We start from the raw sequence: 538,299 nt of genomic DNA on the forward strand, positions 1-538,299 counted from the left end.
CGTATCAAATCTTTTTCTATCAATCTCTCTTTCTCTCTCTCTCTCTCTCTCTCTTTCTCTCGATTTGATTTTTTATTTAAAATATTATGCACATTGATATTGTAAAAGTTCGATAAGCAACTGACACAATCTTTTACACAAATCAGTTACAGAAGATGCGTGCATTCTCTCGCAATAGTGTTTTTGTTTCTCATTCTAATTAATTTAATCATACACACATCATATTACTCTCAGTTCTTTATATATATATTTATATATAAAGTATCTATATATCTATATATATATATATATCTCACAGATATAAATGCACAATAATTCTTAAATTCAGATCGTACTAAATTTATTATGTATAATTAATATCTTTCGTCATTCTTTGAAAATATTAAAACAAAAACGTTATAGAGAATACGGTATAAACACTATAATTACCACCGCATAAATGTCTATAAATATACGGTATTTAGATGAAAGCATTATAATAGGAACATTCGTTTTGCTGCTGCCCTTATGTTAAATTACCGTTACACTTAAGGTGGGAGGGAGTGGCGATTACCGTAATGAATCGATCGATATCTCCTTGTTTACAAAAACTCTCGTGTCACGTACAAAAGCTAACGTACGATATATCTGCGTGTGAGTCTTACCGATCTAAAATGTTGGCAAAGTGTTTGAAAAATAATTCGTCTTCGAGAAGAACTTTGGCATAAGTATACGATAGGACCTGTTAATTATTCAATACGTCCTTCGCAAAAATAGGCATGCAATGATGATGTCGATATTATTAAGCGACTGCCACAACCGAAATAACTATTTCCCTGATTTTTTTGTGCCACAAAGTTGCTATTAAGAGATGAGTGTTTTAAAAGAATGTGTGAAAATACATCCTAATCGCTATGAGAAAATATACTATGACGTCTGTTCTATTTTGATTATGTTTGTCGCGCGTTTACACAGTTGCGTATTAAGCGTTTATCTTCAATGCTTTCTGATAATTGCCGAGAAAAAGTGCTCTGCAATCAAAAGATAAGATGCAAAATTATAAATTCCATAGTTCTGTAGTGCGATTGCAGTCTTTTGATTTTATACTTTTTGACAACTCCATATTTGGTAGTCGCCCGTGTTACACTGTGTACATCTCGCAACAGTCGTCTCTGTAAAATATACAAAATTACTGTGACTTTTTTCCGATCGTTTATATTATATACACATCCTAATGCACACTTTGGTAAATATACATTTAATAATTCGTCATATCAACCTGATGTCCTCACACTTGTACTTTTTTGTTTACCCAGATAGATAAGTTTAATTATGCTATTCCCGTTTTTTTTTTTTTTTTTCTGTCGAGGAAAGAAGTAACTACGGGACCCTGAATATTCGTGGTGCTTACCGATCGTATTAATTATAATACATCTATCGTCCTGATCGACTAGATTTCTTCTTGCGGAATCGCCCTTTCGATTTAACCACTAATTTTGATTATCTTTGTAACTTACACATTATACATGTACATGCGTTACGTATTACGTATCTTAATTCTATCGTTATTCTCTTAAAGTAACACTTAATTTTACAACATCGCACATGTTGCACACGGACGATTACGTTTCTGTAATCGAATCGGTAAGTAGAACGGAAGGCCCATATACTATTTTTAAATTTGTCAAAAGATTAGAAACGCAATGTACACACAGTTGCCACTTCTTTTGAATAAAAGATTTTAATTAATTAATTAATTTAAATAAAATTAACAATGGATTGACATTACAATTGAAATTAGAGGCACACTAAAAAATTGCTCTTATACGAGACAGTGTATGTTTTCGTTCAAAATTATTATGTAAAACAAAGATATTATTCAGGCTCTTCGCTTATCGATTAAATTACATATATCGATGTACGCACGCGAGTAGAATACGGTTGGTCCAGTTTCGTCGGGGTCATCTTTGTTCGACGTAATGTGTCTACTCCGACCGGACTAACCTGGTGTGTCGCTTAGTAAAGCTCAATTTAGGAACCTAGACGTTTATAATGTAATAGGAACTGAATTTCTTACGCGCGACGTGGACCTTCGTCGTCGCCGTCGCTGCGCAAGGTCATCTTTGATTAATGCCGCGATAATCACGACACTTTTCCACGCGAGCGCTCCGACGTCTTTGCAGGTGTCTAGATAAAGATGTATTGTATAATTTTGTAAAAATTTATTGCTGAGGTAGCCACGCGATTCTGTAGAATCGGTATTCCGCTTGCGTCACTTGAACGTTATTACAATATCAACGTCCACTACGGGATGTCAGAGAATTTGGTTCTGAAATTTAAAAACACTTACATAACGCTCGCCAAAATAAAGAGACTTTCTGAAGACGATTTTTATCAACAAATTGTTTCTTTGTGTTTTGATTTATAAGTATTTTATCTTGTGAAAAATAAATTACTGATAAATAATAATGTTTTGCAAAATTATTATTCTTTTATGTAATTTCTTATGTAAATAAAAATCGATATATGTAAAAGTAGATTGAGAAATGTATCATAGTTTTTATCTAATACAAAATAAAAGCGTTATATTGTTTCAAAATAGTGAACCATTTTCTTCTTAACACCTTATACATTTTCCTCTGTGCATACGGAATATAAATAGCGCTTGTATAACGTTTCCAGGACCATTATTGTCAGTTGTTAAAGTTCGACGTAAATGCAAGCAGGAATTCTCTAAGCTATTAATAGGAATAGCAGATTGCCATTGTCTAATTAAGACATTAATAAATAAATAGTTTAAATTCCCTTATATTTCTTGTCGCTATTTAAATAAAATATAATGAAGCAGATAATTGAAAAATATTAAGTTAAATGATTTTGCAGTGGGTGCCGCTCCGTGGTAATTACTGATATTAAAATGCTAATTAATTTTAATTTTATATTATTTCTTTGTTTATATGTTTTTATTATATTTTTTGATTTCTTAGATAAAATTGATATGAAATAAATATACATCGCGTTTTACTCACATTTGTACGCAGATAAAACAATTGTCTCTGCTTTTGCATATAAATTACATTAATGTTAATTGGCATTGAGGTGAAGCAAATGTAATAAATTGTAATCTGCATTGCAAATAAATTGATACTAATCTGTTCTTAATAAACTATTACTAAATCACATTTTTTAAATAATTAATTTATTTCTTATGATGATTATATTAAAATTCCATTAAGATGAAGATTCAACTATCAGAAATTAATTAAAGATTATCTTTCACACATATTTTATTTATAAAAAAATCTACATAAGATATTTAAAATTATTTGTGCAATAAAATGTCAAACAAACTATATTTTTTATAAATCTATCAAAGCATATCTTGCTACTGTCTTTTTCTCTCTTCACAGCCCAATCTACAATGCGCTTTTGATTTTTGTTTTCTGCTTTTTTGTTTTTATATTAATATAAAGGCATATTTTTCTTCGGAAATTCAGAAAGGAGAAACAGTAAATCACGGTGTTTCTTAACTCATGCGACAAACACATGAAAAGCAAAAATACGAATGGCAGAGAGCAGAAAACACATTGTATTAGGCCTAAAAAGAAGAGTGGAAAACGCGACGCGTGTTGCCGACAAAGGTTCGTTCACCTTTCTTGTTTCTAAGTTTCTTTCACGTGATGTCAACCCTAATTTTACGATTTTTGGTGGCGTTTTACAAACTATTTTTTGCCGGTTCTTCACGATCGACACGCGCTTACCCATCTGGCGCAGTCGGTTATTGCGAAAGGGGCCGCTGAGGTCCAACAATAGCGAGTCCACGAGTTAAGCCGACGGCTTGATGAGGGAGAGAAGCAAAATCTTATAAAGGCTTTCCAAAATATTGTGTAAATCGACTAGAGAGGGGAGAGACGCGCCAGCTGAAAATTTGGGGTGAAATCCGTCGAAACGGGGAAAGCGCGTGTACACCCGGCGCGTGGACGCGGCGCTAAATAAATAAAGGGTTGTGTGCTTTAACCACCCTATCTCGACGGACGCATATGAACAGAGCCGGCACAATGCTCTTGTTTTCAACCCTTCGCCGTTTTTCGATTCCCGTTTCGCGGATTCTCCGCTTTCACCCTTTTCGTGGAATCGCTCAACTGGAAAGGCTCCTATATAATTCGCGACGCGAGCCGAAAAGCCGTAAAAGGCTTTCTATATAACAGGATAAATTTTTTCTCGTTTTTTTCCGATTTTTTTGCATAATATCAAAAGATTTGTTTAATGGATCGCGTAACAGCGCTTTGCGAAATATTGCATGCTTGCTCATATTTCATTGTCCAGAATTCACGACGTATCGCGTCAAACTCGTTTCACAATAAATTCAGAATTGAGTCAGATAAAATTGGAAGAATAGCGCAAATTTGGCGCATTTTTATATATATAAATTATTTTTAGTTATAATTATTTTGTTAAATTGTGAGAATATTATTAAAAAATCTAAAAATACTTCTTCTCAATTATTAACTATTTTGACCTTATTCGGGTTGTAAGATTTAATCAGATAACAATTTTTGATATCAAATTGATCACTGTACTGCAATTGATAATTGCACAATGTTATTTACTCACGAGAACTGCGATACTATTTGTGTCGTCGCTTGTTTGTGACGCTTCTTTCGTCGATCGCTCTCGCGATTAAGATTTTATAGTTTATCGAATTTAACGACACAGTTTCAATATTTATGATTTGATTAAATGTAAACGCTCACTTGCAAAAATGTCAATGGATTGCGAATTCATTGCAAAAAATAATTGAATTAATAATTGGAATAAATTCTACGTTGATATAATAAAATAATTAAACAAAGTAATTGTTTTCTCTGTGATCTTTTAATAAAATTATGAAATTTTTCTATCTTTACTTTTAAATGTCGTACTAAATATTGCAAAATTATTGTAAAGTATTGAAGTTACACAACTTTAAAGTAAACGCTAGTTTTATATTTTCGGAAATTCTTAAGTGCAGCGCTATCGTAAGTCCTTTTTCTGAAATCGGATGTTTATTTTATCAACCACGACGTCATCGCATTTTTACAAATTTTCACGCGCAGAGAAATATTTCGTCAACCATCGTCCTAGCATGTGAATTTTTTTGATCATCCAAGACGTCGATTATGGCCGCGATAAAGTTTCAGACCAGAGAGAAGGATGCGGATATGATGGCAGGAGTGGCGATTGCCGCGATAGTAGTTGTGAGGGTCGCGACAGTAGTGGTGAAATTATTACGGGAGGATAAAATTTCTACAAGTTAGTAGAAGACTACAAGGGGAAGAAAGTGAACGAAAGAAACAAGGTCGAGGGGCGACTACTCCAAGGAGGAGTGAAGAAAGAAGGGGGAATTGAGAGGGGAAGGCTTTGATAATTGCAATCCACTTCCTTGTCGGGATATAAGCAGGCTGTGGTTGATGAGTAGGGGCAGGAGAGTGGACCGAACTGTGAGAAAGAAAGAACGAACGGTTCAATACCTTTTTCTGAAATTCACTGTGGATCTTAGCCTAACAGCCCTTTTGTAAATAAATGACTGAGAAACAAAATGATCACGGTTATTGTATCCAGTAAGGGTAGAATACAGAAAACAGAAACGGTGACCATCTTTAAGTAGATCAGAAAGCGACTTACAAGTATAAGTCTTGAAAAAATAGATTTTTCGTATGTTGTAAAAATTTGTCTGTGTTCTTCGAGTATAATTAATGTGCGCTGATATTTTTAATGTTACAGACACTGGTCAATATTTAATTTTAATATCAAAATACTAAACTTTTCAGTTAAAAATAGTTTTTTTTTTTAATTTTTTTAAGATCTTTATATAATTATAATTTAGTAACTAAAGATACTGAAAACATTTGAAACAATATTTTTAATCAAGCTTTGGTATTATTTATATTTAGACGTCAATAACAATTCAAATTTACAATATATTTTTCAAATTTAATTTATATTCTTTTTCAATTATCTATTGAAATTTGTTAGATCCAGGTCAACATCCTCATGTCCTTTTTCACGCGATAACGATGACGAAATATTCTCCACTTTTTGTCTACGCGGCAAAATACTGCCACCCTTGCGCCACATTCTTCTTCGTTTTCGAAGCTTTCGGAGAGAGAAAAAACCGCAAGATATTATTGATTTTCATACATATCCCCGCGCACCCGGAATGTATGTGTGGGTGCGGGTGGACGTCCGTTTTTCGAGCGTGTGCACGTGCACACGCCTGTGCGTTTACGCAGAGAGTAGAGGGGTGAGCTGTGTCATTTACTCATCGGTCGTCGCTCGGTGCGAGAAGGACGACGAATCCTTCCGCCTTCCTTTTTCAAACCGACTCGACTCCACCGGCCATCAAGCGAAAGGAAAACTTTTATATGGCGCAAGCGCCCCGCGTCCCATCGACTTGTACGCGTCCCTTCTGATTGAAAACCATCGTACTCGCTTTTCCTTTCGTTCGATAGTGCCTATCGCTCTCCTGTCGGAAAATAATGCCCAGAATCATTTGCCGTTGGTTACAAATAACAAAATGTCTTGAGAAGTATTGTCAAAATCTCTCATTACACATTTTCTCTTTACTCGGAGAAAATGACCCATAATGATGCGCTATTCAGATTCTAAAAAATTAGATATTTTTATTTATTGTAAAATGCGTGTGCATTTTTCATCAGAATTTATTTTTTAATACTCTTAAAGTAAAAATAACTGTGTTAGTCAATAAATGTTAAAATACTATTATTTTATTCTGCGCACCTTTTTTATGTAAAATAATTTAGAAGCATTATATTTAATGAATTTAATTTTTCTTATTCTTTAGGGAAACCCCCGTTTTTAAAATACCAAAAACCGCGAGGGGTGCACGTGTGCAATTTGTCAAATTTAATTTGTTTGAGATATTATTTGTCATCAATGGTAAAAAACACCCTAAGAGCGACACCCTTAAAAAACAAAATCGACGAGCTGGCGGCTAGTCTAACGGGCGCCCATCAAACTCTATCGGGTAACTCGATATCTTAAAACCAGTATTTGAAATGGTGTAATTTCGGTGAGTTCGAATTTCGATGCTTCGATAGACACACGAAATTGATCTGTACATTTATCAATAAAATAGATTTTCCTCCACCTATATAAAAAAATAAAACTCACTGAAATTATAAACATAAGATGTGTAAATTTGTTAAAGATATAAATCAATTGCAATGCAAAATGGGTAACAAAAAATAGACAATAAATAAATGAAAGAAAAAAATAAATTTTATTCATGCTTTTGATCATACGTATAAATAATTAAATATAAAAGTAATTTCAAAAGATAAGTACATGTATAAAAGAATATAAAGTAACAAAAATAATGTTTTTTGCATCGTTTTGTATAAAAATATGCGATTACGAATAACGATAAGTTCATTGCGCTTGTAATTGAAACATTCGCCATGCAAAATTTCGCCTTGACTATATCGTGTGACTAGTTCAGATATAGGAATTGTAAATCGCTTCCAAAATGACTAGACGTGCTAATTAATTCCTCTAATTTCACGAAATATACATTCTATATACCATATAGTTGTTGAATCCGTACGTCCTCAATGTTATTCGAATTACATTGCTGCACGCAAGTACATACTCGTAATCTTTGTATTGTTTACATATGTACTTAGTCTAGGATGCTCTTATATAATATAATCAATAATATATATATATATATATATATATTTATATATATATTAATAAACAATATATATACTTTGTGTCTTTTTGTTTGGTTTACGGGTAAAATTTTGATTTTGCGCTCAATTATGTTACAAAGGCAATGCTGATTTCGGGCATGCAAGCCGTCAAGATTTCTCTCGGAACTTTGTTATAATTTCTTTACATTTTTCAATTTCGATTGCGTTGACATATTAAATTGTTAATCGAATATAATTAGTGTGTGTCGAACTTTTAACAAAATTATGGATTATTATAAATATAATACAGATAATAAAGAGAATTTAATTAAATCACACAATGTCGATGCAATCAAAATTAAAATTTACTTTTACATAAAAAAAAAATAAATAATCATTTTGCATAAATCTTCGATGCTCGATAAAACAGGCAAAAGTTATATCTTGATTTGAGATAATTTAATATGAAAGCACATGAAAACAGTTGAAATTAAAATTTTCAATAGTCTTATCATGGAGATAATAGAAGTAGACGATATTTTTTTCTTGATAATTGTTACGTGCCAGGTTTGTTAGCGTTCGATAACTCGATCTGCAGTAGATATCTGGATTTGATATTTTGTGCATTTGAAGACTTAAGCCTCTTTTATATCAAATCATCAAAGGAAATATCTTGTATCCGTCGTGATCGCTCGCATTGCCGTTATCCGTAAATGGATGCATGTCACACGCGCGAAGGACCACGGCTTTCCAGGCGTCACCCGAATTTATTACCCACCCAGCGTGGATAAAGAATCTATACCGTGTGTGCACGTGTGTGCCTTTTTTTCCTCGCGATAATAATTAAAATCTGCATCCCCCCGTGCGTAACGCGTTGCGCACGGACCATTAAATGCACAATACGCATATCTGCATGGGACGCAATTAAGAGCGGGGTGGAAGTGGTCGTTTTGCATGAACGCGTGCGTTTTGCATGTCACTGTGTCGCACACATGGAGGCAAGAAAAATAGGCGAGCCGGGGTGAAATGGGAGCGAGAAAGAGAGGGGGAAGGTTGGCCCTTTTCCATCCATTCCGGATCGTTTCGGACTTTTTCGGAAAATCCCTGTCAAGGTCACGACCTTTTTCTTCCTCTCTGACCTTTTCGCCAGAGTGGGGGACCAGATGCGGGGGGCCTATCGTTTGTCCGGGCCCATTTCGCCAGCTTGACAATGCCGTCTAAAAATTCGTTTTTCCCCAACCGAAATCGCTCCTTCTCCCTCTAGCAATGTTTCCGCACCTTCCTTTTTCTCTATCCTACTCCCTCAATGGATTCGTGTAATGGTCACTTCTCTTCTCCCCTAAGGTATGTTAATGCACGCGTGCGCGCATACTAATTCAGATGAATTTTCGGCAACGGCCGGCCTGGGGTGTACGCTCCCGTTAAATGACGCGGTTCTCGAATTTCAGCTGCGCACGCGGGGAAAACTTTTATGGCCCTGAGACAAAAACTGACTCGTGCCATGGAGATCGCTTGGAATAAATTATTGCCATCACAACGCCAAATTCGTATTATTGGAAACGAGAGACGAGTTGTGTTGTATTTCAATAGGAATTGATGCGTCTATCCGATCGTGTTATTTATCATTTTACACGTCATTTTTTCCGGTAGTTTTACAGTGCATAATTTATTTCTCGAACGTTACTCTTTGTTCAACTAATTTTTAAGAATTAATTTTTGAAGCGCAATATATAATTATTTCTATAATTATTGATCTTTAAATGCACAGCGCAGCATATACATATGCTATTTTTTAAATTATAGCATACATATAATTATTTATATTTTTTTAAATACATAAAAATAATATAACGTTTAATAGTAAAACATTTCTTGTTTCTTTTTATTATTTTTCATTATAGAACTTAGTTTTATTTTGAAAACATTAAAATTATAATGAATAAAATCAGATATTCTTTTATAATAATTACTCTGATATTTTGGAAAAACATATTTGTATTGAAAATGTCGCAGGATAAATAAAGAGATAGTGATTGCGCTGAGTAAGCAATGTTGTTATTTCACGATGGAGAGTAAGAGTGACGTCGCATAGGCGGAAATACATCGTGCATGTTTGTTCATCGCGAAGGGATGGGAAGCTAAGCGAGCTGCACACTCTGCTATCGAGAGTGTGGTCATTGCGGCGACAGCTGTCTTTGCGAGAATTTCGATCGAATTCAGGCCTTGACCGTTGCCGAAAGGTAGTCAATATTTTGTGATTAAAATAACGTAACGAGATTTTTTTTCATTTACTGACTTTCAGACAATTTACATTTTTAATTTTTTTAGTCGTATATGTGCTTTGATATTTTTTTTATATGTTTATCGAATTTTATTTTTTATTATGATATATTTATGTTTAATTTACTATTAATTTCTGTTTAATTTATACATAATTAAATAAATCTGAAGTTAAAGGTCGATATTTTCTGCATGCAAAATTAATTGTAATAAATAACAATTCGTTTACGTATCAAATTGCAGTATGGCCCATATTACTCTTTTCTTCTTTGAATTAATCTTTATCTTTGATTTGTATAATTTTTAAATTTTTAAAACACAATACTCTATTATTTGAATAATTTAATTGTTTTCCTCAAGTTTTTAGAAACACAATAATTTAATATTTTCTTGTCATAAGAACGATCAAAATAGATATCGTGCGTCACAAAATGACCACACCTCTAATTGATTCCGAGTTGAATATTTACAAGACGTTTCTGAGAAACAATACTTCAGTCATTTTTCAATTATCTTTATGAAAGGTTTCATAATTGTATCATTATAAAGAAAGAGGTTGACCATTATACGACGCGATCGAGAGAGCAGATCTGACAAAAATCACATTTATCATAATCGTAACACATGAGTTCGTTATATCGGATATTTTATCGAGGTTTAGATGATAACGAGGAAGTTTAGGGATTATGCGTTTTTTCAAGCTGCAAAGGCACGAGGTTTGAAACAGTTTTCAGGGAGGAACTTTTAGCTCAGACTTCACATCCGCGATTTTTTTTTTTTATATATACCGACTAAACTATGCAATTCTTAGTTAAATAATCCGAGTGTGCTATATAGTTTTTTAATATGTAGATCATATATATGTATATAAATCGGGGGCCGTTTCGTCAAATATTCGAGTAGATCGAGCTTGGTCGTTTTACGATTCCCACCTAAGACGGAGAGGATTCGATTATATTGATATCCGCGAAACATTTACGAGACGCGCTATATCGTAATTATATTTAAAAATTATTTAAAGTCTATGTAATGCGTTGGCTGTGTATACGATTGTACTTTTTGTTGCGGGTTATACTGTGTCCACCCCTGAGTTAGTTGGCGATTTTTTTTCTGCGCGTTGATATCCAATGCTCCGTAACCATAGTAGCAGATCGTGCTCTCGCCCTCTCGGCCGTCGCGACGATCATTAGCGACCGCGCTTAATTCCTCCGTCAATTTCTCGGAATCTAGCGTATTCTATGTGTGTATATGATAAATACCTCTCTAAATCTTTCCTATCTTTGAAAACTCTGCTTACTTACGTAAATATATATATTTATATATAAAATATTGACTAGAACAGTCGCAAAAAAAATTCAATAAAAGACAATATGTTGATTAGCGTTTATCGAACGATTATGCTCGATTTTATGCGCAATTTTTTGGTTGACTTGAGCAAAGCAACTCAGACTAAAACAAGAGAGAGAGAGAGAGAGAGAGAGAGAGAGAGAGAGAGAGAGAGAGAGAAGAGAGAGAAGACAAAGAGAAAGAAAAACAAAATAAATTATGGAGCAAAAAGAATTAAAGTAAAAACACTCCGATATAAGGAGGCCTATTATATTTAAAATAGGAACTTTTTGTCGATCACCCGTTTATGTTAGTTATAATTAAGTATGTACAAGAGTATATAACGAGTATGTTCCTTATTAGAACAATAATAACAATCTCGTCTCGTTATTCTTCTGAGAGATCTTTTCTTTTCAAACCCTTGCTAAATTTATCGCTCTTGAGAATCATTGAGAAGTAAAATTGCGAGGAAGGGAATTCTACTCGTCGTTGCTTGTGGACGATCTTCCCGTATTTCGAGTTTACAAGTTGATCATGTTACGAAACGACGATCAATCTTGCGTTGCGGCGACGAACTTTTTGAAACGAAATATCGTCGGATGAAATTATTATTTTCTTACAATCATTGCACAGCAAAAAAGAAAAGCTTTAGAGCTGATCAATGTCTGAGAAAATAATTCAAAATACTTCGGAATTTTTACGTTAATATTCGTTGCTTAGTGAATATTTTCTCAAACATTGAATAATTCTAAAGTTCTTTTCGCGATGCAAAACTCTCCAAAGAAGCAGAGCAATCTTGTTTGACGATGTTATTTGACTATTTTTTTTTTTTTTTTCAACATCGAACTAGGGAGCTCACTTAATCGATAATAGGAAAGCAAAAACTGTAGAATTCGCCAAAAATACGCAAAAATTGCCGGCTAGTCATCTTACATGATAAATAGGAACCGATACCACGTGCTTGGATCGCAGATGCAGACGCTGCCGTTCGCATTCTTTCAACATACAGATTGAAATGTCAACTAAGCTCAGGCAGGAGTGAGAGTGAAGGAAGCGGTCAGGGTGTTGTTGATTCTGGAATTGACCGGCAGATAGACTAAAGCCGGCGCAAATCTTTTCGTCGAGCTGGATTCGGCGCCGGCCTGCATTAAGTCCTGCTCCTCAATCAGGAAAGGCTGCATGATGGTTTTATCCGGATTCGAATTCATGTCCTGCGGCATCGCGTAGCAAGCCGGGACCTTCTGCTTATTCGCCACGTCTTTCAAGGTCCTGCTTAGCTCGGTGATGACGCTCTCCGCGGGATCGCCGATCGCCTTGTGATCTTTCCGCATGTGTTTCTTAATTCGATTCAAGTTCGTGGTCGCGTAGCCGCACTGAGCGCACTTGTACGCGCCCTGAGAAGTCACCTGCACCGCGGTTTCGTCCTGACGTTGATTTTTCGCGGCCTCGGTGACGCTCCGATCGGCTTGCGGACTACAGCCTACTCGGTCCTCCTTCGCATTCTGATCGGCCCTATCCTTGATATCGCTTACTTTGACCTCAATATCTGATCGGAAATTGTTTAGAAGAGGATGTTGGAACTGCGATAATAAAGTAGGAAATTGATGTTTGGCCACCAGATGCTGATGCAGCAGCTCCGGCTGATGGAAGTCCTGCGAGCAGATCGGGCATTGCAACGTCCGGTCGTATTCGAGATTCTCTTGAGGGGTCATATGGGATCGCTCGTGAAGAAAGAGAAGCGGTAGCGCGGGAGTCACAAAGTTGCAATAAGCGCAGCGATAATTCTTCACTTGATGCTCCTCGGTCGAGGTGCCGAGAAGATTCGACAGCACCTGGTTGCCCAAGTTCACGTAATCGGTGGATTTTACCTGCTGAGCAACCTCGAAACCATTGGGAATTTTCAGATTCGACGCTTGCTGAATGTTTTTGGCCGAGGTGACGCTTCTACCGCCGGTTTTCGAGGTCGTTTGACATTGCTGCTCCAATTCACGACATTTGTCGACTCCCACTTTGTCGTGGTCGCTCATTAAATGCATCTTCAGCGACTTGGTGCTGCGGAATCTACGGCTGCAAATCGGACACACCTCGGTGAAATATCTGTGATTGAGATCGGCAAGTTCTGGTTTCAGCGTTGCGTCCTCCGCGCCGGAGGCGTCGTAAGTTTCCTGCTTGCTCGACGTCGCCGATCCCGATGTGTTCTCGTCGATGATCCCGTGGGTGTTGTGCTTGTGAACACGCAGGAAGTACTTGCTGCACAGCTCCTTGTTGCAGATGTTGCAAATGACGCCTCCGATCTGCGCGCCGTTCTCGATCTCGATACCGTGCATGCGCTGCATGTGCGTCTTCATGAAATACTTGTTGCACAGCTCCTTGTTGCAAATCTCGCAGTAGCTCGACGTGGGTGTCAGTGACGTCACCTTTCTTTCCGTCGTGGGCGTTGTCTGACTGCTTGAAGTCTGACTTGATGTCGGCGTCGAATTAGCGGAAGAAGCGATCACCGTCGGCGGAAGTGCCGGTAAAGTGATGGTGCTGGTAGACACAACCGGTTGATGTTCCTCGCTAATGTGTTTCCTTAGAGCCTCCTGGTTAGGATAATCTTTTTCACACAGAGTACAGAAAATAGTTGTAATGGCCGTGGGTGATTTCTCCTGCGGCGATGATGAAGTTTCGTCGCTGGCAACGCCATGTTCGGTCGCCATGTGAACGCGCAGAGCCAACCGTGAGTCATTCTCTTTACCGCAGACGGCGCAGATTAGTCCTTTATTCGAATCCAAGCCGTTCAATTGCATGATCATCGTTTGCAATTTTTGAAGGTCCTCGGAGATCGAGTCGGTGCGCTCGTTGCGATCAGAATTATCCAAATCGTATTCCTGCTTCGGTGAGGTTTGCTCTTCGGCCTCGTGCATCCTCTTGCAATGCGCCTGATGCAAACCGATTGTTTGAAAGCGGATGCCGCAGGGCTTGCACTCGTGATCCTCGCCGGTGCGATCATTGGATTCGGAACCCGCGGTGCTGGTCTCCGTCACGATTAGATTTAACGGACTAGTCTGCACCTGGTGCCAAATGGCGACGGTGGCCGCGCCGGGATTGCCGGGCGGCGATCTTGCCGGGCTGTCCTGCACGACAACACCGTGCCGCTTGATTTTGTGCGTGCGCAAGAAATATTTATTGCAATATTCTTTGCAGCAGATCTCGCAAAACGCATCGGGATTTATGACACCCAGGCGGCGCAGGAGATCGGCGCTAAAACCGGAATCGCGTGCTTGCTGGATGGATTGCGGCGAGAGGTGTCTAGGCGCCGGCATGAAAGTCGCGTCCTCTTGCTCGACGCCGTATTCCTGCTTCATAAGCGCCTCCATGCCGCCGGGACTGTCACGTGGCGTTGCTCGGTCCTCCTCGTTTTGCGATAGAGAGATCTGCTGGCTGTCCGACGGCTGATCCATCGACGATTCGTTGTGTATCTTCTGCTTCTGCTTCTTAATTACTACAGACTCGTCGCTGCGGAAACGCTTCTGTGGCGGCGTCGCCGACGGCTCCAGTTTCACACTTGTGTTGCTCGTGTGAAAATTTGCGGCAAACATGTTGGCGCCAGACACATTGGCGACGTCTGTGGCTGCGTTCGGCGCCGGCGAGTCCACATAGATCCCATGCTTGTTGGCTTTGTGCGTCTTCAAAAAATACTTGTTGCAGAACTCCTTGTTGCACATGTCGCAATACGCGTCCGGATTGAAAATTTTGATCGGCACTGGGCCGAGGGGGGATCTGGAAACGTGCTGGGGGTCTGCTAGAGGAAAACTCGGTAAGGGTAAGTATTGCGCGAGGGTGCCCGAAAAGCCCGACAGCGTTTGCAAGTGATTGGTCATCGTGACGATCTGATTGACCGGCCCGCCCGACCACGATTCCTTGCTCTGCGACTGCATCTGCGTCTGCGATTGCACGTGCTGCTGGCTGCCGGACGCCAGCCACGTAGTCGCGAAATCTTTTACGCTGAGAAGGCTAACGGGACCATCGTTAATTCGGTCCAGCTGCTGCTCCGGCTCTATCTTGACAGCGACGCTCGATGTCGCTTGACTCGCGCCACCGTGCTCGTCGTCTACGTGCACGCTGAGCGTCTCGCTGCTGTCGAAGAGCCGGCCGCAGTGCTGGCAACGAAACTCGTTGTTCAGATTCTCGTCTTTCGACGACGGCGGATGATGGTAGTGGTGTTGGTGGTGATGGTGGTCGTTGCTCGGCAACGGTGATCGCGACAACGGCTTACCTTCGCTATCCTCATCCTCGCGCTCGTTCTCGTGCGCGTCTTCTTGCATACCCGTCGTCAGGCTGGACGAGAATCTTACCGGTGTGGTCTGCTTCCGACGTTTTTTCGGCCCGACGCCTCCATCGACGGAGTCGCCCCGAACGCGTTTCCAGACGTCGCGCTCGCCGCAGCTCGAACCGTCGCTGTCCAGCTCCGCCGGCTCCATCGTCGTCGTCGTCGTCGGCTCGTGTGACGATGTCACACTTGACGACATCTCAATGGATCTCACACGACCAATTCGCTCTTTTTCAGATGTTGTCCGTCTGACAAGAAACAAATTTCTCGCGTTTAAAATGCTGAAAGCAGTATTATTGAAATTTTTGTAAAAAGAAAATCCGGATAGCAGTTTTCTTTGTGAAATTTAATTTTACTTTTTTCGAAACGCTATAGATAATTGATGAAATTCGCGCAACTGATTACATTTACACATTCAATCATATTCAATTCAATTTAATTTATATTTAATGTGAAATTTAATCAAGAAAGTAAATTTAATATAAATACAAGTTTCGAATATGGCAATCACACTAGCTCGCGAGACATGAAAGCTCGCGAATATTCATGGAAGGCGACATTAATTCGGCAGGGAGATCATAATGATTTTGACGGAGCTGAGGGATTGGAGGGTTGGGGTCGGCTAACGAGCACTTCGTGCTGTAGGAAGACGCACGCGAAACTTGACGAACGAGACATAGCGAACGAGACACCCTCTCTCGCGCGCGATGGACATGCGGTCTCGAAAAAGGGAAATGCGGGATATCGAGGGAGGAGAGAGTGGGCAATCCCCCCATGACTCATATTATACGTCCACCCCACGTATTCGGGGAATTCGGAGGAATTGTACGAATATGCATTTCAGAAGCGCGGTGTAATTACTAATTCAGAATGACAGCCTCGTATCGCGAATGTAAGTGGACGGTGCCCAGTCAACGAACTCTTCGACGATTTCTACTGATGCGTCCAGCTGTGCGTGATGCACGCGTGAGAAAGATCGCGTGAGCCGTGCGTGCACAAGTTCAAAAACATTTCAGTACAATGATTCTTATAGTTATTCTCTTTTATCTCAATTATTAATGTTGCAAAAAAGAAACATTATCGACGCAGAAGTTCATCGATTTTCTCTTATAATGAAAGACTTCGCTAAATAATTGATTATAAAAGTTTATTAATTATTTATATAAATATAATAGAGTTTAATAATTAAAAAAATTTAATTATTAAACTCTATTATATTTATATTGATATAGTATTTATTTATATTTTATATATTAATTTTAATATAATTGTATTAATTCTATTAAGTTATATTAATTATGTCTTTGAGATAAATATTCTTTTTATTTTTAGGTACTTATGATGCACGTGTATTTATTTACGAAATCATTTAAACATGATTCTGTCACACACATAAAGTGTCAAAATTATATATATTTTATAAAGTTCTCACCCGCGAGAAATACAGTTCCTTGATCTTTCAAACGTCTTCGTTTCATGACCGATGTATTGTGTAGATTCTCATGTCGTACTCATATTAAAACAAGATATCTCGAAAATTGCGCTGCCACGAGTCACAAGTAGTCTTGTCACGCATCTTGATTGTAAACCTTTGCGACACTCTGCAAATTTAAAACAGCGCGCAATCTGCGACAGAACAATCGTTTCATCTTCTAGCCGAAGACGCGGTTACTGGCACATCGTGTCGTCGAAGATAAATGAACTGCATGAACTTTAAATGTCACTGGTCCAGCGCACTCTCATCGTTGAGATTATTTCCATTTTCGCATTGTTCATGAGCTTTCCTTTTTGCAAAAAGATTGACATCTCAACAGCTTGAGAATTCTTTATTTAATATCATTGGATCGATAAGATTCATAAAAATGTAATATTTGTGGAAATGGAATAAATAGTAAAATAAAATGTGAATAAAATAAATTAAGAAATAGGCTAGCGAGCAAACTGTCAGAAATCGGAAAAAATAAAGATAAAAGCGTGTTAAACGCGTGAGCGTTAAAAGTGTAAATTAACCGAGTGATTTAATATTCGCGTGCTCCCGGCAGTATACGTCTCTCCGAATTCTGCCAGGTTACTGTTAGGTATAAACACGGTGCCCTATGAAAGGCCTGTTATGCTGTTTTCGCGTCCCTACCACCTTCGGAGACCGATACAAATCTCCCCACCTCCCGGCGTTGGGTTCTGCTTGCATTTTGTGGATAGATGATTTCTGAATTTATCTAAGCGCGATACGCTGCTATCAAGAAGCTTCATATAAAAATAACGCTTTTGCGAGCGTCCAAGAATGTCAAGTGATAAATATTATTCAATCTTGTATAGTTTTCATTTTGCAATAATGTAACGAGATAAAACATTGTATAATGCAATGTTCAACAATATATATATTTATTACATTTAAATCTAGATTCAAAGATATTTTTCATATCTCTTAAATTTTTTACAAAATTTACAAGATTTTGTGTTATGTGTATCTATGTATATACATTAATTAAATTTACATTTATAAAAAGATATGAATCAAAGAAAAAGATATTGTATACATTGAAGATAATTTAACATTAAGATAAAATTCTTCTAGCAATAGACGTCATAACACTTCTCGATATATGTAAGATAAAATACACATTTTTATATTATGGCAATCATTTGTACTAATCATAATATATAACTATGTTATAGTACGTTCTACGTATCATTTATCGCTATAAGATATTTATAAAAAAGTTTTTTATCTTGATCCGCTAGTGACAATGAGATAAAGTCATCAATGATCGCATTCTTTCGGCTCTTAGTCAAAGTCTATTGAAACCGAGATGTTTTTTCGATGACGCAGAGATACGTGAGTAGAAGTGTGTTCCTTCCGTTTCCGTTCTTATCAGCTGTATCGTATTACAAACCTGCACGCTAGAAAAATTGTTTATTGATGCCAAGTGATACATGCGTTGTTAATAAACCGTTGATACATTCTTTGTTGTTTTGATTGGTGATTTGAGCACGTGATTTTTTGGCAGCTGGGACAATTATTAAAGTAGAATAATGCGGAATTTTTATAAAACTTTAAATTGTATATACTTTTTTAAATATTTTTTATTGTTAAGTACATTTTTATATATTATCTATTTTAGTTATAAAATAATTGTAAATTTGGCAATAAAATTAATTGCTGCCTAGATTTTTTTAGATACGATTAGAATTCGTTTCTAATCTCATTTTAAATTTATATAAATTATATTTATAAACAAATTTTTTAATTTATTACATTCAGAAAAATTATATTTTGTCGTATTTTATTTTAAAATTTTATTATAATTGAATTTTAATTATACATAAATGTATGTCCTACATATTAATATGTCAAGCTAGATGTTTTTCAGTTTTACTAACAATAAATTTAAAACGGAGTGCATTTTTTATAAAAAAAAATAACTTAACTATTTAAAATAGAACAATATCTTGAATCTACGTAACAATCGTTCCGCAAATTGTTTTTTGCTAAATTTAGTTTTTATCTAAAATCTAAAAAGAACAGCGGTTATTATTTGCAGTTGGTGTATATGCGTGTGTCGACAGAATAAAGATTGGATTACGGGGAAGGTAGAAGAGAGGGAGGGTTGTACAGCAATCATATTGACGCATGGAAAGAGATAGAGACGGTGGACGGTGGAGATCGGGAATACGCGAAATCCATATATTTCTGCGCAACGTTTGGCAGATTTTCCAAAAATACGCGTAAATACGCCCGTATGTTGGCGCGGGGAGGGTTCTGACATTGTGGAAATTCACTGCCGAAATTTGATGAATTGATAGGGAGGGGTAGTGATCCGACCCGACGGAGTAGTTTGCCGTTCGCGAAAGGGTGTCGGGAAAAACATGTCGTTAGAGAAGCAAAGAGCACTGGGGTAAAACGAGAAAGATGTCTATCTAGAAAATTCTAATATTATTATGCGCACTGCAGTCGTCAGATTTCTCTCAATTTGTGCGGGTGATGTGGAGATGTGTGAGACGTCGCCTTCCTACAAAATAATGCACGAATACATATAGACAGTATTTTCGCAGCTGCTCTTGCTGTCATACAATTTGATGCAATAAAAATCAAATCGTAATGCAATTTGATAATTTTAGTAAACACAAAATGTGAAGTCATTCGTAGTCAGTAGTAACTTAATAGAGTTTGGGCGAGCGTTGCATTAGAATAAAAATGTTACGCGATTAAAAATGTCTGACAGAAGCTGTTAAAATGTCAACCATACTTTATGATGTCAAACAGTTTACGCTTGAATGTAACTGAGAATATCATATATTTGCACAAAATATAAAATTGCCACTGTATATTACAAATTAGCATTAATTGCTCTACTTTCAAACTGCAAAATTTAATAACTGTAAACACAAACATTATGTTAATAGTTAAAAACCATTTATATTATTGTAAAAAGTTGATTAAAACAAGTATAAAAAAGAAAGCAAGTTGATGAAAGTAATATGAGAGATGGCAAATCAATCGATTGATAAAGGAGCAAGAAAAATCTAATCAAACAGGCCCAAACACATCAAACAGGCCCAGAGAGGGGGGGGAGAAAAAGAGAGAGAGAGAGAGAAAAAGAGAGGGAGAACGAGGGGGAGGAAAGACAGAGGGAGAGAAAGAAGAGGGGTGGAGGGGACAGAATCAATAGCGGATACGGAAAGTGAAATATGAAAGTCTCGTAGCTTTTTTTCGCAAAAAGTCGAAAGAAAAGCTCGCGTGAACTTTTCGCGTGGATTGGTCCGGTGTTTCAGCGCGCGTGCTGAAGCAGGCATGTGCGTATGCGAATACGTGTACGCGTGTATGCGCGTGCCGCGTGGGCGTGTGCGGATACATGCGGGTCCCGTTTACGTGTGATTTCAGTAGAGGCCTATTGATCGAGCAGCGAACTTCGGCAGTCCGCACACGCGCATAAGTCTTCCCGTAAACAAGACAAACATTGCGCCAGTCCTGAAAATCTACCCGCCTATCCTCCCGCGCTCCCTTCTTTCGCCCTGAAACATTCGTCCGTCCGCCGGTTTCTCGAACCTCAAACGGATCGACTTTGTCTCCTAACTTTCACTGAAATGTCGTTTGTTAGCGATTACAGCGACATAAAAGATTTTATGTCACTAAATATAATGTTTGCGGAAAACTATTCTTTGTAATTTTTTAAACAAGTAAAAAATACTTTTTTTACGGAAAAAAAATAGATATACATATACAAATAAAATAGATATACATATATTTTATTCTAGGGTCAAAAATTAATTAATTAAATCTAACAGTTTTAATTGAATTATGGTGACTTTTTTGAAGAAAATTAAATGCAACATTTTACATTGTTGCTGAAAGTTGCTTAAAATACTGTTTAAAATATTGCTTTCTTATTTTGTTACTGAGAAAATATGCAGGAATGTAATGTAGGAACAGAAAAGACAACATTGCTGAAAAATAAATGTGTTATTAAAATTTATCAATTTTATATTACAACTGTTATATCTAAAATATAAATCTGAGAAATGTAGACGAGAACATACAGTTTTTTGAAAGGTATTTTTCATAAATCAAAGTATTTAAAAGAAAATTATATCAAATTATATCAAATTGTTTTAAACCACTTAGTGTATCGAAGCATTAAACGTAGCAGACAATTAAATCAGCGGCAGTTCGCGCATGAATCTGTAATAGTATGGTAAAAGGTGTGATTCGCATAAAGGTGGGGAAGGTTGGATCTGCGCAATGCGTGTCGCCGGATGAACCACGTGGAGTATTCGCATGCAAAAGACGTCGCGGCAAGAGAGTACCCGGCCGGTACTCTTAGTCCACCTCGAAAGGGGAGCGGTGTAGTATCGTTTCGTGTATTTGGTGGATCGTATTTGTTGCAACCAAAGAATACGGCGGTTTGGGACATCGAGTTTCGTAATCTATCAATAACACATACTTATTAATCGGGTCAATAAAAAAAATTGTTTCGACAGTTCGTGTAAAGAGAAATTTTATCGTATCAACTTGTGTTTATCGTGTCACCTTGGTTTATCGTGTCGTTTTCCTTGTAATAATTCTAGATGATTAATATTTAATATAAAAATTTTTTATTTGTGAAGAGATTATCATGTGATAGAGAAGTCTATCATTTGATTGTTAAATATTTCTAGGAGAAATTTACAGATAAAATTATTAATCCACATTTTCTTCTTGTATCAATATCAATAAGATTTAGATCTTATATTGATAAACATTTTATTTTCAAATCTATCCATTTAAACTATATAGTTGTCAATATATAAAAAAAATTAAAATTGATATAATTTGATTTAAACGTTTTGATATTACAAAGAAAGTTATTTTAATATTTCTTTTGTTAATTATCTTAACAATAATGGTTATTTTACCATATATATGCGTTTAATTTATTGAAATTATACCGGCTTTAATCTTTAGCAGAAGTTATAGACGTGGCACCGCGACACAGCTAATTATAGATGGTTTTGATTGGCAGGACATGCCTAATCGTCGATAGTTTTTGACCGTGACAAAAAATTACACTCACCGTAATCAGTAGTCTGACTTGTGGACGCAAAACCACCCCAGAGAATCGCGATTTGTCGATCATCCCTCGATATTATCCATTTGTTAAGCATCGACGAGGAGGCTGGACGTGCGTGCCGGCGATAACGCGACGATAACACCACTTTGTTCACTGCGCACTGGAAAGCCGAGAGGAGAAGGGTTGGAATAATGGCAGATCGCGCGCTATCGATGGCGAGGCGATAATTAAGGAGCGAAATAGAAAAAAGAAAAAGAAAAATATATCATGGCGGCGCGCGACGATACGGGGTGGAAGAAGGATCGCCCGCGGCCTCGGCTACTTACTATTGTTTTGACCATCGTGCCACGATGGCGGCCATACTTGATATGAGAAAGTATCCCCCACATTGTCCGCGACCATCCACTAATTCCCCCATACACCCCCGCGCTGATTCAACCCTCCAGTCCGCCACGGCCGCCGCACTCCCGTCTCCGCGTTCCACGATTCGATGTCCCTCCCTCACAGAGTTACCCCCCTGCCTGCCTGCTAGCCTGCCACCCCCACGTCCTTTCAAAGTCAGGACCGACGCCTTTCTACAAAGCAAAGGGGATCACTCTTTTTCCGCTTTTTGGTTTCTCAAGTTTTTTTTTTCATTTAGGATTTATATTTGCTGTTAAATAATATGAGTGTTTTCCATTGCAAAAAGCCACGTAAAATAATTTTAATAAGAAATTTTAAGAAGAATGATAAAAGGTAGAATTGAAAATTTGAAAACAATATTTATTTAACAAGTAAAGAAAGTTTCAAGTAAGTTCTAAGCAGTTTGAAATAAAGAAACGTTATTTTTTAAAATTATTTTTGCTAAAAATTTTAAACTTTAAAAATAGTCGCAATAAAATTATATCAAAATTAATGAAAAGTTAGCTGTGTAACGCATAGAATACTTTATACTTGAAGAAGAAGATAAAAATGTGCACTCTGGTTTTGTGCTCTATTCTTATTTATGTAATGCATTTCCTGAAATGGCAAACATCGTTATATAAGAAATCTCTTCTTTAAAAGCTTCGGGGCTAGAATGAAGACCTAGCCATCACTGTCGCAAAGCTCCTTCGTCAAGGCACTTCCTCCTGTTCCGAAGTTACGCACCTGCACACACGTGCGCTGGAAAAAAAACACACACACGCTCACATATACACGAATACGCTCGTAAAATACGAACGTCCTCTTCGCGACCCAGCACGAGCAAGTCTTTTACCCCAGTTCACAGTTCCCCTCGGGTAGCACTAAGGTCTTTTGAGGGGTCGGAAGGGCGGGGGTGTCAAAGCGAAAGGGAAAGGGGATCTGTGGGGTAGAGGGGCAGTGAGGAAGAGAAGAGAAAGGCAGAGAAATGAGATGAAAGAGAAGAGAGAAGTGAGATCCGCGTGGGGTGGCACTTTTACTGGTCACTTGGAATTTGGTGCCCCACTACCGTGGTATTAGAACCCCCTTTCTACCCTGCTCCCCTTTCCCCGTTCCTCGCTGGATCATGGTTCTGATCCTGTGTCACCCCACCTAGAAGCCTCAATCGTCCACCCTCGCGCGGCAAATTAGTTTAGCCTCACGGACAAGTTTGAGCTAGCTCGAGCTTCTTCTCCAGACCTTCTTCGGTTATTTCACAAACGATACGCAGACTTTTTCTTAAAACGCCCAAGTTTATAAGAAAAAGCTACTCTTTGTCTGTAACGAGCCACTTCGCATCGATTATTAAGGACTTTAAATTCTCTCAAGTTTGTTCATTAATTATATTATAACTGATATATAATTGCATTTTTATCAAATATAATTACAAACATGAAAATAATAAAACATAATAATAAACATGTTAAAGTATTGAAATTATAGGAAAAAATAAATTTTAAAATTAAATTTTTTTATTTGAACAATATTGTACTTGTAAAGTGTAGCAAGCATCTAATAATTGTAAAAAAAAAATGAATAAAAGTAGCGACATAATTATAAAGAATAAAAAAATAAGGCTGATACTTTTATTTGATGCGGATCAAAAACCGCTATGCTCAGGGAGATTATGCATAATTTAAAAGACAAATTGAGGCGGTTGGGTAAAAACGTTCATGCGTACCGAGGGCGTTCCGCATCTGCGGTCAGGCACTTGTCACGCGATTCTATACAGTATTGATAACGATAATGAAGCCGGTGGTCTGCATCGGTTCCTGCAAATTAATGGCATTACATGACGACCGCTACCGGACCCTAGCCCGATAATTTTCATGAGATATTCGAATTGATAATCCGCCGCAACCTATACCGGTGTATGAATTCCCATCAAGCATCGTTGCTCCTTTAAGCACAATAGAACTAATCATTGAAAATTATTGCACGACCTTTCTAAAAACACACGATAAAATTTTATTTATGTCGATATTTATAATTAAATTTATTTATTAAAAATATTATCTTTTTAATTTTAATTAAAATATTTGAATTTGGAAATTAAATAATGTAAAGTATTCACTACGGTCTTTATATATATATATATATATATATATAATGTTTAATTAATTTTGGATAAATTTTATTATGATTGTGCTTTAATAAATAATTAATTTTGTTCTAAGATAGATTGTATGTACTATTAGTAACAAGCTAAGAATTCCCTTTTATGAAGATTGGTAGGAATACATGAGCAAGAATACTTTCCTTTCCATACGTGCGAGCTAAACTTCCCTTTCACAGTTTTTGCTTTCTGCCCCTTTGGATGAACGAATCGTGCGGTAAAAAAGTAGACGAGTAACCATGTCGCATGACCATGCGTCACACAGATGATTGCGGAATAAGCGGTTGTTCAGACAATAAGGGCTCTTTTGCTTCTTGAAATGTAATACGACAAGAATGCAAATACTAGCAAGCTTTATATCTGATAATTTTAGAACTTTACATCTAAAAAAAATTATAAAATTAAATTATTAAATTAATAATTTATATATTAATATTTAAATTTTAATAAATTAAAAATTTTTAGATGTAATAACTTCAATTTTTCCATATTTTTCAATATTTGATATATTTTAAAATTTATATAGTTCGTAATTTATATTTATTATCAATACAATATTCAATTATGTGATTCTATCGGTGCTTTAAATTTTTCTAATCCTATATATAATTTTTATTTTTCTTATCTAAAGAAAATTTCTATTAATTCTATTCTAGATAATCTACACATATGACATTACATACCACTTACAATGGCTCCGAAAAAATCATAGTACTGATAAGTGAAAAACTTTCCAAACATGACGCGCAAGTGTTGCAGACCATGTTAACATTTATTTATTTAAAATCTAGATCTTATTTTTATTTATATATATATATATATATATATATTTATTTTCTTTGGTTTTTCGAAGTTATATAATTCACTTTGATGTCAAATTCGATTTTATACTTTGTTGTCATCACAATCTGATAATGCTTTGGGGCTATTTTGCATTTTATCGGACGATCGCCACGTGCTCGATAACCGATGCACCTCGACGGGCAGATGTCAGTCGCGAGCAGCCGGTCGCAAAAAAAATTTGGTAAAAAGTTGAGTTTTTCGACTGTTCGTAATATAAAAGGCAAGCGCGCGTGGAAAGTATCGCCGTGAAACATAATCGCCAAAACTCCCTGTCAATTCAGTATTATTAGCTCGAGCCAAAAGAGGGTCTTCTATTACTGGACAGCTGGACAATGGTCGCTTCGCCGCCGATTTTTATCCTTCGCCTCTGAACTATCGTTTTTACTCAGAAAGCGCGCTTGCTGCAATATTCATTCGATACGATAGTACTTCAATTTTTTTCTCTTGGGTAGAAGTTGCGGCTCTTTTCTTATTTATCGCTGCCCTTCGAGGCAAAGTTATAAGCTCGGCGGAAATAACAATTCACTGGAAAATTCTATTCTAAATATAAACGGAATGTGATATACTATTTCATTATGTATAAATTATTGCAATGAATTGCAGAAGTATTGTCACACATATTTCCAAAGCAAATGTAAGTAAATGTAGTTACGAGAATTTATGAGCTGTAAGCGATAAATAATATTAAATTTAAGTTTTAAATAAATAAATAATTTCTAGTATACGTTTTTAGTAAAATTGTTATTTATTGTGTAATGCAAATGCATACATTGTATGCTTAATTATAATTAATTTTAGATTTATAATAGATTATTTATATAAAAAAAATGTCACAATATAAAAAATTTTTTAAACGTAATTAAATAAAATTGATACGACTAAACAACTTTTATTAACCAATTATAAAAAAATACTTTAGAATAATATTCAACTTATCTACAAAAGATAAATAAGAATTTTGTGACCTGATTAAATCGACGAGATAATTAATTAACAAATTAAATATTATAATAAGTAGTTTAATTAATATGAGATAGTTTAATATAAGATTTGACAATATTGCATTGTATAAAATGTTTGTAATTTTTATTTATTTTGAACATCTACCATACTCTGATAATGCAGACTCACAGTGAAATACTAATTTTATTTAAACCATTTGTTGATAAAAATGTAGAATTTATTAGTACCGCTATCTGTATTATCAATTTTATGATATTGATTGATATCATTTACGTTACAAAAAATTTGTTATTAATTCAATAATTTTAATCTTTATGTTTTCTGTTTCTAAATATCAAAACTGTTCCGATTTTTAAACAATTACAAATAACTTATTATTATTAATATAAAGAAAAATTCTTTTAAGTCATCTTGACATAGGGGTTTTTCTTCCCCTTCGTCCAAAAAAAATTGTAAGTCTATGACGTTGCAAGGGTAGTGTGAACCCCTTTAATAAGAAAGACAAAGGACATTCTGGTGCGTGTGGAGAATAGCGTTACTTGATCTAGTTACGACGGTATTCCTTGAATGGTCAAGGAGCATCAGAGTGCATATATACACATATACACATACAGGCATGCAAGGCGCGACGATGACGCCCTTTGTGCCGAGAGCAGCCGAGCACAAAAAAAACGGGCTTGAGCGGGCTTTCATGGATGCACTAAAATATTCATTGTCTGAAAATGGGCGTTTGTTAGGAAGGTAGGTGTACGTGTGTATATAGCCTTCGTCACTGCGTCTCTTTCTCTCTTTTGAGCGTTCTAGAACAGCGTTCAGAAGCGTTAAGACACTCCATTATATCTCAAGGCATTGGATCCAGTTTTGAAAAAAGAAAGGGAGAGAGAGAAAAAGGAAGGAAGAAAGAGAGAAAGAGGAAAGAGGGAAGAGAGAGAAGGAGATAATGGAGAAAAGGGATCATCAGTTGGTTCCCGCAACCGCGCCGGAAATTCAATATCTTATTACTCGGATGGCGTAATGGACAGAGCGAGTTCCATCTTCGATCACCTCAAAGTCGCGAAGTCGATAATCGTGATAATCCGCGCGGCTCAAGCCGGATATCGTTCGATTTTCCCTCGTTCGTGAACTTTTCTAATAATAAAGTCGTCGGGAATCTCATATTGGACGATTAGGCGAATTATATAAAGTTGCGAAGTTTCTTTGATGTGCTTCGATATCGTTTCTACTTTAGCGTATTTGTATTCTTTTTCGTTAGTTCTCAGCACGTTACTTTGAAGTTTGTAATATCTCTTTCATATTATATCAGTTCCCTCTGTTTCTTTTGCTTCTGGGTTCTTTGACAGATTTGGAATTAATACGAGAACTATTAATGTGTATCAATTCTTGCTTCAAATGACGTAAAATTCTCTTTATTACGGAAACTGAAAAGCTATAAATCTCTTTCAACAAACTGTAAATAGAATAGAGAGATACGGGTAGTTTAGCACATTTTTTATATAGTAATTAAATTTTCGTCTATTAAATGTTTTTCAGAAATCTTTGTGTTAAAAGTTTTTACTTTATCTTTTTATTGAGATATTAACAAACAGACTTACGAAAAGGTTCATTCGATACTAACGTCACGTATATTGATCTAAACAAATCAAAGACAGAGAAAACATATCCATTCAGCATTAACATATTTTGCTCATTTGCATGGATGTGCGAACCGTTATGAATTCTACTCTATATACAGCGTTTTGTATATTTTATTAACAAATGCTTGCTAATTATATTAATTATTAGCGATATCACAACAGAGTGAAATGTGTATAACTGGTCCTTTGCCAGTGCTGCGAGAAATCGTGGCAGGGTAACGTTTGCTCGGTTCATTAATGTAATCGAGAGAATATCGCGGAATAATTGTATGCGATTAGTTTTCGCAAAATTAAATATATATCATGTCGCATGTGCTCCGATTAATCAGTGAAGTTGAAATGTTTCGGACCGCCGGCGGACATTGTTCGCGAGTCACGGTTTGCGGATAGCTATTAAAGCGTACAATAAAATTGAATAGCCATACTGATCAAGAGTACAGACCATTGATCCAATTATAAAGTAATCGCTGTTACGAGTGCGCGCTCGCGATCTAAGCTGAAATAAAACAGAGCATCTCGTAAAGTAGAATTGCGTCCCAGAAGCAATGCAGTTTTAATCATACGCCGCTAAAACAAAACCACATGGAAAATAACTTGCCAACTTTTGCGTCATCAGCAAAAAAATTGCACTGTTTTTAATATTTTTTTAGAAAAAAAGCATTGTCCATTATTTTTTTCTCTCCCAAAGTCAAGCGATCAATTTTATGCACCTACGTCGGTATATAAAAATTTGTAATTTTAACATGAACAGAATAAAATTATTATATTTTTTCTAACAAAATGCAAATACATCTCAGTATTTGAAATTGTTATTCTCCCTCCAATTTTTTCTTTATAATATATTTTTAATTTTTAGTATATTAATTTTTTTTGACTGTATTAGGATCGGGAAAGTTTTTTTTTCCGATCGTGCAAGCGCCCGAAGATGTTACGAAGAAATCGGGAGAGGTTGCCTCGGTTGGATCGCGATGCTCCACAACGTCGTCGCTTCCTCGCGATGCGGCACGTTGTCTTCTTCAAGGAATATGGATTTTATGCATGAATAAGGACAGAAGCACTCTTCGCGTTCCCCCTATCGTCTAGTCCTCTCAGTCGACTAATTCAGATATACGCGCTGTGCGCTCTTTCCGCGCAGCTGGCTCGTTGCACCTGAAAATCTGCATGCGCAAGCACGGCGCGATCTACGTGTTTGCGGACGTGCGGAGTGTTCGATAGCGGCGGAATGCTACTCGCGCAAAAATTTTTTATTCCGCCCGCCATGTATACATGCTCCTAAAAGAGCGGGGAGATGCCTGGTGGAGTTTCCAAAGCGGACGACTTGCTTGCTTGCTTGATCTCGCATCTCTATGTAATGTTTGTCGGGATACGTATCTAAAGCTTAACTGTGGCCAAAGTTGGTTAACGCTAACCAGTAGAATCTTCCCTTCCTGTCGCTGTCGGTTGGACCGTGATTCAGGTAGCAATAGGTATAATGTAACTGAATCTGTTTGATGAAGACTGCAATGTTATCGCAACATGATACAAATAGCGTTGCGGGATTTAATATTGTGCCTGGATTTTGATACGCAAATCGAATATTTATGTTCGAGTGAGTCGCAAAAGTACAGCAAAATAGCAATTCGTAAAAAATCGTAAGGTACGCGAATAGTAACGTGAATTGCAAAATAGCATAGTTTCACTTTTCGATACACCTCTCCTCGTTGCTTAAGAAACAATCGCAGATTTTTATTGCGTTCTAGCAGTATTTTGATTAAAGTTTATCGGGATCAAATTCTCGTCGGGAGATATCTTTTTGTTCGCGACTGGAAATTTGTTTGGCGCGCTTACATCACGTAAACATTCCGCTTCGACGGTGACGGTCGTACTAAACGCCGATATGGTGCGAGAACGCGTTTCTGCAGAGCGATGCAGTGTGCTGCACTACGGGAATGCATCGCTCTGCGTGCAACGGCCGGCTATTTTTCGGGAATATCGTTCGCGCTCGCGAATCAAAACCGCCGCCCGACACGGCTCGCGCAGATTGAATCGATTTCCGATTTTGGACGGGAATTCTTTTCTCTGTGATGAATCACAGACGACCGTAGGGCTGGAAGGGTAAAGAGGGCGAGGAGGGTGAGAGGGAAAGGGCGAGGGCAGAGTGTATGATGACAACGTACAACAGTTGAGGGCGAGGAACTGGGACGCGGAGGGTGAATTCAGCGGCGGGTTTGCGCTCAATGTGTGTACCGCTATTCAGAATCATGCGGCATGGCTCGTAAATGGAATAATCAGTGACACGAAGGAACACGGAATTCTCCGTTGTCCTGGTTTGCTCGGCCCTCTCGCGCTCCGATTTCCCGCCTTTCGTCCTTCCTCTTCCGTTTTCACCCTTCGCTGTCTCTTTTCACTTCGTCACGAAACAGCGTCGTGTCCTTGCTCTCTCGGGAAATCGTTTTCTCACTCTTCTCTCTGCCTTCGTCTCAGTCCACGAAGACTGCAGTGATGAATAATTAGGAACTCGACGTGTCTTGAAGTCGTGTAGTTAACAACTGAAAACGACCAACCGCGACGATAGTCGAAATTGCCATTTTGTTGGCACACGACGAGAGGAAGCGTCGAAATTTTAAAGTGCGATTCACTTTCTCTTTTTTCTTATCTTATTTTTTATTTATGTTATATTATTACAAGAAAATTTTTGGACTTTTTAATTTTCTTATAAGATTTTTTATTAAATTTACTTTTTCACGTGCATTTCATTATCGGGAAAGAGCTACGGTTTGATTTCTTTATTTTATCACTCTATTTTAAGAGATTTCTTTTAATCTTTGAAATTGGTAATCCCGGATTACCTTTTCCGATGTTCTTCGATTTTTCTTTCTACGGAAAATCACGCATCGCAGCTTTTCTTTAAATTTTAATATTTTCTATTATTTACGAATTTTTTTGAAAGAAATTTTTTGCTTAATTAAAGTCTAAATCTTGACGACTTAGATGGTCTTCGACACGTGTATTAACACTTTAATCTTCTGTTGTTCAATCGTTTTTAAAAATATCTTAAGTAGTGAAAAAGGAAAAAAATATGTGGGGTTTTACAGGACGTAAAATTATCTTTATTATGTTTTTAACGCTTAAGTATATCAGTTGTTTTAATTCCAAGATATTATGTCTCATCCATTTTTAAATCCATCTTTGCATGTTTTACAGCCGTAAATGTTCCCGGAAAATTATTGTATTAAGTATAAGTGTAAGCGCATAAGAGATTACATATACTTAATTTTTTGTGTAAAAATTAATTTCAAAAAGGTATGAATAAATAAAAAAAGCGAATACATGTTAAAAGCTTTAATGCAATACTTTTCTCCTTTTTATTTATCAATTTGCGATAAATAACAATATTCTATCAAATAGCATTAAATAGCATTTTATCAAATTTCATTAATTTATTAAAACAAAATACTTTAAAAAAGTGTACAAAAAATTTTTGATTAAAAAAATTTAATTAATTTAGTGAAATCTTTCGTAATATTTTAAATTCAAGTAAAGTATGTATGATTTATCGATCAGCAAGAAGCCATTAAAGCCCGAATAAGCTCATATGCTCTACATTCGAAAGATTTTAATGGAAAATGTCGCGTTCGAAAGGATTAACTGTCAAATCCCTCTGGGATATCCTTTCAAAGAAGACGCGACACATTGGGCGTAAGCGATTCTTAATTAGGTCGTCTCTATTATGTTAATAGGATTTGCGCTTGCAGTCGGGAACGCTGAGAGTCTCCGGCCGAGAATTAATCTCCCAGCTCGCGTAGGTCAACTATGGCATCGTGATCCATGAGGACTCTCGATCAAGGATCCGCGCGACAGGAAGGCATGCTCGCGCGAACAACTTCTGCAAGATGGAAACGAAAATTCCTACGATCCGTCGATACGAGAACGAGGAAAGGACGAAAGAAGAAGGGGCAACTTGCCGAGAGTAGGATGGGACTTCGAGACGTAAATTGCAAATGTTCCGGAAAACCGGATAATCGGATAATCAACCAGACTGTTCCGTCTCCGCTCCTCGCTGCCGCCACCATTTCCAATATTCCGCTTTTCTCGAGACATCGGCCAATTGATTTGGGATGAGTTACTGGCGGAAGAAGAGTCGACGTCGTTTCTTACGGTAAGTAGCTTGTTGCTGTTCCCATAATGTGTTATAACGATTTCTTCTTCTTCGAAATAATCATTAAGCACACAAATTTTTATCTTTTAATTTTTAATAAATTTCTGCAATTAATATACGTAATTAACAAATTAATTTAATATTAAAAAAAATATTTTCTGATATTAAAATATTTAAATTTTTAAGACATTACATAGCTTACATGCTGTAGATAAATTTTGTAAAATAATAGTCTATGTTTTGCAGTGCAATATAATGTACGTAAAATATACAATAGCTTGTTAAAATACACGCGCATTTTATACGTACAATAAAAAGTAAATACGCAACCAACAATTATTACGTTTTATAAAAAAATCGATATAAAGTCTCTCTTCTCTCTCCCTCTTTGTTTTTTTTTGTATTGATCAATAAGAGATATATATTACTCGAAGCGCATTCGAGTAGTTTCGTATTTTATTTTGCGAATATTTATTTTACAAAGTTACCAGGTAAATGTAAAATCCACAATCTCTTCTCGCAACAATAAACGTTGGAGACAGATCGTGAGAATAGAACGTGACCTTTTTCTAGAATAACCGACTGTCCATCCCGTGAGGCCAGTAAGAAAGTTATAAGCCGTTCGATTGCATAGATCGCGACCTAGCTTTTTCTTACGCAGATATCGTTTTATTATCGAATCGGTATGTCTCAGAGTTCACAATGATCGATATCGCGAGCCATAGACCGCAGGCCGCAAACCGAGAACCCAGGGGGAATCTGTGCAATGGGTGCACTTGCAGTGGGACGGATGATTGGTCCGGGCCAGATCGCGCACTTAAATTTAGTCGAAAGCGCTTCATTTACATCCTATAGGAACGTGGAAGGACAGACCAATTGAGTATCTTTCCGAGATGCTTATCTTGCCCCATTTCCATGCCGCTGATAATGTTTGACTTTGATTTCATTCGGAATTACTTCGCAACTTTGCCGCTAAATATTGATCTGTGCTGGCTCTTTAACTTGCGGCGCGCAAACTCTCGCACTCTCGCTGCTCATTATTAACACGTTGAGTGTTGTTTTAAGATTGTATTTTAGTATTAATAAGAAATAACGGTGGAGTAGTTAATAATTAGAACAATTTTTATGACGGAAATATCTAGAGAAAGGAAATAAAGAAAATTTAAAAGAACAAATTACAATTAAAATTCTACAATTTTATATCAATTTAAAATTTATCTAAAATTATTTATTTAAAGTAGATTTTTAAATTTAAACGTCATTTATTATTTTTACTTATCTTTTTCGTGAACATATTGGACTGCATAGACCGCGAGTGCACAGTGAACGGCAAGAAGAGGTCAAATCGAACTGCATTGATAACTCGTAGCTATTAGTGATAACAACTTCGGGCCCGACGAATCGCTTTGCATCGCGAAACTGTCTGCAACTGCCAACTGCACTGTTCGAGATAAACTTCAGCTCGTTTACCTTCGGCCAACGAACTTCTCGCGCGTTTTCTCTTCACACGTCGCGACGCGCTTCTTTGTCGACTTTCTCATCAAAGCTTTACTGAAAAACTGTCACTGCAATTTCGAAGCGTGCAACGCTTTATCATATTCGTATACGTATCAACTGAAAAAAGCGTTATTGCACAGACGGCGTTTGCGCGCTTTACTTAAGAAAATTACAAAATCGACTCAGTCAACATAAAATGTGTTGCTTCATTTTTATTTAAATTAAAAAAAACTTTATTAATAAATAAATTCTCAAGTATTATCTATTAAGAAAATTTAAATAAGTTTTAAGATTATTTTTCTTCTAGCATAATTTTCTTTTACATTGAATACTATGATCACGTCATATTACAAATTAGTCGCTTATTATATCGTACAGGTATATTTCAGTTTTAATTTTCTTCCCATGCAATACATTTTTTTTGTGTAAATGTAATTTTTAATGTATTAATATTACTAAAAGTTTAATTATTTCCAATAAGTTTCTATCTCTTCTATTTAAAAAAAAATATAGATAATTTTTTTGTAGCTAAATCTACAATCAAATTTATGAGATGCAAATTCACACTTCTATGTCATTAAGGAGTGAAAAAAGATTATAATAAATAAACAGGTTAATAGATTATTACCATGAATTGTGTTTATCCCGCGTTGCCGAGATTATCGCCGCGAAAAAGTGTGTCGGAAAATGCGTCCGAAATTCGCACGACTCTGCAGGAGTTGATGCGCTACTATACAAAACATTTTCCTTCTCCGTTGCACAACACAAGCGCATGTACGCGGATGCGTGAGCTGATGCAGCCGGAGGTAGTCGCACGGAAGTCTTTTGTTCACCGAGATATCTCACCGACTCTCGTCTTTTCGCCATCCGATGCATTCGCCAGAGCGTGGTCATAGTATGCAAATGATTACGGCTGCCGCGTTTATTAGAACCGCCATAAATCCTGGAAGGGGTAGGGGGATTCGGGGTGGTTGCCGCCGTCGTCTTCCTGCTATGGGGAGGGATTTGACTGCGGCAGTCCCTCTCAAAGGACGAGCGCTAACGCCGTACAAACGGAAGAGTTCTAAAGGTACGACGACGTAAAATGTCTGCGTCAAGATGATGCAATGTTGTCGGCGTGCGCGGATATTAATAAACAAAACTTTGGATAATTAGTCTGCCGCGCATAAACTTGTGATGATGTTTTGTCTTGCGAAACGTTTCGTTAAGATCTTAAAAAGGACGCAGGGCGGAAAAAGAAAGGATTACTGAAAAGAAAAAAGGTAACGGAACGGATGAGTATAAGGAATGCTTGAGATCGTCTCATGAATATTCTGTCGATTTGTTTCATTTCGCGCGTTTTATATGCAAAATAGTTAGAGCATTGCAAGAGATATTTATTACCTGCCGCTTGAAAATGATAGCGTTCTGTAAATATAGAATGTAATACAAGAAGAACAATTTTAAATTCCACGAGAGAAATCAATGTAGGAGAATATTTTTTAGTGAAAATTTAATCGGCGATATTTGTTGTTATGTTTCTTTGTTATTAAATTTCGTTATTAAATGTCAAATTAAAATTTGAAGTAAATTAATCTAGTTATGCTTTAACTGTTTACATTTTAAAAAATTCTAAAGTGTAATATTCAAATTTTAATCAGTTAAAAATGTTAGTATTTTGTCGAATAAATAACAAAACTAAATGTACACATATCCGTATAATGTAAAATTATTATTCTATTGCGTGCCGCATGTGTGCATAAAGATATGTTAAATGAGACTGTCGAAATTATTTGGCACGTCCGTTCGTTCAATCTTGATAAAGAAAGAGGAGAGATACGATCTTCACAATTACGGGCGGAAGTGCTACAAAGGAAGCGCGCCGCTCGTAGCTTCCGCGAGTAAACTGCATGAACTATGTAACTATGTACGCGGAAACAACGCTGCTGCGATCGCCTCCGGTCAAGCCTCCAATTACATCGTGTAATTGGATAGTAAGGGAATGGCTACATCGAGCAACTGCGACTACCGCTTCGAATGATCACGTCGCACTTTGTACGATTAATTGTTATCGGAACGCCTGAAAATAATTAATCGTACAAACACAATCTAGTAACGCTTATCTATCTCTCTGATGCTTGAATGGGGAAAATTTCAGCCATCTTTTGTCCAATTAGCCTGAAAACAATTCTGCTTTTTGGTGCACATATCATTTTATGCGAGAAAAAAGAAATTTTGACAGATGTTTTTTAAAGTTAGATATAAAAGATGATTGTTTATATATTAATTGCAACATTTTCGTTATCACTGTTTAAACTTGTAAAATTTTATGGAATAAGAGATGTCACGACTCGCGTGGAAAATGTCGCGTATGGCGATCTTATGCTCTAAAGACACCAGCCTTTTTATCTGCGTTGCGTCCTCGCTTTTCTCTTATTCCCTTTATATTATTTTCTATCTCGCACTTCCCTACCACTCTGCCGTCGACGGTTTCTAGGTGTCTCCGTTGCGGGTAACCGTCGGAATCGTTTTTTTTGCTCTTCTTCCCGTCGCGCGACATTGCCCTCTCCGTCTATCTCTCTTTCCATTTCTCTTTTTTTTTCTCCCGCCCTCGGTTTGTCTTCTTCTTTCCGCATTTGGACCGTTTCAGACAATCGGACTCGGTCCTCGGAGGGAAACGAGTAACGATCGGCTGAATTCCGCGATAATTGCTAGAGACTTCGCCTCCATTTCGCGGACACAGACAGACACGATTCCGCGGTAGAGTGGATGCATTTTAATCTCGTGGCCCTCGAAGACCCACCCGTCTGCTGATTCGATCCGCGGATTTTCTCCGTGTTTATTGTTTTCGCACCGATATACCCTCTGCCGACCGCATGGGTTTCCACTTCGTTCGAGAACATCTTATTTCTCTCGGCAATTTCCGATCGTGAAAATATTCGAAGCGTACAATCCTCAAATAATTATCTTGATAATTATCCTGAGATCGTTATCAGGATTTGCGAAATGTAATTACAGGAAAGTTTTATTCGATAAATAATATAATCTAGATAATATTGCTATACTTTATCTATACCTTAATTCTTATTCTACATTTTACAATTATGTTTTACGGTTTTATAAATGATGCAATAATATAATCTAGATAATATTGCTATACTTTATCTATACCTTAATTCTTATTCTACATTTTACAATTATGTTTTACGGTTTTATAAATGATGCAAAGTTTAACGGAAGGAAATCTACAAAGATTTGCTGACTTTAACATACCAAAATTATACAATTTTATTTATTACTCACAGAGGCAACACAATGCCAAAATTGCTTGTGCTCGGACAGACTAATGACGCGTTGCGAATGCGTCATTTCGGTTCCAATCAACATCAATCCTACAGGGTTTTGCATCAGCCGCATTTTAGTTTTACACTGTCCACAGTTGGCACACCCTCGTGCTCTGTGCAAAATGCAAGCTATTAACAGAAGCCACGAGGTCGACACTTTTGGGATCGATATATCGTTCTCCTGTTCGCACTATCCAGCGAAAGAGAGGGAAAGACAGAAAGAAAGAGAGAGAGAGAGAGAGAGAGAGAGAGAGAGAAAGAGAGAGAGAAAGCTCGAATTAATCATTTAACAAATCTATTTGTGTCGTACAAATGATTAAAACTGTATAAATAGATGCTAAAAAATAGTGGATCTATTACAATGCTTTTTCAAAGATAAAACAAGTGCGACAGTGTTTATTCTATGTAATTACACACAACGTTTTCAATATTTTTGTCTGTGTTAATTAGTACTATTTCGCGATGACGCGATGAGCGCGGTGACTTTTCTGTCGTTTGAAAAGAATTGTCTCGAAATTGTGCGTGTCGCTGCCGGAATCTCGTGGTAAATCAAAGTAACCGTTTCGAATACGGAATTTACTGCTCTTTATACGGCGAAAGTTTAGTGTGGAAACATGTCTCGTGGACTTTAAAGGATTATTATGACTGTTTACAGTCCTTCGGGCTATGACATGCCGGATCGTTCACGTGCATTTTATCGTCGGTAATATCAAAATTTTCTACAATCACATAAAACGCGAATACGACAACGAAGATGGATAGCAAAGTGTTTTGTCAGCCTGTTAAAATGCGATTGAAATAATGTGCAATAGACTTTATTTATCGCTTTGTATTGCCGAAACGTAAGCAAAATTGACACACTTGCAATTGCGCGTTTAAATAATCTCGGGACCGGGATTATTGGTCGCAACGCAATGCGCATTCGATCCTCCATCCCCGCGTCGGCGGCGTTACCAGGTAATTATTGTAGGTCGGCAGTGCCCGGTTAATTACAGAGCGACACACTTACGTTCGTGCGCATGCGACCGGGCCATCTGATACATATGAAATCACACGGCCTGATTTCCCAACCGCGTTGAGGATATTCCGATTCCACCAGCGGGCTCTTTAATCCTGATATAGTTGTAGGAGAATCCAATAGTTCGAAACAGTTGCTCTTAGAAATAATTGAAATCGTCCGAAACTAAAAGTGTAATGTTTCTCAAAAGTAAAGTTTCGAAATAATTTTGAATAAGAAAGATTTTCCCTGAAAAACACAAGAAATCGCTGTGTAAAGGAAGCTAACATATTTAAGAGTGCGCGCGCTTCTTTCGTAAGTCTATATTAAAAATTTTATATTCCCCAGTTTTATGTTTTATAGCGGCACTAACGCTATGTCTTTCTTGCTGCATATTTTAATTAGGTTTTGAGGTGGTCTGGCTTACGCGCGCCGGAGTCGCTTGAATATTCTATACCTCTGGGTCATCGGCTCGCGCAATATGGCCTCCATTGCCTGATAATTATTAGGGAGGGTTTCAGCCCTCGACGCCCCTTTGTAGGTGCGAGGCGCTCGCTTGGACGAAATAGGGCCGTAAAGGGGCTACTCTTGCTGAGACGGGGGTGTGCAGGAGTGAAATTTCGCGCGTGTTCGACCCTATACAGCCACCTTGGCACGACCGCCAGATGTTTAAGGTCGCTGAATATAAACTTTTGGGACTAGCTCAGTGAATTGTATTCCTTATAGCAGAAATAATACATTATGTATCATAAGCACGTTATTAATTTATAACATAACGAGCGACTGTGTTGCCTAAAAGGATGAAATTATACATACAACACTTTGAACGAGATAGAATTTTGAAGGGTGCATTTTAATATCATAATTGCATAGTTAGAGTATGCAGAAAAGTTTTGTCATCCTCAATTTCGCAGTTAGAAACCGGTAAGACATGCGCGTCAATGTCGTTGCGGAAATTAAATTTTTAATTTAACTTGCGAAAAGTTAAGCACAATTTTTTTTCTACTAAAGTGCAATATTCGTGCAATTGTGCGGTATAATTGCTTGGCGTAGAATTTGCTTGGGCAGTTCGCGTATTCGCTTTGGACAATTACAGAGAGGACGTAATAAATGTCGAGTATTCTAACGAGTAATAGCAGGCAATGTAGGAAAGAATTTATAAAATAATTTTAATTCATTTTATAGTACAATATTCAAAAAAATGTATCAAAAATTCTCGTTATAATACACGAGACCGAGTTGTTAATAATTATTAATAATTGGATTCAGTTTGTACGGAATTTAACGCAAATATTTCATATTGAAAATATTTTCTGTGATAGCTATATAATATTGCACCAGCAATCTGCGATAAGAAGTCATTGAGTTCTGCAAACGTGGCAAGAAAAAATATAGTAAATGTAGGGGTCTTCTCTCTAATTTCACTTTTTCACTCTTTCTAGGTTTACAGTAAGCTTGCTAATTAAGACGAAATAAGATCGTCGTAAAGCAAACTAAATGTAGTAGATATGTATGGAAAAAGCTTAGAACTTTAGAAATGCGCAAAAGAATTATGTGATGCTCGGAGACACAACTCTGCTGTTAAAGGCATTTGCTTATCGATTTTTCTAATTATAATTGCTTTAAATAATTAAGAAAATTATTAAATTGCATATTAAAAAAATATATATAGCTGGTATTTATGAAAAGCTTGAATATAATTTTTATATATTACAAATATTCAAACTATGAATAAAGAGAAAAAGCACGATTATTATATAGATTAACTTCACTTTTTCCACAAAAGTTGATCCTTATTTAATAAGCTTAGTTAATTTAAAATTATACGTTTATGTTTTGTAAATAAAGGAAACTTATTTCTATGGCCAGAGTTTCACTTTCCAAACAAAAGACGCAATATAGACATAAGCAAGCAAGTAGGGTTAAGTCGAATTCTCTGGAGAATTGCGCGATTTCGGCACAAAACAGGGAGCATAGAGTGCTAGCGGCAGAGGTTGACCGAGGAGAGGAGAACCGCGTTGGACGCGAGGATGACGAGGAGGAGAGGAAGTGGATGGGCGGCCGGGCGGCTGCAACCCGCCGAGGGGCGCGCAGAGGGACGGAATTTCGCGCGTGCTCGGCTTTATCCCCCTCGGCCGCCACCGCCGCTGCCGCCGCCACCGCTGGATGCTGAGGGTAGCTGGACCGCGCGCATGAGGTGTCAGTTCTACGCGCGATCTCCTCCTTGAAGGTATCCAACCTGCTCGCGATCCGCCTCAACGTGGTTCTCCAAGTGATAACGCACACGATTAAACGCACGCATTCTCCGTCTCCCTCGGTTCTTCCTGTACTTGCGATTGCTTTTTCGTCGGTCCCTTCTCTCCTGGTTCCCCCGCGATTCGACGACAATCTTGTGAAACGGACGTCTCAGTGAAAAGTTTGGGTAGCTCTTCTCCCGGAAAAGTCGTCTTCTTCGAGTCTGGCACGTGACACGCTTCAGCTGGTGACGACTATCATGCTGGTCTTCGAGGGTAACAATGTACGTGAAAAGGTCGCTCGCGGTAGGAAACTCGGTCGCGTGCGTATTGTGCTTTCTTTCGCCAATGTGCACGCGGCTTGAGAATATGAGAAAGAACACGATGTTAATGATGTTGCCTGCAGAAAAGAGGAAAATAAGATTGGCGTACGATATCATTATTAAAATATATGAAATCGTTATTTTCGTCGTATAGCGTTTTTCAATCAGCTGTAAAGTAATTTTTTATATAATTGTAAGCGATCCATTAGACTCTTAAGAGACATATTTTTATTATTTATTGTTTGAAAATTAATTCTTTCCTCTTTGCATAAGTTGATAATACTAGATGTATTAAGACTGGATGTATAATTACTAGATGTATTGTTATGCTAAATGTTTAAGATTAATCAGAGATTGTTAATTTGATTACATTACTAGAGAGAACAGTAAACTCATTATACGTTTGAGAATATGTAAATTTTTATAAACAAAGCGGCCGGTTACGTTTCGATTATCTTGATACGTAATATTGGAACAAGTATCTACGAGAGCTCGTTGTGCAATAACATCTTTCGTTTCGTATTTCACATTTCGTTCGGATATTACTCGGGTTTTACTCCTTCGACGTTTTATAAAGCGCAATATGAGGGAATTGTATTCGTACTGTCGATAATTGCACGTTGTAGTAGCAGGTGTTATGACATATCGATATGTCTATACGCTTTATTCTGCAGTTTGGATCTTGCACCGTGATTATTATAAGCATTATCCATTTTATCTTTCTATCGTGTTTAATAACGCAAATGAAAGCATGACATTTTTTCATGCACTCGCTATCTTCCTCGAATATTTTGAAGATTAAATTTTTCATTAGCTTGATATTTATATACATCATGCGTTTCAAAAATCTTGTCTTTTAACATTGCCTGTTTACATTATTATTAAAAAAACTAAAAGTGATATATATATCTCAATCTCTTTTCAATTATTTAAATTGAGAATAAAATTCTAATTTAAATCACATTTTTATTACGTTTTAATTACACTTAAGTTAAAATTAGGAATAAAATTAATTTATTTCTTAATTAGTGTTTCATTATGCAATGTTTACATTATGAAAATGAGGGTCAGAATTAAACTACTAGGAAGAATAAAAAAATAAAGAGACTTTTTTTATTTCCTAATTAATTGAAAATGTCATTTTGACCTCCCCTCGTATGTACATTGTGCGAGACATGTAAAACGTGAATACGGTTCTAACGAGTCCGAGTCTCTTAATGATACCCGCATATCAAACATCGTACTCTGCGAGCGTTTTGTGTACACAACTCCGAGGACGCCCCTTTCTCGTTATCACGCTAACTAATCAAGCATATCTCACTGGCAAAGAAATGCGGCGCGTAACGTCACGCTTTTAAAAAGCCGGCGGAAGATCCCGTTTCACTGTCATATGAATTAAACGTTTACACTTCGCATGCCATGGTATTCCGTATTAATAACGCCACGCGAACGAATATCGTTAGCGAATTGCCGCTCCCTGCGGCATATTCGAATAAAGAGAATTATCGTAGGCAGATATGGCGGGTCGTATATCGCTGAGGCCAGCTCCTCAGGTGGCGATAATTCATCAGACTCGAGTAACTCGACCGCTTCCCTCTCGCGAATGATTAATTAATGTCAGAGGCAGCGTTCGCTTCCGCTCCCAATTTTCTCTCCTCTCTATCAACCATCGCGATGGCCGTTCGATAATTTTTATTATTCCGACCGGCTCTGTTCGCGATTTACGCCACGTCGATCTTACAGCGAAAACTATCAAAAGTTTGGAGGGAAGCTTAATAAATTACCCTTGAAATTCTTATTATGTTGTCGTATGTTAAAAAAGATTTTAATAAATTATATAAGCCGAGAACAAATTAGCATTTGCAAATTTGGAGACATTTTATTTAGATTGATCAGAAAGTTTTTTCGGATTTTTCGGTAAAAACAAAAAACAAAAATTCATAGGAATTTTCTGATCAACTCAGTTTGAATTATAATATTGAGATATGATTACTCGTATATTTTAGAAATAATCGTGTTCTTTAATTTATGAGCAGCGGTTTTAGTGACTACTGGAATTTATGTTTGCTTTTTTTTCTGGAGGGAGATGGAAGAAAGGAGCTAATAAATAAATTTAAAATAATATCAGTAATAGCCATAGAGTTACATAAATTTATTACACTATTTATTAAAGGTAGTTGTCGGTTAGACATTATCTTATTAATATTTATTTTTTATTATTATATTTATGTTATATACTTTTTATATAAAATTTACAGCGCTGCAGGCCTTATAATTAAGTTATCTATAAATTTAATAGCTAACAGTTGCGTCATCCATCAATAGTGTTCAATTTGGTGCATCTATCTTTCGACTTGGTGCAGTTTATTAAAGATATTGTATGTACACTTTGCGCCTGGTGCTGTATTTACGGCCGCATGCTCATACTTTCGCACGCTTTTATGATCGCCGTCAATACCTTCGGCGTCTTGCCGGTTACTTACTTTCAAAAGAGCGTATCTCGCAGAATCACTCTCCGCTTTACGCCTAAATTTCCTCCCTTCTCAATCCGAACTTTTGAATAAAATAGATACACGCATGAAAATACGCTTGTCCAAAACCACAGTTTGTTTCATGCGTCAAAAACTGGAGCAAACTCAATAAACCAGTTTAAGCATTCCGTTAAGCGTGAGCATATAACTACTCGGGTGACTGTTTGCTGGGAGACAGAGATGCGTTTTAACGTATGTTTGATGTTACCGTCAAGAGAAATGTAGTTAATTTAAATAATTCAAAGAAGAGTTGCCAGTTGCGTGAATCACATTGTTCGTGGGAACAAACGCCACTAACACAGTTTGTCGTTGAATTCTTACCTATTTTATTTGTTGCTCTGTGTTGTAAAGATAAATTTATTTTCTCTTTTCATGTAAATGTAGTTTTATCAAGAATGCAGTTATTAATTGAATTGGTAGGAACATTTTTGTAATATTTCAGTAATAAAAACTTTACTCGAGCAATTATATTAGCGTCCTTGAAATTTAATTCGCTTAAACTTTGCAACTTTTCATGTTAAACAATCTCGTCATCTTCTATAAGATATGAGACTTATCATTGCGTGATGAGCGTCTCAAAACTTTCTTCAAATTATTGACTCAACTCGCTGACTCGCTTTGACGGTGATCACAGAGTTAGAAATATTTCTCGAAATACTCACATGTCGACAAATCGACGAAAATATCATATGTCAGTTGCGTATTTCTCGCGTCGCTGAAATTTCGCGTAATTCACCGAATTTTTCGCGGGACGTTTGACAGCTTCGCTGTAGCGTTTTCCTGTAACGACACACGTCAATGCCGTTGTAACGATGCCGTCGCTCCAGCTCGTAAACCTGTAAAGTATTCTTTGTTTATCGTTGTTATCGGGAATATATAGCTTCGCGCAGGCGTCCGAGGTATTTTTTCATTAAACGCAAATACGACTCAAACAGAAACGCATGAATGGCTCACGCAAACGCGGAAATAACATTTTGTAGCCCATACGATGCGGTTTCGCGCAAGAAAATCGAATTTCGAGAGCTCGAAAGGTATTCCGTTGACTATTTTTAACGACAAAAAAAAATTAGTTACCACAGTGGCAACTGCGTTAATTGCTTTAACTACTCCGCATTTTCTGCGATTGACGTTCTCATGCACTTATTATACTCGTAACTTTACGCTTCTGCGATAGCAAAAATGTGAATATTGATTTTTTATTTCTTTTTTTTGTCTTAATTGTTTTCAATGATATTGATTAATTTGAATAAATTAAAATAAAATATTTTGTTATACTTGCGTGATTTCACATATTAAACAAAAATATTTAACTTAGAGAAATAAACATAAAATGTTATTTGTAACAATATCAAGAAAGATATTATTTGTTCATAAAGATAAAAAATGATAGACTGTGAGTTTTGCTTTATACACTTTATATGAATCTTGTTCGAACAAATCCTTTTAAAACTGATCGACAAAGCTATGTTGCATCAAAACTTTGCGATCTTGTCTTATTTTTAGAGTAGAAATCAGTTTCATTTAACGCAGCAAACGTCAGAGAGTCTCGCAGCACGTTTTATTCAAGAACTTTATCGACGGATTGACCGAATTTTCCGTTTGCTGCGACAAGAGGCAATTTCTTAGGTGGCTTTTCCGGGCAAAGATTTGAAACGATTCCTATGTATCGATTCTAGTTTCAAATGCGTAAACTTGTCTTTTACTAGCTACTTGCACTCAGTATAATAAAACTGCTTCCGTTTACGAGAAAAGGAAATATCCGTTCAATGCAGAAAAGACCTCAATCAAAGATACATAAACACGCATACGTAGCATGACAAAGCAACACTTTTTTCTCGGCTTGTTTTAATAGCTACGGCTATCAATTACTTGCGAATCCAATATGAGTGACAAGCGCGTCACGAGAGACGTAGAAAGACCGCGTAAAATTGAATGACCTTTCAGCATTCCGCGGATTCTGGCAACTCATAAAACTTCCTAACCAGCCACTCAAAGAAAGAATTTCCTCGTCGCTCCTTTTTACTGTCCGCCCTATAAGAAGTAGTGAAATTTGCTTTCTTTCTCTCCCTGTGCGTTTCCGTTTTCTCTTGTTTCACCAGTCCCACCCGTCGCCCGGCTGAATCCACTTCCGTTGAATTTTACTACGGAAAGTTTGTATGGATCTCACAAAGTAGAGTATGAATAATCCCAGGAATTATCCTGAGATTTAACTGCACGAACTCATCGAACGTTATTTCGTAAAGACGCTTTAAGTTTAACGATCCCCATGCTTAATAAATGAGAATTAACGTCTAAGTGTAGTTGCGCTTATTTACACGTAATTATATTTCAAAGTATATATCTAAGATAAGAATATATCTATTCCGTTTTAATTTTCTTTTCTTGTAAACTTTAATTTAAATGCAGAAAGATTTGGGTCATATAGATTTTTACGGGGTTAAGCCATTTAAGAACACGACACATAAGAGTTGAACCACGTCGTGGGAAGTTCCAGCTTTTCTTCTAGACGACACCCTAAAATTTAAGCCGCGCCGAAGTGATAGCATCCCTTTGACAGCGAGTATTAAGAGTGCCTAACTATGTCACTAAATTCTATCACGAAGGCGCATTAATAGCATAATGGAACATCCCGGTGGCGCGTATTTCGCGCGCTGACTAAATATCCGGATAATTATTCTTTGTCAATATGTAAGGCCGTGCCGTGCAACTCTTTCTTCGTCGTGCACATTCAAAATTCTGCGCGCGTGCAATTACCGTTGGATTATTTAATGCACAAATCAAGCAGTTCTGTGAAAAAATATTCGCGATAAAATATCCATTAGATCCGGCGAAAGATCTGTCGTACGGATTAAAAGAGAGTCGTACGCGCAAATGGATACGAGCGAGAGATTCACCGAGAGCAGGCTAGACAGTGCGGATCGATGTTACATGCTCGGGGCAAGATAGAGAGAGACAGACAGGCAAAGAGAGAGAGAGAGAGAGGGGGGAGGGGAGAAAAAAAAGAGAAAATTTTTTAAAAAGGGAATGAATGCGTCAAACGAATAGTTTATTAGAATATAAGTCGCGCAAAATTACGCGACAAGCGTTTTGTTGCTCTTGTCGATCGAGCCCGAGGCAAATTCCATACATGCGTTTGCATGGTGCATAACTAACGTGTTTCAATTGGGGCTGTGCAAAAAGATAGACACGTGCGCGCTTCGCGTTTCATCTTTCATACATCACGTGTTACATTGCTACTCAATCCCGGCGTGAAAGCATTTTAATGCCATCTCACAACGCATCGCTACCTAATTTAAAAGACATAGAAGATGGCTTCTTTTATAAATGAGAATCACTTTATCAATTTCAGGATTAATATTTGTTTAACAAAAATGTTTTAGCATTAGTTTCGAAGTTATAAGTAATTGATAACAAAGGAGCTTTAACAAGCAAAGCTTCAACGTTAATGTATGCTGATATGCGCATATAAATTCAAAATTCAAATATTTTTGCTTTAAATTATTTTGAATAATACTAAACTTATATATTCAAATTTTTTATCTCCGAGCTTTAGTTTGGATATAATTTTAAAAACTATATATTTTTAAGGCTTAATTATTCACATATTTAAATGTAAAATATTGTAAAAGGATTAACGTTTAATCAAAACTTTGTTAATGGAAAATTAATGCCAAATGCATCAAAAAATCAGATAAAAGGAATGGCAATACATTGAAACGTATCAAAACGTATTTAATCAATCGATTGATTATTATCGACTATATAGATTGAAAATTAAGAGAAACGTAATTTCGGTGCATTTTTGTGAAATTTGTCACTGTCGATCGCAATAACGACCGTTTCCGCGGGATTTTATGTTTATACAACTCCGGATTACGGATTCGTTTTACATTAATTACACACAGACGCGACTCAATCCCGGGGATTTAATTTGTTTTCAATTTATGCCTGCTGAGGGAGGTCAAAGCTCTCTCTCTCTCTCTCTCGATGGAGAAAGCTCGTTCTACGTTTAAGCCTCTCTCTTTTAATCCATCATCCATCTTGAACATGATACCTTTCTATCTTTTAATAAATCTTTAATTTTGCCTTTTAATGCTATTATAGTTCGTGAAATCGCTCCATAAAATAGTGTCTTCAAACAGGCGCTAATTTGAAATTAGCAGCTATTTTAAATCTACAAGTTTGCCAGATTTATATGTGTATTTTCGAATTATTAGCTACCTACATTTGATACGGTAAAAATTAAAAGATATGTAATATCAGGAAAATTTGAATCATATCAATTTAACTTATAGTGTTTTCGATTGAACGATCTATCCGAATTTTTATTTATATTTATATTTTTATTATTATATCTATCCGAAAGCGATTAATGACGTTATTGAATCAGATTTTATTAGCATTTCCGTTAATAAAAGACTTGAATTGATATTAAAATAGCGATTAATCACGCTTGGATCGATTCAAATCGTTCAATCGAAAACACTTAACAATTTAAAACTATAAATATTGAAAATGTGTTTAAAATAGGTGTTTCAAATAAGAATTTTTTCCATAAATTACGATCTTTAATTCATTTTACGCTATGAAAAAAGTTTTAAAAATTTCTGAAGTAGATATCTACATAATCATGTAGAAACAAATCACGAAAACATTTAAAACATCCTTTCTGCTATGTATAATAAGTAAAAACTTATTATACATACATATTCCGATATAAGCGAAGAGCTCCATAGAAGTGCATGATTAGAGTGTTCAACGCAAATGTTCGTGCAATCGGTTCATACTCCGCCAGCGGCTGCGACCGGATCGATATATCGAAATGGTCATATCCGACTCCATAATTCAGCGCGTTTATTAAGTAATCCTTTAATTCGCACCGATATAAATTAGAATAAGCCCCGGCGGCTGTCCGAGTGGATCTTCATGCCTCGGAAATATCCATCGTATGTGCGATAGAGCGATGCGCGCGAGCGATAACGCGCTATCGGAGTGTGATTTATCGTTCAGGAAAGGAGACGGCGATAATTCTTTAGCAGCATGTGACGCGCGCGATCCGTGCATACGAATTCGACATGCGCTCGTCACGTTTGATAAGCTCTCCGAGATAATTTATTCGCTTGTCGCGAACGTGCGTTTGCATCTAAAATCTGTTAAAGCGAACGCTTCCGTCTCTTTTACTTCGTTACGTAAGCTGTTGAGGCTTAAGACTAAATTGCGTCAGTGTGGGTTATTTAATAGTGAATTAATGAGATTTATGATTATTCATGTTACTAATTGTTATTGCAATTAAAAAGTGAATTTAAATTCAGTCAGCGTTAATTTATATTTACACGATTTCTTTGTGCGTTTTATCATCTTACTTAGATAAAGCAGCATAAATTATTGAAGAAAACATTTGTACACGATCTAAAGATTAAAATAATGGCAGGGTGTGTACGGAATACATCTTTGTAACAATATATTAAAAATAGATTGGGAAAAAAACGTTTCTTCTACTTAAACTTCTCCTTTGAGATCACATACCAACAAAGTTCCCTTACTTTTGAGAAACTCTAGGAACGTAATTACGTCCTAAATACTTTCTACATAAATCATACACGAATATTCTTACTGTTTTTGTGTATTAATTATTTCGAATTTTAGCCCTAAAAATGACGATTTTTTTATAACTTTAAAAAAAACTTATAATAAATTATCTAATAATAATAAATTTATCTAATAATTTTAATATTATTTTTAATTTAACATTAATGTCTTAAAAATAATTTTTAATGCTTTCCATACGAAATTTATGGATAATTTTTTTTGTCGTACAGAAAAATTAACTTATAATTGCAATGGCTTTGAAAGCCATCCTGTACCTTGGCGTGTGTCTAACTTGGTTATTGATTTAAACGCATTTTACTACCTTTATTATCCGTCGCGGTTGCGCGGGCAGGAACGGTGCGGCGGCGAAGGCGGCTCGCGAAAGTGGATGCTTCTCTCGCTTCGCGTGCATAAACCGCCTTAATGCACCTACCGTGAGAGTGCATCATCGCTCTCTGCAAATGACATCTCCGCCATTCATCGTCCCTTATCCGCATTTTGTCCATTGTACCGTCGCTCGCAACAAAAGCGCTTTAACGATTTAATAGAAAGACTCCTTTCGCTCCGCTCGCGGTTCTCCCTGAATATTATCGTCGTCGGACCTTAGAATTATTGAAATGTGAATTTCACGATTTACTCGCGAAATCTTACCTCACCGTTCTTATATCGTGCACGAAACACACGACAAAAGCAAGTCGCAGCGCGTGGATTGCAATTACCATACGTTAATTACAATTTTAATGGCGACGAAGCGAATATGTTTCCATCTATCTTTCTCGCACACTTCCGGCTCTTCCTTTATCGAGTAGCACGGCTTCCATTAATTAACGCGCTATCGTTTGTTGTAATATCTATATACTGCATAGAGCAACGGCATCACTTTGAAACACAATATCTATCTTTGAAATTGCATATTGTGCTCACTTGTAATTGTATCGGCAATGAGCGCGCATTCTGAAACCTAGTAATCGATTGGCGTAAACGCATTTCTGTACTTTACGCGTGTACATACATATGTCTGCTTGCGCAGATTTGTACGTCTGATTGGAAATACAAACAAATTAATCGTAGATGATGGATTTTTACGGCAAATGACTGTTTTTGCTACGTTGATCTTATACCTTAATCTCACACAGTGGAAAAGTCAATAACCATTTAGCGATGACGACTAATATCCAGTGTCATGTAATAATTATGCAAGAGACGAAGATAGGGATTATAAATGGGGAAACAAATACAATTTTGATGAGCGCAGATTTCAATGATAATACATCTTTTATGTACCCAAAGTATTGAAAAATTGAATTTTTGACAATAGCTCGGACGACAATTTATTGACTTAATCACGAAGGTGATTGCAAATATTTTCCATGAAGCTGTACAGAGAGCTGACTTGAAAAACAGACGAGGAATCTCATGAATACAGAACGGGGGTAATTCGAGAGTACAATGGCGTCGTGAGATGGCTATGTAAACGTGATAATTGCGTTCTTATAGATATATTGCTTGACAGAATTATTCTTATGAATTATTCGTGTAACTATAACGAAGAATCGATCGGATAAATGATATTGTATTGTTGTAGAATTGGGTTCTCTTGGAAATTAAAATTTAAAAAAACTCAACATAAATTTTTTCTCAAAATTACGAGTTAACTTGATAAAAAATTAAAAAATTGGCACATATATTCTTTGATTCTAATGTTTCAAATTAGGAATGTGATTTGCATCTTTTATCATTATCGGGTCTCATCGCGAGATGAAAGCTTTGCAATTTTTTATCGCTTTATTTCAACGCTGAAATTCCTTAATTTCGTAATTAATCTCGTGCTGACGCGAGACTCACACGAATCCTCTCAACTTTCAACCCCGCGTCGATTATCGAACTTTTCTACCGGGACATTTTGCTACGTATTCAATGAGAGCAGCATTCGAGGCGGGTTAAAAGTAACCCCGCATCCGCCTCGCACACATAAACCGCTTTAATGCACCCTCGCTAGCAGGCCATTACACCACGCACCCCTGCGCCTCCTCTCCTTCCCCGCTCTAGTTGCATAGTATTCGCGCATGCACACGGCCACACGCACATTCAGGCACATATATATATATATATACATATATATACACACACGCGCGCGCACACATGTCACTCTTTACACACGTATATTCGAGCCCCTACTCTTCACGCATATTTACGCTGTATCGACCAGGTAGTAGGTGAAATTTACACTACCACGGCCGATACATTATTTCCACGAGCATTAACGCGCCGACGTTATTGCACTCTCCTCTTGCCGCCATCCCTCCGCAGTTCTTCCACTCGGCGAACTGTCCGTCGGGGATTGCGCGACTTCCCCCAACAATGGATCATCACGTTTTCGTACACGTTGGTGCAAAAGAAAAATTCGTCCGCCTGCGAGGCTGCGTCTGAATCGCTTCGAGGATGTCTGCTGCTGGTTGTCCTTTGTCGCCGGGAATCGCGCTTCAGAATAGCTCGTTTTCACCGTACAATCGTCGCCCGTGACGAACAGGCAACGATATTGCTCGCGGCTAACATGTCGCTGTGAAATGCGAGAAGAGTGATTTTCTTTTCCTTTTCGTGTAATCAGTCGCGAGCATCATGATAAATGTAATCTTGAACTCGGAAGAGGACTGGGGAAGCAAATTCACGATTGTATTGCGATAAAAAATATTTTAAAAAAACATGATTAAAAGAGAAAGAAGAGATTTCTACTTTTTTACTGTTTTATTGTTGAGGGAAAATGCATCTTTGTGTTATATTTTTGCTACCGCGTATAATCATTTTTGTTTGGATCTTCCGTTTTTAATTTCCGATTTATATTCTTTATTTATTGCTCTTATATTGCAGAAACGAGTTATTAAAAGTGTGGAGTTTTTTTAAATTTATTAATTCTTGAAAAGTGAAATTATAACAAGTTGTAATCTCAGGATTGCATATTTGCGTTTATTAATTATTTACTCGCCTTTCCTATTCGACGATATTTGTTTGACAGATAAATTCCGATACCGGATCTTTCCTCTTCGGTGTGAGAGATGGCGGAATGAATTTTCACTCTGCGATGTTGATGTCCGTGGAACATACGTCGATACCTTTTATTGCCGCCTGCTTTCCGTGTCGCCATCCACTCATATTTTTGTCGAGAGATGTGTGTTCTCTTTTGCTCTTGTCTTCTCCTTCTTTTTCGAAAAATTTCACATCGGATTTCGATGTAACCAGGATATTTTAATTGCGGATAGCGACTACAGAAATATTGTCATCTGAGATAATATTTACTAGTCAAAAATATAAATAAATATGTTATAAAATTTAAATTAATAGAAATTTAATTAAATATAACAGTATGATAAATTTAAAAATCAATTCTCAAAGTTTTATCTAGTTATATAACTTGTTGAATATATTAATCTTAATTTAAATATGATAAATTTTTTTTAAGATCTAATAAGTTTTAATTTTTATTAATGCAGAAGAAAAGATCGTTTTTTTTTTCGAGACAAAGTCGATTTTCTCTGTAATTTTTAGTTTTGGAAAATATTTTCTTTTTTCAAAAAATAAGATAAATAAAAAAGATTAATTTACAAAAAGTTCTCGCTGTTATTTTTTATATTTATGTCATAATATTTAATGCCAAAATATCTTGGGAACTTGTAAGGATTTTTTGAAATGACCTTGGACGTAAGCAGCGTCTTCAAATAGACTGGTCTATTCTCATGCATATATTCCGATATTCATGCATGTTCTGTATTGCGATTACTTATAGATATCGAACAGTCGCAAGAAATTTCGAAACTTTACTTCTATATCTCGAGAGAGATATCAGAATCTATAAATTATTTCGAAAGCTATGATCGTCCAAGTTTTTTTTGACGCTAATGTGACATACAAAAGGAAAAAATGTTCTCGCAATTTTGTCATGTAATACAAAAGAAAGAAAAATTCGGGATTACTACTATATGTATAGACACCAATTATTTATTTTAAATTGTTTATTTTTATTCTCTATATTTTTTAAGAATTATCTATATAATTCTTCCTCCAATTTTTCTCCTTAGAGACATAACCATTTGCTGCTAATTACTTTTGTCTGGAACTCTTGAGAGCTTGATGTTACAGCTAGCTTTGTAGATTCGATAAAGTAAGAAAAATTCATTCTAAGGAGTTTAGAGTAGGAACGTTTGTATGAGCGTAGATACTTCGATGCCGCACGTGCAACTCTAAACGTTTGCAAGCACGACTCGCCTAACTAGCTTTGCGCAGTTAACTGCCGGTGTGTTAACTTCATTGCTATTGCTTTTAAAATTTTATTTCCAAGTTTCACGGTTCGACAAATGAAGCTTACGGTAATCGCAATAATTGTGCACGCCTTACTCGAAGAAGAGTGTTTGAAATACTCTTGGGATAATTGGTATTACTTCCGTTTGCTCGCGAAAAATCATTCCAAATATGATGACGATATAACACTAAAAATAAGGATTTTTTGTCTGACTACAAATTTACAAAATTATATAATAATGTTAAAACTTTTGTTCTAAGAAATCGGAAATTCCAAATTGCGCGATAAAGATGAATACGTCGCTGTCTTCTTGTTATTTTTTTATAGCGGAATTTTTCTTATGGATAATAACTGTTATTATTAATAAATTTTTACTTTGTTTGTTGGAATGCCTGAGAATCTTTGGAAATATATTAAATAAGGTGAAACTTTAGCAATGTATTTAATAAACTGATGCTTATAATCATAGGTTGCTTTTTTAATAGATTACAAATTTTTCAACGCAAAGTTTGTGCGAGAATATATTTTATATTTGCATTCTTAGTTTTAAACTTTGCACTAAAATATCTGACAAGTCTGGGAGAAAAGTTTTTTTTTTTTATTTTTATCTTCTATATGGTTACATCGAAAATATCAGCATTGTATGTGTCGTATGCATTTTGTAAGTTTCCGCAAGTTTTGCAATTTTCGTGCGATTTTATCTTTTTCTCGGATATTACCAAAAAAAAAAAGAAAAAAAAAATTTAGCAAAGCCGGAAAGCAATTTACGAGTACAACGCGATTTTCTCTTTTTTTCTTTTTTTTTTACTTTCTTAAGTGAAGTCGATAAAAGCGAGAACTCCCAACGGAGTGGCCAAAACGCAATTTTTGCAGAACTTCAGTCTTTTCCGTGCAAACTTTTAACCGATACTTTTTCAAATCGATTGAATTACAGAGGAGTATGTTCCGTCGAACTATTTCAATGCGCTCTTTAAAAAGCGCATTAAGGAATCACGAAGTTCGGCACTTGATCGCTTAACCCGTAAGACTCGATAAGAATCACAAACTCTTGTCGAAATGGAATGTTGGATAGTTATAAATACACGGAGATGTTTAATTATTATTGAATATTATTTAAATTATAAAAGTAATTATAATATAATAAATAAAGGAAAAATATAAAAAGTAATAATTTATATTTATAAAACAATTGCTCTCTCTCTCTATATATGTATATTACTATTATTATTTTTATAATAATTGACGCTTATTATTTAAAATATCGCGTTTGATAAATTTCGTGTTATATTTTTTGTACTTTTCTCGTTGTTTGAAAATTTAGCTGTTTGAAAGATTGTTGTTTGTGTCAACCTTTGTTGTGTCAAGACGGTACCAGTCTTCAAATTCGAACTCTGCAAGACATTTTCATGTCTAATCAATCTGAGAATATCTACTGAGCGTCTCTGCTTTGTACAAGTAATTTCAAGGCGAAACGCTTAAAACGCGATTCGTGGTGAATTTTCCCGGGTACAATGGCGGTGTGCCCTTTTCTCGATCAACTGCGAAACTGACTGCGAGACTGCGATTCCTCCGGGACACATGGTGACGTTTCCGTATTTTTAGAACGGTCGGTCTAACGATGAGAACGATAAAGTGAAACGGCGTGGATTCTTGCGAATGGCCGCGGGGGCCTCATCGCTTTTACCATCGCCAGTAATCTTGCTGTCTTTTTTCTCTCTCTCTCTCTCTCTCTCTCTCTCTCTCCTGCAAAAATATTTTCCTCCGCCATAAAGACGTAAGCAGGACTTTTTTCGTTCTTTAGCGCAAGCACGTATACAGACTGATCCACTTAGGGCGTGAAACACGATTATAGCGGAAATTAGGGAAGAAGTCCGAGCTCGTAGGAAAACCTACCTTAAAATAAATCGAACTTGCAAAGATATAGAATTCCTGTAATTCTGTTTTTCTTCTTAATAGTGAAGTTTATCTATCTCTGTCTTTTAGCCATTTATTTGTATCTTTGTTTATTTGTTAAGTACAAGCAAATTACATAATTTAATTTATATCATGTGTTAAATTAAAGATAGAGCAATAATTTTTGTTAAAACTCTTATAGCAAGATTAGCAAGATCTCTCTTAACATGAAACACGAATATTTTAATAAATTTACACAAAGTTAATTATAAAGTAATTAAATAAATTGTACTATTATATTGCTTTATGTTATATAAAAAGAATATGTCTTTTTAATATTGTTAAATAAAATATTTTATTTAATATTGTAAATTAATTTACGCATGGAAAATATAATGTTTACTAATTTAATTAAAACGCGCGCTTGAAAATTCTATTAACAAAATAATTGAATTACGTTAACTTCTCAAAAATTTACAAGCATTATCATTTTATAACAAAATTTCTCATTTGTCATTTGCAATATTAAGTCAAAATTGAAGATACACTTGGAAGTGTACTCGATCAAAGCGACATATAATGTGTTGCTAAGTTTCTCCTCGCATTTTAAATTTGCGTGTTGTCGCTCTATCGCTTGGACGATCCATCATCTTCTTGTCAGCGAAAACTCGAGCTCCGCGACTAATACGAAGCAACCATCGTCCTTGTTTCGTATCCTAGTTCGTACGAAGAGTAATGCGCATATGCGATGAAACTAACAGTAACCATAACTTCGTTGCCGCGAAACTGACTGAGAGCCAAATAAATGACTAAATATTCCGCATAACTGGAAAAGCATACTCGTCGGTCAAAATCAGACAGTTTTACAGATACAAATATGGTATAAATCATAATACGAACGTAATGTGATATGTAGAGTGTAAATGTAATATTAATCTCACTGTTACACCTGTAAATTTGATATAAAAGATTGAAAAGTTTTTTTAGAGATTGGAACGAATTTTTCTTAATTTTTTGCATCCGTGGAAGTCAAGATATTCAAGTTATTTCACTATACTTGATTCATAATTGCAAAGCGTTATTTATAATTTTTATCGTTACTTTATTATTTTTATTTTAATTGTATTATATTTAAATGTCACATTTTTAAATTTAAAAAAAATATTTTATATTATCATAAGAGGTATGTGCATCGCAAAGCAGTCGATTCACGTTCTCCAAACAATCCTTCACGCGCGGGTGCTGTCGACTCGCCTTCCAATATCTAAGCCATAATTTTAATGAAATTCCTGGGAGCGTCGCGGTCTCCGAATTTCAATTCTCGATAAATAACGGGTCAGCTTTCAGCGTGGGTGGCTGCGGGGAATGCATGCGCCGCCGCCAATATTTTATTTTTTCTCGGTCTAGGAACGCGGTCAAAGCGGCATTTGCTGGAAAAAAAGAAATATTCCGAAACAGAAAATAGCGCGCGCGGAGAAGAGTACGGCTGCAGATGGAAATTCCCGGAAGATAATAGGAATTTCTCACTGAGGATAGCGCGTGTCGTGTGCACGCGTGTCGCGCGTGCCGACGTGTGAGAAAATTCGAAATTTATTCGTCAATATTTATATAGAAAATACAAGCAAAACAAAATCAAAATTGAGAACCGTAATCCGTTTGATATCAAAACTTTGGTATTGTATAATTCTACTGTTTTTTACAAAAAATTTGTAATATAATAAATTGGAATAAATTTTTGGATGTTCGAAATATTTAAAAATTTTAATTGAATTATAAAATAATGTTACTAAGTTAAAATATAACTTAAAACTTATATAAATATTAATTTTGAGAATCAGAATTTGAACAATTCTAATAAAAGTGGAATTGATTAGAACCCATCGATCAATTGTAAATCCCGCGACGATGCGCTAATTGCGAAAATTCGCGTTGGCTAATTTGCGTCGGCCATCATTGGCACATATCGGCTCGCTACATTCAAAATTGGTGGAATTATGCATTAATAATTTATTGTTACGTAGATTACAACAACAACAAATAACGGCATCCTCCCAGTTGTTCATTGTGTTACATGCGCGGTCATTTAATAGCAATTTCATAGCGGGTGCTCGTTTAATTCGCGCATTTACGATTAATGCTGTCAGTATAGCAGTTCTCTTTCTCTTGTTTTCTCACCCTTCCTCTCTCTAACTACGTAATTACTTTAGTGTATTTGCCGTATCCCAGTGTATGAAAATATTTTACTGTGTTCTCGCGCGTATATGATTCGCGCGTTAATTAATATCCCTTCGTGGACCGCGAGCGTTGCAAGATTTATGGCTCGCGAGGTGTAGCAGAAATTTTCCTGACACGCGGAATGAAATGTGGAATTACTATGCCGTGGGTCTTAGCACGGCGGGTTATGCCGTTTACGTTACGTACAGCGAGAATATGAGAGAGGCAGGACAGAATTCTCGCGGCGGCAGCTGGTGCCCTGCGAAAGTTCCATACGTTTTGGCGGCATCATGGGATTTTTGCTTGTTCATGCTCCGCTGATGAATTAAGATCCTGTCAGCAATAATTTCTCAAAGCGTTCTTTCCGCCTCTGCAATATAGTGCTGCCGCTAAATTAATATGGTCGGAAAGTTCGCGTAATTGCTTAAATATTCATGTCTGATGCTGAGTATTGTGGGTTCCATGAGCATTAAACTATTTTCTAAAAGCATGAATTATAAAAGCGATGTTATTCGAGCCAAAGCTAATATATGAGCCAAACTAACTCCATCAAATAAAACTCCAACAATTAATTTCATTTATGAAAACTTAAGCACCAAAATCACGTGCTTTGATGCTAAAACTGAAAAAAATTACAAAAAGTACTAAAGTTGAAAAAATTGCAAAAAGCGAAGTTAATCAGTTTGACTTCTCTCTCTCTCTCTGAGAGGCTTATATATATATCAAATCTTTTTTTACAACAAAAGTCTAAAATACATATTGTGTTCGGATAATTATCCGTGATGTCTCCTGGAAAGTTGCGATTCATTATTATTAATTTAATTAACTAGTCCGCTTAATCATTCAAATGTTGTAGACAATGCGACAAAATTCCTTTTTATTTTTTCTCTCGCAATTTGTCTGTTCTCTAAAATATGAATGGTCTAGCAATTATAATTTCCGTAATTTCTTACGATGCAAAAATCCACTATTGTGGATGATGGTAGGACGCGCAACGGAAAAAGAATCGTTGGTGCGAAGCAAGAACGTGGATAGATGAATGAATGCGATGACGAATAAGTCAGGATGAGAAAATCGCGAGAAAAGAATCGGAAATAAGAACTTGCAAGGGTGGTGCGAGTCGCCAAGTAGAAGAATATACTCTTGATGCCGGCGACGGTGGCGATGGCGTCGGGATGAAACCATCGCTATGGTTGCCGTCACCGTCGTCTTTTTTCGTTGTCGTCGCAGCGTTCCGTTGTTTCCACCCTTCCATTAAGCCGGTCGGTATTAATTCCGTAGCGCACACACACACACACACACACACACACACACACACACAGAGCGGCGAATGAATATACTTGGGTAAGACATCAAGACCTTTGAATTCAGCTTAATGCGACCGGTCTTGTAAAAAATATGCGTTATAATAATGTGTGCTAACAATCCGCATCGCAAATTGTTTTGTTGCGTAACAGACGGATACGAAAATGATTAGATTAAAACTGAAAATTCTGGAAAAATTAATTCGTCTGTATTTAATTACAGTATACTTGGTTTAATTATAAACTCATTTTATCACTTTTATTTTTAATAATTGAGATATCAAGAAGTTTGATATTAGCCTTGCAATTTTCGTTTTTTATTCTATTACTTGTATATTACATTATCATAATTTCTCATTTCGAAAATCGTCGAATACTTATTTTCAGCAATTAAAATGTTTTCATACGGCGGCGAGATACCATCATTTGTAACAGGTCGTATTTTATTTCGTTCATTCATCATGTTATAATTCATTCCGTAGTTTTCAGGAACACATTAACGCCGCAAATCGCGAGCTGCCGTGTAGATATAATCTCGCAACAATTCCAACGGCCAAAAGTTATAAAACAAGTCGTAAATTCGCGAATCTGGCGCGGCTTATGAGGACGGAATCTGCATCTGGCTCGTGGCACGGAAATATTGTATTATTCATGCGAATAATCCCGCAAAGGAGATACGTGAGGGCGGCCGGCGAACGCAAGAATCGGAACACACTAAGCAGTCGATATTTTCGCGATTATTCGTTCGACGTGCCCGCCGCCGCAATTTGATTCATCGCGTCTAAGGCCAATCCTTATGGAATATTCTCCGGATTCTCGGGCGCGAACAAGTGATTTAGGTAGGTGAGTTTACAGTGCCGTTTTGTTCCCGCCGCTGCATGAATTATAGACGAGTTGGACTTCTCTCGTATTCAGGCACGTGCATCTAATTCCCTATCCACGGCGCCGTGCCTTTAAACATGAACACCACTACGATGTTACATTTAATATCGTATTACGCGCTATGTAAACCGTAACGCGCTAATTAGTTTCGTAGCTTGCGCGTAGAACGCTACAGAGTCATAGCTGGGTACTTGGGATTCTGGAATTTTCAAAGACAGCTTAGAGTCTTGAGAAGATTACGTCTTTGATTTGGTGTTTCAACCATGGTCGCTGGCCATTTTCAGAAAGGATATCTTTGTTACATAATATACGCGCCATTAGGAATTGTAGAATAGATCTGCTAAAAGGTCTGCTAAATGAATGAGGTGTTTTGCCATCATTTAACCGCATACTACAGTAGAAATTATAATATATGTGTAGAAGAATAAGATAAGATAATGGCAAACAATCTAATGGTGGACATTTTTTATAAAAAAATGCACTGGCGTCTTCTCTTATTTTTTCGAGCGTTATAAAACATCTGTCTCTTACTGGTCTAGTTTACCAGTCTATATTATTGTTCTCTATATTATTATATTGTTTTTAAGACGCTTTTAAGACGTCTTTAAAATTGGGATTTTTGTATTTTTTATAAACATTATTTTGTATTCCTCTATACAAGTAATATAAATAATGATTCTTAAAAGCAAATTTTCAAAAATGAGCAATGACTGAACACTTAGCGTAAAAGTTGAAGTAAATATGAAATCAATCATTTAAATAGAGTTAAACACTCAGTGAGGTGCTGCACGATTAATATTTCTGAAAATAAAATATAATACTTCATTAAATTAGATTGCACGATAAATTATGTGCTTAGAGCTGTCAGCTATAATCGAACTACCGTACCGTACCTTTTTATTTTTGTAAAAAAAAGATAGAAATAAATAGTACCAAGAAAAGATTTTTTCTGAAAGACTGCAAATTTAGAATTAAAAAATGTTTTAGATTGTTCCTTTTTATTTTTTAACTTGCAGTCCAATTGTAGTCAATAGTTATAACCATATTAATTTATCGCACAATCTCTCGGCGTTTGTATACTGACGTATTCCATTTAAGGATATCCCAGTTGGACTATCTTCGACAGCTTCGACATTTTGCTTGGAAATAACCGGGTCATAGCCGCTGTGTATTATTAAGTCCAATTCGGCCGATCGATTTTCTCTCGTCTGTTTTTTTGCTCATCGCTTCTGCCCGGCTCGCGCGTCTCGCCGTGAGGAAATGGTACGTCGGACACCCGATCTCGTCTGTAAACTTAATTGTGAGCGCGGTGGAATTGCTTTCTCGTGGTTTCGTTTCATAGGTGATTCTTGTAAAGGCAGTTTTGCGCAACAGGAGACGTACAAGTGTCTCGCCTTTTTCAGAACACGTATATAAATTCTATGAACTTTTTTTCTTCCGTTCAACATTTTAAAAAATTGCAGATTGCTCCTTTACTATGGTAATCTGGAATATTTAAATTTTTTTGGAAAATATATTCTGATTCACGACTACAAAGAATTGAAAAAAAAACTCCTATTTTTGTATATTTGAATATTAAAAGTGTAGTTAAAAGTTATTCCTTTTAATTTTTATGTACATAAAAATAAATATTTCTATTCTACTCTTTTTACAGTGTGATTACTCTTATGTCACGTCGTTATTAATATATCATTAACTTTTATAAAATAGTTTTAATGCAGTAATTATTTCTGAAGAAATGTAAAAATATATTCTAGTTTTGGTATAATTGTTTGAACCTATAAATAATAATATAAAATAGAAATATAATATAAAAATAATGTGGCATTAGATATCATACCACTTTGAACATATCTAGTTCTTGTTTTTCGCATGTTCGCTACATAAAATGGATTTAATTAAATGATAAAAATTTTTTTTTTTTAATTTTATCTATTTATGATATAAAATTAGTCTAATAAAATAAATTTTTGAAACGCATCTGTATCTGTAAATAAACTAAATTAAAATATAAAGTAATAGAATGTGATAACAATTATAATAATATAAAAAATTTAAGAAGAAAGCAATTTTGAACTATATTTCTTGTATATCATAATAAGTGGATAACGTTTCATTTCGGATTTAATAAGCTATAAAATAAAATTTTTTAATTTTATTAAAACTTATAAAATTTTATTTATAGTTTAATATGTACGTAAGAAACGTGTACATTATACACATACATGCATACATGTATATAGAGAAATGCGTGTATGTGTGTGTATGAGAAAGACGGAGAGAGTTTATCTAATATAAATTTTAATCTAAAACTTAATGCAATAAATGTTAACTTTTAATTAAGTAGCAATTATTTAATATAGTTTACTAAAGAATACAGTTTACTAAAAAACAATATAAAAAATTAATATTTCACAAAGATAAACATTAAATTAGTTCAGAAAATATGGTATTGATGAAATATTAAGTTATAATTAAAATTTTTTATCCAGATGCAAGTGTTTTCCTTGCAGTTCTTTATACCAGCTTCGCGGCATGCACGAGTAGATGCTCAAAAAATATTCAACGAAAACGTGGTGGAAGATAAGTACGGATAAAAGAAGCATACTCTCAGATTACTCGTGCATGCACGCGAACGAAGAGTATAACGGTTGTGTGGGTCATCCTTTGGCTTTACTGCGATGCAACTGTGGTGCCGTGAAGCGAATCGAATGCTCTAGATTCGGCCTTTTTGAATAAAATTCGTAAAGGACGAGATGAAAAACGCGGACATTTTATCTTTACAGAAAAGATATTACTGCGTACGCAAAGACAAACACTTTGGCATTGAATAACTTGAGTTTCTCCGACCGCAGATAAACATTTCCGCTTAATCATGGAATCAATATGTCGTATATGGTCATTTATCCTCCTCAAGTTGTTTACACTACGTTCAGAATCTCTTACTTTCTCACAAAGTGATCAAAATCATTTGCTTAATTGGCATATGATTTTATCGTACGTAAGATAAAGTACGTAAGATAAAGTACGTAAGATATTTGCTATTTAACTGGTTGCGAAAACTTTCATTAAGACAAAATCTGAAATTTTTATTAATTGTTTTTTTCTTTGATTGTGTCGTTGAATATTTGCTGACATTGTAAACATCTCAGAAATATTTAAGAAATTTTTTGATGGGGCAAGTTTGATAAACTTATCTCATTTTAACAAAGAAAATTTAACCAACAATACATATATAAATACTAACACAGTCTGTAATTAGGCTATAATTAATTTGTTTTTAATCACAGTATTTGGTATTATTTTCTACTGCCACAAATATATAAATACCGCGTTTAAATTATAAAAAGTAAATTACAATTTGTTTATCTGCTTACTACAAGTAAAGAAAAATCATGATTATAGAAAAATTTGGTGTAGAATTATTTTGTTGTTGTAAAAATACTTGAAATATTTTTTTTTATTCAAGCGTAGAATTATTTTGTTGTTATAAAAATACTTGAAATACTTTTTTATTTGATGCTAAAATTAGGCGTTTAATTTTTATCGAGTATGAATGTATCAAATGGAGCTCTTTATAATAAAGAAACCACCGTTAATACGCTGAATCTCTAGAGCCATCCAGCAGAGCTGTTGAAGGACCTGTACGAGGTCGAGGACCTCCGCGGCTCGCGTCGAACGGCAAAAAACGCGCGCGCAAACGCAAGAGAGGGCATTTCCGATAGCCGAGCCCGAAGCCGGTGGCACGCATCGCATGTTTCACGATTATGTACGTCGCTCGACGCGTACCGTCTGGGAGGACTTTCATTGAGCGGACAGGCCCCTAGGCACGGATTCGAGAGGGAGAAAAAAATTGTCGATACGGGGCGTGGAGGATTGGCGTGTAAGCGGGATGGGGTTGAATGGTTGCGGGGAAATAGGACTGGTGTACGATGAGGAACGGGCAGTTTGCCAGTAAAGGACGGGAGTGGGAGAGAAATCGAAAGGTGGGACGGAGCCCGAACGATGAGGACTAGGGACAGGTAGCGTTTGAGAAATGAAGGGCTGTAGAGATAGAGAGAGAGAGAGAGAGAGAGAGAGAGAGAGAGGGGAGAAAGAGAGAGTGAGTGGGGGAGGGGCGGGAGAGAATGGGAAGGACAGAGATCGGAGTCGGTTCTGGAATAGCGGATGGGTTGATTGATTGGGCACGCTTGTATTGTTTCAGGAGGAAGCTGAATCGACGTAACGCTCCACGCCAGGATGGCCAGTTGGCCGTTCAGCACCGCGCTGCTGTTCAGCATCCTCATCCTTGTTCGCGGTAAGTAAGAACACGAGAGGGTTGGCGCTCCGATGCGGGACGAACCTCGTCGGGCTGTGCCTATGCAAATGATCCCGGGGCCCGTCTCGCGCGCGCTCGTTACGATGGTAATTCCGCCGCGCTCTTTAAAAATCAATTCCTTCGGCTTTAAATCGCTCGGGTTCACGGGCTCGACTTCGATGGCTGAATTTAATGAATCTTTCGATCGCGAAATGAGAGTCTGCGGTGAAACGTCATAACGTTTTTCAAGATTATTATATATGTGGAATAAATCGCGTCACATTGATGTTACGTATGAAACAGGAGACGATGTTGCATCGTAATTTGTGATAATCTGCATTATTGATTGATGGAAATAGAGTAAAACTGCTGCTATCTGTAGCATGCGTAATTTCGTAAAATGCAAAATATTCGACGGTAGAATCGTAATGATAAATTATGGCATCAAGAATTACGCGGCTACGGTAGACATGCTTATTTCAGATCATACGCGGAATTTAACAATGTCACGTAACGGCGCGCGCATGACATAAGTTGTAATATGCGTTATAACTACGGCTGCTTTCGCATGGAAATAAATATATCGACCTATTGCGAACAAGCTTGTTCTACAATTCAAATGTGTGCACTCACAATGTGCATTTTAAATTTTGCAATGAGATTCGACTAATTTGCCGTTACATTCGCGAGAGCTCTTTTCTCGCTAAAGGTAAACGCGAAACGCATTATGCAAAATTTTGAACAAGTAATGCAAATTTAGAAATGCATTTATTTGTTAAATATTATTATTACATTCTGAATGCTTTGATCGTTAAGTAAAATTGTGAATTATATGGATCAGAGCATTAGAGATTAAAGAAAGTTTGCGACGGGTTAAAAATTCGCGACACTTTTTTCAGAAAACATTTAATGATCCATGCATTTTATATCAATAAAATGTGCTCAAAATTAAAAACATTTTATAAAAATAAAATAACTTTTATATTACATCTCTAAACTTCGCAAAATATCCTGTCGTAACTGTTTTTAATACGATTTACTTTTTGATACTCTTTGCATTCGAATAGTCTTTAATATCATGCTGTAAGCGCGATGCATGCGATAGTGTCACGATATGAATCGCCGCAGTTTCACGCAAACGATTCATAGACTGATTGTACTTTTATTCGATTTTTTGTGGCCATCCGCAACTCGTTTTACAGGCGCTACAGACGTATTTGTTACTTTTCGAATACGCGATACCACCTGCTCTTTCGATGCGAGCGTGGTAACCGAATTCGGCCGCGAATTTTCTCGTTTTGTTGTAGAGGTTCCAAAGCATTCGAAGTGTCCCGGAATGTCCAATTGATTTCCTGCCACTTCGCAGTCCTAGCAGCTCAGCTCGACGTCGAGCTCGGCTTGAAAGCGAGTGACGAAAGTGGAGTCGCCGTGTGGCGTGGCATCCGCTTAAATTATAGTCCCGGCGGCAGTTTCGTTTATTTCGGAATCCATTATCCCGCTAGAGCAGCGGTGCAACTTTCGGGCGCAATTTGTAACCTTACCCCCCTCGCTATATAGTTACATCTCGCTCGCGCGCGCTTTGTAATTGAGAGGGCATCGCCCCGCGCACCGCTTCCGACGTCGTCCAACTTTAGCCATTAATAACTTTCCTTTTCGTCGAATTTCCTGATCGTTAAACTGGCACATTCGCTCGAGCGCTTCGTCGATCATCGTGACGGCGCGCCGGGCTGTTCTCGAGAAGTTACGCGTCTTACGTGGGATCAAAGACGACAACGTCAATACGTTTTTTTCAGTTGCCTTTAACTCGCAATATAGTTAAGCATACTTGACGGAGTTTTTTATCATCCTGCTAAGATAAGTTAACTGTTAAACGAATAAATGATTACTCGGTAACTTTTTTACCAATTTGATAGCGATCGCTCATTTAATTTTTCAAGATAATATTTAGTTGTATACAGATATCAAAGTTGTTAAGAATTATAATAAAGGCACTTGTTAGATTAATTTGAATTGAATAGGGCTATAAGTAGAACTATAAGAAAGTACATTTTTTACAAGATGTACGCTGTGGTCTTTTTATATTAATTGCGATGTGTTAAAGAAAAATGTCAGTCGACTGTATTGGACTGCCGTTTTTGCGCCGAACTGTGCAATACAATGTTGCTGTGCGCAACACTTTGGCCTTCGGTAACGTTGCTGTCACTCGTAATAGCGCGCTCGAGTTTATTTATTGCGCTCCTATAAACGTCCCGAGTGGCATTAAACCGCCAATAAATTCAACGTGTTTCATCGAATGACGATCCAACGTCGCGTTCGACAGGGCCACAGATGTCCGTGTAGTTTTGGTATCCCGTAACGCACCGATATTCATTAAATTTTGCACCTATCGGCAGCTTCCAAATCCTACGTTTTATTCCGCAGTTTTAAATCAGGATTTAAGTTTTGCGACCTAGTTTTGAAATAATAATTCAAAGAACATTATTATAAAGAAATTTGTATCATCAAAGAAAACAATTTCCATAGTTTTAAAATATTTATATAAAATTTATAATTTATAATTAACTATTAAAAAAAAAAGTTCTCTCTTTTTTCTGTTTGCACATATAGAATTCTTCTCATTTATTCTAAAGCTAAATCTTGTAGATATATTGAATCCAGTTATAAAAGTGATACTATTTTTCCTATTTATTCTCCTTTTTTTGCTCATATTTCTTTCAACTTTTCATAGAATTTATGATTCTTTTTAAATTTTATAATTTATTTCATTTATTGAGATTGTTCTGTCTGGGCTGCGTTATAAATCCTTTCTGCACAGTGTAATTTTTGATAAGTAATAATATCTCTTTTAAAAGTGGCAGAGTTGTGTTAACTCATGCGAGCGCCAGTCATAAAGCTCGCTTTTTAACGATTTCATAATAGATAGTCATTTCATTTCTTAGGGCTAGCGACATTGTGTCGATTCGTAACCATGAAGTGTCCGCAAAAGTTTTCGAATCAGCACCTCGGATCCGTGTTAATCGAGCCGCGAAGTCTGTCTTTCAGTATCGTCTTCGCCATTCTCGCTCGCCGAGTCCAGTCGCCACACTTTCATCCCCAGCACGTATACATGAAACATACCGTCGGGCGAGAAATACGACATTGTCAGCGGGGAAAGGACAGGAGGAAGAGAACGCATCAAGCTTCGAAAAGAATGGTTGGCAGCCGTTTGGAGCCGTAAGCTATCTCTGAGAGAAGAATAGTAAAAAAAAAAAAAAAAAAAAAAAAAACAGAAGTAAAGGGAGAAAGAAAAAAGAGACAGGGAGAGCGCGGAGTGATTTGGGAGATAGTTGCGGAGCGACCGGGGGATGAGGAATACCTGGGAAAAAAGAGAGCGAGCGGTGCTGGAGAAGATGCGGAGAGGAAAGACGAGGAAAACGTTCGACTGTGTCGCGGAACGGTGGTGTTAGGTGGCGGCGCAGTAGATTGAACCAGGGGTGGAAGCGAGTAGGCGGGGGTGGCAAAGACGGGAAAGTCGGGGGGTACGACCGCTTTCTTAAAGATTCGAGCCGAGGCGCACTTGTTGCGCTGCGAGACGAAGGCCGGAGAGAAGGTCGACTACGAGGGCTGGAAAGAAACGACCACCGCGGGGTGGCGTGAGACTTGCCGGGGGTGTGAGACGAGGTGAGGAAAAGATACCAAGGTGGTGAGAGGAAAGACTGCGAATCGAATTGATACTCTTTCACGGACCAGCGTTACTTTCCTTTATCGCCGTCCTCTGAGTAGCTTACACTCATTCTCTTCGCTTTTTTTACCCCCCCGCATTATTTATTTATTAACCTCTGGTTATATAACCGGTTACGTCCTCACGACCAAAGGCCATTACGTTATACATTCGACGGTCACTCACATCGATTCGCTTCCGTCTCTTCCTTTTCTTATTCCGACCGTTTTGAAATACCGAAAGCACTTCCGATACGAGGGAGAGTGCCAGTGCCGGCACCTCCAATACCACAGGGATGAACGGAGAGAAGACTTATTGGGATTCCTCGCGAGCGGTCCCGTAAGGAGCGCCCGATCGATGCTCAAACGAGTAATAACGATTCGCTCCGGCATCGTCGATGTGGAATATTGTTTGAGATAATGGACGGCGATGCTAAGATTCCTCTGGCAGCGACGTTCGACCGTTTATCATGAAAAGCATTTTGTCAATTTTAGTTAATACTGTGTTATATAAGTACCGTTAGATAAATCACTTTTTCTGTTCCTGTTAAAATTAATGTGCTACGAACAAATTGTGTAAATATTGTACCGTACATGTCTATTATATAATATAATTTAAAATATTAATCTTTATAATAATTGGTAATGTTGAAAAAGTAATCTCAAATGATAGCTAAAGAGCCTCCCATACAATTTTTGCTTCTTTTTTCTTTATTTAATTTATAAATATTGATAGTGTATAATCTAAATAAATTTTTAAAAAATAGACAAAAGAAAAGGGAAGAAACGTGATTTAAATATAATAAAATGTTTAAATATATTATAGTGAAGTGAATATTATAGGTCAAGGAAATGTAATTATTGAAATATGAAAATGACTGACCCAGTTCTCTAGCATTGATATCTAATTTGCTGCGGTGTAAAATGTTTAAACGCGATATGTGCAAATATCGTTAGCGGATAACGGTTAATGTTTAATAATTATTGGAGTTCAATTCCTGCTGATTTCAATGTGGTCTGGCTGATTAGCTAACATAACAGATTAAAATTTCTATTTGCGCGATGCAATTATTTTTCTTTTTAGTTCTGCAATTAATAATCAAGATAATAATAGACTTTTATACTTTTTCGTTATCCTCTTTTTACATTTTTATAAAGTGAAAACAAGGTATCCGAGATTTTCATACAAAATCACAAATATGACGTGAAATTCTGTGAGTAATTGGAGAAAATAATGTTATAAAAGATTTATCAATACATTAAATGTTTTTGACGGTTTATCAAGCATTTGTGTTAATATCAATTTTACTTACTCTTGATGTAAATATATTTCAAAAATATGCGGGTTGTCTGGTCGATTTACACCACATCTAGATGGATTGAATAATTGTTCTTTATAATCAAAATTTGATAAAAAATCATTAATTATCAATTATCGCAATATTTTGTGAATATCAATATTAAATTCATAATTCATATTAGATTTATAATTAAATGTTAATATTAATAAGTAAATTTATAATTTATATTAGATTTATAATTAAGAGTTAATATTAATAAGTAAATATTTTATGCAAATTATATTTTTGTACAAAATAGTTAAAATTAAATAACGAAATAATTCCAATAAAATTATTTTGATTGAAAATATTCCAAATTTATAAATTTGAAAAATTTTTGAAATTTAACATAATTGACATTAAACATTATATAATCAATATAAATTTTAAAGAATTGCCGATTAGAGATTTTTGAAATTGTAAAGACTATAATCATGCCAAATAAACATGCATATCATATCTTAATTGACAAATTATTTATGAAAAAACTTTCTGCAGGGAAATGAGTGCCGCGTTTGCTAACAACGAGACAATGCGCATTCTCATACGGGTATTGTTTCAGTGGCAAAAGCCAAATTAAAATACGATTTATTGTCACATCCATCATATTTGTTTGATTTAACTCCGTTTGACTTCCATTTATTCTCACAGAATAAAAAATTTTTTTTTAAAAGATTTTTGTCAGGTGATGAAGTGAAAAAAGCAGTTAACGGATATTTCGCAGATCTTAATGAATCGGAGCTTTTGAATAATATAAAACTTTAGACTATCGTTGACCCAAGTTTATTGATGCTAAAGAGAATTATATTGAACAATAAAAATTTTAATAAGATATAAACTGTTTTTCTATTTTATTTTAAGAATTTTTTAAAATGAGCCACACGTAAATAAACATGAGCTAAAGAATTTTCGTAATTTTCGTAATGCGCGACAGCGGCTTTAAGGTGTTAAAGCGAATCTAGTAGTTTTTTCTAGCCGGTTGGATCCGTGCTTTTAACGTTATTAATCGCACGGCGGAATTGAGAGGGCAGTTACCTGCGGTAGTGGCGGTCCATTGAACCTTTGGCTCGAGAGAATTCACCACGTTACTTATTTATCAGCACGTACGTGTCTTTGTACTCGCGTACGTGTGCTCAACACACCTTTTCGCGCTTAAAGAACCGCCTCGACTACCGCCTCGTGGGAAAAAGGCACTTTCCACGCGGTCGAGATAGAATCAGGGAGTCGCCGCGATTGGATTGGAGCCTCAACGAAAAACTTATTGGGATTCCTTGCGGATATAAAAGGCTCTATGGGAGTCCTTCGTCAAAGGCACGACGCGGATTGATCGATAGCTCTGAATTCACGCCGATATTAACCCTCGCTTTCAAAATTATTCGTTTTATCCGACCACGTGAGTTCTTAGTTGACGGTATTATTCGCGAGGTGCGGATATTAATTTCATGCAATGCTGCACAGCGCGCGTAATTACGGAAGAGAAGTCGCGAATGTAGCTGACTAAACGCGTGTGATGACGTTTTCCTCGCAAAAATTAATTCGGTCGTTGAATACGCGAGCATTTTTTTATTAATATATTCTTTTTCCTCTTTTTTTTCAAATTTAATTAATATTAAATATCAGAAGTTTTATTAGACGCATTTTGTTTCGTAATTATACATATTATATTAATTAACATTATATCAGTTATATGAAACCGCAATTATCGTAATCCAATTATTCTGCCATCCGTAATTTTTTTGATGCAGCAAATTATTATCTTTTTTTAAACGTAAATTATTTTCTGCATTATATTAAAATAAAGAAGGTTATTATTTTCGTACAGAGAATAAATTTGTTTTGTATCAAAGAGAAGCACAAAATGATTGTTTGTATAACAAAACGTCGTAGAATCACCAAGAAAGAAACGAACAAGACAACAACGAAGGGAGACAAAGAAAAAGCGATGATGTTTTGGAATCAACGTTGAGACAGCTGATTTCCGTTCAGCTACATACAATCGAGATCGACGTTTTTCCATCGTTGAAGAGGGTAATCTATCTGATAGCAGAGCTTGCGCGCTATAAATATCGCGGTAAACAGAACACCTCGATTTTCCTTCTCGTAAATATGCGACTACGTTTGCGTGAAAAATCTCACCGGGAGAGCGCTCTCTCGGGTTTTATCTTTCCTCACTCGCCGACGTTTCTTTATTTTTATTTCGTAACACCGCCTGCCCGCAAGCTCTTTGCTCGCGAATGTAACAGCGCTTTCGTGTCTGTTATCAAACGAACGATTTCTACCTTCGTAGGACCCTCGTTATTATGCGTAGAACAAAGTCGAGTTTATATTTTCCACTTCGGTGATAGGTTTCTATATCTTGAATGTAAATTGAACACGTATAGTATCGGATACCTTTCGGTAAGTAGAATATCTTTCTATATTTTTAAAACAATTTGTGGGGGAAAAAATATATATTATGCATACTATTATACAGACGAAATACATCAATTTCTATATGATTTTATATATGTGGCTGGGAAGATTTATTTCATTTTATATATAAAATGGTAGAAAGGTAGACTGGTAGAAAGTGCCATGCTAGATCCTGATGTCTAGCTAGCTTCCATCTTGACTGTCATGTTGTATCCCCATTTAATATAATAAACTTAGTTTTGACGTGACGCGAATCAGCGTCAAGCTATTTCTAGCGAGACGCTAGAAATATACTATGTTAATAATGTCTGACTAGAAGTAGCCTGGCGCTAGTTTACTCCAGACTACTTTTAGTATAGTAAAATAAGAACTGCGTGAGAACTAGCTATCGCCACATCATGGCTAGATAGTACAACATCAGAACTAGCGTGCGTCACACCACGGCTAGATAGCACTACACTAGAGCTAGCTAACGTCTGACTAGTCGATTAAGTCGGGTATTAGAAGAATGTAATGATTTTGTGTCTGGCGCTAGTCTACATGCCATACTAGCTCCTTATCAGGCAGTGAGGCAAGTAAGTTAGCACCAGCCTAGCACCATGGTGATTTTTCTACCAGGGTATGATTGCTATTTATTCAATCTATTCGAACGTAGGAATATATTTTGCGGTTTATTGTAAGGCGGATATTTGGTTTTGCTTAACAGTTCACAGAAATCAGGAGACTATATGAAAATTATTGCGTTATGCATATTTAATATAAAGCAACGTTTCGTGAGTGAGCGCACCCATGAATTAAATCACCAATTTCGCAGCATCCTATAAAGCTGCAGCTTGCGGCTTCATCTATAATGCGATGGCGAACGCGTCGTAAATTAGGGTAACGCAGGACTTGCGCACTACGTACGTTACGGGAGAAATCTGCGATGACACATTATTGATTTCAAGATTATCGCGGTTATCTGTCGTGGCATGAGTTTATCGAAGGGAGGACAGAGAGAAGAAGGAGAAGGACGAATCGAGTGGAAAAGAGTACGTATGCAGAGAATGACGATGGCGGCGATGGTGAATGAGGATATTGTGTCCTCGAGTTCGTAATTGCGACACTCTTCCCTTGCGACGTCTGCAGGGATTTCCATTTGTATGAGAAACGTCAATGCGGCCAATATTATCTGTCGCGAAAGTTTACCAACTCCAAATGATCGTTTCGTATGCATCTCCATCGCCCCTTTCTCTCTCCCCCCGTCACCATCGATTGCCTTTTCTTTGCGACGCCAATTACGCGACATAAATTGCAAAGATATTTCGTATTTAGTAAAATGTAACCAATTTAAAGTTTTTTAATGATTTTAATTTTAAAAAAGACCTTTCTTAAATGTTTATCTTATCCCCATATTTTTAAGTGTATTTTTTGCGAAATGAGGCCATATCAAACGTCAAATAAGGAGATATTAAATTTTTACATAACATATATTTAAATATGTAGTATGCAAAACAATTGTATATTATGTGTTAAATTGTAAAAAGAAAAATGCGTTAGATTTTATAAAGAAAAAATACTTGAGTATTTTAATTTTTTTTTGTCATAAATAGTCGCTATTTATTTGCCAGAAATTACATCTTTTATTTATAGTTAGAACATATAATAACGGAAAAAGGAGATATAAATTATTAAATTTAAATTAATCTTATTAATAATTAACACTAGTTTAATTAACACTTTTTTTTTATTTATTGTAATATGTATATTTATCTTTGTAATAGAATTTAAATCAATATTTATTTTTGTTATTTTTTTGTTTAATTTGCCATATTATAAAATCAATAATAATTATTAATTCAAATAGTTACTAGAATACGCTAATTGACGTTGAAAAATCAAAGCTTTCGACTGTAACATAAATCTCATGCAAATAGCGATTGGCAGTTGGGAGTATGTGTGTTCTTCGATATCAATGCATTGTTTTTGCCGTCCAAATTAATAATGTTTGTGAACTTATATGTGCAGAGGGAAAATAATATTTGCGGTCGATCCTTTACGTTCCTCCAGCTCGATTATTACTATTTCAAATTGCACGGTGGTTGTTTATTCGTTCGGAATATGTAGCTTACAAAATACGTTATTGCATTGAACACATTGCATTACAGATAACGTAATTGTTTTGTATTGCTAATAAATGTTTCATACATTCAAAAAATAAATATAAAACATAGCAATGTATTTATTAGTGTTTTTTTTTTTGTTTTTTTTTTGTTGCCTATTTTAACAGTTTATATTTTGAGAAGGTTAGTGATAGTATTTTTTTTTGTTACTTTTGTGTGTTATAGAAAATATTTGAAGTGTCTTCTTAAGTAGAGTTATACTATATATATATATTTCTTTGTAATTAAAAGAATAAATAGCGCGCATGTAACGCATGTGGCCCAGTAATGTTAAAATATACATTTTACTTCGGAAAAACTCATCGCGTACATGTTTTTTAAGTGCAAAATAATCATAAAAAATTGAATTCACACTTTTCTTTATTGTATAATATATTTTTATTATGTCGCGATGTTGTATGTCGCAATGCATCGACGCATTGAAACAAGCGAGCAATATTGAGATTAATTGAGTTGATCAATTATCAAAAAAATACAATTTACATGATTGAATAATTCAAATGTATAAAATATTCGAATTTTATCTGACCCTAATATACATATACATATATGAGTGCCCTGATAAGAGCATGTGCAGTGTGCATAAACATCTGCAGCGTGAAAAACCGAGAAGATCCGTTTTTGTCGCAGGTCGCTACGTCAATTTTTCGCTGAGTTATATAGCGTTTTGAAAATTCGGCAGGTGCGTCGTCTAAAAATAGACGCGGAATGCGGACACGCCTAGCATTGGAATGCGCAGATTGCGATAATAGCTATTTTTATACTACGGCCTTGTGTGGCCTTGAACGACCTTGAACCGCCTAGAACGGCCTAGATCTCTACTAGATCTGCGAGACGGGGTGGTGTATCAGTCGACTTCGGCTCATGTCGGAGTCATTCGAGGGGATATATGTGATCATTGGTCGATGAGATCTTCAGTCTCGCTTGGTCTCGCTCAGCGAGACTCGTTGTGATAGTTGGTAACAGTGATATTATAATTAATGGGAGGTTATAGTGCATAATGGCTAACAAGTGTCGTACGAAAGATAAGAGTCTAGTATTAATAAAATCAAAATTATTTGGGAGGATATATGTGTGTGTGATCAATAGTCGATGAGATCGTCAGTCTCTCACTGCGACGCTGTACCTTTGTGGGGAGGTTATGGTGAATAACAGCTAACAAGTGTCATACGAAAGATAAAAGTCTAGCATTAATAGAATCAAAATCATTCGGAGGGATATATGTGTGATCAATGGTCGATGAGATCGTCAGTCTCTCACTGTGACAGCGACGCTGTACCTGGGGAGGTTATGGTGAATAGCAGATAACAAGCGTCATACGAAAGGTAAGAGACTAGCATTAATGAAATCAGAATTATTAATCGCACTTATCAACTTTACTGCGATGCACGATACGTAAATCTTATATTCTAGAATTCTAGAGCACTTTTTTGTTTAAAGTATAAGATTTCAATGCATTATAATAAGGAAAATGTGCTTTCCAAAGATCTAGGTTATGTCAAATTAAAAAGGTGATGTCTAACGTTGACATAACTTTCTGAAATACATCTTAACATTTTAAACTATTTCTTTCCTTAAAATATAAAATTTTTATAATACATTACAGTAAAGAAAATGTGAATTCTAAACTTCTAAGCCTACCAAATGTTATGATATGAGATTTTAAGGCATGAAAATAAATGAAATATGCATTTTAACATTAATGTACTTTTTATTCATTTTTATGGTTTAGAATCTTATATCAAATCATTTGGCAGGCCTAGAATTTTACTGCAATGTATTGAAATCTTATATTTTAAAGAAAGAAATAGTCTAGAATGTTAAAATGTACATTTTATTTATTTTATTCACATTAATAGTATACTAAAAAATGAAACAGTTTAATATTATAATATAAAATAATGGTGTAAATAATTATTTAAAAAACTCGCATTCTACTAATTTAAATTGTTAAAAAGCGGACTCAAGCAAGACGTTTTATCCTTATCTGGTAGTTGTCATGGGCGTAAATCTTAATTTAATCGTATTATTAATTCTGTTCTTATTTTTTTTATTTTTCACCAATTTAGAAAAAAAGATAAAAACGCTTCTTTTATTAAAATTGTCATTTTTTCGCTTTCAAAGTCCCGAAATAAATTCGAACATCATATCACTCTACAGATAAAATCTCGTCGCAATTGTAATTTTGTTTCGTTGGCAATTTGTTGCTTTCATGAAACACAATGTGCATAAATAAGCATGTATTAATGTTTATCATATGTGCATATAAGTATAAATAAGATATATGTTATTATCGATATTTTATTGCAAGCTTCGTAAAAACAAAAGGAATTAAAACAATAAATTAATATTTGTTTATCAAACGTTCTTTCAAGTCAATACCTTTTTATTATATTGACTATTTCATTTTTTAATCTGCACATTTAAATTAAATTTGCTTGCTTTTGCAAATTTATTTATAATAAAGCAAATTTATAATAATTAAGATTAACAAGAATCATTCGGTGAAATTAATTTAGATCGTGATGATTTAATTGAAGTGATAATTGATATTAATTTGTTATACGAATATGTGTTGTTAAATTGCTACATCTCGTATATATTCACGTTATATCTCGATTGATCAGAACAAATAAAACTGCTCGCGCTCGTGATCTGTTATTCGGCGATTTCTCGCGATAACGGACGGTCTATCTCGTTTTATCCACAGCTTCCGGCTGAGGCAAACTTTCATAAAAGAATTCAAATTAGCCGACCACGTCAGAATTTAACTATTCTCGATTCGGCGGAGCTGGCTGATGAAATTTTCGCCCAGAGTATTGAACCCATGCCCGTTTCTCTGCTTCTCGCTCACCTCTTCCCAATCGAAGTCTACGTGTGCCTTATTTTTGTACTATCGATTTAGCCTGCTTTGACGTCGGATTTTGCATTATTCAGCAATTCCTTCTCAGCTTGCGCGAGCTTTCTCTTCGCACACACAAGTATGTTACACACGTTATAGCGGTACTTTCGCATTAATCCTGGCCGAGCATGTCACCAGCTCGCCTACTTGCACTGTCGACGCGAGCACCCTGGCTCGATATTAAGTATTCCAGTAAATTACGATTCCAAGAGAAGGTTGATTTTTCCAGGGATAATCCGAAATAAAATTTCCCGCATTTTTCATTTCTCGCAGAATTTATACAAAAATTATTTTTCTTATCTCTTGTGTGCAAGCTATTTATCTTGAAGAAAAAAATAAGTTTAAAATTATATTGCAAGAAAAATTATGAAGAAAATATAGTAGAATTATAATTGGAAAGAGATACAATGTTTTTATCGTTTTTTTTTTGTTTTTATTTAATTTCTAAATTATTATATTCATAATTGGAAACAAATATAGTAATCAATTGAAAGATATTAATTATCGTCATTAATCATAATCATTATTAATCATCATATGTTCGTTCTCTGATCAGTTATTATTTTCATTCTATTATGTATAAATTAATGCCGAAATAACAAGCGGATTTGTTTCCTTTTGTAATTAAATTATTAGTGATTGCTCCAACAATGCAATGATTTTCATATATATGACATACGGTTTTATAATCTCTCAGTGAGAAATATTGTATATACAAATCTCTATGAGAGTATGCAGTAATATAAAATATAATTTCAATATGATAAACCTATTGTATATTATTAGTGACAAGAAATTGAAAACTTACAATTGTTTGCAATAAGTTTTAAATAGATATGCTTTTACGGACTATAGTAAAAAAGTGGATATTCGTAGAAAATAGCGATAGCGAGCTTCACTTGCACATGACATATGCTTGGGAGTTGCTTTGCACCGACGTAAAATGTCGGTAAACATATCGTGTGTGCGACATGTGCATCTGATAGTTGATAAACACGTCTCCATTTAATATCAGAATTATCTAGATCGTGATAACATTGGTTATTGGAAATTTGGTAGTCACCTCTTCTTCTTAATATTGTACTCGAAATAATTTTGCGGCGCGTTTGGAAAACATTTTTTTTTTTAACTTAAACGGAGCATAAATGAATAGCTTGGCGTCTTACAATTTGTATAAATTATTTTTATATTATATACTAAAATATTCAAGCATCGTGGATGTTATCCAAATTATATTTTAAGAGTTAAAAATTAAATGCAAATGTAAAACGTTTTTCTTTCATATCTAGCGCGTCGTTGAAAATTTCTGGGAAACTTTTATTCCATAGACGCGTGCGTTATTACCGCATCGCGGTGCGTTTATTTTGTTTTGCGCAAAGTGTTAGGTAAACAAATTCACATCGTGCGCTTTCTCCGTGATCGCAGTTGAGATGCCGCGGACAAGTATTACAGATAAAGCGCGTAACGCATGTTACTATCTAAACCGTGCGACAGTTCCGACGGTGACACATTCCGTTTATGTAATATTAATTCTGTTGGTTTCCCTTGATGAACACTCGGACGATTTTGCACGCAGCGAGAAGCATGCACGATGATGTATTATATTCTCGTAATAAATATCGGGGCTTTGTGCTTCCTCATATTAATTACGATCAGGGATGCGATATTTCCTACCGGGCTCCTGGCTATTGAACCTCACACAAGCGAGAAGCGCATATATGTGCTGCGCAAAGTGTTCCGCGCAGCACATGTACACGCTTCTCGCTTGTGTGGGGCTCGGAAGCCGGGAGCCCGGTAGGAAACATCGCATCACTGATTACGATTAATATTTCTATAACGCGGCAAAAGCCCAAGTGATCGCAACTTCAATCGCAACTTCGCTCCTTTATCTCTATCAAACGAGCGTCATTGTAGCCGACTATATCACCGGATACATCAATATTGATTAGCGCCGACCATGATTAATTAAATTCGCGCCTGCTATCTATGTTACGAGTGGATCTGTGAGTGATGAGTGGAAAATGACGAAGAATTTTTACACTAAGATTGTTGACGCACGTATAAGAAATTACTATACATACGCACATAAATACATAATCTTTTGCAAAAGTGAAAATTAAAAAAGATAATAATACTTCGATAATAATAATATCAAAGAGGAAACTATTAATAAAACAAGTATTATTAGCTTTTATCGAGATTATATATATCGATAGAAAAATGTATATCCTTCTATTTATACGAAAAGCCATTTATAAATTTTTGCTGTTGTAAAATTTATATATTTATTAAAACAACACTGTGTGCGTGTGTAAAAAGTATGTGAATTCAGATTAATTTTTTTTTTTATAAATTTTTATTTATTTATGTGCCTTGTAATGTTGTTATAAATTATTTTTAAAATATTGTTAAACATAGCTTTATTTATTTCGCTACTGTTGTGTTATTTTGTTTTTCATCATAACTCTACTGGCATTACTATTTCTAATCCAAAGTGCATAAATAGATATAGACACTGATCTATAGAACATGCTACGATTCTTGTTGCTTTCATTATCACTGTCGCTCATAGGATACTCCCACAACATCTGCAAATAAAGACAACGATAATTAAAACATTAATTATATGATTTGGCAGGCCTAGAATTATTGTGATGCATTGAAATCTTATATTTTAAAGAAAGAAATGGTCTAGAATGTTTAAAATGTACATTTTAGTCATTTTTATATTTTATAATGTTATATTTAATCTCTACAAATATTATGATATAACATTATCAAATATAAAAATGAATAAAATGTATATTTCAACATTCTAAACCATTTCTTTCATTAAAATGTAAGATTTCAATGTATCGTAGTAAAGAAAATGTGAATTCTAAAATTTCAGGCTTATCAAATGTTATTATAGAAAATCGGTATTGTAAAAAGGCGGCAACAATGAAGTTCGATATCATCGAGATATTTCGGTAACGTCTTTTTTTAAGAGAGGAATATTAATAACAAAATTTTATATAACATTTTTCATAAAGTTTGAATTTATCTATTTCTATTCTTTTAAAAGATAAAGAAAGTGCAATTTATCACACTTTCACAGTATACGTGCATCTGTATTCGCACTCGCAGCTGACAGTCGGGCTCTCTGAGTGTTGAATCAACAAATTTGTAAGGCTCGCCATGCCAGAAACAAGAGTCGCGTTGACGTGAAAAAGAAATAACATCCTTGCGCCAACTGTCGAGCTTTCGCGATCTTCACATTCAAATGTTGCGGATGACGCTTAACGAAAACGCCGCTGAAAGAGGCGACGATAAACGGTTGCCGCAGCAGCTGCATTCGCCAGGCCGGGGGTAAAAACTGAGCGAACCCTTCAGCACCCACATTTCTTCGCCCTTATTTAAAGCCACCAATAGTAGGTTCTTTAGGATCAAAGAAAGTCGAAAATACATTTACCCTTGTACTCGTAAAAAGAACATGCTCCGATAATTTGTACGAATCGTTTTCCTCCCCTATTTCCTCTATGTATTGATCTTTCTGGACGACCTATTTTTAAACTTCAAAGAAATAATTGATATTGTCTTTGCGAAACATTTTCATCTAATTCAATACGTGCGTAATTAGGCAGGCGCAATTATTGAGAAATATATCGTAAAATTCCAAGAATATTTTGAAGTTTGTAAGTAATGTTTTTATTCGATTTTATGAGTAAAGACAATCTTTGTAATTATAACGCAAACTTATCGTCGGCGTAAATACCGGATTACTTCCATTTCGACTACTCTCGTAATTACAAACTATCTTTGCAAACAGTAAAGTTTCAGAGCATGCACTTTAACAAATTGCAAAATACTACGTATTATTTTGTAAATAAGTGCAACGCGTGCAATAAACTCGGTGCGTTCTTAATTTTCGCGCGAAGGCTTCAATCATTGCTTTCGTGGATATAGACACAAGATTTTTGCAAACATGATGTTGATGTTTTTCTTTTTCAAAGTCCACAAGAGAGAGAGAGAGAGTGAAAGATAGAGAATATCAAACGCCATCATGTGGTGCAGGCGGTGCCGCTTTAAACTTTTAGAGGAAACGTTCTCTCTTTGGTGCACCCGGCCGAGATTTCCGGGCGTGAATTTACATAAACGTACCGCTCAATTTAGCGACTGCCACCGGAAACGACTAAAGAACAATACTCACAGACGCGCAATGCAGGTTGGCAAAGCAACTGCGCGATGGTATTTTCATTTTTAAGCCTCTGAACGACATTGTGTAGGGTATGTCGAAAATCTCTACTCCGCTAAATGGTTGTAGAAACAAAAATGAGATTTTAAGCTTTTACATTATTGTGCTATAAAGATTTTTATTTTTGTTTTTAGAATTGTACCATACTTTTTCTCATGTTTTTAAAAATTATAGAAGTTATAGAAATTAAAGGATAAATTTAATGAATATTTAATTTTTTTAGTTTTTACTTATATGTGTTAAGATACATAAAATTGTTCAACATCCGTCTCGTATTAAATTTTATTATATTTTTATGTAAAACTCTTTTCACTCGATATATGTAAGATGTCTTTGAAGAAGAAATTTATTGCACTTTTTGTTAAAATATAACACAATAGCTTTGAGGTAGAAAAATATTGCGACGCAGAGAGGTAAAACAGCACTGCAATTCATTCAGATTGACTGATGTATCTGTTAATTCGTAATAACTGCCATTCCAATTACCGTACCGATCATGCTGTGTTGTGTAGAATATTGAAGATGCGCCGTATATAATGCCGCGTCGAACAGTTCCTCTGTATTGTTCGCGGTGCGAAATTATTGGAAACGTACTGAAGTATACACGACTGCGCTATTAAGCCTCCGACACAATAAAGACGATTGTAGCGTGCCGTATCATTGCTACGTATCATATGATGTATGATGAAGTACGCGTTTGTGGAACATATTGGATATACTGAATACAACACATTAATTACACATTTCCATTTCAATAATGTGATATTATAGTACACTTTTAATACATAACAGCCTTTTTTAGGCAGTTTTGCAAGCTTTGCAAACTTTTTTTATTTTTATTGATTTTCACTTTATTTTTTGTGAGAGAAAAACGTGGATTTGTGTGTATTTTATATAATTTGTATTATTAAAAAATCAAACCTTATTCTCCATGATCGAATAAACTCCAGCAATTAAAATCTTTTCAAAATAGCTGTATAAAATATTTTTTTTTACTCTTCCAATATTTTTTTTTACAATCCACAAAAGTTAGTGATAAAAAGTATAACTGTAATATAAATACAATAAATAAAAAAGTGTGCTGTTTATCGTGCAATAACACCGGAGCTTTGCAAACTTTGAAAATTTTTCCCAGCTATAAAATCACTGTGGAAAAATCTGCGACGTCGATGATTGTTGGAGGTTGGAGATTGTCCGTCGTTTTAAATTTCCAACGATTTCTTGAAACGAGACCGGCAGGAAATCGAGTTACACAGACGAACATGGTGCGCGTCGGAGAGTTCCGTCGAAAACTTCGCCGGCGTCGTCGTCGTCGTGACGCTCACCCCGAACACCGTTACCACCACCGCTACCGTCTTCGGAGTTTCGACTTTTGACACGTTCCGTATGTAGCGACTGCCGACCTGTCTTCCTTAACTTCATCGGTGTATCAGTGTGTGGGTCGCGTTTACGGCATGCTTGTTAACCAGTTAAAGCCATTGTGACCGAATCCGAAGACGTCGCGGACCGTCTGCCGGCGCTTGGAAAAATGTATCCGGTAACGTTCGGGGCGTCGCGACACCGGAGACGATTGTCGCGGATTTGTTCAAATCGTTGAAACAAGACGCGCAACTAGCATTGTCAAATTCTCAAAATTTCACATTTTTATACAATAGAAAGAAATCTATGGTATTTCAAAGTTTTGCAATAATGGAATATTAAGTAACTAGAAATCACTAAAAAAGAACGAAACTTAGTCAACTTTTTGTCTTAACTTTTATGAAAAAAATGAGAAAATGTTATTCAGATTTTGAATATTAATTTGGATTAATTTTTAAAAACAAAGTAACGTATTCAGATTTAATAATAATACAAATAATATGTATATTTATTTTGGATGGAGCTGAAACATATCTCATAATAGCACAATCTGTGATCGGGCGCTATGCCATGCTTTGTACAACATCTATCTAGTTTTATATTAATTAGATATCGGCGGTCACGCACTAGCTCACTGTTTGAAATAAATTCAAATAGGTAACGCGTAAATTTTTCTCTCTACGTTATTTACCTCTATGAAATTACAACAATTTCAATATAAATTATTGTGCAATTATAAATATTATATAACTGTGATTTGTTGTCCAGATAATGGATTTCAAATATTAAATTGTGCATTTTATTCGTTGAAAACCAGAATGAAAGTAAAATTTTAATCTCATAAGAATATCTAATCTTGTATCACTTAAATTTAATACAGAGTTCTTAACTTGCCGTTACCTTTTTTTGCTCTTTTAAAAGTTCTTTAATTGAATAACTACTATCTCGATCCACGATTTGATATAAACTTTTTCTCTCTTCCTCGTACTATCTCTCTCTCTCTCTTTCTCCCCGTTAGAAGCAGACAACATTTTATTAAGAACAAACTTTTTACTCTTGCGTCGCATAAAATTAAAATTCCGCTTCGAGACTCGTTGTGTTACTTTCCGGAAGTTTGCGATATTGATTAAAACGATCTACGGAGAACCGTTTGAAATCGATTGTCTTTTTCTAAAGAAACTTTTTTTAACTGCTTATTCCACAATTTCTATAACCTTTCATTAATTAATATTTAATTATTATAATAATAATGACAGTATCTAGAGAGAAAGTATTTAAATAACTATAATATACTTTAATGTTTAATAAAAACAAAATGGGGGGGGGGGAGAAAAACAATATAATCTTTCAATGTCGAGTAAAAGAATTATGGTATTTCTGTTCATTAGTTCCCAAAGTTTCTCTAATGACATGTGACAATAAATCAACCCTTTTAATTCAATAAATTCGTGAAATTCATTATTTCGCCGCGCTCGATCCTTTGCTTGACTGGAAGAATTTATTCCAGGGTTAACCCCTTGACTTTCCTGTAATATCACCCTTTTTACGCGCTTGCAGCCATCTTGAGACATCGACAGTTGCCCCTTTTCTCCGGGTCGGCGGCGGGGGTCGATGAGCGAGATGAAACGTGTCGAGAACAAGGGGCTCCGGAGGGTCGGAAAAAGGAAGGATGGTTAGGTCTAGGAAAGGGGAGTGTACGAGCTTTGCCAGCACCAACCCGGTAGGGTGAGCCTCTCGCGAACCCCCTCGTGGCGTGGAGTCGATAATTAACAAGCCCGGGCAGCCGAGTCACTTAGGTCGCTCGCCGTCGTCGTTGCCGTCACTGTTTCCACTTCTGAGTGCTCCAAGGGTTAATTGTTAACGAGAAAAGTTTGCATTTACAAGTGCGAGCGTATCTCGGTACCGTCGACATGGCGGCAAACAGGCAGGCCGGTATTCGTACTCATCTCATCTGTAGCTCGATCGACCAGGCTAATAAACGTCACGGATCGAGCTATCGCCACTGACCATGTTTCTAAATCCTCTACGAGCCTCTTCCCTCCTCTACCCCCAACCGGTATCGACTCACGCATTGTCCGTTGCATGGTACTCGTCTTTACACACACTGCTGCTCCGCTTCATTGGTGCTCGAAGCGATGTCTCTTTACAGCGTGGTTGGCTACAGCGCGAACATCCGAGTCTCTCTTCATTTTTGCTGTTTGCACGTCGATTTACGCGATCCGTTTCACGTGTCACTTTCCTCTATTTCTCTTTTTATTTTATATATTTTTTTATATATTTTTTTTATTTTGAATAACGCTTTAATACAGTTTATCAAAAATTATTTACAATTGAAACATGACACTCGTGAAATTTATTGTTTATATTTTATATTTATTATTTAAGAAAAAGAGAAAGATATAAAAATTTTATATATATAATATAATATATCAATTATTTGTATTATTTATTTGTACTATACTTGTCTATTTATTTCACTAATAATAAAAAACTTTTTAATTTTTTTATTCCAATTAATTGCTATCAATTTTAAGTACTTAGTTTTATTTTTTTATATCTATAAATATTACTTTTAATTTATCACACTTTAATAAATTTTATTGTATATTTATATTTGTTACAAAAGATTTTTTCCGAAATACGATAAATTCCTTTCTTTTTCTTTCTTTTCTCTCTTTTTAAAAGTTTTCCTCCTTTGTTTTCTCTCGTCTTTCTTCTCTATTCACCTGTCGCTTCCGCCGTCAACCGACGATGTTTTGACGTTTGTTTCGAAATTGTTACTAATTGGAACGCCACAAAGTTTCTCCCAACTCTTGCTGCGCCGGGATTGTTGTGTCAAACGTTAAAAATAATTATTTGCGACACAACGAGTGGATGACTTTTGTTCAAAATTGTTACACGATATAGTTTGTCGTTACTGAGATAACAAAAAACGCTGCAACTGTATACTCATTAAATTAATCACATAAGATTTCCAGATAATGATATTTGAACTTGACATTGTGAATTTGATAAATAATTTGTTAGAAGTGTTAATATAATATTTGAAATGTAAAGCTAACAAAAAAATTTATTGTAATAATAAAACTGGAGAACAGAGCAATGTGTTGTTTGATATAAATATGTTCTTCTTTTTCGGAAAATATTTTACGAGCAATATTGTATATTTCGTGAAAATATTTTTTAAAATTAGACAGAGGACAATATTGTAAATCTTTTTGCACAAAATGTAAAAATATTCTGAGAATATTTTGCAAGATATTTTGGAAAAAGTATACGATATAATAATATATTTCGAAGATACGATCTGAGACTCTATTTTCCGAGAATTGCAAAATTTCAAGAATATTCCTACTTCTCTCTAATTACAAGCAACCTTTATTAAGCTCTATGCTCGAGTTGCATGATTTATTTGTCGACGCGCACGTGCGCTCTGACATTTAATTACAATTAATTAGCCCGGTTCTACAAATAGCTGTTAATGCAAATGACTATTCATGTCTCGCTTGTTCGGCCGCACTCTTCGCGACGCGTCACGGCGAAAATTAACCGCCGGAGCTAACGAGTAAATTTCGTTCAACCCTGTACTGAGAGGAAAGAATAAGAATAAAAGGGAAACGGGAAATGGAGCGCTGCGGGGTGTGTTAAGAGTATAAGTGCGCGGGAAGCGTAGAAGGAAGTGCCGAAGAGACCCCACTGTACTCCTCGCTGCTGCCACTGTCGAGAGAGGGTTGAGTTTCCTATGGTTTAATTGGGCGCGAAATCATTTCCGATGCAATACGCGCGCGGACGCAGCCGCGACGTCGAGTCATCACCGTAAAAGCTCGACTTCCCTCCCCCCTTCTCTCTGACTCTCTCGTTCTCTGTCCTCTCGTCATCTATTTGCTCCACCATCTCCTCTCTCTCTCTTTCTCTCTCCCTTCCTCTCCCTTTTTCTCTCTCAGTCCCGCTCTCTCGTTCAATTGAAGAAACCACCGAGCTTCCAATCCTTGCATACACTATCACGAGCGAGCGTGCATCTGCCGATCTCTGTTGTTTGTTGTGTCGCGTATTACGAGTGGTGATGCATTCAGGATGCATTCGGTATGATTAAAACACTTATTTGACTATGCCAAGAACGTTATTATTTTTGATAACGTTCGTGCCACAGTATAGCATTTAAAGATTAACTCTGTACACGTGTAAAATAATATTTTAGAGTGTTTTCTCAAAAAATAACAGAATCGTATTCTCCAATAATGCTCGCTTCAATAAAATTTTAGAAAAAATTACTTAATTATAGTCTGATTTCTGTTTAAAGCTATAGTATTTCATTTAAAATCACAGTGTAACAAAATAATAATTACGTGTATACAATTCAAATGACTACCGATAATCGCATAACTGCCTTTGGCGAAATGGCGCGGCATTAATTTTAATACTGATTAAACCGTACACACATACACACGCAAGCCACGGCTATCCACGGATTTGCAGTTTCGGCAATTACGTCGCATTTACATGCGGAAATTGGCGAGGCGCTCTTTTATTTGCTTTACTACGATGTCTCACCGCGGCGTATAATACAGGCGTTGTCATCGTAACGCATCGAGCAGCACGCGTAACTCGCGCTGCGCGCGATGCGTTCGATGAGACTGCATCGGATACCCGCCCCCCCGTGACGGCCGCAGAGCGGAAATGCGCCAATCGCGCGCCATCATCGTCGGGCTTTGGATTTCCGATATTCCGTAATTTCCGAATGGTGGCCGCGCCGGCAGCCGAAGTAGGCGCCATTAAAGCCGCATCGTAGTACATGCACTGGATGCAAAATTAATTACGGCTAAATGCGCACTGGATCGTTATTTCAACTGAATGAAAACGCAGTTCTCGGCGGTTTTGCCGAAATTTCACAACCGCCCTTTTTTCGCGAATCGCGATATGGAGATGAACATTATAATCAATATGCTCTTCTGCAACGTTGAATTTTTATTAACTCGGAATTCTTTTTGCTGCTGCCAAATTCACATTTTTCGAAGATATTTTGCAAATTGTTATAAAAATGATCTTTTCGGAGAAATAATTTTGACTTGACATAATTTTTTAATTTCGTCAATTCTACTATCAATTTAAGAACACAATGTCTATCGGTATATCAGTTAAATGGTATCTAAGTCAATTTGCAATTTAATTACTATTATCGTACAGTCTTTTCAAAATTAATTCTAAAAAATTTCAATATTATTATATTATTACTCAACGTGGGATGTACATACATTATATCGTTGCGACAGTATTGCAATTTTAATATTGCCAATGCATAAGACATTAATCGAATATCAATAGCGAAACAGAATTACAATGCTTCTACAGGCGTGTCCAAATTGGATACTACATCCTATTGCAGTTGCTCCGTACACAGACAACTGTAGTTACGCTGAACTCTGTTAACACGAGCATGTCGAAATGTACACATAGGTACTTGGCAAGCTAGGCCCTGCCCTTTAATCATCACGCTAACGGCCACTCTCTAGCATTCGCCATCGAAACGGCGATGCTCGTCCATCGCGTGTGCATATCGCGATGATGTTCGCCGATGGTGCGCGGAGATATCGGGACACGCGATATATCGGAACGTTCAAAGTCGGAAGCGGGACCCAGTGAGATTGTGTGCGAGCAAACGTGATTACAGCGACGCGGGCGCATCACGGTGCTTTGCTCGCCTCCCCCCCCCCCCTTCACAGCTAGCCTACGGCGTCGCGACGGCTTATAGCCTGCGTGAGCTGTCACACATTCTAACGTAGCGTTAACAGCTTTGTATTTCATTGTGTGAAAGCGAGGTTATTTCTCTCTCTCTGCCGGTGTCGAGCTTCGAGATTAACGCAATGGCCTCTGACTTTGCAAGTTCACCTTCCCTGAAGTTCATTACAGTGTGTTGCAATGAGGAAAGAAAGAGAGAGGGAGAGAGAGAGAGAATTTACATAGAAAACTCTATAGACACTGATAGACACGCATAACAAAATTCTCTTTCTCTCTCTCTCTCTCTCTCTCTCTCTCTCTCTCTCTCTCTCTCTCTTTCTGTCTAAACACTGAATCAACTCGCATATTATTCAAAATTAACTTTTTAAGTAGGTATGCATATGCATAAAATGTATTGCATTTGATTTTGATAAAGTATAAACTTCACGTAAGTTGGAAATTTAAAGTGAAATGTAAATAAAAATTTTTTTTTGTAAAAATAATGAATAAAACGTCCAATTTTTTATAATTTTATAATTTTATCAATAGTTCTATATTTTGTTGATTTGGCCCGAGCTACAATTAAATTTTCATTGTTTTTAGATCGTTTCAATCGTACAATCGATTAGCGTTTCAGTTATTTGCGCTCGCAATGTATTCGAGCTGTCTCGACGTTGTCGTAGGGATTGATTATGTCATTCGCCTGGATCGTTACCCCTATTTGTCTTGGCTATACAGGACGAGGTTCATTTAAACGAATGAACAACGAGAAAATAGCTCGCTGGTCGGGCTGAATTAACGCGTAAAGAGATGTGCTCTTGTTGCGTCTGCCGTTATCAGCCGTTGAGCACAATTATTTCCTAAAGGGTGGCTTATGCACCTGCTACCCTCGTCTTGGAACTTCCTTTATACGCAATCTTACACGCGCGATTTACGCTAAGTAAATTAACATTGATTTACATCCGGGAAAATACATTCTCGCATGTATTTTGCGCCTTCCCGAGAGTGCTCGGTGTGTGCGAAAGTATAAAGAGATATCTGTAATTGTCAGTGTGCTATATTTACATTGTTATGATAGCAGCTTAAAGCCAAAATTTCATATTACACGATTGGATTTTCATAAATAATTAATTTAACATAATACATGTTTAATAATATGTAAATTTTAATGACTTTTCTGAAGATGTAAAATTATCTAAAGGTTATGCAACATGAAACAAGCTTGCACCCGTTACTATGGCGTAGTAAAATGGTGTCGTGCGAAAATCCAATTAACCTACATGTGCTCCGTAAAAGCGTATCGAAACGGTATGCCGTTCTGCCCGAGGCGATGCGTTTTTATTTGTGCGTATTTGATTTGAAGAGCGTATTATTTCGTGATGAAAATTTCACTCATTGTGCGATTTAATTTTTTCGCACCTGGTGTGAATGATGGACGTATTTTTTCAGTACAAACAATATGCAAACATGCAGTTTTGCAGTCGCTTAATATTGTTGTTGCCCACGAGCTTGTTTTGGATAACAATTTCAGTTTATTCAGCAGCACCATTGCTAAAAGATAGAGAAAAAACAATAGCGTCTCTTTCCGAGAATCCAATTTCTTTGATTAGTCTTTTCTAAAAATTTGTGAAAATTTTACAATTTTTAACTGCCACGTTGAAATAACTTATGAAAAATTCAGATCTCTTTGAATAAGCAAAGACTCCGAGAGGATTAAGTCAGAGTTTGCCGGTTCACTCACCATAATGAAGTTAATAACGCGGCGAAACGTAAAGTACGATAAAGCGCGCTAAAGAAACGCTCTAATTTACTCCGCGATGAATTAATTCCGTATTTGCGTTTTACAACGTCGATCCGTTAGTGGAAATTACAGTTAAGCGAAACGTCAATGTCTTTGTGGCGCGAAAACGCGAGTTCGAGTAAACCGACGTCGCGAACGTGACTCGACTCGGCCGTTAAATGATGTCACGTCGTCGACAATCGAACCGCATAAATTTCCGTCGTGCAAAAACGACGGGTCGGGCGCGGTAACGGTCGGAAGAGCGTGCGTATAAAGGGTAGGTATCTCGCACGAGAATACTCATTCTCGTTATCCCATTTCTGTTGCGCGAAAACTCACGCGCGAGAATTCATTCGCGTATGAAATTTTCTTTCCACGGCCGGCGCAGACGAGAATAAAACGTCAAATTTGCTTCACCGCAAAATTTACAAGAACCGTGTTATCAGCGAGCAGGTAACAATTTCCGGATTTTCGCGCGCTCCGCCGATGCGCGTTTAATCGTCGAAATTAAATCTTCGCTGCGGACGAAGTTGATGAATTCAACTTTACGCACGCGAGAAAGAGGAAGAAAGCGAGAATTTCAGCGAGAATTTCTCGTGGGGGTTACAACGATGGGGGTAACCGATGTAACCGGGCGTTTAACTCACTCGGTCGCGTTTGATAAAAAAAAAAAAAAAAAAAAAAAAAAAATTAAAAAAGAGAAGGAGAAAAAATATATGAAAAAAGGCAAAAAAAAAAAAAAATGTGTAGCACGGTACGAATGCGTAATCTACAGCGTGTACGGATCCGCGAAGGGATAATAACCGAGCCGTCACCCAATTTATCCTGCAGCCCAATACGAGATTGGAATGGCTTCGAGAGAAAGGGAGAGGGAGAGAGAGAGAGAGAAAGAAGTCGGGAAATACGCGCGCTCTCGCACTCACGCTCGTGTACGGGCGTTGCGGCCTTTTTCCGAGTGACCCCGGTGCACTCTTTTTACACACCTGGAGCACCCCATCTGCGCGCTTAGAGATGACGTTTTAAATGGATCCCCCGCACCGGTTTTGCACGCCTCTGTCGTCTATGCGAGAATAATTGCACGACCGTACTCTGACAATCGGCCGAACAGCGGGTAAAGCCTTCTAGAGGCATGTATCATTGCTCTGCGCATCCGCAGTGACACAGAAGAGCCAATCGTTATAAGCAATACTAAAGTAATTAAAAATTACGCCAGCAGTAAAATAGCGGGGAAATAACGCTGCATTTGCCGGATCCTATATTCGCCTATTAAGACGAATTTAATGCTGCGTTCGTGAATTTTCTCACGAGTTTCCATCGACTGGCCGGCCTTATTTTGCACCGGCGTGTGATTACTACCGAACTAACGAAGCAATTTATTTTTCAAACGCTGCTAACCGACTGCGCTATATAACACGAATATATTTACGCGTTTGCATATTAGTCATTGCAAAAGCACAACACACCGAAACGATATATAGATGTATGTATATATCTATGTATATATGTATATATATATATATATATATACACATACTATATATATATATATAGAGTAACGTATGTGCGCGCATATACACTTACGCGGTGCCTTGTCAAACTCGCCTACCAATCAATATCGACCAGAGCGTGGAGAACGTACTACGCGAGCGAGATATACACGCAAATGTAGGATACATCGATACGTTGGGATAAACGCGGTTTTCCGTGCACGAAGACCTCTACGCACTGCACATATATGCACACGCGGATACTGAGACACACAGATAAACATCCATACGTCGATGCCTCGCAGCCGTATATAGGCGTATTATTTCGCCGGGGCATCAGGCACCGTTCCTGTTCCAGACACGAAATTAAAGCGATCGATCGCCGTTGCGGATGCACTCTGCTGGAAGATACTCGCTCATAGCGTAACCTGCGCCGATCGACACGAATTGGCGAGCAATCGACGATTTATTCGCATCTCGATGCAAATTGATTCCATCTCGCGCACGGAATCGCCAAGGAGCGTTTTGCGTAACGTGTGGTTCCCCAGCCGGCGTGCCGCGAGCGTTTTTTAGATGCTTGTCAAAAATTATATCCACAAATTTAACGTAAAATATGAAATAATATTTATGCTTCAGATATTTCAAGTCTATAGAAGTATTTTAAAGCTAAAACACATAAATTTAAATAAATATTTAATTTACTGTAATATTTATTTATTATTAATATTATAAACATTATAATATATTATTATATATTATAATACATATTATGAATTTAACTATGATAACTCTTCCTGAAAATTTCTTTCTTTTTCTACTAAAAATATTTTTATTTTATTAGAAAAGATTGAAAAAACGTGGTAAATAATGATAAAGAAAAATTGAACAAGTTTTTTTTTAATATTACTAATTGGAAGAAAATAAAATATATTTTAAATATCGATATTTATTTGTATCTCATAGTATAATATAATAGCAAAGACCATCTTATATAATGTGTTTCGCACTTTTCATGTAACACATTCAGAGAATTACACGTTTCTAGAACACCTGGCTTGTAAATGATTAACTGTCTGTAGATATTATGAGAGAGAGATATGATCATGGGAAATCAAATTAATTTTCCAGAGAATGGAATTTCTCTCAACAATATACACAGAAAGAGAGAAGGAAAAAGAGAGGGAAAAAGAGAGTGAGAGAGACTGTGTTTTCAAAAGTCAGAATTGTTATGCGTAATTCAAACGCGAAATGGCAATAATAATTGCTGATGCATAACATTATGCGTCCATTGTATCGCATTCTATGAAAATTCAAAATTCGGTCGTGATACAAACACTTGTCATTTAATCTTTTAAAAGAAAATTATTATCGCGCTTTGTAATTAAAATTATGTGAACATAATTTTGCCAGAATTAAAATCATTTTGCTTGCGTATGCGCAAAACTCGCGAGCCGCGAAATTCGCTTCTACAGTTGGAAACGTGTTATTTTTCTGCGAGTTAAAAACAAATTTGGTTTATAATTAATTGAAATATATATTACAGTTATATATGTGCAATTTTATCCAATGCACAAAATTGACGTATTTGCTGCGACAAAAATCGGCTATATTCGCGGATAGTTTTATGCATCAATGAGCATAAAAAACCGCGAATTATCTCGGCACCATCGTAGATAAATCGGAAATGGAAATGCATTCGATTCAACAACAATAGAGTGCAGGAGAGATTGTAACGCACGAAGAATGAATTGCGCAACGTAACATTCGCGAATGAATGAAAATCATCCTGATGCATTTTGCACAACATAGCATATAAGTGTGAGTGCGCATCGACAGCTCTCGTTAGTTATTCTTTCTGTCCATATGTTATGTTTAAGAACAATTGATATTTATATCAATTGTGATAAAAGATGAGGTTATGACTTGAATGTAACAAAAATATTAACAACAGCAGTATTTTTGCTCAAATTTTCGACGCTTCCACATTTTAGACAATTATTAAACATCACTGGATGAAAGTATTGCAAATAAAGATAAAGACGATCAATAAATTTTGAAATAAGTATTAAAGTATTTTGAAATTATTGTTATTTAAAAAAAAATCAATTCTAGATTGCGGGAAAAAAAACGTGGATGTAAGGAAGAATGCGTGACGAGAGAGATACAGTCTGAGCGGTCACGACGACGTTTGAATTCGTGCTGCGTTTTTCAATACGGCGCATTTAGAGGCGACCGGTTATTGTTTCCCAGCTGCCACTCGGCGCGGTTCGAACTTTGCTCTTATCGCAGTAATAGGGTTTCGGCGTGACGCTGAATTTTCATGAAACTGCCGCGGAGCGTGTCCGGGCTGGAATAAAGCGCGCGATGCCGGCTTTTTCGAATGAAACGAGAATAAATTTTCGCGTTAGCGCGCGCACCGCGTCCAGGATGTAGAGAGCCGCGCCTCTAGCGCAATATGCAGACGCTTCCTCCGAATATGAAACCACTGAGCCGGCAAAACGGTCGATTGGACAAAAACGAATTCGCCGCGTTTCAACCGAGATATATGCTACGGCAGTTCAAGTCGTCCTTTGCGAATTAATTGGAGTTTGCGCGTGAGAACGTGAAATCGTATACGTGTATGCCTTTTTGGCGAAGAGAGAATCTGCGCACATCTGCCAAAACGCGAATGGCAAAATGTATTGCCAAAATGCGGGGATTGTTTTAAAATCAAACTAGCGCTTTATGGATAAATTAAAAAATAAGTCATTATGTGTGCATATTCGTATAAAATATTAACATCTGTGTAATAATAATTATGTAATCTACGAATATTTTCACATGTAAAACTTTTGTTGCATTTGACCACATAATGAGGAATATACATAATAATACATGGATACTGAAATAAAACACATAATAATTTATGAGAAAAATATCATTGATCGCGCTGGTTATAAAAAGAGGTCAATCTGCGGTTTTATCTGAGAGTATAATGTTGGCGCGGGATAATCAATCTATGAAAATCTCACATCGAATAATTATCCGCTCGCGTGTTGCGGATATCGATTCTTTTGAATTTCAATTAACCGCACAGACGAGGAGAACCCTCTCACGAATCAACATTCTGCGGTCGATGATTGACGAAATGAAAATATAATTGCGAGTCCTTTATGATAAAGGGCGCTGTGCAAAAGAATTGGTCCCTGTGATCGTCACCGTGATCATCGGTAAATCGACAAATCAAGACTACTCCAAGTTCTCAAAAGGAGATACAGAAGAATGAGAAAACAAAAGCTCCTCGCTAAAACGAGTGCCGAGCACCTCTTTATAATGAAATCTGCCAAAGTTTCACCGGTGGAAATACAGCTTCCCATTCAATCAGATGATGCACATTTAACTTTGAGAGTTTTGAGGATCACAGAGTCTGATTTGGCCATTAGATAGAGAAAACGGGTGACATGAGTGGAATATAATCATGTAACAAAGAAATGATAGGGGCATGGAAATGTAAAAGTGCATACGCAGCGACCGCGAAGATGAAGATTATGCATCAATTATTATTAAATTATAATTCTATATTGTAATTCTTCAATTACTCTCAATTTGAAAAGTATATTTTATTATTAAAACAGTTTAATGTTTCTCAATTAAACTTCTACCACGGTCATAAAAGTCAATTTGCGCGACTTTGCGGGGAAAAGAAAATAATTAAATATAAGTAGGAAAGAAGAGCGGTAAAAAAAGGAAATAAAAAGACTCCATATTGATTGACAGGGCGATAAAAGGGGCGGAGGGTGGAAGGCGCACATGCGGCCTAATGAGTATGCACGCGTGTGGGAGACGTGACTCAGTCCTAGGGGACTGCGTTAATTCCAGGAGACCTGATTAATCGGAAACAGGACTATCGTGCAAATAGGCGCAAGATAACCTGGTCGCGCCACTCCGCATCCCGCCTATCCACCGCCTTGTCCTCCCTTGCGCTCCATAATGCATCCTGATGGTGAGCGCTTCGATCGGCCCCATTCCTACGGATACGGAGTTAAGTCCATGGGGCATGTGAGAGCAGCGGCGTAGTAGGATCCCATCGATTTAATTACAATCGATCCGTCAAGCCTGTGAGAGATAGTCCTTCGTGCCGGTGGTGGCACGAAACAGCCGAGAGCGGCCGCATCGTCGCGGCTTGCCCTAAATCTCGAAAATGCATGCCTCGCGATCGTCGCATCCGATCGTTGCGCCGGGTTCGCGTGCCAACTTTGTTGATAGAACGTGACGATAATTGTTCAATTTATCCGAGATGATAACGGGATATTTACTTGAATAATTTTGACGCGAACTTTGAAGGATACTGAGAAATTATCCTCTATTTTTACGAATTGAAAGAAAATATTTGTAATTTATGCGCGTAATAAAATAATATTTGTGATGGTTTTATGAAAGGAAAATTTATCATATATCTGCAAAGTAAAAAAGCGTGTAATATATTTGAACTAATGGATCATGCTATCGCGATCACATCTATTCGAAACAAGAAATACGCGGAACGAATCTGTGACATAATCGCATGATAGATTTTCCTCGCTAGTGTATAATGTTCAGAAGTGCATAATACCTCGTTTACGTTTACAATGATGAATTGCGTAACAGCGGTCGCGTACCGCGCTGCATTACTCTCGGAAAGTTATGGATGACCGAGTTACATCGCTCGACTGCATCGCGCAAATGCGTCACAACGTCACCGTTGCATCGATGTCAACGGAAGATTTCTCGATGCATCAAGTACAAATCTATCGCGTCGCTCTAATTGCGTTCGATCGAGAAAACAGGATATCGCGCGCGCCCCTGTCCTTGGAAAACTTCCGACTCTACTTCATTCCGACGCGCGGCAAAGAAAAAAGCACGGATACAAAGCCGGCTATTAAATTGCAAAATAACTCGCCACATCGCCGAGACAATAAAAAAAAAAAAAAAAAGGGAGAATGAGAAAGAGGGAAAGAGAAAAACTACGCATACTGGACAGTTTAAAGGCGATAGCACGATTGCTCGCGCGCAGCGCAGCTCCATCGTTCATTGAACAGCAACTTTATCGATATCAGTTTTCAGTCTCTTTTTGCGTGCCATATCTATCCGAGTGAAATTGCGCGAACATTTTGTATTTTATCCCAAGCATCGCGTGGAATTCCATGAAGGGAATATTTATCGCGTCTCTGCGCGAAAGAGAGAAAATTCTTTTATCAATTGGCGACGATCCATATTGCGCGCGCTTAGCGCGTTTTATTGCGCTCCCAGCTGTCGGGGTTTCGAAGATGAAGAAGTGTAAAATTTCAAAAATCATCATCTCCTTGGACGACAACGTCAACGGCTTTATTGGACGATAGAAAAAGGTACCTTTGTGCTGTTTTATCTCGCTCGGTTACTCGCCGAGTGACGCACATTTATATAAAGTGCGACGCGACTTTGTTTCACGCGTCTCTTACTACTACTACTTCCAGCACTTCAATGCAATTTGAAAACTGTCGCCCGTCGCGATTCAAAGCCCGACTTTTACTTATTACATGACTCACTTTGCGAGATTATATTTTGCACCTGCCTTTTCCAGGAAAATTGTGTATAGAGAAAATCTATCGGGATAATACAAATGATTACTGAATCGAAATTTATTCGAGTTTACGAATGCGAATAATTTTATCGGTGGACGCTTTTCCATGTAGAAACGCTCGGTCAAATAAATTAATCAGTCTGAAAATATTATATAAGTACAAAAATTAAAATTACCCGAAATATAATATGCAAATATTTTATAAAGGTATAGTTTTACTTCACTATTCAATATTTTATAAATAATTTATTATCACTATATACTTACTTTTGTATCTATTTCAAGCTGAATTAATTTAGTTTTTATGGTTGATACACATATTTCCTTGCATTTCTTTCTCACTTTTTTATTTTTACTCATATATTGATTTTTAACTTTTTACATTTATGTTTATGTTATCTTTTTTCATAACAGTAGTGCGTTCTTTGATGTAGCATTTTGGTTTTACCGCGCTGCACTATTCCGTGTTATTCATCCATTCGGGATAAAGTCTTGCGTGGTAGGTAACGAAAAAAATATCGCGCTACGTTTGTTTTTATATCGCGCGAGTGTAGCGTGTGTAATAGCGGTGGCCACATTTTGCAAATAGGCGGCAGCATAATATCACACGTAAATAAAAAACAACATCTTTAACTTGTGCCGCATTAAATTTGCAGCGATAAGAACGGAAAAAGAAAAAAAAAGAAGAATTGCAGCCAAGAAATTTTCTCCTGCGCATAGCGCGGTCGCTCTTTTAATTATATTCGGCGTAATTAACGACGCGCTGCAACGCATAATGAACTATATATTCGCGGCACGGACAGTCGCGAATGCACATTCACGCCCGGTCGGCTTTCCGTTCTCTCCGTTATATATTTTATCCGGCGATTGAAAATAATTTATAATTATGGCCGTGGCGCACACGGTGCAAATGCCAATTAACGTGCGAAACGAAATGCGAATACACTTTACGCGCATGCCTACAGAACGTCCATCAGCGAGTTTTGTCTATCGACGCGTTTCACAAATAATGCACTCTTGCCAATAATAATTTTAGTTCGCATATAATATATAATATTTATCAATCTGTGTGTAATATACATTGCACCCGATTACGACCGATAATTTAATCATATAAACGTTTTTGAATTTGTTGGGAAGTTTTTTATTTATTATAGAGAATCAAATTGTAGAACTATATTAAACTTACTAAATTAAATTATATATAATTAGAAAACGTGTAGCTTTGGGACAATTTTATTTCTTGCTGACACAATGATGCAAGTGCATTTTTTTGGATGTTGATTTCATTATCTCTCATAGTTCCCGAAGCATTTAAAACGTCGCAAAAAATCTCCAATCAGTCTACATTTTATATATCGAAACTTGTTCGGTCACATAGCTTGATTAGAATTATCGATTCCAATAAAAGAGAGTTTCTGCGATAAAGCGAGATAAGTCAGCGAAATTTTTCTCGATTTAAGAACGCATAATAATTCAACCGATCAGAAGTAATTGCTATCTGGGACACGTCGGCTTAGAACTATCAGAAATTCCAACGAATGCGGCAGTATTCGCAAATGCTCTTATTAAATCTACACTGGAGAAAATATCTTCTTAATCTGAATAATTGTCTCATATCTTTCCATGGATCCATTTATTAGACACTAATATTGCATTTCGAAGTTTCTTTTTTATTCTGATCAAATTACTTAAAATAATTGTTGGTTGTGTTATTGAGAAAAAATATTAATAAGCATTCTTTTACAAATTTATCATTAATATACATATATGTAAAAATTTGTATATTAATGATATATTTATATATTAATGATTAATTTGTAATATATATATGTATAATGTACTATTTTGCACACTTGATAGCATCCATTTTCGCAAGCGTTCAATAAATTATTTTTCTTTTCTCTCACTCCCTTACTTCCTTTACGACGGCTTTTATCGTCATTCAGTGCCCCTGTAAGTAATGAATTTCTTCCAAGTTGCACAACCTTTTCGCCGCTCACTCTTCTTTCTTCTCTAGCGCACGTCGATAAACCCATCTCGTGGTTTTCTTCACACCGTTGATTACTCCCTCGAATCGATTTTCTATTGTGTATTGCATATCAATTTATTTTTAAAAAATTCTATATGATATCTAATATATTACGTTAATTCAAATTCGTATTAGTAAATGGTAGCGGACAATGAGCAATGAACACTTTGTTTTTGTAAAAATTGATTAAAATTTTTGTCAATCTTTATTTACCGAATATAAAATTATTCACTTTATTTGCAATTGTTTGAATAATGTGAAAAAATGGACTATTTATTTATTTATAAACTCATTTATGGAATTTAGAGAAACAGTCAATATTTTATATATTACTTATAGTATATTTATTGTAATTTTATATTTTTAATGGTCCTTTAATATTTTATTTGGAATATTATTTATAACATTGTCAATATTTACAATTTTACGAATCTAAAACTTGAAACATCAAGTGGCACCGGCACATGGAAGAACTCGTTGGGAAGCGGGTTAGTAAAGCATTAATCGAGCGGATTAACTCCACTAAGAGGGGGATTAAGAAAGTTACTTCCAGTAGCGAAAGAACTTAAAGCCACTATCTGCTGCTAAGCAGTTTACGGAAGAACAATCCGACGACGTCGTCAAACGCTTCCTTCTTCGCATGGCGCGCGCAATTCGTTTCTTTTTTTCTTTTTTTCTCGCTTTTTTCTTCTTTCGAAGATGTTTCGCTTTTAGAACAAAGAATTCCAAGAGGAGATCAGCCGCATTGTGTGCTTTTTCACCAACTCTCACGTAATTTTCTGAAGCTTTCGGCAGATGCTATCTTCTTCAGGCACCTTTCTTTGGTACACATATTTATCACTAAACTTTTTTTTTATAATAAATTTATATTTTTTTAATTTTATTTTTTTTACACAATATTAAATTTGGAAAAGATTTAAATAAATCATATAGCGCGCGTAAAACATACACACACACATACACACAGTCTCTTATCTATTTAAAGTTTAAAAATTATAATTAATTATATTGTAGGTAAAATTTCTCAATTTCTCCACAGTGAATGTAACGGTATATATTTTACCAGACAGATAAAATAAATTGGTATGCATTGCTTGGATAAGCCTCTTGCTGAGGCAATAAACCGAATTTTGTTTGGTTCACTTAGCTTGCCTTTGTCACAACGGTTATCTCGATTTACTGCGGCTGACACTGTAACGTCGAACTTGTCGAAAAACTTTGGAACTCGCTTGATCGTGACATGAAGCGCAAACGACGAGAGCTAAAGCAGGAGAACATCAAGTTAACTGACGATCATCTAAGACACTTGGACCACCGTTGGGATAACTTTGCCGTGTAATGTCTAAGCACATTTCAGCCATACAATATATATAATATTTGAGGCTGCTGGATAATTTAAGATATAGTTTCGAAGCTGTCATCATGTGTACAGGATGTGCTCTGATGTTTTTCTGGCGAGACATTAATAATTGCATTCATGTATTCATCATCGCAAATTAAAAATTTTTCTTAATTGAATACATTAAAATGTAAATGGGTGACAAAATCGTGTCTTTAAATATTATCTCGGCTGTAATTAAGTAGAAATTTTATTTTCGATTAATCGCTGAGAGAGTTGGAAAACGTTCGATAAATCGTAGCAGTTACAAAGCGAAGTTACAATTGGACAACTGTTGTTTGCGATTTATTAAATTTGCATCTATCACGGCTGTACTGACCAAGAGCATTTCCTCTTGCTCTCAAAGCAGCTCAGAAACCATTTAACATAATTTCCAAAGGGAGAAGGATTTCAAAGTGATTGACAAATCACATGGACAGGCATCTGCAAGCCGCTTATGGCAACGATTAGGTCTATTCTCTCGCGAGCGCATAAAGTGGGATTCGTCGAAGTACATGCGCGCCATTCCTCTGGTATCGCGATCCATTTATCTCTAGTTTCGCGATATTACGAATCGGCGAATCGATTTGGAATGATAATGCGGCGTTCACGCACGTGTTCGTGGATGATGCGTTGGTAATGGTGGTGGTGGTTTAGCGAAGGGTAGAAGGCAACGGATCCACGAGATTGTCAGCCATTCCAGACTCCGGGGATTAACTCGCCCTGGAGTGCATTTCTACCTCCCCCTCCCCCCTTCTCTCTCTCTCTCTCCTTTCTTCTCGCTCTCTCTCTCTCTCTCTCTTCCTCTCTGTTCCATTTGATGCCTTCTCGCTTCTTGATAGTCCTTCGTCTTCTACAGCTCCGGTACCCCTTCGTCTCTGTCTCTCTTGAATACCCCCTTCGATGTGGGGGGGGGGGGGAAGCACTCGCAGTCATTTTCCCCATTTTGCGATTCGATTTCCGCCGATATTGCTGCCGTCTCGCTAGATTCTTCTATTCGGTTGGATGAAGACGCCGCCGCCGAGGGAGATATATTCGCTCGCGATAGGAAGACAGAAAGAGACGAAAGGGAATCGGCGGAATCGAGACGGAAAATTGGTACGCTTGGTATGAGGAAGAGAGAGATGGTGCGCGTGACATAGGCGAGGAATGCGCGAATGCGAAGTCAAGCGGAGGAAGGGACGGACGAACGAACAGATAGACGTACGACGAAGCCATCGAGGCGACGTCGACTAATTTCATCGTCGACATTGCCTCCTCTTTTTGCAATAGACCTCGATCGCGCATCCGAGTTTCGCGATGCATGCATAACGCGAACAGTGCATGCATGCAGCATCTCCTGCAATCGTGGTGTAGATCGCTCGCTCTCCGATGCCATCTGCTTCTAATTAGTGTAAGATGTCTGTAGACATTATCACATTCGCAGACATTATCACATTAACTTTGCTTTACGAATTTTGTTCGTAAGAATCTCAAGTTTGATTACGTCAGTTCTAAAATGAAATGATAAACTGAAATAATTTTTACAATTTTTATTCGAAGTGACAATAATTTTTAAGTAATTAACAGAATTTTCAAGAGAGAATAGCACTATATATAATATCATTTTTCTTATTTACTGAAGTATGATTAGACGGCCGTTGTGTTTTAAGAATTGTACGATCATACAAGAATAACATTTGAAATCAAGTTGTGCGGGAAATATTAATACTGTATTAATTATGTATGATAAAAATGAATATTTCAGAGTATTCTGAAAACAAAGTAAAGTTATTTTAAATGTCATTTGCTCTGTGGTTTTCCTGTTTTGAGACATATTGCTCGATCACTGAACGTTTTCCAATACTTATCTCATATCGGACATTTTATTTGATAACAATAAAAGACTAGAATGAGTATCTATATATGTTTATATATACAAACTAGTGAGCAAAACTAATAATTTTTAGTACGAGAAATCTAGAGTATGAGTAGAGAAAGCCGTTTTACTTTCTGTTAAAGTCGGACTCGATATTATTTATTTCAGATATATCGGAAATATTTATTGAAACTTGTTACATCGAGTAACGGATAAAGTTGAGTTTATACACCGAGTAGCTGCATACTTCTTGCATTTGTTTTAACATACCCGTGTCCTAAACTTCAGAGGCATATTGGAATTTTAATACAGTCGCGGCGATGTTAATAAATCTTCGCAAAACAATCTTCCACGCAGATTCTTTATACGGCAACATTCGTTGTGGTTTTAACGGAATTCACTGAAATTATTTAACGAAACAGAAGTTGCACGACGTTTCTATTTAAAGCGTCAAGGGGTTAAAGAAATTTACTCCATACGTTTATCGTTGAACAATTGTTATATTATGTAAAACTTCCATAAAATATGCCAAGGTATTCTTTAATGAGGATACTATATCAATTCAGTTTTAAACCAAATTTATGTTATTACTGTTTATCTTTAATAATTCGTGATTTTTATCGTATATTACATTAGCTTATATCATAGATCAAACTTCTAAGCCCGACAACGTAAAATAACTGAATTATATATGGAGTAGTCAATTTTTTTGTGCGACGAAAAGTTGGCTTATTCACTCGCTCGTTCGAAGGACAAAAATTGGCCAACCACGTCATCGGTCGATATCGAAAAATCGCGGACACTCGCGTGTTCGCTCAGCGCGCGACGTCACCGTATTGTTTTTATGAAGTGATGCAAGCTGCTGCGGATTTGACGAGATTGGAACGAAACTCGTCACGCCGAAGTCGATGGCTACGCCACGGATTGATCCGCCTCACGTTTCCATCCGGCAGTTTGCTGTTGTGTGTACTTGTACGCGCGTGCCAATGTGTGCATGCACCGGCCGGACCAATCGAACTGTCCGATGCAACCGGGTCGCAATGCGATCGGTACGGCATTGTGCGCCATAACTGAGGGTGAAATTAACCGTGATCCAGATCAAACGCTCCTAAACTCTAAGCGCGCACCATCGAAATCCGAATCTGCGACATCACTGACCTGCAATGCAGCCAATTCTGCGAGTCTGCGTACATGTATATATGCGAGTGCATATAGGCGTACGTGTACACATGCAGGCACAAAGGGAAAAGCAGTACATCCGATAATTTGAGAAGTTTTGCAGAAGAGGGACTCAAGTTCAAAAGTGTAAAGTGTATTGAAAAGATGTGATTGAGTCTTGAGGAAAAAATTTGTAAAGTTGTGCTCTCCACATGTGAATATCAGCATTAAAATATTACCTTTTATAATTTGAGAAGTTCCATAAAAGAGCCATAACCGAGAACGCAATATTGAGAAAATCGTGGTCAAAGACTTGAGTTTTAAATAAAGTTTGGTAAAGTTGGAAATAAGATATCGCGAAACTTTAACCATGTATTCTACATACATGGTTGTATATGTAACATGGTATATATTCTTTCTGCAGTCCTGAGAAATAATATTTGGTACGAATGTAGCTGCACCGTGAAAGTATACAGAAATGGAAAAATAAGTTAAAATACATTGGGATTTGTTTTTGTCGAAAATCCTTTATTTTATTAAAGAGAATCACACGTTAACGTAATATAATCAGATTTATCAGCATTTACACTGCGGAAAACCATATCGCAGGAGATTCGTATTCCTTTACATAACTCTGAATTATTCACTATGTAGGAGGTTCTACATCTGTGCACGGGTGAATGCATATTTCCCCTCGAGGCGAATATACGAGATAATCATTGGCCATAATATGTATGGTAGAATTGCCGAATTTGGACTGGCTTCTTGATTGGATCATTGTGAGAAATTTTGGTTTTGCTTTTTGTGTGACAAAAGCAGAAAGGAAAAAAAATAGTTTCCGATCCAGATTAGGCAACTCTCTCCTATTATGCGATGTTTTTGCGGACAGCGCTTTGATTATTATTGCCGCAAGTTGAGGTTTAATTATATCGAACTAATTATGATCAGCGATCCGTGTTTAGTTGAATCAGTCTTGCCCAGCGAAGTTTAACTGAAGATCACAGGGGCTACTTTAATGTGACTCTAGATTGCATTATCAATATTGAAGCCGGTAATCCAGCAAAACCCGGATCTTAACTAAAAAAAAACTGATATCTCGCCGCCGATATTTGCATCGGTGTATTTTGCTTGCATTTCTCCGGGAGTTTACGCGTATAATAATTCATTGCTGCGGCAATTAGGTTTATTGCTGGTAGAAAACAGTAAACCGAGATTACTCGCGATAACGAAGTAATCGATATATACTTCGAACGGCTTTAACTTCCACGTTTCTGCTTTCAAATCGCTAATTTTTATTGCGAACTTTTATTGCGACACTTGCATGATTGCACTGCACACATTGGGCATTTTAAATGTTGCATAATATGTTTTTTTCCAAACATGATATTTTAAACCATTAAAATCCAATTCCTCACAAACCCGTTTTTCCAGATTATGTGTCCATGTATATTTTATGTGTATGCAACATGTAACAATGTGTCAAGCTTTTAATTTTTATCCTAAAGGAAGAGCCATTTATTCAGATTATATTTCCGTATATGTTCGTAGTTTTTACGTAAAATCAGCTTTCAAAAATTTATAAATTTTATTATTATTTATATCTCTTTCGAAATAAATCTTTTTAGAATAAATCTATTCTGATCTGATCTCGGATGTAAAAAAACATATCATTTTGTGACAATTTAACGCAAAAACACACGTGAAGTCTGAGCTTGCACAATTTGCTCCACAGTTTCTTAAATCAACATTTTGTAGTTAAAGCTCAAATTTAAACCGTGCCCGACGACTATAGCGTCTTAATTACAATTTAACATCTCTTAATTTACCAGTAGCGAGGTTTGTTATGCTACGCAACTTCTTCGTCCGTCTTCTGCAAACGGTTCGTTGCAAATCTAGAAATAACATCGCGGTGCTATATGGCGCCAAATAAGAAATTCTGATTACTTTAGTCTTTCCGTGACTTAATCCACGAAGCTGAACTTGCACTTAATCACACCCTTCAGATTTTATCTCGTTTGTCTTCTTTGGACGAATATAATATTCCAAGAAAAGAGACTAATGAAGAGAAAATCAATGCTTAAGATGTAATTTTTTAAAGAATAGTTTTATATTCTTTTTAAAAGAAGCAAACATTTATTTTCATAACCAATGTATAAATAAATTCTGTGAGAAAAGGTCAAATCAACCTTAAAGAGAATTGGAGCATTGTGCCGAAATCGTGTAAGTGACATTAACGGGACGGAAATTACATTTCTAATGGAAAATTGATTCTAAATTTGTCAGGAACCTCTTTTGAAATACGTTTTATTTTATCTCTGGAACATCTCGAATGAAACTAACGTGTTGGAAAACTACTTCTTAAATCACGGAATTATCGCGTAACGGAGCATAACGAAGGGCGTTGATGTACGAGCGAGCAATTTCTCGATTCCGCTCGGCGCGAAGCGTTTGCATTTGTGAAATTCACGCGGCACAAGCGTCGTCGTCACTCCGGCTCTGGAACGACGCTGTCAAGAACGATCCGTCTTGGCCGCTATATCAGATCGAAGGGCGTCGACGACGACGTCGACGACGACAGCGCGATAAGGGTCGGATAAGAAAGGGCGTTCGGGAGAAGATGGATAGATAGATAGCCGACGTGTCTAACGACGACGGTCCGTTAATTCGTCACTGACGGTTTCGTCAGTATCATGATAATGCCCCGGAGGCCGATGCACCTCCGTTGCAGCGCACGGTGACGGAGCGTTTGTAATTAATCAGAAGCGCGACGTCGAGAATGTAGGCGGCAACGCGCCCCCGCGGCGACCTCTCAACAAGGCGGGAGACGGAGGGCAAAAGGGCTGGCTGCAACGTTTACACAGCCAACGCGGATACTGTGCAATCGGGTGCATATCTGCGCCTGCAATACGTTGTAGACGTTGAACAACGGGGAAACCGGATACGTGTGCACCAGCGGCGTTGATGCCCCGGAAAAGAGAGAGCTCCGAGCATAATTGCGCATTGGCATACACAGCGTGCGCTGTGATGTGTGTTGCAAATATCCTGCCCGCCCGACAACGTCTTGTTTACGCGCGAACAATGCACGCATCCGCATCGCGCCGAGTAAGTCACGCGTGTCTACATATCCACCGCTCGTAGAATTTACAAAGGAACGCTGCATTAATCGTTCCGACACGCGGAAAATCATTGACAATGATGAATTTAGCGAGGGGATAAAGTGACATCGATCTTTTCCAATTTGTAATTGGGGGGGGGGGGGGGCAAAAAGTGCGTAAGCGATTTTAAATTAATTGCAATATTTCTATTGAAATACATTTTTTTTTTTTTAAACCTAAAATTATTTATATTTGCAAACACGGATTGTTAAAGCGCTATGAGGATGTAAGATACATCAAAGGATGGCACATGACTACGGCGTGTAAATGATGCTGCAGCGTAATTACAATGTATATGGGGAAGAAACTTTCTCACGCCGGAACTCAAACTTCCACGGCAAGCACATAATGTATAGTCTGCAGAAAATTACCCTTCTTCATCTTCGCTCAAATTATGTGATAAGTTTAGTCGCAGCTTAAAAATGAAGCTTTTCATGATCGCTCAATAACAGACATTTTTGTAAAAAGGTCATAATAATATCCTCATAATGGTTAATAATTTTTCATTAAAGTATAATTTTCTTAAAGTAAAAATAAGCAAAGTTTAAAGATAGCGTATTTTTCACGACGCTTAATATGTTTTCTTAAACTTTTTGGTTGCATTATTTTTACAAACGCGGATAATTTTTAATTGTAATTTCAATATCAATGAAATACACACAGCTTGTGCAAGATACAATTTTTCTACTATTAATAAAGTATAATTTGTTGATAATAACATATGCGTGTTAAATATTTAACTCAAGATAATTGTCGCAATTACAGTAATTAATATATATGGAGATTTTTAATTCCGCATGTTTTTCAAACTTAATTATCACCAATTAACGTTTTGCGGAAGGATGGTAAACACCAGCTGGCAGCGAACTCTGTATGATTAATTAGCTGCTGTTTATCTAGTGCATTCGCCTGTACAAGCTCGTGCACTGTGGGATTGAATATATACCGGCTATCTCGCGGGTACGTCGAGAAGACGGAAAGGGAGCGAGATGAGAGTGCGCGCGTCTAAATACGAGAGAGAGGCTGCTCTCGCATCCGAATGAGGCACCCACGACACGTCGATATGTATTCATTTGCGCGACAATTCTCGAAGCACTCTCGCGGCACGAGGCGCGGTCGTAATTATATCGCGAGGCAAATTGGACGCATTTGTGTTAAACGTTACATCACCGCGTATTACGGCTGAGCAATTAGAGTAAGTTGAATGTAACAACTTTTGGATTTAATTATTATCAAAGATTATAATATCTTTGATATTTTACTTTGATACTTTAACTGAATCAAATCTTGAAATATTATCAAAATAACAAGATAATAATAACACTTGTAAACATATTATGGCAAAGATGGATGATTTTATAAACTAGCTATATCATTAGTATTATTCTGAGATTTGGATAGTTATCTTACGTTGAATCATTTTTTATGTTACTCTAGTTATATGTACAAATACCTAGGCTTACGTAAGATCTAATATAATGCGGACTGGAGAGACCGAAGTAGCCGAAAACAGGGGCGAAATAATGCATACTCGAATGAAAATGGAGTGGATAATACGCAGCAGATTATATAGTTGCAATGTACGAAGAGGAGATGCAACGCAGTGGCATAATACACTATGCCGCAAGGGTCATTAGGTCAGATGCATAAATGTGAATGGTTCTCGAATCGTCCGGCTAATGGCGGACCTGAGAATTAGGTGTATTAAGATTAAAAGCACGTGCAAGGAGAACGGCCTTTTTACGTTTCGATTTGTGCAATGCGAATCAGGTTAATTCAAATTAACTATAAAATATTGCAATTGATAATTAATTTACCTTTACTTACATTACTAATGAGCATTTGTACGTTCAATTAATTAATAACTTTTAATTATTAAATGTCATTACTTAGATTAAATTTATTTATAGTGATCCGTGTGTACTTTATGAAATACGTTTCAAATATTTAACGGTCGTTATTGATTTTTATAAGTAAATAACGTTTTGTTTGTGTTAGAAATGAACTCGAGGACATAAATGGCGCAAAGATTCGATTATTATTTTATTTATTTATTCTCTCCCAGCGTAATTCTCGTGTAAATGCAAATGCGAAATTGTATGACGTCATATGAGAGCATTGAACGCGTACGAATAGATGTACATGCTGGTAGCGGTGAGGGGATGAGTTGGAGCGTGCGAAATTGCGTATATGTAAATGCAGCGCACATAACAATGCTGCATTATTGTATACCGATGCGCTAGGTTGCGTCGCGGTTGGCAGATGCAGCATCCAGTGCGCATCTAATACGTCAACGGTAACAAAAATATTTCATTCCCAAACTCGATTGTTCACTTATTTTGACCTGGCTTTCAAAGATAATATAATCGCGAGAGAATCGAAAATAATTCTTAATATCCAAAAGTTTTTAATAACTTTAGTAAAATATGATTGACTTTTATATACGAGATTATTTGAGGAAATATAATTCGCGAAGTTAAGATCAATTGCAAAATACACAGACACACACACGCGCGCGCTTGCGCGCGCGCATAAAAGGAAATATACAGTCGACCCGTTACAAGGGTCGCAGATGCTGCGCTTTAATCCACCAGCTTAATTGGATTTTTATTCGAATCGAGGAACGCGCTTCGAGCTTCGAACCGATCGCAATTTTCAGAGCGCGGAGACGGAATTCATTATGATCGAGCGAATCGTGTTTCCCCTTCATTACACAGTCAGGCGCGATACATGCAAATGTACGAACCAGCGCTGGAACGACGTCGCGCGAGGCCTGGTGTACGTGTCCCTTCAGCACGACATCAAGGGACCAAGATGGTCAATACGAAAGGGTGCTCACTCGAATTACAGCAAACGAACGTTTCAGGTGGCCGCTAAAAATAGAATACAAGCGCGCTGAACTAGCAAACACATCGCTCCGACTATTGTACCATACGCCATTTACAAAAATGTCACTGGGAATAATGGAAGGGAAACGTTTGTACTCCGGATATTTAGTTGCGCAAACGCTACGTCAGTCGGATTATATCATATTTCCATGCTCGTGACAGTTCTTTGATGTTTGCTCGCGGAGGAAAGTTGGAGGCGCTTTCTCGTGAGTGTTCTTTCGAACTGCTTCGCATGACGTTACGTATATGATATGTGCGATATTACTCCTTTGAATTATGTTATGAAAAACAAATGTTACAAATTTTCTTCAAAATCTTGTGCACCTCTTGTTTCTCCGTTTAATTCGGTGCATATTTGGCTTTGTGTTAATTATCGCGCAATTTTTTTTCATTAATATAAAAAACATTCAAATTGTTGAATAATTTATAGCATTCAAATGTTTTTTTGAAAAAATTTTTGATTACATATACAATATTTTTTTAAAATTACTTCAAAAATATTCTAATATAATCGCAATAAAAATAATTGAAGAAAAAAAACCAACAAACTTGTAAAAAAAATATTATATAAATTTGTTTGTTTTTTTAACGTATCGCGAATTGGTAACAAATTTAACGTATACTCAAATATTGTTCAAATAATTCACGAAATGGAAGAAACTGCGATCGTGTGCAAAGTTTTAGGTGTGAAACGCGTATTTTCAGCAGACTCGAGTTACCGCAGCGAAAACGCGCCGGAATAGCGATTTCCACGCAAATTCTCGCTAACGAAGTGAAAATTCGTTAGCATCGACCGCAGACCACCGAGTTTTCCGTGACTGTCGTTTGCTATGCGGCTCGCTGACGGTAGGAAGTCGCCCGCGCCGGAGAGATGAACGTCATCCGGTATCGTTGCACGTATCGAGGATGTGGAAGACAAGGATGACGGGGCGACGGGTGGCGGGGGGAGAGGGTGACGGGGGATGCGAGATGGCGCGTGTATAAACGCGGCATAGAGACACGATGTGCCGGTGCATAGCTGTAAACCGGGGTGGCGCAGGTGCATCACTGCTGTAGAACGCAGGAAGCGCCGTGTATAAACGTCGTTCAGTTCTGCTGCATGCGCGCATGTACGTGCTTGCGTGTGTGCGGCCGCTGCATACGTGTGATCCGTATCGAGGTGCTGCGCGCCGTGTATCGCAGCGTTCTCGGAGGTTCTCCGGGCGAAACGACGTCCAGGTTATCAAACTGCCGTTCATGCATAATGCACCGATCTCTGCAGGTATCTCGCGCTCTGTCTCTCCCCGGTTGTCTACCTCTCCGGTCTTTCTCTTTCTCTCTCTCTCCCTCTCTCTCCCTCTCTCTCTCCCTCTGTCTCGTATGATCCTTTCCTCCCTTCTCTTTTACCCTTAGCCGGAGTTCTCGTCGATCGCCAGAAAACAAGGTTCCGGAATTCCGGGGACAAAGCTGCGGAAGTGCTGGCATCAGCTGCGGTGGAGATCCTCTATCAGATTTCCTCCGCCGCGAGCAAACGGAGGATGTCAACGTGTAGCGAGTGATAAGAGTGAAGGAGAGAAGAATGAGAAAATATAGCGATCTTGCAAGAATGAGAAAGAATCGGTTTGCACACCGCCAAACACGTATAGGCGCATTTTACTGGCGATGAAAGAATGATTCAGTCGCAAAGACGGACTGGCATGAATCGAGCTACGATTTCATATTTATGACAGGCGGTTTAAGAAATTTGTTGCATATTCGAAACGACAAAATACGAGTTACAGACTCTATTCAAAGTCTGACTGAAAAATTATTTTACTTATTGTTGGACATCTCTTGTATTCCGAAGGTCTGAATGAAAACCATTGTTCTCCCATAATTAGCAAACATTTCGAGATACACATTCATCAATTACTTCATAAATTTATCAAACTTAACGTAATATATTAATTATCAATCATATTTTAGATAATTAAAATATACAAAGGTGTGAAGAAAACATGTATCATAATTATTAAATTATTACGGCATTAAAACTTTCTTTTACTGATCGCTTAAATGCTTACATAACATCTAACTGGTTTATCTGTATCCAGATTTATTGATGAAATCAAAGATTATATCGTGAGTGAGTTAATAACCTCGTTATCTTCTATCGGAAATATCCTCTCGTACGCGATGAAGCAGGAAACCGAAGCTGGAAATGAAAAAGTGAAAGAGGACACGGTAGGTGCGCACACTGCCGAGCACGATATACGTTTTATTGCCGATGAAAAGACGGCTCGGTCGAATCCGTTGCCGTAACTGGAGCGATCAATCCGTTAGATCCCTCTTCCACAGCATTTTTATTCTCGATACTCGAACGAAGAATCTTTCTGTCAGGAATCGACGACTCGCAATCCTACGCCTTTTAACATAATATGAAAATCCTATAGATTTTTTTTCTTTTCATTTTATGACTGTATCGATATATCTTATTTCTCTCGAGAAAATTCATATTTTTTAACTGAGTTACAAGCGCATTTTCTGCTTAGCGATACATAAAAGAATTTTGAAGTAGGATATATCTCATTCACTGCAAGTGTTTTTGAGTTTTTTGTAAAATTTTATTTAAAATTATTGTGTAAAATAAATTTCTATTTTTGATCGCGCGTAATCTTTAATTGAATATATTTTATACTGAAATTTTTGTCACACACTGTTGATGAGATTTTATAATAATTCGAAAAAAATAGACTTTTTTAAACAAAAATAATGTTTGGACTTGAAAGATGGAGTAGATGAGAAGTAAGTACAGTGCTAACAACCATTGATGCATTCTTTATGCAATTCCTTCCTATATAAAGAGTGAGCATAGATTATTCTATGAAATGTGTATGATTCGATGTTCCAATGCAGATAGAAACCGATCGAATTGATATTATTGCTCTATTCCGAATAAATGGCTCGTTTTTAAAGCCGTGACATTTCCGCTGCATTTTCTGTCGTAATTCTCGGGCGCTACGCAGCGCGTTGTACACCTTTGTGTATTTTACAGTCTAAACTCCTTATTCTGAATACGCCTTGAATGTTGCATAAACCAACATATCTCGACTTTACAGCAGAAGCTTTCTCGTCTCTAAGCCGTGGAAAAATTGGCAGAGATTTATGGGAAATTGTTCCCCTCTTCGTAGAACTTGCCATTGCTTCAAGAACTATGTGAGATTACTCTCGCAGTAAGAGCGATCTTGATGCGCATTCCTCTCCGCGGAAGTAAAATCTTGCGACGGGAAACAGACGGCAAACGCACGTTTATTACTTCTTGTAAATTTAAAAAGTTCAACAGTAAATATATCCCGGTCTTTAAATGTCAAATTGGACTTCTAAGAAAGTGAAGTCTACTCGCAAACTGAAATGAACAGATTTATTATTTTATTTCATTCCAAATACTTACTTTATAAAACTGTCTGCCTTTTTAATCGTTTACTCGAAGACTGTTAGCGTTTCAACATCTTAATTTGAAAAAAATTGATTTTAAGATTGCTACAAAATTAAAGTTAGGATTGGAAATTTCAATTTTAACTTTAATTTCTGGCGCTATATTTGTCCTATACTCTGTTTGTAACTTTTTCTTTAATTATAATCACAATTTTTACCATGTTTCAGGACGAGGAGTGGTGCTGGACAGTCAAGGGCCGGTGCTCGTCTCAGAGCCGCGCTCTAGCGTGGAGTTCTCAAACGACACCGGGGCGATGATCCACTGCTCGGCCCACGGCAGTCCCTCGCCGAGAATCGACTGGCTGATGGGCGACGGCTCACCGGTCTTACCGATACCGCATATCCGTGAGATGCTGGTAAACGGTTCCATGTACTTCCTGCCGTTCGGCGCCGAGAGCTACCGGCACGATGTGCACTCGGCTGTCTATCGCTGCCAAGCGTCGAACAGCGTCGGCAAGGTGCTCGGCCGTGAAATCACTGTAAAGGCCGGTAAGTAAGAATAAGGGAGAGAGAGAGAGAGAAACTACCTTTATTTCTTCCCCGGCTCTCTCGCCTCATCTCCGTCCGTCCACCCTTTTCCAACCGATTGATTTTTCATCATGCCGTAAAGCCCGTACGTATGATAGTGGAAAAAGACAAGTCAGACGACGCTAGCGTGATGTGTAGCTTTATGAGTTTTGCGTACGACTTTGAATTTTCCATCCAAGTCAAGAATCACTTAACCTTATTATTATGTTCTCATAGATATCAGTTTTACATATAGAATTTGTTACAAGTTTGTTTTAATATCTCGCGGACAGTTTAATTTTCAGTACTAAACAATTTATTCTTCGTTGACTTTGATAATTTTTTCTCGGTAAAAACTGTAATTTAAAATTTGCTTAATAATAAAGCTAATGATATCTGTGAAAATTTTATGAACCGCTTTATATAGAAAAGAAGGGTTCAAAAGTTTTCGTTTTTTTAGGTGACTTTTTAAAATAATTTTTCAAGAGCAGAATTCCATATAGCTGCTTCACATTTGCGGTATAAAAACGCAGACTGCGCTGTACAATGTAAAGGTTAGCAGTGTCCGTTAGGGCACTCTGGCTTGTTAAAAATGCACGTACATTCTCTGAAAAGTTGTGACGGCACTTTTTAGAAGCATAGAAACGCCACAAACACGCTACAATTTAAAAATCCTAGATTCATTCCGCATGATCTTGTGATCGCGAAAATTGCTTGCCTTTAAAACTTATTAAGAGATTAGGTTTTTCGTTAAAAAAAACCTGCGACGCGTCTATATGAAAAACGAGATGCTAAATTGACTAATTAACTGCAATTTAAAAAAATTTTAGTATTTGTAAAAAAATTTTTTTCCAAAATATCTTAAAGTTTTTGAATATATTAATTAATTTCCTACTTTTGGTTTATATTATTTATACAATTGATTCGAAAATGGATTAAATTGATGCTTCATATAAAATGTATTTTATAATTATAGAATTCTTTGAATATTTCTGACCTCTCTTCAATATCGTATAATTGTAGGTACCATTATTATAAATTAATTATGATTGTAAATACAAATTATAATTATGAATTTACAGCCGCATTTATTTTTTGAATCTTATTATTAATTCTAAAATATTAAATGTTGCAAAACTTTGCGAGAAAAATTCTCACTTTAAACTTTATTGAAATTGTTCTTTAAACACCATATATTATATATAATTCAACATATCAACACTAAAATTTTTACAATCTTATAACTCAAGTTTAACAGCATTCTCCAACATATTTCACCGTTATAAAAATTTGTTATCTGAAAAATGTGTTAGAGAGTTATTTTTCAGATGTATTTAACGTCAATTGCGAGACAGTAAGGTTGTAACTCGTTGCAAAGTTTCTCCTCGGGCAGTCTTCACTGCATGTTTCGAATGCCCCACGGAGTTTGCCGGAGAAAAATCAACAGTCTTCGGCATTATCAGATCGTACCGTTCTTCGTGAAGTACCTCCACCGAGGTAAATGTAATCGACCATTCCCCGGAATGACGTTTTAAACCCTCGTCGGAGTGCGGCAAGAATAATCGCGCGTTCGGCAAGAGCCAAGCCAACTACATTTATCGCGAATGGGGGGAGGCACCCCCTTTCCACTCGCTTCTCCCCCATCTGCCGTCGCCGCCGCAGTAAATGGATGGCTCTAAATTCACGCTCGCTTGTAGCTAACAACTAGTGCTCACTGCCAAGATCAAGATCCGCGGCTTGCCGCGCGAGTTGCTAAAGTATGCAGAGATGCATTTATGTACGTAGACATGAAATGCTTCAAAACGCATAATGAGAAGCAGATGACTCGTGGATAAGGATAGAAATGTAAAAATTAATTTATCAAAATATTACAACACAAGTTGATAATTAATTAAATTTTATAGCATCGTAACGAGTAATTATAACGAAGAGATAAATTTTTTCTGCAAAGATCGTAATTTTTAATTCTTTTTTTATTAATAATAATCACGCACAAGTTTGCAATTTGTACAGTCGTATATAAAATATTGCAATTATACACAAAATTTGAAACTTTTACGAGATTCTATCTAATTACTTTCACGAAATTTATCGCTGAACGGAAGTAGAAACAGACCATCGTATATTTTGATCAGACATAAAACGAGAACTCCATCGGAGGAAATCCAACGCTCGGTTATCTCCAAACGAATTTCGCGGATGAAAGATCGAGCGCGTCCTACCGCGTAATTTCATGAAGAATGTATCGGTCGATCGACGCAAACAGACGTTTTTCGGCCACGCTATGTACATCACTTGCGATAAACGACCGCACGATTTCTTCGTTTGCGGCTGTAAAAAGTCCCAAAGGTCCGATAGGTATCATTTATCTCAATTAGTGATTAACAAATACATCGATTTTGCGAAAGCAATCCTGCTTAAGTGGGAATTGAAAAAGATAGATTATTGGCAGAAAAGTTAGAAATCGCGAAAAAATATAAATTTTGCAAAAGAAATTTTTTTTATCAAGCTACAGAGTGTTAAAAATACGTAATTTAAGAACAAAACAATGTGTTCTTTTTTTACTCAGGACTATCAAAATAAAAAATTTTTTTAAACGATTAAAAGCACATGAAAGTTCAAACTTCAACCTTTCAAATGTTTTTTTTTTTTTTTTTTTTTTTTTTTTTTTTACGAGGATTTTTACCGAATTTCAGCGGTTTAAAAATTGCTCAATTTTATCTGAAAAGTGTTTCATATTTTTTGTGGTGTATAATGTAAGCAAAAAATATAACCATTAAGCGAATATTTCTTTTCACAATTTATCTTACACTTATTATCAAACTATAAAGAATAATTAGTATTTGCGAGAACAATGAGGTAGGATAGAAGTGCCGAACTACGATGTTAATAACCTTTCAACGTTAATGTGCTCGGCTATCTTTTGTTAAAGATATTAATTAAGAATAGAGAATGTTGGAAGCTAGTTAATAGCAAATAATAAACAGCAAATACATGATGCAGTACACATTCCAATGATAAACGCAATATAAGTTTTATTAGTTTATCAAAGTTTTATGTATTTCTGACAGAAATTACATTTTGCTTATACAAAGTATCTCATAATGTTCGTTTAAACGCTCGTGTACAGGTAGAGCGCGGTAAACTGAACAGAAAAGTCCGTTTTGCAATTATCGCAATAAATGAGATATTAATTAAAAAGGATTGACGAATGATAGCGCGCGGCTAGACCGCGGGCTGTACGTTCTAGGTGGGTCAGCGGCGCGCCGCACGGCAAATAACAGTATTACGGAGATCCAATCTCACGCGCCATTTCTGCCCGCTCGTTGCTCGCACTGTTGTCGTTCGTTGACGTGCGATACGCATCAAACAAGTCAAACAATAATCATTGAAAGATTGAAAGAGCTTGTTGTCTATTCAATTCCTTCACAGATTTATACTTTCGATATTCAATTTTTGAATGCTAAGTAATCGGAAGCGGTTCAAATTTTACCAAAAGAGAAATCGATTCCGGCTTTGTCCAAGAATATGCTTGCTATGCGAAATAGCGAGTATTATTAATCACGCGGACAGCAGAAATGATCGTCTTCCGATTCGGGAAGCTCGCCGGGAGAAGCAATATTCATCACTCGGATTTGACGTTGCTTATAGAACAGCTACGATATATCGTCGCGCGACACATAGCATTCCTGCCGTCTCCTAAAACCGTCATATTCGACCCGCTTTCCTCGTCTTCATCTCCGCCTCTGCCGGAAGATTAACGTATATCGTGATGGTCGATAAGATGAAGACGGTCACGATAAAAAGCGAATTTCACTGAAAAAGTACTCGAAGACTGATCTGCTCGGTATCGCCGAAATCAGCCAGCAGTCGCGCGAATTGAAACAATGAATTCCGGACGGAGCAGAGCGTCGTGGCGCTACGCGTTGAGGGAGAGAAGCTCTCTTCCGGGACGGTTCTTCCATTTTTCCACGGTATTATCCTCACGAGTCTGACATCCCGTTTCACGGCGATGTAACCTTTTCCCCTTTTTCTTTCTTCTGTTCTCTCTTTTTATATATATATATATATATATTTTTTTTTTATCGTCCCGCGAGCCTTTGTCGTTGGGAACGATAGCGAGGCATATCTCGCTATCTCCGTATTCCAGGCATACCACCCTGGCATTCATTCTTCGCTAAAGCGGTCGTAACTTTCTTTTTGGCAGTGGTGCGCCAGAAGTACGAAGTACAAGTGCGAGACGCCTATGTCCTGGCGGGCAACACCGGAGTGCTCAGGTGCGAGATACCAGCTTTCGTCAAGGAATATGTCGCGGTCACGTCCTGGTTCCAGGACTCATCCTTCAACTTTTACCCGACTGCGGAGAGTGGTGAGTACAATTATGCTAGTTACATGGTCAGTATACAAGAGCGAAATATCACATGAGTCTGGGTTACAAACCCAGTTTCCTGGGATAACAGTGCTTGCCATATATTTAATGAAAAATCGGAGCTTAACGCGGCAACTTACTTTTTCGCGGATTGCTTTTTAAGATCCTTAAACTTATTAAGCAAACTTATTGAATTCGTAGAATCTTGGTACTTTAGAAATAATTTTCTCTTCGTGTAATCTCATTTTATATCAAAGTAGGTTTTTTTAGATTATTTTTACTCGCAGAAATCCGCTTTAATAAATTATTGACAAAATAGTGCACTCAATATAAGAGAAGATTAAGAAGATTAAAGATAAAACAGTCGCATTGAAAATCTTAATATTATTTTATGATAAATTAAACATGATACTTTGAAAACTAAGCCAAAAACAGATTTTCGATTAATTATAAATACTGAAATTCAATGTTAAACTTTTAAAACTTTTTCAAAATTAATTTATGATATAGATTTAAAGCAAAAATTAAATAAATTCTTAATTAATAATAATTGAGCAATGATAATATTTAATAATTTGATTTTTATGTCATATTTATATAAAGTAAATATTACAAAATTAGAATAATAAATAACTTAGACAACCTGAATTTTAATTGCTAAAGACATCAGCTTTTTATATTAGATTTATTTTTAAAAATAAAATTTTTTTGATATCTGGAAATATAAACTTATAAACTAATTATGAACATTCTATTTTTGCTCTAAATTAAGGTTTTTTTTGTTTTTTTTTTTCATGACAATTAAAGATGTCTTTATTTTATCAGTTTCTTTTTTAACATAAAATAATTTTGAAGCAATACATTCAGTAAAAATCTGAATAATATTAACGCAAGAAACTTTTCTCATTCATATCAATCATGTGTGCCGAACGACAGATCGAATGCATGAGAATGCCACATGAATGATAGATATTACATTCCAATTAATATCCGAATTAATTAGAGTTTGAAAGTGTAATTTGAGTGTTCCTACGTACACACACGTTTCATTCGAATTTCATACGAATTGCGATATTGCGATATTGCGAAACACTAACATCAATCGAATAGGCACATGACGTCACGTGGAGAGCAGTGAAAAGTGACGGACAGCGTTAAAACAGAAAACTGTGCGACGTATTTTTTCATAGATGGCTTTTTTATGTCGCACAGCCACGCCTTATGGCTAATATTCCTCGATGGTTTTCGCGTCTGCTTGTATACTATACGCAAACGATATTCTACGGATTGAAACTTTAGTGGTTTATTTACCGATAAACTTATACTTTAAATGCACCTTGTGTTGATTAAATTATCTTATTAAATTTAAATATAAAATTTAATTTAATGTATGACTGCGGAAATATCATAAATTTATGTTATTAAACTGATACCTTTAATTGGGAAGATTTTATGCATGATTAATACATACTTGCAGATATCGAAGAAATTCGATTTAAAAATAAGTTTGATATAGCTGATGTCTTTAGAAATTAATTTTAACTGTTTAAGTCAATTTATTACTCCTATTTTAATAGTATTTGCAGTCATAATTTTTTAATTATATCATAAATGCTTTTCCATCGATAAACTGGCTTAACAAGAAAAAAATGTGGAAAAATTTATCGTCGAATCAGACGAATTTTCTCTTGACAATATCAATCGTTTCTACAATTTTGCCTCTGGGGCCACCGGGAAGTCAAGCACCTGACGCACCTCAAGCACCGTGAAAACTTTCCCAAATTCGTTTTCCCCGCACCATAATGGCGGCATTGTGTCACGCGTTCGTGCAAGATCTCATGCCGACTCAAACGAGGTGGAGGACAAAACGTGACGCATTGTCATCATGTTTCGATTGCGACTACGCGGCTTTTCAGACTGCAGCGTACATGCGTGGCATAAACGCGAAGAAGGTTCGCGTTTATCGATCTGTCCTTCTTTTTTCATCAAAAATGTCCATTAAATTTATTCGCAATAAATTACGCCGTCGAATAAACAACAAACTAGCATCTGCACGCTCAATCTACTTAATATGCGTGTATATCAAAAGTTTTCCGAATAATTCGTTTTTCATTTAGAAGACATCTTTGCGCACTTTAGAAAATTCCGCCTTTCTCACTGTAGATTGGATTTTCTTTAAGCTGCGCAAGACGTGTTTGATTTAATTCAAGGATTTTCGCGTACTCGACAGACGTAAGACAGAACGGCTCGCTTATGAAGTTTAATCGTATTCGGAAACGCGCGCTTGCACTTGCGTTAACTTGACTCATAAGAGTATCCTCGCTCTTTTATAAAACGCTATAATACTAACGGTATTTCAGAATAAATTAGAGAAATTTTAAAGCTTTTGTGATTATTTTGAGAGTAATTAATTTATTTTGAGGCGGGCAAAAGTTATTAATTATTTGGAAAATAAAATAGAAATATAATTTATTTGTATACGGTTAATAAAATTTATTGGTTTTTGTCAGCTTTAAACGCATTAAAATTATTTTAATTGTAGTTTATTAAATAATAAAGAATTAAATTTCTAATTTACAAATTATTATATGGGTAAAAATTTTTCAAAGATAAAAAATATGTCTAATATATTTTTTCTATCTGCAAGATAAATCGAATTAATTTTTCTGACATGCGCATTCACGTATATATAAGTGGTTTATTCGTTAGATCGAGCATCTGCGAAGCATATAACAGAACAGCAGAGATTATTCTCTCGAAACACTCTGCACGGTTATTAGTTTCGCGTGCGCCGCGAGCGACGCATACTAGGTGTATCGACGTTTCGGGAGTCGACATGAAGTGCCGTGGATGGCTACCCGGATGCAGCCAACTCCAACACGAGATGTTTCACCGCAATGCAAATTAGCTCGGGCTGCTTGTCTATGGAAACGTCGAACTATTCTCGCCGCAACAGCCGTCCCAACGTCTCGCTCATTTGTTCTTGAACCACCTCGCAAGTGCGCATTCAATAGCAGCATGCGGGAAAGGTCAGACCGAGCTCGAAATTCTCTTTCACGTGTTCTATCATAATAATTAGATATTGGCATGAATAGCACAACATATTTTATACATCATAAAATATAAGCCGTGAAAAATAATCCAATGACCTGCTTTATCATTTTATGAATATTTATTTTTAAAATGTTTTTCGTTATATAAAATCGCGCGCAGTTTATACGTCTCGTGTTAATATTGCCGTTTTGCATTTAATGATTGCGCAACTTCGCAGTGGATATTATTACATGTAATTTATACCAGAATTATCGGGCTGGGAAGTTCAACTATAATGCAAATTCTTTTATGACGCTGATACTCCTGTCAACGAAAAACAGCGGACTACGTCACCTCGTGGCGTCCCGTCAACTTTGTGATATTATTATTATTTCTCTTCTTTTCACCTCTTTTCAGCTCGGTTACTAGATTTATCTCTCTATAGTTTACTTTGTTTGATAAATGAGTATTACGTTGTTTTGCTACAATCACTAAACATATTTAATAAACAATATTGCTTTTTTTTTTTGAGAGCATTATATCATATAATTACGTAAAATAATATAAAATTCAGAAAACGAAAGAACTTTTTTTATTCTCAAATAAAATTGTCTTTTTTTAACATTCAAAATATTGTCACTTCCTTTATCTTGCAAATAAGACTTTCTTACATAGTTTTTTTAGAAAGTAAATATTTTTATATAAAGGATATAGATTAATGATTAAAATAGAATAATTTTGAAGTCTACTCATGTTATTTTGCAGTTTTTACTTTTTGTGCATTTAAACTTAAATTACTAAGCACAAGATGCTCAACTGGGATGAAAATTTGCCAAAAGTGCTCGTCTTTACATTTACGGGAAGTACCTTCCATTTACATTACGGTGCATTTTCTTTTCCTATACAAGCGCTATCTTAAGAAGCTTTCATTTTCTTCTTTACTCTTATTTATATCTCTCTTCGTTCATCATGCTTGCTTTCATATTTGTTATGCGATTATGCTCTGCTGTATTTCCGATGACAACTCAGATATTTTTGTCGACATAAAGATATCACTTGTAGCCGCAGATTTTATTCGTACGCTTGTATATCTACATAATATTTGTTTTCTACTTAGAGAGGTAAAAGATATATTTATCTGAATAGAATTTAAAATAAACTCGTACCAACCATATGCCCACATTTTATATATATATATATATATAAAGTTTTCTAAAAATTATTTTGTTTTACATAAAATTATTTTCTATATTTTTTTGTCTTTAATATATTTCAAAATACACGTTTATTAAATAATCGGGAAGAATGAAACATTGTATACGTATATTTATAATGAGGTGCATCGAATAATTATTCTCTTTATCGTGGCTCCGTGATATCCTATATCCTTTGAACAGGATAATGTACAATATTATTGCACGGGAGAGTATTCGACACCAGCATCGATAAGCGTTTAAATTTTTCATGTGTGAGTCGATGGCGACGACGATACCAAATCTCTCTATACAGGAATATAAGCTGCGAAGGATAGTTGAATGATACGTATAGTAATAACAGCCATGCTTTCGTTCACGGCTTTCTCGCTGCATCCTGAAATCCTTTTTCAAGTAAAGCAAAAGTAATCATCTTGGATTTTTCATCAAGTAAAAGCGCGAGTCTAAACTTGTGAATTCTAAAGTCAACTTTTAGCTTCTTTCAAACTGGATATTTAAACGGAACAACGGATAAATTCCATAAATAGTTTATTAAGTTTAGTTTACAAGTTTCGGATAAAATATTTGCAAAATTGAGATCACGAATAATTGAAATTTCAGTTTATGCGTTTCCAAAATAAATTTGCGTTGCTTTGCAAAACGTTTTTTTCAAACAGTCTGACATGCGATATAGCGCTCAATAGAATATCCCATTCTGTCATTAGCTGTAATAACGTTCGGAAAGTTTTACTAGCATCCGGAACTTTATCGCGCGCTTGAAAAATTAATCCACCAAAACGCAATTTGACGACGTCTCTGTTTTAACCCTCGTAAAACGGAAGTTTGCATACTATGTACCCGGCGAACTTAGGCAAAGTCTGCTTGGCAATAAGTCGCGGATATAGAAGGCAAAGTGGCGCACTTACCGGTATTTCCGCGAAGTCATGAAAGAAGTAATTGTTCTTGCTCCGCATGAAGAGAACACGACGACGAGTATCTTAGCGTCAACACAGATAGATGGTGTAACATAATTTTCTTTAATGATTTCACGCTTTTAATAATCTCTTAATCTCACTTTTCGTCTCGTTTCGCTCGGAAATCAACGTATTATCAACGTATTTTATCGAAAATGTGTTTAATATCGTGCATATAAACGTAAATATATAATATCAACTGCCAAATGTTTCCAATTTGCCATTTTATATTAAATTTTGCACAGCGCGAGAAATGTGAAGCTACGTTCTTTGACAAAAATCGCCAGAATAACACAATTTTCGCGAACCCCGGGTCGATTTACCGTGGTACCCACAAGTGACGAATGACGCACGTGGGAAAAGAGCGAACTTTCCTTAAAATCCGTGGATCCGTGTTTCGTACACGACACTCCGGAGAGAATATCCACTCGCGACCAGAATAAATCCAGCGCGAGATATATTTCGGTAATAATCGACGTATACATAAATCATCTGTGCTCAGACCAAGACCGCCATTTACGAAGGAAATTGTAACGTTCGTCTTCCACTACGTTCCTTTTTCGTATGTTTCGCGAAATATTTCACTCTTGCACACTTTGTGCGTATTATTTTAATAAATAAATTATTATCCACGATTCTCAGATCTCAAAATCCTCGAAAAATTTTGAAAGAAAGTAACAAGTAATCAATTAAAAGCAATTAAAATAGTTGATTACATTAATTTTATTCGTTGTTAAACAACAAGAACAACGACTTTAACAAAAATCTCAGAAATTCGAGCTTATCTGTAGAAATTTGAGATACGTCATAATACAGCCGTATTCCGTTTTATCCTAAAATCATACACTATAGCAGCAATATTGGTAATATTGAATTCTCGACAGACACTGTCAGATTAGAATTTCAATGACGTGCAATTAGTCGCTTCGATTGTCATAATGTCTGTTGTAATTTCCCTTATCGCGTATCATACCATATCTACATACAATCTCATTTAATCCAATATCCTTTGCAGATAAATTCTATATTGTTATGATAATAAACTAAAGTTAGAAGTCAGCAATTATTTAATTATTTAATTTGTATGACATTTTACATACTTTTAATTATTGTTTAATTATTGTTTAATAAACAGAAATTAATTTTTTTAACTTGAGATAAAATACGCACAGAAAGGTGTTTCTGATGAGTTTCAAGAATATATAATATGATTTACTACTTATACAAAATCTAATATAGCATTATGTACAAAGCAGAAGATGCATTTAGCCATTAGCCAACATTATCCCGTCGAATATTAGGACGCAGTGCAAATAGGTGTGAGTTCTGATATACTTGTTGATTAAACCTGCATTCACAAAACAACACACACAACACACACACAACACACACACACACACACACACACACACACACACACACACACACACAAAGCTGATTAACGCCTGTCAGGGTTACCGATTCTGCATGATATATCGAATAGACGCATTACGTCATTACATGTATATAGGAAAGCAATGTGCTTCGCGCAATTACATACCGAGCGTGCCAGGTTTCTCTCAATTTCTACCATCTACGATTCCTCGGAGGATTATTGAAATTAATCGATTAATTAAAATTAATAGATGTATATTTAATAATTACATCGAGAACAGATCGATTTAAATATATCTCTCACATTTATTCAAAGCCAAAATTTTTAATTATGTTTTTCATTTTATTTTGCATTTTAATGAGCTTGAATCGTTTTTCCCCAAAGAACTTTACATAAAATATTTTATATAAATTATATATGTAAATATTTATATAAATATTTATATAAATTATTTTATGTAAAATATTTCTTATATATGATATAAATAGTGCATTGCTAAACAAAAATCACAAACGTTTGAATTTCATAATTCTTGGAAAAATTGATCTGGATACGTTTCGCATACAAGTCGGTAATCCACGGATTAAAAAGCATCGATAATATCGTTCGTGGCATGCATTCGTGCATCCTCTCAGCTTTACATTGTAGCCACATTTCCATTATACTGGTTTGCACGTTCGCCGTCGACAGAATCTCGTTGCTCTCGCCACGCTGATTAGATCTCTAGTAGCTCTTTTTTGTTTGTACGCTTCGATCCCTCGATACGTTATGCGCTGGCACACTCGCATTCGCGTTCGCATTCATTCGGCTATATTATTCCGCGTACACGCGCGAAAATATTCGCGCGACTCGCTTTTTCACAATGTCGGATAAATCGTGGCCGCGACTCCATCAGCCAAATAGATGACGCTTGGCCGCCGGCGTTTCGGCGTCCACAATTCGCGGACTCTCAACCACGGTCCATTACTCTTATTAGCGCGAAATGGCGCTCGCTCGTAGATCTCGTAGCTGTGGCAAAGTCTCTTCCGATATACGGGAGGAATTTTAATCCGTTGCAATAAAGTTTTTTTTTCACAGATTTTGTCTTTCAGCATTATTGAACTTCTTCGGCGAATAATATTACTTTAATTAACATTGGTTGCAAATTATATTGTAAAGTGTATAGTTGGTGATTTTTAATTGTTTAACAGAAACATTGTTTAACTTAAAGCTGCGTTGAATACTAAGTTATTTAATTTATTTTCTTCAAGACTAATTTTAGTACGCAGCAAACAAATTAGTAGTTCATGTCCGCGTTTAGTCAGCCGCGATAGTATGTATTAAGATCAGGAGCGCTCTAGGACAAATTTTTAAAAGATTCATGCGTATAAATTGAATGAAAAAAATCAACTAAATTTTGTCATATTAAATTCCACCGCAGCAGAAAGCATCATAATAAATAATAGCATCATAAATCATGTAAATAAGGGAAAACCATTAACATTTTTCCGACTACATTTTTATCAGCAGCATTTAATCACCGACCACAGATTATTAACAGGCTCGAAATAAATTCTGTCACCGCGATTCAAAGCTCGCCGCAAGTATGCCAACTATCTCTCGTGAACGATAGTACGATCGCCGCGTAATCATCCGGACGGCATACAATGAGCAGACAAAACGCTGAAGAATCTCTCGCGCTCGAGTTATTTTTATTAAGATCGATTCATCGCCCCCTTTCCTCTCCTTTCATCGTTTGGCCATCCATTTCTCTCACCCCTTCCCTTCTCCCGCGGCAGCAATACGGTCGGCATTCATTGCCGTATGCAGTTGGCGCCGGTATGCACCCCGCCATTGCACCGCGCTCGAGCCGATCTTAAGGTAACCAGACTTACGTGCATTCCTGCTCGCGCCACTGCCCGCTTTCCCCCATATTCGGTGCATTTCAACGGCTGGAATTCCGCGCAATTTCCTCCGGAATAAAGTGCACGCGCGATGTGAGGAGATGAGCGCGAACAACGAAATATTGACACTGTGTGGGTAGTCTACATCGGCACGCGGTGGAGAATGCACTCGCTTATACGCCGTAAACGCGAATGGACGATATGATGGGAGGAGGAACGAGGGATGAGCAGGGAAAGGGCAGGGGAAAGCGCGAAGAGAGAAAGCGGGAGATATTTCGCGCGATGCATTTTCCACGGAGTCACACGTGCACATCCCTCGTCCGAAATGCTCACGGGCGCGGAAAACACCGCCGCTGGTGATATATATTTCTCCACGCGGTCTGCGATCCCGACTGCGGAAAAAATGCGAGTAATCGCAGCCGCGGTGACTTTTTGCCTCGCGGAGGAATCATTGGACGCGGCTCTCATTTACCGCATTTTTGTGGAGTTCCGGTGGCTTTTTAAATCGTTCCGCACGTTGCACGATGGTTATTGCGTCTGCTAAATCACGGATACTACCTAAAAGCGTATAATAAACAGATGTATTTTTTAGCAAAGACGTAGCAAGCTTCCCTTCGGCAAAAATAGTAACTGAGTTCTAATGCGTAACGTAACAATTTAAAGTAAACTTTGACAAATTAAAAGTTTGGAGAATGCAAATAAATATAACAGAGCTTCATTTTTTATCGTGGATAAAAGTCGATAAAAGTTTATATAAATTTTTGTTTGTTCAAGTAACTTTTATTAGTCTCAAATAAATCTTATTAAGAAAATTAAATTGCTTATATTTAAAACAGTTTGATATACACGAAGCAAAGTAAAATAATTGAAGAATAATGTAGGTAATATAAATTTTATTAGATAAATTTGTTCGTAAATGCAATCACGAGCAATTAACGAAATTCCACGATATTTTGATTAATTAGGTTTAATGACGCACGTGTAATTGCGCGCTATTGATTGCGTTTTATGTATCTAAAAAAATATTACAAAATATACAGCAAAAGCCTCTCTATTTAGCACAATGTTTATCAAAAAAATTAAAATTTCGCATTAACAAAACGATTCATGTTATTTACTTCGATTAATTCACTTAATGCGGAGTATTAAGAGCACGGAAATGAAGTAATGAAATAACGTTAGTACGACCATCATTCCAAAAAATAATTGAAAATGCGCCGAAGAGTTAACGGAAAGTCGGCCTTCCGTGTAGGCCCGTTAAATTCCTACGGGGTTTGATTAACGTTTATTCAACGTCGAGCATTCAATGTCGGCGCACCTGAATCTAACTCCGACGTGTTCCATCGATCGTCCGATCGTCTGACAGGAAATTAATTCATTATTGCATTTCTCTTGCTGCAATGCATAGTGCACGCGCGTTACAATGCAATGCACCATGCAATTTCTTCGACTGTTCGTAAATACAAATCGCGAACAATTAACGAAATTTCACGATATTTTGATTAATTAGGTTTAATGACATACGTGTAATTGCGCGCTATTGATTGCGTTATTGCGTGTGTAATTTGCTATTGTAATGTTTTTGTAAAATTTAATATAATGAGCGCATTTAGAATCCGAAATGAAATTTTATTCAAAGCGCAAATTCTCTATGAACAATGCACTTTAAAATATAAATTTTATTTTAATAATTGAATATTTTGTGCTAAAAGCAATTTTGAGAATCAATAATCTGTAAAATATAGAGATAAAAAACAATAATTTTATATTTTTAATGAGATTTTATAAACATACGCAAACTGCTGTAATATTATATAGTGCATATATTAACAACTCATGAGTGCAAGATAATTGCATGCGTAAATGCTTTTGTATGCATTTTTTAGACTATTGATCTTAATTGTAAGTTATTAATTGCGCTTACATTTTGCTATTTGCAAACATTTATTTATTAAATATATCAAATAGCAACGTTGACATATATTCTCATTTTATGTGTATTTTATTTTGTACATAAGCTGTTAATTAATGCTAACATAATCTGGTTTTTTTTGCAGTTTTAATACAAAATGTAATGCTATTGTATGAACACACTAACGGAAAGATTAAAGTGTCTATTTAAAATATCTTTTTTTAAACAAATTTTATCCTAAGAGATATAATGAGAGGCACGAGCGCGTGCGACAACGATTGTCGGTGGAATTCACTCGAGAAGCGCTATTTTTTTTAACGCGGCACTCACCATTTTAAGCCACCGAGTGTGCTAGCGGGCACGCTCTCGCCGTCCAGCGGTCACGCTCGAATTTTTACGAGTATCGATTCTCACTCGTGCCGATACTCCTTTTTGCATTCCTACGCGTCAAGTGTGATTCTGCTGCTGATCGTTTGTTCTACACAGAGTCACTTAAACAGAGATGGCCCTTCATTACGCAGAGCAGTCGCGAATCACTTTTCTATGGCTACTATTGTTTCTCGCGGCGCGAGTTTTACAGCATTGGACCGTTTCCGGGCACCCTTTTCCATTAAAGAAATTTCCATATTAATAGAAGCCCGACAGAGACGACAGGCGCGAATGCAAGAGAGAGCATGAGAAAGCAACTCGCCGAGTCGATGAGAAATGCGTCATACTGAGTGTTTCGTAGAATTCACGTCGTCACTTTAAAAGAGTAGGTTGAGATAAATTTAAAAATAATTTTTTTTCCAAGAATCACGAAAGCTAATTGTGTTTTTATCAAATAAATTTTTTAAAAGCATTTAATGTACACATTACTTCATTTCAATAGTGTTATAATAATAAAATTAAATATAGTTTATAATTTAATTATTGAAATTAAATGTAGAAAAAGTAAATATACAATTGCACTTTGAAGTCAGTTATATGGTATTACCATACATATATTATGTTACATTTTATACAATTCTATTTCATCTCTTTAATACTTATCTACATCTATTTAATACAAATCTTTTATTGCATTTATTATAGATTCTTTAATCTGATAGGATCGGATTAGAAAGAATAATAATTATTCACAATTTATAAAGATTTATTTTTTAATGCAATTATATACGTATTTGTTTCGTTGAGAACACGATTCAGAAGAGAACGAACTGAAGCGTATAGTAACTGATAGCGCTTTCTTGTAATTTTTAGTACATAATCGATATAAATCTATAATAATATATAACATATGAATTGATACAATAATGTATGGGCGAAATCGATAAACGAAACCATAATATGTAACAATATATTAAATATTATTAATTATCTTATTTCCAATAAAATAATTACCGATTGTCTTTATTTAAATTCCTGAATCTTTATTTAAATTCCTGAATATTACAAAATGATTTGAATATTTGATCTCTTTATTGTACATTATTGTTAACATTATTGCTACTTCTGCCCACAGGCGGGAAATACCATATGCTGCCCACTGGAGAACTACTCATCTTCTCCGTGACTTCCGCCGATGCCCACTCGACCTACCGATGCCGCACTGTGCACCACATCACCGGTGACACTGTGGAAAGTTCATCGTACGCCAGACTAGTAGTTACTGGTAAGTTCTCGTAGGTTGTATGTCCGTCAGTCAGGCTCCTTCAAGTGAAAACCTGGAAATCCGCAAATGATCTCGATATCATAGAAACCCCGGCAATACCACAAAGGAAAAAGAGTTAAAAATATAAAAGATTTTCTAAATAATAGCAAAACGTTAATGATATAGTTATTAACATGTTGTGTCGCAATCGTAGCATTTACCGAATAATTTGTTAAAAGAACTCACCTTTTGTAATTTAGCATTTTTGATACCAAAAATTTTTTAATACAATAAGCGAAACATTTTAATTTTATTTATTTGTTGTCTTAAAATTGGAATGGAATACTAAAGGAATACGAATCAACGTACTTACATTTCTCGCGACACGCTCACAGTCCACACGTAAATATTCTCGCAGCGGCCTCTTAGATCCGGCTAATCCCTTATGCTTGTTACGTTTCACGTTACGTTCGAAGTGAAACTCCAGCGGTATAATTGCGATCTATCTCATACGTGAGCGGCTGTTCATCCGCAGCATTTCTCGGGGATGACCAGCTACGGGATATTCTCGTATTTTATGCATCTACTTAAACACGAGCGTTTATACAAGGTTCTCTCGCGCGTGCCCCTTTGCATAGCGAATTATGATGCATTGTTGCGCGTATCCCGCACCTCCTCTTCTGCTTCCAACGGCAACCGCCTCCATCGCTGCACGTGGCACTTTCTTTATGAATAAATCATGAGTGTCCGAAATGCTAATGGTCGAAATGTCCGACGATATTTCTGCCGAACCGTTAAGCCAAATGCACCGACATCGTCGAGAATATGCTCGGTGTTTGAAGGAACAACGGCAATCGCCGATTGTGATGTCGAACACAAACAGATTCGCGACGATTGTGCAAATATATTTTCCGCTAATTTTAATATTCTATTATACAGATATATGTAAAATATTTTGCATTAATATAATTATCTAATTCGCAATAGAACGGAATCGTTATTGCTCATATTAAAAAAAAAAAATAGTTACAGTTTCTTTTTATAGTTTCTTCTGTTGTGCTAATAGAAATTGCTCGAGGAAGTGGCACAAAGGGCGTCTGACGATCTAGTCGCAACAAACTCGGTAGTTTCGCTCAGCGTGCGGACGATCTTGTCGCGAGAATTCGGTAGTTCCGCGCACTTCATTCAACGCGCCGGGGAGATGCTGACTGATAAGGCATAAAATAGGTCGAACGTGCATGAGACTCCGGAACAATGGAAGGCTAATGATGAGAGTGCACCGTCTTGTCTATTTCGGTCACCCGCGCTGAAACCGATAAGACGAAGAGATGGAGCATTATACGAACATATTGTTCGCTTTCTATCGCGACATCACTTGCTATTAAATTAACCTTTGTGCGTTTAGAAAGTTGAGAGGCATCGCAAGTACAAAGTTGCAAAAAATTCTAAAGATAAAAGATCCAACACTTATTACGAAATATTTATTATCAGGTGTCCACTGTTTATATTCCAGTTAATTCATCTACTGTTCCAAAATTAATAACGCGTCTAATGTATGCTCTGCAACAAATAATTTCGTGAACGCATATACGCGACTGATGAAAAATTGGTGACAAATCGATGGACGCGACCGCACCAAAAAAGCCTCAGCGCAGCTTTGTTGAGTCAGTTGCCTTGTTTTCGCGTTTTAGTGTTCTCTTACTTCTTTTTGCTATCACCTATGCCGCCATTATCCGCCCCTCGTATTTTTCGCGACCTTTCGCCACGCTCCCCCCACCCCCTCTCCGCCTTCCCGCCTTTCGCGCCAGCGACACGTTGGAGTTATAACACTTTGCCGCCGCATTTTAGGGAGGCGCGGCCTTTTAGGCGAGATGGTAGCATCCATTAAAAAAAGCCGGGTGCAGCTGTGCGAATTGTGGACCATTTAGAGCTAAAATTTTCAAAGCCACGTGCAAAGCATCGTTTAATGCATCGTCGATCGTGCGATACGATATCTCGATATCTCTTTACGATTTTCAAGCTTACCTTGCTTTTAAGCGTCACCGTTTTTATCGTGGAGAAAAGTTGGTCCACAGAGACATCCGAGAATATTTGCGAGATGATTGTTTGCCAAACGGATGGATGGAATTTAATATCCAGTCTTTGCCAACATCCCATATTTTATAATGTCTAGTAGCTGCTTGTCTTTTTCGCCACAGTGATCCAAGCTCGGAAATATTTACTTTCGTTTCTGAAGAAAAATCTGCACACGAAAAAATTTGAGAACATGTTTGTTCGCGTACTTACAAGAAATAATTGAGTATTTAGAATCTATTTAAAACTTATTTTTCGGAAGGTTTAGAAAGTTAAAAAGTATTTTAAAACTTTAATTTTCTCGTTTATTGTTGCTAACTCAGTGTTTCGCAATGTAAGAAATTAGAAATAGAATTTTGTTACAAGATTTTTAGTTAACAAGATAATTTGTCACCAAGAAGAATATGTAACATCAAATTGAACGTGATTCTTAAAAGCCTCTTAAAAGCGAAAAAAAAATGAATTTGGCATTCGGACACACATTAATTAAGATTGTTGGAATTTTTCCAACGATTCTCACAGTTCGGCTTTCAGATGAAAACTCCAAATCGGCAGACCATACCAAACTTTTTTCCGTCGAACGCATCGCGAGGATTGCCAGAATTCCGAAAAGCACTAAAAGTTAAATTTACGACGAATTCTCGTTAAGGCAGACGAAGCGTACGATTTCGTAACGAAGAAAGCGCACCGGAAGGTACCTAACTATCGACATGACAGTGCCGGGTTCGACCTCCGTCGAAAGTTCGCCGGCGAGATAGAGCGAGAGTCATATCGAGATAGTCGGTGGCTCCTTTATAGTAGCGATTCGCATTGCAGTGGAACAAGTCGAGGACAGGTCGGGCGCCCCTGTTAAACCGAGCGTTAAATTAGTTCGACGGCCAAATAGTTCCCGGTGAGTTTAGCATCTTCGCCGCTTTCGCCGTCGAGGTGATCTCGTTCTCTCATAGGTGCCTTTTTGCTTGTGAGCAGAGAAAGGGAAAGGGAGAGAAAGAGAGAGAGAGAGAGAAAGAGAAAGAGAGCAAGAGAGAACTTGGTTAAGCTGTGCGCCGCGTTGTCGGATCGACGCTTTCCTCCAACTCGAGCTTGGAGACACCAGCCAAAATCCCGAGTGCAATTCACATTGCGGTACCGAACAACCCGCCGCCGGGTACGTGAAACTTGCGCGATTCCCTTTTATTTACGACCCGGCTCTCTGCGCGGAATATTCTGAAAAATTTTGCGAGCCAAATAAGCGCGTTGCGAACAGACGACAAGCTTCTGAAACATAAGTTCCATGTGACTTTTAATGTTGAAAGTTTGATTTGAAGAGGAGGATCAGAAATTTATCATATCTTGCGTGTCGTAATACATACAGAAAATATATGCAGCATGCAAGAAAAAAATAAAGAAGATAAAGTAAAATGTTTTATGTGTTTTTTAAGATTAAGTTAGAACTTGATAATTGAAAATAATATCAATTAATTTTTGTATTATATTTTAATTCATTGATTGTTGATTCACGTCTCAAAACAACTGGAAACACTGTATATCGGAAATTTAAAATGTAATAATTTTTCTTATAATGCAATTTTGTTCAACGCACGCAGTTCGATATAGTTAGTTATGAGGTCTATTTTGCCGTTTACAATTTTGCTTTGCGATTGCAATTGCTTGCAAATTTTAGATAAATTGTCGCTTTGACACAAATATCGCTCCAGCTAGTTTCGGTTGACTGCACTCGGCAATTAGCGTGTTAAAACTAGGCTGTCAACTGGAGCATTGGTAATCCCAGTACGCTTTCAAACTTGTAATATTTTTTGTTTGTATATTGCTATATTCTTTTGACTATCCCAATATTGCGTGTAACATATAACAAACTTTAAAGCAATTGCGATAATTGTCTCACTGATATTAATAATTAATCACGTATAATTTACATATTTAAAGCGAATCTAGCTAGCAATTATCTAATCACATACGCAATTCTATAATACGCATAATTATGTAATTTAATGAAGTTTAACTTAATTAAAATATTTATTAAAATGTTATCTAACATTAGATAAGTCAATCCGAAGTGTTAGATATTGCATGATAATTTTTTATCCATATTTGAATTGTTAATATAGATACAATGTCAATTTTTAATTTGAAGTATTTAATTATTAATTGCATAATTTAATAAATAGAAATAATAATTACGTATCTCAAGTTAGAGATCGACATTTCCGCTAAAATCAAACGTAGACCAAAAAATTATCATGTAATTTACAAAATTTTAAATTAATTTCCAAGTATATTAAAGAATATTACGTACTATCAACTGCGTTTCGGCTTTTATCGTAACTTTTTTACTATATTGATTAAATACCAGAGAAGCCTTTATTTATTTTGTTTAAAGCATGTTGCATCTCATTTTTGCAAACTGTTTTACGTTCAAACGCCTGAAAATATCTTCTTGAAGTTTTAATTAAATTTTTCTCTTCAAATCCGCATATAATCCGGCCAAGTTAAGCGCCATTGGGAGAAATCTTCATTATGTTTTACAATGATGATGCTTCTTGAGCGCCCTACCCTCTTTTTACACCCATCGCGTTGTAAAACGAGGTATCGCTTTACTTTGGCGTCCATTCGTCTGTCTGTCTGTCAGCGTGAATTCTGCCGAGTCGCGACTTCCTAACTTCCAGCTAATTAAACTTTCGTTGCTGGATATTAAATTCTGCCGATGTTGCTCTTGAAACGTGATGAATCGAAAGCGTCGCTTTTGCATCGCGTGCCTTGCCTTTACCTATCGTTTCCTCGCGGAAACGCATTTGAAAATTTATCTCGTTTCCCCCTCCCTCCCTTATCCCTCATTTCCCTCGCGGAACTCGCAGAAACAATCCGCGAAACAAGTCGGGAGGTGAGTTTTCATTGGACCACCGCGGCTTCTGGCCGGTCAACGGCAACGGGAATGAAGAAGCGGAAGGATAAAGAGACGACGATGAGAAGGACCGAACGCGGAGGTCGCTTTATTGGCAGAGATGGCAGAAGAAACTCGGCGAAAACGCTAAGTGCAATCCACAGTGCCGCCGATGCAGGCGCGTCTGTGTGCAGCAACATCGGCAAGAAACAATGCAGCTATCATAGCACCGCACCCTTATCGGACCGCCAATACCACCCCCACCGCCTGTCTCACTATCTTCGGTAGATTTCCATGATGATATGCCGAAGTAGTAGTTTCTAACGGTGTAGTTGTAGAAATTTCTGCCCTCTGCACTACCATGTCAGTGTACTACAGTTCTGCCATCGAATCTTAAGTAGAAGTTTTGAACTACTGCCGTGCAAACCTGATTTTCATCAACTTTTTTACTTACGTCATACTTATTTATCTATAAAATTCAATCAAATTTACAATCACGAATAAGTTTTATTTATATACTGGATACAACAAGATTATATTTTCTTTTTTTTTTTGCTCAGCGACAGCTTGTATAGTTTTTTGTTAGTTAATTATAGTGACTACAATTGTACGAGTGTTTATTTACAATATTTTTAAATTATATTTTGTTGATATAAATTATCTTTCCGTATTTCTCAACACTTGCATTTTATTCGTTATATTTTTTTAGTGCATTTATATATCTGTATTTAGTTATTTATTACTACAGGTACACATTGCAGCATTACAGTACGTAAAGAAGAAAAACACTTTCTTATTTCCTTACTTTTTCTTCCTTCATTTTTTTCTTGTTACATCTTATATTTCTACACCATATGTATAGTATATATATATATTGCGTAACTCTATGACCGTCGAGAAGCGTAGTCAGAGGAAAAAGTTTGCGAGGAACGATTTATGCTGAATTAAGGAAAGATATCAACCTCCGGTAACATCCAGCACTCGCTTCCATGTGCCCGTCGCTCATTTAAACGCATTGGCAAGATCGTGCGGGATTCGAAGGCGAGGGAGAAACGCTGTGCGCGCGCGCGCGCGCGCGAACGAGCTTACGTATTCCGTCTTTTCTTTTCGTATTTACTTTCGTGTATTACATACGCGCGTGCGACGCCGGCGTAAAGCCGGCATAATTCAATGCAAACAGCGAGAGGCAGGAACGCTCGAAAATACAACGCTGTGCGCGATGCTGAAGAGCGAAGTACGCGTGAGCAAACTCCATAAACGGCGACAATTATTTTCGCAAACAACACGACGACGACTTATTCGCTAGTGAAAATAGCAGATATAATTCTGACTTATCAAATTCAATATTTAATACACATACGTACACACACACACACATATATATATATGTATATGTATGCTTGTATGTATAATACATTTAACTAGTATTACACTATATATAGGTACATTCGATTAATTTTTAATTTATGTTCTCTTATTTTACTTTGTTACTTTTATAGACACAAAATATTACATTTGAATTTGTTTATTTGTACATTTTTACATTACATACATTTATACATTTATGTAATGTAATTCGAGGTAAACGTAAAACGTAATAACTTTGTTTTGCTTAATTTTGTACGAAAGATATAGAGTGGATTCTTTCTCGCAGAATTGTTACGGATAAAACATTCTATATTAACGAAATAAGTTTTGAGCAGTGCATGTTAAATTATATCGGTTTTAGCGTAACGGTCTCGCGATGCTCCATATCGTGTGTTGTACAATGGCGCCGCAGGGCTAGTCATAATTAAGTTTCTCTTTTTGCATCAAGGCAAGATATTCGTTCCAGGCTGTACCGCGTAATATACGTCTAGAAATGAATTGTCGAGTGACCGTCCGGTGACCAAGCTCAATTTAATACAAAGATAGAGCGCTATCATGCGTACTACTGCGGCTAACGAATCGCAGAGTAAAGATATTAATTTAATCGACTAAGTAACGAGTGGCATATTATTTCCTTCGCCGCAAACCAGTGATTAAAATTATTTGTTTATTTTTACGTAAAAAATTCGCTAAATTCTCGCGAAGGAAATTGAAAACACTGCCGATAAATCATCACTTAAACTGACTTTCGTAAAATTATTTATATGTGTCACGTAACATGTAATATGATTTTGTCGGCGTTCAGTCATACGAATTTTGAACGAGATGACATTCTCGCGCTATTTATAAATTTTTGATAGAACAGTAATTTAACTGCAAATATGTGTTGAAAAAGGCAAACGTCAAAAAAATATTGTGAAACCAACAATTGGAGAGTTTAACGCGAGTAATATTTTATCAGGTTTTCAGAAAGATCTTTTTGAACAGTTTGTAAGAATTATTGAAATTGAAATCCACAGTGTATTTTTTTATTGGAATGATTTTTTTTATTAAAGCTTAATAAATGTTAAATTTAATTCTTATTTATTCATTCTTATTTAGGAGATAATAACATATGAAAAGTGTGGTTATTCTAAATAATAATTAAATTTAGCAAAATATTTTTATTTAATTTAGTAAGTGAAAATGACCTCGGTTGCAATGCCGACTAACTTGACCGACTCTTGTTTTGCGATATGAAACACCATTATTATTATCTCGCGCAACATCGCACGGCGAGCTGTATACTTTTGGGCGCAAATTGCACGCGATAGATATCGCATCGTGACCTGAATTCCGAAGCAATCAGCGGATGACATTAAATTATATATGCGTACCATCAACTGCAGCCGGGACTTTGGTGGCGTAATATGGTTACCGATAATGCATGCGCAATTAATTCCGTGAGTGTCCCTTATCTGCATAAATGATTAAACTCGCCTTAAACCGGAATTTCTCTAATATACGGATTTGAAATATCGTTTGACTTTCTTTAGTGCTTTCTAATTTTACCCAAGTATCATCTAACGCTTTGCCAATTTAACTGACTTTCTGGTTATAAAGTTTTGTATCATTCGCAACGCCAAATTTTATAGAGAAATCCCCATATTTTCTCCTCAAAATTAATTGATTTATCCTTTAGAATAAAATTTACACAGTCAAACTCGCGCGGTTTTCACTCTTAAAGTGGCGAGGAGGGAAAACCGTCGGTTAACCATAAATAAAATCGGCGGCGATTGGCGAAGGGTACACGCTTAAAGCGACCGCGGAAAAGGCGCGACGGAGTGGCAAGTACGTTCCGTAATGCGCGATAAGAGACCCCGTACGGTTAATTAGCGTCAACTTTATTACGGCGAAGTCGTTTGTTCGGGGCAAATACACGAACGTGCGCTTGCTCGCGTGCGCGACGAGTGGGGCGAAAAGGGCGACCAGCGTCATTTGAATTTCGCTTTGACGGCGATACACGCGCGTTGGGTGTATATTTAATAGACTCTTAATTGGAGTCACCGGCTCGAGAGGCTTAATTGGACATCGCGTGCTACGAGATAGTACGGGCCATACTAGCTGTTCTGCGGTTTCTGCGCGCTTTCCATACTCTCTGCGTCTCTTTTTCACCCCGCTCTTTCATCTCCCGGTCGAAGAGCAGGCGCAATCTTCTCTCCCGATTGAGAAAGAGCACGGAGTTTAGTTCCGCGTTGCATAATCAATAGACGGTCCAAATAACGACTTGAAGAATACTAAAATATTTGTTTGAATGCGCTGTCGCGGCAGTTTAACCTACGAAATGGCATTTGGAGCGATAAATTATTTCAGATACTTTATCTGAAGTTTAAAGAAGTTTCAGAATTTCTGCTTTCTCACATTATTTTGGCACACATATTTTGTTGTTTAAATATATAAGATTATGAATTGCGTCTGTTTTCAAAGAATTCTCAAAAATTTGTATGAGGTGTTGCACTACATCTATATATTAAAAAATAGAGATATTATTTCAAGAGTAAATAATAAAGAAAAGGGAAAGTTTAATAAGTATTATTGTCATTTTTGCAATTTAATTTTTTAATTTTGATTAATAAATTTTTTAAACGGTTTTTTTAATCCCAAAAATCTTTATGTGCTGCTGTTAAAATTCTGCATGATTTGACAATATTTTCTTTGAACATATATGTGCGCGGATATATGGCGAGTGTGCACAAGTATGTCATTTTAATCGAAATCCGTTGATGAACTTTAGTGATGTATTTGTTATAAAATCCATTTTTTTTAAATTGCGAAATTGTGTCGCGGTAGTAACTTTTTTGTTCTCAATCAAAGGAAACATTGACATTAAAGCGTAAGGCACAAACACCTGATACAATGAAAAATTTTTGGCGTGACGTATGCATCAACTGGTGCGGTGCAACAACGCGTCATGTATGCCAGAAATGTTTTTTTAACTTCCTGTTACATGGAAAATATGGGATATGTTAATTAAAAAATTTTATTTTTTTACTTGTCATTTTTCAAAAACATTCACAACGTTATCTAACGGTCAAAGCTATTCATATAGTAAAAATTTCAATTTTTTATCTTGAAAATCAATATATGTATATATAATAATATCGACTTTAATTTTAGCAAATTTAATATTTAAAAGTAAATGAGTACATAAATCATGTGCTACAATTAAAATGTTATAATATTTTTAATATTTATAATAAAAAATAGATTTTTTAAATATTGTTTTATTTTATGGTTATAGAATATATTTCAAAAATGTGTGAATTCTTTAAAATGTTTGAATAATATGTATCTTTAAAATTGACGTATATTATCACACATATGGCGTATATATCAAAATGTGTATTTGTAATTCTGGAAATGTAGACAGCTATTTTCGGGAATCTGTCGATATATATCAAGTTCTCTTTGAACAAATTATTTTTTAAAATATTTATTTTTCTCTTTTATTTTTATTATGCCAGAAAAATGCCAATATCAAAATAAGCTCAATAGTATCTGTCATTTCTTATCTTTCAAAGAAAATCAAGTTCTACTTATTAGCTGTAGTTAAGACTTAAAAATTGAATTTTTCCTGATATAGCATTATTGATAAATTATTATTAGAATTTTTTTTATTTAATTTCAAGAGTTATCAGGTTACCAGATATTTTCAAAAATATCATATTATAGTATTGTTGCACAAAACATGCATATCTTTGCAGATAAGTATTGAGATTTTTAATAATAAGAAGGTTGCATATTATTTTTCTATCGATTATTATATATCGATTACATTAATTTAGTTTCCACAATCTTCACTCTTGTGAATACATATAAAGTGAGGATCAAAAACACGTTTTAGTAGGTAAAACATTAAAATGTTAATCAGTTATTTCAGAATTGTAACTTTTATTTTAGTATCCAAATGTTCTTAAATCTTTCTATGCAAGATTAGCATACTATAACGAGAAAAATATTCTGTTTTCACTCGTTGCATTTTCGAGGATTTGTTGGTAAATTTTTGCTAACGTTGCGTGCAGCAAAATGCACTCACGACACTCGCAATAGTGCGCCTCGAGGTCATATTTTTTTTATTTACTGGAGCGACAACGGCGACGACAACGTTGGCGACAGTGACGACGACGTTGATGTCGGGGCGTAAGTCGAGATGTAAATGGCGTAAAAACTTTTCGACGTGCATATGCACACGAGACGACGGTGCACCGAACGCGGATATGAACAAGGGTGTGGTGGCGATGGCGTGTGCTGCAATATGGCAACTGGAATTGCACAGTGCTATAGAGAGGACGAGAGAGAGAGAGAGAGAGAGAGAGAGAGAGGCAGAGAGAGAGAGGAGAAAGAGCGAGAGAGTAGTATGAAAGAGAAGAGGACGTCGGATTGGAGAGGGTGTATGCACTAAAGAGGACGAGAGGCAGAGAAAGAAAGAGAGAGAGAGAGAGAGAGAGAGAGAGAGAGAAAGAGAGAGAAAGGCAGAGGGTGTAAGATCGAGTGAGATGAATTGCGAGAGCAAAAGCGGGAGCAAGATAGAAATACCGCGACGATCAATACGCCATCAGCTTAAATTACAATAATAACGCCGACCAGACAAAGCGCCATTATAAAATAGCGCGGCCGTAAAAGGCCACGGTGTCGCGCTGTTCAAGACTGGTCCAGCAACAAACACCATCATCGAAAGCGGGGGGGTATGCTTAATCGTTACAAAAGAGAGATAAAATGCCCGTTGTTCAGTGAGCTATACCACTTGCCAACCTCCTCCCGTGTTCTCGCGAGGAGGTCGAGAAATTGGACACTCGTTTCGTCGTCGACCTCATCGCTATCGTCGTCGTTGTCGTCGTCGTCGTCGTCGTCGTCGTCGTTGTTGTTGCCGTTTCTCGTTTGGGACGTCGGTAAATTCTAGCCCGTTCGACCCCTCTGAGGCCGAATAGAATTGTTTCCGACGTTTTCATCGATGTGACAGAGCTCGGTTTATTGATTCTATTAGCCGCGATAAAAGTGCGCGCTTTGAAATTTACACGCGGATTTCGCTGAATACGACGCGCGCATGCTGTTGCCACGTGAAATGGGGATTTATATTTATCCGATGTCTCTCTTCCTATTTTCGCAGACTGTACTAGATTTTGGAATATTGACAATCGTATTTCGAGTTTATTAAATTGCGCTTATAATAATTGAAGATGAAATTATAATCAAAGGAAAAAGCAAGTGATCTTGGCACATGATGATGTTTCAATTATAAAATTGTTTTGCTCGTTTTGTTAATTCTAATAATATAAATTTTACACTTTTATTAAAATAAAATTTTATTGCTTAAATAAATGTTGTAAAATATTACGTAAACATATAAATATATAGCGTAATATATAAAAAGAATCTCCGACCTATCAAAATTGCCAGCGTGCAAAAATAATATTAAAATGACAAAAAATATCAGATTTTAAGTTTTTAGCAAAGTTTTGCGTCAAAGTGAAAGACAATGTTCCGCGATTTTTACGTTATGTACATTAAGAAGTTAAAGCGGGATCTTTATCTGCTTGGCCAACTCCGCGGAGATTTCTTTCTTAACGACTTCCTGGGGAGGCACGTGTAGCTATCTAAAAATATCCCGCAGAGATCGTCTAGACCAAAATCAGCGAGAAAGACGCCTTTTCAAATATCATTCTTCTGAGATATCGAGATATGGAAACGCGTTACAAGTACATTTATTGACTAATAATTTAATGCTTATGCAACAATGCACGAGGCAACAATAATTTGCATGCGTTGAATTTTGTTACGCAAATACACGCATTGGTTAACATACATTAATAATGAACACAGCCGATAATCGGATATTTCTGAAATTTTATTGCATTATTAATATAACCATGCATATCTATAAATTAGTTTAATGCGCGTATGCCTCTTTTTGATTTAAATATATTTAAATATCGTATATTAAGTTAATGTTAATGTTTTAATGTTAAATTATTATCAAAACAGTACTCATTATAATCGAAATATATCTAAACATTATTTTATGAACGAAGCTTTTAAACGAAATATTGGACAATCTTATGAGTTTCTGAATGCGCATGTTAAAGAGAAATAATATAGTAAAAAAGCGTATAACAACTGAAGATGACTAAAAGGAGTTGTATATATTGATGTACAATATATTCAGACTAAGAATCAGCTAGAGTAACTTCGAAGGATTAAACTTGTTACATTATGAAAATTAAATTTTCCTACATTCAAGTTTCTTCTCTGTTTCAGAACACCGCAATCCGTCGCCGCCGCGCTTCAACGAGCGGGTGAACCCCGCAGCGATTCGCACCGGCGAGACAATCGTACTGTCGTGTATTTCGCAAGGTATTCCGCCACCTACGTATCTCTGGTTCCGCGAATCCGTGTCGGGAACGACGATGGTCTTCAACTCAGAGAGGATACACGCGCGTGCCGGCGTGCTAGTGCTGCAATCCGCTCGAGTCGAAGACGCTGGCAGATATGTCTGCCATGCGAACAATACCGCCGGTTCCGAGCGAGTCGAACTGGAAGTCTCCATCATAAGCAGCCTTTCCATCCATCTGGCGCCTCAACAGGTTCGTATCCCGCTCTTTTTTTTCTCCTTTTCTATCGAAACGATGATGCTGAAACGAGTTTTCCGGCGTTTACGGACGACCCAGTTCACATTTCTATTCACGTGTTTCTTCTTCCTCTTTCGTTTTGTTTTTTCTTTCAATATATCGAATCGCGCTTCATGCCACCTTCAACATCCAAATTTAAAGAGACAATCTAATTAAAAAGTTAATTAATAATTTAATTATGACAAAATCTAAAATTTATAAGATTTTATTAGTTTTTGTCTTTTAAAAATGCTGGAAATAATTTAATTTTATAATTCTAAAAATATATTTTTAAGGTAATATTTTTCTATTTTTCAAATATTTTTTATTTTAAATATAATAGACAATAAAGCTAAACTTATGTTTTATTTTTATTTCAAAACATTTTCGACATTTTGAGCTATGATAAAGTCAAACTTATATTTTAAGTTTGACTTTATCATAACTCAAAATGTCGGAAATGTTTGGAAATTGATGAAATCATACAACATCAAATAAGCTTAAAACAGATTTTACACACAATATAAATTGACGGGAGGAGTTATGGCGAGTCGAGGCGAGAAAAAGTTTTGGCAGGGCTTTCACTGGCTCAAATCGAACATATAGATTGGCTGATTTAACAGCGAAAATATTGCTCGGTCTGCTTTATAGCAATCACAGAGATTTCTAAATCTATAAATAGATTTTACTTCGTTTCTCTTTAAATGCATAATTATACAGTAAAGCATAAATTATAATTTAAATTGACACATATTAAATTATAGTTTATATCAACATGCAATTCAATTAGTTCCCATATTCAAAAGTGTGAAATGCTATGCAGTAATCGCGAGAGCGGAATATTACTTGAGCTTTGCTTTCCTAAATAATGTTCGAATCTCAGTTTCGATTGTTACAGTGCGCATCTTTGTTCAGTATAATCGCCATAGAATATCACTAGCTATTTCGATTTGAGTAAAGTTAAATCTAAGTTCATTCTGTTGCTTGGAATGAGATAGTGGACTTTGGACAATCCCTGGATAATTGGGTCGAACATCAACGTTATAACACAGTTCCTCCATCCATCTTGCGTCTTCGTCGGTTTACATGGATTTCCTCTTTGCTGAGTTTCACAAACAAATGTGATTTTCTATTTTCCTTTCTTTTCCTTTTGTTTGCACTGTATTACAACATTGCGTTTGGGCCACATCTGGGAAAAAAATTATTTTATGTTATTTAAATCAATGTTTTTGTACAATCTGTGTTTGCAGTGACTATTTATCATTTTGACTTTTATCTAAAATAAACTTTTATCGCATGCTCGGAAATGAATTATGTTAGACTGTGAAGCAGATAAAAGCAAAAGAAATTATCGCTATACACTTTCTTTCGAGCCTCATAAATAAAATCCGTTTTATCTCGTTGGAGTCTTAAACTCGACGAAGTAATTTTATCGGTTTCTTTAGAAGATCCGCTTCTCTCTTTTATTCAAAATCTTTGTCGGGAAGTAAATAAGCGACAATCTTCGTTCGGCTGTCATCGCTCGTAACTCTACAAGTGACTTTCCTTTGAAAGGATTAAATCGTAAGAATCTCTGGACGAGGTTTCCTGACGATATCGATAATCTTTTTCGTTCGGCTCGACTCCCGTTTGCCCAATCTATCCGAAGTAGCAGTACTTTTTCAATACGCCGTTGCAAATGACTCGAGCGTTTCTATTGTCCGCTTTTTCCTCAGCCTTCGATCCAGCCTCGATCGGGCAACAGTCGTCTCCAGTTTCCCAGGCACGGTCAGGATTTGCATTTTACTTACTCGCCATTCGGTAAGATTACGCGAAATTTATTTTTACTTCGAAATTTTCACGCTTTTCCGCGGCATTGACGATGGCATTTACGGAGTAAATCGGTATTTATTCTGGAAAATGTAACAAGTTCCACTGAACGGCACTGCTAGCACTTATCTTGCCGCTTACAATACTGCTTTTATTTTAACAGACTTGAAAATCCGATCCACCAGTCGTTTTTAAAAGAATGTATACTCGTATTCTTTCCTTAGCTTAAAAATTATTTTTAAAATTAAGCTACATTATACACTGGAATTTTCTGATTTACCATTACATAAATATCTCGATAATTAAAAACAATCGGTTTTTAGGTCTCAAATTTATATATTCTGGAAAAATTATATCTACTTAAAATAAAGCAAATTATTAAGTACATTATTAACTTCTTACTCACCAGAAATAATTAATGTTTCAATATTTCTTTATTAAAGGAAAATTTATTAGAAATTGATGAAAAAATTCTTCAATAAAATTAAGATCCTGGAATTCTGGCGCATGATCTATGCCCTATCGTTAAAAGTTTCCATGTTATTTCACTTGCGATTCCTTTGCTCGTATCATTGCTACGAGAATACTCGATTCTGCCGCTTGCAGATGTGTAAGCTACCTCCGTCATTGTGCTCCACCGCGCAGAATGACGGTTCGTTGCCTCGTGATTATGTTAAGCCGTCAAGAGTTTCTATAACCCTCTCTTCCTCTCTCTCTATCTCTTCCTCTCGCTCCTCTCTCTTCTCTTAGCTCGATGAACACGAGTCGAGACGTACGAGGCATCTCTGAATAAATTCGAACCGACTCCAACGGCAAGTAACTAATTCTCAGTGACGTAGATAATCAAGGATCGCGCGAATACGGTAAACAACGGTGCAGACAAGAATCCGGAAGCGCGGTTGTTCGGCCGTGATGCCCTGCAAAGCTGCGGGGTGAGGATCATCCATGAGCGCGATGAATCTTGAAGTTGTCCCGGACTTATTCCGTCAGGTCAAATTATCTTTCGCCCAGAAATTGTCTAACTTCGTTATCGTCGTTCTGCGATTGCCCACTCTCTTGCCTTGAGAGTTTCATATAATCGTCACCAACTTTCGGAAACGACCGTCGCTGTCTGCGAGAAATTCTATTCGCGAAATTACTTGCAAAATTTTTTTACACTCGTTTATGTGTTAGGAAAAGTGGGAATTCTTTATTTCCGTTCAGTTTTATTATACATTTTTAGAGCTTTTATTACTAAACGTTATATGCATATTTTTTATTAAGATAAGTCTCTTATTACGTTTAGTTTCGTATTTTCTGATTTTACATTTAGGAAGCTTTAATTGAAATCAATAGTATCATTTTGTATATTTTTATCTGATCTCGATGTGATCCGGGGCGCACATTATATCATGAAAAAATTACTATTCTTCAATGAAATAATTTACTTCAATGCTACGTTTCGACTTCTATGGGCACGTCACTCGCGTTTCACGGGCGGATTATCGACGAGCGAAGTGGTTGCGACCGATAACACACAGACCGAGATATCAAAGCGCGCGCGCGCGCGCACGGAAACCAGTGTGCAATAAATGTTTCTCACGCGCACAAACTATTTCACTGTCAATTACCAGCTGATGGATCACAGCCGCTGTCTCGCTTTTCCGAGACGAATCGCTCGAACCGGCGTACCTACCCTGAAAAGTCGACTACGTTCCAGGTTCGATTGTCGCCTCGTTGCAAAACGGAAGAGAAGAGATGGAAAGAGAGAGAGAGAGAGAGAGAGAGAGAGAGAGAGAGAGAGAGAGAGAGAGAAGGGGTAGAAAATGTCAGTAAAGTGTCGCTGTCCGACGGAAAACGCGAGAAAGTGGTTGGTATTCTTCCATCTGGAGCGGACAGCTCGGGCATATATATATAAAAGAAGAGCGAATGGGTATTGGTAAATGGTCCGTGGTGACGAGGGCTGCTGGATGCCATCGTAGGAGAGCGACAGAAAGATCGGAAGGGGGAGTCGAAGGGAGCGGTGGAAACGGTGAAATACCATTCATTCGCCGGAAGCCTTCCGTATAACTTTTGCGGTCATCAACGAAGGAACGCTTATACCAGACGGATTCTCTTGTGTATACGGGGTGTCCTGTTTGAATGGGTATCATTTACAGGTTTTGATCAATTTTGAATCCCTTTTTCATCAATATTTCATTGGCTGACGCTACATGTCAGAACATTGAAATAATTATATATATGAATAACCTAAATAATTATTAAATTGTAGAATTATCTGTATAATTATATAAAATTAAGAATTTTTTAAAATTAGGTTACATTAAATAATAAATAATAATTCCTTTCAATTTCCGACATTTGTAAAATTTAATATTTAAGAATTTAAGATTTGTTACATAATATTAACCATAGATCCCGTTCAAAAAAATTTGATGCCAGATTTGTCAAGGAACTCGCAGATAAAAGGCGGCAATGAATCTAGGACACTCCGTATATGTCAGCTGCCTTTCGCCCCCGCAATTTCGTTCCATTAGCGCGTCAAACTCCCTTCGTGCTTTATTGGCGGAAATCGCAGCTTTTTGTCGTGCACGGCGCAGCTTCCGGCGGAGCTCTGGCCGAGTTAATAATCGTAGGCTTTCCAACAAATCCCAGGACACTGTCAAGTTATTTCTGCCGTTCGACATTTCGCTCGGGACCGATTAATTGAACATGTGATTTCGAAACTTGCACATTCAAGTGGCCGAACAAATTTCGACATTTAAATTATGAAATATTAAACGAAAATATATTGAAAAATTTTTGCAATTTTTTTTTTATATTTAAATTATAGTATATAGCAAGCACATTTTAATGAGAAATTATTTTTTTTAGTTGTTTTGTAGAAGAATTAATAGGAACATTCATTTAAATAAAAAATAAAACTCTGACTATAAATTTTTATTTGATCCTATACTTTAACATAAGTCATTATATAAATTTTCTTTGTGTTATACAAGAAACTTGTTAGAAAATAAATTGAATGCAGCTCCGTCTTCATTTAATAATCCTTTTTATTTGTTCCAAGTTTTTTTTTAAAAAGCGCATAACGACTGCGCGACGCGTATCTCAAAGAAAAATGCGTGTACGTCGTGTGTGTATGCATTTATTGTTACACTGAAACAAGATGTTTCCGCGTGTCGTAAATATAGTTACGCACGGACCGTAAAGATGGTGGCCACAAAGAAATCCTGGCGCAAGAGGAAAAGAAAGATGGGAACCATCGTCTTAGCTTGCGTTTTATGAATCCCTCTTCAAGCATCTTTAAAGAAAGCCTCACGATCGTAGTTTTTTTTTTTTTTTCTTTTTTCCGGGAACCCTTCGCGCGCGCGTTCTATTGAGGATGAAGGCCGTATCAAAGGATATTTAAAAGTCGCAGCAAGCATTCGAAAGAAAGTTTTCCCTTAGTATATCAGAACAAAGACGTTTCGCCAGCGAGGCGTGATCCTCTTAATGATATTTAACGGCTGCGGTCGATTTAACGAACAAAAGTAATTTCTCTATCGCGTGATTGCTGTACCTTTTCATAGGCAGAAATCGTCCAGATTAATGTGCATACGCACGCTTGTATTTAATTCGTTTTATTCTAACATCATCAATAAACATTGAAGACGAATGTGTGAATAATTAAGAAGAAATGTATACAGATGTTTCGATAAACAATCGATTCTCTCAGTTTTCCAGTTTATTTATTGCAAAGATACTTTATGCTTATCGAAATTCGAGAAGTCGGCTGAATGATTGAAGATGTTCTTCGCTCGCGAATTCTTGGCCGAGGAACGATAGTGGTTGCGGAATTCGCAGCTGCGATGCTACAACGAGTACACAATGCAACTATAACCCAGCTGCATGCATACGTATTGCGCGCACTCGAGCGTGCCTACCGCATAATCGAAATGCACTGTCCATGCCTCTTCTCCTTGGTTTACCTGCCTCCCTCGAGATAAACGAGCATCCTTAATAATGCGCAAGATCGATTCAGATCAAAGGATCTCTTCTGCGTTCGATCAGCGCTAAGTGCAAGATGGATATGGAAATTCCGCGGAAGGCTGATTTAATGGATCGTCCTATATTATTCCGCAAATTTCAGGCGCACGCTCTTGTCTAAATGCGCACAGTCTCATCTACGTGCCCTGAAGACGTCCATTAAGGATATAATGATTAAGATAGACTTAAGATAGATTATTGCTGTTGCGACTAATGTGATTACCTATGAGATTTTAATACATAGTTTGATATAATAGTAAATATATACAAAGGGAACGAAGAGAACTGAATATCTTTCAAAGCATATTATATTTTTTTTAAATGTTAAAAATGTTACGTTTCCGAAACGCGTCGCGCAGTTCGCACAAATAAATGAACACTTTTTATAAAAGAGAACACTTTAATAAATAACACAGAACTCAATAATTAGTAACCGGGAATACAATACTAAAATCGGAGCTGTCATAAACGTCCGCCCGAGCAAACAGCTATCAAAGATCTGACATATAACAGTTTGTTTATAACTGTCATAGAGACCCTTTAAACTGCTAATCAATATTCGTTGTCTTGACAACGAATATAAGAAAGATTATTAATAAATGCCATTTGGCTTCAACTCTCTAATGACCGATCGATATTATCGATCGGTCCGTTAGCTGTAACACACACAGCATCAGCGGCAAAATAGTACGGGCGCAACACATAAAAAGTTATTTTTTAACAATAATATAATCAAAAACTGTGAGTTAAAAGCAATGAAATATAAAATGGGTAAGAAGCCTTGCAATGTTGTTCGTGCTTATCAATCAATTGTGTTTTATTTAACAGTGTATAATAAATTCGTAAACGTTTCGGTTCATCGTTGAAAAAAATTTTTACATTTATCAAATATTTGATACAGTTTTATTTCTGACTTTAGTAATTATTGGAATTTGTACCGAAGAGAGTTCAATAGTGAACTTGCTTTTCATTATTTTTTAGGTTTCATATTTTATCTCATAATAATAATTATAACTATATGAAAAGAATATAATAAAATTTAATGAAAAGTTTCGAATAATAATACATTCAATTTTATTGCTATACTAGTTCTAAATTGAAAACGAGATTTGTGTGCTTTGCTTAAGTTAGCTGTTAAATTAGTTAGATTTTTCATTAATTTGCATCTTAATTACACTGATACATTTTTAGAAAGAGGAACGCGACGATCAAAGGGCGAATGATTAAATTAGTTTCTCGAATGCGGAATTGGAAATTCCATCAGGCTACTTGGGTTAATTGTACGAGCGTGTTCATCCAATTTCTAAATCAGTGTACGACGACTACGTACTCGTACTATGCTCATCGGCACGTGCACATTATATTTCGTTGTAACTAAAGACTCGCGAATCCGCATTGAGAAATTACATTCACATCTTGTCATCCAATTATATACATAATCAATTGATGATCAAAACTTATTTCTTTTCGCTTTAGAATACTTGTTACATCAATTGTTGGCAAACTGAAAATTAATATTTGCAAACTGAAAGCTAATTTACAAATCGCGATATTACATAGGAAAATTAATATAACATAATTTAAATTTTATTTATAATATTATACATATTGTAATGTACATACGTTACACATAAATGGAATGTATATATTATATACATGCATTATATATAGTATTACACATAGCACAAAGAACATTTGCGAATATTATATTACATCTCGAATATCGTATCTCTGTTGCACCACAGAATATTGGCAAATATTATATTACATTCCGTCATGCGATACTATAATACAATATTACTGTCTGTATGTGTGTGTGTATTTCTTGTGGATTTCAGGTGACTGTGGACCTAGGAAAGGATGCGGAGTTTCAATGCTCCATCACCGGTAAGCCACATCCGGTGATCTCGTGGGCAAAGGACGGTCTTCCTATGCGGGAAGGATCTTCGGGTAGAAGCAAAATTACGGGTAACGATGGCTCGACATTGCGCATATCTTCTATCGTGAGGGATGACAAAGGAATGTATCAATGCTTCGCCAAGAACGACTATGAGATGGTGCAGGCGACGGCCGAATTACGTTTGGGAGGTAAGTTTGCTCGATTTGCACTTTCTACGCACTTACCTTCTTGTTCACCTGCAATTTGTTCTTGCTAAAAGATAGTAAAAGCTATTAATTTTGTCTGGATGCTTTATATCGGTCATAAAACACTTTATAAAGTCTGTGAACCACGCTTAATAAATCGTGATTGATAAATTAAACTAATTAGCGTGCACAAAAGAGGGGATAAAATATGGTAAATTTTTGAAATATCTTACAACTGGATTAATTTATCAAAAGAATTATGACCGCCAGATAATGTGCTTAAATAAATTAAATTTTGTTATAATAATTAAGTAATGATTAAATTTATTGGCTAAATTTTTTCTATTTTTGTTTTTCGTATAAAAGTAGAAAAATGCTTGAATTATTCCAAACACAGCGAGTGTTTTTAAAATAGTACGCACGAGAGACGGGATGGATTAGCGCGAGCGGAAGCGAGCCGTCGTGCAACTTTGGCAAAGTATTGTGAAAGTTTCCTCTAGGAAATAATAAGGCTAAATTAAGGCTATTAACAGTACACCATTAACTGACACCGGAAGACTCTCTATTGCCAAAGTTTTGTCTCTTCTTTTCTTTTTTTTGCGACCTTTTGCAGTTTTTATCGGTCGCTCTAAAGTATAATTCCATTAAATACATGGACGCATTGCTCCGGAAAGCCGCCTTATTACGCTACTAAACAGAGGCGTATTTTTAATTAAGAACGATGTTCATTCAAGAGCCGCGCTATTATGATTCAATTACGAACAGATGCAATAAAAAGCGTAGAGAGATAATAATTAGTCAATTTATACCAATATATAGCTGAAGAATAAATGTCTCGAAAATATATTCCGGTTACAATAATTCTCTGCTATAATAATAATAATTGATATCTTTCGATATTGGCACATTAATTGCAAATGCATTTAAGTAATTAAATTTTGGCAAATATGAAAAAGACAAATCATATTACAGAGACTAATTACAGAGAAATTTGTTTTAAATAACCAAATTGTTTAATTCAATTTTATTTATATTAAATTAGAAAGATTATGCATTTATCAATTATACGTAAATTGCCAGACAAGACCAAAGTTTCGCAGAAGAAATGTTCGAAGGCGTTCTCGAAGACGTATATTATCCTTTTCTTCGCCTTATTTCTTGGCCAACTTCTCGTTCAATAGGTGGGCTCGAATTCCTTCATCGGCGCGAGTCGATTGTTCCACAAACTTAAGCGCTTTCACGGCTTATGCGCCGGGCACATCCGCATACGGTTTGACGAAAGAAAATAGAAGCGCGAGCGAGAAAAACTGCAGCTCCGGCGAGAGGTTGACGGGGAGAATGGAAAAACGCGGCCGGATGAGCTGCAGCGCAAAAAGGGGTATGAAAGGAAAGAAAAAGCGAAGAAATGCTTAACGAGGGCGAGATGCATAATGGAGAAAGGAGAAATCCACTAGCCGGCATGCCGCGAAATAAATACGCGCCATTTGTCTTAGTCAGGGGGTCGGTCGGCCGGAGAGAGAATAGAAAGAGGGTGGCCGGCGGTGAAAAGCGACGACCGCGCGAGTATCGCGGACGAAAACGCGAGCGGAGACGAATGGCGGGTGGACGAATATTCCCGTCGTCGCCGTCGTCGCCGTCGTCGTTCTTCTCTGTAGCTGTTCTCGTCGTTGTCGTCTTTAAAATGGTTGAGACGACGGGGCGATGTTTTCACGCGACATAATCCATTACCTCAAACGACTGCTGTCGCTTTCTCGACCGTCTTAAGAAGCTTGTGCACACGAAGCGAGCAGGGATACGAATCCATAGATCTTTACATTAGTTCTCGCCGTTCCGTTTCGTTCGGATTAAAAGAAATTATATATATGAAGACACTCGAATGTTGCAAAATATTAGTTGTAATTTGAAGAAATCGGAGCAGGTATGAAATCAATTGAATGCGTTAAAATTTGTGCATGTGTATAAAATATATATATATGTATATTGGACTAACGAATTGTATAAAAATTTAATTAACTCTCTTTTATTCGAAACTCTTTACTTATACTTACGACTACATTTTGAATGAAGGAAGCGGAAATGAGAATGTATGTTAAAGACTAAATTTTTTAATCTACTTTAAGTAATTGTCGATAAATTTTAAAATAATATTCTTTTCAACTTTTTTACACGATTTATTTTAATACAGATATTATATAGCTATTCTCTAATAAGTTACATGTTATCCAGCAGCTCTTTAATATCAAATCCTTTTTCGCAGATGCATTTAATAAATCAGAATATCGCACTATAAAATTTGCAAACGAAATTCTCGAAATATTTCACCTTTTTGCAAATAGAACATATGAAAATTCCACTGATCGTTTTTTATCGCAATTAAACGATATCCGAATGAAAAAGCTGCCTGCAGCATTGAAAAGTGGAACGCGATGCGTGCGAGCGCGATAGAACGATGAGATCGCGCTTTAAATCGCCGACAGCAACGGCGCAGATTTATCCGGCATTTTCCGATTTTTTTCTTTTCCTCGCAAAGAGAGTAAAAGTAAGTATTTACAATTGCAATAAGTCGCTATTTGTGCGATATATCTATTTATGTCATATACGTACCATATATTTATCGCGATATATCCGTAGGCGGGGCAATTCGCACAAAATTCGCAGTTTGTTCGCTCGTCGTTTCCACGCGCGACAGATAGTCTTCTGAGCAATTTGCGAATTTATTTAATGCGATTTGCAATTCCGCCATGTGTCATCATTGTCGTCGCGATGCGAAATGCGAAATAATTGGACGACGCGGTAATCCTCTTACGTAACAAAAGGAGGGAATCAAAAAGGCAAAGTTCCATAACGATCGTAAACCGCGCTGAAACCGGAAAGAACTGATGGGAGTAAGAAAAATATATATGTTAGAAAAAAAGAGAAAGAATTGTCGTCGTTAGTATTTTTACGATTTGTTCCTTGGAACAAAGGATCCGCGTTGGAATGCGCGGGCGAAACTAAGTGCGGAAAACTGCTGATTCGCGATGAAATAGGCACTTTTGAGCGTAAGCCAAATGAAAACGTAACTGAATCAGCATCGCCGCTAAAAGCAAAGTTCTTTCTGACGTTACTATAATTTTCGGAGACCAATATTTTGTATAAAGTTGAATGCGAAACGCATATTTTACATAAATAAGAGACTGTGTTATTCTTGTTCACTTTGGATGTAATTGTAATAATTATATCTACGACAGAATCAAAACAACGGCAGACAAATCTAAGATGCAAATTATGTAAAGTAATTATACAAATTTAATTCTACATTATATTTATAAAAGATCTTTACACAGATCTTTATATAAATATCATAAAATTATCAGCTGAAAAGTGCGATGTTTTTCAACAGTCTCAAGGTTGTTAGAGTCGCTTTGATATCAGTTAAGAAGAAAATAATTTCCGTCATAACGTAAATCTCAAAAGTGGAAGCCACTGAGTATATTTTTCCAGTTTTACTGGAACATTTCACTGGAACTTTGTGCCACTATATTGAATCGAACTTTCCTCGACACTTTATCGCTCTTCGCGCCAGCTTCATGCACCTTAATCGAAACTTACCGCTGCACCACTCGATTAAAACTAAAATCGCACGGTAGTCTGTAAAATGTCGGAAATTCCATGAGACGCTTTTAGCGTCTTTTAAAAGAAACTAATAATAATAATGAAGAATTGTCGTTACTTCAAGGCGCGCCACCCGAGCGTTATGGCGACAATCTGGGTTAATTAATTCTACTTAACTATTTTCCGTCTCTTTCTGGATCGTCGGTATAATACAGCTGGATAGGGCAGCTTTAAATCGCGGTTAGCGCCAACCGACGTTGATGTAATAGGGTCTGGGGCTAAGTTGCACGCCGATAGTCGGGGTTAACTAATCCTGGATTAGTGATTCGCTGTGTCTTATTAGATTAGAGTAACAGGATGTGATATATATGTGTAGAATATGTGCATTAGTGAATAATCCCTGTCTCTAATTAGAGCCCATATCTAATTTCAAGCAGCCCACATCTAATTTGTTTTCATTTTAGTTATTGCATAGATGTAAATTAAAGCAAATTACTATTATTACCATTTACAAAACTAAATGTTAGTTTATATAATTTAATGTATAGCTAGATATTTCGTCAGTTTAAACAACTTATATAAAACTATATTTAAAAAAAAAGCGTTTTAAAATTTACTCATGTAATCGAAAATCTCGTTAATTCAAATGCGAGCTTATTATTTGATCGAATGTATGTATATCGATTTAATATAAATACATTATTATGACAGGTAAAAAAAAGCGACAGTCGGAATTAAAGGCGTCGAGAAGCGTTACACAGAAAAACAAGGAAACATAATCGCTTAATATTGATCTTTTATTCCTCTCAATTGTACTTTAACAAATAAAATAATTGATATGTAGATGTTTTTACACGGTTTTCTTTACTGCGAGTACAATCTCTTTCATCGTGATTTGCGCGATACGAACAATATATTGCACGCGATGTTCTTTACGCGCTTGCAAATTTCACGATAAAGCGATATTAAACACGGAACCAGTTCGGCGGAGCGTTAAATAATTTTCCGGCTTTGATTTTGGCAAACTTCCATTTCATTTACGGCGCGCGCGCGCGCGCATTTGTCGAATCCGCAGTTCAGTCGAGGTAAATAACGAAGCGTTGCGAAATCATCGCGCAACGCTCGCAATGAATCGCAGGCAGCACTCGCTGTTTGCATGCATTAATGACACAAAGCCTGGCGTGTAATAGCCCGGCGCGAATAATCGTTCGCAACGAAGCTGCGCGGCATGCGCTCGCACGCGATGGCGATGCGGAATCGCGTTGTCGGGCTTGCACTCGTCGCTGCAAATCTGTCAAGGATTATACCGATCCGCCGTGTGTGAAAGCGATATACACGATCGACGTATAGTCCGCTAAAATTAATGGAAGCGTTCGCGTATCGACAGCACGGAGATACGAGAAGCACGTAACTGTTGCATGAAGAAAAATGGAAGCGCTGGAAATGATGCACGAGTGTATCAGAACACGAGCTTAATTTTAATGACAGATTTCCTGACCAATTTCGAGTTGATTAGTCTTTAATGAAAATGTCGGGACTCTAATAATTCACCAGTTATAAACGAGTGAAACTAAAGAGCTTTTCTGAAATAAGGCAGCGTCTTTGCTTTAATGGCGGCAAACTTGCAAATTGCGTTATAAAGGAAAGTAACATTAATTATTACATGTACAAGATATTTTTAAATTACTTAAGGTAAAGTCTTTTAATTAATTAATAAAATGCAAGAACAAACAAAAAAGTCTTAATAAACATAGATTTGCAAACTAATTGGTTCTGAAGTATTCATATTATATTTTGTAAGCTATCGCGTTTCAATTTTTTTAGAATTTTTACCTTTAGAACACTTAAAATATTCGATGCTCTCGTCAAAGGCATCAAAAATAACTTTTTAATAGCGCGATAAAAATCTTGATACGCTATATGAAAGTATGTTTAAAAAAAAGCATGTATCACAATAAATAGTCGAATTTGAATATCTATTTTACACATATCTATACCGAAGTCTTTGACGAGTTTTTGAATTCAGAAATTGCTGATGTTTTAAATTCTTTGAAATATCAATCATTCTGCAGCTATGTATAATTGCATGGAAATTATAAATCAAGAAATATTTAATTAAAAAGAATAGAAAGAAATATCAATTATTACACAGAGAGGTCTACTTTTTATGATTTTAGATTTCTCTTACTTAGTCATAACTTTACGTCCCACTTTATTCCGCTTAGAAATTCTACGAACGCACTTTGCAAATTTCAATTCACGAGCTTCGAAAATTCAGTTCGCGAATTTCCACCGTTCGAGTTTTGCAGGTGAAAGCGAGGTGATCGCACCAATGGAAATAGAGTCAGTTGACTCGTTGTCGAGCGTGCAACAATGACGACGGCTGTGCCCATGCGACGATAATACGACGCGAGGTCTGCAAAACCGGGGCGTGGCACACAATCTGCGTGCAATAGAGCATTCTGATTTACGCCGTGAGCAAACAGCCGCCTCGAATCAACTCAACTCCCCGCGCTATGCCGCCCTCTCAGCCCCCCTCCTCCCCCCCCCCCCCCTCTCTCCACCGCCCTCCCATGCCCGGGTTATTGTCGGCTCTATAATTTGGGGTTAATTCACCGGGCGGCACTCGAGTTCAGGCGTCAAACCGCAGATCGATAGTTCCGCCCGCGCGCCCACCGGGGGCTTGTCATGTAAATGTTGCGTGCATAATACCCCCGCCTTGCGGCGACCCAGGGCCATTTCCACGGCGATCCCCGCCGCAGGCAGGCCTCTGCAGTGTCTCTGTTCATGTGTGTATGCGCAAACGCTGCTGTATGCACCTGATTCAGGTGCGCGCAGGTACGCGTCCGACATTCCGGCGGAGGCTAACTCGCATTCTCCATAATAGTCAGCTTACGGCTTAGGGATAAGACAATCTGAAAGGTGTCTTGGGTTGTAAAAGATGTCTCAGAAATCGTGATATTTCAGAGATTAATGGTGAAAAAAGTTTCGGCAATTTAAAGCGATTTATACCTTTAGAATAAAATTAATGATATTGTTGCCATTATTTGTTTTTAATTATCATTATTATCTCTATAAATTGTTTGCATTTACACAATTTTTCTAGCTTTATCTTGGTATTGTTTGTTTTTATTTTGCCTAGAGAATACAGGTTTGTTTCGGTGAGTAACAATCTGAGAAATTCTGTCTCTCTCTCTGTTTCTCTCTTTGATGGCAATTTGAAGTAAATCCTGACTATCGTACAGAGATTTTCCGTGAATATTCTCCGTTGATTGCGCGACTTATAGCGGATATACAAGGTGGATTTAGACCTATGCGAAGCACGCCGCAATTTCAAAATTCCTACAGCTGCAACCGGTTGCATTCAATGCGGTTTGCTTTTGTGGGAATATTGTTACGCAATTCAACGAGAGAAAGTGAATACTTTTTCTATTTACCACAAAATCGCAACTTCTCTTGTGACAGTTACATTGTCGCAGTTTTTAATAGTTATTTCACAAAACTTTGTCAGCATTTATCAAAATCGATTCAATTGAAATATAATTATTAAACCATTAACGTTAAAATGGAATGTTTCTTAATAACACAATTTATAAATTAATAATATTTTAGAAAATATTAATTAACTGATGCATACATTATACATAATTTATCAAGAAAGTGTAAAATTTTTTATTTAATATACCAAGTGCAGTTAAAATAAACTTTAACCTAATAATAATTAAAATGGAAATTAATAATTAAAGCAGAAAGAAATTTTTAATCGTTATATGCTTGATATATTTTAATCAAATTAATCTCATTCTTTTCAAAAATATATATTAAAATTAATTCAGGCTCCGAATAATGAAATTTTTGGTATGTTTGATTATCTTCTTCTGTTAAAGGGAGCAATATTTGTTTCTTTAAGAAAATTTCTTTCAATAACCACAAATTTATATTGCTGTTCCAGATGCAGCGCCTCAACTTTTGTATAAGTTCATCGAACAGACGATGCAACCAGGTCCCTCGGTATCGCTCAAGTGTATCGCGATGGGCAACCCTACGCCGCACTTCTCCTGGACGCTGGACGGGTTTCCTCTTCCACAAAACGACAGGTAGGACAAGTGGTTTTCCTCGCGCGACATTTCTTGTTAGAGACGAAAGAACGAGAGACACAGTACAATTCCGAAATTCGATCTGCCAATTGTTTTACTCTCTTTCTTCCGGAAGCTTATAACACCAAAAATAGACGGGTGATATACATGGGGATTATTCGCGGTTATTAACCCCGAGGTATTACATGAGATCGTCGGAAAATCGGTGTGCAAGCAGCAGTTTCCATCCGGCGTAGGCGGATCCCGTGAGAGAGCCTCGATAGGCCCCCGCGGGCTTCGATTCTCTGAACCAATTGAGAGGAAAATTACCAATCACGCTGTTCAGTCTGGACGTTTTTAAAAGCCGGCTGGATTCCGAGCGCTGGATTTAACAGGCGATCTCATAAGTCGATCGTAAACGATAACGTAATTATGTGTTTCCGCGATTTGTCGGCAGGTGATTATTGCCGAACGCGAGTCGCATAAGAAGCAGTTTATCGAAAAAAGATTTTATTTGACGACGTTTTTTTAGAACTGTTTCACACAAGAAATAAATTATTTGCAGTTAGTAAAAAATCTGTTACAATTTTAAATAAATATCAATTTATAAATTAAGTTTCAGTACTCCAAATCGCATGAGAAATCAATATAAAAACGGCACTATTTATTTTAAAACGTAAAGGTAAATTTGCTACTTTTACAAGACACATCTTGAAACATATATTAACTTGATTTGAATAATATCAAATTTTTTAAGATACATAAAAATATATTACTCGAAATAATTTCTAGATGTCATAATAAAAGATAAAGATATTAATACAATTCACAAAATTGAGCCATTCTTTGCAAACAGATTTTCTCACGGATGAAAAATTGCTATAGATAACAGCGTAGAGAGGTTCGTAAAATAGCGGCGATTTGCTTGCAGATTCATGATAGGCCAGTACGTGACAGTTCACGGCGACGTGATATCTCACGTGAACATAAGCGCCGTGCGGGTGGAGGACGGTGGTGAGTACATGTGCTCGGCGGTGAACCGCGTCGCAAAGGCGCGTCACGCGGCCCGGCTCAATATTTACGGGCTGCCTCATGTGAGACCGATGGGCAACTACGCCGCCGTGGCCGGCGAGACGACCGTCATCAAGTGTCCCGCCGCAGGTTTCCCGCTTGCCAGCATCACCTGGGAAAAAGGTTTGCCGTAATATCGATCAGTGGTTTTCCAATCTCTATATTTCAAGAAGTATTTTATTTTACGTTTTTTTTTCTTTCATTTCTTTATATAATGGTATGTATACATGCACGTGCAATAGATTGATTAATTCAGACAAGCGAATAAATAGAGGCCGGCATAATAAAATTGTATCACGGTCATAATTAGGGCATAAAGAAAATTTATAACTGTCTAACTGTCTAACTTAATGTAGATATCAATTTCTGGATCTGTGGACTTAAAGTTAGCTTAACTTCTTGTTCAAACATATCTTCAGCTCACACTATTTGACATTTGATCTCGAGATTTGAACTGTCTGAACTGTTTGATCACCTGAAATTTCTTAATACTAATCATAATGTAAGATGTTCGCAAACGCAGCTCTAACATTTAGTTTTATCAACTTGCAGCAAGAATAAAAGATGATTATTTTTGAAATATAAAACAAAATATTAAATTCTATTGAACGAAAAATGTACAAGTTGAAAACTGTCGATATAGATCGAAGAAAATGAGGTTTTGTAAACGACTTCTTTATTGACAGATTTTTATTTTATTATTTTATTACTCGCTTTGATACTTCAAGCTTTAGATTTTCTGCAAACTGTTGTCTCGATCGCAAAATTGAATTATATCGCTCTCTCGATATTAAAACTTTGACATCACAACATCTTGTTTCAATAGTGTAGTTTTCGACTTTTATTGACATACTTTTTATATTTTATTTACGTCGTCATATTCTGCGCAATATATTGCGACATTTCGACTAAGATTATATGCCATATCTGAGCTAAATTCAATATTTAGAACATCAAATTATTTTGCTATTATTAATATACTGCCCACTATGTTGTAGTCATTTACTTTTATTCGCTTTAGTTTCATACTTGAAAAATACATTTCAGCGCAGATATTTTTTAATAGTTGCAATACAGTATATTCAATGCTGCTCAGCTTATCAATCAATTTATGAACGAAACTAATTTATAATTTTTATTTTAATGAATTTTTTTTACTTTTGTCAGAAATGTACCACGTCTTTTATTTGCACGACCAAATTGGGCTAACTGGTGGTGAAATTAAATGGCCGCGGAGATTAAAATACTCGAGATGCTACAAAGAACGCATAAATAAGTTAGCGGCCACACCGCATCTTCAACCGCTGAAAAGTCGCACTTCACCAAGAAATTTCCTTCGTCCGTCGAAGATCTCTCTTGGGGAAAACAAGGTGCGAGGCGCTTTTCTCGGCCTTTTCGCGTCGACGAAAAGAGTGGCGCGCAATACCGAGAGAAGATGGAAGAACCCTTTTATTTCGACCGAGGTCGCGGCCGTCCCGAAGCGACGAACTTCGAGCGTTCTATTTTGTAATGATGAACTCGACTTCGCGAAAGTTTCAAACGATCGCTGCACGAACTTTCCACCCCAGCCACCCCGTCGACGTCGCGACGACGCGCGACGCCGATCGCAAGCCACCACCTACGGCTATTTGGTCCATTAAGGCTCCTGGTCCCGCAGCCGTGAACTCCGCGTTGACAGTAGCGACATAATTGTGGTAGGAATAAAAACCTAGTCGAATTTACCCAGTCGATTTATCGTATAAATAAATAGTGTAACAGTTTGACCTAATCAATTGATTCGATAAAAGTAAATTACTGAATAACATACAAAATGTTAATTTATAATTTAAAAATTTGTTTACAAAAAAATAAACGCGATAAATACAGAATATATATAGCTTAGTACCGTTACCGACATGTCCATATGACAGAAATTCTTATGCAGCGTCTTAGGTGGAGAATCGATGAACTATTAGGCGTGAAAAAATGACATGTTGACTACCCAATTTATTCTTGCGTGCCATTTAATTAATATTCGTTAAATGTTAGTACTGTGATATGTGACGTGTTCATGAAACCTGTAAAATTATCCGAAAACTAAGATTAGCAGGGAAAGCCCAACGTAGAAGGAGAATTTTCTACTCATACAGACAGCTGTCAACCGTGTGTTTTCTCGCATAATTAGGCTTCGTTTCACTGTTGATTTAACAATTGTTTATAACCTGTCAAGGAAAAAGCATAGTTTTCGGACAATTTTACAGGTGTCTTAAAGCGATCCAGAGTGTTACTTTGTTAAATTATCATTTTATTTAGAAATGGCACGCAAGAATTCTCGGCGTGTCATTTCTCGCTTCTGACGTCACGAATCTAATATGGCTGCGGTGACTACCCAGGAGCCTTAAGTACTATTCTAACGACACTTTTTAAGGATCTACAAAAATAGCAACTAATTTATTTTGAACTCTATATAATTTAAACTCAATTACTAATTCTACTTTAAATTTAAAAAATCATGCTGACACCGATAAAAAAAACACTTGTGATTTTTTGACGATGGGTGCTATTCAATTTTTATTTTATTGTTTTTATAATTTTTTAATACTTTACACATTATTTATGTATATATGCATGGATGTATTTAATTTTATATCTTATTGTTAGTATATTGTTATCATGTTTGTTGTAAATATAATCGTGCGAAAATCTTTTATCTTATGTTATATTTGGTTCTTTGTATTTTGTATTATATTATGATTGTGTAGATTTACTCGATATTATAAACTGTATGTTGTACAATGTTATTTTTGTGTTTACCTGCTCTGTAAGATATTCTGTATACCGAGGCGATTTCACTTCAACAACAATTTCCAAGTTGGTCGTCGGCTATGAAAGCGGATTGAACACTCGACTGCACCGACATGATATCGCCAATGTGGTGCGAAATCAGTGGAAAACCGCATTTCCACAATGCCACGAATCGCGCGACGCACAGCGTGAAGCAAATGCATAATTTAAACTCAAATATCGCACTTTCATAGGCCGTAATTTTCACTTTCAATTATAACTCGTACACACGCCAATAAAGAAGAATATTCATATGATTACTTTATAATGTTATTCGAGGTAGTTATTAAAATTTGATATTAATTGAAAATTGAAATCTTATTCATTGTATATTAATTAAGATTATAAATGTTATATAATATTGATAATTACATAGCCAAAGAAATCAATTAAAATATATTCTTTTATATGTATATTTTTAATTTCCAGTTATACTATTTAAAGAATATTAATTTTTTTAATTATCATATTACATTAACTTTAATCTAATTTATTTTAATTAATATAATTAATTATTCTTATCTAATTAATTTTTCAGATAAATAATTACATTATTTCCCAAATTTGTTTCATATATGAATAATTTAATTTTCTTACATCAGAAAAGAAATTATATTGGTATACATTTCCTCTTTTTTTGTTTAAGAAAAATTTAAATAAAATTTTTTTTTTTCACAGATGGTCAAATATTGCCAACCAGCCGACGTCAGGAGGTGTCTACAAACGGAACGCTGGTGCTGTATCGCGTCGACAGCAGCACCGATCGCGGTGCATACACGTGCACCGCAAAGAACAAACAAGGTCGCTCCGATTCGCAGACCATCCACATAGAAGTCAAAGGTAAAGTCTCTCGATCCCGCATACGTTCCGTTATCACTCACTTTTCTTTCTGTTCATACACAAAGATTTTATCTGTTTAAATTGGAACAACAATGTCCTGCGAGTGTGTCCCATCATCGTTCGACGATGGTGATCCGCTCTATCGGGATTTTCCACAGCCCCTCGGGAACCACCCTCACCGTCGCAAAGTCGATCACCGTAGAGCTGTAATCGCGACGAAGTGCTTTCACGATGAAGCGCCTAGATGTCGAATCGACTTATCGGAAGAAATCGCTCGATACATCATGTCATTCGCGGATTCTATCGCGCGCGGTTAAACGCGAAAGCCGCAAAGCTTCGGATCTTCCATCAATCATTTTTGTATTAAATTTTACTTAAAACATTTTTTTATTACTGTTTTATTAAAAAATAGATAAAAGCGCGATAATTACGCATTATGCAGCGGAGATTCATACGTCATTCGGAATAAGTTATTTCGAATCTGAGCAGCGAGCGGTTGTAATAAAAGAATTTAAACATGCATATCAGCGAAATGTTTGATATATATTTTTTTGTAAAAGAATTTTAAATTGATAGCTATGCGGAGAATAGTGAACGTTTTATCGAATATGAATTTCTATCTCGCGTATTGAAGCACGACAATTTTCCTCTCGATATACGTCACACGGCCGACAATCGTCGTAGGAAAATTTGTAGCGCTTCGCGTATATAATATAGTGCATTCCCACGTGTACAATATAGGAGTAGTAAAAGGGAGAACCATACAAGTACACGTTTTATTTCCAAGATCGAACGGGACTCCTCTGCCTCGTGCATGACTGAGAGTGCGGTGAACTTTCTACAATTTAAAAAGAAATCCCAACCGCTTCATTTCTGCCATGGAAGGCGCTCGTACTTTCCCATTCGAAGGCTCCGTCGTAAGACCTCTCTCGAAACGGGATATTTCGGGAGATAAATTATTTCGTAAGAACTTCATGCGTCTGTTCTTAATGTCTAAAGTATGGATTTATCGCCGTCGTAATACATTAATACCGGCCATAAAAGCGATTGCCGTGTCATAAAATTATGCAAATCATATTAACTTTTCAGTTATTTTAGTTAATAAATATATTAAATAATAATCATAATAAAAATGATATTGAAATATTAGATAAAATGTTTATTAAAAGTTTAGAACTGTCATAACTAATAAATTCGCTCATATCATAAATTGATTTGCATAAGAATGTTCTTCAGTGATCAGACGTCTTTTTCTGCTGCGGAAATAATTAAAAGTACAACTTGGGTGTTAATTTTATCTTAATTAAGGACACTGTTGTTCCATTAAATAATATGATAATTTTTGGATATTTTTAAATTTACACGCAGTACTTGAAACAATAATGTAATTTCGTCAATGCTACTTTAATGACAATTTCAGATGCATGATTTATAGATTGCAATCACATCGAGCAAAGCACGTAGGTAGGATATGTAAAATGTGTTTGCGACGATACCGAGAAAATCAGATCGCGCAATATTGAAACTCTTTATGTATTTCTCCCAAACCCTCGGAGTCGAGAAGATGTCAACTCGGAAAAATTCAGTATTTACGGAAATTATATTGAATATTCCACATAACAAATGCGTAAGTCCCGCATTGTTTCTTTCAGAATTCTGAAGGTGATTATTTTAAGATTCCTAAATGTTAAAATTGAAGGAACCAATGCTATCTTTTATGATTTGTAAATTTTACACTCTCATAAATTGTAGCATCATTTTTTTCTGGGTACAAAAATCTTACAAATAATTGTCCGTTTCCCGCTATGTATTAATAAAACATTTCAACATGCTTCTTCCTCTCGACTCGACTTCTCCCGGTACGACGCGACGCTGACAAGGACGCGACGCACGTCGTCGCGATGTGAAATAAACTCTCGTGCTTCCTGTAATTTGCAGTACCGCCTAAAATCGATCCGTTTAGCTTTCCCGACAATATCCAGGCGGGCGCGCGGGTGCACGTGACCTGCGCGGTCAGCGAGGGCGATTCACCCCTGAAGATTACCTGGCTGAAGGACGGCAGGTCGTTGAAGCCACGGGAAGCCTCTACGCATCATATCGGCGAGTTTGATCTCGCATTGAGGATACAGAGCGCGTCGACCGCACATAATGGCAACTATACGTGCGTGGCGAGCAACGATGCCGCCAAGACATCTCGCACAGCGTCCCTTCTGGTCCATGGTACGCAGCAACCGGCCTAACCGTGAAATGCCGGAAACCCTCGTCGTTTCCTTAACTCCGAAACTCCTCAGAATTTCCCTTAAAGAAAATAAGACGATAACAATTAATGAGTATTATCTCGGACTTTCCATTCTTTTCGTTTTTGGCCGAAAAATAAAAATTTCCTTACAATTATCTTACTTTTTATTTACTGCTGAATAACATTTTAACATACTTCACAAAAATCAGATTGTGTTTTATTTTCGTCACTATGTATGTGAGCAATGTGAAGCTCGAGATGCTCTTGAATTCTCGAATCAATCTCCATATTCCAGCCGTTTTTATTTCCTTAACGGATGCAGTTCTCTTGGTTCTTTTGCTCGGAGTTTATTCCGCTAAAAGCTCTCTTCCCATACTTGGCGGCTACGTGTGTTCCTATTGGCAGTCCCGCGGCGAGTACCGCGATCATATAACGGAGGAAATGGAAAAAAACACGACGGTTCACTATTAATCGACGCGCGACTCTCGTCAATCCAGACCACTTGACCGTGCGAATCTCTCATACAAAGCGCGAAAGATCAATCTGCGATGGAAAAATAACCATCGTATTTTCGATAGAAAAGTAAAAAATGGATTTTCTCACGCAAACTTCTCTCGACATTGAAATGATTTAACTTTTTTTCATGCAAAATGGTGAGATTAGATTGGGCAAGATTTGAAGGGATAAAAGAATGGAAAATGGAAAGGTTTCATCGAAAATTCTCCCGGCGACTAAGCCCTTTCGCGATTATATCGAGTCACTGTTCTATCATAAAAAAGAAGCACAAAAAATAGAGGCGAGATATTTATCACTCAAAGGCTGAAAAATAAAGGACGGTCTACAGCCCAACCGTAGTCGTCGATGTCGACGTGTATTACATCCCTGTAAACGAAATATCCCCTGGCCACCCGCGTGTTTACATTTCCCCGTCGAGGACGAGGGTGGCGCGTGCATTAAAAGCGCTTCTTTCTCCACGAGCGAATCGCTGTGAGCGAGATCACGAACGAAGCTTCTGTCGACGATGGAGCGAATGAACGCACGAACGAATCGCCCAAGGGTGACATTTCCGCGTTTCAACGATGAGCAAAGAACAAACAGGGGAACAAATTGTCCCTCTTGTGTCGCCTACGTGCGTATTTATTTATTTGCGCCTGCCATATATGTGCGAAATAAAATTAATTTACGAGTGCCCGCGCCGTGTTGGAAATTGGTTTTTTCGAAATAATGCCACATATTTATTTTCATTGCTTTTTCGTGAAAATTGAAACTTTGATCAGGTTTTTTTAAAACTTTAAAACACCGGAACGAAAGAAACCTACAAACAATGTACGTGTCTTTCATACCTACGAAGTATTTCTTAAATATTTCAAAATTGCGATTTTCATGATTACACCGGAAAATCTAACTTATTATTTTAAAGCCGCAAATATTCTTCGCGCATTCGCTGTTTTAATTTGAACGGACTCGCGCGGTTGACGTCACTCGTACTCGCTATCAATAACGTCGGTCGCCAATTAAGGATCGTCGACCGCTAAATTATCTTCGCCGAGGGAGAATTCGCGTCTCGTACTACTTGCCGAAACTATGCGACGAAATTTATCAACGCAACGTCTGCCGCAAGAGCTTCTTTGTTGCCTCGCCCGAGAACTCACCGCCATCGTACCATCTCCATTCTATCCCCACCCCTCCCCCCACCTTTCCCTACCTCTTTCTTTTGTATATGTACACGACCGTTTATATGCGTATGTATCTCTCTTCGTGTACATACGCGCGACAGACCTCTTTGGGCATTACTCACGTTACGCTGTGCTATCTAGTTCCCTACCCGCGGTTCCTCAATTATTCTCAAACAACCGCCGTGTTCTGTTCTAATACCCTCGGGGTTCTCGTGCTCTCCGGATGCATCCGGCATATACGTATCATACGGTGCAACGAGGCAAGTTATTATTGTCGTTCCGCGGCATTACACTCGTCGCAATGTACCCTACCCACCCATCTTGCGCACGTCAAAAAGTCGACAACCGGGAATGAAGAGAGATCCCCTCTTGCTCTGCTTGATTGTTTTCACTGCTGTGTATTTCGGAAAGTACATGAGCGTCGAAACATTCGAGAGATGCACCATTCGCTGCAAAGGAAACATACAATTTATAATGCTATTACAAAAGCTTTTCGTCGTCGACGATGCAGGAAGATATCGCTGATTGTTCTCGATTTGCGTAATGGTTAATAAAATAATGGTAAAAAGTTATGTATAAATTACGGTTATTTACGATTACGGTTATATTTATAGAAAATTTCTGTACACATCAAATTAATGGAGCATAAAATATATGCTCCATGAATGAATGTTATTAATATTAATTGCGTAAATCGAGAACTGCTTTTATCGCTATCGCGTTTAACGTTAATGGAATAATATTTCTCACTGCGTTATTTTTATTTTCTCTACCTTCAATTCAATATTATATTTTAATTTTAGTACAAATACACTTACGTGACTACACAATAGATATAACACTGTAAATGTGTATTGTCGAGTAGATAATAACATCATCCTTGAAGTCTACGTAATAATAGAATTACGTAAGTCGAGCATTATCGATGCTGACAACCATTTTCACGCGAAACCGTTTGCGTTATAATGTAAAACATTATTCATACAATAATGAACACTGCTATTTTTTTTTGGCAATTTTAACGAGATTTAAAAAATCCGGAATTTGTTCAACCTTAATTTGTTCAGTCCTTTTTAGAAGTTGAACTCGGTCCACAGATCCGCCGTTGTTAACCGGTCCGCGAAACTAATCCCAAAGAGCCGAACTACTATCTCAACAATTTCGCCCGCGCGACAGCGTGTTTCTCCGTCGCGCAGACCAACCAGTATCCGGGCTTGGTGAACGACGGCGGATAAGTTTTATCCGCGGCACGATGTCGACTCGGCTGTATGCAAATACAGCGGTACTTACTTCGCGCAAGCTGACTCTCGTGATTCTGACCAACTTGCGATTTTAACCCTACGTTAAGCTAAGCGGAAAAGTTTTCTCTAGGTGACACTCAGGATGGAAGACGCGCGTGACAGGGCTCGACCAGCAGCGGCCGATCGCTCGGACTCTCAACAATCCATCTCCACACGTACGCACACGTGCACGCACACTCCATTCACACTCACAATCACCTGTTTTTCTCTCTTTTTTTGTGCAGTTCCGCCTACGATAGCTCCCTTTAGCTTTAAGAAGGACTTGTCGGAGGGCCTGCGGGCCCAGGTGACCTGCATGGTCGAGAAGGGCGATCCGCCGTTCACGATCATCTGGTCGAAGGACGGCGAACCGATTTCTGGCCCCGGCACGGCGGCCGCCGCCTACGGGCCCGCCGTCGCTGCCGCCGCAGCCGCGGCCGTTAACGATCCCCGACAACACTCGCAGACACCCCCGGGGCTGCGCGTAACCAACATTGACGCCCATTCCAGCGCCATAGTTATCGAACGCGTCACCGCCGCGCATACTGGCAACTATACTTGCCTGGCACGCAATTCGGTGGCCGAGGTCCTCTGGACGGCCGAATTGATTGTTCGTGGTAAAGTAAAGCGATCGCATCATAAGTACCGCACCGCGAAAAACGCACCGAGTCTGTGTCTTTTTTCTCTCTTTCTCACGTCACTGTTTTGCACCTGGCAGCGCACCATTGTCTTCGCGACGGTGTAGCAACGGCAAACGGATAAGTTTGCGGGATGAAACGGTTTGTAATTCTTATCCGGTCGACATAAATATTTAGAAAAGAAGAATGCAACTATAATCGCTTTTTGCAAATGATCTGTGAATGCTAAAAGCGACTTTTGTCGTTCACAATAAAATCATCACCATGCATTCAAATGATAATCGTATAATAAAATTTTTATTGGCAGCAGTTTAATCAAACATTGTCAATGGAGAAAATAATTAACAACAGGGAGTGTAATAACTTCATTGCTGAGAAATTGCATTGCTAGCGATCCGTACAATACTGCATTGTATGGGAATTTTTCAATTGACTTTCGCCGTAATAAAAATATTAATTTAATTAAATTAAATTATATTGTTTATATATATTCATATTTTTATATTCATAAAGTTAATATTCAAAATTTAAACTATTTTTACAAAAAAAAATAGCATATGTAATTTTATTTGTCTGAATAAAAGAGAGAATTACACATTAACGTAAATAATATAAATATATCTTTATAGCTAACAGGTATTTTTAATGTAAAAAACATTACAAACTTTATTCTGTGATAATTAATGTCTGATCATAACTGGCATTATCTACTATCTACTGAATCCTCAGACTGCAGCTTAAAAATACGCGATTTTGATAAATTACGGAGAGTACAGAGCTATTGTGGGATTAATTTTCTAGTGATAAAGCCGGGGGCTTCGCGAAATAAAAATCGTGAAATAAAAACGATAGCGGATTTGCGATTTAAATGCCAAGTCATCCTCCGATCCTATTCGTGCGGTTGCTACATCATTGCCACGTAAGCGCAGCCGCAGCAGCAGCAGCAGCAGCAGCCACCGCAACCGTCTGTCGGAAAGTAGCATGATGCGAGAGTCACACTAGGGCTGCGCTTGGATTTTGCAGCCTAGCGGATATCCGGTTATCGATGACGATATCGATTGCGTTCGCCCACACTCACGCGCGTTCTCACGGAATTCAAATACAGGGTAGCTTTGTGCACGAAAGTAATATCCGTCCCGTAAATTATGGCACGTACGCCGTTAAGCGAAATTCTCGTGTGCACGTTATTATTAGCAACGTCGAGCTATAATGACGGAAAATCGCATTAAATCTCTCGTCGATTCTTGACCATTATATTTTGCCAATACTTATTTACGACGTAATAATCATAACGTAATTAATTAAAATATATAGTGTAATTAATTAACATGTATTTTCCAAAAAAAATATAAAAGAGATTTGGAACATGTGAAATTTTGAAAAAACTTAAAGTAGAAAAAATGGAACTAATATTGACACAATTTCTAAAATAATTAATAAATTGTAATAGCTAAAATAATAAAAATGAGAAGACCTATTAATAATCTAATCATGTTGATAATTGCAAAAAACAACATGTCGTATTTCTGAATATTTAATTTTGCTATATATTAACATACACACACACACACACACAGAGACACACACACAGACTATAGAATCTTTGTATAAATTTAAATCTATATATTTCTGAGGTCCCTGAAGACATTTTTAACTATTCATATTACACTTCTTGTACAATTCCTCTGTTTAAATTACGCGGACAAAACTTTTAACGTCTAACAGGTCTCTCTTGAGATATTCTAAATAATATTCTCTACGTTTGAAAATGTTCAGAAAATTGAAGTATATCACTGATAATTCTTTTATTTTCAATACTGCAGTATTTTGGCATTTTGAATCATTTACAATAAAATTGGGTAAAATATTTTTCAACAAAACATTCTATTTGTTCATTAAATTCGCGAGAGCCGCGTGCGAAATTTTTCTGCAAGCATATCGCGCGCACTAGCCGGATATTCACGAGATACGGGACAATTCGCTATTCGGATAAACGGGCAACGGGTATTGTCCGGGTAAACGCAGCTCTAGAGTCCTTTTTTCGAGACGATACGCGCGAAATAATGCAGCAGCAGCAGCAGCAGCAGCCGCCGCCGCCCAGCCAGTAACCCGTCGCACCAACGCACTTGAGCACAGCATAATATAGCGTTATTTCACCTCCACGGTCACCGTTATATATTTTCTATCTAGATATGTATCTAACACGAGCGCACCGTCCAACTCGCACTTCTCTCTGCCCCTTATCGCGATAATTAAGTACTGCGATCGCACGCTCTACGCCACAAGCGCATTAATTCCGCGAGTGTCAAACGCAGTGGTACCCAGCCCTTTAACAACTGAGACTTTCAAAGAAAGTAATGTGTCTTGCTCCTAGAAATTTACATTTTGATATCAAGCAAGGAAGAATATTTATTAATTTACGTCTTAGAAGTGCTCTTTTGACGCGTTGGGGACCGCTGAACTGATAAGTGCAGAGGCACAATAAAATTTAAATGAGAAAAAATGTGTAGAATACGATATTAAATTCCGAGGTGAGGTCCACATGTTTATCGTATTCAACACGATCGCAGTAGTCTAGAATGAAAAATGTACTGCATGCGAGAGCCAATACAGGCACTTCACGAAATTCGGCTTCGCATATATAGCACAACGTCTTGAGCCATGGCGAGTTAGATGAGCCGGCAGCAGCAACAGCAGCAGCAGCAATCTCGTAGTTCAATTTGGAGCACCGAGTCACGTTCACTTCACCCAGCACACGCATATCTGCACTGACACGTTTCTCAAGTTATTTTTCTCTTTTATTTGCTCCCGAGCGCCACTAATCCCTTGGCACCGACTCCTCAATGCGACGCTCACTCCTCGTTTCGTTTCTTTTTCTTATCTATTTTCTTTTTTCCCCGCTCTTACACCAAAAATTCGTATGCCACCTATTCTGCCTCGCACCGAGACGAATCGGTCTCGTCTGATCCGAACGTTTGCCGGAAAAAGAATAAAAATTGCGAAATTATCATTAAGTTAAAGAAAAGAATCGAAAAAAGTCACATTTATCAGATTTTAACTAATAATTATGATTGAAATATTAAAATCAAAACATTTATGTTCAAAGAAAGAAAACTTAAGCACTCTCTAAATCTTAAATGTAGTTTTGTAAAAGCATACTATCTTAAAACTACTGTTTTTTTTAAATTATTTTAATAATTTTAATAAATATATATCTTTATTATTGCTATTAAAAAAATTTATCACTATCTTATAGATTTATCTAATCATATGTCAATTATGAATCTACCAGACTTTCCAAAAATACAACGTACAATAAATTTTTCTATATAACTCGCAACAATATACAATAAACATATTACACGTAAACTATAGTCTCTTCTGACTTGACACTTCAATTATGAATCACAATCGATGATTTGTTTGCATAAATGTGACACATACAAATGAGTATGCGAATAATTTGGCACGCAAACGTTTAGTTCGGACGGGACGCGCGTTTTGCGCACTTTATGTATATTTGTACGCATCAATTGATCGTGCACATTCGTATATGGTATTGGATTCGCACAGCACCGATTTATCGTATCACGTATATTGTTTTGTTCTCTGTGGTTATCGCGGTGTTTATCGTCGATATTATTTTACCATTTGTCGCCGACGGAAAAATCTTCCGTCACGCGCACGTTTAGCATCGTTTTTCTCTGCACTCTTCTCCCTCTTTCCTTCCAGCTTATCTTCCCCTCTGTCTCTCTTTCTGTGCGTCTATGCCTCTTCCTCTCGCGGACAGAGAGACTGAGAGGAAGTAATTCGCCAATGCATTTGGCGGGACAGTCCGTAATTTTTATCAGCAAAACTTTTGCGCCGTTTATCCGCAATCCCGAGAGGACACTCCGGTGCCTCTCTCTCGCGCGCCTTCAAATCCTATTTCTCTTTACTTTCGCGGCAGCTGAAGTAGAAAGTTGCAGTAGGCCAATCCTCTCCCTGGGAACTTTTCGCTCTTGCCTCGGCGCAATAAGCTTAGGTAGAGAAACGCGCGACGATGTCCGGAAGAGCGTTTCCGTTCGTTGCACGAATGATTCAGTGTTTTCAATAAAACGCGGTATGTGCGCCGTTAAATATTTAATAGTTGTTTAATACATTTTTCACTTTATCATGTTTTTTTCGCAAAAACATTAAGAAATTACTTTTAGTTAATGAAAAATTCAAACGTAACGATAGCTAATCGGGAGATTAAAGGGATTAATTTCAAAGTATTTTCAGTTTAAGTGAAGATAATTAATTGAAACGCATTTAAATTAATTTTCTTGCGCAAAGTCTATTTAAAATTAAGGAATACAATTTCGAGACCGCAGCATAGTCGATTATAGACGCGTTACTTCCGGACCACGTCGCTGTAGTGGCCACCGCGCATTTGAACCCGTGACAATCGATTAATGATCGCACATTGTGGATCAGTGCCGCCACGTTGGGTGGTGGAGCCGCAAGACGCCCGCGCATCCGAAGGGATGCCTCGGTTGAGCCTGCATTGCCATGCCGACGGGTTTCCGCCGCCGTTGGTCACGTGGCGACGCGGCAGCGGCAAGCAGCCTGGCAATTACCACGACATAGCCAGCCACGAGCACATGCAGGACCTGAGGATACACTCCAACGGCTCGCTGGTGTTCGGCCGGGTGCAAGAAGATCACGAGGGCTTTTATCTGTGCGAGGCCGTAAACGGCATCGGAGCCGGGCTCAGCAAAGTCGTTTATCTCACCGTCAATGGTACGTTCGACTCTAACTAACTTGTAGTTTCTAAAGATTTCTATTATTATTATAACGATACACACTGCGTATGAATGGTTGTCGTCTCTCAACGATTGACTCACTTCTCTTCCAAAGCGGCAATATATTTTTAAAACATGGCAGTTATTAAACTTAATAACGAGATATATATAATTTTTACGATAGATATGTGAAGCGTTATTACATCTCCCATTGCTGGTTTTACTTACTGAAAATAATTTAATGCTGAAGTTCTGTGAAATATATCTCTCGCGAAATTCCTCTCGGAAGGATTAGTCTTCTACTAATTGGTGATTAGCCCTAATTGGATCTCGCAGAAACTCCAAGTATTATCAACAGTGTAACAATTGGCTCATGTAGTCAATTAGATCCACTTTATCCTACAGAAGCAATGAGAAAATATTTTCTGATAAAATAATCAAATTGCCTTGAGACTCTATGGAGTTTCTGTAGAACATGATCTCTTGATTTTCAGAGCAAACATTACGATAAAACGCATTCAATGATATATCATGTAAGATAATATCAAATTTACACAAATTTATAAATACTTTATTCTCTCTATTTATAAATTCTTATTATTTAATCTTACACTCTAAATTTTTCAATTGACCGATTAACAAATAAACAATTTCGATTACTAATGTAGCTACTATGCAATTTAAATTGATTTTTTTCATAAACTTAATTTTTAATACAATAAACTGTAAAAGAATAATATAATTGACAAATAATTTCGTCGGTCTGATCAAATCCGTTATTTTCCACTAGCGCCGCATAAAATTCCGATTTTATCAAAAAACGAATTATTTATTTATTCGAATGTGATTTTTTATTTAAAAATACCTGTATGCTTTTCGATCAACTGCATACACTCAAAAAAATGATCTTGCAATAATAGCTAAAATTTTCTAGGTGTAAAAAATTAACTAAAACAGATAAATGATTAGCAACTGTTGTGATATTGCATATGTAATTACTTAATCAGTTTAGATGACAGAAACAGAATATATAAATGTATTGTTTGTGAACTTTAAAAAGAAAGTTTCTCTAAAGCGCCTATCTATATAAGATCAATCACGTGTTAGATCATGCAATGAATAACATTTAGCAATGGTACCTAAATTTTTCAGAAGGTATTGCTAGAACATTACTGCTATAAATTCTATATGTGACAAACAATGTTTTCACAGATACGAAAAATAGCGATACATTCTTATTGCGATATCTAGAAATCTAACTACATCAGCGAAATATTTTTTTGAGTGTACGTACTGTTTTTGAAACAGTTCCCGCGCATTTCGTGGAGAAACATCGCAATCAGACCGCGAGGCTAGGCTCGAACGCCTCGCTACGCTGCGAGGCGAAAGGCGACCATCCCTTGAAGATAGTTTGGAAGAAAGCCAGCTCCCAGTTAGATCCAAAACTTCCCGATTATCGTTACACTCTTAAGGAGGACAACACCACTGATGGCGTCGTCAGCGTTCTTGGTTTTCTTAGTACCAGCCGTGAAGACAGTGGAAGATACTTTTGTATCGCATCCAACGCTTACGGTCGCGATGAGATGACAATTCATCTTTATATTCAAGGTATAAATATAAATGATAAGTTTGCTTAGATTTTGAAACAATCTAGCAATTATTTGCATCACATTACAGAAACGTAACAAGTATGAAAACTAAATCCCAAAAGAAATAATTGATACGGGGAAAAAATCTAATAATTTTAACAGCGTTAAATCCATTTTGGACAATCCGTATAATATAATTTAAATGGGCCTTAATGAAAAATGCCGCAAATTAACAATGATAATGATATATGCATTGATAATAATTGTTTCTCTTTTGGAGGTAGAAGATTATTAATGAAGCACATGAAATTATTACAAAGCGAGTTATCACGATGATGCCTTCGGGGCGTCGGTCAGTCGGATGTTTGTGCGTAACGCTATTCTGCTGAATGTAATTATCGTAATGTATACAGGCACTCGACAACGCACGTCCATTTAATTTAATGTACGTCCGCGCAAGTACGCGCACCGCGAGACAGATGAGCCAGTGGCTCGCGCTCTACGTGTTCTCCAAAATGAGATACGCTTCAAGCGAACGTATTGCGCCGGATAACCCGTGAAATATGCATAATGCGGGACGCGACAATCGTACCATAACTGAAAATTATTCCATTGGATGCGATGCGCGCTGACGCTGCTCCGGAATTAGGCGAAAATTTCCAACTAATTACCGAACTCTAATTTCACGCAGCGAAACGTTTTAATAGAGGGCACAGTCGAAATGGAATTTAATTAACGTGATTTAAAATTACAAATTAAATTATGCTGAGAATATATCAAGCTTTTATTAATATAAAGTTAATAATTAAAAAATACATTCTCAAATAATATTTGTATATGATAAGGAATGATGTATATTGATAGTGTAAGATTTGTAAACTTTAAGAAACATTTTTTAAATGTAAGAAATTTTTAACTTTTAGTATTAAAAATTTACAAAATGATATTAATATTAAATATAGAACCTCCAGATTTTCCACGGAATCTTCACGTGATCGAAAAAGGTAGTCGTCACATCAATCTAGGCTGGACAACCAGTCAGGATGGAAACAGTCCGATTACCCAATATATAATTGAATACAAAACCGAATCGGGTGAGTGTAATTATATTTGATTGAGGAAATTAATGGAATTGTTTGGTTTATGGTTTGGTTGGAAATATAATGTACAATACTTAAAAATGTGTGTCTTAAACAATTGAAAAGATATAAATTTAATATATTAATTACGTATTTTACAATTAAAAACTTCTTACTTTACATTTCTGGAATTAATAATAAGTTAGAATATTATATAAACTGCAATTTTTGCTGAGTAAAAATTTAGAAAAAACTTCAAGCTTAGACTTGAAATTCTAGGATTAAAAATCCTGAGTGAAATAATTTCAATTTTTTAGAAGTATGGCATGACCACACGTTCCATACGACGGTGCCGGGCACACGTGCTCACGGCCACGTGAGCGGCTTACGTCCCGCGGTCACTTACCAGTTTCGGATGTACGCGGACAACGAACTGGGTCGGAGTCAAGCGAGTGACGTAGGTATCGGACCAAGCCGGACATTTACAAGTCAAATTCATACCTCGTCGACGCTCGCTTTGTCGCCGACACCCTCTCTCGCCAATCCGATCGGCTCTCTTTCTTTCTCGCTCGTTCTCGCCCTCGAGAATTAAAACAATTGGGACACCGGTGTGTGTCGGGCACCGAGCTCGATCGATGTTCCCGCGCGCGTAAAAAAAAAAGCTATCTCACCTCGAAACGAATTCCTCTCTCCGTCGTCTCTCTCGACGGATGTGCGGCCGTATCGTTGGCCTGGATTTAAATTGCGCTGCTGGTGCCCTTTCGAGCATATCGACCCTCTTGCGCTTTTTTTTTCGCAGCAAAGAATTCGCCCACGCGTTCAAGGAAGCAGGCTGCGATGCTTTGACGTGAAATATCAGGTGCATCCAGCCGATTTATTTTGCCCCGCGGAATCTCTAACGCGCGATTTTCCTTTCGCATGTTTTCCTAAACACTAATGTGACAGCTGACGTCTAGATTTTTAAGTTGCATTTATTTTGCGTTCTTTTTTGAACAATGTTTTATCTTGCGTTATTTTCACGAACAAATTTAATCTATTTGTAATTTATTGAGTTTTCTCGTAATTAAAATTTACAGTAAGTGAAAATCGCAAAATATCTAAAACATTTAATGGCAATTAATAAGAAAATGTTATATTGTAGCGAGGGTAAGCAATATAAGCTCGCCAAAGGCTTTCAAAAGGCTTTTTCGGCTTTTCAGATTTTAGAGGCAACAACGGAGGGGGAGAAGCCGGGCGGACCGCCGCGAAATCTCAAAGTAGACCCCATCAGCTCGACCGAATTCAACGTCACCTGGGATCCGCCCGATCATGATTTATGGAACGGCGAGATACTCGGTTATCATGTCGGCTACAAGGAACACAGGTAACGACCGAAAACAGTGCCCGTTATTTTAACGACCCGACAGATAGGAGTCCCGACAGATAGGAGTTTGTTTCCTCACATACATACATATATACGCAGTACACATACAACTACTCAGTCAGAACTCCAACTTCCTGGATTTCACCCATAGAGCTGATACCGTAGAATTCACGCGCCATTAATAAACGGCGAGCTATCTCGGGGTCAGTTATTTATCCGCCTGCGGCAACGCTGACAAATCCTCGAAAAACTTCACGGTTTTTTTTTCTTTTTTATGTTATTCGACTATATTTTGTTACATTGCTTCAGCTCACTGTGTTTATTACAATCTATTCACATGCATCAATCCCAATTTTTTTTATTTTCAGCTTTTTGCCAATATAGCTACGTCTACATGTGTGCAAACTTGACGGTGTAGCTTATAACTCTCTATTTTCTTCCCCTTAGTTTCTAATTTGATTCATTTATTATCATACACAATTATGATACACAATTATTTTCTATTCTAATTTATTTTGTTCATCCAACTTTGTCGTATATGTATATCTATGTGTTACATTTTTTGTTATTATACGACATTAAGTTTGTCTTCCAAACTTTGGCTAAAGTTCGAAGTTAAAAGGAGACACTTGACATCTTTCCGTGCAAACTAATTAATTACATCAGGTGTAACAAACACGATTGTGAAATTCAGGTTGGAGCAGTACACATACAAAACCGTGGAAAGACGGATCTCGACAGCAAGTGTTGCACTGGGTCTGGCAAGAACGTCCATGCCTGGACGACAGCATCACTTGACGAACTTGAAGAAGTTCACGCGTTACAGTGTGGTCGTTCAAGCGTTCAACGCTCTCGGTCCCGGTCCCATGACGCAGGAAGTTGTGGCATCGACGCTCGAGGATGGTAAGCGACCGTGAAAATTGCAAATATCTATTTCTAAATTGATAAATGCTTACTAAAAAGAAATAAAACTAAACTCTCGAAATATACAACTGGAAAATATTAATCCTTCAATTTTCTCAATCGATATAAAACAATGCTAATTTTTTTTTATTTGTACAGATAATGACAAAAATATCAGTCACTATTTGTCCATTGAAATCATATTAAAAGTAATTTTTTTTAACGTAAAGCTATCTTAATATCTGGATAGCATTCATTCTGCTTGACTCGAATCGTTGAGGAAAATATATAAATATTTCCAGCGCGAACGTAATTAACATCTAGTGCGATCGATTCGCGAGCAGGAGGTCGAATGTTCAGAAAGCTTTCGTCTAGACGTCTATTTTTGCATTGCGACTCAACGAGGACCTTCAAAAATTCATGAAGAGAATAATATTCGCGCCTCTCGCGCAAAGTCTATCACGAATTCCGCTATGAATACTAACCGCGCGCAGCGGCCATAGGACTTCCACGATAAATAATAAATTCAGATGCGACACCCGCGCTCGCAAATAACTTCTTTAATCCTATCCTCGCTGGATGGCAAACTCGGCAAAACTTCCAAGTGCACTCCGATATTTTCGATTGCGCTGGCAAACACATCCCGCGATGGCATCTGAACCTCTTTAACTTTCTACCCGAAACCGTTCTTGAAATATTCCATGCGTACAGTCACGTCGCTTTTGAATATGCCATCGACGTTTTAAATGAGATACATTTTACGAGTTGTGTCATTCATATTTCTCAAAGATTATGGCGACCGTAAAATATCCCTTTAACGATGTTTCAGTTTCCGCTATTAATCAACGAATAAATATTTATATACATACATTATTGTATCCATTTTAGCATTTTAAATTAATAACTTTAATATTATTATTTATTCATCAACCATTATTATTCTAAATCAGTGTTAACGTAAATTAGAAATAGAATTATATTTTTCTATATTTAGTAACAGATAGTTATAATTCTATAATTATAGGATTATGACACTATTATACAATATTATACAATGTAATCTATCACTGCAGCGTTAGATTTTAATAAAAGATGCTTAAGGCAAACGATATAGCTATTTTGTATAAAATAATATTTTAGTGTACATCTTGAACGTTTTGCAGTCCCGAGCAGTCCTCCGCAGGACGTGCGTTGCACCGCTCTCTCGTCGACATCCTTGCAAGTCTCCTGGGACTCACCGCCCGAGTCTAGCATGAATGGGATACTGAAAGGCTACAAGGTTATATGGGAGAATACGGATGCGTTAGCGGAGTCTATCAAACCGGAGATGACCAAGACTACCACCGCACTGACAGTGGTGATTCATAGCCTGGAGAAATACACAAACTACTCAATCCAAGTCTTGGCGTCAACCAGAAGCGGCGACGGTATCGCTTCGTCACCTCTTTATTGCGTAACCGAGGAGGATCTGCCGGAAGTGCCAGCCGGTGTCAAAGCCGTCGCCAGCTCGGCCACGTCTATCATCGTCTCGTGGCAACCGCCCTTGAAGAGCAACGGCAACATTACCGCCTACAACGTGCACATTCGCGGACTTGGGCCGGAAGGAAAGTGGCATAGAAGAGCTTTAGCGCCGCATCAGACCAGCTATCAGGCCGAAGATCTGCACAAGAGGAGCCAGTACGAATTCACCATAGCCGCGGTCACTTCGGTCGGCGAGGGCCCGCAAACCCCGTCTATTACGGTCTCACCTTCCAGCGAAGGTAAAAGATAGTCGGAAGAATTATCTTGCGAAATATATTTCACGTAAAATCGGCCCGCGTGCATGAGAGGTTTAAGTGGAACGTTTTATATTTATGTAAAATTAGTTGCGAGATTATTATCCTTGATTAATCTTAGAATGTTATATCGCATCTTATTTATATAATAATTGACAAGATTAATGTACTTATAATGTTCAAAAATTCTACAAAAATATAGCAACATTTAATCTTATAAATCGAATATAACTTTGCTCCAGTCATGGAATTTGAAATTGTTTTTTTATACAAGTTGGACTAGTTGTCAGTTGAGATAGTTAACAGTATCTTGCTATCAACTGACTGATAGACAATTCATTTAGCTTAAGAAACGGATGTTTATTTGATGTGCGAATTAACGGCACTTTGAAGTATAACTTTCGCATTTCAATTTAAATGAATCTATCAGTCAGCTGATAACAAGATACTGAGCGCCGTATTTATGTTTATTAATGAGATGCGCTTTCGATTTTTCTCTTTTCTCTTAAGAAGTCTGTGCAAATTCCTTTCCGCAAACTTTAAATCCTCTCCATCAGGAAATATTTTCTTGAGTTTACTCTGCAGTTTATAAAAGCTAACTTAGATAAGCGCATCGCGTCCTTGGTAAAGGTCCGCTCGATATTTTCTTACAGTTCGCGCTGCTATATACTCGTTCGGTACCGTACTTGTCGTGCCGTGGAAGCGAGATGTGACGCTACCTTGCCAAAGTGTGGGCAAACCTGAGCCCTCGGTTACCTGGAAGCAATGGGGTCAGATCGTCAAACCATCTGCCAGAGTGTCCCTCCATCCTGATGGATCTTTACAAATTATTGATCTTCACAGGGAGGATAGCGGAAATTACACTTGCTTCGTGGATAATCGTCACGGCTCCGATCAGATAACTCATCGTTTAACCGTGCAAGGTAAAACGCAATTTTCACCTGTGTAAAATAATTACTCAAAGTTTGTCTTTATTGGCGTAATTTTTTTGTTTAATTGCGTAACTAAAATACTTTACAAATATTTTTTACAAAAAATGTTAATCGGTTTGAAACATTTTAATTTAAAATATACATTGATTTTTATTATTTATTTGTCAGTATTTTAATCTAGTATGTATTTTTAGTATTATTATCTTAAAAGTACATTTACATTTGCAAGATAAAGTATTTTTAAATACTTTTTGATAAACTTCAAAGAAAGCACGAAAAACGCGAATGGCCGAAACGCACTGCAAAGTACGATCGTTAAACCAATATTTGTCTTCTCTAGTTCCACCCGCGGCGCCATTATTGCACGCGACTAGCACCAGCAGCAATTCTATTAACGTACAATGGAAAAACGGCGACGACGGCGGCTCGTCGATTCGTGGCTACATTCTACACTACAAACGCGAGTCGGGCGAATGGGAAGAGTTCAAGGTGTCGCATAAAGTGAGCAGTTTTGTCTTGTCGCGACTTTGGTGCGGCAATGATTACCAGATGTACCTGACGGCGTACAATCGCATCGGCATGGGCCGACCGAGCGAGATTGTCAAGGCGACGACGAAAGGCTCGAAGCCGGACGATTCTCCCGGAACTAGCGACAAGTTCGTCACTGTCAATGTCTCCTGGATTACCCTGCATCTTAGCATGTGGAACGACGGAGGGTGTCCTATAACGTTCTTCGAGCTGGAATACAGGAAGAGCGGCGAAGGCATTTGGACATTGGTCTCGAATAATATCGAGGTACAAAGTGGAAATTTGCTTCTACATTTTTTCACGAAATATCTTAGATAATATTTTGTAATATAATTTTAATTAATATTACTGTAAGACGATTTAACACTTTATACGCGATTTATGCGCATGATTCAGGTACAAAAGACGTATACTCTGAGCGAGTTGCAACCGGGAACGACATATGATATTCGCATAAGGGCCCACAATAACGCCGGCTCGTCGGTGGCTGAATACAGAATAACGACGTTGCAGCCACATATTAGCACAACCCTGTCCGCCATCGATATCGATCAATACATACCTCAACACACGTCCGTATACTCGGATCTGAAGCTCATCGTGCCTCTGGTGCTAAGTTCGTTCGCGATTATTGCCGCGGCCGGTGCTGTCTTCTATTGCTTCCGCAAACGTAAGCCCAACACATACGATCAAAGACTAAAGACACAAAAAAACACAAAAGAATTTGTTTAAAAAAAATAAAAATTTATTTATAAAAATAATTTACATAAATTTGTATTAGAATCAGTGTCAGACTGATGAAAATTTATTTCTCAGAACGTCGACTGTTAATTTAAATAAAAACTGATTACTGTTTCACTGATACTGAAGATATTAATTGTTTTCACAGGTCCTTTTATGAGTGATATCGGAAGTCTACATGATGCTCAAACCGCGGCCGCCTTAGACAATAAGCAGAACATGGAGCAGCGCGAGCAGTATTACGCCACAGTACGTAAGCCGCTCCGTTCGCCGATACACGAGATGGCCACATTAGAGAAAATACCAGGTAAGATCAATTTATACCGGTTGAAATCGACAATCGAGTCCTTTCTTGTCGTAAAACCGATAGAAATCGAAAGACGAAAAATCAGCCTCTACGAAAAATTCAAGATCGCGCGAGGGGCAAACGATTGCGATCCGAAGTCTTTATTAACGTATCGCCATTAAACATGCTTGTAGAATATTCGGAAGATATCTACCCGTACGCCACGTTCCAGCTGGAGGAAAGCGTTCCTGCAGGAGGCGACAGTCGCTGCAATTCTGCAGCGCCTCTCCAGACCTTCGTCTATCACGACCCTCGTCTCTCCACTGCCGATACCCTTCAGTTACGAGAGGTATCGTCCTCCGATCTATCGTCGTTAGATTTGCCGCCGCATACTCGCATTCTCACCGCACGTTTTTCGCCCCAATTAAGATTTGCATTCCTAATTTTTATTTCTTGGTATCTATCTCTTACTTTCTTTTTTGTAACAGGAAGAACGAGAGTTTTTCACGCAAAACACATCTTTAGTGTGAAATATTGAGATTTAATTTAATGAGATTCATAATTACTTGTAAATTTTCTTAATTACACGTTTTAATTGTGTTTTATGACATACATATACTTCTTCATAAAAAGAATTTACTGGCCAGTAACTTTGTCGCTGTCATAATAAAACATGTTAGTTATTACGTGGACAACAAAGAAATTTGTTACGAATATTAATTTTACTTTTTGGAAATAATTTTGTAAAATTATATCGACATATTAATTTATAACAAATTAATTTTTATTATTCCATACAAAATTTGTATTAACAGCAACAATTTCGCTATAATAACAAAATTTTTTTCCGTATTTAAACTCTTTCCACTTTATATTATAATATTAATTATATAATTGAATTTTTTATGCAACAAGCAAACTTTAATTAATTTTCTGATCCGAAAATACAACCGCGTTTAACGTTAAACGTGCGGAGAGAAATATGGGCATGAGCCTATGACCGCTTTTATATCACTCACTCTCATATTTTCCCGACTTCGTTACACCCACAATAATTGCATGCACACTCCGATTAGTGCACCGAAATCACTTTACCCTCACGACGCAGTCGGAGCCCTTAGTGATCCACTGTGTCAGTATTTAGGTCACTCGCATTCGCATGCTCGGTGTGAGTTTCTCGTGCGTCTCGCGGGCGATCAATGCGACGTGTGACGTAACTGCGAATTTTAATTTGCAAGCGGAACGCGTGCTTCCTAAATTTTCTTCATTAATTTGAAAAAAGCGTGGATTTTTCTGATTCTTTTTTTTTTCAACAACGACGTCACGATGTGGATTAGAAATTAATATCATTACAAGTCACATCGTTGCGACTGCTGGTCCCATCTCGTTTCGTTTCGCAGCTGTCCTAAATCAATTCGCAAATCGAGAAGTTGTTTTGAAGACTAGAGCAGACTAGAATGCTGTTCGCTACGCATTTATATCTCTTGCCGAGTTTCGCTGTAGCTCTGTTAGCTGTATCACATAAGACTCTCTCATGATTCATCGCATCGCTCTCGTGGCTCCTAGTCCGCCGAAGTAGAATAGAATTTCTGTAGGGATGGAGTCTGTCATCTTTTATTCCATTATCATAATTAAATTGAGAACAGAATAAAATATATAATCATTAAAAATTTAATTCAAAATTACACTTAAAACAACAGCAAATAATATAGAGTGTTTTTCTTATATTTTTCTATTCATAGAGAATAGAATATACTTTGATAAAAAGAGCTGATTTAAATTTAATAATTAACAATATGTCGACAATTCTATAAAAAATAAATTTTTGTTTAGAAATAAATATTAAAATTAGAAAAGATACTTGCTTTTATCAAATTAATCGCATATTTAATTTTTCCAATAAAATCTAATTAAAACTACATGGATTTCAGAAAATCAAAATTTATATTTTTAAGGATTTCCTTATCCTTTTAAGGATTTATCTTAATTCTCAATTCTAAATTGTCGAAAATTATTAAAGCTTGACGTGTTAGTGAGTCGTAATACTTCCATTCTTGAGATATTCGCAATATCACCTCACTATTCGAGCACAAGTGGCAATCTCGACGAGATAAATTATTAACTGGGTCAAACTGAGACTCACGAAGTCACGATTCTCGACGATGGCTCTGGTCTAAAGTCGCTTCTCGTGCGATCCGGTCGGGAGACCGTCGAAGGATCGAGATGTGGCGGGTGCGCGCGACGTGTGCCATCTTATGGAAACCAATTCCGTCTGATTGCAGTCGGATTGCAACCGATACACTAAGGCACGCGGAGGCCGTTCGTCCTCTGCGCCGTTGCACAAAGCGCACAAGGTCAGTCAGGGCAAGTCCGAGTCGGAGGAGTACGACACCCTGGGCTCGGACAGCGACACGGAAGTCGGGACCAGCAGCCGAACCGAGTCTTCCAATCACCTCGTCGATTCGCACCACTCGGCATCTGCGGCCGACTCGCGCGTTCACAGTATGCATTATTTTCACGTCTTTCTTTCTCTCTTTCTCTGTCTCTCTGTCAATCTACCCTTCAGAGGTGTAGCAATAGGATAGCAAAAATGCAGCTTCTGGACTCATTTAGCGAAGGCTGTACATTTTTTTTCCAACGCATCCTCGCTAGAGACCTTGCGGATTTTATTTTCGAATACAACAATCCCAACTACGTCCTGTTTCTGTTCTTCGGTGCATCTCCGCCTGCTTTCTTCTGCTTCTAGCTCTGGGCTTTTGGTTCCGTTAATATCGCGGGCATGAAAATGAGAGAGAGAGCCACGGAAACGCGTGCACTCTTATTAACGTTTGTTTTCCGCACGAGATATGCGATTAACTTTCTCGGTTGCAATCTTATCATTCAAAGCGATTATTATATACACGCCACTGTGTTATTGAGAATTGAACACAAGATTGCAAAAGCATTATGGTTAATGATTTATATTTAGTAAATTGAAAGTAGAGAGCAATGAATAAAAATCTGATAAAACAAGAGGGAATCGTTTGCTTATAGACTTCCTGTACCATGGACCAGAATCTAGCACGTCTACAGAACCCTCACCGATTTTTGAGAGAAAATCGTTTCCTGGAAGGGGACGACCCAAGTAAGCCTTTTATTTGAATAACAAATCAAACTTTTTCCACGCGCAAAATAACGGAGTAAACAAGCATACTTGCATACTTTAGGATGTTACAGCTGGCGCGTCATACCAGCGAGGAGGCCCGTGCCAACTTCGGGCCAATCGCCGGGCCTGGCCATCCCAAGCACCAGTCGGGCAATGCCTATGCCAATCGGGACCAGGAACGTGACGGATCAGGAAACCTGTTCGTCCCCAAGCTGGACCCACCCTCGGGTTTCTCCGACGCGTTTGAGTTAAGCGAGGCCGAGTGCGACTTTGATCGCGGTCACAGCAGCCAACGAAACGTCCGTGACTTTGTAATTGCGGTGTAAATACATACAAAAGCCTCCGATGTGCACGCGAGGATCCCGTCGTAAAGTAAAAAAAAAAAAAAAAAAAAAAAAAACGGTGAGAAGAAAAGAGAAAAATAAAGTAAGAGAAAATCCTGCAAAAAATCTATATAATAAGCCGCGGTCCGTCGTTTCGTTAATTCGAATTGGCGTCTCGCGTTCGATCGCCAGCTAATAAAATAATAATTCGACGTGCTCCTTTGTCCTACTCCTGGCCTACATTGAAAACATATTGCTAATTTTTGAGATGTCTTTACCAGACGACGTGGTTCGTGAACTGCCATCATCGGCTCTTCCAATTTCCCAGCGAGATCGATTTAACGCTGAAGTTATTTCTGAGAACGATTCAAGTATTTAGAGAGAGAAAGAGAACGTAATACGATTAAGTGAACAATCGCGAACACACTGTGGCAGATTAATTATAACGAAGTTAAGTTTTAACCAGAGACAGAGAGTCTATATATATGCTGCCGTTTGGTTGCGCTTGGCGCAACGATTGCGCCGTAGCGCAAGATTGGAGTTTTATGTCGCATCGTTTGAATGCATATTGAACGGAGCGGGTTGAGCTACATTGTTGTTTGTTCTACATAGGTCGTGGCAGGAACGCCGCACGGACATCGCGAGTCCGCCTAGCGTTTCAACGATTCGATAACTGTCACGTTTGTTCCACTCCGTGTAATAATTCTAGTTAATTAAAAATGGCGGCGCTACGCGAGATCTGTATCCACCTCGGATTTTTTCCCTCCGGCAACGATCTCCACGCGAGTATTTGCCATGCAAAGTAAATACACGTACACACACATACACGCGTACGCGCGCATACATACACACACACATACACACAAAATTTGCAGTCCTTTAACTGTTACAATAGCGAAAGTATGACGCAAATGCGCGACGACTGTAATTAAACTGTAAAATTCTAATCATAAACTGCCATCTTATTCTATACGAAGCGACCAACGACTGCAAAAAAATTTACAATCGACCAAGATATCTGCAAATCGTTCTCCAGACTTACGCGGTCTGACGATACACTTATATATGCATATCGAAGCGAGCAATACGCGACTTCCGAGCGTTTGTCTTCCAGTCATTCCTGGTCATTTAATCCGAACGAGCATTCATTTATCATGCAAATCGAAACCCTGTTCAACGCACGGTCGATCTCCCACTTTCTCGAAGAGGTGTTTAAGCGAAAAGAAAATAATGAAATAGAGTCAGATCGTTTGTCGTTGTCGTCGTTTGTCATTTCACCTACCTACGAGACTGAAAAGCATTGTAGTAGATTCACATCTGCCATTTATCGCGCGATTCTTATGTAACGCGGCGCCTTGCGCAAAAGCCGAGGAGTTGCAATATTAAATGAAAAGAAATTATTAAACAGGAATATCTTGCGGTAAATGCCAAGCGTAAATCTTAGTAGACGAATTACCACGTAGCGTAAACGTAACAACTGAACATAATGTCTGTAAGTCTGTCTATTACTACTGTACACTGTACCCGCTGTACCTCGCTCAAACCGCGCACCTCACATACATTCGAGACCCAGCCGCCCTCCCGTCAGATGAAAGAAGAAACAAAGAAGATGAAGAAGAGAAAAAAAAAAAAAACGTAACGACACGATATCAGAACCTTGCGTCGAATAACGACCGACGGACCTCGATAATAACGATGATGTGAAAAATTATTGAGGGATGCGAGAAGAGTACTGTCCGAAGTGTTGTCGCCGCTGCGAACACGCAGCCTCCGTGATACTATGTGTTGCCATCGAATCAGTTTAGCGTATATTATCGGCGCGACACTCGTTGGTTGGTTGGGTTATCGTTCACGCTCGGCCAGGTGACGAGGATTTTTCATTCAGCCATTAAGTCCCCGTGTCCCACGCCCCGGTGTTATTTCGGCTCTCGAGCTATTCGCGCGAAATGAAGGAAAGCGAGAGAAGTCGCCCTGTTGATGATATATCGTCTATCTTTACAAAACACGAAATAATTTATCGCAAAATTCGTACTATTGTGTTTTAGAAGACTTTAGATTGTTTATATTCAATTTACTTTGTAAAATATACAACACTGATTCCATATTGGAAATACTCGTTTCGAGCTTGTGTATTTTTTCACCTGTCCCTCCTTTACTTAACATTTTTTCCTTTTTAATTACAAACTTGATCTATTCTACACAAAATAAATTAATTAATAGAGAAAATAAAGATTGTGTTATTTAGTTTTAATAGAAAGAAAAGATAGGAACTAAAGATTAAACTTACCGAAAGGATTGAAGAAAAAATAGATGAATCGATTAAAAAGAAAAAGGCAGCTAATAAAAAAAATGAAAAAAAAAGTTAAACAAGCGCTGATAATAAACTATATTTATATAAAAGAATCTAAATATATTAAAAAGTTAAAAAAAGCTTAAGAAAGATTCAAATATCTAAAAAAGAATAAAAATAACAGTCAGCAAACTAAAATAGCTAAAATGTAATTAAAATGTAAAAACAAAGCGGAAAAAAGTGCTGATTGTGAGAAAAAAACAATGAACGTGAAAGGTATATTGCGGAATAGAGAACTTTGAAACTAATTTTAAAAACAAAAACTGCACAGAAAAAGGAAAAATACACTAAACAAAACTGGAGATAAAGGCGCTTTAGAATCACATAAAAAAGTGGATTAAAGAAAAAAAAGTAAGAGACAGAAAAAGAAAACAAAAAAAAAAAGAAAATTTGAAACTTTTGTCATATTTATAAATTTATTATTTAGACTAAATTATGACACAAATTTTCTATAAAGTGTACTGTAACAAAGTCGTTACTTACTGTTGCATTTTTTAATACTTCGTATTTATCAATTTGATTCTTAATATCAAATTTAAGATATTTTAATATGTTCGTTCTAACTGTCGATCGATTAGTCCTAAGAGGACAAGCAGCCGCGCAGCCCTCTTTATTCGACATGCGCGTGTGTGTGTGTATGAGTATGTATTGAAGAGTGCAAGAGTAGAAGAGTTCCATCCGGGCATGCGCCAGACTTCCTCTCCCTTCAGGTACTATGAGCGGTGGTGTCTACGGCGGTGGTAAGTACGGCCGCGCTCCATAATTATCCCGGTTAGAAACGTATTTATACATGTGATAATCCCGCGTGGTCACTCCCGATTGTTACGCCAGACGAGGTAGGTGCTATCATCTTCGACGTCGGACACCAGAGCCTCCGCGTGGGATATGGCGGCGAGGACACGCCGAAGGCCGAGATCCCGACTACCCTTGGAGTGTGGGAGGAACCCGCCGATCCCGCCGGCGTTGATTGCAACAATGTCACCAGGAAGCACTACAATATCGACGTCACAGCTATCCAAGTGCGAAAGAAGGGTATGCTATCACGTGTTTTCCCATTTCCGAATTTATGAAAGAATTACTTAATTAAAAGATAATATTAGAGTATTAATAAAATAATGTGCGAGTAATATGTCAAAATGAGAAATAAAATCTAACAAAAGACGGCATGATTGAGGTTTGGGACAATACATATTAGTTTATATTTGATTTCACTTTTGTGTTTTATTTTAATATTGTAAGTCAAATTTATACTTATTGATGTTTTAGAACAAATTAATAATAATAAGTAATGATCAGTATAATAATAAATTTAATATATGTGTCGGATAAAAGGCAAACGGTTACATTTAATATTCGTATGACCTATCGATAGCTCGATGTCGAATCGTCATCGAATCGTCATCGAATCGTCATCGATAGCTCGAAAACAATTTTCGCGGCTTTTGGCACTCGTAAGGGTCTTTATTATTGTTCTTTTCTAATAAGTTTAAATTAAATAATAATATCCGGACAATTAAAAGTGAGCATATACACTTGTCTAATATTTTATGTCTTACATAAATAAATCCTTGTTTGTCGTGTGTCTTGTTGAATAGTTTGGAGATAACACAACGAGACTAATGCAAATACATATTTCCTATATTTTTTAATTCTACAATATTAATATCTCTCTTTATACAAGCTTATTATTACGAAATATATGTAATAAACAAATTTCTCTCTAAAAATAATTTTTATATAAAATATTTTTTTATGGAAAGTTCAATTTTTGCGTTAATTATCAATTATTTAATATTAGAACTGTATAGTTTTCGTATAATAAAGATGGTCTTGAACAATTTATAATTAATCACTAAAATCACAATATTGTGGATAATCTTATTATAACTTTTTGAATAATGTCAAAATGTATCATTTTGATTTAGATATGGAGATAGTAAGCCTGATGAAAGACGGCATGATCGAAGATTGGGACATGTTCGAGCGACTAACCGAATACACCTATAAACAACGATTGCACGCTCTGTCCGAACACCACCCAATCTTGATGACCGAGTGCCCGTGGAATACGAGACTGAAACGTGAAAAATTGCTGGAGCTAATGTTCGAAAAATTCAACGTACCAGCCATGTATATTTGTAAGAACGCCGTACTGGCCGCGTACGCTAACGGCAGATCCACGGCGATGGTTGTAGACAGCGGTGCTACACATACAAGCGCAGTTCCGGTTCATGACGGTTACGTTATCACTCAAGGAATCGTTAAGAGTCCTTTAGGTGGCGACTTCATCACCATGCAATGTAGACAGTTTTTCGAGGAGAAGGATGTCGAATTAGTACCGGCTTGTCTCGTCGCTAGTAAAGGTAAATAGCCTCGTTAACAATAAAAGAATGTAAAAAATGTAAAAGTATGTAAAAAATGTAAAAAAATCACTTTATAACATTTAGATTTATTCAATATTTTAATGAATAAAAACAAAACAATACAATTTGAAGGGCTGCAGAAATCTTTCGTAAATTGATAAACATAGGGCCTGATCAACAAATCAAACGGACTGTGAAATTTAAAAACAATTATTTTTATTAACAATCAAAATTAGATCGGTTTTGACAAGCCTATTTATTAATCTTTTCTTAAGCAAGAAAAAACTTTCTAATTAATTCTTATTATCTAAAAAAAAGACTGTACACGCAATCTCTGGAAGAACATAAAATAATTTGTGTTTGGATTAAAAAAAAAAGTTATAAAATATTAACTTTTAATTGAAATATAAACAAAGAAAATTGCTCCGAATCTTTTAATCCCATGATAGTAACAATTAGTTAGTGAAAGAAATGGTTTCTTTTCTTCTCGATCGTTCAAGTGTTGAGAAAAGGAAATCGTGAAGTGATCGCAAGACGTAACATTATAATTAATTATTAATTAAAATTTAAATTTAAATTAAATTAGCACATATTTTTACACATTTTGATTAACACATTTATATTTTTTTTTCTTAGATGTGGTACGTGAGAGAGATCCACCTCGCTGGACGAAACGACCTGGATCGACACCAACATCTTCCTGGCTGAGCTATATGGTTCGAGAACTACTGCAAGATTTTCAAATGAATTGCCTGCAAGTGTCAGATAGTCCTTATGACGAAGACATAGCAAATACTTTGCCTATGAAACATTATGAATTCCCGACTGGTTACAATGACGATTATGGATCCATAAGACTCATAATACCGGAAGCTCTTTTTGATCCTAGCAATGTTAAGGGCGTTGGCGCGAGTATTTTAGGGATCGGTCCTTTGGTCACCACGAGTGTTGGAATGTGCGATATGGACATCAGACCAGTATGTATTCTAATTATGCAAATTTATATTAAGTTTGATTAAGTTTTATTGTAATAAATTAAGAATATTATAATAAATTGCAAGTGTTTAAAATTAATTTTGTAATGTATTTATTAATTATTTTTGATAAAAAGATCCAAAGTTTTATAAACAAAATGTCCACGTTGCAGAGTTTATACGGCAGTGTAGTAGTGACCGGTGGTAATTCCTGTCTTCAAGGATTCAGCGACAGATTAAATCGAGATCTGGCCAGCAAGACTCCACCGGTAAACTCATTTTGCAACTTACATTAATTATACACTACTCCACAAAAAAATAGAGAACACTTAGAGCAGACGTACAAAATTGAGTAATTTTTTAACCACTAAAATTCGATAAAAAATTATTGCAAACAAAAAATTAAAAATGCATTTTAAAACTTGAAGTTTGTACTTTTACGTGTTTTAGGCCGTTTTTTACAATTTTTTTATTTTTTTACTTCTAAGCTCAATACGTATTTTCTACATTCTGCAGCTCAATAACAAAATTTTTCTTAAAAAATTTATGACAAGTGTCAAACACTACAACATTTTACCAACACCAACACGGTTTTTCTAAATTTTGTTACAATTTTTTTTATTCACCCAACTTTAAAACTACACTTGTATTGTAAACTTGTTTGCAGAGTATGAGACTGAAAATAATTAGTGCGAATAGCTCAAGTGAGCGTCGTTATGGTGCCTGGATTGGCGGCTCGATCCTCAGTTCCTTAGGCTCGTTTCAGCAAATGTGGCTGTCACGTCAGGAATACGAAGAATCTGGCAAGCTCATTCTAGAAAGATGCGCGTAAATCACTAACGAAAAGAAGCTTGACAAGAAGCAGACGGTCTATTCTTATATTTATATATTAGTAAATTAATTTTTTTTTTTATTTTAGTAAATAGTAGTTTCTGAAATAACACCAAAATCTAACACTATCTAATCTAAATGACATCTACAAATTACTCAGGTACTTAAGATGTTTTTGTGTTGTTCCCATACAGCACACAAAGATTGCATACACATTGCATCAATCTTTCATCGCAATGTTGCAATATTGCAAATTTGCTGCAAAATGTTGTTGCATCATTGCTGTGGGATTACAGCAACGTTAAAATGTCCGCTTTTAGGAAGATTGTAACAAAATATTACAGTAATATTGCAATGTAATGAATTTGCAATAATGCATTGTTATTGCAATCTTAGAATAATGTTGCATATATTTTTATTTATTCGGACATTTATCTGTCCGATTTTTGAACAATCAGTTCAATATCTGAATTCCCAGTGTTGAGGTCGTATCAGAAAAATTAAACTGATAAAAATAATTACTATGTCTTTAATTTTACTAGCCACTCTTTGCAAGTTTCATATAATCATCATAACTAAAACTTAAATACGAGATAGATTTTGCAACGCGCGTCGCATAGCGGTAAACGAACTAGCGATTACCGAATATTGCTATTGCAATGTTATTGGAATGTTGCTGTCACATTCTCATGAAATATTACAATTACAGGTTGCAATAATGTCTCAACAATATTACATTGCAACTTGCAAGATTGTAACATTGCTGCAATGTAATTGCAATGTTCTGTGCTGTATGGGTTTAAATTTTTATTACGCATTAGTGTGTCTAATGAAATAAGATAAACTTACCAATTTTTAGTGTAATCTTAAATATACTAATCAAATGTCTTATGAAAACGTTAGAAATAACTTAACGTAATGGCGACGGTGTAACGTAAACCGTCCTCATGAGCAACAATTATCAAACTCATTCTAAAGCGCCTAAAAATTTAAGGATATTACAAAAGCATTATTAACGAAACGTAAATAGTGTGCGACCATTTTCTCAATTTTTGAAGGATAATTTTTGTGATAAAAATTCATACATTTAGAGCGATTCCGAGTAATGTATCGTGCATATGATTAGCCAAAAGTGTAGTTTGATCAGAAACGCCTTGTATAATGCATAAATCGCGAGTGAGCAGTATTTAATCGACAACTCGCTTAGACATTAGAGTTAAATAAGCGTATAAACATGATATACGCGGCTTATAAAAATGATACAGTTCCTAATTACTTCAAGAATCTTCCATATATTGTATCCTACAATTAAAAGAGAAAAAATCACTTTCCGTTAAAGCCATTCTGCAAACATAAGTGAGTACAACATAGATTATTGTAATAGACACTGTCAATAGATGTTTATTTCGCTGTGAACAAAATACTCGCTTTATATCGAGACAATATCCGTTATCGACTATCTCGCTCTAAGTTATCCTTAAGAAGTAACATTATCATAATGTAGCAAAACGTAATATCTCTAACACCATATTCACTATTTATATCTACGTATGGAATTTGGTACTGTTTCATCATACGCGAATCACGCGTTATTAAAAGACTAATTTGTAGATATTTTGATACAAAAGATAGAAATATGGCTTGAATGTTACTATAACGCAACTGAAGATCTATTAAATATAACAATAGCACAGTTGCAAAGAAACAGCAACTTAAAATTTTACGTAAAAACGGATTTTTCCTTCTCAAGCTGCTTAGAAAATATTTACTTATTTATTTATATTTTATTACAACAATTATTTTATTTATAATTTTTATTGATAGGTTATTAAAATATGACAAAGTAAACGTTTCTATAAAAGTAAAAGATTGAGTTGCTGCTTTCTCAAATCATCAGTGATAATATTACATAACATTTCAGCATATATTCTGCAAAAAATATTTGTCATGCGCTTTAACAGCCATTTTATTATAAAATCGGCATCAAAATTATAACATTAAATTATAACAACTGAATCAAAAGGTGTGTATGACAATACACCTGAATTACAAAAAAATGATGAATACAATCAATATAACAAAATAGAGATGTAGTTTAAACTAATAACTTTTATATCTAATCATGAGTAAGTGAACGATGTACTCCAAGAGCGTTATTACCATTTGTAATTTTTCTCGGTGAGATTAACTCTAGTTACTAATACTGGAATAATCTTCAAATATTGAACAGATTGAATATATCACATTTGACAGCGCAGGATCTCAAGACACACGAGAAAAAAAATGCAAAATTATAAGAACATTTGTATATTTCGTTTAATCATATCGTAAGCTGAAAATATGATATCGTAAATAACTGGAAATATGATAATGTAAAAAACTTTACTATAAAAAATCAAAACATTTAATAATCTCAGAATTTATCTTTTGATCGATATTGACAAAGGAGAAACAAAACGACAGTACAAGTCAAGATTTAGATACATTGTTGTAAAAGAAAATAGATTACAGTACAATTCAAAAATTGCACGCAATATCATAAAATTAATAAGCCTACAATACAATGTCTCAGACAAAAATTCTGTAATGGAAACGCAGACGGTACTCGTATGACACATACGCCAAGTTTGTCACGTGCTATGTCATCGTATAATGTATTATGTATAAATATACGAAATACCGTATGCTCTGTTCCTAGTCTTTTAAACATTTGTATTGAATAAAGCTTAAGCATTTGTAATCAAAAAAGTTTATAATGTGCTACATGAGTCTAGAAAGTTCTTAAGTGGCATGATTATAGCTATTTAAGCAGCGTTTAAAAAAATTCTTCTAGAAAATGTAAGACAAGATAATATTCATAATCGTGTTAAGAATAGACGATAAAAATTTATGATTGTGCCACTTACGAAACCTGAATATCTTCCTTACATGCCAATTTTCTATAATTTTGCAAAAGAACAATTAGATTCGTACGCTGATTGCTTTGTAATCGCATGATCAAGCACTCACGTTTGATGCAATCAAGATTGTAAAAGATTCCAGTTGCGTTATTATTATATATTTTTGTTAATAACGAAGATATATCTTTGCCGAAGAAACATTTAAAAGCAGAAGTATCCACTCATAGTAACTTTATTATCATATTCGATAGTGGATAAGTTCCATATCTCTAGATCGTTTTGATTGCAGTAGATGATAAATAGCTTTACAGACCAGCATGATCATCCGGCCGGTGATTCCGATCGTCGCAATCCTCATTGAAACTTTGCAATCCGCTCTCGAAATGTCAAAAAATTTTGCGTACATATTACAATATTTTTATTTTTATTTATTTTTTGATATAGCTATCTCAGAACAGAATTACTTGAAATATAAATCATTCTACTAATTATTCTACATTATCCACTCTTAAAAAAGGCATGAAAGATCGATACTCGAATGTATTGAAAGTATGTTGACGCTTTTCCGCGACGCTGATTGGTTATCGCGATTATTCTGACAGTTTGATACTTTGAGAGCGAAGGTTATTTTGACGGTTATTTAAAATAAAAAAAATTGTATTAAAATATTTACATTTCATAATTATTAAATTACTATAATAAATGCGCGCGCGTAGCACGCGCCTGTATTGTCCCGATCGGGTGTAATCATCAGGACCCGATCACTCTTGCCTGATCAGTTCCTTATCGAAACCTTATTAATATTTTTACTCGGGTCCCGATTGGGTGTACTCGTCAGGATCCGATTACTAAGTGAGGTCTTGCCTGATCAGTTCCTTATCGGGGCCTTATTAATATTTCCACTCGGAACCCGAGTAAAAATATTAATAAGGCCCCGATAAGAAACTGATCAGGTAAGGCTTCACTTAGTGATCGGGTCCTGTTTAGTACACCCAATAGAGACCTTAGATGTTTGTAAACGCAATCGAAAACGGATGAGGTTACACTATAACAACCTTATTTTTATTTAATCGAGTGATTCTTATCAGGTGATTATGAGGTATAGGCTTATTAATTATTGAATTATTAAATATTATAATATTATTATTATAATTATTAAATATTACGTCAGAAAATGTGTAATACAAATAATTTCGATAAAGTTTACATATTTTTATGTAACATAGCATTTTGATGTATAGTATGGAATACATAACGAAGCTAAACAAAATACAGATTATTGAATTGTATTCTATCACCGTGTTGCGATGTTTCTGGCACGTGCCATCTCAATACTTTACATTATTTTTGTATATATCCACACATACAAACACATAAACACACACTTAAACACATAGATATTTACACTAATAAACCTATACATAATGCATATACATATAATACATACATTAGATTTAGTTATTAAATTATAAAAATTAGATTAACTGTCCATCTAATTCATTAAACATCTGGTTTAAAAAAATTAAAAATATATTGAGAGGTATATGTTTATATTTATGTTATATAAATGTTTATACGTATTTGTAGGTGCAGTTCAATTAAAATATCCGCAAGCTACCGAGTACGAAATTTCGGAACCAATTAAATCGTTATGCAACTGAAAAAATAAAAAAACTGAATGCTGCACAATAAAATATTCAATTTTTTTTTTATATTTTGTTTATGTGTATAATTCATACATAATATTAGCAATTTTATGTATAAAATATTATGTATGTAATATTATTCATATTAAGTTATAATATTTAGTAATATTAAGTTTATTAATTTATATCTAACACTGTGACCAGTGCAATTTTGAAATGTACAAGACGTATCTTTAGTTTTCGTTTTTATATATACAAATTTTATTTTTATTGTGACTATTTTTACATTATATAGTAAATAAAAAATTTTTTAAAAATTACATATTTTATAATAAAATGTGCTTTAAATGTACTATTATTTATATTACTTATACGTACTTTACCTTTTTTGAAATGTGTCTATTTCTTAAAATAATGTAATATAATAGAAGCTTTTATTTTTAGAAATTTTGCTAATAATCTTTCCTTTATGCTCATAAAAATAGTTACATGTCAAATGTCTATATAAAATATTTGAAAAAATATGTATTTTGAAAAAATGTCTCAAAAATTGTTTAGTTTTAAAGGAGTAATAAAAAGTAGTAATAAAACAATATCTTGATAGTGGTGTCATTAAAGTGAGATTGTCGTAATTTTTTAAAATATGAATAATAATTAATATAAAACTTTTCGAGAGAGAAAGAGAGAGACGTTACCCACATAGCAAAATTTCATCCTACGGATGTCCGTGGGATGTAATGTAAAGGATTTTCAGATATCCCTGGGATGTCTGTACAAAGCCGTAGGATATCCGTAGGGCATCCGTGGGATATCCGAATGTCCGCTTTTCAGATATCCGTAGGACATCCAAAAATAAATCCCTGGGATATCCTACATATGATTAAATTAGATCCCAACAATATCCCCTGGATATTTTTTTTTATCCAGATAAAATCCAAATAAAATTATTGAATATAGGATGGTGTTAATAATCCGATCTTATATTCGAAATCATTTTAAAACCTCATTCAATCAACAAAATGGTTGCGCAACATTATTTCATTAGTTGAATGAAATCATAAGACGATTCTAAATATAAAATTGGACTATAAATACCACCCAGAAAAATATCTATTTTAAATGTTTATTTAAAATGCCTTTAAAAAATATATTTTTTTAAAAGATTTAAACAGAAATTGTTTAGTTTTAAGTTAAGGAAGCAATAAAACAGTAATCTTAATAAGTAACGTCACTCTCTTTCTCTCTCGAAAAGTTTCATATTAATTATTATTTATATTTTAAAAATTTACGACAATCTCGCTTTAATGACACCACTATCAAGATATTGTTTTATTACTATTTTTTATTACTCCTTTAAAACTAAAAAATTTTTGAAACATTTTTTCAAAATACATATTTTTTTCAAATATTTTATATAGACATTTGACATGTAAGTATCTTTATGAGCATAAAGGAAAGATTATTAGCAAAATTTCTAAAAATAAAAGCTTCTAATATATTACATTATTTTAAGAATAGACACATTTCAAAAAAGGTAAAATACGTATAAGTAATATAAATAATAGTACATTTGAAGCACATTTTATTATAAAATATGTAATTTTTTTTTTAATTTTTTATTTACTATATAATGTAAAAATAGTCACGATAAAAATAAAATTTGTATATATAAAAACGAAAACTAAAGATACGTCTTGTACATTTCAAAATTGCACTAGTCACAGTGTTAGATATAAATTAATAAACTTGATATTACTAAATATTATAACTTAATATGAATAATATTACATACATAATATTTTATACATAAAATTGCTAATATTATGTATAATTTATACACATGAACAAAATATAAAAAAAAAGTATTAAATATTTTATTGTGCAGCATTCAGTTTTTTTATTTTTTCAATTGCATGACGAAGTCATGATTTAATTGGTTCCGAAATTTCGTGCTCAGTAGCTTGCGGGTATTTTAATTGAACTGTACCTACAAATACGTATAAACATTTATATAACATAAATATAAACATATACCTCTCAATATATTTTTAATTTTTTTAAACCGGATGTTTAATGAATTAGATGGAAAGTTAATCTAATTTTTATAATTTAATAACTAAATCTAATGTATGTATTATATGTATATGCATTATGTATAGATTTATTAGTGTAAATATCTATGTGTTTAAGTGTTTGTTTATGTATTTGTATGTGTGGGTATATATATATATATATATATATATATATATATATATATATATATATATATACGTAGTATATATTCACTAAACTTACATTCACTAAATTTATTAACAAAACAAACATTTATATTTCCTACATATACATAATTCTTGTCATTTTTCAAAGAACTAGTTATTCTTAAAGATGCATGTATTATGTTACCTTGTTTATGCCATAAGTTAAGAATATTATGTTACCTTGTTTACGCAATAATTAATGATGACTTAAATATTAGTATCTATAGTCTTTTTTTTATACTGTAAATAAGCAAACTCTTCCTGCAATATAATTTAAAACAATAATATTGAATCCTATTTTCACTATACTATACATATACATAATATTACATACGTAAAACTAACTTATTTGTAAAAATTATATACATATATATATATATATATATATATATATATATAATATGTGTATATATATATATATATATATATATATATATATATATATATAATTGTGCTATAAATATATATATAGCACAAAAATTAATATAAAATATATAAATAAAAATTGTAGTAGCGGTGTTCTACTAACCAACATCTCTCAAACATAACCTTATTTATGATATATATAGAAAGATGACCTGCATATGATATAATAATTTTAGATTTTAATAATTATCTGTCAATTTAATAGTTCCTGACGCCTTATATTATCGCTTATGCGCCTTTTTCCGTTTTTTAAGGGAGAATCATAGCACAAAACTCACACTTCACTGTCTGCGTTAATCTCAATGTTCACCGATCTACGACACTAGAATTTGATTCGAGTTGTCGATTCGAGAAAGGTTAGGTAATCAAAAAGCAGTATTCTTATACAGTAATGGGAGAAAGTTCCGTAACGGTCAAATATCTTGGAAATTAATGATTATGGAAGAAAATGTTTAATACAAAAGTTTTAATGTATTAAGTGGTCTATTATATGGTTATATTGAAATGACCTTCATGTGACCTTGAAGGACACCGCAAAGGTCAACTTTGAAATCTTAAATGGAAACTCCTATTTTCTATTACATATTCTTAAAGCTGGTGTCAAGACGTTTCCGAAACACTATAATAAAGTTATTTTTTATTAAATACTTTTCGAGTTATGAGGCTTGAAAGTTACAGCATTTTGACATAAAATACAAAATATCTTGTAAAACATTCAATTTTCAGGAATCTTACCTTAATACTTTTATGCATAAAATAATGAGACGAATCAATTGATATAAAGAAAACATTGTTGCTTTTAAAAAAAAATATGCAGCTGCATGTTGCAAATTACATATTTTTTCTTCTGAAAGATTTCTGAAAATTGAATGTTTTACAAGATATTTTGTATTTTATGTCAAAATGCTGTAACTTTCAAGCCTCATAACTCGAAAAGTACTTAATAAAAAATAATTTTATTATATTGTTTCGGAAACGTCTTAACACCAGCTTTAAGAATATGTAATAGAAAATAGGAGATTCTATTTAAGATTTCAAAGTTGACCTTCGCGGTGTCTTTCAAGGTCACATGAAGGTCATTTCAATATAACCATATAATAGACCATTTGATATACTAAAACTTTTGTATTGAACATTTTCTTCCATAATCATTATTTTCCAAGATATTTGACCATTACGGAACTTTCTTCCATCACTGTATATACTGGCTTCTCGAACCAAGAACTCGATGACCAAGTTCTAGTATCGTCATATAATAGAAATAAATATTTTCTCTATATATACTTGTACTTTGCTCTTAACAAATGGACGGATTAAAATTATATTTGTATGTTATATGTGTGTTTACGCATGCACACAAAATTAAATTTGTTCTCTGTTCAAATTAAGCAAAAAAATGTCTTACTAAAAAATATTTATGTAAGAAATCTTTTGCTAAATTTGAAGAAACAGCAATTTTAATGTACGTATATTTTTTGTGCTAGAAATATCTTTAGGAAATCCTACGAATAACTATTTATTATCGATCTGTATCATTCGAATCATTTTGATCAAAATGGGATGTCCTGCGGAGATCGTACATAAGATATCCACAGGACATGCTACACGGGATATCCTCAGGTAATCCTACGGATAACGTTTTGTTCTGGATCAAACTGGGACTATTTCGATCAAATTGGGATGTCCTGAGGAGATCTTTGCTATGTGGGTACTTATTAAGATTACTGTTTTATTGCTTCCTTAACTTAAAACTAAACAATTTCTGTTTAAATCTTTTTAAAAAATATATTTTTTAAAGACATTTTAAATAAACATTTAAAATAGATATTTTTTGGGTGGTATTTATAGTCCGATTTTATATTTAGAATCGTCTTATGATTTCATTCAACTAATGAAATAATGTTGCGCAACCATTTTGTTGATTGAATGAGATTTTAAAATGATTTCGAATATAAAATCGGATTATGAACACCATCCTATATTCAATAATTTTATTTGGATTTTATCTGGATAAAAAAAGATATCCAGGGGACATTGTTGGGATCTAATTTAATCATATGTAGGATATTCCAGGGATATCCCAGGGATTTATTTTTAAATGTCCTACGGATATCTGAAAAGCGGACATTCGGATATCCCATGGATGCCCTACGGATATCCTACAGCTTTGTACAGACATCCCAGGGATATCTGAAAATTCTTTACATTACATCCCACGGACATCCGTAGGATGAAATTTTGCTATGTGGGTTAGCTTTAGAAATTCAAAAGTGATTATCACACTACTTACTTAACATTTTGTTGGCTCACTTCAATACATAATATTTTTAATGCTTAAATAACTAAATAATCTTGATTCTAGATTTTAACTTTTTTTTTAATGAACCATCCACGCTTTCTTCTGTATTGCCAACAGATCTTGCTAACTTTGCTCTAATCAATCTTTAATCATAGCAGCACGAGTTTTTCTTGTAATTTTATTACTTTTTCTTTTGTACGATAGATATTCAAATTACAATAACTGATAACAATTATATTTTCTATTGTTTTATAAATTAATTTTTTAATTTTTGTTAGTTATATAATAACGCACAAAAAAAAAGAGAATGTTTCTATTTAAAGTTAACAAAATCGATGTTATTTTATCATTAGATGTGATAATTGAAACATGTAAAATATGCCTTATTTTTGTAATTTTTAAATAATTATCATTATAAAATTTACTGAATTAAACTGAAAACTTTTACTTTTTAATGAAAAATTGCTGAAATATTTATGAAATTAATTAATGGGGTCAATTGAGAGAAATTTTCAAATACATTTCAGCAAAATTTTGTTATATTTTTAGAAAAATATTTTCATCAGGGTTGACTTTAACCTGTCACTTTTAAGAGCACATCAGCGGTGTCGTCAAAGTTGAGCATAATATAGAAAATGTGGCCTTTTAATACCTTATGTGGTAGTACGGCGCGTCTTGATGGCAAAACTGTGATTATAACGGGAGCAAATTCCGGAATCGGTAAGGAGACTGCCAGAGATTTATATCGAAGAGGTAAGTGAGAGCGAATTGTGCACGGAAAGGACACTTTTGCTGAAATATCTATAAATTGAGCCAGATACAGATCTGAATATAAATTCTGTTGATTATTCAAAATCTATCAATAGAGCTCTCGATCTTAGATGATCAAATCTTGGATCATCAAAACTTTTTGCTGCGATATGAAAAAGATCGAGTGCTTTATTGATAAATTTTGATTATTTTGATACAAGTATATACATATAATGATACATATTAACTAAACACTTTCCGCACTTTTTTAAATCATGATTTCTTAAGCTAAAAATGCAAAAGGTATATTTAAACATGGATAACATTTTTGCATTTAGGTGCCAGGGTGATTTTGGCTTGTCGTAATATGAAAAAAGCAAACGCTGCAATGGACGACATAAAAAGAAATCCATTTTCAAAGTAAATATAAAAATCATATCCATGTAATTACATATTAATAATTAAATTATCAATTTGAATTGATTCAATGAGTAAGGTGTAAATTTTTTAGTTATTATTGATTCTAAATAAAGCATTATGATCTATTTTTAAAATAAATTTGCATCAATGTATATTTAGAAATATTAAGCAAAATTACATTAGTAACTCTAATAAATCGTAAGATAATCGCAAATTGTAATTAAAATATTATTAGTAATAAACAATAATACACAATAATAAAATATTTTTGATTTATTAGTTATTTTACAGAAATGTAAAAAAAATTTTGATTTTACACGTTTTATTTGTTTGATAAAATAATACTGGTAATTTTATATTACTTTCAAGAGTGGATGGGCAACAGCTTAAAGATAAAACAGGTGATCTCGCAATTTACCAACTGGATCTCAGCAGTCCAAAGTGTAAGAGAATGCGCTAAGAGTTTACTAACAAAGAAACCAGTGATTCATATTCTCATAAACAATGCCGGCATTTTTATGTATCCATTCGAGAAAACCGAGGACAGAAACGAGATGCACCTGCAGTCAAATCATCTCGGACATTTTCTTTTAACGCTGCTACTACTACCGAAATTGCGATTATCTGGCTGCAGGATAATTAACGTATCGTCTATAGCGCATTGGTGTAAGTTTGAATACATATTGCAACGCGGACCAACAGAAAAGACATAGAATATATATGCAAATACAAATACATTGTGAATAGAGCAAATGCTTTGAAATTAAAACAAGTTTTTTAACTAATTATGTAAAATAATTGATAAAATTTGAATAATTAGTTTCTATTGTAAATCTTATATAATTTTATGTGATAATTTTCAGCTGACTAACCTTTATTTGTAAAAGAAGGTATTAAACTTTGGGCTGGTATAGTAATTTCATGAAATCAACATTTTTTATATCTGCTGCCAATAAAAACACAAATTATCTTTTTCTTTAACAGTTGGCAATATAAATTTTGATGATATCAATTTGGAAAAGTCTTATGGACCATGGAAAGCTTATGCACGGAGTAAACTGGCAAATATTCTATTTACTAAAGAACTCGCGCATCAATTAGTAAGTAAGTCAAAAAAGAAGATTGAATAAATTATCGATAAACAATTGGTTAAAGATTAAAATTATTTAATCATTTATTATATTATTTACTATCAATATATGATACGTTGTAAAATAGTGTAAAAAGATTGCGATACTTTATAAAATTTAATAAATATAAATCGCAATGATATGTTTGCATACAATTACTATTAAAATATTAAAATAACTATAAATAAAATATATAGAATTACTATAAAAAAGCCTGAAGGCTATTAAAAAATTTATACTAATTAATATTCGATTTTCAGAGGCAGAGATAGAAGGAATAAATGTTTACGCCTTACCTCCTGGTCTTATACCTACGGAAATATCACGTCATAGCGGCGACACCTTTTTTTATGATGCGGACAAACTTTTCAATTATTTTACATGGATGTTTTTTAAGAATGTAATGCAAGGAGCACAAACAACGATATATTGTGTGGTAGATGAAAAAGCGGGCGAAGAGACTGAGCTCTATTATTCGTAAACGTTATATGATATATATATATATATATATATATATATATATATATATATATTTTATATATTAATTTTATGGTATATTTAAAAATTACGTATGTAATACTTGTAATTTTTCTTTGTTTTTATTAGTGATTGCAGTCCTGCCATGACATATAGCAGAGCAATGAATGCCGATTATAGCAAAAAGTTGTGGGATATATCTTGTCGACTGTTGCATTTGGAGCCCGAGGAAAATCTTGTTGCATTATTGAATACTATTTCACGTCAAATTGCTGATTAATCCGAGGTAAATTTATTATCAGTCTTTACTACATTCTATCAATTTCATATAAAATTGAAACATAATATTTGGTTGTATCATAAGTCCATAGCGCTTTTTTACCGGAGACAATGCTGTCGGTCTGATAGGATTGGGAAGGTGTCATCCACTTTGAGTTACTACCAAAAAATTAAACTATCACGGCCGAGCTTTATTTGCAACAACTGCGACGTCTGGCCAATGCGATTCAACAAAAACGACCAAACCGCCGATATAATGTCATTTTGCAACATGACAATGCTCGGCCGCACACAGCTAATTTTACGAAAGCAGCCATCTAGGAGTTTGGCTGGGAGCTTGGCTGGGCGTACTGAGGAAAACCGAAAACAATGGCTTGTACGGAAACGTCTGTACTCTTAATTTAAATAAATAATTAAGCACGTAAAAATATCCAGCTCTGGTTCTATAAGCTTGTTTATTAATAACATTTGCTTATGCAAAACGGATTTGTTTGTCAAGAAAAAATTTATTGTATTTAGCTGATTTTTACTTTATATTTATAAAAATGGTAGAGGCATGGTATTCAGGAAATTTTAATAACATATAAATATTTTAAAAATATAAATTAAATTAAATATAAATATTTTTATTATTTTAATATGACAATATATTAAATATTTATATAATATGCAACAAGTAAAATCCTTTTATGAGTATGGAGTATTATATTAATATTATGCTGTCACTATTAAAAACAAGATAATTTATGTAAATAAAATGTAAACGTTTTAAGTGAAAAACTTCTTGACAATTTCTAATTTTATTAATAAATAAAAAAAAGTTTTTTTTTTTAAATTATTTATTTATTAACTAATGTGTGACTTCGTAATTTTAATCAAACCAAAATTTTTTTATTATAAGTTCTACGCAATTAGTTAGAAAAGCGATGGAATCTTTCTGGAACGGGTAGAGTGGAGGAATTTTTAAATGGAACAAAATTTGTCTTAAAATTACTTCTTGTTATAAAAAAAAGGTTTTACTAATATAGAAGACCTTAAATATGCGTAGCGTAGATCGGAGAAAAGTCAATGTAAGTGTGGAATGGAACTTTATAAGAGCAACATAAACGAAAAGTATTTCTATCTTTCTCACTTACTTTAAACTTACTGCGACGTGTCATATACGTTCGACGTTCAATGATGAGAACAATCGAATTTATTAATATATTTAGAAAAGCTGTTAATAAGTAAAATTTGAAATTATTACAGAATTGGTGAGTTGTTTATTTGTAATATTTATTGATATTTGCAATATCAAGAATAAAATTTGTGAAAGTTATATTAATAAAGAAGATTTCTTTTTCTTCTTCTTCTCCTTATTTGTGATCTAATGATCTATTTGTTTTCGAAGTTACCTAGCACCGGTTTTTTTTATGAGGTGGATTGCCATCTATATCTCCATTTTTTGGGGAGTCCTTCAGGTAAGCGACGACCATTCAGTTTTCTTTCGAGTGTTATGCGTGCTGTTTCCTTTTATTCGTCTCACATGGTCATCCCGACAGTTGCGTAACATCCATGTCGAATTTATTTACATAATTTACGTGGATTACGTGAATGTAAATTTATCTACGAATTAATAAGGATGTAACGTTTTATTTTTATCACTACATCGAAATATTTTAGTCTTGAAATGTCAATATAGATTTCACGTAGAAATTTCTACTAAAGATAATAATTGATCAATCGAGGTATATTGTTGTGTTCATCGCAATGTGATTTTCAATGGATAATCAATTTACGAATATCTTGATTTTTATATATACTGCAGGCGAGGTAAATTTGTATTAAACAAGACAATATTATTCTATACCCAGTAAAAAATATAGATCAAAAAAACGTCTAATAGACATCTTATAGACGCCTATAAATATTTATATTTATACGTTTATTAGATCAATAATAAAACAACGTTTATTATTCACTCAAATATCCATATGGTTTCTACGATACTGATTCACATGACAATAACGTGGATTTCATGTACTGTTTTTGTCGAGATACCACGTTTTCTTAAAAACAGAATTCTTGAAGATTAAAGACAGAATTTCACGTTTTTAAATAAATTTTTTGTGAACTAAATAATCGCCAATAATTTCTATATTTTTTTAGCTAGAAATAAATTTGTATTATATATGTCTGATTTTAAAAATTTCAAGCTCTCAGAATAAAAATCTTTAACTTTATTTAAAATATGTAAATTTTTATTCTTGAAAACAACAAGCTGATAGAGCCGGAGCTAGTTATAATTGCTCAAATTTCCTTTTATTATAACATTACATACGTTTCGGCCTAAAGGACGTGGCCATCTTCAGTGTAACAAATTAAAAAATCGTCGTTAGTCGTAAAACGTTGACAAGATAGTCAATTTAGGTAACGCATCCTTATCATGATAGGAAATTTGAGCAATTATAACTAGCTCCGGCTCTATCAGCTTGTTGTTTTCAAGAATATTATTTGAATAAGAAAAAGAGCTATATATTTATATTGTATTTTTAAATTTTTATTGCACAGTAACAAACTGGTCCGGCTGAATAAAATTACCAGTCGTTTTTTTTCATTGCTGACTTAGTGACATTTCCGTGATATCTGCTATATATTTTTTCTTAAAGACAATGTGTTTTTTTTACTCCAATTGATTTATTTTATTATTCTGTGTATAAAAGTGTTAAGGTAAGATAATTAAAAAATAAATAATTAATGTCAAGGCTAACTACTGTACATCAATAGCCAGCCTTTAAATTTGAAAGTTCCAACTTTCTATGTCAGTTGAGTATGAATCTTGAGAGGCATAGGTTGTTCAGATGCACTATTCTCACATAAGTTACGTTATTGTGTGATTTTAATTTATTATTATTACAGTTTAATTGTTTTGCAATTTATTGACTATAATATAACTACGTACTTACTCGGATTACAAGGTTTGTTCGTTCTTTTTTTCGTTACTTTTTTGTTAGTTTAGATGAAATGCATTAATAACTTATACAACTTTTTTTTTACCCAGACAGCACAATGTCTAAAATACATCTAAAGGATATCCAGAGGACGTTCTATCGTCTCAAAAACATTTTCGAGATATCCTCTGGACGTCTTTTGGATATTCTGTGCTGTCTGGGTAATTTTTCTCTTTCTACTTAGCTTTACAAATTCAAAAGTGATTATTACACTACTTACTTAACATTTTGTTGGATTACTTCAATACATAATATTTTTAATGCTTAAATAACTAAATAATCTTGATTCTAGATCTTTACTTTTTTTTTAATGAACCATCCACGCTTTCTTCTGTATTGCCAACAGACCTTGCTAACTTTGCTCTAATCAATCTTCAATCATAGCAGCACGAGTTTTTCTTGTAATTTTATTACTTTTTCTTTTGTACGACCCATACAGCACAGAACATTGCAATTACATTGCAGCAATGTTACAATCTTGCAAGTTGCAATGTAATATTGTTGAGACATTATTGCAACCTGTAATTGTAATATTTCATGAGAATGTGACAGCAACATTCCAATAACATTGCAATAACAATATTCGGTAATCGCTAGTTTGTTTGTTTACCGCTATGCGACGCGCGTTGCAAAATCTATCTCGTATTTAAGTTTTAGTCATGATGATTATATAAAACTTGCAAAGAGTGGCTAGTAAAATTAAAGACATAGTAATTATTTTTATCAGTTTAATTTTTCTGATACGACTTCAACACTGAGAATTCAGATATTGAACTGATTGTTCAAAAATCGGACAGATAAATGTCCGAATAAATAAAAATATATGCAACATTATTCTAAGATTGCAATAACAATTTGCATTATTGCAAATTCATTACATTGCAATATTACTGTAATATTTCGTTACAATCTTTATAAAAGCGGACATTTTAACGTTGCTGTAACCCCACAGCAATGATGCAACAACATTTTGCAGCGAATTTGCAATATTGCAACATTGCGATGAAAGATTGATGCAATGTGTATGCAATCTTTGTGTGCTGTATGGGGATAGACATTCAAATTACAATAACTGATAACAATTATATTTTCTATTGTTTTATAAATTAATTTTTAAATTTTTGTTAGTTATATAATAGCGCACAAAGAAAAGAGAATGTTTCTAATAAAAGTTAACAAAATCGATGTTGTTATTTTATCATTAGATGTGATAGTTGGGACATGTGAAATATGCCTCATTTTTGTACGCATGCGCTACCTGTTGTAATTAAACGAATTAGACTATCTACATTTTATCTACAGTGTAGATTCTACGCTCGCTCAGAATAGAGTAGTAAGCATATGTTCAAGATAGCTCCTATTTTTCTACCAAAATACTCAACAAATAGCAATAAAATGTATGTTATTGGTAAAATACCTAAATTGTGCTGAGTATTTGTTTGTAAAGAAACATTAGTATGTTTGGCTCTTCTTGTAAATGCACTAACAGTTTTATGTCGATGAGGATCAAAATGTAATCAAATTCTTTATATGCGCTTATATATATTTTGTGTCGTGTTGAATTATTTGTATTGGCTTTAACCTGTCACTTTTAAGAGCACATCAGCGGTGTCGTCAAAGTTGAGCATAATATAGAAAATGTGGCCTTTTAATACCTTGTGTGATAGTACGGCGCGTCTTGATGGCAAAACTGTGATTATAACGGGAGCAAATTCTGGAATCGGTAAGGAGACTGCCAGAGATTTATATCGAAGAGGTAAGTGAGAGCGAATTGTGCACGGAAAGGACACTTTTGCTGAAATATCTATAAATTGAGCCAGATACAGATCTGAATATAAATTCTGTTGATCATTCAAAATCTATCAATAGAGCCCTCGATCTTGGTTGATCAAATCTTGGATCATCAAAACTTTTTGCTGCGATATGAAAAAGATCGAGTGCTTTATTGATAAATTTTGATTATTTTGATACAAGTATATACATATAATGATACATATTAACTAAACACTTTCCGCACTTTTTTTAATTTTGATTTCTTAAGTTAAAAATGCAAAAAGTATATTTAAACATGGATAACATTTTTGCATTTAGGTGCCAGGGTGATTTTGGCTTGTCGTAATATGGAAAAGGCAAACGCTGCAATGGACGACATAAAGAGGAATCCATTTTCAAAGTAAATATATAAATCATATCCATGTAATAACATATTAATAATTAAATTATCAATTTGAATTGATTCAATGAATAAGGTGTAAATTTTAGTTATTATTGATTCTAAATAAAGCATTATGATGTATTTTTAAAATAAATTTGCATCAATGTATATTTAGAAATATTAAGCAAAATTATATTAATAACTCTAATAAATCGTAAGATAATCGCAAATTGTAATTAAAATATTATTAGTAATAAACAATAATACACAATAATAAAATATTTTTGATTTATTAGTTATTTTACAGAAATGTAAAAAATTTTGATTTTACACGTTTTATTTGTTTGATAAAATAATACTGATAATTTTATATTACTTTCAAGAGTGGATGGGCAACAGGTGAGGGATAAAACAGGTGATCTCGCGGTTTACCAACTGGATCTCAGCAGTTTTCAAAGTGTAAGAAAATGTGCTAAGAGTTTACTAACAAAGGAACCGGTGATTCATATTCTCATAAACAATGCCGGCATTGCAATGTATCCATTCGAGAAAACCGAGGACGGAAACGAGATGCACCTGCAGTCGAATTATCTCGGACATTTTCTTTTAACGCTGCTACTACTACCGAAATTGCGATCATCTGGCTTTGGCTGCAGGATAATTAACGTATCGTCTATGGCGCATTGGTGTAAGTTTGAATACATATTGCAAGACGGACCAACAGAAAAAACATAGAACATATATACAAATACAAATACATTGAATAGAGCAAATGCTTTGAAATTGGAACAAGTTTTTTAACTAATTATGTAAAATAATTGATAAAATTTGAATAATTAGTTTTTATTGAAAATCTTATATAATTTTATGTGGTAACTTTCAGCTGACTAACCTTTATTTGTAAAGAAAAGTATTAAATTTTAGGCTGGTATAGTAATTTCATGAAATCAACATTTTCCATACTTGCTGCCATTAAAAACACAAATTATCCTTTTCTTTAACAGTTGGCAATATAAATTTTGATGATATCAATTTGGAAAAGTCTTATGGACCATGGAAAGCTTATGCACAGAGTAAACTGGCAAATATTCTATTTACTAAAGAACTCGCGCATCAATTAGCAAGTAAGTTAAAAAAGAAGTTTGGACAAATTATCGATAAACAATTGGTTAAAGATTAAGAGGATGCTGGAGTGCCTGACGAACTCCGACGCGAAAGCGCCATCATTTCAATGGAACTAAAAATGAGAGTTTATTGACATACTCTTAGGATAACATGTCTTTTAGAGCTATCAATTTTAGCTTTTTATAAAAGTTTAACGATTTTAATACACCGAATAAGAGCAGCGCAAATTGCGGACTGCAGAATAGAATGTTATGGAACCATTAAAATTGGGCTGAAAAGTCTAATGTAAAAAATATTCTTGTCCGACTATTTTTACATACATTGTGCGTCCATTATCGGTATAACAGATGAAAAAATAACAGAAGATTAGTTCCAGGATAATATCAGAGAGGCGCTATACAATAATATGCGAATATATACACGCACCACACATACGCATACACAATACATTCATACTTAGATTATGACTTATGCCGATAATATCACTCTCATTTTTAGTTCCATCGAAATGATGGCGCTTTCGCGTCGGAGTTCGTCAGGCACTCCAGCATCCTCTCTTAAAATTATTTAATCATTTATTATATTTATTATCAATATATGATACATTGTAAAGTAGTGTAAAAAGAGTGCGATACTTTGTAAAGTTTAATAAATATAAATCGTAATGATATATTTGTATACAATTACAATTTTTTTAAATGTTAAAAGGAACGTGTAGGCTATTTAACATTTAAATTAATTAATATTACAGAGGTACACATACGAGGGATAAATGTTTACGCCTTACATCCTGGTATTGTATCAACGGAAATAGGACGTCATGTTGGCAAAACCTTTTTTTCTGGTTCGGATAAACTTTTCAATTTTCTTACATGGATGTTTTTTAAGAATGTAGTGCAAGGAGCACAAACAACGATATATTATGCGGTAGATGAAAAAGCGGGCGAAGAGACTGGGCTCTATTATTCGTAAGCGTTATATGATATATATATAAATATATTTTTTATATATTAATTTTATTTTATTATTTTATATTTAAAAATTAATTATGTAATACTTGTAATTTCTCTTTGTTTTTGTTAGTGATTGCAGTCCTGCCATGACATCTAGCAAAGCGATGAATGCCGATTATAGCAAAAAGTTGTGGGATGTATCTTGTCGACTATTGCATTTGGAGCCAGAGGAAAATCTTGTTACATTATTAAATACTATCTCACGTCAAATTGCTGATTAATGCCAGCTAAATTTATTGTTAGTAGTACTGACAGTCTTTACTACACTCTACCAGTTTCATGTAAAATTGAAACATAATACAATAGGCGTTATGAGAACCGAATAAAGTAGATACTGCAATAAAATGATAATTCCGAGTGTGATGTTCTTCTTCTGATATATTATGCGACAGATGGACAAACATAAGTCTTGTCCAAAAGATCTTGAAAAGCCTTGTCAAATGAGACCGTACAGAAGTCTGTATCTCTTATCATTTCCAAGAAAGTCAGATTCGGGAACAGAATCGAGTAACTAAAATATCTCACAAATTTAAACAAATAAATAGACAAATATAGGTCTTTTTCTTGAGAAGTCTTACCAAAGTTTTATCATAAAGAATGCAAAATAAGAAGCGTAAATTACGATGTAAAATTACGATTACTACTACTTACAAACTACGGTTGCGCAATCGATGAAAAAGTGACCAATGAAACTAATCTTTATTATATATTTATAAATTATATAATACATAAATATATCCATTCTTAAAAAAGGCATGAATTCGTTAAGTTTCCATTACCAAATATTTGGTAATAAGGACGAAATTTTTTAGTTTCCATTACCAAATATTTGGTAATGAGGACGAAATTTTTTAAGTTCCCATTACCAAATATTTGGTAATGAGGACGAAATTCTTTAAGTTCCCATTACCAAATATTTGGTAATGAGGACGAAATTCTTTAAGTTCCCATTACCAAATATTATGTAATAAAGACAAAATTCTTTAAGTTCGTATTACCAAATATTTGGTAATGAAGACAAAATTCTTTAAGTTCGTATTACCAAATATTTGGTAATGTGGACAAAATTTTTTAGTTTCCATTACCAAATATTTGGTAATAAAAACGAAATTCTTTAAGTTCCCATTACCAAATATTTGGTAATAAAGACGAAATTTTTTAGTTCCCATTACCAAATATTTGGTAATGAGGACAAAATTCTTTAAGTTCCCGTTACCAAATATTTGGTAAAGAGGACGAAATTCTTTAAGTTCCCATTACCAAATATTTGGTAATGAGGACGAGATTTTTTAAGTTTGCATTACCAAATATTTGGTAATGAGGACGAAATTTTTTAGTTCCCATTACCAAATATTTGGTAATGAGGACGAAATTCTTTAAGTTCCCATTACCAAATATTTGGTAATGAGGACGAAATTCTTTAAGTTCCCATTACCAAATATTTGGTAATAAAGACAAAATTCTTTAAGTTCGTATTACCAAATATTTGGTAATGAAAACAAAATTCTTTAAGTTCGTATTACCAAATATTTGGTAATGTGGACGAAATTTTTTAGTTCCCATTACCAAATATTTGGTAATGAAAACGAAATTCTTTAAGTTCCCATTACCAAATATTTGGTAATAAAGACGAAATTTTTTAGTTTCCATTACCAAATATTTGGTAATGAGGACGAAATTCTTTAAGTTCCCATTACCAAATATTTGGTAATGAGGACGAAATTCTTTAAGTTTACATTACCAAATATTTGGTAATGAGAACGAAATTCCTTAAGTTCCCATTACCAAATATTTGGTAATGAGAACGAAATTCTTTAAGTTCCCATTACCAAATATTTGGTACTTAGAACGGAATAATTTAGTTCTCATTACCAAATATTTGGTAATTAATACAAAATTATTTAGTTTCCATTATTAAATATTTGGTAATTAGGACAAAATAATTTAGTTCCCATTACCAAATATTTGGTAATTAGGTCGAAATGATTTATAATAACATAATCTATTGTGTTAGATTCAACCATAATTTTATAGTTGGATCGACCATAATCCATTGTGGTAGATCCAACCATAATTTTATAGTTGGATCGACCATAATCCATTGTGGTAGATCCAACCATAATTTTATAGTTGGATCGACCATAATCCATTCTGGTAGATCCAACCATAATTTTTTAGTTGGATCGACCATAATCATTGTGGTAGATCCAACCATAATTTTATAATTACTAAATCATTTCCTCCTAATTACCAAATATTTGGTAATAATTACTAAATTACTTCGTCCTAATTACCAAATATTTGGTAATAATGATTAAATCACTTCGTCTTAATTACTAAATATTTGGTAATTTCTAATAAATATTTACTTGAATACAAAAAATTATATATAAAAAAAAATTATTTATTTGAATCAAAAAAATATTTACTGAAATCAAAAAAATATTCACTTGATTCTAATAAATATTTACTTGAGTCTAATAAATATTTATTTGATTCTAATAAATATTTACTTAAATATAAAAATTTATTTACTTGAATAAAAAAAATATTTACTTGATTCAAGTGAATATTTACTTGGAATCAAAAAAATTATTTACTTGAATCCACTCTTAAAAAAGGCATGAAAAATCGATACTCAAATGTATCGAAAGTATTGTTGACGCTTTTTTTGCGACGCTGATTGTTATCTTGATTATTCTGGCAGTTTGATAGTTTGAGAGCAAAAGTTATTTTGGCGGTTATTTAAAATTAAAAAAATTTTTTTTAAATATTTAGATTTTATAATTATTAAATTATAATAATAAGTGCGCGCGCGTAGCGCGCGCTTGTATTGTTCTAGTCTTAAAAAAGGCATGAAAGATCAATACTCGAATGTATCGAAAGTATTGTTGACGCTTTTCCGCGACGCTGATTGGTTATCGCGATTATTCTGACAGTTTGATAGTTTGAAAGCGAAGGTTATTTTGACGGTTATTTAAAAAAAAAAAAATGTTTATTAAAATATTTAGATTTTATAATTATTAAATTATAGCAATAAGTGCGCGCGCTACGCGCGCGCTTGTATTGTTCTAGTCCTATCTTAAAAAAAAGCATGTTATTGACTTTTGAAGCCTTTTTTCGTTGCCATCCGACGGTTATCGATCGATTTATCTGTCCTGAAATACGCGTTGATGATTTTGTTTATTATTGATTAGTATCAATGATGCAAACTCGAGCCGGCCAGCACCAGGGCTCCGTGGTAGGGGAAGTATGCACACAAGCGAGAATTGGTTACGTCACACGTATGTGTGCGCACCAGGAGCCCTGGTGCTGGCCGGCTCGAGTTTGCATCACTGATTAGTATTGTCATCACAACGTTTGCGTTGACAATTTTGTTTATTATTATCGATCGGTTGTCTATCGCGAAGTACACACAAATATTTACTTGAATTATGTAATGGTAAAACACGTGTTTTGTATAAATAGTGTTTTTATAAACATGTATATAAATATGTATAAATATTATTAACTTTCACTATTGTTATATATTCGGCTCTGCTCAACGCTTGGAGCAGCTCTATTATATTGAACTGATATAAAATCCATTTAATTCACATATTACACGACCTAATACAATAATGCAAAAAACAGTTAACATAAAATTACGTGACCGGCTCCTGACTTATATCAAAGTATAAATGTAAAAATACGTGAACGCAAAAGTGTTAATAGAAACATTCAATATTCTTCAAAAAATAAGTTACACTACTTATAAAGTGCACGATTAATACAGAATATTGCAATATGGATAAATTAAAAACATGATGTTTTATAATAAATATGAATTTTCGTTATTTTCTCGCGCAAGTTCTATCAAAATTACATTTAACACTTTTGATATAAAGATACTTTAAAGATGGCTAATTATATGTACTGGCAGTTAAATGACAATTTATTAAGTCGAGATTAATATAGTTGCAATATCGCGTGATAATATTAAAATAATAAAAATGAGAAATATTTCTAATAAAATAAAAATTGCAATGGCTAAAAATAAATATTTCACATTTTTAACTTTTCCATATACTGCACAAAGAATATATGTAGATTAAAACAATTAAAACTAGAATTATCTGTAAAAATTAAGTAAACTTGCATATAATACTGGCATTATCTGATACATAAAGTTACATATGAAGCAGCACTAAAAACACATGCAAATGAAATGAAATAAAGAGTAAAAATGAAAATAATAGAATCCTAGAATTTAAGATCTCTTTGCACTTCGTGCATCATTGCTGACGATTTATGCAGCAATGCTAATTCATCATCCATTAACTTCTGCTGAACGATATGAGTAACGCCATCTTCACCCAGCGCGCAAGGTAATGATAAAAACACTTCCTCGTTAATTCCGTGATGACCCTAAAATTTATTGAATTTGTTTTCTAGATAACCAAACTTTTAACAATAATATAATATATTTTAATTAGAAATTAATATGTAATTAATATCATTAAAATAAACACATATATACGTATAATAAAATTAATGTATAATTAATGCATAAATATGTTTTCATTCATTACTAAAATCTTTAAAGATATGAAATATAATTAAACTATAACTAAAAATTGTTACTATAAGCTGCAATTTAATAGTTAAAAAAAATAATCACAATATAAAAATAAAATAATTGATAATCATAAAACATTTCTATACTGAATAAAATATAAAAACTAAAATTTAAAAATAATTATTTCAATAAGTTATTGTAAATTAATATAGAAGTATAAATTGTGTTGAAATGGAAATCTACAATGTTAACTTACGGTAACCAGCGTGGATACAGCATGCACTTGATTGGAATTTCTCAGTATCGCTGACGCGAGGTGCGACACGCTGAGGCCGATAGCCCACGAGGTATATCCTTTAAGTTTAATTACCTCATATGCACTTTGGATTACCAGCTTATGCAACTCGTCCCAATGTTCTTTGTCTTTATCGGTTCCCACGTGTTCGTTCAAATCACGAAAACGTACTCCGGCAACATTAACTCCAGACCACACAGGCACTGATAAATAGAAACAAATTTTACAATTATTATAGACGTAAAAAAAATAAGCATACATTTGTTTAATTATTACAATGACATTACATATACAGGGTGTTTCATAATGTCCGTGCCAACGTTCGTGTACGGGTAGAGTGCGGTAAACTGAATAGAAAAGTCCTTTACCGTTTTGCAATTTCCGTAATAATAATTGAAATATTAATTAAAAAGGATTGACGAATAATCGCGCGTTGCACGCGGTTAGACCGTGGTCTGTACGCTCTAGGCGTAACAGCAATGTAGATCGCATGGCAACGAAAAATAATAAGGTGTGGCGACAGTAGGAGTAATACGCGTTGTATTTATTATTATTTTTTGTTGCTATGCGATCCTTATTGCTATTACGCCTAGAGCGTACAGCCCACAGTCTGTTACTACTATTTGGTAATGTCTGCTCAGCCGCTGAATTGATTATTCACCATATCTTTTATTCAATTGCGGAAAATTTGCTATTTTAAGCGCTTTACCTACCGCTAGTGTCACCGTGTTCTCCGATAATCCAGCTGTGGCAAGATGTAGGTGCGACTTTAAGTTTTTGCGATAACAAAAAGCGGAAGCGGGCAGAGTCCAGATTCGTACCGCTGCCAATAACTCTGTTCTTTGGCAAGCCAGAAAGTTTCCATGCCACATATGTTAAGATATCCACCGGGTTAGAAACGATGAGAAGTATCGTGTTCGGACTATATTTGACTAATTTAGGAATAATGCCTTTGAAAATATCAGTGTTACGTTGAACCAGATTCAATCTGGTTTCACCTTCGCGCTGACGAGCGCCAGCCGTCACGATGCAAAGACTTGAATTCGCAGTCACAGCGTAGTTTGTACTAGCGTTAACTCTTGCGTTTTTCAGAAACGCACTGCCGTGTTGCAAATCCAACATCTCTCCTTTTAATTTGTCCGCCATTACGTCAATTAATGCCACCTCGCTCGAGACATGCTACAATGACAATAATTTATTGAATAATATGATTTTTTATATGAATGTAATACAACATTGATTATTGTTAATTATCGCATTATTAACTTACGTTTGTCAAAATACTAAAAGCACAGGCCATTCCAACTTGACCGACACCGACTATTGAAATTTTATTTCTACTAGTCGAGACAGGCTCCGACACAGTAGTTAAAAGCTGATCTTTCAATGTTGCCATTTTCTGTAAAATTATAAAAATAATTTAATAATATAATTTAATTATATCAATTAAAAATGTAAATTTATTAATATTTTTTTGTTTAATATTATTTTTACTACTCCTTATATTTTTTTATATTTATAAATTACGAAAAGTCAAAACCTGATTTAAATTGATATGTGTAATATTTAAGTGGATACTAGGAGAGCTAATATGAAGGAGGACTATGAGGATTGATATGAAGGTCAAAAAAGTCACGTAGTACTGAAGACGCGCATGTCCGTGAAAGAAACTTGATCATTTCAAAAGATTTCTTCTAACAATAATTGACTCTCTTCGTCTATTCCGTTCAATTAAATCCAAACTGAGGTCGTTAACACGAGTTCAAGAGCCTAGCGTGTCTTATTTTAGAAGGCCGCGTCAAGAAATGCCGTTTCGAATGATACAGCGTAAGATATATCATACAAATTCTACTGCGCTTGCTGCATCTGCTCGAATGCAACGAATGGTGCATGCGATTGTCAGATGGCAGTAGAGGTATAACCGGCAAGCACGTGTATCAAACCTTGAGACACCGGCATTTCCTCTTTATTAGACAAAGTGCAAACGTGTGAATCAGAAAGCGGAAAAGCGCGGACAGTGAAGCACATTGCAATTTAATTATAGATCAGTTCGCAGGGATCGCGGACTGCTCGTTAATCATAGATCGCCGATAGTGCTTGACCGGCGAGATATAATCGATGAGCAACTCATACAACGTCCGGTATTATTAAACTCGCTACATTTTCTATGAGAAGGCAGAGAACGATAAATTATAATATACTAGTAACGGCACGTATCTTGTAACATACACGATAATATAACATCGGCACTCTACCGACGTTTTATCAAAGATAATAAGCAGCCAGCTGATAACGAGCAGCTAACCAAATAAATAAAGCATAACATTAATTTTAACTAAGTATTATGTTATCAATATTTTTAAATATTAACAAACTGCTTCAAAGACGATTAAATATGATAACATAAAGAGTTAAAATTGATTTCTTACAAAACAATCTTAAATTTATTTAAATTTCACGATAGTTTCATGATGAAACTAAACATAAAACAAATTTTAAATCAAATTTTAATTTTTCTAAGCACTATCATGTATTATAACAATTTAATTCAAACATTGTAATTTGAAAAAAAATGTATTAAAAAAGAGCTGACCTCAATGTATTCCCTTGACAATACTATTTCTCGACACTGTCGAACATGGACTGAGAACGTTACAACTGGTACTCCGCTATACTACTAACTGACTGAACTGACAGTTCAGGGATGTGGCTTTACTAAGGTGACCTTGCCCCCACTTTTTTATGTGGTCTGCAAACGACAAGTATGACGAAATATGCGAAATCCTGACGGTCACTGCAGTTCAAAAAATTTTTAAATAAAAAAATAACGACCGACTTTACGAAGTTTTCTCAGTAGACTTTCTCAAAGTATCACGCGGATTTTAATTCGAATATCGTAGTAAGTACAATCGTGAATGCTTCGGAGCACGTAGCGCGGTTTCGAAGAAGGAAACATAACGTTGCGCGTGCGTAAAGTGATGCAACCTACACGTACACGTACGGTGACGTTACTCATCATCGATCGAGTTCAAAGAAATTTTCTCCTTTTGTATCTCCCGAGAGTTTAGCAACGAGATGCTGTGAAGATGTCGAAGAGTGGGGCAGGTATATTTCTGGAAGCAATATCGTAAGTCGTAACTCCCGTATTTTATAGTGCAAAAACTTTATGAGCTACAACTGGTGTAGTTAAATCTGTCTCGACATCCGCAAATGTAAAAAAAAATATTCAAATCAAACATTCAATTCAAAAGTATTTAGAAAAATATTTTTTATAATTTTTATTAAAAACCACTATTTTTAACTTAATTTTTTTACATTAACTATCAATTCTGGTTAGCAAAAAAAGAAACATTTTCAAGAAAGCTAAAATAATTATTTAAAATTAAAACTTAATGTGGAATTTAATTTTATAGTTGGAAACAATGTTAAGTTTATTAAATTTTGAAGTTGATATTTTACTGAATTTTTATTAATAAAAATTAACGCGTCGAAAAATTATGTAAACATTTTATAACAACCTGTACATGACATAATCGATATCTGAGGTGATTAATAAAGCAAAATTTATAAATTATATAATAATTTGGGAGGTATGGTATAAGGTTACAGTTTGTAGAAGATTATGCTGCCGATAAGGAATCTATTTGTTGGAATAACGGATAACGATAATTTCTGTGGCCACAGGCAGTTGAGATGAATCACTAGCTCGACCAGTTGCATACGCTCTGATGCAATTTTCGTCACATGCTCGCAACGTGGCACGATGTTACCTGAGAATAGATTATTGATTTCTTTCGAAGTTTATACAATGTTGCTTTGTGTTTGAGCGGTTGGTCTTCTTTCCTTTATGCTCTATTTGTGTTCTCTTTTTCTTTCATTCTCATATGTACCTGCTCCCCATTTCGAAACGGTTATAACCGTTTATACCTAGCAGGAAACGTGAGTAAACGCACGTACGCATTCATCCAATTTTGTTACACAAAACATGCGGGTTGAATCGCGTGACATATCAAACTTCCTGCCAAAATTCATTAATTTATAAATAAACTATTATCGAATTTTAATTTATTCAGAAAATTATTTTTATCGCAATTAATATTGAAGTAAAATTTGTAATAGAGAATATTAAATAATCATATAACATTCAATATTAATTAATATTCTAAAGTACATGGAATAAACTTTTAAATTAATAAATTAATTAAAGACTCTCATTTTATTATATTTATACACAATTAATTTTTTGATATTTCTAAGTTGAGCAGAGGAAAGTCTCTAAGGCTGTTATCACATTTTTCATAGTTATATTTCATGAATAATTTTTTTGTGCGATAACATTATTAACAATTCCAGAAAAATATTTTAATACAGTTTTAATCAAAGTCTTTGAACATTATTTCACCAGAAGCTATGTTTCAAGGTCTTTTCTGCACCAACGTTCACCAATCCGAATCCAATTACTGAATATTGCAGCGCAGACACTTCAATATAGAATACACGTCGAATATACAAAAACTTGACGAATTGCATGTCTCGTTTCTCTACGGAGGCTGAAGGTTGAAATGGCTGAGCGGTATGCTCGTGGCAGTGTCATTGAGCGATACGACCGCGGTGCCTATATGAAGATGGCACACATAATTACAAACCTGAGAGCTCGGAAGAGTGGACGTCGTTGAATTAGCATAACCGTATAAATGCGCGCACCAGAGGCAACCGGGTGTGTGCATACAAGCGAAGCACCGTGACCGTTTTTGCCTCACCTGCGCACGTTATGTTTATCACTTCTGCGAAGCAGGTAGCCTGCTTCGTCGTCGCTGCCACCCCCGGGGATCTGCCTTCGATAAAGAGAAAGAGACCGTAGGACCGTCGGAGACCACGGACGTTAGCGTTGGGTGGTACAAACGACATTATCGCTGCAATAATGCAGCTCTTGTATCATTTTAATGGACGCGCTAATATCTGCCATTTGCGCGTATGACGAATTTAGCAGCGATAAACATCTTCTAGCGATCGCTCACGCACGTCTGAGCGTGAATTGTTGCGTGACAATAAAACTAACGTGTAACTAGGGTCATAGGGTCATTCTCTTTCCTCCTTCCCTCTTCTCGCTGTCCACACCTCGTTTCCCCTCTCTTTCTCCCTCTTCCTGATACGGTATTAATGATATTGTAGGGCGTCTTTTACGAATATTCAACTCGCGAGTCAATTCCGATTCACGATCTGTCAGGTTGCCTATTTACAATGAGGCTTCTCCGATTTATCAATTCTCTTTTAACTTTAACAGACAGGCGTCAAGAAACTATACCGTGCTTCGATCAATTCTTTATTTTAGCTTCTTATTTGTACAATGTCTCGATTTCGACTGCTCGGAATCGTCATCCGAATTCTCGGTATCGCCGGTCTCTCACGGTGAGACAAGGAGTAGGGAGTAAGATTTTTCGGTAGCTAGAGGGCGATTCAAATCCTACTCCTACAATATAAATAATAAATTTTGTTATATCTTTAAAATTCGAATAATTATACGACTTAAACAGAACATGATAACGGCTTAATGAGTTCATCGAAACTGCATGTTAATGAGATTAAATCAAATGTGATATATTACTTCAATGTGTAAGTGCAATATCTAAGTCATGAATATATGCATATGTATCTAATTTTAATCTTGGATTTTGATTGGATATTTACCAAGATTGTGAACTCTTGATATTCTAATTTCATTACTAATTTTATACTTGCACTATTCGCGTGTACATCGAACATCTTGATTCAATAAAAGATGAAATATAGAAGCTCTCTGAACATCATCGGATATATAAAATACATTTTATTATAATCGCTATCAAACGCAACGGAGATACTTTGTCGGAAGGGAATTTCGCGAAGATCAGTCGCTGTAATTCTCAATCATCACGATTTCTTGTTGGCTCAGTGCTTCTTAATTCTGTGCACACATACGCGCACATGTGCCCTCGTTTCCTGCCGCCTAATGAATCCAACATTAATCTGCGATGCCGAAGTGCATCGTAATCTCCAAAAAGCGACCGTCACGCGGGCACTATACATATAAATCGGCGCAATTATTCGCATAGAAATCACCTTCTAAAATATGCGGAAAAAACCACATTGCAACATCCTGCTGCGATCTCCATAAACAATCTGCACAAAGTGCTCACACGATCTGCCACGTAGTCGACGGGATCGCGTCAAGAGGAACGGGATATCTTTAAAACTTCGAGTGGACGAAGACGGAAGAATGGGAGAGAAAGACAGGCTTCATAATAGAGCAATTTAATAAATTGTCGAACGTAGCAATTAAGATGGTGTTAGGGATCAGCAACGAGACCTTGATATGGTAATTACAGCGATATAATACGTGTGCATTCGTTAGTGGCTGCCTTATAAGATGTATATACACGCATTCGGCGCAGCCAAGTTACGTTTGTACGTCGGATTATTTCGGCCCTCTTTTTGATTGTAAATTATAGCTCATAAAAAAGTGCGCTCATCTTCGCGAGGCACCGCTCACGGTCAGATGTATGTATGCTGGCATTATTTCACATTAAAAAGAATGAAACTGTCTGAATATCTCGCGCAAATCGTTTTGCTCGCTTACGATTTTGAGGAAATTAAAAAGTATACGGCATTGCGAGACATGTAATTGTGACATAAAATTTCGAGAAAGGTTCAATGTTCCTGGAAAATAATACTGTCATTATTTACGACATGCCCACTAATTTAATTTACGTAATGTCAGTGAATCAGTGCGCAAAAAATAAATAAACCTTTCTTTGGACAAAATTCAATTGATATTACTTGATAATTTTGTTAAATTTGTAAATTTTATTCTACTACAAATATTGATAAGCTGATTCGATTAATAAGGCGACAATTATTCTCGATTATAAAAGAAATTACGTTATGATAAGTTTCCAAGATATCGATAATTTCAGTTGAATTCCTGACATGATTATAGACATGCAAATTTTCATTCACGTGATAATGCATGCGATAATGTGGAGTTTTCGAAACTGCACAGTGCGCGAAATTGCACGATGCTTGTCCGCAGTCGCATTCCCATACTCGATACTGCGGGTGGTCGTCTCCGGCGTCGAGCGTTAAAAGCGTACTCACGCGTGCGGACGATGAAGAGGGTCAGAGAAAAAGGATCCAGTAAAGGGAGAGAGAAAGAAGAGAAAGTAAACGAACGGGTTGCAATAAGTGATTCCCCGTAACTATAAATAAGTGGCGATACATCCACGGACGGCTTCGTTCGCCCGTAAATCACGAATCGGGGCATAATCGCCGAGGCAATCTCGAATCTGCCGTGGATCAAGGTGGATCTCACCGCGTGTCCGGGTCCTATCCGTAGCCTTACTGTTGACGGTAAGGTAGAATCTAACCGGCAATCCAGGATCCTGTTATAAATCAGGCCTCGATGTCGATGCGGGCCTGTTCGTAGCAGTGAAATTATCCTAGTCGCTTCGCCGTGTGTATGTGCCAAGACTATTATCCCTACTTTTACTATTGATATCCCGACCTTTAACCGGAACTCTAAGAAGATAGATCAATTACAATATTAATCGAAAATCTTTTTTCTTTCATAATTTAATAGAAATTGTCTAAAGAACATTGTCACAATATCTAAAAAATAAAATAAAATTCTTGTTTCTAAAAAAAGATTGAGTTATGATTTACTTGTTTCCGTTCTATTAATTATTGCCGTTTTATATTATATATTTAGATTGACTAAAAATGATTTCTTATCTTTCTGGAAAATATGTTAAAAAAAATTCTATAATAGCAGTCTTCCATCGATGGATGGTCAGATAAATTCGAGATGAAACAGAATTTCATTGCGTAGTCACGTATCACATTAAGAGATTGCAATCACGTTCAAATCGCATATACACATTCATCGCAGTCAGATTAAATTACATCTACAGATATGTCTGGATTCGATTAGCATGCATATCTCTCGCGAATGATAAAGGAAGACACTAACTATAAGAAGGAAGACACTACGGAAATATTACAGTTTATTGATTTACATAGTGCGTTGAACTTAAAGTGTCATTGAATAACTCTACAGTTAATAATTGGTTTTAATTGTACTTGACTGCAGTTTGGCTTGTTTGTTTTAATTTTTAATTCTGCCATCCGTAGTGATAAATTTTTTGTTGGAATATTTTTTTGCGCGAGGAAATATACTATTATTTTCTTGCTAAAAATTTTATCATATGAAAATGTGCATGCACTAATATGCAGGAATCGGTTTCAGACAATCTACTCAAGTAGTGGCGTGATTTCACGCCATTAATCTTTCCTCAACAATTAACCGATTATAATCGCGGTAGTTATTAATTACAATCAATATATACTTGATAAACAGGTTTATAAAAAGGCAGTTGAACAAAGCCCGTTTATCAAGTGTCTTCAATCCTGTGTTCATTGTGCTTCCAACAGATGCCGGGATCGTTCAGTATTTTTCTCCTTGAGAAAAGAAGCCGAGTGTTATACATAGAACAGACATGATCTTGATAAAAGAATAAATAATATACAATGAATGAAGAAACTAAATATATAAATATGTGAAATGCATGCAATGCACTAAACTTTCTGCTTCGAGAAATCGATACATAAAAGTAACTAATTAAATTAAATATATTTTTTTACCTCAAACGTCTCACACTGAAAATGACTGCAACATATTAACGTACGGCAATTCTTCAAACTTAATAGCGAAATGTAGCAAGTAAAAAGGACATAAGCAATATTTCGAAGAAAGGAGAGAGAGGGTGATAAAAGTTCTTCAACGACGTATTCACAGAGAAGAAAGGGGAATCGAAGAGAGGCCGTGCCCGTTGATTAGCGGATATCTTAATTACTGATTGGCCGCGCGGACTAATTAAATCGTAACTCAATCAGGACTCCGACCTGCCTCCTGCGCGATGGCGATTTTACGAGCGTGTACGCGCGGTTCGGAGGCCCTCGCATACATATGTGCCGCATTGCTGATGGCTTTAAAGCTTTGAATAATGCGCTCCAACCACCCTCCGCCTTATCCCTTTTACATATCCTTCCACCGATCTTTCTCGCGCGGCAGTGTCTCCTTTTTACTTCACCTTTTTTTTATTGATGACCTCCTCGCTCCGAAGCCGTTTCGAAGGCATTATATCCGCCCGGAATAAAAAGTGCAAGTAATTAGTAGTACCTACCGCGCCGTCCTGTTCGTTGAGCGATGTCCTCCGGATCCTCCCACTTTCCGTTCCTATAAACCACTCGAGATATGAATTTTCAATCGTGCAGATGCGTTTTCGGACTGGTGTTCGAATATCATACATCTTTTTACGCGATGCGGGCGCGCGCATTTTGTGACACAAGGACGAAGGCCCGTATTCTCTTCGCACGTTTAATAGCTATTGTGATAAAATAGATTGTCATTTTATATTTATATTATACTTGAATGTTCTCTTTTTATTGAGACACATAAAACTCCGTGTTTAATAGCCATAATTAACACTAATTGTAAGCATACGGGTAAGAATGCCGGCAGAACAATAATTTGTACTTTCTTTTGCACGCTGCGATATTCGAACAAGGTAGCAATTAACTCGTAAGTTCATTATAGCTATAATTATGGTAGAATTCAAGCGCTGCATCAAGTCCATTCCATCTGCGCTTAATATTTTGACAGTTGCATTGTATCTTGACCGATTTATTATATTCGTGAACTGTCGTTTACGCGTATCTCTAAGAAATACTTGCTGCCAGTTATATTTTTAAAAATTTACATTTAAGCGCTCTGTCCCTGAATTATTATTTTAACTTAAAAAAATAGCTCGTATTATATTCCATGACTTCATAATATATAATTAGCATATGCCTTTTTTATGTTTATATTAAAGATAAGCAAAGATTTAAGATTTATGTACAAGGAATTAAAATTTCTTGATAAAATGCTTATTTTAATAATAATCCCTTCTCTTGCGCATATATCACAACGTATATAAAGAAAACACATTGTCCAGAGAACATTCAATATTAAATTAATATATAATTTGCACAATACAATTATTGTTACCAAATTTTACCAAAAATCTTAATTTTACTGAAGAACATTACATTCAGCCAAGATGAGCCTTAAAAGAAACTTATTATTGACACTTGTCATCATCAATGTATTGATGTATGAGAACTTAGCCAGAGAGTAAGCATACTTTTTACATTTAAAACAAATAATTTGTGTCAAAATACAAATATTTAAGAATTTTAAAATTTGCTATAAATAATTTAAATACTAATACAATTTACATGTTATTCTTGTGATATTATTAACTACAATTAGCTTAAGTACATAAGTCTGAATAGTAAATATTTTGAATTTTCTGATATATATAGTTTATCGATTAGATATCGATATAATAATGTAGTAAAATAGATTAATAATATGTATTCATTCGCTCAAAATCTATATAGTCTTAATAATTAGAAAGAGTTATTACTAAACTAGAATTACTAAAATATATAATATACATATATAACTACATAGAAGAAATTAAAATCATTTAATTTAGTTTAATAAATATAAAAAAATCAATTGTATCAAAAGATTTAAGATTTTATATAAATAATTTAATGTAATTTTTACCTACTCCGCAGGTTGCAGATTTCCTTTATATACAAGAGATGAGAGTTGCAATGAAAATAATTTATGTTACGGATATAACAGGATTACTAGAAAATGCGAAACATTTCAGTATAATGGTTGCGGTGCAAACACAAACAATTTTCTTTCATTAACACGCTGCCGACAAGAGTATAAAATTTTGAACTAAATAATAGATAATAAAATTAAATTTTAGTTTTTAATGAAGATAATGCATTGTAACAGGATAAAAAATATACACTTAATAAATAATAAAAATGTAACCATAATATAAAAATATAAAGATATTTTTAACGTTCTTTGCAAGAACAAGTACATGATGATAACAAGCAAGAATAATTATATAATTGTCACATAACAAAACTAACGTTAACTAGGAATATAATTCTATAAAAAATAAATATGATGAAAAAATACGTTGTATAAAGTAAATTTATTTTTATATTAATTTTCAGAAACATTTGTTGAGATAAAAACAAAGTTAACACATATAATATTCTGGTAATTTATCCTTATATCTTCAATTGCATTCTTGTCTTAGTAATCATCTGATGAATATAATTCCATCGCTCTTAAAAAATAGATTTTATTATTAAAAAACTCGAAATATTTTTTATTTTATCATCATACTATTTTCATTCTTAGTAATTAATCATTAGATGTAAAAATAACAAAAATATAATTACCTTTATGAATAAGGTTAAACCACTGATCGACATATTCCATGTTGATTCCTTCGTTGATTTTCCGGGCATTCCTGCTCTCTTTGTGGTACGGTTATGAAATAAGCAGGAACAGCATAATTATAACGAGTCGTTGATGTTGGAAAATCTTCACTGGCATTTTTCTGACAAATCGTTAACGATAAAATAATCATTATCAACACGGTTATAGACAATATTTGTGCAAAATATTTCATTTTTAATATTTAAATTTTAGTAAATGTTAATCAGATCGGTAATAAATTTGATGCGTTATCCTCGTGGCTAGGAATCAACAGTCTATCAGATCTTATTACGTTCTGTTAGATTCTCCCGATGTATCCGCTATTTATAATCCTTTCTGATTGCGCAAACTACGATTACGCAAACTTTTTTCTTGGTATTTCAAACTCAAACAACTCGCCAATGTAGATTTTTAAATACATAAAAAGAATCATTATTAAAGAAGAAGCTGTCCTTGAAGAATATATCGTTAATATTTAAAATTTTTAATTTTATTATATTTTAAAGATGAAAATTATGTAGTTTATATTCTATAAAGAATTATATTATAATGTTCTTCTTTTCACATAGCATGCATTAATGTTGATAGTAGTGTTACATTTCCTACTAAAAAATTGTACTAAAAATTTATCACAATCAACTTTAATATTGAAATATATGATAGCGCCTATTTTCCTTTATTTTATTTTTATACTTTCTATATTTAAAAAAAAGTATTTTATTTTTATATTCTTTATATTAAAAAAAAATAGAAATATGTAGTTTTAAAAATTAATTATAAAACTATTTTTTTCGGTTTCTTAACAAATTATTGATGATAATACAATATCAGTATTATAACAAAGTTATAGATATGTAATAACAATTTTATCTAATACTTCATTTTTTAATAGATTTTTTAAAAAGTTTTAATGAATTTAACAAGCTATTTTTAAAACAAAAATTAATCTGCTAATATTGATATTAAATATTTAATGATTTCACAGAAATCGGTACATCTTCTAATATTCCTCACATACCCGCTGTTTACAATCATATCCAAACAATTACGTAAATCAATTAACAAAATTCATCAACACTTTCATTGCCAACCGCGCACAAGATGTCTAATCTACCAAATTCCAGGAAGCAGAAAAAATGTTTAATCTTTATTTTAAAATTATTATTCATATCACTATATATATTACACATAAATACATACAACAAACGTTTTGTTATAAATGACAAAATTAATTGCTAAACTGCTCAATAAATAAAGTTTACTGCCTGGTTTTACATCTGCCATAAAAAATTATCAATACACTTAACTTTGAAGCAATTTAACTGGCAATTTAACAGCCAAAGATTATTTTAGATGCACAATTTGTATTCATGAAGTGCAAATCTTAACGAAATACTTAATTTAGTATCTTATGTAAATCTTAACTCAAATATTCGGATATAATGAATGTAGAGAGCACAATATAATTACAAAAAATATTACTTTAGAAAAGAAGACATAACGAAACGCTTTTATGTAAGGAGAAGCTTGTATAATCTGAAATATTCACAATTATCGGATCAATTATTTTGCCGCCAATTAATACACTCGATCTCATGCACATTGAAGATACCTCGTTACTCCGACAATGTAACATCGGATGGCAAACAAACGTCTTAATTAATGTAAAGGATGACAAAGATAAAAAACGTGACATTGGCATACGCGAATTTTGTAACAAATTGGTGTATCTCTGACCACTAGGACCGCCAAACCGCCTCTCTTTATATTTATAATAGCAATCGTTTTATCATCTCGATCGCCTTTAGCGGGATGGTTAACTGCTCCATACGCAAAGCAATTAATTACGAGTAGTCCGTATTAATCTTTGCAAATTGGGACCGAAATTCTCAGAGTACGCCCCGCAATTTATAGTGCTCCCTATTCATCAGATCGCGCAACAAAACCAAACCATTCTGTAAAACAAATGCAGATTTCTCTTTTTTAATTTTCTGACTTGACTGGATAAGTCATATAGTAAGAGATAAAATTCTTTTTATCACAGGACCATTACGCTGTCCGAAATTTTTTTAACTGATGAAAATCGGCACATAAAACAATCCACGGTGTAGTTGATAATTCTTTTCGTACTTACGGAATGAATAATTAGTAAATTAAAAAAATATATGTAAATTTCTAGGCTACTTTACTTCTTTCGAACATAAAATTAGTACAAATTTCTCATTAATTGTTGAGAATATATTGAGAGTACTTTAGATTAAATGAAATATTGTAGTTATAAGATTATACGATATACAGTTTAGTTGCGCTTTTTGCTCATTCAATCTTGTCGAGGATCGATTTCTGCGCCTCATAAATTCTTTGACAAGATATCGTCATCAACTCTTGCTCCTTGGGCGTATACGACAAACGAATAAATGACTGTACGCCGTTTCTCCCTACCACACATGGTAGTGACATAAAGATATCTTTCTCTAGTCCGTGTCGGCAACCCTAAAATATATTTCACATTTTTAACAAAAACAAATTCTTGTATTATCCACGAAAATATATTTTTCATTTAAATTCGGGAACAAATTAAATACATATTTACGCGTGCCGCTGATATGTGTTATCAATCTTTCATTACGCAGTAGAATATTAACAATGAAATTAATATGAGCAGGATAAAACGCTACAAAGCGTGTGTGTAATTCACAGAACGTATGATTGACACTGCTAAACGAAAGTTTAATAATATTAATAAGTCTCATTAATGAACCTTGATGAATGTCGAAACGGTGAAACAGGCGCAAGTATTGCGCACGATAGCGTCGACAATTTCGCCTGCACAGATACCGACTGCCCAGCTGTGATAGCCTTTTTTATTGATCAATTCTTTATCGGTGTCGATCACTTTCGTGTGCAAATCACTCCAGGATTCTGGATCCGATTTCGTACCGATTTCTTTATTTATGTCCTTTAAAGGCATGCCCATTACCGCAACGGCGGACCAAACCGGCACTAATACATATTCAAATAAAGCATACAAATAGAAAAGTTAAAAGACAAATTTAATAAATTAAATAAACACGGCATCTTTATTTTATTATTAGAATTTACGATATTTTAACATCAGTTACCAGAAGTCGGTCCGCTTTCGCCAATGATTAACGCTTGAATCGTACTCGCCGAAATTCCGAGCTTCTGCGCGATGAAATACTGAAATCTACAACTATCCAAAAACGTTCCTAGTCCTATAACACGATTGGGTGGAAATCCCGACAGTTTCATAGCAACGTACGATAGGATGTCGACTAAATAAGAAAATCGAACAATTCAAATATCGTATTACATATATTTGCACAATGTTTAATTAAAACATATGCCAGCTTGTTGATTACAACATGCTTAAAAGTTATAAGATATTCTGATAGAAATACATCTGTTACTACTCGTCGAAAAAAAAATATGCACTCCAGTCTATCGATAATATCAAAATACGAATACAACTGCTGTAAACGCGTTTAATATAATAACAAGACATACCTGGTTTCGAAAGAATGAGAAGAACACTGTTCGGTGCGTACTTGCAGACGTTCGGAATAATGTCCTTGAAAATTTTCAGATTATGCTCTAGATAATCAGCTGATTGCTGATCCTCCTGCGACTGGCTTCCAACTGTGATCACGCATACCGCGGCATCTCTGGCGCAAGCGTAGTCTATCGAAGCGTAACATACGCTGGATGATTTACCGTTTAGCGCAAAATAATCGATCTTATTTCTTTCTATAATTATACCCAATAAACATAATATGTACCTTCAAAATAATTATAATAACATTCAAATCTTAAGAAATTTTTAATAAGACACCAATTCTATTGTTAAGAGTTGCAGTTTTATGAAAAAAATTGAAGTATCCTTTTACTTTATCAACATTTATTAGTAATTAATTTATAAGTGCACAGCGTTCGCACATCAGTCATCGATGTGTGATGCGAGGTGAAAGGTTTATCTCACTTTTATTAGCATCTTAAAATGTTTCGATGCTGGCAGTAAAGCGCACGTACGTCACCTTCTGCGACCTTATCACTAATCGTAATTGCGCGATGTACTTATCCGAACGTTAAAGCGCGGTTGTTTCGAGATAATTGCTCGTTATTCGCGATGACGATCTCGGCATTTTTCTCTCCCCTCAAATCAAGTCTCACCTTTGGTACCAATAATCCTCGGATTGCCGAGATACGCCGCCGCGTGGCTGATGTCTTCTGCTTCCGCCTTGGCGAGATCCTCGTTCACGTCTATGAGGACGAGCTCGGAGGCAAGACGCTGCGAAAAACCGAACAAGGGGGATGAACGGTGGCGTAGGGTGGCGGACAGCGTGTAGCTGGAGAGTAATTAGTGGTAACCGGTCGTTGCCCGGCGGGTAGCGTTATTACGCACTACAAATCGTTACGCAATGAGCAACGGGGCCCTCCCGGGAAACGCATTAAGACAGCGGACTAGTGCGCGATTAATCGCGCCATTCGCAAAGTCCCCTAATGCGAGAACTCGTTAAGGTCCGATCATGTTTATCGAGAAATGGTATCAAGATGCGCCATTTTCGGGCAAGATGCGCCTCGCCGGTTTCACCGGTTTCGATCGCCGTGGCCGCCGTTATTGCCATAACTGGTGACACAAACCATGTCTTAGGCAGGCCGATAACTTATTCATGAATAATTATGAGATGGGTACGGCTTCTTCTCGCCTTTTCTGTCCACCTTCCGTCCCCCACCGGCAACCGTCAAAAGATTCAAAAGAGGAACCGCGGTCCCTCGCGACCGCATTCGTTATGGAATGTCAGGCGAGCCCGAAGAATGCTTCTGCGACCCCCTGCTTCTGCTTCATTTTTCTCCCGCAATCATGGTTTCCTCATAAAGCGCTTTCTATTTGTTTCCGCGTGAACGTTTTAGTTTTATTAACACACCTGAGAATATGGCGAAGGTAACGTTATTTGACTTGTAGAGTGTGGCAAACGATGCGGCAAACGAGAGAGGCAAGGGACCACCAGTAATCTATATTCGTTTTCGAACGACCGATCATTAAGCTTTGAGTGGTTCTCGAAGACTAGTTCTAATTTGTGCGGGCTAATTTACGGTATAATGAGATATTTCGACGATCATGTAAATCACCTCGTAAAAGTTAATGGATACTATTCTCCTAGGGTCGTATCGTATACAAAACGCGCTTTCGTGGCAATGGCAGCACAGACGGCCTGTATTAGATACACTTTACCAGATGCATTTTTCTCTGACAAATGATGCTTTCACGTGTTAAGACAAACGCCCGGCTAACTAGAAAATAGCTTGTTAATTATATTACGCCCTTACGCTTCCAATCTGTTATTGTTCGCCGCTCAATTATCATGTTTCGTCAGGCGTGAGTTCCGAAATATGTGCAACAATATCGCGAGCTTCCGAACTTCTCTCGAATAGATCTGTCGCTGTCCTTTTCAGCATCAGTCACTGTCATTTTTACTGAATCGCCCTTGAATACGCGAGCTCTTTCAATCTGCCAATTTCTCCACAACCGGTTGCGTTGAACATTGACGCAGATCTGGCGCCGCAGATATGCGAACGACATATCCTTTGCTGAAGGTTTTGTTTGGTTTAATTCGCGCAGCTTGATACAGGTTATCCGACACGGCGCGCCGTGTCGCAGCGGAACGAGAAGCGAAGAGTGCGAGAGGAAGAGGGAAGATGCCTCGCGCGTGTAGTCGCGAGGAACTTAGGTACGGGTAGATTCGCAAGGTGGACGGTAGGCCGTAGTTGTTCTCCGCGATGATCTCGTTGATGCGATCTGCCAAGGTTACGACGCGAGGTGCAACAGCACGACTCGGCCGTATCTTTCGCTTCTTGCTCCTCTTCTTCGTGCTCCTTCTCTCCGCGCTTCTCTCTGAGCCTCCTCGCCGCCGGACGTTCCCGGCAATCAGGAGACATCTTCGTGATCATGTCGGACAAGCGCCACCGAAATTTCGAGTCGCAGTTAAAACGACCAACGTTGAGCGGGAAGATGTGTATTTTCAGTTCCCGACAAATGCTAACGGTCGCGCGAGAGGAAGTCATTTGTCATTGTCGAAAACGCGGACACGAAGAGACTTAGAAGGAAATCCACGGCATTAATTTAGCGTGACGCGAGTAATTTTCCTTAAAAGCTGTTATCGTCGGCGGTAACGAGGTCTCTAATATTCCCAGTTATTCTCGGTACCATCGTGACCCCTTTGTACTTGCGCGATGAAGCCTCCTACATATTATTTACTCTCTCTCTCTCTCGATGTATGTACATCGTTCAACGAGGAGTCTATCGTCAGATACGCCCTCCGCATCCCATCGCGTACAGACACCATTGTTTGCCCTCGTAAATTTACAGAAACTGAAACCTAGAATTAGTCGCCCACGTTTATTACCTTCTACTGGAATGTACCGAGCATACGGTTTAACCGATATTGTTGCACCCTTGTAACGGCGCCGTTCGCAACATGTTCTATCAAGTTTAACTCCCCCTCCCCCCCCTTTCCCTCGTGACTTCACCCTTGACGAAGCAGACACGTGAAGCGGACGGAAATTATCTAAACAATACAATGATAGTATAGGATTTCGTTTTAAAATGCAGTCAGTTTCGTCTGTCCTCTATTTCCATCTTTCTTATTTTCCATCGTTACGTTATTCAGCTTGTCTGTTGAGTCGCAAAAAATTTAGTTAAAATATAATTAAATGCAGTTAAATAAAATTTATGGAAATTTTTTTTAAGCACGACTTGTAAAGCCTCGGATCAATTAGCATCACACAGTAATGCTCCATTTGTGTACACATTTCGCGAGAACTCCAAGCAAACCGTTATAAATCGCGATTTCTCTCCATAGTTACCAACATAAATCAGTCGGCTAACTATCCTGCGGGGGTGCATAGTCGACGTGTAAATGCTCGCGTTACGATCCGATAACGAGCGAAAGGATGCACGGCCCACTTCTCTACATCTTCCGTCGTCTTTTTCCTACCATCTCCCTCCAACCACCGCGTTCCGCCTTGCTCCTTCCTACAGCCGAATTGCCTCTTCTGGTCTTCCGTGGATCATTTGCATAATAGCCTTTTTGAGCCGGCACACTAACGAGCCTACATTCAGGACTCGTCCCCCGTAAACCTGTACGTATACACACGCATGGGACCTACACATCGTCGGCCGAAGCATTCCTCAGCCCCGTCGCCTTCGTTGAATGCAACTCGAGGGTATCTCCCGAGATCCGCCAACGTGGAGTGTTATACCTTTGATTCACCCGAACAAATACGAATTACGTGCTCGAGCCACGCGGATACGACGCTATGTCTCATTCACGCGCGGAATCATTGTAGACGCGTTTAGACTGACGTATCGAGTACCGTATCGTCTGGTGAATCAAAATACAAATGCAGGAATCGATTACGCACTTGCGCATCAATCGGCCAGCGAAAAAATATGTGCCAATTTTATATTTTTCACAATAATAATATAATAAGATAATTTAGATTATTGTTATACGATACATCACATTAAAAAAAAAAAAGTATGATTTTAAATTCATTTAAATTACCTAACCAAATTGACATGAAAGGTTAGAACCAAAAGAAAACTGACAATGTGCTGCACTTACCTTGAATAAAATCGCTATAGCGACCGCAACGCCTTTGGGTGCACTACCGACAACGACGACCTTGACATGACGGCTATCCACAAGATGTTCTGCCTGTTTGGTCAGTAAAAAAGTTACCGTGTTGCCAGCGACGTCGGGCGATTTCCTTCTCGATTCCGTCATATTTCGATGCGCGGATGCTCTTCCGCCTCGACACAACGCTCTGTAATTTACACAAACCAAAAACTGCTCGACATCGTGGACATTTCTAATTTATACTTTCTAAAATTTTGCTCTTCTATTAAAATTTATATAAATTAGCAACCATTTGGAAAAACAGACAGTCGGGAAAAGAATTTTGACAGAAGGACAGTGAAGTTAACGGCGAAAGTGTGTAGCAAGTAGATTTACTGTTCAATTCGGAGCGGTAAAATGGGATATTCAAGAAGGTAGTTGAATCGGCTTTGTGAGATGAAATGTGAAAGAACTACCTTCGCCTTTTGTGTCCGACTTATTCTGTACACTCATAATGCACGCACGAGATGTGAACCTCAAGTTATCTTGTAGCGGGAGATATACAATCCGATTAACACGTTCGATCACGGACGAAAAGATGCTATCGATAAATTCAATCGCGCCGTACAGAATCAATTATAGTCGGGAAAAATGTTCGTTGTACAAAAAGGTAAATGTTCGCGGAGCAGATGTAGAGACGAATCGCCAATTCGACGCATCGTTCCCGCTATAGTTTTCGTTTTTCAGGGGGATAGAAGGTCGCGAAATTGATCGACAGCTGTTCGATTCGCACAGATGGGATGCGCTGTGTTCTCGGAGAAATACTTCCAATTTCCGTTTTACAGGCTATTCGAGAAGGGTCCTCGGAATTGACTTTCCTTCTGTTCATAGAATCAATTCAGCTCTCTATTTATTTAATCATTATTCAAGTTCTACAATTATTGCTTTTAGCAAGAGTTAAAATGTTCAAATAAAACCTCACACAAATTTAATATCAAGGACGTCTACAATATATATATAGCGGAAAGACTTCACTACACAAGCATAAAGCTAATGCAGAAAAAGGTTGTAGTTTAAATTATCCAATCTCTTTTAGCCGCAGCTCAACCATACACTTGCTTCGCGTGCAACAGAGAATGCATTTTCATCCGCCCTTTCACCTTTACGCCGTACATCGGTTGCGTAAATCAAAATTCGATCGAGCAAAAAGAAAAAAAAAGGAACGATAATAAGCTCCACACGCATGGAACATCGTAGCGCCAAGTTGCATGTACCGCTTGCAAGCAATCTTAGGAGAGCGCGGCTAGTTTAATTTTTCAGGAAATCGAGTTTTACTCGTGTATAGTTTATTATGGCGATCAAATGTGCGGAAACACGCGGGAACCGGTCGCCAGGTGCAGCATCGTCTTTATTGATGAAGATGCATTCTAAAACGTTGCTCGTTTTCCCCCCCCCCCCCCGTCTTCTTCCTTGTGACTTCCGTCGTGTATCCGTTCGCAGATCCTCCACGTTTCTCGCCCTCCTTTCTTCCACGGTCCGCCCGTCACTCCTCAACGTCGTTCGTCGGTTCGCGAAGAATGCCGCACTCGCGTAACACACTACGGATGTCGTCGGCGCATCGCTGCACCGCCGTCTTTTCCTGATCGTTCAGCTTCTGTCGCATCGTGGCGTGCACACCCTCCCGGCCGAGAACACAGGGTACCGACATGTATACGTCTTTGTCGGTTCCATGAGAACAACTCTGCGAACGAAGATTCCTTCAGCTTGTCCGTCGTGCCAATCAACATGCGAATAAGCGCGTCTCGGAGTTTTGCTTAACGCGTAAATGTTCAAGAAAGGATCGACGACACTTAAAAATCGATAAATACGAAAAATATACATATATATAAATTAAAGATTCAGTTGCTTAATATTTATATACATTTTTTATAATTATTTAGTAGCAAATATCAAATATTTAATGTTCGTTCAACAAATTTTAATTTTTTATTTTATACTAAATGTCTAATTTTGCAAAAAAGTAGTAAATATTTATACAATACTGTTGATTTTGATTTGCTTTCTGAATTGTTAATTAATTTGTTTCTTTATAGATTTTGATGGACGTAATATAAACTTTCAAAATTCATTCAACGTATTCAACGATTTTGAAATATTAATTAAATTCTTACGTGTATATATGTCGACGCTGGCAATACCACTTTAGTATTCCTGACGATGGCGTCAACAATCTCAGCGGTGCAGAAGCCGAGAGCCCAGCAACTCGGCCCTTTCTTACCCTTCTTCCGATTAAGTTCGACTTCGCTGCAAACGCAACGTTTTATTACTTCCCCAAATTCTCTTTCAAAAATAATCCTACGTGTGATCTTAGCCACTGACGTTTTATTTACAGCATCAGAGATGTCATGCCACTTCTCGGGATCGTCCGCTTTACCCATTTGTGGGTTTATGTCGTGTATCTTCGTACCCGCCACGTGAACGCTCGACCATATGGAAACTGTGTGAAACGGCAGACGTTGAAGGCAAAGGGATCGTTAACCGTCAGATCGTTTAAACTAAAGTATACGCAACATTTAAATACGATTGACATTTACAGCGTGAAAGTGAAATATTTACAACGCTCGCGAGAGTACTTAAATATTAATATTGCACGCGGTTAACGAGGATCTGTTAATGTTCAATAAAATCTTATCGTTGAAACTGCAGCTGTTAATAAAGAAATTCTCACTAGTTATAAGTCTACGCAAAATTGGACAACAAATACCAGATGTGTCGCCCTGCGCGCCAATATTCATGCAGCTGATCGATGTGCGTGCTAGTCCTAGCTTCTGACTCAGTAAATCCTGAAACCTGGAGCTATCAAGCAGCGTTCCGGTGCCGAGCACTCGGCTCGAGGGAAACTTGGACAACTTCCAGGTGATGTACGACATCACGTCGATCGGTTGAGTTGCAACTAGTAACACCGCTTTACATGCTAGTTTAGCGATAGTGGGGACGATCTTCTTGAACACCTCAACGTTGCGTTTCACATTCAGCTCCTCCCCGGGCTTTCTTTCGCAGACCGCAATTACCACTACGGTGGAATCTTTAACCTTGTAGATATCTAAAATACAATCGATCGTAGATCTTAGATTATCGTGAAATTCTCGAGTTCGGATACATTTTAATTTTGTAGGCAGCGTTTCCCGAGAGAGTTAAGATATAAATCGAAGCCTTTGTAGGAAACTATTCATGCAAAAGAAGCCTCGACGTGAAATGGCTGCTTAAAAATCAGATACACCTCTCTGGAACGTCTTCTTTGATCGTGCAATCGCCAGCTGGAAGCGCGTGGAATACTAATCGACGAGAAGGGATAGAAATTTTCTCCCCTTTCGAGAGAGAGAGAGAGAGATTCACCGTGAAAAAAGAGATGCGCCGATAACGACGGCGGAGAAGACAATCCGGCGTGGTCGGAAAAATAAAGAGTACAGATCCGTGGCAACACCTTCACAAAATGCTTGTAGTAACACGCAGCGGTATCGCAACTATACGGAAGACACATTTACGACGGGAAGATGTTGTTACAGATAACTTGGCAAGCCCGTAAAAAAGTCGTCCCACTTGTTCCAGTAATTGCTACCTCGCACGAGAAAAGATCGGAAAGAAACATTCCGCTAGATATAAATACCGTCGAAAGCGACGCTACTCGCGAAGAATTGAAATCTCGCGGTCGGAGCCAGCACCCGACGAAACTATTCACGAGATCAAACTTTCATTCCAGTTTCCGTTCTTGTGAATTCCCACGAAGGCTTTTTACAAGCGGCCGCACGCTCGTCGGACGGGGTAACCAGCGCGCCGTACGCGCGCTGGAAACAAAAACAGAAAACCGCGTAGAGTCGATCACGGCTGAGATAAATGAGAGTGGACGAAATTTACGGGCGTGTCCGTGAAAAGCTTTGAGGGAAACGCTCCGGCCTCGCCGGCCCGTAAGCGTACGGCGATGTTAGATGAGAATCGAGATTAAAGGACAGGTCCATCCGCTGGAAAGATCTTGGTCCCCGAAACACGCTGCTATACTTAAAACCCATTCCCGGCCTATGCGAGATCACCGTTGTTTCTGACCCGTTGCACGTTGACAGGGGTCTGTCGACGAGCAATCTGACGGGTCGCGTCTGAAATGGGTGTCGATCGGAGCGAATGATCGTGGCGCATGGGTGACGCTCTCGGCAAGCTCATCAGTCCGAACGTATCAATCTGAAATTTCTGGAATTCGTGCTGTCGTGAATGAGGCTGCCTTACTTCTAACGCGCGGAAGGCCCACGGACGCTTACGATTCGTTGAGTTTGGATTGTGAATAGAGCACGACGACGGGATCATCCGGAGTGTGAATCACCGTGACAACTCTAGCACCGGCTTTACTTTGACGTGGATAATGCAACGACGGATTATTTTTTTTTTTCTAAAGACCAGGCACGATTAAGAAGCAATGAAAAAAGATGCAGTTGGATTGAGCGATTGTTATAATTTTCATTCTTATTTATTGCAGTGACGATTTTTATTTATTTCATCTGTGCCTTAAATTTAGCACAAAAATTTACTAACTTTTTTCAACTGGCACTTGTAATATTAGATTGTGTAATTTGATATTTTCTGATATTCTTATTGTTTTTAAACATTGTAATATATAAGCGGAACATAATTACAACTTTGAGGAATAAATATTTAATTTACATCTTAATTAGACTGCGCTTTGCTCGACAAAACAAGTGTACAGATTTATTTAAAAAATTCGAAATTACACAACCCAATAGATAAGTATTTCATATTTAATCGATATTTAAATAATATTTTGCGAATTTTCTCTTCAAAGCGCATAAATTTACGGTTATGCTGTGTGAAACATAATCGATGAAAATGTAATAGAATACCTGACGTGCCAGTCACCAGCGGGCATCCTAAAAAGACACCGGCGTGCTGAATGTCTTCGGCTTCGGCAGAAGCCTTGTTCGAATTTTGGTCGATCAAACAAACCTCACTCGCTATGCGCTGAAGACCACGAGAAATAAAACAGTCAATCATTGTGAATTGCATTGTATTGTTCTACAAGTACTACTAACTCTCATCAAGATCGCGATGGCGCAAGCCATACCAACTTTTCTTGTACCCACGATCGAGACTTTAACGCAGTGCGGATAAACATCGCACGGCCCGACTTGCCTCGTTATTAAAGCGTTCTTCGTAGTAGTTGTTGTGATCGGCGTTTTATCGATCTAAATATTAAAGACGCATCTTTCTACATTAAATATAGCAAGGCCAAAATAATACTTGCAACTATTCTTATCTGCTAAAAGCAAACAGCTTGCATTTTGTACTATATCGAATAATTTTTATATCATAAGCAAGCGGTTTCTTTTAGATCTAAAATTTTCGTTCGCAATATAAGATAGCCTTTCATTCGCTCCCGACTTACGTCATCATGTTCGATGACATCTTGTGTCTTCTCGTCGACATTACACTCCTCTTGAGAATCGTCTCGTTTAGGCACCTCGGATCCCTCGTCATCCATGCCCCAGTCGTTACTGTTAGTTCACCGAACAGCTGCACGCAGCCGTACAGTTAATGAGAACATGATCCCACCCATCTGTGTGCTTTAATAACTACGCGTGTACTCGCACCTCCCTCGTCCCCGTGTTAGCGCTTTAGATATATCAGCCGCAACATTTCATCACCTTTATTACCTCAATCGTGTGACTTCCTTTTTCTATGTTATTAACTCCCGTGAACGCTCGTCGAGGTGGTCGTTGCTTCCCAGGAAGGGGTTTAAATGGGCAAGCGAGAGAGTCACTCCTTACGCTTTATGCAGATCCGGATCGACCTACGCAGAAACAAGGCATTGGTTTTTCAGGTGAATCCAAGTACCTCCGTTATGAGGAAGCGAGAATATTCATGCGCGAGAGAGGAGAAGAACTCCGCGAGAGAAACTCTAACTGGAAGAATAACGGCGGAACTTATCCGCGAGCCTCGCTGTAAATTAGCCGCAGGTAGTCGTCGTGGAAACCCCCGCATGTCCTCCCGGTGCTTCCTCATCGCTCCGTGACTCGCTAGTACACTCCCGCAACATATCTCGCGGTTGGAAGTGCGTGTACGCGCGTAAAATACGCTATTAGTTAATCATAGCAAATGGATATGATTTTAATGACTGTTCCGAATGGGATAATTAACTTCGTGTAAAATCAAGCAACTTTTTAATCATTCCTTCGCGAAGGAATTTTATCGAAACACCGAACAGGTTTCTCTTGGAAAAAAAATATCGTCACCGACGGAGACAAATTTTGATTAATTAATAATAACATCGAAAATGTTAACTTGTTATTTTTATAATACATTACGCTCTTTCGTGAAGCGTCTTTCGCGAAGACAGATAAATAACTTTATCTTTATCTCTTCATCTTTAATTTGCGCAGTGTTCAATAACTTAGTAATTATGTCTTGAAGGAAATTTATGTAAAGAAAAAATTCTCAAATACATTGGGGAAGTGTTGTCCAAGTTTCGTAAGAAAAAAAAAAAAAAACCAAATGTATTATTTATTTTCGAACGAGTGGACGGGGGATTATTAACGTCACTCGCTATATTATCTTCAAGACAGGCCTAAGAACTTCGTTCGAGCCATAGCAAACATGCGATGCCATATATTTTTTTCCGATGCACGCGTTGAAAGTAATTCCTTGCGCCCGCAATATAATGATCGAGCGACAATCTTACGAGCATCTGAAAAGGGACCAGATAAAAAAAAAGTAAAACTTTTCCATTTACTTTTGGCGCTCGCCGATAAATCATGTCCGTTGCATTTAGGAGTAGCGAGCGAGGCGTTCCCGGTAGTTTGAGTATCACAAGGTTTTAACACACATTCGAAGATGGATCTGCCTCCGGAGAGGTCTCGTTTTTCGCGCGTGGTCCATACGCCCGGCCGCTCCGCGTTCACGGACGCACATTCAATTTTAGCGTTAATAATCGCTGGGAAAAATGACGACCTTAAACGCGGCCATTCATCAGGACCGATCGATATTGCGAATGCGCCTTAACGACGGAGAGATACCATCGACCGTCCCCGCTGCAGAGTTATTGAATCGCGTCAAATAATATACGAGCCAATAATGTATGAATAGTCCTGCAATTATGGCCCGCCGATCGTATCTAAGGGCGCGTTGTAATTTAGTAATCGTTCATTCTCACCACGCCGGACGGCGAATATCGGCGAATATCGGTGGATGCCGATCGGCCGCGATGCTGTGTGATTTTTCACATGACGCGCCCGAAGTTTAGGGAACGCAATTGCTATAATTCGCACGAACGCCAGCTCGATAAAGCAGCCCCCGCCGCGCTCTCCGCGGTTATTCGCTACCACATCCGGATTCTTTCGCCGCTCGCTAGATTATCGTAGGATTGTAATAGGATAATACGTTTTGTATCTTTTTAATGACCCCGTGATGCTCGCAGCCATTCATAACGCCAGTTAAAATCGGTATCTACCAATTAAACGATTTCCTAATAACATCCACGCAGGACCGAGAGAATAGTAGGATCGGAGGTGAGGAAGTAATTGCGAATCTGACATTTGTAGTTAAGCGCCGTGAGTGGGAACGAAGCGCCCGGCTTCCTGATAATTAATTCTCCGCCTTAATTAATCATGGGAATTTTATCGAACGTTGAAGCAACGATACGAATCGAGGCGGGAGCGTCTCTCCGTCCGCGACAGTCTATCAACAGTATCGATGTCTCGCCGATGTTCTCCGGCGTTCGCGCGTTCGAACGCGCTATTGTAACCGCAATGCCCAAACACAAGAAAGAGACCCTCGCACGAGGACACGAATCGACCGCGATAAAGGCGTGATTCGGCGATAACGATGTCTCGTGAGGCAAGATTTAGTCGAGTGGACGGTGCAAACGAGCCTCCCGGAGATAGTCAACGAAGGTTGGTCGTAAGCAACCGATCTTCTGGTACCCAGACCCAGTCAACCGATCCAGACACTGGCTCGCGCATGCCTTCGGTGCACAATGGTCGGTAGTATTGCAGCTGATACAAGTATGTTCGCCGTGCAACCGGAATTTTAATTGGCTATTTGTTTGTCCGCTACACTTCGTGGAGCTGCTATTGTCCGCCCTGCCGCGGGAGAACGGCCATCACCTCTCCTCCCCCTCTTCCGTCCCCACCCCTTTGCTCGTGCTTGCTTTTCATCGGCGCGGTATTAATCTACTTTTAAGAAAGGAAGCGTTCCGCGAGGTCACTCCTTCAATGTGTTAGGATTGTTTGGTTTAATCCCTGAAATTGGGAATCTTTTCTCGGGGCATCACGCCGGAATGAAAAAAAGCTGAAGATTAATTGAATTTTTACGATCGGCTTTCGATCGGATTTTGTAATACATTGCGTGGAATCGATGTTAAAAACACGCTGCGATATCAGTTGTTTCTTTGACTTAATTTTATCTTTAATGCGTGTTAAGTTTATGAATTAAATTCACCGCGTAAGTCTTTATTTTTTCAGTAATGCGCTTTTTAATAAATTAGACTACGGATTTGCCATTCGGTTTAATTAACGGTGCAAGAACCGAGACGGTTCAGTTGTCCAAAACCGTGCAGACCGCTCGAAGCAGAGCAATGAAACATCGCATGCGATCAAAAGACCGGTATTGAACCCCGGCACTTTGCGTGTGCCTCCGTGATACTTATTCCAATTAAAATCAAACCTTTATTTAAAGTCAGAGCCAAGTACAAGGGTTAAATGACTGAAACGCCTAAAAGAGATACACGCAGTGCTTGTGAGAGAAAATGCCATTGATATCCCGAGAGAAACAAAGGTCACGAACGCAAAATCGGCAGCCCGACAAGCATTATTGGTTTCCGTACATCTGTTGCGTTGATTAATCGCTCGTTATTTACAAGAGCTCCGAGATTCATTTCCACCGTAATAATTATGGACTATTTGAATGGGCCGCGCGGGAGTGTTTCTTTTTTTTTTTGGGAGGTGTGCGTACGCTCCGGCGTAATCTCACCAATGATCACGTACGATATTAAAAATTTGCCAGCTCACGGCTTTCAATCGAATGCCGGAGATCTCGGAGCACGGTCGTAGGAGGTCGGGACGTTACGTACGTACCGGCCACGTACGTACGACCCCCGTGGCTCGTTGAAATATCGCGCGGACGCCGGTTCATTTCGATATTCCTGGCCCTGGGGGCCCCTCGACGAGGAGAACTCCTCTCGGGATCGGGGCGGCGGAGGAGGGCCGGGCAAGAGACCTCTCGTTTTATTGCATCGCATCGGGAAGGGGCGAGGCCGATGCGCAATTGTTTATGCCCGTGTCCCGCCCTATCGGACGCATCGGACACATTCGAACATACCTACCACGTATACGCCGAGCGTGCTGGCGAACGGACGTCGTGTGCGCGCACGCTGCGCGCCGTACCCTTTCCGCGGCCGCGCCGCGCTCCTCTCTCTCCGTACTCCTCCTCTTTGTTTCTTCGTTCGGGCTAAGATTATTAATGGCCAGACCGAGGCCCGATACCCCGAAGTGTCAGCCCCGTGACAATGACGAAGCTCGCACCTCGAGTCCACCTTCCTTTCTTCTCCCCTCTCCCTCATTCCTCGTCCGAGAGGACTGAGTTCTGTGCGTTATCGCGTGTCACTTCGATTGACGCCGTAGGTGATTGCGATGGGAACGGCGTAACGACGCGATTTGCAACGCGAGATCGTACCATCGACTCTTCATAGTTTCTTAAACTCCGCAATTCGTCCCGCGGCTAACAATGGATATTTCAGAAAATATTTTCGTTTCAATAATAATTTCTAGGAACAAGAATAATTGTGATGTTATTAGATAAATGTCTAAGTTAAAAATGTTGACAAAAACAAATATAGAAAGAGAAGAATAGGGTGTACGCGTTAAAATTATGGCTTAGACAAATATTCAGAAGAGAAAATGCTTAAGAGGTAACTGGCGCAAGGATCGGCAGGCAGATGCTTCCGAATGATATCTATATGAGGGAGTGCGATGTTTAGAGCGACAACGCACAATGGCGGCAGGTGTTGCCTATCAGATCGTCGGGCGGATTGATTTAAAGCGGATATATAGACCATAAGAATATAAAACTACTTTATTTCCTTTTCAGACGGCAAACTCTTAATCTTGCCGTATCTCTCGATGGACCTCCCAGAATATACGTCGCTCGAGTGGAAGGAAATATCAAAGCAAAATTGGTCTGATGCACTGATTACTTAATTAAATTAGTCAGGTGTATTGGAAAATTGTTCAAAGACATGAAAAATGATCTTGCAAGGAAAAAATGCTCAGATGAAACCAGCGGCCCTCGTCAATAATTAACACCGAAATCCGAGAGTGTATTGTGTATTCGGGGGGGGGGGGGGAGGCAGCCCCCGAAAGAAGGTGAGGAGAGAAGGTGAAAAGGTAGTTGGAAGCGATGCCGAGATGAACGAGCCGCGCGGAAGGGCGGCGGAAGGGCGCGGACGGGACCGGCGGGCCCACGCGGCAAGCGATAAAATCGCACGAGCGGGAATGCGTAGCGGCGCGCTGCGCTATCTCGGCGTTTGCACCGCTGCGCAACGCGACTCTCCCGCAAGACCCGTGTCTCCTTTCTTCCGCGCGTGGAATATCGCTTGCTTTCTCCGCCCGAGCGATCTGTCGGGTCTCTCGGGCGGGCCTCATTTCTCCAGGCTCGTTTTCCGTCTCTGTCCCGATTACCGAACGCGCGCGCGCGCTGAGAGAGAGAGAAAATTAATACTCGCCAAGCGCACGGTCGTAAAGCTTCCCCGCGACGCGGTAATTATGTAGGGCCGCGTGCATTATGCACCCTCGCCCGCGCGCCGCGCCACGTTTCGTCTGCTTTACGAGCCCCCGCGTGTAGTAACAAAGTACCGCAGGGTACGATGACACGTTAAAAACGGCGTCCGCGCTCTCGTAAGTCAACCAAGGCCACCGGCTCCGGCGAATACGCCGCTTCTCTTTGCGAGCGGTAGCATGGGCTTGGTTGACCCACTTTGATCTCGTATCGTGTCACTCTGGTCCGGCGACTGTGGGACGCTTTGATGCGTCGTAACCGAGCCGACGGAAGAAAAGGGATCGTGTTGCAACCAGCACTATATCTTGCACATATATAATGCGCCACTGAAGTATCTGGAGTAGTGCGATTTTTAATTTCTGAATAACAGCAAGGACAATTGCTATAATTCTATATAACGTAACAATGTAGTTGTGCGGAAAAAAAATTGAAAAGATATAAATCTGTACGTACAACTTTTGTCGAAAGACATTTAATAAATGCAGTTATAAAAAAATGCCCGAGGAGAAATGATATATTGGATAAGAAATTTAAAATTAGGCTTAGCCGTCGTAGCACCGAGTGTTAATGTTCCACGATGATCTATCGCCTTGTGTTGGCGTGCCCGAAGACTTTAAATCGTGATTAGGATACGGTGAGGGTTGTAACGGTGTGTGACTTCCTGGCCACTGTTAACAGCCACGTTGAATCACTGTGGAAATGTTTCTTTGTGGACATAGACGAATCGCTTCGGCTCTTCGGTAACGAGGCAACGGCGCGCCGACCGTTTTGTAATGTTCGTATGTTAATGACCAAGTATGAATCTCGTTACGGAGCGTGCCTATGCTGATATAAACCATAATGCATCAGAACCGATACTTCACGAGACGCAATTCGCCTAAGGATACTTCATGAAGACGTTAACGTGGCTGGAATTGGGCGTGCATACCCTTGAATATGAACGAGCTTGCTTCATTACATCGGAGTTATCATTTTATAAGTATTTTTGACCGGAAACATTTTGATGTTGCTATTACTGCTATCATAAATAAAACAAGATGAAAAATCCGCTTTAAATAAAATCACCAAAATATATTAAAATTAAATAAAATACCTAATCTTTAAATAAACATTCATTAACAATACCTTCTGCGTTGTTCGTAAGAATTAGAAGAATCAAAATTAGGACTTGTTTCTCTAATAAAATAAAAATATATATCTCCGCACGTCGTCGCTTTGTCCACACCCGTACACAATTAGCCCATCCTGCACGGCCGACTGCGCGGACACTTTTACTCTCGTCCGTAAGAAGCACGTTCTGCAATTTGCTCGCAACGTGCTCAACTATTTCTTAAGCCACTTTGCATTTATATAAGCGCGCCTCATCCTCCCTCGGCGTGTTCCGTACGACGAAACGCATAGAGAGGCGCAGACATTTATCTGGCCGGAGGAAGTAAGAGAAGAAGAAAGGGAAAGGACGAACGGAAAAGGACACGGCGAGAGAACGTGCTGCACGGACGTACGGCGGTTGCAGCGCAACGCGAGCTGGATGCAACACGGTCATAGAAAGTCCTAAGTCTGCACATAAAGAGAAAGGGCGAAAGAGCAGATAAAAAAAGTCGGCAGACGAGTGAGAAGAACGGCGGCGCGCCGACAAGAAAGGGAGACCGCGAGAGAATCCAGAGTAGATGAATTATGTTAAACGCCTGTTTAAATACGTGTACGCCTAGGGATACACACACTGCGCGCGAGTCAAGAAGGCACCGCGCGCCATTCGTCTTCTCGATTTATATTAAATCGCCTCTCGAATGACCCGACAACGGCTCCGGCCAAACCGCGCCAGTTCGGTATCTATTTTCTTCTGTCTTTGATTTCTCAACGAGCACGGTACAAATATTTAAACTCCGCTTTAAATAGAATATTCCAGCTTGTGTATAACATTCCTTTTGAAGCACAATTTCGATAATTTGCGACTATCATACAGATAACCTTCCTTGTTATATGCATCATGTATACTTTTTTTTAGTTAGAAATTTTATAAGAAAAAAGAAAAAAATGTAAGTTAAATATATTTTTATATTTATACTACCAAACATTTATAAATAAATTTATATTAATTTATGAGCGCTTAGAATTCAATCATAAAAATATAATGAGCAACTCCGTGATGAGTAATAGAAATATTTTTTGTCTATTTTAGTATGTAATGTAGTTTTCTACTGGAATACTCCCGGGTGACCATGAATGTTTAAAGGTTACATTCTTAGTGGACGGCTCGGCCTTCAAGAAAATTGTAGAATGGTTGCACGTAGCCTTCATCGTGAACTATGAACCGCTCTTGAACCGCTTTGCAGAAGACTGGCATGCAGTGTACGGCCTTCGTTTTATAGTTTAAGGTCATGGCGGCGCTGCACAATGTATGTAACAAGTGCTCGAGTGCTTTAAATTAGTAAAAAATATATTGCATTATCATCGCATAACTAAAACGCAATTAACAAAGCGAAATCCTGGTTAAATAAAAGTCACGGATCGATTCAAAGCCGTGCACGTTTCTATTTACTTTCCGCTTGGACGTCTATCATTTATCGATAAATCACAATTCTTGACTGATACAATATCCACATTGCATTCCAGCGCATTGAGAGCCTTTCTATTTCTTGATGCACCCCTTCGAACGTGCGCCTTTTATCGAATCATTCGCTCAGAACTGGCTCGCTCAGGCAGCAACTGTGGCCGTATCGTACCTGGTCGATCGTAGCTGATTTACTTTATGACTCGTGCTGAATAGCAACGGTATATAAGCTCCTCATAAGCGATCGCCGCGGCGTACAGCACGGCGATATACGGTCAGATGTAAACGCGCTTTCGCACTCTCTTCGGGCGACCCTCGCGGAAGAGGAAACCTGAAATGCGATCCCCGTAGAACGGGCTCGGTTGTATCCGTCGATTTCGTGCGCAGGTGCACAGCCGTGATGATACATATTAAGCTCGCGCTTCCGTGTGCAAATTGTTGCCCTGCACGGAAATCCTTAATCTAGTTCCATTATAAAGACACTGCTGCCGGCCGCTCGGACCGCCGGAGAGTTCACGTCAAGCTCGAGCATACATTGTACGTGCGCAAATGCGAGAAGGTTACCGAATCGACTTCACTTCCTCAAACACGCGCGATAAATCAAGATTAAAATCGTGCGTTCGTTACGTATTTCGCGGCCGAACCCGAAGCGATACGCTGAACGTGATATCGGGCCGCCATTACCTGTTCTATTAAGCAAGTATCTCTCTGCCGGCTTTATCTAGATATATGTACGGACGTAGCTTCTAGAAGATACTAATCAACAGCACTCAGCAATGCCGATTCACGCAATCCGTCTCCGACAAATCAGGCGCGAGGATACGCGGCGAGCCGCGCCGGGTTGGGGGGATAATAAATAGACTTCGGTATTCGTGGCAAGGTTCGCCCGAGCGCGTATGTAGCGGGGTGGCCCATTATCTTCCAGATATCGTTGGTCAGGCAAATAGACGATAAATATTAATTGGAATCGGCGAGATAAAACAAATGAACCCCTTTGCCACCAGTACGAGCGCCGGTCACGCGCCTCGAAGGAGCGACGAAGAGCGCGAGAAGCGCGAACGCCGAGAATCGTGGGTCGAATCGCGAAGATGAGGAAGGGAGAGGGAAGACGGCGCGAGGAGATGTAACGCGCGGATCCGACGAAGAGGAAGGAGAGAGGGAGCGACGGAGAAGGAGAGCGACGAGCGAGGGAAGACAGAAGAAAGTGCTCAGGCAGAACGGCGCGGCGACGGCCCTGGCTGGTGATTTATATAGAATCATATCTCCATCTGAATGTCTTCATTTTTAACGCACGGCCGCGCAATGGTCTCTCCGCTCTCGGCGGCTTCGTTTCGGCTCCTCATCTTCGGCGCCCCCTCGCTTCACCTTTCACGTGCTTCTGTCTCGCTCTGTTTCGTCTCCTCTGAAAATCGCACCGTTCGCTCGCTCTGGCGAAACGACAGGGACGGCGAAAGCTCGCGAGTGTAGCTCGAACGCATTTCTCCGCTTCTTCCACGGTGGTCCGTGCGACTTAATTTTCCCATGCGTTCCGCCATCCTTCTCGATCTTCGATCGAAAAGATGCGACGCAGAATTCTCGGGTCGGGTCAATTGTAGGTGCGACTACATTCAAAACATCCTCTCGACACGGATCGAGAAACGCCCGCAAGGATTACCACGCAGCCACAATGATCTGGTAATTTTGTACGGAACGCTGCGCCGATCGACCGGCGACCGGTCGATACGCTTGTACCGGTCGATTTCGTTCCGTTCGCGCGTGTATAATCGAAGAAGCCCGGTTTTCGGCGCATCGCCGGGCCGCATTCAGTCTGTTGTAAAAGGAAGTCGTGCACTTCCTGATTGTCGCGGTTGGGCGATTTTGTAAGCTGAAAGAAAGCGCGAATGTTAGAATAAATGTCAGTGTTGCAGCGAACGCAAAATATGTGTTTAACAGTTCTGTCCAATGTTTTATTAATTAATTCTCTAAGAAAATAAGTTTTGCATAAATTGAAAGAGAGGAGAAAAGATCATTAATGTCGATTGTACGTTGAAAATTTTCATCTAATGTTGTTTTTCCTTTAATGGAATATGAGTAAAATATGCAAGATATTACATTCTACAGCACACAGTACTATCTATAAAATAAGCGTGAAGAAAATTTAAGAATTATTGCACGATGTGCCGGTAAAATGTATGCGTGAGTATTCCTTAATACGTCGGATACTTCAAAGACGCTTCTCTTTAATCCTTTTCTACGCAGGTATTCGTGTACCGTACGCATAAATAATCTAAAGAAGAAATTACGTTTTTACATTAGATTCATTCATTTTTCGTCAAATTGAGATTTAAACGTACATCTTCCCGGTGATAAAAAGATTCGACGAAAGAATCTATCGCGCGGCCCATAATTATTCATAGATATCTACATAAGTGTTCGGCGTGAAGCGCGATTATGCAAGCGCGATTACGAGGAGACGTGTACACGACGTTTCCAGGGGAAATCGTGCTATTAGACGCGGCGCGATAGCGTAATAGCGCTCGTACAAAGGAGACGGAGACGGGCGCACTTAGGACGCGATTTGTACGCGCCTTGTAAGTGATGATCATTACGAATGGTAATCGTTACGGGAATTCATGGTCGACTCGATGGCTGCGCCGGCATGAATAATCCGGCGTCGTCTATGCGCGCGTTATTCGCTACCAAACATCACCATCACTAGCGTCGTCGAAGAACAAAAAGAAAGAAAGAGCGACAAGCACAGTCGGAGCGAAACAATCCATTAAACAGTCGCAAGGTGGTCCGCCCGCCTCCGAGTCCTCGAGAACGACGATGACGAAGATGACGCGGTATCCGCGCCTCAAGGTGACACGGGCTACCAGAGAGAAGGGTTCACGACACCCGCGCGCCTCTTCATGCCCATATTATATCCTCGAGAATACTTGTAACGGGCCCTGAAACGTCGGCACGCCACGCCGTGACGACTTCTTTCGAGCGATGACCGGCGATTCACCGAGGGCCCGCGTGCTGACGATCGCCTCCGATCCTCGTTTCCGACACTCCCCCGCAATCGTTGCGAGACGATACGCTCGTCGCGCCCGTGAATCGACGGAGACATGCGCACGGCCCCGGGGCCCGTCGGCGATTGAACGCGCCAGAACAACGGTGCATCGTATCGGCGCGCTATAGAAATGTCGGGACAAAAATACCGACGGGTTCGATTACGTGACTTCCGATTTGTATGCTGCTTACGCGGAACGCCGTGAATCCTTTTTGCCGCGACATCAATGACGTGGATAGAGAACTTAATCAAAAAATAACGAGAACTTCGGAATCGCGTTATTACGTATTTGTAACACGGGAAAAAATAGGAAGTATATTTTTCTTAAAAAATTATGTCCGAACTTATCTGTCTAATACACGATTATACGTAGATTGTAAACAAAATCCGCGGATTAATCAAAAGTGCACAATTATGTTCTTCTTGTGATCTTAATAACTCGCTATAATTGCCCATTGAGTTTTCTACGAGGGGACCAGCGCACTAAATAAACGATAAATTTGCCTAGTCGGAGATAATAAGAATCCGCGATATATCATATCTCTAACTGACTTTAACTGACAATAGGAGAATAAAAAGTCCTGCGCTCGAGTCGCGGCAGTGCTCGATAATCGATTCGCGTTTTTCGCTTAGACAAGAACAGGTGCAATTAAACTTTGCACTCGAGAAAGGCAGAGGGATTCATTCGAGCCGCATGCGAAGAAAGAGCTGCCGTTCTCCGTCTCGCCCTCGCGCCGCCCCCCTCCAGGCTTTTAACTCGCTCGCGTCGTCGCGATATTACGCGGCCAGTAATAATGCATCTCAGAACAGAGACAGTAAGGTGCGGGGACTCGGGGCCGTTGACTGGACGAGCTGCAGTTTTGCTTTACGACGCGGTTGAGTGACATTTAATACCGAACGGCGCCCTTTAGCGTCTTTACCGCCCATGAGTGCTTCGCCCCGGGTCGCACCGGGGACCATCGGGTAATTCCCCGTGAATTTCGCCAGACGTCCTTTGGCGCACGCTATTTCCTCGTCGTGATTGTCTCAATAACTTCGCAAGATGACGAAATTGCGATGAGAAGAGCATCAAGCGTTCATTCGATCTTGTTGATACGGAAACATCGAAGATATTTTTTTATATACTTTATGTAAGGTTGTGTGTATAATTGTTCGATTGAATCGTTTTCTCATTTTTTTTCTATCAATGTTGATCGTATAAAATTATTATTTATCTAACGAGACTCGAGCATAAATCATCAAGATGCAACAGGTGCAAATCGAAATACCGCAGTGGAGCGCTAAATTACATTACATCTAGCGCATCGCGCCAGAAGTTTTATCGTAGCAATAGAATGTGATTTCACTCCGTGACATGAAATATAACCACGCCTTTGCCGGGCTATATTGCGCGTGCGATCATCGCGCGTGATTTCTCGCGCCTTAAGGCCCGTCGCTATTACCGGGCGTGGATTTTTGCGCGAAAGGGGGAAGTATCGGCGCGATATCCAAGCGTGCAATAAAGCAGCCCCGTAGCGTGATTAACGCGCGAGAGATCGAACGTGGAGAAACAATAAACGATTTTGCGAACGGAACACCGGTACTCCCGGGCGCCCGCCCGCCCACCGGAAAAGATATTCACGCCTGGTGCGGCCGGATATTTACAACGCTGCGAACGCGGTAAACCAGCGCTGCGCGACCGCCACATTCTCGCAAAATATCGAAGAGTTCCGGTCGCGCGCTTTATGTCTCGCCGTTACATAGGTATTGGAAAAAAAACTAATCGCCGCGTGTCGCGAAAAATACCTTCCGCACCTGACGCTGTCCCGTAAAGATTCCCCAACACGGTCGATACTGAATGTTTATTAAGAACGATTAAGGATTATTTATTTGATGATTAGGAGCCGAAACGTATGCGCATGCTTATGCCGGAATGCGCCATACACTTTGCATAAAACGTCTTAGAATTCCGAAGACTGTTTTCGCAGCGTCACTTTAGAAGCGTCGCTATTGTGTACAAGAATATGCGCAGAAGAATATACAAAGCGCGCGTCTTTGTGGGCGCAGAAGCCCCGGCTAGTTTTAATCCTTCTCGTAATTTAATATTAAAAGGGGAGCTTACTTAATTGCTTGTTTCATTCATGAAACGAGGCTGTCTGGACGAGGAATTCCGGAGAATCGCTCGCAGCGTCAGATCGCGGAATCACAATAAAAGCAGTTTGCGTAGAATCGGGGAAGACGTTTAGCCTGTTAAACGTCCGTCTCGCGTTCTCAAGAGGCTGTCGAGAGGAGAGCCAGTCGGCCGATTACAACGCGGACCATCTACTTCCGGACAATTTATACCTAGTCAACTCGATTTCACGGTGCGCGCCGCGTGCGCAACCGGCACGGCTTTTTCTCACTCTCGCGATTTAAGTACGCGCCAGCACACGGGAACTCACGCGAAGTGTACGAACAAATGCGTCACGGGGTCTCCCGAGCCAATGAATATATTGACCTGCGCGAGAATCGACCTCCCTCCGACGGTCCCCGATTCTCGAGCCTCCTTTCGTCGTTTAAACGGCCTCTCGACACGCGCACTCGTGTTTTCACACTCGCCCAAAGCGAATGCCATTCTTCCCCTCCCCTCCACTTCGTTTTGAAAGCGTAATTGACGAACATAGTATCTCGCGCGTCGCCAGGAATACGTGAACAATACGCGCGTTGTATCTAGGACTATTCAGACACTTTTTGACGTGATACAGTTGTCTACGGTTTCCTTATAGCGCTTTGTCCGTTTCGTTAAAATTGCGCGGTTGTAAAGTAATCGAAATTGATTTTAATTATGACGACGTTCCACGGCGTTTTAGCTCCGTATTCTAGCGATACAACGCGCTGAATTATCGGACGTTTACGAGCGTATCCGTTATTCGATTTCATGCTAGCGACGGGTGGTAATCGCGAGTGCAATACTGAAATTTGTAGCCTCGCATCGCTATCGGTCGTTCGTAACGTCTCGGTCATGGATAATATTTAAACGTACTTACTTTCCGATGCAAAGACAGATATGCTTGTATTCGCACCTCTTGCGGCGTGCCACAACTATTTACGTTCAGAATCGCAGCACGGCAAACCCGAGGTGTACGTAAGCAGATTTTCCACGATATATAAATACATATTATTGTGAGTAAATTAAAATTTATATTACGATAATGAGCATATAAGTGAAATTGCACATACGAATCTACATTAAAACGCACGTCTCCGATATCTTTTTGGCCCTAACTTATTCTTTATTATCATACACGGCCGTTTTATAGAAACATTTCATAGAGAAAAAAAAATATATTTCGACCGTAACATTATTTTAATGTATTCTGCGTATTCGTATCTGTTATCTGATGCCGCGTTTAAAACCCTTTTATGTTTAGCGCTCATTAAAGCGAAGCATTTCTCGGCAGCTGGGCAAATTCGCGTTTTAGGTGACACCGAAATTGTTTCCACGAACGTTTCGATTAAACGCCAGGTGTAGCGGCGGACGGGCGCGTCCGTGCGGACCGACGAGCGATATCCCTCATAGCGCAAGATTAAAAGTTACGAAGACAGCCGGAATGAGCTACTCGAATCGCGACTGTGCGACTCCTCCGAGTCTCTCGCTCCTTCTCCCTCTCTCCACCCTTCACTTTTCTACCGCAGCATATTTGCGTCGGCGTTTCTCTCGCGGCACACAAGCTTCACCCTGCGGATAACTCATAAAGCAGACTTGTTTATTTTATTGAGACTCTTTTGCCAAGCCGCCTCCCCGTTCCGATCGCCGTCTTCTTCTAGGCCCCGTTCGCGCTGAGTAATGACATTTTCGAAATGTGTATGTCCTCGCGTTGTTTTTTCTCCGGACGACAGAGTACCATCAGGCTCCGAGGCACGCAGAGGCACGGAGAGGACTCTTCGAAAGCGGACGACAACGGATCGCGACGAACCCGGTATAGAAGTAGAGAGTGCACCTGCAGCTTAACAAGAGAATCCGTGGAATTCCTCGATCGAGAGCCGATGTATGCATGTCGGGACGATGGATGCAAAGAGGGACTCTTTATGCGGCGTAACGACACCGCCGGGACACACCATTCGCTCGATTCGTTTATAGCGTGGCTAATATCACGAAATGAGCGTTTAGACACGCATTTAGATTACAAACCGCGAGTCGAGAAATGCCAGAATTACAAGAGCTTTTACGAGGAAAGAAATAAAATTAAATAAATGTGTAATATATAACTTTTATGTCGGAAGAAAAAGATACCGACGATGATAGTTTTACGCAATGTCTGAAAAGGTAATCTTTCAATTTCGATATTCTTTCCTCGCATATATTCTAGTAGTTGCAAACTTTCGTTAATGAATTGTGATATTAGGTCGTTTCATAAGTTCTGTCCCCGCCTTTTTTCATTATCAATTTTCAATAAAGTATTGTTCCTTCTGTTTATTAACGAAACACTTGAAACTCTTCTAAATAACCGAGAGGCTTGTGATAGATACGAAATGTGTGGAAGACGAAGCAGCAACATATACGTGAAAGAATTCCTTTCCCGAAATAAAATTGAAAATTTTAGAATTAAGAAAATATTTTAATGGCGGTAAAATAAATAAATTGAAAACGTCTCCTAGTTGTTTGCTCATTCGTTTTCCACGATGTAACGAATAGCTCGAAGATCTAAATAAACGGTGCCTAGAATGGTTTCTATTTAATACGGATGATCGGATGTCGCTTTTCGAAGAGTTGACCACCGTGCAGAACAAGCAGCCGTTCCGTAGCTGTGGAAATACTGTCCATCGAACCGACAAGTTAAATCTCTAAGATAAGATAAAATACGGACCCGGATAATCTAACACGGGCCTTCTCAGATTCCGATGGTTTAATTTCAATCGTGCGTCGTAATAGCTAGTCTATAACTTAAGTAACACTCGAAAGTTTATCAGCAGGAAGCAGTATTTCACAATCGTGCTTTCGACCAACTTTGTTAATTACTCAACTACGGTTAATAATAAGATATAACATTAAAATAATTCATAAAACAAATATAAATGCAAATAATATTGAATCTTCTAAGTAAAAAAATCACGATTTTTGTGACTATTTATAAATATTTTGGAGAGTAGTGATTGATTATTAGCTGAAAACCACAATGCAAATCTCCGAAGAATCGCGGAGTTTTATGTGAATAGTATCACAAACGTAATCGATAATGCAAGCGTAGTAGTTTATTGTGCCCCGTGCGCCCATAGCAGTCCTAATCCAAGGAGTGAATAGACCTCATCGCTTACGTAACCATTCTGGGCTTTTCTTTTCTTCTAAATGATATGCTCTCATAACTCGTTGCTTCACTATCTTGAGTTTTGGTCTTTCTTTTATCATATACACTCAATCCTCGAATTGGTCGAGCCAGCCCAGCTTCATCTCGATCTTCTCTTCCTCCTTGTTCTCCTCCTTGTTCTCTTTTTTTCTTCATTTCTCTCTCTCCCTCTCTCTTTCTCTCACATTCTTCGTCTCTTTCGTGATCTCATACATTTTCCTGTCGCACTCCAGCAACATATCCCGCGTCATTCGCCGCAGGGTAGAGAGCGAGAGAAGAGCGTATATAGTTAGGTCGATTGTTCGATGCAGCCGCGGATCGCGCCATTGTCGAGCTGCGCATTTTTGTTTCTCGTAATGAACTATTGATCGCGAACTGGCGATCCTTTCACACCGCGGCGCAGTGGTTACTAGCGACAGAGAGGGGGAGGACCCGCGATGGTTAAGGCCATCGACAACCTTCGTGGGGCCCTTCAATGGCAATGGCAGGAAGGGCAGAAAGAAAGCGTATAAGAGTGGGCGCGCACATTCACGGATCATTACGCGACAGTGACGAATTATAACGACGCGGTCAGTAATGCGTCTCCGTGTACCAGCGGCCGGCGTTTTTGCCGGTGAAGAGTAGCGAGGATCGATGGAAGATCGAGCGGAGAAAGAACGACACGCGGCGGGCAAGGACGACGGCAGGCGAAAAGATGGCGAGGTGAAAGAGGAAGAGAAAGAGAGGAGAAAAGAGGCGGCCCCGCCACGGTAGTGCATCCTGCCTCGTAAACCTGTTCCTCTTTTCGCCGCCCGGGAACCGCTCTTATTTACGAGAGCTTCGCGTGCCGCCGAATTTCGGATTCACCCGCGGCGTCGCGAGGCGAAAAGTCAGATGGCTGCGTTATTTACCGCCGCGATTCCACGTACGCCATCGACTTTATGTATATTCTCGGCGCTTTCATTTAAAGCGCCGTCGGAATGTTTCCGTATTACGAGTCGATCTTAGTAATTTGCTGCCGCGGAACACGATTGGGTGATAAATATCCGACAGTGGTGTGATACGTAACGCGCGTGCCATCGCTTGAAAGCGCATCTTGTGCGATAATGTAGTGCTCCGAATCGATTAAACCGAAAAATATCATCGCAAAAGTTTAGAAAATCGAAGAAGTAATGCAGTATGATGACATCTTTAATATTTAGATTGCAAAATCGTTTTGTATGTGATAGAGAACGAGATTAGTTGAAAAATATCAATTCATTAACATATTTTTCAATTTTCCATACGTTTCGCACATTCAAGGCGCAATTCTCTGCTAATTCCCTTTAACACTCTACTTCTTGCCTCCATCCGTCGACTCTTTGCACCGCGCTCTCCTTTGTTGATCCATTCGACGTAAAGTAACCGCGGCATTACGTGATCGATCGCGCCCGGGGTCGTGGACGATCATAAATTATCATTGCTTACCCGTTGTTCGGCCTTAAAGGTTCCCACGTCGTAATGAGACCTTCCACCCTTCAACCCGGGCCCTCTTTCTCCTTCCCGCCCCTATTCTCCCCGCCGCCTCGCGCGCTCCTGCACTTTTTCTCTTGGCTCGTGTTACAAGCACGACGATTCCGTCCTCCTAGACTCGGCCAGCGGTTGCTGAAACGAGCGGCAATATATTACCCGCTGATCCGATCGTTCCTGTCATTTGCGCCGGACGGCTCGGGGATTAATTAGTCTGGCCGATACTTCGAGATCTCGTTCGGACGACTTCCATCGCTCGATACTTTCTTCTTCTTACACGACTCGCCCCGCTGTCACTCCCACGTCGCGCCTCCCCTTCTTCTCTCATTCCTTTGCCTCTGCTCCTGCGTTTCCTCCTCGTCCTTCGATACCGGCGTCGTCGTTTCTTCCACACACGACGACACTGCTTCGATCCCGTCCAGACATATCGAAACGTCGGCGCGGTGGAACGCGCGTGCCTGATCGTCGTTTAGATCCGCCGTCGATTCCCCTTCGTCGGCGGCGGCTGCACCATTTCTGCGCCGATGACAAAGAGACGAGCGAGACGATGGAAGCCGAGACGCTCGTAATTCAGTTTACTTGCGATCGTGGCGGCGTGATTTGCAGCCGGCCGGATCCTAAAGGAACGTGTGTATCGAAGGATCATACGTTCCTCCATCGAGAATAATACGATTGTTTGACGCGGCGAAGTCTTTGCAAAATGCTGGATCACAGATATTTTCCCGATGATATACATTTTTTTTAAAATGCTTTACAATATATTAAAATTGTTTATTTTGAAATAACATTTAATTTTCTGAAAAGAGTACAATAAAAACCGCAATTTCCTCATTTCGACGCTCCAACTTTCGATCGCGACGTCCGAATTTTCACAATGAATAATCGCGATCTCGCTTGCCGCTCGTACCTTCGGCTTAAAGAAAATTGCAATTGATGTAACTCTGGTGTAACAACACTCTGCTGCTCATTCCTTTCGACTGGCAGGATTTGAGGGGATTTCGGCGACAAATGCACCGATTTAAGTTACGGGCTCCCGAGCCGTTAATTCGTTTCGATCGAGTGCCTAGATAAATCGACACGGTCTCTCTGGAACGCGCTCGAGCGTGGCGTTGACCAAGAAGATCGGCCTCTTCCTCGCACCCTTTGGACACTCCGCGTCCTCCGCCTCTTCGCACTTACCTACCCGCACACGCCCTGCCCGACGAGCTGGCGAATGCGAGCCGTTCAGATGGCGGATAAGCCATCCGATATCCGGCTAATGTCGAAGATAAATAACAATTATTTTATAATTAAGCGACCGAACGTGGGCAGTAAATACACGTCCACCGTCGCCGGAACAGGAACACACTCCGTGCGGCAACGGCTACCCGCAATCTGACACCGCCTGTTGCCGCTCATTCATAAGACGCGAGACCGGCATCGATCAACCGTGCCTCGACTCGGAAGCGGGACGCACATTGGCGGGATCGACTCGAATGAAATGTCGTTGGTATTTCTGCGTTCTGTTGATCTAATCGTTCGAATGGCTAAATTGTAAGTAAAGTGAGACGATATTCCTGGTGCATAAATTTTAAGCTTTAATAGATTTCCGTCGTTAGACAACACCGAAGAATCGCTTCACACGCCAATTCGACAAAGTTACCATAATAAATAAACGTTTTTTTTTTTTATTAGTTTTAAGATTATCAGGAAGTAGCAGATACAACACGGATGTATATTTGTACGATATCTGCGGGATCTTATATTATACCTTGCGCGTTCTTAGAATGAGGAACGAACATACATTAATGGCTACGCATTAAAAGGCTATAATTATGCGTTGAAATTCTCAGTAACTTCGCGAGTGTAATAAAAATCGAGAACTACCTCACGCACTTTATAGACACACTTTCAGTCTGCCGATCGAAACGTGGTAAGATTTGTTAATAGACTCGGCTAAGAATCGATTTGATATGGCAATCTCTCGGATTCCTCAATATCATCTCCCGAGGCTTATGATTCTCTGCCTTCCTCCGCGATGCGCGTCTATGTAAAATAAGATTCGACGAGGTCGTAAAGCGACTCTCCCGTCGTAAGTTACGTCCAGTACACACGCATAAAGCCATTATATACCTTATACCGTCCTGTAATACGCCATAACATCGCGCGTTATATATCTAGGCGCGATATCATCTGGGTTAGGAGCACCCGTAGAGCGCGTTCAGTTAGTTCCACTGTACCTTCACCTCGACGGTCAGCATCGCGAGTAGTGGAATGACCTTCCTCGCACGGGATATATCGTAGAAGCACGTTCATACCACCGCCGTCTCTCCTAAGTCGATCGGATCAGCCATTATTTTTATCTTCCGCGGTGATGCGCTCTCGTAAAGGATACATTCCTCTTAAATCATTTGTTTAACTATCGCGATGCGGGAAAGTATATTGCCGCTAACTACATTGTTTATTAATGTAGCATTTACTGAAATATTTATATTAAAAAAATCGTTTTTCTTAACTTCGATTAACCGATATTTCAATTTTTGTAACATTTAAGAAAAACTTAGTAAAGAAAAGTTTTTAAAAATAAAACCACTCGCACTGATTTATGCCCTTTCATTATAGCTTCTTTCATTATTACCATTTATGTAAATACAGCAGTGACCCGAACGGATTTATTCATCCAGTAATAAATTACGCATGAAGAACGGTTGTTGAAAAGGATACTATGACCAAGCAGATCACAAGCAATCCTCTTATATTTTTCATTCATCAACGGACTTGTGGATTCGGTTACTTTCTGGACACTCGCGTGTATGCACAGCACGGACAGTCACTTTCGAATGATATGGCACATGTATCAACGCTTCTCTGCCAGAATGAGATACGACAAAGTACAGAGATGGCGGAGAAGGTGTAACATTACACAACTCCCGTGTCTCGTTGAGTTTACGGGATACGGAAGCCACGTAATCGCTGGCTACTGAAACCTCTCCGGGTATTTTCCCCGTCGGGCACGATGCACCGCAATATCTTTTTCCCCACGTGTTTGAAACCGGTAACGTGAACTCAAAAATTTTAAGCAAAAATACCTCTCTAACATATTTCTATTATTTAGGACAAATATCACATATATCGTTTGGAATCGTACTAAAATAAATCGTGAATAAAAAATAATAATAAAATATTTTTACATATTACTCGTACATTATTCATTATGTCATTAATGCCAATCGATTCTAATTTTAGATACGCGATTTACATCGAAAGACAATCGCGGTATAAAACTTCTAGCGTGCGATTATCATTTTGATAATCGACTTTTGGACAATGTCGACGCGATGCACTGTGTACAGGGACGTATGTGCCTGTACGGAGCGAGGTGTACGATTACACAGTATAACATGACTCGATGAACCTCCCAGCGCGTCCAGGCACTGCCGTGGCGTGCAACGCGGAGCGTCGCGCCTTGACTGTGTTTACACGCGCGAATCGCGAGCTTTGAATAGGGGTGGATGGTTGATCGCCAACGAGCCGAGGAATACATACGTCCTGGCATACGTGTGTGTTCCTGGGAGACGTACAGTAATCACTCGTCGGCGGCGTAGACCACCGTGAGTCGCGATGTACACGGTATATCCTAGAAGAGCCGCGCGAGCCTAGAGGCGATGCGAGCGTTATCAGAGACGAGTACGTACGCTTGTACATAACTGTCCGGGTATAAGTGGGTACTATATTAATTTATAGGATTATTGCGGTTCAATCTGTGATTCCCAAGATATGTTACTCCATTAGTAAAATAGATGGTCACCCCGTGTACACTTTATTACTTCGCACGCACGTATCTAGCGTTCTCATTACCGTCCATATTTAATTATCAAGGATTGCACATCATATTTTTCATACCGATCACATTTTTTGCAATCGATAAATATAAGGTAATCATGCGAGGAAGATTATTTAGAGCTTTCATCTGTTAGTAAGTTAGTGAAATTAATTATTTTCAAATTGTACGTAATGCTTCCTGGTCAAGTTCTCACAATCGGTATTAAAAGGGTATTTCTTTGTTTGCGTTCTGCAACAAGTTTTTTACATGTAGAGTTTCACACTGGGGGTCAAGCAATTGCTATGTTCGCGGAAAAGCACCGTTGTATCGTTTAATTTGTAATAATGTTGCCGTACACCGCGATAATTCCTCCGGCGTGGAACCGAAGATGTAAATCCGCGTATACATGCATGAAGATTCGAGTAATTATGAATGACAGTTGTTCATTAACTACTCATTAACAGGCTGCGAAGTGTGCGTACTTTGAAAATATGTAATTACTGCCTTTTCCACGGTTATTACGATCCCGTACGGACTTCTAAGATGCGCAATGCTGCACGCAGTGATGTATGTTTTCAAGGATATTACTGTAGGCGCTAATGTATGACGGTGACCCGTTAGTACGACTTATAATAACTCGTTAGGGTGAGCTTTACCGCACCGCTCGTGCACATTCAAAAGCGATGTGACCGCAAATAGCGTCGATAATTTTCTAATGATTCGGCACACATTAGTCGCACCGTAAAATATGTGGAAATTTTAATAGCATGATTATATTTTGCAATTTGTATAGCTAATTTTCAAGATTATGATAATGAGAAAGGCACGATGAAAGAATTTTTCTTTACAAAATTAGCATCGAGTGTGTATGCGATTTCTGATTTTTGCAATCACGTCGACTTCTTGTTACAACGCATCGGCAAGAGTCTCGGACATACATATATAAATATATACTTGAACCGCGTCAGAGAATCCATAACATATCTTTTATAAAATTGACGATGCGCAATATCAGTCACATCGTATCATCATATAAATTTGATGTTCAGCGGTACATACGTGTTAATGTTGCCGTACTTGATAACAGACGACGGTACACCATAACACACGCGATCGTTTCATTTGTGCTGCCTCGCGCCAGGTAGTAACAATATGCGCGTGGCGTTCCACTGCCGCCGGATTTACATTCGTGCCCCGGCAAATGGAGGGTCAGGGATAGACGCGTATGGTTGATTGCCAACAACCGTAAACGTAAAGTTACATCGCGAATAGTACACGTCGCTGCGGTGTGTAGCGATCGCTCATGGTGACCGTGAGGACCGCCGCGCTTATGACGACCGTCCGGAATTTCTCCGCGTCGATGCGTCGCGACGTTTCGCGCGCGGACAAATTGCCCGATCTATCATGCGCCCGGGCTACAAGCCTAATCCAATTTGTTTACAGCGCGATAGCTCAGCGGGACATCGTCCATTGACGTGACATTCGGTATTGTCGGAACGCGACGTCTCCGTTGACGAATGGAAAAACGTGACCGACTGGAAGCACATAGATATGTTTTGGAATCTAAATCTCCTCTCAGCACAATGCGCAAGTAGCAGGAAATATAAAAACATAATCACACATCACGCGAGTACAGTAATCAGTTTTTCTAAAGAAAAAATAGTTACAAAGGTGGATAGACAAATTTTGTTAAATTTGAGGTGGACGAACAGCCGTCATGGAATCGTGCGACTCGTCACGCGCGATGACAACAATAGGAAAATGACACAATAGGAAGAATTTTGCGTGTGCTATCGTGGGAGCTGCTGTACGCCGTGAATAAAAATCTACGTAACATTCGTCCCATTTTCGTGCTATTTTCGCAAATTCGACTCTCCTTAAAGACCTTAATAACGTTACGCCAAGACTCAGCGGGTATTCCAAGAGTAGCGCGCCGGTAGAAGCATCGATTTACTTGTGTTTACCTACGGTACGCCGATACGTTCATTAGGGGTTTTCAACGAGCCTGAATCATTAATATTCATTTAAGAGTCCTTTTTAGATTGGAGCCGACGATTCCTGCCGATGAGACGATTTGGCAATCGCTCTCTACGCGCCGTTAAATCGAAATATCAAGATCTTCAATCAGTTTTTAATGTCAAATCGCATCGCTTGAACTATGTGTAGAAATGATCGTGAGCGCTATCTCCGCCAAGACAATCGCGATAGATTTCACAACGAGACCGGCAGTCTACCGTTTCACGAGCGCGAAACTGGATATATAGGTGTCTCGGTCGTATCCGTGACGAGGAATTCAGGATGTATATATAACTCAGCGATACAATGTAGTACAATAAAGCCACCGTGCGCTGCAACCATCGCGAAACAGAGAGGCCATGTATGGTAAACGATGGTGTGGCAGCCAGATACTTTGCCTCGGCCAACCCCCCATAGTGAAAGAGAAAAAGACGAATAATCCAGACAGGAGGAAGATAGACAAAGAGAGAGAGAGAGAGAGAACGGCTTGCGGTGCTGCAGCACGGATAAAGCACAATCGAACCTGACGAAAAACACCCGAGTCATCCTCGGCTTAATAGCTAATTATCAATTAATTAAGAGAGCCGACGCTCCGATTCCGGCGCAACACTTGGCCGCGCCGCCGACGGTCTGCGGATTCCTTTTACAGAGAATTTGCATCTCATGAACATTATCGAGTCGTTATAAGGCGGGACGTACGCAACAATATATTACATCAGCGAACGGCCGCCCGTATACCGTAATGAGTTTTTCGATGCATCCTACGCAATAAAGGAAGATGGATGATACGATCTCCCGATCGCGGGACCTTGACATAGGGACTTAATCGCTCTGCGCAAATGGAATTGTTAAATTGATTCTTCGAATATGTTAAAAGCGGGGATCGTAGAGCGCCGGCGTGGAACGAGGTGAAGCGGATATTACAAGTCTTTACACAATCGCGCGCGATTGCTCCAGATTACGCTATAGTGTTCACGTGTCACGGTATGGCCCGTATTTGTGTCACACATTCATCATAGATCTGCCATAGATCTTATTTATGTACGATACATGGGATTAGATGTTACACATGTCGCGCGGCAGACTAACGCACGCGCCTTTCAAAGATCATTGATGGAGTCTATAATCGAATCTATTAAAATTGTGATTAAAATCGATGGGATTATTGCGCAACCGTACGTTGCGGCGGTATCGAAACTCGAAACAATTTCGAAATGTTAGAACTTTTATTTTCCACCTCTTTAATGTTTAATATAATTCTTTTTATTTTTTCTAGTTTTATCAATATCATTAGTATAATCGTTTTATTTCAACACAGATTTCTAAAACTTTCTCAATCTTGAATTTTACATCGAGTTTGAAATTTCTAAATTAACTATTTGAAACGATTGACATTAGCAGTGACATATAATAAACTGACAGATACACTTTGTACTGTTAGCAATAATAAATACAAACTTGTCAAGTACTTCAAACGCTCTCTTCTCGTATTAGATTGTAGATCGTACATCTCGTCAATTTACTAAGACACTGAGCAACGCGGAAATGAATAAATCTGTTCCAGCGGTTGCTAACAATGTTACCGGAAAGCATCGCGATTATTAACGATGTCGATATTTTCGTGCGCGGCGCGGAATTCGTTCTGTCTCGAACGAGGTACATAACTAACGCCGAGGCAACGGTTTGCAGTAAAGCTGCGGAACGAGGGGCACGCCTTTAATACAGGGGAATACCCCCTCTGAAGTCTGAGGCGCGATGTACCGCGCGCTGACTATAATATCGAATATATTGGATAATGATAAAGCCGCGAGCACCTATACCCGCCGTACGGGTGATTGGTTATTAGTTTTGGCCATACGATACGATCTTAATGGGAATACTTAGGTGGGAGGCTCCGAGACATTGAGGATGATCTATACTGCGGGCCGTGTACGCACATCAGACCCGGTTGATAGATCGACCGAGCCTATTCGTGGGACCTACCGTACGCACATCCCTCCGCGCGCCTCCCCTCAATCTCCCTACCTCTATCAATACCTGTAGATACTTACACGTAACCGTGGGCACGCGCGCGCGCGCGCGCACGTGTGTGTGTGTGTGTGTGTGTATGGAACCCACATCGTCGCAAGACCCCATACGTACGGCAAACAGCAACCCGGCGACAACACAATACAGCTAACACGAAAGCCGATAAGATCAGAAACCCAAACTGCTGTGTCGAGAACGCCTGCTGGGACCCACGCCTTTTTTGCACACAACCATCCAAGCCCGCCAAGCACGTATATAGAGCCAACGTGTATATGGATCTTCTCCCTCTTCACGCTCATTGTTATTATTAGGATGGACGAGAGCCCCCTTGCTCTACCCTTTAGCTCCGGAAGAGCGATTCGTGATATGAGTCTTGGCCGGAGTCATTTCCTACCAGACAGCTGCTCTGTTTCGATGTTTCCTAATGCTTCCCCCACGGAATTCGGTAACCCCTTTTTCGTACACCTCAAAGCGCACGGTACAATCCCGGCTACGAAAATTAGCTGAATGCGACATCAAGTAGCATTCAAAATGTTGACATTGCTCAACGATCTTGAAGATTTTTTTTTTATTTCTATTATTTACTGTGACGTTTGATGAAATATAGTTATTTCTTAATTTTTTATACAAGGTATATATTATTTAGCAATTTAGCAATAATATGTACGAATCTCTGAATCTAATATGTTTATCAGAAAAAAGCTGTAACAATTACATTGAATGTATTGAACTTTTTAGATTGATTTGAAAAATTAAATATATGTGTCGTATAATCGATATGTACGTTTTGAACGTCAAATATGTATTTCTCGCCTGTTCTTAATCTCAATCTCAATAAACCGAGATATGTATGCTAAAATTGGATTATGTTAATAAAATAGCAAACATATTAAATCGCATTCCAGTCGCGCGCTCAGGTTCTTTGTACCATAGCTTCGGGATACATCGCTCTCCCATAAACGGTGGCCGACAAACCAGTTACTACTCCTGCTTCACAGTGGTACATTAACTGACGCGCAAATGACGTGGTCATATTTCCATCAGCAATCAAAGAACGATTGACAGTGAACAAAACGCGATGAGATATCGATCCGCGCCGCGCCGTTTTTTTTTTTTTTTCACGTTTAATGTTCTTTCGAGTATCTTGTCGAATCTTCGCTATTTCTCACGAATAAAATAAGACGCCGTTTATGCGATGTAGCAGCGCGCGTTTAGTTTACGATGACGTATCTGCATATAGAGACACATACGAGGGTTGATGTCGCAGTGACGCGAAGTACCGCAACGCCAGACTATGCAGATTGACGATTATCATATTTTTCACGGTTGACATTTATAGTTCGTGAGCGCTTCAATGTATCATACGTTTGTGCGGATTATCTCTGCCGGCTCACGAGAATTTCTCCGCCGACGCTGCCGCCGGCTCGAGAATAAAGCACGAACATGATCCACGTGAACGAATGGCTCACCCACGAAGAGCTTGGTTAAAGGCACTGCGCTCTGCGTACATTAAACGCACGTTACGTCTTTCTCTTTACGATCCATCTTACGGAAGCCTCTCCCGAATCGTCAAATCACCCGGCCGAATGGCTTCATAATTGCACACCCGAAGCGAGATATTTTCTGAGGTCTCCCTTCAAAAAGATAGAATCTATCTTTATCTGACAAAGTTCTTGCACAGGCAACATTCAGTTTCTTGGAATACTTTGATTATTCTGTAATATTAGGGCCGGTTTCGAAGAAAACCGTTTCACCTGTTTCGGGGATTAGAAATTCTAATTTAAAATGACGAAGTGAACAGGACCGAACTTCGAAATCCTAACACAAGAAGGTGGAAAAAGCAGACAGGATTCGAAACGGGTAGATTCGCAGAATGAAACAGGTGGGCAAGAGGAGGAGAGGACGAAAACGAACGGGAGAGAAGGAGGTGATGAATCCTCGCGATTAACACGTCACCGTGGAAGAGCGTGTTTAATCAGCGTGCGGAGAAGACGCTGCGGGGCGTCCGCATTCGGACCGTCGGCCCTGTCGCTGCACCCCTTTTCAAAGCGGCTGGAACACCCCGTCATAAATAACGGGGCGTTCTGGAACCTCGAAAGTCACGGGGGGATGACCACGGTGGTAATTGTGAGTTACGCCAGGCCCCGGGCCCGTGTAGGAACGCAGACATGTTCCGAAATTAACGATGATAACAATGATCAAAAGTAGCCTCTTATCCGACACACTTCTTGCCGCTGTCTCCGCGTTCGAAACTCTACAGGGGTAAAACTTTTCACCTTTCGCATCATAATGATCACCCTTAGTCGATTGCCACTATATAAATGTTTGAAACATAGAATATCATTAACATAATAATATAAAAAGAAAATGAATATCACGTGTGTAGCTATAGTTGTCTATTAATAAGATTGCATACACATAAAATATTCGAAATATATAAAATATTTACGTCAATAGATGGATAAAAAAATAACATGAAGTGAATTATCGACAAATTAAATTAACGATTGTTTAAATTCAAGAGGTCGCAACATCTATTCCTGCGTAAAGAGACAGTGAACATTGCCTCTTTCGTGCGTTCGAATCGAGTGAAAAACGGGAAAACAACTACCTGGAACGAAAGAAGAGAAGCGCGAAAAGTGGAACGACGGGCGGCGAATCAATGCGTGTAATGCGGTTCTTTTGAGAAAAAAAAAAGAACGTACCGAAAGAAAGATAGAGAGCGATACAGACGAGTCTCGCGCCTGTGAAAAAAAACTCCGGTGTCGGATGGGCTGCTGAATCACGGAATAATACCATGAATGAGTTTCCAATCACCGTGACGTTACACGACATAGTAACGCCATAACTCCCTCGTCGTTTTATTGAATTATTTTTGTCTCGTATTTTCTGAGCCTGTCAAAGTACAACTTACAATCCTCTTTTCTCCAGAAAATGCATTATTTTACGGTTCCATATTTTTGCAATTTAATTGTTTGAAGAACGTACAGGCATGACCATTTTAAGTAACTTTGTATCGATAATAGAATAAAATCTGAATGGAAGGATTAAAATATTCGGATAAGACATATATATGTGCATAAACATAAATTTAAAAAAAATACCTCTTCGCTTTCTATTTCAGTGATAAATTAAGAATTTATGATATTTGCACGATCGAAAGATCTTCTCATTAAGGACGTCGCCGCTCTCAATGCTACATGCCTCCCGACTCATTAATTAATCTCGCGGAATTTCTGATCGCGTAAAAAGCGAGATCTACGAACGATGGGAGGGCCAACTAACGGAGCGATATCTCGACTTCAATCTCACGCGCCGCTACCGTTGAGAAAACAAACCCTCTTCTTGCCAAATGAAAATGGCACCGACGTTATTAATTAATCGCGCGTCGCCCGTCTCTGCTCTCGTCTCCTCCCTTCCTCCCGCGCTATGGCAGGTCGACCACCGCCGATCGGCCGGACAATATCTCTTCGATTAAACGCGGTAGCCCATCGGGACCACCGATCATCTCGGGCACCGATGCCCCTCCCCGGCTCGAGTTCTCGCGGCAAAAACCGGACGCTACGCAACGCCAGACCCATAAACAGCTTTTTAACCGATGCATGCGCTTGAATATTCAACGAACGCAAGTCGCGCGATCAATGCGGCACCAAAACTTCTCTCCTGCGGCTCGTCGTGAACGCAGCAATTAATATTGATTTTATTAAATTCGGTTTTTTGCGTGGCACCGAGGTCTCGCCAACTGTCGCGTCGCGTACGATTCTAGCGTATCGCGATCCAGCACTGGCATCCGGCATACCAACATGCCGGCATGTTTTTGGCAGCTGTAACCAGATATAGCTCGTATTCGGCCTGATGAAAATTAAGCCTCGGTGTTCTCAAGTAATTTCGAAAAAAATAAATATTTGTTCTAGAAGTGCGATAGATTCAGTGGTTATTTTTTTTCTTCGTTGTATTCTAAAAATATTCTCTCTTTTAAGATGTAATACTTTTTACTTCTTTTTCTAATATAATATCTTTAAGAAAAATTTGCATTCTCTTATAAATGCCAATTTCCAGCCAGCATTATGTCTAGAAGATCGATAACCGATCTCCGATTCGGCCTAAATACAGCATTATTAGTTTGCTAACCCACGGTTTTAGTATCATGGTATTAAGGTGCCAACGTTTCCATAATAAAGAACACAACGTGGTGGTTAGAGCGCTATAAATCAACCTCGTTAAACGGACAGTAGGCGAGGCACGAACTATTTTACAGGCTGACCTAATTATGTTACAAAAGAGGGAAACTCAACAAGCAGGAATGGTCGAAAGGCCTAAACGACATAATAAATCCTTTATGTCGCATTTATCTCTATGTTTCGCAAACCCAACATTATTCCATTTTCTTCTTTTCTATTATACATTATAATTTCACGAAACAGAATGTAAAGATGTTAATCTGCATTCTCACTGCGCTCATGTATACTTGTCCTTCGTGTTAGCTTTTGTATTAAATGATCAAAGTTAGAAATCACATCATGGCTGACAATTAGCGTTGAAAAAGTAAGTGGAAATAGTAAAAATCGTTAAGTTTCTAAAGTATTTCTCGCGCAGGCGATAATATATCAGTGAAATATATATCTATAGGAATGTCAACGCGCGCACAATGCGAAATGCGTATAAAGATGCGGTAGAATCTCTTCGTTGCCGTTGTCGCTCGCGCGACGAAATTTATTCCGCGATTTCTGTCCGACCTCCGTGACGCAAGGTGGAAGAGAAACCGGGGGCTGGATTAGCGGGGGGAGGGGGCGGATCGGTGCCAGATGCCGTGCTCGCAGTGGGACGCCAGGCGCCCCGGGAGTGAAGACGTTCGAGTAATTGGCCCTCTGCTTCGATTCCGACTGCTGCGGCCGCGGGGCACCCGATTCGGCGGCCTAACCGAACCAGTCCTCTCGTTACAGTGGAAGCGCCCGTCCTGGTGTCGGCGGGGAGCTACTGATTACAGACTCGCCCGCAGGAGCCCCTCCCCGCGCCACTCCGCGCGAACGCGCTCCGTCTTCTCCGGCGTCGAGAGCTCCTCGCGGTCCAACGACTCGCCATCACTTTGTACACGGTACACGTGTTGCCTGCCGCGCATAATAAGGCCATCCTACTCTCCGACGCCCCCAGATTCATCGTCGATGGCGATTCATTGAGTTCTCGGAAGCTACCGATCGACCATCCCGTCTTCGAACTTGACAAGTCGTTATTCTGTATTGATACGGAAGAAAGTAGTCATAACGTTCGCGACAGGCGAAAATTGGTTCTGCATGATCGATGCGATTCTTTCAAGTACGTGTAATATATAGATCGGCGCGAATACACACACACACACACACACACACACATACAATATGCGCACTTTTGACTATCGGCTTTTCCGTCTGACTCTTTTTGACTTCTTTCTGTATCTACATTGTCGTGTCGCTAACAATGTGAGCATAGACGTAAAAAAGAGACGGTTCTTTCCTTCTTTCTTTCCTTCATTCTTGGTATCCGTCAATTGCCTACTATGCAGGACACGCGAGACTCGATGATCATTATACTAGGATGTGAAGTAGGTAATGATGGAGTCAAGAAAAAAAACGAAAAAAAAAAAAAGAGAGGTTTTTGATCTTATCGGCGGCGGTTTTTGGAGAAAGAGAAATCGGGAAGAACACGCTAAAACATAAAAGTCCACATTGTTGCACTTTTATTACCGTCGTTCTACTTAGCAAGCAACGCATGTCGCAAACGAGATTCCCCAGCTTTCGTGGTGTCATTCGCTACATTTCTCCGTTATGCAGATTGCTCAAACAATACCGCCTTGATGAAAATATTATGATTATTTCGAAGTGGCGAACCCGCAGTGGGAAATAAATCAGCCACGAATATTTTTGAAGACGACAGCGTGAGTGGCGTTGATACGCGCGTCGATCCTCAAGTGTGATACGCTCACACCTTCGCCTTTCGCGCGGTTCACGTCATCTGAATCGAATGTCGGGGCTCGAAGGATGCGTCGTAGGCGGATGGCACTAGGCTGCCTTTGTGCCACTCGTTAGCGTACAATACAAGGAGATTAGGTGCGTAGGTGGGATGACATACTTAAATGTTTTTAGAATAAGCATTTAGTTAATTATCCGGTTACGTTTGTCCCCATTTCATCGAACCCGCGTATCTGCCTCCTTCGGAAGAGAGAGAGAGAGAGAGAGAGAGAGAGAGAGAGAGAAAGAGAAAGATGTATGGAGTCGATGATTATTCAATAACGCAGCGACTTGAACTTTGATCGCCGATAGTGAGACAGCAAGGAGAGAATTTCAACGGAGTGTAGCGTTTGATGTATCTTCCCCAAATGATGACACATCAACAATATTTGATTTGACTCTACTGTATGGTAAAGGAACGTAGGATCTTATACAATAAAATGTTTCGTATGATTGTGGACTATTGTTGCATCGCGCTTATTATCTTCATTTGATTCTATCTATTTATCTACATGTGCGTTTTCAATTTTATGAATCTATTCAGGTTCTTTATCATTCTGTTATTTATATTCACTCTCTAATATCTTTTACTCACTATTCATAGTATTAATAAAAAAAAAAAAAAACAGAGCGACGTTTATCGCGGAAATAATAAAGACCTCGTATTATCACATTATCTATGGTTTTCGTAAAAAAACGTCATATCACTTTCTTTTCATTGCAAACTATGAATAAAAATTTTCTCTATCAAACTAAATACACTGTAATAATTTTAGAATTAACTTTTTCCTTTTTTCAGCAGTGAAAATATTCAAAAGTGTTCTTGTTATATAATTGCAATTTTTAAATTACGTTAAACCTAGCCAAAATCACATCATTGCTAGAACAAATTCTTGATTTAAATTTTTTACAACGCATTCTTCTTTAACATCGCAGTTAATTTTATTTTTTTTTCTCATGGGCCGCTTCCTATCGTTTTCTCAGGAGGCAGCGAGCGACTCGGCTCGAACATGCTTCATTTAGGCTTAGCGCAAAAAATCCTGCCCTTACCGAGATGCTAATTGCTCCGCGTGATTAGCCGGGCACCATCGCAACATGGCCGTCGTTCAACTCGTCGTTTACCAAGAGCGATCGCGCAAGATACGACAGAAGAAAATAGCGTAAATCAATCAACGAGTCTACGAGCGTTTCGACCGCGAGGTCGGGGATAATTGGAGCAGCGACAAGTTGATCAGCGAAGCTGGCGCGGCTTCTTTCACGGCGCGGCGCGCGGAATGGAACGAACCCCCGACTTCCACTCGTCTACTCGAACTATCCGACGGGTTCCTCGCCGGAACCCTTAGTCATCGAGGGCCCGCATCGCAGGCATGCCTCACGGATGCAACAAGAAGAGGGCATGACGAAGTCCTGCAACCGTAAGGACGTCATTGCTTATTCAGGCGCAATGACCTGATTGTCAGCAACGTTAATAATCGTCCGCGTCACTCGATTCCAGAGAATCTCTGGTGCGCGTCATCCGCGTCCTCGATCTCGTTTGAATCTGCTATAGAAAGGACCGGAAAAATGTCATACCTGCATGACTAAATTCTAAGTAGCGCGCTGTGAACAGGTGCGACCGATTCCATTGAATGCGTGCAATAACTTGTAAGAATAGATCGCGAGCACACATTGTGCGCAACGGCCATCTATCTTTTATACATCTTTAATACATATTTCAGATTCCTTTATCAATTTTAAAATTGCCATAATTTTATCTCGAATTTCATCATCCGTTGATTATCGCGGTAACAAGCTGCATCTGACTGAGAAAAATCAAAGAAAAATCTATCATTAGAATGCAGTATCGGTAATAACTTGCCGTTTGTTTTCAAGGGAAAAAAAAATCGCAATATACTCCGTAAGAATCATGCAAAATTAATCACACGTAGTGTGTCACGTTACCAACTTGGGAAAGAATGTCGTATGAAGAGACTAAGCGCGCGCGGATAAGGTGGAAAGCGAAAGAAGATTCCTCTCGGTACGTCGACGCTATGGAAGTAATGTTGATTGCGAGGAATCCCGTATCGGCTGCTCTTTTCTCTTTGGATTCACCAGTCATGCCTTTCTTATTGTCGCGCGACGTCCCTATGACTCGAGTCCTTTCGCGAGGATGAACGCACTCCATGCTTCCTACGCATATTGTAAATTCAATCAAATCCTCATCGTCGTCCTTCACATCTTAAGATTTTGCCTAAGATTGCGTTGAATAAAATAGATACATTTATACATATTTGTACGGATAAAAATTTCTATTTTTCTTTTTTAATAGAGTTAAAAATTAAATAATTTTAATAGAGTTAAAAATTATTGCAGGCAACCGTTTACGAAATCATCTCGACATGCTTTTGTCCACTCGACGCCTCTGGCGATGCCAACAGCGCATACTCCTGCCGTTCGCTGTATGGTAGCTCGAGAACCGCGCACTATCTTGATGCAGATAACTCTTTCTCCGTTCCCGTCGTCCCGCTCCTCCTCTTCTGTTACGTCTCGCGTGCACTGTTACTTCCCTTGTCTCCTGCTCTTTTACGTATTCCTCCTTTTTCCTTCTTCCGCAGAGCGGCGACCATTTCGCTCACGGCTTTGCCGCCTGTGCGATTTCGGCACGACATGAACTGCGCGTTTATGCGTGTACGTATTTTATTGCTGCGAACCACCGACATTCTTTCTCTCCGTCTTTCTTTTCTTTTCTACCTTACCACAACTCCACTAACCACACTGGGCCGACAAATGCTTCATTTTCTTCCTTTTTTTTACAGTTCCATATTTTTACAGTTCTGTTTTCAACAATACATAATGCCGCTGAATGAGTTAAGATGCTTTCATGAATTATTTCGTCTTGATTGAGAATATCTCTGCCGTTTTTAAATCGTAATTTTCGACTTTTGGATTGTACCAATGGCAGCACGATAGCGAGATAAAACCAAAATTATTGCCGCGATCGTGAGAAAATCTTAGTAACTACTTCCTCAACACCCAATAGTGGGGTATCCGACGCTCTCAGATCTCTCACATAGATACTTTAAATCTTCCGCGATACGTTCTAGTCAACGACGCCAGCGCGAATCGCGCGGAAAGCATCGGTGTTTAATGTAGATACGCTATCGATCGTGACGATAGTGCGGGAATCGGCCGGAGGTGCGATATCGGAACTTAACGAAGAAATAAGACGAGCGCGGACAAACTCGCGCGGAGATGCGGCGTCAAGTCGAGGAGCAGTGCCTCGCTGAAACCACGGTATTTCAGGAAGAGACGTGCGAGATAACAGGACGAGCGGACGAGAAGCGTTTGACGGTTCTCGTTACCCGGACTGATTGCCGACTCTCTCGAGCCAGTCGAGTCGAGATATCCACGGGGATTCGTATCTCGAATTACAGATCTTACTGAAGAGTACGGCTGTTGGCCCTGCCGGGAAAGCCCTTTCGTGGTATCCACGAGGAAGCGGGGCGTGGAACGGACGTCTCTCTAAGAAGAAGAGAAGCACCTCACAGCCGGATGAGCGAATAGCTCGAGATGACAAGAAAAGGAGCGTGGCTCTCTTCCGTGTCTCGCGAGACGCGGCTCGCGAGCTCGCACGAGCGTGAACGCGAATAATAATCGTACGGTTAACGTATTTAGACGCGCGAGCGCGCATATTCTCTATACGTCGAGGCCGTAGCGCGAAGCGCTAAGAGGTTCGATGGGCCAACATCTTCGGAGTTCCTCTCGGTTCTTCAGCGTCTGGTGGGCTCCTTTAAGCAACGGCGGAGCAGTCAAGACCTAACTCCGTTTCCTTCACTCTTCCTATTCTTTCTCTCTACTCCTCTTATGCAAACCGGCTCCTCACCTTCGTGAAAACAAAACAACGGCGAGATGAGAGAACAGAGAAGAGCATAGAGGAAGAGAGAGAGAGGGAAATAAGAAAGACAGGCCTCCGAGCCGCCAGGAAACAATCCTCTTCTTTCCTCTTTCTTCTTCGTTGTCGGTTGTCCTCAACTTCTTCTTCTTCTTCTTCTTCGTCTCCTTTCTCTTCTTGTTGTTTCTTTTCTTCACTACGCGACACTCGCGACTCTGCGCAATTTCTACGAGATTATTGATCTCCCGATGACAATGAATCGGAATCTTAAGCTGACCATGCAAAAACTATTCGATCTAATCCGGAAATTTTAAGTATCGATTTTGAGAAAAATTCTCGTCTATAAAATCATCGGAGATTGCAAGTGAAATTTATATGTTGCAATTGCATTAATCCCGTAAGTTAACGATATTTTCCTTTAATGCAACATCCATTCTCATTACTTTTATGCGTTTCGCAAATCATTAATCATAATCTCCGCTGCGGAGAGTTAAAAACTTACGTAGAAAATATTTGATTAACGTGTAATTGCGTCCGAACTTTTCCCTCGTCCATAATACCGGGATAACGAAGCAGTTTTCCCGCATCGACGTAGAAATAAGTGGCCTATTGTGTATTGTACCAAGTCATTAGCCACGCGTGGTCCCAACACGATTATCCACTTTCCGTCGTTTACATTTTTGAGCGTTCCGTTAGCCGGAAAAAAAATCGACGGCTAATCTCCGGGCCGCGCGTAATGATTCCCCGCGAGCCTGACAATTTAATTCCTCGGTCTCGTGCTCGATATCCGGTACCGCGAGCCCGAGGTAGTTTATTTAATTAGTCTCGTCGATTAACTTTTACAGATACGCGCGCATACGTGTGCACGCACACCGACCGGCGGCTCCTACCGTGCCGCCCGTAATATCGTCGCGAGCCTCGCTTAATCTCGACTGACAGTAATGATTAACGACGCGCGAGCGATTCCGTTCGGCTCACCTGCCTTCCACATTCGTAAGGTTAAGTGGAAAAGCCGTGGCAAGAATGTGGCATTCCGGCCGGACCTCGGCGAGACGACGAAGATAAATAGACCTAAGACAATGGGGTCTCCCCCGACGAGTGTTCTTGCGGCGTAGGCCTGGGCGGAACAGCGAGTTCACGTGGCTTGAAATTTGCATTCGTCCCACCCTTCCGCCCTCCCCCCCTTTCCCACTCCGATCCGTTTATAAATCACTCGACGGGCCCTCACAGGGACCTCTCTGCTGTCCACGAACCGCGACGTTGCGCTCCGAGGGCCAGATATTGTCACGGATATAAGATATATGTGTACTACTGTGGGTGCACTATTATTCCGGCCCCTCCGATCCTCCCCATCGAAGAAGGAGCAATGTCGGATGTTCCAATCGCGAGATGCAACTGGGACTAATGTTTTCTCCAAATGTGCACAACTCACTCTCGCACGTTGCGAAGGCTTCGAGGGCGGCGCCTTTGCGATGACCGACTTCCGTTGTTCCATTCAACACATTTCTCGCGCTTGCAATTCGATATTTAAGTTCCACGTAATTAACGCTGACCGCTCGTTACCGTATTTGACAATGCGTTCGAAGGAAGTGAATACATTCATTTAGATAGATTTATTACTCAAGATTCTTGCCCGTATGCATTTTCTGCACGTGCTGACTTTCACTTTGCGTCAGCTTCCTCCCCTTTTTCACCGTGACATTCCACAATGACAGTTATATCAAGGAAAACCACATAGGTTCTCGTATTACGAACGCTCAACTTCCATCTTATATCATTTAAAAATATCGCAAGAGTCTGAAATGTGTTCGACGCGGATAATCGCATCGAACAAATATCGTTTACAGACGCAACATCGAAGCGGCTATACGGTCGTAATTTTCATGCAGCAGTTATCGTTGCATCATATAGCTTGTGTCGTGAGAGCGTCGATATTACAGGAAATAGGCGAAGTTAAACCGTTTACGATCGACCGCGCGTATTAATAAAAGTACGCTCCTTCGCGTTCTCCAGCATTTTCCTTTCCCACTTCCTGCTGAGGTATCTCGAAATGGGACTTGAGAAATATTGAATAGAGGCACGCCTCGGCGCGCTCGCTGCGTTGAACGTTAACATAAAACACGTGCTTGCGGTGCGGGAGCATAGGAGGCGGTTGTTGTGTTAAAACGCCGAGCGATACACCGCCTGCGCCGTAACGCACGTAGGAAGACGAGGAGACGCCGGCTCGCGCTCGCCAGACTGTTCTATAATTTTATAGCGCTCACTTTTATCCGCTCCTTAATTAATGGCCCATAAATTACGGGCGACGAGTCGTTAATGGCGAGAGCGCGTGCGTACCCGCGCGGCGCGGTTCAGCATCTTTCCACACAATCGTATGCAGTCGCGGAGCATCCCAGGCTTATCGCGACGCTCGAGTGTTTTACCGTAGTAACATGCACACAGTCCGATACGACCGCACGCTCGCGTGTTACAGGTGTTTAACGCTCGTAAACAATGGTCTACCGATTTGGTTGTCGGCTACCATTAAAAAGCTCGGCGACGCTTCTCGATTTTTCAACGATACGAGAGGGAGCCGCGTAGATGGTACCGATATCTAGCTGCACAATAGGTGATTATTTTCAGGGCAGCGACGTTGCATAGAGAGAACACTCTTTCGCAGCGCGCACACCGCCGCTGCGGTGCGCTGTTACACTCTGAATCGTTAAGCATTTTGCAAAAATGCCTTCGCTAAACATAAATTTTCCAAGTACGCGTACTTTTCGAATATTTTAATTCTGTCACAACGATAACATGCGTCGCTCTACTTGTGTATATTTTCCGATATGCTCGGAGAGAAAGATTATGGAACATTAACTGAGTAAACATCGTGTACCTTTTCCGCGCACTTATCTAATTTGCGAGAATATCGGTGTGTTTCTAAAGACCCGCAAATAACGGATTTAATTTGAGGCCCGTGCAGCTGCACGTAACGGTATTCGATATCCAACAGCTTCTTACTATGCATTAATATCACACGCGAGGCAATCGTCATGCGAGTCTTCCCGCAAGATTCCCGAAGACAGCCTGAGATTCAGCGTTGGCGGAGACTGGCGTTAGCGCCTAACCCGAGTGAAATGTGCGCCTCTCGAAAAAGATTTCGACAAAGTCGGCACACGCGGTCCGGACGGATGAGAAGCGAACCCTCGGATTTACACGAGCGTGTACGCGCTTCGGTGCTCTACGTACGTAGATAGAGTTCACTCTCTTACAAAGAGAGAGGCTCATTGCCGAAGCATGCAGCCTTGTCTTGTACAATTTGCTCGAACATGTACGTCGCGGTCGGAGCGCTCGTTTGAACCGGTCGCAGCGTCCTCTCTTCGTCGAGGAGATGAAGAGGATACACGATGCCGCTCCTCGGTCCCGTGGGATCGAGGAGCGACGAAATTCACGGTGTAAATTCCCCGAGTCATCCTCCTTCTCTTTCCTTTTACTTCCCCTCTCCTTCTCCTTTCCGCGCCTCCCTCCCTCTCCTCTTGCTCTCGCACCCTTTAATGCCGCCCTTGCTCTCTCTTCGCGAGATGCCACCTCTCTCCACCGTTGAAGAATCACCGTTGGTGAATGCGTGCGTGTGTGCGACGGGCCCGGCGCGATAAATCTAAGAGGCCTTCCGCGCCGCACAGCCCCGGAGAGCTCGATCGGAACAAGTCCGCCAGGCGTAATCCGGTGTCGACGACGCGGATCAATGCCAGGTCCCATCGTCGAGCTTTTCGATACCGCAGATTAGAGTCTGCTTCTTCGTTTAAGCCGTTATAGCACCACACACGCTCACGCCAACCACGCGCGTACTTTTTATATTTGTTTTCTTATTTTATACTGGATGATGCAATACAGTTTATATATGATAAATGCGTTTAAATACTTGTTATATTACTACTTCGTTGATCTTTTTTACGCGAATGTAATTATAAAACGCAGATGGTTTCTTTTACTGTTGTTTTACACTACTACAAAAATACAGGAAGAATTGATTTGATTATATAAACACGGGTTAAACGCGGTTGGTCTGCACTGAAAAAAAACGAGATTCCTCTTCCTTGATTCTGATAGTATATTTTTTTTTTCTCTCCCGAGTGTCTTAGCGACGCGTTTTCGTGTTACTATTCACTGTGCATGACGTGCGCGTGAAGACGGATGCCCGCGGCAAGGTTCACGGGATTGATTACCGCAGTCAATAACACGGGTGTGTATATTGATGAGAGCGCGGAATGAGAGAACGTTAACAGGTCAATGAAATTATACTGTTACAAAGATTGATGCCGTTGTGATTGATGATTGATGATACGCCCGACACTGAGGTGGCAGAATGTGCTTTTCATCTGATCACTGACCACTCCGTCGAATTTGTTCAACTATCATTACAATTTGTATCCTATGTTACATAAGTACCATATTGCGTCTTACAGTCGGCCCGTAAACGCCTTATTAAATAAATCTTAAATTAAAATTTTACTCCTGTTTATTCATTAAATTTAATGAAACCTAAATCAATACTCGGAAAAAATCGGTGGCACAACTAGCAGCTTGTTAATAACTCGATAAATTGTTACCTCCGAAGTTTACACCGCCTATTACAGACTCCCGTCGTTTTTCTAAAGATGTTGCGTAAAGATGTTCAACGGCTATCTCACTAAACGTTTAATTATGGTATGCAAATTAACTCCGTGAATCCCCATGATCGAGTATAAAATAAAATGGTTTATAGTCGACAAGATTTCCGCCATACGGAACCAATTTAGTAATTGAACGTAATTGAAAAACGTGAAATTAAATAAGGGCGGAAACTCCGATAAGCTTACAGCAGAGTCTTTATGGTCTTGCGATGCTTACTTCGATCCAGCTGTACCGTCAATAGCTAATTCTTAAAGCTTCTTAAAGATTCTTAAGAAGACTGTGTAACATGAGATTCACGCGAAAAGCTTCCCGGAATTTGTTCGCGCTGTCGGATTAATTAAAATCACATTTAATTCGAAACATTTGGAGGAAGCTACCGCTTCCAAATCCAATATTAAAACCATATCAGTTAATACAAAAATATTACATATTGCGCTATAATAAATATTAGATAGAAAAAATATTATAACATATAATTTTTATACAAATCTTCTGCTCTTTGCTTTTCAAGAATATTCTCTTATAAAAATAATAAGAATTTTAAGAAAGTTAAAAATTATATCTACGGAAATTGCGTAGAGAAAATTTTTTGCCGCAGACCACTTTTCCAAAAAAGTATCTCAACAGCACAACTTCAAATCCATCCTGTCCAGAAATCCTTCTGCAACAAGACGAATGCGAAAGAAAACATCTCAAACTCTCATCGGAATCTCTTCGTTTCCTCGCTCGCACGCGGAGAGGACGGTTCGCGCGGTACTAATAAAAGTAATTACGGTATCCATCGTTGCTGCTCGGCGCCCAAATCGAAATCTGATAAGGACCCTAATAAATGCCGCGGACCGATCGCCTTAACGGTGGAGACAAGCTGCTGCGAGGGCCACCGGATGATCCAAGAGACGATCGTGCTCTCGACGAACGCCGCTACGGAATGCGTCGTCCACGGGCCCTAATGATTCCCGAAGCTGGACCCACCGGAGATCCTGATGATATCTAGACCGAACGAACGTCGCCCGGACCTGCAGCCGTGAACGCTGTCTCGTCCTTGCTACTGTCGTTCGTAAGGTTGTACCTTTTCCACGAGAGCCTGCGTCGCATTCTCCAACAACTAATTGTAAGTATTCGTAATTTACTAATTGCCTCCCGATAGAATTGATATGAGCGACATACACGGCATTGCGCAACGCTGCTGTCACGGTGAAGGAGGAAACTAATTTCGTGGCGAGAATAGCGTACCTGAGGAGGCAGCGCGACACGGAATGAAATCGATAGTATTTTTGGGACGTGAGGAATTTCGAGATGAATATCAGAAGCTCATTGGGTCTTCGCTGCAATTGCTTCATAAGTCAACATCATAAACTTGACTAATAGGTCTATATTGTACTGGAATCTCCGTTTGTACAAACGCTCGAGTAAGAATTTGATAAATGATGTCTAATTCGAGGATATTTTAAAATAATTATGCTTGTGCGTTGATAACCTTTGATGATATAAGCTATTATCTTCAGGTATCATAACTTTTCATTATGTAAATTATGTTCATTTAACATTTCTCATCCTAAATTAATTAAGATTTATTGGCAAAGTGTACGTATCTTCTCCCAGACATCCTGCAAGATTTTCTTTTTAGTAATGTACTTAAAATAATCTAATGTACCTCAATTTTGACTCTTATTCTGTCTCCAGATACACTCTTTATTCGTAGACGGGCAGAAGTTAGTTCAATTCAGATGTGGAAGAATACCGGCGGGCGAGCACAATTGCATAATAGCAGCAAGAAATGGCATCCCTCTCGTTTTAACACTTCAGAAAGGAGAAGTGTTGGCGTCTCGTCGCGCGACCGACCTCGCTCTTGTATTCCTTCGTAACGTTGTGTACGCGTCTTTCTTTTCACGAACGCATGTGAATACGCCCTAGCGAATGCGACTCGAGCGACTCGATCTCACCAGCATTGTCGCGAAGGGTCCCCGCCGACAACGTTCCTCTCGCGCGTCTAAACGAGGGATGAATGTTCGAATCTGCTCGCTGCGTGAATAGCGGAGTGATGTTTGTTTTGAGTGCAGGTTCTCGCTCTTTGTCTCAGCGAGGGCCGCAGTCGTTTTCCGTCGACGTCCTCACTCTTCGACCGTCAAGTCTGTTTTATTTTTCTTCTCTCCTTTTTCTATCGCGTCTTCGTTTTTTTTTCTCGTTCCAATCACTGAACTCTCAGACAATAAACCCAGAAATGTATTTACATCCTCCCTAGTACGGAGTAATAAAATGTAAAAAAAAAATGGAGAAAATAATCATTAAGCTAAAAGAAATGCGTATTGTGCAAAAATAAAGACCTATCAATGTTACATTAAATTTAAGTCTTTCAATTAATACTCCTTCAAAGTCGAACGATTTTGACGCATGAACTCGACAGATTTCGAACTCGATAAAGACATTAGTTACGCTCCTTGTTCTTGTAAGGCGTCTTTTGTACTTTTCTCGGTCAAAAAAGAACCATCGAGATGTGGGAGGCGAAAGAGTAGCGCGAAGGCGGAATAAAAATCACGGCATGACGACGATTCTGTCACGGTGCAACTGACTACAGCAGTTTCGGGTACGTAATCGAGAAGAAGCCAAATGCAGAGAAGAGCACAACGACGGCAAAGAGAAAGAAATGCATAAATAAAAAGTTCACTTTTGTAACGCTTGCTCCGTTCGTCGCAATCAATCATCGACCAAAAAATTTACTGCATTCGTTTACTTTCCTGTCGCATAATTACTATATACATGTTAGAATTTCGTTCGCATCTGAACACCGTCTGAACACTTCATAATAAACATTGAGAGAATATCACGCGTCATCTAAGCACACATCTCCAATATGCATACAACATCGGTCTGTTACTTAATTAACAGAATGAAACAACTCATGCATTTCTACCCACGAATTGCATTATAAATTTTTGAGACTTTGTATACCTAGCCATTCACACATTTATCACATGTTCCGTTCATTCACACCATAGCTCTAATTCGCTCCCGTAAGCAACGCACCGCCTTTCATCTGCTTCCTGTACACGACTCCCAACTTTTGGAGGTGCGGCAATTGTTTATCTTTCATTATACCTTTCACTCTTTTCTCAAAATAATCCTCAAAATACTGCTATCTTAATATTCTCTATTTTTCTGCTTGCATGTTATACCGCTAGTCCTCATTGCTAAATTTCAACTATAACTTTTTAGTATGTAAATTTTCTATCGAGGCACTTATTTTTTTTCTATTTATAAGTAGCCAGCATTCTGCCTGCATATTAAACGATTTCTAATTAGGGTGCAACCGGTTTTTTGACCGACAGATGTTTAGGAAACGAAAGCAGCTTGCTAGAAAATTGGCACGTTGAAAAGATTGAATCGTCACAATGTTACGATGACATTTTGATAAAGCAGTTTAATAAGATCCATATTGCTAGCTTAATTTCTAGTGTCACGCATGAGTGACGGCTTCTTTTCTTCTTTTTACTCTACAAATCCCTCTGTAAATCATGATTTATCGTTCTCCGAACGGATACAGCATTCTACAACTGTGTGACGAATAGCTTTTCAAAGGATCAAAGATTCAGACTAATACCTGAAACGGTGTTGATACATTTCTATGCAAAGTGCTTTAAGCAGGCCAGATTTGTGGCGATTAAGATTCTTGCTTGTCTTTAAGGATTATACCCGATGCCAATGTCCGTCACTTAACCGTTTTACGACCAGCCGTAAAGGAGCCTGGCCATGCAGGTGCAAAGACTGTGCACTTTTTGCTTATCTTGTTGAAATTCTTACGAATAGCGATAGCGATAATGCGAAGACTAGTTTATCTTTTACCGAGGATGACAGCGAGAGCTTAAATGCATAGAGTATCTCAAAAGTACCATTGTTACCAGTGCCATTGTTATTATATCATCTTTTAAGCAGACATCTCGATAAACAGAAAATAGATATGTATTATAAGGAACAGATAAAGAACAAGAAGATTTTAAAAACTCTTAACAAAGAAAAGATAGAAATAAGTACATAAGCGTGCGCATTAAAATGCATGTGTGATAGTAAAGAATTCTCCGCTCATTATGTAATCTCGAAAATTTATGTTTGAACAAGAAGCAATTTTACACGAGACAGTAATTTCGTTTCGCCTTGATAGATCGTTCTTCTTTCGTACATACAAATATCAGGGTGTATTCATTTCAGAGCGGTATTAAGTCGCGATGGCAAAAACTCGGTCCGCCGAGAGCTAATGACACATCCATCGTTATGAAGGCAATAATTTTCCTCGCAGTTTCGCTAACAGCGTCACCATAATACATAGGAATTTGCGAAGCACCTGTCAATTCTACATTCGGCAAAAAAATATTCCGCCACGGCGCGACGCGCCCACCTGTTCCGAAACTCTAATCTAAACGTTATTTCCCGGTGATTAGCGAAATCTTGTGGGGAATAAGACGGCGACAGCTGCTGTAAAACGAGAAGAGGCAAAATCACGAAGAGGCCTAATTCTACATTTAAAAAAATTAGATTACATGTTATCGTAACACATTAAAGTTAATATTTCACTTTTGTGATATTTTTGTAATGACAAAAATGCAAAATGCAAGGAAATTTGTAATTTAATAGCGTTACATAAAGAGAGCTCCCGAGAAGTAAACCGATATGCAGAGAGACAGAAAACAGAGGAAAGGCAAAATAAACTAGGAGGGGATGTTACCGCCTGCAAAAAATTAAAGCTGAAGAGACATACGGTAGCATGCGGGAAAACAAACAACGGGCTAGCGCGCTCGTTGTTAAAATGAAAATTAATATGGTTGTCGGGAAACGGGGCGGAAGGCCAGGGAAAATAAACGAAGGGAATGAGAAAGGAGGGGAAAGAAAAAAGAAGAAGGTCGAGAGAGAGAGAGAGAAAGAGAGAGAGAGAGAGAGAGAGAGAGGAGAGGAGAGGAGAGTCGCCGACGTCCTCGCTGGCGTGACATGACGCCGAGCCGCGCGGTAAATTACTGGCGTACGCTGAAGAATCCGAGCGCGCCGAGGGTAATTCCTCGAGCGGGCGAGGCGGTATCGGTGGGTCGCATCTCCATGACAAATACTGGCAGGACCTCGCGCGGACGCGGTAGATCCTATCGGGCTTTTATCCCTGCAGATAAATGGACCCGCGTACAATGCCGCCTCACGGTGGTTACATACACGTGTACGCGTGGTTGTAAGGCCACCGCGCGCCCATATCGATATCTCGCGCGCGGCGGAAACCGCTTTCCACGCGCTCGCCGATGCGGAAGAAGACCGCCCCGATATTCTTCACGTTCGTAAACACGTGGAATGAGGAAAACTCCAAGAAATAAGCGAGATCTAAATTAAATACAAGTTTAAAGTAAATGAAAAAGTCTTTGTGGAAACGTATTTTACATAGCGCTCTTGCCTTGGTTTCAAAATTTATTTTCAAAAATCCTCAAATGTAATTATGTACATATATCATAAAAGTTTTCTTGCAATGTTTTACAATATATCTGAATTTTAACGTAAGAGATGATTATCAAAAATAAAAATTGTTATAAATCCGATAAAAAATCAAGTTGTAAAATCTCCAAAACTATTGAATGATTAATAATTATCATTAAAAAATATTCCAAAATATTTTGTACTTACTTAGTAATATATTTGGTATATATTTTTTAATATTACCATGAAATTTAATTCCTAAAGTATTAAGAATATACTTTTATTTAAAAAGTTATAAACAGCTGCGCGCGATGAAACACAAGCGCAACACACAGAAGGCTACCATATTATCGCACCCTACAAATGTCAACATCGTTAGTCTCCATATAATCGTACCTGGAATACCGCCACATAATTAAGACATTTATATCGTAGCTTCATATATACAACGACTCCTTTCCCTCGGCAATTTAAACTCACTCCCCGTGAACCAGGTCGCGACAGTTAAAACAAGATACGATCGAGACGGCACCGGTCTCCCTCCAATTGCACTGGCGACCAATCCGTTGCCGTGAGGCTTAATTAATTCCGCCTCTTGCCGGAGTCACGTTAGGCCCTTATCGAGGCCCGATTAATACGAAATGCGGCCTTATCGTAAGGAATTAGCCTGTTTGGCGAGAATCGAATAGCTGAACCGTCGTGTGCACCCGCGTACGTATCTCTTATCTCCAAGTACGCGTGCTGATACATCCCATCAGCGCGCTCGTGTACGTAGACCCGCCGTGAAAAAATCCGTGCCGTATTCCCCAGAAATTTCGTGTTATCGTCGAAGATGAGCTACGTGCGCCGATTACCGCAGCGCTTAACGTCTTCTTGCGCCTCTTTCTTTTCCTCGCGCCTCTCGCGCAAAATTACAAGACGCCAACGCCAGCGTGAGACCACCGTGGATTACGCGGCGGCATCGCCGCGAAAGAGCGACGAGAGGAGCTCGAAGAACGTCGTAGAAATCGAAGGGAAAATTACGTCGGCACGCCGAGGCGTGGCTGGGAGTTTTACTGATTGCGCGACGTAAAATGTGTAATTGCGAGATGACCCGCGGAAGAAATCGAAGCAGCCAAGCGGTCGTCTGAGGTTTTGCGCGACGAGCGCTTCGAATACTAAACACTCGCGCGACTCGAAATCCGGTTTATAATGTACTCGCGAGCACCATTAGAACGCGTTACTTTGTAACCGCATAAAATCCATAGAATAACGCAATTAGCCGTCTGAATTGAACCCCTGATTATCGTTATTCGCGCCATCGTCCTTTCGCAATCGCAGTCCCTTTTACACCTTTAACGCGTCGATCTTTTTTTTTTTTATACGCCGCTGTTAACGCCGCGACCTTCTTCCATTAGGAACGATTACATCGTTACGCCAATATCGACGCTCTCGGCATGATATTACAAAATCGAGCCGCATCGATCGTCAATCGCCAAGCGGATTATATTATATCTATGAAAGTTACAACACCGTATTCACAATACACCGTATGGAATACAGCATCGGCCGACTGCTAACCACGTGCGGTTATATTTATTAATTATCTTCTCAGATACACACATACACACACAGATTATACAAAAAAAATCTTGATTTCTCCGTTTCTTTTCCTCTTGATTTATAGATTCGTCGATGAATTTATTTCCAGCCGATCTTACTGCAAAGTGTCGACAATTATGCATAAAATTTTTATATCGTTATCACGTGAGCATGTTTGCTTTCATCTAATTCCGCCGTGCGCAATCGATCGATGATCTTCGTGATCGTGCTTGTAAATTCGGCATTCCTAACGGGGCAGCGTTGCTGCTTCTCGGCGCGTCGGGAAGACAAATCATGACCGCTGTAATTCCCGACGATCATGGCCGCGCGGCCGTAATATATGATTGGAGGATCGGCGATCTTAGCGGGAATCGATTTGAATTAAACACCCGGCTTATCCCAAAGGCAGCTGGTCCACGAGACGAGCCAGGCCCAATTAGGTCTTATAAGCGGTACGGTGCAGCATAGCGGGAATTTTCAGCCGCACGGAGGAACACCTGAACCCGGAGAAAGCCGAACAAGAGCAGCTCTCAGTAAGAGCGTCGACAGTCCGCTCGCCGACTTCACACCTTATTTATCTACATCTCTTTCGCGGCATGCATCCGCGTTCTACGCCAACATATATGGTGCATCGCCGTGGAAGTTGAGCCGCGGCGAATACGATCCTCGCGTTCCAAGCGCATTCCTCTATTTGTTAAAAGATTTAGCGCGCGGTCGGTAGAATTTTATCGAGCGCGAAGAAACAAATTCCGGTACAAACTGGTTGAAGGTTAACTATGAAGCGGTAAAACTTGCATGATCGAATGCTGTGATAATCGTATGAGACATTGAGTGATAAACGACAGAAGAATCCAGCGAACGCTCAATAGTTTCTTTATGTTTTCGAGAGAATGATAAAATCCAACGTTTCTCGGCAGTTTCTCTCGGCAGTTTCTCTCGACAGCTATTGCGACGTTACGAAATGACATTCAGAGAGCTTGGAAAAACATCGATCGTCATATTAATTATGGCGAGCTCGGCTTGCACGGCGACCTGATTGAGAAACGTATAATGCTGTTGCAAAACGCGGTGCACTTCGATTCAATATCCCACGTTCCAGAGACGGCCACAATAAAGTCGTTGTATTAGAAATTCCAACGTGCAATTAGGAAAGCAGATATTCCGAGACGGCATCCTGCTCTACATTGAATCAACAAGTTTCTCGAAAAGCAGAACTTCGACTCGCTCGTGTCTCTCTTTTTCCGAGATATTAGGAATTCAAACAATTTTGTGATAAAAAAAATACATAATATACATGTTAGCACAGCTGCTACGTGAATTTGCGTCACCTAAGATTGCCGAGCGAGAAGATAGAGAAGAGAAAGAAGGAATAGTGAGAAATGGGATAAACGTGCGCATCGTGGCGAACATTTAGCGCGGCTGTGACATAAATTTCCGCGCGATCGATGCACTCATATGCACTGTTTCCGCCTCTTCCACCTTCTTTTAACTTCATATATATACATATGGCGTATATCATGTACATGTCCCCGCCAACCCTGCAGGATACTGCAAAGCACAAACGCTCAAGACGCTTTGGAGAGCCTTCTCGGAAGGCGTAAGCTCATACTTTAGCAGGGCTACACGCGCACGTTCCGAATGAGGGATCTAGCATTGAAATGTACGTATATTCGTAATTTAGCGGTATTATACGTGCGCGTATAGTCGCAATCGTAAATATTACAACCAACGGTACATTTACGCATATTTTGCGTCAATTTCAAATAATCATGAGAAAGAGAAGATAGAAATGTGAGATAAAATAAAAATTTCACGCACTGAAATGTGATCCTGAGATCAATTGAAAAAAAAAAAAAATTTTGATGCGTGAGAAGCTACATATGCGTACATTGGTATGCACATAAAGATCGAATTATAGACAAATTGATTTAACCTACAAAATTAAACGGCCAATTTTATGGTTTGAGAAACAGCGGCTATCTTATAATTCTATCTCTTTTAAAATATTTAATGGCTGAGATACTATCATCCAAAATCAATTTTACTATATTTGAGATGAGAATTCTAATCTTAGAATTGAAAATTTCGATTTTTCTTGTATATGTAAAAGCTATAGAAATTGTAATTAAAAAAAAAAAAAAAAAAAAAAAGAGATTATCCTGCTATAATAACCAACCTTACAATTCTCGGCAAACGACCTGTCAGTTCGTAGAGCGTATCTGCGAATGATACGTCGTGTCTACTGTCACATCTCGCATTTCTCGACGCGATTCGCGCAATTTGCGGCGCAATCCGAGCTCTGCAAAGTGCCGTGGGAACGGTACGGGAGGAGACGTTCCGGTGGCGATCAAATTTATGAAACGCACCTAAAACCTCAAAAGATGTTTATCAAACTTCCCGCTTCTCCTCGCAATGAGACGAGGACAGGGAGCGTGTAAGTTCCCGACAGCCGTATGTATCTTGAAAGTACTCGACTCGGCACAACTACGCCGGTGAACGTCAGGGACGAGATTTAGAGGCCGCGACGGCGGACAATGCACGACACCTGCGGCACCTCGGGAAGAACGAAGAGGGGAACGAAAGGAAGAGAAGAAAATAGAACGAGAGAGGGACGGGCAGACGGAGAGCGAAATAAGGAGAAAAGGAGGCGGAGATGGAGAAGTGGATTCATCTCGCCGTGTACGCCGCCGTAAGGAATAGCATGGTTCGCTTATGTACGCTACACTACGGAGAAGTGATACCAGTGGCGTGCACAGGGATAAGTTCAAAAAAATCTCTTAAAAGATCTTCAGCAGCAAAGAGTGACCGGTAGATTCTATCAAATATTTTTTTAACTCACACACCTGATTTGCATGACTAAATATTCGCTTTGCGTTAGAATACTTTCAAAAATGAAGTTAAACGTCATAGTAAATCGGTCAATTCTTTCGACATCGCGATAATCACCAATGTGAAACATGAGCTCGCACGAATATTAATTATCCTGCCGATGGTCGATCTTGCAATCGTTTTGTTACCGGAATGGTGTGCGGTTGAAAGGATTTTCGGTAGTTCAGAACCCCCGCTGACGGCGCACGCGGCGAGCCGAGCGAGAGAGACAGCGGGAAGGCGAGGGCCGCGTCGCGCGGCCGAAGGTTTTTTTATCGGAACATACCGGATATTAATTGGACAACCAATTATATCTTACGCGGCGAGGTATAAATTCATAACCATAAGCTCGCAGTTAAAACGAACCAATTATCGAAGCCGCGGCCGCTGCGTGCCGTTCCAGGCCGCAGCTAAAAAGCCGGAGTCGGCAGAATATCCTTTCGAATATCCTCTTGAAGATCGAAACTGCCCACAAGAACTCGATGGAACTGAACAATACGATTCTACCGTCGTTAACCATCGACATCGCCCACTCGCCGCCGCGAGAACTTGCCCCTTAGCCAGCAAATTTCATTTTGTTTCTTCGACATGGACGAAGTACTCGCGTACTTAGGTATTTACTATGGCAGCTTAACAAGCGGCAAGGACAAAAAGATCGGGAATATCGTTTCCTTTGAAGAAAACGAGATTAGCTCTTTAAATCCGGTAATGCCGATTGAAAGCGTTGAGAATGCGACAAAATTAGTTGCTTTATACGTTATGAACTTCATTATGTTTTCACATAAAAACAAACTGCCTTATTTGAAAAATATAATATGGATAACTCTATACTACTGCATTGTAATATTTTTTTTTAAATAATAAAGTCACACACGAAGTTACATGCTCAATATTGATGCAAGATTTTATACAAACGTAGTCTAACATCAAAGTAGAAATATAATTCTTCATATTGTATTATTACATTATTTTGCAATGTAATCGAAAATTTCATAGTTATTAGCACAATATTAGACACAAGACAGGTAAAATTTTAATTCTAAGATAACATCCCGAGTCGAAATTTAAAACCTACTATAAACCTCATACATGGTTATTTGTGCCTCTAATAATGTTCCTTGACCTACAAGTTCTATCTTGAAAGTGTTATGTCTTCTTTTGGCCTTTCTTTAATCTTGTTGTCCTAGAAAACCCTTATTTTTATTGATGTTAAATATACAATTCCTACTTTCGTTCTTACAACTCCTATCTCTTTTGAATCTCCAAATCTTATCAAAATTTCTAGCAATAAAAATATTAATATTTAATCTATAATTGAGTTCAATTTTTATTATTTCAGATTAATATAATAAATGTTATAATATAAAATAAATAATAACAAATGAATAGCAAAAAATATTTTTAAAAATTAAGTGCAACTCAGTATTATATTTAGTATTATAAATAACTAAAAATTTATTCGAATAAACAAAAAACAATTGAAATTCAAAATTTTATTTAATATTTTATTACATATTTGACCTATAATTTGAAATTATTTAATATTCTATTACCACATTTACTTTATTTGTATTTAATGCATATCTTAATTTCAATAAGCGCAATACATTAATTATGTAATTTACTTAACTGCAGATAGATATGTAAGAGATAAGTGAATATTATTTATATAATATTTGCTTATAGTAGCCTATTTACAGTTAAGCAAATTATAATAATTAATATATTGTTTATTGAAATCAAGATCTATACATTAAATGCAAGTAGAGTATATGAGATAATAGATTATTAAGTGATTTTGAATATTTATTTTCTAGAAATACATATTTATAGAACCTGGAGTCTTTTTAGAGGTTCTCAGTAGGTACTCTTTTGAGCTTCCACATGGAAAAAACGGCAATAAGTAACAATTTTTAGTATCAAAGGAGGGCAATAGCCAATGTAATCTTATATCTATATATATGAATTAAAGCTTACATTGGTTCTTCAAATTCGACAAAACTTGTAGGTTTAATCTAGGCTAAAAATTTCGACTCGGGATATTGCGACATTCTAATAAGAATATATGATATGTAACATCGTGTGTTATTATATAACTATTAACGCTAATTAACATCGTAAATGCGTAATTGCGCAATTAATCGTGTAGAAAATGACTCTAACAATGCATTTATTCTGCAATTAAGATTACAGAATTTGAGACATAAATTAAGACATTATACTGATGATTACTCTGAGAACGAGCTGCAGCTGCTGTTGTCGCGAAACTTCGGCTCCGTGATTTTGTGGACAATCGCGGTGGTCTTGGGGGACGCGAGTACATAAGTGGAGTGCGGAGTCTTTTTGATTCTACGCAGAGTAATCCCGGTCTTAAGAATCTTGACGACCAGGTACCGCGCGCGCGCGTCCGTGAGTCTTGTATGCCTCAGCACGTACTTCACGATCTCCTCCAGGCTGGCACCTTCCACGAGACGATCCATTCGTCTTCGCGACGACGTCGCAAGAACCTACGCGGACACGATCGTTCCATTTTCACATAACGAAACGCTCTTATAAATTTATTTACTACGTTCTCCCCCCCGGCGTGCTCGCGGATCGCGCCGGTATCCCGGTATCTCTTCCGTAATTGGACTATAAACGTAACCGGAAAAATGCATATTTCTCGATTATGTGAAAAACATCGTTATCGCGAATAATGTATCGAACAAAAAGCGGCCCGATGCGCTCGTTTCGACCTGCATGAACGATCTATTGGCAGGAACGAATCGTGGCGATATACACCGAGAGCACAGACCTAATTGGATTATACACCCCTGTCGACGGAATTCCTGCAACGAGAAGAAAATACGAGCGGCGTGAGGAAGCAGCAGCGAGAGAGCGAGGAAGACGCGAGGGAAGGGGGGGAGGGGCGAGAGAACAGAGACACAGCAGTATCGCTTTTATGGGTCGTATATTAATCCCGTAATTGAGATATGGTTCCCGTCGTGCAGTCACACACGCAACGCTTCCTGCGCAAAAAATCGACCATTATTTAAGAATATGAAGATGAAGAGGCCGCGCGCGCGTTGCCGACTGTACGAAATGTTTCCCGGAAAAGAAATAGAAACAGCAGTGAAATAAATGTTAAATACAAATTTCGCGTTTCAGGAGGAATGGTAATTAAGAAAATTGAGAATGTCTGATATCGTCGTTATTGTGTCGTTTGTAGCATGGTGGTTTTAACGCATTAAAAGTAAAAAGTCTAGTTTCGTGTGAAAAATTCAACGTCAATTCACGGCTGTGAAGCGTCTCCGGACATGTACCGGTTGACGCGCGCGGCTGTCGACAAGGAAGAAGTTTTTCATCGCTCGACGTGGAAGCAGGTGATTCCACGGCCTAATGGAAGGGCTCAGACTGCTTCGGTAACATGTAATTATCGGGTAGAACGAGATCGAGAATGCGGCGGTTCGAGCGGGAATAGAGACATTATGCCATTGATATCTCGTATTTCCTTTTCTCTTCCTGTTCGGAATAGTTAGAAAGTGGAGCTCGTGGAATAAGCCTCGATTCGACGCCCCTAGTTTCTCGAGACACGAGTCCTCATCAAGCGTCTTCCGGAAGACGTAGGCAGCATGCTTTGCACTGCCATCAGTGGTGTTTAGAAACCGGTGACAGGATTCTTGATATGATCGAGAAGCGATCCATAAATGGAAACGTATCGTGCGCTCGAGAGAACGACGACGAAATTAGTTTGTCTCGAGCGCGTGCGTTATTAATTAGAATACGTGTCCATCGAGTCAATTTATCGCATTAAAATTTAAATAAAATAAAATTTCGAAATGTTAATTAATCATGCGTGATTTTGTGATAAAATTTTGTGCAATCGAACAATCGCAGCCACGGGCTTGTGTAATTGGTTCACAGACATTGAGTTTCTTTGTACCCGTACTTGTCACAATCGTCGCCATTCAAGGAGCGTTGAAAGAGATTCTTTCCGGTCTATTCTTAGCAGACCACACGTCCGCGATCATCTTCGAGACACTCAAGGACGTCCTTCGCGAGCGCGGGCGACGATTGCTACAGTTCGTCCGGCTTTCGTGTCCTTTTCATTTTATACCTCGTTAATACCGGTCAATCTAGTGTCCGATAATAGACTGCAGTAAATCGCAAGCAGAAAAAGAACACTTTGCTGCTTTACGAGTACAGCCTGGCAGAAATCGCGAGATATGAAATATTCCAAGTAGGATGATTATTCCACTCATTTATATTGCACTCATTTATATTCGTACCAGCAATCCATTACTAGATGCGATTTGTTATCGGCATTCTCATCGTCAGTTAAAGAATGTAGCAAACATCGGGGAATAAAAGTTAGGAAAACAATAAAGCGATATCCTGCACTGCCATTGCATATAACCGTTAATGTTAATCAATAATATAGTACGATTAAAAGCGACCATCGATTTGCGGAGGCGCGAGCACATCGAGATAGGGTCGGAGATAAGATCGTCGATCGTGGGCGGATGCGGTCACTCGACGAAAGACGAAGAAAAGACGCGCATTTCCTTTCTTTTATGCGCCTTTTTTTCTCGTTTTGTGTCAAGCAAGAAGCGAACGTGTCTTTCTTTTCGAAAGAAGAGGAGGACTCATCGATTATGCATTTTATTGGCGGGTGAACCTTGTACTTTGAAAGCGACATAATTCTCCTTGTCCTACATCGCACACAGTTTTACGCTTTTGTGTGTATGAAAGAACACGCCAGTATGCGTGACCAGTTAGGCGTGATTTTGTTTTGAATAAATATCCGACAGTTTCTTCGTCATGAGTCGCGTATTAAGATGTTTTTCGTACATTGCGTCCTGCATCTTTAATAATCCTGTACACGCCTGTACAGCTTAGAGAGTTTTATCCTTCTTTCCTCCCATTAATACCATTCAGTGTCTAACAGGTTTAAAGAAAATCCTTACTACTCACGCTAACATCTTTGATGTCTTTTTTTTGTTTGCAGGCTGCCTAGTCCGCAGGAATCTCTCCATCTCCAAGACTCGTCACGCGACGAAAACGAGTCCAATTAACCCGTCACCGGCGCAATGCAAAGAAAACCTGCGCTACGGATAACTAGATTACCATGATTAAGACGCAACGGCACCGTGTAATCTAAAATATTCGTGTCCAGAAATTTACAGTTAAAATTTACCTTCAAATTAAACTAGCAATCAAGATTACGCGATACAAACGACAGTTTTCAGCTCAACGTTCAAAGTCAAGTCCAAAATTTCACTTATTGTTAATAAAAATTTCATAAAGTGAAACGTAATAGGATGTTATCCTGCCGTATACTGTGGGTGGATATTAAGTAGCGCTGCAAAGCCAAGGCAACACGAAGGATAAGAAATAGTCACTTCTGGTAATGACCAGAAGGCACATGGCAATTCACTAAAAGCCGCAATGCGAATGAGAAAGCACTAGCCGTCCGGGTATCGCCGTCGGCCGTACGTGCGAAATAATCCATGGCGGAAAAGGGTCGGGTCCCTTGATCCTTCCTGAGCACATGATAGTCGCGGTCAACCATATAGTCACGGGCTATTACCGTAGCACCGTCGGTTCTTTGTGGCGGAGTCGTCAAGAGGAACGCTCAGCGCGAGATAGAGTCATTACACCGGATAGATAAGTTTTCACCTGTGCTGTTCAACCTGTTCAGGTAAACACCTGTGTAGGCCGTTTCGAATATCATTGCGTTAAGCATATATTACAAGAACGAAAGTAAAAAAAATTTTTTAAATATCAAAGTTAATTATAAATTAAGAAAAATTAAATAATATTTCTCACTTATCTCTAAATATAAAATTAGAACAAGAAAGAATCTGTAAAATTGTAAGTATATTCAGCTAATATTTATAAAAATAACGATAGAGAATAAAAATTGTGAAATTTTTATTAATTATTAAACTTTTTGTTAGCAACATTTTTAACTTTTGTAAAATTTATAACACAATCAAGGCAAATAACATATTTTATTAGCCCTTTCAACAAGAAAACATTATTTTTAAAAACATGAAAAAGAAATGGATCTTCTTGCTAATTTATGATATTCAAAGACCCGTATCACATTGCACGGCACAATTTTGCTGTCAGAATATATCCATATTAAGTTTTAAGACTCATAATTACATCCATAAAATACACGTGTCCAAGAATTTGACCAAATAGGTCTGGACAATTTTGTGCAAAACGACGGATAATCGTTACATTGTATCCAGCTAATAAATGTCACTTCAGATGCAGGTGCACAACTACTCAGAGCTAAAATAGCCTCGTTCTCGAATTCTTAAGTCCCTGAGACATTGAGCTTTTACGATTGAGAAGATAACAGTAGCTTCGTTTTTTCTCCTCATTCTTTCGTACCACATTTTTCGGATGTGTTACGGCCGAATAAATGTTGCGGCTCATGTTGATAACTTGGGAACGAATTTTTCAAGTTCGCTTCAACTTAAATATATTAAGGAATCTTTTAATTTCACTAACGAGCATTAACTACGCTAATAATCGATATATATTACCATTACGTGATGATAATTGTTTCTGATATAATTTTTGACATCACGTCTCTCCTTTATGTCGCGGTAATTATATTCGTCTAGTTAATACGTCGCACTGTGATTAGACTGCAAATTCCTACGGTTGACGAGATTGCTCTCGTACACGGCGCGCCAGGTAACTTGACACAAGATGACGTAATGATCCCGCATTAATGTAACGAGTCGCGAGCCGTCTCGTCGCAACAGAAAGGTCACACCACAGCGACAGGCGAGAGTAATTGGAATAGAGTCATTATGAGAGGCGCTCTTGTCTCACAATCACCGCAGGCGAGTCCAGTACTCGTTACAAGGTATGATTACGCACGCGAGAAATGATAAAATGCTAATGAGCGAAAAAAACTCGAGTTTGTATCTTTTTTTGTATCAACTAGAGCTAGAAATTTTTATATCAATTAATTAATGCAAATTCTTTCCATTTTTTTCTGAACTATTGACCGTGATTGTGAAAGATTAATTCCTCGTACTTACGCCATGTCTCGCAATCATTATAAAAATTCTACATACCTTTACGAAGATTGACGAAAAGGCGAGTACTGATCCGCATGCAAAGCTTTTATTGCAGCAGCGCTTTGGGAGCAGCGTCGATCCAATGAGTTCCTGATAGAATCAAGTAACCTGATAAAAGAAAAAATACTGTTATTAGAAGTGAATTATAAATAACTGAAATAACATAGATTATATTATAATAATTAATAATATAACTAAAAAAAATAATCATGTTTTACATTACTATACGCGGATTGCTAATATGATGTCTTTCTTTTTACGTTCTAACGCGTAAATATACTAACGCAAATCGAGAAAGTAATTAAGTGAGGTTTCTGATGAAGAGTCCGCGTTTCTCTGTGTCGCCGTTATAGAGAGATGAGTTTTATTAGAGCGTGTAATGACGTTAACTAAATTGGGCGGCGCGGCATACAACTGGTCTCATTACACGGTGCCGCCGCCCGCTTCTCTCTTCCATCAGCGCGAACACGCCAGGCCGGCCGATAATAATTATGCTAGAAACCTGGGACTTTTTGCGCGTGGAACCGGTCTGCGCTTCGCTATACATTAGCCGACCGTGCGTATAAAATATAGAAGATGCATGGACGATAACGCGTATCGGGATCCGCGAATAATGCTGTCGTTTTATGCGATAAGCGTCTACAAGAAGATATTATAAAGGGCGACGGACGCGAGTCACTCGTCGGAAGATGGTCGACACGCGCATTCGATATACCCGTAATTATTCCGCGAGGCCGTATGCAACCATTACAATTACGCATCATGATACTTGCATCCGATAATTAGCGGCTTTTACTCACAAAAATATCACGCAAGTTATTATTAGCGGCGCGATTAAATCGTAAAGAGTTTGCTACCGTGTAAAACGAACGCATGAATAAAGTTCTTTTTATTATCGAGGCGGATCAATGGCTTCTTTAAGTTGTGCATAATTAGGTCGCCCTTAATGCCAACAGGGACAGTGTAGAACGTGAGATTTTGCATGTAGTAATGTAACAGCGAAAAATAAAATAAACGTATAATAAGCTTATTAGTTGCTTCAGATATAAATAGCTATAATTTCGATTTTACGAGAGATAAGCGAGAATAAGCCTTTCCGGCTTCCGATGAGCTATTTTAAAAGAACTTGTAAAGAGTATTATAATCACAATAAATCGGTATTAATGTGTTTTCTAGCGACGCTAAACGTATCTTTTCGAATTCAACATCAAAACGCGTGTAGGCGGAAAATAGCAGAGGCGTTAATCCTATGTTATACTCCGCTACTATCATAATGAAAATCACGCTCGGAGCCAAACTCGCTATCTCCCACGTCGCGCATTCTCTCCGATCCCGTCGCTGATAGAGGGATCATTTGAAGCCACCGGGGGAGTCCTCGCGACACACCGTAACGGCTGCCGGCGCGGCGAGCCCTGCTATCGTCGATATCGCAAAAGTGCAGAAAGAGAGAATATGAGAACACTGTGGCGAAGGAGACGGAGGCATGGAAACTACGGGAAGCGTAAAAAGACGACGCCAAGCGTAGCCCCGTAACCGCGAACGATGCAAGAAAGGAAGGGAGGCCACCCTGTTCGTAGGATTACCATAAACACTCCGTGGCTCGCCCGCGTCGTGCATGCACGTTAGTGCGCCACCAGCAAATACACGTGTAAATTCCGTGTATTTCAGGTCTTATTCCGCCCCTCCGACGCCCGTCGTCTCCTCTCCGTGGCCTTCTTCTTTCACTTCTGACCCTTTGCCCCTTCCCTATCCCCGTTTCTGCGGTACGATCGAGTACATCTCTTCGTGGTGTTCTCGTGCCCGTTGCCGCCGGAATCGGCAAAAAAAGAGTCTCAGCGCCGCGCGGTCGCGTGACTTTCATGCTCGCCGAACATTCCTCTCTTTTTCCCTCTTTATCACCCTAAGGCCTTTCGACGTATTCGGCTCACAGTGCCGTAACACCGACGCGAAACATACTCGACGAAAGCGTTAGGCGATTATCCGTTCGCTGTCCGCTTTTCGCAACTTTCGTAATCCTCAAGCAACATATTTATCTTATTTAAAAATGAGTATTTCATAAATTTATTTATTAAATATAACACGAGATAAATAAATAATCAATTTTAAAACATTGAATATTTCTATACCTTTAAAATAAAGCGATTTTTTGTAATAAAACTTTTCTTGTTTCAATGAATTATTCGCTTATTAAGAGCTCATTGTTCATATTACAAAAATAACTTCTATTTAATAAATAGTTTGTAAACTGTTATATGAAAAGTCTAGTTATATTCTTAACAAAATAATCCATCATTCAAATATCTCAGAATATCCGTCTTCATTATTTCATTACAATTGATACACCACTGTGTTGTGACTCTCCGCGATGGATTTCCTAGATTTGGAACAAATCATCAGTAGGAATAGCGCGTTTTACGGTTCTTACGAGTACGGCGTGTCTGCTTCGCGGAATTCCGCAGAACTATGTATCGACAGTAAAATGGAATAAAAGTAAAATAAAAAGCAGTAGAGTCCGCGATTAATACGAATCGATTAATATAACGAATCACCGGACAATTCATCGTACTCGGCCGCTAATCATCGTCATTAACACCTCTGTTATCTTGGGGTAACATCATATTACTGATAATATAGCAGGTCGTTTGTATGGCCTGTAAATCAACACGCTTAATCTCCGTTACCAGATGCGTCGTACGTGCCACGAAATCTACGACGTTATCAAGTATAATCAAAGAAAAGGAATGAGTATATGTTATTGCTCGCGATTCACGTCGTGCTCTTCTCCGAACAGTACATATGGCGAATGTATCATCTTACGATTGGAATGTACGACATCCTCGTCGTTATTACCACCGTAATTCCGTTGTAATGACTAGCCAACTATAAAATGATAATTAGAAACTGGATAGCATGTTGCAATTAATTATAAAATTAACCTGTTCTTAACATGAAACATACATATATCTACAAATAAATGATTATATTACGTGGCGTTGCTCGAAAAAATCACGAATATGAAATTTATTGCGAGATAAAGATAAGTTCCTATTTGTATCATATTTTAAAATAATGCGCCCACATAATTGAGAAAATAATTCTAACATATTTAAATAGAATTGGTGCAAAATATGCAAATACGTCTTTTTCAGCAGGATATTTAAATCAAAACAACGATTAAAAATTAAATTGCTTAGACATGACTTAAGTTATTTTCCGCGGCAGGTGCTCGCAGTTTTAATTGGCCGTAACAAGAAACAGGATTCAGGGAAGCGTGCTAAAAACTAACCCAGTAACCTAATACACATCTAAGGGAACCAACCTAAGTCCGATACGCCTCTTCTTCTCCGCTCTTCTGCGTATTTCTTCGCCTTTCCTGCCCGCGCCTGCTCTCGATCGTACAAAAACGCCGACCTGTTCGTGGACGATAGTGATTTAGTGACAACGTCATGCCGGGATTTCTCCTTGATTATTCCCGCGTTTCACAGCCGCGATATATCTCGCAATTAAACACTTCTCGGGCATAAACGTCTCCCGATAAATACACGCGATGCTAACGTAACCGAAGAGCCGAATCATCTCCGCGCGCTTTTTCTTGCGTGCGCAAATAAAAGCAGGACGCCTCTCGAAATGGAGCCCTCTACCTCCTTCTCTCCTCTCCCATTGCGTTCGCGCAATCACGGCGGACTAATTAAAGCTAGTGGTCTCGGTATCGAACCCGAAGTCGGGACCTTCGACCACGCGTCTTCCGAGGGGGGTGGGGGGAGGAGGGAGACAGCATCGACGATAAAGTATTGCGACCATTACCGACCAGCAATGACTTATTGCTGGATAAGGAGTAACGTATGGTTACTTAAGGTAGTAATCATTCGCACATATGTTATAATTATCGTCGCGAACGCGATTAATCATCAGCGGGCCGATCAACCCACTTGGTAATACTTTGTTGCGTTGTCCGACCGTTGCGCTTCCTCATGAATTTACATGACTCGGAACGGTGCTCGAATCCCTAAGGATTGATTCGTAAGCTACCATCGTCGACGATCGATTACGATTGCTTTTCCTCGTTGTTAATTTAACGCGATGTCTCAATTGCCGGGTGTGACGCTAATCACGAGTCTAATGCGTTTGCAAATGCGAGATCGGACGAGAAAAATGCAACTAACCGCCGATAATGAACACGACGTTGACATAAATAAACGTGGCGATACGCGCCGCGATACCGGCCGGACCGCGCGTTAATATCCCGCTCCGTTCGCCGTATCGATACACTAATAATTATATTCATACTTGGCTCGCTCGGCCGACCGACATCTCCGACATTCCGATCCGCCTAATAGCACGCGCACCGTGAAGCCGGCTGACCGTTTTCGATAAGAACGTGTTCCTAAAGTCCGTTTAATTGTCGCAAAAAGTGCGGTAATCGTCTGCCCATCGTTTCATTCTGCAATGTGGAAGGCACGCGGGGCATCCCGCCCTTGCTTGCATAACCATTAAGATTGTCCTTGGCATTACCCATGCGACCAAGTCGCTATATAAATGTATTTACATACTGGCGCTTACTTGGTTCTTGACCCTCGTATCCTACCCGATACGATAGAATGGCATAGGATTTCTAGAGCCTGCCATAGAAGTAGCGACGAGTGAATGGAAGCGGATAGAATAGCACGAGGCGCGAGAATATTATCGTAAACGAGTCACGCGGCTTCTCCGATGCACGCGCGTACGTGTACACGAGGCGACAGAAGTGTCAATAAAGATTATCGAATGTATCGACCTGCTCTCTTACTTCTGGATTCCGATGCGATACTAATCCACGTGTACCTACGTCTGGCCGTCTTTTACAGGAACAACCATGTATCGACCGCATAGTGACGAAGCGTATTCGTTATTTCCAACTCCATTTTTTTCTTCAATTAATGTTATACTTTGGAAATCTGAGACTTCCGAAAAGAAAGTTAACGATTGTAGGTGTTTCGCTAGGCGTTGATTGACGCGTGATATTTGGTTTTCGTGTTGCGTACTAACGATTCGTTGTGACAACAAAGATATAACGCTTTTCACGGTTATTAAACACGTCCGGCAGCTTCGCGCCGCAGGCACGCCATTTACGTAGCAACGATAGAGTGTGGAGTAGCCTTAAGATATATTTTAAAGAGTCGCTGTTAGGGAGGCGCCGATACACAACCAACTAGCGGCTATTATCTTCCGCATCCTGCTTTTTTATCATGGCCGCTAAAATTACGTGAGAAAAGTGCAGGTAAAAGTTCCTATTGCCTTTTCCAGGAAGCGATCTGATAATTTAGAATATTACACGTGAAAGGATGCATTCGCTCTCGCCGCACTATAATCTTTATACATGTTTAAAAATAGAATATCAAGTAAAGGATATCTTGATGAAATCTAGTTTACTTCCTTACTATTACATTGCTAATAAATTGTTGCAACGCAGCGCAGAAGATTATCTGATTAAAAAATCTTTTCTATTGAAACAAAATGTTAATTTATGTTGAAAAATTGAATGTATATTTTAAGATCTAAAACAATGTTTATAGCAAAGAATGGTATTAAATGTTATAATTTTATTATTTATAGATTAAAGATATCAATATCAAATTACAATCTTTTAATTTTAACAGATAAATCGCGATGTATATAAAAAATATTTGAAATATACAGAATGTTCCAGATCAACCGTATCATAAAATATAAAAATCGATGTGCAACATGTCAGAGCGCGCGAATGTTCGACAAACTAATTTAGTTCTACTTTAAATATTTCCCATTTTTTATTTCCAAATGACCTCAGAAATCTGCTATTAACGAGTGATACGGTTAGTCTGGGACACCCGGTATAATCAATCAACAATAAATGTCACAAGTGCATCCTCGACGGCTTTAGAAACATGTTTCTTTCGACTTATACAAAATGTTGCAACTCGTCTTTCGCAATAAACGGATCACGTTGCTCGAGATATTCTGTAACATCGAGAAGAATTATTTGCTCGAGTATAAAGGAAAAAAATGACATAGAAATGAGATCATTGCGAAATGGAAAGATGTCGAACAATAGGCAAGTTTCACAATTGCTCTCGCATAATCGATTACGGACCGTCGTGTTGGTATCGCCGTATTATCGTGGTTTAAACTGCGCCTAGGTATTCATTCAAATAATTGAATGCGAATCGATGAAACGCCATGTGTGGGATTCGCATGTTAATTAACCACGATCCTAACCAATAATTTCGATCGTTAGTTTTATGCGCTCAGTGGGTTTAAGTGCGCGCGAGGCGATGAATCATGTAATCGCGCTTCTCTTTCTCTTTTATACGCTGAGGAATTTGTAACGCTGAAGAATAATTCTAGAGAGAGGAAATAGGGAACGAGAGATAATTTACCTTAACGCCAATTATCGGGACAAAATAAAAACAGTTTGATAATTAGAAACCAATAATAAATACTTTTTATATTAAGGTATTATAGAAAAAGGTATTTGCAATTCACAATTAAGTAAGAGTTGAATAAACATGTAAAACATTCGTTAACGACACCTAACACGATTCATCCATAAATTATCGCTCTTTCGTGAAGCGAGAATGCAATTACCTATTTTTGTTAATGCCTCTGAGTTATGCAAGTCGAGAGTTACGAGTAGAATTTAGCCGCGGCGAACACCCGCTAAACAATAAAATTATCTCGGTCAATCAATTTCTATCGCAATTACGGAGAGACGCCACAGTCTCGTTCGCAAAACAACACAGCACACTAGTCTCACGTTGCGTGAGGGATCATCGCACCTGCCTGCGCACCGTAAGCACGGTGATATTCGCGGGGAACATATGAACCAGGCGCGGCTGCCGGTTTTTTTCATGAGTCATCGTAAACTCCCCATATTTTCGAACAACGAGCCGACGATACAAGCGTACGCGCACCCTTCTCTCTCCCCCGCCCTTGTCCATCTCATTTTTTTCTCGCGCCCGCTGCGTAACGTACGCAGCGGCAAACGCATCGCGCGTATATACGCAGCAATAAACGTAACACGACGTAGATGAAACGCCACCCTCGCGCCACACCGGCGCAACCTGCGGAACTCGAACATTACCGAGCAATGCGGTTGTGGTAGACCATGTGTGCCGCGTATGAGTACGCCACGTCGTATCCGTGTGCCGTTGCGCGTTGTGTGTACGTACACCATTTTATATACCGTTTCGCCCAACAGCGCATAAATGCACGCACTACCCGTACATACGCGAGCGCGCTTCGGATCCCGCCGCCTGCAACTCTCGCAACATTCTCTCGCGATCCACGTGTTGCAGTCTCGTCGTTCGCGCGCGCCGCTTCTCCGTCGCACTCTCCGCGGCGTCTCACTCGCACTCGATGGGGGCTCGTACGTGCGTACATAAGCAAACCTGTTGTTACCGCTCCTCCTCGGCGTTATCTCTCTCACGCATCGGGCGTCGATTTTTATAGGCGAGGTGATTCACGAGGCAAGTTCATCAAGTCTCCTCTCCTACCCTTCCGCGGGCACATCATGCGCTTTCACGGGGATTAGAGAGAGAATGAGTTCCTTCTTATTCCTATCTGTACTTCCTACACTAGAACTATCAGTGGCGTAAGCGGAGGACGCTCGTGCGATTTCGAGTTTCTCTTCACGGCGCCGAGCATAAATTGCGTCTCGCGGAACGAAACGGGAGAGATGCTTCGGCTCCACTTCGAGGAGGACATACTTTAAGTGCATTACACTCCATTCATGCGCGCACAGAGCGTTATAACTGTATGTTTGAGTTCAACTTGAGGGATCCAACGGCTTTGCGTTACTCTGGTACTCTTGCATTTTGTTCCGCGATAGAGAAAGAGATGGACCGACAGTCCTTTAAGTATGATATATAGAAGATTAAACGGACGGGAATACAGGACAGATTTGATCTACGGTTGAATCTTGATATCGTTATTATTAAATTATTCTTAAATGCAGGCAAATACAAAAACTTGACTTGTTGTTTTGAAATTGTCAAAATACAATATTATAAAGCGAAAGGAAAAATATTGATAAAATGTAAGCAAATAGCGCGATAAGCGATCACAACTTTCGCTCTCACGCAGCAAAATCAAATTCATCGTCGCGTCTTATAATCTCAAACGTTTTATAATCTCCGCAATCGAGCCTGTTTTGTGATCACGCCTGTTGCCTAACGTACATCCTTGTGTTTAGTTCTCTATCAGTTTCCCCGTAAGCGCATGTACATGTTCGTGATTTGAACACTTTGCAGTGCGAACGCACGGCGGAGCAAAAAGGGTGAGAGAAAGGAGAGAGAGAGAGATGCTGCGTCGTTATCTTTGCGCTTAAATCGAATACGGATGAAATTCCGAGACTCATACAAATGGACGACACCGCAGGGATGTCCGCAACTTCCTGCACCGTTGTTGCTGGCGTTTCGATCAGCGGGGACGATCAGCTGTTATGCGACCCACCCACACATCCGTGCACGCGGCAATACATACGCGGCGAGATTCTGTCTCTAACATGACCCGAGCGCAACCACGCAAATGGGCGTGTAAGAGGTAATCAGGACAGTTCTCTTCTTTGGAAGGTTAGTGTCGGCGAGAGCGTTATGCTTCTTGTGATCGTGATACGCTATTCCAGCTGCACCGGTAATACTGATGATATCATTTGTCCTTGTTGTCGTCGGAGCACAAAATGTAATTTTACAAGCAGCGTGGGGGAAGACTAATGTGCGAACATTACGCAAAGAATATAAATTGATGAGTTAAGGCAAAAATGGCCACGTGGGGAATGACAGAAATTAATTACACAATTCTATCATTCATAATTTTAATTCTAATTTCTACTTTTTTTTTATCAAAGAATATATTAAATTAAATTTCTATATAACACGTTATAGTAATGCAAATATTTTTATAACTCAACTCCTTTTTCAAGAATTTAAAATTTTCCCAAAAATAACTTTTTTTCAAAAATAATTTTCTTACAAATACTTAAAAGGATTGATTAAGGTGCTGATAAAAGTAATTCATCGAATAATTACTGTGCTAAGCAATACAATAATGATTAACGACATTAATGATGACAATTTTATACTAGGCAATATTTTCAAAGTTTAACAATTATGCAAATTGCACGTGATAAAATATCACATCAATTGCATAAACATCAGATATGTAATGTACATGATAAATATCTACGGTATTCTTTTATGGTTATCGTAAAAATAAGTTGTAACATCTCTCGGTTGTAACCGTGCGAAAACATGGACGAAAACTGTTTCGTAATGTTTACGATGACGCGAAACGGTTCGTGCGAATCGAATAAATGTGGGGCCCCTTTTTCCTTTTTTTAATGGGATAATATATATGCACAGCTACATAGTCAGATTAGAATTTGGAACTTGAGCATTGCTATAAAAATATCAAGTGTTGGCGCAGCGGCAGAAATAAAATTATAGAGCGAAAGATATGGCCTACTTTTCGCATAGCCTACTCGTAAAATAACACCTATGTTTATCCAATTCCTCAGTCATTAAAGTATAGTTCTAACAGAAGCTTAGTAACAAGGTTACATAAAAAAAATCTAAAGATCTTGGAATGTATTAAATCTTTGATTAATTTGAAAATTATTTTTTATCAATAAATACATCGAGAGAACATCAATAAAAAACTTTGCATTAGCAATAAAAGTCAAAAGGTTTTTCGCACATTTTTGCCAATGAAAAAATCAATTTTATATTCAGATTACTAAAATTATTGCTTTCGAAACGAGATATCCCGCGCATAAATCTTGAAAAAATAATAAACGGGATTCCTGTTCCACGACTTTGCACGCGAGGTAACTACAAGTGAGAATCATAATGAAATTAATGTATTATCCTCGGCCGACCCTAAGCCGGCCGTATCCCGATCGAGATCACTAGTCGAATTTATGAAGTCACCCCACCCATCTTAATAGGTATTCCAGCGGAACAGAAGCAACGGCAGCAACGGCGGGCCCACGAACGCCGCGTAATTCACGCGGGGGAAAACGTGCGGCGATTCGATCGCATTCGGTGGGCATTAAAGCGAGAGGCTAAATAAAAAGTCTCGGAGTCGAGAGCGCACGAGTGGAAAGAAATAAGGGCGCCGTGAGCCCTCCGGTAGCGTATAAACGTAGCGAACGGGGGTCCGTGGCTGGGCGTTCTTTGAGATGGGCGATCGCTCCGCGGCGCGGAATCAATATTGTTGGATTGCTTCGATAACGCCTCGTAAATATAATAAAGCCTTCCAACCCCTCCCCGTGCCCTTGCCCCGTGTAGCCCCTCGTGCAGGGCAAAACTGGCCGAGAGAGATAATGGTCGGAGCCCTGGGCACCCGGCGATCCGGTTGGAGGGGGCACGATGGTAGGGCCCCTTCGTCCTCGTCTCGCTCTACCACATCGTTCTCGTTCTCTTTCTCTCTTCCCGTTTGCCTGCCTCTCCGTCTGCCCCACGATCCCTCACCACGTCGCGGCGCGGGCAGACCTGCCGGGCACCAGAGAAGCCGACTCAGTGAGTTTCAGCCCGAGCCGGCGAGCGCTTGGCTCTCTCTTTCTCGGCGCGGTCGCCCGTATCGTCGGTTCCCCCGAGAACGTCCGTGACGATCCTCGAACACCTCTTGGCGGCTGTGTGTGGTCCCTACCTTTTTTCTCAACCGGTGGGTTTCGTGCGGTCCGATAAGAGAAACCAATGCGAGTCGTCTACGACTATCGCTCGGGAGACGATTTTCCGAACAATTTTTCCGACCGAAAGTCCATTCGGTCGGGCGTCTCACAGTCGGAGAATCTCGTAGTCGGTGACTGTGGGTGGTTGAGGTCGACGGTGGATCTCTAGAGCGCGACCCGCGAGTCGCGAACGAGTGCGCTTCGTGATTCCGGCCGGTCGGACTGTCATCCGCTTTACGTTGCTCCCAAGTTGCGCGTTGGAGACTTCGACGACCGATACGGAGGATGTCACGCTCCGTGGACCACCCTGGTGGCTGCCGCGATCGTCGCCGCGTCGCGGTGGCGTCGACCCTGCCGGCGATCTTGCGGTGAGCGTCGCGTGTGCATGTTCTCGCCCTGTGCTATATACCTGATCGTAGTAGCGTAGTGAACGACGTGTTGTGACTCTCGGCAAGTGTCATTGGCGAGTCAATGAGGCTGCAGAGACGCGAGCCAACGTGGACGGGTCGCAACTCCGGCCTTTGATGAGATCGACCGGTTTCTACGAATGATGATCGCGGAAGAGAGAAGTCGGCGGTGTTTTTGTTGAACCGATCGGCGTACGTGCGCTTTGCCCGAGGGAGAATATTGCGCGAAGGGCAAACACGGAGCGCGTCCTACGAATGACAGTACGCGTTTAGTGTGCGCGTTTCGTCTTTGTCTACGTTTTCGCACGACGTCTATGGAAAGTTATACCAATCACGGATTAATGCATGCCGGAAATTGCAGCATGGAGGACATAAGCGTGAGTATCGCATGTTGCCTCTTTACACTTGTAAAGGCGGAAACGGAGTTTCCGTGTCCCGCTAATGCCATTTACTATGAAAATTAATTGCATAATTCCGTCGGATATGATTCACGACGACATTTTACAACTACATGGCGAGCGAATATAATATCTTTACGCGGAATTCTATTAAATTTTGCGATTTACTGCGAAAAGGAGTAAAAAATAGCATGAATCGCGCGTATCATGCTCTTTTTTCTTTGTCTTCAAATTTAAATATAAATATATTTATATTTTCACTGTAGATAATGCGAATGATACATTTCTCATTTTTTACGATCGTGTTATTTTTGGAACATTATTTCGCAGCGTGATCTTCGGAGAGTTATTCAAGGCGTTTTCACGTTTGTTTTTTTTTTCTTAATTATGTATGTTCACAAAATGGTTTTCACAAAAGTTCGTTAAATCTCACTTAATTTTAACTAATTTGTGTACAAAAACTAAGATAGAGTAATGAGCGACATTTGTTCTACATATTCCAACCTATTTTTATCCACGTTTATCTCTTTCTACCTGCGCGCCAAAGACGTCGTTCTAAAATTGCGCGGGAGAAACGGCGAATTAAAGTCCAAGAAATGAGTCCGTCTACTTCGTCCGTCAGAAGTATCCCGGGATGAATCACCGTCGACGCGCGTGACAACCGGTGTATTAAGGCAGCGACAGACAAATTTCCGTTGGCGAGGCGCAAAAAAACGGTCTTCTCGCGGAGATGAGAGGTCGAAGATGGATTCGGCCGGCTCGTTACACCCCGGCCGATTAGTCTCGGAAGATGCAGTAGCCGAAGCCGGGGTCGCGTCGCCGAGAGGAAAGACGAGAAGCGTGCGCGCGATTTCGCGACCGACGAGCTTATTAGTTTGCATTGGTCGACTCTCGCACGTCTACCACGCGGGACAATGCGTCGGAGATTGCACATTGTTGTTTATATTTACGCGTCGTCGCATAAATCTTCGTTTAAATTGCATTCAGCCGGTATACGCTGAGAGTACGGGCGCACGCATATTCGCACAGCCGACTGCGAGCGAGCGAGCGAGCGAACGCGCGCGCGCGCGCGCGCTTGCGAACGGAGCGGGCGCATGGTTCGTCACGGATAACGCGCGGTCTTCATTAAACCTAACTTCTTTGCGTGCCGACCGGCCATTAAAGACGGAGGACCGGCCTACGACTAATTTGTACTGTAAATGAGATCTCGAGGATCGTTACCCGCGTAAAACAACGTCATTCTAACGGTCGGGACGCGGTGCTACATGATTATCGCTTTTGCCTAACGAATGAGAACGTAGATAACACATTTATTTTTGTCGCTGATTTTTTTGCGACTTATTTTCCGCGCACACGTGTGCAAAATAACTGATTTTATGAAAACTTTGGCATTAATAAACCTTCATGTCCGCTCTGCTATGGAGCTACATTATAATATAGCGTGTTATATTATACGCGGCATTGGTATTCAACGTATGAGAGACAGCCGCACTTCCGACCGAAACAATCACTCTTCTTATCTCCGCGCAGCGAACAATGCTCGCAAGATTAAGACATTACTCGTAAGATATACTTACATCGAGAGCATTCCGTGTATGGTAATGCGACGTACTGCTTTCGGAGTTGTCTATGCGTGCGCGAAAGCGAGACAGCCCGTGATGACTACCTTTAGATCGCGCCGAAGCAATTTTCACCGGTTAACTGACCTACCTGCTTATACGTGCCGCGATCAAGACCGCCCATCCATGAGCATTTATATCGCTGTAGCGATACTAAGAAGTACGGGCGTATGTAATATTTTGCCTAGGCACGAGCATCGCTCGCGGAGTATACAACTATCGGTAAATTATGGCCATTAAATTATGAATATAGCGGCGAGCGCGTTTTACGAGAATTATTTTACCATGTAAAGGGGAATTTATTTCCCGTGCGAACATTAATTCTCCGCGCTAGTAATGGTACGACAAAGCGTCCATACGGCCTCTGCGACTCGATTGCGAATCGAAATCACGCCATAACATCAGCGAGCGTACGTGCGGATTGACATCTATCATTGCGGTTGACAGCTACGTTTAATTTGCGCCATTAGATCGCCTCGATTCCACCATAATTACTATTGCCAATTAGAAGATACGCGTTAATCTCGCAGACAGACGCGGCCATAATCGCCTCGTTAAAAGTTTACTATTGCGTATTTATAGCACGTCGAGCCAAGAATGTGACATACCTAAAGGATATGCGCGGATTTTAAATCATTGTAGTGCCAATATTCTCTTGGCGCGCCAGCATAATCAAGTTTTGTAATAAAGTACCAGCGACATGAAAATTCCACGGTGCAATCTTTTTCTTGAAAATAGCATTATTTATAATGCACATTAATGGATTTCACTAATGATATTAAATTCGAAGTAAGAGCATATGGTCAATGCATCGCTAAATGACAGATGCGTTGCCAGAGGCCAGGCACATTTGACCAGATCTATCAACGTTGTGTCTTAAACAGTTAGACAATTTTGCTTCGACCGGTTATTCGACTCGTACACGTCACGTAATCTACTCGCCCTTCCTGAAGAAAATTGTGGTGTATCGGATGGCTTCGATTATCTGCAGCCTGTACAAACACCTGGAGTGCACATACATGAATCTCTAGCGCGGTGTCCGAAGATAAACAGCCTGCGAAAATTCTGACGCGAGTGCGTAAATTTCTAGAGCTGCTATATAAATATTAAGCTCATTAATTCTTTAACCTTTTTCTGGGTTAATGAATAATCCTGCTTTAATAAATTCTGACTTTGCATTAATAAATCCCGCTTTTTTCACGCGAGTCCGTTCCATGCTCCTTCTTCCATATTTTAGCTTCGTCTCTCTCTCTTTCTCTCTCCTTCTCATCTCCGCATCTCGCCACATTCGGAATTCAGACGGGGAGAGAGAAAAAGGCCCCCCTCACGATTATCAAAGGGGAGGAGTTGGTGGCGCGCGAGGGAACAGCGTCAGCGGTCTTCGCGCCAGATAAATCTACGTCGCGATCTGCGTCCGAGGACGTCGTTATCTGCGTATATGTACGCGCGCGCACCTGCGGGCCTCGCGTGTGCGTTCTTGACCGTACAGGAGCGGGGCTATCGTCCATCGCGGCCGTTTCCGAGGGTGCGTCGGGTTTAACGATGAGAAGAGGCGTATGGACCAGCTGTTACTGATATTACTCTAACTCGAACTTTGTTTTTAACGTCGAAATGATAAATTACGGCGACGTTTATAATTTGGCTCGATTTCGTTGGTCGTTAACGCAGCGAGGGAAAGGTGGTATTTTGCGCAGATAATCACGAGTTTAGCGGCTGATATTAACTAGCAGGCGTCTGAGTGTCATAATTATGCGTTACAATGAAGATATGATGTCCGGAATAAGTTGAAAAATTCTAACAATTTTTATTTATGGATTTTATAACTGATCTGACGTGTCTTTCTTTTTTTTTTCTAAGAAATATTTACTATTATATGTTTTAATTATACTGCTTTATATATTTTGAAAAATTATTAATTGTATAATAAATTAAAAAAAGACCTTTTTGCAAAACGTACACAAACACGTAACATTATAATTAACTAATTATGAACTGTCAGAAATTGTGAAAGCATGTAGGAAAAAATAATTAATAAATCAACTTGAATTATATGGGTTACAACAGTGAAAGTAGAAATACGAATGATGTAGAAGTATATATGACTCGCTTTCATCGGGAGTAACTTTCATAAATTATTTATCTCCAGGCATACAACGTAATCGATGCACCTGTGCGCGCGCAAAACTCGTTGCGCGGTTTACCTACTCCCGTCATCCGATTCGATTACCGTAAGAACCGGATTTCTCTGCATGATTGTCAGGAAATATGTATGTATGCCGACAGGGTGACTTTTGAATCGAATTGACACAAGAATCAACGAGTCGGAGTGCGTATCCGCCGCTTCTCACAGCCGATCAAAAGAGCGAGTACGCGAATCGCCTGCTTATCTAATTGTAGTCAAGGCTACGCAAGTATGTATTCATTCTCGACCACGCACGTTGCATCTCATTGAAGTCCTCGTGACCTTAATCCACGTACACTGCAGACTCGCTTCTCGTGTTGGATCAAAATAGTCTTTTTCCAAAGACTTCCTTTTCGCTCAAGTTTCACACAAAACTAAAAAAGTGAGAGCTGATTTCTCCGTGAGTTATTATCTTAAAATTGCGGAACCGTTGTTTCTTGCCATTTATTTTTTCAGGTCATAAAACTGTCCCGAATTCGAGATTTTTCACGCATCTGTCTTTTTCTTGCGAACTGAACAGCGTGTGCTCCCGAGGAGTCTCGTGACCGCAGTCATATATCATGGCCTGCGCCATGTGCTTACAAAACGTTTTCACATTGTCAGCCGTTGCGTTTCCCTGTTAGTAGGCGAGTCTAGTTTCGAAAATTATTGACTGCGGGAAGAACAGGGACAATGTAAAGTGAGTCATCAGTAAAATATGCGACTCGACCGATGAGTACTCAGGTTTCCTCCTTCGGGCACCCCGCTAATTGGCAGTTACTTTCCATCCGATGTCTACTGGCGTTGGCGTATACGCAGTAGGCGCGCTGCATGCATATGCATGCATCGCGACGTAGCTTCCCTGGAAATTCTTAGCTGCGCGGATTTACGCGATAGGATGCCCCCGCGACCCTAGGGTAGCAGCGACGAGAAAGGCGAAGTCCGGCGCGAGAGACCTTGTTCCGCGCTCTTAACGACGGGAGTCTGCTCGACAGGGAGCAAAAGCAGCCAAGTATTTACAGTTTACACCCCATTCGTTGCGTAAATGATCGCACGCGTTCAGGTCTACCCGGGAGGATGAAAATTATGCCGCGTTTAAGGCAGTAAAAACGCACTGCGCGGAACACACGTAAGAGATTCAACGAAGGCATGCCGCTCCCGAAATTATATCCAACGGTCAGTATAACAGTAACTGAAATACGTAACACAATTATATTCGGTCTTAAAATAAAATAGGAGTAAAATTAAATTTAATTGCACTTTAAAGATTGGAAAAAAATATACGTATACTATTAAAATTATTATTTCAACGCTCACTGTTTTATTGCTGTCAATATTGTTAATCAAATCGTAAATAATCGATCGTTGGAACTCGTAAAACTGACGGAATCGTAAACATTAGCGAAGCGCGTGCAATAAATTTTACAAGCGCGCTGCATATTCATATCCATCACGCAGTACCGTTCGAAATTCTTTCCGCGCGCTTGATGGCTACACGACTGCTGATCATCGCGCAAGAAGAATATCCCTATAAAACGAATCTGGAGGCAAGAAGTCTCATTACCTTCTCCTCAAAATTTATCTTCCTCGTACGAGACAGCGCGGTCGACGCGGCTGAATCGTTGCTCGCCATATTACGCAAATACTTATTCGCGTCATTATCGGTACTTAATCATCGACGAAAAACAGCCGGTTGCATCACGTCTTTTGGCCACCTCGGTGACGGCAATCGCGGAACTTTACCGTATTTCATCGACTGGTAGACGCGTCGTTTATCGCAGCCTGCTTGGAAATTCGACGTCAAACATCTTTCGTTCCTTAATTAGCGGGATCCGTCGCGACTCGAGAGACGGAAGGAAAGAAGGAGTCAACGGAAGTATAGTCCAGTAGGACTCTCTCCTAGCAGGAGGCAAGATGCGCACCGACTCATGCATTATGTATAGTACGGACATACACCCGGGCACCGAATGCTTAGGAACATTTCTCCGATGCGAGCAACACGCCGCACAGCACCAGTACCTGTATTTATAGAGGTACGCAAATTGGCTGCAACCACCGTGCCGGTACAGCAGCGTGAGTGCTTCGTTGGCGCGGAATATGCAAGTTGTCGTCGTGAAACCGTCGGTCGGCTCTTGTTGCGCTCGCCGCATGTTCCGGTCGAATAATTATAATTGTTAACCGTCGATTGTCGCGTGCGAACAAGAGAATTGTAAAAGCACGAAGCTTAACATTACGTATCACGAGTTTCGTCGCGATATCATACAATAATTATTAACCATTACACGGTTGTAGCACATTTGCGAGATTTTTAATTAGAGAAAGAATAAAAAAATATAAATTTTTTAAAATAAATAATTTTGTTGCTTGTTTTCAATCTAAACATTTGAAAGCTTTACTTATATTTTATGATTTCTAGTAAAAGTCAGTCATAAATAAGAATCGATAAGAATCGATTTAATGACATTTTAAACGAAATGTTGAATCATCGGACGCGATAAGGGTCAAATATTTCTTAAGTAACAAGTAATTAACTAATTGTAAGATTGTTCTTTGTGCTTAAATCAGCAGATGCCGATAAACTAACCACAGAGTATATTGATATGACAGATACATGCGTCATCTATCACGTATGTTTTTTTTTACTAATGTTTACATTAATTCGTACATAGCGTCACGCAAAATAAATTAATAATATACCATGGCGCCAAAAGGATATTAACTGAACTCTAAATTGGACGAATAAAACAAGGTTGAATAATCTCGCAACCCGAATTGCGTGTTAGCACGTAACAATCTACTCCTGTCCGAAAAAAAGAAGGTACGTTCGTTGCTCGTTTCTTTCATCAGAGAAATATAGCCATTCCGTACTTGCACAGGAAGTTCTTATAATCAACGAGTCATTTATACTTCAGTCTTGAGTAAAGAACCACTTACGGAAATTTTTTCATTCGACGGTCTTGCGTGTCATAAAAATCAACTTTTGAGGACGGCATATTTTGCCAGGTCCGCAATCTTGCCGTTTAACTGTTTGTGTTTTTTCCAAATTTAGCTTCTTTAATAACGTTATTTTCTATACGTAATTTCTGTACGTATGACGTTTTATTAAACCACACAATATAGTGTTATTCTACAAAATAATTTAGACTTCTCATTGTGATAATTAACAGTTTAGCAGACGCAAGTTATTATCGTGAACACAAACGGCGATAAATTGACGAAGATTTGAGAAAAATCGCGACATAGGAGACTCCATTGTTATTGTTCGCCTACAGATAAAACCTATTTCAACCTATTCAGTTCGCGGATCATAATTTCTCACGCATTGAGTAACATCCGTGAATATCTACTATGCATCTAAGATTTCTCACGTAGTGATGTTTCATTGTACCTCTGGCAGGAGTACACATATGGAAACGCATTTATAGTCATTCGGATGCACCGCTTACCATCGCATATGTAGAAAGTGCGGCGGCACGAATCGCGAAGGTGAAACAAGACAGGGGTTTTCCTATCTAATCATGCTATTTAATATAAAGAACTGAAAAGAAATAAATATCACTTGAAGTATTTTATACGTTTATAAATAAATTATTCTTATTGTAAACGTTTGTAGTAACATGATTCACAGCGAGATAAATAAAAATGTCGCTTTCACGGAACATATTTGTAATAAACCGTCACGTTACATAAATATATTTATAAAAAATATTTCAAGTAATTTTCCAGTTCTTTATGTAAAAATATTTCAAGTAATTTTCCAGTTCTTTATGTAAAAAATTTCGCGCTTAAAAATTTAATGTCGGTCTATGAAATTATATATTATTACATTGTAAGATTAAAAAATCTATGATTTATTGTTCTAAATTAATAGACTTTGTTTTGCCACTTTATTTTATAGTGCAATATTATCGTTTTCAATCGTGTGTTGAGTTTAATTAGCAATCTATCGTGAGCGATGCTGTAGGCTTATCACGTATCCAATTTTCCATCGACAATTCCGCATCACTCAATCAAATCTACAATATATTCTGTCCGCACACGCATTAGATTGAGTACATATGCAAGGCGATACTCGTCAAGGTTAAACGTTAATTGACCGTTGCTAGCACGATATGCGATCGGCATCGAAACAGAATTATTAGCTTTATCGAGTATGAAATTAAGACGTAGCCTGACCTCAGTCGATTTCTCTCTTTCTTTCTCCGTCCTCCTTTTCTTGCCGTAACTCTCGATGCACGCATAACCCTGCATTAGGGCCGTTATGTGTGCAAATTCTCTTTCTCTCTTTCTCCTGTAATCGATATACGCTCGTCGAAGTCAGCAGAGCCTGAAGTCACGGTAAGTACTCGGCATAAATAAGAGGTAACTTCGCCTTTTCGCCCCTCCGTCACGATTTACTTACAGCCCTTTTCCTTTCACATATACACACACACACACACACACACACACACACACACACACACACACACACACACACACTCGTGCGATAGATACGCGAACTTTGTTCAACCCTTGCCTCACCACGATAAATGCTCTGACAAAGACCTTGCCCTTTACTTCGTTAACCTCTGGCATGAGTATTGGCCGAGGCGGTCAAGTGAGATACAACGTGAAACAGGGACGATCATCATGTCATCAACGAACGATAATGTTTCACTTGGTTAAGCGTGTATCATCGAAATCATGACTTGGATTATAAACGCTTCGATTGTACGAATAATAAAAAATTATTAAACTATACGCAAATTTATTGTTCGCTAAAAGGCTTCGCGAAAAAGAAAACACGTTCCGTTAAGGCGAATAAAGGCATCGATAAAGCAGAAATGTGTCTTCCGCTCGTCCGAAATCATCGACACACCCATGCTCGTGCGTTTTACGATCGCGTACCGGCATATCTCGACCGGTCAGTGCGTTTAAAGCGCTTTGGAACTGCTCCCAACGAAACCGCACTTTCCTCCTCCGTAAGTACGTCGTAGACTTAGGAAGAGGTACGTAGCTCGCGGCATCAATCAAGGGAGAAAGAGGAAAATGGCGCGGCATTCCACGGCAGTATCGCGAAGGTAAGAGGCTCGCGGCCGCGGTGCGGCCGGTGCGTTCTTCTCTCCCGTCGCTCGAGGTAGCCCTTGGCCCAGCTTAACTAACGCCTAACTCGACTTAAGTACGAGCCGGCTCGCATAAGTGCAGGCGTGCGGTTGTTACGCCTCGCCCCTGACATAAGGAAGTTGGCCGACCGGTGCGGCGCGCCGCGGCTATACTAATCGCTTTGCACGAAGAAATCAAGCGGCCGGTGCAACTGCGGACGCGCCGCCATCGCGCCGAGCCGCTCCTCGGCGGTGCCGGCGCTGCCGCTAATTTTCCCCTCATTACAGTTCAATGCGTTCTGCGGACTCTCGCCGCCGTTGCGAAACTCGTTAGTGCAATTGCGAGCCGGGAGAATCGCGCGGCTCGCGGGCGCTCCGGGCGGGACGCCCACGTGTGTAATAGCCGGCGGAGTCAAGGCTGTGTCAAGTGCGGCTTTAAAAACGAGAGACCGGATAGCCGGACTTATTGTCGGAGATCGATATACATCGAGGATATAAACGGAGATCGGCTCCGGAACGAGGCGCCGCGCCACGCCGCGGACGCGACTTTACGACGGCATTAAATTATAGCTGGGTTCAGCGGACGAGATGTTGCGCGATATAATAATGCATTCGAACTAAGAGAGGAGATACTCGCGAGCTGCAGAAACAATTTCAATTGCAGTTAAATTACAATCCAATTTATATCTCGGCAAATTATGCCGAACTCAAGCAGTATATGTATGCGATAAAACAATTCCATGCGATAAAACAATTAAAAGATACAATCGTCAAAATTATTCAGCTTGCTAGTATAATTCGTTAACATCGCAATTCCGTTCATCAAAATGATAATTCAAACGATGGGAATGTTATACATTGGGAGATTGTTCTTACGCGATGCGGGCGGTATGGATCGACTTTCGCAATGTATTATCCCTCGCTAACGATTATGTAGTAATTACGACGGATGATTACAGAGTTTTCGGCGGCGGCGCGACGTAAGTCGCGCGAGAACAGAACGAGTTTATCGTCGAGCTGGCATCTTGATAAGTAGGGCATTATCTTCGCGCAGGAGGCTCGCAAAGATTGATAATCGGCTGGCTTTTTTCGCCGCGCACCTCGGTAAGCGTAATGAGCCTCGGACCGACTGCGTTTTAGCGTAGATGACACGCGCGCTCTAATTACATCCATTCTCTATTGCGCGCATTGCGCGCACATAACGCTCGTGTCCGGGTGTGATTTATGCCGCGAGGACTCTCTCTCCCTTTCTTCACGCCGCAGGATAACTTAAGATGTAATTTAACTTAAGCCTGGTAACGCGCAACCGCACAAGCATTCTCTTACGCAGATGATGGACGACGTTAATATCATTATTTGTTGCAAATTACGAGTGCGTTATTCCCGGGAACGACCGACCGGCCGGCTGTGCGGGATTAGCGGGATATTTATCAAATTGTACGGAAGAAACGGCAAAACGGGACGAAAGCCAGATCTCGCGCTAGCCCGCGCCCGCCGCGATATGCGAGCTATGATTACCGATTTTCATGCGCGGTTACCAGCAAATATCCCCGCGGGGAAAGGTGAAATCACGTGCGCGCCGACCGGCGATACGCTCTGGAGCTTGAAACAAATATCGCACTCGTCTGGAGATACGCGCGAATACATTGCGAAAGTCGATACCTACGTGGCCTCCGATGAATACACATCTTCACATTTGCTCGATGACGGAGAGCTCGTAAGAAAATCGTATAGATCATATTAAGCGTGCAAATTGGCGGTAACGGAGATAAATAGCGTTTCATGGAATTTGCCTAAGATCTAAAGCCGATTTAAACCAGAGTTCGACATTCAATGGGCATCGTCAGGATTTTCTAAAGATTACCGCTATCTCACCTCTACACATTATTAACGGGTCGCTTGTTAACCTCAGCGGACTTTCTTCGTTTCATGCATTATCAAGCGTGGTTAATATTCTGCTCGCAGATATTATAAGCGATATAAATTTGTATCAAACACTTTACAGTTCATTGTTTCATTAATAAAAATGCTGAACAACTTCGTTATTAAAAAACTTTCGACTTAACAAATAGAAAAATGTTAGACAAATGCATTGAAAGATCTGGATTTCATCGCGAAGAATGGAGAATGTGATATAAAATAAGAAAAATTTACTTCGTCAATAACGGTGCGTCGAATTTGTTAGCTTACCGGAGATGGAGGCTCATAACGACTTATCATGCACCGAGCGAGAGTTACGGGGCGAGCTACGGGGGGATGCAAGCAAAACAAAATACTGGTCCGCGAGTCGTGAGAATCGGAATGATTAAGGGGAAGGAAAGCCCGGCGATCGGCAGGCGCGTTATTAAGACGTCGCGGTATCCATTGGCTCCCGATGAAGATGTTCGACGACTAACGAGAACGATGAATACCAGGTTCACCTCGGGCGAGAAGATTGCGGTCGGTGGTAGGTGTGTGAGGGGAGGAAGGGAGGGGAGGAAGCAAGGAAGGGATCAGGAGAACCACGAAACCAGAGGGAGGGACGGCCAACAAAGCGCCTGCAATCCACGAGTACCAAAGGCTCAAAATAAATTGCTTCGTGCTTCGTGTCTCGCATGCTCGATCTTCGGGGCAGGAACCATGATACCCGGAGCGAAATCGTGCGGATCGGTAGGCAAATTAGGAGACCGCGCGGACCCCGAAGGCGCGACGGCTTCTAATGGAGACGTTCGGGGGGGGAGAGGAGGGGAGAGGAGATTGAGAAGACGCGGGGAGAACAGGTGGACAGAGGGGGGAGAAAGAGGACACAAGAAGGGAGAGGAAGGGGAAGAGGGAAGACGGGGCAGTCCCTTCGGGCGAGAAGACCGCGGTCGTTTTCCCAAGTGAGGTGGAAGAAGAGGATGAAAGGGGCCGCTCGCAGAAGACCGATAGGCAGGAGGAGGGAGGGAGGAAGGGTAAGGTGGAGCCGATTCGTAGGTAATTCGTTTCTCCTTTTCGAACCTGTATTTAAGCTCTCCGACTCGACTCTCTCGCTCTTCCGCGCGTTCTCAAGTAAACACTTTTTTTTCCTCTTTCTCTCTCGCTCGCTCGAAAGAGGAGACTATGCCTCTCGCGTCCGGTCCGATAATTGATCCAGAAAAGGTGCAGAGGGACCTTTTTACAATTTATCGAACATCGTTAAGGTTCCAACCGGGGTAACGGCTCACTCGACGCGGCGGAGAGGATCGGAGTAAACAAACGCGAAAAATATCTACATTTATGTATATTCCAGAAGCGTTTCTCCTCATCAATAGAATATCGCATTTTTATATCAGAGCTGTTTATCCTTCACGAATCCTCTCTGCGAAGTAGCATCAACGATTCTTTCGACAGATTCACACTTTCGCAAGTCTCACTTTCTCTACTTGTATGCGTTCCCATATGCAAGTATTTATTTTCATCCATCAAAATCTTACAAAGACGCTATTTCCGCCTTTCTCTCCGCACAACAATGTGGATGCTCTTTGGCATAACGGCCCCGGTTTCGAGCTCGATTAGGACCTAATACTACAAATTGAAAAAATTCTCAATCCAATTCAGTGTACGATGTGGATAATATCGCTCGCAAAGCAATTCAATTTTCTCGTGCACTATTCTAGAGGTCGGCAACTCGCTGATCGCGATCGCTCGGTTGATTAGACCTCGTATCTGATTGATCTCATATTTTATGAAATCAAAAAAATTAAATTCACCTCCTTCTTATCGGTCTAAATTACGGTGGCGTTTGTGAAATAATATGAAAATATTTGGAATGTTAAAATATTTACGATAAAATGTGCTATAAAGAGTATACTTTATATATACTTTCATATTTTTATCACGATAAACATCGTCGTTCCGATGTTTACGTGAGTATCAGCATGAATCCTTTTTTAGCGAATGCACGTCACCCGAGAAACATGTGCGATAAAAGTTAAATTATTGAAAACAGCTGCAGTAACATAAGCAGCGTTCATCATACACAGCGGCCATTCTTAATGACCAATAATCTAAACACCATTCGATTTTATTTCCTACAGATGTCTTGACTAATGAGTCTGTCAAGTAAAAACAGAGAAAAATCGTCGAGATATTCGTATTTCTCCAAAGTAACGCGTGCCCGTGCTGCTTTCAAAGCACTTTTTAGCCCAGAAACGCGCTCGTAAACTTGATCAGCGGCCGGAAAGTGCCGCAGGATATCTTTGTGCCTAGTTAGCGTTATCAACGATGGAGAAAGCTTCCTTCCACTTGTAAAGAACAGGCAACGGGGGCAACGTGGCTCCCTCGAGTATCTCAAGCATTCCTCCAAATGGAACACGCATCTGACGCCGCCCTTCGTGATCCTAATTTCTAAGATAAAGAGATTCCCTCGTCGCCCGTTTTCGTTTCTACTTTCGGACATCCGCCGCGCAGAATAATAACGGCCGCTATAAAACTGCAGGATGCCAGCGCGCCCATAGGCCACCGCCTTCTAATAAACAATGCGGTCACCGTAAATACGGGAAATTATCGTGGCTGTCGGTGATGACACCGACGAAGCGCGCCCGCAAACTTCCCTCGCGGCGTCAGCCGGAAGCGGCCGGTTGCGGAACCGTGCGGTCGTTTAGTTACGCGAATAACGGTGAGCTCGTGCCAGAATGCAATTGGCGGGCGCGCCAATGCGCTCCACAACGCATCACAGATGTAGCCTCCGCCTTCTCCACGGCCGTATGCCAGGGGTAGAGAGTAAAAATCGACGATGAGCAAGGTGAAAAGTAAATTCCGAGGGGACGGGAGAGAGCAATCTATTCGCACGATCGCGCAGCGGCAAGCCCGCAATAAATATCCCATTAGGAACGCTGCGTTATAGGTAATATTATGTTAATTGCCCGTGCGCGAGAATCCGGCCGCACTGTCCCCACATGCTGTGTCTGTGTGTGTGTGTGTGTGTGTGTGTGTGTGTGTGTGTGTGTGTGTGTGTGTATACGTTCCGCGTTGTTACGGGCCGTACCTCTCGGCGATACCGGAAACTTCAGCGGTCTCGGGAGCTTAATTAGCGTCCCGCAACCTCGTCATTATTTTCGGGCGCCTCTGACTGCGAATAATTTTGACACTGATCGCGATGCGGCGATAGAGAGCTGCAGGTAATTTTCATACTCGCCCGTGGCTCCATTACTCGGTAAAAGAATCAATCATTAATGTGGATCACGTTGGACTTTTAATATTAATTACGCTTCTTTCGCCTAAGACGACAGAAAGCTATGTAAATTCCATGTTATTAACATAAACAATATTATTGAGAGCTGTATATAATTATTGACTGATATTACCATATGTGCTGTGATGTTTAAATGTGATTCAGAAATTGTAGCAGTAACAAACAGAAATCGTAGCGTATATTGGAGTAATCCGATACATATTTAACGCACCGACTTGATCATATTTTACCAGATTATCCCGCCAGAATTTCTCGCAAAGGAAAATGGACATTGTAATTGACATTCACGAGTTAATAAAGATCTTTTACGATTGCGGATTCTCGCGTAATGAAACGCGAAAAATTTCGTGGAATAAAATAAACCTAATTTAAGAAATAGTCATAAAGATTTTCGTAAGTAAGTGGAGCCTTGAGTAGCCGAGAAATGCAAAAGAAAGTCGTGGAGAAGAGAAAGAAGCAGCGTTCGATTTACAGAGAATTTCATTATCAGCGATATTCGGCGATGGCCGCGCGACATACTTTAAACCCGAGGTCGAGGTCTACAAAAGATGCCCAATTCCTATGCAAATAAGGCAATTTATTTGGTGGGCCAGCTTCAAACGATTAGGCTAATATCGACTCGATCTGCCGAACGTCCTTCGGCGCTCGTAAAACCGTGTTCCTGGTTACGACTTTAATTCGCAGCTCCCCTTCTGACACCGAACGGGCGCTGGTGGTCTCGTTCTGATTAAGAGTCGTTTTGGCCATAAATCGCAGGAAATCTTCACGATCGCCGCCTGATCGCAGACTGCAAATGTTTTTCGCCTCCGGGAGATCTCCATGCAATTACTCAAGAAGCAAAGAGTGGTCTCTCAAGAACTCGATTTTCTCGCGTCTCTCGGTAACTGGCAAAACTTGTATGAAGCCATTTCGACGGGCGTGAATTATCGCGACGCTGACTGCACGGACTTACCCGGAGTTATTTAATTGAGTAATTAAATTATTCCGGGTTTTTTATTGCGCGTATACCGGGAACATAGCCGCTCGTAACTTTATGTCTGCAATCTATAACGTATACGTTCTTAATTAGCCATACATCTAACTTTCTGACTCGAACTTTCTGACCACTAATTAGTTGTTGAATAAAATACAGACAAATCTAAATTTAAACATTGTTAGATTTTTTTATTATTCTTATATATAATTGACTTGAATGCCAAATATCTGAACAGTATTTAGATTATACGCGAATAAACGCATTGATGTTATAGCGAAAATAAATTCAAGCACATTATCTTAATCGATTGGAAATATTATTATTCTAGATATGCCACATAGAATATATAGACATTCTGGTAATTTCAAGGTGTTGAATATTTATAATCGCATCCTAATCTAGTTTCACGAACGCTCGTCGCCGTGCCACCGGTCGACAAAGTCCAAATCATTATGTCCGGCCCACGCATTCTTTTCGCGGCGGTCCGGGCCCCGTCTCAGCTTTTCTTTTTGATCGTGGAGTCGGTCTGAGCCGGGAGATCCCGTAAGAGAAAGAGAGAGCGCTCGGCAGAGAAAGAGAGAAAACGTTTATATCCCGGCTGCACCGGCGGCCGAGGTGGTCCAAGCTCTGCTGGTGGCCTGCTCTCGCACTTACACACTCAATCGCACATTCGATCTTGGATAGGCACAAGGTACTGCAAACGATCTGGGACCTCTCGTCATCGGTGTAACATAAAAAGGACTAAAAATCCTAGATCAATAGACCTTTAAAATTCCTCGAAAACTAAATAAAGTGTAGAAATTAAGTTTAAGACTTGCTGCAAGCATGGTCTACTTTGACAGCTTTATACAGCTAATCTACATGTAAATCTGATCATCACATTATAAAATATAATAAAATTCTTCGTAAAAAAAAATCTTTTTTAATTTATTTATTTTTATTAATTCTAGGTTACTCGAGAAAAGATATCAATACTAAATAAAATTATTCTCTCTTTCTCTCTTTCCATTAAAGGAAAAAATTCGATAATTAATTTCTTCTACGAGAAATGTGATAAATCATCTGAACAAATATCTGACCCGCACAGCAATAAATACCAAAGCCACTGTAAAAGAAATACTCTCTGGGCAGTTTAGAATCGCCGGACGATTCTTAGGTATTCGTCTATCTCTTCGTGATATCGAGACAAGGGAGAACGATTAAAACGGTAATATATCGCCACGGTACGGCAGGTACGGCGCCTCGTTTCGTAAGAGCTCCGAGCGCTTCCGACAAGACTGTAATTACTAAGCCTAATGAGACTAAGATTCAATCGATGATCCGCTGATTCGACGGGAAAGTTCGACTCGTGGCCGCGAAGGATCCGATGAGAAAGATCGTAACCCCACGGGAATCGTGACCTCCAATAAAATCGGGAAAAGCGAAAAACGCTCGAGAGGAGGAGTACTCACGCACGCATCGCGGATGGCGATGAATGTAATTTATCCGATGATTTCACCTACCGTGGCCAACGCTGCCCTCTCACCCGTGATACGACTTAATAGAGAAACGTTTCCATACGTGGAAACGAGATCGAGATAACGATGATTGCTATACGATCGCGAGGAGATTCATCGCGGTGAATTCATCGAGAGATGGATCTAGCAAAAAAAAAATTAAAAAAATGAAAAAAAACAAGAAAGAGGAACTCGATCGTGATAACACTTTAGCGCTGCAAGCTACTGACTTTCAACTCCGTGTTTCGGACGGCGTGACTCGTACGTACCGAGGAATTAAGATGCCTCCCATTGATATTCGGTCGGTTAATTAAATAGCAGAATCGCGACGGGATTACTCGCGTAGGTGCGCGTCCCGATACCGCCGCGGCCGTCGCCGGCAGTTCCGCTCCGTTGAATACACAATGTGGAACTCCTCGAATGCGCCGCGACGATAAGAAGAGGGACCGTCCGCGAGATTACGCGCGCGCAAATGATTTACATACACTCGAACCGCTCGTGTGCAAGAAAGAAAAAGAGAGAGAGAGAGAGAGAGAGAGAGAGAGAGAGAGAGAGAGAGAGAGAGAGAGAGAGAGCACCGGATGCGTTACCACGGACCACTGACCTCGCCCGCTTTCGGCCCGCTCGTCTGTAATTAAATCTCGGCTGCCGTATTCCGGAGAACTAATTAGTCCTCCTCTTCCTTCGTTTGACGTACCGACGTTTTCGAGTGGCGCAAAGTGTAAGAACTCGCACTGATATATGACTCGTTGACAAGCGGTGCGGTGTATGTTAATTAATGGTGATTGCATGAGACCAGAATTTTTGCACGCCGATGAAAACTGATGAAATTGCACTGTACTGTTTTGAAGATCGGCAATCTTATGTTGCTATGATATCGCGTTAATTATATTGTCGGGTAAAAATCACGTGTACATTAAATATAAAAAAAAAACTGTGCGGCATTAAACAACTTACTTCGGGTATGAAATTTTATAGAAGAGTACATCGACGACCTTCGACACCGTCGAAAATCGTCCTCGTCGTGAAACCGCGGGACATGGAAGCGCTTTCGTGGTCCATGATCGGTGGGTTCGTCTCGGGTATTAGCGACAGATGCGTACTCCGAAGAGCCAATTTAACGGTTGCCACAAAAGCGGATCGAAGCGAGAGAGCGGCGCGATACGTGCTACGAGCACGAAGAAGAGACGCGCAAAGAGAGCAGAAGAAGAGAGGAGCGATAGAGAGGAAGAACGCGCGCGTTCGTGGGCCGGTGGAAGGAGAGCGGCATTAAATCTCACCCTCTTCCAACACCGCTGCCCCTCCCCGACGTCGTGTGACGTATATCGGGCTCACAAAGGGCCCCGACCTGATCTGCGACCTACGGAGCGAAGAGAGGAGGAAAAAAAACGCCTGCACACGGCTCGTGTATAGGTGTATATATGAGCGCGCGGGGTGAAAGACGAGAATCCGCTCTCGCGGTTGACCTACCCCGGTCCAATCTTTTGTAGTATCGACGAGCCGGTCGCTTGTCGCCAATGTCTCCCTTCGTGAGCAACATAATGGCACGCGAGACAACAATATATTTTGGAGACGCTAAACACGTGTATTTTTATGTTTTCTGCTTATATACGTAACGAGCAAAATGCATTATAATATTTTAACGCTTCTTCCTAATGTTTTGTATAATGACATAGACGTTATCGAATTACGATTACTTTAATAAAATGATATCTCTTAATTAAAATTTTTTCTCCTATCTTGAAAACCCAGAGGCGCAAGCAAACTCCTCATTTCTCTCCTAATGACGCCCATGCTTACGAAGCGAATTATTTTTTTCTGATTATAATAAGTCGCGTACGGTTTGTAATTATCATTATCGAGACTGTTTTGCGAAAACGACTACTAGTATTGGTCGGTTTTTGAAGGATGCTCCACACACACGCGATATTCTCGCTGAGGGCGGTGCGTGCACGCCTCTTCGGGATCGGCGGTGATCGCGTTACGTATCGTACTCGGTGACAAACACAGGCAGAAAAGGATCTGGTATTATAGCGATGACAAACAGGAGGGAGAGGGTCGTTCTCATATGGCGAATGTAGAAGTATCAGGAAAAGTCGACAATAAAAGAACAACAAAAAACCCGGCACAGAGAGTCGTGACAATGCATAATGGCGATCATCATCGCTTGATTTGGGTCCGTGTCGAATTATAAAAATTCGCCATTCCACGCCGGAATGATCTTACAAGTTTTTTTTGCGCAAATGCAAAAACTTGGTCGCTTCGTAATAAATATTACCGATAATCATCGTGACATAATTTTCCTTAAATGTAAAAAAATCAAGCAAATACATTTCTTTTGATCTCATAAAATTACACAAGTAATTTTATGTATGTGAAAACTCCTTAACTTGAAATTTCCCGAAGATTTCTCAAGAAATTATAGTAGTTATTATATTGACAGCAAAAATTCTCTTGCTTAAGATTCTAAAAAAATATCTTACATGAAAATTTAAAATATCTAGTGCCAATTTTGTGTTAATAAACTGTGCGTGTCGCGAAATGCTAGAAAATTACTTCCACGTATCGATATCGTGAAAAATTACGTCGCCGAGAGTGCAATTGCGCCGATCTTCGGCCAATGACTTTGATGGCAATTTGTGCAAAACACAACACGATGAGATAAATGTATTAGTAAAATAAATAGCTTAAAAAATGTTGATTAATTCAATTTTTCTATTCTTTATACGAGAAAATTCTTAATTCATATTTATCTTTCGTACATTAATTTATACTTTCATATAAAAAATGTATATTTTTTTAATTTCTTAATTAAAAAAACAGTATTAACATTAATTAAAGGTGTAAATGCACTTACGCAACGGAAAGAGAAAAATTACGTACGTTGAAAATATTTCTCGGAGGCGAGTGTTCGCAGAGGGATTTACGTGAGAACCTCAAGATCGTGCGAGTAGCGCGCAGAGGGAATTCGTTTTCTCGAATTTCTCGTCGATGCCGTTGGCAGCCGGCGTGCCTGCCGCCGATCGAAGCCGGCGTCCTTCGAGCGCGGCGGGCCCGCGTTACGTACGAATTTAAAGGATTTCGTGAAACCCGTGTCCAGAAGGGAAGAAGGGGGGAAGGGGCGGAGGGCCGCGCGAGCGGTCGAGGTGAACAGCGCAGACTTCTCTCTTCGAGCACAGCTTGAGGCAGGATGAAGACGTCCAGAGCTTCGTGGCAGCTCAAGGTCTGCCACTTCTCCCTTCTCTTGAGAACCTTTACGCTCCCCCCCCCCCTCCCTCGCGCGGTGTCTTTCTCGCACTACCTGCACTTCGTGCTCCCGCTGTCTCTTTCATGCGACCTCCTCTGCTTTCTTCGTCTTTCCCCCTCGTTTGCCGCTGGCGGTCCGATTTTGGCGAGAGGGAGACCCGCAACGCGCCCAGTCGAGAGGTTGAACAAGGATGTCGCGAGGCCCAGTGTCAGGAGGGAAAGGGGAGATTTCTAGCGCGCAAGCGAGAGAGGGAGGTAGAAACCCAACGGGCTGAAATAATAGGTTGCGCCTGTGCGCTCATTAACCTTTATACCCTGCCAGGCTGCGAGTACCACCAATCTTCTTCCTTTCTTCCTGCGATGCGTCGGTATACTCTGGTAGACGATACGTGTGTTTGCTTTACCATGATCGGGCACACACGAGCCGACCCGACTGATAGAATCGACGGTGGGTGTGCGTGAGTCGTTTCCTTTTATGCGGATTTTATCTGAAATCGGACTTAACAGTGCGGGAGAGGGTGCGCGCACTTTATTTGCTCGACGATAACAAGCGCGTCAGTGTGTTTCAAGGATAATTTCGGATAATTATTTCTGCATAATCTTCCTGCGTATACACGTAAATTGCGCACATTGTGCAGCAAGAATGGCTCTTCGCTTTATTGCGCGACTCTTTTAATGCTCATAAACTGGTCGCATTATCTCGCGACAAGATCAGGCGAGATACGAAAGCTAGACAGACATCAACACGGACGGCCACATGCTACGGGAATGTTATTTAAATATCCGAATGCCACTTTGCAACGGGTAAGGATCGTGGAGTCTTGCGCAACGATTTCCCCGACACTTTTACGCCTTATTTTTCTATCTGTTTTTTTTTTTATTTTTGCGAGAGATCGCCGATAATTACTACTCGGGCACCTGCCGACACTGTCTAGATTTCCTTAATCCCTCGATCTCGCCGACTCGCATATTGCTGGATCCCGACGCGGAGCGCGATACGATCACGCGATACACAGACGGAGAAACGCGTTGTAAAGTAATCGGACGATTGCACTCGCGTTGCAGCTGCCGGCTGCCGTTGCGTTCGCGCGAGAACGCATGCGAATAATCGTTCGCGCGTTTCGCCCGACGGTAATTGTTGCCGGGCTTAATTTACGATTAATTAAAATGGATTTATCGGCGAACGCGCGCGAATTGCCGGGCCGCGCCGGTCTGCCGGATCCCGAATGCTACCACGAAGCGCGCCTCTTAATCCTTCCATTAATTTCGGGAGCCCCATCCGATGCGCTCCTTTCTCTCTTTCACGTCCGGTGAATCCGGGTTAAATCTCCGTTCCGGAATTTCGATGGCGGCCGCGACGAATGAGATCGCCTCGCCATATGCGTTACCGAATATCTATGGCGTCCATGGGGTGGCTGACGACCGGCCAGCGTGTGCGTGAAGCCGAAGGCGAGAGATTATTGTTAAAATGCCGACGAGTTTCCGACCGTCAACGTTGTCGTCGTCCTCGCCATCGTCGTGGGCTAAACGACGTGTTTACGGATTAAAACATCGCGTCTCTCTTCGTGCGGCGCCGGCCTTCTCTTTGGGGGATTATGAGAATTTCGGTGTTACAGCCGGGGCTTCTTATATTGTCCGCTCCTTCTTTGACAAATGTCCAATCCCTTTAGATCAACCATCGAAGAAGCCTCTCGGCTTTCGCCGTATAGGACACCGCCAAAAGAAGGAAAAGAAAAGCGAGCATCCCCTAAAGTTGTCAACGAGGAAACGGCCAAGCCCGGAATCGAATAATCGTGAAACTATTTCGAAGCACACGGTGACAAACACAGTTGAAAGCGAGAAAAAGCACCGACAGAAAAGTGAGACCAGTCTATAAAACCGAATAGGATAGATGTAATAGAAAACGAATTAACAGTGCAAAGCACTCTAAAATCATGTAAGCTGGTGGCAGATGGTTGCGTACAATTATGCGTAAAACAGTCTAAGAATAAGTAGAAATCCAGATCTTATCGCTTCAGTGAAGCTCCTGACTTTGAAAGAGCACGCTATCGTGACGCCCACGTATATAGCGCGTATCTATACGAATCCGCCAGCACGCTGTCAGTTATCGATCGATCAATCTGTCGATTACTATCGAGTAACGTTCCAGGACAACCGTCCCGCGTGAAGACGCACGTCCGCGGCGCGTTCCACAGTGGCGAAATTCGTAAAGGCTTGATCGATTCCCTCTATCTCCGGCAGCGACGAGACAAAAGCGCTCGCGCACGGCTGGAAGCTCCGGGGCGGCCTCGGATTCGGCATAGCCGAACTCCCGCGCCTCCACCTGACAGAGGTCCACAGATTTATCACCGTGGACTTCTACCCGCACCAGATATCATCTCGCCGCCGCCGATCTCATGTTCCGTCATACGCAATCCCGGCGCTCCGACAGCTCATCTATTTATGAGCTGGCATTTCTTTCCTCCGGTCTCGCCTATTTCTTCTCCCTCCCTCGATCGCCCACTCGACGCCCCCCCGCCAGGAACAACCAGATTTTACGTCCGAAAGGAACCGGGCGCATCCGTCCGAATTCTCTCTTCGCGATGCTTAGAAAAAAATTATGCTGACGCGAACACACACAGAACGGTTACGCTACCCCGCATATTTTTAAACTCTGATGTCGGTGTAAGATTAAATCTAACGTATAAACTGGCTCTTTGAACGAATTGAACAACTCCGTAAAAAACTACACATTTAACTCCTTTTAATTGTCGTGGTTAAAAGAATTTAAAATCTAAATTTCAAATCTAGTAGGTATAGAATTTATGCTTAAACGACTCGGGCGGAATGTGAAAATATTTCAATTTATCGCAGTAATTATTTGTAAAACCAGATTTGTCTTGATTTCATCAACGCGCTATTCGGGGAGTGAAATTTGGATCCGGAAAAAACACGTCGTGTCTCCGTTAATGTGATCATTTTTCAGAGACAGGTTTATAGAGAGACGGCCTTATTAAGTGAAGGAAAAAATATTCCACGAGGCGTGGGGGCTTGATGACCGCTCTAATCTTGATCAAACAAGAAAGTGCCTATACGAAGGAGGATATAATACATATGTGACATTCGAAACCGGATAAGTATTTGGCTTGTCTATTCAGCCCTATCTATTCATCTATTCGGATATGAAATACCGCGGTAGTCGCCGATACGTTCGTGAAAATAATGGTCATTGTAATATAATTGTGACACAATACTCGCGATGTCATAACGATGTAAAATGATATTCCATTATGCAAAGCGGGAAAATATGAGAGAAAAAGGGTTAGATTACTGTATAATAAGCGTACGATTAAAAAAATGACTGTCAATGAAAATTGAGATTCTCATAAAACGCTAGATACCATCTCCGTAATAACAATGCAAGTAGCGTATAGTTACGCAAATCAACTCAACACCTATCTATTCGTCTCTATTGGCTACTCCAGTACATACCGATCATGAATAACGAGCCGTGATTACTGATCGTAAGATTTGAAATAAGGTAAATGGCGGAGTACTATAGCAATATCCTCGGCGAAGCGAGGCACAGGAAGCGGGAAAGGCAAGATTTTGCCGTAATCTCTATCGAGATAAACGAAGCGTGAAAAATATGCATTTTGTCCGGCGTATTCGCGCACGTGGTATACTTTCCTCCCGTGTAATTTTATTAATTTCCCATTCTTTCTTGTCCGGGCATCGTTTAACAAACACGATAACTCCTGCGGAAGTTTTTTCTCTTTGACGGATCACTGAATTTGACTTTTATGTAACATAAGCGCCGATTTTAACGAAAGCAATCATGCTTTAAACATATTTATATAAAAGTACTAATGTCGTTCATCTTTTATTCATTACAATTTATTTATTATTCAAAATTATTCTTTTATATATTATAAATACAAATATATTATAAATTTATATAAAGACGCTTAGTTACTTTTATATAGCTCTTTAATCATAAAGATACGGCTTTCACGTGATTTTCACTTCGCGTTAATCGATCAGCGTATCTCGCGATGGTCATCTAAGTCGCGAACTTTCTTTACTATCTTCCGCATTCAATTCTTTGTATACTGCCTGTCTATCAGGTTTCAAGATGTGAATTGCTAGCCGGCAGAGATATGCTCGCATGATGCGCGATCATCGGATGCCAATCGGGCGATGATGATAATCGCGCGGATTAAACGTAGTGGATAAAGCGCCAGGTGTTCGCGTTTGGATCTTTCTCCTGACACATGGAAGAAGATAACAACGTGAAACAATTATCACTCATTTGTCGTGATTAATAATTATCTAATTAAATTAATAAGACATGCTGATAAAATTGTCAAGTATCTACTGCATGAAGAAACCTTGACATTAGAAAACAGTTACTTCAAATTGCTAAAAGAAAACTTAATCAATCATAAACAGCAATAATTTGTAAGAAAATAATTTTGTTACTATTGTAAGCTTTATAATATAAAAATGATACGTAATGATCTTACAAAATATAAGTTTAAGATAAATATATGCCGAAAAGTATGAGCGTATTATTAATGTTGTTTTGTATAATTTTTAGATCGTGGTAAACACGAACATTCCGAACATATAATTCCAAAAGAATTAAATCATTTTCAGTCTGAAGTTGTACAAAGCTTGAGGCCCGTTACCCCACAATTTACTGAAATTTGTGGCATTACTCCAGACACTTAAATCAACGCGTATATTACCCGCTAACTTTCGACGCGGTTATTTCAGACGCGGAAGTGCCACACGGCATTTCGACCATCGGCAGCGAGCCATGCAATGAGCACGGAAACGCAAATTAACGGACAGTGATAATCGCGCGAATAAGACGTCTGGATGCTGGATGTTGGGCTGCACGCTCGCGTTCCAGCCCGTCTTAAACGGGAGAGGCCTGGGGCCAGGAGCGAAGGGCCAGGCCCCGGTCAGAGAGGATCCGCGGGCCCGAAAAGAGCCGCGCGACGAACGGTGTGTGACAGCGTGTAATCTCGCCTCGGCTTCGTGCCCGCCGAAATAACAGGTTCCTCTTTCCCTCGTTCGCGGCTCGATCTTTCCCCTGCTCCTTGCTTCTCGCGCATATCCGATCGCGCGTACCGGTTTACTCTTATTATCCAGTACCCGTCGCACAAAGTTACGGTTTCGCGTCGGGGACATTATTAAGCCGGCACCGACGTCGTCGCATGAAACGGGCTGTGCGAGAAGGTGGTTCGCCGGTGGACCAGCGCCGAGGAACCGGATTCTGAAAGCTCTCGCATGCACATATATGCGCGCGCGACGCTCGAGGGAACTCTAACGACGATCGCGTGGAGATACGGCCGGCGCGAGTGAGTTTATAAAAGTTCACTTGGAAGTTCATATAACGTTCGTGTTCGTTTGTCAATCCTCGTGGCGAAATGGACACCTCATAAACGGTTTACTTGCAATTTACATTTGAATGGGACAAATAAACATAAGCGATATTAAGACAACGAGAGAATAATAATAATCCTAAAAATCTAACTCTTCTCTTTTTATCTCCTTAATGAATGCTTGATAAAATAGTTTTTTTCGTCAAATAGCTCATTTATAATATTTTTCAATTAACAGTTGAAAAGAAAAAATATCCACAATATACTTTCTCTAACAGTTTTAAAAGAATATGCGCCGGGAATCAATTAGAGATAGCGAAAGTAATGACAGTCACGATCGTTATTATTAATCGTTCGCGAATCTGCGCGGGCAGGAATTACACAACTCTTGATTAAGACGGCAAGCGGTGCTAAATGTTCCACGCGCATTGATCCTATATTTCATGAATCAATTTCTCCGTTTAACCGGCGCGATGCGAACAGAACGGACCGGCCGCTACCACGTCGGTAGATCCTCAAGAGAAACCCGGCAGCTTGAAAAATGACGTTTCGCTCGGCTAACTTCGGCCGTCGAGGGGCAGACTCAAAACTATCCGGCCAACTGCGGCCGGTAGTACATCGGTAGCTTTGAACCGGTCGTGGCCGCCGATTGCGACCCGCCGGAAACTGGAATGAGCGAATGCCGCGACGCCGTGCATATGAACGTGGGCATGTCTCGAGTCATTGCTCTTTCTCTTTCCCTGTGTCTCTCTTACCAGATCGACAGCAGTTTCACGATGACGACGATGATATCGCGCGCCGCGCCGCCGCCACGTCGATCCGCATGAATACCGAAGAATCAATCACCGTGCCGATCGGTGGTGCCGATAGGCGGGAGAACGCTGCACGATCTCGATTTGCATCGGCAGTCCGCGGCATTGAAATCATAATAATAGCCCGGACCATTCTTATCGCGCGCCGAATGAGATAAAGATGTCTTTAAGCATTCTTCTGCGTCGGCTCGAGAGCAAGCCGGTATTACAACCTCGGAAACGCGAATCGTTGCATCACTCTACATGCGTGATTATGGAGCGATAAAGTACGATCAACCTTTTAAAATATTAAAATACGTTCTGCGATAGAGTGTTGAATAAATGCGTATTCATTAAATCCGATAAAAATGCATAGCAAGCTATAAGAAATTTTATTGGGAGAAAGAAAAAATAACAATAGATAAAATTACGTAACAAATGCTAAAGTAAAAACTAAATAATAAGACATCTGATGCAGAACATCGCCGTTTTTGTATATGTATAACCCGAAAACCTGGCGCTTCACTCGATTCCGGACTGCATTCTTTGACGCAAGAGTGCAGAGTCATCCGGAGCGGTTCACTGTCAACGTCGAAATACCACAATTTCCGACGATGATAGAGAACCAACCACCTGCAGGAGATGAGTGTTTGTCCGCGGCACTTGAATATCCCACGTTCAATTAAGTGGCCATTGTGCCATTTAAATGCATTCTCATGCAACAAATATTAAATTATCTGAAGAGTGAGAAGCGTCTAAAAGATTGGATACACATATATACAAGTTAAAAAGAAATTAATAGAACGCACTCAATCGTGAAAGACTGGAACAATTCTAAACGCGCTGCGAACAATAATTATAAGACACAAGGGGAGGGAGAGGAGATAACGTATCAATGCATCGGAATTTCTCGCTCGGAGCGACTTACTTCTCGTAGCACTTTTCGATTCGAATCGATAATAAACGAATATTGTTAATACTTGTAACATCTTGGCGATCAATATATCTTACGCTAAAAATTAGTTTCATTAAATGTGGCTACAAAAATGTAACAATTTCTATTTCGAGCTGCAATTATTCGCAACGCGGTAGCAATTTTGTGCGCATCTCGAGTACGATTATGTATCCGTAATCGTTACTCAGATGCCTGGACGTAGATCGTTGGATTACCGCTCCTAGCTGCTAGGGATGTACTGTCGACCTTAACCCCAGCATGATATACACCGCATCTCTCGGTACGCATGCACGTGTATATTGTATCCTATCTCCCAATCGGTAGATCCGTGTAAAGGAAATTAAAATTACGCGCCTCGGATGAATACGATACATCCTGCATGCCAGTAATAGCGTTTGTACGTAAATCAATTTGTCACAAAGTGCCGCGGAATTCTATCGATTTTAGCGAAATCGTAGAACGCTTCAGAGTTCATTTATTCACGCCTCGCGATGCACGATCTTGCGCCTCGATGAGTTCCCCGACCGACCTGTTTTTCAGCACGATAGCACCTTGGCACCAAAGCGGCCGCTATAATTACGAAATATTCTACCGCTAAACGCGTTGCAGCTTCACATCTTAATTCGCAACAACCAATAATTTTTAGCGTTCCATCTCGCCTGTCGTAGATAATATAGCCAGCAGCCAATCAGCCACCGATCTTACGCGTCTTCTTCCACTCAGCCTAGTCATTCGGGGACGTCCGCGCCCCGTCATCCTAGCCGGTCGTCATACCATACTTTCATCATAAGGTATAATCACAGGAGGAGTCGTCCGACATTACAAACAGCACGGCGTCACGCGAATGCACGAGTTAGCGCCGCTGAAGTCACTAGGCTTCGCCGGGCTCGATCACAAAGAACAAGACGTAGAAGAAGAGGAACGAGAAGACAAAGATAAAGAGGAGTTGGAAAGAGGTTAAAGAATACAGCGGTGGAGGAAACTGTGCAAAGCAGGCGGTCACGAGAAAAACCACAGATCTCTTGTCTTCGGGGTCGCCGGTTCTTCAGATAGACGAACGTATAATCTTGGCGAGATAAAGAGAGAAAGGCGGATAGAGGAGGAGAAGTCGGGGAAGAAAGAAAGAGAGATCCTCGTGGTCGGCAAAAGGGTGGGGGCAAGGCGGATCGTGGATTGAGTCATTATGCTTGCTCGGAGAAGACCACAGGCCTTGATGCGGGAACGGCTGCCATCGACTCGTGAAAGGAAACCGACCGGATGATTCAACGCGTACAGACGGACAAAGTAGTCGCGGTGTCTACTATGCGCCGCTCGATATCCTCTCTTCATCCCTGCTCATTCACCTCAACGTCGTTGTTTCTTCTCCCCGCGCTATTCCTCCACGATCGGCCTCGTCAGATGCACGGAGATAAGTCATAGAACGTTCATCAAGTTCGATCGCGGGTGCACGCGAGAGAGTTTGCGGCGAAGACGAAGATAAACGAGAGCCGCGATCCTACGTTAACTCATTATCGGCAAGTTCTCTGTTCGCTCTCCCAGAAAATTAATGGGACAGCGCTCTTCCGGATTCGCGTGCGCCATCATTTCTTCCGCTCTTCTGCATCCGAGGCTGTTGCCCTCGCACAATGTGGAATCGATTTCTACTCTTTCCATCGCAGCACACGCGATTGATCGTCTTGTTAGCGGAATAAATGTTACTTTAGGAACAAGTAATTCTCCACCGGCCTCGAGGCGCATTCGAGAATTATCCTGTCCCATCTCTCGAGCGACGAAAGTGGACGCCGATTCGAAGCCACTGATTCTTTATCGGACACGTCGGTTTTCAGCTACACCAACATTGTTCACCCGTTGAAAAGGAAGTCCTCGCGTCACATGACTCCCTTAGCACAAGCACGTACCATAATATTATGACATCAGGCCGGTCCACTGACTGGTTCTGCATCGATGCTATTACTGGGGCTAATCCGCCACCGGATTTTATACCGTCCTCACACCAAACCAAATGGGACAACAAGGCTTCAACACGAGTGACTGCGACGGATAGAGGAAAGGCGAGAAAGACAAACGAGAAGAAACAGGTTCGGAAAACCGCAGGTCCGCCCCTGCGAGAAGGCAAGAAAACCCGTAAATCCTGTTCGCTATTTTAAATCCATCATCGGGTTCTTAGAGAGGTCCAAGATATCTTATGACAAGTCATTTTTGTCCGTTCGCTTCATCCGTCTTCCCAAGCGAAATAGATTTCGACGTGGGTCTTGTGGTGAAACTAAAAATTTACTTCAGAACTCAGAAACCAGAATTCTGACTCGTCGAAGTATCAACTGTTTTAATCTTTTTAATAAAATATATCTTCGCAAATGGCATACGCTTAGTTGGAATTAATTAATAAAAGCATGTGCGCCCCCCTGAACATCTATTGTGTACCGCGTATAATTGTGAAATTCTTAAATATAATTATATGGCACATGTCTTCCGTTAACATATCGTGAATAACTAGAAGAAAGTAAATATAGTGTGACGCGCACATATATACATACACACACACAAGTAGTAAAACCGTTTGATTAAAGAGCCTTCGCAAATCGCATTTTACCGGCACGAAAAGGATAAATATTAAAGTCTCGGCGTAATGACGAGCGTTAATATTCTTCGCGCGTGCGTGCATTCGCGAGTAAGCACTCCTACACGTCAACCGCGAATTCGATAAAAAGTCGCTCAGGTGTGAAAATCATCATCGCCGTCGTCCTCGTAACGACGTGGAACGCATCGGAGAAAAATGTACGGCCGGCTGAAATATACTCTGAGAAGTTCATTAAGCTCTCTTAATGCGCGCGAGGGAGTTGCGTGCTATTGCGTGCTATTGCGTGCATTGCGGCACGCGTGGGGTCGCGGCGCACGTCGAACAGCGGGAGATGGTAATTTGCGGCGTAATTTAAAGGAGACTTCATACTTTCACGCGAATTATGAACGCTCCATTTGCAATTCGCGTAACTGTACATTTTGGTATTGCGTATACACGACGCGGAAGATAGATCTTGTTGCATTTGTCCGTTCGTTTAAATTATCCTTTCAATTTTGGTCTTTTCCAGGCAATTCTAGGCATTATTCGTTAAATCGCATAACAATGCATGCGAATAAAAACGCATTATCGCTCACAAAATTATCTGTGAGTCTCATTGTCAATAATATGCATAGAAATTAATGTATGCTAATTAACACCGCGTGCCCATACGTATAAAATTTCTGCATTTCATGCGAAAAGGAATCATACTTTAAAATTTTAAATCTCATATTCTCTTTTCCGATAATACAAAGTACCGCTGCAGCAAACTGCAATTAAGCCGAAATGAGGTTGCCTCTAGCGCGAGAGAGAGCACCATGTCACGATTGCGTTTGTGCCTTTCCGAACATCGGAATTGAAGAATTTACGAGTCTGCCCAGCGAGCATGCATTTGCTTCATTGCTTCCTCCCGACCGCACGTCACGTCTCATGCTCTCTCGCGGTTCTGTTTGGCCGGCCGGTCGAATTTCGTGGCCTCACGTCCTGCAGCCTCTCGTCTTCTTTCGGCCGTACGTCCATCCATTGCCGCGCAGATTCAATGTCCATGCAAAGCAAACGACGGCCCCGGCGCGGCTGTCAATTATCCGTTATATACGGCCCTGGCCCTCGAACCCATCCTTAACGACCCCTCAAACTTGGCGAGATGGGAATGAGGGGGAGGAAAGGAGGAGGGAGAAAGATGGAACACGTCCCCCTGTCTTGCGCCAAGAAGCGCCGAAAATTCACGGAGCCACGGAAGGATCGCGAGACGACGTCAGCGACGACAAAGATGACACGATAAAAGACGAAGAGACGACGCGAGATGGACCAAGAGGATCTTTCCGGGAATCGTTTGGTATTCCAACGTTCCCGCCACATCGCTCTCCCCCTTTGTGTTTGTCTCTGTCTCGAGAGACCAGATTCGTCTGCGAATAGCGTGCACCGTGTTATATCTCACCGCCAAATGTGTCAGAATTGCAAATGCGTGCGGCCCGACCAAACACGAGTGGCGACGGCTCGATAGAGTGCGAATTCCGCGGTGCGAATTCTAAGATATAGGTTTCCGAAAAGGGCTGGCGGCAAGAGAGATGAAGAGAAGGATATAAAAGGAAATGTAGGAACAATAGTGTGAATCGCAACCGAAACGTCGAAAGAATCTTAGACCTATTTTAAAATGGAAATTTGAAGGAAGCCCTATAATTTTAGTCGCATTCTGAGTGTCGACCCTTCGAATTCACGCGGTAAACGATATGTTCGTTTCGTGCGAAAATTACGTTTCAATCATCGTGAGACATATTTATAATTACATGTTAGTTATGTTTCAATGGATTGCGTCAATTAATTATCTAATAATTTCCATTAATTCCTAATATCTCAATTTTACCTACCAAAAATTCCAAACAATTTATTTTTTCACGTAAGCTTATTATAATATTTAGCAATATTAATTTTCAATCGCAAGCAGATACTTAAAGACACGGTTATATATTGAATAAAAAATATCGTTCATATTTCTAAAATATAATATACGAATTTCCGATTAGATCGCAAAGTTTATATACGAAAATGCATCGAGTTAACAAATCTTTTAACAATAGACAGCGTACGTCAACTTGTCCAGAAACGACAGAGCCGTTGAAGAGGATGTTAGGATTAACAAGTATGTGGCTTCATCCCTTTCGCTCGTAAACGCCAACGCCTCGTAATTATAACGAGACGTTTCCTTCAAATATAACGAGCACAGTTGATGAGATCGGAAGGTAACGGCTCGCGATGCTAGTACTTTGGATTGGTCCCTGAGTCGATACCGATGAGCCGCAAATCAATCGAATAGTTCTCACTTTCGAACATTTAATTGGACGATACGAGCGTGAATGTTTATTACACGATTATATAACCATGTCATACGAGAAATATAGTTGTATCGCGATAACGAACCGAGCAACCATAAACATAAATATCGTTATATCGCGCGGACAAAAATATAAACTGTTTTTACTGCCACTTACTTGGTTAGATGAATCACTTGGTCGGTCAAAAGCTTCGAAACTGGATACAGCTTTTTCTTACTGAGGTCCCTCTTTTAATACACGATGCGTTGATTTTGACCTTAGATCCAAAAGTTTCGAAGACGCGTAGATCACACAATAAATTTGTACCGCCGTGTTAGCGCCGAAAACCTGAAAAAATTAACACGCGTATATGACAGTTGCTGTCGATTTTCGATTGTCTCAAAATGTTGTCGTTTAATGTATTGGGCGTGATAAAAAATGTCATATACATCATATTCAATAATAATATCAGCTAATTAATTTGGCATTAAAAAATACCTCAGCAACCGTAATAATGTAATAATCATTAAAAATATTTTGTAACAAAAATCATATGATGAAACATAAAATGGATTTTTCAAAACTAATGTCGGTAGATGGCAAGAGTATCTTGTCTGGAATCGGAAGAAAAGAAACACAAGGAAAAACGGTAAAGATTCTTCATTACTGCGCGAGTATAATTCTTCGTTTTCTCTCGCCGGTATCAAATCGCAATATAGCAGATGCGCTTATTTGAAAAATCGACTGCTGGCCTCGCGCACACCGGATGAAATTGCCTTCGTAATTTCCCCATAACTGGACCCGGCGAGTCGCGATTCTTAAAAACCCCGTGCAATTGAACGCACACCTCGCCGATCGGCCGAAGGCGCGTCGCCGGCCGGATAATGGCTTATTAACAAAGCGTTGCCGAGGAAGAACGCGGGGAAGTGACAGAGGGACCTTGACGAGAATCGTACAGAGGAATCGAGAGGAGGGATACGCGGGGAATGCGAGAATTCTGACGCCGGGAGTCAAGTCACGGGTTTCTTCGGGACGCCTTCGTAGAAAAGACTTCCAACACAACGGGGCTTTAATTACGCCGATATCACGGTAATTAAGCCGATCAATGTGTGCCATTGTGCGCCGAGCGGAGGGCCTCGCACCTCTCTCGGGTCCTATCCAATAATCCCAACCACGAGCCTCCTCCGCACGGCACAAAAGCACCCCACCCCCCCTCCGCGGGGATACAAGGACGCATCGTGCCCGCAGTCGAATCTTCGCCGTGGCCATCTCGCCGCCGTGGAAAAACCACGACAAAGAACGGGGAGGAGAATAAACACAGTGACTCTCGATTCGTCGATGATACGCGATCGTCGAGCCTTCTACCGGGGACACGAACGTCAGACGCGAAGAACCACCGCGGGTGCTCGAATGGATCTCTCATGGAGCGGTTATTTCGTTCGATCACTCGACCCGATCCGAAGCTGATGGAATTCAATGGAGAGGAACGCTCCTCGCGGCATTGTTTCTGTGCCTCTCAATCTCCTTAACCCTTTAAGGCGTGATGACCGAACACGAATATCGTGCCACGCTCTCAGCCTCCAATGCATCGCGCCTAATAGCGATGTTGTTGTATCTTATAGATAAATTTAAGACTGGTAGATTTAATTCTCATCATACGTTGGCATTGGATGCAATTTCAATGAGCGATAATATCATTCGGATTTTCAATTAGGATAAGATATGATATCACTTCCTTTTTAAACCTACAATATTACATTTCCTTATGAAACGTCGTTTGTTAAGCAGTTACAGTAACTAATATTTGCAATATACAAAAGGCTAAAAGGTGTTATCGGTAATTTCCGTTCCATCATAATACTTCTTTTTCTTTATCGCAAGTACTAGAATTGCCCATGTATCAATCCGCTTGAATATCTGATTGCATATCCTAGATTGATATGCGGCTCACATGAAACATCCCAGAGTGCCTCGTAGCAACGGATGGATGAAGCCATTAGTTGCACGTTGCGTGCAATCCGCATTCAAAGGAATCCCCTCGATTTTCAACCATATCCACTGCAATGTGATTATTGCAATCGAGCAAAAAAAGAAAACAAGATACAAGTGTACAATAGCTTTCTACGAGAATACCTAATATTTACCTAAATAATTAATCACTATGTATCAGAAAATATCGGTATGCAGAGAGCCGTTTATAATATATTGCGTGCGAATATTTTAATAATTGTCAGCAATACTAATAATCATCCGCTATCTATCGATTCGCGAATTCTTTACTAAACCCCGCCTTACGACACGGAACTTTGCCTTACAGAATCATCGTGTATCGAGATAATCACCGTTTGACGAGCTATGCGAACTTGAGGCCATACATGCCTCTTCAAACCACTGACTGGAAGATATGCAATGCCTCTCGATTTTCTTGCTCAGCTCAGGTTAATCGCGTGCGATCACGTTATACTCTCGTATGCATATCTGAATTTTTGTCCATGAAATTTTCTACCAGTTATTCAAATTAACTCTATTAAATAATATATCAACTTCTACATCATCCTACAGATCATATTAAAATAAAATTATCAAACATTAATTAATAATTTGTGTGTATCAAAATGAAAAAATTTCTCTGATTATGCAAAATTAATTATAAATTATTTTCTACGCACTGTTTTGATTATGACAAACTTTTTTATGGACTTATTTTAAAAATTTCAATGGTTTATTCATGAATGTATCTTGTTTATCGAATTTTCTCTGCATTAAATTCACGTTGAAGACGATCTAACAAAAAAAAAAAAGGAAAACGCGCTTGCTTACTATCGCCCGTACAGTTTTTAGTGTTTGCCGTAGGAGTTAGGACATCGAACATCTCTTTGCAAAGATACGCTTCATCCGGTGTGTTCCCCACTGTTTCAAGCAAGAAAAATGTTCAGGGATGCGCCGACTGTGTTCTTCACTCTTTTGATTTTAACGTCTGTTTGCTTACTATTTCCTGAAACATGTTCCAGCGGGGACGGACTGGATGCGTTCGATTTTTTCCATAGCCTTATGCAGGGTCGCGATGACGGTTCCATTAGTCGTGTTTACTCGGGACTGTCAGAGCATTGGAAAACGTATAGACTAGCAAAATACGAACCATTCCGTAGCAGCTTTAAGATAGCACACAAATTGTGTACAGCGGTTCGTCTTTATAGAATTGATTAAATAAAATTGCAATATTTCTAAACCATCTCCAAATATAATTAAAAATTTGAGAAATTTCTATTATAACAGATAGTCGCACAGATGTCCATCTCGTATTGATTAAGTCCAAAAACACGCAATAATTCATTATAGCAAATACATATCTAACAATATATATGTAAAAATATAATGCGCAATTCTCTTCGTGTAATTATAAGGTTTTTATAATCAAGGAATATCATATATAAATTTTATAATTAATCAATTAATCAATTGTTTCAGGTCACGGTTACTAGCACAACGACGACAAGCACGAACACAGTCCATCCTAGTGTAAATGATATGGATTGGTTCGCCGGTGTCGCCGAAGAGGAATTGCTATATTACACCGGCGTCGGCAATGACGTCGATTCCTTATGGGCTGTCATTGGGAGTTTTGTACCGCCGCCACCTAGGCCACCTTATCTACCCGAGGAGAGCATCGCCACCGACGGGCTCACCACCTGCGACTTGTGTTCCTGGGCATGGAGAAATGATAGGCATTCTTTCTCCCTTGATGGTACTCTTGGTGAGTCTTACATTTTTCACAGTATTAGAATTTTTTATCGCCTTCTTTGTCTGCCTTCGGACGGTATGCCGCTTGATTTAGTCGCGTATTACGTAAACAGTTAGAAAAATAATAGCGTTTATCTCCGTCCCAGCATTCTGTCTTACACAGTTATCTTTGAAATATTTTGACTTTGTCGAAATGTTTTAATTAAGTCTGCATTAAGTCATTCGAACGCGATTCAATCTTTATCAGGCACGGGTGAGAAGTGCTATCGAAATGGTTTGCTTCATCGGTGAAGTAGTACGACATGCGTCAGAGACTACGCTCTGTCGGTTTTTCTTGTCATCACTTCAGCTAGAAGTTCTCAAAGATGACGAGTGGTCGTTTCGAGCGAGCCATGCATCTGTCCACACCAGAACCGGATTATTCTTCGCATACATACTCGACTGTGTTTGCAATGTGTTTATTCGTCAAACAGCTTTTCCTGTCTAGTGCGTGCTTCAGGATTCGGGCATATCCCTCTCGAATAAGCGTCAACGATGTCCGTTGTAACGATGCTGTGAAATTCCTACTCATCACAAAAACCCCGGGACCAAACTTGCCAGATTCTCTCTTAATTATCGCTGTGATCTCGAGATGTACAGCAAACTGTTACTTCACATATTATTTCAACATAATTACACCCAAAAAAAAGAAAGCAAAAGCATTAAACTGCGTGTTTTTTTGTTAGAGTTGTAAATGTTGATTATACTTGGCAGCAGCTGACGGTAGAAGTTGCAAGTATATACACGCACAACGGCTTATGGCCAATAATGAGATCATTTCAAATCTTTATTTCTCACTCCGCAGGAAGTTTTATACGAGGATTTTCATTACTTTAGATTGCTTCAAATCAAGGGTTGGATACAGGAAGGACGTTAGCGCGATCACGAAAAAGATCGCTATTAAGAACGCACGATGTGATCGTCTTAAGCACGTTCATTGGCCATAATGATATAAACGCGAACATGGCGCGCATAAGTGTGCTGCACCTTTTGCCGGACATCTGTCACTCGAATTTAATTATGAGCATAAAATACATTTTGCACAAATCTCATAATAATAACACATCTTTACTTCCGATCAACTGTTGAAAATTACGGAAGAGTAATACTATCATACTCAACTAAATATATTAATGTAATTCCGATTGAACATCTCTTATTAAATTTGTTCTCGCAATGAAGCAAATCAAAAGTAATGAAATATACCGACATCGGTGCGAGCGCATTGCAACAATTTTCGACTGTAAAAGAATTCGACGGCCCTCCCAACATTTTCTATTGGTAAGATATAAACTGTAAGGGATAATTCGAGTACTTTTCTCTCGCAACGTAGGCCGACCTCCACATCCGGTCGGCATGCTCCGACCAATCAGAAACATGCCGGTCCCGCTCCCATGGCTCTCCCCTTTGGGATCGGCGTTCGCACGTACGCACGAAATGTACGGGAAGGTGTACGTAAGTTTCTACATCGTGACACGCGGGACTTCCCCACTCCTCCGGTGGGCCTCTTCGGGAGCATCGTCCCTTGACTCCGCTTCCTCCCGCGGGCCCCATCGTGCGGGCACGCATTATCGCCATTACCATGAATTCCCGCAGTTATTACGCCTCTGTTGCACCGCCACCAAAATGGCGGCTGGGTGCATCCTACCGTGCAAGGAGGACGCACTCCTCGTCTGCTCCTCTTTTTATTGTGGCGCCTGCACCGCCGGCATGTCGTGCTACGTTATACCGCTCGACAATTAACGTCGAGAATGGCGGCGGTCGATGGTAGGGATAATTGACCCTGTCAGGCCTATGACAGCACTTTTACACTACTACATGATTCGCCGGGTCGATCTTCTCATATTTTATATTTTTTTTTAGTCAGATAGTTGTAGCGTATTTCCGGCCGATAAAAGCCGAGGGTAATAGAGCCGAGGGTAATATTAGATTCAAATCTAATCGCCGCATTTTATCTCTTTTGATCACTTGAGCCTTTGTTTCGGATGACTATAAAATCATTCGGCATAATGCAAATGCAGTCGGAATACCGAGAACATTATGAGTAGCAGCTGTGTAATCATTTATAAACTTCGGATAAAATCTATTGTTAGTCATCACACCATCGTTATACTAATTAAAGCTTAATTACAATCATGCTAAAACTTGTTTTACACTTGAACAAAAAGTTCTTTGTTCTATTATCTTCATAAATATATATGCATCATATATTACACACTTGCGAGAAGCGAGCCGTGTTCTTACGTGTGAGACGAGACGTCGTCGCCAAATCGTAAAGTATGGGCGCACGAGTAGAACCCGGCGATAAATAAAGAAAATAGAACCGAGGCGAGAGAATGGTGCGTTGGGGGCTTCAAGGAGGTTGGCAACGGCGGTAATCATCGCGTCACTTCCCATCCTTTACGACGTAATAATTACGAGATCGCGCCTCTTACTCTCGACATGATGCAGGCCCGTGCTTGTCGACGAGGAAAGACAACGAGGAAGGCGGGAAAGACGGAGCCTAAAGAAAACAGAGGAGAGAGACGGAGAGCGGACTTTTTTAATGCAAGTTTGCAAGTATCTTTCGGTCTTCCGCCTCGTGTCGACATAAGCCGCACGATTTGGCGTGACTTCAACAGCAAGCGACTACTCGTACATTTCGCACTTGGAAATTTGCGCGAAACTTCATTAACGCTCAACGAGGGTGGTATTTGTTACGAACGATGAGTAAAAATGTTTCACACAAAACGCCAGTGAGAGATTCATAAACACAAGAACGATTAATTATCGCGCCCTTAAGGAATATTCTACCCAGAGAAGTGGATTTCAAGTTAATAGATAAGTAGTCGAGTATTTATTAAGTTGTCATGTACGCTATGCTAAACATTCAAATTGAACATTTATAGGAAATTAAAAAATTCCATAAGATACTTTAAATATATTCACAAACTTTCATGAAAAAGATAAATATAGATCAGAAGTGCAGATCAAAGTACGAAAAAATTAAATTTCCATTAGAAATTTAAAAATACTTTCGTCCATTTTTGTCTTCTATTATGCTAGAAATTTCATGTTTCAAAGCCGTTAGTCTTAGCGCTTTGCGCCGAATATGAATCGATTTAATAAGCCGCGACGCGTAACGGCGTGTATAAATCGCTAGACATTAATTACACCACGGCATTATGCAAACGTTGCACAAAGCGATTTCCGAAGACGTAAAAACAATTGCACAAAATTGCAACACGCAAAGTTGTCGACCTCACATGTTTATCGATCTATAACGCGCTACAATGTTTCTTAATATATCTTTCATGAATATAAAAATTAATTCCTATCCCAAGTAATTAATAATCATTAAAAAATCAAAAGAATTAGTCAAATTCTTTCTAGACATATTAATCTGTGGAATAATTCAACAATACTGTAAATCTGGCAAAAAAAGAGTATTGTATTCATTATTCAAAAACATTTTCGAAAACTTAAAGTATTTTACGGAGTTTCTTATAAACCTTCGATTTAATATCTAACATAGCGTATTTGACAACTTAATATTATTTAAAAAGTAAATGCAAAAATCGATCAATCATAACGCGGAATAAGTGTACCGTTTGACATAAATTAATATCTTGATTGTACACATACGTTATGAAGAGAATAGAGAATAGAATTCAATTTGCAAAAATACGAAGCAAAATCCTTCTATCAATAATCGACGATCGTACTTCTAATTCACGCTATGTGCCCGCAAGTACATTCTACTATTTTCACGGTACGGTAACCAGCAGGTAGCCGTACTCTCTCCCGCGTATATATTCGTAGTGGACCGATATTATCTCGTTGCGTACACGCCTGGACCAAGAGAACGTAACGAGGCCTCCCTTAGTCCAACGGTAAGCATCTCCTCCGTCTTTTCCTCTTCTTCTTCTTCTCTTTCGTCGTGCTCGTTCCCCTCGCTCTTCTCGACGTCTTCCTTTTTCGACGAGCCACGGTGTTCGGTATTCGCCGCGACGAAGTAAGCACCTTCGCGCCTGTATATCGCGCGGCGCCGACGAATGCAAACGAGAACGAGTAGCGAGGAGCCTGGTGCGCGCGAACGAAAATTTCATTGGGCTAACCCTCGTGTCCCACCTTCCCGCCTCTTATGTGCTCCTGAGCCGCGCACTTTTAATCTAAGAGCCGATCTCGCCCATGTAGATTTATTGGCAGGGCCCGCGACGCGACGCGTTCGAGCAATGCGTGGGCTATCACTCGCAAGCGGCTTTTTCCCATTGCGAATTAAACGAATTCAATGTTTGTTTATCGCTAATCCGCTAAACAATAATTTTTTCTTCCATTCTTTACTTACATATTTATGAAATAAGCAAAAACCAATTAATCATTAAGGACTGCATTTGTTAAAAGAAATATGAAGAGAGAAAAATATTTAAATGGAACATCCGCGAAATAAAGCGAATGATTTAACGCCCAGTTCACCTAAAAGGATAACAATGTTTTCGTAACGTAATGTAAGCAGATTTAAACGTCGTCGCATATGTAATGTTCCTCAATTGTGTCGCCGGTATGAATACACAAGTAGATTCCATTCGGCTGATGGCAGAGATGAAAAATGATTTGCGATCTCGCGGAGAAGCGCACGTATGAATTATCGCGGGCTCCGCTAATGCCATCAGATAGCTGTCATGAAAGCGGAGAAATTATATAGGAAGAGAGGCTAAGACTAGTGAGCGTATTAATCGTGCATTTTAGTAGATAATTAATTCAACTTCAAAGAGCCACGAGTTAATTATATGTAAATAAAGATCGCCAGTGCAGATAGGCAAATCATCAATCTTGCGTGATGCGGACGACGTACTGTTATACACACATGCCGGCGCATGTGAATTATAGAAAATGGTAAATTGGATAATGGTACGTTTATTAGCCGGTGATAGTGCATTGCATCGATGCCCACGCGCGCTCTCGCAGCATGTATCGCACGATTTCGCCAAGACGGACGGCGATCGAACGCGCCGCTAACGATGATTGGTACCGAGTTAATTATCGTGTCCCCCTGTGCGTTATCTCTTTGGCAGCCTCCCCGTACAAATTACTCGAAGATTACGCGCCGAAGTTTACTTTATAATGACGCGTATTAATCACAACTAGGAAGCTGTCGTAATCTACGTGCAGCGGCTTAATCCCGGCGATCGCCAGGACACAGTAATTAGTGAGTCTCGCGGTACATTGGTACACGCCAACGTTTTCATTAAAACCGCGAGTAGAGTTTATGACATTTCATTTAGCCCGAGATATTTCACAGGCCGCTTGATTACATCTCGTGATTACACGATTCGCGTTATGAAGTCCGTTGTCGCAACCTCTTTTCGACGCCTCGCGGGTAGCAACGTCGATAAAATCTATAATGCGACGGGAAGAGATAAAATAATTAAAATATCTACCGCAAATTAAAATACCGCACTTTATATCTCCGTTATGCGATAAAAGTCATCATAAAATAAGGATCAGATAACATGTATTTATCATGTTAATCTAATTCTGGTATGAATTGCAAAAGGCACCAGAATTAATCTCCTATAAAAAATACTTTAAATCAAGATAATAAGAATTAATCTTCTATAAAAAATACTTCAAATTAAGATAATAAGAAAGAATGCTTTTATATTTATCTAGAAATGGTTAAAAACTGTTTGTTCGCTCTAATGCGTGTCGATATAACCGCGTGTCTCGCGTTTCAAGTTTTTGTTTTCGAAAACCTTTCTCTCTGAATTGAGCCGGAAGCATTAATACGACAGCATTAGGCTATTGATACGTCTACGCCATGCAATTTCCAGCGACATTTCAGATAATTAAGATTAGTACCTGAGCCGATCACTGCACCGAAGACGGCACGACACGATGGAGTCGTTCCGGAGACTTCCTTATCTGCGGCACTTACCAAACTATGCCGAACATAGTCACCTTATCTCGGCGACACGAAATATGGCGCGATACCGGAAACATCCGCGTTCCACCTGCCGATGACACCGAGCTCGTTTAGGAATGCTTGTAAAAGCACGATAGGGCCCGCCAGGAGCGGGCTGTTATTTGTCTCCTTTTTCTCGCTTCGCCTTATTTCACGTGGGAGTGTGATCGGGAGAGAACGAAAGAAGACATTAACAGCCGTCGCGTATCTCTACATTAAACGCCATAGAAATACCACTGTGTCCGCAGCGGATCAACATGAGTCGGGAGATTCGACGAACCCGGCGGCAACCCGCAGAGACCAACTTTTCCCACCCCGATCACGGCGAAAGCCATCGACCTCCTGCGCGCTGCGGTTATTTTTCTGAGAATTTTATACGAGCCACCCAGAAGTACATATCAAGCTCTTGTGCACTCGTCTCTTGACTCCTCGTCCGATAATTAGGTAAGCTTTTACATCCCAACTTTACCGTATTTGACAAGCGCCGCTACAGTCTCTTTTCGAGCACATATCATTAAGGTACCTTGTTAACAAACGACTCGTGAAAAATAAGACATATTTTGCTGATATTATAAATATTTCCACATATTTCATAATGTCTTGCTTGTTCTCAAATATAAACGCTTTTTACCGTCGCGTCGAATACGTGTACGTCGTAACGGTGACTGTACAGGTAAAGTTCAGATGACGCTTATGAGCGGACTATTGAAGTTGAGAAATAGAGTCATCAAATTACAACTCATCGATTATACGACGGACTGACTGTAACGTCAAGTTCCGTAAACGCGACAATGGCGCCTTTGTTTTCCTCCGGGCTCTCTTCTCATACACTATTAACGATAACGCGCGTGCCTCTTGAAGATTTTTAAAGACGTACCAACTATACAACTCGTGAAGTACTCTCCTCTCTTCCTCGCCCTCTGTCTTTCTGTTTCTTTCCCACTCAATCCAATGTTCGCAGAACGAGCCGCGGAAGAACCTATCCACTCGATTCTATTCTTACGCTTTTGCCCGACGTAGGTACAAACCTGACGTTGACGTGTACCAAGTGCCTTCGAGCGGGTTTCTCGAGTTCAGGGTTGATATGGAGTGTACAAGCGAACGATTCCGTTAACTAAGCCCCGTCTGTAGAAGCATAGAGTATTTCTCACGAACAGCCACTGGGAATAGCTGACTAGCTGTCTAAAAGAGATTTCTCGCTTATTAATGCGCGCCTGGATGCCATTAATATGCCAAAAATTCCGCTCACAAAGATAGATATTACATGATAATTATGACAAGACAAATTATACATAGTTACATTAATTTATACATTTGGATATCGATATGTTTTATATAAATATTTAATTATTTCGATGTGTCTCTGACATTAAATCAGCTTTTTCTGACATTTAAATAGAATTTTAGTTATTTTGAAATTATTTAATTTGATTCTATCAAGATGTTTTCTAACTCATTATCGGCAATATTTCTGTCGCAATTACGAATACTATATATTCTTGATACTTCTGATACCAAATTATAACAAGATACTCTATATAGAGAATTAATACATTTGCATATATCTGCGTTTCGAACTATGGAACCATTTCGGCATTTGTAAAAGTAATAGAGATATTTATCTCCATTTTATTGAGATGTCTTATATAATCGCGTAATCAGCGATACTTTTGCTATCGCGATTACTATCGTTGTTTCTGATATCAAGAGACACGGTAGTGTCTCGCGCCAAGTTCACGCGCAGCGCAAGACCGACCGTGTATCTTTACGCGAGCACATGAGCTGATAGAAGTCGAGATTTTCATATCTCAATAATGCGTGGACCGATCGAATTTATAATAGGCTCAATCGATAGAGCACATGCGATTTACATAATAAAAGTATCTTTACTTTTTTTGTACATGCTTTCTAAAAAACTATATTAATTGCCAAAGTTTGCCAAAGTCGAAATATGCCGAAATCTATGTAAGTCTTGGTCGTCGTCGTCGTCTGTTCGTCATCCTTCTCTAATATATAAGTTTTTCCTTTGTCAACTAGAAGCATCAAAATGCGACATGGTTGTCCTTTTCTACATCCCGTGAAATGTCAATTCCCGCATAAGAGCGTCTTTTTTCTTTCCTTTCTTTTTCTAAAAGATGTCTGTCCTTTTTCAACATGGCGGCGCTCAGATCTGTCAGCTCGCAGCTTTGATGACACTAATCACATTGATATAATTAATATCGGTCGTAAAATGTATATGTAACGTGTTGTGGAGACGAATAGAGATAGTGTATATCAAAATAATAGTATTCTTTATAAAAAAAATTTTTCTCGTCTTGAAGTGCAGAAGTGTAGCAACACACATGCTGACAACACTCTTAAAGGGAACGTTCACAAGTGTCCCCTCCCGATTTGATTCTCCTTGAAATATGTTGTAAAACATACAATTTGAGAAGACACGTATTTTTTTATAGCGGCCCTAACTCAAATTTAAAGGGTGAAACACCCTTTTGAAAAAAACGAGTTTTTCCTTTGTGTGTAACTATCGCCAAAACCGTAGGAGATATAAAAAAATGTTTCAAGTAGAAGTTGTATGGCTTGTAATGGGCTTTATAACTGTGTAGTTGGATTTTCAAAAATGTAATTTTTTTTAATTTACTCTTACCCCTTGGTATTATTTTTTCGAATTTCAAAATTTTTGTAATGACAAAAGTTGTAGCATTTTTTACGCTAAATTCAACCATATATGATTTTATTATGTTCCGAAATCGCATCTTTCAAAAATAAGTCATCAGTATCATATTATATGCGTCGCGCTGCATGACGCATTGTTTATACCGCACTTGTGTTGCGCAATAGTCGTTAAATAAATATAAAAATGACATGTTATCATATATTTAAGGAAGAAAAGTTAACTAAAATTGTTGCTAAAGCATCCCTTCCACATTACACTCTTATAGATAATCGCTGCATTTCGTATGCAGCGCGTTGTCATATACAAGTTAGCTATCAGCGCATATTACACTTTGAAGTTTTGCTTGCAGTGACCACGGGAAAATAATTTATGAAACGAAAACAGTGAATGAATCAATCTATTCAACATATATCCACCCTGACTCTACTCTCTTGGCCCGACTTGACTGACAATGAATAAAATTCTGTACATACTCTTTTTCAATAATTTTAATATACTGCGATATATTCTACATACTATTACATTCTATTAAATTATTACGATTTTTTTAAACTATGGTATATAAAATCTTGAAATATAAAATGTATATTATAAGTATAATTATAATATATTGATACAATAAATAAGCTTTTATATATATATATAAGCTTATTTATATATATATTATAATTATACTTATAATATACATTTTATATACCATAGTTTAAAAAAATCGTAGTAATTTAGTGGAATGTAATAGCATGTAGAATCACAGTATATTAAAATTATTGAAAAAGAGTAAACTGTACAGAATTTTATATTTTATTTCATTCTCAGTCAAGTCGGGCCAAGAAGGTAGAGTCAGGGTAGATATATGTTGAATAGATTGATTCATTCACTGTTTTCGTTTCATAAATTATTTTCCCGTGGTCACTGCAAGCAAAACTTCAAAGTGTAATATGCGCTGATAGCTAACTTGCATATAACAACGCGCTGCGCACAAAATGCAGCGATTATCTATAAGAGTGTAATGTGAAAGAGATGCTTTAGCAACAATTTTAGTTAACTTTTCTTTCTCAAATATATAATAACATGTCATTTTTATATTTGTTTTGCGACTATGCACAACACAAGTGCGGTATAAACGGTCATGCAGCGCGACGCATATAATGTGATACTGATGACTCATTTTTGAAAGATGTGATTTCGAAACATAATAAAATCATATATGGTTGAATTCAGCGTAAAAAATGCTACAACTTTTGTCATTACAAAAATTTTGAAATTTGAAAAAATAATAACAAGGGGTGGGGGTAAATTAAAAAAAATTTCATTTTTTGAAAATTTAACTACACAGTTATAAAGTCCATTACAAGCCATACAACTTCTATTTGAAATATTTTTTTATCTCCTACGGTTTTGGCGATAGTTACACACAAAGAAAAAAATCGTTTTTTTTTCAAAGGAGTGTTTGATCCCTTAAATTTGAGTTAGGGCCGCTATAAAAAAATACGTGTCTCCTCAAATTGTATGTTTTACAACATATTTCAAGGAAAATCAAATCGGGGGAGGGGACACTTGTGAACGTTCCCTTGTTAGTATTCTGTAGTTAGTGGACAGAAAGTGTACTTTGTGCACATTGGTGGAATCGGCAGGTATGTAATGTTTATAGAGAAGAAATGTCTAACACTTGGATTGAAGCTGACGATACGCTAATTAAAAAAAGACAATGGCCTAGAGGTGCTAAAGATGTTTTTGTCATTCTTACAGAAATTTTATCAAAAGTAATCTGTTTTTATATATGAAAAAACGCAATAACTTAGAAATACAAATGGTTTTTTATACCCTTTTTATGATCACTAATAATTTTCTTATAAAACATGTTGTAAAATATAAAAAAAAATTATTAGGTTTGTATAAATTAAGATTTCTATAATCAAAAAGAGGATTGTCGTATTGAAAATATGACGGGAGTGATGGTGGGATATTATTACCATTATTTTTACTAAAAAAAAAGAATCATATTTATTAAAATTATTTTTACTAAAAAAAAGAAATGATATCTCACAAAAAAACCTTTTTTTTTAAAAAAGGTAAAAAAAGGGCGCCAAGTACACGCCTTGTTATATTAAAAAAAAGTTTTCCTCATAAAAAAACCTTTCCAAAAAATTGTTTTTTTTTTTAAAAAGTTTTCCTCATAAAAAACCTTTTCAAAGAACTGTACTTTCAAAAATATATTATATTAAAAAAAAGTTTTTCTCACAAAAAACCTTTCCAAAAAAAGTTGTATATATCATAAAAAACTTTTCAAAAAGATTGTATTTCCAAAAATATATTATAAAAAAATCTTTTTAAAAAAATTATATATATTTATTATAAAAAACCTTTCCAAAAAAATTGTACTTTTAAAAAAAGTTGTATATATTAAATAAAAATTTGCTACATATTCTGTCTATAAAAGAGGTGATATCAGAAAATGACGCCAAGTTTAAATAAAGAACCTTTCAAAAAAAGTTGCATGTATATCTAATTATTTATTTAAAAATGATATTTATGTTTATATCTAGTTAATTCTTTTTAAGTATACTTTTTAAAATAATTGCATTTGTATCTAGTTATTTTTTTTATATCTGTATCTAGTTAAATAAAAAAATTTTTCAAATTTAATCAAAATAAAAAAATATTACAAAATTTCGCAAAAAACTTGGCGCTGCTATAAAATAGCCTTAAAATATTATTATATTATACATCTTAAAATATTATAGAGCAATGAAGGCTATTAAAATATTATTATACATCTTAAAATATTATAGAGCAATGAAGGCTATTTTATAGCAGCGCCAAGTTTTTTGCGATTATATAATCATCGTGACTATTGTCGGCGTATGGATTGCATCGTGCAGCGTACTGGTACCGTTTTATGCCTCCGGGTAAACGCTCGGATCCTTCGATTACGGCGGCATCGACGTCTTCGGAGAGCTGCCAATCAAGGCGCGATCGTACTCTTCTCGAAGGGCAGATTTCAGATCTGAGATCGACCGATGCAACCTGAATGCGGCGTTCGATAACCCCGCAGCTAAATGTGACGTTTGACTACGCACGAAGGACAATGTCAAGCCGGCGAGATTGTTCAGATAAACGCGTCATTAAAACGAGCTTCGCAAAGCTTAGCGTGACTGAATACATCTCTTCCGCATATCTGTGAACTTCCAATATCTACGATAATAATTTATCGTATCACTTTTTTTTAAGATTCCGCATCGTGAACAAATAATTTAATGTAGCACAAGTATATCTGCTATAACAATACGATTTAAATCATCGTGAAACCTGCACAATTAATGATTCGAAAATGAAAGAACATTGATGATCAATTAACTCGGCGAGTTCAACCATTTCGCTTAAATACGATTTCTTCCGCGCAGTCCGATGACGAGGATGAACTTAAGAACTCTCGCTCCGTAACGAGCGGTTCTGTAAAGTGTTGATAATTGATATTTGATCGCGTGCCAAGCCGGCAATTAAATGCTTTCAGGAAGCCGCGGCGGCGGCTTCATGGTCTTTTTATCATGCGCGTCGACCGAGAAAAAGAGAGAAAGAGACGGAAAGAGAGAGAGAGAGTCCAAGATGAAGCGCGCGCATATACGTGAAAAGACAACCAACTGTCTGACTGTCAGTCCGTCTGTCCCATCGGCCACACCTTCGCGGACAGACGGACGAAGAGAGACGTACCGTGGAAGAGAGTATCGCGGCTGGTGAACCTAGATGGGATGACGGATAACTCGGCCGATCGATCGTTCACTTGGTGATGGATCTGTTCTCGACTATTCTTTATTCCCGGCGTTCTGCCCTGCTCCCTGTCCCTCCCTCGCCGCGGGAGTGCCGATTCGAGACACAGCGCGTACACCTTACACGCATTTTCAATCACGATCTACAATCCAAACTTGTACGGCTTTATCCTGATTATAGGTCGCAGATAACGACCGAGGGACGGGCGGCACAAGGACCTTTTGATATCGAATTCTATCAAACTTCACCGCGTTCGTAATATGAGGATCCGATAATGACGACGTAATAGCAGCGTGTCCCTCGCTTCTTTACCGTCAGCCCGGTAGGCATTGAATTTGGATCCCGGCGGATTAGAATGACGTAATCCAGACCCTGCATTGGGATTGCTTATATTTTGCAGATCGTTAGGCCGCGTCCGGATGAATAATTCAGCAGTTCTCTTAATCCGAAATGTCATCATACAACCACGCGCGAATCTTCCTGGCCGCAGCAGCATTTTTTTTAAACGTATCTTTCGCTGGCACATTTTATATGCATATTCAGCCGGATGTCGATTAGTTAACACGGCGGTAGAATGAGTCACGATTGCGTGATTTTTTTTACATTCGCTAGGTCATCTATCATGGTCATCTATCTATGGTGTTATTTTTTTAACCCCGTATTAACTCGTTACTGCCGTTAACTAAATTAATGGGGGGTCAGAAGTGTCTACGTGCGTCATTAAAAATGTCCGAGTGGCATACATATGTAAGTCGCACGTCTCGAAGGCGCAATCGTCACGAAATGATTTACCTATCATTATCGCCGCATGTTCTTTCGAATCTTAACAAGAGTTCGACAGACGATTAGCAGTGAAAGTCTTGCAACGTGAATTATGACGTGTCCGAGAGATGTGCGAATTTAACACGCGTGGCGTTTATTCAAAACTACATTTGATTTTTCGTTATCGCAGTAAAAAGTTACAGCTTGTCATTATAATAAAGTTACGGAATGAGTTTAATAAATCGAAGAAAACAGGAAATTTGTGTAATATTAATATTGTATAAATTTTATACAATTGTGGAAAAAATTGCGCCATGAAAAGTTAACATTAAAGTAAAGAAACAAGATCTATACCTACATAAAATTGATGAGCAAATGACTAATTTAAGATCTTAGACTGTGATGTTTGATGATATCCGAAGAAGTTTGGTGATGATGAAGATAGAAGGATAAATATTGACAGGACGTTTCGTTAGTTTGGAATACGATCTGTTTACAGGACTTAAGAGAGCTAAGCACTGAGATTAAATATCTTTTGACATCCAAACAGCCGGTTAATCTACGCGAGCGAGCGCCTTTCTTGACCCTTCCAACGTACATGTACTTGAACTCCACCTCTCGAAAGCTCGTAAAGGTCAAATAAAAGTGATTTGCAGTGGATTAAACTGTGTCTAAATCTTCAGCATTATTGCTTTTTTACTTGAATGTTTACTGCTTCATTTCACGGCGTCGCTTCGCTTGATGGAACAAAATTATAAAATCTTTTCACACCATATCTAAAGATTATTTTGCTTCATTTATATTCGTGTACAGCGCATCTCGCGAATTAGCAGCGGAAAAGTAATAAAGATAACGACGACCGTTAAGCGGACGACATAATGGTTGAAAGAACTCGATGTATTTACGCGCATTTATAAAGAGATGTCTTATCAGGCTTACTTTATATTTTAGCCGGTAGCAGGCGAATGTGAGTAAGAGATTTGAATATATAATGAATGCTACGAAACCGCAGGTATATTGAGCCATCAGACGAAACAACGTTCCAAACGATGCTTTTAAAATCTTTAGTCACGCAAGTTTTATTTACGAGCGCCCAACCAATTTTTCGAATAACCACAAGACATTTAATAACATCATGTGTGGCGGGTTTTCTTACGCGCGCGCCGTGACAATAAAAAATTCTTAATAATGCAAAGAACGCGACAGATTTGTCGGCTGTTTTCACATTCTACCCAAGCATCTTTCAACATTCCAAATTTATTAAAATTCTTCGACAATTAATAGAGACTAGCATCGTCAATTTTTTACCCATGAGTTTATGCTAGTTAAACAATCAGAGACAACCAATTTTAAAAAATCCAATGTCTTATTCATCTTTTATTATTCTATATATAAAAAATTATTTTTTCAACGACTATTCTTACTATTGTACAAATTATTTATACTATCTTGCCAAATGGATAAACTTTTGAACTGCATTACTTTGTGTTGTAATTTTTATGGGCTATTTTCTTTTTCTTTATCCCGCATTCTTCCAAGCCATTGACAGATACAAATAGCGCGGTTAAAAGCAAAAACGCACACGCAGCACGGCGAAGTAACAAATAACGCGCGTAAGGGGAGAAAAAGAAATCAGCAGAAAGTACCGCGGGGTAGCAGATAAAACCCGCATTGCGAAACCAGATCAGCATTGGCTAAGCGGTTCCACGAAATCCAAAGCGCGACCAATTAAAATTTGCGGTGGCGATGACAGCGATAGAGGATGACGGCTCAATTATCACAACAACATAATCATTTGACATATACAAAGTGTCTCGAGTTTTACGTATTTTTATTCGACGAACAATTTATAGTTGTTTCTCCATGTCAGAAATATTAAAACATAATTTTTTTTAATTACCTAATAAAAAAAATTCGAATAAATTTACATTAATTGAAATGCATACAGATGACTCATGTTGTTTATCTGATCTCGAACGGTTTTTATTTAAATCAAGTTAAAACATAAAGTTTAATTATATAGAGTTATAGACACTCATATAATAAAATTAAATATTAACAAATCGCGAAAAAAATTAGGACCAACCGAATTTTGCTAATTTTCACTAAAATTATTCCGATCGGTCTGTAGAGAAAGTATTGGGATTGTGAAACAGCCTATATATAAGCATGCACAATGTCATTGCAAGGAAGACTGAAAGACCCCTGGAGCGCCCGGCAAGCCTCGACGTGCCATATAAATTATTATTGTTAATGGCACACTTATCGGCGGTATATCGCATTGTGAATACCGGGAAGCACGACATTGAGTCGATCCGTCCGATTCGTGGTAAACCACCGACTCGCACTAACATCTTATTCAACCAGTTCGAACCATATCCGTTTCGGCCTTCGCATCTCCAAAAGATAATAAAGACACAATGACTGTATTGCTAACTAAAATTATTGTTAAAAACTGTTTTAATATCATAAATATTATAATAGCATTAAAAAAATAAAAAAGTGGAAAATTTAAATATTATTTACGTCAGTTTTGTGTAATTAAAAAATCTTCGAAAATCTTTCTTTGATACTGCGATTTTGCAATTATGATTCTTTTTTTATATTAAGATACTATGCAATAATTTCCAAAATATTTTTAACTTGGTAAAGATAAAGATATAAATAACATTTTAGAATCGCTTGCACGATGTCAGCGAATGAATTGGCAATTATATCTCATCGTCTATGATAATTTTTTAGAGAGAGAGAGAGAATTGCCCAAAACAACGTCATTGAATATACCCGAGTCGAAATTTAGCGTCTCTTTTAATGCTCATACAGCCTATATGAACCTATTTTTACGGAATTAGAACCTAGAACTCCTCTTTTAAAACTTGATCTCCTATAATTTGATGTTGAAATACTACTTTAAACCTATAGAGCCTCACAAAATAGATTGTATTACTGCGAGAACTCCTCCATTAAACCTCGAACTTTTATCTAGTATATATATGTATATATACTAGATAAATTCGACCTATAAAAGTTATTATAATGTTTAATCATAAAGAAAAATATTTAATTCGTTGCATTTCCAACTTTTATTAATATTGATACCTTTCCGTTTCCTTCTTCAAAATAGTGATATGATATCTGAAAAAGATTCAGCGCAAAAAAATTTTTTTAAATTAATTTTTTTATTAAATGTTAACTATTTTAGATGTACTCGTTAAAATTCAAATAAGAATGAAAAACTATACGAGCAATATGCATAATGTGGTTGTATTTTGATTATTGCTTTATTAAGTGATACAATATTATCAAACGTTTCAGTCTTAATTTGGACCTTTTTCTGTATAAATATTTCTGTCTGAACTTGTTTTAACGCATGTTAACTATACTTAATAATATACTCTTAACTATATGTATTACATATACTTAATAAATAATATTTAATTCAATAAATATTATGTAATGTTTTTAGTATCTTATTTTATATTTAATATCTTAATTTAATATTTTTAATATAATCACAAAGGTATATGGATTTTCAGCACTAGTTTTATGATATTATCAAGAAATTCTAATGATTGCAAAAATCTTCACAATAATAAAAAAAATTACTAACTATATAATTTTAATTAATGATAATTTTTAATAACATAGAATTTTTAAAAATATTAGAAATTAATACTCAATAGTTGAATTTTGATATTATATTTTGATATTATCAAGAAATTTCTAATAATTACAAATTTTCAAAAGATAATAAAATTCAACTAAATGGTATTGATTAATGATATTTTTAAATTGTATGCTATTAAAAATTATCGTTAATCAAAATTATAGTTAGTATTTTTCTTTATTGTGGACATTTGCAATCATTAGAATTTCTTGATAATATCATAAAAGTAGTGCTGGCAAAAAGGAATCTATATATTTTCAGGGTCTAAAGCGGGTCAACGGAGGGTTTTAACTAAACCCTACTTTGAAGCTTTAGCAGGAAAAAAGGAAATTTCGGACATATTGTAGCGCCAAAGTAGGTGCTATTATATACATACGATACAATGCATAACATCTACTTTGACTCTCTTATGCCTACCTCAAAATAAAAGATTAAGGTTCAATATAGGTGCTAAATTTCGACTCGGGTATTAATAAGATAAAAAGTGTTATATCGAAATTTATTGGAATATATCTTTACCTATCTGCGAGCCGCTTCGAATCTCTCGTATAATGAGAAAACATGAATTCGTGAATTCGAATAGTGGAGGAAATCGGATTTAATGATAGCTATTAGCACCTTGAGTGTTCGATGCACTCTCGAATTGCTGGCGGCTAGGAGATTAAAATCCGATGATGAATGACAACCATTTTCGAACAAAAACCTAAGAGAAAGTTCAATGAATTGCCATCATGAGTATAAGATCGCAAGCAACTTTTAGTAAGTTTCTTCCTTATATAAGAAAGATAAGAGAAAAGATACACACATAACCCATTTCGGCGCCGTCTTCGCGCGTGTGTCCATTTCTTTCGAGACGCGTAACCTCGCGCGAGCTTCTTTGCCGCGCCGAATCGTTCTTTAATGATGATTAATGAATAAGGTGCCCGTATTTCGTTCTGCGTTTATGTTACGTAAAATCCACTTCCGGTAATTAGCTAAACCGTCTGAAAACCGACGGATCGTGGGTGCGGAATGTTTGCCACGACGACCGTCGTACAATCGTACAAGCGTTTATAAATCTTGCAATGGCAATCGCCGAATCTGCTCTTGCGACACAAAGGGCGAGTGTAATTCATGACTCGTGTGCGGCGTAAATGCGTCGAGAAATAACAGTAACGGTAACTCGTTTGTCGTGTATCTTATGTCCAGCATTGATTGTAGAATAAACCGAAGCGCGTATAATAATGATTCACAAAAATGACAGAATATTGCCGGAAGACGTAATGGCGTTTGAAACAAATAGCGCATTACACGCCATCGGCGCAATTTTTCAAGACGGTTGAGAGGCGCGTATTTATCGCGGAAAGAGTATAATTACGGTAAATCTCTAATTACGGCGGTCGAAGGGCGAGATACAAGGGGTATACAAGACGTACAAACGGAGAGGAAGTTCTCGGGCAAAAATAATGACAACTCGCTGTAATTACGCATATTGAACCGCGGCATAATTTCACAACGGAGGGAGAGAGCGAAAGGGCACTCTCGCTCGGCGTTCAAATTGGTCGTGTCAAATATTCGTTGTCAGTCCACCAGTTTTTATCCCCAGTTCGCATGCCCGTATACCGTAAATAATGCAGATTGCAGCGGCCTCGCTTCAAAGCAAGAAGAGTGACGACAGAAAACCTCGCTTATCTTTCGAATAAAAATGGTAATCAAAACTTAAATTATATCGCTATGCATAATCGATAAGAACTTTGTACGTTATACGTATAATAATAAAGATATTATATCGACATGTTCTCCGATCACCATCAAGTCTTGTCCAATATAACAATTCGGGGACATCAAAGATAATTAGAGTGAAATATCTTGTACTCGTGCATGTCATTCAATACGGCCCGGCTCATCGATCGAAAGCTTCTTAAACGAGCCACGTCGCCCAAACCCGGCAATCATCGTACGTATACCTACGAGCGAGTAATTGCTTATTTGCATAATGACTGCACAAAGTGCCATCTTACTTGATGGAACGCACGGATTCCTCTACCAAACTCCAAACTGGAAATCGCGCTGAGTTACACACTTACTGGAATCTTTCCCTGTCGAAACAGAGCCGCGAAAATCACAGATGCTGTATATAACGAGCGTTAAACAAACTAATGTACCAGGAATATTCACGAGGCAAACCGGACGACGTAATGAGCCACGACGGTCGAATAAACACGAGTGTCCATACATAACCGCGCGATCGGCTTTTAATAACCGCATCGTCACCGCGATGCGAACCTTACTCCAATTTTGTTGAGTTGATACACCCCGTGTAAAACAAGATCGTGCCATAATTTACGCCGGGCTGTAGACGCGCGCAAGCGCTCGGCGAACCGTCGCGTGATTGCGCGAGCGTTGCCGGTGGCAGAGGACATATGTAAAAAACGATGTACGTATATTCGGCATCCCACGTATCCGACCCCCCACGGATACATACGAATCGAAAATTAGATCCCGAACCGGGTTGCGAAAGCCTGCGGGAGAATGAGAGAGAGAGAGAGAGAGAAGGAAAGCCCGGTTATTCGCGGGACCCGTAATTGGAGTCCCGGAATCCTGAAATACGAGGCGGTCTTTGGACCACCTGTCGGAATGGATCGCGGAACGACCTCGAGATTTTTTTACCAACAAAAAGAGAATTCGCGCAAAATATATACGACTTGATCGAGGGTGCCGGGACCGATTTAAAGAATGTAGGTGTACGACTATCGACGAAATCTAAAGAAATATCGAGCGCCACGTGAAAGCAGTTATTGACGAGGTAACGGTATGTGCGACGACCAGTCGCGGGATTCACAATGGCTGAAAAACGTTGAATTTACTGATCGGCGAAGCTTGTCGATTCCGCATACAAGTCGTTGGCATTCGTATCGCGACACGAATCCTCGCTTTTGTTGTTAACTCGTTTGAATAAATATACGCGTTTCTCTTCGCAGCAAGACTGTCGTAAAACGGTCGTAAGAAAGCGTTCATATTGTTGCAGATATCGTGTTATTTGAGGACATCCGAACTATGTATGCACGGCGGAGATCTCAAAAATGGAGTGACCAGCTTAAGCGTTGGCGTAAACGTTACGAATTTACACCACTAGTGACGACATAATCCTACATTTACCAATGCTTAAATTCCTTCCTCTTTAAAATATTTATAAGAAACAATTTTTCGTCATAAAATCAAAATCAATGTTCAACGCTTTAATCTCATTATTTGTTATAGAATATCAGGTTTTAAAATTCTACTTATATTCAAACATGAAATCTATTTATATGTATAAAATTAGTAAACAAAAAATATTATTGATCATCTTCTTGATTGATTTATGTAAAAATATGAAGCGTAATCTGCTTTGCAATATAAAAATGCGCTTAAGCAATATCAAATATTTACTACAAACGTAACAAAACAGTAAAAAAATATTAAATAAATATTATCTTTACATTATTGTACATTTTAAATTAAAAAAAAAATAGTAAAAATTTCCAAGTTATCAGAATAATAAGCAGATAAGCATCAGCCAGTATATATTTATTGTTATATTATAACTTACATACATGTTTTATGTAACATCAAGAATATGATCCTTTATCCGCGCGTTTCGATCGCAAGAGCGCATAGAATCTAATCAGATTAAACGATTGTAGAGTATCGTCTATGCGGAAAGTTACGACTCGAAGCGAGGAGAGCCCGTCGCTTCGTTCTTATTTTCGTTTATGCCTGATAGCCAATCGACCTCGAAACAGTAAAGCGATGAACGAGCGTGCACTAAACCACGGTTATGCATTAAAACCGCAATCGCGGATAGTTTGTGATGAGAGGTGAAGCAGATGTTGTGGTCAACGAAAATGATCGACTGTTCGCGAAAGCCGTGGCGGGTGATCGCGTTTTCTTCAAGAAGGAGGAAATAAACCGTACAATCACGAATCTAGAATTCAGCGTTATAAAAAATATCTTCCCAAATGAATGTGTTTGATAAAAAACAACTGACCTAGATAAAAAATAAGAAACGCATATAATATTGTTAAATCTAGTTTTTAGATCACTTAAAACTTTTAGTTGCTAATGAGACAGAAAAGCTAACAAAAGAGCTTATTAAATACGACATACAGGATGAAGAGACTACCTAACTAGCTCGGCCTATTCAAAGATCAAAACAATTTACCGAGATAACTGTAACAGAGAACTCGCGCGCGTTGGCCAGCATTAGCGTGCATTGGTGGTCAATCTCGGCGCGAGATGATTGATAACTCTCTTGTAAGCGTTATCAGCCGCAGCGTGCACGCTGTTATGTTCACGTCAGGAACGTGACGCTGATAGACGGACCTTGCCTTTTCTCCTCTCTTCCTCTCTTTCTCTTCGGCTTTCCGGCCACATCCACGCGACTTGTTGCCTTTAATTCAAAGCTACATGTCGACGTGTTAAACGCGCCCTCCTTTTTCTACTCCGTTAGTCTTCGATCTTTCTTCGTCTTTTTTATCAAAGATTTTACACTCTCTGTCGGTTCGCTCTCCATCTTCGTTCTTTCAGGATAGATTTGAAGTATGAAAATTAATGACCGAACTGTGTCAAAGCTCAACGAAATAATCTCGTTTCAGTCATATTTGTTCATTTTTGAAAGTTATGCGTTGCGTGGAATAGAAGAGTGACATTTTTGCTCGGTTACGCTTCTAGGAAACATCCAAAAAATTATGAATTTCTCTCTCTCTCTCTCTCTCTCTCTCTCTCTCTCTCTCTCTCTGCTACCTACTGTCTTACAATCGTGAAGAAGCAACATTAACGACACATTTGTATGCAGATTCAAGCACCAACTCTCGATCACGAGCGGTTGCTTCTCCCTTGGACAACTTCCTGTCTCCCTTGGAAATCTTTTTTCCATGCTCACCAGGCTCTGAGCGATTGCAGTGTCGACAACTTGAAGTACTTGTAAACTCATGCGTAGGCAGAGTCATGGCACGGAGAGCCGCGTGACAAGAGCGTAATGAATCTACCTCTCTGAACGAGCATATTTCGCTCTGGGAAGATCTCAAGATAGAAACGCTGCATCGCGGAATTTGAAAACCGCACGCGATTAATGTCGCGACGAACGAAGGAGAAAACGAAGTCATCAGCCGGAGCAATTGAAGCGCGCATTACACGTCTCTTTCGCAGATAATCCCGCGATCAGCGAGACCTAATTATCCCGTTCTCTCGTTCGCAATTCCGCGAGCGTTCGCCGCTAATCTCCATTTCAACGTTTAAATTCGCGTCGGTGAATTCCGAGGGAATCGTCGCGATTAAGACCCTGAGTAGGAGCCGATCAGAAACATTCTGTACAAGCTTAAGATATTTCGCGATAACCGACTCGTAAGAGCCGACTAATGAGCGCGGCGCGAAAAGAGAAGACCGCTCGGCGGCGCGCGGTTATCTCGCTCGAAGCTCGCGTTTCAGCGAGGGAAACGGCTATGCAAACAGCCGAGAAACTGGTCGGGAATCGTTCGGCAAGTGTGCAAGTATTTTTCGAGAGCAAAATCATCGCGCGACGGGTCGGCCGCGAAGGTTCGTCCACCGGGGAAGATCTACCTCCACATCGCCTCCATCATGCGCGCTCGCCCGCGGCTGCCTATTCCCTCGCAATAAACCCGCGGTGCGATTCTCTTAATTACGTTCGCGCGGACGATAATCTCAGGCCTCGTTAAGAGCGGTGCGCGAGATCGCTGCCAGTGCACGCCCGAGATGAAACGATTTCAGCGGGATAAGTAGGATAGGCAAGGCGCGCGGTGCGCTTTCGGTAGGTGTGCGGCAGAAATAATAGCGAAGGACGCCTAATAAACCTGCGGGTGTCCCGCTGCGCGGAAACGGGACGCGCCGGATGAGGCTGTGAGCCAATTACGGCGCGTCCGCGCGTAGCGCGCCAAGATCTCGAGAACCGATTTATACGATGCTCGTGTTAACCGCATATATGCTCGGCCAAGACCCGTGCTCGCCTGAGGAAACTACGATAATGTGACTGAAATTGAAACCGTGAGAAGCAGTCGCATTTTTTCAAAGTCACATTTCAACGAAAACAGATTTGTGCGCTTGCATTTTTCACGTTTATTACGGTTGCATGTTTATTACTTGCATTTTTCATGTTTATTACGGAAATATAGAGTTCCAGAAACTCCAAGTGGCTTTTTTCGCTTCAATAATTTTCTCATATCTGTATTTTTCATATCTATATCTAATGTTAAATCAAAAAAATTATACGTTTATAATAAAATATTGAAATATAAAAATCGTGTAGCACAAGCAGGATTTAAATTTAATTAATTTATTATTTTCTTTAATATAACAATTGTTACGTTTTTTCTCTTAAATAATATCTGCGATATTAAATCTATTCTGATTTTTTACAGAAGCTCCTGGAGAACTTGGATGGGTGCTAACTCTAGTGATAGTATCTTTAGTATCAGCTGGTATCGGGGCGATAGTGATGTTGACACTTCTTCACTGTCGAAGGTTAGTATCATTTGCATAAACGCATATCTTTCATTAGCGTAATTGAAACAATTGAATACCATCTTTTTACAATCAATTTTCGAAAAGGATTGCCAAGTTTGCCTTTTATCGAATAAAAATCAATCAAATTTAAATCCTCTAAATTGAAATCTTTGTATATAAACGTTACTCAGTTCAATCTCCACGAGGATACTTTTCTCGAACATCTCGCTGAGAAACGGCACTTCGATACGGATCGCCGCACCGACAGATTCGCGAGCCGATCGCGGTTTCGCCTCACAATCGATCGGTAGATTCTTTTAAATTACTACTTACCAGCGATACATAATCGAATGAACCAATCGACATTAAAAACGAGGATGAAAAGCTTGCTAACTAGATCAATTCGATACGAATCCGGCAGGTGACAGACTAACGGCGTGTCGAAAGGACAAGAAGAGAATGGTGATGAGAATATCGTTATAAAAGGATCACGATTGCGGTCGGATCTCGATTAAAATTCCTGGGTAGCCAGGAAACTAGAATTTTCGTGATCGCAATCTTCTCATTCTCCTTTATGAAAGATGGTCTCCCCGTGGAAGATAATTTATTAAACTTGATTACCAACTTGCATGTTTCTTCATTCGTAATTCTCACGAAAAAATGCGCTCGTGTATGAATGATTTAAAGCACACGTCTCTGATAAATTGATGATGATAAGATGATATGTGAGAGTAGTTATCGTTGATTTATGTATATCACCTAATAATACTCGTAATTTTCATTTCTTTATATAATTAATATTAAGAATTAGAAATTATATGTATAACTCTCATCACAAAATTACAAAAAAAATGCATTTTTTATGTTAAATTACTTACTGTATCGTTGCTCTGCTGTCGCCCGATGTCTCCGAAGTCTCTTCTTCTTCTCTCAGCGGTCCTTTGACACTCACACGCGTTCACACTCACATGCGGCACACGCATTGCTCGCGCGCACACCCGAATACGAAAATCGCGCGACATTTTAAACGGCACTCCCGACGCGCATTTCACTATATTACGACGAAACGAATATATTTCGTAGCACACGCACAAAATTTATCTGTAAAATATAAATATATTTACATTACAATAATATCCGAAACAATACTGTAATTATAATATATAAATTATACATATAATTGTTATCTTCATAATACGATAACTCTAAATATTTCTCAATATTTATAGAATTTTTATTTGTTTCAGGATAAAGAGCGCCGGAGGCAGAGGTAAGCAAAATTTCACGTTATGCATATTTTTTGCAAAATTTTATTGCGAAATATTATAATATTAGATTTGGGCTGATATCTTTAACGAATGTAATGAATAACAAGTCTGCATACAAAACACGGTTTGATTGTCATGCAAACTTAAACCTCCCTACAAAAATCATTCGTAAGGAGACTGGTGTATGGTTACGATTAGGCCGATCAAAGTGAAGAGAGGTCTGAATTTACTGTCGGGATACGGACTAACCCTCCAATTATGTCGAATTAACATACCGTGTTCGCCGGGTTCGCAGCGGCGCTGACAGGTCAGGTTCGAAACGATTCCCAATTATCCGAGTTCCCTACTGAGTTACCAGCTCTCGGGACCCTTCTATTCGTTTATTGCTCGTCTCTTCATCATACGTTAATATATGACGTCCATATGCACAATAATATCTCGGATATCCTTTATGAGAGACCTCACAAAAGGTACCCTCAAGAACGCGTCTCGCTTTGTCATGACATAAATTTTAAGTCGTAGAAAAATATAGCAAAATGAATGAAGATCGTTTTAAAAAAAAAAACGTCAAAATCCAATGATATGCGATACGGAAAATTGGCCGAAATCTCTGTGACATAGTGCAAATTCTTTGAGATGGCAAACTTGTAAGTAGTGTTTCAAATATATTAACATATGATGTATATATTAACGTATGATGAAGAGACGAGCGATAACTGTCTTTACACGACATTTTCATTGGTATTATGCAAATAGCGTTAATAGCGTGGTGACGTAAAAAATTGTAGGCTACACTATCTATTTGCATTGTCCTCTTATCGCGCAATGTCTAAAGTGAGTGTCAAGCAACTTCTACGGTATGTTTCCCAAAAAGAAAAAAATAGAGCAACAATCAGTCGGATCGACAAACGTGACGCTTCGAAAACGTGAGACACGCTTCTAAGGCACTGTGTCTCTTATCGAGGAATAAAAGAGATACCTCTCTCTTTTCGATGTTCGGAAGTTGGCTCACGACATCGCGGTTACATACCGTCTCGGTTCCAGACGGTGAAGGGACTCGAACGAAAAACGGACTCCGTTACGAGGACTCCATACATTAACGCGCGGTGGCCTCACGATGTACTGGCGACGGGTACGTCGGCGCAAAAGAGAAAGAGAGCAACGCCATGGCGTCGAGTGTCAGCATCGATAGGAGTTTAATTAGTTCGCATAATGCAAGCCGCTCACGGCGGTATAAACCGCGCGTGTATGTTGGCTCGTTCTCCGTCGTGCGCAGCTAAAGGATAACCAGGCGACGAGATACGACGGACGGACGGACGGACGGACGGACGGATGGCTGGGCAACATAAAGGACAGCGAAACGCGTCTAATTAACTTTCTGATTTAAAATCACCCGCGGCACGATACGATCGACGAGCGAACGGCGGCGAGTCAGCGGGCGTAAAAAGACGACGAGCGAACGGGAAGACGGAGGGGGACACCAGCGTGCTACCGCCTGGGATGCAAGGGTCACCCGAATTAATTATCCGACACTCGTTTCACTGAACCTATTGAATCACCTCTGGGCACTATCGTAAGTCTTCGTGGCGTAATTTGTGCATAAACCTCTCGTTTACCTAAATACCGAAATTGGCTCAATTACTACTCATTATTTAAAGGACACTTTCAATTTCAGACTTGAGTAATGTGAAACACATTAAAACGGTATTTAGTAGGCTTCAGAAAGTTGCAAAAATTGAAGAAAATTTTTTGGAAGATTTTTTTCTGCACTATTAATATGCATAAAATGTTGCATATCAAAAGTATTATTTGCATTTTGAAAAAGTGTAAGCGGAAAGAATACTTTACAACGTTTGCAAATTGTTGACAAGTAAATGTATATTTTATTAATGGTAATATTATTAATCTTTATTCATCTCTTGCATCAAGGTAATCGCCCAGGGTGGTCCATGACGCAATTCGTATTTGCGACCCGCAAGAGAGCGCAATTTCGTCGTTCTCGCCCCAGGGGCGATCTCTAATCCGGTTTTAAAGCGGATAACTCTCTCTCTTTCTCTCTTTTTCTTTGCTAAGAGAAGCACGAAACAACCAGGATACAATTATACGTTAAGACGCGATGATGTATTGCTACCGCTTGAAACAATAGTGGTTGTTAATCTCATAATGATACGTATAAGGGGAAATTTCTCAATGACAAAATCTTCTTTTGAAATAAAATCTTATCATATTTTTTAATTAAACCACTTATTTTTTTCTCAAAACAAAGTGGTAAAAGTAAAAAATTTTCATTTAAAAATATTCATTTAAATAAAATATATATCAAATTCGTAAGAATTTTAAAATTTCATATTATTTTCAAAATAATTTCTTGCATAAAATATTCTTAAAGGCCAATCGCATAATATTTTTAATTCATCAAGATATTGAATAATTTATTTTTGATAATACTTTCGATATAAGGTTTATATCAATACTCAAGATTGAGTCAAAATACATTGGTGTACGTGTATTTCATAAAACTTTTCATCCATTGGGGATATTTTCAATTTTACCAATACCTCTTTCGCATGTAACCACAACACTATAAAACCTATTAAATCCGTAATTTGAATCAATAGCGGCCCTAATTGAAAGTTCAACCGGAGCTCGTGAAACATAACTTCATTATGTCGATATTTTATAAAATTACGGGTAATTGAATATCCCATCGGACAAAAAATAAATTAGTGAAAGTTCGTTAATAGTACATCCTCCCGTGCGTATGGATTGCTTTAAGTGCCACCGGGCGAGTAGCGCGTTAATGGACGGCTGAAAGAGGCTGCTCTCGCGCAAAAAAGAAAGGGGGTCCATACCATACACGTTAGATTGCCGCACGATCCTCCGGATACAATGACGACCGTGGAGTCGAGTAGAAAAGGTGGGTCGAATCCGTTAATCGGCTTATCGCGCATCGACTGGAACGATATTTACGATCAGCCGATAAATAATACGTCAAAAAATCGCGATGCTTGCATGCGCCCAATATGTGCATTCTTATGCACTCAATGTACAATTAGATGCAAAATCTTGTATCGTATACAACTGAAATTCTCTAAAGAGTCAAGAGTTCTGACATATTTAATCCGCGATATTTATTTTGGCGCAATAATGAAAGAATTTACAAGCATTTATAACGGTTCTTCGTACTTGAATTTTAAACAGAGTTCATCCTAATTAACTGTATTAAGTTCTTATCATAGGAGATCTCACACGTGGCACGTCAGTGCCTAGCAGGCAGGAAGTGACTTCTACGCACATCTTTAAGCTATCTGATCGTGATGAAAGAGCGTAACATTTGCCCCCCGTCGTCAGGACATGTTCCTCGACGTCAAGGCTTTCTCACGTGTTTCCTAATTAATATTCTAGCTATCTCCCCTAATAATTTGAACTATACCGCAAATGACGCGACGCGACGGCGTGGAAGACAAAACGGATCCGATTACTCAAACTTATACTTCGGAAGTGAGAACTGTGTCGCAACCGCATAAATTTAGATGTCTTTTAGAAGCATTACTATTGCCATTTTTCACACACACAAAAATGTTCTATTATATTTATATCATTTTTGAATAAAAATTTTTAGTAAAATTAACACAGGAAAAATTAGCTACAAACGCGCTTGGGCAATAAAAACCTCGTCATGATATAGTCACGCTGGAATTTTGTCATATCTATTAAATCGCAACGAGAACTAGTTCAATGCGGTTATGAAATGACAAAAGGCTAAATCATAGTGTGTCTTATCCGCTCCCGCTATAAGTAGATTAGCAGATTAGTCGAATACTAAATTGCAGGCCATAATGGTATTCGATAAGCATAATGTAATAAATAAATGCGATTATATTTTTTCCTTCGGTGCAATCAATGAGCATCGAACAGTTTGGACATTAAGTACAGTGACAAAGTAATCACATAGTTGTAGATGTAAAAGGTCTCTCTCCTTATTATTACGGCTTTAATCGCGTCAGATCAAAATAATAATAAAAGTATACTAAATCGAGCTAATGACTTTTTGACGAAGGTAAATATTGAAGAAATAGAATACCTAGAACTATGATTATATTTTGCAATTAGCTAAGTGTTTCATTATCCTATTATTGATTATGAAATCGTAAGCTAAACACAGTTGAGAAACACAAGAAGTAAAATTAAAATCTTGTATCTCCTTTTTAGGCGTCATAATTCAAATATTTTTTTCTCAAAGATTAATCAAGCGGAGACGTTTGACCGATCGATAAATAACGGAGAATTTGATTAATCGGCGAAAAAAAACAGGTTGAAACGCGTTGAAATATTTAATTCGTAGAAATATTATGAGTGAAAGTAATCATTTATAAAAATCATGGCTATAGGGCAAACAATCTGAAAGAATTATACGAGGTTAAAGTTATGCCAAGGCTAAAGTTACCAATTACCTCATCAGATATTCCATAAAAATGTAAGGTAGCGAAAGCGAACCGGGATCGAGTAATAAACGATTTCTCTAAGCCATCCATCTCAACCGTTTTGTTAAACGTATATCTCATGACTGCGTCTTTTTCGAAGAAGTATAAATAAAATAACATCAAGATGCAGACAGCATTAAACGCATAGAAATGCAGTAACGTGATAAACGAGAACCAGTCTCTATTTCTCGGCAAGCGACAGCGGCGCGCTTTTCAAAGCGGACAAACCCTTCGAGTCCAGTGGGACTCGTCGAAGATACGCGTACGTGCGCAGGATATGAGACCGCCTTCACGACGAGAGTGACAAAGAGAAGTGAGAGTGAAATAACGGAAGGCTCACGAGATTCCCATAATCTCGTTTTTTTTCACCTCCGCGGTATTCTCATAAGCCTACTTACTGTCGCGGCGGTGCTTCTGATCTACAAATTCCGAGATCCTTTACCGTTCTTCTTCCACTCTCGGCCTCCTGCCTGCCCCCCTTCTCTCTTTCTCTCTCATCCTGGTTTTACCACCCGCCCCACCCGCTGGTATAAACCAACCCTCAGTGCGATTCTATGAGAACCCATGACGGCGCGATGACAGGCTCACAATGAGGCCATACAGAAAACAGCCGGTTTTTTTTTTTCTTCATACGCGCATGTCATAATGCGGTGATTCGGGTCGCCGTCTACATACACGAGGGCAGTATTTATATCTACGCATGCGGAACTATACACGCGGCCGTAACGTATCGGAATTCGGAGCGACCTCACCTGGCACTTCACGTGCTTCGCCGCGAGAAACGCATCCCGTAGATTTTAAGATGGGTCCTGCGGTGCGGAAGGGTCGCGGGTACCCCGAGAAACGCGAGCCAGTGTAACCCGAGCGCGACTTTCGCGTCGACGCGCCAACGAATTTTTCCAAAGCAACGAACTGTGCGTGAGAGCGTGTCTTCGCTTTTTGTTCCAGCGAGCTGCTGCGGCGTCGGTGTGGAGGATTCGAGCGTACCCGATGCCGGCGGGTCCGCGGGGACGGGTGGCACCGGCGGCGGAGTGGCCGTCATACCTGATCGGCCGCCTCTCGAATTAGACAAATTACCACCTTATCACGACGTAGCGCCTAGCCCCGGTGAGTGTTATTATGAGACACTTGCTGTCCGGCGTTTCTCATGCATATGCGTGCGCGCCGTCGAGAAAGATCGCTGAGAAATGACCGCTCGTTACTCGCGTGTTCTCGAACACGTTACCTGTGTTGTGATCGCGAACGCGGTAGCACGTCCCTCGCGCGCTGCCCATACATCTCATTTCGCTCGCCAAAGAAAATCGAGCTTACGGAACCGGATCTCGTAACTCGTTCTCAACGGCGTTTTCAACTAGCCGATAGCTCTATAAAGTCGATGTTATGAAACGCGTCTGCACCTCGTGATAAGATAATGCTGTGTGCGAACTAAGCGAAAAATTATTACACTTATTTGATAACAGCAAGCGATAGTAAAATCCTAAATTTTTATTTTTTATACGATTGTAACGCGTTGGGTGATGCTTCAACGTTGAAAGCGGAAAAAAGATTGCTCATCTCGCGCCTACTTGACGTTTTAAATCGAATGACGCGGCGCTTTTTTATCATTCGCCTGCCATCTAATTATGTTAAGAAATATATATTAATTAACATGGATCTCAAGTCTCTGATGAAATCGAACTTTAGGGCATAATGTATGGTCGTGGCTGGGCTCTCGACGAGGCGGCGGCACCCCAGGAGTCGTCACGACGCCGCTCTCCCTTCCTCAGCATCGACGGGCGATGAATCTCCCGGTCGAAAATCATTACACCCACATGCAAACCGACGAGGCTCTGTACGCGGAACTGGACTCGCAGGCCGCGAGCTACGCGAGCGATTTACAGTTACAAATGAGAGGAAGCTCGACGTACGGTACGACTTCCGGCGGACAGGACGACGAATATCACGAGCTGGACGCAGCCAGATTACATCGTCATTACGGAGGCAGCGACGGATCGTTACACAAAGATACGCTTCGAACTAGGCACAGTAAAAGGTAAGTCAAGCGATCTTATATTTATGAAACTTATTAGATATAAGAAAAATGTGTGTTTTATGTTGCAAAATGAGACACGTTGTCTTAGAAATATCAAACTTTTCAATACTTTCTTTAGAGATTTACAATTTTCCGATTATCACATTGTCCGCTGATTCAAGTTGTATGAAAAATATTGCAATGTCATAGTTTTTCTTAGTCAAAAAATTAATAAGTTGATTATGAAATCGATGATTACGAAAACTGTTAACAATGCACAATTTATCGCTTCACGTCTTTCTAAACCGGTAAACTAGCTTTGTTCGGGCAATGTCTTCTAAGAGCGGTTAATTACGCGTTATAATAAAGCGCGCGTCCGACACGCGTCGCCGCATAATCGGCAGTTATCGATACGGTCGATACGCCGCGCGTATGTTAATGGCGCATTCCGGTCGAGTGGCCGCCGAGCGGTTATTGAGAGCCTCGTTATCGGATGCTTCCAGGATACAAGAGCCAGACTACGAGATGTACGAGAATGGACCGTCGACGCCAATACCGCCGAGCCAGCATCAGCTTCATCATCATCATCATCACCATCACCACAATCATCACCATCATCATCAGGAGCTGAGGATCGGCAGTAGGAACAGCGAGCATCCTTCGTACCAGAACACGGCGTACACCGGAAGCGACGCCGAGCCAGACGGGCCGACGCTGAGCAGTGCTCCCAGCAGCGCCTACTACAGCGATCTCAGCTCGAATTCGGCGAATCAACAGATGCCGGCCGCGGCGATATCGTCCGCGACGTCGACGGCGATGACGAGTCTGCACCTGAATCCGCAGAATCTCGACGCGCCGCAATACAGACTTGCAGCAATCAACGAGAACACAGTGCCTTCGGATTATATTTAAGAGACACTTTTTTTTAAACAGATGACGAGACGACGTTTGAAACGTAGTAACTAGCGAAACCAAGATGTTCATCTCGTGCGAACGAAGAGTCTTTGTGCTGATATTTATAATTAACACTATTTCTACACGGGAATGATAGAAGATTGCGTCGTAGCACTAGAAAAAACGTAGAATTGAACCGAACAGATCAGAGGAGACAAAAGATCGTGAAATTTTTCGTCACTGTCGTCGTGACTCGAGGGTTTCTTCAACAAAGTGTTTCACGGTGCTCAATTTCAAGTTTTGCCCATACAGGAGGAATTGAAAAGCTCGCGTTTGGTAAGAGCGTTGTTTAACTGGCGGATGTGTCGGAGACCGGTTCCGGGTAAAATCGATTTCTTGCCCGGCAACGCTCCACTTGCTCCTTTGTCGCCGCACTTTGCGGTCCAGTTAAGACAATCGACTCTCGAGACACGCGAATCGACGGATCAAGCGTCGCGAATCGATCGGCAGCGCGGCGTGTTCTCCTCTGCTTTTGCGCGCTAACAAAATACTAGGTATTCAATGTTTCGATACTTTTTTAAACGAAAGACAAGCGGAAGATAAACCGGTTGGCAGGTAAGTGACCAAAGCAAATCGTGCCGGCGGAATTAATACACGATTAAGCGCTATTCTCGTGACGTCGGAAAAAGCCTGCAGTCGTGACAAAAATTTTCACCGTTATGACGGCTAACGTCATAGCTGCCACTAAACGCGTGATTTCGCTTGTTAAAATAATGATAAATTCATGTTCGCGTTCGTTTGAAATGCATCATATTATAAGTGCGCGGATATTTCGAATAATTATGATGCCGACTCGGGCATGATATTCCCTTGAGTACACATGTAACGTAAAAACGTAATGATATCGCATGAAGAATCACGCATTGCGGTTTCCAATCAGCCATAGCACGCCATAAATTGATGCCACTCTGACAAGTTTCCGTGAAAGCTAACCAGTATCTGGTAAGAAAAATCGACCTCTATTATCTCTCTTGGAAAAGGAAAGTAAAATTTCAAACCTGTATAATGTAAGTGGTTAACGGCATAAAACACTGCCCTATACAAATTGCTGTAACCATATCGATGAGATAAAACTTAATTTTGCAACAAATTAAATAAAAAATGAAAATGACGGCTAAAAGTAACGAAAACCTGGAAAATTGCAACAGACAATGATATCTTTCGATATAGAAAAAATGGATTTCAATTTAAGCACAAATTTCTTATAAATAAATAATACGATAGACGGAAAGCAACTTGTACATATTTTATCTTAATCTTAACAGCAACACAAAGCTGACTTGTTATTTTCACGTATTAGATTCTGACGCATTAAAGGGTTAATCCGGGATCTAATCGCGCGGGATACTCGAGCATGATTCTAGACGTTATTGAGAAGAGAAGCCGCGCTGCGCATTCGAAATGCCTACACGATACGAATGAAATGAAGTCGTTTTGAAGAGCAGGTGCCCCGTAATTTGACGTTCGGAACTGCCAGTCAGTGCTCTCGGCTATATCCGTCCGTTCTCTAAGCAGTCACGCGTATTCACAACCAGCATCCTTCTCTGCTTACCGCGCGTAAATGAGGTTTCGTTTTCACGTGCGTGCCTCGATTACGGAAAATTGCAGAATTCCGTGCCCTGTCAAGTCGGCGGACCACGATGCTCGACAAAGCAGGAATGTATTATTCACGCAAAATATCTTTTCAAAACATTTTATTATATTATTATATTTTCCGTGTTTTTATTCTGCACAAACGTAATAGCGGACGTAATCATTCACGTATAGTATTGTTAGCGGCTGACAGATTGCATGTTAAATTTAAAATATCTTTTGCAACGACGTTAACTGTTGGTTGCTTTTTCGAATTTTGGTTCTCCGAATTTTATGCTAAACTATTCAGGATAACAAATTACTTACTCTTTCAGTAAAACGGAAGAAGCGCATCGCAACTGTGAAGTTTAATGCTCATAATAAAATTATCTTCATGACCTCGGCGTGTAATATGGCAACAAATTGTGGGAAATCTTTCTGGCGGCAATTGGATGCAACTAGTAGCGGACTTTGTTCGAGGAATCGCATCGAATCGGGTCCGTATGTCACGCGAGGGATTATCATTCAAGCACTAAATAGATTTCAGTCTACGGCGTATCAGTTTCAATCGTTTATCTTCGTTTCCCGATCGACGGCGGAATTAATTCGTCTCGCTCGATTCGGCGGGGAATCGTTTAATCGTCGCCGTCGTGTTCTCTTAATTACCTTCTCAGGCGAAGCCGATTGTTCCCTCGTCGGGACACGAAGCCGAGTAGACGCGTTCTCTCGCTTCGCCTCGGGATTCTCCCGTGCGCGTTTCACGTCGTTCACCTTTAACTCACCTGCGCTCACGCACGCATACCTACATCCCACCGACACATTCTCCGAAACACACGAGAATACCGCCGATGCTCTGCGCTCACCTAAACACGCGCGTCTCACCATAAATGCATGAAAATAACTTTAGAATCACTCGATTCTCTGAGTTTCCAATTACTGCACGTTTAACCGAGGAAAACGAACGCGGATAAACGAACGCTTGTTATATTGCTGGAAATTATTGCAATTTTTATAAAAAGAAATTAAATCTATTACCACAAAGTACCTAATCAACATAATATAGAACTTATTTAATTAACAAGATAATGGTTTCACACACAAAATCACTTTTGTATAATATTTTCTAAACTTTAGATTTTCGCATATTTTACAAATATCAATTTGCTAATATGTTAGTAATTTATAATAAATTAAAGGAACGTGTCAAATATATTATCTTCAAAAATAAGAAAGTGAAATCAATCTTTTACGATTGGCAATTTTCGAAATGGCCAAAACGCACGAATGCACCGAGGCGTATAGCCACGAGCTATAACGCAATGCGCAGCGCGTGCATTCAAACACAGACGCAACAATACGCTCCCTTTTCAGATACGCTATAATTAATTGCGCCCTTGCGGCCACAATGGCAGTAGGGAGAGCCGCCTCGACTCTCGGTGCTGCATTATACCGCCGAAAAAATCCCACGACTGCGCCACGTCGTCTTGGCCGGACGGGTAGCCCTTATCACGGTCGCGTTACGCGAGCGTATTATGGAATTCGCTTAATTAAAGTTTGCTTCGTTTCCCTTCGCGCGTCTTCCGCATTTGCGTCACGCGCCGAGATTTCCAGCGAGCTCGCGTGTTCAAGAGTAATTCGGAATTATAATCTGAAAGGCCGCATCTCGTAATCTGCGTTCAGGTAGATTAACTCGATCGCGTCGCTATTTATTGCGGAAAATCTCGTAACGACATAGCACTTTATTACAGTAAAATAGATGTTTCAATATTAAGTTCTCAAATCACACATACATCAGTCTATATCTTGCATAATACGAAATGTCTGATTAAAAAAAACTCCACCAAAAATATTTAAGGCCCATAAATCATTAAAAGATTAATACGAGAAAATAGCAATAGTTAAAAGTTAAAAGTTAAATTAAAAATTATGATTAACATTTATATCGGATGAAAATCTATTTTAGAAAAATAAAAGTACAAAATAACAAACCGATCGATTTTATTACCGTATAATCGGTTTAATTCCGTTTGTCATCACGTTTAGATTGCGAAAGAAACGCGTGCAATCCAAAAAGTGCACATTCAAAATTGTTTAAGAGATCCTTAACCATCAAAGGGTCATATGATCGTGGGAATTTGCGCGATTGGATTCTCGCAAATTTCTCTCGAGCCGAACTTTCTTTTATAATGTTTTCTGTTGCTACGACTCGCGCAAGATTCGATAGACGTCCCAGAACGATCGTAAGGATGGTTTTGGGCCCGCCCTGGCTGGACACACTGCGTGTTCGTACGAGCTACGGGATATATAAATTATACATGTAAATATACGGATGGCCAGCTCGGAGATCGAACTGCGAGATATCGAGATATGTGTTGGCGATTCCCGAGCCTTTCCCTCCCTTCTCGCCCCTCGAATCCGAGCTTACATATATGCACACATGTGCATATACAGGCAGACAAGAATTCACGCACTATGTTACGAATGACTCTGTTGCTCCCATGTATCGCGATTTTGACAATTGCTCTTGTCCTTTCATTCGTAAAATTGATTGCGATTACGAGATAACTACAAAGATCTTAAGGATTCTACAAGCACCATTTTTTTCCACTTCTTTATAAAACTTTAGCATAAAAGTTGTTAATCAATGAAAGAATAATTTTCCGCTATTTATTTAACGAATGCAATGCAATTTATTCTCTATCTATTCTCAAATCAAAGAAATATAGAAAACAAAATTTAATTAATTCCACTCTTTCGTTAACGTTTATTTTAATTTCTTATTTTTAATATCTTTAAATTTCCTATTTTTATAACTAGAAAACCAAAATTACTTAATTTTCAATTTGCATGTAAATAGAAATATTTCATTATCACAAAAATCTAATTCTTTGTGCTAACAGCAAAACTTTGGTGTCATGTACGATAAAAATTAATTGTACACCTGATCCGTGACTAATATATCTGTGTGGGAATATTTTACTATTGTATGTTGCGATTTATCTGACATATCTTCTAGACATCTGTTTCTTAATAATTTAGAGATTAAGTATTTAGTCACATGTTTGTGACTCTCAACGAACTTAATGAGTGCGTGAATACAAAAAAATCTAATATCCTTCCTTCTTTAAAATTATAATTAAGATTCGACAAATACACTAAAAGCTCAACAGAAAATATTAGATATTTAAGTAGTTACAAATTACAAAAAAAATAAAATTATTATATTCTCGAAAAATTTATATTTTATATCATTAAAGCAAAAGGTACTTTTTTGTCGAGCTTCTCTCTCTCTTGTGTAAAAATAGAATCTTACACATAGTTTGAAATCTCATTATACATATTGCATAAACAAGAAAAGTCAAGTGAACTTTAACCGTATTTTATCACATTTCGCAGACTTATCGCAAGTCGTCTTCATGTGGATGTCGGTTTATGACTTAATCATTCTAGTTTTATAATTATCACCAGACGAGATATTCCAAAGATCGTGGTAAAAAACATGTATTGCGACACTCGATCTTGGCCGCGATTTAATGATCCGTGCTAATAATTATTAGTTACCGCTAGTAATTCATTCCACGCATATGCGTATATTGCGAGTGCCTTATGTCGCAGCAAAGCCTGATTATGCACAATCTAGTTGCACTTTGAATACAGTCAATGTCAATATGCAAGCGAGTCACTGTGCATTTTATGTCATAGTTCTGCGAGACTTTATGTATGAGTGATGCATGGGAAATCGTTATTCACTCGGCTTATTCAGTCAGCGAAACTGCAACGATTTCCAACATTAATGTAACGCAAATGCACATGCTAAATATTTCTGTAGCTCTTGTATAAATTTTACTAAATTTACATACTGTATGTATATTGTAAATTAAATGCGAGGTAGAACGCGATTGTATTAATGTATAGAGTGGCACAATAAGTATCGGTCGCACTGAGACCCGTATTGCGTAAAAATGATTAACTGATAAAAAACCAAACGTATCATTGCGGAAGCGACAACTTATCTGCGAAATATTAATTTCGATCGATGATACGTCGACAATGAAGCGAAGGCGATACGATTACTGACATGAACTATTCTGCGAATGGATTTCATATCGATCGGCCGATACATCTTCCATATGCGCCATGCAAACGTTCCTGCGATTATTGTACAAATTGCCAACGCACCGCGTATTGTGATGTAACGTTTTAACACGTCGACGGACATCCGAGAACCGCAAAAATTAGAAAAATACTATTATATTTTATTTTATTTTGTAATATATTCTGAGATGTAAAAAGACGTGTTAGAGCGAAACGTTTTATATAAATAACATAAATTAAAAATGTACTGATACAATTTTAATATCACAAAATAGATTTTATCATAGCAATTATAACCGTCCTAATCTGTCGGGATACATATGAAATCTATGATAAATCAGTTTTAAATTTTATATATTTTTATATATTATTCTTCTTGTCCCTCTCCTGGTGAGAATTTTAAAACATTAAAAATAGATCTATATTATTAGTATTGTAATAGAATCTCAATTTTTCAGAATTAATTCAATATGAATGTAATAAATATTGATAATAATGTGAAAATATATTGTTGTCATATGTATCCCATTAATAACAAAACGTTAATTAGTTCAACGTTTCTTGCCTAAGCAAAAGTCACAATGAAGATTAGAAAACGTAACGTTACGAAAGTTTACATTGTGATAAGACTTGCCGATAGAGATATCGTACACGTGATCGAATTAGTTCACATACCGGATTATTCCGAAAAAAAATCAGTACCCATGTCAACGAGATATTAGACGAAGCGATATGACCGATAGGAATCTAGTAGCGATGAAAGGAAGACACATAGCGGAGATTAAATTGATTTTCTCCCCCTCCGCGGCGTTATATCATTCGAGTCCTTATTTCGCGCGAGGAAAGGCTATTCATAATCCTCCGAATGAATGTAAATGTTGTTCCGATTGCTTATTCATGCGGCCGACGAAGCCGTATTCCGACAATCGCCCGCGGGCAGAAATTTCGAACCGGTGTTTCATATGTACTTGTAACATTCTGCTCTTGCCTTCTCTTAAAATGCCACCTACCATATGATGTAAATCAATACATTTTTGTTAGAAGAGATGCGAGCATATCGATCCATCATTTCTTGCAATTTGTTTGCAATAGCGATTCAATTGGTCGTGACAAACGATAACGTCTCTTCGAAAGATCCTAGTGTAAATTACATATTTAGCGCAAACTGTATATAAGATCACAAATTGTAAAGAGACGCACTATTTTATTATTGTATATATTGTAATCTGAGATTTCATCTAATCGAGATCTGCATTTTTTTAAATTTGAAATTGTACAGCAAATAAAGAAATATTTCATAATACATATCTGCTTTCTTCCATAAAATATTTTCCATTAATAAAAAGATATGCATAATATAGATATAAAATATAACAAATTCATATACAGCATACATTGCAACAAACAAGAAATTAAAATTCTAAAAATATGCTTTGTCATTAAAAAATCATTATTATTTTTATTAGATACTGATCAAATAATATAAAATCTTCACAAAATCTTTCGCAAAAATTTTATGATTATCAAGAAAAAAATTTTTAAATGAATATTTCAACGTTTTTCATTGATGAAAGAAAAAAATAGTTTGATAAAACGTATGCCATAAAAACAAATTGATTATGTCAACTACTATAAATGCTATTTTATCAATAATCACGATTCTTTGCCACTCCAACAAATTTTGCATACAAAACTGTGCCTTGACAATTCATTACTTTCTTTGAAAAAGACTGAATTATTAAATTTATAAATAAGATTAGATAAAAACTATATCAATGTCCATTGAAATAATATTGAATCTTATATATTCCCAATTTTTTTTTATATTTCTGACTTATAACTTTTAAATTACATCACGTATGCATCAACTACGTTTCATCAATTTAATTATGCGACACAACATGATACTACTAATAAAAACGCTTCAATATTCTTTATAATTTGTTTTTATAAATTTTTTTCTATAGATATATCTGTATCTTCAAAATTTTGTAATCTTACAATTGTAAAAATAATAAATTGCATACAATTTGTACAAAATTTAAAATTGTCTGTTGTTAAAATAAAGAAAAAATAATTCTGCATTTTACATTTGTAAAGTTGCAAACTTCGGATAATTTAATTGTCAAAGCACCGTTTTTAGTAACGACATAGCAAATAAACAAAGAGACCAATATTAGATAATATCAATATTTTGTACAATTATAATGAATAAATTACTCACCATTTGTTGAACCCGAAGAATAAGTACTCTCTCTGCATCTGGTAACATTCCATTAATTGGTTGTCGAACTCGAAGTAAATATCTTTTCTGCACCTGAAAAAAGTAATATGTTAGCTGTAGTGTATTATGCATTTTATATGTATTAATGATTACGTATTATTTAACAACTTAATTTTTCAATTTATAAAATTATTCTTACTTTAATTAAAATAAAACTATGAACAATAAACTACGCAAATATTTATTTACAAATTTGAATAAATATTTAATAAGTGGCAAATTAATATTGTCACAAATTTAAATAATGAAAAATCATTGGGCGCGTTCAGCAGAACAAATCGCTTGGTAGCAATCGAACATGATTGGCTCTTACTTTTAGAACCAACAAATCAACGTTAAGTGTTGACTAGACGACAATTCAGCAGTTGTTCTGCTGAACGCAGCCATTGTAAATACTCACTGGGTGCATCCAGTACGGCAACCGCTCACTGAGCGGCTAAGTAGCGGCTATTCGTGAGCGCTCGATGAGCAGCTTTTCATGTACTGGATACATGCTCACAGCTTTTAGACGTCATACAACTATATAACCTATTTTATGACAGATAGGTAAAAGTTAAAAGCAAAATTATATTTTTTGATTTAAAAATAATAATGGATCGACAAAATATTGTTACGCTTATGTTTAATTAAATTATATATTTAACTTACTCTTTCGTAACTTTTCATGTATATCAGCTGTCTCTACTATATTGTAGATAACACCCTCAATAAGATATTGACTTTCTATGAAAGCCATTTTTTTCTATAAACAAATATTTTATTATTACACACTATTACACTAATCTATAATATCCATTTATGTATGTAATAATAAGTAAGGATAATAAGTACATATAATAGCTAGGTTGCAGGTTATTTATTTACAATTGTTACTTACGTATGGGAATTTTCGTCTTTCTTTATAAATTTTCGCGTTTTCCAGGACGTAATATCACACTTTTTATGGAAAATAATCGTTTCTTTATAGTTTTTCTAAAGAAGTTCTCGGAGAAAGGTTACTTCGAGAACCTCTGTAGCAAATTATAAAGAAAAGATTATTTTCCATAAAAAGTGTTAATATTACGTCCTGGAACGCGGAAATTTATAAAGAAAGACGAAAATTCCCATGTAAGTAACAATTGTAAATAAATAACCTATCATTATACTGTCTTATAACCTTTTATTGACAAAGCGAAGCGGGAATAATAAGCAGTGAGCCGAGTGAGCGATAGTGAGCGACATAAAATTACGCTCTCAAATATGGCGACCGCTCACGATGAGCGACTTAAGGAGCGCTTGCATACAGTACACAAATCTAGAGAGCGTAGTTAGCGCTATTGAGCGCTCACTGAGCGATTGCGGTACTGGATGCACCCATTAGATATTGTAATTTGCTTCATCCGCTGCTGATTCCATACTAGATTACTTTGCATTAATTCCATTAAACAACTGAGTACGCATTTAATTACACTAAAAGTTATATTAAAAGTTAACCTATATATTTTCGAAAATTGCGACTTTATCGTGCGAATTTGTCACTCGACAATATACGTGAACACGAAATGAAACGCACTTTGAAACAACGCGTCTATGCACATAAGTAATAGATTTAATTCAGCGGTTTGTTTGATACACAAGTTTAGAATGACCGAAGTAAGCGACGATTTTCTTGACAATCACGTAAAGGTCGTCAAGTACAAACAAATATCCACAACTACATTTTATCAATTTACTTGCAACGACAACATGCTACATCTAATAAAAAGGACAAGGCGCACTTCGAACTCTTCTTTCATAGCATGTAAAGATTATTTTTGCATGTATGGAAATGAAAATTTGTACTCACTAAACATATAACCAATTTCAATCTGCGATTTGCCCGCCAAATAACCGACATGATCTAATAACAAAACGTCGTTAATTAGAAATATATGCAATAGTTAATACATTTTGAGGGACATTCTTTTTCATTTTAATCGACATTCCTAACAAATATTTGTACTCATGCACCTTTAACAACTATAATACGCAATTAATTACGAAGTTTTCTTGCACTGCGTCCGAAGCGACAAGAAGCGACCCGACATTTTGGCGGTTGATAGTGCAGAAAGTGTAATATACTGCTTACTAAAAAACAAATCTAATGCGCATGCGCTGACCGGAACTAGTTGTTTTGGACATGCATGCTTTTCAGTAGTGTGATCAATAACGTTTCATGTGATATTTTTTATAAAAATTTAAAGATTCATACAGAAAAGTTTATATATAAAACACTGAAAGGGTGGAATATCAAGAATTAAATTTTTTAATGGTTGTGCCATGAAGTTTAAAAATCTTTTTAAGGTTATGTTTTGAACGTGGGTGTAGCAATGTGCCTCTATAATTATATTCACTAGTACAAATAAAAAATATATTACACACTTATTAAACTTATTTATAAGTGTGTATCATAATAAAATTTTCTGTTGACAAAAAAGAATTAAAAAATTATAACAATGAAGTTTTTCACTAACTCTATAGCACGTTGTGCTGCAAGAATTGGTACATTAAGTGGATTTGAAAGAATGCCTGATGTTTCTTTTGAAACACCTTTACTTCTTGTTTATACAAAGGTATGGAATAAATTATTCTATCTAAATTATGTATATATTTTTTTATAAAGGAGTTAAAACAAATTTTAGAGTGGCAGTGTACCACATTTGACGAAAGATATCTTTAAAATGGTAACATCCGAACAACAATTACTGTCTGTTTCACTTCCTTCTACTATATTAATGGCAGATATTATTAAAGAGGTTGATACTTCTTTTGCTACTTTCGTCAATATGAAGGTATAATATAAATGAACAAATTAATCATCTATTAATGTCATCGCACTCATAGCACTATTAATTATTAAAAAATTTTGTTTTAGGAATATATAAACTTTTTATCAATTCAAGATCCTGCATATACTACAAATTCTGGCTTTCAACAATTGGATTCTATTTCAGTTTGGTCTAGAATAGGAAGAATGGTTCTTACTGCTAATAAATATATGGAGCTTGTAGAAGCTTATAAACCAGATCTCTATGTTGCTCTATGCGATGGAGATACTAACATTAATAGTAGTGCAAAACGAGTATCAAAGGCAATCATTCGAAGTAAAACTTTGCTAGAACAATGTTTGAATATGCATCTGAATTCAGATACATTAAAATCAAAAGGAATATTAGGACCAGTGGAAGGTGGTTATAATTTACAAGCCAGGGAAGAGTCCATAGATTATTTAAAAGATAAGCCTTTGGCAGGATTTGTAATAGATGGATTACACAATAACGGTCCAACTGTACAGAATATTTCATCGGAACAAATTAAACAAGTAGTGCACCATACCATTGTAAATATCAATTCCTGATACTTAAAAGATTCATATATCAAAAATTCTTTAATTAATTATGCTATAATACTTATATAATAATTATAGAATTTGTTGCCTACTGATAAAGTAAGGGTATCAATGGGTTGTTGGAATCCAGTTACAACACTTGATCTTGTGGAGTTAGGAGTAGATGTATTCGATTCATCTTATCCTTATGTAATTACTGAGCAATCACAAGCTTTAACTTTTATGTGTGATCATGACGCTTGCGAAAATGATCAATACGCAATATCAGTAGCAGAAAAGAGGTAATGTAAAATATGATAACACACCCTTTGTGTTATTCATATCTCTGGATATATATTCTTTTTTCCAGATACAAAGATGAGTTTTCTCCTATTTGTAAAAAATGTAAATGTCTGACCTGTCTGAACCACACGAGAGCGTATCTCCATCATTTGCATCATACAAAGGAAATGCTTGGATCAGTACTTTTAATGATGTACGTATTTATAGATGTACAAGTTTTATTAATCTTTTATGATTTGTTAATAACTAATTTTCGTTTCAGACATAACATCCATCATTATTTGGAATTCTTTACTGCAATTCGTCATAGTATAAAAAATGGAACATTCAATCAACTTCAGACAAGAATTCGTTTGAAATATGCAACTACTAAATCTGAATGTACTGTTGCATAACTATTGCATTATTTTTAATAAATTATTTTTACTCTATGTAATATCTCTTGCATTATACTTTATTTGAATGAGCACAAACTATTCGGGCAAAAAATTTGGATCGAGATAATTATAAGATGAATTACTGAAACTATGTGGAAAATAATCTAAGTCATAACTTTTAGTACATTGTGGTGGTTTGATGGAAATCAATCTATGGGATGGGTCGTGTGTGGGATTTTCTGCTCCCAATTGTGCTACTGCACAATCACCGCATAGATCAATTCCACTGTGACATTCTGCACAATGCCATCTTGTACCTCTTAAAGGTTCTTCACCACATATTATGCACTGTAGATGAAATATTGTTGATAAGAAAAAGTTTTATATGTATAATAGTTATATAAAATGTTTTTATACGTACTTTGTATCCAACATGTTTATACGCAGAAGACGAATGCTGCTGTTCCTTTTCAGTTTTCACTTGGCGCACTAAATTTATTTGCCTCAATTCAGGATTATCATCAACTCCTCCATTTGTCGCATCATCGTCCTAAAAGTAACATTATTAATAAACCGAATTTTATAAATGTTTACATATCATATAAAACAGTAGTGCACAATATTTACAGATTCCTCTGCTACAAGTTGTTCTTTGTTTTCATCTGATATATTAAAAGAAATGTCTTGATGTGGGAAGAATGTTGAACGCTTAAATAAAAAGTGATTATTACGTTGATGTTTATGAGATAAACCCTTCTTCACATCTAATTTTACTTTAGGTCCTCTTCCTGGTATGGGCAAACCTGCCCTCAATAGTTTAATAAAGTATTTTTGGACTCTACTAGACACTTGCTTAGGTGTTCGATTTCCTGCAAAAAGAAATTGTTAATATCTTACTTAAAAAGCAATATTTGTTTTTAATATACCTAATGCATTAGCGATCTTAGTCCAGCGTCTCATTTCTATTTCTTCAGGTGGATATTCAACTAATAGTTCTTCTAATCGTCTTTGTTCTTCCATTGTCCATAATTGATTGAAAGTTTCAGGCTTACTTTCATCAAAAGCACGACCTCTAACTAAAACCTGTTATATAAGATTCTTATTAATAAATGTGGGAGGAATATTTGTTGTTACAAATATAATGATAAGATAAGACACAGATAAAATAATTCGCATACCTTTCCATTTTCCTGTTCATTTTTAGGTTGCACCTGAGGCAATATATGACCATGTCTAGTTTGTGGTCTCAGACGTACATCTGGCAATGTAACGTTATATTGTGACCAATCAACATAAGGAATTTCCGCTACCTTTTGCGGACCAGGCAGTTCCGGAAGATCACCATTTTGCAATTGTGCCACGAATGATATTGGATCTTTCATCGCTTTAGATCGTGCTAACATAAGTTTGTCTAAATCTTCTATAGCTTGAGCTCTTTGAGCCTCAAGAATAACTATCGTTTTTAAAAAAGCGCTATAATCTTTGTTACCCTTTAATGCCAAATGATCAGATTCGAAATAAAATTCATTTTCCTCTTCATCCTGACACTTTGTTTCTTCGTCATTCATTTTTTATGGAAAATATCATTGATGTTTTTTACGATAAACAACTACACATTGCAGACCTAACCTTGCTGTAACCTCGCCTAACCAAGTATCACACAGAGAGTGACATACATACGAAAATACATGTGCTGCGCGGAGCGCTTGTGCAGTTCTCTAATATGTGCGCATAAGTCGTATCTCCTTGCTTTTTCTTCTTGCAATTAAACATTGACCTATAATAGAGGTTTTTTATTTAATTAATAAAATGCAAACTTGAAACTTTTCGCAAATCTTTACCATTAAGTTATTATATTTTATATTGTTAATAAGTTAACTCATTTAATGCAATATTCAGTTTATGTAAAAATATAAAGTAAATAACACAAAGAATTAAAATAATTTTTAATAAATGTTATTTTTCTCTTTTATTAAATAATTTTTTAGAATAATTTAGATTTTTATAAAAATAACATATACTTGTAACACAGTTCTATATACTTATTCTATTAATATTTACAGAATTGTATAAAATAATAATAATAACATAAATTAATATAACTCTATTGACAGAAACATCTGTATTGCAGAAATATCTGTATTATTTCTCATGAGAGATAAAACGATTATTCACTTATGCCCAGTTCCACCAACGTAGATTAACTTTAATCTCGGTTTAACTTATTCTTCATCTTTTTCTAATTCTTAGAAGTAAAAAAAGATGACGAGTAAGTTGAACCGAGATAAAAGTTAATCTACATTGGTGGAAATGGGCATTAGAGTGTAATAGTAGTTCTAACTAACGATCTAGAGTAACCTAATTTATTATTTCCATTATGTACTTTTTCTATAATCTTGCTCTACACAGTGACTATTTCAGAATTTCAGACAAAATTTTATAAAATATATTTTTTTAAATCTTTTAACAAAATATATTATAAGTAAATTTTTAATGTTATTAATGTGTAAATATAATTCTTTAAGAAATCTATAGCATCAAAGATTTATGTACATTATAAGACTGGAGTACATTTTTATTAGTTTTAAATAGAAAACAATTTCACAAAAAATTAAAAGTGATAATAAAAATTATAGCATATGTATAATATATGTTTACGTAACATTTGTATGAAACATTTAGTCAACAAAAAAATATTTATTTTTTAAATGTTGAAATGCCATATTTGCAAATATTCCATTATGTAAGGTATACAAGAACAATAATAAAAGAATATTGCTGATATTAAAAATTGACGAACGATCTTTTACGGAAAAATAAAACAGGAGAAAGACTGATCTTTTAAGAAATAGTGATGAGTAAGAAACAGTCATGAAAGAATACGCTATAAAATACTAATTGCAAACCTCTAGTCTTTTGTCTTTATCCTTTGTTTTATTTAGTTCTTGAGAAAGACATTAGATTGTGAGTTCATAAAGTTAACGTATTAGTAAAAGAATATTTTAAGGGAATCTTAATAGTACAATTATTTGAAATCTAAGAATGATAAATAGACATCGTGAAATATTACGGAGTAATTATAAAGACATCGAAAATAACAGAACTTAAAGTAGAATTGCATTATCTTATCTATTTATCATTTAGTTGCAATGATATTCTTATAACCACTTAAGGACAACTTAAGTAATTAAATGGTTGCTGATTGATTCGAACAAGACGCAGGCAAGCTCATAAAATTTGGGCAAACAAACCGTTTAACATCATTCACTTTATTCAAACGAGCGACATTTAGTACGGCATTTAACGCTTTACAATGTCGCAGACTCCGTCTTCTAGCAATTAATGCAGATTCTTTCCTCTAGTCCTTCGCCTTTTGTCCTTTATCCTCTAGTTCAGTGACCCTTAACCAAGATAAATATTGGTGTGGTTGAATCGTAATGAGGATGAGTATCTTCTTATCTGGATAGCGCGTGCGTGTTTGCGAAAATATAAGCGACAATCTGACCCGTTAACACTTCAGTTTCAATCCGGAGCTCTGGTAGAGATAAACCAGTCATTCAGTCATCCAATAATTTTTCAGTCGCGTGGTCGAGCTCGTTGCTGCACGGAGCGCCGATGACGAACTCACGATTGCCGTCCAGAAGTGAAGATAAAGACCGCCACTGCCACCGCCACTACCGCCTTCGTCGTCGACTGTGAAAAGAGACCTGCAGTCCAAGCAATGTGTCATTGAATTTTGAATCACTGTCGACGGTGACGACGAATCGGTGCAAGACGTTCTGTGCTCTTATTCCTCGTTTTAATTTTGACACAAAAAAAAATGGCACAAGAAAAAAAATCAATCGCCGGGAAAATCGAGTTGAAAAGAGAACTGGGGCTTTTCAGTGCGGTCAGTATTATCCTAGCGGTGATGATTGGTAAGTTAAACTATTGCTTGAAAAATTTAATTTTTGCAAATATTTCATATATTTAATAAATACAATTTCACATATTTCACACAGTTATAATTTCCATAAATACATTTGTAATCTAACTTCCTATATATTATTCTATTCACTTTTGCATACATTATACATTTAGATTCAATAAATAATTAAATATAACTACACGTGTGCGTGTACTTTGTTCGTTGTTGCGTTGTGTTGATTCTAGCATAATGTTCTGTGAGGCCGTGAGTTTGATCGAAATTATGGAATTGCACGAGTTGCAACACGTGTAGACGATAAGGCAGAAATTTATAACTTATCATTCTCTTTATTTTATTTGTAGATCCTCGATCGTTTTCATTTGCATTTACATTCGAGAGATAAGTAATGATGTGGTATAAAGAAGGTGATCTCGTTTAAATCCGTGGTGTATTTACCGCTGCATCGTTCTATAAAAAGATACCGCACAGTACGCGCTCTTATTGCAAGTCACAAAATTATTTTTGTATGTATTATTTGGCGATACAATAAATAATTGCAAACTTTGAACCAAATTTTAAATATATATTTATAGGAGAAAACTGTGTTAATTTAACTGTATTATTAATTAATTAATATGAATTTGCTCTCTATTAAATTGAGAAGCAAAGCTTTTATAAAGAGTACTTTTTCTAAAAAAATTTGGAAAAACTTGTGTTATTGAAAGGAATTATGTACTAAAAATTGTTTTCGAAATTTCTGTTATTTACAAAATTATGATCTTTGTATAAATATTTCTCAGTTGAATAAAATTATATAATGACATATCAAAAATTCATATATATTCTATATATATTCTATTTCCTTCCAATCGTTTAAATCATTAAAATAATTGAAAGTTTAAAATGATAGTTTATTTTATAGAAAAAATTTAAAAAATTGTTTATTTAATCGAGTGGACAATAGTACAAGAATGTAAAGAATAAAATAGAATACATAGTATAAACAATCAAGTAGAATACAGAGTGTAAAAAATAATAGTGTATAAAAGAATTTATAAAATAAAATTTGTAATTAATTTTTGATCTTTAAATATTCTTTGGTGTGTTGCAAATGTGATTTCCAAATTTAACACAACACAATATTTTTGGCAACAAAGAAAGTCACTGCCCGAACTTTTCCCCAACTTCGTATTAATAAACTGTTTTTATTGTTGAAACTTTGTTTTCGTTCTGACCATTTTGCCGTCGTCATAACTGACCGAGATATATCATATGCATATACATATGTATATCACGCAAATTACATATTGTTTGTAGATAACACTTAATCGCGAAGTCATTTATCGTTCGATGTTTCATTAGAACGTCACGACAATAATTAATAACGAATTATAAATTACGGTACTGTCGAAATTATAATGATATACATACTTTACTGCAAAATGTTTAAGAGTGGTTAACAGTAATTGCATAATTGTGTGGGCCTAAATAAGAAAACGCTTTTATACATTGAAGCTCTCGTATTTTAACACTTGATTGATGGTATCCGGAATTCTTTCTCACGCGGTCTTAGATACCGGGTGTTTAAAAAAGTCAAATATATGAAAATATAATATTCTTTTTATCGATAATCTGTCAGCAAATGGAACAGTACCTACTTGAGAGTACATTTTACTTAAAAGCATTATCCATATGCATAAATATTTGTAGTTTAATTAAAATTGATTGAGTTTTATATATCAATTCCAAAGAATAGTTCAAAAGAGTAAGATCATTGATATTATATCTGTGATAAAATTCTACTTGCAATTATCCGATATAATAACGTCACAAGTAGAACGTAGCATATCAGTCTTTTGTAATACCCCGATCATCTAGATATCAAAATTGTTATCAGAAGTTATTAATATTAATTTTGGTCACACGATCTGCAGATGACCGAAATGCTTTGTACAATTAGCAACTAAAAGACATTATCTGTGATAAAATTCTACTTGCAATTATCCGATATAATAACGTCACAAGTAGAACGTAGCATATCAGTCTTTTGTAATATCCCGATCATCTAGATATCAAAATTGTTATCAGAAGTTATTAATATTAATTTTGGTCACACGATCTGCAGATGACCGAAATGCTTTGTACAATTAGCAACTAAAAGACATTATATTAATCAACGTAATAATTATACATACAATTAAAAATATTATAAAGGTTAATCAAGGTTAATCGGTTATTCACGTCATGAAATATTAACCAACTGCTTTGTCGTAGTTAGCTGCGCTGAACTACTATTAACCGCAAGTTTATTGTGTCTATTATCTAGGTTCCGGTATCTTTGTGTCGCCAACCAGTGCCCTTGAACGATCAGGATCCGTGGGATTTTGTCTAATCATCTGGATCAGTTGCGGCGTGTTATCTCTATTTGGTGCGCTGGCTTTCGCCGAACTGAGTACCGTGGTTCCACGTTCCGGTGCCGAATATGCATATTTTATCGAGGCGTTTGGACCATTACACCAGTATGCCGGTCAGATACCGGCATTTATTTGTTCCTGGGTCTATGTGATGTTGCTACGACCGGCAGAAGTAGCGGTGATCACATTGACTTTCGCAGAGTACAGCGTGCAACCATTCTCTAGCTATCTCAATTTGCCCAGTGATTCTATGATGTCGTTGAAGAAACTCATAGCGATCATGACATTGGGTGTGATAACTTACATCAACCTCGTCAGCGTCAAGCTCTATGTGAGAGTGCAGAACGTGTTCACTGTGTGCAAAATACTTGCCTGCATTGTAGTGATCGCCGGTGGATCTTGGTGGCTGGCTTTGGGACACGTAGAGCTCCTCAACGATCCTTTTCGCGGCACTACCACATCGGCTGGTAACATCGCTTTGGCCTTCTACAGCGGTCTCTGGGCATACGATGGATGGTCCTCGGCCGCAATTGTTACCGAGGAAATACAGAAGCCCGAGATCAATATCCTCAGAAGTACCCTCATCGCAGTACCAACCATCACTATTCTATACGTATTCATGAACTTGATGTACATGGCGGCGTTGACAACGCCGGAGATGGTGAACGCACCAGCGGTGGCAGTTCTTTGGGCAAACCGAGTTCTACCATCTTGGATGGGCTTTGCGATACCGCTTGGCGTGGTATTGTCAACCTTCGGATGTGCCCTCAGTGTGCAATTCAGCGTATCCAGGCTATGCTTCGTCGCCGGTAGGGAGGGCCATGTGCCGCGCGTCTTCAGCTACGTACATATGGAGAAGATGACACCGGCCGCAGCCGTGATTTTTCAGGCCGTGCTCTCGCTATTGTGCCTGATGTTGGGCAATATAGTTGCCCTGATCGAATTCGCCAGTTTCCTCATGTGGGTGTTCTATGGATTTGCGATGGTATCGCTCCTAATTCTGCGAAGGACAAAACCAGATGCTCCCAGACCGTACGCCGTGCCTATCGCGATACCTTGGCTGGTGTTGCTAGTCTCGATCTTCCTTGCAGTGCTTCCGATAATTTATGAACCTTCGCTAAAGTACCTCTTCGCACTTGCATTTATTCTGTTTGGTATTGCCGTATACCATATATATGTATACAAGAAGATAAAAAGTACTTTATTAGGTGAGTGCAAATGGATGAAAAAATATGTGAAAGTTTGTATAAGAAATTTACATGTATTATTGCCACAGTATACTGTGTAATTTGCTTTATCTACTATTAATAGAACATATATTTACGTTTCTCTTTTTGCAGACAAGCTGACGTACTTCATACAAGCATTGTGCCTAGTTGTCGCACCAGATAAACAAGACTGAAATATTTGTATATAAGTACATACTATTTTGCTCACATAATACAATTTTTTCCTGTATATGTGCATTTTATAATTCACAAAAAATGACATTATTTTGTACATTTTTTTCTATGGATCAAAATGAATTGAAAATTTAATCTTTGTATAATACGTATGAATAGAATGTGACAATATTAGAATAATAATGGTTTGTATTTTATATCTATCGATTGTTCAGCATGCATTTTGATATCAATGATATCAGAGATCAAATGTTGAGGATAGATATGTAGGAAATTTTTACACATGTGTTTGGATTTTTTTTACCTTAGCTTTATTTTTTATTCTTTATTTTATTTATAATCGAAAATTATTTTAAAGGTGATTGTAAGGTGCGCAGTTACGGGTGTTTTCGTTTAAATATGTGTCAATGTACAATATCAGGATAACGAGCGAAAACTAAAATTAGTAACGTGTCTCTGAACGACTTCCATTTCAGCAATTTCTGTCATTGCAAATTTAATATATGGTTACGGCGATAATGTATGGCGAAGTGTAATTACACTTTGCAATAGGAAATATTAACATTTGCGGAACTGTATGTGAATACTATCGAAATGCGATACAATAATTATTTGAATTGTTTTCACAATATTCCAATATATACGGTCTTATTTAAAACTGAATTGATGCATCGCATTGTTCAGATAGAGATTGGCATCGTCTAAAAGAGAGAACTTACGTGTACATGTAAGACTCTAACTATAGATTCGTTCTTTTAATATTTCAAGAAGAGTCAACAAGAATGTTCAAATTTATGATTCACGCCGATAGGTATTGGATAACATTAAAATATATATAAGGTATCAGAGAGACACACTAGATCGATATCATACGATCTAATTGACGATTAAAATCGTCGGAAATATTATTAGTAGTTGATGGAATTTTCAAGATTTTTCGGGAGTTTACAGAATATAGTATACCAAAATTCTAAACAATCTAAATTTCACAATCTCATATAAGTGGAATGCTGATTGCAATCAGCTGTAACGTCTGTGTAATTCGCTTTCTTTTGTTTTTTATTATTATCTTCTTTTTACTGGAAGGGATCGCTGGGGGGAATTTCACTGATAATCTATTAAAAATCGTCGTTCACTTTTTCACAAATTACTTGCGTCTCGTTCCTCGTCTTATCTACTATCACTTAATACTACTGTTGAAAATCGTCAGTCTCTCGCGAGGCCGACTACGTGATATCGTAAATATATGAAATACACAATTTTTTTTCTTTTTACATATTAAAATATTGCTTTATACGTTTCGTAGATGCCACAAGGCTGCGTACGTGTGACGTATAATGCGAGCATATATGCTGCGGAACAAATTATTGCACTCATAATTTGGGCTTGGCACCGGACACGATCATAAAATATCAATTCATATTCGTATCTCTAGAATTGAAAATATGTTTGATCGGAATTCGATGTTCCGATCGGGATCAAGATTACTTTCGAGTACCAAATCACGTACACATAATTTGACACTAATAAGAAATATTCAAAACTCGTTACGCGATCATTGGTGCCTAGTCGATTTAATTCTTAATATCTGAAAGCAATAAATATATTCTTCGTATTTTACTTTGTATAAAGGCCTCGTAAACGTTATATGTATGTATTTCTATGACAATATACATTATAAGAGAAATCTTTGGAATATAGAATTTTTCTGTGATTTCGACAATACCTAAAATATCGTAGTGCTTTTGTAACTATTTACACAAATTATCTGTTTCTGTTGACATTGATTTCCAACGGAATGCATAGTGAAGTTTCGATTCTGTTAAGTAATATATACAATGCTTAAAACTTTCCGGAAGCAATAAATATCCTTTACTCTCATAATATTTAATTGTGTTTCACTAAATTTATGACTGTCTTTTTTTTTCGTTTATTATTATATCGCTAATGAAGACGTATTGCTTTTTCTTTTTTGATAAAAAAATTTGATAAAACAATTGTTTAATCTAGGCACAATTAAATAATGTAAAAACAATTACATATTACAATTAAAAAAGATGAATATGCATGCACATACGCACGCATGTACGTACGTACACACTATGGTAACGGAGGTAGTAGTCTATTTATAGCTCGCACAAAATTGATAAAGAGGCAAATTTTGTGATCACAGAAAAGCTATAAACATATGTTTAATTTTAGACATGTATTTCAAACAAATTACGTGCATTCGAAACGAAAAAACTTGTTATTGAATTATCCAATTATCTTTAATTTCTTAGCCGTTGATCTCTTACATACTTTCTTATTGATTTTACTTATTACAAAATGCGCATACCTTCACCGAAGAAATAATTAAAAATTTCTCAATAACGAGAGAACGAACGAAATAAATGAAGCTGGAGCAAATTCTTTCCTCTAAATTGGAGTTACGACTTATCATCGCATATTCTGTTTTGCAGTTGCTATATAATTAAGCAAAATGCAAATTTACATTAATTTAATTTAAAATTTAACTAAAATTTATCAATTTTAAACGTGATTCGCGAAGTTCCTATTTAAGGAAGGACACGTTACACGATGACGATTACACAAAGATCGAGGATGTCGGGGTGCAGTGATTAATTTACAATACCTTTGGCGTTATCCAGTGAAAATGGGGGCAGGATAACTTGTCAGCTGTACAATCTAACTTGAGAATACAACTTACTCAGCAAAGGAATAGCGGCTACGAGCATGCATAGAGTTCATACAATTTTTCTGTACACGCAAACGAGAGGACACCAAACGTGCCGATTTCGAACCTATGTATACGTTAATAGTTGATATCCTGAGATTCGAAATTATACTTAGTTGTTGCGCCATGTCAATATTTCATTGGATTACTCATCGATAATAATTCATGACTCATAACAAATCTTCCGCCGGCTTTTTATATTACCGCAAGCGGATATATATGCTCTCCTCTTCTTTAATTTGTACATATTATTATATCGTAATATCACTCTACGATATTGTAGATATTAAAACTATGCTCACTCTCGAAATAATTTCTTTTGCGCAATGTTTAAGAAATTAGAAGTGACCTGGTAATCTTCGCAAATTTCGTAAATTTAGCGAAGCATCGTCTATTGATAATTATGCAGAATCGAAATCCATTGACGCGGTTTGCCACAATTTACTTTATATAACATTCTTTCTCGCTCGCTATTAATTGTCGCGGGAAGAATCGATGATCCCGCAGAAATATTTCGACAAACTTATATCTATGTAATACACCACAGCCGGCTCGAGCGATTGATGCAGTATTTTTTGTTGTATATTAATACTACTGCAAAATTAAAGACTGTCTGTGGCAATTTTCGCTGCGTTGCAATTCCTTTGCAATATCGCGAATCCAGCAACTGAGTATCGCGGACAATAATTGTATGACTGTGGCTTGTTTTTTCGATAAATATTTACACACTATTTATCGCATTAAAATCCGTGTCAGCAGATTCCTCCGTAGATTCGTTTCTACACAACTTTCGATACAAACTGATCAAAGGCATCACTAATAACAATACGCCGCTCAGTGCAATGAAAAATCCAGCTAAATAGAAGGACAAGTCGTATGTGCCTGTGATATCGTACAGCCATCCTGAAAGAAAACAGTTTATTCTTAAAATTTGTTCGGTGTATTTTTGCATCTAAAAAAAGCAATATAAAAAATTTATAATTTCATAAAATTTAAGAATAACTAAGTAAAGTGTACGTATGCGAAAAAATTATGCAATATTGTAATATCATGTTTTACGGTTGCTTCACATTAATTTGCTGCGTATAAAAATATTTTGTCATGGAATTTCGCTATTTACCGGCTAGCGGAGGACCTCCGAGGTTAGCGATTCCTTGAACCAGCAACAAAAGACCATAAGCATTCGTAAACCTCTCTAAGGTGATCAGCTCGACAAGAATGATGCTGGTGAGACTGTAATTCGCCGCGATGAATAATCCAAAGGCACCGGAGATTGCACACAGGGCATAGTAATCGTGGACAACTACGGGTATCATAGCGGTGACGGCGCCGCAGAGCGCCATGCACACCGCGTAGACAATGGATGCATTCACCCACGCTCTATCACCGGCCCATCCTAGAAAAATCTGTAAAAAATTCCATCTTGATTGCTGCAGTAATTGAGAAATAAAAAATTTATTGAGATAATCGCTTTCGTTAATATTACCTCGCCACCCATGTTAGCGATCCCAATCACCGAGATTAAGATGGACGCGTCTGTCTCGCTGAATCCGACCTCGATTGCGTTGTCCGTCAGATAGACATAAGGCACGTCGTACCACGTGTGCAATAGAAAGTTGCTGATGGCAAACAGCAGGAACCTCATATCGGCGAAGTATGAGAAATCCAGCATATCGACGATCAGATCCCACAATTCCCAGAGTCCGGCGTACCAGACGAGTTTCGTCTTAGCGATAGTAGTCATCGAGTTTCTATAGATGTCCGGACAGCTCGACGCTCTCAAACGGTACCGATTGATGTTTAGCATGGCGCCTCTGTAAGTCAGACTGTGCCTATGCATTCTGATGTCCTTGAGATAGGCAGTGGGTAGCCTTCTCGGTTGTTCCATCGCGCTGGATCGCCTTAACAGAGCATCGGGATCAATTTTCTTCAGCCACCATAAGTACGCCGGTTCTATCGACTGTTGCTCTTGATCGCTGTAAGTGGCTCGTTCAACGCTACCTTCGCACTGATCCTTGCTCTTGTCGTCTTCGGCTCTTAGCTCAGCTAATGGGCTCGGCGTAGGTATAAATCGAGCTGACGGTGTGCTTAATTGATCGTGCAATGCACCAGAATCACTAAAGCTCCTCGACGATATCAGAAGATTCGGATAGTTTTGTAGGAGAACATTATATACGGTCTTGTTTGCACTGAGCAATTCCAGAACTTCCAGAGGTACCTTTTCTCCATTTTTAACAAAGGTAGGTAAACTGACCAGGCTGGAGAACAACTTCTCACTGTTCTCTTCGCCATTGCTGTCTTGCAGTCGTAGATTCTCGATAATCATTGCATTGGCCGACGCAAAACCTCTTTTGGTATCACCATGAGGTGTTTGCGTGTTTGTGTTCGCGGAGCTGGTCGCGGAGAAGGAATCCGCACTGGAACTCTGCATCTTAGATCTTTTTTTCTCCCGAATCTTTCGTCTTTCTTGAGTTTTCGCCTTCGCTATCGTAGTAGTCCACTCGAGGTCCCGCATGAGACATCCGCATACAGCGAGATTCAGAAATAATCCCGCCAGAATCAGCGTGGTTCCCCGCCAACCATATTCTGCCAAAAGATATTGCGTGACAGGCGCGAAGATGAAGGTACCGATTCCGCTGCCACATACGGACAAACCGGTGGCAAAGGATCTCTTCTTGTCGAAGTAGTACGCCACAATCACCACCGCCGCGACGAAGCACAGGGACAAACCGAAGCCGGCCACGATACCGAACGTGAAGATGAGCACCTCCATTGAGTTCGCGTAAGAACTCACAACAAAACCGGCCGTCGCCAATAAGCTACCGGCCATCGTCACTTTTCTACATCCGTATCTGTCGGTTAAGAAACTCGCCACCGGTCCCGATAATAACGGCATCGCCATGAAGAGACTGCCGATCCACGCCGTCTTCGATTTACCTTCGCCGAAATAATTCAGAAATTCAACGTATATCACACCGAAAGAGAAAGTGATACCGTCTGCGATCAGATTGACCATGAAGGAGGCCGCCACGACAACCCAGCCCCAGCCTCCGTCGGGCGGTCTCGCTTCACAAAATTGTCCCAAGCTGGAATTATCATCGGAACTACTCGTAGTAGACGTGGAGATCGATGGACTCGGATGCGGTCTTTCCTCGGACGTGTGACGTAACTGCTGCTTCTTCGACTCTTTGTTGAACTGCACGTGCAGCTGTTGCTTATCCTCCTTGGGAGACTTTCCATTTACAAGTTTCTCGGTGCTTTTCTCGGTCGACGAATGACTCTTGGACGACAAAATTCTGGTAGACGAGTCAAAAATTGCATTTCTTTCGTTGAAAACATTCTTCAGCTTTTGTGGACTGGATTCTTCTTTATAGAGACTGTTGGGTCTCTTTGGTGAGTTTTGCGAATTTTGCAAGGCTTCTTTCAGTTCCTGACGAGCTTCCCGACGTATTCTCGAATTTGGTTCCCCTTTTCGATCCAAATTAACCTCTATGAATCTCTCTTTTTCTTCTTCTTTTCGCGAGTTTTCCAGCGACTCTGAATTGTTTTGTAGATCATTAACACGCTCCGATCCTTGAACCAAACTTGTATTCGCGATCGTCCTTTCGCGATCTTCGTCACAATCGTAATCGTCTTGGTCATTAGCCTCTTTCGAATCTTCGTTGATAATTTCATCGTCGTTTGTTTCGGTATACGACTGTCTTACGGACGTATTATTATTCGTGCGTTCGTCGGATCGACTCAGCTTATTTTCACCGTTGAACTTGGTCCACTCGGCCATATTGAAGAGGCAACGAATGTGGAGGGTATACACTTGCGGAATTCGCCTTTAAAAATATTGAGAAACTTCCAGACGATTTTTCTCTCCAATTCCGATACACACTTGTACACACACTCGCAAATATACACACATGCAAATAATCACGAAAACAAAAACTCGGATAACCTTGTGTTTGCAAGCAAACTATCACGGGCGGCCCTTGTTCTCAACGGAATGATGGATTCAATAAAAGTCTAGTTTCGTCCTTGATTTAAACAACGGTAAACAAGGCCACTCGTAAAGCTGCCTGGTGAACTGACGGCGCAACGGCAATAGAGATGCTGATGGCCAGGTCGATGTGGAATTGTTCGGCGATTGATAGTCGGCACCCGGTCGACCATGCAATGGTCCACCACCATTGCAATCACGGCCCCGGATTCTCCAAGTCCAAGTGATACTTTGACCTAGAACCACCGCCTCCTCCACAAGACGATCGTCAACCCAGGCACCCATGCGGCGAAACGTACTGTTTCGGTTCTCGTGTATTCTGCAACATCAAATTACAACTATTAGCGATATACATTAACTGCGCGCCGCAGTTTCGTATAAAATAGTAAATGCGCAATTCAATTTTGAGCAATAAATTATAATTAGAAAATTAACACCTGCGCTATAATTTGAATTTGAACAAAACTTTTAAAACTCAGATTTGTGTAAATTTCTTAAGCTGCGCATTATTTTTTTCAATTGTAATATTGATAATACAAATGGAGAGTAACATTTGCGATAATTGTGCTTATGTAGCATTTGTTGTTATAAATAAATACTTAGTACAGAGATTTTATAAATACTTTTCTAAAAACATGAACTATTGTTGATAACACACTACGTCTTATTCATCATCTTATACAGCTTGAATCCCTCGTGAACGATATATCGCATCGCTACCTAAACACGCGGTAATAATACGATCAAAGTGACGCACGCAGTCGTGGAAAAAATTCTTCGCTTGGCTATATTTATTCGCTAAAGCGCAACATTCTCAAGCATTATTAGACGTTCCAAGTTCGATGTTTGGCAAAGACACTCGACGGCGTGACTCGCTTCTTGCATTTCGTAACCGGCCGAAGTAGCTCGAGTTAGAGTCAGCGATTATAAATGAAGCTCATTGTGTATGAGTTGCTATCAATTTAAGGATTTAACGGTGGCCACGATGATCACGTGTATATCGTGCGATCCACCTTTTCTTCCTCCTCCGTACTACCTTCTACCTCTTTCGTACCGGGTACAATTCGTTTTCAAAGTTCAATTATTGAAAATTTCAAGTGCGTATAATTGTCAAAGGGTCAGTGTCGACTTGATGCGACACGACGCGACACAATGCGGCGCAAAATTTAATATATGTATGCCTGTTGCCGCATTGCATCGCAACACTTATAACAACGTTAGACGCTGCCGAATATTCGATATTGTTATGAAATTGCATAATATTGCGAATTTGTATTAAGAAACATACTCAATTTTGAAATACTTGAAATACTAAATTTACTGTAAGACAGCCAGCTATTACACAACACGTATTATCAAATATTTAATCTATTATATCATGTTTCCGTCTCGACAGATTTGATATGCAGACCAATTAGATGTCAATAAGCTAATTAATCACTTCGCTACAGCTTTTATGCTATAATTAGAATAATATTAAAAATCTGCATGAACTTATCAACTTTTAATATCTTCTGCTGTGTTTGTCAAAATTAAGCAATTGTAGTTTTAACGTTGACCTAGATCTTGTCGGGTTACTTAACTCAGAGGAAGACGACCATTTAACTTTTTACGTGAAACTTTACTCACGAACCGCCAACTGCGTGTAAATACACGATATATAGAGAGTTCAGTAGGCGTGCGAAAAGTGAACAAAATTGACAAAGATTAAGCTATATTTTAATATTAAGCAACTTTGATAACTTTTAAATTATTATATGGAATATTCTTCTACACAAAAATAATGGCAGATTTAAAGGAAATTAATCTATGTAAAAATTGCTAATTGTGTGATAAAATAATAATTTTAAAAAATATACTGTATTTATCAGGTAAACAACAAAATTCATACGGTTTTCCTAATAATAAATTTCTTGAAAAACCGCACAACTTTATTGGTTACTCGATATACAAGTATTTTTAACGTAAATAAAAAAAAAAGCGTAAAATGTTCAGTTAGAATATAAAATAGTTGTCTTATAGGTTTTGAACAAATCGTGTGAAATTATATAGCATCTGTTTCTATATTATGTGAATGTACCATCACGCGACATGATTCATTAATGCACTGATACGAGAAGCATGTATTTTATGATTTTGACTATATATGTAATCAAACTACGCGTTTGCTACATACATTACTTCAAGGAATTCTAAAAGTTTAAGATAACTTGGAACGATTTTTCGTTTCATCGTTTTACTCCACTCGTGCACAGGGACGAAGAAATAAGCGTCTTTGGCCGAGAAAATTTTGCGCAATCCTGGCTTCGTGCCCATGAATGGGTAAACCGGGGCACGTTCACGGTCTAAATTCAATCTGCATAGCGATTATTTTTTCCGCATTACACTAAATACATATAAAGAATTCGCAGTAAATGATTTGAAAAAATTCTAGAAATTTATTGAAAGCATGATAAAAAGCGTTAAAAACTTTCTGTGCTTGATACAACGCTTCGACATTTATCGGTCAACGGAGTTGACCGGGAAACTGGATCTTTGCGTTAATCGTTATCGGCATTGAAAGAGAATAAACTTGTAGAACCATTTGTCATGATAATGTGCACTCATCTATACGAAACATCGATCGTCTTCGTGTTAAGTGTTAGTAGAGATATTACACGCTACATAGACGCTGTTATATCTTTTTTAGAATAATAATAACTTTATGTTATTATATTATTATATTATTATTACTATCATTTTACGGATGTCAGAAATATTCCGTGAATGCAATTGCAATGAAATTTATTTACCTATCGAGACGAATTTGAAAAGATGTAGCAAAGCGAGCTGAAAAAAGCACGCAGAAAGAAATAACATTAATAAAAGAACTTATTAATAATTAATAATTATTGAGCCGAGAAACTTGCTATATGTTTTTGCAAATCGATTAAATAATAGTGGTAAAAATGTCTTTAAATTAGTACGTATCTTTGTATGAATATTTGTAAATTGAATGTTGGAACTTAATATGGCGTATAACTACTTAATATCTTCTTATACTTACATTGATAAATACAATTGCCTTTTTTTATTATTCCAGATATTATTATTGCTTCTCATTTGTTAATGACAATGTGACGCAAACTGTATCAATTTTATGTTTCGTGTTCATTGTGTTTAAAACATTTGTATCATACTTTTAGTCACGATTCTACCTTTATACTTAGATAACGAATGATGTAGCTTTTCAATTGCTAAACAATGACGATATTAACCACAATACATGATTCCATTTGTACATTTCATTTATACATTCCAGGGATCGTATTCTAAAAATAAACAATGCGTGACATATTTTAGAAATTACAAATTGATGGTGAATAATTCATGCGAACGATAATCTTTGACACTATGAGACTCCACTTATTTTCTGTCCAGAACTCCATTCAAAATAAAATCAGTTTCAGCGTAAAGCACAATCTCAAACTTAAATATATAGCTGTACAATAAATAATTTTACAGAATATAATGGCAAACAAAAAATAAAAAATAAATTGAAAGAGCCAACACACCATGATGAATAGCGGTGCATTGGTTACTTCGTGTTATTAAAGCTGTTCCAGCCACATTTAGCAAAACACCATATCGGAGCACGATCAAAAGTTCGAATTCGAATGGATTACACTGACGGCAAGCATGCGGATCGCTCGCGCTACCGCTTGGCCTTTGCACGAGGTCGAACACCCGCGTTCGTGAAGCGGCGTTTCCAGATTCCGCGAAAGCACATCGCGTTGTTACGTTTACTTATGACGAGGCCACGACGACTTGCTTCAAAAGTTGACGAACAATTAAATAGGCCTGGTTCTACAAATATGTATAATGTAACGTAGCTTTCTTCCTCTCGTAAAAAAGTCGCGACTCACGATTAGCAACACTTGTGGTAAATGATGAACGCCGATCTGTTTATCCGTCTTACATTCGCGTGATTCATCATGGTGTTCGCGAAACAATGTCTTTCATCTCGGATTGCTTCGCCATTGCGAACAACGCAAAGTTCCTTTCGCGCAAGTATCGATGATTCTTTCGACTCTGAGATCGGCGCGCGCGTAATCGGCGTTGCACGTTGCGCGTTATGCGCACAGGAAGATGACCTGGCTAATACTGATAGCTGGTACTCGCTCTCGTTGATATATATGACCATTGGCTTCGAACGCGTTTCATCGTGACGTCATACATGTGTGTTAAATCGCGACGCGACGAGAATTCATTTCGCGCGATATAGCTTTACGATTATTAAGAAAACACATTAATACTTTTAATTAAAGATATTTCAATTTATCGGCTTCTTTTTTTTGCTTTAGCAAAAAATGTATAATCTTATTTCGAGATAATTCTAAACTACATGATACATCATATCAGAGTGCTCGAATGAATAAAAAGTGTAAGAACTAAATTTATCTTTAGCGTCAAAAAGTAGTAGCGAATGAAAAGCTTTTACAACGTATAACTTAAAATCGGATTAATTGATTAATTAATCAATTATCACTCGCATTCATTGCAAATGATAGCAATGAGGAAACATTGAGCAAAAAACGAATACATAAAAGATGTACTTCAGAGTGCTCTTCAGTCCGGCAACGTGGCTAATAACACAGTTTGCTTGTGTAAAACTGCTTATCAAGACAGTAGAATTGTACTGATAAAAGAGAGATTTTTCTCCTTTACTTGCACTGCTTATTCTAAGTTTTATATATGTATAATAATTTTATTGTATATTATATGCATAAACTTTTTTTTTATTACTTAGCACATAAAATTGATAATATTTCTCTCATTTATACAAAATTGTAGCCAAGCAATGGTAAAATTCTATATCATCTTATTATATAAGAACAGATTACAAATCACTTATTAAGTGATAACGTTTAAATATAAGGTAAATTGTTATTTTCTATGTCATATTTTTTCATCAATAGATTCTATCTAGATAGATATCATTTTTCTACACGATAATAAATGACTAATCGTATCTTGAAAAGATTTTACAGCTGAAAATTAAACCCTCGATATAGAGGAAGTATAATAAAAGTAGATGGTACGAATTCTGAAGATAAGTCTAATAGCACTCAATATAATCTTATCTGTATACGCTTTTCGCCATATAATTCATTTGATCTGGTCAGATTATTAATTTATTGATAAAAGACAATTAGTCTCGTTAACGATATAGCAGATTTTATTATATTTTTATTTCTACTGAAGAATTTCCACTTTTTATTGTCACAAGCATATCGTATATGTATGAAAAAAAAAAAAGAATTTGCTAGCACAATAATTCATCTATTCTACTAGCAAAATAAAGAGATTTTGCTGATATATCGAATGATTTGAAAAATTACGTATGATAGGTAAGATTTTTTTTTTATCGCTACCTGATATGCAATAGTAATAACTATTTTTGCTGCGATAGCAAAATTCTTTTTTCTGTATAATCCATAAGATGTAATAAATAAAAAAGTACTCTACAATTTCAAGTGGTTGGACAGTTCGCATGGTTCGAATCTCATAAAGTGTTAAATATTATAGTTTAGATTTAAATCGTATATTTTGAATTGTTAAAGTATACTTTTATATTAGCTTATATATTTAATAAATACTTAGCTTATATCTATCTTATTGTTCGTTGTAAATTTACATCATTATATATTATTTATGATGTCTACTCAATGTCGTTATGCATTATTTATGATATCTACTCAATGTCGTAAAGAATGTGTTTTGCTTAAGCGTTTAACGTTTTGCTAAATATGCTGTTCATATTTCACTTTGTGTTTTTCCATTAGGTGATTTAAAATAATATTATTTGTAACTATTGCTTGAAAACATTTTACAAATGTGCAGCACAATGTGTATAAAGTTGGGCAAAAATAAAACGCTGTTTATGCTTTGTGTGCAACGCATATTATTTTTCCTCAAATTTTTCTTAACGTGTGAACTGTTCAAACAGAATTAACGAATTAACATTACAAACTTGAAGCTGAAATGTTTTGTTTCAAATTATTTTAAATAGTTCAAATATGTTCAAGTCTTTTATCTGACCCCTAATAAAAAACAACTAACATTACATATTATTATGACAATCATCGCACTTGAACAGAAAACGAAAAACATAGTAACGTCATATTTACCTGTCGGAAATTCCGTGTAATTAAAAGACGAATTAAATGCAACGCGTGATATTATATCCTGCTCACGTAAATTGTGCGATCGTAAAATTTTATATAAGATTACACGATCTTGGAAAATTTCTCAAGAAATGTGGACTTCCCCGTAAAACATTTGGCGCAGCAAAAGAGATAAACAGAATAATTATCACGAGATCGGCCGTAAGAGGAACGTCTTCCTTCAAAGAAATTACCGACCATAACAGCTATTTAATTAATTTCTATTCTGCGTCAAAGATTTATGCATAGAGTAATTTTCCATCAATAAATTGACGCAAAATTTTCCTAGTTCCATAATTGAAAAATATATAACTTATATCTATAAATATAAATCTTATAAAACAGTATAATTAAATACTTGTATACAGATGTCAAACAAACCAGACCTTAAGTACACATGTATATGTGTATCTATGTCACATATCGTTAACAGATATCATTTTGCAGAAGAAAATGCTGGACTTACACGAGCGGTAAAAGAATGCGTAGATGTTGCATCCATTAATCACGTATCATAAATGTAAAATTCTAGTAAAAAATGCACACGTAAGATCGTTTCATATATATGCTTATTATTTCATTGTTATTTGGTTACTGCTTAAACGCACATTAGATTGACTTCTGTGAATTTTTTAATCGTTATGTGCATCCGACTGAAGATATGAGAAACGACGTTATTAAAATATATGGCGTTTAAAATTAAAACAAGATATTTGTTTTAAATGAGATCTTGTAGCATGCAATTATATATATATGTATATATATATATATATATATATATATATTTATTTTTTTTTATTGTACAATTAACCTTTAGCAAATACTTCTCGCTGAAAATTGACAATAATATGTGCATTTAAAAATAGATACGCTCGATCTCAAAAATTAAAAAATTGTAATACATACTGACACTAATAAACATATATTCCTTCCAAGAATGTCAAGTTGAAACAAGTACATTTTATTTGCATTTACGATAACGACATTGTAAACACATGTGACGAGAACGAGAAATATTATACTGATAGAGAATCTGTATACACATATTTTGCACTGCCCTAAAAAGATATAATTACTTTAAAAAATATATCTTAATATATTTTACTACATTAAATATATAAACGCATGTGTGTTGATAATATCGGAATACCAATTGCACACAATTATAATAGGAGTCGTCTATTTAATGAAGTCCTTACTTAATCAACGTATTCATTAGTCTAATCACAGTAAATGCAAACCGTATATGTAAAATTATGATCTCGTTTAAATATAACTCGGTTATATTTCGCACATTAAGTAAACAGTCGCGATTGTGTCATCAAGTAATAAGTTAAATATAAATTAAATTTTGATTAAACTTAATGGATAATTGACAAATCTAATTTTCAAAATAAAAATCTGTTATTGATAACATAGTACAATAAGTATTATATATGGTAATATGCTGTGTCAAATATAAAAAAAAAAATACTCACAGCTTAGATATTAAAAAATTCTATATGAAATATATAATTCACAATAAATACGAGCCATGTACATTTTAAAAAGAGATACATTTGTAATTTTTATATACAAAAGAGATCCATTTATAAGCTTTGTCAACTGTGTAAGCTGTGTAGAACTGAAAGCGCAGAGACAATTAAATCTTGTATTTATTTTAAGTCACGGAAGTCGTTATACTAAATCATTATATATATATATATATATATATATATATATACATATATACTAAGTCACGTAACTGTCGACCACTAATATTTTCGACGCATATTATTATCATATTCTGCTATAGCAAATATGTGTTTTGAAAGAGAAATGAAAGACAATAGCGACTCACAAGGAACGAACGTAAATATCATTTAATATCGGTCGATCAGCTGGTTGCGTTACCACAACCGCAACGGCTGTTATTGATCCGCAGTGCAGGAAGGTTCGTACGCTTGTAGCGCGCGGTACATCGACTCGTATTCTCGATACATACCGCATCCACATCATGTCCCTATCTCTAAATGCTCACAATTCATAACACATCTCTGCAACGTGTACTCACCTATGCTCGTTCTCTGTCCTGAAACCGATGCTAAAAAACTGCGGTGGGCCGCATGGTACGCGCGAGAAAATAATTCGCTGCTGTCAATCGTCAAAGAAACACGAGAATACGTAAGGCTGAGGAGTGTGATGGGCGCACTCGCGGCAGAAGCAATGATAAACTCAGATACGAAATACGAAATACGAATTCCTTGGATGTGATCGAAGCGTAGAAGAAGCTGATTAAAGGAGCGCGGACGGCGCACACCAGGAAACTAACTACCTTCTGATTTGGTATCGCGAGCAGCACGAGCCAAGGGTGAGTTTTGACCGATTGACTGCGCGCGCATACCCTCGTCATCCTCTTTGGCGCAACTCGTTCGCTTTCATTCTCGTCCCAAATTGTCTTGAATTCAAATCTCGTTCCAACCAACATTGGCGATCACTACAAGATAAATGAGTAAAAAAAGCTTTTTTATTTTCCCAATCTCTCTTTGAAATCTGTAAAGAGTTCTTTGTGTATCGTAAAAATGTAGAGGTTATTTTAAAATATCGTGTGTTAGTACAGAACATTAAATTCGCAGCCTACTTAAAATCTTGGAATTTTGCCAACACAACGAGAGACTAAATACGGCACAGTTCATTCAATGTGAGCCGAGCAATTCTGAAATAAACAGGACCATGTTATGAAAATAAAGCACAGAAATTCTAATCAAGGCTTGATAATTAATTATGTTATTAAATAAATTAGCAAAGTAATTTTTAGCGGACACTTGTTTAATGAACAAAAGTTATCAAAAATAATAATTAATTTTATCTTGTACATAAATAGTGTAAGAGTAACAGTTCTGAATTAGAATAAAAATTTATATCATTGCTCAAACATACAAAACATATAGTACAGCACAATTTTTAATGTATCTATGTAAATTACATCCAGCATATTGTATTTGTTTTAATCTTGATTCAAATTATTGTAAGAAATTAAGATTTTAAAACGATTAACCAATTAAATAGTTGAACTTCTGTTTTGATTTCGGGGATCGTTGATGTTTGTGCAAAGAAAATCGATAGCGAAAACGTGTGATGAATTCGGCAGTGAGACATGTGAAAGAGTACTGCGAAACATGTGAGACGATAAATGCGAGTCGCTAGAGGAGAGAAACAAAAAGACGTGAGCTGTGACGTAAGTAATGTGACAGAGACATGTTGCGGATTTTTTAGTAATAAAGGAGAGAATTTAGAGCCTGGATTAATATTTTAAGATGTGACGTCGATTTTGATAATTGCGGCGATCGCAAGCTTAAAACACTTGCCTAACTCTGTTTAATAATTTTAATAATTTTATTGCATTTCCAAGAAAAAAAAAATATATTACATTTAATCAATTTCTTCACACATACATCCTGTGTTTAATAATTTTAAGTTCCCAACATATAACATCCTATTATAATATTATTTTATCGCAAATGAATTTACTTATAGAACAAATTGTAGGAGATTTTATATTTTGTGGAATGTTTTCGTATTTCGGTGCTACTATATTTAGCGACAGTCGCGACAATCTAACACAATAACAATTCATCGCTCAATTTCGAGCAGTCATCTTCAATCTTTCGTCAAATAAACACATTGGTATAAGAAAGCATCCGTAATTTCGCCTAACGCCTATTGTCCGTCCGTTCGACTTTCAATTAGCTATTCTGATTCCGGAGTCCCTATTATATTTTTAAATTTCCCACAGAAAATAAAAGAACAGCAAAAGAAATATTAAAATGATAAGATGACCCATACAGCACACAAAGATTGCATACACATTGCATCAATCTTTCATCGCAATGTTGCAATATTGCAAATTTACTGCAAAATGTTGTTGCATCATTGCTGTGGGATTGCAACAATGTTAAAATGTCCGCCTTTAGGAAGATTGTAACGAAATATTACAGTAATATTGCAATGTAATGAATTTGCAATAATGCATTGTTATTGCAATCTTAGAATAGTGTTGTATATAATTTTATTTATTCGGACATTTATCTGTCCGATTTCTGAACAATCAGTTCAATATCTGAATTCCCTGTGTTAGGGTCGTATCAGAAAAATTTAACTGATAAAAATAGTTACTAAGGTCTTTAACTTTACTAGTCACTCTTTGGAAGTTTTATATCATCATGACTAAAACTTAAATACGAGATAGATTTCGCGCGTCGCATAACGGTAAATGAACGAACTATCCAAGGAGAAATACAGATCATAGAAACGTCTAATAGACATCTAATAGACGTCTATAGACGATGTCTATTAGACGTTTCTTCGACCTGTATTTCTCTCTGGATAGCGATTGTAACGTTTTTGCAATGTTGCTGTCACATTCTCATGAAATATTACAATTCAATGTTCCAATAATCTCTCAACAATATTACATTGCAACTTGCAAGATTGTAACATTGCTGCAATGTAAATGCAATGTTTTGTGCTGTATGGGGAATATCAAAATAATGTGCTACTACATGTTGGTTTTATATTGTTATTTCATGATTTCATTTAATTAAATAATAACAAAACAATGTTGTGCCAGTATTAAAAACAGTAAAATTACTATATTCAAAATAATCTTAGATTTTATTTCATGTTCCATCTGAAATTATCCTATCTTGTCGCATTGGAAAACACTTTTATTTTGACCGCGAGAATAAATGCTAATTTATCCCTATTTTATGTCCCTCCCGTAATTATTTTATCCTAATGCATTGAAAAACATTTTTGTTTCAATTGCAAAAATAAATTATATTTTGCGCTTATCTTATTTTCTCTCAAAATTGCTCTACTCTATTGCGAAACGTTTTGTTAGGCGATTCTGTTTTAGTAAACTGGCCGTTTCGATAAAGATGAAAGTACGAGCTTATCGATAAGAGTCCAAAAGTTAATGATAATCCCGTATATCAAGCATTTTTTAAATACAAATCGTATTTCACAATAAAGAGAAATTCAAAAATTATTATCTCGGTGTTTTATGTAGGATGCTTAGCAAAATTCAGCTCAGTTTTCGCTATTTACATCCAAAATTCAAAAGCGAGTATCTCAATATTTTTGTTTGACCAATTTAAATATATAAAATATTCGAATTTTATCTGAATCTAATACATACATATATGCGTGTCATGATAAGAGCTTGTGCAATGTGCATAAATATTTGCAGCGTGAAAAACTGAGAAGATCCGTTTTTGCCGCATGTCGCTACGTCAATTTTTCGCTGAGTTATAGCGTTTTAAAAATCCGATAGGTGCATCATCTAAAAATAGACGCGGTACACAGAAACGCGTGGCACGTGGAATGCGGCAATCTATTTTTATCCCATGGTCTAGACACTTGCTAGACATTTGGGGCATTGACCTACATAGAACACACGGCCCGACGTGTCAGCATCATCGGTTGACTTCGGCGTTTACTCGGATTCATTCGTGATACATGGGTCGATGAGATTATCGATTGTACTCTCGTGCAAAAGTGCAAAGAACAAGTGTCATCAGCAAACAAGAGTTTAGTACGTCTAATAAGGCCAGGATCATTTATCTCAGGTAATTAATTTGAAAGGTATAATTAATTACTACAAAAATAAAATTAATTCGGTAATTATGCAGAATAGCCACGTCACCTCCGATTTTGACCTAACTGGTCTCATTCGATGCGTTTTTTTTTTAAAAAAAACTTTTTCCTTTTACTAAAATGTCGCTCTGTCCCAGGGGACGAGATATTAAGCGTCAAAGTTGACGACTTTTCAGGTTAGAAAACCTGTCACTTTGACGAATTATAGCGATGTGAGCATACGCTGCGGTCAGGCGCGCATGCGTTGTAACAGAATTGTGCGCGGATAATCATAAATTGCAAGTCGCAAACCCATATAAAACAGTATAATTATGGGGCGGTATTCATAGTCCGTTCTTATATTTAAAATCGTCTTAAGCACGGACTTATATTCGCTCTCTTCGTCACACATAGATTGTGTCTGACGAAGAGAGCGAATATAAGTTCGTTCTTAAGACGATCTTGAATATAAGAACGGACTATGAATACCGCCCATGGACCTTGCTTTGCGTAGACACAGGGTATTCCGCCCCCCCGCAGGGGGGGCGGAATACCCTGTGTAAAATAAAAATAATAAAACTTTCGTGCGTATTCCAGAGCGACATAGATTGCTTAATGTATCAAACTAGCTTTAGCATTATATATTTTTGTGCAATCCAAACTAGCTTTAGCATAGCTAGTTTGGATTGCACAAAAATATATAATGCTAAAGCTAGTTTGATACATTAAGCAATCTATGTCGCTCTGGAATACGCACGAAAGTTTTATTATTTTTATTTTACACAGGGGGTCCGCCCCCCCGCAGGGGGGGCGGAATACCCTGTGTCTACGCAAAGCAAGATCCATAATTATACTATTTTATATGGGTTTGCGACTTGCAATTAATGATTATCGGAAATATATTTTATACTTCGCGCACAATTCTGTTACATCGCATGCGCGCCTGACCGCAGCGTATGCTCACATCGCTATAATTCGTCAAAGTGACAAGTTTTCTAACCTGAAAAGTCGTCAACTTTGACGCTTAATATCTCGTCTCCTGGGACAGAGCGACATTTTAGTGAAAGGAAAAAGTTTAAAAAAAAAAAAAACGCATCGAATGAGACCAGTTGGGTCAAAATCGGAGGTGACGTGGGTATTCTGCATAATTACCATTAATTCTTTCGGTACTCAGCGTAACAACGCAAAATAGTTGCTATCAGCTCGGTTTGTCAGATTTATAGGTTAGAATGGCATGTTGATATGTACTTTGCGATTGCAATAAACGTTATCACAGCATATCTGTGCATAATAATCTACACATTTTTTGAACGTTATATTAACCCTCTGTTATCGAAAGACTTGATGAGATTGTGGATTATTATATTTTCTAAAAAAATATTTTGTATTTTTTGTGTACAATTTTTTTAAGAGATAGCATTTTTAATCAGCTTTTGATCATTGGTGCTATTTATAAATATTAGTTTCTAAAAGTACTTTTGATAATTAGATGATTATACTATATTAAGTTTTGTATTTAACTCTATATTTTATTATAGCTTAAAGAAATGCATTGTCAGAGGAGTTTACATTTTTGTATGCATTATATATCTCAAATATACTGGACTTTGCTAACTTATCATCACTCTAAGTGATGAAATCTAACACCAAAATTATTTTAGAATGGCAAATCTGAGATAATTATAAAATTGTTATAAAAGCACAAACATCATAGAATCTTTAGACATAATACTTCAAGTGTGAACAATTAATTACACTGTAATTTCACAGATGTTTATATGATTTCTTATCATTTTATTTGACATCAGATGAAAACTTTTGGATATCGACAAGAAATTATTTTTTAAGAAAAAAATAATTGACATACGCTTTATGTATGAAAAACATTCATGAAAAACATTTCAATATATTTTGAAGTGAGTAAAATATACGTAATGTCATTATATGATACTTAATTCTTTTTCACATACAATTATCCAATATTATAGAATAATATTTTATAATTTTTATAATTTTCTAATAAAGTTGTATAAAAATATTTTTCAAACATATTTTAATTATAGGACACAATTTCAGGATATATTATAATTTTGTCACAAAAAATCTCAAAGGATTCGTAGGTTACACGTGCATACGTCCTTATAATTTGCAAAATCGAGCAAAGAGCAAGGCAATTAATTCGAAGGTAAAAGTATGAAGGTAAAATTAATGTTACTAAATTAACAATTTAGCTTGTTATTTTTTCTTTTACATAAGATACATATACATGTCGTATACATACGTAACATACGTATACATACGTATATACATGTCACAATTATTCGTAAAAAAACATATGTTTATTACATTTTTTATAATATATTTTTAGAAGAATTTAGAACTGATTATTCTTATTCAAAAGATATTAAAAAAAGAATTATGTTATATTATGTTATATTTTATTGTAATATTACTATACATATAATAATAATTATATTTATTATATCTTTCTCAAATATGTTATATTATTTCACAATTCTATATAAATGCGTAATTCTAATAGAAATTAAAGAAACATTTGAAAAAAATACAAAATTACATTTTTCTGAAAATTTCTGTTATAGAAACGACGACCATGCACAAGAAATCATTTTCCTTCGCAAAAATATTCTCATACGCACGAACGTTTTCCAATTAAGACGAGAAGTACTTACAATTCCAAAGGCCGAAATTCGAAACGGAAGTTTTCTAAGCTTCAGCAAAGCAACAGATCTTATAATACAACGCTCTTAAAGGAAGATGTGCTTGAATCACTAGAATCTCTCTTTGACTTGAAAAAACCTTTAAATTTACGTGATGTGTATCCATTAGCGTTTGATTATTACAAGAAAAAATCAATCCAAGAAAAATCAGTTGAAGCGTATAATACTATAAAATCAGAATTTCTCGTAGAAACGTTATTTTTGCAACATATTTCTCCGGAGACAGATCTCGAGACTAATATTTTTCAAACGGTAATATACTATTATGTCATAATTCTCCAATTATTTTTAATTTTTCATTATTTAATTGATATACGTGCCTTTATATTTTTGTTTAAAAAAATTTATTTTAACAGTAACCAAAATAGTTATTAAAAAGTATAAATGTAACTTGTGTATAATATGAGAAAACTAACGAACATTTTAGAATGAAATACGTGACAAAACAGAAGATGAACAGAAGATAAAAACTAAATTAGAAAAAGAAGAATTCCAGGCGACTATATCAAATTCTGTACAGAAATTACAGCAAAACGTTTTTAATCAACAAAATCGCTCAATGTAATAATTAATTTTTGTAGAATTTGTTACATTCATCGATACAGTGTGAAACAATAATTGTACATCGTAGAAACATGGCTGAAAATGGCGAAGCACCAGAAGAACAAGAAAAGAAAGTAGTAGAAGCAGTAGATGAAGATGCTATCGTAATAAAAGAAGAACCCACTGAAACAGTAGAAGATCTCGCAGAATATAAAATTGAACCTGAAGAAACGAAAAAGGATGAAGAAGAGCGTAAGGATAAAGACGAGGTCAAAGAAGAGCGTAAGGATAAAGACGAGGACAAAGAAGAGCGTGAGAATAAAGACGAAGACAAAGAAGAGCGTAAGGATAAAGACGAAGGCAAAGAAAACAAGGTTGATGATAAAGACGAAGATAAGATAAAAGATGAAAGTGACTTGATAGGAGAACCTCTTTTGCACTCTACCCTAGTTATTGCAAAAGGTATAATACAACTATGTTTAGAGAATAAAAATCAATATAATTGTAATATAAAATTATTACAAGTGTAATTCAAAATTACAGATGAAACAATAAGTTTTGGCGGACTTGCAGAATCCATAATCAGTTCACCTCTTTTAACTGATGACATGATCACAAAATTGAAGGCAATGGATGAGAGATGTATTATACTAGTAGATGAGATCCAACAACTGAAACGTGAAGTCCAGGAGTTATTAGAGGTACTATTTTATTGTTTTATTTAATATAACTATTAATACTCATAATTTATAATTATTTTCATTAATTTACAGAAGTCTGAGCTAACAGAGGAAGACACGTTCGAGATTCAAAAGAAACAGGATGTGATCATGTCAAAAGTAGCCGAACTCGAGCAACTGACGCAAAAATTTCATGAAGTATTGATGAGACAAGTGTATTTAATACAATTTTGATTAAGCAGCTCTTTTTTGTTTACGTATATGTTGATGACAAATTTAACACAATTGCAAAATAATGTGCGTCAACGAAATAAATAATGGCGTTGAAAGAAAAGTGTAATGTAACATAAATATGTTACAGACGCAAGTACAACAAATTGAAGACTTAAGTAGCGAAATAGAAATTATAAAGGAAAAAGAAGAAGAAGAAGTTGCAAATCAAATAGATCAAATAGAGGCATTTAAAAAAGTTTTGGAGAAAGATTTCTTCGAGTTACCACAAATAGAATATCCCGAAGATAAGTAAGTATTTTATTCATAAAAATGCTACGAATCAAAATAAGATAGTTTTGATTATATATTTTTATTCGATAATTATAGGCTTCCCAGAATAATTTTTTGCGGTTACACGGAAGATAAATTTCCAAAAGTTGTAATAGCGGAAAGTGAACGAAAAGGAAAAGTAAAATGTCTTGAAAAGTTAACTGGCAAATTAACAGAATCTTTAACGATGCAAGAAAAATTAGTGAAAGAAAACGCACAATTGGAAGGTGGAAGGTGTGTTCATTTCTTGTATAAGGTAGAGAAAAGAACGATTGTCTTGATTAATTTTTTTTTGTACGCTCAGTATATAAGAAATACTCAATAGTTATTTCATATAGTGAATAATCGAAGGCAGAATAAATTGAAAGTTATACGGTTTCCTCGGTGACGATTTCGCGATGTTTTCAGATGGTTAAGCATGCCGATTACACGTTACTCATACGTAACCCAATTTTATAGTATACCGATCTCGTAGCAATAAATAAAATGTGCACATTGATAATTACTCCATTTTTGAAAGATAGTTTTTATAACATTTTGATTAAATTTTTCGCGGTCTGTCAGATTCCAAAGTAAAGTAAACGAAAAAGATTATATGGAAAGCTGTTTTCCTGCAAACAGGTATAAACTCGAAGAAGCCTTGCTAGAAAAAGATACAGCTCTCGAGAATTTACAAAGGAAGGTATGCAACCTGCAAGCAGAAATGCGTATAATTGTCGAAGAGAATACAGAGTTGAATCGTCAGTTGGCTATTTTGAATCAGCTTGTGACTAGATCTACCCGATGTTGTACCTGTTCAGGTATTACCCCGTCATCTCCAACGTCACCATCGTCTTTGCCTCCACGTTCACATGTCAACGTACAGTTTAGAGACGACGTTTACTGCCAATGCAAGTGCTGTCTTCAATCACAATTTGATATCTTGTCACCGACTACGGAAACCGGTGAGACAATATGCAGTTATCAAAATATGTAATTTGACTAATTAAAATGTAACGCAATAGAGAAACAGGCTATCCTGTATATTATTCGTCAAACCTTTTGGTTGAATTTTGTTGGACTGTATAAGATTATAAACAATGTGTATATAAAAGTAGTAAATTTTCTCAAGAAAAATGTTCATTCAATCTCGTAGATTCACCGAGATTGACAGGAGGTGGATCCAAAACGGAGGATCATTATTTCACAGATAATAGCGCTTTACAAAACGTGGAAATGTGCTCGCGCAGTCCGGTTACTGTTAAGTCATCGCTTCCTCGAGGAATGTGTCCTGCAGAATTGGAAGATAAACTTGCGCTGTATGGTACTAACACTAAGCAGCTAGTGAGTTTTTAAATTTGTATAAATTATTTTATATAATTTATTTTTTCAGGGCGGTAAATTGTGAAGGCAGAGTTTGAGAAAATTAACGTAAAAAGTTAAACGATAAAATATTGTATCAACATTCTTGTAGCTAATTAACTTTTTTAGTTTCAACATCGTGTATTCGCAAAACATTATATGATAAAAATACAATATTTGATATCCAATATTCTATAAAACTTTCTGGTTACCAATTGAACGAATCTATAAAATTTTGTTATTTTCTAGGAACAACAATTAGGCAGCATGGAAACCGAGGTGCGCAACATGCAGATGGAATTAGCAAACGTACAAAAAGAGCGACAGCAATTGGAACAACAACGTAAATTGCTCAAATGCACAGGACCTTGTGCACCGTGCAGTTGCTGTCCACCTCCGCCTTCGATATGCGTGAAATCAGTGCCAGGACTTCCGTCTATGCCGCCGAAAGCATCTGCTATATCCGCGGTGTCTACCGCTCAGCTAGCTGTACAGTTTCCCCGATTGAATTATTTTTCAATCAAATTTTTCAATCAAATTTTTCAATCAATGTAGTTCTTGTGTTTTAAACAATATGAGTTTCTATATTTTACTTTTATATTTAAAACACTTCTACAATTTATGAAAGAAGTTCTTGTACGAACGCAGCAATGTTAAGGCTTTAGTGGAAGGCAATTTTAATTGAACGCTTTGAATAATTACATTAGCATATCTTTGACTGCAGGGCACCGATATAAACGCGCAACAGCAATTACGCGATCTTCGCGAACAATACGCCCGGCTTCAGGACGATTACAAAAGTAAGTTATGCGAGGTATCGTGCATGAGGACGGAAGCGGAAAAGATGAAGCAGGATACACGGGATGCTAAGGAAGAGAAAGAACGAATGGAGATAAAGTTGATAGATGCTCAAGAACGGCTAAAGCTTCTAGAATCAGAAAAGGGAAAATTTGACGGTAATTTCTTTTTCGTTGTAAAATTGATAAAAACGGTACTATTTTCGATTTAATGTATAAAGCAAAATGTAAATTAATTTTGAACAGGTAATAAGGAACAACTCATCGAAAAGGAACAGGCTCTAATCGTAGCGAAGCAACGCTTTCGAGAAGCGCAGGATGAGCTAGAAGAGCTACGTTCCTTGATTCAAGATCAAGCTGCTCAGTTGGAGGATTATCGTAATAAATATTTGCAAGTTAGTGTCATTCTAATTTATTGACTAAATTGTATCAACTTATTTATTTTCAAGCGTAAGGAATTATAAGACTGAAATCAAAATAATCTTAGGCCCAGCAACAAGTTGAAGAACAGCGCAGACAATTGGATCTTATGGAAATGGACAATGCGCGAATGAATGAAAATGTTACTTTGGAAATTGGACGTGTTAAAGTATGTCAAAGATTAGTTGTGATTGCGATCTGATTTGGAACTACATTCTCATTTTATATATGCTAACGTGATGCAATCAATTTAGAATCAATTTCAAGAAAAGTTGGCCGAACTTGCACCATTGCCCGATATTTTGAAACAAATGCAAATAAAGATGCAGGAAGCCCAACAGATGCGCTTAATCGCTGAACGTAATTCCGAGGATTTGTCACGGGAATTGTTAGGATACAAGGATAAGATTCAAACTTTGCAAAATCAATTGGATGTGCTGCACACTGAGCATCGGACACTTCAAGTTGTAATTTGTATGATTATCACGATTGTAATAGGAAATAATCGATTACATATGTAGGATGAAAGGGGACACGGATCCGGCAAGTTCGACGAAATGGAAAAAAAATATAGCGAGCTACGGCACGAAAACGAGAGAATGAAACACACGGTGGCACGATTCGAAGAACACGAAGCACAACTGCAGAAGCGCATCGACGAGAAAATGCATGAGAACACGCAGTTGTCGTCGATGTTGGATCAGGTATGTGTTGACGTTGTAAAGAGATTTCTCGCAAATAAGTACCTTTTCCTTCAAGATAAGAGAGGATTCCGCTCGACAAGTAGCGAGAACAAAGGAGCGATGCGAAACTATGCGAAGATCGATGCAAGGGCAGATCTCTGAAATGGAAAGGCAATTAGCGCAATGCAGAGCGACAGCACGTGCCGCCCAACGCGATAGAGATGAGGTAACTACTATGAATAGTATGAATATTTTGACGGGTAAAGATGTACTTACGATACTTTTGTTAACTTTTCTAGATCAGGCAAAAGATGCAGGGTCAAATAACTAATTTGAACGAGGCATTTAAACACGCACAAGGCCGCATAAAATCTTTACAGGGTCACGTAAATTATCTCAAGACCTCTTATAGCAACATCTTTCTCGGTCAAGGAGAAACACCTACAGGTGCTCTGCCAGGGGACGATTCCTGCGACTGCAACTATTAAACATGCGTACTTTTCCTTTCAATAATAACGCTACATTTTTGCTCAACATTATAAAATTAATGTATACCAGTTGACACCGCACAGATTTTGTCGTGCATTTATATTCTAAATACTGTAGCCTTCTACAATTGACAAAGTTGGTTGATAAATAATTATTATACCGTCATTTTTATAAACATGTAAACTATGGAACAGATAAAATATAAAAAAATAAAGTCAAAATCTACATAGTATATAACGACCATCTATTTCGTTATCTTTAATTAGTATATTTATATCTTCGATTAATCTCTTTACATAGAAAATGCTATGGAAGTATAGAATAATGCTACTTTCAAAGTTTTAACAAAAACTGGCATTTTCTGTTAAATATGCATATATTAGATGTAAACATATTTTTGTATCACATATATATGTATATATTTTATTTAACAAAACGATTATGTACTTTTCTTATAAGCAATAAAATATAGGAAAACAGCAGTGGAATATGATAGTGTCTTAATATAAAAAAAAGATAATATGATATATGTACATATGAAGAAAAAGGAAATGGTTTACTCAAATAAACTTCTTTAGTTTGTGTCCACTGATTGAAGCATATTGAGCATATTGAGAATAGCATCCGAGCGTGTTCGCACTTTTTCCATTTCTACACGAAATTCTTCCAACTGAGATTCAATTCGTTTTGCGTAGGCATGACAGCACCTGTAAATAAATGTTAAATAATTTTGACATTAAATCAAATATAATTTAATTATTAAATTAACAATAATTTAACAATTGATAAAAATTTATTAATTCTTATTAAAGTACGAAATTCTAACCAATCTTATAAAAATGTCAAGTCATTAATTATATATAAATATCATATATATATTTATATATTTATATAACACATATTTATATAATTCTGAAAAATCGCAGTTTGAGAGCAAATATTTAGAGCATACCTTCCAGCAGCTTGTTCCGGAGATGCACATGGCGTAATTTTGATTTGTGGAGAACAATTCATTAAATTAGATTCTTTTTTATGTGTACAGCCTTTGTTACTAGTAGATGCATTAGAATTATAGCAATCTCCGCATCCCCGTATAAAATCCATCAAAACTCCTCGTACTCTTTTCCCAATTAATCTTCGTCGTTTCGTCTAAATAGAAAAAAAAAACAATATAAAGATATATATAAAATATTGCTATAATCGCAAATCTTTATAAATTTGCAGATCATTTGCAGAATTGTTTACAACATACCTCTGGGGTTTCGCTATTTTGTTTTAGTCCTATTAATGGCTCATCTTCATGTACATTAGGAGAAAGATGATTACACGAATCGCTACATTCTCGATCTGTATTCATTGTTAATGGTTTACATGTACATGATTTTCTCAATGTATTATAACATTTGGGGCTCTCTTGACAATTCTCTCCTTGATCATGTAATGAATGATGACATGCTGTATGACATCTGCATGTAAACTCACCGTCTTCCATGGTAGGATTACTTTCATGTAAATGTTTATTAGGCTCCAAATTTCTTGAAAAACTTGAACGTTCCTTACTGCTTAATTTCTCTTTGCTACAATTAAAATTATCTTCAAACTTCTGTCTTTCCTCGTGTAAGGAACAATTACATTTCTGCTCTAACATGTCTACATTATGAATACAGCAGGAATGTAATTTTTCTTGGGGATGTGTTCGTTTGTACCTCGTCCATTCTTCATGGTTCTTTGAGGAATCACAGTTTTCACAAGAAGAAACACATGTGCTTGCATTATATACATTATCTGCATGTGCTTTGTCTGTTGAACAGGATGGCTTTGCCGTATTAAATGAAGATGAATGTGAGAAATTGAATGCAGCTGGTGACAGCTCAAATTTGGGAGAGTATTTTGATTTTTTACTTGTTGAACACACTAAATTACTGCCATTGTATCTTGTCTGTGGAGTCTTCTGCCAGCAATGATACTTCTTATCTTTTACTTTAGTGGATGTTTCTATTTCATTTTCAGTCTCAGCTGTGGATTCTTGACTAATCTGTAAAATACATTTTAGAATAAATAAATATCATAAAATCCTGCAATCTTAATACAATTGTATTTAATTATAATTTAATATAATTTTTAATTTACGATCGTTTACCTCTTTGCCCCAAATGTTGACTGTTCCATTTATTTCAGACATCCTTACTTCTAAATTACCAAGTAAGAATGGACCACATTCACGAAGACGTCCCTTTTCATTGTCTTCTTCTTTAGGCTCCTCTGCTTGAATTAGAAAACTACGATTTTTACTATTTTCATTTTCATGGTATACAAAACATTTTACATTATCCTCTGGATCAGCGCTTTCTGTTTTGCTTTCTGCTGTAGATGTAGCAGCCCCTAAGTGACTTGTGTTAGTATTAGATAAACCTTCCTGTGATTGTACTCTCTCATTTATCGAATCATATGAATACTTGAAATGATATTCTTCATTCGTTGTTTCATTTAATTTCGAACTTGATTCTCCAGTAGTTTCGAAAGCTTTGTAAGATTGTATATTAGATACGCCAGGAATATCAGCAATCTTCCTTTTCTTGAAGTTAGAAGATCGATTTTGGTAGCTGTCATCGTCATTTTGCAAGTCCATTGCTGTACTTTCATTTAATCTTTTCTTGGAATTTTGTACCAAAGGACTTTCTGGCTTTGCTTTTCCCTGTGTAATGCTTGCAAGTGTTTGTAAAATTCGCGATGAAGTAATGAATGTGCGAGAAAGTGGACGTGCCGTTTTTCTTGGTGTAGCATCAGTAAGCATCATACTATCGTCAGAATGTAATGCTTTTGCTGCTTCAGGTGGTTTCATGGATATTGATAAATTGTCACTCCATTGATCTATAGAGCTTAATGTCAAAGCGACACTACTATTTGATATTTTATTGTTAGACTGCTTTACATGTGTAGGCTCTGTTTGATTATGTTTGTGTGTAGAATCAGTAATATCTGTTTGAATTGATGCAACTTTCTGTTCTAGAGGTTTGCTTTCTTTCTTATATTTTGCTAAAGATTCTCTCAATTCATCCATCTCTTGTTTAATTTTTAAGTTCTCTGCAAGTTGTTTCTGATATGCATTGTGCAAATCATTATACTGTACAGTTTTCTGATTTAATTGATCCTTCAATGTAATAATTTCTAAAGCATCTGAAGGTTTACTAAGTCCTTCGTTTATTTTGTCGAAAGTTGCTTGTTCATTATTTTTCGCTTCATCTGCTATTGCTCTAATGCTTTTTATATTTTCAATCCTTAGGGCACAAGTTGTATCATTATCTATATCTATTGGCTCTGCATTATTGTATATTTCATGTTGAGTTTGTTCTTGCTGAATAACACGTGCATTCTTATTTAAATCCGTTTTTTGACTAGAACTGCTGTGTACATATTCCTCATAATTTACATTATGCAAGTTGTAAACTGTTGGTACTTCTTGATGACCGTTTTGTATAAGAGATGGTTGCATGGCGTCTATAAAACGTGGAGTTTCTCTTTCAGGAAAATTAAACTTCAATTGTTTAACTTCAACTGTGCCATTTTGCTTTTGTGTTTTATCATCAGTAATTAAAGGATCTGTTTCATTCTGCGTTTGTTCAAAAGGTATATTTATCTGGACTTCGTTCTGGATACATTCTTCCTGTACAGATTCCAAACCATTCCTATTATCTTGACCATTTAACATTACCGACGAAATATTGTAAGCTACTTTATTCCTGTCACACACTTCTGCAATTTCTAATTCCTTGATTGTTCTTTCAGCATAACTTTTTATTCTTTTGTTAGGCATTGTAGATTCCATCTTTCTTGTATCATTATTTTCATGATCAGTATTGTTTTTATTATGAATTGCATCTTCCTGGTGTTGTTTTGTTTGTCTTTCCATAGAACGTCTACTTTGTTCCCTTATTTCTTTAATATAAAGCTTGACTTTACTTTCTACATGATATTTTGTTGGAAAAGATGGTTTCCTATGTATCATGGAATATGTCACAGCATTTTGTGGAATGTTTAGATAATTTTGCTTTGTATTCTGTAGGTGTTGTCTCTTAGAATATCCCACAAAATCATGATTTCTATATGTATTCAAATCTTGAAGAGAAAGGCTTTTTTCTTTATCTTGATTTTTTAATCTTTTGGTTAAGAGAAAATCATCAGATTTTCTATCATTCCAATTTCTCTCATAGTTACTATCAATATCATCATCATCATCATCATTTTGCATTTGTCGAAAACCTTCTTCATCCTCTTCTTCATCTTCATCATCTTCATCATCATCTTCTTCATCCATCAAATGATTCATTTGTCGACGTTCTCGATGAAATTTGTTAAGCTCCAAATTCTCCATCTCTATAATAAAATAATTATTTTATACAAACAAGTAAACGATGTAATTATATATTAATAGAATAGTTATAAAAAATTGATTATTTACATAAAATAATGCACTATAAGAACCTCATTTAGTTTTACTTTTTTTAAATAACTTACCTTCGCTATCTGCATATTCATCTTCATCGTCTTCATCGTTAAAAGCATGATGATCTGTTTCTTCCTCAGATGATAAAACATATACACTGCTAGGTGCTTGATCATCACTATTATAAGGACTTGGACAATGATCTTCCTCCACGTCCTGAGGCTCATTGTCCTGCTGTTTGACGTTAACTACATCTGAATCATCGCGTCTCGAGGTACTAGAGACACTGATGTATGTAGGCATTTCTTCATCTTCTAGCAATGTTGCATCCGTACGATTCATCATCAATTTTACCTCGCTTTTGGACGAATTATTAGGTAAATCCTCCACCGCTTTTGTTTCCGTCTCGGTGTCATCAGGCGAGCGTTCACTATTCTCCGACATCGTGGAAAGCTACGAATGGAAAAACTATGAATTACTATCAATAATGCAATTTAACATTGACGATCAGAAGACGAACAAACACGAAGATTTATTTCTAATCTATTCGAAGCCGGCAAATGTACGCAGCGTGCGATAGAAAAACACTTTTTCACCAGCCGCCATTACGAAGCACTTCCAATAATACCTTTCTTTATCCTCCCTTTACAATAGTGCCGTGCAAATCTGCTTCATCATTTACTTTACATTAATACGAATAATTCGTGTTTTCGTTCGATAGCGCGAACTATCAGTTGGGCAGACAACTGTGCACCAGATGAACACTTTCAATATCGAGACACAATCGTCGCAAGATTAATGACCTGTGTATCGCAGGGCCGTACACACGTCCAGAAACTACGTAATTTTATTTTATTTTACTTGTATGTGTACCAGTTCGACCAGTTTAAAATTAATAAACAAAAATTAAATCACCTAAAGCATCGTTTTAATAAAATTACAATTTAATTTAAGTACTTTTCTTTTTTCATATTACATGTAAATGTTCCTGCAAATAACGAGGATAACGCAGCTTGCACGCATGCGCTTTCATGAATTTCACAAAAAATCGCATATATGCGAATTTTTTATTTTTCTTTTATTCTAACAATCGATTCTGCCCTTATACGCACAATCAAAAATTCATATTGCATAATTTTTTCTGCATCTAGGAATTTATGCGTTGAATGCAAAACGAAGATACTGCGGTGGCGTACCGCTACGTTGAAAACGCTGATTATTGTCGATAACTAGAAACACGCTGTGAGTACGCGCGGAAATCTGATTGTAACCTCGAAAGCCTTCGATTTTTGCGCGTAGTATAACGATGACTTCAATAACAGCTGGACTTCCGCTCACAATCGAATTTGGGTAAGACGAAATAATAAAATACGTTCGATTACGCATTAAACAGCAGAACTGTAATCAATGTCGCCGAATGTTCACAGGGGTGGGGCGGAATTATTATTTGACAAGAAGAGAGAACACAAAGTGGACCTACCTGGCGAGGAGTGTAAGTAATGTTACGTGAAAAACGTATAATCGGTATTTGTCTTCGCCAATAATGTGTCACACGATACTTCACAGGGACCTTGAAACAACTGCTGTTCTGGTTACGAGATAACCTCCTGACGGAGCGGCCGGAACTCTTTATGCAAGGTGACACAGTGTAAGTATATCCTTGTGCTTGTTGTTGTCAATCTCGTGTAATCGTGTCCAATTCGAGCAAATACGCGTCAAAAAAGGTTGCGATATCGTGCTACAATATCGCGAACATGTTACTATGCGCGTAAACGTGTTACATTCACTATGATTCGGTTGTATAAACGGAACGAACTGATATGATAAGATGGCGACCACATTGTTTATTCGTTGGCGAACACATAGGGTGTTTACGATAATTCAAGTTCGAGTTAGTTTCACTAGGACCGAAAAATGAGATAGACATAACCATCTAGAATCTTTATGATTTATGACAACTCAACGCTGTCTTGTATTGCTTGAGTTAGGGCCACTTTTTCCAACGTCGGTTAACTTTAACCGACTGGTAACTTTTCAGAATAGCCAACTAAAAACTCGAAATTTGTATATGTATATGTATATACAAGTTTCGAGTTTTTAGTTGGCTATTCTGAAAAGTTACCAGTCGGTTAAAGTTAACCGACGTTGGAAAAAGTGGCCCTTAAATTAATTGAATTTGTTGAGTTTATAGAGCAAATTTTATTGTAATAAAAAAAGGTTAACTGCAAATCAATCTATGAAAGAAACAAATAATGTTGGTATGTATGTTGGTATACCTCTTTAATAGATATAATTATATATATATGTATATAATTATATTTATTAAACTCAACAAATTCAATGAATTTAACTCATTGAACTATATACCATACTGGAACGAGCACAGGCTACCCCCTCCATTCGACAAAACGGTCAGACAAGGCAGTGACTCAGTACCGGATTTCTCTTTCTATCTCGTCTACTCTCGACTAATAGTAGCTGTGAACACGTGACCAAAACTGTTGGTTAGATAGAGAGATCCGGGTCCGAACAGCTATCTCCATCTGACCGGTCGAGAACAAAGGCGTGCTCGTTCCAGTATGGTATATATTTCAATGATTTAACTCAAGCAATACAAGACAGCGTTGAGTTGTCATGAATCATAAAGGTTTTAGATGGTTATGTATATCTCATTGTCGGTCCTAGTGAAACTAACTCGAACTTGAATTATCGTAAACATCCATAGATGTTAGCATTAAGGCCGGAGCACAGACTTTTACATAAAGCATAACGCATAAGCATAAGGAAATTGATTGGTCTATATATAAGCATAAGCAAATGCATAAGGAAACGGACCAATCAATTTCCTTATGCTTATGCGTTATGTTTTATGCAAAAGTCTGTGCTCCCGCCTTTATACTCATAGTGGATTTTGTCTTATGGAGGATTCACACTGTACGTCTAACCAGAGAGAAACCTGAGAGAGGCCACGCTGCCGTTCTCCGTACAACGCTTTCTCTAGGCCGTACGCTAGTGACGCACGTCCATTTCCGGCCGGCTTAGGAACTAAATAGCCACGTCCATTTTCCGCATCGGTCAAAAAGTCACGTCTATTTTCTGAGATGGTTCATGTCCATGTTACATCCACAAGCGAAGCTATTTACGTCACGCGTCCTTGCCGTGCGTTAGACTGTTTGATCAACAGCAGCGTACAACAAAGAATCAAGCGTTTTTTAATCGAGTAAGGCGAATCGCTTGAATATTAAAGATCCCATATTCGAGACCTACTTTTTGCAACTTTTTTTTCCTTTTTTTGCATTTTTTTCAACTGTATATAATCAAATTAATAAATTAAAATAAAGTTTAATAATAAAATAATGTTAAAATAATGTTAATATAAAAATAATATTTAATAAGCTTTTATTGCAGAATTGTAAAATTATTTTTAATTTTTTTATTAACAATAACAAATCAGTTTTTATTAAATAATTATAAAAAATTTTTTATATTAAAAAATGCTTTTTATAATGTTTTTGTAATATTTAGTACATGCTATGTACAATAAAATATACATATTTTTATATAACTAACATATGATCTGTATTAAAAAATGTTTTCTCTTTCTCGATCCTTCAAAAAAAAAAAAGTATTAATCGTAAAGAGTGATTCAAATAATAATTTCAATGTAGAAAGAAATTCAGTCTCTTATGCAAATGTAATACAAGTAACGATAGCATCGATCTCATTCTTAATAATGTGCAGTGGCTTAACGGAAAATAGTTGGTCTATCACAACGCAGATCAGGTTTTGAGACTGAGTGGTGTCCGATTTTTTTCAAGTTTATGGTACATCTTATATAGATCACATTTAGATTTGATAATTTAACACAGGCCTCGGAATTATTTCATCTTTTCAGCCGATTCTCGTGGTATATGCCTCCTTTCCTCTCTTCACCGCGCGCGCGGCAGCCGCTAGGGCCAGCGCCGCCGAGCGTTAGGAGCAGCGCTATCCGATAAATGTTGGGTTCTTCTTCCTTGATCATTAAAAGTTAAAAAAATTTATTAAAAAAATTTTTTTTATTTTTAAATTTATTATGTGAAAATATTTCAATAGATTTCCACGTCACCCATGAGGTACTATTGCTATTGAGGAAAAAAATATTTTTAATAAATTTTTTTAACATTAATCGGATAGCGCCGCTCCTAACGCTCGGCGGCGCTGGCCCTAGCGTTTGCCGCGCGCGCGGTGAAGAGAGAAAAGGAGGCGTGTACCACGAGAATCGGCTAAAAAGATGAAATAATTCCGAAGCCTGTGTTAAATTATTAAATCTAAATGTGATCTATATAAGATGTTCCATAAACTTGAAAAAAATCGGACACCACTCAGTCTCGAAACCTGATCTGCGTTGTGATAGACCAACTATTTTCCGTTAAGCCACTGCACATTATTAAGAATGAGATCGATGCTATCGTTACTTGTATTACATTTGCATAAGAGACTGAATTTCTTTCTACATTGAAATTATTATTTGAATCACTCTTTACGATTAATACTTTTTTTTTTTGAAGGATCGAGAAAGAGAAAACATTTTTTAATACAGATCATATGTTAGTTATATAAAAATATGTATATTTTATTGTACATGGCATGTACTAAATATTACAAAAACATTATAAAAAGCATTTTTTAATATAAAAAATTTTTTATAATTATTTAATAAAAACTGATTTGTTATTGTTAATAAAAAAATTAAAAATAATTTTACAATTTTGCAATAAAAGCTTATTAAATATTATTTTTATATTAACATTATTTTAACATTATTTTATTATTAAACTTTATTTTAATTTATTAATTTGATTATATACAGTTGAAAAAATGCAAAAAAAGGAAAAAAAAGTTGCAAAAAGTAGGTCTCGAATATGGGATCTTTAATATTCAAGCGATTCGCCTTACTCGATTAAAAAACGCTTGATTCTTTGTTGTACGCTGCTGTTGATCAAACAGTCTAACGCACGGCAAGACGCGTGACGTAAATAGCTTCGCTTGTGGATATAACATGGACATGAACCATCTCAGAAAATAGACGTGACTTTTTGACCGATGCGGAAAATGGACGTGGCTATTTAGTTCCTAAGCCGGCCGGAAATGGACGTGCGTCACTAGCGTACGGCCTAGAGAAAGCGTCGTACGGAAAACGGCAGCGTGGCCTCTCTCAGGTTTCTCTCTGGTCTAACATACAAGATATCAATATTCAATAGATAAATGTGTTTTAAAAACTTTGTCTAGTGCCATATTTCTTTTTAGAAAATAATTTTTTTTTATTAGATGTCATCGATCAGATGCATAGACGGATGCAATGTGGACTTGTCATAAACTATTCCACGATCGATATTTAGCGATATTGGCAATACTGAAAATCGGGACTATGCGCGTCCTCTTCTGGTCGCTCTAATAGTTTTTCTTACACCGCGTCGGTTTAGAACATAGTGTGAATGCTCCGCGATTAATTGCGTATTTTGTTAGTTAAAAGTGTAAAATAAGTTTAAATTTTTATTGATAGTGTTGATTAAAGTGACGGGTGATTACCGGAATGTATTATTTCCTGCAATTCTTGCAGTTTTCATAGTAAACCGCGGATCGAAATCGATTTTTTCCAATGAATAGAAAAACTGTGACGTCACAGATGCGAGCGCGCGATATTTTTTTCGTTAGAACATTGAATATTGTAACATTAAAAGTTTGTTGGTGAGTATGTGTGTGTGTGAGTATGAAAATACATATGTTGATATGGCATACAATAGGTTGAGATGAGATATTTAAGAAATATAGGGTGATGTAACAGAAATAAGCAGTTATGAAGTTGATTTAGAAAGCCTACCGCATCGATTGGCCATTTTGTAAATGCAACAATTTTAGTGGCATTAAAGTGGTATAACTGACTAAATGACTCTATACGTTATATTAAAATTTTGCTTCTTCATTGCGAATATTTACGTGAAAATCGCGACATGATTTTGTTCACTGTTTGTTTCATATTTTTTTCGTTAACTTTCCATAATTAAGAAAGAGCGTATTAATGCGGAATCTATAAGTTTTTAATGCTCAGTACGTTGCCTGTAGCAAATTGTAACTTTATTTAAGAAGTTTGTCTTGTTTGTTTAGAAGACCGGGTATTCTAGTGCTAGTAAATGACGCCGACTGGGAATTGCTGGTATGTATTTTCTCTTTTATCCGTTTAATATCTCTTTTTTTTATTTGGATATCATGGATATTCCAAATATATCTGTAAGAGGATGAGAAAACATCGATTTATTGTTAATTTTAAGATTTTTTTTTTAAAGGTTTTATGGAATATTATACAGAATTTTCAAATGTCTTTAACCTTATACTTTTTAATTACTTTTAATTACTTTTAATATTTTCTTCACGAAAGTTTCGTAAAATTAATCATGTTTAAGTTGTTAAATATAATACATTTTATAAGAATAATTATTTTGTTAATAATTTTTATAAAAAAATTAAGAACATTATCCTATTACTTGAGTTGGTTAATTATTTAGTCATTTAATTAATCTTGTGAGCGGATTTTTTATGAATAAAATGTAGTTTATTATATTTTGAATATAGAATCATTAAATTTTATATTAAATGTTATATATATGTATATATACAGTCATAGATGATCATAAAATAATAGTATCACAAAGAAATAGAAGAAATTTAAAAGTATATATTTATTATATTTTTATAATGATTATTGCAGATTTCTTGAATCTATTTTAACATTTACATTTTTTATTGTAGGATTTAATATATACTTGATGTCTATTTAGAATTTTTTTCAAAACGAGTTTTGCGTGCGTGTTTTAAAAGCACATTGGAATTATTAAACTTTTATTCTTTAAGAAAATCTGTTAAATGCAGATTTAAATGTCTTGCGAGAATGGCAGGCAGATTTAAATTCAAAGAGGATTCAATGGACTACTTAGCTATGCGATTCTTAAGTCGTCATATTGATATGAAAAGTTAATGCACCATGTTTGATGAATGAATCTTTTGAAGATGAGATTTATATTTTCAGATTATTCTATTAAAAATTTATTAGCAAAGAGACATATATTAATCTTTTAAATCCATGTTTTTTTTATGATACTTGTTTAAATTTTACTAAATCTTAGTTTTCCATGTGATAGACTACTTTAATATTTATTTTGCTTATAATTTTCTACGTCAATTTTTTCAATCATTTTTTGTTTACATTTTTGTGACACGTTTGATGTGCATCTTGTCATGAAGAATTAAAGAACTGAAGTAAAAAAAATTATTTTAAAATTTAATTTAGATGATTTAGAGAAATTAATCAAGTACATGATCAAACTACTATTATTAAAATAAATAAACACCGCAATTAAAAAAAATTGTGTTTGTGTTTACCTTAACTTTAATTAAATTAAGAATTCGATTCGTTCGCGAGTGTCGAAAGATTCCCAAGCGGCGGTTTAAAATATTAATCTCAAACGCGCGAAGAAGTGCGATAGCGGCGGACGACGCCCTCGTCGCGCAGTATTTCTTTCCCCGTGCCACCCCCACGGCGGATGACGCACGGCTGTTCCTGGCGTATGACAAACGGGATACCCCGTGACCGGTTTTTACAAATGGCATAATCGGCCTGTCGGCCACCGCCGCCGCCGTCGCCGTTGCCGCTTACACGGTAGATAGGGTGCGGGATAACGAAACGGCTCCGGACGCTGAAAGGGCGCAAATGACCTCGGTTTGCCACACCCACGAAGAGAATTATCATTTTAAATTTGTAAATGTACATACCGCGGCTATTAGGAGAAGAGACGGCGGTTCTGTCCGGAGTAGCGCTCGAACGGGAAGATGCTGCAGCGTCGGGGAACGTCGGAACGGAGGAAAAGATGATGGCTCCGGCCATTATTATGATAATACCGTCGCTTCTCCGCGAAGCTTCTCCTTTTCCGCGCACTTCGGCTTTTGCGTTTCCGCGTCTTTTCGTTCGGCCCTCTTCTCCCTGGCCGTATATAGTATATGTTGTCCGCCTTCCCTTTCGCCGCTTCTTTTGCTGCCCGCAATTTTTTTCTCTTTGCGATATAGTCGCGCTCGTGGACGTTCTAGTCAAACTTTTTCGGACGTTCAAGTTTTTCGATTTTTGCATGTCGATGTAATGGATACGCTTGCTATTGATGGTAAAAAGATGTTGAAAGATACGAGCGTGAAATTGTGAATAAGGTCTCCGTAAAGTCAAAGTATGCTCTTATTTGATAGTAGGCACATATACACGGCGTCCTAGATTCACCGAACTTTCTTTCATCTATGGATTTTTTGAATCTGGATTAAATTTTTCTTTGATAAAAATGTCAATATATTAATAATTCGTATAGTCGCAAGTAATTGAAGTTTTAGGAATTTTCGTAATAAAGTTTTTGTGAAAATAAATGACAATATCTTTATAATTATATTTTTCCTAAGAAAAATCGATGAAATTTCTTAGGAAATATAAATAGATTGACCTATATCAGATAAAATATTTTCTTAAAATTTTTTGTCGCGTAATTTCGCGGCAAGTATTAGTCATCTTTTAAGCCATTCGATTGATCAGAGATTAAAGAAATATAATTTCACAGGGTGAAGGCGATTATAAACTGTGTCCGCGGGACAAAGTGCTCTTCATCTCGACGTTGCACGGAGGATAGAAGGTATGAATTTCCGATATTGAAAATCAACGAGGACAAGTGCGATCCACCCGAACATCGTGGACTCTTTTTGATATGTATAAAAAATTTTATATCTATTTTAGATTGTCGCATTGATTGCGACATGAGAAAATAAAGTTCTTTCTCGCAGGATATGCGTCTGTGATTAATTTTAAATAGTGATTATAATATTGAATTGCAGAGAGAGAGAGAGAGAGAAAGAAAAAAGTATGCTGTCTTACAGAAATTAAATAATTAAAATCAAAACTGTTTTAATGGTATTAAATTTCAGTTAAGTAAATATTTGATTGATTTTTTTTTTAAGTTTTAATTTTGATATTATTCACTTATATTAGTTTGCAAATTGTAAATTGTTATGATTTATACATGATAAATGTGTACATATTGTGTGCACGATAAATTTTTTGCATTTAAAAAAATTTTCTTTTAAATTGCATCAGTTAGCAGTCATGTATACAATTTGATTTTATTTTCAGTCACGTGTGGATTGCATATATCCTTTGTTGGTTTCACATTTTTATTTTCGAAAAATATATAACGTAATATAAAAAAGAGGTATTCATTCGAACTTTTATCATATTTGCATATGATGGATTTCGAGGGATATTTAATTAAAACCGAAAATAATCTACATCTAGAAAACAATTATTTTTGATAAACAAATAAAGAATTTTCTCTCTTTCTTTTTACATCTTTACATATAAACTATTTAAAATAAAAATTAGTATCAACGTTATATTATTTTTTAATGACATTTTAGTCAATTCCGAAACTATACTATTCTTCGAAACCTCGCATCTCTTTCCTAGTTTCCTAGGCTGTAAATGCGATCTGACAGCAATGCGTACCTCTTACATACATTACGGGTTTGAATAGCTTTACGTATGTTGCGTCACAATTGCGTAACAGCGCGAGATAACGCGCGTTTCCCTCTCGTTGAGGCGAAAGAGTTGAGCGATGTAAAATCGATAGGGAAATTTTGTCACAAGAACTGTGAAATTGTCAAATCGTGTTTTATATCGACAAATATCTATGTTTGATAGCTTTCGGAATCCCGGGCAAACATAAAAGCTACATATTTTGAAGCTTTTATTTACAATTTTAACTATACAACGCATATATCTGTTTCATTGTAATACATCAATATTATATTTTTGATTAAAATTACTGTTACATTTTTTAATTAAAATTTAAAAAAATTTTTCTCACTTTTATTTATGTGTTCCGATTATACACATAATCATGAGTCTAGTTAAAAATGTAGAATAATAATTGATTAAAAAGTTATTTTTTGCTCTTTTTAAAATTGTGCAGATTGATTTACAATTATCGTATAAAAGCAAATTCCCTATTTATATCTAATACAATAATAAATAATGATGTTTTTAATTTTTAACTAAGTTTGAAACTAAGAACATTGTTAAATAAAAGATTTAAATGAAATAAGAAAAAACAAAGATTATCTATTTGCATCGTTGAAAGTTTGATTCGTGGGGAGATAATCTTTCCTTTCTATTATGTATAATACAAAGATATTCTTCCATCAAGATTCGTGTGCGTTTCACATTTAAATAAGAAATTTCCCCATTTCATACACCACTCGCAAACCACTCTGGAAGTATAGAGTCGTGTGTATAGATTATACGGACTGCGAAATACGTGCGTGCGAACGCTCTCAGACGGCTCCGAATATCAACGAGACAGCGTCGCGGGTAAATACGAAAAGCTCGTGATGCCGCAACATCGACGAGCAGCGTCGTGCATTAGCGGGGAGTGTTTCTTCGCATGCGTCATCGACGCGCCTTGCAATTGCAGATTAGTGGACTCGGAACCGGACGCGTTTCACCAGGCACGTTTCCCCTGTCGCGGCCGACTTGTTACAAGCACGTACGAGCGCATTTCCTCGAGCAAACACGCACGGATGCACCGCCGCGGCGCATAGCACGTACGTAACGCGCAATCCGCCCACCGCACGCACATATGACCGTATATAATATAGTGGATCCGCAGCGTCCGTAATGTAATCATGGGTGACACAATTAATCACTGGACCATCCAACCCCGCCAGGCCATTAGCGATTGCGACACACTCGGGCTCTCGTTGATAGACGGATGCGTTTCGCATAGCCGCATACACGTGAAATCTCGTATAAACGGCAAGTGAACGCGTACACACACATAAAAGGATCAGGATATGCACGGGAGAAAGACGGATTCGCGCTGCCGGTCTCTTCCTCATTCATGATCGACGCTCGTTAGGATCTTTTCCTCGATTTTCCGCGCGGCTCATGTGCGTGATTAATTGGTGCCATTGTGTATCGCTAGATTATTATACGGTGTAGTGGTGGATCTCATCGATCCGCCGGCGGCTGATTGGTGCCGATGTCGCGAAATCTATTTCATAGACGTGTCCCTAACCATGAGGTCCGATATTGATTTCGATACTAACGAGGCGCAGTGTTGACTTCGCGACTTGCATAATTGCAGCTGTTCGCTTTAATTAGAAGCCACTTACCCGTTCACGGAAATCGATATAAAGCGTTCTTTGTAAAATTATGCCACATATTTGTGTAGAATATTGCTATTCTACAAACTGTACACGTATATTCTGCAAACTACACTATATACGTATATGCATGTTTGATTCAGCAATTGGAATAATGCATTGATTCTTTTAAAATAAACATTAAACACTAAGAATCCTCACAGGATTAAGTTTGTATTTAGATATTAATCTAATATCAATCTGCATAATTTTTAAAACTGTGAAACAATTATCTTTATACATTGAACTCTTTGAAAAAGATGAGAAATTAGATTTTGCCAAACATTATTTCTCTGTTCAAGTCGTTTTAGGTCTATTTTCTAAAACGACTTGAAAGAATATTTTCCCCCTTGATCTCATGTCGGTGTTTAAACGTTCGCATGACTCGATCTACTTCGATGGAAGTTAGGCACGTGCACAGATTCGTCGGGAATTAGACTTGGAAGGCAAAGGTCTGGATTCTCGCGAAGATGAAATCGGCCCGGTATCGCCGCAGTATTAAAGTTTCGCGACGTCTCTAACAGTTGTTTCACTTTTAAATGTATGTATAATTTCTGTTATCTCCAACTGGCGCGGTGTGCGCCGCGCGATGCCACGAAATATAAAATAATAAAGGGGCACAACGAACGGGGTGGGACGGCGGGAACTTTGGCCATTACGTCGAAACAGTTTGGCGCTAACGCGTCTTCAACTTTTAACGGCTCGACCTTATATTTTGTTGTATCCTTTTCCGGTTTTGCTATTCCTCGCAAGTTAGACAGTCGAATCTCGTGTAGCTAATCGTGAACTTCGGCCGAAATACGTTGGAATCGTCTCGCTAAGACGTTTTAAAATATCAGGGTTAAACACTTGAAACAAAATCCAGAACTCGCGGAGTGCCGGGTATCTGCTTTTTTCTCTGTCATCAGTAATTACCTAGTACTTAGTCGCATAATTACATTTAACCCGCGGCACCCTCGCGGGTACTATATTTATTTCAGTTTACTGCCACCCGACCATTTGGTTACTAATCCTCTTAGTTACTTCCTATCTGGCGCGCCGGTACGCGACTTTTGTGTATTTCGATTCCTATGCGTGCACCGCGGTTAAGTTGTTTAATATATGTGCCAAAATATATTTTTTTTTCTTTATTTACCAAAATCAGCAAAATAAGTGTGTGAAACGGATTGGTTTCCATTTGTTTCGCTACGTTACAATATTATTTTGCGTCTCAATTTTATCTTGGTTCGAAAAAGTCTCAATGTATTACATAATATTATGTTTCTTCGAGTTATATTTCTACTTTTAGAAAATTATAAATTTTTTCAACCAGTACGCTTTAAAAAACATCGTTTGTGACTATATTTGATAGGGAATTTATTTTTAATTACAAAGGCCTCTCTAGTAGTCCGTGTCGTGCATGATATATTATCATTGTGCATCATCTCTCGTGCGAGTATCCGTGTTTTTGTGATAAGAGTAGCAAAAGAGAAGCACTTAAAAATTGCAAGCTTGTCATCTAATGGCACGTAGGGCCGTGCTTCCCTTTCGATCGGGGACGAGGCAAAAGAGCACGCATAGTAGGTCGCCGTGAAAGATCGAACGAGATTCGTTTGTAAGGACGAATAATCTCGCACGGGTAACACCTGCCGACCAGCGCTTGGCTGCGAGCCCAAAATCATTCCGACAGGATCGAGTCCTATTTGACTGGTCCCCTCCATTTTCACGTTTTCTCTTCGCTCGATACCCACTTACACATCAGTTTACCAGTCATGATTCTCCCCTTTCACCCATGTTTTTCGTAAAAATATTACCGAGCGAACCATGAACATAAATCGAGTAGTTTTACGAGTCATAGCGAGTAGACGCTATCGCGTTACATTTTCTTCAAGTGCGACGCCCGTATTGTTCCTCATTTCACGATTTTTGACGCTGATTATCACAGACCGACTGCATTAAGGATTTCAACGATGTCCTTTTTACGGTGCCTTTTTTACGGAGCTTTTTCTTGCTCTCAGCCCGAGAAAGAAAGGTTTCGCTTACAAAGAACATTTACAAATGTCTCTCCGCGACCTTAATGAGCTTTGCACGTATTACAGTATAGCTTAATACCAAAGTATGTCTGAATGCAGATTTAGAGAAAGAATTAAAAACAAATAAGTACGGCATTGTGGAAAAATTTTCTAAAGAAAAAAACGCTTTTAAGAAAGATCTTATTAAGAAACATCCTGATTCCGTAAAACGATTTATTTAAAATATTTTTATACATTTTATTTTTTATTTTTGAAACACTATCAATATTATATTGTATTATGTAGCAGCATTAGTTCACCATTTGCCGTTGGTTGTTATCGATATATCAGTGAACTGAAGCTTCGACCAACTTTTATGTTCCGATTCTGCATGTGCTGAAGCAAAGTAATTTTATAGGACATTAAATTTTGTTATTATTATATGTCAATGGAAAACCACATAAATTTAACACGAAAATATTTTATCTTTTGAAACGTTTAGCGTGTATATTTTACGCGTAACAATATTACGATAAAAGACCATACAGATGACCTTTTTGCAGTAATCTGAAAAATGATATGCAATATAATATCGATTTTCGGATGACGCTTCATAGCGTTAAAAAAGGCGTGGTTACGAGTACAATATCTCGTGGAATCATTTGGCCGCTAGGTTTACGGGAGTCGCTCGATCGTAAAAAGGGATCTTGACACACAGCTCGTAAAACTGACTTAATTCGTTCTATAAAGGGAACCGCCTTCGTTGAAACCGGCAACTAACGCTCATTCTTCCCGTTCACACACGTTCATATATGTTCATATACGTTCTGATCATTAAACTACAGTTTTCGTTAAATATTTTATTGATTCCTTTTCAATTAGTTAAAATAATTTTATAGAAACACAGCTTTATTATAAAGAAAGTTGGATTTTTTTTGTTACAATAATATTAATGGTGGTATTAAAATAATATTTTATTTAATATATATTATAGTAATACATATTATAATAAAATAATATATTATAATAATATTTTTTATAAAATAATATTTCAATATATTAATATTATTGTAAAAAAGGAAATTAAACTTTTTTTTATAATAAAGCTGTGTTTCAATAAAATTATTAGCTAATTTTGTTTTATCGAAACTTACTTTTCTTATGATTTTTGTGTGCACAAAAATACAACATATTTAAATTGAATTTCGCTATTTTGTGCCGTTTTCGACAATGAGTTTGCAAGGAATATTACATAACAGAGAGCAAAGACCGGCACTCGGTGTAGATGCATTAAAGTGTGTGATTCGAGCAAAGATATGCAACAATCAGTTCTTTCGGTGCATGTACACTGTTCTTGCTCTCCATTGTATGAATATCTGTATATACGTATTATTCCATAGCGGTCACAAGACCGAGCAGTGGAAAGACCCAGCGTACCTATGCGCTCCCGAAGGTAGGAAAGTTAGAGGGAAGGGGTGAAGGGAAGAGAGGAGAAGGAATTTTCTTCCCCTAATATCTTCCGATCTCCCGTCGAATGCACAACCCTGGTAAATTGGAAGGAACGTGTGCCCTTCCCTCGCAGGCATGACGATGCCCGAGGTGTATGTTAAGGGCGAATGTAGGAGGAGGGGGGAACGGCAGCGGATTGCACAATGCACGAGATTTCGTCCGGTCCATCGGGAGTCCCGTCGCGTCCCCATGGGCGGCTATTAGGGCGCGGGGTTTTCGCGGAGGGATCTCTTCCGTAGGATGGCAGGACGCGGAGGACTCCGTCGCAGAGCAGGGGAGAGGATGGGCAGATAATTTGTCCAGCGTTCCCTCCTTCATCTCTTCTGCTCTTTCTTCCGCCCCTGCGTCGACGTTTCGTCGATGCCCAGGAGACAAGTCTGCGCCGCTGACCCGAATCTCAACTAGGTGTCTACGTCTATTTTAGTTATCAACTCGTGGCAGGCACATGGTACCCGGTAATGTGCCTCAATGCGATCGGTAAATACACACCAATGGTCGGATATCTAAGATAATGCTCGCATTTTAAACAATCCTTCCGGTGTAAAAATTATTATTTTTTTATAAACGAGGGATATTGAGGTGAAACTAAGATTTTTTATTTCCGGGATTTGTAATAAGGTCGAAACAATCTCTCACGTGTGCACAGTGATTCAATATATTTTTAAGAGAAAAGAAGTATTTACAGGAGTACATATCATATGTTGCTTTTCTTTCTATATACAAATCATTGATCGTTGTTACAAATGTTGTTTTACGAACTATTTCACATTTTTTTAAACTAAATGATTGAATACATAGAATTTGTGCATTGATGATTGTTGACAGGACATATACGGCCGTTAGTACGTTTATCTTACCGCACGTGCATTTTAGTATGCTCTGTGAGTGTTCGCGAATGACTGCGAAAGTGAGTGCACGCGAAATCCGGTGTGCATTTAGGCTATCAATTTCCAGCGCCACTCGATATTTTCACTATCACGCAATACTCTCGTGCCACAGAGAAGTGCGATTTCTTGCCACTTTTGCATGAATACGAGATCAAAAACTAGATGTATTAAATGATATATTCGCTGATCATCATATATACAATAAAAGAAATATTAAACAATCTTGTATTTTTGAACGCTATAAAAACATATTAAAAAGGTAAAAGTTATAGGTAAAAATATCGATTACTTTATGACATATATATTTTGTTTACCAATTCTATACGAAAATTCATAAAACGCGATCGTTGGTGAAAAGCTTGATGAAAAACATGGCGTAAGAATGTAATAACGATAGAATGAATTTATAAGCTAGATAATGAGCTTGCAGCAATCTACCAGCAACCTAATACGGTCATACGGCTTTTACGACTTTATTCGTAATTTCGTTTAGTGTATTTACCCACGCAATCAATTACGATTTTCATTGCTTTTCTCGAAAACGACGCATGATACTTGAATCATAAAAGATCGAAGTACAGTATTGTAATTGCGAATTAAGCAACGTAGTTCTAAAAAGTAATTAAGTAATTAAGCAAAGTGTATTTGCATTTACGAGAAAGAGAGAGAGATAAAATTTTGTTTTCCAACCTCGTATCGTATTATGTGTTCACATCGCATTTTTTTGCAATTTTAATTTTTTTATATTTTAGTAATATGTTTTAATTTAAATGAAAAGTGCTATTAAAAATAAAGCCAATTAAAAAATGCAATAAAAATCAATCAAAAATCAGTGAAAAATTTTTATTAAACGAGTAATTTTTTGAAAATGCATTAAAGGAATTTAATTTTTGTATTATTATTTTTACTTATGACAACGGATATTGTCTATTACTAAGTTATTTAATATATAGAATTTTAAAATTTTATTACATAGCTTATGTAATCACAATAAATTTTAGGATAAATAAAAAAATTCCGAATAACAAGTATTGCGTAATATTCTACATAAAGAAATTATCACAACGATTTTTAATAGAATAATTCTATGTCGAATATAATGCAACTATCCTAAATTAGAATAAAGATAAATGTATTTATCATACGTACGAAAATATTTTATTCGACAATTGCGTTTTATTTGGGAAATTTCTCGACTCCATGTCGGTGGAAAATAATTCCATAAGAACAAACGAGGACTTTAAACGATGGCCCGACTGGCACGGGAAGGAAAAAAGAAAATTGTGTGCCAGACTATGAAGGCGACTTCTTACTTCGGTAATTTCTCGGTAGTGCCTGGTTTCATATAACTGCCGACTCTCAGTACGGTGAATTTTGGTGTGTGGGGCTACTACGGTCGTGCCAGAGAGGGTGGTAAATGGTACTAAAGAGAGAACGCAATTTGTATGTACAGTAAGCCGCTGTAATTGCCAGACCACCTATCTACCACCGTAAATGCGTATCGAGTGCCCCGACTCCCCCGTTGTCGCCAATTTACATATTATAATTTATAGATGAAAGATACCGTGCCGCAGGAGAAGCCGGCAGCTTCTTCCCAGAGTTGGAACTTTGTAACATGCTTTGCGCGGTGATAATTCTTTCCGGTCTTAATGTTACTTCAACCTGTTCATGCGGCAATATTAAAGTCAGCATATAGCACCCTTTGCGAGAAATTTTCTATTCTTTATTTAAAGAGAGAATTATTATCGCCTGTCACTTTGAAAAAATTTGTGTAATTATAATTTTTTATTAAACAATTGGATATAATGTTTGTTAAAAATATTTTGAATTTAAGTTTGCATTTAAACATTCTTATCTATTGTTCATTTTAAATCTATGCAATATTTAGTAAAAAAATTAATTTTTTTAGTTTATTTGTAAAAGATATTTATAATTTTTCTACAATGATTAATTTTATCATCTTTTTTTTACAAAATGGTTTTAAAGTTTGTTCTTATGGAATTATAATATTTTGGTCAAGAAATTTTCCTTAACTTAAACAAGATACGTTGTAATTATTTTATCTTGTTTATTTTCTAAAAATTTCAATATTCTACGTAATACCTTAAGGGATTTTTTATTTTGACATATTGCTTTTATATATTTATTGCACTTATCGCCAAAAAAAATTCTAGTCTAAGAATACTAGTCCGTAGAAAGGGCAGTAAAAGTGACGGGATAGTTTATTTTATACTGACACGCTTTTACGCGGCGCGACGAAAGCTCGTTGATTATAAGTAGTATTTTGAATGTGCAAGAGGGTGCACTTTGTAATAAAATCTAAAATGTTTAAGAGATGACGAAGCGAATGAAGATGTACGAGCGCGGGGAATTACCGCGTGAGAGTAAAAGAGAGGATAAGAGAGAGAGAGAAAAGGTAGCTTTCACTATGCAGTAACTAAGACGTACTTAGCCCTGGGGTTAAAAGGTGGAGAGTCATTGCGTGATTGTGGAACGTTATCCCACCCCATATAAACCGACTAGTAAGAAACGCTTCTGCCGAAGGTCTGCACTTCCTCTCGGACATAGGGACACTGGTGAAAGATTATTCTTAGGCGATCTCTCTGATTTCAGATAATTTCTCATTAAGATATACTTATTTAATTCTTTAATGCTATACGCGATAAATCAATTGCTCATTATGTTGAGTATTTTTTATTAAATAATTAATAATATTTTTCATGAACTAAAATATCACATTTTTATATTATTGTGTTATATTTGTGGATTGCCTTTTTAATTTGATATTTTTAAATTTTGAGCTGTCTTTGCAATGAGATAAAATAAATTTTTTACTTATAATTATTAATATTTTATACTTATAATTATTAAATATTACAAAATGCATTAATAATGATATTTTTTAAATAATCCATTATTAGAAAAAAAAAATATTGAAAAGTAGTAGTACAGAATAGAAAGTACAGGAATATTAAAAATACCGGAATATTTTAGCTCGTGTATTAATGAAAAGTGATGAATATTATTTACGAAGACAGACGAAATTGTCAATTCTTGGCACATCCCAGATTTTAACGCTTATTGTTAGCTACATTCGAATGGCTTTTGGTTGACATAGATCTTTATTGCTTTCTTTTGATGAGTTACGATGCCATGCCATTTCGAATAATATGGCTATTCACGAATGAAATTGCTTCAAGAGCAGGAATTTGTCTTCAAGAAAAGCTAAGATGGTTTGCATGCCAATGTTTAAAATTGAAGCAGCACTGATAATAAATACTCGTGCCAAGTAGTCCTTTTACAGATATACATTTATATTACAAGTATAATGTAATATCGACTTTCTTATTATGAAGCTGAATGATAGAAAACTGAATACACACGGCTGTAGTGCATTTACGAATTGTGTCAAAAGATTCGGCGGTATAAAGTGCATAGTGCGGAGATCAGAATGGAGTCGTATAAAGCGCTTTTATATCATATCTATTGAGTCACGTACAGCACCCATATTCCACATCGGAATACTAAGAAAGAAGAACTTTGCGTATAAGCGTGACTAAATGTGCATGTGCATGCGTGTGAGAAAATACTGTCGCTAAGGACCTTTTATTCAGCTCTAAGAAATCTGTCATTCTGCACGGTCATAATGCGATTGAGAAATTGTAAAGGATTGCTTTGCTGAAAGCTGCGATACAAATAAAATAAAATACCTATTCTATAATATTAATAACTATTTTTATATATTTTTTAAACTTTTAAATTTACTTTTTAACTTTTAATGCTAAAGTCAGAAAGCTAAAACAATAAGTACATTTGACCAATCTATCGATAATGGCTAAAAGTTTAATAAGAGAGATTTCACATTGCGTGATTAGAATCGCAGGTATTGCAAGCTTTCCTAACTTATCCATCCATATTTATCAACAAGAAAGTATCTGCATCCATTTTATAGAATTGAAAGTATCTGAAATATAACAAATTTTACACCTGTAAATATGCTGTGAAGAAGTTAATTCTAATTTCTGTTATTTACAAATCCGCGGACGATTGCAACGAGCTATTCATCAATATACATGCACAACGAACTTACGTACACTTCATACTAACGAACGTTTCTGAATAAATCGATAAGTGCGAGACATCGTTCTTCGAAAAGACTCGCTTCGGGAGAGTTACCGTGCCGCGCTAGAAATTCCGGGCATGGGCGTAACATTGAATATGCATTAGCGTCACTACGTCGTCGGGTGCAACGTCGATGGAAAGGAGGGCTGGCAGTGACTCACATTGTGACTGGAATAAACAAACTATCCTTTAAGTCTCCTTTCGTCGACGGGTGGCAGTCGTCGATGATGACTAGCGTCCAAGCACAGTAAGACGAAAGTTTTTTATCAAATTATCGTAATCACACGTTTTCCTGGGTAGAATCCACTCTTCTTCTTCCTTCCAATTTTATTTGCGTGCGTTTCCAGCAATTGAGATCGCTGTCTCTGCGAGACAATCATTCGAGAAGCGCCTCGTGTCACACTCGACTAAAGCATCTTTTGTTAAGACCTTATCACTAGGGAAACGGCATTGCTATTACGTGTGGAACCTTAATTCAGTGCAGTTCAATTCAGCGCAAATATAATGATTCCCGTCAGTGTGTTTAATTCTTAAGATTTCTCTATATAGTTTGTGATAAAGTTAAAAAAATTGCTAATATCTACAAAAAAACTGTGCTTTATTTCAACAAGCAATGTTAAACATCGGTTTTGCTATACTTTTTTATCTAGAAATAAGATGCAGAATAAAATTGCATTAGTTTATTATCAAGGAAAGTTGGAGTTGAATGAATTTTGTTCCTATCGGTATCGGTTGTTGTTATTTGCTCTATTTAGGCTATTAGAGAAGACATAATTTTTTTTTAAACGATATATAAAATTACACCGCCATTCAACGGCAGTGGGCGCTTATCCACGGCGCCGGTCGTTAATTTGTCTCGGGGCAATCCATAACCAGGATCATGTCGTTGAAGGGAGCGCCGACCGGTCGAGGGGAGGCATAAAGGAGCTAAGCCGTGGCATATCGGCTCACACGTGGACGTGCGTGATAACGAAGCTTACCATCGCGATCGTCAGCGCACGGGTGTACGTGTGCCATATATGTACACGTGCACAGCGTGGCGCACGTGCGTGGGTGGGCGAATAGTCCCGGGGCGGAGCTTAAAGTTTGATATTACCTTGGCAAGTGTCCACGGCAATCTTATAACTCAAGTGTTCACCGGCCATTATGCGTACGGCGTATTCCTGTGCACGTGAAAACCGCCGCGTATGTATGGAATATACGTCGATTTGCGTATCCACGTTGATATGATTCGAGCCTCCTCCGAGCGAATCCGTTGGCGGACATTTAGATCGCGGCATTACCGTGGATACTTTTGGCAGCCGCGCATTCGCGCGATGAAAGTTAAATTCAGACTTTAATTAACGTGCCACAGGATCGGATTCGCTCGAAATCGCGTGGTCGGAAGTTGCGGGAATATACATCGCCCGTGTATTCGAAGGGCGCTGTCACGATCATCGATTGCAAAAATTTTGCAAAACTTTTCGGACGAACGGCGCACCGGTTACAAGCGCATTTAGATATCTCGCACGATAACGTGATAGTTATCTATTTGGCACGCGAGAGCATCACTATGTGCGAAAGAAAATTTATTCGTTGAGACACCCTCTTGACGAAGATTGCAGTTTGATTTTATCCGCGCTGTACTTGGTAGGTTTTATAGAAAATAAAAGCTCGGTTTTTACGCGGATAAACTCGCTGTGTTTGCAGACGTAGAGTACTCGTATTTGATGACGATCTTTCGATCGTTGTATTGATCCTATATTGTCTCTTGCACTCGATGAAGCGTAAACGTGGGGGCGTACTATCACGTCACGTGAGCTTACGTTATCTATCGCTATATCAGGTTACACTAGCAAACGAGTGTTGGCATAGATGTTGGATTTATTCATTTAATCATAAAATAGAAGATAGATAAATTTGTAATTTTAATTATCTGAAAGAGATTTAAAAGAGAATTTATATAATAAAATTTACTTTGTCGTATCACATATACATGATGGCGTGTTTTTCTTTTAGCAATCCGATATTTTCTACATAGACAGCCAATTTCTTTGAAGTGTATTGTAAATGGGAAAAATGTACAAATTGAAAAACTTTATTAATACTTTATAATATAAAATATTATATAAAATATATTTTAATATTGGAATAAAAAGTATAAGTAAATTAAACGGAAAATACGAGAGAAAATTACAAGAGTTATAAATTGTTGTATATTATTATTGATGCTATTAGTTTTATTAATGTAATTATTTATAAATTTGATTTATGATATGACATTGGAGGTTGCAGCGATTGAAGCTCGCGTAATTTATAATAAACCACTTCTTTACAAGCACATTTATTTATATTACATACGGCATTTATTAATTCATAATTCATATGGCATTTATTAATTTGCACTGCGTTAAACGTCATTTCTTTTATATATGGTTCACAAAAATTACGCGGCTATTTGCATTCACGACAAACCTTTTTAGTTATCCACTTGAAAGTTTTCAGTGGAAGATAATTTCAAATGTTGAGGACGCGTTGCCATCGACTTGGGAAACTCTCGCGAAAATTAAAAGCGAGAAAAAGAGGACAGTTTTCTTCGCCGCGGAGACGAAGGACGATAGCTGGAGATAATTGTCTCTCTCGTTTCTCGCCACGTATACCTATATATGCAATATATACGTGTATATATACCCGCGCGTGGAACGAAGAAAGAGACACGCAGAGGAGAGCGTGGCGTGAAACGAGAAGTAGTTATATTGCCAGGCTTGGTGCCAGGGGTCCTTGTAAAGCTACCCTGTGGCCTCATTATAATAAACCGCGAGGGGCGACATGACTTACGTTACAAATTGTCCGCGGCATTAGATTGTCGTTATGGGTACTTTTGCATATTTTTCATCGGCGAGTTTGCACTCGCCGAATCGACCGTTATTAAATTGCGTATTTATAATCAAAAACTACGGTAGAAAATTGTTCATTTAATGAGTTTCTTTATATGAATGAGTTGCAAGCAATGACATGGATTATGTTTTTTTCATTTGAGAGCAATAAAAAGATTTGCCGGATAAAAGTATTAAGAAAATACCGGGTGCAAAGCCAAATTGCTTTTTAAGAGACGGATTTTCGTTTCTTAAAGGCGTCAAGTCATAACGCTTACAATGAGATACGGTGCTGAAGACGAAGCTAAGAGAGAATTTTAGCTATATACAAGCAATAATAATGACGTTATTAGCAAACAAACTTTGCTCTGACAATGAGTCTGCATCACGCTGCACCGTATTGAAGTCCTTAATATTATATTTGAATTAAAAACTTGTGCTTCTGCATCTAACTGCAGGGGACGGAAAATAGTTAAAAAGTTATAAGAGACCCGTGCAACTATGTTGAGCACTCTTGTAGATAGGAAGATATTGAGCAATAATAGACGAGCCAGGAGTAACTTGGAGAGAAATAATAAAATAATGCTAATCTTAGATATTAACTTGCTTAAGGTGACGAAAGAAGCAGTAAAAGCCAACAGACACGGGAGAAGAGGTAATCTCTGTCGGAACAATATTTAAACTTCATTATGAAGCCAGTAGACCAGGCGTCCTGTTGCCTCTCGCTTTACCTCTTTTTTCTCAACCATCCACTCACCTCTCCTACTACACCGTGTTGCTGTAGTTCCGTTTTGCTTCGTAGTTTACGAGAGATAAAACGAAAGTAGTTTATTTTTACAGAAATCTATCATATAACCTATTAAAAAGCGCGCTGTTCTTTTTAATTTCTAGTTAAAGCTAGTTTATGTCGCCTGATAACTAATATGTTTTTTAATCTCGTTACGCGCAATGATAAAACATTGCGCTCAGCAATGCGATTCAAATAAAATGAATAAATGAAATTTATGTTTGATCTGCGACATGGGATAAGTGCGGATAAAATCTAAAATTGAACGTAAAATTCGAAACCTATTTCGAAATTTCCATGTACGGTCTGAAACTTCTTTACTCAAATAGGAATCTTAACGTTTCCACTTTCCGCGTATATATTTTATTGGAATATCTTCTTACTTGCTTGGATTGCACGACGGCGGGAAAGGTGGAGGCATAAGGAAGTTGCCGAAGATAAGGCGAATTGAAACCTAAGGAGGTGTCGGCAGAAGAGGTTGAAGTGGTATCGGGGGTGTTGCTAGGTTACTACTCTGCTTCCGTTGATGAGAGCCAAAGGTAGTAGGCGGCCAGGTTCAATGTGTACGCGTTCGATAGTAGCAAGGCTCGGCGTGCGGTATACCTCAAATGTTCTGCTTCTTCGCGTCACCAACTTTAGAGATCTTAATTTCCTTCTTGCTCCTATCGCTTTCATTTGCCGTTCCATTTGTTCCACACGAAGATAATCTCGATTTGCATACTCAACAATATTTGATATTGAGAATATTCCATTAACAAGATTACATACATATATTGGATTAAAATTAAAGGAAATCAAGGGGGAGCGCTAAGGGAGAGTCAAAGGAGAGTCAAATATTTATGTTGTATATATAATTTTAAAACAATTTTTTAACTTAAGTACGCGTAAGGAATCAAGCTATATAAAAAATTTCTTAACTTTTAGACTTTTTCTAAAAAAAAATTATATTATATATTAAAATTATATTATTTTTCACATTTTTATGTGTAACCTAACAATAAATTTTACAAGCTTTATATTCTCTATATTAATAATCATATTTTGCGCAATCCAAAATATCTCTTGACTCTTTAGCGTGATACTTCACCGCGTCTATTAATTGTAAATGCAGGACGTGATCAATTGCGAGATACAAAGAGATACGCGGTCGCTAGACGGTAATATGCATATTTTGTTTACACGGTACATCGGAAAATAAATCACATAAGCTTCCGTTAATGGCTGGTTGGTGCGCGGTCATTGGTGTTAAACACAGTTCTGGTTTTAGTAAGGATAACCGGTAGTAGACCCTTCTACCACGCAGCATCCCGTTAGATACACCCGCGATCCGTTATGCCGGTCCCTCTTGTTTCGACGTTGCGGTTGCATTAAAACAACCTGTTACCTCGAGGCAAGTCGTTGGACGCGAGTTTCTGGCAGCGATGAGCGATTTACCGGATAACGATGAAAATTAACTGGTATCGCGCCGTTGTGTACGATGTGCTACATGGCGCGCTTTTGTCACATCTACACGTCGACAAATTCATTTACGTAACGAGGATGTGCCGAATTCTCGACGGGTTTTCGATGCGATCATCGAAACGAACGCGATTCCGGCCGCAACTCTGCGCTGCTGAAATAACCGGAAGGGGTAGGCGCCGCAATGATTTCTTGAATCCAGTTTAACCGCTGCTGCGAAATGAACTCTCTTTTTAACGACGACGTTTCCCGATGAAAAGAAGCAGAAGGTCGCCCCTTCCCGCAGCCGCCGCCGGTAAGGAGGCCATTTCGAATCGGTCCGTCCGTATGTATCGGTTCAATTTTCATTTTTACCTGGCAGCTTCCAATTTTCCCCGGCGCTCTTCCCTTTCCGTTCGAGTGAGTACATACTCGAGTTAACGACTTCATCTGGCACAGCGGCGACGCTGTACTTCGTTCGGAGGTTTCCGCCGTTCGAGGGCTGAAGACTGCCAGAAACGTCGTGGCGCAGGGCGATGCGAGTGCTTCAGCATTCTCGAGAATGCTGGCCGGAGTTCCGGGGCGAGACTTGGAAAATTAATTAATTTGTTCATTAGAAGAATCAATATTGTTACAGCCGTGAGTCTCGCGCGGCGGCCGAGGCAGCCACTTCCCCACTTGTCTATCTTATCGGTCGTCCTTTGGCCGACTGCTTCCTTTTGCTTCTCGCCCGCTTGTTAACGCGATGAACGAACATGCCCGGCGGCGATTTCGACCGCGAAACGCCAAGTTTTGAACGAGGGTACGCGTAAACGGACGAGCGCTCAATATCGCGATATTCTATCTTCCGGTCCCACCTTGCCGATGTTACATTATTCCGTTAACGCGGCCGTAAGCATATTCGATCGTGCCGCGGCAAAGGAAATTCGCATTACGGCTTGATCGCCCGTTGAGACAGTGACTGGAGAATAGATTCCGCTCTCAGCGATAAAGTATGCGCGATTGTCTGTGTGAGTCGCGCGCGCTCGACCTCGCCTTCGAACAGAAAAATATTGCTTCTTAGCCTGTGTATCGTACTTTCCATCTCTTTTTCTAAGACCGACGCGACAAATGAAGTTTGCTCTTTATATTTTCATTGTCAGACGCTAAAGCGCTGCGAAATAACTAGATTTTATTCTTGAAATATTAACCTTCTTAAAATGAAAATTAGTTTATTACTAACAGATTGGAATCTAAGTACATTGGTCATGATGCGTGCAATTTGAGAAAAATAACTGTGCTTCGAAATTAGATGGTTTACGTTATTAATTCATAGTATATTTGAGCTTTAATCACAAGACATTGATAAAATTTTTATTCTCTTTCTCCCTCTCTCTCTCTCTCTTTCGTTTAATTAGGAAAAAAGATATGTACAGTTAGTTTTTAGCTTATCTGCGCTTTTCCGTGGCCAGTCGGTGGGTCGACATAATCGTTGGACGAAACGCGCACCGTGAAAGGGCGATAAGATTCGTGATGTAAAGGGGAAGATGAGAATCCAGGAAAAGGGCCGCACGAAAAGCCTACGGCAATCATCGTAAGGGGATTCGGTGTCCCTTTTCGGCTTTTTCGTCATTGCGGTCCGTCTCAGCCACGTTTCCTCGAATATTCGCTCATCTCCGTCGCTCGCCGTCCTTTCCTTTATTCCCCGTCGTCACGAGAGCGGGTAAAACTGGGCTTAATGGTTCCGCAGGGGACGCGACAGTTGGCTGAAAAAAACAATTCCAGTTGCCAAATCTGTACCGTGCCGCGAAGTTGGTCAGCGATTCTTCTCCAATTTACTTTCCCGCCTCGGGTTCTCTCGTTTCTTCTTATGCCGTGCTTTTTGCGACATTGGACCCGATTTTGTTCAGGAAACGAGATATGTTTCATGAATCTCATATCTATAGAAATTGTTGATTCTATTTTGCAAAGTGATATGAATGCGATTTTATCACGTAATTTGATATTTATTTGGTAAAATGTTTCTTTGTGAATCTTTTTACATGTTGCCTGCAATTTTGTATACAATTACGATTGTACAGACACTTGCAAATAGCATAAAAATTTTTTTTATTTTTTCGACAGTTATACATTTATTTATGTGAATATTGTATATATGTAGTGATATATTTTGTATAAATGGGTTATCAGTCGTGAAACGGTGAACATTACGAGAAAGAAATATGGTTGACTGGAAACAACGAGCAATCACTCGTTTACAGATTTTGACACTTGTTCATCGCAATTCACGTCTTCCCGCGAGAAAGGCGCGATCAGAGGTGACACTGAATTTTCTAGGATAAGTTTCCGGCGCGAGATTCCGAGTCATGCATTCGATAGAGCTTGGGAAAATAGATGGAAGAGGGACGGCGAGAGTAAGTCGCGTCAGGATAGTCGGTCGAGAACGGAAGAGAGTGCCAGCGACGGGCAGCAGGCACAGCAGGGCTCGCCGCCGTCGTGAACTTTTGCAGATATTGAATATCTCGGACCATCAATCACCTCGACGCGGCAATATCCGAAAGTATTGGTCTTACATTTGTTTCTATATCGGGCATCGATTTATGAGCAGAGCACGTCTTTTCGTGTGTCGGGCACGATGGCGATCATCGCTCGATCTTGTAGCCGATGGCACTCGCCGATTTACATCATATTGTATTCCTTACGGTTCGTGATTGAAGGGCGTGTGTCACGAGATTTTACACGACTCATTAATCCGAAGCAATTTGTTTGCTAAAATTCAGAGATGAGCGCTTTAACCACGCAATTTTTATATTTCATAGTTTAATGGAACAATTATTACACGAGTGAACAATATTTAATATTATTTATCAAAATAAGCATTTCTAGATTTTTCATAGTTTTTTTTGTAACTTGTGTGACATATATAAGGTAAAGGAATTCGGCTTTGTGCTTTACATTTGCAAAAAGAGTGTATCACAAAGTTCGAAATTAAAATACCTCAAAATTCTTCGGAATTCTCAACAAGCGCGTTGAACTAACACGCGGCAATTAAATTCCGCGGCCACTAATCTTGTAGCGGTCAGCATGAAATTTGGCAATATCTTAGCTGATGTACGAACGCGCATGTACAGCTGGCTTGCAACACGGTGCGCAGGGATTGTTCCTCTTTATTAAGGTGCCACCGAATTCCATTTTTCGCCATCTTTTTTCCCATTTCACGGTTAATACCGGGTGACAGGATGCGACCAAGCACGAAAGCGTGCATACCTACTTACGTGTATGGTTCTCATCTCGGCGTACTTACTTGAGAACGTGTCATCCTCGCCATACGCGTTCCCTCGCACGCGTGCACACGTGTGCGTCGCGCTCCGCGCTCCTACATTATTTTCTATTCCGCGCGTCACCTTACACGTGTTCTACTTCAAACTTATTGCGTCTTTTTTTCTGGCACTTTTTTCATGCACTTTTTCAACACCAGATTGCGTTCCGCCTATGCGCATGTGCGTTGCCGAAATACACCCGTAAGCAAACGTGTGCGTAGCGTATGACTGGCGGCACGGGGAGAACAAAGTGCACGAGAAACGACCGGGTTTTTTGCTTTTTTTATTCGTTGACCCAGCGTGCATCACAATGCCGCATTGAAATTCTCGCAATTTGTCTGCCAGCGAGCCAGTTGATCATCAAGCTCTCTTTCACTTTCGGTTTTCTCGCGACTGCTTTCAATTTTTTTATTTGCGTTTCAGGATGCTCTTTGAGTTTCTTAAATTTCTTTCCTGTTTTCAGCTCTGGTATAGTTCCTATGTATTGCTGTATTTCTCATTCGAGCTTTTCTCCTATAAATTTGTCGCCTTTAGTATTCATTTTCCATTTGATAATGGTTCTATCTTCCATTTTTTATCTTTGTTTTGTTACATTCTTATATCTACAACTTCTTGTTTCTCATTTGCCTCGTGCCTTCGCTACTTTCATTTCCGGCACTTTACATTTTTTCTCTAGCTGCCAAAGTTTGCTTTTAAAGTTGTCGCTTTCATCTCCTAGAGCGCTGACATTTGCGTCTATAGCCGTCAGCATTTCAACGCACACGGAAACTGTATCTCGCAGATAGCGGCTTCGAAGATTTCCTGAAATGTCAAAGTCGGAGCACAGAAATGAAATAGCGTACTACTGGAGAAACTGTTTGCAATAGCGTCAAAAAGTAAAAGAATTCAAAAGACTTTTGCAGAGAGACACTGCGATGATTTGGCATAACGTAATTTTATTTGAATCTTTTGCAATTTTAAATCTTTTATAATTTTTAATTATTCTAAAATTATATTTAATTGTGCGAGTTTTACTTTAAACACATAAATATACAAGTAAAGTGTCTAATATTGGTACTTCACGAATTTAATTTTTAATCTTATTTAAGCAGGGAAGATATGAATCTGACAAATATTAGAAATTATTAAAAATATTAAAAATTGAGATTCGCGACCGAATGAGGGTCTCGCAATATTTTAGCTCAGTGCTCGGAATTAGTCTGAACATTTCAGCCGATTTCCGTGGTATACGCCTCCTTTCCTCTCCTTACCGCGCGCGCCGCAGCCGCTAGGGCCAGCGCCGCCGAGCGTTAGGAGCGACACTATCTGATTATGAGTGCGTTCTTTTTCCTATTTATTAAAATTTTAAAATATGTATTAAAATTTATTAAAAATAAATTTTTTATTTTTAAATTTATTAAGTGGAAATATTTCAATAGATTTCCACGTCACCCATGAGATACTAATGCTGACGCGTTTTTTTTTAAATGGTTTCCCCCGTAGACCTATTCCACTAAAGATAAAAATAAATTCTTAATTTAAAAAAAAATATATATGTAAAAGAGATTTTCTTAATTAGATTTTCTTAGCCTTTTATGAGAATGAACAATTGATGTAATAATGTAGATAAAAATCTCTTTTTGAAAAACGTGTCAGTATTAGTACCTCATGGGTGACGTAGAAATCTATTGAAATATTTCCACTTAATAAATTTAAAAAAAAATTTATTTTTAATAAATTTTAATAAATTTTTTTAAATTTTAATAAATAGGGAGAAGAACCTACTCATAGAACTTAATCAGATAGTGCCGCTCCTAACGCTCGGCGGCGCTGGCCCTAGCGGCTGCGGCGCGCGCGGTAAGGAGAGGAAAGGAGGCGTATACCACGGAAATCGGCTGAAATGTTCAGACTAATTCCGAGCACTGTTTTAGCTGATTGTGAGTTTTTTCTAAAATACACTGCAATATATTGTTAGGTGACAATATATTAAAATACATGGTCTTATAAATACACTCACCCGAAAAAAAAGCGGTACACTGAAAATGTGGGAAAAATTCATCAAATTTCAACTGACGATAACTTCGTAAATAATAAAGATAGAAAGTTCTATAAAATATAGAAATGAAGCTAAAAATCTCTACTTTAAGAATAAATTTATTTCAATGTTGCAAAATAAATTTATTAAAAATGGCGGATGACAAAGCGCGAGCATGCAAAATTGAAAAATAATGGTTCGAGTTTGCGACGGTGCACGGTATAAACAAAAAATTGTAGCTTATTGGGATCAAAAGCGTACGAAAGTACAGAGTCTCCTCTTTAAAATGCTTTTTTATGCATCTCGATACGATGATTTTTCGCCGAGAGATTCGCATTTGAAGAAAAAGGCAGATTCTTACTTCAAATGCGAATTTCTCAGCGAAAAATCATCGTATCGAGATGCATAAAAAAGCATTTTAAAGAGGAAACTCTGTACTTTCGTACGCTTTTGATCCCAATAAGCTACAATTTTTTGTTTATACCGTGCACCGTCGCAAACTCGAACCATTATTTTTCAATCAATTGTTTTGCATCCGAAGGAGATGTCTGCAGATCTTTTGTGATTTCTCCGCCCTGACTTTTTGTTTATGCTCGACCGCACATTGCGAGAAAAGTGCTTGATTTCTGCGATGAAGTTGGCATAAATCGACTCGAATGGCCAGCAATGAGTCCAGATTTAAATCCCATTGAACACCTATGGGACAATATTAACAGAAAAGTACGAAATCATATACCTGCTCCTCAGTCATTGCCAGAACTTCGAAGAGTTCTTGAAATAGAGTGGAATGACATTACGCAGACTGAAATTAGAACACTAATAAGAAGTATGCCTCGTCGCATGAATGAGGTAATACGCGCACGAGGAGGTCATACCCATTATTAATATACGCGCGCGCACACACAATTGTACACGCACCACCGGGAGGGTTTGGAGTCGTAAAATATCGTGGATCTAACGAGCCATGAGGTCCTTATCCCAGTGGTGCACGCGCACACACACGCATGCACGCGCACGCACGCACGCACGCACGCGCACGCACACACACATACACACACACGGACGCACGGACACACGCACGCACACACACACACACACACACACACACACATACACACGTGCCTACATGTGCACACGGGATCAGATTTCTGCCACGTCCACGCCGTTGATCCTGGGTAACGCCAAGAGCAGAATTGACACTTATAACCGTAAGGAGAGTTTGGAGTTTTAAAATACCGCGGAGCTGATAACCACAGAATTCTTATTCTTGCAATTCGGTCTGGTTCAAAATTTAATATCTCGGCACGTAATACAGCTAGCAGGATTTTTTAAAAACCATTTTAAAAGTTTGGATGTCTAGTGTTCGAAAATTCATAACGCAATAATGTGTGATAACTTTCTCCAAAATGGCGGATGACAAAGCAAAAGCATGCGAAATTGAAAAATAGTGGTTCGAGTTTGCGACGGTGCACGGTATAAACAAAAAATTGTAGCTTATTGGGATCAAAAGCGTACGAAAGTACAGAGTCTCCTCTTTAAAATGCTTTTTTATGCATCTTGATACGATGATTTTTCGCCGAGAGATTCGCATTTGAAGTAAGAATCTGCCTTTTTCTACAAATGCGAATCTCTCGGCGAAAAATCATCGTATCAAGATGCATAAAAAGGCATTTTAAAGAGGAGACTCTGTACTTTCGTACGCTTTTGATCCCAATAAGCTACAATTTTTTGTTTATACCGTGCACCGTCGCAAACTCAAACCATTATTTTTCAATTTTGCATGCTCGCGCTTTGTCATCCGCCATTTTCAATAAATTTATTTTGCAACATTGAAATAAATTGATTCTTAAAGTAGAGATTTTTAGCTTCATTTCCATATTTTATAGAACTTTCTATCTTTATTATTTACGAAGTTATCGTCAGTTGAAATTTGATGAATTTTTCCCACATTTTCAGTGTACCGCTTTTTTTTCGGGTGAGTGTATAATCGTACATATAATAAAGATTTATGTTACCTACTTTAGATTAGTGATTTTAGGTACCCACAAAAAATTAAATCTTTTTTTAAATTTACTTGACGTAATATTATGCTTGGTTGAGCTAAATTATTTGTTGCGTAACTAAGTTCAGATACTTGAATAACAAGGCACTCTCTCGATCTAATTTCGCCGAGCTCCGATTTCAAGAAGCGCGCGATTCCCACCGTAGTATTTTCGCGAGGTTTCTTCTCGTTCTTCTACTGTGGAATCACTCCATTTCCGACGACACAACGCGCCAAAGTGCTTCGCGTGTAGGCACCGCGTGGAAACACTGGAACTCGATAGGGAGTCAGATCTCTCAAGATGTGCTGCACCTCGGCACTTTGCTATACGAGTATTTTTTTTCGTCCCTTACTGCCTCGTCGGGGAATATATATAGGTATGTATGTATATATATATATATATATATATATATATATATATACATATATATATAAAACACGAAACTATTTCTTCGTCAGGTTACGTTGATCCTTACCCTTCCCGAGGGTGCGCAACCCTCTACTGCCCTCGAGCTAACGGCGCTGGCGATGGAGCTTATGGCAGCAGCGGAAAAATGTGTGACGTAGAAAATAGACATTGGGTGTTCCAAGTTTCTTTATTAGATCCTGGATGTCCATTTGCCGGAAATGGACCGGAACTTCGTCTCGCGCTTCCTTCTTCGCGACTGTTTTTCTTCGTGTTTCTTTCCGACGCGTCGTCATCGCGCTACGCTCACGTTCATCCGGAAATGCAAAAGGCGAGACAACGCCGCGCGTGGAATAAGAAACACTGGAAGCACATAATAAAGGATGAAGGTGAGATTCTCTCGACAACTCGCTGCGCATAAGCTAAACGAGCAGTCGCACATTTTTCCGTCATCATCGAGCTGTCGCCATCCTGTATTACTTTTTGATACGTTTCTCCTTTCTTTGATACGATGTTTCGTTCATGGAGGGAGCGCATTCGCGCAAGGTGACGCGACAAAAGTCGGGCTGCATTCCAATAGTTGATGAGCAAATCGGGTAGCATCTGGCGGCAGAAAAATGTCTAAAAGTAAATAGCATTCTATAGAGCAGTTTGCATCGCTAACTCGGTGTAAACTTAAAATGGTAAAGCAACGAATCAGACTTATAAAGATCGCATTGTGCAAAAGAGAATTTTATAGAAGACATACCTTTCTAATGAAATTTTAAAGTCAGCGATTTTTTAGCATTAAAGTCTAAATTTTTACTGAGAAAAAAAACCGAATGCAAGCAACTAAAAGAATAAAGTCTCGATGCTCGGGCACATCTCTCTCGCGACATCTCGCACAGTTTCTAAAGGACGGACGCTCCAAAAATAATGTGATACATTCTACGCTTGCCTTCTTTCCGTTATATGTCGCGAACGAGGGAGGACAGGAAATGTTTTTCTTCGGTATTGACGTGGGCAAGAGAAGACCTTCGCCAGTCACCGTGCGACACGTGTGCTTTCTTCTTCTTTGTCGATATTTATTTTACCGTAGTCTCGCGTTTCTCGAGCATGCACAGTAAGAAAAGGCCCTTCTGTGGTTTCGCACGATTCTTCGTGCGGCACACGGCGGAAGTATCTTGGAAGATTTAGGAGAATTTTAAAGCCATTTCATCCTAGAGATCGGAAAAGTGCCATTTCTATGCTAACAAGAGCCCTTTCGATTACTTCTCTCGGTACGCGACCTTTATCAAATCATCCTTGTTGGTCTTTCCCACTCCTTCTTTCTCTTGGCTTGATTTCTCTATTTTGCATAATCGAAAACGGCATCGTCGCATATTTTGCAAGCTCGCTGTCAATTTCTTTCAGTGGAACATTCCTATTATCAGAATATTTCTATTATTTAAATATTTTTTTTTTATTGGAGAAAAGTGAATACTTTTTTTAACTGCGTATACATATGTTTAAAGCAATCATCTTTTAGCGTTTGATTAAATAATTTGAAATATAAGCAATTTAACTCTCGATATGTCTATATCGCCACTATAAAATGCGCCATAAAACGCGCGAAAGTCAAGATTTTTTCATGCAGATATTTAATTCGCGAACATAACGCGCGTGCTTTTCATCGACGATTGTATTTGTCGTGCATACACTCGCACAACGTGCTCTCATTCTTTACTTAGCCTATAAAGCCATAACATCCTGGCAATATCAAGGGGGGTCTAAAATTTACGGTACTTTTATGGGGGGATTTTTATCGCAGTGTAAACTATGCGATATCCTCCTATATCCGTTTCCGCTCTTACGGATGGTCACGGCCTTTATCCTCCTTCCTTCACTCTTTATAGAGCTGAGTTAGCTTGTCGAGAAGATGAATTTTGATAAATCGTTCGGTCGTCGCGTAGTCGTTAAATAACGTTTACTTTGCGCCGTGTTGCGCGGCCGCCGCGTGCTGAATTTACCGCGCCAGCGTAAACATACGTGCCGTGCGACAGTACATGTATGGCGTTTTACGCCCGCTCGTACATACGTCGTCAGTTTATCTGCTTTTCTTACAGCTAAGGTGGAAAAAAGACCTCTCCACCGCGGTGAAAATCAGGTTGCGCGATGCGACCCGACAACGCGATAGAAACCCGACACGTACCAAACTCGTGACTGTTTTTACACATTTTCATTTTCGCGCTGTTCTACCACGTCGTAAATTTTGCCCGCTGAAACTTCAATCTAGGACAAAAGTATCGCGAAATAGGGACACCGCGTATACACATCACTCAAATAACGCAATGTTAAATAACACAACGTGAATATACACATTGCAGTGCATGTTTTCATTGTTTTTTTTTATTAAAGTGTATTTTGTAGCAGATTTTTTGAATTAATCACAATTGAACGATTTTACGTTGCTTGCATAATGTCTATATTGTAATTTTTGAAATTTTGGCAATATTTGAAAGCTGAGGATAGGAATTTTCAAACAAAAATGATTTTAATACATAAATATTGCGTTTAATTTTCTCGTCAAATATTTTTTTGACCTATTACGTTGATAATTGCGTTATTTAATATTACGTTCAATATTACATTTTCCAAGGATCTCAAAATTTATTTTTTAATTGAATCGATTGGTCAAGTGATGTATAATTTTGCTTGATTGAGAAATTAAATTTATAAAATTAAACCTGCTTTTAAAGCGAACGATTCGATAAGCGTTTATAAAAAGAGAAATTTATCTTAATGGGATTTGACAAACGTATCCGCGACGCCGTGGACTTTATCAGCGCGACTTTAGGCATCGTTAAATTGTCTGTGGAATTGCTGGATCGACTGGAGGAGTGTCTTCGTGGAGATGGCTTCGGATTCAGTGGAAATGAAGTTCGGATGCAACGAATGTCGCGCCGATAACTGGTGGCCGCTGTCGCGAGTTTCCCGAAAGGGGGAGGGGACGGGGTGGAAGGAGCGGGCTATGCTCGGTAGCCGGGAAGGAATAGACGGAGAGGGTGAAAGTTACCCTCTGAAACTCTACCACTTCTGCGGCTAACAGTTTCTCCGAACTTTGACAATCTATATCGCTTACAGTCCGTGTCTCGACACCTGGCTACCTCGGCAGAAAACTTGAAGGACTCGGTGGCACTACAGCCTCTTCGATTTTTCCTCTCGATGTTTCTCTCGAAGAAATCGCGTTATTATCGCAACCTGGTGCACGACATGTGCCGGTGCTTAACACTAGCGTAGCTTGTAATAACGCTTCTTTTTTTATTCATTGCGCAATCATATTGTCTTAGAAAGATAATATAATATAAGTAAGCCGCGTTTGTTAAGTTTTGTCAAATATTCGCCACCTTTTTAGTATTAGAAGAAAATAGGATTCTGTTTTGATAAAAGTCGTTGTTTCCTAAACTGCCACTTGCGACGTGTTTCGCTCTCGCAAGCCAAACTTCTGTAAATGCACCTTCAGCGAGAAACATTCCTTTTCATCTCAACGGTGCATGGAGAATGGACGTTGTTGCGTTATGTTCGGCATACCGCGAGTTACATCAGCGAAATATATTAATGCCTTTAGGTGCAGTCGAACAGAGCACTCGCAATTTTTCCTTCTCGCTGTATCGTGGAAAATCCCGTTCCTATTACATTTCGATTCACACTCGATTCAATGCGTTTCGACGGCAAGCGTCGTTAATATTCTTCCTTTTATATATTGGATCGACAGAGCGCTACTTATTCGATTTTTCTCTCAAACATAACGCCGTTTGTATCGCGCGATAAGAAAGTTCTCTGCGAGCGAGTATTCTTTGTGTAACGCTTTAACCCGGGGATACGATAACGTTGCAGCTGTGACATGTCCATAATACGTTTAAAGATTTTGCGTCAGCTTGAATCGAATCTGTTATTCCAGATTAACATTTTCAAAGAGAGATTACATTCCTTTTATAATCAGCGGCTAAGTCTCTGTTCGCTCCGGAAAAACTATTTTGTAAATTTTGTTTCTACGTATTTTATAGATATTTTAGAAATCCTTTAATTCAAGTGGGCGGGAATGGTCGCTGAAATAAATGGCAATCCGATTTTAATTTAACTTTCTTGGACAAACGAACTAAATACTGTCAGTAGCTATACAGCACGTATGTGCAAGAAATGTAGGCTGCAGGGCAACATTTATCTTTAACTCTTGGCTTGGTAGACAGTGAACACCAAAGTTTATAATTAGATATAAATTATGATTCTTCAGTGTTCAACAGTTGTTAAACAACCATTATTCTTTTATTTTATACACTGTTTATGATTAATTTAGAACACTTTTATGATATAACAATTTTATGAGCGCTTATATTAAAATAACGGATTTATATGAATTTATCTCGAGTTTTATAAAAACAGGTAGAACAATTTCTGTCCGTATATTTTAGCTAAACTATTTGTTTTTCGAATAATATATGCAATTAATTTACATTTCTAAAAGATAAATGGCTTATTCAAAAATAGAGTTACTAAATAGAATTAAAATTAAATTTAAAAAAAGGATTATTTTATTGACGCGACTCACGAAAGTGTAAATTAAGATTGTAAATTTATACGAGCTTAAAAAAATCTTTACTTTTTTTTAAAAACGAACTAAATTGTTCAAAAATAAAACCTATTAAAATTTTTATTTAGTTCTTTTAAATATTTTCTAGAGTGTATAATTTAAACTTTAGTGATAGGTTTGTGCATTCCAGTATAAAAAAGATGGAAACTAATAAATCTGTGGCTTAGATTTTGTAGGTGAATTATTAATAAAATATTTCCAGTTACGAAACAAAGTAGTTTGTGTAAAAGAATCTTAATGGAAAGATATTATTGGTAATTGTGTACAGAAATGTATTTTAGCAATCATTTCTGATAATATTGATTATTACCGATCGTGATATAATCACGATAGATGGGTATAGGATAGATTGCCGGAGTCGACCCATCTTATTTCTATCTGCAGGATGTTCTTCCGTTGGTGGCGTTAGGTAATGCAGGTCGCGTATATACTATCATTGAGGCGGATGGCAGAGCGGGGCAGAAATAGGGGACCATTCTGGAATCATGCTAGATATCGCCGTCCAATCGTATTCTCCACGCTCGCTTATCCTATTCCGTTGTGTCCCGTCCTAACCGATTCTATAGCCCCCGTTTCTATCCGGCATTCATCGAGCGCGTGTAATATCCGCGATCATTGGCGCAGTTTCTCGAAGTGCAGATATTTGAGCTCTCGACTGCGCGATTTTGCTAAAAAAAAGTACGAAGCATCTACTTGAACGCCGTAGGATTTGTTCCAGAAGCATGCTGTAGAAACGCGGCGCTGTTTTGCAAAGCTATTTAAATATTATGTATAAATATTGAATATATATATAACACACATTGAATATATATATAGCGATACATTTATTTATTATAGAAAATACAACAGGTTCTGTTGACATTATACTCTCAATAAGGAGATTTTTAAACTTTATAGATCTTAGAGAGTATTAGATTTTTTTCATCCACTGTTTAATCTTCGAGTTTTCGAGTCTCCCCTCGACTTCTTCAACCCTTCGGTAAATACTTCGATCGCTCAAAATTTATATTCTTGATTAATTTGCTTTTACTTCGGGAAAGTCGCGTGTATGAATTGGAATTTGAAGAGCGCTCGAAGTTGCGTATAAGAATTAGTATCCGGAAATGGTAGCGACGGCTTTACAACGGATAAAACAACGTTTAATGAGCGCCGCAGTTAACCTGAGAGGTATGGAGGAAGGATTTGCGATTTCTGGATTTAACTTTAACGATCGCCGCTATTGCGGAACGAATGATATACGAGCATAAGATATGTGTGTGTGTGTGTGTGCGTGCGCGTGGCATTACATACATTCACTTCCGTTCGAGTTTATTTGGCACGGCGCCAGCAGTAGGATCCGATTTCGACGGGGGTCTCACCGACGATCAGCCGCGCGACGGCGGTATTTTCGGACAATCGGTGGCGGACCCTACATTCCATATCTTCTCTGCTCGGTTCCATCCTTCCTAGATACGTTCTGCGTATTATTTGCTTATTTCGTTCTCCGCACACGTCGAATCCGTCCGGGCCATTTCCGGCATGTGTGTCTCTGTGCCCCAGCACGGGATATCAACGGTGATGTCAATGCAGCCTGACTCCGCCATACATATTTCCGGTTGAAAACGAAGAAAGGCAAGAGAAACGCGTCGCGCATTGCCTTCTGCTCCTTGCACGTGCGCGAGCTTATCTACGATTCTGCGTTTGCACGGTGTGTTAGGTATATGTGTATCAGCGCGCGACGGAGGAACGTCATAACGCGTGGAGTTACGAGGAGGAGTGGAAGCTAGGGAAACAGTGCCCACAGTGCCTTTTATATCGCCTATGTCAGGATTATATATTTTACGAGATAGCGGAATAAACTCGCTAAGATACACTGAGAAAAATCTCTCGGAAAAAACTAATACAATGTTGTAGACTTTATTTTGTCAGATAAGTAACTTTAAATTGTAATGTAATGGAAAATAGAAAATACACAGATTAGTTACAATTTTGTAGCAAATTTATTTTGTCAAATGCAAACACAAAAATTGTGACTCTGTGAAACAAACGCGCAAATAAATTTTATTAATAAAAAATAAAACATTTTTTTGCAGCGTTTTGGATAATTATAATACATTAAGAGTGATTTGTTATATACTGGTTATGAAATTGTGCTATAAAATTCAGATAAAATTTATTGCGTTATTGTAGTGTTCTATAAAATAATATTCTTAATATTTAAAACAGCTAACATTAATTTATAATAACGTTTTACTTACTTTATCATATAGTTTATAGTCACTGTAAATATAATTTGTTCACTTTACTTTAAACATAAAAAATCAACTGCTTTACAATAATTGTTGATATTTTTTCTACAATTTGTCATAAAATATTCTGGCGTCTGCGTAATACGAAGCCTACGCGCAAGCACGCGAGGCTTTTTCCGGTCTGTTTCTGTTCTTCAGAGTTTAGCTCATTGTGTGCGGTTATGATTGTGTACCGATTATCAAGTGTTAAGAACTATTTTATTGTGATCTTATCCTATATCCACAATGGATTCTTTTGTAATGAACACATTAAAAGAATGGGGACTAGAAGAATTGATTCCAACATTTGCAGGTAAGTTCTAAAATGAGGCAATCAAATAAGATTGACACGCGACATTATTTAGGTTATAATTTTTGATATCACGCTGGATATCACGTGGAAACTTTGCCGGTTCTGAATCATTTTATAATTTTTGTTCTAGCTCAAAAAATTGACACCGAGGTATTTAACACCCTTACCGACAATGATATTGAGAGCTTGATAAGTGAAGTGGGCACCAAAAGGAAATTTTTAACAAAACTTAAAAAATTCTGTACTTCCTGTTACTGAAAAGGTAGGTTATAAGACATCAATGCGCATTTATCAACGCCCGCGTGTAGATGAAAATTGTGTACACCAAGTCACAGAAATGCCTTCCAACATGAATTGCTGCATATAGGGATATATATTGTTATAACAATATATATCCCTATATGCAGCAATTCATGTTGGAAGGCATTTCTGTGACCTGGTGTACATGCGTTAAGAAAAGTCCATCAAATATTTCGATCTTTCGAAAATCCTGAAATTTATATCCGCACGTTAATGAACGCGCAGAGATGACTTATCGTATGTGGGCAAGTCCGTAAAGCTACACGGAAATCCAGTGAAAAAATGAATGCACGTTGATAAATGCGCGTAAATATCTTAAGATATCTCTCTTCGTATGTGGTTTGGAAATATTTTTATAAATATATGTTATTACTATTTGGCTTGCTAAATACTTTTATAAGTATACTATTACAAATTTTATGAGATTTTGATACATTTCTTTAAAATTTATCTCCGTTAATCAACAATAATTTTTGTCGAAAATCTAATATCTATGATTTAATAAATTATTTATCGAGAGACACGGTAGTGTCTCGCGCCAAGTTTACGCGCAGCGCGCAACGCAAGTTGAACTATACGCAAAATTGTTTTCCTAAAAATAATTTCTTATTACATATATAAATACATTATTATTACTTTTTATTACTTTGAAATTTCACTTTACTTCACTTTAATTCACTAAACATATGTTCAATTTCTATTAAATGATTAAGTTCACTATGATCATATTAAGAGAAATAATTAAAATAATCGAAGAACTCTCGAATATTTAATAATAAACACGTACTTTTATTATTTTTATTTTAAATACGCAAAGAAGATTGTCTGATTACGGTATATACTTAGAAACCTGAATTTAGTGTCATAATAAGAAAATTCAAAAATAAAATAACGGATTAAATTTATAAAAAATTGTTTAAATTGCATGAAAATTTATATCTGGGGGTTCTTGGTATCAATAATTTCAAATTCTATGTCCAAATTGTAAAAATAAAAAAGAAAGCTGATTTAAAAAGACGTTCGAATTTTGGAAAATTGTTCGAATTGCGCGAAAATTCATATTTGGGTTTGTGGTACCGCTGATTTTTAAATCAATTTCCAAAATTAAAAAATCAAGAACAAAATAGCGTTCTGGTTCCTATATTCTAAAATTTTTTTTTACATTTATTTTTATTTTCAGATTTTTAGTGAGATAATCTTTGATACTGACTGGGCCTCATCTAGCACGACAATTTTATCGTCGCTATCTGATATAAATCCAAGTCCATCAACTTCCAGTGTTCCATCAAAGGATGAAGAAATTCTGATTAATGAAAAGAAGTGTTTAAATAAGGCTACAGTGGGTTTACCACGTAAAATATATGCTAACCAAAACTGTAATTCTGTAAGTTATGCTCACATACACATACACGTAAAAATTTTTACTTATATGTAAGGTTATCAAAGTTTGTAATATGTAAAACTTTTGCGTAGGCATTTATATATATCTAAATATATATTTTATTCATTAAAAATATATTTCTTATTACTTCCTCATACATTCCATAGTACAAATTGTAAAAATATCTTCTACAATTAAATGTAGAAACATATAAAATGCTAGATGATTATTACTATTAATTTTATTTAGTACTTTTACAATTTGTAGCAATCGATATTTTATTTTGCTACAATAGTTTTACATTATAATTTCTTTATAGAATTTTGTTTTATAAGTTGTAATAAATGCTCTACACAAAAGCATTTATAGTCCTACAAGTTGAGTTAAATGTTGCTATAAATTATTATTATAGTTTACATACATGCCTATAAGTATTTACTACAACTTATTGCGCGAAGTTCTATTAAATGTGGTAGATTTTTTAAGTCAACCGCTACTATATTTTCACAACAAATACAATAAATTGCAATAAAATTATTTAAAATTGCAACATTTTTTAGTTTTTGTTGATACTGGAATATTTTACAATCTTAAGCAGTTTGTCAATTGATTTAAGACAGGTTTTTTAGAACAATTTTTTAGACTCATTTATTACAATTTATCTCTGTCCCTATTTGTACTATTATTTGTAGAAGAGCATTTTACAATTGTACTATCTGGTGCTACATTTTTTTCTGAGTGTAGCGATGAAGGATTGAGTCTATTTAAACGCTCCAAGTAGCTTGTACGTTTGTGGCTTTTTTTTTTGTTGGTCGAAGGGTGGGCGCGCGTCTTACTTCCAAGGAGCCCGGGCCGCGTCGCGTAATCCGTACGCTGATAATTTTAACGAGAACGAAAAGATGATATAAAACCAGGAGTACAAGTCTCTCTCTTTATCGTAAGCCGAAGAGTTTGCGGGGAGTCTACCGCTGTCGGCTGAGATTTAATCGCCTTTCTCCGGATTCTTGCGGAAGGAGGGAGGAAAACAAGGGATAAAAAGTTTGTTGCGCGAAGAGAAGGGCACGGGAGAAGGCACAAATACACGAAATACCTGTGGAATAACGGGAATCGAAGAAAAATTCAATAACGCGATGTAACATATTCTTAGCGACTTTACGTATGCGTCCGCGCGCACGTGTATACTCTCGCGTGCACGAGCACACTTCGTCGGGTATTGGTTGTTGGTAATTTTTCTCCAATGCGTTCGGAAAACGAACTAATTTATTTCCCTTTATACACGGTGCACGCGCTTTTTTTTAAATTTTTTTTTTTATTTTAAATTAACTCGGTTTATCGCTTGTAAAACATATGTTTGATATTACTGGTTTCACTAATACACGGCCGATCCGCGCACACGAGATACGTCCGACGCGGCAACGGTGATGTCTACAGATGCGACGCGTCTTTGACGCGCAGCCAATTCATCCCCGATTCATCGCGAATTTTTCGTTCCGCGGGCAAACAAATTTTCATAAGGTACCAATCATCGGTTAGTTTGTCCCATCCTTTCGTTTCGTGCCGTCGCGCCGTGAGTAGGGGCGGGCGAGGGTGGTGGAGTTATCCGATAAACCTCTTGCAATAACACGAAGGCAGCGACGGCGAGCCGATATCCATGGATTACGGGCACACAGCGTATATACTACGTGCGCGTGTGCGTCGCGTCTCGACGTACCGGCGCGCCTTCACTCTCATCGTTTCCCCCTTTCCGTATCCTTCCTACCCGTGCACCGGCAAAAGAACGTATCCCAAGGAGTTATGAGATGACGGCCATCTTTAGATATCCTTCCTTCCTCACCCGCGCCTTTCCTTCCTTTTTCCGTTCTCTCGCCGTCACCTCGGCGAAGGCCTCGGGGCTTCCAGCGGTGAAACGAGGTCGTACCGCCGAGTCCTTCCGCCATAACATTTTCTATCGTTGAGAGCCATACATCATCACCGTGTCCGACGAGAAACGGGCGTCTCTAAGTGCCTCGAATCGACCTTCGCGCTGAGGTCCTTTTATTCCGGACTCAACCGGGTTTTATCACGGACCTCCACTTTGCACTTGTCTCCGGCTCTTGTTTGGCTGTACCTTCCTCCGGTATGTGGTTCGGCGAAAACATCTCCGCGGTATTATTCTTCTTTTTCAGATTTGATAGCATCGTAAACTGAACTCGCGTGGGCGCAAGTGGGTTTCAAGATAATCTGTAAGATTGTACTTTATCACCAAAACAACGGTTATACGACATATTTGATACAATTTTTTTTTATATCAGATGGGCCTCTTGTTCTCGTCCAAATGTTTAAATTTAAGTTGTCAAATATTTAAGCGCGAAAATCAAATATTCCGTGTAATTTATCATAATTTTTGATAGAACATTGATATCGCTTTAGATCGGCGAAAATCTTTGTCATTCCAGTGGATATCACTTACGTATTGTTTTGATGTGGAAGATGGAACACGGAATGTTTAATAGTCACACATGTGTGGCTCATCGCTATAAATAGCGATATTGGATAAATTAAGCGTAATTGACATCTTATGAGGAGAGCTTATAGATTACAGATATAATGATAGAGGTTGACATTATAGGAGAAAATCGAAAAGGGGCGATAGTTGATAAAGGGTCTGGATTAGAGGGATGCGCGTTCGATATTCGGCACGTCGCACGTTCGGCGGAGGGCCGATTGGACCGCCGCACTAATTATACGAGCCATCGTAATTCGATTACCGTAATCTCATCGCGGCACGGTAATTGAACGGCTAATTACATTAATTTAAAATTTCGGACAGTTGCCGATGTTTGAAGGAGCGTAATTACTAGATAGCATCATGGAAGACGCGCGATTTGAATCGGAACATTCAAGGGGCTGCTGCAATCTCGGCTTTGCGCATTTTCGCGGGGAAACAGCAGCGGGATCTTGAGAAAGGGTTGCGCTTTGGGGAGGGACAGGATTAACCTTCTCGCATCTCGAGGTAATACCTGCCTATTACTCCCTCTTCTCGCAACAACGACGTTCGCGCGGCCAGGTCGACTCGTCGTAAGAGAAAGGAACGACTCTGAACGGGCTGAAGGGTGGGAAAATTGAATTCTGCTGCTGCGTCTCGAGGAAAGTGCGGACGTAAGGAGAACGTGCCACTCTCGCGAGTAATTGACGCTGATTAAAATTCCATGGAGAAGAGCCGCTCACTCGCGCGCGCGCGCGGATTCACTCGCTTGCTTACCCGCCCCTTTCTCCATAACGTACGTGTTGAGCCGGAAAAGCCGACGCCCGTCCACTCTTCGAAACACAATTACAGTTTCCCCCTTTCGCTTCTTCGTGAGATGTTCGTTTGCGTTTCTTCCCGCGCCGTACATTGTACTTTGCTGTGACGTGTTACAGTGTCTTGGGGGATTCATTAGCAGGGATTTATGGGTCGAGTCATTTCCCATTTGTACTGTGATTTCATTGTTGCGGCTTTTCCGACATTATCGACTTCTTTTACTGCCGGTCTTACGTTGGCTCTAATGAGTGCAGGACCTAATGAGTGATAATGATACTGCGGCCATCTTTAAGGAACGGAGAAATATCCAAAGCGCAGTAAATTTTTATAAAGAAATCGATCTACACATTTTAAATTCTTATTGCGTTTATCAATTCTCATCGAGGAGTATTGATATTTACTGAATTCGAGCAATATTTGCCGCTGTAGTCTTGCGATAAATTGCTGGAACTGTTTAGCTCTATTGATTTTGCCGTTGTTAAACCTGTTCATCTAGCGCCGTCCAGAACACACGTGACGTTACATAATCATCAGACCACGTATTCTCCAATTAATGGCGTTTTGTTAGATGTATCCGATGCAGTTTATCTTGAGCTATCCTGTGCCATGCTTGTGTATCAATAAATGATGATTGGGCTGCCTAATAGATGGTTACATCCCGTGCATAACGCAAATACTGCCAATTGTGTGTTCCTGTTGTTCTCTTACAATTAGTGCTGAATTACTGAAATACTGAAACGCGCTACTTGCATATATTAAAAATACGAATTGGTATGATAAACGCATAGATTTCTACATTATAATACACATGTATAATTTTATCATACTTCAAAAAAATGTATTGAGGTAACACTTGTAATTCGTTTTGTAAGAAACTTTGTAAGCCTCGAAGAGTCTTAATCAGTCTCGCGTCGGTGTTAAAGATTTAAATCTAATTGTAGTTTACAAAGCTATTTTTCTTTATGAAACCAGGCCAGATTATCTGCTTGCGAATAAAAAGTACGAAAAGGAGGGCTTAGCAACGGCGCGACGTGCATTTCTGTTTTATCGAAGTACTTAACAACATAAAGCTTTTTTTTTTTGCCACGTAATTTACCGCACCCGAGATGAATTCTGCTTTTACTTAGGCGCGAATAAATACGGGAAGACGACTTGCGAGGTGGTTTCTCTCGAAAAAGTAATCTGTCTGTTATGGCATTTCCCCATTCTTTTTCCACCCCTCGACACTTCATCCTGCCGCGACCGTTATATGCATAGGTAACAAGTGCATTATACGGGGTAAAATCCGCGATGCATAATGTATCTGGTGTATCTGTGCCAACCACCGTCACGTACACTTATTCGTACGTGTTCATACATACTGTGCTTCGCCGTCCGCTCTTGTAGGCATTCATCATATATGCGCCGAGCGGCGTACGTGTGTGCGTGCGCATTCTTATAATGGGAACGTCTGCTATACTCTTCGCAGTTAATGCACAGACGTACTCTTGCCCGCTTTATATCGTCTTACTTTCACAAAGAAGATGCGCATCGCTCACTTTATCTTCTTTTATTTCCCCTTAGTGCCTACAAATCACTCTGCACATTCGAATACATCGCATTTGCTGAAGTTATCTCACGAGAATGTATGAGTTTCCCCGCCTCCTCCCAACTCCCCCTAGAATCATGCGTGAATATACGGGAGCACAAACTAGTTTCATGTATTCAATTATGTGGTTAGGAAGCAACAGAGATGTGTCGTGTCATTTTGTCAACATATTAATTATCCTTGAATGCATACAAATGTATATTGAAAAATTTATCAAGCGAGAATGAAATAATTGTTTTTGCTCTCAGTAATTTTTCTTAATTTTTAACTATCTTGAAAAAATAATATTATTTTATGGCTAACTCATTTAGAAAATTAAATTAATTTACTCTATTGCATATGATTGGATTTTAAAATTAATTACTATATATATTTTTATGCCATTAAAATAAATGTTGTTAAATCACGTAACGGTTTTAATTTTTTTGTTTGTATACTGGTTGACCGTGTATTTTCAATTACACGCTTTCATAATCACGATTGAAAAAGATTTCGATGAAATTTGCGCGTGATATCATAATGAGCTTTTTTTTCCCTTTTTTTCCTCTTATTGAGATTATGGTTGTATTGTTGGCGTGCTTCTTCTATTGTCATAACCGAAAATCGATATCGTCTGTGGTGGATTTTTTTCGTCCATTTGTTTTCGTCAGGACATTACACCCCTGTGCATGAAAGGGAAAGAGAATGGCCCCGGTCGAAGAATAGGTTCTGATTCTGTTCCTGCTGAAAACGGAGGTGCTGACGACGCCATTTGTCCATCCCTCGTAACTACTCTGTGTAAGTGCGCTCGTAGGTACAAACCCATACACCTGTAGTTGACGTCCGCGAAAATCTCTCATGGTGAGATCATTTCTTCTCGTTCTCCAGTTTTTCTTTTAGCTGCAGCAAATATACCACGTTAATGCAAACCTTTAATTAGCATTACTTTATTCACTTATATTTTTCGAGATAAAAACTGTGTAAAAACTTTTTCTCTTAAAAATATCTCTCAAATTATTTATGATCACGTAAAAATAATTTATGAAAAGTTTAGTTAATTAAATATTTCACCTGAAAAAAGTTTAAAAAGGGGATTTAATAAAAAGAGAGCTTAAATTAACATATTAATTGTACATGTTTATTATCTACAATTATATTTTATGCATCATAATATTATTAAGAGAAACGACAAAATTGTCTAAATAATTATATAATAGTGCTATTATCTCTTCGCTCAGTTGATTCGCGCCTCGAGCGCTGATGTCCCCACACAATTCTTGATATCGTATCGTGTAGACAAGAATTGCGTTTGGACAATCATAGCCTGAGACATTCGACCGCTTTGCTGCCATTTACACAATGGTGTTGAACGTTCCAGGAAATATGACGAACGATTTTTGTCAGCATTGGTCGAACATGAATTCTGAAATTTATACACTTATTGTTAAAAAACGATTTATTATTCTTATTCAAAATTGAATACATAAAAACATTATGTACTTACTTAATTTCTGAACTCCATTTCGTTTACAATGTCGATAACGTCTATTATTGTAAAATTCTTCTTTTGCAATATCGATTGATTTCCAATATGTTATCATCGTTACAATAAAATGAACTATACAACTATTGAAAATAAAAGCAGAATGCTCGATCTAGTTTACGAGTTTTTGTGAAATCATGCACCAATCTGACACGAAAAATTCATTGTCCGGTGCCTCGAGTAGCAATCATAAGCTATAAACTATTGAAAAGTTAGCTTGTATCCGCCGGCTAACATTGATATTGCCGCCGTACATAATTATGTTACCTTGCTTTATCCAATCTTGATCAATCAACCGCTATTCAGGGCAAATTAAGGGAGAAAGAAGAGAACTGCGTCAAAGAATCTACCATTTCTATTATCGTTCCTATAATATTTTATCTTATTATTTTTTTCTGCTAGACAACATATCTGAACATGGCTGAATACGCATTTTACAAGTATATATACACCTTAATGATGATACACGCTATCGTATTTACTTATAAAAAATTACCTGCACTGGAGAATATTTGCAAAATATTACGCAAATTAGTCTTCCGATTTTTTACTGAACTTAATTAATACTAGTAAAATTTAATTAACCGTTATAAAGCTCATTTTTATTGGTAAGAAAGTGTGAGTATATTTTGATCAATTTATGCACTTGTTTATGATAAGCAAGAACATTTGTGAACAACATTTGTTAAACAAATAAACAAATGCAAGAATAGAAAATTATTTTTGGAATTGGAACATAAAAAATGTACATTGACGTAACGAGATCGTGCTAGATAGATTGATAAATAGATAGGATGGCAAGAAGAGCAGGAGGTGCTGAAGGAGAGGAAGAGACGGATAGAGAGTGGTGGTCGAATGATTGGGTTAGCCGCTTCGGCTCTAACTTCGTTATTCGCCAAATGAACAGACAAAACCCAACCACCCTTTATCCAGCCCTTTATATCTGCCATCACCTCTCTCTCTCTCTTTCTCTCTCTCTCTCTCTCTCTCTCTCTCTTTCTTTCTTTAGTCGTGTATCTAAGTTAAGACGAGATAAGTAAATATAACGCGAACTGTAATAAAATAAATGAAAGAACGTATTTATGATAAAACTCTGAACTTTCACGTGGCAATGCGCTTCTCGTTTGAAAAATTATAGTAAAAATATCTCGCATTACTTTACAGAGTACATACCAGATTTACGCGACTTTTACGGTACTTTATTCCGGTCAAAGATGATGTCGTAAGCTCTGAGGTCACCGGTTCAATCAATTTCACTTCATCGTTTCTTTTCACAAGGAAAGCAACGATGGCGACGGCTACGTCGATGATGACGATAGCTCGTCTCCGGCAGTACTAGATTTGTGGAAAAATTTCTTGCGACGAAGAGCTTCTCAGAGAGATGGTCGGAGAACATAAAAATAGTTGAATTTGTCGGTGGACACGTGACTGGTGGCGGTGGCTTGAATTGCTCTCTCCGAACCTGATTAGGGTAATTGCATCCCGGCTGAAAGCGATCGTTAGTGGTTTTTACGAACGCAAATTACAGGAAGCTAATTTGGATTCTGCTGGGGGATAATTGCGACACCGTATGTCGCTTTTGCGAAATGTGTGCTTTTACTGGAAAATATATTTTAATTTCGCAATATAAATAACACATATTATAATATGACACATATATAATATATTTTATACACAAGTCTGAAAATTAAAATATATGATTTTATTATAATTATATCATAACATAATTAAAAAATTATAATTTACTTATATTATTATGCATGCGCGCATCTCAAAAGAGAAATGTACCATTCGCAGGCTCCTAAAGAAATATGGCGTGTACTTGTCGTTAGTACGAATTTAATCTGAGAACTTTATGGTTTATTTTATACTCGAGATAACTTGGTAATTACGGTCTAAATTAAATCTTTGTAAGAAAATATCTAGCCCCAATGAACGGAAAAATGAGGTTTATCCTTTTATTCTTTGGAAACTTAATTTAAAAGTCTTAAGTTTTCGATGTTGGATAACTGGATAATTAAGCTTTAGCTTGAATTTTCGCTAGGAAAGCAGCGAATGTAAATTAGTTAAAGAAAAAAGTTTCGGTACTAATATACGGATCTCGAAACTTTGTGCATATCACTTGAAAGGATTCATAAAGAAAGTCAGTTAAAAGTAAATGTGAAAACTCGCGCTTTTATCCGCTATGCAACAAACTGCCATCGCCGCGAGACTTTGAGAAAGCTTGCTGAAAGACAGATTTGCGCGCGTACCAATACAGATTTATAATTTAAAATTTTGCGTCCCACTGATTGTTACTATTACAAGCATAAATGGTAATCGTTACCGACCGCGGCTGTTTGTTCAATAACGGAGATTAAACACGGAAATTTTAATTACACGGAAAACCATTCCGCCGGAATAATCGTTTCCGCACTCGTGAGAAGTTAAACGCGCACATACGCGTCCAAACAGAGGGACCTGTCCGTAATAAATTTGTTTATCCCCTTCTATCCGGCCGGCGGCGAGCTCTCACTTTTATATGACGGCAGGGCGTAAAGAGAGAAACGTTCCCATTTAAGCGAAGCTTTTCAATTATAAAGTATTTCCCTTTCCAGCGAGCGGGCCTCCACAGCCACGCTTCAATTCCCCCGTCTCCTTCGTTTTCCAGCACCTTCAGTGCGACCCCGACCTCCCCCTCCCTCTTTTGCGCTGTCGTTCATTCCTCTCGCGCCCTCTTTTCCCGTCCTTCTCCCCCACAACGAACCAACATACCGCGGCTCGCCAGAACCGCCGCAGCGTTCTCACTTCCGGTTACATGACGTTCTCAAAAAGAAGTTTTGACGCCTTCTCTTCGCCCTGAAAAATCGACCAGAAACGATCCCGCGCCTTCCTCTTCTTCCGTCTCGTTCTGTTCTCCTCTAATTTTTTTTACCGATCCCGCACCTCCCGCATCATTTCTTTCTCGTTCTCGCTCTCTTTCTCCCCCCTGTAACCCCTATACGTATTTTCTCTATCTCCGCGTCTTTATCCCAAAAGATGTCTCCTTCGTTATCGGAAATGTCGGCGCGAGTTCAAGTGGAATTTTGCGCAGCGCCGCGAGCGATGTCACTTCCACTCGAGATGTTCGACAATATCGGACACCAAAGATCGCCGATGGAACACGAAATAGACAATTCGTACAAATTGTCAAGGATCAAAAGAGAGTACGTGGATTATCAGGTCCGAATGATAAACTTCTTTTCAAAAGTTTTGAGAGAAATACTTTTTACTAAAATAGTTTTTTTCTATTGGAGAACGGATTACAGCAGAGACATCATATGTGAAAAAGTTATAGGTACGTTAGATACGTTATACTCTTTTATTATACCGTTCCGACAGTTTGCCGAGATCGTCGATACATTCGGTAAGGCGCATTCGCGATTCCATCGGAGACCTTCGGACTTGTGTGTCGCGATTTCTTATGACCATCAAGCCGCGATTTATCATCGTTCTTTGTGTCGGGCGACCTTGTCTCCGGTTTTCCGTCCTTCGTGCTTTTCTTTCCTCATGTGTCTGGTATTCTTCATTCTCTTTCTCTATCTTTTTCGACGCATCAAATTTGACAATTCAGCTTTCAGTTCTTTTCTCGGTGCGCGATAACCGTTTTAACCAATTTTATTTCCTTCATGGCTCATCTCGCGGAAATAGGTATCCGCATTTTTAGACGATTCGTTCTTGCGACGTTCGATACAAGTTTCGAATTGTATCTTTACCTTTGACAGCCAAGTGCGCGCTCGCATTTTTATTACGTTCATAAATCTAACGTCATATCACATATGCGATAACTGCAAAATAATATTTCGCGCAATTGGCGTACAAGAAGAACATTTTCAAACGCTGAATATATAAAATAATTGCAAATAAATATTTTTGGTACATATAAAAAATTAGGAGTTGTAGAGTTGATAAAAAAAAACTTTTTGTGGTTAGAGTTAAATGGTATTTTTAATTTTTTTTTTTTTCGAAGATTTTTTTTTGTGCCAATTTGCGCTTATGTAACGCGGAGCCAAAATGTTAACCGTATGAATTGTGCGTTATTGCTTTTATGGAGGCGCGAGGGAGCGTGAGCGCGAAATAGGCTCTAATATTCGTCGGTGATAAAAATTGCGCAATGGATCTGGGAAACATTGCACCTTACAGGCTTGGAACGTAAAGTGCCGCGGAAACGACCAACTATTTATCAGGACGCGCTATAACGACTAGGGAAAAATAATTGTCGTTGGCTTGGTATCATTTCGCATTGTTGTTGACGTTGATTACAGTCCTAGTGGCAGTTGCCAGAATTTAACGATGTAAAATGAGGACGCGATAGTACTCAACGCTATTCAATGGGGGGGTTTTTTTTTTTCGCAAACGTTGTAAAACTCGATTACTCTCCTAATGAAATTTGTAACTACGATCAAAGCAAATCCAGCAGTAAAATATTTTTAACATCGTGACATTTTGACACTTGTGACGAAATACTGTTATTACAAACGTCATGAAAATCTGATGATTTTGTGAATTTGTTGTACATGATCAAATTGCGCGAATAGCATGCAGTAACCATGATAAGATACGTTGCCGGTCATTTTTGATATACAGCTACACGTTACATGGTATTCACGACTGATATATTTACGCGCATAGAGGGCAAAAGTAGCGACGAGGTGCCACGATGCGTCTGGTGGAGGTGTATGTCATGGCGGCGACCCGAAACGGATGATTTGTGTGACAGATCGAGGCCAGCCATGCCTATACCCACCGCGCCATCAATATATTTTCATTTCCTATCCCGCCGATCCAACTGCTTCCCAATAGCGCCCGGCCATTTATGTACCATATATAAATAAACTTTCAATATATATAAAATATATAAAACGCGCGGACACGTGTACGAATGCTGCTGCATTCACACGTAGACATGTGTATGAGCAAAGGTATGCGCTTGTTCGCAGATTTGCAATACAGATATATAATGTTCACATATGTACATGTGCAGGAAATATCTCACTTTTGAGAAAAGTCTATATATTGTTGCCGAGAACGAGAGGTTTGATTAATTTTTTCGAAGACATCGCAACAAGTTGAAATTGTTACTATCATAACAAAGTTCGAGTACACACGTGCATCAAGAAAGTTTGCACGATCGTTACTCGTCCGTGTAAAGTTTGAGAAAAGTGGGTAACAGAATACTAATGTATCGAATGTGTTATAATATGAAACTTCTTTAAATAAAAATATTTGTTATAAACATTATATATAAAAATTCTTTTCTATGCAGAGGGAAAGAAGAACTTTGAACTCTTGGATTATCAAGTTATTAAATATTTTTGTTTTATTTTTTTATCTCTTTTATAGAAAGAACGAAAATATTTCTGTATCTCAAACTTGTCAACATACGAATTATTAATTGAAGACTGAGATTTTTTGCGATTATAGTTTAATCTTTATTCCGTGGCTTTTTGAATTCCTATCGTATCGTCGGCAACTTTGCCATTCCAGGATCAACGTGGACGCTCTGAAAGGCAGTCGGTATCAATTAACGTAGGATTTGTTCGTGAGTAACGAAGCAATTTGCGAAGCGTAGAAGCGCGATCGGTCACAGAGCGAAAAGGGAAATCAAGGGAACGAGAGTCGAGATCTTCGTGACGATAGCTGCCGAGGGTGGTGGCGGAGTTGCGTCTAAGCGACTTTATTTCCGTATTTTCCAGGAAATCTTATGACCTCCGAGAGAAACGCTCGTGCCACTCGACTTGACGACAATAAGCAATTACGTGACTCTCTTGCCGAGACGGTATTATTTACTTGCCGGTACTTGTCGCACTTTTTACGTTCTCGAGAATGATTTCTTAATTTTTACGGTAGTGCCTCTAAGAGAGTCTTTCGCACTGCATTGTACATGTGTAGAATAACATCGAGGAAAATTTTTGACTTGTTTCTAACGAATGCACAGTTAATTGTGTCAAACAAGAGTACTTTTCTGAATCTATAAATAATTATGAAAAGTAATGCATATTATAATTATACCATATACACAAGAGAAGTACTAATTAACAATTGTAATTAATTAATTAATAATTCTAATGACTATCGAAAGTTCTATCGAGTTGCAGCGCATAATATGCGCTTTATTCGCATAATGCGACTGCCTTTAATTGGAAGATCGATAATATTTCATTGAGCATGTAATCGCTGGAAATGTTCGTAAAATATTCATCTCGTTATGAGATTTCAATGACTTCCGCGTCCCTTCCTAAAATGATACTAACGGGAAAATCCAATAAACGTGTCGTGCAAATCTCATTTTCAAAATGTTATTGAAATTCCGGGCTTTCGAGCGCGTCCCGCGGGTGTATCGTGATTTTTACATTGTGCGTTTTATTATCGTTTAACGCGGAGTGAATTGTCCGAAATATCGGCGTCGAGAGAACACCGCCGTTATATACGTCGGCTTGTCACGTTTTTCGCCGGGATTTCAAATACATTATTAATGCTAGGAGAGCGCACAGGGAGCCACCTGTAATTTCTCACATTGCTCTTTGCTCTCGCGGGTGGGAATTCGATCGATAGGCTCAATGTGTTTATGCCGTCCGGCTGCGTCTGATGCACCCGATACGGCTCTCGTTAAATCCGCGTGTCCCTGCCGGCAGCACGGCGAGTTGTGCATGCGAACCTGCCCGAATCAGGCGTGGCACAGCCATGTTTCATGTCCGTAATGCCAGAAATTCGCATTAGCACACGCGAGAGTGGGATTCCAAATGCTCATATATGGTTTTCGCCGGCGCGGCGCGAATTTTTCGCTCGCGTGACTCTCCTCGCTACTAAACCGAAGTAGTTTTTCCAAATATTGGGCAGACAAGAATAATATGCCTCGAGGAACGTATCGCATAACACGATATATTCATGGAGATCTGAGTTTGCGTTAACAGTAGTATCGCAATACGATAACGATGTGTATCTCAAAGCTTTTAGAAATTATATCTCTCTGTTCTGTAATACAAATTCTATATGAAATTTTCTATTACGAAATTTAGAAAAAATCATTTAGGCTTAATCGGGATATGAAGTCGTGTACATTAGGGTACGCAGTAATCGGAAAATTTGGAAACACTAAACATAATAAAAATAATTGATTAGAGTTGTTAATCTCGGAAATGGGAATGATTAGAAACTAATCGTTTAAAAAATTTGGGCGCGCGTAATCGTTATAACTTTCCCCTTTAAAAACAACAAGTAAATGAAAAGTATATTTGTATGTGGTGGCTGTTGATATACTTAGCAGCTCCAGCAACTGCAGCAGTTGCTAATATATACAAGACTTTTTTTTTAATTTAAACCCACCGCCTGAAATTTTCCGACAATAGTGCGCGTATCTGCACGTCAGGAAAGAATGCCGAATGCACGATTGCGAGGCTCGTGATAATCATCGTTATCTCAAATTCGTGTGCGCCAGTGGTGTTTTGTCCGATGAAAACGAGGATCGAGCAAAAACGGGGAAAAGGCCGAGGGAGGAGGAGGAGCGAGTACGGGCGCGAAAGAGAGAGAGAAAGAGAGATATAGAGTCCCCGTGGTTACCAGGAACAGCGGGATGCGCGTAGTCAGACGTATGAGGAAGCCATTGTGCGCGAACATTTTGCCCCTGTCACGGGTGCGAGACAATGGCCGCCGTTAACGCGTCCCGTAACCGTTTCATTGTTTGCCGACAATGCTTGAAAATACGCGGAGACACGCCGTGCCGCATGCGGGTTATCCTTGGTCCGTCGATTCGCGGTTTCCTCTTATTCGCGCTCTCGGCGGGCGGATGGATGGAAAAAAAAGAACGCCGCGTTCTCCAGTAAATCGTCGTCGCTTTCGGTCACTCGGAAATCGCGCCGTCCGGTGTGTCCCACCTTACCGCCGCGTTTTTCTGCGCGGGTTCAACGAACAGGAAGACGGGGCCATCGAGTCTATCCAGCGACCATTATCGGCCTTTCCGCTATCCTCGAGAAATGTACGTTGTAGCCGGAATGAAAAGACTCTTTCTTACATTATAATACCCACCCTAAACCCGGAGAAAATTAACGGCTGAATCAAAAACAGTTCTCTAATGCTGTTGTCTTTATGAGATTAGACTGAAATCTAAAGTAAGGATAGGATTAGAGAACTTCTCCAGGATTAATCCTTGCTCTAAACTTTGCACTATCATATTAATATAAATAAATAATAGTAGTTTAAAGGCTAATTTTAAGATGAGAATTAATTGATATTTGACTTTAATCTAAAGGAAGAAATTTGCGTAATTAAGTGTGCGAAACATATTGAAGAGTGATTAATTTTCGAAACGCAATAGTGCATTACTACCCGAGTCGAAATTTAGCGTCTCTTTTAATGCTCATACAGCCTATATGAACCTATTTTTACGGAATTAGAACCTAGAACTCCTCTTTTAAAATTTGATCTCCTATAATTTGATGTTGAAATACTACTTTAAACCTATAGAGCCTCACAAAAAATAGATTGTATTACTGCGAGAACTCCTCCATTAAACCTCGAACTTTTATCTAGTATATATATATATATACTAGATAAATTCGACCTATAAAAGTTATTATAATGTTTAATCATAAAGAAAAATATTTAATTCGTTGCATTTCCAACTTTCATTAATATTGATACCTTTCCGTTTCCTTCTTCAAAATAGTGATATGATATCTGAAAAAGATTCAGCGCAAAAAAATTTTTTTAAATTAATTTTTTTATTAAATGTTAACTATTTTAGATGTACTCGTTAAAATTCAAATAAGAATGAAAAACTATACGAGCAATATGCATAATGTGGTTGTATTTTGATTATTGCTTTATTAAGTGATACAATATTATCAAACGTTTCAGTCTTAATTTGGACCTTTTTCTGTATAAATATTTCTGTCTGAACTTGTTTTAACGCATGTTAACTATACTTAATAATATACTCTTAACTATATGTATTACATATACTTAATAAATAATATTTAATTCAATAAATATTATGTAATGTTTTTAATATCTTATTTTATATTTAATATCTTAATTTAATATTTTTAATATAATCACAAAGGTATATGGATTTTCAGCACTAGTTTTATGATATTATCAAGAAATTCTAATGATTGCAAAAATCTTCACAATAATAAAAAAAATTACTAACTATATAATTTTAATTGATGATAATTTTTAATAACATAGAATTTTTAAAAATATTAGAAATTAATACTCAATAGTTGAATTTTGATATTATATTTTGATATTATCAAGAAATTTCTAATAATTACAAATTTTCAAAAGATAATAAAATTCAACTAAATGGTATTGATTGATGATATTTTTAAATTGTATGCTATTAAAAATTATCGTTAATCAAAATTATAGTCAGTATTTTTCTTTTATGTGGACATTTGCAATTATTAGAATTTCTTGATAATATCATAAAAGTAGTGCTGGCAAAAAGGAATCTATATATTTTCAGGGTCTAAAGCGGGTCAACGGAAGGTTTTAACTAAACCCTACTTTGAAGCTTTAGCAGGAAAAAAGGAAATTTCGGACATATTGTAGCGCTAGTAGGTGCGCCAAAGTAGGTGCTATTATATACATACGATACAATGCATAACATCTACTTTGACTCTCTTATGCCTACCTCAAAATAAAAGATTAAGGTTCAATATAGGTGCTAAATTTCGACTCGGGTACTCTCCATATAAATTATTCGGTTTTGCTCGCCCGACACTTTCACTTAATCTCAACCATCTAACACTCGTTCGTGATTCGTGTCAACACGCACTTTCGTAGTAAATGCAAGTATTTAGCGCATAAGTTGGATTAACCTTGACCGGTCGTGTAGGCGGACTTGTAGTGAGTTTCTCGCACTTTCGTGTCTCACGCGAAACACCGTTTGCGTAGGCGCTGATTAAGTGTGGAGTGAAAAGAAAGAACGTGTCGCCCAAAATGGAACGTCGAAGGGGTGAAGCAAAATCGACATTGCTTTCGTCGGCAATTGTCGCAGAATCTGGTATTAATTTCCGGACAGCTGTGGTCTGTATGGATATGAGGCAAAATCCGGTTTTAAGCGAAGCTCTCGGTCTGCCGAACTTGGCTCTCGAATCCCGAACTTCTCCTCGCGTCTGATATAATCTCAGCGTGTGGCCACCGTTAAATTCGACTGAATTCTCCCACAAATCTGCTTAATTTATAGAACGTATGCGAGCAGAGGCTTTAACGAATATCGATAGTTCTTAGCAGCTTTTCGTTAATCCAACTGCCAGATCGTCGAGAAGAGCTTGGCTGACGACTTTGATTGTAATACTCCCTTTGAGCTTGCATTGCGTGCATAATCCGCAATTGTTGTTTCATCAGAATATGCGTGAATAATTATTACGAACATCTACATATTAGAGAAAATTTACATAATAAATATTGAATATTTGTGATTATATTTTTCGTACTGAAAGTACTAAAAGTGCTCCAAATGTTTCAGTTATTCAACCTTTTCGTATAAATAAAGCACGCGTCGTGCTTTATGGTGCGAATATGCATATACATATCTCGTGTCACGTAAAGCCCCGCGTCACGTGCACACGCACGTGCTCTTGCATTTCGTTCTATCTCGCCATCTGTTCGTTTACTGTCTTCGTCGGACATTTCCTCGCTCTCTTCTTCCGCTCATCTCGACGACCCTCATATCGGATGATACAGTAGCATGAGGGATGAACTGTAGGGGATGTCTGTACGATGGGCGAGTCGTTTACTGCACCGAATAACCCGAAAAACGCTTAGGGTCCAAGCTGCAAATTGAAATCTAAAAGGACAGATAATCCACTGACCAAAATTCGGAGATAATGAGAATTTTTTTTTCTACAGTCTTAATTTTATTTTAAAAAATTTCAGAGCGAGTACTTTTATCATAAAAAAGTAAGAGTATTATAAACTTTTGCGTTAAAATTTAATTTTTATATGTAGAAAAAAAATATTGAGTAATACAAAACTAGTTATACCAATGACTGTAGTTTAACAGTTATAAATTTTATAAAACTTTTTATCGTTTACAAATTAGTATTTAATTCACAATTCGAGTTTAACGAATACGAGTCGTCTCATTATTCCACGTGGATCAGTTAACAATTAGCCGGGAGCAAAGTTTCTAAATAAATTTTCGTTATAAATTTCGCGGACATTACGGTGAAATTAAAGCTCGAAATTTATGGCGCGCCGCTGCTTAACGAAGCACCATTAAAGGCGCTTCGTCAGTCGTTTAAACCAATATTCATTATAGCGCGGTGGACAGCGGCGTGAAAGATATCCGCAATGAAATCCGTCTTTAAAGTATTGCTATCGAAAACAACGGCATGCGGCTCTTTAATCGGGCGTTAACCGACCGTTTTGGCGGTAACCGAATGGAAAACGGCGGACACGCATCCATCCCGGAAATTTTATAGCTGCGACAACATTGTCGTACGTCGGGACGACTCGCTGTTTCTGCATCGTTCGTCGTCCTCCGGAATAATGGACGATCGTACGTGGTGATTATGTACGTGTGATGATCGATGACAAGCAGTCCCGCAATCCCCGATTGGCGGTCGGATTTATCGTGCGGGAATAAAGCGGAGACCAAACGGAAAATACCAGGAAACCGATACGAAAATGTCATCAGCCGGCGGGGCGGCTCGAGGTGTAACGCGACGCCGTGGAAACGTCGTTGTTTACACACCGCCGCGTAAAAATTCGTAAACACGCGCGCTTTATCGAAGCGCTCGCAAATATTACCTGTTTGCTTTCAATCTGCGAGTATTGTGGATATTCCGCGGTCGCGTATCGCGAGTCGTGATTCATCGCGCCCTTCGCGACGCGTTTCGGCCAGCCACCAAATTGACACGTCACATTTGATCCGCCGTCCATTATATACATGGTTTTCCAGATTATCGGTGCTCCCTTTTAGCCGTCTATTATTTGACCCGTCTCTAATCGTTTTTCTATAAAAATATAATTTCAAATTTTTCGGCTTCGAAGGGCTAAAGTGAAAAAAAAGTTTTTTTAATTAAGCTTGAGAACTAAATACCAGATTGTGTTTTTCAAGCAATTTAAAATAAGCTTTAATATAATTTTAATATTAATTTTTGAAATCTAGAGAATTGAGGAAAAAATGATGATATTCCATTTTTAATATGAAAAAATTGATTCATGATTAATGTGGATTCAAACATTTACCTAATCTCTCTCTCTCTCTCCCTCTTTCTCTCTCTCTCTCTCTCTCTCTCTCTCTCGGATATCACATACGCATACGGTGATGACATATTGCTTTCTCCAAACATTTGGTCGGCGAACATCTCTATAAGCTCATCAGTGAGCATACTCGCAACTCGCAAGAGAATATGTCACTTCGGCCAGACGGTTGCCGGTGGCACGAGTCGTGCCGTGATGCATATCTGCGACGTAGCTTTCATGCTACGCGACGTTGCACGTGAAATTGGTTTGCAAATAAGGCGCGAATAAAGGGGCTGCCATGTGTAGCGTGTAGAAGTGGTTCCACGACCATTCGTCTTGGATTTAAGCGCGGCGTCGGTGCTCTAGTGCACCGGAGCGAGAGTGTAGAGGAGAAATAGGTGGCGAGAGGTGAGGCGCGGGGTGACGGGGAAAGCAGCACAACGAGGGGTGGTGGCTCCTTTACCCTCTCGGCAATTGTCTCCGTGAGTTCCGTTGTGTCGCCTAAATTACCGCTGCCGGCACCGAGTGGTCCTTTACCTCCTCGAACCCTCCTTCATCGGCCACTCGCGCGTTGACGTCTATCCTTACCCCTTACGCTCTTCATGCATCTCCATCTCCCTTGTATCGTCGCTCTTCTTCTCCCCCCCCCCCAACCTCCCGGTGTCTGCCCGTCCGTTTCTCTCTTTCATCATCGATTTCATTTATCCCGCTTGCGTGGCGTGGACTGCGCCGGTATTTAAATACCGAAGTGTCTCCGTGGCTCATGGTGCTCCTTTAATGTCGCCTCCCTGCGCCTTACAGTGTAGTTACGCCTCCGGCGGAGAAGCAGTCGGATTTATTCGCCCGACGTTCTAGCACGCCGCGACAGTTTACTCGAGCAACTTCTGCCACCGCCGCGCGCGTCTTTCTACTCCCATGGCCGCGAGACCCATATTTCGTCCCTGTCCTACCCTCGCGCAATTCCGCTGCTCCATTATGTCGGTGTCACCCGGTTTTGTATTCTGCTCAGCGCTGGAGATTTTATTTATTATATTTGCATATCGCTTGCACCGCCACGCAACACGCGCTAGATCGATGCATTGAAGAAAGGGATTAGGAGTATATCGGGGCCAGAATTTGCGCATCAGCCGCTATGATAGGTGATGTCTTTGTTATTTCCCATAGGAATATTCACTGGGACGTGTCTTTAATCAATCTGTCTAAAAAAAAATAGTCTATTATACATATCAGTGTGCGCACGAACAATGAAGTGTTCATTTCCATGGATATGGTTCCTACTTTTTCGCAAGAAATCTTTTTACCCTCGTGACCGTGATATTCATATTTCACTCTTGTCCTATCATCTACTTTCACAGATACGTTAAGCTCGGGGACCACCATCTTTTTCTCCGATTAATGGCAGTCATTCTTCATAGCCTGTATCTCGCCAAAGAACATCGATCGAATCTCTATGACACTGTCTCGAAAAGAATGTGATGATAATGCACTTTCTTTAGATATCGCCGTTGAATATTTCGCTTTACGACGAATAATGAGTAAAAAGCGTCATCAAAATGATGATTCATATTAAATCACATTTACGGTAATTCAAATTCAGTTGAACAATTTGGTACAATAGTATCATACATACAATACAGTATCAAAATATTAAATAAAATAATATTTGCAAAATTGACACAACGATAGAATATGTATATGGATAAATGAATATGTATAAATAACGAGCACGCTTAAATTTTTGTGAAATTTTTATAACAATGACGGTGCATCATAATCATTTGCTTTTGAAATTTAAAATTGCAATTATAGTATCACAATAAAATTAATATATTAAAGCAATTTGCATTTTGCCTGCAAAATATTATTTATGTTTATATGCATAGAGTTTTACTCATTGCTATCATAAAGAGTTGTAAAACATCCTCTTTGCAATTTCGTATAAAATATCTTTGTTTTATTTGCACCCTATTATCGCAGTGTCAAAGCTACCTCATAATGTACAGCCTACAGCGCGGAATTATGCAGGACTGGCGAACAAAAGCGTCCGCGCAAAATTAACTCGGTCGGTGCCTGCATCCAGGCGTATTATGAACAGATATGAACGGCCGTCAGAGCGCATTTTGTTACACGATAACATCGCGAGCCTACACAAAGTGAAGAGAACACCACTTTTTCAGCTGTCTGTGCCAAACGTAAGTTGGATTCGCTGCGTTCTCCTCGCAATTCTTATTCACGACACTTGCTTTGTGACTCTCTTCTAATGCGACGCTGCGCATAGGCGGATAAACGATAGATGCGCGCGCGCGCGCACGCCTATCTAAGTGTGCTGCACTTAAGAAAATAATGTTACACTTTCAATCCGAAACGAATGGGCTAAAGGGGCATTTTTCCGCGCCGCGTAAAAAGCTCCACTATCGTCGGCCGCTTCATTCCATCGCTACGGTTATTGCGAGACGTACGTTTTCACATTTTCCGCATACGTCGTTACGCGTTAAATGGCATAGATGTACGTAGCTATACGTTCTCTCGGATGGGCCGTAGAAAACAGTGAAGTGGAACGAGTCTGTTTTATGACTGAGATGAGAGAGAGAGAGAGAGAGAGAGAGAGAGAGGGAGAGAGAGAGAGAGAGAGAGAGAGAGAGAGAGAGAGAGAGAGAGAGAGAGAGAGAAAGAGAGAGAGAGAGTCTACGTGATCAGACTCGACCGACTCACTTCGCCGATATTCTTCGTCTTTGAAACTTTTTTATAGCTTATTTTTGATTTCTATATTCGCCTCGGTATTGCCAATTTTATTTGCACAATGTTTGCTGCGTCATGATCATGCAATATCTGAAACAGTACGCTCTTCTTGTTAATACACATGTTATATACATTGCGAGAGGGGCAGAGTATTGTTATTAGAATTTCTTTTTTAGATATTATTAGTAAAAATTTGATCAGTTTTTCTAGCCGATTTCCTTCAGTTGCAAACATAAATTATTTATAATACCAAAGTACTTACAGTTGAATGTAATATTCTTTCTCAAAGAGAAACTATAAAGCACGGACTGTGTACGGATTTCTTGATGAAATGAATCTATTGCGCGGTTTTTCACTGCGATAAGTAAAAAGTTATTAGTGGCATCGCGAGAGCCGGTTCTTTCCATTTATTATTATTGCACTTGCGACTCAGGAGAGGTAAGAAAAGGGAGACAAGACAGAGTGAGACAGACGAGGAAGCAAGGGCAGGCAGGAAGATGAGAAGCATTTCACGAGGTTTATAACGAAGCGTTGTTTTGCGAGCGTTTTTAATGGCCCGCCCGCTTCAAAACTCTCAGCTAAAGTCGTGACTCCGCGCCTTTCCATTCTTTCCGTTTCTTCATCGTCCTGTGGTTTTATTCTTGTCTTCCCTTCGCTTCGGTAGCAACGGTGGCACGGTTTTCGCATTATTTTCCATTTTCTTCCGTCCTTCCTCGGTTGCTCATTCCTCGCGCTGAAAAGAGGCCCTCGCGCAAGGAGACAGGAAAGACGTTCCTTCCTTTTATGCCATTCAACGCACGAGAACTCGCTCTGATATTTCTCTTCTCCATCGCTACGTTTATCAAAGGCAAATGCATCAAAGAAAGTGCGGTATCTGTGACATATTACAAGCTTTTACAAAATATTGAACATCATTGTGCAACCGATAACCGTCAAAAGCGCGCCGTAATCTGTATTAATCTAGTGTGTATTAATCTAGTTTCATTTCAATTGCCATCAAGCTTAATCAAATTGTGTTGCTAGCGAGATCTGGAATAAATGAATTTTTGTATATTGCAATGTTTTGTAAAAAAAATTGCGGTATACCAGGCTTCGGCAATTAAATCGGCTCAGAAAATTGAAAATGCATAGAATTTAATAGCATGGACCGCTTGTATGAGGTGCAAAACGCGCTTTGTATAATAATTGTTTAACCTTTTTGATAATTGCGAAGATATGATAGCAGTTGAATAGCAGCGAAAGGAATTCCCTTTCTTCTTTTACCCTTCTAAGATGCCTGGCGAAGAGTCGCGAACGAAAGACGGAAGTTTTTCGAAGTCACTTTATTCCGCGGAGACAAAGGTCGGGCTCCTCTGAGAATAATGGATAATCGAGGAGGTCCTTGATTCTCTATTACGGCGAAATAAAGGAGCGACTCGTCCTGAGGCACGCTTGAATATCGGCTTTTCTTCTTACCTATGACTTTTTCTTGCTTCCTAGAAGAAAGTACGTGATCTTCCTTACAACGGGTATTTCTCAAAATCGGACTGCTGTTCGTGCAATCTAACGCTAGGATCGACGTGCGCATAAATTTCTGTAATCCGCTCGTGTTATCCTTCCGCGAAGCGAATCCTGTGCGATGAATAACTACTTTCACCCCCACGGTTTCCAGAACGCGGGAATATTTATGGGGCATCCGCTACTAAATAAATCTTCGGGAGCTACACGCTCAAATCCAGATAACGTTGGCATTAATATGTGCATATTATGAACGTTGTAAACAATACAAAATGAATTTAATATCTAGCTAGCTGTCCATTACGCTAAATCGCGCTTAATAGAATTTATTCGCGATTAACGCGCGCTACATAAATAAAATTGTCTCCCTTGAAAAAAAATTAATGCAGAGACTTTATTACACTCTTAGTATTTCGATAATATAAAATGTAACAGAGATTATTAAAGATCGTTACTCGCCGACGGATAAACGGCAAGTCTCGATACGCTAAAGTCCGCAACAATTACACGGTCGGCGATTGTTTTAGAGTATGTTCTGTGCGGCGAGCCACTGAGGCATACCTCACGTCCTTGTGCCTCGACATATGCGTTCAACTATTTCTAGACATTGAAATCTCAACGATCGATAGGTCTCATTGGTCTGTTAAATAAAATTTTCACGTTAATTATTATTTGAAATTCCCGATATCAAATTACGATATTAGAAACCAAATTAAATCGGTCGAAAAATCTCATTTGTAGAAGTATAGCGATAAGGATTTCTCAAAATCACAGTCGCAATACACGATAACATACACGAGGCACCCGCTTCGTAGGAGAGCAGTCGGCGGTCGAGAGCGAGGAAGTCGTCGTAGGATAAATGGGGTCGCCGTATCCTGCGATGCGGGGAGATTTCCCTTAGGTTTTCCAGAGAATACGAGCGACGTTTGACGTACGTGTCGCGACGACAGGGGCGCGAATACGAGTTCACGCGAGCGCATCGGCGGTCCCACGTGAGTACCGTGCTACGCTCGTCCGCGTTTATACGGATTATCAGTTCAAGACGCAAGACCTAATGCGGTCATTTCCGGAAAAGCCGCAGCGCAGCGAAGAACAACATGTGACAATGAGGGGCTGCAAGTGGAGAACGATACGCTGGGGAGAGGAGCCGTTCATTATTTTCCGCCGCTTCGAACGCTCTCGCGTGACTTAATTCCCGTTAGGTCGAGCGTGTAGCGGAAGCGTCATGCGCCTCCGACATCATCCTTGTAATCCTTTTTAAGTGCATCGGGCGGTTTCTCCCTTTTTTAGACGAGCCGATCGTCCCAAGAGCAGACAAATGTCCGCCGGCGAAGAAACGCCGCCCGGTAAATAAATTCTCGACGGTAGATGGGTAAAATCCGGAGGGTACTTTCCACTCAGGTTTCGTTTCACTTTTCCTTAACACGTTCGCGGGGGTGAACGGCCCGGGAACGGAGTCATCTCGCGCGACGCGGGATCTCCTCTCAATTTACAGCTCGCGAGGGACAGATTTCTGCTTTAAAACAATATCTTCGAGACCCGCTGCGAAACTGGATGCCACGTCTGTCGGGTGAGAGCGGGAGGAGAACGTGTTATATTCCCAATATGCATGAAAACGGCCAAGGGTGAACGCGCCGGGGCGAGATGACTACGAAGTAGGAGGCGGGGGAGGGGGAGGGGGGGATAGCTCTCAGCCATGATGCCTCGACTGCCCCCGGGGACATGTAAACACAAGAGACACTCAACGTCCTGTCAATCGATGACGATGAGACTTCTCCAGCCAGCGGCGTCATTTTTTCTCGCACGGAAAACCGAGCGAGGGGGAGGGGCGGTCTTTCTCATCTCGGATTTCGGCGAATTTCACGGGCGATGAAGTCGGCCGAATGTCGATGTTCTTCTTTCTGGCCGGAGGAAAATCAGAAGTACGACGGCGACGCGAAAGCAGTACGCAAATTTCCACTGGTATTGCGCGCTCGAGCAGATATAAAGTTCGCCAAATTTTACAATGTAGATTCCGGGCACGCGCTGGATAATGCTCTTTGAGGTAACTTTGCCACCTGGAAAATAATTATGATAATTTGGCCGAGAGCAACGCACGATAATTGAGAAAATAAACTTTGACTTTTTTTTTTTTTTTTTTTTTTTTACGTTGATTGTTTATTTTTTTTTTTTTTTAAGTTTTGTCTTTCATATTGTGAGAGGTGCGATCATCGTTTTGTTATATTGATTGGAAGAATCGGATTTTGTGCTGCATATTTTTTTGAGTAAATATTGAGCGGTTCGATTAAAACAGTGCAATCATTCATCTTCTGGTTAAAGGCACTTTTTTACACGATTTGAGCCAGTATTTTGCTGAAATTGCTTTCCGAGATTACAAAACGACTAGTGCGGATGAAGAAATAGAGAAAGAGATCGCAAAATTATGAGGAAACCCCGATCGATAATCAATGTTTTACAATTTGCCAACCGCCGGGTAATAAATTAAGCGAATTTTATTCTCGTCTGTATAACCGCATTAAATATTTACATCCGTCGCTGATTGCGAATAGTGGCTGTTCATTTGATCATTCATCGAAACGCGTATTAAACGTCCGTACGTGGATCTGTGTTGCATGTTCGTACATCTGTCAGTGTGCTGAAATTCGCGGGCGGAATAAGAAACGACAGCTTTTATAGTCGCAATTTCAGAACTCTATTATGTCAATCCGCATTAAATGAAGCATTGTCTTTTTCGTTCGTTGCCCCGCTTTTAATGCTTATTTGTTGGTTACTTTGAATGTCGCGCAAAATTGCAAACATATATAAGATTTTATTACAATATTCACGTGAATATGGAATAATTTTGTATACGACGCGTTACATTTTGATTTTGATACCATTTACGCGCATTTGTGCTAATGCTAATTTTATAGCTCAGGAAAGAGTTTGCAGTAATTGATAAAATAATACCGATGCAAATATGTATTGACGATAAATATTATATGCATTATGCAAATGATTAATGTGTAAACATGTTCCATTTATATAATATCGTAATTTACCGAAGTTGAATACATCAATGTACTTGAAACTAGAGCAACCAATGACATATGATATGCCATTTCCTTTTGATCAAAGCTACTAGGTAAGATTGGCCGTTCCAATTTCAAGGTATCGCTATGCGACGAAATGTGCGCATAAATCATCTCAAATGATTTACTCAAAATATTTATGTCATCGCTGCGATAATTAATTCGTTTAAAACGTGCATCAATATTTAAATACGAAAATGTGCTCCAACGTGTATGTTTAAAAAAAAATCTTTTTACTCATATTATTGAGTTATTTTTAAAATCTAAAGCGCAAGATTCGACGATGTTAAAGAAACCACAGTTCTCTCACATTTCAGAATTATCTTATGTCGATGTACATTGACTTTTACTACCTTTAATGCTCACTCATTTTACTAAAACACGTTAGAAACGAAATACTCTGTACTTATTGATCAGATACAAAATTATACGTGCATAAGTATTCGTGGATGCGGCGTGTTTGTGAAAATCGATTGCGATGCGGCATAGACGTAGACAGACTGTGAGGGATGAATCCGTTGGAACGAAATGTCCAGGGATGAATTCGGGCGGCGAGGGGTGAAGTGATGCCGGTCGACTTGACAGGGGGTTCATTCTGTATTTTATGGCTGACTCTCCGCGCGCGCGGGGTATTACTAGCGCGGTATAGCCATTGGCGATAAGGTGATAACCTCAAATGTATTGGTTCCTATCAAATCGTACGCTTTATTGCTACAGGCAACCCCCATAAACGCTAAACGTATATCTCCGTCTATTTCTTTATCTATCGTTATTTAAGGAAAGTATTCGTGATATTTCTCAATCACTAAAATGCACTTTTATTTGCATGCAATCTACATGTCGTTTTATTCATCTTTCATTCTTCCGTGAAATATTTAATTGTATATTAAATATATTTTTCAGCTTGCAATATAAATATTTATTTATATTTTACTCTATATTTTAGTGAGCGATTTTCTCAGACTCTCATGTTATTTATGTAAGAAAAATTTGTTACATTTAATATCGACTTTGCTTCCGGGCAGATTAAATATTATAGATATTTATTGATAAAAAGGTATTTATAATCAATATTATATTATTCTGCAAGAAAATACTCTACGGTTCTTATTTAATTGTTTTGTCGTGTACTGATTAGCTCTTTTTATAGTTATTTGCAATTAGTTACGCATGCAGTTATTCCGCGTTTCTGGTCTTCAACACGGCAGCTTTTAACACGACAAACGTACGAGTTTCGCACAAAGATCCATTGTACAGGTACAGATTGCGTCAGAAAATTAAATTCCTGTCGCGCAGAACAAAGGGATGGTAGAATAGCAAATAAATTACGTTCAATCTCTATCGGGAGAGTGAAAGTGAAAAATAGGATTTGATAGAGATATGACAGAGAGAATGCAAGAGGTAGAAAAAAAGAAAATAAAGATGAAAAGAGAATGGATCTCTTTGGTCTCGTTTGAGAAACTCGAGCCAATCTCGGAGAGAATAATAATAAGTAAATAAATGCCGAATTCTCGTTAAAGGATAATTAAAAATACAAAAGAATTTTCTTTTTTAGCTTTTTCGTAGAATAGTAGAAATGATCGGCTGTACCGCAAATTATAATCATATAATTGATTGTTTGCTCTTACTTTGTGTGCGTTTGCGCTCAAACGGCGCTCCAGCTTGGAAATATTTTCCGCGTGTTCTTTACCAGATATCCTGGCTATTCCGGTGATTCAAAGCTCTTTTGGGCACAGCAAAGATAAGACTGGTGCTCGGTGAGCTCGAAGAAAACCCTGCGTCGTAAATAGAGTACTTAATCGAATACGTGTCAGGGAATAGCGAGTGTGCGATCGGGCGAAGAAACGCGGCATCGCATTTATGTCGTTTGAACATACTACCGAGTCGATATAAGAAAGACTCGATATAAATGATCCTATTATATAGAGACACACTATAAAACTTTGCGGAGTTTTTTAGGAAGAGATTTGAATTTTTTTTTTTTTTATTTAAAGTAACTGAAAAAAATTGGACTTTTACGGAAAAAAGATGATTGTGGAGTCAGCGCGTGTAGCGGAAACAATATAATTTAAATCTTAAAAGAAAGAGAGTATACGGATGATACGAAGTGTACATATATCTTCTACGTGCTCACAAGAACTGCAGTTTCGCACATTCACTCCAGATTTATATCGTTCTTAGAATTTTTCAGGCTTCTCTTTGATATCTTTCCGCTGCTCTCCATTCCGTTTAGTTCACGACCCGATCTCGGTATCATGTTTCGTCTCTCTCAGCCTGCGTAATATTTCACGTGTTCTCAGATCGTTAGGCAGCTTTGACTCGTTCGCATTAAGTGTACTCCGTATAGCGGTTTTCCTGCCTGAGGTGCTTGAGAAAGCTATTAAGATTGCTGCGATACTCTGGTTGCCTCGAGAAATGAACTTTTACTGCCGGTATACTAGCCGGTATTTAAAGGAGCGCCAATTGTCAATAAAATCTCTTGTGAGTCATTGAGAAGTTTCCTCGATAAACGATTTTTATGCGCGAGATGCTTCTTGCAGTATAATCTGGATGGTGTAGTTAATGGGAGTAAAGAAAGTAATGAAGAAAGTCTCGAGAGCACGCAGCGCGCTGAACAAAACGCACGGCAATAAAGTCTGCTTCCGGTCTGATTATTATTAATCACCGACACCAGCGAGAACAGGCAGACACTTATTGCGAATCGTAAAGCATTAGCTTTAAGCAACAGAGTACGTAGGTAGTTCTTCGTAAAAGCTTTCCGGGTGACAATATCCTTGTAATCACTTCCATCCGAAATTGGAATTTTCGAGGCGAGCTTCCGGGACCAACGAGAAATATCGCGCTGAACCACGGATTTATAAGGAAACCCCGTCCACAATATTCGCGAACTTTCGAAACGACTTTACTTCTTAATAAGATTCAACGTTCCAAAATGAAATTCGAAGCTGTGTGTGCAGGACGAAGGTCGTTTGGTAGCGTGCTTTTGCAAACTTTCTTAGCCAAACTTTCGAAGCTTCTATGCCTTTTTTTCTTACGGAGTATATCTCCGGGAAGAACCTCGCGGGAAGTTATGCACGCGTTTCAACAGCGTTACACATAAAACACTTTTATTCGCCGGCTATTGTCCGTTTCCCTTTACGTCAATTTCGGTGCAAGCTTTAGACGTTACTTATCGATTTTATAAACAGAAGGTGGATCTCGAATGATTTTATTTACCGAATGTATCGAACGCATGAGTCGTGATGTCAAGTCCTTAATATCTCTGCCAGCTCGCCGTGAGATACGTATAGATATTTAAGAGACTATATCTATTCTCGTCAATACTTCTTTACTCGCGAACGAGTGACGGAGAATGGGAAACTTTGTCGCAATTTCGCCTGGCATTGATAAGTATTTATTGTTATCAGAGTTTGGCCCGCGATCTCACTACGCCTAGCGTCCACACTTTCAACCAGACCTCTCCTTTCTCGTTCCGCTCGTCACTGTCTTCTATTCCTCTCTCCGTCTATTTAACTCGCTCTTATATATCAGTCCCCCGCGTTTCCCTGTCGGAGCTTACTAACTTTGCTCCCTCTATAACTCCTGCGAACTGTTATCGCCTCGTTGTGTACAGGGTGTCCCCATTTCCGCGATCGCTCGAGCATTTGCCACAAGTTCGGAACAGAAGCTCGCGGACGCTTCGAAACGTGAAATTGATTTCTCTGTACCGCCAGATTATTATCGACAGACGGCGTAATAATCTCGAAAGTTTATTCGCACTTATAAATCGACTCTGTATTTGAGGCTGGCTCCTGAAACCGTGGTGGAAAATTACTCGGAAAATTCCGTATGAATTTTATTCGTGATTTAAATCGACTCCGGTGTTCTCGAATTAAAATGTAAGATTTATTATCGCGCGCGTGACCGGCCGAACCACCGGATTTCGAATCGTTGCATAAAGAACGGGGGGTTTTTTTCTTCCTGGCCGAAAGAAACCGTGTGCAGGTAGCCGTGATATTTTCCGACGTCTCTCTCTCTCTCTCTTTCGTTAAGCGACCAGCCGACGGGAAAAGCGGAGGAATCGTAATTTTTCTTACATGCTACATGAATTTTCTCGAGAGTATTGCCATCGGCAATCGGCCGTGGACCGCGGCCATTGGCCGGGATCGTGAAAATAAAACACCGCCGAGGCGAAGGTGGGCGATCCGGGAGAATCAGAGTTATCGACGTCGTACGACGCGGAAGGAAAATGAATGGAACGAAAGAAACAAGGGGTGGAGAAGCGAGAGCCTCGACGAGAGCTCTAGCGCGAGCGAGGAGAAAGAGAAGGAAGAGAGTGGCGGAAGGATTGGACAACAGTGGGGGGGAAGGACGGGTAGGAAGTAGAATCGAATGATTCTGGCTGGCTGATCAATTTCATACGCTTGGACCTCCTACGGCGAGCTATCCATCACGTGGCATTTGACCCTTCGTTTCTTCGATTTTTCCTACCTCCAGCTGGTCGGCCGACGCGCCCCCTAATTCCTGCCCTGGCCCCTTTTCACCCTTCTCACGCTGTTTTACCCCGTCGGGAGATCACGATATCCCGGCGGCGGCGAGGGTGGGCGCAGATCGCTTCCGTCGTCGTCGACGCCGCGGCGACAAAACGCCTGCAAATTGCTAGCGAGTCACGAAACGCTGATCCCCCATGAAAATGAAACGAATCACCCTTTGTGCTGGTGACATTCTTTTTTTTCCTCGTTCCTCTGTCATCGATCCTTCTTCATTAGCGGCGCCGCGGATTACGGTGTAACTCGTGCCGGCGCTGCTCTCGCATACATATTTATATCGAAAAAAGTTGCCGACGCTGCCGCCGTTGCCACCGCCGTTGCTGTCGTCGCTGTCGTGGTCGTGGTTAATTCTCTTTTGTTAGTTCGGACTGTTAAAGCGTTTTCGACTTTTTAATTTACCATTGTGAGCATTAAAAACAAAACCGTCGTTGACGAATTAAATTAAACAAAAAAACACCGGCGCTTGTGTGTCGAAAAAATAATTGAAACTTTAGTTGACGAGAAGTTCGCAGCAGACAATTAATTTCAACGAGTTTTATGTTGTACGTATACCGGTCATCGCAGATAGGACGCGAATTAATCCCTTTACGAATGAGAAATGCTAATTAGAACTTACAAATGATTAGGATAATTAGACTTACCTGGAACTTCCTGGTGGTTTATTGCGCGTGTAATGGGATGTTTTATAGATCCGGCTTCGTCCTTAGTGGCTCGCTCTGAAATCGAAGAATCGAAGTTCAATAACGCGTTTTTACGAGGACAGAAAGCCGATGTGTGCTATAAAATATGGTATAATATTGTAAGATTATACAAACGCATACTGCGCTACCGCTATAACGCGCGATATGCTGCATCGTAGGCAGCCGATGCTCGATGATGCGTGCACTTCTGATGCGCAGAGGTCGGAAAACAACAGTGACTTTACGGAGAACAGTGGAAGGGCGGGAATAAATACATTCCCGTAGCAGCGCGGTACGTGGGTTAGAACATGGGCTACACGGATTTATCTCCGGGGACATATCCGCGAAGTTACGTCGCTCGTGGGAGCAATAGAATGCCAAGCGTACGTGGACGTCGCATTCGGAAGGAACGTGTGTATCTTTAATTACGGTGTGTATCGTTCAGATTGAACACGTGCAAAAATATTGGTCAAGATGACGCGCTACGATATGGTGATTAATTTTCATTTGGGGCACCGATGGCAGGATCGTTGAAAGTGGATTTTCCAGAAATTTTCTTGGAAATTTTGCTGTGTCGAAAATGATCGATCATTAACTTTTTTTCCTTAATACCAACTTGAATTAATCAATCAATTTTAACTTCTTAACTTATTTTGCCAATTAAATACTTTAAGTAGATAAAATTCATACTTGATGTATTGTAAAAAATTATACTGTATTATATGTTATTACACGGCGGTAAATGTGAAAATTTAGTAAAAGTATTAAATTACTAAATACCATTCCATCATTTTCTTAATACAATTTGTTGCTTTTTGTTTCCACACGCGCTAAATTACAGCTAAGAAACTTCGAACGTTAAAATAATCATTTTTAATTTTGCTCCAAAATTAGTTTGATGTTGAAATTAACACTGTTAAAAGTTTATTAGAATAGTTTACGAGAATTGTTTAAATGAATTTCCACTGATAGGAAAACCCTCGGAGACTAGTGAGAGAGACGCGCCGCAAACAGTTCTTAGTACTGTTGATATATTATTCAGTTTTAAAGAGATCGTCTTGTTTGAACTACTCGCATGATATTCTATTACGGAAGGTTTCTCCCACGGGATTTCATCCCACGAAACTAGAATCGCCATACCTTGTGTGTATATATGTGTGTGTGTGTGTGTGTGTGTGTGTGAGTCTATATATGCGAATCGAGTTGTTACTGCTCGCGCTGCGCCACATAATTTCTATTTTCTATTCACACCGGGAGCTTGTATAACATTTACATAAATGAGCTTTCCGGAGTGCGTTTGTAAGCTGTTCTTATAAGACATCGGTACAACGATTCGCGCACCTCGTGCCATTTGATAGTTATAAGTGAGCCATTTAGTAAACAAATTGGTGTGCCATTTATTTAAAAATTTACTGCGCAATTGGAACGTGTTATTCTCAATAAAAATATATTGCGTACGCTGTGTTTTTTAAAATTTGATTGAAATGACAGATGGCTTGCTTTATTGTTTTCGAGCGTTACAGTCGACACAATTCGGAAAAAATTCATCAATATATTGTTTATCAGTCTATTATTTCACTCGAATATTTCACTATGAAAACTCTTCCCACTGAGCTTTTGTTGTGCATTCAACATTCACAGACATGCGTGTCCACATGCAGTTGTGATATATCATATTAAATTGTCACATTTTTTTCTTTTTAATTTCAATATAATTATACCGTATTAATAAAATGAAAGGCTTGTTATTATTTCGGATCTTTTAAGCGGAGAGATCACGGTTTAACTACTTCTAATTTACATTTCACTTGTAAGTCTTGCCTCGTCCTTCTATTCTAACTAGCGTGACTAACGGAGTACAATTTCCAAGTGTGAATTGTCATTCTTGCAACAATTAGACAGCAAGATTATAATAGAAATGCTGTGTGATGAGCGACAAAGATAGGTACACAAATGCTAAGACTAACACATTGGTCGAAAAGGTCGTATTTAAAATTGATGCCCTTTTAAATGCGCTGTCTCTGAAGTATCTATTTTCGAAATAATAGAATTGGTGTGAATAAAATTATTGGTTGACCTAATTTGCAAATGAAATAAAATAAATTAAAATTAAATTACATTTGCAATAAAAATAATAAAAATTGAGTTGTAATTTTGACGATATTATGAACTAGATATCTTATCACCCAGTGACAAGCAGAAATATACAGCATTCACTTTTGAAATATGTGTATTCATTGTTTTTCTAAACTAAAAAAGAGAAAAATAATGAGATAAAAAACGCAGGAGAAAGATAGCAGATAGTCATTCGGGAATTGTGTTGTCAGGAAAGTTTTCGCGTAGCGTAAAAAAGAAAAGAGCGAACATCTGAAAACGATTGCTTGCGAAAGACGAGGAAGTTCTTATTACGGTAGGGCGTAATCGCATTGCGTAATTGGAAAGTATATTCGAAGCAAGGAATTTGGTGTAACATTTTATGATAACTTAATCCGCATGCAAAGGGGAAGAAGCAATCGCATTAAAGCAATGTAATTATATAAATTCCAATTACGCAAATTGCCGCCGAGCAAACGATTGTTCTCGCGAAGGTGGAAATTGTCCATCATGCATAAAACAGCGACAAGATTGCCGGTCGCGTACAAAAACCGAGTTAAAAACCGAAACTTAGCCTCAACATCGCCGATCGCAAATCCATTAACAATTCGCGCGCCCGCGCGCATGCGTGAATACAGTAAATTCCGTTCTCTCGGAATCATCGAAATGATAGAACCGTGCGCTGGCTTGCGCCGAGACGTGAGAGATGTCGCAAGAGCTTCACGCGACATTGGTCGTAGATAGCAAGTAACCGATCGGAGTAAAGGACAGCCTAGGGAGAGAAGAAAAAACGCGCGAGAGAGGAAAGAAACGGGATAGAGGTGGCGTGGTGAGATCTCTTGGTAATTTGTCTCACCCTCTCTTTCCTTCTCTCTCTCCTTTTCTCTTTAAGCGACCCTCTCTCTTTCTCTTTCTCTGTCTGCTCTAGCGGGGTGGTGACTATCGATCTAGCGAGTCCGTAGGGTGTGGTTGTGTTGCCCGTCGTCGCGACGCCTCCGCCCCTCCGCCTTGTCCTCTTCCCTCTTTTGTCAGTCAGATCGAAATACATCCGGCACGTGGCCTCGCCACTTCGCTGCACGCGCTTTACTTTGCAAAGTCGGCTTGGCGCTCGGGCTGTTGCTTACTTACCGGTCTACCCTCGTTCGAACTACCGGCCTTGGGCGGTTCACGTGACTGAGACACGCGAAGTCAGCGGAATATTTTACAAAGTACAGACACGGGACAGTCGTGGATTCTGCCACGCAGATTGATCTCGTAAAAATAAAAGTTGTGATCAACTATCGAACGTTCCATTCTCATCGAAACGATGCTTTTTGAAACATTCAGACAGTCCGGTGTTCTTCATATTGTTATTTGGCTGTAGAATGCGTAAGCAGTATCGTTGGAATCCTACGAATTTTCTTATTTTCATGTAAACTTTTGATCAAACTTTTTCTTTTACAAATGTCTTTCTGTAATATGTAAATTGAATTTTTAAGATTATTTTTCTCTATTTTATTATTCATTAAGTTAAACTGCGATTCAACATGAGACTTGTACATAGCTAGTTAACTAGGACACAAATTTGCGGCCAATTATTTGCGATGATGCGGAATTATATAGTATTAATTATTGCCACACTTTACACAAGAAAGTATATATATTTACCATAATTCGAATAATGCAAAACCTTGTTTAATTGGCGTAGAAATTATCGCGTTGTAGATTCTGGAAAAGCGCGCAACAGTTTCGTAAATAAACAACTGTCGTAATGAATGGAGGAAAACAAGGAAGAACTAAACAAAAGTGGTGAGCTTTCGAAGACATGACCGAAATTGCGAGCTGCTTAAATTATTACGGGTGTGTTTACAATTGCGGAGCGTGTTGCAAAACGTGCCAGGATAGTGCTTACTGAATCGCCCACCCTTAACCTTACTCTATCTCAAGAACCTAGCGACCTGTACCCTTTCGAAACACGCTCTCCGTTGCTGGTATTAAAGATCATGCGACAGAGCGTATCAATGCAAATATCCCGGGTGCATCTGCATGTGCAGCGGCGCTTTAACGGATTGGTGTACGCGTTTGCACACGCTGACGCACGTAGCCCTGAGCTGTATGTACAGGTGTCCAATGTAGATTACGGTATGACATGTTTGAGGGATTTTGAAATGAGAAGAGAGAGAAAACTACTGATAAATATATTTATAAATACTGAACTGCCAAGTGCTAAACAATTCTGTAGAAAACGGAAGAAAGAAAAACTCAATTTACATACAGGGTGATTCAAAATAACCTGATGTTCTTGCAATGCCATATTCTTGAGCGAATTCTGAGACGATTTTTCCTTTTACAAAATTTTGTCCGAAGCTTAGTTTTCGAGTTATAATTGAAAATAGTTTGCTACTTACGAGTCCGATACAACGGACAGACAGGGACGGTGTAATGTGTCATGAGACGATAGTAACACTTGACAGTCTCATTATACGTTGCGCGTCCCTGCCTGCCCGTTGTACCGAACTCGTAAGTTGCTATCTATTTTCAATTATAACTCGAAAACTAAGCTTCGGACAAAATTTTGTAAAAGGAAAAATCGTCTCAGAATTCGTTCAAGAATATGGCATTGCAAGGACATCAGGTTATTTTGAATCACCCTGTATATCAAATAATTTCCGGTTGTTTAATTTGAAATTTAATCGATAACGGCAGGTTATATCTTTTCGGAGTGCATTTCTGCTCAATTAATTCCATTCCTTTGTTCGCTGTTTAGATTCGTGTTCATGATTAGATTTGCGTCTGTAATCTGCGATTAATAGTACAATTTGTAAATTATGGCAACTCAAAGAGTTGTCAGTCAGAGGATAAATAGATTGCTACCAACACGAATTATATGAGAAAGTTTAGTTGCTGAGGATGCCATATCAACCCCAGGAGAGATTGTAGTTAGTTGGAGGTTTGCCTCGTAATATGTTGTTTAACACGACAGTTGACAGGTTGCAACGGTGTAGGCTTGGATACTCTTGGCATCAATTTACCGCATTTGTTAAACTTGTTTCATAAAACATGAAAGAAGTTTACGAAAAAGAAAATTAACTCGCTATTATGCAAGAGAGTAAAATTAATAAGATTATATTCTTCATTCATCGGTTTAATGTAGATATATATACTCGTTCTTTGATAGCAAAGCACAATTATAACATTCCTTACTTGATCAATGTTAATAAAAACATGGATTTTTTTCAAATTTTTTCATACTTTGATGTTTTTTAGAAAAGTTAATTTATTTAAAAATTTATTTACATTTTTATACGAAAACTGTAATTTTACAAAAATGACACAGCAATTTCTAGCAATGTAATTTGGAAAGAGAATCATGCTGTACTTATTTTACAATGATTGGTTGATAATAATCAATATTTAAAGACTTGCCCAGAAAGCTTGCTTTTTGAATTACGACCCTTACTTGGTAAAATGGGTTATATATTAGCATCTTATTGCGAATTATTATTATATTAGCGTAGACCGCTCCGATCGTTCGCTCTTATGCAATCTACTAGCGTTGTGATGAGGGCTTATCCTACCGCCCGTCAGGATCTCCACCCTTATTTCAAGCTATCCATAAACCACGATCCGAAATTCCTCAGCACTGCGGCTTATACGCGCAGGCTGATATCGTGGCGTCCGCAAAATCGTAAACAGCCCTTAAACGCACCCTTAATCCTCATCCACTGGGGCTTATATATCCTCTTCCCCTCTCGCTGTATCCGCAGGGATTGCCTTTATAAATATCTCAATCTTCTACTTGCTCCGCGCCGAACAGGCCTATCGATCGAAATGGCACATCTGTAAATATACTTTTTATGAGAACGACAATTTCATTCACATATCTGTTTAGATAGAATAACAACACGACTATTCATCAATTGGCAGCACAAGACACCGTGATTATTGTTCTTATTTATGTATAGAAAAAAAATTGTGTTGATTTAACGTACAAATTTGTGTGAAAGTTATAATGAACAACGCGGAGGCATGATAACTAGCTAAACATTTCACAAGAATCAAAATAGCTCTGCAATTTTGCAATCCTTGCGCTTGGTCGATAAAATTTTCAAGATAATCGTATTTCTTGGATTACGCAGTTTTCAGATTCCGCGTGTTGAACTTCCGAACTTGTTGATCTTCTAGATTTCTCGGATCTTCAAGTTTTGAGCTTATTCCAAGTTCTCCGAATCACATGTTTTCATCTTTATAGATTATTCTGCACCGTTGAGAACCTAACTTTCTGAATTTTTGTAAATATCTCGCTTGTCGCTCGTCTGATAAAAAGATAGCGCCAGGTTCCCTTATACAATATGTGCATTGAAAAAATTACGGCCGCCATAGAATTACGGTCGGTCCACGCTCGCTGGCGAAGATTAGCAGAGACGCAACGTATAGGCAACGTCGAACAAGAGGCGATTCCTGACCGCCAGCGTAACGAGTACGACACGCACTATTAAGCGCACCGAGAGACAAATCCCTTAAGCCAATTTACGTGGCTAACTCGACTCACGATCTTATCCTCTCGGTAATGGTGATGGGTAATGACGAAAAAACGCGGTAAGTACCGAAGGGCATCACCCTCCGCTCAGCGAGGTTTTTCCTTTCTTTTGTCATTGCGACCTACTGTGCCGTGGGTGCTATACCCACCGGCGTTTTCATTCCCCGAGTGACGTAACCTATTAAGAAGGGGAGGAGGAAAAAAAGTTGGGCGAGCGAATATTCGGGCCCGTCGGCTGCGGGCTCGATCATCAATCTTCATGGCAGACCGGAAGGTTTTCTAACGCGTTTGCGCTGCGTAAAACGCTTTTCCTGGGAGCACGGCGTTCCGAAGCCTGTCACTAGCGTAGTATCATAATTATCGTTCGAACGGATCGGTGTGAACATGGATGATTCACTGTAGATAATAAAGTTAGATGGTTAATGGCAAAAAAAGACGAAATATTCGCTGCAACATACAAAAAATTCGCTAAATTTTTACCAATAATACATGCAAAAATTATATGATTAATAACGGAAATGTGTAGAACTATGCAATTTGACCCAAATTGTGTAATTTTATCTTTTATTGTGTAAATGTATTTTTATTTTACATGGAATTTACAAAAATAGAAAAATATTTCACAAATTATATGTGTAAACGTACAAATTTTTCTATGATTACGTAGCAACGAAAATTACGTGCGGAAAATTGGACTTATTGGTCCTAAAATTACGTGCTGTAATAGTTGTAATTTTACACTCATTTCCTTCTTTTCACAATAACAGCGTCAGATTGTAGGCAGGCAACGTTAAAAAAGAACAAGTTGTAGAGGAAGAAAAAAAGAGAGCCACGTTGCAATTTTAATGAAGAAGGAGTGAAATTAGCACTGCGTATCAGAATGACTGAGGATAAAGTTACTTTGAGACGCAAGACGTAATCTTTTAATTAAAGCGTTTCATTGTAAATGAGAACTGTACGCCGCAATGCAACCGCGGAAGTAAGAGGAAGTGCGGCTTCTCCGAGCTCTCCTTTACTCTATTATTATGCAATACTAAATTACTTGCGATGTCTCGTCGAGTTTGAAATTCTGAAGCAGTCGGAATTATTACGTCATGACATGTAATCGAAAGAACATGAATGTTGTACGTGAACAACGATTAATATAGAGAGAGAAGTACTTTTAACGCATACATTTGTCATTCCAAATTAATTTAATAAATATTAACCTCAACTATACTCTATATTTTTTCAACAAATCTTAAATTTCTTAAACTTTCGTCCTACTGTCATTGAACAGCACTTTATATTTGACATATATATTATATTGCAGTGTTAAGTATCGCGAAAGACAAAGAGAGGCGCGGAAAGAGGGAGAGCCGCAAGTGGGGGCGGGGTTAATCTTGAAGGACCTAAGTAAACCGCTTCTAATGGATCCTGTCACTGGGCTTCAGGTTGCTCGCGTTTTGTGTACTTCACTCCGACGGACCGCACAGTGACGTTAATAATGGGGGAATCGAGTGTGAAGGGATGACAGAGTGTGATAGCCAGGGAAACAACGGAAGCTTCCGCGAGATTCTTGCGAAGTCTTCGTAAAATTAATGAGATCGCCAGAATGTCTCGAAGATAAGGGACATTGTTGGTGACAATGTCTTCCCTCGATCTTCTTTATTGTGTTTTTCAACTTGCGCGTCACAATAAACATATGCCGCTAGTAGCATCGGAAAATTTGTTAGGAGCTTAATGATGTCGTTACGTCGTTAATTTATAAACCATGAAAATATCTTAATAGAGCCGCGCTGGATCGATTAATCTTTCGACTTACACTTTAAAATCGTTGGCGTGCGGAAACTCACAAGTGTTGCAGGAAAAGCGACAGGTACACCGCATGCATCAGGAAGAGCGCGCATAGCAATCAGAGTTTGCCCAAAGTTGCAGAACCATAGAACATTGTGTCTGCGTATCCAAACTCGACGAGTTTTCGGAGCTTCATGCTCTCGACGCGGTAGTGTCCTTCCTCAAGAATTTAAATTCTCATTCCAAATCCGTAGGAATTTTCGACTGACACATACTGATGCGTACAATTCGCGCAATTGATTGTGAATTTAATAAAGCAAATCTATTGGTTTTTCTTATAGTAGCAACTATGCTATTTCTGAAATGACATAAATTTCATAAAATTCAAAAAATTGCGGAAGATAGCAATATAATAAAAAGGATTAAATATACATATTAGAAATAAAAATGTGTCTAATTTTAAATAATACATTTCTTTCAAAAATAATTTAGAATCTTGAAGCTATATTGATCGTAGCTGTAAAATTTGTCCTTCGATTCTTAAGGTTTTGATCCTCCTAAATCTTTTTAAAAGACAGATGTTTATGGCGTGAACATTTCTTGTGTAAAGAGGTATCATCTTTTTCGGCCAACTTTGACGTTTTCGTGGATTTCAAACGACTGCCTGTATCCAGAATCCTCATCAACAAACTTTCTTGTCGTTGAATTACCGTCGATCCTAATAAGACCTCGTCCCCATTGACACGAGGTAAGCAAAGGCATCTGGGGCGTGGCTTGGAAGGAGCACTGCCTCGAGGTGCCTTACAGTAAAGGCATCGGCATCGTGCCTCTTCGACAATTCATCCTGCCGTCGCGACCCTTTGAAACGGCCGGGTTATTGACGCCCCTCCGCCACGACGTGCGGTGGCATATATATCGCACACATATCTTGAACTTGGGATCGTCGAGATGACGGGTGCACATAAATTCGATTGCGGATAAAGAATTTTATCGTTCCCTAATCTCATTCAATGTGTATTAACCCTCGGCACCAACGGACACTATTCCTTCCCCGAAAGCCGCGTAGTCTTGAACCGACTTTTACATTTTGGCTGAAAAGTACTGTATTCTTTATCACGAAAATAACTGCTTTTCGAACAAATGTGTTTTTGCGACGGCGATTTTAATCACAGAAAATTCTGTGATTTGCAACAATTTTTAGATGTCATTTTTATTTTGCATTTTCATATAAATGTGCATCTTACAAATGATTCAAAATTTAGAAGTATGATTCGAAGAATATTAAGATGCAATACTTTTGCATTTTTCCACCGTAACTACCTGCCATATTCGACACATGAATGAATCATAAATAACTCTTAACGCAGCTACAATTCATCGTTTGCGCCGTGTTTCTCCCTCCCTTTCTCTCTCGAATTATGATTGGCCGTGGAGAGAGAATTTTCCTGTCGACATATATATATATATAACGAAACTGCATCGAGAAATACTTAATGGCATCGCGGCAGTAGAACGTAAATGCAACGATTTCGCGGCGTGCTGGGTTGGACAGGACGGTGAGGGTGGCGGGAAATGAATAAAGAGAAAGGAGGATAGGCGGCGAAGATATATCCTACAATCTCCGATCGAGCTATCAAATTGTCGCACTGCGGTAGTGATGTAGGCAGAGGTTTAGTCAGCCAGAGTCGCGCTGACTGACTAGGAACCGGGACGCGACTATTGTCAGCAGTGCGGAAAGAGCGAAAGAGGAACATTGAAAGGGGGTGGTTGACGGAGACGCGAGGGTGAATGGTGTGAGTGGCTACCAGAGAATCGTCGCTTACGATCGCAGCTTGTTTCCGTCGATCTTCCTCTCCCCTCTGCCTCTCCTCAACGACATTGCACGGCACTCTCTAACAATTTTGCCCTTGTCTCTCTCTCTCTCGCTCCCGTTGCCATTCCGCGCTCCTCCTTCGCCTTCCCCCCGTCTCTTCCGACGTCCAGGTACTTCCTACACAAGCCTGCCTCCTTCTTGTCCTCTATTTCTGTCGCTCTTTTCTGCAATCTCCACTCCATTCCTCTTCTCTCGAGCCTCCACTCGACTCCCAAATACTGCAATTTCAGCCTTGTCGCCACTACGGCACTTCAACTACGAAATGATAAATTCCTAGCCCGTCTGCCCTGCCTCGTCCCGCCGTTCCCTCCCTCCTCCTCCCCCCTCCCCCCTCCCCCCCCCCAACCCCGTCGTACCTCGTCTCCGTGCCTTGCCTTCGTTCAACCGTCCTCGTTTCGCCGGCAACTACTCCGTGTTTCCAGCGCGGTTAAGCTCGTTCGCTCAATTGACTCGATTGACTAGATTGCTGCCTCTGTTGCTGCGTTTCTTCGTCTCTATTGCCATTGTAAAGAAACTATTGTGATAAAGTGATCGAATTAGACTGTAAACTTTCAATTGTATCCCGCAGTAGGACGACTCGTAGTCTTTAATCGCCAAGTGTCTAAGTGTCGCAGTATTTTATAGTCACCCATTCGTGAGCGGAATTACGTGAACATTTCCGACAGACTTACGAATATCCGCTTTTATCCGGAGAAAAAAGTCTTAGTACGCCCACGAAAGATATACGCAAACTGCCGAAACTCCGACCTCCTCCGATCGACTTGTTCGACGAGTTTAATCGACGGGATGCTCTGGTTCGATAGGCGAATCGAGGTTAAACGAGGCTCCGTCCTCGAACGAACAGTCGGAACTTCCGGGTAAACAGAGAACGGGTCAGAGAGGTTGCCATTCGGATCGATTAACGGATATAGCTGTATGTGCGCACGCGACAGAAAGACAGAGCGAGAGAGAACAACTGGAGCAACATAAGACGGCAAAAGAGAAGAGAGAAAGAGAGAGAGAGAGAGAGAGAGAGAGAGAGAGAGAGAGAGAGAGAGAGAGATATGGGTGCAAGCGCAAACTGAACTCTTGCAATGAAGATATGCGAGAATGAAGGAAATGGTGAATGTCTAGCAACTACTGGCAGAAACGTGGCGGAATCCCCTGTAGCCAGCCGTTTTCAGAAAGCCCATTAACCCATTTGCTCCCTGTTTGCTCGAGGCACTTTACGTCACCGATATGTACCTGAATTCGCACTCATCGAATACGTGCGACGCTTAACTACGTGCTATTGCTATGAAACTATTAAGCCGGTTTGGACGCTCGGTTATGCTCGTATTTCGCAAGTCGGTCTCATTATACTGGCACGAAGTGCAAATATTTGCACGAAAATTTCGAAAGCAATAAAATCGTAAAGATATTTGTATGAACGAAATTCTCTTATTATCACGAATAAATAACACATATTCATGTTTATTTACATAATCAGTATTGAAGAAATTAATTTTTTGACTCTACGTATTTTTTATTTATTAAAATGTGATATTTTTTATATGATTTATAATTCCTGATGACACTTTAATTTTAATGCATTTAGATATATTTATTGTATTTGAAACATTGGATTTTCATAGCGAAAGGGAAAGTCAGAAGGTGACGGAACTTTTTCGATTACCAACTCGAAGAAAATATCCTTTTACTTTTTGCCTTTTTCTCATAAGTTTTTTTTTTTCTTCGTCAAACTTTATTTTTTCCTTATATCTCAAATCTTTAAATGCTCGAATGCATGAATCTTTAACCTTTTATCTTTCGGAAGGTTGTTACAAGCATAATAAATAGTTGCCAGTCAGCAAGATAAAATTGATGTATGCTGTAATGAAGAAAAATGAAAGTAGCGGCCCGATCCTTATCATGATACTGCGCTCGTACTATTACCGTATTCCGAACGTAACTAGGGTCCGCATAATACTCACCGTCCAATCGATATTCCTCGCGAGAGATGGTTGCCATATACCTCTTTATACTATCGATATGTACATTCCGGGGTATGGAAGCGCGTGCGAAGTTCTTTACGCGCCTGTATATTCCGCGGGATGGTAAGTTCTGGAAAATTTAGTGAGCCCCAGTGAGACGACAAATCCACTTTTCATGCGTCGGGAAGACGAAAATGTATCGCGCCGCTGGAAATCTGACTTTTGAAATTCCGCGAACGGTCTTGCCATAAATTCGGCGAATGTGCCTGATATATTTTATAGATACGGGTAACGCGGATAGGATTGCAAGAATCCGTATCACGCACTAAAGTTATTCTCATAATAAGTTTGTGTTCAATAAGTCAGACGTATATTCTGATTCACGGTATGTTGCACTGCACGGGCGCGGTGCTATCAGCTTTCATGTAATGCGTTTCTTTTTTTTTTTTTTTACTTTTTTACTTATTCGCTCACGATGCCTTACGTTCGAGTGTTCTGTATTTAGCGGATCTATACGCTTCGCAATATCAAACACTTCGCCAAGCTTAACTTTACTTCGCGTCTAATATCTTTTAGTATCCTCGATCTATCCCGATCAATTCTGTGATAAATATCGACACGGACTATAACCATTTATAGGAAAGGCCGTTGGCCACGAAGCGGGGCGATCGTGGAGGGAGAGGGTGATTTTTTTTCATACAAGAGGGATGGCGCGACAGTACGGCGGAGGATGAGCAAACAGAGAAGACCAGGAGGGTGGTTCTGTCAGGCTGCCTCCATCAATCTTCAGCAAAGGGATGACGCTAATACCCACGAGGTACCGTCTTCGTGGTTCCTTTATCCGTAAAACGTTCTGTATTCTACATTAAAGCGTAGGTGTGCCATTTGGATAAAACACGGACCGATTCTCGGACTCGATACGCGAACGTAGAAATTTATTTACGCACTTAGGGAGAAAACGAGCCTGTAATTCCTGACATATTTTATACAGTCAGTAGGACAAGGTGTATAAATTATACGCCTCCATCTTCTACATAAATTACACGTTAATGTGTATTCGCGTCAAGTTATTTGGTATAACAATCGTGTAATTAGGACTGGCAAAACAGGCGGGGGGGAAAACTTTCGGTGAATCATTTAAGCGTCGGAGAATTAAAAGAATCACAGATGCTGCAATCGCGCGGAGTAATGCGCCGCCGGTAGTCGCGGAAGACGAGAACCGTAGAAAAATGGACTTTTCAACTTATTACTCCTAGAAGCAGATTACTCCTGATTGCACTCGCCCGAGCACCCGTCATGAAGCGCAGAGACGACCGGGCGACCGGGCGAGGCGCGAGGGGGAGGAAAGGAACAAGAGGGCAGGAGTCACATCGCGCGATTTATCAATTTCACGGAAGACGAGGGAACTTTTTAAATTACAACGTGCTGATCAGCCTCGTCTTTCTCTCATTCCCCTTATCTTCTGTCTGCCTCTTTCAGGCGCGCCGACTTCCTTCCTGGGCTTTCCGCCTGGGTAATTTGCTCGGCGACGCATTGCGGGAGGCAATAATTATTATGCAACAAAGGGAGCAACTGCCGTTAATCCAATTTATTCGTTTAGCGTTAAAAACCGACGACGTTGCGAGGCACGTACATATGGAGCGCTTTGCGGAGCACATTTATATACATTACTCTAACAAATAAGTAAACTATTGCAGAAGACTCGTTGCTCATGTTCAGGAAAGTCGAGAACCATATATTAATGCAATGACACGTGCTTTAGTGGAATCATATTTCGGCGTGTATTTCGGCGAGGGATTTCTTGCTGTCGAGGGAAAATCATAAATCGTGCGAGACGGTACTTTACTTCGACGGTAAGCTTGGAGATTCGTGTACTACGCTGTTGTGCATTTGTCTCACGGATGCACGCGTGAGATTGGCTCGCCGTAATACCTAAATCTTAACTAAACGATTTTCTAACAACTGTCGTGACGGAGAAATATCTTCTCCCTCGTCTCTTTGGTTTCTCGAATTCTTTGTACGTTATATTCGTAAACCTCTGAATTTCGTTATTATTTACAAATTATTAAAATACACAAATTCTTTTTGATTGTACCAGCATCTTTTTTAACAATTTCTTGATTGTCAACGCTTATTTTCTCAAGTAAGTTTCAATCTTAAAGTTCTTAATTTAAAACTTATTTAAAAGTAAATAAAAAATGTTATCTATTTTTATCTGTGCAAAAAAATTGAATGCTTGAAAAGATCTTTATTTTCATTTACTTGTAAAAGTGAAAATTTATTCAGGAAAAACGGATTGCAACTTGTTCACACGAAATTCACAGTATTGAAAGATGATCTATAAATCTGAGAAATAATCCAATGTGTCTTTCTAGATTATTATTACAGATTATTATTGCTACACTATAAGCAACATACCGATTTAAAGCAATTCTTCTTTCTAGGTGAACTGGTCGAATGTTTCGAATCGTGACAGCTACAAAACTTAAATTCGCAAGACGTTTTTGCGTTCACCGGGAAGATTTCGTGTAAGTGCGCACTTCCAATGCCACTTCGCCAATTTTGCGACTACGAAACCGTCGTTTCGCCGCGAGTTCCTAGTAACATCCTCGTCGTTCCCTCGTAAAGAAGTTCCGAACAGCGCGTAATCGAAAGGATAGGTGGCGGAAGAAGAGTTTTCCAAGCAGGTATGGACGCGCGATACCATTTGCTATGAAAGCCTTTGTTCGATTTCAAGTACCCGTTTTCCTACATCTTTTACGCAGCCGGCCAGCCCTATACTTTTACTTCGCCGTAGTGGAAAAGATGAAATCAGATAAGTGAGTCGATGGAAAAGCTGCGTCAGACATCGCTTTCGAGTTTAAAACCGCTAGCTCTGACGCGATCGTAAAGTTAAAATGATAGAAACTAGGTCGCCATGTGCAGAAAATTTGCCATCCTTCAGTTTCACAAAGATTGCAATATTGAGATTATATTGTACATATATTATCGATAAACATTTTAAAAACTAGAACTTCTTTTCAGAAATTTGGTCTAGCATTTTACACGATGCAGTCGTCTTCAGAGTAAATAAACTTAATCATATTCCAAAATGTTGCGTCAATTAAAGTGCAGTTATCTTCACAGCAACTCGGCGCGATATCTTTCTGTCACATCTAGGAAATTAAATCAGGCTCGTAATAAGTTGCTCGCCCGACACTAATTGACTTAGAACACTTAATTAAAACAGATTTTCTCCTAATTTCGCCAAAATAATTTTCATATCGTTTGTCAACTTAATATTGCGAAAACTATCACCTTTACATTCGGTGACAAAATATTTTAATTACTTTGCAATGCTCGGCGTTCTACAGTTTTTAATTATTCCCACTGTCTTTGATATTTGTGTGCGCACACATACCGAAGCGCTTGTTAAGCGCTCCATTTTGCTCGAAGAAAATAAAACCAGATGCGAGTACGCGTAACGCTAAATGTTTATTTCAATATCACCGGGTGTGATCCATTGTTATTTGCTTTGGATGGGTGGCTTATATTTCCTGGTGTGGAACGTGCCTGGTAGTTGGTTTCAAGGATCACGGAAACCACGAAGCTTGATTACATTCCGCTGTATTTATGGCGGGATCCTCATTTTATTGAGAAAAAGTCTCTTTTACATTTTGGTAAAGAGAAAATGGATATAAACTTCGAGAAAGTATTTTTAGCGTTTAAAATTTTATAATAATATATTATATTAAAATAATTTTATCAAAGTAGCAAAATAAATAAAAAAGTAGTTAATAATTTAAAAAAACAACCAATTTAAATTATACATCTTAAAACGAATATAATTTTCATTACTGGCTTGCAAACATTTTGATATTCCGTCGCAGTTTAAAATACCGCTGGATCGTTGATCTATTAGAAATCGCAGTTACCGAAGACAAGTTTTGATAGCTGGCTTACTTACAAGCAGTTATATGCGGGGACATATCTCGACTTCGTTAGTATGTATTACATGCGTCGTGCGAGGCCAATAAAAATGTTCCACGTTCCTCGCTTATCGAAGCGAAGGAACAAAGAGGTGCACGCGTTATAAGGCACCGAAAGGGGAAAGGATAACAGTAGCGTAACGCATTATGCAAGAGCGCGGATAAGAAAAGCTGGAGGAACATAGAAAGCGGTTCGCGTATAAGGCGATATACACGGGACGCGTGGGCGACGAGGGGGGGGGGGGGAGGAGGAAGGGTAAGACAAGAAGACGACGCGCCTGGAGAAGATCAGGAAACGAAAAAAAAAAGGAAGGGACGGAGAAAAATTGGCTGCAGGTAACGGGATTAAGAGTGCTACTGCACGCCCGTTACCGGGATCATCCCACAAGAAACTTTGCACTTGCCAACTTTTAATGGTGCGCCGCAGAATCCTATCCTGCGTCGGCCGCTGCTTCTTCCTGTCTCTCCCTTTGGCATTTTCTTCCCCGCTCCTCGCGTTCCTTTCGCGCATACTTCTCGGCTACCGGGGAATTTAGCTTAGAACGATTCTTGCTACAAACTTCAGCCGCCGCTAAGAAAGAGAGAGAGAGAGAGAGAGAGAGAGAGAGAGAGAGAGAGAGAGAGAGAGAAAGCGAGCGAGCGAGTCGATCTTTACGACGAACGGGGTGGCGCAAGTTCTCAGCGAATATCGATGCATCCTGTTTTTGCCCTGCTCAGACGCCCGCGACCGTCGCGAATATTTTCAGATATTTCCTCAAAGTACTTTCTCGGAAGCACTTTCCACGGATACGGGCGGGAGAGGAGTAAAGGTACTTTTGATAAGTGGCCGATTCGAAACTCTCGCGAGCAGACGCCACGAAAGATATGGAGGGAGGAATATTTCGCGAATCGAAGCGATTTGAATGGCGAGCTGCGATTCGAGCGATCATAAAGGACGAGCTGTCAAAGAACTCTCCTTGCGAATTCCCCGCTTTTTCGATAGCGCGTTTCCCAAGCTCGATCCGGGCAAGGTGCGCCGGCAAATTCGATTCTAATCTCCATCTCGGCCGACGCTTTCTAAGCGTCTCTCTGGAGAGTCGATCGACACCGGTCGACGTGTTCGCGCACTCCTCGTTTCCTTTTTCGGCTTCACCTTTTGCTACGTCGACAGGAACGACTCTCTTCGCCGGTTGAGATAGGATGAGAGAAAGGCAAACGGAAAAGAAGGAAGGAAGGAAGAAACCGACGGGGAACGGTCGTGTCGATGTGAAAATACTGCAGTGATCTTGGAAATGAGGTCGATACCCACTTCCGTGCGTCCCGGTATCTTCGATTCCGTCGACGATTTAGTCGCGCAATGACTCCATCGCGCTCGGGAAAAACGAACGTGTAACATATAACCGCGCGTCTTTCAGCAGTGAAATTGAGAATCCGTGTAAAATATTTAGTAACTCTATTTGGGCGAAATATGTGTCAGACTCTTGCTATTTATTTCATTTGTATGCGAAAGTACTAAATAAAAATGGTTCAGCGATAAAAAATGTTTGCCAATTCGCTTGCACATTTAAATAAGATGTAAAAATATATCTAAAACGCCGCCCGGTGAAGAGATTAGGATGATTTCATCATTTGAAAATACATATAAATTATATAAAAATTTTATTGCAAAGATAACACTCTGATATCAAATTATTATTAAATTTAATCAGATATATAGTTTCTTCTAAGATTCATTTAACTCTTTGATGATTTGATAACGTTAAATAAATCTTGGAAAAAATCTAGACATCGTCATTTTTACAAAATTTAAATAATTTTTTGCTTCGATTTTCGTGTGTACGCACAGAATTAATAATGCCTTAACACGCGAAACTACACCAAATTTTCACGCAAACGCGTCGTGTTACATACGTCAAGCGCTAAAATTGCTAAACTGTCCAACACAGTTCTGAGTTATAATGATGAGAATATCCGAACACGATGCGTCTAATCCGAAAAGTCTCAAGTTAAAAGTGTAAGGCATTAGTGACGGCTACACGCGTTTCAACCAAAAACTAGCGGATTAATATATCCATACTTGTAGTTTTTACAAAAATGAAGCGAGTGTCATTCGAAGGAAGATAAGAGTTTTGTCGTACAATTTCCGGACAGATCATCCGAAAAAGCACGATCCTCTAAGTACGACAAAACGCTACCGAGAGAACTTTGTACAATCCCGTGCAAGTTTACAATAAGCGTCGCTTACGAGCCACGAAAACGAACGACGTGAACCGTTTCACGACCATAATCCAAGGGGTGGGCGGTATACGATCCTAGATAGGCTCCCCGGCCTTCTTACGATCCCGGGACTATGGGCGAGGGATCTAAACAATCTCGCATCCTGTGCACGAGATCCTGGCCTCGTAGGCAATAAAGCCCGGCTTTTGGTAGCTTTGCCTTTTACCCTGCCTTGCGTCCCGCGAGTAAAAAGCCACCGACTATTTCATCCAGCTTCGTTTTCCTTTACGTGCCACGGCGGGTCATCGTCGAAATCTCGACTCGTTATGGCCCTATCTCTATTCTTTACGTTCCTCCAACCCGTCTCGGCCTCCCGCTCGAAGAATGTACAAAGACTGCGATGTTACTTGAAACGATAATGATTTCGGAGCTTGGCTTATCGGTTTCCTTCTTATTACTGCAAGACGGAGATTTTATACTAAAGGAAACTATTGTGGCTCGGAGGAGTAATATGTTTCGTAATAAACGAGAGACGAGGAAAGTGTCTTTGAAAAAAGAAACGGTTCTGTCGCGGTTATTATCGGATGTTTGAATAAAAATTCCTGAGCAAGAGCTTTTTAACTACACAGATCGATAGAAATGCAGTCTTATTGTAAGTAACGTATGCAATCAGTATGCAATCATTTCTCGTCGCATTCTCGTTAATGATAACTCTTCAGTTTTTGATTGATGATTGAAATTTTAAATGTGAACAAACATTTCGATAATTGCGATGTCAGATTAAAAATAAAAATAGGTTAAATAGAAAATTGAGACAATAAAAGTGATACAATATAATCTACTAACATTAATGAAATGACCTTGTTATTATTTCGCAATTGATACATTTTACTCACATTTTAGTCAGACATTTTCATCAATCTTTATTCATAGTTCGCGCATCTGAAAATTAAGATCGTCTTGAATTAAACATCAAACATATTTCATTCCAAATTAATCGAAAGACGAAATTCTGTACTCGCAGCATTTGCATTTGCATATTTGTCGAAACCGTTTAATTTCTAATGCGAAGAGCTCTATAACTATGTCGCAAATTAAGTTTTCACTAATTGTAAGAAGAGATAAAATGTAAATGAGCTTAAGAGTAAATCTGAGCTATCTATACATACTCATTTAGAGCAAGTCCTATATAGTTCCCTGAAGAATCGTCTTGTTCCATTTGGCACAGTTTTTGTTCGATGAATATTCAATGGAAAACCGATCGCGCGTACGCTGCGAGCAGCTCCCTTTTATAGCGGGCGATTTCCTCGACGCGGCGTTAGCCACCGGAATGAGATTTATTATTCTCGAAAACGCCGACGCGAACGGGATCGGGCTTGAGCTCGACCAAGCGGGCGTTTATCTCGGCGCGTTTATCCGCAAATATTTATTCGATCCTAGCAATTTCTTCGTCCATTGTGGATACACAGACGGGCGTACGTATTAACACGTACGAGAGATCTTCGCGTGAGCGTAAATCTCTCGCACGACGAGGGGTGGGGAGGGGTCGCGACATTGGACTTACATATACGGCTTGCGCACGACGCGCACACGCAACAAAGACACAAAGGTATCATCCATCAAACTGTCTCGAGAATTCGCCCGATGCGTTACACGCACGCACACGCGCTTACCGCCTGTAACGCGCAAGCACGCACGTCCGTGCCGGGTTCTACGTCGCGACACTCGCGCGCCGCGCGTCCCGTGACATCGCTTGTTTCCTCCTGGAGGAGGGTCGCCGGGATGGATGCGGACAAGATCGATCGATCGAAAGGAGGAAATGGTCCTGACGCTTGCTCCTTGACCGTTCCGTCCGAGCCACGCGTTTGTCATCCCTGCCAAGTAGAATACCCCTGATATTAACCCGACACGCAGCTAGTTTCCATAGAACGCGGAGAGAACGGCATGCGCTCAGATTTGATCTATTTGATGCAATTACAAGCTACGCGTATGCTGCCATTTTGTGTAAAATTATCAATTTGATTTTTATTCAAACAATTTAATTAACGAAGCCACGTTAATCTCTCATTTCTACCGGTCCGAAAATTTTTACATTTTTCTTGCAGTCTACGTGTATATGTGTACATGTAATAATGATGAATGAATGGAAATAGAGAGAATGAATCGGATTTTTAATTAAACTCCCTTCAACTGGTTATTTCCACCAACATTAATCTACTTTACTGATTTTCTTGTTTACCAGAAAACATTTACTTTTACGCTCAACTGCTATAATTTTTCTGCTATTTAAAATCTTCAGCTTAATTTAATTTGTGTTGCACATTTCGCTTTAACTGAAATTATTATAAGCAACATTTTTCTATCATATTTCATATAATATTTCTTTTCTATTGCGGTGCTTCAGTTCTTCGTTCTAAAAATATCTTGAAAAAATAAAATTAAAATAAAATAATGTTAAAAATTATTTGCACGATTATTTTATCAGTTTCTCTTCAGTGGCTTTGCGTTTGTTCTTTCGTTCAGGCAACGCGTAAAACGTAACGCGTAAACATATGACGTTACGACCCTTACTTCTCTTACGTGTATTGCCTTCACCTCGGTCTTCACACGTTTACTCGGTTCTCACGCATATCTGGAACGATGGCATGCTATATTGTTAACGCGTCGTTTCTTCATGGTCGCGCCTGGATCATATGGATATGGGTCCGATGGCTCGTTCGATCGCAAATAGGAAACAGACGGTTGCTCGCCAGCCTTATTCCACGCTCCCCGTTTCTTACGAAAGATGCCGAGAACGAGTGTTTCTGATGGTTTACGGATATCGCGCCGTAAAACGCCCGGATCCGGAACTGCCGCCCTTGATTTTGCACGCTCGTACGAGCGGGTGTGCGAGCGTGAGCGCGCGTACGGAACGGAACAAGAGCGGGACTTTTCGTGAGATCGGTTTCCGGAAACGATCCGGTCTGTTTTCCCGCTTCGTTTACTTTTACGCGAAACCGCGAAGGATCCCGCTTCCCTTTTGTTCGCCGGGACGAAAATGTGTCCGTCCATCACTCGACGGCGCCGTTTTCCTCGCCCCTTTTTTTTTATATTCCCTCTCTTTCTTTCTGCATCGGCACACGCCATCGTACGCGCGTACGTGTGTGATAGCGTCGCTCGACGACGCCCGTGTGCACGCGATACCTTTCCCATTCTCCGTGGTTCGTAAGATCTTGCCGGGATTTACGAGGAACGAAAGGTGAGCTTCCATTTTCGCGCTGCGAAAATAGACTTCGTACCTTAAAGTTGCAGGGATATCGATTTCTCTAAAGACGCATAGAAGAGACTCTTTCTTCCGTTCGAAGTGCATGCGGCTGCGTAACTCGATCGTCGAGGGTATAAATTTCAAGCCGCATCAAAGAATTGCAATTTTCAGCAAGTTGATCTTTATATCAAATCTATCCGGTGTTAATATCTATTTTAATATATTTAAAACGCGTGACTCGCACATATCGAAATGTTTCACTAGAATTTTTGTAACTCGGACACATTTCACTAGAATTTTTCAAAGTTTATCTGTAACTCGGACAAAATCATAAATATTTCTCGTTGTGAATTAATTTCGAAAACTTAGAAATTAACAAAATACGATAAAAATATATTACCGACATATTCCAATATGTCTGACGAATGGAGCTGAATGCGCTTCTATAAAGAAGTCACAAGCGATTATTTCCAGGTCATTACATTTGAATAGACATCCATTCATATTGTGAAAATTGAAATGTCATTTTATAACATGATGCTGCTTGACGTTCTCATCAGATGCAAAATTTTATCGCGACCAAACTGATTTTCGGACGCCATTCTAACTACTGGCGCAACACTTGATTAGATATTGATCTTGCGTTGACGAGGGAGACTATGGGCGATAAAAGCAGCGCGGTCCGCGATATTTGCCGTAACGAGCTGTGAACAAAACGGCGCGGCGCGTGACAGGCAAATCGAAAGCTTTGGCGCGAAATAATTTGTGTTCGCGCGATGAATCACGGCGCACCGAGGCCGAAATTACGCGTTAAACAATAGCGTGCCGATAACTATAACTGTACACTGAACGAAGTGGCCCGCATCTAATTAGCGTAATTAACTGGCTATGTCGTTCCAGTGATTTCCTATCGTCTAGTCTGCGCCGAATAAAATTACCATGACTCAATTCACAAAAGAGATAATGTATAAAATTAGTTTTCGAACACTATTCTTTCATTTTTTTTATTGAAGATTGGCGATCTTCAATGCCTAAGTGCTAAAAGATTAGAAAATGTATTCAAAGCGCACAAAGAGAAGGATGATTCTTCGCGAATTAACGAAGCGTAAATTCTGAATTGTTTGTTTTACCAATTCCTTCTTTTATTTCCATTTTAATTTAAATCACTGAAATTCCTGTGCAGTTTAATGAGCAAACGTATATGAATACATAAAGATGAATATAGGCAATTTTCGACCATCGATAGAAATATACTTGCACGGTGTGTCACAATAGCAATAAAATATCTTGTTATTTTGAGATGAATCAGACGCAGAAATAGTTTCGCGCCGTGAAGCAATAAAGAGCGAAATAATCGTGAAATAGGACGTTAATGTCCAGACGCCAGCGAGCGCATATACCGGAAAGGCCACGGGGTTCTAATGACATTTCGCCCAATGCCGGACGCATCATTTCGCGATTAATTCTGGCGCAGCATGATATCGATGCAATGTAGACGACCGGCGGTGCGATCGTTTTCCGTTTCCAGATGAATAGACGCGGTACACAAACACGCGCGGATCAGTTCGCTCTTTCTCTCACGCTGCGCCGCGTTTCCGTCCCCCGCGCTCATCACAACCCATAAGTCATATAATACGAGGTATTTCTAAAGCTCGTATCCGCGCGGCATAGGTACAATATAACGTAATGGCAGCGTAGAGTTCAAATCCCTCAGCGTGTCCTCGCCCCGATCCGCGCAAACGTCTCTCTTTCTGACCGATATCTCTTCCTTGCTCCGCGTTCTACGATATCGCGACGAGTCTCGTTTCGAGCGGATGATGGATGGTACGAACGTACGCGCGGATCGTGCTTTATAATCAGGTTTCGGAGCATCATTCATCGACCGATGGGTTGAGCCTCCAATTGGCCCATTACCCGGATCCCAAAACCAATTGGTTGGATCATGGTGTGTTACAGTATGCCTGCGCTCGACCGCCTGCTTATCTGCTTTATCGGGACCGTACGTTAGTACGGTAATATGATGTAACCTATATGCTATTTCTTTTATAGTTACGCGTAAATTATCAGCAAATATTGAAATGTTATTTTAGAAATGTTTTTTTTTTTTGTATTTTTATTGCATTGCGGGATTTGCGTTAGAAATAAATCCGAAAACACTATGCATCAATGGATTGGCCTCAGATAAAAATAAGGATTTACTTTGATCGTTGGATAAATCGTATATCAAAAGCAGAAATCTTGTCTAGATTCAGCAACGTATGGGAACATTTTAGTTTTATCAAATCTATTTTTCCCGCAAGACTTTATACGTGCGGCTCTGACTGTGCGAGTCTGCTGGGTCCACTCGATTTACACCGCGACTTTATGGCTTCAGGGCTTTGCTCGGACAGCAAGAAGGATAGAGACGTTGCAAGTGCAGGTTTTCAATTTTATAAATGTCATATTTTTCTGGATGAAAGACGTTCTTAAAATTGGGCTATATGTACACATCAGTACATTGTACAAAATAATAACGTAATTATACGCATAGTTATCTGGCATAAAATTGACTTAAAAAATGTATTTAATCACTTTTTTTGCTTTTTTAGAGAAACATTATCATAAATATTTCAAATTTAGCAGAGTTGACAAACACTCGATCGATATATTTCAGCGGTAAAAGTAAAAATGAAAAAGGATCGGTCAACAACCGATGGCGATCATTATCGACGACATATATTTTGATTTCATCGAATCTCTCTCTAGGGACTCGATGTTCTCGGTTCAGAGCCTCGTCGATTTATCGCTAAGCTTTATGGCTTCGTGGCTTTAGGATTACACGTAATATATGTACGTGTAAATGTACGACCATGATACGCGCGTAATATATGCGACACTGCGTTTCGCGACATCGATAATTAATTGTACAGCTATAAATCACACGCACACTATCCGTTAATTGGCAAAAATAGATAAACTATCGTTCTGATAACACACAAATATTATTGTGAAATATCTTTTTATTTTTGATTTTACTTATGACGCACATAAATAGTATTAATTAATAAATGTATTAACATCATCTAATACTATTAATGTCTCATATTTAGCGTTGAATATAATCATTTGATTCTGACAAAATCTCACATAAAGATCGCGTAATATTATCTCGGGATGAATGCGGTTCATTTAATGTTAAATATTGAGGTCTGAATATAAACCTATGTGGAATTATTTTGGTCACATCAGTTTCACCAAAATTTAATAAACTAATAACGGAGAGATCTGGCGATTAACATAATAATGAATCAACATCACCCACCATTACACCAGTAATCGGATATTATAACAGGCATTAAGCGCTCGCTTATTCATTATTTACATGCCAATCGATAAGACCGTAAACTCTATTAACTCCTTGCGCCTCGCTTCAATCGTTAATAATACGAGCAGCAACGGTGTTTGAAAGTTTAATCTGCCGCACTTCGCGGAGCAAGGAAGCGTTTTGTAATCCGCGTTCGTAGCCGTTGGGAAACTTTATGGTTTCGCGGCTTTGCAACTACGTAAATATATAGTGCCGCGAGCGTGAGCGAGGAGCGGCGTAGCATCGATATTAAACGCAGCCAGAGAGAATTACGTAGCGCCGAACTAAACGGGCCTCCAGTGCACCGCCATCGTGTACACGCACCTGGAGAACCGTATGCCGGGACATAACCACACGAGGGATATCCCAACTATATATACGATTGGTACGAATGTGTATCCAGTGGTCGGCCGGTTAGTCGACTGCGCGTCGAACCGTGAAATTACCCTCCGATCCCGGAATCCTGTTACAACTACTCCCTTCCCAACGCCCGTCCACCCCTCCTCATTGCGCGCCCGTCGACGTCACTTTACCCCTTTCACGATTTTATCTCACGCTAGAACAACTACCGCACCCGACTATTTTGTACAAGATTATCACAATGACGTCCAGTATTTCGAAAAAGCTTCTCTCGTTCATTTCTATTCGACATATCTTTTTGTTGACGAAAATTGCGAACGTTACGTGTATACGTGTGCATGTGTGTGTGGCATATTTTTCTCTTCTCGTCCCGTTATCCCAAAAACCAGATTTCAGAACCAGTATTTCCCTCTCGAAATAATATTAATGTATAAATTAGAAGATCGCGGTATTTTCCTATTACATCGTTCGTTTTATCTCGGATCGATAAACTGCGAATGTTAATTGCTGAAACCAACTAAAGTTACTCTCCAGTTTTCGAAATGCCATTATTAATTGGCGTTGTATCTCTTTCGCGATTTTCTGTCCTAGTGGAACTATTATCGTGTGACTGTTAGTAGTACACAGAGGTACTATCATCTACGAGGCGATATTTCTTGCGCGATAACGATCATTTATTCGTAATTTAAGTTGAACGAGTTGAAATGGTTGGAGAATATAGAATTTAACCTTTAAAAACCGAAAAGTCGATTTTTTGCAATTTTAATAATTTGAGTGACATTAAGATACATTTAGCTTGCTTATAATCTTTTAATTTACATCAATATTGAGAGGAAATACAATTTCTCAGTTTTAGAATAGTCGCAGAATATCATTTTGACACGTGAATAGAAATTTTAACTTGAAAATTGTAAAAGTTATTGAAAAGTACGATCTCTAAACGTTAAAATACACGTTAAAAAATTCACGTTAAATATTTCTTGGCATTTTATTAAATTTTCAATTATCAAAAACTTTATTTTATTTTTATTACTAATGCAAACTGTTATGACTGATAGAAAATTGTTCGTGGTCTCTGAAATTTCGTTATTGTGTCGTGTCGAGGCTCAACCCCACACGCGTACACATGGAAAATATACTGCATGATACTTTTCCATGATCAGCAACGAGCTGCATATCGCAAACGTGTTTTGTTTGTTCAAAAGATAAATGATGGCTATCGCAATTTGATTTTTTGATTGCATCGCACGCGCTACTCTGACTAGTCAAATTTGTAAATTTCGACGTATTCCGGCGAAATCCAGAATGCGTCGATAAACCGCGTCACCAGCAAAAAAAAAAAAAAAAATGAGTCGGAATTAGTGTCAGATAGCGGCTATATCATCGCCATTGGTCAGCAGCGAGTTATTTGTTATGACTTTATCTTTAACGATTGACAAAATTGCAACGCGCTCGAGATAAATGCACACGCAAAATTATCTGATTGATTGCTCTACTGATTGCAACAGACTTTCGGCTGCAAGAAATAAAGTATGCAAATTTTGCGTATAAAAATTTTTGATAATGATATTTCCTCGTTCGAATCTGATTAAGTAATTTGAGTGCAACGCTACATTCATTGTTCGGTCCGCGATTTCGCATTGCCGAAAATTTACGATTGCGTTAAAGCTGAACTTCATGAAAACCATGGAAACGTAATAAAACCGTCTTTAGGCTTTTCTTCGAGTTCTCTATGCAGAGCATTTCCATTTACGAAGTAAGCTTCTCACTTTCCGGAATTAGCAAGCCGCATTCGAAGGGTTAATCCGGGGGGTGTTACGACGCAGAGGCGCTTCCGGAGAAGTGTTTCGTAAGTGTATTCGTCCTAAACGCACGTTTAATCGGCCACGTACTATTTTCGGTAACGATATCTCGCAACTTCGAAGGAAAATCTTATTTCGGAAATGTGTTCAGTAGAGAATCGCATTCTCAACGCATCAAACTGTGCGAGAAATTGAAATACTATTTGCTATATGAGATGAAAGAATTGTATATCTTTGTATGTATCACGTGCATTTATCATAAATCGATTGCTTGAAATTTCTTATTCACAATCCTGTAAAACCGCAAAACTTACCTCTTTGGAAGATCTGAGTCGGTAAACATTTAAATGCAAATTGAATATGAGTGGAGGTCAGGGCATCCTTGATCCCATTCGCTACCCCTTGTGCATGTTCTCGCGCTTGCGGAAAATATCTGTTAGATTAGAGGAAGTCACGTTGTTCGTACGCGGTGGTTCTCTATGCTAATCAGTGCGTATCTCCAACGATATTCTAGAGAAAATTCGACGGATAACCAACGACGTATTGTTGTTTAAAATTTAATCCGAAGCTTATTTAGAAGAGTTTACAACGAATTAAACGACGCTTGATATGCTATGTAATATGTATTATATTTTCTTTCCTTTAATTATTTCGATGTAAATTACTTTTTTTATTATCCATTGCTTAATAACGGCAGATAACAATATCGTCGCGTGTGTACAAATCACAAAGCGGCTGATGTTCTTTGATGCCGAATACGTCGAATTATTAACTCATGTCGTTTCGTTTGATTTTGTTCTGCTGCAAAATATTTTTTGCAAATATTGATGCAATCCAAACTAAAACTGGACGCGCTCGCCGCTGGCATTCCGTGGAATTAAAAATAAATCGTGTTTTGGTACAAATGTTGGAATTCTGGTGTCGCGCGTGCATCGCCGTAATCTGCCCGTCCGTTCTGTAATTTTTCGCGCATCACCTTCCTGGCTCAAAATCGATCGGCTAAATGCCGACCCTCCCGCTAATACCTACCTGGTCGAGCGCAGTGCAAAAGTGTTCGTTTTAACTATACAAAAGCGAACAGGCTTCGGCGCCTGGTAAATGTGTTCAGATGAAAATTCTATAATTGGATCGTCTGCTCGTTAGTCCCGAATCGACTTCCGTTAACGCCCGAAACGAGTGCGCGTACGTGTTTCGCAAGGCTGCGCCGAGAGTGAGAGAAAAAAAAGGGGGAAGGGAGAGGGAAATGTAAAAGTGTGAACGGTATTTGGCAATGGAAACGGCGAAAATGGGCGCGGACGGAAAGCATGGAAAGGCAGAAAGAATGAGAAAGGGATAGAGACGAGAGGGACACGAAAGCCGCGGTTGAAGAGGTGGTGGAGAAAACCGCTTATTCAAATTGTACGATCAACGGGACCAACCAGCGAAGCAAGTATTGCTTCTAGAGAGCGAATATTAGAAATTCAATGGCCACCTGGTATTTGCATGGACGATCGATACGCCAATCATGAAAATTTATTAAAAAAGTATGGAGAGATTTCGTCCAATTAAGAAACGCGATAGACGTGAATCGAGCCTGGGCTCGAGGCCGATTACAAGTTAATTATCTCGTTTAACTGCGCGGTTAAATGGAAGAGCGAATGAAATTTTAGCAAGCCGTCGATTATCATAAATGGACTTGCGATTATCAGGACGGGCAGGTGCGTCGTTAATTCAGCTTTAATAGTCGAGTAACGCTCATTAAAGACACTCGGCGCTGCTCTACGTTTTAATACTTTTTATAATAAAATAACATCGCGCGCGCGTTTAGATTGCACGCTTCAATTTTTCGAAGTCTTGCCGTATTACACGCTCGAAAACGGAATAAAGCAATTAGTAAATTTTTATGCGCAATTGAGCTCGTAAAGCTCGGCTTTGCATCGGTTACGCTTTGCGAAATCGCGCTAAAAGGTTTCTTTAATTATTGCTGATATCGGAACACGCGTAATGAAATGACGATTACGCATTTACGCTTAAAGTATTACAAATAATTCCAAGAATTTGTTAATTGTACTTTTGGAATTTTATGCGTAAAAGAAAATTATTTTCTTTTGTCTTTTTTGCAAACATCCAATTACTATTGTATGCTATATATATATAATGTGGACATGTTTGAAATTCATGATCAGAATCGTATATCTAAAAACGATTATTAAATGCAGTAGTTCTTTTTAGAGGCGAGCCATAATAACATATTGCGGATAATGTGTAAAAGAACATCAAAATGTGTGTAATTTGAAATTTAAATCATAAATGATACCATCTAACTGCAAGATTGCAATACTCTGTACTCAATATCCCCTAAATTTACATAATCTACGTTATCCTAGATTGACTACAGCCGCAAACCTGAATTCGACACTAAATCAATCCAATTTTCGATATACCGCATATATCTCTAACTGTTGCGGAATTAATGGCCAAGCTTTCAGTTCACGATATAGTCGTGTGTGTTTTCAATGTAACTTGATTTTAGGTTTGCTGGTAAAAGGGAATAACGCTTAACGTCAATAAATAATAAAATTATAAATAATAATATTCTCTACACGCTAAATGAACACAAACGCATTTATTCGACGGATGTTGCGGGCAAAACCGTCCGTAATCTAAATTATTTAAAGCCGACGTTAAATTTATTATTAAATTCTTTTTCGCAGTTTAGTGAAAAAGCTGAAGTTTATATATTAACGTTTGACTTGAAATTTTTAATAAATTTACACTGATTATATAATTTTGCCGCATCCAGCCAAGTTTCATACTCAGTTTCATATTCAGTTCACAACATTATACGTCAAGGAACTTTGTTCGCGAATATCATGCTGACGAAGCACAAACAAACGCCAGCAATACAGCCGGATACTTAACTCTCAACAAAGTCGAAGCTTGCCTTTTCGATATTTGCATGACCGTCAAGTATCGTCGGTCGAGTGTCGGTGGCACCACTCGCGCATAATGGATTTCGGCAGACAGCCGCACAAAGGAAGTAGAAATGGACCGTGTTGCCGCGGACGAGTGGGTGGACGAGTTATTTGTTTCGTTATTTCACGATAAATCGTATCGATTTCTCGTCGATTATGATTCGCTTGTAAATCATGCCCGTTGCCGGCCAGCGGGGTCAGCCAGCCTGGCAAACCCGCCCGTGTTACGACGCGGCCCATAAATCGCGAAACGAAATGAAAAGAGCGCGGCTACCGCGGAACGAGGGGAGGCGGTGCGGAGGCGAGTGCGCACCGGTGAGACAGCGAATTAAAAAATAAAAAGGAAAGTTTGATGCGCCAATTCCCCCTAACGAATTGCGGTGCAGTGTATATGCACTATGGCGAGCTCGAATACGCTCATCGGGTATTTGCGACGCGACGACGGCATTTAAGCACTGCGCGCCGAGAGTAAAACGAATCGTTTGTCGCTTTAAATATTCACTCGCTTTTTCCGTGTACGCGAACCTCTTTGCTACCGATCTCATCGGCAGATGGCCAAATTCCATTTTAACCATTTGATTCCATAAAAGTAAGATTTTTATCAGATAGGAAGGTGAATCGTATACAGATTGGAATTGCCTCCAAAAGTTAACAAGCATGATCTAAAATCATTTCGCAAGATTAGAAAATACCTTAAAACTTTTCTTCAAATTTATCGAAAAAGTGAAATATTTTATTTGACCTATTTTTTAAATAAATGCTTTTATTTTAGCCAATTTTTTTATTAAAAATACCTAAAAAAAACTGCTTGCTAATTTTGATTCTTGATTAATGTTTTAATTAAAAAGACTCATATTAAAATATGTTTATGTCTTTAGGTTTTATGTTCAGATTTATTCAGATCTGTTCAGATCTGTTCAGATCTGTTCAGAAAAATGATGAGGCAAAAGGATAATATTTAAATTTATCGGAGATTATCGATTTCATTTTTAAATATTCATTTTAAAATCTTTAGATATTTTTTTATATCTTTTTTTTTTTGCAGAGTAATTTTAACTTATTTGTATTAAATATTAAAATGCCATGTAATATTCGACAAGACTTTAGTCAGATTCGAAGCGAGCAGATTGAAAGTAATATTTAAAATGGGAATACATTAATACCCACGCAAGCCGCTTTGAGGGATATTTTTCATTAGGCAGGGCGGTGCGAGCCTTCCGCAGGAAGTGCAGCCAGAAAATTCCGAAGCCAATCGATCGTCGGACGGAATAAGAGACAAACGAAAAAGAAGAGTCGACAATCGTGTATATAACGTAAAATCCAATGCAGACGCGACGGCATAACGAAGGCAATAGCTTATTTCGATTACTTTTAATCTGAAACTTGTCTTCCTTACTGCAAGGGCTCTTACCAATCGGTTCTCTTTCACTCACTTTGTTTACTCCTACAAGCTATTCCTTTATTGAGAATAATCCCTTTATTACAAAACTTTGCTATATGATGTTTATCTCACGATTTTCGACAATAAATCGGACAACGCATCTCGAATATGAAATTTCGAGACCGAATTGCTATACCGAAGTTCAGCGATCAAAAAACTTGAAATATTTTTCCATAAATATTTGATACATTATCTTTTCCGATGCTCATCATTCACTTTTTCTCTTCAAAATCAATCATTCCCAGACGACAATAAATATTACTGTCGAAGCAATGTCCAATATTTTTATGCTTCTTTTAATCAAATAAATCGAGTGCAATTTTGCTAATTTATATTTGTTTACTTTGTGCGATAATAAACAAATGTGTATGAATGTTTGACAAAAAGTTAAGAGGCAATCTATCATTCGCTACGCGTCGAATAGGGGAGTGATTTTTCAAAGTGTTAAGATTATACTAAATGCTCTGAATAAACTACTTTCCGAGTGCGCTGTTTACTATTGACACTCGATGGATATTTCCTCCTCTTTACGATAACTGTAAATTGAGTTGCCAAGGGAATACCGATGCTTTTCGAACTTGTACAGCGTTTCCTAAGCTATTTTATGTTTGCGGGATGGGGCGTGGGCATGAGGTTGACGGGAGCACGGTGAAAAGAGTTGAAGATGGTGGCTCTTAAGGTTAGTGACAGGTGACTGATGAAACCTCTCCGACCCGCAACTACAGTCGAGAGTAGTACGCATCAGGATCGTAGTTCTCGATCAAATGCGTCTCTTTCATGTGTTTGTAGGAAAACATCAACCCACTGGAGCTTCCTCTGATTTATTTTTCTTTCTCATATTTCTCTAGCCCTATCATGATATGCTAAAATCAAATTCGTCTCGCTACATATTTTGCAAGAGACCTCGCGCAGTGAAATTTTATTTCGCGAAATGTCGCTGTATAGCAATTTTATTTATGTCAAATCCCGCTTGGTACTTTCCTATTTCTCTCTGTGCTTCTAACATTAAGTAGATAATAATTTTTTTTATCGAGAACAAGTTATATTTAATTGACAATGTACGCATTTTAATTGAGGAAACATTATAAGTGGAAACAAAGTGGAGAGACATTTGATGTCTACACAACGTTTCTGTACGGCTGATTGATTATTGCTTAACATCGTTTTGCGCAACGATTCCATCGCCTCGTTACGTTATTGGAGTGAGGCGACATCCTGAAGAAGCATTAAAAATGCGATAACTGGATTTTTTACATCACTCCGATAAAGATCGAAAAATAGTTGAGCTATCACAAATATTTGGTTATGCAAACTATAAACTACACACACTTATAGTAATATAAATATTTAAAATTAAATATTAAATTACATTTGAAGTAGATAAAATAAATTTAATTTTGCCATGTATTTGCGCTTTTGAAGAAAACTTGGGTGAAAAAAAATTTAATTTTTACTTGTTTATACGACATTATTTAATTATTTAGTTATTTATCTTTAATCATTGCATTTATGATAAAATAGTCATAATTAAATAATTTTGATGCAATGTATTAATAAATTTGTAATTATTTTTAAAGAAAAGAAAATAAGAAGCATGTATTTTGTAAAGATTGACTTGATAACACACGTCATTATAAGATACGATCGCGTAAAATAACTTTTGTCTGTGGCTGCGAAGATGAGCTCGTCATTAGCCACCACGAAGGCGACAAACATTCTGCATCACGCTACCAACGTCAAGCCGATTATGTTCCGCGTCACAGCCACGAGCGAGATTGTAATTGGGGACCGTGTTATCCGGTCAATCGTAAACGCGCCGTTGCCGGCAGCGACGCATTTTTAGCGCAAATCAGTGGTTGTGGAATCGGAACTTCCTGACGAGCACAGCGAGGGTGGCCGAGCCATTTTAGGGGGATGACGTTTGACGTGCACGCGATAAATGCACGGCCTATCGGTTATTGCTTAATGCTGTTTCACGAGCAACGAGCTCGATATACGGTTTCATTACGCTCTTGCTTATGAATTAGGGCTTTTTGCACATCGTCAATGCACAGTCGATGTTAGAATTACTTATAAATACTACATTTTATAATATTTTTTTATGCTTTACTTTCTATGAATTTATTCCTCTATAAATCGAAAATAACAATAGTAGTTTTAAGAACGCAATATAAGTTTATTCAAAGATTGATAATATTTAACATTTTTTAAACAAAAATTTAGATCTAAATATTTACATATATAAAAAAAGATTTTTAAATATAAAATTAATTAATTATACTTTTAGATAGAAATATATGTGATTATTTACGATTGTTAATATTAATCTAATTCTTATTTGAATGTATTAATATATTTAATACATTTAACAATTATTATATTACAATAATAACATTATTACTTTCTATTATAATCTAATTATTTCAGCAATATTATTTTGATTTAATATACATTTTTATCCGTTTAATAAGATGTCGCATTACTAAATAAATTTCCCGCACAGACCTACGATCATGTGACCGCGAATTAGATAGTCATGTGATCGCAAATAGCTATTCGCTGATCAGTTCATCTCGGGCAGTGCTAGCGTACGGGTGATTACAGTCGCTCCGCGTTTTACATTTTCTTTTACTCATTTTTTATCCCAAACAAATTTCGCATATAAACAAATATTAAAAACACCGAATTTAGCAATAGGCGATTGTCTCAGTGCGATTGTCTCAGCTCATTTATTTGCGAACTTGCGAGATAAATGTGTGTTTTTCGATATTTGTAAAAATGTTTTCGGCGCGTTCCGAAAGCTTCGTTTTCTAACACACACGTCTTACATATTTCAGAGAGTTATCACGCGTCTGATGAACGTCGAAAGACCAGCATTCGGAGCATTGAAGGATTATCACGGTACACATCAATCGAAACTAATAATCTCGGTTGTCGTGATATTCGTGTAAAAATCAATGATGGCGTCGATTCGTTATACTTTGATGCCGTCTACCGGCACGCGGTAGTTTTACTTCGGTCGGTCGACACGGCGCCATTACGCCGCAAAATTGCTCTGTCTTTTCACTCGTCTCGGGTGAAGTTCGTGTACAAACGAGCATCGGTAATGGCGAATTTGACGACAAACAATTGTCTCAGCATACTAATTTATCTACGAGCTCACAATAAACATTCACATCGATGTCCGTTGCGCATTCTAGAAATTTATTTTTTGATACGTACGTCTTGCATATTTTGGAATGTTTATTCGTTCGAAGCATCGCGAATGTCGGTATATAAAGTATTATAAAATATCAAAAAACTTTGGAGGATCACTACGATGCATAATCGAGATAAATAAGCCTGTTTGTTTACGTGATATTCCTGGAACTGGTCAATAGCGACTCTCATCACTCTGCTATGTTTGTGTCGACGTCGCGCCGATTCTCGGAATTTCTACGCTGCTCGACGGGGTGCGTCGCGATCAGGAGTGTCGAATGAGTTTACCAGCGAGTATTCACGTGTGTTGTCTATTCGCTCGCTCGACGTTTTTTTTTAATATTCGTAACGGATATCAGTCGCGTAGTATCGCCGCTCATCTGAAAAATTTGTTTAACCAATAATTCACGCGTTTTACATTGTGTACTGTGCGAGTGTGAAGAAACGTCTGTAGTACCGAATAAATCTACGGACAATCAATTTAATCTGTCAATTATTCCGCTCGACCGCGATCGAATCCGTTTTTCTATTTGTCCAAGTTCCGTTGAAGTAAAATGTATTGACACACGTGTCACATTATTCCGCATTATTGGCGAGTGTGATTGAACAACGCGAGTGTAACGGGAGTGTATCGAGCAACGTGAGTGTGTAACAAATGCATCGAGGAACATCAAGGAGCACCGAGGAGTAATCGAGGATCATCGTAACAGATTAATCCAGAGATCAATCCGACTATGTTGCTGTTCGTCTCCAACATTCGGTGAGTACTCATTAATTATTCATTATAACATTATATTGTTATTTCGTAATAATAAATATACACGCACATACACAAACATACAAGTAAGATAAAGTTTATTGTTGTCAAGCTGCACATTAATTAAAACTAATTTCAATCTTGCCACTGCATTATTATTAAAGTTTTCGTATCGAAAAGTATTGAAAAACTAAGAGCCGGTTGTTCCAACTTCTCGGTAGGTTTACCCGTCAGTTATTTATTAATAAATATTGTTATTACCAAGAGTAATTTTATTTGGTATTCCAATCGCCGAGTAAAGATTACTAATATTTATTAATAGGTGGATAAACCTATTAAGATGTTAGAAAAATCGGCCCTAATGCACGGTTCCACCAACGTAGATTAACTTTAATCTCGGTTCAACTTACTCTTCATCTTTTTCTAGTTCTAAGAATTAGAAACTAGAAAAGATTCTTAGAATTAAAAAAAGATGAAGAGTAAGTTGAACCGAGATCAAAATTAATCTACATTGGTGGAAATTGGCATAAGAGAATCAAATTAAAAAAAAAAAAATGAGCGGTTACATTTCAAATACTGAAACGTATTCGGAAATATACATGTTATTATCGGTTTGCTATCTATAACGTTCTTTAGTTGAAGCTGATATTCCAATTAGTTACACAACAAATTATAATTAAATGTTGCTGTATTATGAAAGAGAAAGATCAAATTTGCCTATATATTATCGGTACAATATTCGCATCAATTCCTTTGGATATGCGCGCATTACGTATGTATGTGTGTGGGTGTATAAGCGGATATTTAAATAAAATATGTCAGAACACAGATCATGTAGCGAAAACACACGAGTTTTTCGAGCAATGCAAATTACGTCAATCTACTCGCTCATGACAGATTTACGATGAACCGAATATAATTTCATTTGCATATGAAGGCATTTGTATCTTTTACAATTTCCCTTAACATGCGCGATATGAATCAACAAGGATAATTTTATTTATTTTAACATTTCTTTCCTCTAGTATCAAATAATTAAATGATCAATTAAATAATCAAGTAATTAATATTAAATAATTATTCATATAAGCATATAATTATTCACATAAGCATATTAATATAAAAATGTTTGCAATCAAATTACAAAAATGTTTTGTGGAAAAATAGCAATAAAAATTTTATTACAAATATCGTATGTTTTTAGTTGCAATAAAGTATTATGCAAGATACCAATTGTATTTGTTAATAACAAATTTTTAAGGTTATTTGGAAAACAAAAATTATTTGCAAAGATTTTTGTTTCCAAATGATCTCACAAATCTACTATTAACGGGTAATACAGGGACATCCTGTATATCTTTTGAAATAATAAAATTTAACGAAGCGAGCAAACAAACAAAACATTATTTAATTATTATATGAAATTAATCGTCATATGAAACTGCACGTGGAAAATTAAAAGATATTTAATTTTTAGGAATGTTGAAAAGTATTTGTAGACTTGTAAATTATGTGCATGCTTTAGAATGAAAATTTTGATATATATATTTTTATTTGCAATATATGTTTATTGGTATAATATATCGACATAATTAAATTAATATGGATATTCAATTGTTTCGTGAAATTGTGTCATAAAAGATTTTCGCGAGAGAAATTTAGGTGACACACACTATTCAAAAACGTCGACATTTATTTCCTCTTGTAAAGTCTCTTCCGCGCAATAATTTGTCATACTCACGCGTGCTTTATTCCCTTTTAAGAGCTTTCGCAGTTTTTGATGGATCGCCACCTACTCGTGA

At 38.0% G+C, this 538,299-nt stretch overlaps 14 protein-coding genes and 3 long non-coding RNA genes across 39 annotated transcripts; 10 read left to right on the plus strand and 7 right to left on the minus strand.

Annotated features, from left to right (window-relative positions):
• Positions 1-7,238: 7,238 nt before the first annotated feature.
• Positions 7,239-22,798, minus strand: LOC105670656 (uncharacterized). Of its 3 annotated transcripts, none has more exons than XM_067348465.1 (3): positions 22,466-22,798; positions 22,143-22,299; positions 7,239-15,839 (listed from the first exon to the last, which is right to left on the minus strand). In XM_067348465.1, the coding sequence occupies exon 3, from the start codon at positions 15,788-15,790 to the stop codon at positions 12,308-12,310; it is 3,483 nt and encodes a 1,160-aa protein (XP_067204566.1). In that variant the 5' UTR covers positions 15,791-15,839; positions 22,143-22,299; positions 22,466-22,798; the 3' UTR covers positions 7,239-12,307. The 3 variants fall into 3 exon arrangements, 2 of the variants coding, with proteins under 2 accessions (XP_067204566.1, XP_012219720.1); XR_010888257.1 differs by lacking the exon at positions 7,239-15,839 and adding an exon at positions 20,453-21,516 and having other exon boundaries at positions 22,143-22,345; positions 22,466-22,482; XM_012364297.2 differs by having other exon boundaries at positions 22,143-22,798.
• Positions 22,799-40,121: 17,323 nt separating this feature from the next.
• On the plus strand, positions 40,122-185,758 carry LOC105675848 (cell adhesion molecule Dscam2-like). 5 transcript variants are annotated; one of them, XM_067347810.1, is made up of 26 exons: positions 40,122-40,588; positions 63,539-63,631; positions 112,390-112,710; positions 116,936-117,097; positions 128,972-129,121; positions 141,717-142,042; positions 149,719-149,968; positions 157,512-157,656; positions 158,567-158,829; positions 162,208-162,369; positions 164,308-164,589; positions 172,661-172,966; positions 174,277-174,576; positions 175,520-175,651; positions 175,954-176,093; positions 176,836-176,999; positions 177,694-177,902; positions 179,066-179,662; positions 180,331-180,600; positions 180,950-181,404; positions 181,534-181,807; positions 182,027-182,185; positions 182,359-182,513; positions 184,447-184,666; positions 185,198-185,288; positions 185,371-185,758. In XM_067347810.1, exons 2-26 carry the CDS (start codon positions 63,574-63,576, stop codon positions 185,633-185,635), a joined length of 5,856 nt encoding a protein of 1,951 aa, XP_067203911.1. In that variant the 5' UTR covers positions 40,122-40,588; positions 63,539-63,573; the 3' UTR covers positions 185,636-185,758. The 5 variants fall into 5 exon arrangements, with proteins under 5 accessions (XP_067203911.1, XP_067203909.1, XP_067203913.1 ...); XM_067347808.1 differs by lacking the exon at positions 164,308-164,589 and adding an exon at positions 167,810-168,181; XM_067347812.1 differs by lacking the exons at positions 164,308-164,589; positions 184,447-184,666 and adding an exon at positions 167,810-168,181.
• A 2,125-nt stretch (positions 185,759-187,883) lies between these two features.
• On the plus strand, positions 187,884-194,898 carry LOC105675842 (actin-like protein 6B). The gene is made up of 6 exons (XM_012373296.2): positions 187,884-188,722; positions 188,814-189,014; positions 189,908-190,345; positions 190,982-191,322; positions 191,493-191,588; positions 191,987-194,898. The coding sequence occupies exons 1-6, from the start codon at positions 188,698-188,700 to the stop codon at positions 192,149-192,151; spliced, it is 1,266 nt and encodes a 421-aa protein (XP_012228719.1). The 5' UTR covers positions 187,884-188,697; the 3' UTR covers positions 192,152-194,898.
• A 2,077-nt stretch (positions 194,899-196,975) lies between these two features.
• Positions 196,976-203,777, minus strand: LOC136997267 (uncharacterized). The gene is made up of 2 exons (XR_010888076.1): positions 199,484-203,777; positions 196,976-198,683 (listed from the first exon to the last, which is right to left on the minus strand). It is a non-coding gene; the product is annotated as an uncharacterized lncRNA (long non-coding RNA).
• A 5,096-nt stretch (positions 203,778-208,873) lies between these two features.
• LOC105676840 (retinol dehydrogenase 11-like) lies at positions 208,874-212,246 on the plus strand. The gene is made up of 6 exons (XM_012375034.2): positions 208,874-209,481; positions 209,817-209,898; positions 210,264-210,568; positions 210,885-211,004; positions 211,757-211,973; positions 212,089-212,246. Exons 1-6 carry the CDS (start codon positions 209,364-209,366, stop codon positions 212,237-212,239), a joined length of 993 nt encoding a protein of 330 aa, XP_012230457.1. The 5' UTR covers positions 208,874-209,363; the 3' UTR covers positions 212,240-212,246.
• A 3,226-nt stretch (positions 212,247-215,472) lies between these two features.
• On the minus strand, positions 215,473-219,783 carry Ldh (Lactate dehydrogenase). The gene is made up of 5 exons (XM_012375033.2): positions 219,465-219,783; positions 218,142-218,270; positions 217,585-218,050; positions 216,833-217,074; positions 215,473-216,425 (listed from the first exon to the last, which is right to left on the minus strand). The coding sequence occupies exons 2-5, from the start codon at positions 218,265-218,267 to the stop codon at positions 216,261-216,263; spliced, it is 999 nt and encodes a 332-aa protein (XP_012230456.1). The 5' UTR covers positions 218,268-218,270; positions 219,465-219,783; the 3' UTR covers positions 215,473-216,260.
• An 8,171-nt stretch (positions 219,784-227,954) lies between these two features.
• LOC105676847 (uncharacterized) lies at positions 227,955-387,548 on the minus strand. The gene is made up of 22 exons (XM_067348479.1): positions 387,266-387,548; positions 386,089-386,182; positions 385,841-385,968; positions 385,381-385,473; positions 369,651-369,873; positions 341,875-342,045; positions 298,443-298,553; positions 241,624-241,760; positions 241,356-241,483; positions 241,003-241,155; positions 240,814-240,931; positions 238,671-239,009; positions 238,286-238,403; positions 238,078-238,210; positions 237,454-237,647; positions 235,913-236,162; positions 232,458-232,575; positions 231,795-231,968; positions 231,389-231,562; positions 231,028-231,269; positions 228,227-230,759; positions 227,955-228,111 (listed from the first exon to the last, which is right to left on the minus strand). Exons 9-21 carry the CDS (start codon positions 241,449-241,451, stop codon positions 230,583-230,585), a joined length of 2,286 nt encoding a protein of 761 aa, XP_067204580.1. The 5' UTR covers positions 241,452-241,483; positions 241,624-241,760; positions 298,443-298,553; positions 341,875-342,045; positions 369,651-369,873; positions 385,381-385,473; positions 385,841-385,968; positions 386,089-386,182; positions 387,266-387,548; the 3' UTR covers positions 227,955-228,111; positions 228,227-230,582.
• LOC105676845 (midnolin homolog) lies at positions 308,615-384,459 on the plus strand. Of its 3 annotated transcripts, none has more exons than XM_012375043.2 (7): positions 308,615-309,916; positions 345,166-345,451; positions 368,688-368,790; positions 370,020-370,042; positions 375,473-375,631; positions 376,208-376,556; positions 377,039-384,459. In XM_012375043.2, exons 1-7 carry the CDS (start codon positions 309,854-309,856, stop codon positions 377,445-377,447), a joined length of 1,392 nt encoding a protein of 463 aa, XP_012230466.1. In that variant the 5' UTR covers positions 308,615-309,853; the 3' UTR covers positions 377,448-384,459. The 3 variants fall into 3 exon arrangements, with proteins under 3 accessions (XP_012230466.1, XP_067203527.1, XP_012230467.1); XM_067347426.1 differs by having other exon boundaries at positions 368,691-368,790; XM_012375044.2 differs by lacking the exon at positions 375,473-375,631.
• Positions 387,549-387,593: 45 nt separating the features above from the next.
• Positions 387,594-389,525, plus strand: LOC105676850 (queuine tRNA-ribosyltransferase accessory subunit 2). The gene is made up of 6 exons (XM_012375051.2): positions 387,594-388,031; positions 388,101-388,250; positions 388,334-388,798; positions 388,886-389,088; positions 389,157-389,282; positions 389,352-389,525. The coding sequence occupies exons 1-6, from the start codon at positions 387,915-387,917 to the stop codon at positions 389,482-389,484; spliced, it is 1,194 nt and encodes a 397-aa protein (XP_012230474.1). The 5' UTR covers positions 387,594-387,914; the 3' UTR covers positions 389,485-389,525.
• Atac1 (Ada2a-containing complex component 1) lies at positions 389,526-391,165 on the minus strand. Its single transcript, XM_012375052.2, has 5 exons — positions 390,645-391,165; positions 390,393-390,549; positions 390,094-390,335; positions 389,888-390,016; positions 389,526-389,814 (listed from the first exon to the last, which is right to left on the minus strand). Exons 1-5 carry the CDS (start codon positions 391,032-391,034, stop codon positions 389,563-389,565), a joined length of 1,170 nt encoding a protein of 389 aa, XP_012230475.1. The 5' UTR covers positions 391,035-391,165; the 3' UTR covers positions 389,526-389,562.
• Positions 391,166-392,889: 1,724 nt separating this feature from the next.
• Positions 392,890-398,724, plus strand: LOC105676849 (b(0,+)-type amino acid transporter 1-like). Its single transcript, XM_012375049.2, has 3 exons — positions 392,890-393,383; positions 395,700-396,995; positions 397,128-398,724. Exons 1-3 carry the CDS (start codon positions 393,287-393,289, stop codon positions 397,187-397,189), a joined length of 1,455 nt encoding a protein of 484 aa, XP_012230472.1. The 5' UTR covers positions 392,890-393,286; the 3' UTR covers positions 397,190-398,724.
• On the minus strand, positions 397,479-412,666 carry LOC105667573 (monocarboxylate transporter 9-like). 4 transcript variants are annotated; one of them, XM_067347424.1, is made up of 5 exons: positions 407,470-408,077; positions 406,962-407,226; positions 401,414-404,234; positions 401,048-401,333; positions 397,479-400,830 (listed from the first exon to the last, which is right to left on the minus strand). In XM_067347424.1, exons 3-5 carry the CDS (start codon positions 403,706-403,708, stop codon positions 400,649-400,651), a joined length of 2,763 nt encoding a protein of 920 aa, XP_067203525.1. In that variant the 5' UTR covers positions 403,709-404,234; positions 406,962-407,226; positions 407,470-408,077; the 3' UTR covers positions 397,479-400,648. The 4 variants fall into 4 exon arrangements, with proteins under 4 accessions (XP_067203525.1, XP_067203524.1, XP_067203526.1 ...); XM_067347423.1 differs by lacking the exons at positions 406,962-407,226; positions 407,470-408,077 and adding an exon at positions 412,175-412,666; XM_067347425.1 differs by lacking the exon at positions 406,962-407,226 and having other exon boundaries at positions 407,821-408,077.
• LOC136997112 (uncharacterized) lies at positions 412,395-413,472 on the plus strand. The gene is made up of 2 exons (XR_010887943.1): positions 412,395-412,471; positions 413,170-413,472. It is a non-coding gene; the product is annotated as an uncharacterized lncRNA (long non-coding RNA).
• Positions 413,473-416,439: 2,967 nt separating this feature from the next.
• Positions 416,440-424,211, plus strand: LOC105676843 (outer dense fiber protein 2). 10 transcript variants are annotated; one of them, XM_067347414.1, is made up of 20 exons: positions 416,440-417,474; positions 417,546-417,653; positions 417,801-417,936; positions 418,341-418,730; positions 418,906-419,039; positions 419,110-419,483; positions 419,565-419,722; positions 419,795-419,899; positions 420,063-420,223; positions 420,302-420,478; positions 420,866-421,188; positions 421,380-421,567; positions 421,835-422,074; positions 422,310-422,541; positions 422,629-422,777; positions 422,870-422,971; positions 423,057-423,266; positions 423,324-423,506; positions 423,562-423,711; positions 423,785-424,211. In XM_067347414.1, the coding sequence occupies exons 3-20, from the start codon at positions 417,931-417,933 to the stop codon at positions 423,971-423,973; spliced, it is 3,471 nt and encodes a 1,156-aa protein (XP_067203515.1). In that variant the 5' UTR covers positions 416,440-417,474; positions 417,546-417,653; positions 417,801-417,930; the 3' UTR covers positions 423,974-424,211. The 10 variants fall into 10 exon arrangements, with proteins under 10 accessions (XP_067203515.1, XP_067203518.1, XP_067203520.1 ...); XM_067347417.1 differs by having other exon boundaries at positions 416,440-416,868; XM_067347419.1 differs by having other exon boundaries at positions 416,440-416,868; positions 417,814-417,936.
• A 10-nt stretch (positions 424,212-424,221) lies between these two features.
• LOC105676842 (enolase-phosphatase E1-like) lies at positions 424,222-430,035 on the minus strand. 3 transcript variants are annotated; one of them, XM_012375037.2, is made up of 7 exons: positions 429,899-430,035; positions 428,490-428,871; positions 426,115-428,348; positions 425,681-426,009; positions 425,227-425,551; positions 424,927-425,123; positions 424,222-424,681 (listed from the first exon to the last, which is right to left on the minus strand). In XM_012375037.2, exons 2-7 carry the CDS (start codon positions 428,860-428,862, stop codon positions 424,549-424,551), a joined length of 3,591 nt encoding a protein of 1,196 aa, XP_012230460.1. In that variant the 5' UTR covers positions 428,863-428,871; positions 429,899-430,035; the 3' UTR covers positions 424,222-424,548. The 3 variants fall into 3 exon arrangements, with proteins under 3 accessions (XP_012230460.1, XP_012230458.1, XP_012230459.1); XM_012375035.2 differs by having other exon boundaries at positions 425,227-426,009; XM_012375036.2 differs by lacking the exon at positions 429,899-430,035 and adding an exon at positions 429,047-429,488 and having other exon boundaries at positions 425,227-426,009.
• Urm1 (Ubiquitin-related modifier 1) lies at positions 429,575-437,267 on the plus strand. The gene is made up of 5 exons (XM_012375042.2): positions 429,575-429,768; positions 429,846-429,910; positions 429,985-430,066; positions 434,563-434,611; positions 437,046-437,267. The coding sequence occupies exons 1-5, from the start codon at positions 429,725-429,727 to the stop codon at positions 437,112-437,114; spliced, it is 309 nt and encodes a 102-aa protein (XP_012230465.1). The 5' UTR covers positions 429,575-429,724; the 3' UTR covers positions 437,115-437,267.
• A 20,923-nt stretch (positions 437,268-458,190) lies between these two features.
• LOC105678159 (uncharacterized) lies at positions 458,191-471,132 on the plus strand. The gene is made up of 2 exons (XR_010888434.1): positions 458,191-468,479; positions 469,698-471,132. It is a non-coding gene; the product is annotated as an uncharacterized lncRNA (long non-coding RNA).
• Positions 471,133-538,299: the final 67,167 nt, after the last annotated feature.

The sequence above is a fragment of the Linepithema humile genome, chromosome 1, assembly GCF_040581485.1.
Source record: "Linepithema humile isolate Giens D197 chromosome 1, Lhum_UNIL_v1.0, whole genome shotgun sequence".
Taxonomy (NCBI): Eukaryota; Metazoa; Arthropoda; class Insecta; order Hymenoptera; family Formicidae; genus Linepithema; species Linepithema humile.

What these genes read in the sequence shown, in the direction of transcription:
- LOC105676845 (XM_012375043.2), top strand. Translation starts at nt 309,854, where the DNA reads ATGGAAAGTTATACCAATCACGGATTAATGCATGCCGGAAATTGCAGC. An exon ending in CGACGTAGCGCCTAGCCCCG is followed by an intron (nt 375,632 to 376,207) that starts GTGAGTGTTATT and finishes ATCGAACTTTAG; the next exon opens with GGCATAATGTATGGTCGTGG. An exon ending in CGAACTAGGCACAGTAAAAG is followed by an intron (nt 376,557 to 377,038) that starts GTAAGTCAAGCG and finishes GGATGCTTCCAG; the next exon opens with GATACAAGAGCCAGACTACG.
- LOC105676842 (XM_012375035.2), bottom strand. Translation starts at nt 428,862, where the DNA reads ATGTCGGAGAATAGTGAACGCTCGCCTGATGACACCGAGACGGAAACA. An exon ending in TGAATATGCAGATAGCGAAG is followed by an intron (nt 428,349 to 428,489) that starts GTAAGTTATTTA and finishes ATTTTATTATAG; the next exon opens with AGATGGAGAATTTGGAGCTT. An exon ending in CCGGAACAAGCTGCTGGAAG is followed by an intron (nt 424,682 to 424,926) that starts GTATGCTCTAAA and finishes ATTTATTTACAG; the next exon opens with GTGCTGTCATGCCTACGCAA.
- Atac1 (XM_012375052.2), bottom strand. Translation starts at nt 391,034, where the DNA reads ATGAATGACGAAGAAACAAAGTGTCAGGATGAAGAGGAAAATGAATTT. An exon ending in ATGAACAGGAAAATGGAAAG is followed by an intron (nt 390,550 to 390,644) that starts GTATGCGAATTA and finishes CTTATATAACAG; the next exon opens with GTTTTAGTTAGAGGTCGTGC. An exon ending in AACTTGTAGCAGAGGAATCT is followed by an intron (nt 390,017 to 390,093) that starts GTAAATATTGTG and finishes TGTTACTTTTAG; the next exon opens with GACGATGATGCGACAAATGG.
- Urm1 (XM_012375042.2), top strand. Translation starts at nt 429,725, where the DNA reads ATGACTTCAATAACAGCTGGACTTCCGCTCACAATCGAATTTGG. An exon ending in CCGCTCACAATCGAATTTGG is followed by an intron (nt 429,769 to 429,845) that starts GTAAGACGAAAT and finishes GAATGTTCACAG; the next exon opens with GGGTGGGGCGGAATTATTAT. An exon ending in GGACCTACCTGGCGAGGAGT is followed by an intron (nt 429,911 to 429,984) that starts GTAAGTAATGTT and finishes GATACTTCACAG; the next exon opens with GGACCTTGAAACAACTGCTG.
- LOC105670656 (XM_067348465.1), bottom strand. Translation starts at nt 15,790, where the DNA reads ATGTCGTCAAGTGTGACATCGTCACACGAGCCGACGACGACGACGACG.
- Ldh (XM_012375033.2), bottom strand. Translation starts at nt 218,267, where the DNA reads ATGGCAACATTGAAAGATCAGCTTTTAACTACTGTGTCGGAGCCTGTC. An exon ending in AGAACACGGTGACACTAGCG is followed by an intron (nt 217,075 to 217,584) that starts GTAGGTAAAGCG and finishes TCTATTTATCAG; the next exon opens with TGCCTGTGTGGTCTGGAGTT. An exon ending in CTGTATCCACGCTGGTTACC is followed by an intron (nt 216,426 to 216,832) that starts GTAAGTTAACAT and finishes AATAAATTTTAG; the next exon opens with GGTCATCACGGAATTAACGA.
- LOC105676840 (XM_012375034.2), top strand. Translation starts at nt 209,364, where the DNA reads ATGTGGCCTTTTAATACCTTGTGTGATAGTACGGCGCGTCTTGATGGC. An exon ending in ATCGTCTATGGCGCATTGGT is followed by an intron (nt 210,569 to 210,884) that starts GTAAGTTTGAAT and finishes TTTCTTTAACAG; the next exon opens with TTGGCAATATAAATTTTGAT. An exon ending in GAGACTGGGCTCTATTATTC is followed by an intron (nt 211,974 to 212,088) that starts GTAAGCGTTATA and finishes TGTTTTTGTTAG; the next exon opens with TGATTGCAGTCCTGCCATGA.
- LOC105676847 (XM_067348479.1), bottom strand. Translation starts at nt 241,451, where the DNA reads ATGGATGACGAGGGATCCGAGGTGCCTAAACGAGACGATTCTCAAGAG. An exon ending in TCTGATGCTGTAAATAAAAC is followed by an intron (nt 238,211 to 238,285) that starts GTCAGTGGCTAA and finishes TTGCGTTTGCAG; the next exon opens with CGAAGTCGAACTTAATCGGA. An exon ending in CCGACGAACGACGTTGAGGA is followed by an intron (nt 236,163 to 237,453) that starts GTGACGGGCGGA and finishes GAAAGTATAAAT; the next exon opens with TAGAAATGTCCACGATGTCG.
- LOC105675848 (XM_067347808.1), top strand. Translation starts at nt 63,574, where the DNA reads ATGGCCAGTTGGCCGTTCAGCACCGCGCTGCTGTTCAGCATCCTCATC. An exon ending in CCTCTTCCACAAAACGACAG is followed by an intron (nt 157,657 to 158,566) that starts GTAGGACAAGTG and finishes ATTTGCTTGCAG; the next exon opens with ATTCATGATAGGCCAGTACG. An exon ending in TGGTCTCGAATAATATCGAG is followed by an intron (nt 181,405 to 181,533) that starts GTACAAAGTGGA and finishes CGCATGATTCAG; the next exon opens with GTACAAAAGACGTATACTCT.
- LOC105667573 (XM_067347423.1), bottom strand. Translation starts at nt 403,708, where the DNA reads ATGGCCGAGTGGACCAAGTTCAACGGTGAAAATAAGCTGAGTCGATCC. An exon ending in TCGCTAACATGGGTGGCGAG is followed by an intron (nt 401,334 to 401,413) that starts GTAATATTAACG and finishes AATTTTTTACAG; the next exon opens with ATTTTTCTAGGATGGGCCGG. An exon ending in CGGAGGTCCTCCGCTAGCCG is followed by an intron (nt 400,831 to 401,047) that starts GTAAATAGCGAA and finishes GTTTTCTTTCAG; the next exon opens with GATGGCTGTACGATATCACA.
- LOC105675842 (XM_012373296.2), top strand. Translation starts at nt 188,698, where the DNA reads ATGAGCGGTGGTGTCTACGGCGGTG. An exon ending in GCGATATGGACATCAGACCA is followed by an intron (nt 191,323 to 191,492) that starts GTATGTATTCTA and finishes TCCACGTTGCAG; the next exon opens with AGTTTATACGGCAGTGTAGT. An exon ending in TGGCCAGCAAGACTCCACCG is followed by an intron (nt 191,589 to 191,986) that starts GTAAACTCATTT and finishes ACTTGTTTGCAG; the next exon opens with AGTATGAGACTGAAAATAAT.
- LOC105676850 (XM_012375051.2), top strand. Translation starts at nt 387,915, where the DNA reads ATGAAGTTTTTCACTAACTCTATAGCACGTTGTGCTGCAAGAATTGGT. An exon ending in ATATCAGTAGCAGAAAAGAG is followed by an intron (nt 389,089 to 389,156) that starts GTAATGTAAAAT and finishes TCTTTTTTCCAG; the next exon opens with ATACAAAGATGAGTTTTCTC. An exon ending in GGATCAGTACTTTTAATGAT is followed by an intron (nt 389,283 to 389,351) that starts GTACGTATTTAT and finishes TTTTCGTTTCAG; the next exon opens with ACATAACATCCATCATTATT.
- LOC105676849 (XM_012375049.2), top strand. Translation starts at nt 393,287, where the DNA reads ATGGCACAAGAAAAAAAATCAATCGCCGGGAAAATCGAGTTGAAAAGA. An exon ending in TATCCTAGCGGTGATGATTG is followed by an intron (nt 393,384 to 395,699) that starts GTAAGTTAAACT and finishes TCTATTATCTAG; the next exon opens with GTTCCGGTATCTTTGTGTCG. An exon ending in GATAAAAAGTACTTTATTAG is followed by an intron (nt 396,996 to 397,127) that starts GTGAGTGCAAAT and finishes CTCTTTTTGCAG; the next exon opens with ACAAGCTGACGTACTTCATA.
- LOC105676843 (XM_012375038.2), top strand. An exon ending in GTACTAACACTAAGCAGCTA is followed by an intron (nt 421,568 to 421,834) that starts GTGAGTTTTTAA and finishes GTTATTTTCTAG; the next exon opens with GAACAACAATTAGGCAGCAT. An exon ending in TGTCGTCGATGTTGGATCAG is followed by an intron (nt 423,507 to 423,561) that starts GTATGTGTTGAC and finishes TTTTCCTTCAAG; the next exon opens with ATAAGAGAGGATTCCGCTCG.